The sequence below is a fragment of the Manis javanica genome, chromosome 2 (genome assembly GCF_040802235.1).
Source record: "Manis javanica isolate MJ-LG chromosome 2, MJ_LKY, whole genome shotgun sequence".
In the NCBI taxonomy this organism is placed as follows: Eukaryota; Metazoa; Chordata; class Mammalia; order Pholidota; family Manidae; genus Manis; species Manis javanica.
The window spans coordinates 122,405,354-122,982,069 of record NC_133157.1 but is presented as its reverse complement, the minus strand read 5'-3'; the positions used below and the strand labels follow the sequence as shown (position 1 = coordinate 122,982,069).

Below are 576,716 nucleotides of genomic sequence, written 5' to 3'. Positions count from 1 at the left end.
TAAAAAATAAAATGGGTGCAATAAATTTGATAAAACATGTATGACTAGTACTCTGAAAACTATACACGCTTGAAAGAAATTAAAGAAGACCTAAGTAAATGGAAAGACACCCCAGATTCATTGATTAAAAGATTTAATATGGCAGTAGTCTCTAAACAGGTCTACAGTTTCATCCCAGGAGTACAAGCTTGGTTTAACATATGATGGCTAGAATAAAAAGTATAGACAAGCATTAGTAAGGATGTGGAGAAATATGAACCATCATATATTGATGGTGGGATTGTAAAATGGTGTCATTGCTTTGGAAAACAGTTTGACAATTCCACGAAATGTTAAACATATATTTACCAGATGATCCAGCAATTCCAGGCCTAGGTATTTACATTTACCCAAAAGAACTGAAAACATGTTTATACCAAAACTTGTAAATGAATGTTCATAGGAGTGTTATTCATAATAGGTAAAAAGTGGAAACGATCCAAATGTTCAGTGACTAATGAATGGATAAACAAAATGTATCTATACAATAGAATACTGTTCAGCCATAAAGAGTGATGTAGTACTGATTTGTATTACAACACAGATGAACCTTGAAAGCCTTATGAAAAGTGAAAGTGGCCTAACACAAAAGGCCATGTATTCTTTGATTTCATTTATAAAAAGCATCCAGAATAGGAATATTTATGAAAATAGAAAGTAGATTTAGTAGTTGCCAGGGGTTGAGGGGAGGAGAAATTGGGAGTGACTCATTATGGGTCCAGGTTTTCAGTTCAGGGTGATGAAAATGGTTTGTGATTACACAGTGGTAATGGTCACACAACCTTGTGAATGAACTTATGTTCATACAAAACCACTAAATTGTGTACCTTAAAAGGATGAATTTTATGGAATGTCAATAAAAGATCAAAATAAATGAGAGTCTAAAAGAAAACCCTAATTTTTTGATGATCTGAAGGTCGGAATTATAAATGAAATTTTTTATGTCACTGAGGAGCAGCTGATGAAACACAAAATTTGAAAGTTGACTGAAATGGTGGGTGGCACAATATAGTATTATGTTGACTCTGAAGGCACATTTCCCCTTCCCCCTCCTTGGTCTGTGTCCTCTTGGGTGTGTTTCTGATGACCAGTTGACTGAGGAAGAAATAACTTAAAACTGGTTTGCAGATTATTCTGTATTATGTGAGAATCAATTAGTGGCACTTAGGGTTGATGCTGAAGGACACTAGTGAAGGAGAATACTCCCGAGTGGTTAGAACTTTGAGCAGCACATTTACTTGTACAGAATTTCTAGACTGGCAGACAGCCAGTAGTACAATGGATATTAACTCCTGGGTACTTGATAGTGGTTTGACTGGATGGTGTAGTAGTCAGGATTCTCCAGAGAAACAGACCAGAAGGTTATATATATTAGAATATATGTTTATAGATATTTAGGACACACATACACACACACACACACACACACACACACACACACACACACACACACAGTGATAAATTGTCTCACATGATTATGGAGCTTAAGTCCATGATTTGATCTCTGTAAGGTGGAGACCCAGGAAAGTCAGTGGTGTAATTAAATCTGAGAACCAGGGGCGCTGCTGGTATTCATATCCAGATAAATCCCAGTTTGAGGGAAGAAGATGGGATAAGGTGTTCCAGCTAAAGCAATGAAACATAAAAAAAAAGTTGGGGGTGGGTGGTGGTGGCAAATTTATCTTCCTCCACCTTTTGTTCTATTCAGGTCCTCTATAGATTAGGTGGTGCCCACCCACCCTGGTAAGGGCAATCTACTGAGCCTGACGATTCAACTGCTAATTTCATCTGGAAACAGCTTCACAGACATACCCAGAAATAATGGTTATTCTGGCCCACTCAAGTTGACACATACAATTAACCAGCACAGATACCTAGGGACTTGAAAGAAATAGGATGAGAAAATTGGTGACAAGGACGTCTGGGGAAGATGGAACTTCTGGAATGGTCAGATTGTGAAGAGCTTTGTGTCCCATGTGAATGATGACCAAAGGCATTTACTGAAGAGAAGCGCGTAGTAATTAGGTGGACAAATCATGTACTCTGTGGATGTCAGCAGAAAGCATGGCCATGGTGGTAGAGATGGAGGCTATGCATTGATTCAACAACATGAATTCCCTTCCCAAGGCTGACCTGCTAACATCACTGCTGAGGGCCTACTGCATCAGGAACAAGGATCAACACTGATACCCTAATCTGGTCCCATTCACTGGGGGAAGCAGCCAGCCACCTGGCTGAAGGTTGATTACATTGGGCCTTTTTCATCTTAGTTGGGACAGAGATTTGTCCTCCCTGGGATACGCACGTTCTGAATATGAATACTCCTGCCCTGTCCCACATAGTTTCTGCCAGTAACACAATCTGTGGTCTCACAGAACCCCTTAGCCACCATCATGGCATTTTCCAAAACATCGCTTCTGATCAATGTTTTCTGCAGCTTTTCATAACAAGGGGAATAAATACAGCAAAGGGTTCTTGGCATGGAGTTAATTGGTCTTAGCACACAGTCCATCACCTAGAAGAAACTGGGCAAACGTTGAGAGCTTACTAATGTAAAGTAATAGCTTACTGAAGACTCAGTTATTGTGTCAGTGCAGAGTCAGCACCCTGAAAGGATGGGGTTCCATCTTAAAAGATGCTGCAGATGCTTTGAAAAAGAGCACAATATATAATGCTCCCTCTCCTACAGTCAGAATATAATGGTCTTGGAATCAAGGGGTGGAAGGAACTCACTATTAAGCCCAATAATTCACTCAGAATTTTTGCTTCCTAGCCTGCCTACGTCAAGCTCTGCTTGTTTGGAGTTCTTAGTCCCTGGAGAGGAGCAGCTCACCAGGGGACACACTCATGCCCCCGTCAGTGAGGCCCTCTGCGAGAAGAGTTTTGATTCCGTCAAGTTTATGTAAGAAGAGAGAAATCAGCCATGCATATTGATTTTTATTTATTTGCTTGTCTAAATGAAAAGTGAGAGTCTTAAGATCTGTAGAAGTGGATAAATCTTTTCCAGGCCTCTGAGGTACTTGAAGATGCAATTAAAAAGAAAAACCTTCTTGCTACCTTGTCTTCATAAGTTACAGCATAGGACTAAAATAGAGCAGGGCTGCTGGTTAATACAAAATTAATGTAGTCCAAGTACACATTCATTTAGCCCTCACTGGTGATTATGCTAAGGTTATTACTATTCATATACTCACATCTAGAAAATGGCCTACTTGTGCCTTTAAAGCCTTGCCTACTTTGTTCATATTCTAGTGCTGTAGTTAAGCACATGTACTCTGGAGCCTGATGCTGGGTTTGAATCCTGACTCACTTGCTTTCTAGCTCTGTGATCTCAAGTATGCCAATTAATGTCTCTGTTCCTAAATTTTCTTACCTAGAAAATAAGGACGATAGCAATATGTACTTCAGAGTACTGTTTGGAGAATTAATTTTGGTAACACATGCAAAATCCTTACAACAGTGCTTGGCTCATAGTAAGCAATAAATGTTAGCAATTATAAAATTACACTTTGGTAATGATTGCTGCAAATCTGCTTGCCAGGAAAACAAATCATTTCATATCTTCTCTGTCTCCTTCTCTAGGAAATCTGCAGAACACCTGTTAAATGACTGTCGGGGACTGAATTGTGTCCCCCTCTCCCCCCATTCATATATTGAAGCCCTACCCCACAGTGAGACTGATTTTGGAGACAGGACCTTTAGGGAAGTAATTAAGTGTAAATAAGTCACAAGGGTGGGGCGCTAGTAGGACTGGTTTCCTCCTCATAAGAGGAGGAAAATACATCAGAGATCTCTCTCTACAAGCCCACAGAGGAAAGGCCACGTGTCTTGCCTGAGGGTTTCAGCCCTGGGCAAGTTCACTCCTGATTTGGTGAGACCAAAAAATGACAATGGAATGTTCTTGGGGTGAGAGGGTTTTTTAAAACTAGCTTTATTCCCACAGTGGCAGGTCATGTGCTAGAATCCAGTCTGCCTCAGGGCAAATCTGCATGCTGTAAGCCCATCTCTGCCTCTTGGCCTCTCTGAACCACAGTAGTCTCAGTCTCTGTCCTTGGCGCTACCACCACTCCAGCCTCTGCTCTACTGCAGCCTGGCAGCCCAGAGCACTGGGAGGAGCTCTTTATATAGAGTCAGTAATACCATACTGCCCACACGTGTGCAGTGTGCCAGCCAACCAGGTCAGGTGAGAATCCTGTCCACAGGCACCTTCCCTTTCTCTGCATCAAGTGAGGACTCATAGGGAAGTGGCTGTCCACAAGCCTGGAAGAGAGGCCACACCAGAAACCAACCTGACATCATCTAGAACTTGGGCTTCCAGCCTCTCGACCCCTATGAAAATAGCTGACTGTTGTTTAAACTCCTCAGTCTGTTGTATTTTGTTGTGGCAGCCCTGGCAGACTAAAACTATGATATTCTGAAATTCCCTGATTTCCACATGCAGTGTGAGAGACAGAAGTGTTGTGCTGACGTAGTGTTTGATGTCGCCCTTGAATACCACTGTGGGGACGCTGGGGTTCCTAGGCCAGGGTCTTCACTGAACTTCAACCGCCTGGTGATGTGACTAGCCTGTTGCTAGGCTACCTCTTCCACACCTTCAGGCAATGAGCTATTATGGCGCTATATAGAGAGATCGGCCCAGTGCTCTGGGCAGAGGCAGAGATGCTAGTGCTGGACCTGCGACTGGAATAACAGGCCAGGTAATAAACCCTTTCACCCCAAAGAAAGTTTTACTGTCATTTTCTTTGGTTACATTGAATCCATAGCAAACTTGCCGGGGCTGAAACCCATTGGCAAGGCAAGCGCTCACTCCCTGTGTGGAAGGCTGGTATCTACGGGGATGAGGGAGGGGGTGTCACAGTGGGGAGTCGGGAACACCATAAGGACTGAGTCCCTCTGACGATACCTATTTTCTACAACATTCGTTGAGGCTCTAGGCTGACTACTAGATGTGCAGGGAGTGGTTATTACTGGTGAGGAGCTCTTACTTTTCTTTTATTCTGCTTTCGGGCCCATGATGAGGATTTTGTGAGAATAAGCATTTGGGTCACTGAGTCACTGACCAGATTCTGGACTACTGTAATCCCATGCTGGCTCTAGCCCTCCATTTCCTCCAGAACTGGCAGTGAGGGCTGGAGTCCCGATCTTGGCGCTTCTAGAGATGCCCAAAGCTCTCGTATGCTTCTAGAGATGCCCAAAGCTCTTGTATGACGTCCTCTGATTCCCGGAGGCTGCCCTTCTCATGGCCTCCTCCTCTGGGTCCCTGTCCTGCACTGGTGGGATTTGTGCCCCAGAGCTGCCTTTCAAAACTTGTGCTCACAACAAGCATTCGTGAATTTACTTTTACTAACTGAAGACTATGGGTTGCAAGAAGACTTGGGGATCATGGGGAGGTACGACCCAGCATTAGAATTTTCTTTTCAGCTTCTCTATCTTTTCTCTTTACCTTTTTTCCCCCAGAATTCCCTAAGAACTCTCCCTTTCAGTACAAACAAGAATTCAGCTGGGATGCAAGGCTCAATTTTGCAGAAACCCTAATTAACAAGGTGCTTGCACAACAAAGAGCCTTCCATTATAAGGCAGTTTTGCTCATATATTTATTATAAATAGATGTTACATATAGTATGTACGATAGATGAGTGATGCTATGTACACTATATGCATGGTAGTATATGGTGGCATGATAAATGTATATAAGCCATCAGAAATAAACTTATGAATAACAAACATCCTCTTTTTTCTTCTTACTACATTAGGGACATTTAAGGCAATTTAGAAATAAAAGGAACATTTTGTTTAGAGATAAAGATAAAACTGTTGAGCTTGGTCTCAGATGTCCTCACTGACCTGTGAAAAGGTGTTTGGGATTTACTTCAGATTTTATTTCTCAGGTGTAGGGTGTTCAGAATCCGAATGTAGGAATTTGTAGATCCCCTAGCTTTAGGAAAATCAGGGCAAATGGCTTTTGAAATCTTTTATAAGGCCTTCCTAAGATCATCAAGAAATTAAATGAGAGGGGATGCAAAACTTTACTACCCCACACTTCGTAGTTAGCCTCTTGAAGGTACAGTTAGATGTGATTTCTATGTATTTTGACTGCAAATAAAAGACAGAGGAGTTGTAAAACGTATACAGAGTGAAACATGCAAGTCAACGCGTCTGGAACATGCTGTATGGCGGGAAGCTTTGGCGCAGCCCATCAGCCGGGCGCTGCAACAGGGCTGGGCCGCGGCCCCCAGCAACGCAGTGGTCGCGCTCCCACCCCCTCCCCCAAACGGCGCGCCGGCCGCCGCGCCTCCCGCCGCGCCCGCGCCCCACGCTCCGCGTCCCGTTCCGCACCGCCCCGGCCGCCTTCCCGCCCTCTTCCGCCGCCGCTCACGGCCCGCGCGGGGGGCAGGGCAGGGGGCGGCGGCCCGCCCGCCCTCGCCATCCCTTTAAAGCGTGGCGGGCGAGGGCCGGGCACGGTGAGCCTGGCGGGCTGCAAGAGCGCCGCGCCGCCGGGAGCCGCGCGAGCTGCCGGGCGCGCGGGGCTGCCTCTCCCGGCCCGGCGTGACTGGCTCCCCGGCCGCCGCCCGCGCCCGGCTCCCCGCCATGCGCCCAGGCTAGTGCCCCGGGCACCTAGCCGCCGGCATGCTACGCCCGCTGCTGCTCGCCGCGCTCTGCCTGGCCGGCCGGCTCGCGCCCGCCCGCGCCTGCCAGCTGCCCTCTGAGTGGCGCCCCCTGAGCGAGGGCTGCCGCGCCGAGCTGGCCGAGACCATCGTATACGCCAAGGTGCTGGCGCTGCACCGGGAGGTGCGCGGCCTCTACAACTATCTGCCGTGGCACTACGAGGCCAGCGAGGCGGGGCTCCTCTACTCCGCCGAGGTCGAGATGCTGTGCGACCAGGCGTGGGGCAGCATGCTCGAGGTGCCCGCGGGCTCCAGGCTCAACCTCACGGGCCTGGGCTACTTCTCGTGTCACTCCCACGCCGTGGTCCAGGATTACTCGTATTTCTTCTTCCTCAGGTGAGCCCGCACCTCCCCTCCACACGCCTCCCTGGCCCATTTGCGTCGCCTCCAGAGTCACCGTTTTCTGGGTTCAGGTCAGGAGCTCCGGCGGAACCCTGTTCCCGTTAAGAGTATTCCTGGGCGTCTTCCCTCAGCCTCATAATCTTCTGCTCCAGAGATCCTGGGTACCTCTGGCTAAAGTTTTGAAAAAACGAGGATGATTTCTGTGCTTGGTGCACAGAGGAGTGATTCAGGCAGAAGTGCAAGGTGGTTTCCGAAATCCATTTGACTTATCTTTTTGTTTGTTTTTTGAAATTGGATCCAGTGGGAGTAGTTTGGGATGATGAGGGGAAAAATCAACTTTGAAATCAGACTTGTTGGAACTGTGGCTCTGCTCATCCTAACCGATTTTGAACCAGTTGCCTTCTCAAGAACCTTGTTATCTTCACCTTCCTAATGTGAGAAACAAGGTTGGTTGAGACTGAGACACAGTAACTCATGCACAACACCTGGTGCAGGTTAGCAGCAGAAGGAATGGTCTGCCTCTCTTCCCCCCACCTGCTCAAAAGCCTCCATGTGAGTGGTGTGGAATGTAGCCCAGCTGTCTTCTTGTATCACTCCTATCAGCTGCCACCAGCCCTCCATGCCAGGCTGTTCAAAATAGCAAAGGTTTATGAGGGGCCTGCCAGGGGTAAGAGCCTGGGTTACAAAGTTTGGAGAGGCTAGAGGTGAATTAGGAAGGAGGCCTTCTCAGATCCAAGACTCCTGGAATCTCATCAAGTTCTATGAAAGTTGGCTTGCTGTCAAGATGGAATGCAGGTATGTAAGCATTCAGTTGATGGGTGCGACTGAGGTTTGCAACAGAACAGCAGGTGGAACCCTAAATGCATGGGCTGTCTCCAGTTGAATATGGAGAGAAACCTCACAACAGAATAGAACATGTAAATCAATATTGTTAGTGCAAGAATCCACAACTGTGACTGGTAAATGGTTCCAGCCTTCCCCGGCTGTGAAGTAGCATTAAGGACACCTGGAATGACTGTGACCTCGGGTTGCAGATTCACTTTTCACTCTTGAGATTTCATGTCTCTCTGAGAAAGAAAATAGTGAGTTCCACAGAGGGGTGTTCATAAGCTCATGGTAACACATGTTTTCCATACTGAAGCCAGAATCTCTAAGTTTAGGATACATGGTGTGCTTTGTGTTGGCTTGAGCGGTTTAGCTAGATGAAGCTGAATTTTTTTTAATTGCTGGGGGAAGTAGTTTCTAAATAAAGTCAGCAAGGAGTGAGACAGTACCCTTCTTGATAGAGAGAGACTTAACTGAGAGTTTCATGTTTTTGTTTAGAAAGAACACTGAGAACCCAGCTCTGAAACCATTCAACAATGAAACTTTATTTTCCAAAGGGAAAAGATGGAGTACTTGAGCAGACATTCTTTTTTTCTGATTTTTATCATGAGGTATAATTTTGTCCACCGGCTCAGTGGTGGTCAGCCAACTCCTTCATCTTTTACTCTGACATATTTACAAAAAGTTAGGGCAGAAATACTGAGTCAAACGGTAGTCTGACAGATTTCCATTTCACAGGGCTGGGTTGCTCTGTGTTGTATGAACTGCATACAAATCATTCCTCTCCTGTTACTCAGGGCCCCGCTGAGATGAGAACAGATTCTGGTCAGTGTCACCGGAGGAAGTGGCAGTGGAAAGTCACTGGTGAGCCCTACGTGCCTCTTTAGGCCTAGGGTGTAACTTCCATCTCTCCTTTTCCTCTTTATTACCTCGTCTTTCCCGCGAGCAATTTATGCTTGGCTCTATAAAATGATAATCAACATTTACACAGCATTCACTCTGTGACAGATACTTTATTTTTTTTTCTAATGCAGTCTTTATACCACCACCACCACCAAGTAAGTTATTATCATCCTCTTTTTACAGATTGGAATACAGAAACTTAGAGAATTTTAGAAATTCATTTCATGTCCGAAGATAAGTAGCAATGGTAGGATTTGAACCTGGGTCATTGCAACTGGCTTTCCTTTCACCAAGAAACAACACTGTCTATGAGAAGGAGGGCCCCTTGGGAGATACACAAATAGATGAACACACGTGCATGCACATACTCCCCCCTCTGCCCTCCCAGCCTCATCTTTTTGAAAACCTTAAGGATAGACTCCATAGTTTGAGGCAGAGAAACTTAGAAATCGAAACTCCTCTAATGAAAGCCACATGGGACAGCGTCGTGTAATTGGTGAGACGGTCACAGTCTTCTGTGACTCTTGATGGAAGCTGGTACACCTCACGTGTGTCCAGCCTACATATCTTCCTTTTTTTCCCTCTTCTACATTAGGATGGATGAAAATTATAACCTCTTGCCTCATGGAGTAAATTTCCAAGATGCCATCTTTCCAGACACTCAAGAGAACAGAAGGATGTTTTCCAGCCTTTTCCAGTTTTCCAACTGTTCTCAAGGGCAGCAACTGGTGACATTCCCCAGTGACTGGGAGATCCAGGAAGACAATAGGGTAAGAATTGGCTGTACCCTGTGCACAGCAAAATAGCAGCTACATCTTGTATGAATTTTATGACCAAAGGAGACAAAAATACTCTTCCAAAAGCCCAGACCAAAGGGTATTATCCTGCTGTCTCTCCTTCCCTTCAGGGAGTTAAAAATACCCTGCTCATAAACTTTGGATTCCTGAGGTTACACTCTTTGGCACGGGCTTCCTCACACAGTGAGGGAACAAGACGGGATGAAGGCTGGCACACTGTGCCTCAGTTTCCTCTTCTGTAGAGTGGAAACAACAGTGGCATCTATACTATAGGACTGATGCTATATAATTTATCTGTGTAAAAAATTAAATATTGTAAAGCCCTTGGCATAGTGCTTGACAAAGTAAGTGCTCAGTACATGTGAGCCATTATGAGAATTATCATAGTTGTCATTGACTGCACAGGGCTCTAAGGGATTTTCTAAGAGGAAGGAAATGTTAAGGTCATGAAATGATTGTCATGGCTAACACGTCTTTGATTCTCGAGTATAGTTGTCAAGATGTGGAGGTACAGAGTGGCCGAAGTGGCTGGGGAATGGAAGGGTTGGGATAATTTGGTATATGAAAATAGAAAAGGGATCTTCCAGTCTGGGTCGGATGCCCAATTGTGGGGAAATTTTAAGGATGGTCTCTTTCCCACAGCTGTGGCATTGACGATTGGCATGGACCTGTCATGGCTGTGATTGTGGGGCCAAGTCAGTCGAGATGGCCTGTCACTGCCAGTGCCCCATCTGGTGTGTTTAGAGGAGTGTGGCAGACTGCTGGAGAGAGTTCTGCTGTGGGTACGCCGCGGGACAAGGGCTTTTTTTGTGGGTTGGTGAGTCAGTTTGCATCTGTTGGGTGACTCCTCTGGGCTTCCCCGTGGAAGTATGAAATGGTGGTCATCGAGTTTCTCTCCTGTCTGACACCCACCCAATCTTCCAAACAAGCGGTACCCACTATTAGTTTCTGGTAAATATTCAGTGAGTATTTTCATCCAACAAATAATCCAGACGTGTTACTGACCACCATCTGTGACAGAGTGGCAGCACTCTATGTACACTTTGCTAAACTTTGGCTTTGTTCACAAGCAGGTCTTGAAGATGTTTTCGTATCAATATCAATGCATATGAAGTTGTCTTAAAAGGCTGCATGGTATTTGGTTGTATGGATGTGTCACAGTGTAATCTAGCCCCCTATTGATAGGTAGTTTATTTTGTTTCCACTATGTTGCTAGTACAGGGAGTGTGGGGATGTATGATATTGTACATACCTCATTTGGTGGGATTGTAGAGTTCAATTTGCAGCAAATATTTTCCAGAATGTCATATGGGTGGAATCACATGGCAGGTTGCATTTTTTAGTTTGCTTCTTTTACTTAGCCTAATGCATGTGATAGTCTTCTATGTTGTGTGTATCAATAGTTTCTGCCCTTTTTTTTAATTGCTGAGAAGTATTTCATTATAGGGATGTGCCATGGTTTTTATCATCCATTCACTTATTGAGAGGTATTTAGGTTGTTTCTAGTTTTAGGCTCCTGGAGCTTCTATACACATACATGTCAGGTTTTTGTGTGAATATAAAGGTTGTTCTCTTTTGGGTAAGTATTTAGGATGGGTTTAGTGAGTCATAAGGTAAGTGTGTGTTTAGCTTTGTAAGAACTGCAGACTTGTTTTTGAGAGTGGTTGTACCATTTTGCATTTATTTTAGAAATGTATGAGCACTCCAGTTTTCTGCATTTTTATTTGTACTTGGTATTGTCAGTTAGAAAAAGTAGACATTGTAATAGATTTGTGACATTTTCTAGTTGTGTGTGGGTTTTTTTGTTACATTTCTACATATATGTGAGATCATATGATGCTTTTCTTTGACTTATTTCACTTAGCGTAATACTTACAAGGTCTGTCCATGTTGTTGCAAATGGCAGTATATCCTTTTTAAAGGCTTGATCTATTGTGTATATATATATACTACAATTTCTTTACCCATTAATCCATCAGTGGACACTTAGGTTGTTTCTGTATCTTGGCTGTTGTAACTAATGCTGCAATATACAGAGGAGTGCATGTATTTTTTTCCAATTAATGTGTTAGTTTGCTTTGGATAAATACCCAGAAGTGGTATAGTTGGATCATACAGTATTTTTCTATTTTTAATTTTTTGAGGAACCTCCATACTGTTTTTCATAGTGGCTGTACCAATTTTCATTCCCACTAGTGCATGAGGGCTCCCTTTTCTCCACATTTTCTCCAACACTTACTATTTCTTGGCTTTTTGATAATAGCCATTCTAACAGGTGTGAAGTGACATCTCATTGTTGTTTTGATTTGCACTTCTCAGATGATTAGTAAAATTGAACATTTTTTATGTCATTTTTGTGTCATCTTTGGGGAAATGTTGATTCAGATCTTCTGCCCATTTTTTAATCACATTTTTGTTGAGTTATATGCATTCTTTATGTATTTTGGATATTAACTCTTTATCAGATATATCCTTTGCAAATATTGTCTCTGATTCACTAAGTTGCCATTTCATTTTGTTGGTTTCCTTTGCTGTGCACAAGCTTGCTAGTTTGATGTGCTTTTGGCTGTTTTTGTTGACCTTGTTTGAGGTGACAGATACAGAAAAAAAAAAAAATTCTGCTAAGACCAGTGATGAAGAGTTTCCTGCCTGAATTTTCTTCTAAGAATTTTATGGCTTCAGGTCTTAGACTTAGGTCTTTTAATCCATTTTGAGTTCATTTTTGTGTATGCTGTGAGGAAGTGGTCTGTTTACATTCTTTTGTGTGTTGCTGTCTGGTCTTCCCAATACCATTTATTGACTAGTCTTTTCCGCATTGTATATTCTGCCTCCTTTGCTGCAGATTAATTGGCCATATAACCATGGGTTTATTTCTGTGTTCTATTCTGTTCCATTTAAGTGTACCTCTGTTCTTGTGGTAGTACTGTACTGTTTTGATTACTATAGCTTTGTATTATAGTTTGAAATCTGGGTGCGTGATTAACTTCAGCTTTGTTCCTAAGATTGCTTTGGCTATTTGGAGTCTTTGTTTCCATATAAATTTTATTATTCTAGTTCCGTGAAAAATGCTATTAAGATTTTGATAGGTATTATATTAAATCAGTAGATGGGCATTTTTACAATATTCTTCCAATCCATGAGCACTGAATCTTTACATTTATTTGGGTCATCCTCAATTTTGTTCATTAATGTCTTTCAGAGTACAGAGTACAGAGAAATACTCTTTTGGAGTACAGGTCTTTTAACCTCCTTGGCTAAATTTGTTCCTAGATATTCTTTTATGCAAGTGTAAATGGGATTGTTTCCTCAATTTCTCTTTCTGATCGTTCATTACTAGTGGATATAGAGTGGGCCCTCATCAGACCTCAAAGGATGGGCCTTGGGGCAAGGAGGAAATGGCAGCACATTGGGTCAGGTGCACATGGGGCTTCTCTGGGCTGCAGGAGAGTTTTCATAGAACACTCTGCCAGTTCCATTTTGGGGTTCAGGGGGTGATCATGTCAGTACTACAACTAGGTGGCTTCTTGATCTTCTCACTCACTGTCCTTCATCCTAGAAAGCTGGGGGTATCCTGTTGGCTTGGGGGCACCTCCCAGTTTTGGTCTTCCTGACAATGAGCTCAGTCCTCGGCTCCACTGTGACTCACATCCAGAGCTCATCCTCTGAGCCATGGCCTGTGGCCTCCCAGCTCCCCCAGGTTCCCACCAGGTCTTGGTGCCCTTTCCACTGTCCCCTTCCCTCCCCCCCTGCATTCTGAAGGCCATTATGAGACCAAGCTTAGTGGGATAGCTGGCCACATGAATGAATTTTTATATTCCATTTAAGTGCTATCACTAGAATATGCATCAGTGATAATTAGTCAGCTGTATCCCCTCTGTCCAGAGAGATAACAACTGGAAAAACACACTTTGAGAGAAAAACAGGAGCAGAGGAACGTGGGCAGTCCCTGCCAGCAGCATAGTCATTTTGGTGCAGTGGAAACCTTTGGCCTGCGCTGAACTGCCCTGTTCTTGTGTTTGGTTGATGATGCATTACATGGAACACGGCGACTGGCTTGGCTAGGTTCAGAAAGCATAAATGGAAATACCAGACAGGAAGTTTCAAAACCTGGCCTTGATGTCTACATGGGATGAGGTGTTTTTTTTTTCCACTGTACCCAGCAGGCCTGACCTATCCCCAAACTTTTATTATGGTGGCCTAGGTTATTTCAGATTTGGGGTGCTTTGTCCGTGACTCCTTATCTCCCACTATTAGAGGGGCAGTTGTCCACGCTCTTTGACCATCTTGGACCTTTCTGGAATGTTACCTAGCTCTTGGGTGCTTTTGTTTCTCACAGATGTCATCATAGATGAGAACAGGGAGGAAAGTGACTCACTGAAGGCCACAGAATTTGTTAGGTAGGAAAAGAAAATCAGGTCCTCTAATATCTGGTTTGGTGCTTTTTTACTACATCATGCTGCCTGGGGAAAAGGTGGGGTCACATGCAAGAGGCCTTGGGGATATGAGAGCTGGGTCAGGTTTGCCTGGAAGCCCAAAATCCAGTAGAAGTTGGTAATGTGCTGGGAGTCAGAGGGGAGCTCACACTTTCCCACTGACGGGGAGACAGCAGCGGCCCTCTGCCAATCATTCCTGCCCTGATGTCATGGAGGAGACTTCCATTTTGGAAGAGTGTGGTTGGCCCCCCCGCCTTTCACTGAATGGAGGGTGTTGGGGCAAGAGGGTGGCAAGAGCTGAGATTTGAGGTGTGGAAAGGACACTGGTCATGTAGGTCCTCGGGAAGCCCTTTCCCACCTTCCCATATATCTGCCTGCAGTGGGAAGGGCTCTGAGTGAGCCTGTGGAGGTCTGGGAGGAGTGAGGCGTATTCACTGTGCAGGTCCTGTTAATGCAAGAGAATGTCCTGGTTCCTCCTAGAAAGGATAGCAGCCGTGCCTTTTCTGCCCAGGTGTTGGCTCAGCTGACCCTTTCCAGGTCGCTTCAGGGAGTTAGTTTTACTCTGTGGTGCACATGTGGTCCACCGGCCACCAGGAACAGGGAGGGAGGCTGGCATCTCAGGACAGGGGCTGGCCTGGGGGTCTGATTCCATATAGTGACAGAAAAGCTTTTTTTTTCCCTTCAAACTATGGTAACTTTGTAAATTTATGTGTTCGAGTAATTAGCCTTGACACTACCCCTGTGAGTAGACAGATTCCCAATCTAAACTGTGGACACAGAAATTGAAGTAGAAGGGTTTAATGACATGCCTGACTTTGCAAAACGCTTTGTAATTGCTCAGCTATTATTCCGTTTTTGGAGAACTTTTCAAGAGTCTCTAATCTGGGTAGAGACATGCTGTTTAAAAATGAAAAACAGGTCACTTAAAAAACAAAAGAATTAATTATCTGCTTTGCCTGGTAGAAACCTCTGAAGCTTGGAAAATTAGAGTTGGGGCTTCCAGGAAATGAGGCTGTTTATTAAATGGCAACAAAGTCAAATAATTGTGTATTGAAGCAGAGCAGCTTTTAAAAGGCAGAAGCAGCTATGTTGGGGGGAGGTTGAGAAAGGCCTGGGTCCACTTCCTGCCCCATCCTGGTTAAGTCACGCAGCTCATTGGATGCTTATGGTGCTGGAGGAAACCAGGAGGGCAAGGTATTCCAGAAAGAACAGAAGCATGAGAGCTAGAGATCTGGAACATGGTACGGGGCTCAGTACTCTGGGAGATCACTTACATTTCTAGGTCTCAGTTTCCACATTGGAGTCCAGCTGGTATGATAAACCTTGCTTTCCCATCAAGTTTGGCAAGATGGGCCAAAGGCAGATGAGGCAGGAGAGTGCTTCGAATGCCATCAAGCTCTATGAAAAAGTAAGACCTGGTGAAGCCTCTCCTTTTCAGAAAATGTCAGCATTTGAGGAAGCTCCATAAGTAGCTACCATAGACTTCCTGGCCTGTGTTCTGATTTGAGTTGAAGATTGCCCCCCTCTCTCCCCTTTTCTTAATTGATCCAGGTGGTACTGGAGAATGTGGTTCCTGTCTGCAGGTGAAAGGGCTGATTCGCAGACTCAGGATTCCATGGACTGGCCTGTCCAGGCAGGCACAGGTGGCCCTGGAGGGCCGCAGCCCATGTCTGTGGCACCTAACACTCGAATGTTTCCAGCTTTGTTGAGAAGATGGGACTGGGAGCTCCCAAGAGAATCAGGGGAGGGCTAAGCGCTGCACATGCAGTTCCTATTTCCAAATACACCAAGCAGAATTGATCCCTCATCCCAGGGGGTGTGAGTGAGGGCCCATAGGGACCAGGAAGCTTCCTCTAATGAAAAACCCTCTACATAGAAACTGGATAGCGGAGGAGAGATGCTTCCTGACAAACGTTACAATTTTAAAGTAACTCAAGCCCCAAGAAGCGATGCTGGGGGCTTTTTATATCACTTCCAGATGCTGCTTGTCCACAGACTGTGGCAAGTATATTGAAAGTATATTGAGACATCACCTTAGGATCATGTGGGGAAACGCTCGCAAAGAGGACATAGAAGCAAGATGTCTGGATGGGAGGTTCACTTTCTATGCTAGAGACTCTTAATGATGTGTAGTCAGTGAAAATGAACTCTTCATTTGTTTTCGTAGAACTCAATGATTTATCAGCCAGAGTGAATTATATTCTGAATCCTATTCGCTGCACGTTTGTGTCGGATTTATCTTTTCCACATGTCATTTTACAGTTCATGCATGGTAAGGAAGCCCTCTTTTTAGGGATGAGCCCCCTCTGGGTTCGGTTTTGCATGATGCCAAAACCCCCAAACTGTTTGCATCGAATGCTAATGAAGCACCATCACCTGAGAGAAGCATTAACAGTTTGCTGCCTTGTTCATATGCTTTGAGTCTCATGGCTCTGTTTTTACTCACATGAACTGTTATAGTCACAACCATTAGAGTTTAATAAAATATGACAACATGTTCGCCTTTCCATATGCCTCATGAGTCCTTCAGTGACGTAAACCTATAAATCACACACATACAAAATCAAAATCTTACAATCTTTTTGGTAGTACGAAGAAGAAATACATAATTGAGTTTTAGTTCATGAAGTTGCTAATCATAATTACAAGATTAGTGTGCTGTGAGTTTGTGTGATAACTACATGAACATATAAGTATAAGATGTTGGTGTTGGGAAGACCTCTTAGCAGTCCTTTTTAATTTTGTACATGAACTTGAGTCCCTAGATTAGAGTATTTACCAGCAGTGATTTTTCTGAAGTCATTCACTCTCTTGGTCTTTTCTTTCTTCATCTGTAGAGTAAATTATATTATTAATGATGCCTTTGGCAGCAAGAAAGAAAGAAATATGGACTCAATTAATTGAAAACAATGAGGAAATGCACATGAGGTTAAAAAAAAGCAAAAGCTGTGCAGCTCCAGGCAGAGTCTGGTCAGGTTTTAGGGACCCCTGCGGGCAGCTCCCTGACCTGGCATTCCTCTGTGAGCCTTGTCCTCAGGCTGGCTTGCCTCCTCAGAGCAAGAAGGCTGTGGCAGTGCGAGGCATCAGCTCCAGACACAACAAGACCCATAAGGGGAGAACAAAAAAATTATTCTCACGAACAATTCCCCATGCTCACTACCAGGAGACTTTATCATTTCATTGACCACAAGTGTGTCACTGCTTGTACCTACAGGGCCTCCTTAATTAGCTTAGACCAGGGAGGACCACCCCCTTCTAGGACAGCCCCCACCCCAAAGTAGTGGCCCAATCAAGAAATTGGGGTTCATTAGAAAGGGGGAGAGAATTGAAGTAACCAATATAATAAACCCTATGAGATTATAGTGAGGAATCATTGCACAGCATATGGTTTATAAGTGAACACATACAGAACCCTTCACACAATGCTTAGGACATGGGAAGTGCTACCTATATGTTTTGCAATGTATATGTGTATTGGCTAAGTCTCAGAGTGCCATACCAATAAAAAGTAGTATTGTGAATGGTGGTGTTTTATTGAAGATGAAAGAGATCAATGCCAAGGTAAGTAAAGGAGGAACTCCTAGCTGATACTCAAAGAGGAGACTGAGTGAGCCATATATGTGGTCATAGTCTTTACACTGGAATGGGTGAGCGCAGCCTTCTAAATAAAAGAAAAATAGTATTGCCTAGCATGTTAATGAATTCCAGTCCCAATTTGCCTCTTCTTTCCCACAGTTATTTTCTTTCACTAGTTGACAGTGGTATTTAACTGCAAAAGTATTTTTAAAATAGCTGGAGGTCTTGTAACCAGATAAGTTTAGATTTGATTACTTTGATGGGGGAGAGAAAGAAGGGGGAAAGATCATGTGCTGTGTATCTATGTATGTAGATTTAAATATCTCTATGAAAAGTAGACACATACTTATAAGAAACCATATGAAAGCCAAGCAACCCTAGCCAAGAGAAAAGAAAAAAAAATTGGCTTTGTGAAGCTTTTAGCTATAACTAAAAATAATCTTCCCAGTCCATGTTTGAAACATTACTCAGGAAAAAATTTACTCTGTGTATCCTGAAGGATTTATAAAAGCTCATTTTCACATTGTGTGACTTGAAGAAGGTCCCTTTTGTAGATGACAGCATTGTATGCCATTTGAGACTTAGGTTTTTGTTCTAACCACTTGGTATGTTGTTTAAAATGTAACAGGTGACAATTGTAAAACTGTTTTCAAAGGAAGAAGGAAAGAAGCAGTTTTAAATGTAAAAACCCATTTCATGTTAGTGCATCAGGTTTTATTCTTATAGCCTTGAAGAGATTGTGGGGATTTCCTGTTATGTATTTTTCTTAAATACAAAGCAAATTGCTTAATGGGAGGGTGTTCATCTGACAGTAGAACCTGTCCTGTCAAATCTTCTCACAGCAAGGAAGCCAGAGAAGGCAGGGAGGAATTTTGGCATGGAAATAGTTTCTGTTTTAATTTTTTGTGGTCTTCTATGAAATTTTACTTCTGAACTTCAGAAAGCAACATTCCATTATTTATAATCAATCTTGTAAAAGCTGATGCTTGCCAATCTATGTGGTTTGGCTCTTAACATCTATAAGTAATCATTTCTTCTTTTATCAGAGATTTACATTTCCTTCCACTCATGCCCCTCAAAAAGGAGTCATAGGGGTGTTTTTCTTTTGTACCCTTCTGGAGTATTTTCTTTGATGTTGAGACTTCAGCAAGCTATTTGGAAGCCCCATAGGGAGTGGTTAGAGCAAAGCTGGATCACCAAGGAGTGGGTTGAAGTGGAAACTCTCCTGATGTCAGCAGAGTACTTGGGGTGGGACAACCTTTCTGCACCCACCTCCCTATGAGCTTAAACTCCATTAACTGCCTGATGCCAGTCCATCTAATGGACTTCACCAGTTGTAAGGGTTGCTCCGGCCTTAAGAGCAGACATGTACGGAGAGCAGGGTACATGTATACAGTGGTCCCAGAACATGGCAAAGACACAACAGAAAAACAAACCCCAAATTGGGTACGCAATATTTTGGCAAAGGCTCACAATGACCATTTCTATTAATAGATTTGGTGCATAGACTGCAGCTAGGATTTTAAGACTGACAGAAGCATTTTCTCTTTCTCCACTTTGCATGCTGTTTGACTTTGTTCTTATTATTTGGCTTTAAAGGAAATACTAGTCTTAAGGAGTTGACCCACCTGCCATTTCCTTTCCTGACATGTTCTTGGGGACCAGCAGATTTAGTGGGTAGGAGTTGCTTACTTGGCAGGTTCTGTGACACAGGTTTTCACCACAGCCCTGGGAAGTGTATGCTGTCATGACCCTCATGTCACAGATGTGGAAACTGAAACATGGTGGAGTTAAGCCACATGCCTCAGTCACTCAGCCAGTGGGGGCAGAATCCGGGCCGGGGCTTGCATCTGGGGGATTCCAAGCCCACCCTGGTTCGTGGCAGCACACAGGGCTGTTTGTGGATGGTGGTGCTCTCCGCCAGCACCTTACCTGACAACAGTATTGCTAAGTGGAGTGTGTGTTTCTAGCTTCCTCCCCTGCTTTACATACTTTGTTCCCCCTCTTGCCTACTTTTCTCCCACTGAGATATATTCTAAGAATACCATCCACACTGTAAAGGGTAGGGAAGTCTGAATACTACCCAAAAACTCCCTTGTGCTTGTGCAGATGCTTCGTACTGTTGCCTGGTTGCTGCGTCTGGGGAGGTCTCTCACTGCATACCAGGTGAAACCTCAACCTGGATGGGAAAGGGTTCTTGACTCTGAATGAGAAAGAATTCTTGAGTAGGGCAGAAGAGTGTAGGTAAGGAAGGAATTCATTAGAACAAGAGTAGTAATGAATGGCAGATGCCCTGCAGGAGGCTGAAGCAGGAAAGTGCAGAGAGAAGGAGGGAAAGTTCTGTGAACTCCTGCTAGGCATAGGGTAGATAGATTCCCTTGCTAACTCTTAAAGCCAGGGTCATCTGGCATCCCTTGTCCACTTGGATGTGCACGGTGTGGGGACCAGCCCTACTACCCCAGGATTCGGGAGTCATGGAGCATGGGCTGGAGCGAGATTATGTTCTGAGAACTTCTCAACGGAAGGACATTTTCAGGCAGGCTGCTAACAAGCAGATCATGCAGCTGCAGTTCCATCCAGGTCACCAAAATGATAGGTAATCAGAGATCTTAGCAACCCCTCCCAGATACAGTGAATACTTGGAAATAAAATGAAATAGCAAAGAGACAAAGATGCTTACCACTGGAAGAATGCAGACATAAAACACAAGTTGAGCAGTGAGAAAGCTTTATTTAAAAGTACACACTTAATGGGGAATGCGGGCAACCTTAGAGGTGGTGCACCGAGGGTTTAGGGTTCTGTCTTTTAAGGCTTTCAAGAATGGGGCAAAGGGCAGGGTTGGGGGTTAGGTGTAGGCCTGACTTGTGGTCTCATGATGTCTCTTTCTCCAGTGAAGGACACTATGTCCTCATCCACAGTCAGTCCTCTAGACAATTCTGTAAGATAAACTTAACACAAGGAATTTATTGATCCTGTTTTTCTGCAAGATAGTGGTTAATTTCGAGCACTGGGTATATATTAGTTAAGACTGCCTGCCCTGTCTTAAGATAGGGTGGGTTTGTGGGTAAAATTGTAACATTTCCAGAGTATCTCTCCTGGCTTTAGTGCATTTACATATCCTCAGGGGAGGAGAGAAGTTCATCTCCATGTCAGTGGGTTTACCTGGGCAACCTATGGTGTGTCTGAACCTGAGAGTTTTAAAGGGAGGGGCTGGCTTACTTACTGGCCTGCTTCTTACAGAGCAGAAGAGAGAGATGGTCCTGGAGTGCAGTTTGTAAGCAATAAATGGATTTTAAACGTTATTTCTCCCTTTGATTGATTTCAGGTGTTTTTTTTTGTATCATTAATCTACAGTTACATGAGGAACATTATGTTTACTAGACTCCCCCCATCACCAAATGCCCCCCGCACAAACCCCATTTTAGTCACTGTCCATCAGTGTAGTAAGATGTTGTAGAATCACTACTTGTGTTCTTTGTGTTGCACAGCCCTCCCTGTACCCTCCCCACATTATACATGCTAATCATAATGCCCCCTTTCTTTTCCACCTCCCCTTATCCTTTCCTTCCCACCCATCCTCCCCAGGACCTTTCCCTTTGGTAACTGTTAGTCCATTCTTGGGTTCTGTGAGTCTTCTGCTGTTTTGTTCCTTCAGTTTTTTCTTTGTTCTTATACTCCACAGATGAGTGAAATCATCTGATACTTGTCTTTCTTTGCCTGGCCTATTTCACTGAGCATAATACCCTCTAGCTCCATCCATGTTATTAAATGGTAGGATTTGTTTACTTCTTATGGCTGAATAATATTCCATTGTGTATATATACCACATCTTCTTTATCCATTCATCTACTGATGGACACTTAGGTTGCTTTCATTTGGCTATTGTGAATAGTGCTGCGATGAACATAGGGGTGCAACCCTCCAGTGGGGGTTGCAAAATGCCCATCATGCCTCAGGGAATCAGACACTCCTTTTTCAAACTGGGCTGCTGCATTCTTAGGGTAAATTCCTAGGAGTGGAATTCCTGGGTCAAATGGTATTTCAATTTTGAGTTTTTTGAGGAACCTCCATACTGCTTTCCACAATGGTTGAACTAATTTACATTCCCACCAGCAGTGTAGGAGGGATCCCCTTTCTCCACATCCTTGCCAGCATTTGTTGTTATTTCAGCTTTTAGAGGTATTTTGCCCTGGGATTTCTTCTCCTCGGACTTACATCTGGTGCCAGTCAGCAGGGTGCCTCTGAACTCGAAATCTGTCATAATGTGTGTGACCTTTGGGAGGGCTGCTCCTGTGGATGGTGGGGAGGCCCAGCGGATGCAGCAGCAGAGGGTGCTGCTTCACCTGTTATTATCCCCCCAGCTGTGGGGCTTCCAAGTTGGGAACCCCTAGTGGGGAATTGGTCTAGAGTAAAGTACCTCTTAGAGGGGTGGGACCTTCCCCATAACTGGGGAAGGGTGGAAACACCAGAAGCTGCAGAATTAGCCCTCCATGAGTTGGAAGACTGCTTGGAGACCTTGGGGGCCGTGTAGTGGCTGGCATTGTAGGTTCTCTTTTCATCAAGATAGTGGAAAATGTTATGCAGCAGAAAGAGAGGATTATTGATGAACTTAGGTGGGAGCGAGACACACTTAAACATCACTTGGAGGAGCTGGACGATAACCTGTGGGATGCTGTGAAAGAAGAGAGACAGTCACCGAAAAGTCAAGTCACACTCCTAGAAGATTCGTTAGCAGTGGCGAGGGGGGAGATGGCAGGAAAGCCACATTGCAAGAGGCCATGGGGGAGGGGAAGGAAAGAGTGTGCATTAAGCCCTGGAAATGGTGGAGGAGGAGCCCGAGGGAGAAGAGGGGGAAGTGGGGCCACTGGTGGATCTGCTACCCAGGCCACCGCCAGAAGTACCATTTTCTCCTGTTTTATTAAAGGCCTGCCCAGTCTCCTCCCCAGGTTGTGGAGCACTCCATGCTCCGCCCCTATACCCAGGATGAGCTGGTGGACATGAGCGTCCGGTATAGGCAGAGGCTATCGGAATCTCTGCCTACATGGCTTTTACGTCTCTGGGATATGGGGGTGGAAAACACTGTTGTGTTGGGTCCTAAGATGAGTAGAATAGCTTCCCTGACAACTCACCCTTCCCTCGGGCACTGGTTGCAAAGTGCCTGTCACGCCTCAGGGAATCAGACACTCCTGGAATGGCTGACAGCTGCCATCAGGGTCATTTGGCCTAATTAGGGTGATTTACCATATTTTCCCAGTAGCTGGAAAACGTATGCAGAGTTCCAGCAGGTACTGCGGGAATTGAGTATGAAAAATACTATCTGTAATATGGACCCCCAGGGCCCTGATGAGGAGGTGTTCACTATGGGAATGAGAAACCTGGTGCTGCATACAGCTCCCACATCTCTCCATCTCTCTTTGGGTCCCTAGTGACTATTGCCCCCCACCTTAAGTGAGGCCACTCGTATTTTAGCAGGTCTCGGGGGAGTTGAAATAAGGGCATGGAGGGAAGTACAGGCCATGACTGAAAGGAGAAGTACAAAAGGCCCCGTGAAGGTCTTGAGGACGCAGATGTGGGTTGATTTGATAAAGGCCCGGGTAGTGAAAGAAAAACTTGATGGGCAGCCAATAGAATATTGTTAGAACTGTGGCACCAATTAAAGCCAGAGCAGCAGTTCCAGCTGCTGAGGTCCAGGAAACAGAAAACAGAGTCAAGGCCTCATGCCTGGCCTGTGTCCCTGCAAAACTTCATGGGAGACAGTACTCAGGATTTGCCTGAGCCCTCACCCCCATGGGAGGACCATTGGGCATCGCGGTTCGACTGAGGGGGTGGTCAAAGTCCCCACTTTAGGGGACATGGTGAGGACCAGAGGCCACATGTAGAATTAGCAATTCATTGGTCCCCTGTGAATGTACAGTGTCCTGGCGCTGGTGGACACTGGAGCTGAGTGTTCTCTGATTCATGGCAACCCTGAACATTTTCCCAGGACCCCTGCTGTGATAGATGGCTATGGGGGTAAGGCAATTAGAGTGAAGAAAGCCCAAATCCCATTGGGAATAAATAGGGTGTTTACCCCCAAAAGAGTATACTGTGTATATTTTTCCCATCCCTGAAAATATTTTGGGGGTAGATATCTTGCAGGGCTGGTGGTTACAGACCACTGCAGGGGAGTTCAGACTGAGGGTACATGTGGTAAAGGCAGTTCTGAGGGGACATACTAAGCACACACCTGTAGCTCTGCCTGTACCTTGGCGGGTGACAAATAGTAATCAGTATAAATTGCCTGGGGGTGGGAGACACAAGGAAATTGGAGAAAATATACAGGAATTGGAGAGGGTGATCATCATAAAGCCCACTCATAGTCCTTTTAATTCTCCAGTGTGGCCGGTGAGAAAGCCAGACATCTCCTGGCATATGACTGTGGACTACAGGGGATTGAATTAAGTCACACCCTCTTTGCATGCTGCTGTCTGCTCTATAGGACATTCTGGACACCCTCAGCCATGAACTGGGAACGTATCATTATATAGTAGACCTTGCTAATGCTTTCTTCTCTATTGACATAGCACAGGAAAGCCAGGAACAGTTTGCCTTCATGTGGGAAGGCTGGCAGTGGACACTCACTGTCTTTCCACAGTGGTACCTCCACAGTCCCACCATCTGTCATGGACTTGTAGCCCAGGACTTGGCCACATGGCAGAAACCGCAACAGTGCGGTTGTATCACTACATTGATGATATTATGCTCACATCTGATTCTCTTTCAGATTTAGAAGGGACAGTTCCTAGAATGCTGCAACATCTACAGGAAAAAGGATGGGCTGTGAACAGCACTAAGGTTCAGGAACCTGGTTTGTCTTTGAAATCCTTGGGGCTGTCTGGTCCGGTAAAACTAAGGTTGTTCCTGAAGCAGTTATAGACAAGGTCCAGGCTTTCCCCACCCCTACCACTGTGGCAGTATTACAAGAGTTTTTGTATCTTTTGGGCTACTGGAGAGTGTTTATCCTGCACTTGGCACACATTCTGAAGCCCTTATATTGGTTGATATGGAAGGGCATCAGGTGGGACTGGGATGAGACCTGTGCAGCTGCTTTTACTGTTACTAAGTTGGCAGTCAAGGCCATACAGGCCTTAAGTGTAATGGACTCATCAAGGCCCTGTTAACTAGATGTTCATGTAACCAAAGATCATTATGGATGGGGTCTTTGGCAGCAGCTTGAATGGACACACCAACCTATTGGATTCTGGTCACAACTATGGAAAGGAGCAGAGGTCTGGTATACCTTGATAGAGAAGTAAGTGATTGCTGTGTACCATGTCTTCCTGGCTATGGAGCCCATTACTGGAAGAGCTCCGACCAAGGTTATAACCACCTATCCCATCACAGGGTGGGTGTGAGACTGGACCCAAAGCCATGGAGTGGTGTGGCACAGAAACCTACATTGGCTAAATGGGGTACATATTTACAGCAGCGTAGTGCCCTCTCTACTAGCCCCTTAAGTGGAGAACTCCAATGCTTATTGGGGCCAGTGACCTATACCAGTGGAAAGCAGGAAGAACTTGCTTTTGAGCCATTGGTAGCCGAGACTCCTTATCAGGAGGGAAAAGCCCCTATACCTGAAGATGCTTGGTACACAGTCGGCTCTGGTCATGGGCAGCCCCCAAAATGGAGGGCTGTGGCTTTCCATCCTAAGACTGAGACAATATGGATGGAGGATGGAGAGGGTAAGAGCAATCATTGGGCTGAGTTGGAGGCAGTGTGGTTCGTGATCACCCAGGAACCTTCCCCCATAGTTGTCTGCACTGACAGCTGGGCTGTCTATCAGGGCTTGACCCTGTGGCTACCGACATGGAATCATGCCAACTGGATGGTTGGTCACCAGCCCCTTTGGGGACAAGAGTTGTGGCAAGACTATGGGTCTCTGGTCAGATTAAGACTGTTACCATATATCATGTGATGGGCCATTTGCCTTTGACATCCCCAGGGAATGATGAAGCAGACACATTGGCATAGGTGCACTGGCTAGAAAAAAAGCCTACCTTTGATATGGCCCAGTGGCTGCACCGGGGTTTGTTGCATGTGGGACAAAGGACAATGTGGGCTGTAGCCTGTCAGTGGGGCTTGCCATTGACCTTTGGAGAAGTCAGCCGAGCCCGGAAGTAGTGCCTTGTGTTCTCTAAGAGGGAATCACACCAAGTCCCAGGCAACATGGGAGAACGGTAAGGGGGCCAATACCTCTTGTCAGTTGGCGTATAGACACTATTGGGCCTCTGCCCATATCAGTATGCCATGACTTGTGTGGACACCACTATAGGACTATTGGTTGCTTTTCCTGCACATCGTGCACATCAGCAAACCACCAAGAGGGGCCTGGAGCATCTCTTTGCAGTCTATGACTGGCCACAGGTGATCAGGAGCAATCAGGGCACCCACTTTACCTATGTGTGTTACAAGAATGGGTACAACAATTAGGAATAAAGTGGAAATTTCATGTACCATATAATCCTACCCAGGCAGGCATGATAGAGAGGTACAACGGTTTGTTGAAATCTGGCCTGAAGTTGGACACCAATAGTCTACGGGGTTGGTCAGTTCGCCTATGGACAGTGCTGTGGCGTCTGAATGAAAAGCCACATAAAGGAGCTTTTGGCCCTGTGGACGTGCTCACACACCTTGCTGCCTCTCCTATACAATTGTACGTCCAAACCAAAGAAGAGCTATTGAAGCCAGGATATGGTCAGCAGAGGAACTTCCTGCTGCCAGCCCCTACTGCTTTAAGCCTTGGAGACACTGTTGCATGGACCTGGCCCTGGACATTTTGACACATGAACCAGTGATGGCTGGCCCTTCTGGCACCTTGGGGGAAAGGCCTGGAATCTGGCCTCCTGTGTATTCCTGGAGTATCGGCTTGAATGGCCCCCAAAGGTTACAGTAGTGTACCCAAAACGTCAGGAGGTAAGAGCATCTTGCAGGGAAGTTTTGTTTTATCTTTATGGCCAGTGCATGTACCTCCCATAGCCCTATATATCTACTCATCCGTCTCTCCCTCAGGGAGGGAGAGAAAGTCTGGTATACTAGACCAGGATGAGATCCCATTCCTGCCACTGTTTTATCACAAGACCACTGTCTTGCATGTATCCTACCTGATGGACAAGGTTTTCCAATGCTGGTGTCATTAAAACATGTATCTTACCACCCTTAAGGTTATTTTCTCTTGCAGTCCTGTGGCCTGAATGTGCCCCCTGGCTGCAGCTGCTGCGTGATTGCTCTGAACCCTCAGCTACTGCCTGCCTATGGAATTGGCGAGCTATGGACTTTGAACCTAGCTGAATCCTCCAGCTTGAGGATTGTCAAGATTTTATGTTGTTGCTATTGTTATGTCATTAGTCTGGTCACAATGCTCCAGTTTTCTTATCCAGAGACCTTTGTGGAAAAAGGGGAACGAGTGTAAGGCAAGATTTCTGGAGGGGTGGCCTGTGAGTAAAATTGTAGCATTTCCAGAGTATCTCGCCTGGTTTTAGTGCATTTGTTTCATTCCTCAGGGGTGGAGAGAAGTTCATCTCTATGTCAGTGGGTAATTACCTGGGCAACTGAGGGCGTGTCTGAACCTGAGAGTTTAAAGGGCGGGGCTTGCTTGCTTGCTGGCTTCTTCTGGAGCAGGGGGAGAGAGATGGCCTGGACTGCAGTTTGTAAGCAATAAACGGGTTTAAACTTTATTTCTCCCTTTGACTGATTTTGGTTTTTAGAGGTATTTTGCCCCAGGATTTCCTCTCCCAGGGATTATAGGGTTATTGTCTGATTACCAAAGAGTATGTTAGGAATCTTACCTCCTAACTCCCTGGTTTTTAACATGGAATCTTAGCCTTAATATGGAGTCCTTCCTGTTCTTACTATACTGTTTATATCCCAGCATTTTTCATCATAGTCAGGAAAAGTTAATCTTGATGTTAATCATGTCCCTGCCCTACATCAGTACCCTAAGAATGCTTTCCTGTGTACTATCCTGAGCAGGTTGGTCAGCAGGGCTTGTTCTGGGCATCAAGGCAGAAATCCCAAGCTTGTGACATGGCAGGAGGAGCTTGGGCAGCAGAGTTACTCTGGAAAGGGGCTGACTCTTCCAAATCCATGGCTCTAGGGTTGGGTTGTGCAGCCTGGACCCCTTCAGTGGTGTCCTGGCCATTTCCCACATTTTCTGCTGTTGGGTGCCCCCTGCCACACCTTGTTTGGATGGTTTGTCATTGTGATGGGAAAGAGCTTGAGTCTGGTGCAAAGCACTGAATGCACACTGAGTATCATGGGCTTTGTCTGTTTATCCCATGGAGACTGGGGATGGAATGTCACAGGATCAATGTTCCATGCCTGGCAGCCGCCTCTCCTGGGCCAGTAAGCAGATAAGCATTGAACCCAAGGATGGGGAGTGCCTATCCTCCGAGGCCCTGGGACTCAGATACATCTTTCTGGTTCTGAGGGCTCTCTCTTGCCCATCTTTCTCCATTCTTGCTCCTCTCCCCACCTCTTCCCAACACATGAAGGAAACACTAAAAAACAAGGCCACACCATCAAAGGTCTGTAGAGCTGAGGGATAAAAACAACAGCTATTCAAAAGTCTTGTGTCTGTTATATTTGTTGCTTTTCCCCCTCAAGGATGGTATAGTTACACTTGAGAAAACCATTAAGAAAGGAGAGAGAACGTTAATTTTCCCTGAGTCTCATGTATTGGCATTCTGGGTGCCCCATGATGCAGTGGTCAGCACTGGACTGGGGAGAGGCCCTGCCCTGGCTTTGAGATCCAGTCCAAGCCACTTACCTTCCCTGGGCCTCAGGTTTTTTGGCTATAAACTGAGGGGTTTGGACTACATCATTTATAAGTTGCCTTTCATTTGACATTATATTGTTTGAGTGGAGGTGATATTGTGTCTGTAAAGATGGTTCCCATGGGGTTGATCCTTGGCTTATATCCTGTATGTGCAAGTGGTGGAGCACTTGGGTAATGAGATAAGGAATAATACCGCATATTCCTGCTCTCTATAGTTTGTAAAATAACGAGGGTGAATGAGGTGGGAGAGGGGGCCCGCTCTCATTTTCAGGGAATCAGGGCAGCTGTAGGAGCCTGGTAGTGAGAGTCTAAGATTTAACTCTTCAGTCCTCCCATTTGTGGCCATCTGTTGTTTTTGCCTGTCTCTTGCTTTTGGTAATGGCCCCCTGACTTTTCTGTGGCTGCCCTTTCCTGTTGACTTGGTCACATGGCTGTGATGTAGGCCTGGCCAATTAGAACTCACATCCCCTGGCCATGGTCAGTGAGAAAGAAATGGGCAGAAACCTAAGTCAGGCCAGTGAGACTTTGCTGGAGCTGTAGGGACCGAGGCTCTCTGTTCCCACTGGGGTATCAGGCTGGAGGGATGCACGCCTGCTAATGCTGGTGGCCACCTGCCTCACGACGTGGGACGAACGAGGGTCAGGTTGACACCAGGGGAAACAGGAGAAGGAGGGCGTGGTCAGCACACCTGAGTCCATCTCTGCCAGAATCTAAAACAAGCCTGGATGTGTCACTTATGGAGACCAATATATTCCTTTTTCTCTGCTAAAGTTTTAGATCAAGTTTCTGTCACCTGCAATTGAATCATGATCAGTACCATTCCTCAGGCACTACTGCCTTCTGCCATCTTCTGGGAAGCTCTTTACCCTTTGGGGTCAATCTGTTAGGATACGTTTGACCTCAAGACCATGCTTAAAGCAGCTTAGACAGGGAAGTGTTTATCGATGTCCTGTAATGAGAAGCCTAGGGCAGTGTGGGCCCAGGAGGTATTTAGTGTCCCCAAAGACTCAGGTCGTCAGGGTCCTTGCACCTGTACTTGCCAGCTTGGCCCTTAAGTTTGTCTCCTGATGGTACAGAGTCACAGCTTTAGAAAGCACCTCCTGATACAGCTGCTTTATCCCAAATGGGAGGTTTCTTTATAAATGCTTTATCCCAGTTTTGGGCATTCCTCCCAGAATTTCTTCATAGTCTTGGTTGGTTTTTTGGTGTGTTTGTTTTTTTAAATTTCATTCTTATTTAGACCAAAGAAAAAAATTCTACTGGCAGCCCTTTAGCAGACTTACCCTCACATTTTTGTTAAAGAAAAACAAAGCCCAACACTAGTTGAAGGTGGTAAAGACAGATTTCATTCAGTACTATTGCAGAAGCAGAAAGAGACTAAAGTATCTACAAACCTGGGCTCCACTCTGATCCATGGAGAGGTGACTGAGTGTTTTAAAGAGGGGATGAGTGGGGCTGAAGCAGGGTCAGAGAAGTAGAAAACTACAAAAACAGGTACAAAAACTGACTAATCCATGGTGGTTTATAAACTTATGATGTGTCCCTGGAGTTGTCCACATCTCTGTCAGGAAACGAAAGCCTAGTGTCTTGTTTTCCCCAAGCCCATCACTATTTGTTTTAACCATTCCTGCTCAGTAGAAATGCTGGATGGAGGAAAATTGGTCTGAAGAATATAATTTATTGAGCTCCCTCAGGGGCAGTCCAGGATATACTGAAAGGCACAGAACGATGGGATGAGGACATTTTCCTTTTTTTATTCTTGATCATGGGAATGGTGCTTTCGCAGAACAAAAGTGTCATGGTCACAAGTCACTGAAACAGGGATGATGTTACTGAACCTGGGTCTTGCTGACACATCAGATGATCCACGGGGCTCATTTTGAACTTGCCTCCCTCTCTTCCCTCCTGACCCTCTGCCCTGTAAAAAATGGACAGGCCTAGAAATCACCTGGTTTTGTCTCAGAAAGGTGGTATTTTTAGAGAGGAATCAGAATGATATGATGGAGTAGAATGCGGAGGACTTCTAATTAGAGAGCAAATAGAATTTTCTGAAGTGAGACACTGCAGGTTGACCAACAGATAGCTCTATGACAAGTTAATTCATTTATGTTTTATTTGAATTAGGATAGCTTAGCATTTAAAGGGATCCTTAATGAAATGGAAATAAACAATTTTGATGACTCATAACTCTGGCACACCAAGGAGTCTAAATGTCAGACACATCCAAACAATAATAGAATTATTCTAAACATTTAAAAAATAAATGATAATTCATTCAAGAGAATTGAAGAGCAGTTTGCTGTTGTGGGTGGTGTGTGGTTGTGTAAAGGACTGGGCTGTGAGTAACAACAGGTGATGTCTAGGTGGGCTAGCCCACACAGTAGGAAATGGAGAGGCAGATGGTAACAGGCAGTTGCTGGACTCTTACGGAAGTCTCACAGGGGACACACACATTGTAACTGTGTGGATCCCTTATATTTTTCATGGATATTAGTCATTTTGGAGCATTGGATTATAAATAGGCAAATACAGAAACTATCCCATTCAATAGTCTGTATCATGGAAAGAAACATAAGATCCAATCCAAAAGCATTTGGGTTGGTAAAGTCTTTCATGAACATTGTGTTTATTTGGATTTAAAATATCCAAATCCAGGAGAAACTGAGAATTTAGAGTAGGTCAATTAATGGGCATTCTGAGTAAACTACTATAGAACTTGTTTTCAAAATGAAGATTTTCAGACATTATTACATTGTCTGATTTTTTTCACATTGGATGAGAGGTTGGCAAACATAGGCCCAGAGGCCAAACCTGGTCAGCTGGTCACACCCAGCCCAGTGCATATTTTTGTATGGCCCCTGAACTAAATCCAGTTTTTACATTTTTAAATGGAAAGTAAGTATTTTGCAACACATGAGAACTGTATGAAATTTGAGTTTCAGTGTGTGTAAATAAAGTTTTATTGGCTCACAGCCCCAGTTGGTTAGATACATATTGTGTGTGGCTGCTTCTGTGCTACAATGGCCTAGATGAGTAGCAGTCACAGCCAGGTGGCCTAGAAAGCCAAAAATATTTGCTTACTGGCCCTTTATCAAAAGTCTGTGCCCCAGCTCTGGACCCCTTCAGTACCTTCTGCTATGCTTTCCTTCCCACATGGAAGTAGGTCCTTTCTCTTGGGGTCAAGCTCTCCTGAGTGTTTCTGTGGGCTGAGTACATCTGCATCCTCTGGAGCTCTTCCTAAGTCACAGCTCCATGGAGTTGAAGCCCCTCTGAGCCATCCTCTTAGCTTGTCCCAGGCAAGTGAGCTCTAAGACTTGGGAGCACTGTCCCTGCCTGTATTTAAGCATTTGTTGCCTGAGTAGCAGACCCATAACTTCCCCCTGTGGAACTGTACTTGTGAAAACATGACCAGCCATTTTCTTCCTACTCTCCTTTGCTTCAGGCCATATAAATATTTTATTTGCATGTGCGTATTTTAGTCTTTTTATTTAGTTTCCTCAGTGTTCCCCCATGTATATAATTGATGGGACGACAATGAGATGGGCTAAGGAGGGGCCAAGGGGTCCAGGAGGACTGACTGGGTTACTCATCTGTTAATTGGTTTGTACCTCCAATAAATGTTTATTGAAGCAAATCCACTGTAGCCCTCAGGGAGCTCATAATCCAGTGGGGGAGTAAGCCGCATAATCAGATAAATTGCAACTGGTTGTTAAAATATGGCAATGGACGTGCACACAGTACAGAAGTAGCATGGGTGAGAACCTAGTCTACCAAGCAGAGGTTGGAGTTAAGGGCGTATGATCAGGGAGGGCTCTGGGGAGGTCACGCCTGACCTGGGTCTTAAGGAGGAGGGTCTTACTTGGCTGGGTCCTCTGGTATTTCAGGCAAAGGACACTGAATGTGCAAAGGCACTAAGTCATATGACAGCTCCACACACTTGGAGAATTTAAATTATTCAGTATTGCCAAAGAATAAAATTCAAGATGGGGTGAGAGGGAGAGAAATATGTAGCTAGAAAAGTAGAAGGGACTGAGATACGAAGAGATGTCCCGGGCCCGACATAGTGCTTAGTTTTGGTGATACTATCAAAGCATTTCAAGCTGGAGATAAATAATCTTGGTTCTGTTTCTAAATAGTTCTCTAAGCCTAGCTGAGTATATTTATTGTCCCTGAGTGAAACATGGTTTCTTAAAAGGGTTAGGGTTGATGTCCATGGCAGTAAATAATTGTTTTTGAGTTTGGGGATTATCCTAATTCATTCCTTCATTAAATTATTCATTCAACTAATATTTATTGAGGGCCTCCTTTATGCCAGGAACTCTGAGGAATTAAGGGCAGAGCAGTGAGCTAAACAAAACCTTTCCTTGGTGGATGTTCCATGCTGACTGGTGCCCAGTCAGTATTTCTGGACATTGTTTGGCCATGCAGAAGGTTTGAGGAGAAGCGCACGGCCTGGTTTTTGGTCTTTTCTGATTCTGGCACAACCATTTTGGCTCTGTCCTCTGTGGGGCTACAAAGAGCCTTTTCTGTTTGTACCTTCATCCCCCCTCAGTCAAAGGGTGCACTCTTGGCCATCTTTGGTGAAGACACCAGACGCATGAGCTCAGGCAATGTGTAGCTGGGGGTTGAATTCCACGGAGGGCAAATCGCACAAGCCATGAAGGAGGAATTCCCACAAGAACACAAACTATCCATTTATTTAGTTAGGGGCTTCCAAATGCTGTTGGCTGGGGCCCACACAAAGAAGAACATTTTAGAACTCAAACACAAGTTATACAAAGTAATGAAAGCAATGCCCTGATACTTTCTATTCATCCTTCTTTAGTTACCCATGGTGCTGAGTTGGTTTCACAGCCCCCCTGTGACTGGATCATAGCACCCAGGCTGAGAAATGTGGCACGCAGTTGGGCATTCCTTGCCTTTAAATAAGGGTTTAAACTTTCTTTATGTCTCCTGGTTCTCACCAAGTACTTGTTGATGGATTGTTTCAGCTTCTACTTGGCCTTTCATAATCCAGCTGTGCACAGACTGAGCCATAGATGACCCGGTCTTTGTGTTACCAGGGACACCCAGTCTCACATGCCCACTGCATACCCTGCCCTTCCTGAGGCGCCAGGGCTGCCCTGCCACTGTGACTCCGTGTGGGCATTACATGCAGTCAGGTGTGGGGAGAGACGCTTACCTACTTGGTGGTGAGTGTCTTACAGGGGGTCTTGCTGTCTGCTCTGAATAAATTATCAGGATGTGATAACTTTCCCTTGGGGAGACCTCAGGTATGTGCTTGTGCTGCCAGATCTAGTGGGGGGCATGGGCTTTTCTGAGGGTTTCTGATGTGGGTGAGAAGGCAGGACTTTTAGAAATGTTTGTTTTCTCTCTTCTGATGGTGAACAGGAGAGAATCTGGGATAAGGGGGCAGATGACAATCAAATGCACATCTTTCTGAGTTCAGCAAGCCCGACATGCTGAAGCATTTCATGTTGTTTGTTCTAATAGAACAGTTCCCCTCCTTCTGCTGTTTGCTCCTGACCTGATCTCAGTCATAATGGCTGGAATCGGATAGGGTGATGGATGAATTCCTTCCTTTAGATTCCTGCTTAGCATTCCAGAAGTGCAGTGTCCCTTTTCTATTGCAGTGAAAAAAACCCTTGGGCAGAAGCAGCCTCATGGTTCCTTGGGTTGATTCTTTTTCTTAAACATATACTACTTTGCAGAAAAGTTTCTGTTAGCCTGAATTCTCAGGCTTGATCACAGCTATTTATTCATTTGATAAGTATGTACTGAGCTCCAGCATGTCTGGGGAAGCCCTGGGGTGAGTCAGTGCTTAAGTGAGAGCTTCTAGAAGGCTGGATGAATAAGGGTCAGCTCCCAGGAGGAGATGGGGCTGGGTCTGTGCCTTCAGGAGAATTTGGATTATGGGAAGGGGAAGCTGAAGGGCTCAGCCTGGAGAGGAGAGAGTGGGGTAGCACAGGAGGGGATGGTGCGCCAGGAGAGATCACAGGTAGAGGCACCTAAAGCAGGCCGAGAGAGACAGGTGTGGTGCAGATCCCAGTCCATTCGCCTGCCACTTTGATGCATGCATCCCTAGGCCTGCACAGTCACTGAATATACAGAACCTCTGCCTATAGTCAGCATCTTGTTTCTTGCAAGTCTGCACCATTGTGATTGCTTCCAGAGAATTCCCTGGTTTCTACCTTCCTCTCGTCAGAAAACTAGATATTGTGGTATTAATGGAATAGTCTTTTGTCCAAGAATCTGATATGACCTCCTCAAAAAAGCCAGGCTATTCTTTCTGTTGATTAGAACCAAGAGGCCACTAATATAAATTCTCTCTCAGTGAGCAAGCCATTCATGTTGTGTTGGGTAAACTGGTATGTATTCTTTAGGATTAGGTTCAGCTCAAGGATCAGCAATCCCAGGAGGTGTAGGTAGAAGTTTATTCCCTCTCATGTGGAAGTCAGATAGTCCACACTGGAATGGAAGCCTGGGGTCAGGTTCCTGGTCTGGTTGCTCCTTTGCTACTAACTTCAACACTCAATCTAAGATGTCCACTCCAGCTCCAGCCCTCACGTCTGCATTCCAGCCAGCAGAAAGGAGAAAAGGGTACAAGAAGGACATGGCTTTTCCCTTTATGAATCACTTCCTAGAACTTGTATCCACCACTTACACTTATCTCTCATGCTGGGCTTATTCAGGTGGCTGCACTTGGCTCAAGGCAGGTGGGGAAATGTGGGCTTTATTCTGGTGCTCTCCATTACCTAGGATAAGGGAGAGCCAATATCGAGGGGCCTTGACAGTGGTGTTTGGCTCTTTTGTTCTCTTCCCTCCCAGGAGCCTGAGAGGTCGTCTGCGATGTCACTGCCTGCTCACCACCAGCTGCTTCCCAGGCATCCCCCTCATGTCAAAAGGTAGAAAAGGACAGGCTTCTGAGCGGTCTTGAATGCTGCCCCAAACTTTTGGTCTTCAGTGGGTCACCAGATATTTATTTAGTGCTCTCAGTGCTCTGAGGCATCAGACACGGGGTCTACAAAGGGCAAACCCTCTCTGACAGTGAGCTCACATTGGGGTTGAAGGGAGAGGTCAGCTACTGAAGGAAAAGTCCTGTGAGTGGAAAGAAGGGGTCTGAGGCAGATGCCATGTGTGTGCATCACCTGTGTGCCATCCACCACATCAGATTCTCACCCTGCCATGCCAACCCTGCGAGGCCATGCTCTCCACATTCTGAGGTCAGTGTGGGATGGCAGCTGAGAGTTGGGCTCTGGAGTCAGACTGTGGCTTCAAAGCCTGGCTCTGCCACTGCATGGCTGGGGCATTGCAGATCTCTTCTCTAGGCCTCAGTTTCCTCATCTACAAATGGGGGATGATGCTGATAATGGCAAGCATCCCACAGGATTGTCAGGAAGCTGTGCTGAAGCATAGTGCCTGGCCCCTAGTAAGGCTTCTGCAAATACCAGCCATTATTACTATTGTCCCAAGGGAAATTGGCAAGCCACTCATTTCTTCACGCAAGAGGCATTTTATTTAGTAAGTATTATAATGCTAAGCACCTCCTGTTTGCCTGGTTCCATGTACAGCACGGAATAATGAACTAGAAGACCTGGGTTCTTGCCAGCACAGAGATGACGACCTGTTTGGGATACAAGACACCAAGGTGAGGCTGTGCCACTTTGTGGTGAGGAAAGCAGGATAGCAAACTCAAACTATAGTGTGTTCCTATCATCCAGGCACAGAGTAGATGCTCAAGAAGTTTTTGTCATAGGGAACTGAGCAGAAAATAACAAATGTGGAATCTTTGGCCACCTCTGTCATAAACTTGAAGAAGAGTGTCATCTCCTCAGGCTCACTGGAAACTCGAATACCGATCATATTCCCCACACACCAGCTACGCAAGGCCTTGACAAACTTAACCCAGTCTGGACACCCCGTTTCCCCCAACACCTCCTCCTGGGGCAGCCTCAGGGCAGGAAGGTGGCAGTGGCTTGAAGGCCACGTCAGGCTCGCCAGAAACTGGGTGGGAGGCAGTGCTGTGATTTCCTTCTGGAAACAGGAGAGTTTGTCATAGAAATAAGCTCCACAGGTAGAAAAAGGAGGGAAAACTAGTAATAGGAGCGCTGGCTGCTCTCGTTTCTTTTTGTTTTTTTTAAAGATCTTTTCCTTCTTGTGGCTTCTGTCCTCCCTTATCTGAGTTGGGGAGGGGCTGTCATGGGGGGAAGGGGGGCCCCAGGAAAGAGCACAGTTTTGAGGGAGCATGGGCTGAGATGAGGCAGGTTGATCCATCCCCAGGTCAGGGGACTGGTCCCAGGCAGCGACTCTCCTGGGGAGGGTGCCTGTAGGCAGCAGGAGGGACACAGCAGACGGGGAGGAACCTGACCTGCTGCAGTAGCGACGGGGTTTGAGGCGAGGCCATGGTGAGATGTAATGCCTCACCCACCCTGTCTGGAGAAGTGGTCTTCATCTTTTCTAGTTCATGGACTCCTTTGTGGAATCTGGTGCAGGCAGTGAACCTCTGCCAGAAAAATGCATTTATGTATGTGCTGCACTTTGATTCATTGTCTAGCAGAGCACCACTGCTGCAGAGATGAATTAGTCCTGTTCAGGGATCAGAAGCCAGGGCTCCCCAAATGTAGTGCCCCCTTACCACCCCCATCCTCCCTGGACAGAGCTGGATAGACCCTGGCATGTTCGTGGATCCCTTTTCCAGACTATCTGGCTGCTCCCTGATATTGACCAGTTCTTCCTTCAGAACTGGGAACACCAAGGGTAGGCCGCAGATTCTTTCTCATTTAATTCTGCCCTGCTTAGCTTTGGAACAGGAGACAAAGGAGAGGGCAACTGTCTGCCTGCTGTGTACACCTGACATATTACTCAGCTCAATCCTCCCAGCAACATAGGAAGTAAACCTGACTACGTGCTGAGGCACAGAGCTAAGAACTCGAGTGATCAGACAGTCATGCAACTAGCTAGTGATTGAGTGGGATTCAAACTCAGCTGTGTCTGACCACAGAGCCCGATATTATTTCTGCTCTACCAAAGGGCTCACCCTGCTTTACCCCCCTTTGACTAGGGAACCACCCTGACCCACAGGTGACTATTGCAGAGATGAATTAGTCCTGCTCAGGGATCAGAAGCCAGGGCTCCCCAAATGTAGTGTCCCCCTAGGCGCATCCATAATGTGGATTTTATCAGTGTAACTCTCACAGGGCTGGAAGGCTTCAGGGTCCTTGTGGACTGCCCCAGTGCTGTCTCCTGTGTGCCAGTTGTAGATCTGAAATGCAGCCATTACGTCCACCTCTGGTTCCTAACTATAAAATCTCATTCCCAGGAGCAATAAACTGGGGCTTGGCTTAGGAAAAAAGCTATTTCAATTACTCATTTTCCAGATGTCTTATTTTTCTTTTTTGTGTTGTTGCTTCTCAAAATGAAATAGTCTGATGTATTCTGAGCTGTTTTCTTTTCTGAGTAAAACATCTGCCAATGAGATTTTTTCAGAAAACTCAGTATGTTTTCAGGCATCTAGGTGTGGTATGTTAACACAGAAGTACAAATAAAGATGGTAAGGCCCTGAAATGGGCATTTAATCCATTCTGGCTTGGTCTACACTATTTTTTAAAGCCTCCAACTTCCTTTCATGAGCTATGCTGGTAACTAACAATTTTTATGTTTGGGAAATTTAAGGGTTAGCCAGTTAGTATATTTACTAAGTCATTGGCTATAAAAAGAGTTATTTTTTGGTCACTCTTAATGGAATTGACCAGGCCTTAGTTTGGGCCTATAGGTAATTATTGTGATTTGGTCAGAATTTCTCTCATATCAGGCAATAATATGCTTCATGGCCCCCACTGAGAGTGACCTTCAGCATGTCTAATTTTTTCTTAGAGGGCAGCTGATATCTGGACAGAATTGATCCACTTCTGCCATTTTTTACATATTAATTACCTTTTTTATAAATATAAAGCTTCCTCTTCATGCAGCTTAAAACCTACAGGTTCAGTGCATTGAGCACTGGAGTAGGAATTTACTTTATGCAAAAGGACATGCGTCCTATTGGGATGGGAAAATTAGAGGATGCAGGTATGTTAAGGCATAGGGAAGGAAGCTGAGGAGCCCTTATTTCTGTGCATATGTATATGTGTGTGTGTTATACACTCATACTTTGAGCCTATATTTATCTCTAAAGTAGGAAGCAGAGTCCCCTGCCAAGAGTGAGAAGAGAGGTGGTCAGAGGGATTTAAGGAGAGCGTGGAAGGCTAGAACATACTGTTGTAAGGAACAGGAAAGAGCAGTGACTTGACCCACAGGAAGGGGAGTTACCAGACAGAGTTGAAGTTGAAGATGCTGAATTTGTAGTGGAAGCAGTCAGCATCTGAGGGGCAGGTGGAGAGAAGATTGATCTCTGGCTAGATCAGGGGCCAGTGTTTTGCTGGGGGTGTTTATTAAAAGGACAAGAAGGCAGGGGGTTGAGGGTGTGGACAAGAACATAGTGAAATTATGGACCATTGATTCATTCATGCATTTAGTTTTAAATATTTACTGAGCAACCATGGAGACAGCATGATGAGGTAGGGAAGGGGTGAAGAGGGGAGTAGCTGGACACACTTGAAAAATATGGAAAGTCAGGTGATTAGAAGCCTCGGGAGGCCAGGAAACAACAAAGGGGGTGAGGGCACGAGAACTCTGGGGGTAATAGAAGCCAGTGTCATACTAGCCCAGTATGTGTGCTAGGTGGTCTGGGCTCTTTGCACACATTAACTCATTTAAATCAGTCAGTAATCCAATGAGATAGAATTATTATTCACATTTTATAAGCATGGGATGATGGTGTTACTTGTCCAAAGTCTCCCAGCTTGTGGGTGGCAGAGCTGGGATTTGAACCCAGGCAGTCTGGCAGCAAGCCTATACTTCATCACTGTACCACACTGCCTCTAGGAACTCTGGGTAGAATGGGACGAGGAGAGTTAAAAGTGGAGTGGCTCCAGGTGGTGACGGTGTTGGAACTGCCGTAGGAGAAAGTGGCTAAAATCAAGATTGTGGGGTGCACTCTCCATGTGATTACTGGTGGCCCCTAGACTGCCAGCTGGACTAGGGGGAGGGAGGACTGTTGGCTGGGGGCTAAAAGCATTTAGGAGTGTGGGATGGTGATCTGAAGGCCAGTGGATGACAAAAGGAAGAGGTGACAGTGGTGGTAAAATTAACAGCCTGAGCCCCAAAGCTCAAGGGTAACAGGAGGAGGAATAGCTCAGCAAAGCCTTTGTTGGGACAGGAAGCTAAGCTGCCTCCCGGCCCTGAGCCGAGGGATTGGGAAGCTGTGTTCTTGGGGAGGAGCCAAGCTTCAGCGAAGGAAGGCAGATGGAGGAGGGTCCTTCTCATGGAGTGGAGATGTTTGGGGATTTATTTTCTACACTACAGAGGTCCAGGGATTTGGAAGGCAGAGAGTTGAGGGAACCTGGGTGAGAGGCATAAGGACACAGGAAAGTGGAATGAAAGGAAGGCTAAGGATGGGAGATTGAAGGGGGCCAGCCTTCTGGGTGATGACTGGGACGTGGGTGGACTTCGGCTTTCATGGTTCCACGTGGGGCCCTGGTATAGACCTCACAGGCCTCCGGGCAGGGTGGCCTTCCACCTGAGCCCAATGTGCTCGCCACAAGCCCGCAGCTTGCCTTTAGCCACAGCAGCCTGCTAGGAGTGAGCGAACTCTAAGTCAGCAGGGTTTTTGACCTTTCATGTACTACACAGCTCTTGGACAGCCTAGCGAAGCTTATGCACCCCTTTTCAGAGTAATATTTTTGAAAGCATGAAATAAGATGCCCAGGTTTACAAAAGTAACAGATTATCTGTATGCTGTTTATCACAATCTAATAAAACAAATTTGGGATATGGAAATACACATGTCCTATTATTAGCACATCATAAAATAAGAACTAGCAACAGGTCTAATAACAATTCTAATTTCAAAGTAATGATGAGCATAGATAATATACTGAGATATAATGTGAGCTGCAGAAAATCTGTGGTGTCTACCGGTGACAAAAGTCTTGCTGTGGCTTGCTGAACATGAGCATCACAGAAAGAAATGTCATATTTCAGTTAGAGATTAGTGCAAATGAATGCATAATATTTTCCCACCCAAATCCACCTAGTCTCTGGGTGGCGGGGACCCCTGACTAAGAGCCCCCGCATAGAGGAAACACAAACGTGGGACTTAATTCTTGAAATGTGGACAGTTTAGGATATCTAGCTTTTTCCATTCCACCCTAAATGCTATATGTTGTAAATAAGTAATTAGAACCTGGTAACGCTGATAACTGTTGCTAAAGCTTGTGAATTAGTTGTCAGAGCTTTACATTCACTTCTGTCCCTCACTGTGTAGAGTCAGATTTGGACCAGAGCCTGGGACAACAAACATGTCCCTGGAGTCCTCACTGATGCCCTGTTCTTACACTCCCATCCCTTGCTTTGAGCTCCAGATCTCCTTCCAGAACTGGGTTTCTCAGCCTTAGCACTGTTGACACTTGGGGATGGATACTTTCTCCTGGTGAGAGATGGTCCCGCACATGACGGGGAGTTGGACAGCATCCCTGGCCTCTGGTGGAAGGAGCTATTCTGCAAGTCATGACAGCCAAGATGTCCCCAAAGGCTGGCACAAGTTCCTTGAGGGCTAAAATCACCCCTGACTGAGAACCGTTGCTCTAGGACACGGTTCAGTTGTTAACCCTATGGTGGCAGCCTCCATCTGCCACGGCAGTTGTCAGTGGCACAGGGAGACAGTGCTGCACATATCAAAATGATGTCCCTCCCTTAAGTGCCAAATTAACCTCTTAATAACAACACAGAGAAACATTCACAGATCGAGAGGAACTTTCCTCCCAGTCCTGAGAAGAGAGCCCTTTATATTATTCATAGTATTTGTCAACAGAAATTAGGTAATGCTTTTCCCCCAGATAATACATGCTTATACTCTTCACTCTGCTCACTGTCTGTGAAATGCATTTGTGACACGGAGTTTTTTTGAGGACATATTTCAAACAGATGACCTGTTATCAATGAATAGAAAAGAAACTGAAAAGGGTTATTTCATAGAGAAACTTTATAGTCTCTTTCCTGAATGGCTTTTTGGTAAGATTAGAGACGTATCTGGTGAAAACGATTTGGCCAAAGTTCTGCCCAGAGCAAGTGCTGGATGACCTCTGGGATTTGGTTCTAACTGTGCAATTATGGAAAATGAAGAAAATCATCATCACCAGTTGCTCCCAAGTTAGTATGCTACATAGACATGTGAAGTGTAATTTTACTCAAAAATGAAACTTAACTATGAGTTATCGTTTCTTTCCCACTTTGTATTTGTGCTGCCCCAGGAATGAAATGGGAGGCAGAGAACAGACTGCTTAGATGCTGCCCCCTCCACCTGCCGGGGCACCAAGGGGCAGGGCAGGAAGGTGGATCCCTAATGACAGACTGGTCCAGGTTCACATCTCCAACTCACTGATTCATGTCCTCCTGTGGGTATCAAGTGCTGTGACACCCAGAAGGGCTGGGGGGAGACTTCAGAGAAAACTGCAGAGGAAAGTGATCATCTCCTGCTTTCTCTCTCTTCCCTCTTGTCGTATTCTTAATTCCCCTCTTCTCTTCTGAGCCTGGGGCTTTGAGGACTTTTTCTTCCCAAGCTGTCCAAGCTCTCTGAGAGAGAATGAAGTTTGGATTTGCTATAGGCAAGGGTTGGAAATGGTTCCCGTGGTGCCGGCTGACTAACTCCTACGCCTCGGGCCACAGTTGTCAGAGTGTCTCCTCCAAGTGCTGAGGATGTCCCTGTTAAGTTGTATTTGAACAGCATTGTGATGCCATTTACCTGGCTGTGTTTGGACATGCTGGGGCCTGGGTGTGCACACCTGCATTCCTTGACGGCTCCCATCTGCCCCAGCAGGCCTCGAGGTTAGAAAAAACTTACTTATGAATTGGTATTGTCATCTCCTTCAAATCTAGGGGGGCCCACTGAAGCCCTTTCTCAATTTTAGTTACTTTTCTGGATTGTGTGTATAGCTTGGGACTGACTATACTTGTGAGTGTAGTGCTCTTGAAATGCAGACTGCATTTCACTTGACCTTAAATTTAAAGAAGCCCCTGCCCCCGATGATTGTAATGGGTCCATGGGATTCTGATGTGTCTCAAATTGACTGAAATTGGTTCAGAGAATTCCTTAGGCAATGAGAAGCAGTCTCTTTGGGGTATTTTGGAACAAAACATGTATCAGAGAACTCACTCTCAAACTTCCATGTTACCCTTCTTTATTGATATGGTGGTAATCATCATCTCTAGGAAAGATCTGTAATGGAAAAAGATCTCTTTCTGCCATTTCATAACACAAATGACCCAATTTCTCTTAAGAAACCAATGGCCTCTAAAAAAAAAAAAAAGGTGTGGGGGAGGATATTATAGCACAAAAGAGACTCAGGACCTGTAACAACCAAATGCAATACAGGGGCCTTGTTTGGATCATGATTTAAACAAACCAAATAATGTATCTGTGAAGGCAGTCATACTGAGTTCTAGCTAATATTGAGGAATTGTTATTTCTGTTAAGTGTGATAAGGGTAGGGTGGTTATGCATTTTAAAAAACGGCATTATCTGCTGGAGAAGCCTACAAAAGTAATTTTGCATCTGGTGATGTAGTAACTGGGATTTCCTTTAAAATACTCTCAGAAAATCCCCGGGGAAGGCCCCATGGAGAGATGAAACAGGAGAGGCAGCGTGCTGGGAGCTGCTGAAGGTGGGTGGTGAAGGGTGTCTGGGAGCTCTCGTTGTACTCATTCCTCTACTTTTATGTGAGTTTGGAAAATTCCAAAACAAATTTTTTTTTTTTCAAAGATTCCTTTTCTGGGTGGAAATGGAAAATTGGAGCTGGCAAACATCCCATCAGCTGACAGGAGGAAGGCCAGGGTATTGGGTATCTTTCTTCACTGCTGATAGCCTCTGAAAATCTTTAAATACTTGGTTTTTTACAAGATGGAAGTTTCTTTGAGGAAGTGGCTATGTTGTATTTATCTTTGTAATGTCCACAGTGCTAAATCAACATTTTCTAGTTTACATCATATATTTTTATTTGTTTGTTTTTAGGGGTATAAACATTTATGATTATAATGTCTTCATGTTGAGTTGACCCTTGATGCGTGTGTCCCATTATCCTGAGTAATACTCTGTGTGCTGGAGTCTGCTTTGCCTGATAGCAGTATAGCCATGTGAGCTTCCTTATGCCAAGCACTATATATAAATCTATATATCCTTTGCATTCTTTAACTTTCAACCTATTTATGTCTGTGTATTTAAAGTCCATTTCTTGTGAACAGCGTACAGTTGGGTTTTGCTCTTGTGTCCAATTTGATCATCTTCTTTTGATTTGACAGTGTTTAGTCCACTATTTAGTGGTTGGTCTAAGCCTACTGTCTTATACTTTGTTGTTTTTCTCTCTGTCCTGTTGGTTACTTGACCTTTGCTCCCACCTAAATAGAAAAACAGGATGCACAGTGAAGAAAGTAGGCCTTCTCAGCATGGGTAGATTTAGAATTTCCAGTGTCATTGTTTACATCACATTCCTTGGAAAGCGTGCTCCTGGAGCACAATTCCAGCACATCATGACTGAGGACCCCCTGGAGCTGGGCATCAGAGCAGTCCTGCCCCACCTCGTATTGGGCCTCATAGCTAAGCCCACTGTTGCCTGCCATCCTATGTTCTGTTCAGCCACAGTTCTTGGCCTACTTGAGAAATACATACATGGCTTCAATACATGGCTTTAGTATCCCATCCAGGGGAGCTTAGGTATGTCACTTTCTTAGGCTCAAAATTTGATGATCACCATGAATTACACACAGCCCAGTGCACAGTGTAGAGACCAGCATGTCGTGACTAAGTCACAGCGGTCTGTACCTGCCTCTCGTGACTAGGTCACAGCAGTCTTCAACCTTCACCTGTGCTCCCCAGTCCATACCATGGATCTTGTTTGGTTTCTGCTCTTGATTGTCCACCTGTTTCTACCCGACCCAGTGTCCTAGACCCCACCCACACTGGAGCACCGTCCTGCACTCCAGCTGCATCCCCAGTGTCCAGCTGCCCTTCTCTGCTCCTGCCCACCCTCTCCTCTGAGTCCACCTATTCCCTGGACTCATAGATGGTGGCTGCCTGGCCTGCTGCTGGGCTCTAGGCACTCGCAGGGACTCACCGGCTCATCAGGGAGGTGTATGGGTGATCATGGAGGACACTGCTTTCTGTGCCTCATGGGCACAAATACCCCCGGCAGATTCTCCCTCTGCAGCCCAGTGAGGCCTCCTAAGGCCTGTGCTCCCTTGTGCGCTGGCCTCACAGGTTTCCAGCCCCTCCCAGCCCTACTCCTTCTTGAGCTTTCCCAGCCCTGGGCAGACCATCCGTTAAGCACAGTGTTCTGCATCCACATGAAAATGGGTGAGAGAATTTCTTGAGATGCAGGGTCATCAGACCATAAGGGATCTTGAAAAATGTAATGTGAGAAATGGTCCTGGCAGCCAGGGGTGTTCACCTCGGGATAGGATGTGGAGAGGCCATGAGGCTGTGAGGACCCTTTGGCATGCTGCCTCGATTCTGTGTGACTCCAGAAGCAAGAGCTCAAACCACCTGTTGTAAGGTGCATGGGTGTATCTCCCTTTGAGATGGGTAGCTGTGCAGGAAAACAGTGGGCTGGATGCCAGGCATGGTCAGAGGGTCCTGTCACTGGGGGTGAAATGACTGCCAGAGGAACTGGGGGTTTGCCTTCCCTGGGTAAATGGTTGCCTCCAGGACCTTGAAACATGTGATCTGATGGGTTTTGATTTTGAAATTATTCTTGATAAAAACTGAGCCACAGAGGATTTTAGAGATCTTGATGATCTTTTGACTAGGATCAGTTACATATTGAATATAAGCCAAAGGAGTGATGAATACACCCCAGTTTGGGGACCTTAGAAGCCCTCCCACCAGCTGGATTTCTCAGCCCCTCGAGGCATCTCTGCAGGCTTTGCTGCCTACATCCCTCTCTGGAACCCCCTCTGCATCCGCCTGCTTCCTGACGGAGACCCCCTGAGCTGACCTAGGTCTTTTGCTCCCCAGTGGAATTCTCCTGCGACCCTGTGTTTTATTCAGACCATCTCTGCCTCCCAAACCTGTCTTTACCCCTGAACCAGATGGGTTGCTCTCTCTCCTTCGGTACACAGAAGCTTCTAGAACTTCAGGCTAACTCCATCCTCTGTACCTGTGCTCCAAGCTACCAGGTCTGCTCACCGTCATCAGTTCTCACCTTCCACCCCTGCAAGTTTTTCTTGAAAATCTCTAGCCACCCTCACTTTGTTCTCTTCTACTCTCCACATTCTCCCACACTCTTGGGACCCAAGTTGCTATCATACTTTGGAGAGTCTCATATGCAGGCAGACAACACACAGACCGTGACAGAAAAGTAGAAGTTGCAGCCTGGATACTCCAGTTTGAAAATCTCTGTTGCCACAATGACATTCAGAGGAAGAAGTCAGGGATTTTTAGAGATTTGTAGAAAGGCAGTGGGTAGGAGCAGGGAAATTAATGTTAATGGAGGCCCCTTGTGGAGAACACACCTGGCTGTCCCACTTAGCCTATTCTCAGAGTCATCAGGGTTTAGATATTCTTAGGCTGACAGATTGGCTGCCATGGCAACACAGTTATAAATTCTGTTTTGGCAACCAGTTTTCACTTCAGAAGGCACTCTAGGATTTTTCCTTCAACTCACAGGCCTAGGATTTCCTAAAACAAAATGGAAGAATATAGCGAGTTTGATTTTGCTCAAAAGCCTTTGTTTCCTCCTGGTGCAATGCTTTTTGTGTCTTAAACCACACTATGTGGCAAGGTAGTTTAAAGACAGGATGGGAAATATGGAATGTCCAGCTCAGTGACTTCTTTACAGTTTTCTGGGACATTGAGAAGGACTCTTAAAATTCAGAGCTTCAACTAGGAACTTGCATGATTGTCACTGATGGTACCAGATGCTTAAAGTAGAAATTGAGGCTGTGATAACTTCTTCGTGAAACCAGTCTCCTTCAATGCACAAAACTGAGCTCACTGATGACTCTCACACCAGACCTAGTGTTTCATCGATCCACCAAAAGAGGAGATTCCACACTCCATGGGGATGTGTGCATTGCTGAGTTCAGGCTTCCTGATCAACATTTGCAAAGATTCCCATGCTAAAGAAGGTTGTGTCCATAGACGATATGCTAATTAGGATTATTGACTTGAGCAGTTTAATGCACTTACTTTTATTGAGTACCCAACAAATTCCAGGCATGGAGTGAGGGTGGTGATAAAGACACAGACACACATGTTGCTTTCAAATTACTTATTATGGGGTATAGAGGTGAAGACAAGTGGGTATCTGGCCCTGATGTATATCCAAAAGGTAAACCTATCTCTGTATCTTATAACCAAATATACTTGGTTTTAATGCTTGCTTCTGCAAGACAGATGAAAAAAGAGAGGTTCCAAGTATCTTGGGAGTCCAAAGTGGGTGGATTACATGCAGTCGAGGGGTCCAAGAAAGGCACTGTGAAGGTGGCAACAGAGACTGGCCTTGGAGAGGGACTGTTTAAGCTGGCAGGGGTGGGGGGATGTGCCAGCTGCAGGAGCATATTGGGAGTAAAGACTCAGAAGCGATGTTTGGGCATGCTCAGAGAACAGTGAGACTGGTTCAGGGTGCCTGTACTTCAGTGTTGGTGAAAAAGCGCTGCAGTCTAGTAGGGCAGCTTGGTGAGGACCATCTCCTGGGAGATCTGGCTGCCTTTGAAGGTTTCTGAGCAGAAAAATGATGTAATGCAAGCCAACATCATGTGTCCCCCAAGCAGGGGAGCATCAGAGATTACTTTCCCTTCTAGAAGATTAAAGTTACAGATGACAGGCCCATGGGACGTCTGTGGAAGGCCATTCCAATCTGGTTTTGTCTACTAAGTTTCTTTCCTGTGTTTTGAGGCTTTCAAAGCCTCCAGATGGTCTCCTTCCCCCCAACTGACTTTTAAAAATAAGTGATTTATTATTCAGATCTGGCAAGGGACTGTCTTTATCGCAGTCACAAAGTGGGGAGGGAAAGAGAGGATGTCAGAAATATATCAGACGTTTGGCAAGTATCAGACCAAGAGTATGTTTACCAGAGCCCAGAAAGCTCTGGGCTCCCCTTGTAGGCTGTTTACCGGCATTTGGAGAATCGTCTCTTTTAATGCATTCCATGCTATGAGAGACCGCCTCTAAGTGGGCATTTTCTGCCAGGCTCAGCCAAAGGGAAGTGGTTAGAGACAAAAGCTCATTAGAACACAGACAGCAGACAGCCAGACTCTTACTTTCTACCACCTCCTGGGATAATTTCAACATTCTGGGTTCCCATGAAGAGGATGTTGTGGGAAGAAGAGCCAGGAAGTCAGGAAATGACACAGAGCAGGAAAGTGAGAGAGACAGGGTAGGAGCGGGAGCAGGTCAGGGTCATCCTAGAGACAGTGTGACGGTGTGCCTTACAGCTCTGCAGGCGCCAGGCTCTGGACAAGCATCTTTTTCAGTCCTCACAACCATCCCACCAGTTATATGCGGTGGCCCCACTTTGTGGAGGGGTGAATAGGCTCCTCAACTGCCCAGGGTCACTTAGCGGCCAAAGGAGGTGCCAGCTTGTAACCCAGGGCAAGTGGTCCCAAAGGGCCTCCTGACACGGAGAAGCCTGGCCAGGAGGAGGCTTCGGGGAGTCAGCCCATGTGCAGACCTGGGCCCTGTGGGCAGGGGGTCTGGCCTGGGCCGGGAGGAGGCCCTGGAGGCGGGGACCACTTGGAAGCCTGTGCAGTGTAGGCTGCTTGTGCTGCAGGCTTTATTCACAAACTCAGCACTTCTGTAAGCCAGGAACCATCTGGAGAAGTGGGCATCAGTTTGCAAGGGCAGAAGATGATAGAAGTTAGGGTAAGGTGGAAACGCTTAGGGAGTCCGAAGGGTAAGGCCTGGATGGGATGGTGACAGTCACACAGCACTGTGATTGTCCATAATGCCACTGCACTCCACATTAATGATGGTCACCAGGGTAAATTTCATGTTCTGTGTAAAACCACAGGAAAAAAATCATTACAAAAACACAAGGCATGGTTTTTCCACTGCTCTGTGAAGCCTCCCAGTGGGCAGGCCTTGGTGGCTCCAAGTTCAAGTTCAGAGGGCCCTTTGGGGTGAGTGGAGGCTGGCTGCCACTCTGGGCCTCTGGGCTGACCTCCCAGTAGACATGCACAAACTGCCTTGGGGATAGGACCCTGGCATGGAGTGGTTCTGGCCACAGAGGATGTATACAGTTTGAATCAAAAAGTCACCTTCTCAGGGGCTAGAGTGGAATTTGATATTTATTAACTGTGAGTTTGTAAAAGCTGGGGTTGACGTCCTTCCTCACTTACAGTGCCTCCTTAATTCATTTTAAATTGAATATCCAGACCTCTCGCAAGCAGGATTAGGAAAGGGGATGAGAGTCAAGCATCCAGAGGGGTGGTTTTCAGTTTTGGTTTTTGGCACTAAAACTGCCGTGTCGTAGGCAAACACCATCATGTGTAGTTTACCCATGTTTTTCATGAGAGTTGCTGGATGGGGAGGTTCTGCCAGAGAATGGGAAGAATGTCTTGTGTGCTGCCCAGGGCCGGCAATAGCAAGGGCGGACGCTGGGCCTCTGGAAGCCTCCACTTGAGCTTCTGTTGCACATTAAATCTCCTGGTCAGAGGACCTCAGTTGTCTGTTGGAGAGCCTGAGAGCATGGCAGTACAGCCATTCCAGATGGATGGTCCCATTCAGATTCAGGCTCCATCTCACACCATGGGGCCCAGGGCAGGTTACTTCTCCTTTCTGAGCCTCATGTTCATAATCTTTAAAATGGGGGAAATCATACACCCTACCGGATGGGCTGTGTCAGAATTTAATAAGAGGATATGTCCAAAATGCCCAGTACAGTGCCTGGCACATAGTAAATGCTCAATAAATAGACTATAGGGAGGATAAGGTCCAACTGTAGATCTTGGTGCCTTGGTAAATACCCCTGCCTCTAGTCACCCCACTCCCCACCCACCCTTTTTTTTTTGCATAGATGGTATACTGCATGAATGATTCTAAAGCTTGGTGGAGTTTTCACTTGATTTTATATGTTGTAGACATTTCCCCTTACATCTTTTAATTTTGTGTGGTGTTTCACAAGGTGGACAGGCTAGAGTTTTATTTAGCCATTCCCTTCCTGACAGGCATAAAAGTTCCTACTTTCTCAGTCTTAGAAAGAATTCTACAGTGACCATCCTTTTTGTCTGCTTAGGAACATCTGTTCATATTTTTCTAGATGGTTGAGGAGAAAATATAACTTTTATAGGTTAAATCCCAGAATGAAGTGTACAATTTCATGCCTTTGTTCCCAGAATAGGAATAACATGGAGATAGAATCAAGAGTGTATTTTAGAAAAAATAATGGGCAGGGAGATGAATCAGAAAAGCAAATTCTTTGGACTAATTTTTGAAGTTATATAATAATCAAATATTAGTCTGTAGTTTTTGATCTATTTAAAACATGTACAGAGCTGTGTAGCTCTATACATACTGTATTTTAAGATTTTTGTAGCATCTTTCTGGATTTTAAAAAACTTGGCAAAAAATTTTTGAAGAGGAATATCCTATCATACATTAAAACCAAGTTAAGAAAAGCTACAAGGTATTAGTGTACTGACCCACAGCTAACCAGGACTAAGTAGATTCAGTCAGACCTTAGTATAAGGAAGAAGCCCAAGAAAGGAGAAAACAATCTGGGGGAAAGGAAGGAGTAGTTAATAAAATGGGGGGAATAACTGATTTGCTATTTGAAAAAAAATGGATATACTCATATTGTACCATATGCCCAAATAAATTCTAGGTGAATTAAATAAATATGAAAAATTAAACCTTAAATTAGCACGGTACTTTTAGAAGACAGTTTGGCAACACAAAATGAAATGCTCAGAAATGTACATTACTTCTCATAATCTGATCATTTCACTTCCAGATGTCAACCCTAAAGAAATATCCTGATAAATAAAAGGACGGTGTGCTATTTTCTTTAACATTATTTAAAATAGTACAACATTTAGAAACAGCCTGTGTGCCCAAGAAAGGGAATATGGGAAGTAAAGAGCAATCTTATAAGGAAATAGCTAATCAAACAGAATAATGAAATTCTTGGATTTTTCTGAAATGTAAGTTTTAAAAAGCAAAATCCACAGTATTTTTGTAACTGGGGTAAAAAAAATCTTGCCTGTTAAAAAAGAAATGAGAGTTGTCTTTGGTGACTTAATTTTTCAGCAGTTTCCAATTATTTACATAATTCGCATATAATAACTTTATAATTAACTATTTCAACCGACAGTTGCTCTTTTGAGAGTTTACTATGTGCCAGGCACTGTATTAGGCACTAGAGCTCTAGCCCTACAAATGAGAGTCTCTGTTTGATGGTGTAGTGGAAGAAAGAGACAATCACTAATAGGTAAACCTGATTATTGGGGTATGAGCAGGTGCTGAGATAGTCATTAGGAGAGGCCACACGCAGGGTGGTGAGGGAAGATATCTGAGTCAGTGACACAGGAACAAGAAGGATGAGAATGAGCCTGCCATGCACAGCATTCAAGGAAGATGGATCAGCAAATTGTTGAAGAAATGGCTAGGAATCACTTAGGTTGTTTATATAATGGAAAACAATAATTAAGGCATATTTAAAATTTCTTCTCACAATGAATATTCATTTTTCACTTGTCAAAGAGTCTTGCTAGAGCTGTATACTGGGTAGAATTCTGTAATTAATGCCTTTCACATGGAAATTTTGCCCTGACCATGTTAATGATACTCTCAAGTTTACAAGGACTTGTGCCAGATACCAAGCCCGAAAGGACAGCCCTTGAAAGTTGGCAGAAACCTATCCCTGTGCTTTCTGTTTTTCACTTGATGTTTAAAGGTTTTCCAATAATATTTTTACCTAGTATCAATTGAGAATTATTCTGGAACAAGAAATTATTGACTGGACCTGGTAGCCTGTAAAACTAATTGTTAACATGTAGTGGCTGTAAGGCTTACCAAATGCATCTACATGTATTCTCACCAGTGTTACCAGTGCCTCCACTTTATGAAAGGAGGAAGACACCTGCATAACCAGCAAGTGGCAGAGCCAGGTTTGAACCAAGTTCCCACTGAATCCCACCCCCAGCCCTTTCTACTCTAAGGAGATTCAGCTGCAGGGTCACCTGCTGTGATTTGGTAGCAGAAAAGCTTGTATCTTTAATAAACTCCCCCAAACAGACATACTCTTTGCTGAGTCCGGCTCTGGATGTGCTGTGTGGCCAAACCCTCGGTGGCTGGGATGTCAGCAGTAGTGTGCTCACAGCTCATAAATCTCTGTCACATTCCCCAGCAGGGCGGGTGGCAGGAGCCCTTTGGGTTTTTCAGCCAGTGGTAACGATGCCAGGAAGCAGAGAGGCGAGGCCGTCAGGAGGAAAAGGGTGCTGGGTCCTTAGCTGCCCTTTTCAGGAAAAGAGCTGGAGACTGAACCCCAAATCTTCAGCACCCGTGATGGTGAGAGACCCCAGGAAAATGAGCACCAGGTCAGAGAGGGGTCAGGCCGAGGAGAGAGAGCAGGGGCAGAGCAGCCGGCTCCTTGATGGAGCCCGGGAGGTTATGGTCCCACCTTGCCACTCCCAGCAGTCCCCTGGTATGTGCTGGGATGGGAGGGGGCGGCCTTTAGAGCAGCCTGGGCCAACTTCAGAGGTTCATAGACAAGGTGGCAGCTTTAACTTGGTGGATGACCTGCTGTTCCTTTAGGCAAAGGCAGTGACCCAAGGCTTGGAGCTGAGGGAGCCCACCAGAAGCTCAGCCACCTCACTCAGCATGGCTGGCACACCCAGGGCTGGGGCAGGAATGAACCTGGCCCTAACCCATGGTGGCTCATCTGTCAGCCGCTGGGTTTGGGGAAGGGGCTACATTGTTGGGCCTTTCCATCCTTCCTTTCCCATAGCTCGAGATGCCGGGGAGGCCGACCACACACACACATCAGAAGGCCAGTGGTCAGGTTTCACAAAAACATGGGATTCCAGGGACCATGTACAAACCTATCCCTCCCAAGGGAATTCCTGCATCAGCAGGTCTGTAGGGCGCCTGGTTCCCTCCTGTGGTTTTCCTGGGAGAGAATCCCAGCCCTGACCAGGACTGGCCTGCATAGGGATTGAGCTGCCCAGGGAATCTCTGTACAAACATTCAGAGGCATCAGAGGTTGGAAGATACCTGTCAGAGGCTGAAACCGAGGTTCAGACAGGACCATGATTTGCCAAGGTGCCAAGGTCACCAAGTCATCAGTGGCAAAATTAGGACTAGCCGGAAGGCCCTTCCACTGCGGTGATCTTCTACAGTGCATTTCCAGGCGCCTACAAAAACTAAGATCCACTCCAGCCACTTTCCCTGGGAGTCTTTCCTCCACTGCATCATGCAGGGTGCTCGGCACTGGGGGCTGGACTCAGTCTTCTAGGCCCCCAGCTTCCCATTCTTCTTTACATCATAGACAGTAAAGGATTTTTGTAATGGACATTGAAAAAAGTTCCTTGGGAAAAATGCAGCAGGCTTCTTAGAGCTGAATGGAATGGCTGGTGGCTCAGGGCACCTCCAGGACCAGAAGATCAAAATGTCCATATGCCTGTGGTCAGTTCTTGTTGCCTGTTGGAGGGCTGTGCCATAATCGAAGGAGATTTGGGGTCAGAGTTAGAGGTTTATTTAATGCAGGACCCATGCACACAGCTGATAATGAGTATTACACCAAAGAGGGAGATGTAATATGGAATTTTACATACTTTTAATATAATATTTCTGAACTTTATTTGACCAAAAAACCTCTTTTTCTCATCATGTTAAGTACCTCAGATGAGCACTGTGTGGAGTCACTTTGCAGTGGATTTATCTGAAGATATAACTTTATTTCTCTGTAAGTGAACTTAACCAGTAAACTAACTTCCCTTTCCATGTGGCAGGAAGTGATCCAAGACAGGGCAGTCTTTCCTGGTTTTGATCATGGTCTAATCAGGGCTTAAACCCTGACTGTCTAAGACACTGACTTCCGCCTCCCTCCACCAGCCATTGCTGCTGTCTGGAGCCAGCTGGTGAAATGTGACCCTGTCCCCTACATTTACCTGGTTTTCCATAACCCAGAATCTCCCCTCTAAAGTTCACTGCTCCTCTCATCTCCATCATGTCCTACAACATTCATGGGATTTGGTTTGGGGATATACAAAATAACCCAGTCAGCTGGGTGTGAGGAGAGTAGAGGAAAGGAAAATGCAATCATTTCCTGAATGCCAGGTCCTGACCTTCCCAGAGCGGGTAGTCAAAACCCATCTTCTGCTTGGGAAACAGGGAGTCACAAGGATCATGGTAACCCCAGCACTCGCTTTCCAGTGGGAGCTTCTCCGTTTGTTGCCCACTTTTAAGTCATTGAATTTGCTTCTCTTTCATTCTGCATCCATTCATTTATTAAGTGCTTATTGTGTGCTCTGTGCTGGATGCAAAGATGAGTAGATGGAATTGTATACTTGAGAGACTTTGGTCTAGGAGACAGATTTGTGAACAGTTAGAGCATGATGTGATAAACTTGACAGTGGCATCAGGAATGATTTCATGGTTCTGTCTAGGGGAATCAGCGAAGGCTTCACAGAGGAGGTGACTCTTGAACTGACACTTCAAGGAAAGGTAGAATTTCATCAGGTAGATAAGTGGGTATGTGGAGATTTTCTAAGCAGGAGGCAAGCTCAGGATGAATAATAATGATAATAGTGGTTCCACTTACTGTTCATTCTATGCCAGATGCTATGTTAAATGGGTTACATATATTATCTGATTTAACTTCATATCTGTGGTGGAGGCCTTACTACCCCATTGTATACATGAAGGGACTGAGCTAAGGCCCTGCTGTCAGATGATGGGGGACCCAGGATGAAATCTGTTCTGCCTGATTCTGAACTCCACCCAGGATGCTAGAGAACTACCTGCTTCCTAGGTAGCAGAGTGGCAGAGGCAGGTGGGGGGAGCCCTTGAGCCAGGGCTGCCCAGTGGAAAGAGCACCCTGCCTGACTCCGTCCCCTGACCTCCGCCCTGACCCCAGGCCCTGCTTGCCTATTCTCGCCCCCACTCTTCCAGCCTCAGCCTGTTTGGGCATTTGCTGTCCTTCTCTTGGGTTTCTGGCACAGGGAGATGACTCCCTTGACTTTGGGTGGAGCAAAGAACCAGATGCCAAGTCAAATAGTCGTAGGAATCTCAGGTTGACTCTCTGGAGTCCTCAGGAGAACTGCCATGCTGTCACTTCCACGACTTGGGTGTTTATTTGTTTTTTTTTTCCGGTAGCCTGTTAGCAGTGAATCATTCAGGAAACCATTCTGCATGGACTTGGCTCTGCCACCAACCTCCTCACTCATTGCTGCCTGTTGGGGGATTGCAATGGGGGCACAAAGAGAAAGAGCCGAAGAGAACAGTGGAGAACTTGGGTTGAGGCCTAAGGGCTTCCCAGCAACCTCCTTCAAGTTCCTGAATCACACAGAAAATGAAGCAGTCTTGGCCTCTGGCCTCAACTGGGTCAGAAAACATGGTTCAGTGGAAATGCTTCAGAGCTACCTGGCAGATTGCATAACCAGAGAGATCTGCTATCTTGATGTCTGAGATTCCTGAGCAGTGCACATGTGTAGGTTCTAGAAGGCTTATCTTTCCAGTGTTGCTGGAAAAGCATTTTAGAAACAGTTGGCTAGTCATTTTGGAAAGACCTGTTTTATTCATTTCCATCTGGAGGTTTGAAATAGGCAGCAGTCCTCTGAGGTGGAGTCAGAAGGATCCTTGGCAGGGACTGTTGAGAATCTGAGCTACAATCCACTTTGGAAGTAGTGTGCTAAGGGTGTGGTGTAGCCAGTAAGGGTCCTGAGAGATTCTCATGCTTGGGGGTTTTCCTGACCCTTTGCCCTCCCTTCATTTGTTAGCTGTCAGCTGCTTCCCCCCCAAACTCACCTGGCTGTCAGCTATTGCCTCTGCATCTCCATTTGCCCTGAGCTCCTCTCAAGATTAGGGTTTGGGAATCATCCTGCAAAGGGCCAGTAAATATTTTAGGCTTTTTGGACCACACAGTCTGTGTCGCCACTACTCAGCTCTGCCACTGTGGCACAGAAGCAGCCCTATACAATATACAACAAAGGAATGTGGCTGTGTTCCAATAAAACTTTATTCACAAAAATAGGTGGTGGGCCAGATTTGATCTGTGGGCCATAGTGTGCTGACCTGTGCTCAAGATTTCAATTCTGCCTTTTGTTTTCTTCTTCTGTTTTTGGAATCCCAACAACAAGAACGAAGTGTTACAAAGGCAAAGCCATTGGTCTGCATTGTTGCTTTTGGACTCACCTTCCTTCATTTTTAACATTTCAGAAAGTATGCTTTGTCTTGTCTTTATAGGTGGTTCAAATTGAAAGCAGCTGTGAAGGCAAGCATCCTCTCAGTATTTGGTGTGTGTGCTGCCATGAAGCAGTAATTTTTAGCACACGTTTTTTGTTTAGCTAGATATAGAGCTTATTCATATACTGCAGAGTAACTCAGGAAAACTGCACCATGCAGTGCCAGGCATGGCATAATAATGCTTCTTGCTAGAATAAATGAACATATGGAAGCTGAAGTTGCTTAGAAATAATCATTTAGAGATTATTCTCTGTGGTTTATGGATTCTGTATGGTGTATGGTTTCTACGTGGTGATTCTATATGGTAACATGGATAGAGTTCCTTAACCTTTCAAGATCTTTACTGTGAAACTTTCCCATAGTACATGGGATTCCTGGGGAAAGCAGAAATCACATGGGAAGGTCTTAGGTGGAGGCACAGGTGAGTTTGTTCTATCGCTGGTGACTGCCCAGAAGGCCACCTTAAGATCACAGTCTCACAGATGCAAAAATGCCCACCTTGACACTATTCCTCATTGGCCTGTGGTCAGAAGGAAAGAGGAGGATTAACACCTAGTTACCAGTGTTGCAGTTCATGGTAGCGAGGCACAACTGCCAGACTCGCCTTCCCCCAGCTTCCATCAAAATGCTCAAAGGGACTACAAAAACAAATGTCTTGGAAACAGTCATGATGAAATGCCAAAGGGAAAAAAATTAGACTAAAAAATCAAATAATGACATGATTACAACTTTGTTCAAATATTTATCTATACCCATAGAAACAATCCTAGGAAGAAATGTGTTCAAATGTCAGTGGCTATCTTGTGCAATATATTACAGATGGTTTTATTTATTTTTGCCCCATAATTTAGAAAAGTTTTCATACAAATAAACATGTGTTGCTTTTATAGTTTAAAAGGTGTTATTTTAAAAAGAAGATAAAGAATGGGCATCCTACCTTTGTCTTACTGGGAATAAAAAGGCAAGCGCCCCCCTGGTCGTCTGGGCAGACACCCTGCAGGCTGCTTGGAACTTTCCAGAGAAAAACAGCCCGGTCGCAGACACCTGCTGAGGCTGCTTAGACATCCTCCTCAGCCAGTCGGCAGTATGGGTCACAGGCCTGGGGATGGGGCTGCTCATTAGGAGTCTGTTGCTTCAGGGTCACCCGACTGATCATTTCTCTTTGGTTTTTCAAAGAAAATGTGGCTGTCAGCTTGGCCAGTCTTTCCCCCCTCTCTGCTTACCAAAAAATACCACAAAGCTAGATGAGCAAATGATATGTCTTGACCTTTTAAATATATTTTTAAAAACAGTTTTCTAAAGAGATGGATTTCATTTGGAAAGCATTTCAAAGAAAGGGCAGTTTCTTAAACACATGTATTTGAAAGCAGTAGCTCTTGTGTAGAAACTCTTGCTTTCTTAAGAGGTGACGGCCAGGATTCAGGAGGTTTCTTTGAGATACTGTGGATGGTGGCTTCATTATTTTATCGGGTTAGGCTCTATTCCTAGGGCCTCGTCTTCCTACTTGAGCAATCCATACTGGTTTCTTATATAGTCTTCTGACATAATGTATGCATACTTTGGCATAGATAGGTATGGGTACCATGTTTTAGTTTCTTGTATCAAGATCCACAGTTTTATACCTTGATTTTATATTAAAAACATAACTTAGATATTGCTACAGTGCCAATGGTATGGAGGGAGCTGCCTCGCTCTTTGAAAGATGGTAGATGTTTCCATTGTGTGGACTTACTTATATAATTTATTGAGTCAGACCTTTCTTGATGGGCATTTTTAGTTTATTTTCAATCTTCTCTTTCCCCTATTACTGAGATATAATTGGCCTATAGCATATGAGTTTAAGGTGTGAAGTGTGTTGCTTTGATACATTTATATATTGCAAAATGATTATCACCTTATGTTAGATAACAGTTTCATCTGAAGTCACATAATTAAGTATTTCTCTTTGGTGGTGAGAACATTTAAGATCTACCCTTTCAGCAACTTAAATTTGTAATACAGTATTGATAACCCTAATCATGTTTTACATTAGATCCAGAACTTACAACTGGAAGTTTGTAACTTTTGACCAATATATCCCCATTTCTTCTACCCCAGACCCTGATAATGACCATTCTACTCTGTTTCCTGTTTTTATTAATTTAGCTTTTTTAGATTCCACATATAAGGAATAGCCTACAATATTTGTCTTTCTCTTTCTGACTGACTTCTCTTAGCATACTCTCCTCAAAGTCCATCCCTGTTGCCACAAACTGCCATTTTCCTTCTTTCTTACAGCTGAATAACATTCCATTGTATATACACAACCACATCTTTATCTAGTCATCCTTTGGGCATTTATGTTTTTTCCTTACATTGGCTATTGTGACTAATACTGCATTGAACATGAGGATGCAGATATCTCTTCAAAATCCAGATTTCAGTTCCTTTGGATAACTACTCTGGAGTGAAATTGCTGGATCACATGGTAGTTCTATTTTTAATTTTTTGAGGAACCTCCATATGGTAGCTCCACCAATTTACATTCCCACAAACAGTGCACAAGGGTTCCCTTTTCTCTTGTCCTCACCAATGTTTATTATCTCTTGTCTTTTGATAAAAGTAGTGTTAGCAGATGTGAGGTGATATCTCACTGTGGTTTTGATTTGCATTTCCCTCATGATTAGTGATGTTGAATGCCTTTTCATGTACCTTTTGGCCATCTCTCTGTCTTCTTTGGAAACATGTCTATTCAATTTTTCTGTCCATGTTAAAATTGGATTGTTGGTCTTTTTTGCAACTGAGTTATATAAATTATTTATTTTGGATATTAACCCTTATCAGATATGATTTACAAACATTTTTTTCCTATTAAAAAGGTTGCCTTTTCATTTTATGGTGATTTCATTGCTGTGCAGAAGCTTTTTTTTTTTTTTTTTTTTGAGAGGGCATCTCTCATATTTATTGATCAAATGGTTGTTAACAACAATAAAATTCAGTATAGGGGGGTCAACGCTCAATGTACAATCATTAATCCATCTCAAGCCTAATTCTCGTCAGTCTCCAATCTTCTGAAGCATAACGAACAAGTTCTTAGATGGTGAACGAATTCTTACATAGTGAATAAATTCTTACATGGTGAACAGTACAAGGGCATTCATCACAGAAACTTTCGGTTTTGATCATGCATTATGACCTATAAACAATCAGGTCAAATATGAATATTCCTTTTATTTTTGTACTTGATTTATATGTTGATCCCACATTTCTCCTATTATTATTATTATTTTTATTTTTAATAAAATGCTGAAGTGGTAGGTAGATGCAAGATAAAGGTAGAAAACATAGTTTAGTGCTGTAAGAGGGCAAATGTAGATGATCAGATGATCAGGTGTGTGCCTATGGACTAAGTATTAATCCAGGCTAGACAAGGGCAGCAAGACATCCACGGATGCAGAAGATTTCTCTCAAAGCAGGGGGGGTGAGGTTCTGAGCCTCACCTCTGTTGATCCCCAAATTCTCACCTGATGGCCCCCCTGCGACTGTGCCTGTCTTAGGTTGTTCCTCCCTTGAGGAATCTTACCCGTCTCTGGCTAACCAGTCATCTTCCGGGGCCATACAGGGAAATGTAAAGTTGGTAAGTGAGAGAGAAGCCATATTGTTTGCAAAGGTTAGCTTTTTACTTCTTTGCAGATTTATGCCCTGTGGCTTCTATGCCCAGCACTTGTCTTGAGATATCTTTACCACCTGGAGGAATTATGATACTCGGTAAATTCGATATGAGGCACAAATTCTATTTAAGGGTTGTAATTAGGAAGGAAGAAGAAAAGCTATAGATGTAGCATATGAAGGAAACATGGGAGGATTGATTATTTCTTTGACATATCTTCTTGTATAGTACCTTAAGTATGTATAGGTTTTAAACTACTAACTAATTTGCACACACATATTAACATAATAGGAATACGGTGACATAAACAAAGCAAATCTGTAATTACAATCCATCTCCAGTGAAGCCAAGAAAACCATTTAGGCACCCTAGGCATTTGTGAAAATTTATCTATGATATGATGGATATTGTCCAACTGTACTTGAACCATCAGACAATTTAACGCAGCCCATTTCTGGGATCTGTTCACATCCCATATGTTCTTTTAACCATACATAGTCTATAGTCATGAGATTTTGGAGTGCTACAACTTGCACCCCTCCCAACTCCTGGTTGAGTTCCAACAGTACAGATCCGGTCAAATTCGTTGTCTCACTGTATGCACATGCCAACCTAGACATCTCCCTCCTCATTTCTATGGCAAGTCCAGGAGATGGTGGGCTGGCTGCAGCCACAACCGCAGCATCGTCCGGATACCTGTGGAGGCTTTTTGATGATCATCCCCCGGCACAAGTCCTCCAGAGAGTGCTGATGCCGGAAGCTCCTCCTCATATCGTATCTCATATCGTATCCAAGCTAGGCCTTGATCTTCTGCATAGAAACAAACAGACCCTTTGCCCACACTTTGACATGCCCTCTATACCACTGTGCAGAACTCACTGGAGGTCAGCACACAGTAACTGCTTTTTTTTTTTTTTAATTAAGAGAAAGGAATATTATCAGAAAAGAGTACCTCCATAGCTGATCATCTGACACCCTTTAAGTGAGCAACATTAAGGATATTTAAAGCATGCGTTGATCTTTGATTTACCAATAGTTTTATCCTGTCAAGGAGTAATCCCCCTTTTCTTTCTTTCTTTCTTTTTTTTTTTTTAATTTTTAATCTACACTTAAATGAAGAATACTATGTTTACTATGCTCTCCCCTATATCAGGTCCCCCCTAACAACCACATTACGGTTACTGTCCATCAGCTTAGCAAAATGTTGTAGAGTCACTACTTGTCCTCTCTGTGTTGTGCAGCCCACCCTCCCCTTTCTCCTTCCCCCCATGCATGCTAATCTTAATACCCCCCTTCTTCTTCCCCCCCATCCCTCCCTGCCCACCCATCCTCCCCAGTTCCTTTCCCTTTGGTACCTGTTAGTCCATTTTTGGGTTCTGTAATTCCGCTGCTGTTTTGTTCCTTCAGTTTTTCCTTTGTTCCTATACTCTTCAGATGAGTGAAATCATTTGGTATTTCTCTTTCTCCGCTTGGCTTATTTCACTGAGCATAATACTCTCCAGCTCCATCCATGTTGCTTCAAATGGTTGGATTTTTCCACTTCTTATGGCTGAGTAGTATTCCATTGTGTATATGTAGCACATCTTCTTTATCCATTCATCTACCGATGGACATTTAGGTTGCTTCCAATTCTTGGCTATTGTAAATAGTGCTGCGATAAACATAGGGGTGCATCTGTCTTTCTCAAACTTGATTTCTGTGTTCTTAGGGTAAATTCCTAGGAGTGGAATTCCTGGGTCAAATGGTAGGTCTGTTTTGAGCATTTTGATGAACCTCCATACTGCTTTCCACAATGGTTGAACTAATTTACATTCCCACCAGCAGTGTAGGAGGGTTCCCCTTTCTCCACAGCCTCGCCAACATTTGTTGTTGTTTGTCTTTTGGATGGCAGCTATCCTTACTGGTGTGAGGTGATACCTCATTGTAGTTTTAATTTGCATTTCTCTGATAATTAGCGATGTGGAGCATCTTTTCATGTGTCTCTTGGCCATCTGTATTTCTTTTTTGGAGAACTGTCTGTTCAGTTCCTCTGCCCATTTTTTAATTGGGTTATTTGTTTTTTGTTTGTTGAGGCGTGTGAGCTCTTTATATATTCTGGACGTCAAGCTTTTATTGGATCTGTCATTTTCAAATATATTCTCCCATACTGTAGGGTTCCTTTTTGTTCTATTGATGGTGTCTTTCGCTGTACAGAAGCTTTTCAGCTTAATGTAGTCCCACTTGCTCATTTTTGCTGTTGTTTTCCTTGCCCGGGGAGATATGTTCAAGAAGAGGTCACTCATGTTTATGTCTAAGAGGTTTTTGCCTATGTTTTTTTCCAAGAGTTTAATGGTTTCATGACTTACATTCAGGTCTTTGATCCATTTCGAGTTTACCTTTGTATATGGGGTTAGACAATGGTCCAGTTTCATTCTCCTACATGTAGCTGTCCAGTTTTGCCAGCACCATCTGTTGAAGAGACTGTCATTTTGCCATTGTATGTCCATGGCTCCTTTATCAAGTATTAATTGACCATATATGTTTGGGTTAATTTCTGGGGTCTCTAATCTGTTCCACTGGTCTGTGGCTCTGTTCTTGTGCCAGTACCAAATTGTCTTGATTACTATGGCTTTGTAGTAGAGCTTGAAGTTGGGGAGTGAGATCCCCCCTACTTTATTCTTCTTTTTCAGGATTGCTTTGGCTATTCGGGGTCTTTGGTGTTTCCATATGAATGTTTGAATTATTTGCTCCAATTCATTGAAGAATGTTGCTGGTAATTTGAGAGGGATTGCATCAAATGTGCATATTGCTTTGGGCAGGATGGCCATTTTGACGATATTAATTCTTCCTAGACCATGAGCATGGGATGAGTTTCCATTTATTAGTGTCCCCTTTAATTTCTCTTAAGAGTGACTTGTAGTTTTCAGAGTATAAGTCTTTCACTTCTTTGGTTAGGTTTATTCCTAGGTATTTTATTCTTTTTGATGCAATGGTGAATGGAATTGTTTTCCTGATTTCTCTTTCTATTGATTTGTTGTTAGTGTATAGGAAAGCTACAGATTTCTGTGTGTTAATTTTGTATCCTGCAACTTTGCTGTATTCCGATATCAGTTCTAGTAGTTTTGGAGTGGAGTCTTTAGGGTTTTTTATGTACAGTATTATATCATCTGCAAATAGTGACTGTTTAACTTCTTCTTTACCAATCTGGATTCCTTGTATTTCTTTGTTTTGTCTGATTGCCGTGGCTAGGACCTCCAGTACTATGTTAAATAGCAGTGGGGAGAGTGGGCATCCCTGTCTGGTTCCCGATCTCAGAGAAAATGCTTTCAGCTTCTCGCTGTTCAGTATAATGCTGGCTGTGGATTTATCATATATGGCCTTTATTATGTTGAGGTACTTGCCCTCTATTCCCATTTTGCTGAGAGTTTTTATCATGAATGGATGTTGAATTTTGTCAAATGCTTTTTCAGCATCTATGGAGATGATCATGTGGTTTTTGTCTTTCTTTTTGTTGATGTGGTGGATGATGTTGATGGATTTTCGAATGTTGTACCATCCTTGCATCCCTGGGATGAACCCCACTTGGTCATGGTGTATGATCCTTTTGATATACTGTTGAATTCTGTTTGCTAATATTTTATTGAGTATTTTTGCATCTACATTCATCAGGGATATTGGTCTGTAATTTTCTTTTTTGGTGGGGTCTTTGCCTGGTTTTGGTATTAGGGTGATGTTGGCCTCATAGAATGAGTTTGGGAGTATTCCCTCTTCTTCTATTTTGTGGAACACTTTAAGGAGAATGGGTATTATGTCTTCTCTGTGTGTCTGATAAAATTCCGAGGTAAATCCGTCCAGCCCCGGGGTTTTGTTCTTGGGTAGTTTTTTTTATTACCGTTTCAATTTCTTTGCTCGTAATTGGTTTGTTTAACTTTTGTGTTTCTTCCTTGGTCAGTCTTGGGAGGTTGTATTTTTCTAGGAAGTTGTCCATTTCTTCTAGGTTTTCCAGCTTGTTGGCATATAGGTTTTCATAGTAGTCTTTAATAATTCTTTGTATTTCTGTGGAGTCTGTCGTGATTTTTCCATTCTCATTTCTGATTATGTTGATTTGTGTTGATTCTCTTTTTCTCTTAATAAATTTGGCTAGAGGCTTATGTATTTTGTTTGTTTTCTCAAAGAACCAGCTGTTGGTTTCATTGATTTTTGCTATTATTTTATTCTTCTCAATTTTGTTTATTTCTTCTCTGATCTTTATTATGTCCCTCCTTCTGCTGACTTTAGGCCTCATTTGTTCTTCTTTTTCCAGTTTCCATAATTGTGATGTTAGACTATTCATTTTGGATTGTTCTTCCTTTTTCAAGTGTTCCTGAATCGCTATATACTTTTCTCTTAAGACTGCTTTTGCTGCGTCCCACAGAAGTTGGGGCTTTGTGTTGTTGTTGTCATTTGTTTCTATATATTCCTTTATCTCTATTTTAATTTGTTCATTGATTCATTGATTATTTAGGAGCATGTTGTTAAGCCTCCATGTGTTTGTGAGCCTTTTTGTTTTCTTTGTAGAATTTATTTCTACTTTCATACCTTTGTGGTCTGAAAAATTGGTTGGTAGAATTTCAATATTTTGGAATTTACTGAGGCTCTTTTTGTGAGCTAGTATGTGGTCTATTCTGGAGAATGTTCCATGTGCACTTGAGAAGAATGTATATCCTGTTGCTTTTGGATGTAGAGTTCTATAGATGTCTATTAGGTCCATCTGTTCTAGTGTGTTGTTCAGTGCCTGTGTGTCTTTACTTATTTTCTGCCCGGTGGATCTATCCTTTGGGGTGTGTGGTGTGTTGAAGTCTCCTACAATGAATGCATTGCAGTCTATTTCCCTCTTTAGTTCTGTTAGTATTTGCTTCACATATGCTGGTGCTCCTGTATTGGGTGCATATATATTTAGAATGGTTATATCCTCTTGTTGGACTGAGCCCTTTATCATTATGTAATGTCCTTCTTTATCTCTTGTTACTTTCTTTGTTTTGAAGTCTATTTTGTCTGATATTAATACTGCAACCCCTGCTTTCTTCTCAGTGTTGTTTGCCTGAAATATGTTTTTCCATCCCTTGACTTTTAGTCTATGCTTATCTTTGGGTTTAAGGTGAGTTTCTTGTAAGCAGCATATAGATGGGTCTTGCTTTTTTATCCATTCTATTACTCTATGTCTTTTGATTGGTGCATTAAGTCCATTTACATTTAGGGTGACTATTGAGAGATATGTACTTATTGCCATTGCAGGCTTTAGATTCGTGGTTACCAAAGGTTCAAGGTTAGCTTCTTTAGTATCTTACTGCCTAACTTAGCTCGCTTATTGAGCTGTTATATACACTGTCTGGAGATTCTTTTCTTCTCTCCCTTCTTATTCCTCCTCCTCCATTCTTCATATGTTGTGTGTTTTGTTCTGTGCTCTTTTTAGGGGTGCTCCCATCTAGAGCAGTCCCTGTAGGATGCCCTGTAGAGGTGGTTTGTGGGAAGCAAATTCCCTCAGCTTTTGCTTGTCTGGAAATTGTTTAATCCCGCCATCATATTTAAATGATAGTCGTGCTGGATACAGTATCCTTGGTTCAAGGCCCTTCTGTGTCATTGCATTAAGTATATCATGCCATTCTCTTCTGGCCTGTAGGGTTTCTGTCGAGAAGTCTGATGTTAGCCTGATGGGTTTTCCTTTATAGGTGACCTTTTTCTCTCTAGCTGCCTTTAAAACTCTTTCCTTGTCCTTGATCCTTGCCATTTTAATTACTATGTGTCTTGGTGTTGTCCTCCTTGGATCCTTTCTGTTGGGAGTTCTGTGTAATTCCATGGTCTGTTCGATTATTTCCTCCCCCAGTTTGGGGAAGTTTTCAGCAATTATTTCTTCAAAGAGACTTTCTATCCCTTTTCCTCTTTCTTCTTCTTCTGGTATCCCTATAATACAGATATTATTCCTTTTGGCTTGGTCACATATTTCTCTTAGTGTTGTTTCATTCCTGGAGATCCTTTTATCTCTCTCTATGTCAGCTTCTATACGTTCCTGTTCTCTGGCTTCTATTCCTTCAATGGCCTCTTGCATCTTATCCATTCTGCTTATAAATCCTTCCAGGGATTGTTTCACTTCTGTGATCTCCTTCCTGACATCTGTGATCTCCTTCCGGACTTCCTCCCACTGCTCTTGCATTTTTCTCTGCATCTCATCCCACTGCTCTTGCATTTTTCTCTGCATCTCTGTCAGCATGTTCATGATTTTTATTTTGAATTCTTTTTCAGGAGGACTAGTTAGGTCTGTCTCCCTCTCAGGTGTTGTCTCTGTGATGTTTGTCTGCCTGTAGTTTTGCCTTTTCATGGTGATAGAGATAGTTTGCAGAGCTGGTACAAGTGACCACTGGAAGAGCTTCCCTTCTTGTTGGTTTGTGGCCTTCCTCACCTGGGAGAATAGCGACCTCTAGTGGCTTGTGCTGGGCAGCTGTGTGCAGACAGGGCTTCTGCTTCCTGCCCATTTGCTATGGGGTTTATCTCCGCTGTTGCTGTGGGCTTGGCCTGGCTGGGGCTGTTCCTCCAAAATGGTGGCGCCCCGTTGGAGGGGGAGTGGCCGGGAGGCTATTTATCTCTGTAAGGGGCCTCTGTGCTCCCTGCTGCCCAGGGGGTTAGAGTGCCCAGAGATCCCCAGATTCCCTGCCTCTGGTCTAAGTGACCTGTCCTGCCCCTTTAAGACTTCCAAAAAGCACTCTCCAAACCAAAACAACAACAGCAACAATGAGAGAGGGAACAGAAAGAAAAAAAAAGGAAAAAACATGCAATTTTTTTTTTTTGTCCTCAGGTGCTGGTCCCAGGCACCCGCTCACTGGTCCTGCTGCCCTGTCTTCCTAGCACCAGGGTCCCTATCCTTTCAAGGCTTCCAAAAAGCACCCACCCACCAGTCCCGCAGGGAAAGAACGCTCGATATTCTTTGTCCTCAGGCGCTGGTCCCAGGCACCCTCTCACCAGTCCCGCCGCCCTGCCTCCCTAGCACCGGGGTCCCTGTCCCTTTAAGGCTTCCAAAAAGTGCTCGCCAAAAAGAGAAAAAAAAGGGAAAAACGCGCGATTTCCTCCGTCCTCAGGCGCCAGTCTCAGGCACCCGCCCGCCGGTCCCGCAGGGAGAAACACGGGATATTCTTTGTCCTCAGGTGCCGGTCCCAGGCACCTGCTCACCGGTCCCGCCACCCTGCCTCCCTAGCAACGGGGGCCCGTCCCTTTAAGGCTTCCAAAAAGCACTCGCCAAAAAAAAACCGCTCCGGTTTCTTTCCACCCGCTGGGAGCCGGGGGGAGGGGCGCTCGGGTCCCGCCGGGCCGGGGCTTGTATCTTACCCCCTTCGCAAGGCGCTGGGTTCTTGCAGGTGTGGATGTGGTCTGGATGTTGTCCTATGTCCTGTGGTCTCTATTTTAGGAAGATTTTTCTTTGTTATATTTTCATAGCTCTATGTGTTTTTGGGAGGAGATTTCCACTGCTCTACTCACGCCGCCATCCTGACTCCGCCCCCCCGCTGTGCAGAAGCTTTTTAGTTTGATATGGTCCCACTTGTTTATTTTTGCTTTTGTTGTCTTTCAAAAATTCATTGCAAAACCAATGTCAAGGAGCTTCCCTCCCTATATTTTCTTCTAGGAGTTATATTGTTTCAGGTCTTACATTCAAGTCTTCAATCCATTTGAGATAATTTTGGTGTGTGGTGCATTTAGTGTCCAGTTTCAGTCTTTTGCATTTGGCTGTCCAGTTTTCCCAACGCCATCTATTGAAGAGACTGTCTTTTCCCCATTGTATATCCTTGCCTCCTTTGTCATATATTAATTGATCATGTAAGTGTGGGTTAATTTCTGGACTCTCAATTCTGTTCCATTGATCTCTGTGTCTGTATTTGTGCCAGTATCATACTGTTTTGATCACTATAGCTTTGTGGTATAGTTCGATGTCAGGGAGCACAATACCCCCAACTTTCTTCTTTTGAAAGATTGCTTTGACTTTTTGGGGTTTTCTGTGGTTCCACACAAATTTTAGGATTATTCTATTTCTGTGAAAAATGCCATTGGAATATTGATAGGGATTGACTGAATCTGTAGATTGTGTTGGGTAGTGTGGACATGTTAACAATAATTCTTGCAGTCCATGAACATAGAATATCTTCCCATTTATTTGTGCCATCTTCAGTTTCTTTCACAACTGTCTTATAGTTTCAGAGTATAGTTCTTTCACCTTTTCAGTTCAATTTATTCTTAGGTATTATATTTTTTGTGATGAAATTATAAATGGAACTATTTTCTTAATTTCTACTTCTGATAGTTTAATAGTTTGTAGAAATACAACTGACTTTTGTATATTGATTTTTGTATCCTGCAACTTAACTAAACTTGCTTATTAATTTTAACAGTTTTTTTGTGGATTCTTTAGGGTTTCTATACAGATAATATCAAGTAATCTGCAACTAGAGACATTTTTACTTCTTTGTTCCAATTTGGTAGCCTTTTCTTTTCCTTTTGGATGCCTGATTGCTCTGGTTAGGCCTTTTACTACTGTGTTAAATAAAAGTGGTGAGGGTGGGCATCCTTATCTTCCTGATCTTAGGGGAAGAGCTTTTCAGCTTTTCACTGTTGAATATGATGTTGGCTCTGGGTTTGTCCCATATGGTCTTTATTATGTCCACTTAGAACATTTCTAATCATAAATGGATGTTGAATTTTGTCAGATGCAATTTATCCTTCATTTTATTAATGTAGTGTACCACTCTGATTTATTTGTGAATCTTGAACTATCCTTACCTCTGAGGAGTAAATCTCACTTTTTCATTTGTATGATTTTAATATTTTATTGAGGATTTTTGCATCTATGTTCATCAGGATACTAGCTTGTAATATCTTTTCTGGTTTTGGTATCAGTGTAATGCTGACCTAATGAGTTTGGAGGTGTTTCCTATTTCTTGGAAGAGTTTGAAAGGGATTAGTATTTTTCTTTAAATGTTTGGTAGAATTCATTACAGAAGTTGTCATGTCCTTGACTTCTCTTTATTGGGAGTCTTTTGATTATTGATTCAGTCTTCTTACTACCAATCAGTCTGCTCAAATTTTCTCTGTCTTAGTGATTGAGTCTTGGTAGTTGTATAGTTCTAGGAGTTTATCCACTTCTAATTGTCCAATTTTGGGGGGAGTATAATTGCTCATAGTAGTCTCTTATGACCCTTTGCATTTCTGTGATAACTGTGATAACCTTTCTTTCTTGGTTTTATTCAAGTTTCTTTATTTTGGTGAATATAGCCGAAGATTTGTCTAGCTTGTTTATCTTCTCAGAAAACCAGCTCTTAGTTTCATTGATCTTTTGTAATACTCATTTCTACTTCATTTATTTCTGTTTACTAACTTTGGGCTTCATTTTTTCTTCCAGTCCCTTGAGGTATAAATATTTTTTTTTCTTTTATGTAGACATTTATTACCATGAACTTCTCTCTTAGAAGTGATTTTACTGCATCCTATAGTATTTGGTGTATTGTATTTCTTGAATTTCTCTTTTGATTTCTAGTTTGACCCATTGTTCAGGAACATGTTTAATTTCCATATATTTGTGAATTTTCTAGTATTCTTGCATTGCTTTCTATTTTCATAACATTTAGGTTGGAAAAGCTGGTTGGTAAGATTTCAGTCTCCTGATCTATTAAGATTTACTTTGTGGCCTAAAATATGATCAGTTCTGCATACTACTCTATCTGCATTTGAAAAGAATATGTATTCTGTTGACTTTGGATGGAATGTTCTGTAAATGTTAAGTCCATCTGGTCTAACATGTGGTTTAAGCCCAGTGGTTCCTTATTTTCTTTCTGCATGATATATTCATTGTTGATAGTGGGGAATTAAAGTCCCCTACTGTTATATTGCTATTTCTCCCTTTAGATGTATTAATATTTGTTTTATGTATTTTGGTGCTTCTAGGGAGGGTACATAGATATTTACAAATGTTATATCCTCTTGATGAATTGGTCCCCTTATTATTATATAATGAGCTTTGTTATATCAGACAAAATAGACTTTAAGACAAAGACTGTAATAAGTATAGCTACTCTAGCTTTCTTTTGATTTCCATTTGCAGGGAATATATTTCTCTGTTCCTTCACTTTGAAATTTTCAAAAGGCTACTGTAGAAGAAAATTATGAAGAAGTTTCACTGGTAAAAAAAACATAGATCAATCAGAAACTAGTATGAAGGTTAAAAAGAATAATAGCAATGGTACTTACAAAAAATAGGTAAGGGATACACAAAATAAGATGTAAAATATGACTTCATATACATAAAACAGGGTGGGAGTAAAAATTATGTACTTTTACAATGTGTTTGAATTTACCCATCAACTTAATATAGATTGCCACATGGACAGGATGTTATATACAAATCTCCTAATAACCAAAAAATAAAGTGATCAAACCATAACAGCAAGAGAAGAAAGGAGAACTATAAAAACAACTAGAAAACAATTAACAAAATGGCAATAGGTACATACCTATCAGCAATTACTTTAAGTGGACTAAATGCTCTAATTAAAAGATATCTCTAGGCTGCCTATAAGAGACTTCAGAAGTAAAGGCATACCACAGACTGAAGGTGAAGGGATAAAGAAAGATTTTCTATGCAAATGGAAGAAAAAAAACTGGAGTAGTATTACTTATATTGGACAAAATAGACTTTAAAACTACTATAACAAGAGAGAAAGGCATTACATGATGACAAAGGGATCAATCCAACAAGAGGATATCATAATAGCAAATATCTATGCACCCAACAGAGGAGCAGCTAAATCCATAAAGCAAATATTACAAAGGGAGAAATGGGAAGTAATACAATAATAGCCTACTATTAGGCTACTGTTAGTAGATTTGAACACTCCACTTACATCAATGAATAGATTATTCAGATAGAAAAATTAATAAGGAAACAGTGGCTTTAAATGACATATTAGACCAAATGGAATTAACAGATACATACAGAACATTAAAAGAATGTCTATTCTGTTTTTGGATGTAAAGTGCACATGGAACATTCTCCAGGACTGATCACATGTTAGGCCACAAAACAAGTCTCAATCAATTTAAGATTGAAATCATACCAGACATTTTTCAGATCACAACTGTATGAAACTAGAAATAAATTAACCCCAGGTAAGTGGAGGCTAAGATGCATGCTGCTCTTAGAGAGGGAAAATGTTCCTCTGCCCCTCCAGGTTCTTTTAGCTAGTCTAAGAATCAGATTGATAGGAGACCAGTTAACAGGAGAAAAAAAACACAAATTTAATTATATCCTAATAGGGATCCAATGGGAGATTCCAAACACAGGGACAATGAACTCATTGTCCTTTAATGACTTATTGTCCCTGTCTTTGGAAGCTAAGTCATCCTAAAGCAAGGAGAAAGGGGTTGGGGTCTGAGACTTTAAAGGAAAGCATCTCACAGTACTATGAAAGAGTAAATGGTTGCTGGGCCACCAGACCCAATGGGACATGGAGGACTTTGAACAGACTTTGCCATATCCCTCCCTGTCTACCGCCCCTGGGTTATATTATGATGTGTAGGTATCTATGGTGGTAGTTCTCTTTCTGGATCAGGTCCTCTATTTAAAAATTATTTTTATGCAGTTGTGGGACAGGACAAGTCAAAGTTCCTTTCTGAGTCTTTTATGCCTTGTTTTCAACTCTGAAGTAACCTGCATGTCACATCTTGGGATGGTCTGCTCTTGGCCCCTACAGTGCCCTCCTCTGACAATTCCCTGGAATTTTCACATCAAAAACTGAGGTGACAGATGAATCAGTCTCTGTAGTCTTGACAATAGGTGATGATGCACGTATGTTCCCGAATTAGACCTGTGGTTCAAGTCATCAGGTATTAGATAAGGGGTGTTTCTATGGAAACAAAAGAAAAACAGGTTAATGGTTGGAGCAAATTATAAACCCGAGGACCCGTGAGATTTCTAGATGTCAGGCTGAAGCACCTTCAGAGAGTGAGCACAGGCAGTGGCAATTGGACACATTTTCCTGTTGTGGTTCAGATGTCTTTGGTGATCCTTTTGAGTGGCCCATATAGCAACAGGCATGAAGATTGTCTAAACATGGGCTGTTGTGATTTCTCTAGTTCTTATCAACATGCTTACCTTCAGTTTGCAAAGCTTCAAGAAAAAGGGCAGTTTTAATTCTCAGGTTGATGGGAGAAAAATTGAAAACAATAGTTTGTAGAGTTGTAGGCAGACATTGGAAGAAACCAGAATTCAAGATCTAGCCCAATTTACAATGAATAATATTAGAATCTAATATCCATAAAGGTGCACTATTGAAATTTAATTTTCTAAAACCACCCTTATTTTTACTACAGGTAACCATATTAAGACTTTTTGTTTGTGAAATTAGTTTCAAAACACGTGGCCTGATTAATCACAGAAGTGCAGCAAGAACAGCAATTGATCATATAGGCTCCTTTAAATATGCTTTGCTGGAAGTTTTTATAGGGATTCCAGATTGAACTTTTAAAGACATCTTGAGACCAGGAAAGCCAAGGACTTGCTGTCAGGCTTTGTCTGCAGTACCTTTAGATTTAGGTGAAGTCCTCTCTTCTCAAGGTTCCCAAGATATCTTGAAGTACCTGTGAGCTTCCTTACTCAGCTGGAAGGTACTTTTAAGCAAGGTACCAGGCCAATTTTTCCAAGGGGTTGGATTGGTTCCATAAAGTCAACTTTAGTTCCTTACAGCTATCTAATCATATCTGAGTCTATGGACATTTCTCTCAAATATAACATTCCAGTCAAAGTTTTCATAATATAACCAGTGTTTCCAATTCTGTTCAGTTACAAGGAGAACAGTTCTTATTGAACTTAATATATTGCGATAAGTGTACTAAGAGATTACAAACTCTGGAGGGATCAAGTAGGGAGAAAAAGATAAATGCTTCAGTTCAGCTTAAAAAGATTTCATTTACCAAATTGCTATGAGTTACAGCTTAACAGAGAAACTTTCCTTAAATCTGGAAAAAGGAAATGTTAAAAAAAATTGCAATGTTTCAAACAGAAATTCATAAAAATTAAATTCATCCTCCTTAGTTTACTCCCATGTAAATAATTATTCTGCAGATTTTTACCCCATTCAGTTTTATGACAAATACAGGTTTCTGATAACTTCAAGATCACAAGTCCTTTCCATGAATCTCCTTGAAGATGAAGGTGTTTTGCAGGGACTTTTTAAATTTTATTTTATTTTGGTATCATTAATCTACAATTACATGAGCAACATTATGTTTACTAGGGTCCCCCCATCACCAAGTCCCCCCACCTACCCCATTACAGTCACTGTCCATCAGCATAGTAAGATGCTGTAGAATCACTACTTGTCTTCTCTGTGTTGTACAACCCACCCTGTGCCCCCTACATTATGTCTGCTAATAATAATGCCCCCCTTTTTTTCCCTTATCCCTCTCTTCCCACCCATCCTCCCCAGTACCTTTCCTTTTGGTAACTGTTAGTCCATGCTTGGGTTCTGTGATTCTGCTGCTGTTTTGTTCCTTCAGTGTTTTCTTTGTTCTTATACTCCACATATGAGTGAAATCATTTGATACTTGTCTTTCTCTGCCTGGCTTATTTCACTGAGCGTAATACCCTCCAGCTCAATCCATGTTATTGCAAATGGTAGGATTTCTTTTCTTCTTATGGTTGAATAATATTCCAGTATGTATATGTACCACATCTTCTTTATCCATTCATCTACTGACAGACACTTAGGTTGCTTCCATATCTTGGCTATTGTAAATAGTGCTGCGATACACATAGGGGTGCATATGTCTTTTTCAAACTGGGCTGCTGCATTCTTAGGGTAAATTCCTAAGAGTGGAATTCCTGGGTCAAATGGTATTTCTATTTTGACTTTTCTAAGGAACCTCCATACTTTCCACAGTGGTTGAACTAATTTACATTCCCACCAGCAGTGTAGGAGGGTTCCCCTTTCTCCACAACCTCGCCACTATTTGTTGTTGGTCTTTTAGATGGTGGCAATCCTTACTGGTGTGAGGTGATATCTCATTGTGGTTTTAATTTGCATTTTTCTGATGACTAGCGATGTGGAGCATCTTTTCATGTGTCTGTTGGCCATCTGAATTTCTTCTTTGGAGAAGTGTTTGTTCAGATCCTGTGCTCATTTTTTAATTGGATTATTTGCTTTTGGTTTGTTGAGGTGCGTGAGCTCTTTATCTATTTTAGATGTCAGCCCTTTATTGGATCTGTCATTTATGAATATATTTTCCCATACTGTAGGAAGCCGTTTTGTTCTATTGATGGTATCCTTTGCTGTACAGAAGCTTTTCAGCTTGATATAGTCCCACTTGTTCATTTTTGCTTTTGTTTCCCTTGCTCAGGGAGATATGTTCATGAAGAAGTTGCTCATGTTTATGTCCAAGAGATTTTTGCCTATGTTTTTTTCTAGGAGTTTCATGGTTTCATGACTTACATTCAGGTCTTTGATCCATTTCAAGTTTACTTTTGTGTATGGGGTTAGACAATAATCCAGTTTCATTCTCTTACATGTAGCTGTCCAGTTTTGCCAATACCAGCTGTTGAAGAGGTTGTCATTTCCCCATTGTATGTCCATGGCTCCTTTATCATGTATTAATTGACCATATATGTTTGGGTTAATATCTGGACTCTCTATCCTGTTCCACTGGTCTGTGGTCTTGTGCCAGTACCAAATTGTCTTGATTACTGTGGATTTGTACTAGAGCTTGAATTTGGGAAGCGAGATCCCCCCTTCTTTATTATTCCTTCTCAGGATTGTTTTGGCTATTCAGAGTCTTTGGTGGTTCCATATGAATTTTAAAAATATTTGTTCCAGTTTGTTGAAGAATGCTGTTGGTATTTTGATCGGTATTGCACTGAATCTGTGGATTGCTTTAGGCAGGATGGCCATTTTGACAATATTCTTCCTAGCCAAGAGCATGGGATGAGTTTTCATTTATTTGTGTCCTCTTTAATTTCTCTCATGAGTGTCTTATAGTTTTCAGGATATAGGCCTTTCACTTCCTTGGTTAGGTTTATTCCTAGGTATTTTATTCTTTTTGATGCAATTGTGAATGGAATTGTTTTCCTGATTTCTCTTTCTGCTAGTTCATCTTTAGTGTATAGGAAAGCAACAGATTTCTGTGTATTAATTTTGTATCCTGCAACTTTGCTGAATTCTGATATTAGTTCTAGTAGTTTTGGAGTGGAGTCTTTAGGGTTTTTTATGTACAATATCATGTCATCTGCAAATAGTGATAGTTTGACTACTTCTTTACCTCTCTGGATGCCTTGTATTTCTTTGTTTTGTCTAATTGCCGTGGCTAGGACCTCCAGTACTATGTTGAATAACAGTGGGGAGAGTGAGCATCCTTGTCTTGTTCCTGATCTTAGAGGAAAAGCTTTCAGCTTCTCGCTGTTGAGTATGATGTTGGCTGTGAGTTTTTCATATATGGCCTTTATTATGTTGAGGTACTTGCCCTCTATACCCATTTTGTTAAGAGATTTTATCATGAATGGATGTTGAATTTTGTCGAATGCTTTTTCAGCATCTTTGTCCTTCTTTTTGTTGATGTGGTGGATGATGATGATGGATTTTCGAATGTTGTACCATCCTTGCATCCCTGAGATGAATCCCACTTGATCATGATGTATGATCCTCTTGATGTATTTTTGAATTCAGTTTGCTAATATTTTGTTGAGTATTTTTGCATCTATGTTCATCAGGGATATTGATGTGTTGCAGGGACATTTTTTTAAAAGCATTTTGTTGTTGGACAGCTTTGTCTGGGGAGGTTGCTCCCTGTGCACTAGGTGAAACCTCAGTCCTGGGCAGGGGAGAGTCATTGATTATGAATGGATGGCAGCAGCCACAGGCAGTAAAGAGCAAGAACAGAGGGAAGAAAGAAAAGCTCACTGAGTTTCTGCTCAGCATATGGCAGATCCCTACCCAACTCCTAAAGCCTGGGTCACCTAGCATCCAGTGTTTCCTTGGATCTGCACAGCATGGGTACTAAGTCCTACCACCCCAGGATTTGGGGGAGCCACAGAGCTCTGGATGAAGTGAGATTATGTTCTGAGAACTTTCCAAAGGCAAAGAAAGATTGTCATGTAGGCTACTAAAGAGCATGATCATTTAGCTGCAGTCCTGTGTGGGTCATCCAGGTGATGGGAACTTGCACACCCAAATCAGAGCTCTTCGTATCTCCTCCCTACTTGCCTGGAGTAGAACAGAGACAGAGTGAAGACTTGTGCTTAAGTCTGGGAAACAATGAAATGGCAAAGTGCAAAGACACCATTGGAAGAGCACAGAGACAAAATGCAGTAAGTTGAGCAGTGAGAAGGCTTTATTTAAAAAGTACACACTTGAAGAGAGGGGAGTTTGGCAACCTCAGAGAAGAGGTGCACTAAAGGGCTTAGGATTCTGTCTTTTAAGGCTTTCAAGAATGGAGCAAAGGGCTTGGGTGGGGGTTCTTGAGCATAGGCTTGACTTGTCATCTCATGATATCTCTTTCTTCAGTGCAGGACCCTATGTCCTCATCCACAATCAGTCCTCTAGATAATTCTGTAAGATAAACTTAACACAAGGGATTTATTGATCCTGTTCTTTTCTAAGACAGTGATTTCCCTTAAGCACTGAGAACATATCGGTTAGGACTGCTTGCCTTACCTAAAGACAGGTTGTTGGCTTACTGCCAAGGAATATGTTAGGAATCTTACCCGACTCCCTGGTTTTTAAAATGGAATCTTAGCCTTAAGATGGAGTCTCTCTTGCTCTTATGTTGTTTATATCTTGCCATTTTTCATCAGAGGAAGAAAAGTTAATCATGATGCTTGTCCCATGTCCCTGCCCTACTTCAATTTGAGTAAAACAGTAACTGTCTATAAACGACAGAAAACTTGAAAATAACAATGGTTAACTGATGAGAGTTCATTATAATGTAAAGGAATTTGGTTATTTCTGACATGTAACATTTTAAATTACCATACCAGGACAAGTCAGATTTTAGGGGTTTTAATTTCTAGAACAGTTAACATATTTTTACGCAAATATAATCTAGGTTCAGCATCACTTATTTGACAACGTTTCTCATATAATTTAAGATACCAAATAAATAAAACTAGCTCTTTTTTGAGAGGGCATCTCTCATATTTATTGATCAAATGGTTGTTAACAACAATAAAATTCTGTATAGGGGGGTCAATGCTCAATGCACAATCATTAATCCATCTCAAGCCTAGTTCTCATCAGTCTCCAATCTTCTGAAGCATAATGAACAAGTTCTTACATAGTGAACGGATTCTTACATAGTGAATAAGTTCTTACATGGTGAACACTACAAGGGCATTCATCACAGAAACTTTCGGTTCTGATCACACATTATGAACTATAAACAATCAGGTCAAATATGAATATTTGTTTGATTTTTATACTTGATTTATATGTGGATCCCACATTTCTCCCTTTATTATTATTATTATTTTTATTTTTAATAAACTGCTGAAGTGGTAGGTAGATGCAAGATAAAGGTAGAAAACATAGTTTATTGTTGTAAGAGAGCAACTGTAGATGATCAGGTATGTGCCTGTAGACTATGTGCTAATCCGAGCCCCTAGCTCTTTTTTATAAGAAAATCCTCTAACATGTTCCATAGGTCTTCTGGAAAGTCTCAGAGTTAACTAGAGGTAAAAAGGGCCATTAGAATATGATTCTGGGAAGTTGTCAAAAATGCAGAAGATTTGAACTTTTATTTAATAGCAGTTATCAAAGTTTTAGTGGTAATATTAAGTTTTCTAAATAACCAAAGACCTGATTGAGACAACATGAACCACAAGAAATTATTCTGATAATATTAAGAAACAGACTAATAGGTTAGGAAAATTTTGTCCTTTTAGTAGATGAAAGATTCCAGTTTTACATAAGATCATTGATTTTAAAGCTTTCTTTGACACATTTATAATCAATTCATTTTAACATTAGCCAGCCTGATCACATTAAAATTCCTTTTCCACAAACCTTCTACATACAACTTTTCTCATTCAGACTTTGTCCTAAGTTTTCCTGTTTTAACCAGCCTCTCACTTTTTGGACAGAATTTCTTCTCTCTTCAACAAAATTGCATTTTCATACCTCAGACATTCTCTTACCATAAACACACATCTTTTCTTGCATGCAGAGATTTCCCTTATTGTTTCAAGTGGCTTTATTTAAACTTACTAAAAACCTTCATTTCCAGTGAAAACTAAGTCATAAGCAGTTGTGAGCTGCCTGTTACACTAGCATTCTTGAGATTGGCAAATTTATAAATACATTTGATAATTTCTAGAAACATGTGCCTCTTTGTAGTACAATCTACCAAAAAGCACAAAACATGCTTACTAACAGACCTAGTTTCTCTGTAATAAAGAAGCTGAAAGAAGGTAAACCAATAATTGATAATTAACAATCTAGATGTTCAGTTAATTTAACTCATCAGTCATGTTGGGGAAGAAGAAATTTCCTCTACCCCTCGAGGTTCTTCCAGCTGGTCTAAGAATCAAATTGATCTGAGACAAAGTTTAACTACTTACGTACAGGGAGGCCATAGACATGGGTTCCAAAGACAGGGAGAATGAGGTAGGGGGTCTGAGACTTCAAAAGGAAAGAGAACTAATTCACAAGAATATGAAAAGAGTAATAAACAAAATACCTGATGGGCCACACAGAAACAGTGGAGTACAGAGAGAAATTCTAACAGACTTACTACATTCTCTCAGTGCCACACTCAGTTTACATTATAGTATGGCTTCTACAGTGAGAGCTGTCCTCCTGGAGCAGTTCTGTTAGGCAGAAAAATAGATATGAGCCAAGTAGAGAGAGAATAAGGCCAGTAAAGCCCACTAAAAGAGACTCAAAGAGCTAACCAGATAAAACTAGAGTCAGAAGAGACTCAGAGTTAATCAGTTGAAGGTCCAAAGTCAGGAGTAACTTGGAATGCCCAAATATTCCCCAGATAAAGAAAAGTATCTGAGCACAGCCCATGTCTTCATTGTGCCAATTAGATCATGCCATTGTTAAGACTGACTTTAAACAGCTAAAAGGCCCAGTTTATTCTTTAACTTAACCTATATGCTGTTTTTTCCTCCTCCAGCCCCTGATCAAATAATTTGCAGCCTGGGCAGGAGACAAGCATCATGATTAATTTTCCAAACAAGCCCAGATATAAACAGCATAGTAAAAACAGGAAAGATTCCATCTTACAGCTAAGATTGCATTTTAAAACAGAGGAAGTTAAGAGGTAGCATTCTTAACATATTCTTTAGAAAATAGATAATAACTCAACCCACTTTGGGGGCAGGGTAGGTGGTCTTGATTGATATGTTCCCAGAGGGCAGCTGCTATCCTGGGAAGGAACCAGATCAGTAAATTTCTTGTGTTAATTTTGCAGAATTACTTAGAGGACTGATAATAGAAGAGAAGAGACTTAAAGTCTCTCATCAAAGATAAATATCTTGAGACCACTTAACAAGTCTACACCCCCTAGTCTTTTGTCATATTCCTGAAAAATCCTTAACTGCCTATAAAACTCCAGATCCTAACTCTTGGGGGCACCTCTTCTCTGAGCTTGCTCAATTCCCCTTTCTCCAAGTGTGTACGTTTTTGCCTTAAACTTCTCACTGCTCAACTTACAATATTTTGTCTCTGTGCTTTTCCAGTGGTAAGTGTCTTTGTTACTGTACTACTACATTCTAATCCTCCAGATTTAAGCTAAATATTCACTCTCTCTGTCCTATTTCAGGTAAGTAGAGAGGGGCTGCTGAGAGCTCAGATCTGGGCTTGCAAATTACTGTTGCCTGGGTGACCCAGGTGGAACTTCAGCTATATGGTCATGCTCTTTAGTAGCTTGCCTGAAAGTCTCCTTTCTTCCCCACTAAGAAGTTCTGAGAATGTAATCTCTCTCCATCCAGTGCTCTATGGCTTCCCTAAATCCTGGGGTGGTAGGGACTCAGTTCCCATCATGTTGCAGATCCAAGCAGACACTGGATGCCAGGTGACACTGGCTTAAGGAGTTAGCAGGGGATGTGCCCCATGCTGAGTAGCTGTTCAATGAACTTCATCACTCTGTTCTGTCATTTCCTGACACTCTCGCTTTAATGAATTCCTTCCTCACATTGTACTCTGACTTCCCTGCATCTCTGAACCAAATTCCTCCCAACAACTTTAAACTTTTCAACGTTTCAGGGCGCTCCTCTCTGAGGACACCTGCACTTTGTCTCTAAGTGCATAACTTTAAATAAAAGTTTTACTCTGTTTTACTACTGTGTCTCTGCCCTTTAATTCTTTGTTGTGATATGGATAAGAACTGAGGAAAATAAACAACCACCCCCTAACAGTTCCTCTATCTAATTCTTTTTATGCAGTTGGCTAGTGAGAAGTCAAAGTTTCTTTCTAAGTCTTTTGGAGCTTGATCTCAACTTTGAAATAATTTGCATGTTACAATGGCACAGCTTGGGGAGGCCTGCCCTTGGTCCCTAGAATAGCTTCATAAAACTTTTAGGTTTCAAGTTGCCAAAAAGATTTACAAGTTATTTAGATATGTATACCATAATCATTGCTAAAAAGTGCACTGTCCTATTTAGTTTACTCATTCTCGACAACCATGCCTAGATTACCCACAAGAACTTCACTGGACATCAGACAAAGTCAGCCATTCTCCCAAGCCTTTTTTTCTTGAAAGATTTAACAGATAACAACAACTTATTTAGCTTTAAGCAAACCCAAGCAGAATAAAATGTTTTGATTCTAAGGCTGATAAACTTTAAGACATACCTGTTTTAATTAAACCAAACAAATTAGTATTAATACTGAAAAACACTTGGGTTTGTTTCTATCAGAATTTCATTTCTGAAAGTTTTGGAATGGCCAGTTCTTTCAAGCACTTGTATTTAAACCAATTAACTTTAGCAATACCATCCAGAGGTAGAAACAAAAAGTATCTCCCATTTATAACACAGGAACACATACAAGCAGATGCAAAGATTTCATAGTTATTAATATTTGTGGAAATTTTATTTGCCTAATTTCTAAATACTTCCTTTCTCTCACTTTTAAAAATAGAGTATTTCCCCTAAAGTGTGCATGTCAAAGAATCACTCTTCTGTCCAAGAAAAGAAGTTTTATGTGAGTCTTTTGGGCCTTGATTGTTTTCAATTCTGAAATAATCTACATGTCACAATGACACATCTTATGGCATCCTACACCATAACAAAAAAAAAGGTATGTCAGTGTGGAAATCAAAGAGGAAGTAAAAAAATACCTGAAGACAAATCAAGTGTAATGGTTCAAAATTTCTGAGATGCAGCAAAGGCAAGTCTAAGAGGGCATCTTTTAGCAGTGCAGGCCTTACATTAATATGAGAAACAACAAAAATCTCAAACTTCCTAACCTTACATCTAGATAAAGAATAACAAACCCCAAAGTCAGAAAGAAGGAAATAAAAACAACATAAAGATCAGGGAAACTAAGATCTGGTTCCTTGAAAAGTTAAACTTGACAAACATTTAGCCAGACTCATCAAGAAGAAAAAGAGGACTCAAATAAACAAAATCAGAAATGAAAGAGGGAAGTTGCAACTAACACAAAGGATAAGAGTCTATTATGAAAAATTATACACTAACAAATCAGGCAATCTAGAAGAAATGGATAAAGTCCTAGAAACCTATCATTTTCCAAGATTGAATCAAGAAGAAATATAAAAATCTGACCAGACTATTACTAATAATGAAATCAAATTGATAATGAAAAACTCCCTAAAACAATTCCAGGACCAGATGGTTTCACAGGTGAATTCTACCAAACATTTAAAGAAGAATTTGGAGCAGTCTTTCTCAAACTATTTCAAACTCTTCCAAAAATAAAGGAAGAAGGAAATTTCCAAATTCATTCTATGAGTCCAGCATATTACTGTGACAACAAAACCAATACAAAAATAATTGCAGACAAATATTCATGATAAACATAGATGCAAAAATCTTCAACCAGACCAAATTAAAAAATATGTTAAAGGGATAATTCATCATGATCAAGTAAGATTTATTTCAGGGATGTCAGCATGGTTCAATAGCTGCAGATCAAAGAATGTGATATATCACTTTAACAAAATGAGAGCTAAAAATCATATGATCATCTCAGTAGATGCAGAAAAAGCATTTGACAAAATTCAGCAGCAATTCATGATGAAAGTCTCCAAGTGGTATAGAAGGAACACGCCTCAACATAACAGAAGCCCCAAAGCTAATGCTGTATAGTCAATGATGATTTAAGATCAGGAACAATACAAGGATGCCCACTTTCACTATTTCTGCTCAACATAGTACTGGAAGTCCTAGCCACAGCAGTCAGACAAGAAATAAAACTGTCACTATTTGCAGATGACAGGATGCTATGCATAGAAAACCCTAAAGAGTCCACCAAAAACTATCAGAACTAATAAATAAATTCAGTAATGTTTAGGTATACAAATCAATATGTAGAAGTTGGTCACATTTCTGTATGCTAATAATAAGCTATCAGAGAAATTAACAAAACAATCTCATTTACAATTGCATTGAAAAGAATAATATACCTAGGGATAAATCTAACCAAGGAGGTGAAAGACCTGTACTCTGAGAACTAAGGGCATTGAGGCAAGAACCTGAAAATGATACAAATAAATGGGAAGACACACCATGCTTATGCATTCAAAGAATATTGTTAAAATGTCAATACTACCTAATGCAATCTATAAATTTAATGCAATCCCTATCAAAATACCAATAGTATTTTTCACAGAACTAGAATAAAGAATCCTAAAATTGGTATGGAACCACAAATAGCCAAAGCAATATGAAGAAAGAACAACAAAGCTGGACCTGTCATGTTCCTGGATTTCAAATATCACAAAGCTGTAATAATGAAACCAGTATGTTACTGGCACATAAACAGACACATAGATCAATGGAACAGAATAGAGAGCCCAGAAATAAACCCATGGTTATATGATCAGTTAATCTATGACAAGGAAGCAAGATACAATGGACTATATACAAGAGACTGTATTGAAGACAATCTCTTCAATAAATGGTGCTGGAAAAACAACTTTCTTCTACCATATACAAAACTCAAAATGGATTAAAAACCTAAACATAAGACCTAAAAATAAAAACATAGGCAGTAAACTCTCAGACATGAGCCTTAGTAACATGGGAAACAGAAGAAAAGAAACTTTTGTGCAGTGAAGGAAACTAATGCAGTGAAAAGGCAACTTACTGAATGGGAGAATATTATTTGCAAACGATATGTCTGATAAGGATCTAATATCCAAAACATGTAATGAACTCATATAACTCAATAGCAAAAAGCCAAATAATGTGATTAAATAAAGGGCGGAGGCCTGAATAAATATTTTTTCAAAGACAACATACAGGTGGCCAACAGATACATGAAGAGATGCTCAACATCACTAATCATCAGAGAAATGCAAATTAAAAACACTATGAAATAGTGCCTCACACCAACGAGACTATCTGGCATCAAAAATACAAGAAATGGCAAATGTTGGTGACAATGTGGAAGAAAGGGAAACCTTGTACAATGTTGGTGGAAATTTAAATTGGCCTCTGGAAAACAGCATGGGGGTTCCTCAAAAAAAAAAAAAAACTTTTGTTCCATTAGTTCCATTTCTGTGCATTTACCAAAGAAAGAGGAAACACTAATTTGAAAAGAAATATCCACCCCTATGTTTATTGCAGCATTATTTATAATAACCAAAATATGGAAGCAGCCTAGTGTCTATCTGTAAATGAATGGATAAGGAAGATGTGGTATGTATACACAATGGAACATTACTCAGCCAAAAAGAGAATAAAATCTTGCCATTTGCAACAATATGGATGAACCCAGAGAGTATTATGCTAAATGAAAGAAGTCAGAAAAACACATACCATATGATTTCACGTATATGTGGAATCTTAAACAACAAAACAAGTGTCCAAACAGACTCCTAATACAGAGAACAAACTAGTGGTTGCCAGAGGGGATGTGAGTATGGGTGAAATAGGTGAAGGGGATTAAGAGGTATAAACTTTCAGTTACAAATAAGTCACAGGGATAAAAGTAGAGCATAGGGGATATAGTCAGTAATATTGTAATAACTTTGTATGGTGACCAATGGTAACTACAATTTACTATGGTGAACATTTTGTAGTGCACAATTGTCAAATAAATGTTATACACCTGAAATCAATGTCTTATATGTCAACAAAAAATTTTTAAAAGGGCATATGTAGTTGTCATTTTGATAAAGCCAAATTGCTTTCTTGGAAGTTTACAGTCTACCCACAGGTACTGAGAATGCCTATTTCCTCAAATTCTAAGTCTGTGACTCCCCAGTCTGTAAAAAAACAGCAATTCATTATGGCTCCAGTTTGCATTTATATTATGAACAGGACTAAGCTTTTTCTTACGTTTAAGAGATGTTTGTATTTTCTTTCCGGTCAACTTCCAGATTTTTGTGCATTTTTTTGTTTGGGGTTTTGGTCTTTTACTTAGTGATTACAGGTGGTGTTTCATTTTTGGTAGGAGTAACAATACAGAACACTTTTTTCCCCCTTTCGCAAGCCAGTAAGAAACACCTCAGTTTTCAAAAGGGACCCCCACATGCTACCGACCATGAGCGGAGAGTTTCCAGAGGGAAAATGTCCCATCCTCGATGCAGGCGAAGCCCTTTCAGTGGAAACCCTGCAGTGGTCCTCCACGGAGCTAAGCTCTCTTCCAACTCCGTGATCCTCAGGCTTGAGCTTTATTGGAAAATGTTGTAGGCACAGATTAGAATTTAACAGGCAAAACTCCCAAGAGCAGAAAGACTCACCAGCCCCAACTGGGAAGCAATGGTACACAAGTTGAAAAGCTTGCAAAAAGACAAACCATGGTATATCTTAGTAAGACTAAATTCTCCAAGCTACCCAAATATAGAAAGCAAAAGAGAGGCTCTCTTTTATCCGAGGCCAGGGCGTGGCCCACAAGGTGAAGCCAAAGGAGGGGTCATGAGCATTGTCATCCTGGGGTCGGGGACATTGGTCATGTCAGGGTCTGTGCTGGGCAGCATCGGGCAGGCACCCCTTCGGGGGAGGTTTTCTGCGGCTCACCTACCTTTCCCTGGTGTTTTTCCCCAGCTCATGTGCTCCTCAGTGCAGAAGGCCTTGTTTGAGGAGGAGGACCATGTCAAGAAACTGCAGCAGAAGGTGGCCACTCTGGAAAAGCGGAACAAACAGCTCCGGGACCGGGTGAAGAAAGTCAAGAGGTCTTTGCGGCAGGCACGGAAGAACGGCCGCCACCTGGAGCTGGTGAACCAGAAGCTCAGCGAGAAACTGGCAGCCGCAGCCGGTGCCATCCCACACATCAACGCCCTGGGGCAGGAGCCTGCAGGGGCCACCTACCTGCGGGGGTAGCAGGGACTGGGCAGTGGCCTCACCCAACCTGTTGGGGCACGTTGCCTCTTGCCAGGGAGTGAAAGTGATGCTGGGTTTGGTTGTGCGTGTATTTCAAGAAATCTTGTACATTCTATTTTTATTCTGCATTTGGTAGTATGTAGTTGATTTAAAGGGCAAGTCTTGCTATCTCCTTGTTTGCCTCCCTCCTGCCCCTTGTTGGTGCTTGGAAATCTGGAGGCAGTAGGATTCTGGAGTGCCATTTGCTTGCCTGGGGCCTGACCTCAGCTTCCAGAACAGCCTGGAAAATGCACTTAGTGGGGAAGGACATTTTAGAATCTCTAGATGTACAACACAAGAGGTTCAGCCTTTGTTTCAAGAAGAGAGGCAGTGTACCCTCAGCTCTGAGCTCCGGGACAACCATTAGTTTTGAGGAATGATCTCAAGCAAGTCATGGAATTTTCTGGTGTCTCATTTTCCAGCTCTTTGGAAGGAGGATGGCAGCCTTGCAAAGCACCCATGAATGCCTGTAAGCAAACATGTGCAGGGCATTCCTACTCCAGCCAGCCTTTCTTCACAGCTGAGGCATATTAGGACATAATGAGCTCATCACAGGTAAGAGAATTGAGTGGGGCGGCAGAAGGTTAAACAAGATGAATTATACTAGATTTCCAACATCAGCGAGAGAATGCCCATGGGTCACTTTAATATAAAAGGGAATTGCCTTTATGGGCCCATCATATTTCATCAAGCCACATTCATAAACTGGAAGAGCCTGAGCAATATCTCAGCCACTGCTAAATTCTAACTTCTCCAAATTCTAGGTGAGACGGCCCACTGTGATGTGAACTTCTGTTCTATAAAGACACCTCGTTACCTGTTGAGATCAGGTAACCTGCCCTCCTTACTATCCAGGCTCCCAAAAGGCTTGTCCCAGGAAGCTCCAGGTAGTTTCACTGTAAACATCTTTGCCTCAGACATTTTCAGGACAAGGCAATTTTACTGTAAAAGATGAAACCACACTGTCAGCCAGTATTTTATTTCTTCATTGACAAACTTCCCATTTTTATATTACATTAATCTTAGCCTTCATGATGGGGTATATATACAGTGATGAGTAGACATGGTGGTCTTAAAATAGTGAATGACAGCAACTATGTCTATTGACTTGACAGAAAATATGGTGATAAAACTTACTGGAAGTGTGAACTCAGAGAGTGGAAAGCCCGACTGCAAACTGTACTACATGGGAACACCATAACTTACCAGTCACAGTGATAACAAAGCTCAGTTGCAAATGCATTACAGCATTAGCATGTCTTCCACATTTCCCATAGAACTCTGGCACCTCTGTCAATGGGCATGTGACTGTATTCCAAGAATGGATGACTGTGTAGAAGGCTTCCCCAGTGCAACACAAAGCTCAGTTACAAATATGCATCTTAGTGTTTGGAAAATGGGTATCACTCTTAAAATAAAAAAGTAAAAGAGGGACTTAAAAAATGAGATAATAAAACATGAAAAAAATTAAGATTATTTTCTTTCTTTTCTTTTATGGCAACGTAGACTTACAGCCAATTAATTATGTGGCAAAGATGCTTATGGTGAAAATACCAGACATGGTTCTGCTACCATCAGACATGGCTCCAGGCATTCTAATCTCTGCAGCCTTATGCAGACACTTTCCACCCACCAGGACTGTCCACACCCTGGGAGTAATGTTTCCACATCGGTCCACTTGTCATTGTGTCAGGTCCCATATGTGATCAGGGCACTTCACCCTCTTTAGAAAGAGGCCTTTAAAGGTAGTACTTCAGGTAAAAACCAGTGATCATTTCACCATACCCAACACTTGAGCCCTTGACTTAGGCACCTTCAATCAAGTCCCAGTTGTGTTATTAAAAAGTTAGCTAAGTGGCTGTCTCTTGGTTTTCTTCTGATGATGGGCCTCCAAACCAACAAGTTTGCCTTCCCTGCTGTCCCAGGGTGCTGTCCTTCCTATCGAGCATGGCAGTTACACTGTCAGATTTCCATTCTGTTGTTTTTAGGAAAACCATGTCCTTGCTCTGGCAGCCAGTCTGGGGGATAGATCTTGTGTCACTTGAGTCTTGGCGGCAGGGCTGGATAGAATGGGAGCTGTTACTCAGGGGCACATCTCTTCCCAGCTTCTGCCACCCCTTTATTGGCTGTATTCTTCATAGTAAGGGACAACAGAAGGGGTATCCTCTAGTTTATTCTTCCTGGAGGCAATTAAAGGAGTTTTGTTTCCACCCAAGGGAATGACAAGCCTAAGGGCGATTTACAGCCAGTGCTTAGAGGACTGTGGAAGCCGTATCCCTACAGATGCATTATGTCCTGCCTTTTCAATAAATAGGAGCAGTATTTCAGCCACAATAATAAGGCTATGTGTGTTCCTTTGGGGTCAGAGAGATCTCAGGATTTCCAGCTTTGGCCTGGAAAAGCCATTTAGAACCTCTTGGGGATCATCTGTAATTCCTGGGGCATTTAGGAGACTGAGCCCAAGCCTTCTCTTCCATCCCCCTTGGATGTGGCCAAAACCTGTCTCTCCCAGGATGCCCATCTCTCAGCACACCTGCAGAAAAGCAGTGTCTTCCTGGTCTGTTCCACGCAGGGGACAAGCCGTTCATTAATCAACGTCTTCACAAACACACTTGCATCTCTTGCCACATGGAGTGCCCAGGTCTCTGTTACCTGCTGCATGGCTATCTTACTGTGGCCCTTGCCACTTGTTCATTATACTAGTAGGAATTTTTTATGCAAGAAAAATCTGTGAATTGTCAGAACTTGACACACTTGAGCCAATCTGTTGTAGCACCATCTCTGAGACGCTGGCCCTCGTTCAGTTCTGCTGGCCCACTGACTTTTCCAAAGTTGCAAATAAGCAAGAAACAGATAAATAGTATCTAGAATCTTTACATTACAGCTCCCTGAGGCACAAGCTGTTAGTATGTGTGGGGAGGTTTCCGGGGCCTGCACAGTGTGTCTTAAGGTGAAGCCTTTGCTAGACTCCAGCTTGAGCCACTATCTTACTGCTATTGCTACCTCACCCCCTTTTCAAACACCAGGCTGCGTCCCACACTTTTGGTACCTTCCTGGCAGAAGTTCACAGAGGTTCTCACTTCGGTGGTGCAAGGCCCTACCTTTCTTTGGGGAGAGAACACAAACTCAGATCACAGTGACTTTGAATCAAATTGTTGGCTCAGCAACAGTCCATACTCTATGATGATTTAAAAAAAATCAAATACCCAGTATGTATTAGGCTCTTTAATCCATGTTATCTCATCTGATCTTCCTAATAATCTTATAAAGTAGAGGTCCTTATCCATGTTCCACAAGAGGAATCTAAGGCTTCAAGAGATTAAATTGTCCAATGAACACAACTAGGATAGCTGACCATTCAAGAATTTTACTCCATCTGCCTTTCTGTACTTCCTCATCTGTAAAATGGGGATAATCATCCTACCTCCAAGGCTGTACAGAGGCTTGAATAAAATTATTCATATAAATGCTTAGCACCATGCCAGACATTCCACAAGCAAGCCTTAATAGATATTACTTAATGGTTTTTGTTTCTAATATTCACCAGAAAGCCCCAATGAATGCCAGAAATAAGAGTATTTGGTGGGATTCCAGGTCATTTTCTGTCAATCTTAAACTCTAGCCCCCTTCCAGTGGCCACGCAATAGCTCCAGCTCTTTTTCACTTTCCTCACTTCTGAGACACCTTTTCTTTCACACGCAGTAGTTAGTTGTTCCTCCAAATTTACCAAGAAAATACAATCCCTCAGAAATGTGTTGTCTCAGCTTCCCAGCACATCGCTCACGTGGTCTAGTTTCTCCCATCCTTCTCTCCTCCCTCCCATCTCAAAGGGAGTCACATCCCTCCCACTCCATCCAGGGCTAAGCCCTTTCCCTGTTACCTTGAGTTTATATTGGTCCTCTTGAAACCTGGCTCCACCAGTGTGCCCTCTTTTATCATGAATCTTCTCCTCTCTGGCTTCTCCTCCCCTTATCCTCAGATCTCCCCATCCGAAGAAAACACTGACAATGTAGTTTACAAAGTACTGAAGCAATTGTTAGAGATGGTGAGACAGAAGGCTCCTGAACTTGCCTCCTTCCACAGACACACCAAGTGAACAGGTACACCTGGAGCATTTCCCTCTGAAAGAAATCCAGGAACTAGCCGAGTGACTAACACAGTGGGGGTGTAAGAAAATATTCACTTGGAAATGATCAGGAAAGGCTGAGACACTCTCTTGCCATGAACCCCACTTATAGCATAGCACCATACAATCAGGAGGGAATCCCCAAATCATCAAGCTTCTTGATGAATGAAGGGTTTGGGTCCCACATCTACAACCCCAACTTTGAAGACTCACGTTGAGAGATAAGCCCTCAAAACACCCATCTCTGAAAGTCAATGGGATTTATATCCACAAGACCCACAGGAGCATAGCAAACAAAGGGAAGCAGTTATTAACAGGCACAAGCTTTGACTTCAGCTATCACCTCAGGGTTAGTGCAGAGGGAGCAGGCAAAAGATACCCATCTATTGGTCTTTATTTGGATACTTTAAAGCTGTTGCTTGGAATGAGGGTTCAAGATATTGGTGTAGTAATACCTTGTGCTCACCCCTCAACACCCAGCAAATCTATAACCACATAGGGAATAATTCCCTCTGAGAGGTCCTAGAAACTGGATGAACAGAGATTTCACAGCAAGGGACAGAACTGAAATGGATAGAGCAGCAGGGATACAGTCTCACTAAGGAGGAAACCATACGCCAGGCATAGTGTGCCATGGTTGGGAGAGATCTCAAAGGTACAGAACTTTTCCCTGAGGAACAAGATTTTGGAGCTCCACATCAGGTACCCCAGTCTTTATTTCTTTCCTGAGGAACTTTCTTTCTTTCCCTGAGAAACAAGATACTGGAGCTCTACCCCAGTACCCTAGATCCTGCACAGGAGAGATGAGCCCCCCAAACATCTGTCTTTGAAAACCAACAGAGAATACATCCAGGAAAACTACAGAAAAGGAAGGAAAGGAAAACCCACTCATAAAAGGCTTATGGGTAGACTCATTCAACCTGGAAACCAGCACAAAAGCATCAGATAGAAAAGCACATAGATCTTAGGTGAAGGTCAGCCATTTACTACTCTTGGAGCACTTGCTAGGGAGACAGGGAGCAGCTAGGACCCTCTCTAGGAAATGAGATACTGGCAGCAGCCACCTTTGCTGTCTCATTCTTCTGTGCTGATCCTGGCACTGGTGGGCACCATTTTGCACTCTTCCCTCTATACTTCTAGTGCCAGGGCTGCACCCCACTGTGCATCCACACAACCCTGTACCTCAAAGCCAACAAGCTGGTAACTGCACACACTAGTCTGCCTGTAGAAGTCAAAGCCTGGCCTCACAACCAGTTAGGCTAGGGGCCAGCCCTGCCCACCAATGCACCTGCATAGTTATGGCCACCACAACAGGAGGATGCATGCGGTCTCCCCGCGGGGGACACTCCTGGAGCACCTGGCTCTCGTAAACTGGGGGCTTCTGCTTCTGGCTTTCAAAGAACACCTCCTGAATAAGGCTTCTCCTTCAAGATCAGGAGATGTAGCCGAACTACCTAATATATAGAAATGAACACAGAAAAATGAGATAAATATGTTCCAAGCAAAAGAACAAGATAAAACTTCAGAAAAAGAATTAGGTGAAACAGAGATAACAACCTACCCAATAAAGAGTTCAAAGTAATGGTCATAAAGATTGCTTGCTGGACTCAGGAGGAGACTTGATGAACACAGTTAGAATTTCAACAAAGATAGAAAATATGAGAAAGTACCAATCAGCTTCCTTATACAACAACAGAAATGAAAAGTACAGTAGAGGGAATCAATAGACTAGATGATACAGAAGAACAGATGACTAATGTAGAAGACAACAGTGAAAAGCACCCAAATTGAACAGCAGAATGAAAAAATAATTTTTTAAATTAGGACAGTTGAAAGGATATCTGGGGAAACTTCAAGCATACTAACATTTATATTATAGGGGTTCCAGAAGGCAGAAGACTTATTTGAAGAAATAATAGCTGAAAACTTCCCTAACCTAGGGAAGGAAGAAGACATCAGGTTCAAGAATCACAGAAAGTCCCAAATAAGATGAACCCAAAGAGGTCGAAACCAATTTTGATACACATTATAACTAAAATATTAAAAATGAAAGATAAAGACAGAATCTTAAAAGCAGCAAGAGAAAAGCAATTAGTTACATATATGTGAACCCCCTAAGACTGTCAGTTGATTTTTTCCATCAGAAACTTTACAGGCAGGAAGGGAGAGGCAATGATATATTCAAAGTGTTGAAAGGGAAAAGCTTATAACCAAAATAATCTATGTGTTACAATTATCACTAAGAGTTATTATAGGGAATGCTTTAAGCAGAAAGGCCATAAAGAAGTTTAAAAACATTTTTAAAAATCTTGCTGGTAAAGGCAAACATATATTAAAGGTAGTATATCAACCACTCATAAAGCTAGTGGGAAAGTTAAAAGACAAAGGTAGTAAAATCAACTATATCTAAAATAAGTTGGATACACAAAATAAAAACATGTAAAATATAATATAAAAAAATTGTAAAAGGAAGGAATAAAGATCAGAGAAGAAATAAATGAAATAGAGAATAAAAAACAATACAAAAGATCAAAGAAACTAAGAGCTGGTTGTTTGAAAAGATAACAAAACTGCTAAACTGTTAGCTCTACTCAACAAGAAAAAGAGGCTCGAGGTCAGAAATGAAGGAGGAAGAGCTACAGCTGACTACAGAAATATAAACAACTATGAGATCACTATGAAAAATTATATGACAACAAACTTTGAGGAAATGGATAAATTCCTAGAAACATGCGATCTCCCAAGATTGAACCCAGAAGAAATAGAAAATCTGAACAGACTGATTATTAGTAATGAAATTGAGGTGGTAATAAAAACAAACATCCCAACAAACACAAATCCAGGACCAGATGGCTTCATAGGAGAATTCTATCAAACTTTTAAAGAAGAGTTAATACCTATTATCAAACTATTTCAAAAAATTGAAGAAGGAAAGCTTCCTCTTCATCTATGAGGCTAGCATCACCTTGATACCAAAACCAGATAAAAATGCTATAAAAAAAGATAATTGCAGACCCATATCCCTTATGTTGAGAGGCAAAAATCTTCATCAAAATCTTAGCAAACTTAACTCAAAAATACATTAAAAGGATCATTCACCACAGCCAAGTGGGACTTTTTCCAGGGATGCAAGGATGTTCAAAACCTGCAAATCAATGTGATATGCCAAATTAACAAAAGGAAGGATAAAAACCATATGGTCATCTCAATAGATGCTGGAAAAACATTTGACAAAATTTAGCATCCATCCATAAAAACTCTTAATAAGGTGGGCATAGAAGGAACATATCACAACATAATAAATGTTATATATGACAAACCCTTAGCTAAACATCATACTCAATGGTGAAAAGCTGAAACATTTTCCTCTAAGATCAGGAACAAGACGAGGATGCCCACTCTCATCACTTTTATTCAACATAGTACTGCAACATTGCTATTCCATAGCAATCAGATAAGAAAAATAAAAGGCATCCAAATTGGTAAGGAAGAAGTAAAACTGCCACTAGTTGGACATGATATTATATATAGAAAACCCTAAAGATGCTATCAAAAAATGATTAGAGTTAAGAAGTTAATTCAGTAAAGTCACAGGATACATAATCAGTATACAGAAATCTATTGCATTTCTATATACAATTAGTGAACTAACAAAGAGAAATTAAGAAATCAATATTGTTTACAATGACACCAAAAAGAATAAAATACCTAGGAATAAATTTAACCAAGGAGATGAAAGACATGTACTCTGAAAACTGTAAGACACTGATGAAAGAAACTGAAGACACAAATGAATGGAATGCTATTCCATGCTCATGGATAGGAAGAATTAATATTGTTAAAATGGCCATACTGTCCAAAGCTACTAATAGATCTAATGCAATCCCCATCAAAATCCCAATGGCACCTTTCAATGAACTAGAGCAAGTAATCCTAGTGTGTTTAGATTCACAAAAGACCCCCAATAGCCAAAGCAATCTTGAGAAGGAACAAAGCTGGGGGTAGCATCTGCCCTGATTTCAAACCCTATTACAAAGCTACAGTAGTCAAAATAGTATTGGCAGAAGAACAGACATAGATCAATGAAACAGAAGCCCATAAATAACCCATGCTTATATGGTCGATCAATATTTGACAAAGGAGGCAAGACTATACAATGGGGAAAAGACAGTCTCTACAAATAGTGTTGGGAGAGCCGGACAGCTACATGCATAAGAATGAAGCCAGATCACTGTCTTACACTATACACAAAAATAAACTCAAAATGGATTAAAGACCTAAATATAAGGCCTGATGCCATAAAACTCCAAGAAGAAAACATAGGGAGTAAATGTTTGACCGTTAGCATTAGTAATTTCTTTCTGGATATGTCTCCCCAGGCAAGGGAAACAAAAGCAAAAATAAACAAGTGGAACTACATCAAACTAAAAAGCTTCTGCACAGGAAAGGAAACTACTATCAACAAAATATAAAGGCAACCTACTATATGGGAGAATATATTTGCAAGTTGTATATATAAGGGACAAACATCCAAAATATATAAAGAACTCATACAACTCAACACCAAATAATAATAATAATAATAATAATAATAATAATAATAATAATACAATTAAAAAATAGGAAGAGGACCTGAATAGACATTTTTCCAAAGAAGACATACAGATGGCCAGCAGACGTAATAAAAGATGCTCAACATTACTAACCATCAACCATCAGGGAAGTAAAAATCAAAACCGCAACAAGTTACCTCACACCAGTCAGAACAAGAAATAAGTTTTGGTGAGGATGGGAAGAAATGGGAACCCTCATATATCATTGGTAAGATTGTCAATTGCTGTATCTACTATGGAAAGGAGTATGGAAGTTTCTTTAAAAATGAAAAATAGGAATATTATATAACTCAGCAATTCCACTTCTGAGAATTTACCTGAAGAAAACAAAATCACTGATTTGAAAAGACATATGCACCTCTATATTCATTACAGCATTATTTTCAGTTGCCAAAATATAGAAGAAACCTAAATGTCCTTTGATAGATGAATGGATAAAAAAGATGTGGCACATATATAATGGAATATTACTCAGCTGTAAAAAGTATGAAATCTTGCCATTTGTGGCCATGGTTGGACCTAGAGGGTATTAGGCTAAATGAAATAAACAGAGGAAAACAAATACTATATAATTTCAGTTACATGTGGCATCTAAAAATAACACAAACAAAACAAGTAGATTCAGACACAGAGAACAGACTCATGGTTGCCATAGGGGAGGAGAGTGGGGGGATGGGTGAAATAGATGAAGGGGGAAAAATGAGAATGTCAAAAATAAAAAAAATGTGTGTGCAGACACATATTTGCAAAACACATGGATGGAGGAGTAAAAATATATTGCTTTTAAAGTGAATGAGAACATAAGTGACCACCAACTTAAGACTGCTATATACATAGGTTGTTATATATAAGCCTTGTGGTAACCACAAACTAAAAATCTATAATAGATACACAAAAAATAAGCAGAGAAGAATCCAAACACAACACTAAAGAAAGCTGCCAAATTGTAAGGGCAACAAAAGACCGAACAGAGGATTACAAAAACAAAACAATTAACAAAATGAAAATACATACCTATCGATAATTACTTTAAATATAAATACACTAAACAATCAAAACACATATGGTGGCTTAATGGATTTAAAAAAAACCATCCAAAAAAAAAAAAAAAAGACCATCTAACAGCTGCCTACAAGAGACTCACTTTAGATTTAAGGACACAAACTGAAAGTGAAAGGATGGAAGAAATATTCCATGGAAATGAAAAGAAAGCTAGGGTAACAATACTTATAGTAGACAAAATAGACTTTAAAACAAAGGGTGTAAAATGAGACAAAGAAGGGAATTGCATAATAATAAAGATATCAATCCAACAACCCACTTTCTTACACCATATACAGAAATACACTAAAAATGGAAAAAAAGACCTAAATGTGAGACCTGAAACCATAAAACTCTTAGAAGAAAACTTAGGCAGTAAGCTTGATATCAATCCTAGCAATACTTTTTTTGATATGTCTTCTTATTATTATATTATATAATATTATATAATATTAAGGCAAGGACAGCAAAAGCAAAAATAAACTGTTGGGACTACATTAAACAAAAGCATTTGCACAACAAAGGAAACTATCAACAAAATGAAAAGGCTACCTACTGTATGGGAGAATATATTTGCAAAAGATATATCTGATAAAGGGTTAACATCCAAAATATATAAAGAACTCATATAATTCAGTATCAATAAACAATCTAATTAAAAATGGGCAGAGGATCTGAAGAGACATTTTTCCAAGGAAGACATACAGATGGCTAACTGACACATGAAGAAATGCTCAACATCATTAGCCATCTGGGAACTGCAAATCAATACACAATGAGATATCACCTCACACCTGTCAGAATGGCTATTTTCAAAAAGACAATAAATAACTAGTGTTAGGGAGGATGAGAAAAGAGAATTCTTGTGCATTGGTAGAAATGTAAATTGGTGCAGCCAGTATAGATGTTCCTCAAAACATTAAAAACTGAACACATCATGGTCCAGCAATTCCACTTCTAGGTATTTATCCAAAGAAAATGAAAACACTAATTCAAAACATCATAGGCACCCCTATACTTATCATAGCATTATTTTCAATAGCCCAGATATGGAAACAACCTTAGTGTCCACTGATAGATGAATGTATAAAGAAGATGGGGATGTATATATAATGGATATACTCAGCTATAAAAAAGAAAGAAATCTTGCCAATTGTGACAGCATGGATGGACATAGTGGGTATTATGCTAAGTGAAGTAAGTTAGACAAGAAAAGACAAATACTGTATGATTTCACTTATATGTGAAATCTACAAAAAAAAAAAGGAAGAAACCAAACAGGCTGATGGACACAGCAAATAAACTTCTGGTTGTCAGAGGGGAGGTGGGTGTAGGGGATATACAAGGTAAAGAGGATTAAAAAGTACAAACCCCCAGTTAAAATAAATAAAACATAGGGATATAGGGATATTACATTTAGCATAGGGAATATAGTGGATAATATTTTAACAACTTTGTATGGAGACAGATGGTATCAAATTGCTATGCTGTACACTTGAAAAGGATACAAGATTGTATATTGATTGTTTTTCAACAAAAATAATAAAAATTGCTGCCTGAGGGCCAGGCTTATAATTTAGCATGCATCTAGGGGCTGTGATCCTCCCCAAACACCAGGGAAGCCAGTGGACACCAACCCTACCCTCTCCCTCTAGCCCACTTTCAGTATCTCCCTGGAAATAACTTGTGCATATCTGTACCTCAGCTTTTGTGGCTGCTGGGAGACAGGTTCCCAGTCACCTGGCTCTGACAACACCAGGGCTTTCATTCAGGAACCCCACAGGACTATAGCAAAAAGGCAGTTTTTAGCTGGTTATTCCCCACTAGGGCTCAGCATAGAGGGAGCTGACAGAAATTCCTTTTCCCCATTCTTTCCCTAAAAGGAGTCTATTTGCATGCTTCAAAAGCTGCTGCCTGCAGGTCAGCTTCTAATTTATCATGCACCTCAGGGGCGACTGCAATCATAAGAATCATAAGAGACTGCATTGATTATATGCCAACAAATTGGACGACCTAAAAGAAACATGTAAGTTCCCTAAAATGATACCTACTAAGATTGAATCATGAAAAAATAGAAAATATGAATAGAACAATTACTAGTAAGGACATGTGTCAGTTACCAAACACTTCCCAACCAATAAAATTCCAATACCAGATGGCTTCACTGGTGTATTCTTTCAAGCATTTAAAAATAATAACTCCTAACAATCTTCTCAAATTCTTCCCCCCAAAATAGGAGAACATTTCTGAAATGATTTGATGAGGCTAGACTTACCTGATACCAAAATCAGATACTACAAGAAATGAAAATTACAGACCAATATCCCAGATCAAAATACATGCAAAATCCTCAACAAAATATTAGTAAAATGAATTCAAGAATACATTAAAAGGATTACACAATATGATTAAATGGAATTTAGTCCAGGGATACAAGGATGATTCAATATCCATAAATCAATCAATGTGATATACATATTTAAAAAATCAAATATATAAATGATATTATCAACCTCAATCAATGCAGAAAACAGTATTTGACATCCATTTATAATAAAAACTCTCAACAGAGTGGTTACAGAGGGAACATACCTCCACATAATGAAGGCTATAAATGACAAGTCCAAGGCTAACATATACTCAATGGTAAAAAGTTAAAAGCTTTTCCTCCATGATTAGGAAGACAAGGATGCCCACTATGACTATTTTATTCTAGCATATATTCAATAAGTATGAGAAATCCTAGCCTTTAAACTAGGCAAGAAAAGAAATCAGATTCAAAGAAGTAAAACTGTCTCTATTTGCAGATGAAATGCTATTCCTATAGAAAACCCTAAAGAATCCACCAAAAAACTATTAGAGTAACAAATATCAAAACACAGGATACAAAAATTAGTTGTAGTTTTATCCACTAATACTGAAATAGCCAAAATAAAAATTGAGGAAACAATTCCATTTACATTTGCACCAAAAAGACTAAAATACCTAGGAATATATTTTTCTAAGGATTTTTACTGTATGCTGAAGCTGTAAGACACTGATGAAAGAAATTGAAGATGACAGAAATAAATGGATATTCCATGATATTGGATTGGAAGAATATCATTAAAATGTCCATACTACCCAAAAGGATCTATAGATTTCATCCCATCTAAGTTCCAATGAATTTTTCACAGAAATAGAACAGACAATTCTAGAATTTGTATAGAACCACAAAAGACCCCAAGTAGCGAAAGTAATGTTGAGCAGTAAGAATAAAGCTGGAGGCACTATGCTTCCAGATTTCAAACTATATCACAAAGCTACAGTTATGAAAACAGTAAGGTGTTGGTATTAAAAACAGACACCTAGATCTATGGAACAGAATAGAGAGCTCAGAAATAACCCCACATATGTATGGTCAATTTATGATGAAGGAGCCAAGAATATGCAATGGGAAAAAGATAATCACTCTCAATAAATGGTGCTGGGAAAACTGGACAGCCACACAGAAAAGAATGAAGCTGGAATGGTATCTTAACAAAAATCAACTCAAAATGGATTAAAAATTTGAATGTAAAACCTGGAATCATGAAACTTCTTGGAAAAAACATAAGGGGTAAGCTCTTGGCCATCAGTCTTAGCAAAGGCTTTTTGGATTTGAGACCAAAAGCAGAGGCAACAAAAGCCAGTACAAACAAGTGAAACTACATCAACCTGAAAGGCTTTTGTACAGCAAAGGACACCATCAATGAAATGAAAAGGAAGCCTATGGAATGGGACTAAATATTTGCAAATAATACATCTGATAAGGGGTAATATCCAAAAAACACAATAGGAAAAAAAAACAATCATATTAACATTTAGGCAGAGGATCTAAACAGACATAATTCAAAAGAAGACAGAGATGGTGTGGGATTTTTTTCATATATAACAATAATAGTATATTACAGTGCAGTAATAGTACACAGTATAACAGTAGTATAACTCCTTTTGCTTGCATGTGTGTGTGTGTGTGTGTGTGTGTGTGAGGTGGGTCTTCCCATACACAACAACAAGCAATTCTTAAACACCAGAAGTGGGTCCAAGAATTCAGCATCAGATTCTCCAGGTTAAATGCTCTGTCCTTCAAGACTGCCCTCCACCCCCAACTCCCAACACTAGCCACAAACTGTAGGCAGTTGCCTGTGCCTCTGACCTACTGGATACAGACTGGAGGTTCCAATGACCTCCTCTTATGTTTGATTAACTGCTAGAGGGGCTTACAGAACTTAGGAAAACACTTACGTTTACCAGTTTAATGCAGGATATGTTAGCAGCCAGATAAGAGATACACAGGGCAAGGTCCCAAATAAAGGAGCTTCTGTCCTTGTGGAGCCTGGAGCCTGGGGCCTGGCTGGGTGGCACGTGAAGGTGTCTGGTTCCCCAAGCATGGAAGCTCACTGACAGAGAAGCAGTATCTCAGAGAGCAGTAAGCTCTTTCTCAGGGGTTTTGTGAGGCTTCACTGCACAGTCATGGTTGACTAAATCATTGGCCATTGGCTGATTCAACCTCCAGCCCCTGCCCTTGGGTGGGGTCCAAAAGTCTCTCATTAACATGGCAAAAATCCTTTTCACCTTTAAGACTCACAGTGTTTTCAGGAGCTGTGGATGAAGACCAACTATACCTGGGAAATATGTATTTGGTCAATGAATGACCAAATGTGTATTTCTTATGATTCATTATATTGTAGATGGCCAAAATGCAAATGAAAAGGTGCTCAACATCACTAATCATCAGCAAATGTGAATCACAAGGAGCTATCACCTCACACCTGTTAGAATGACTGTTATAAAAAAGATAAGAGATAACAAGTGTTGGTGAGAAAGATAAGAGATAATAGAGAGAAAAGGGAACCCTCATGCACTGCTAATGGGAAATAATTTGGTGCAGCAATAATGTGGAGACCAGTACAGATTCCTCAAAAAGTAAAAAATAGAACTACCATATGATCCAGAAGTCCACCTCTGGGATTGGAAGAAGAGTGTTTAAATGTCCATACTACCCAAAGCGATCTAGATTCAATGGAATTTCTATCAAAATTCCAAGGGCTTGTCACATATGGCCTTTATTATGCCCTACAGACCCGTTATTATCACTATCTATGCCATTTCCAAGTCTGGGTACTTAATGAAGGGCACCTGGCAACCTTTGATAGAGCTGAAAATCATAGCACTGATAAAATACCTGTCTCCTTGATGTAGTGCAGCACCCAACGAGGGTCTGTAAAGTTTAATTAAAGGCCACAGACTCCAGGGTGAAAAGGAACCGAAGACCCTGTAGGCCACCCCCACGGTCACATCGCTTCTTTAGCTCTCCTAGTTTGGCCCGTAACAGTACAATCCACAGATTGAGTGGCTTAAACAACAAACTTTTTTTCACAGTTCTGGAAGCTGAGAAGTCTAAGATGGAAGTGCTTACATCCTTTATTATTTGCTTTTGCTTTGGGTTCCCCAGGGCATTTTTTCACTTGGAGTTAATAACTCAGACCAAGTGTTTAGTCTGGAAGATGGAGGCTGTTGCATTCCTCTGGGTTACCCAATCAAGGCCAAGTAGAACGTTTTTCTAAGCATCAGCTGGAGGGAGGGGCAAGGCTAGCCCTTCCATAGCTCTTCTAGGTAACCCCTCTCAATGTCCCAAAGGCATAAGCCTTTCACATTCACCCAGTTATCTTGCTTGCCAGGAACTACATACTAAAGGGACTTCTGAGAGGAAAGCAAAATATCAGTTTGAGAGATGTATATTTTTTAATATCCTATTTTTTTCTTTGATTGTGAGCATCAGTGATGATGAGTAGAGTATTTGTCCTGCCATCACTACTAAATTTTCATGCCAGCCACCATTCACCGCAGCAGGCTGCGTGAGGCTGGCCCTCCGGCTGCCCTCCCTCACAGCGCACGGTGACAGATGGCCCATGAGGGGCACGCCGTGAGCTCACTGCTGGGGGGTGGGAGGCACCAGGGGTGGGGAAGCTACATCTGGCTTTCAGCTCAGGAACAGCAGGAAAGAATGGAGGATCCTCCTACAGTCCTAACTCCCAAGACACAGAACCTAGTTCTGCTTTAAAAATTGGAATTTGGGCATGGTTACACATTTTCAAGCCATGCTATTGGTCATTTACTCATTTTACTTTTGTAATGGGACATTCAAGAGTTAGATTATTGTCCTTTATTTTTTGGAGGGAGATGGTGGTAAAAAGGAACATTAAAGCCACAAAGCAGAGCACACCAAAAATAACTGCACAGCACTTCACCAAGGATAGTTCTTCTGTCTCTGAAGACAAGGCTTTGCTCTCAATTCATTTATAGCATTCTGGTGTCAGACACTAAGCGCCAACAAGCCAACAGGTTGCACACATCAAGTATTTCCTATATTCTGGCTCACAAATAATTAAAATATCAGCAAGATTTTGGCTGGGAGGGTGACTAGCTCTTCTTTCCTGGAAACTCAGGCTGCAAATATTTAAGAGCTCTCTTTTCTGCTTTTTTTAATGCTGTGATTGATACATACAGGTGTTCCTAGCACTTTATCACACTGTTGAGTAAGGAAGAGACAACTTTTTTATTAGATGAAAAAGAGGCATAAATAATATTTCAAAAGAAAAACAAATTCTAACATCTTGCATACATCATGATTTCTCTTAACCCCTGAACTCTGACCTCCTCTAGGATGTTGGAAAATTTGCCAGATTTTCCCTTTACCTCCATGCCTCCCTATTGGCTAAATCTCATGTATAAATTAATAGCCTTCAGAATAGTATGAGGCCCTTAGTTTGGATTAACAAAAGTCTTCCTCATTTCAAATTACGTTTATAATTTTTCTGCCACTTCATTGTCCACTTCCTTAAGTGAACCCACCGTGTCCCTTCTTTCTATCTCTCAATAGTCTGGGGGGATAGACCTCACTGAGCAGCAGAGCCCCCTGTGGTATTTTCACTTTCTTTCTTAGGAAAGGAGCTGGCACTTGTCGGTCTCATAGAAGTTAGATGAATGCTGCACTCCCAGAACTCTCCGGTGTGTTGAGATGGAACATAAAAATAGCCTTCTCCCCTGCAGGGCACAGATCCTGATTAGAAATCTTGAAATACTTTCTTAATTTTATATCCCATGGAAGAGACTAGATTTTAAGCCAGGCAGTTGGCACACAGCCACATAGTCTTTCAGCTTGCTGGCCCTGACATCTCATGAGAACAACTCAAAGTGTTTACAAAAATCTTCCATTTCAGGAGCTTAGCAGGGAGTTGGAGTAGATCGATCCATCACTGGGCCGTGATCCTGCTAATAAGGGTGCATATGCCATGGTGCTCAGTGATTGATGCAAATGGCCCCCAGCACTCAAGGGTTTTAGAAACCCACCACGTTGTTTGTCTCTATGTTCTGTAATAATTATTCCCTGTGCTGTCTTTCAAAACCAGTTCTTTAGACCTCATTCATCTTGTATAACTGAAAGTTAATACATATAGAACAGCAGTACCCCAGTTGCCCCTTACCCCAGCCCCTGGCAACACCATCCTACTATCTGCTTCTATGAGTCTGGCTATTTTCTATGACTATATTCAGTGAGTTAGACTACCATAACAGTAGGTATTATGTTAAATGTTCTTACCACAATAAACAAAACAAAACCCACTGGTTGATTTGGGCTAAGGGCTTGGTGATCTGGAGTAAGACTACTCCAGCCCATGCTTAGTGTGCCAGTTTACCCACTCCTGATATCTCAGGTGGGAGCAGCTTATTCACTTCTTCAACAAAGGCTCCTTGAGCACCTACTCTGTGCCCCCATACTTTTGCTCCCTGTAGGCATCTAGGGAGACTGAACTATACTGTAGAGGGAGGGAGGCCCTTGCAATTTCAATAAGAGGTAATAAAACACTTTATATTACTGTGGACATTTCCTCATATCTTTAGTTTCAGTCTTGCCCCTGAGTTGGGTATATACTATATTTCCAGAAGTTCAATAAAGTTGTAAGATACAAAATCAACATAAAAATAAGTTATATTTCTATACAGTAACAACAAAATATCTGAAAAAGAAAGTTAAAAAATAACCCCATTTATGGTAGCATCAAAAACAATCAAATATTTAGGAATATATTTAACCTAGGAGGTGATAGACCTATACACTGAAAAATACAAGACATGGTGAAATAAATTAAAGAAAACTCAAATAAATGGAAAGATATTCCATGCTCTTAGATTGGAAGAGTATTGTTCAAATGCCTGTACTACCTAAAAGTGACCTACTGATTCAATGCAATCCCTATCAAAATCCCAATAAAAATTTTTACAGAAATAAAACATAATCCTAAAATTTGTATGGAAACACAAAAAAAATCCAAAGAGCAAACACAATATTAAGAAAGAAAAACAAGCTGGAGTCATCACGCTTCCTGATTCCAAACTATATTATAAAGCTATAATAATCAAAACAGTTTTGTATTCACATAAAAGCAGACACATAAATCAATGGAACTGATTAGAGAGCTCAGAAATAATCCCACACACACATGCTCAGTTAATTTAAAACAAAGGAGCAAGAATAGACAATGGGGCAAGAATAGTATCTTCAATAAATAGTGTTGGGAAAACTGGATAGCCAAATGCAGAAGAATGAAACTGTACTTATACCATACACAAAAATCAACTCAAATGGACTCAAAGGCCTGAATATAAGACCTGAAATCATAAAACTCTTAGAAGAAAACAGGAAGTAAGCTCCTTGACATTGGTTGGCAATGTTTTTGATTTGACACTAAAACCAAAGGCAACAAAAGCAAATATAAGTCAGTGGGATTACATTATACTAAAAAGTTTCTGCACAGTAAAGGAAACCACCAACAGAATGAAAAAGCAACCTACTGAATAGGAAAAAACGTTTCAAATCATATATCTGATAAGGTGTTAATATTCAAAATATATAAAGAACTCATACAACTCAATAGCAAAAAGACCCAACGATCCAATTTAAACATGGACAGAAAAATTGAATAGACATGTTTCCAAAGAAGATAGAGAGATGGCCAAAAGGTACATAAAAAGGTGCTCAACATCACTATCATGAGGGAAATGCAATCAGAACAACAGTGAGATATCATCTCATATCTGTTAGAAAGGCTTTTATCGAAAGACAAAAGATAACAAATGCTGGTAAGGACACAGAGAAAAGGGAACCCTTGTGCACTGTTGGTGGGAATGTAAATTGATTTAGCTGCCATGGAAAACAGTATGAAGGTTCATCAGAAAGTTAAAACTATAACCACATATGATCCAGCAATTCCACTCCAGGTATTTATCCAAAGAAAGCCAAATCACTAGCTTGAAAAGACACCTGCTCCCTCATGTTCACTGGAGCATTATTTATAATAGCCCAGATACGGAAGTAATCTAAGTGTCCCCTGATGGACAAATAAAGAAAATGTACCATATATATGCAATGGACTGTTATGCAGATGTAAAAAAGGAAATCCTGCCATTTGCAACAATGTGGATATCCTTGAAGGCATTATGCTAAGTGAAATAAGTCAGACAAAGAAAGACAAATACTACAGGATCTCACTTATATGTGGAATCTAACAAAACTCTGAACTCAGAGATTCACAGAACAGACTGCTGGTTGCCAGAGGCAGTGGGTTGGAGGGTGGGCAAAATGGGTGAAGGTGGTCAAAAGGTACAAGCTCTCAGTTATAATATAAGCCCTGCGAATGTGATGGACAGCATGATGACCACAGTTACAAACTGTATTTTATAGTTGAAAGTTGCTAATACTGTATTTTATACTTGAAAGTTCTTATCATAGTATAAAAAATTTGTACCTAAGTATGGTGTGGATATTAACTTATTATGGTAATATATATATAATCATATGTGTACACCCAATGAATACACTGCTATATATCAATTATATCTCAATAAAACTGATAAGAGAGAGAAGGATAGGGAGCCCTTTTTTATCATTGAAAAAATCCTAGATTTCATTTATTGAATAAAAAAATGCAATGTTTCATAAATAGCCAAACTCAGGGCATGCATGGGGCACTTTCTAAAGAAAAATATTTCTCCAGATATCACAGACCTCTTGGGAGACATGTAGTCCTTTTCAAAGCAGAAGCAAACTAAATGTTTAAAATTTTAATTTAGGGCAGTTCTTTCCTTAAAAGGGTATTGTGAGATGAGAAAGGAAGTTTAGACTAAGGACAGTGTGTTATTAGTAAGATGTTCGGCACCATTGAAGAGTTGGTGCCAATCGGAGATAACTTGTATGAATTGTATGAATACAGAGCTATGCCTAATGACTTGTGCCCCACCTGGGGAGCCCTCACCACCTGAGGTGCTGGGCTCTGGGGGAAGTGCTTTTCCTGTGTAATCTCATGAAACCACACAACTGACCATCCTGGATCAAGTAATTTACAAATATAAACTGGAACCCCAGCTTAGAGATGAGTAAACTAGAGGCCAGAAAGGCTAACATTTCCTTCCACTTACATACGTAGTAAGTGATGAAGCTAGGCTTGTAAACTTTGAGCTGATTCCAAAGGACTCTTTTTTTAGACATCAAGCTAATTGTGGAGTAGGAATAGTAATAAGAGCTTTGATTTTGGGTGCCCTTGCTAGGTGCTAAGGTTTTGCCGCATACAGTCTAGGTGGGTGGACATTCCCACAGGCTGGCAGAGAGGCAGTAGGTTGGGAAATGGGCAGGGTTTGGAATATGTCATGGAGGGCTTCCCCTGGGAAGGCTTCACTTGCCTATTTTCCTTTTGGGTTCTGAGGAAAGTCATATTTAACACATAACTAGAAGGTACCCTCTACCTGCACAGTAAAATTCCAGTTAACTACCCAAACCCTTTAGAAAAGGGCACCAGGGAACAGGTGGAAACATGGAGAAATCCATACAGAACTTACTAAATAACATTGAGAATTTCATATGTGAAGAACAGATGCCTTGTGGGTAGAAATAAACTTTATATAGCAGTAAGGATATCTCAGTCAGGATTCCTTGTTGCAAATGATAGAAAACCTGACTCAAATTATGTTAAACAAAAACTGAGAATTTTAGTTTTAATTTTTGAATTAGTAATACATTCACATGATCCCAAATTCAAAAGGTAGCAGAGGATGGACACTGTGGGACTACCCAGTCCCCACAGCCATCTGGCTTCCTCTCCAGAACCAACCAAAATGATTAATCTCTTGTGTATCTTTACACACACACACACACACACAGTACCACGCTGCCCTTTTTAAAATTTAAAAATATATACTGGAGATGACTCCATTTCAATAGTCTTAAAGCAGGTAATTTATTGTTTGTGGAGGGTTAAGTTTTGGGGTGTTTTTCTCATCAGCTAGGAGGGAAGTGTTAGGGTTCTTTCCCATGTTGTCATGTGACGTCTAGTGAGATGCTATGTGGAGACTTCAGCCTTGTATGGTGCTGTGGGGACCCTAATGTGACTGCCCCACAGCCCTGCTTGCCCGGGTCCCCAGGGGCGGAGAATGGCATCCTGTCATGGTCGGCAGGAAAGAAGGGTCCTGGAGGGATGGGGGACCTCTGGCCCCAGCAGCGTGGCCAAGAGCCCCTCGGGAGAGCTAGGAGCTCGCACCTCCGTCTTCACTTCATGCACTGGGAGGAGAGGAGCCTCAGGGAGGAGGGAGGCTGCTGCTTGAGTCCGCCGTGTCCCCAGGACTTCATTTCACCACAGCTCCATTCTCCACTGGACAGAGTCAACCAATAATAAAGGGCATTTCCCCTAGGGAATGCCAGCCTCACTCCATGACGGCCAGTTGTAGGAGTTGATGTGTGAGCCCCGCGCAGCCCACGGAAAACCCCCAGCCCCTCAGGGCATGGTTCCCAGGAGGGCATTCACATGTGAACCCCACTGGGGGAGGCGGTCAGAGCCGCACTGAGCTGGGCGGCTGGGGACAGGAAATAGTTGCTTCTCAGAAGAACCTCCCTAAGGGGCAAGAATGCCGCTGGTGTTTGAAAGAACAGAAGAAAAATGAGTAAGTTGGAGGTGGTCGGGGGGTCTCTCCTGATTAAGATAATTCAGTTTCCATCTTTGATAATCTTACCCACTCAGAATCCACTGCGGCCTTTCTTAGCGTTATATGAAAATGCTGAGGAGAAAAGTCTTTGTTTGAATGTCCGCAGTTTTAAATAATAGCTGTTTATCCTCCTCTCGCCCTTCAGTTCTTTTGTATTTTGGTGTCAAGCCAACTGCCAGAGACAGGCCTTTTCTGGGGTTCTCTGTTCCTGTGACTTGGGGCCAAGGCACCCTTTCCGAGGGGTAAGCGTGCAGCTGTTTTCTCTTCCTGCCTTTTACTTGCTCCTTGTCATCCTGTTGCAGCCCTTTCTGCCCCCACCTCCACCTCACAGCACAGACAGGCGGCGCGCCCTACAGTTCTGCAAAGGGCAGGGCAGTCCTGCCTCTTCCAGAGCTTGGAGTCAGGAGTGGTTTTCCTCTGGTCTGTGAATGTGCGCTCTGGGCTCTGGAGTTGAGTGCAGTTTTGTGGGCAGAACCTAATTTCTCTACTTCCCAGGCTGCTGTCCACCCCTACCCGATCCAGAACAATCCATTCTGAGTACTCCTCTCCCATGTTGTTCAGAGGCAGGGCCTCTGCTTCCATATTTAACAGCTCCATCTTTGAGTAAATTATAGTTATAAACATACACATAATGCCTGGCTAGAGAGTCAGGTGAACTAGACTCTAGTTGCGGCTTCTTCAGGAACATCCTCGGGGATCATGAGCAAGTCCGTCCATCATTTTGAGCCTCAGGTTTCTCATCTTGAAATGAATGGTTGGGACTGAAGACACGTAAGATCTTCTCCAACTTGAGTAGTGTTTGATTTGACATAAATTTTCATGTGAAAGGTGGGACTGATTTCCCAAGATCCCACAGACATCAGGGAAAACGCTAGTATTAGAACCAGGGAAGGTGGCTCCTTTTTAAAAAACACATTCCAAAGCACCTTCCCACAGCAGTGCAGACTCTGAAATCAGTCCATCCCACTCCCCTACGAGAGCAGTGAAGAGGGCTAGCCTAGGAGGCTTTTGTTGGGTCTCAAATGTTTATTCCCAAACCACAGTGTCTTGGGGCCAAAGCAGACAGAGTTGCAAGAGCTGACTGTATGCACTGTGTGCCCACCTTCCTGACTCCATGCTCAGTGGCCTTGCCTTGGCAGCTTAAAACTGGTCGTAGTAATATTCACAGCACAATCGAAAAGACTAAGAATATCAAATGCTGGCAAGGATGTGGAGAAAGGGGAACCCTCCTACACTGCTGGTGGGAATGTAAGCTAGTTCAGGGAATGTAAGCTAGTTCAACCATGTGGAAAGCAATATGGAGGTTCCTCAAAAAACTAAAAATAGAAATACCATTTGACCTGGGAATCCCACTCCTTGGAATTTACCCAAAGAATACAACTTCTCAGATTCAAAAAGACATATGCACCCCTATGTGTATCGCAGCACTTTTTACAATAGCCAAGATATGGAAGCAACCTAAGTGTCCATCAGTAGATGAATGGATAAAGAAGATGTGGTACATATACACAATGGAATACTATTCGGTCATAAGAAAGAAACAAATCCTACCATTTGCAACAATATGGATGGAGCTGGAGGACATTATGCTCAGTGAAATAAGCCAGGCAGAGAAAGACAAATGTCAGATGATTTCCCTCATTTGTGGAGTATAACAATGAAGCAAAACTGAAGGAACAAAATGGCAGCAGACTCAGAGACTCCAAGAAAGGACTAGCAGTTACCAAAGGGGAGGGGTGTGGGAGGGCGGGTGGGGAGGGAGGGAGAAGGGGACTGAGGGGTATTATGTTTAGTACACATGCTGTGGGGGATCACGGGGAGAACAGTGTATCACAGAGAAGGGACATAGTGGATCTCTGGCATCTTGCTGCACTGATGGACAGTGACTGCATTGGGGTGTGGGTGAGGACTTGATAATATGGGTAAATGTAGTAACCACATTGTTTTTTCATGTGAAACCTTCATAAGAGTGCATATCAATCATACCTTAATAAAAATTTTTTAAAAATTCACAGTATGGAACTCAGCAAATGATGCAAATCAGGGCTTCTTTTTCCCCCACGGAGAGCTGGTCTATGAGCACCAAATGGCTCCAAATACATTATTTGTTGTGATGGTTAGTTTTATGTATCAAACTGACTGGACCTGGGTGACCAGATAGGCAGTTAAGCATTACCTCCAGGTGTGTGTGGAGGGCGCTTCTGAGGACAGGAGCATTTGTGGGGTGGCCCTGCCCAACGTGGGTGAGCCTCCTCCAGGCCACTGGGGGGCTGAATAGAGCAAAATGCAGAGAAAGGTTGAATTTGTTCTCCGCCTGCCTGCTGGGCTGGGACTCTCATCTCCCCACCTGCCCACAGGGCTCCTGGTTCTCAGGCCCTCAGACTTGGACTGAAATCTAGACTAAAGGCTCTGCGGCCTTTGAGCTACAGCACTGGCTTTCCTGGGACTCCAGCTCGCAGATGGAAGACTGTGGGACTTCTCAGCCCCTTAACAGCATGAGCCGATTCCTTACAATAAATCTCTTTCTAGACAGAGAGGTGTGGAGCTTTATGTAGATAGAGCCAGAACCGCATAAGCAATCAATCAGTCTCTATAGTTTTATATCCATCTACCCATCCTATTGGTTCTGTATTTTCGGCAGAACCCCAAATAACACATTAAAAACCACAATGCTCACTTCTTAGTCTCCTCATCTACTGAAATCCATATTGCTAAGTTAAGAAAAGAATTTCCCTATTTGTAAGTGTCCATTTATCAAACTTAGATTAAATAAAATCCAAAAGAAACAATCAGGGGGGGAAAAAAAGCAAGAATACCAAATTCCTAGGTCTGTGGCCTAATTCTGTGTCAGCCCTTATTTCTCTAAAATGCTGGCCACAAACTGCTTTCCCCTGAGATCGCTTCTCCAGAAACTAAACATGGTTTCACCCCGGACCCAAATTTCTGCCTCAGATTTACCAGAGCTTCACCCCATCCTCAGGTTGCATTGGATCAGCTTTGTGTCTCCCTCTAATCGCAAAATTTAGACTGAGGATCCTGGCTGTCTTCCACCATGAAGCTGATCTGATGCTTCATTCTTCTGGGTAAACAGCTTTCCAGCTGGCCTGCCAGGAGCACCAAGTGCTGGCGCAGCTCAGTAGACATTAAAGGCCTGGGGTTTTCTCCATGTTTTTGGCTCTAAGCAGGGCATGAAATCACTCTACTCCCCAAAGCCCACCAGGCACTCAGCCATTCCCGCCCTGCTCCCGGCCGTGCCAACCCACCATCTTCCCTGCTCTAAGGCAGGTGCCACTGTGCAACCTGGCTGCCCTGTCTGGAGCCAGGAGGTCACCTGTGCCAGCCTTCTGGATGCCCCCACAGCTCATTTCAGGCCCTGCTTCCCTCCTCTTGCTTAAATGGGGAACATCTTGACACCCCAGTGTAGTTACTGTGGACCAGTGGCAATTTGTGGGGGAAAGATCTGTGTCAAGAAATGTTGACAGAGACTTTTCCTGCCCCAGAATTTCAGCAAAGGCCTAAACCTGGGGGAAAACACAAAAAGCCATGCTAGGTGCCCTGCACACCACCGAGGGCTAACCATGGGTACACACCACAGGCTGGGCGCAGCCACCCTATGCTTGGGTTCTAAGGACACGTCCCTCCTCGGGACGACGAGCTCAGCTGGAAGCAGAAATACTGGTCTCCCTTTCTTGCTGGCACTCCAGTCTTTGTCATTTGGTCTCTGTGAAGGGAAGGCACCCCTCTTCACCTGTGGGGATGAAGTCCCCCACCATGAACACAGCGTTCCCCACCAAGCTGATCACAGCCTCCACTTTTCCTGTTCCACCTCTCCTCGATGGCGATGAGACGGAGGTGAGGGGTACAGTGGTATTCGTGTAGATGCCTCTGGTATTGGAGGCTTTCCTCAGCAACTCTGTTGAAGGTGGGATGCTTACTCGGAGTCCTTTCTTGTAACTTTGGGCCTCAGCTCACTTCTGAGGGGACAGCAAAGTTGTGCTCAGCCTTCTGTAACACAGTGACTCGGGCCAAATCATGGAGTAGAGATGATGCCATCTGTCTCTATCCCTCTCTTGGTGCCTAATGGCCTCCACCTTGCTGTCCCCCATGTCAGAGCATGCCCAGGTCCTCCTGCTCAGCCGTGTTCTGTTGTCCTGTTCTCTGTCTCTCATCCCTCTTCGAATGTCCCTGTCCCATTCTCCCAGTGCTCTGAGACCTGGTGCAAAGGTGTTTTGGGGGTTTTGCCTCCTAAAGTAAGGAGTTTCCATTTTAACAGAGATCTGCTCCCATGTATAATAGAAAGCATGGCCCTGAAGGTAAGAATTTTAGACAAAGTAACATGTGAAGAGGCAGATATGTTTGCAGGCAAGGTGGTCTTTCCGGGCCTCCCCAACGAGACCGCGTAGGTGGTAGCTCCAGGTCAGCTCCACCATTTGTCACCAACGGTGAGCTCTGGGGAACCGTCACGCTTTCTCGCCTCCCTGCATCCAGCAGCTTGTCTCTTCACAGAAAGTTGCTAATGGAGACTGGACAAGGCTCTTTCCTCCCTTTGGGGTGACTTCTCAGCAATAAGTGGCATATACCCCACAAGGCACCAATAGTTTACAAAAGACAATAGAATTGCTAGATCAGATCCCTGAGGTAAAACCTTATTTGAATTGGATGTGAAGTTCCTCTGGCCTCCTCTGAAATCACTGTGGCTTCTTATTAGGAGACTTGCAGGGATGAGCAGAGCACGAATGCGGAGAAGGCCATGCAACATGGATGCGGGGCTTGTAGGGTGAGCTTGTCACTTATTGTCCCAAATGGGACGCTTCCGAGGGTGAAAAGAAAGACTGACATTTTTATGCTGGGACAACAGGTATAAACTGGGACTGTGCTGGCACACTGGACACAGGTCACCCTACATCCCACCAGCTGTGACCATGACACAGTGAGAGCGGGTGTGCGGCGGGCCTCCTTGTCACACTGCTCTAGCAACGGGCAGAGGGCTGACGCCCAGGAACAGCACATACAGGTCCAAAATCACCCACTTGCATGTTGTAGCAATGTCAACTTGCTAAAAATGTTCTAGGCGTCTACACTCACTTTCTGTATTTTTCTCTTTCACCACCACACTTTGGGCAGCACGGAAGGCTACACATGGACTTGAGGGTCCTTACTTTACAAAGGAAAGCCCAAATCTCCCCCTAATAGAGATTAAAAGTGGGGGAGGGGCCCCAGCAGGAGAGCTGAGCCCTGGCTGCTGGGCCTGAGGGGACTGTTAGGAGGCAGATGGGTTGCTCACAGAAGGCTGGAGGGGTAAGGAACAGTCACAGAAGCCGAAATGTGAGGCAGTTTTTAGTGGTCACACCAATAAAATGAGATATGAGTTAGCACAGAAGGAGCAACTGGAAAAATCTGAAATGTCACGAGGAAAGGGCAATGTGTGGGGAGTGTGGGTGTTCAGCGCAGGCAGGGCCTGTGGGGGCCCCTTTCTCAACTGCCCATCGCTCCCCAAAAACGTCTGCCCTCCCCATGATGATTCCCTCTATGAAATGATTCCCTTTAAGATGCGTTCTCCTGCTGTACAGTCTTTTATAATGTGGCTTTATTTTCTTTAGGAACTGATCTTTAATTTGAACACTTCTAAGTTGTCTGGAGATGTTCGTTAGTGGAAATGAAATCACATATGCCCCCTCTCATGAAATTCTCAGAACTGGAAAGTTCTGTGAAAATCCATGAACTGGTGTCCCTTTTTCTAAGAATTCCAGAGGAAGTTTATGCTCCTGGAGCTGTGCTCACCTTCTGCTTCACTTCAGGTGCTCCGGGCGTCTCAGCTGCTTCTCACAGGTGGCCCAGCTCTCTGAGGTTTGTGCCACCTGACACTGTCACCCCGAGTCCCCTCCTTTGTTGCACAAGACAGAATGTGAGGCAGGACGGGCTTCTGATTCTTAGCCCCTCTCCCGAGTGTCCCTCCCCACATCCCGCCCTGGCTGTGGGTAGGGGGTCTCTCAGCCCGCAGGGCCTGCCATCATGCCGCATGAAGGCATCCAGCTTGGTAGGTGAGAGTCCTCGGACTTGAGAGGATCCCCGATGGAGGGCCCATCATGGCCCAAGATGGTCCATGCCTGGCTGGCTCAGGTGTGGGCTCTCGGAGAGAGGCGGACCAGATCCAGGGGAGGTCAGGAGGGAGAGGGTACAGAGGGAGGCAAGTGCAGAGAGAGAGAGACCAAGGAAGAGCCCACCCAGGAGGCACTGCCCATGGAGGGCTGCCCGATAGGATGGTGGTGGGGTGCCTGGCCCCCTCAGCTCCCTGTGTGCCCACCACCAGTCCGTCCTCTTCCTGACAGGGAGCCAGTTGCTCAATGACAGCAACCAGCCTGGGTTCTAGTGGGCTTTACAATACCAGCTTTCTGCCCCTTTGCCCACTCATCTTGCTCATCTTGTAAGACAAGGGACACCAGAAGTAACGAGATGGGTACCAAGAGAGATGATTTAGAACTGGGAACCACTCTGAGGTGTTCTCAAGCCCCTTGGCTAGCTGGCTCCCAATTCTCCATCTGTCCTCTTGTCCCTTCCTGTTTTCAACAATATCAGAGCATGAGCTGTGACCCTGGTGACAAGAGGCTTCTCAGAAGAGAGAGAAGAGGGAAGATGACAGATGGAGCAACTGAAATAAGAATCAGATTCACTGTTGTGCTTTTTATTCCCAGGTGGCTGATTGCCACAGGGTTCCAGCTCATTCCCTAAATGGACTGTTAGGCTGCACAGCCTTTATGCAAGGCTCCTAGAGCAAGATGGTTTAGCTCTGGGTATCCAGAGCTGAGCCATGGTCACTGATGGGTCCTCACGATGGGTCCCCATGGCCCTTGTCATCTCTGCCTACCAGTTTGTACAGCTGAGTTTGAAAATGTGAGATGTGTTCTCTCTACAGTTCACACCCATGGTTCTCAGCCATGACAGTAACTTGAAACTCCTGGGTGACTGTAATGTTGAGAACCTGGTGTTCTGCACCTTCTCTTGTAGGTGGGCTAGCCCCATCCTCTAGTCCTTCTCCCCTTTCCCCGTGTAGCTTCATTTCCCTAGGCCAACACCCCAATACCAGGAAAATGTACACAAGAGTTCTAATTGCTCACCATGCCACCAAAGGAGTCAAGTCACAAAGCCCAAGGGTTCAATATGCACCAGGCTTTCCACAGTTCCTACTTGAGAGACCCATGTGGGCTCTGAAAGAACTTACCTAAGCTACTTGGGAAAGCCTGATATCCCAAAGGGGTAGCAGAACCTGAGAAAGAGATTATAGCAGACAGGAAGGGGAGACGAAAACTTATAGGGAAAGGGAGACCAGAGGTAGAGGCAGGAGGTCACTTTCCTGGTGATCTCTGAACGTTGTCACCAGGCAGCCTGGCACAAGACTTGTGGAGAAGCCTGTTACTTGACTCCTGATTGCCCTTCTCCCATTTTCCTTTTATTACTGGAACCCCTCAAGGCTTAGCTCCCTAGCTAAAGACTGCAAAATCCCAGCCTTCCTTGTGACTGGATGTGCTCACACGTCTAATTTCTGTCCAATAGAATGCATGCAAGTGATGTATGCAATTCTGTTTGGCACTTAATGGGAGCTGCCTGCTCATCACTTCTTTTGCCTTCTCACTGGCTGAGGCTGGTGGTGGTGAGCTCTTCCCACATGCAGTTAGAGAGCACTGGTGGGATGGTAGACAGCAGGATAGGATTAGTGCCCTTACAGGAGGGGCCCCACAGAGCTATCTGCCCTTTCTGTGCTGTAGGGACACAGTGAGAAGACAGCTCTCTGTGAAGTGGGTGCTCATCACACACTGAATCTGCTGGTGCCTTGATCCTGGACTGCCCAGCCTTCAAAACTGCAAGAAATAAATGTTTGTTTTTTAAGCACTCAGTCCATGGTAGTTTGTTATGGCAGGTTGAACAGACTAAGACATGTCTTTTGATTATATGATAATCTTTTACTTCCTTCTCTCTGAATGCTACTTTCTTCTTTCTTTTGCTTCCTTCTTTCAGAATCTAAAAGGATAAATAGGAAGAAAGCCACAGAAGCCAAAATACGAGATGATTTTTAGTGGTTATTCCAGTCAAATGAGATTAAGGAGCTGGCATGAAAGGAGCAGGTGGAAAAATCTGAAATGTCAAGGAGAAAACAGCTATGTGTGGGGAGTATGGGTGTTCAGTCAAGACAGGGTCTGTGGGGCCCCCTCTGCCTTCAATGGAAACTCAGAAGAAAGGGTATTTGGGACTTGCCCTCTTCCAGTGCACTGTGCTGGTTTAAAGTTTCCAAAAATCCAAGAGAATGAAATACAATGGCTAGAGTGGAGAAGGATGTCTAAGGCAGGGGAGTAGGGCACTGTCCCTATTACAGGACTCCATGTGCCATCCAGGCAGACTCTCCTTCGCCTCTCCCTACCTCTTCAAGCCTCAGAGAAATGGAAAGAATCTCTGCATTCCATCTTTAAATTATGGCTCAGGATGAAGAGGAATGATGTGATTCCAGAGGGTTAAAGCATGTCAGGCAAGTTCACGCACACATCACAGGAAATAGAAAGTCTGTACAAATATGCCTTCATTAACCATAGATGAGGTGTTTTTAATGGCACAACTATGCTAACAGATGATAAGTAGAGATAAAAAAGAAACAGAGGAAAATTTATAGCACTGATGTTTATTTAGAATATTCAGAATACATAAAGAAATCTGAAAATCCATAACCAAAAAGAGTATAAAATTGGCAAGACTTGAATGAGTATTTTACAAAAGAAAACATTCAAATGGGCCAAGTGATGAGAGGAAAGGTGCTCAAGCTCATGAGTAATCAGAAAAATGAAACTTAAAACTACAATGATGTATTAAGTATACACCCAGTATGTTGGCCAAAGTTTAAAATTCTGGCAACACCAAGGGACAGCAAGGACATTGAGTAACACAAAGCTTCTGGGAGGGGGTCTATGTAAATTGGTGCAAACATTTTGGAATGTTGACATACCAACTAAAATTGAACATGACCTAATAATTTACCTCCTGGGGAGATATCCTGTCCTTCAGAAATGTGAGTATATATCTACTAGTACACTGGTAAGAAAATGTTCATAGGCTAAAACTGGAAACAAGCCAAGTGCCATTTACTGTAGAATGGATAAATTCATTAGAGTTGATTCTGTGACATGCTGGTAGATATTTAAAACAGGAAGCAAAGGCCCTGAATTTGTAGTTTTCATGATGCAAATACTTTTAAATTCTTTTTCAGGAATATTGGTGATTTCAGTCTCACTGAGCCTTCTTGTGTTTGAGGGATTTTGGATTGAACAAGGTTCTCCTGCCTTTTCATAAACTATTTGATAGTGAAAAATATTAGGTTTGTGTAGGCAGTGCCCTCTAGTGCCTAGAACCTCTGCTCTCAGAGGAGCTACCCAGTACCCTGAGTGATGGCAGTGGTCACAGGAGAGTGGTGTCTGTCCCTACCCTAAAGAGCAAGCCCTTTCCTGCTTCCTGGCTGCACTGTTTGCCTCTGCTGTCAGGGTCAGTGAGCCATGTTTTCATGATGCAAATACTCTCCATGGCCAATTTCAGGCTCCTGACAGGATTATTTTGCCAAATTCCTGAACATTTACCAGTCAGCTCTTGTGGGCCTATACAAGCCACTTCCAGTGCATCATTGAGTAGATTTATACTTTGGAATACCATGCAAGGAAAATGAAGGCAGTATAGCTACATACATCAACATGGCTACATCTCACAAATGTCATGTTGAGCAAAATAAATCACATGAGATACACAGAGTATGAGTCCATCAATATATAGTTCAGAAGAGGCCAAATTAAATCATAAGGTTTAGGGATGCATTCTTAGGTGGTAAAAGTAAAAAAAGTGTGGGGGGTGGGGTGGGGTGGAGATGGCAGCATGAGAAGTGAGGCAGAAATCTCTTCCAAGAACCACGTATAATACAAAAATACAGCAAATAAAACTACCACTAAAAGACTGACAAGAAATAAAATTGCACCAGCCAGTCTACATCTGTGAAAATAGAACACCATATGGAAAAGGGTAAAGTAATAAAACCACAACCTGACAGGACTGAGCACTCCCCCCACACCAACTCACTGGTGAGAGGAAGAGAATCAGAGTGGGGAGGGAGTAGAAAAGCCCAATACTGATAAATACCCAGCCCTAGAAATCTACTATGGGAGCACAAACTCACATTGCATGGTGCTCTGGAGATCAGAGGGGCTGAAAACCATAGCCAAAGACTAAGGCTGTGAACAGGTTCCCAAAACTGGATGAGCTGAGACAAAAGAAAGGCAGGCACTTTGAAAGACTTCCCAACAGTGACAGGGCTGCTAAAGGGGCAAGGATTCAGGAGAAGGAACAGGTGGACAAAACTGTCCTGGCACACTCAGCTCAGCAGGTTGGAAATTTTCAGGAACTTCAGGTGCTCCATCCCACTGGCTGGCAATGTACTGCAAGGCTCCCCACCATGATAAGCAGCCTGCCGCTTCTCCCTCCCTGCTGGCACCTGCACTCAAACCTGCTGCCCCTGCCATTGATCCAGACCAGCCAGAGAGCAGCCCCACCTATAGCAACTACAAGGCTTACTGCAGAGGCTGAGCACTGTACATGGCTCACTGACCCTGACAGCAGAGGCAAACAGTGCAGCCAGGAAGCAGGAAAGGGCTTGCTCTTTAGGGTAGGGACAGACACCACTCTCCTGTGACCACTGCCATCACTCAGGGTACTGGGTAGCTCCTCTGAGAGCAGAGGTTCTAGGCACTAGAGGGCACTGCCTACACAAACCTAATATTTTTCACTATCCAATAGTTTATGAAAAGGCAGGAGAACCTTGTTCAATCCAAAATCCCTCAAACACGAGAAGGCTCAGTGAGACTGAAATCACCAATATTCCTGAAAAAGAATTTAAAACAAAAGTCACAAGCATACTAATGGAGCTACAGAAAAATATTCAAGTGCTAAGGGACAAAATCAGGACATAGACACCTTAAAAAATATAGTTATTGAAATGAAACATACAATGGAGGGATTTAAAAGCAGATTAGATGAGGTAGAGGAGATGGTTAATGGAATAGAAATTAGAGAATAGGAATACAAAGAAGCTGAGGCACAGAGAGAAAAAGGGATCTCTAGGAATGAAAGAATATTAAGAGAACTGTGTGACCAATCCAAAAGGAACAATATTTGCATTATAAGGGTACCAGAAGAAGAAGAAGAGAGAGAAAAAGGGATAGAAAGTGTCTTTGAAGAAATAACTGCTGAAAACTTCCCCAGTCTGAGGAAGGAAATAGTCTCTCAGGCCATGGAAGTGCATAGATCTCCCAACACAAGGGACCCAACGAAGACAACACCAAGACATACAATAATTAAAATGGAAAAGATCAAGGACAAGGACAGAGTATTAAAAGCAGCCAGAGAGAGAAAAAAGATCACCTACAAAGGAAAACCCCTTAGGCTATCATCAGACTTCTCAGCAGAAACCTTACAGGCCAGAAGGGAGTGACATGATATATTCAATGCAATTAAATAGAAGGGCCTCAAACCAAGAATACTCGACCTGGAAATATTATCATTTAAATTTGAATGAGGGATGAAACAATTCCCAGATAAGCAAAAGTTGAAGGAATTTACCTCCCACAAACCATCTCTACAGTGTACTTTAAAGGGACTGCTCTAGATGGAAGTGTTCCTAAGGCTGAATAGCTGCCACCAGAGAAAATAAAATCACAGTAAAGGAATTAGACCAATTAATTATTAACCAAATGCAAAATTAAATCAGCTACCCACAAGGTCAGTCAAGGGATACACAAAGAGTACAGAATATGACACCTAACATATCAAGAGTGGAGGATGAAGAAGAAGAAGGGAGAGAAAAAAGAATCTTCAGACTGTGTTTATAATAGCATTATAATTGAGTTAAATTAGACTGTTAGACAGTAAAGAGGCTGTCCTTGAACCTTTGGTAACCACAAATCCAAAGCCTGCCATGGCAATAAGCACATTTCTATCGATAATCAACCTAAATGTAAAATGACTGAATGCACCAATCAAAAGACATAGAGCTACATAATGGATAAAAAAAGAAGACCCATCTACATGCTGCCTACAAAAGACTCACTTCAAAATCAAAGACATACACAGACTAAAAGTGAAGGGATGGAAAAAGATATATCATGCTAACAATAGAGAGAAAAAAGCAGGAGTTGTAGGACTTGTATCAGACAAAATATACTTCAAAACAAAGAAAGTAAGAAGAGACAAAGAAGGACATTATATAATGATAAAGGGATCAGTCCAACAAGAGGATATAACCATTATCAATATCTATGTACCCGACATAGGAGCACCCTAATATATGCAACAAATACTAACAGAATTAAAGGGGGAAATAGAATGCAATGCATTCATTTTAGGAGACATCAAGATACCACTTGCTACAAAGGACAGATCAACCAGACAGAAAATAAGTTATGAGACAGAGGCACTGAACAACACATTAGAACAGATGGACCTAACAGACATCTACAGAACACTCCACCCAAAAGCAACAGGATACACATTCTTCTCAAGTACACATCGAACATTTTCCAGAATAGATCACATACTAGGCCACAAAAAGAGCCTCAGCAATTTCAGAAAGATTGAAATTGTACCAGCCAGCTTCTCAGATCACAAAGGTATGAAACTAGAAATAAGCTGTACAAAGAAAACAAAAAGGCTCACAAACATCGCAGGCTTAACAACATGCTCCTAAATTATCAATGGATCAATGACCAAATTAAAACAGAGATCAAGCAATATATGGAGACAAATGAAGAAAGCAGCTCAATGCCCCAACTTCTGTGGGATGCAGTGAAGGTAGTTCCAAGAGGAAAGTATATAGCAATCCAGGCCTATTTAAAGAAGGAAGAACAATTCCCAAATGAACAATCTAAGTTCACAATTAATCAAACTGGAAAAAGAAAAACAAATGAGGCCCAAAGTCAGGAGAAGGAGAGACATAATAAAGATCAGAGGAAGAAATAAATAAAATTGAGAATAATAAAGCAATAGAAAGAAACAATGAAACCAAGCGCTAGTTCTTTGAGAAAATAAACAAAATAGATAAACCCAAGCCAGATTTATCAAGAAAAAAAGAGAGTCTACACACATAAACAGAATCAGAAATGAGAAAGGAAAAATCACTATGGACACCATCAAAATACAAATTATTAGAGAATACTATGAAAAATTCTATGCTAAAAAATTGGAAAACCTAGCAGAAATAGACACTTTCTAGAAAAATAAAACCTTCCAAGGCTGACCCAGGAAGAAACAGAAAATCTGAACAGACCAATTACGAGCAATCAAATTGAATCAGTAATCAAAAAATTACCCAATAACAAAATTGCTGGACCAGATGGCTTCACTGCTGAATTTTATCAGACATTTAGAGAAGACCTAATACCCACCCTCCTTAAGGTTTTCCAAAAAGTAGAAGAGTAGGGAATACTTCCAAACTCATTCTATGAAGCCAACATTACTCTAATAACAAAACCAGGCAAAGACACCACAAAAAAGAAAATTACAGACCAATATCCCTGATGAACATAGATGCAAAAATATTCAACAAAATACTAGCAGACCAAATTCAAAAGTACATCAAGAGGATCATACACCATGATCAAGTGGGATTCATCTCAGGGATGCAAGGATGGTACAACATTCAAAAACCCATCATCATCTACTACAACATCATCCACTACAAAAAGAAGGACAAAAATTATATGATAATCTCCATAGATGCTGAAAAGCATTTGGCAATATTCAACATCCAGTTATGATAAAAACTCTCAACAAAATGCATATAGAGGGCAAGTACCTCAACATAATAAAAGCCATGTATGACAAACCCACAGCCAACATCATACTTAACAGTGAGAAGCTGAAAGCTTTTCCTCTAACATTAGGAACAAGACAAGGATGCCCACTCTTCCCATTTTTTTCAACATAGTACAGGAGGTCCTATGCACAGCAGTCAGACAACACAATGAAATAAAAGCCATCCATATTGATAAGGAAGAAGTTAAACTTTCATTGTTTGCAGATGACATGATATTGTACATAAAAAACCTTAAAGAATCCACTCCAAAACTACTAGAATATCTGAATTCAGCAAAGTTGTAGAATACAAAATTAATACACAGAAATCTGTTGCATTCCTATATACTAATGATGAACTAGCAGAAAGAGAAATCATGAAAACAATTTGATTCACAACTGCATCAAAAAGAATAAAATACCTAGGAATAAACCTAACCAAGGAGGTGAAAGACCTATATCCTGAAAACTACAAGTCACTCTTGAGAGAAATTAAAGAGGGCACCAATAAATGGAAATACATCTCATGCTCTTGGGTAGGAAGAATTAATATTGTCAAAATGGCCATTCTGCCTAAAGCAATCTACAGATTCAATGCAGTCCCTACCAAAACACCAAGAGCATTCTTCAATGAACTAGAACAAATAATTCTAAAATTCATATGAACCACAAAAGATCCAAAATAGCCAAAACAATCCTTAGAAGGAAGAATAAAGTGGGGTGTGGGATTATTACACTTCCCAACTTCAAAGTCTACTACAAAGCCACAGTAATCAAGACAATTTGGTACTGGCACAAGAACAGACCCACAGACCAATGGAACAGACTAGAGAGCCCAGATATAAACCCACACATATATGGCAATTAGTATATGATAAAGGAGCCATGGACATACAATGGGGGAAATGACAGCCTCTTCAACAGCTGGTGTTGGCAAAACTGGACAGCTACATGTAAGAGAATGAAACTGGATTACTGTCTAACTCCTTACACAAAAGTAAACTCAAAGTGGATCAAAGACCTGAATGTAAGTCATGAAACCATAAAACTCTTAGAAGAAAACATAGGCAAAACTCTCTTGAATATAAACATGAGCAACTTTTTCATGAACATATCTCCTAGAGCAAGGGAAACAAAAGCAAAAATGAACAAGTGGGACTATATCAAACTAAAAAGCTTCTGTACAGCAAGGACACCATCATCAGAACAAAATGGCATCCTAAAGTATGGGAGAATATATTCATAAATGACATATCTGATAAGGGGTTGACATAAAAATATATAAAAGCTCACATGCTTCAACACCCAAAAAACAAATAACCCAATTGAAAAATCCATAGAGAATCTGAACAGAAACTTATCCAAAGAAGAAATTCAGATAGCCAATAGGCACAAGAAAGGATGCTTCACATCACTAATCATTAGAGAAATGCAAATAAAAAGCACAACGAGATATCACCTCACACCAGTTAGGATGGCCAACATCCAAAAGACAAGAAACAACAAATGCTGGTAAGGATGTGGAGAAAGGGGGACCCTCCTACACTGTTGGGGGAAATGTAAATTAGTTCAACCTTTGTGGAAAGCAGTATGGAGGTTCCTCAAAAAACTCAAAATAGAAATACCGTTTGACCCAGGAATTCCACTCCTAGGAATTTACCCTAAGAATGCAGCAGCCCAGTTTGAAAAAGACACATGCACCCCTATGTTTATTGCAGCACAATTTACAATAGACAAGAAATGGAACCACCTAAGTGTCCTTCAGTAGATGAATGAATAAAGAAGATGTGGTACATATGCACAATAGAATATTGTTCAGCCATAAGAAGAAAACAAATCCTACCATTTGCAACAACATGGATGGAGCCAGAGGGTGTTATGCTCAGTGAAATAAGCCAGGCAGAGAAAGACAAATACCAAATGATTTCACTCATCTGTGGAGTATAAGAACAAAGCAAAAACTAAAGGAACAAAACAGCAGCAGACTCACAGAACCCAAGAATGGACTAACAGTTACCAAAAGGGAAAGGGACTGGGGAGGGTAGGTGGGAAGGGAGGGATAAGGGGAATAAGGGGCATTACGATTAGCACACATAATGTAGGGGGAGGGCACAGGGCAGGCAGTATAGCACAGAGAAGCCAAGTAGTGACTCTGTAGCATCTTACTATGCTGATGGACAGTGACTATAATGGAGTATGTGCTGTCATCTTGATAATGGGGGCATCTAGTAACCATAGTGTTACTCATGTGATTGTATATTAATGATACCAAAAGAAAAAAAAAGAAATAAAAACAAAGGAGAGTTTAATAGACTCCTTGGAAGAAGGGTTATGGTTTCATTATATAAGAATTCAGTGAAGACAGCTGTAGTTGAAATTTTACAGGCACTAATTCAAATGGATCATCTGGCAAAGACAGAAAATTATTCTTTGTATTTTATAACTAATATGCCAATTTATTAATTTTCAAGTTCACAATAATCCCACTGAGCTCAGTTTCAGCTAAGAACTGATCTGGAGAATAACATCTCATGAATGTTGAGCTTTAATTTGAGCTGGAGTAGCTCCATTTGCAATGGGATAATTTCATATCATTTTCTATAAATGAGGAGAGGAGTTTTGGTTTTAATAACAATAAAACAGCATAATTTTTACATACAAAGGTAAAAAAATAGAGAAAGGTAAAATGCATCACAAATAAACAAATCTTTTAATCTAGAATTTAAAAAAAAAGACATGGAAGCAACCTAAGTGTCCATCAGTAGATGAATGGATAAATAAGATGTGGTCCATATACACAATGGAATACTATTCAGCCATAAGAAAGAAGCAAATCCTACCATTTGCAACAATATGGATGGAGCTAGAGGGTATTATGCTCAGTGAAATATCAGGCAGAGAAAGACAAGTACCAAATGATTTCATTCATCTGTGGAGTATAACAAGGAAGCAAAAACGGAAGGGACTAAATAGCAGCAGACTCACAGAACTCACAGAACCCAAGAGTGGACTAGTGGTTACCAAAGGGAAAGGGGTTGGGGAGGGTGGGTGTGAAGGGAGAGAGAAGGGGATTAAGGAGTATTATGATGAGCACACATAATATAGGGAGGGCACAGGGAAGGAAGTATAGCACACAGAAGACAAGTAGTGACTCTATAGCATCTTACTATGCTGACGGACAGTGACTGTAATGGGGTATACGGTGGGGACTTTATAATAAGTGCAAATGTAGTAACCACAATGCTGCTCATGTGAAACCTGAGCATAAGATTGTATATCAATGGTACTGTAATAAAAAAAAACAGCAATGGGAGATGTCACCATAAAAGTGAGATGATAAATGGGGATTATAAATGGGAAAGAGTATATGGTGGACTTCTGGGGTGTCAGCATTTCCTATTTCCTGACCTTGGTGGAGTTATGTGGATATTTTCTTTACAAGTATTTGTTACATTATATATACAGGTTGTGTGCACCTTTCTGTAAGCATCAGTCATGGTGGGAATATTTACATGACTGTAATTGCCAAACACACAAACAAATCAAGACTTTTTCTTTTTCTGGAGAACTGGTTTAACAGCACACCACTGGTTAAATGTAACAATAAATTCTTTAAAATACGATCTCAAAATTGGCTTATTTAGGCAGATATTTTTTCAAGGCTGAATCGCCTCAACAACTTAAAGGCAAAACTGCATTAAAAAAAACTAAGTATGATAAGATTACTGCAATGAAAAAGTGCTTGAGAATTAGATAAAGCGAATGGGTTGAGAGAGTTATAAAATGTTGGGACTATTACTTGATATGTAATAAAAGTCATTACAGTGATGGTAAAATTAATGACCCTTCTAAGGACACATCATCTTTCCTTACAAAAAACATTCTTGATGACGACCTTGCAAGACGCTATAAGATACAATGGATCAGGAACTTATTTCAGTCTGCCATTCAACTTTACTGTCTCAGGAAATTCACACCAAAAGTGGCCCAAAACATTTTACTATACCAACTCCTTGGCACTGTTCTGGGCTGCTTGCCTTAGTAATTACCTGTTATAATTTCTAAAGCAGTGAAAAAACTCTTGCTGTTTTCACTTACATATTTGTATGAGTCTCTGATTCTTCAAATTTCATAACCCTAGAACAGCATTATATGGTATCACCTATGATTATTTCAGCTTTCTTGATAGTAAGTGATATAAGGTCATATTTTATATTAAAATAAGCCCAGATCTATCATGATGTAGAATAAAAAAAGTTTCAGTAGTTTTCAAGGCAAATCATAAGTCTGCAGAGAAATTTTGGGCTTGTGAATGACTTCTTTAGACCATGATTTCAGATCCCTTTGGAGGGCTGGTGAGGGGCATATAGCCATTATTTCAGTGGGAAGGTTTCCACTTGGGCAACATTTTTCAAATTTTTAATTATTATAATTTCCATCAAAGTATGATTCTGGAAACAATCTGGTTAGATGTTAATATCCTCATATATAAAAAAAAACTTTGCTTGAATGGAAGATCTTGCTTTCATTTGGGGGCCGAGTGTGGGGAATGGGCGTGGGAGAGGTCCCTTCTTGAAAGGTCTTAAATGAAAACAAATAAATCAAAACCAAAGTATTGGCCATCAAAGGCTCTAAACAAGACAACCATAGAATTTTGTTATTTTTCCCCAGGCTCTTTAGCAGAGCAGTCTGAGTTCCATGGAGTGCAGATGGAAGAGGCTTGTGTGTGGAAAAGCTCTCCTGTGGTTGCTGGTAAATGGGACACGGAACTAAGTTCAGTCACCAGGTGGAATCAGCCTCACAGGGAAGTGAGAGCCTCAGGTTGCGGCATCTCTCCTCCAAGCTCTCACCCACCACTTGCCCTTCTATTCTACCAGCCTGGCAAAACCCCACAGAGTTCGCCTCACAGCTATTACTCAGCCTCACACTTCTCAGCTCCTAATTCTTTCTGTTAGGCAGGATTTGATTCTTATTCATTCTAACGTGAGTTAAGGAAGCAGAGCGTTCACTCATCACAGTATTTAATATCCGTGGTGCCCCACCCAAAGGCTCCTGGGGATCACGGTCAGAGCATGTTGTCCAGGAGTTTCAGGAGAGGGAAGTTCCACCCCCAAGATGTGTCAGAACTAAACGTGGGCTGTCATACGGGGAAACACCTCCCCTAAGTAAGGAACTTCTTTTTCTAGAAATCTCCTTTTTATGCTTGCCTGAAAGTAACTCTAATTATAAGACTAGAACTGGTTAACAGCATGCAACTTCAGGTTGGGTGACATTTCTACGAAATTATTTCCAACACAGCTGTGGTACACCATAGTGTGAGCAAGTACTGAAATCAAACCACAGGCTTTGTTGCTCCAGACTTAGTTCTGATATTCAAGCAACTGAAGAGAATTATTTCAGAAATATTTTCAATTGAAGGTCAGTTGTGGGAAGAAGAGAGCAGTTTATCAGATTACCAGTGGAACTCTTAAAAACTCAAAATATACATTCCAACCCAATCCAATCTGGATCTTCTCAATCAGAATTTCTTTACAAGATAGGCAGTTAAAAAAAGTTGGCTCTGAAATGCACCTCCGGATGGAGAGGTATGTTAAATGGGAATGATTTCTAAGAATGGGAGACAAGAGGAAAACAGAGCCTTCTTCCCCATCCTGCTAGTAATTTTCAACATTTAACAAAGCCCCATGCTGGACCTTAGAAGAAAGACGTCCTGTCTTCAGGAGGCTTATGCACTAGTGGAATCATCGAGAACTCAAACATGAGACACAGAAACACGAAAATTCACAAGGCACAGCAGAATGAGCCAACTTCAATAGATGCCTGCCTGCCTACAGGGCCAGAGGGCTTACAGGCATCACCTCGGTGACCTTCCTGGGCACAGCGGGTCCCGAGTGAGTGGGAAGTCATTCAGGCATCGGAAGTGGGTGTCACCAACTGCAGAGTATCCAGAGGTTTCCCACTTCACAGCCAATGGGGTACACAAAGCTGCAAGGAGGATGCTTCCTCCCAGCACAGCACGGCCCTCCAGCCCCCCAAATGGATGAATCTGAATAATTTATTAGTATAAGTATATACCAAATATTGCATAGGATATACATATACTTATAAAAAAAATTTTTTTCCTGAAATTCAGATGTAACTAGGCATTCTGTATTTTATCTGTCAGCTCTCTCTGGGATATTTTAATTTGCGTCAAATTTGTTCTTAAATCCTTTGCTCAAAAGGGAAGAGATTGGTGGCCTGGTGGAATTGCCTTAAAGAACATGAAGAGAACACAAGGAACATTTCCACAGAAGCCACGGACAGAAGCCTCCTAACCAAATCTTTCTTCTCCAACTCATCTCTGCTTCAAATAAACCAGACAAGGGCAGTAAGAAGTTCAAGGGTCAGGCTATTTAATCCTCCTCAGATCCAGCAATGCTTAAGCTGGGCCAGTGAGTCCCACTCTCCCCAAGCACTAGAATTATCTGAGGGGGCTTTAAAAATTCCCACTGCACGGTCCACAGCCCAGAACAATTATATCAGAAGCAGCAAAGACTCACACAGGTGACCTCACGTACAGCCACCAGAACCACAGAGCAAGGCCCTTGAGAAATTTCAGTCTGATTATAGGAGTTCAAACTAGAAGTGTGAGAGAAGTTATCCCTGAGCCCCCACCCACCCTTGGAGCAGCTATAAGGAGCTAGCAAATTACCCCAGATGGGGATCAGCCAGCTGGCAGCCTGGCTGCTTGCACACTGAGCAGGAACCCAGCCCAAGGGGCTGGGCCTTCAGGTCTGGCTTGACCATGCGGGGCCCTGAGGCCAGCAGGTGTCTGGGCCACCAGGAAGCAGACAGGGAGGCCCAGGCTTGCTCACGGTCTGCTCCAGAACAAACAAAAGCACCAGAGAACTCGAGGTTCATGCTTACATGCAGCTCCAGGACTGTCCCATTGCATCAGTGGGCCGACAGGAGGAAGATGATGGGCGAGCCAGGCAGGGAGCTTCTGTGATAACCCGAACAGCGCTTCTTTCCTGCTATCACTGCGTGCAGACAACCCACCCCTCAGGTCTAGACCTGCCAGGGCACATCCCTGCTGGCTCCAGGTCCCACCTGATGGCTTTCTATTCCTTACCTCGTTCTCAGAGGAGCAGACCTTCCTGAGCCTTGGCCTCACCTCTAAGGCACCCGGGCAGGACGTCCCTCACCCACCCCAAGTCTGCCTAACCCATTCTTCGGCCAGTGCAATCTCTGCCCCTTCAAATGCTCTTCCCTTCAGGGAGGAAACCTTCTCTATTCTTTTTAAGACTTAATTTTTTTTAAGCAGTTAAGGTTCACAGCAGAAATGAGCAGAAGGTACAGAGCTTTCCCATATGCCCTGTCCGCACCCCCCGTTGGCACAGGCACAACCTCCCCTCCTGCCGGCACTCCCATCAGAGTGGTGCATGTCTTGCAACTGATGGACCTTCACTGGCTCATTATCACCACCAGAGTCCATAGTTTGTGTTAGGGTCACTCTTGGGGGTGTACATTCTATGGGTTTGGACACATACGTAATAACATGTACTCATCACTATGGTATCGAGCGGACTATTTTCTCTGCCCTAATATATGTGTTTCACCTGTTCACTCCTCCCTTCCAGCGAACCCATGGCAACCACTGCCTAACCATGTCTCTTCTGGATTAGGGTCTCGAGCTCCTGGAATTCTCCTAGCATCCTAAGTGCATCAGATATACCCAGCCAGCCAGCTGAAAGGAAACGTCAGGAGCCATCGGAGTAAACTGCCTTGGAACACTGCCCCTTCCGCTGCTGTGAATATTGCTGGTGGGCCAGGTACGACTGCAACTGAATACTGGGTGAATATCACCCCAGTGGTGGGAGGACACTGAGCAGGCCCTAAGATGACACTTAGCTGACACTAGGCAAGGTCTAGGGCAGGCTGGTGGACTCATGTCCCGGGGCTCCTGGCCATTTCCCAAACCACCACTGCCCTCCACGCTAGGCTGGGACTCTCAGTTCTGAACCAATACCTTTTCAAGTTGAAAAGCCCCTCTGCCTGGTGCCTTGCCAATGGGTTTCAGCCCCAGGCAGGTTCGCTATGGAGTCAATGTGACCAAAGAAATTGGCAGCAAAACATTCTTGGGGTGAAAGGGTTATACCCAACTTTTACAGGTGGCAGGTCAGTCACTAAAATCCCATTTACTCAGAGCAAGTCTGCATGCAGCAAGCCGGTCTCTGCCTCTGAGCCTGTCTGCCCACGCAGCTGTCCTCTGGGCCTCTCTGCCCACACAGCTGTCCTCTGGGCCTCTCTGCACAGTCGTCCCACACAGCGGTCCTCTGGGCCTCTGTCTTCTGCGCTGCCACCACTCCAGCCTCTGCTCTCCTGCAGCCTTGCTGCCATGCCACTGTGTTGCACCCAGAGCACTGGGCGGAGCTCTTTATTTAGAGTCAACAGCCATGTATTGCCCACAGGTGTGCAGTGAGCCAGTAAACCAGGGCCAGGTGAGAATCCTGGCCATAGGAACTCTCATTTTATCCACACTGGACAGAAGAGGAAAGACAAAGGGGATAAGGCAGCAGAGGGAAGATTGTGAACTCTGGTCCAGTTGGGCCTCAAAGTACATGTGGCAAAGCCCTACCTTCTGGGCACCCTGCCTCTCATGGTCACCATGAGCAGGCTAATGGAGACAGCAGGGCTGGTGACAGCACATTTGGTGAGGCTCCATGACAAGGCCCTTCCTCCCTGTCTGCTGCAAGTGGGGAAGCAGCACAGGTGTGCAGGTAGTTCCCAGGAGGGCCCTAAATCAATAAGCTAATGAATAGCAACAGAGAGAGCAGAGCTTGGACGAAGGGAAAATGAACCAGGCACAAGCCCCTGAGATGAATGTGGGATCCCACGTATTTATCTAGGACATGCAAGTGGCAGAGCAGCTGACCAGCTTAGATTCCAGTTACCCCGCCAGTAATTTGGTGCTTCATTACTCACCAACAGTTATTTAGTGCTGGCCAGTGTACTGGGGTAAGAAGGTAAGCAAAATGGTCATGGCCCTACCCTCACATCCAGCCTCCCCTATTTCCCCTTGTAACAAAATAACTAGGTGCAGGGAAGAGGAGCAAGAGGCTCCTGCAGCTCATCCTGAATGGGGAGGTTAACCTAGTAGCCTCCTAAAATGATTTACTAACAAGTCTGCTGGAAGTGTGAATCTGTGGGTGGAAGCTTTTAAGAGCATCGAAGTTAACTTGCAGCCACTTTGGGAAAATTTTCAAAAACCACCTCATTTCCTCTAGGAAAACAGGACTGCACACATTTATCCATGGGGTGGGTAGGGCTTGCTTTGCTTTAACCAAGTCTAACAGCTTTTCTTGCTGCTGTCACGAGGAGACCCTGCCAGAGAGCAGACTAAACTTAGCTCCTCTCTTTTTAAAGACAATAGACGTTTCCAGCCACTTTACAGAAATGTGGGTGCCAGCTATCACCTTGGAATCACAGAGGGTAGCTTCCCTCAGAAAAGCGGGTGACAGGAGGGCCCACAGTGGTCCTGAGAGGAAGCCATGGCTGTCCCAGGGCCCCTGGGTCTTACCTCCAGGCGCAGGGTGCTGGAACCAGCCCTGCCAGCTCCCCAGGGGCGGCCTCTTCCTGCTGGAGCTGGAGCTCTCCCCTCCATGCGCCACTAGCCTCCTCTTCCCTGAAGAATGGCTAGTCTCTGCTGAGTGCCCTCCTGACACCAGGGGACTGAATTTCTGGAAGTTTGAGCCAAGGTTGCCCTCTAACTGGGTGGGAGGTCATGAGGAGGAGTGGTTAGTTGCCTGGGCAGCCAAGCTGCTGATAAACAGTTACTACCCGGAGCTCCTGGGCTATGTTTGGAGCTCACCAACTCCGGCCTCCATTGCATTTCACACCTGTTGGCTGCTGCCAGCAAATTAAGAGACTCCGGAAACACTGGTCTCCCCTCTGCAGACACAGATAGATTTGGTTGGGCCTTGGAACTCTGGGTGTGGTCTCGGACCAGCAGCACTTGCGTCTCCTGGAAGCTTGTTAGAAATGGAGCAGTTCAGGCCCATCCCAGGCCTACTGAACCATACATAACCTGTGGTTTAACAAGATGCCCAGGTGTTCCACATGACCATTTAAGTTTTCAAGCCACTGCATGAAGGGATGTCCTTGCCCCTTAATTACACCACAGCTGGTGTTCTTTCTATGCAAGCATTTGTATCCCTCTCCATTTTCAAGTATTTTGTCTGTATCCCTTTCCATTTTCTTTGCTCAGTTTATGTTTTGCTGCACGAGGTCACATGTGGCAATCAACACACTGACTAGGACTAGAATGCCTACTTTCCATAAAGTCCTTGGGTTAGTAGAAGGTTTATCATTATGCAATAGGTTTGGGTTTTCACAGGAATCACTGAGAGGTCTGAATACTTATTCCCAAGCACCTTCCTTGAAAACAGGGGAGTGTTTCCAAGGGGTCTTGGCCATGGTCAGGACTGCAGACCAGCTGCAAGGGCTGCCTGGTTCCTGCATGTTCTGATCCTTGCCTGTAGATTGACGAGACATGTCTCCTACATGTATTTCCTATTGCTCAATAGACATAGAAGCCACTTTGAGTAATAAAATACAGATTCTTTTTTATAGCTTTATTGAGATGTAATTGATACACAAAGAACTGCTCATATTTACTGTACAGTTTGATAAGTTTGGACATAGGCAAGTATCCATGGTACTGTCACCACAATCAAGGTAATAAACATATCTAACACCTCCCAGGGTTTTCTTGGGTCACTTTTTGTTTTGGTAAGAACACTTAACATGAGATCTAGTGTCTTGCCTATGGGTTTCAGCCCTGGCAAGTTCGCTATGGATTCAGTGTGACCAAAGAAAATAACAGCAAAACGTTCTTGGAGTGAAAGAGTTATACCCAACTTTATTTCCAGGTGGCAGGTCAGTCACTAAAATCCCGTTCACTCAGAGCGAGTCTGCAGGCAGCAAGCCGGTCTCTGCGTCTGGGACCCTCTGTCTGCACAGCCGTCCTCCAGGTCTCTCCGCACAGTTGTCCCACACAGCTGTCCTCTGGGCCTCTGTCCTTGGCACTGCCACCACTCCAGCCTCTGCTCTGTTCTCCTGCAGCCTTGCAGCCCTGCCACCATGTCGCGCCCAGAGCACTGGGCAGAGCTCTTATATAGACTCAACAACCATGTATTGCCCACAGGTGTGCAGTGAGCTAGTCAACCACGGCTAGGTGAAAGTCCTGGCCACAGGAACTCTCATTTTATCCACATCTAGCCACTTAAAAATTTTTGAAGTGCACAAAGTTGGACAGTAGATCTCTAGAATATATTCATCTAGCATAATAACTGTCCATTTCCTCTGCCCCCAAGCCCTTGGCAACCACTGCTGCATTCTCTGCTTTTATCAGTTTGACTATTTTAAACACCTCATATAAATGGCATCATGAAGCATTTGTCCTTCTGTGATCAGCTTATTCACTGAGCATAATGTTCTCCTGGTTCATCCATGTTGTTGCAAATGGCAGGATTTCCTTCATTTTTAATGCTGTGTAGTATTCCACAAAAAGTATATACATTTTCTTTATAAATTCACTTTTAAAAGCTTTTTGCACTGTGTCTTGTCTTAGCCAATTCTACTTGCTAGTATGTCCAGTTCCATGAAAATGGGCACATTCTTCAAGAGTTTGGGGACCACTTCACTAGTGGTCTGAAGCTCCAGGCTCACTGGAGTGCCATAATCAAGAGAAAGACATCAATACATATTCCCATTCAGTTGTGAGTTTTCAGAAGATGTGATTATTAGGAGTTAAATATAAACATTGACCTACTGTTTTGCAGGGCAATATGGTCTTTAGGGAACTGTTTGTACCCGGATCATAGTCACATATTTACACATTTGTGTACAAGGATCCTTGGGGAGGAAGGGCAAAAACAGGAGGTTGGAAAGGAGGAGTGGCTGAAATGTCACCAACTTTAGTTTTAAGTTTCCAATTTGGATTCGGTCAAGTCCCCTATTAAAAGCCCCACAATGGTAGATTTCTTCCACTTAGATCTACATATTTTTGCATTGCAATTTTTTCAGTTACAATTTAGTGCTTAGAAACTAAGAATTTAGATAATCAAGACTTGGAATGAGGCTTTCAAATAGCTGTTACAGAAATAACCTACTAAATCACATTAATGTAACAAAGATAAAAACTGTTCTGTTGAAAAGTTTCTTTTGGTTGTTCTTGGCCTTTTAATTTTCTTCCTTTGTGTATGCTTTATATGTTCATACTTAGGCATAATACTGCATGCCTATAATTCCCAAATATATATTCAGATATTAGGAGTGCCTGCATGCTCAAAAACATTTAATCATAAGAGTGCATAATCAGAACTGTTTAGAGATCAGGGAACTAGATTAATGATCTCTTTTGTCTTTTGTCAACAGATGGATCAGAAAAGTCCTTTTATTGCCACTATTTAAAGCCAGTTTCATGCTACCACATTCCCTAGGCCTGAGTCATCCTTGCTAACATTCATATTTGAGCTTGTTAATTTAACACCAGCTTGGAAAGAAATGACAGGAAATGTGGGTTTCATAACTACTGTAACAATTCTGCTTTAGGCTCTTCCTTGCCTCTGGGCTGGGATCCAAGTCTGGAAAAACCCAAGATACACAGGTTTATCTGAAGCTCTTCACCATGTTTCTCAGAAAGCAAACAGGGCACACCTGACAGGGTAAAACCCTTTCCAGGCAAACAGCAAAATGCAAAGGGAGGTGCCAGAACCCAGCACAGTTGTAACATGGGGATTTGGAGAGGCCTGAGTGTCAGAGGTCCAGAGCTAGAAGTCACTTTCAGGACCCATCACTGTATAAACAAGGACACGGAAAGCCAAGGATAGGAATGACTCACCCAAGGCTTTATAGCTTGTTAGTGACAAACTGGGACCATGACTACGTCTCCGGACTCCTCGTGGGCTCTCGGACTCTCTGAAGCCCCCAGGGCTGATGCGGGGGAGAGGCATGTGAGGAAGGTGGACAGCTGCTGGCTGAGGATAGCGTCTGGTGTTCAGTGTCCTGTCAGTACTTTCACAGAAATGTCCTGTGTGCGTGGGCTCACTGCCTGTGTGGGGGCTCTCCGGGGGAAATCCCCTCCTAGATGGCTCTGTTGTGCAAAGGGGAGATAGCCCCAGCCTCTGTGAAGAGCGGGTCTACATCTCAGGCCTGCTCAGGCCTGGCCTGGACCTTTCATAAGTCAATTCCTCTCTCTGAGACTCAGTTTCCTAGTGTACGAGGCAGAAATAATGATGGATGTCATCCCACTTGCCTCACAGGCTGCCATGGGGACTGGATGATAAAGTGCTTCAGATACTGTAAAACCCTCTGTGCTTGTGTGTTGGACAGAAGGGGTCATGTCTGCTCCTTCCAGTGGTAGATTCTGTCTGGCAGCTTGTTCTTTAAAACTCATGAGTTCTTTCAAAAGGAGGATGTTGATGCTATCTGGTAGGTGGGGTATACCTGTGGACTTGAGGCATTTGTCCACAGCTTATTTTTCTCTGAGGAGTTAAAAGCTTTCTTGGGACACATAGGAAATGCTGTGTCTTGAAGCATTTCCTCAGGGCAATTTGTTAATGCTTTGGTATTTTGTGCTATATTCTTATAGCAAATAAAAGATCTTAAAGACATTAACTGAATGTGTGTAGTTTTGAAAATACCTTGGCTCTTTCCAGCATCAAGTGGCTCTGTCCCCATGCTGCCTCTCTTTCTGGTCAGCAAGGGTGACACACCAACAGAGAGAGGATGGAATGGTAGGCAGCCATCTGGAGGGTCCCCATGGCCCCACATCCTGTATTCACACGCTTGAGTAATCCTCAAGTCTAATGAATGGAATATGGCAGAAGTGGTCAGGTATCATTTCCAAGATTAGGTTATAAAAAGACTGTGGCTGCCATCCCAGGAACTTATGCTCTCTCACTGCTTGGATCACTCATGTTGTGAGCAGTGCAATGAAGAGGCCCATGTGGTATGGCCCTCAACCTAAGCCTTCCAACGACCGTGTGAGTGAGCTCAGGAGATGCCCCTTCAGCCTCAGCCCAGTCCAGAGATGTCGCAGCTCCAGCTGATGGCAGCTGGGCTACAACCTCAGTAGCGACCTAGAGCCATAGGCACTCTGCTGGGCCATACCCTGGTCAGTCCTGGGGGCACAAAAACTGTGAAACGGTCCATGTTTGCTGTTTCAAGTCTTAGTTTTGGGTATTTTGTTGAATGCTGATCTACTGATTACTAATATGCATGGAAAGAAACAAGCGAAAGCAGAAATGGTAGAGTTTGAGAAAATAAAGGGAAGAGAGAGGGAGTGGAGGAAGATGAGGACTGGGGCACCTGAGTGGACTGAAGCCCACCCTTCACCACCCTGCATAGTGGTGAGAACATGGGGACTGGCACAGATGTGGGATTTGAACCCCCACTCTGCCACTAAGTTAGTGTCCTTGGGCTGCCAAAGCAAAGGACCTACACTGGGTGGCTTCGACAACAGGAATCTGCTGTCTCACAGTTCTGGAGGCTGAAGCCTGAGGTGGAGGTGTTGGCAGGGTGGGTTCCTCCTGAGGGCAGTGAGGGAGAATCTGTGCAGGCTGCTCCCCTTGCTGCTGGAGATCTTGTGGCATCCTTGCCTCGGGGCCCTCTGCCTTCACCTCTCACACTGCTCTCTGTGTCTGTCTCTGTGTTCATTCAAATCTCCCCCTCTCCCCCCACCACTGCCTTTGTTTTTTAAAGCCACCAGTCATACTGGATTAGGGCCCACCCTAAAGATCCTATTTCCAAATAAGGTCACATTTTTAGGTACTGTGGGTTAGTATTTCAATATATGAATTTTGGGGAACATAGTTCAACTCTTACTAATGGTGTGGCTGTGAGATGCCACTCAACCTCTCTACACCTCAGTTTCCTTACCTGTAAAATTGAAACAAAAGAGCACTATAATAGAACAGTTATAAGGACTGAAGAGTGTTGAAAATGTGGCTGGCACGTGGCACTGTAAATGCTTGTCATGTGAATTAATCTCCTTTAAGCATCTGCCTGTGGTGGTTCTAGCACATAGCAGTGGCCCCAGATGGTAGGCCGGTGGGGAGGGCGGGGTTGTCTGGTCTACAGGGACTCCCTCAGTGGCCAGCTCTATGGGTCACTTCCCGCTTTGTGGGGAACCCGCTCCTGGCCCCTCTCCACCTGCATGTAGAATACAGGGGATTTTGCTGATGAGAGTCAGTGGGATGCAGAAGGCACAGGGGGAGGGCTGCGGAGGGCTGGGAAGTCAGACTAGCTCAGACGAGAGGACGGACCTCCTCATGCTGGTTGCGGCTAGACCTAGGAGCTTGGGTGGAAGTTCAGCCTGGACTCCGGGTGGAAGGCAGATCATCACTCACAGTCCGGGTGTTTCCTTGAAGCTGTGCAGTTTCCCAGCCTGAGGGGGCGTGCTGACCTGGCCGCCATGGCTCTGCACTATGGAAACACTGAGGGCACCTTTCCCCAGAGATCCCGGGTCAGCTGCCCGGACATTAGGATTTTTGAAATGTCCCCAAGGTCATGTGAATGCATAGGGAGGTAAGAGAACCAGGGGGAAGAGGCTTTTTCAAATCCTTGCTGCTCAAAGTGATCCAGGGCATCAGCGGAGCAGCGCCACCTAGGCGCCGGTTAGAAATGCAGAAGCTCTGCCTCCACCCAAGGCCTGCCGAATCAGAACCTGCATTTTAGCAAGATCCCTTGGAGAACATGTGAGAAGCCCTGGGATGCAGTTTTCTGAGCAGTGGCAGCCTGGGGGTCCTTTGCCCAGGGCAGGGCTGAGGAGGCGGTACTCTCCTCTAGGGCCAAGGGACTCACCTGAGCCAGAGGTGCTGTGACATGCCCATTTGCTGTGCTCTTGAGACGTTTCTTCACTGTAGGGATTATCACCCAGATACAAGACAAGTGAAAGCCTTACCCCGAGTACACTTTCCCTTCTCCCCCAGGGGAGTCATGTGACAAGCATCTCGCTAGGGGGCTACAAAAGTCAGCAGTTTCCCACGTCCGTGCCTGGGATCAGCTGGCCTTCATTAGAGGGTTGGTCTGCGTGATTACAGTCAGGTTGGGCTGGTAGCTCAGCATCCTGGGAGCGTTTCTCCATGAGCTGACATACACAGCCTGACCCAGCAAGGCCCACGGAAACAGATCTGATGCGCTCAAGGAAAATACAATGTTGAAGCTAAAGAAATGTGATAAGGAGGTGAAGATGTGGGCACAAAGGTAGGCAAGTGAAAAAGGGTTACTAAGTTGGTCCAGAACTACATTTTCCTGGCCCAGCAAGTCTCTGGAAAGAGTCCGTGCTTGCTGATAGAACCATATTAGGAAGATGAGCTCATGCTAAATACAGTTCCTCTCAGGAGGCTAGAAGAAAACAAGAGATTAAGACACTTTTCTTGAAAATAAATCAGTTTTGAAAGTGATCAGGAAGAGAATAACAGATGACAAGGAAGTCTGCAGGTCAGGGATGGAACTCCGTGTATATGAACAGAACTTACCAGAGATACTAATCAGAGCAAGAGAAAAGACTAACTAAAAAAACCAACACTGTTATGATTATTGCCTGCATCTCTAATTCTAGATCAAATCCAGCTTCTGTGACATTTCTCAAGAAATGGAACAATAGCACAAAATGTATGGGCTTGCTACCCAGTAACGCCTGTGCTCTCTGCAGTTCCTCGTTTATTGGAGGTCAGGCTGAGCTATTACAGGAGATATTTTTCTTGGAGATGTAGAATGGACCCTAGTAATGATGGTGTTCCAAAACACAAACTGTTATCCTACTCAACTGATGTCAGTGGGCCCCGTTACATACTTAAAAAAAGTCCATATTTCATTCTTTGAAATTCAGTGACCTGCACAAAATCATGAGAGGCAATACAGCAGAATGGCCTTTGGTGTCAGTCCCAGCTGAATCTGAAACTCTGCTGACCTCGAGTAAATCACTGAACCTTTCTGAACCCACCTTCCTTGTCAGGGTGCTGGTTAAATGAGCTCTTGAAGGGAATGCACTTAGCACAGAGGCGAGGACACAGGAAATGGCCAACATGTGACATTATTATTGTAGATGGTACTAATGACAAGGCTCCTCCAGGCTGCCTTTTTTGCCCTCTAGTTCATCCACACCCTATGTTTGTGCCCAAGGAAATGCATACTATTCCATAGGCATCTGGTGCTTCCAGCCTCATGCTGTTCCTGCTAAATTCTTCCTGTGCAAGCTCTGTCCTTCCTTCCGGGCTCAACTCTGAGCTCTCTCTCAGGCAGCCTTTGAGAGCAGGCCCATGTCAGTTCTACCCTGGTTTTCCCAGTATCAGAAAAAACCCTTGAACATAGTAGGTGCTCAAAAAATGTTTACTAAATGAAAGCTCATTCAGTTAAGCTTTTTATGTCTTATACCTGAGGCATTGATGGGAGTGGGTGGGAGACACACCAGGGAGGGTCTTTGAGTTTTGCAGTCTTGATTTCCCTGCTGCCAGTGGACCTGCAAGGACATCACCACTCCTTGGGTTCCTTGTGTGTGACAAGGGAGGTTATGTTCTCCCATAGCTGTGATGCCAAATGAGGTCCCTAAAGTGCTTTTATATGTACCAACCCTTAGTGACAGTCTCTTGAAGGCTAGAGCTCCTCTCCTCTCCCATCCCTGAACAAAAGCAGCCAGATGCACGCCCTGACCTCGGCCCCCCGTGGCCCCGGCTGTGACCCTGAGCTCTCCATTGATCCTTTATTCTCCAGCCTGGAAAACCTGACAGAAATTCTGGCCATGCCCCAGCACGCAATGCAATGCTCCAGGGTTGGATGGGTGCACAAGCCAGTGGGGCCCTGTATGGCGTCTCTGCAGGACCTGTGTGGATGACAAGCACCCTTCCCCCTGCAGCAGGGCATGTGGCACAGCATGTGTGTGGGGGCCAAAAATCAACCTCAGCACTGGCACCTTCAGCTGCAGGCCCTTGCACGGGGCTTCACATGCACAATCTCTGTTATGGAGAGGTACGTATTATGGATGCTCTTTTAGAGGCTACACATTCTAGGAGTTCATCACAGGTTTTGCAACCAAATATGTAAACAACTGAGTTAATAAGCACAGCTCCTCTCCCTTGGTCTTTGTGCAGACTAGACAGCACTGGCATAGCCACATCCATGCACACCTGAGACCACAACTTACCCAACCAAAGGCATGGTACATGTGTGAACTGAAGACCTCTGGTCTTCAGGGCCTCTCTCTGTGAAACAGTCTTATTACAGCCATCCTCCTTGGGGCAATGGAGGTCCAGGAGGACTTGGGTGCACACGATTTGTACCCGTTTTGGCCATGGAGCTCTCTGCCTGCTGTGGTCGGTCATGGCTCTTTGCTGGGTGGACAATCCTGCAACTACACACAAAGGCTTTCCCTTACTTCTTGTACTGTCAGCCCCTAATGCACCACAGCCAATGAGAGAGATTCACGAGAGAATGTGTAAGACAAGTTTTATGTGAAAAACAGGAAATTTGGGGTGAATTTTGGTGTCACAGAGAGGCTTGAGCCACAGGGAGGTTGGGCGACTATCAGGACAGAGGTGCTGGCCTGGTCAGTGGGACTGGAGCCCATCAAAAACAACCTGACCTTAAACATCAACTCTCAGGCACTAATAAGAATAACAGTTTTCTATTAGGATCAGTTTTAGATTTCTGTGTGTTTGCTTTGGGGAAATTTTTAGTCATAGTTGGTGAGCCCTCTCTTTAATATATCCTTACAAATAGTTTTCAAAAGTGGTTAGGTTACCAAAGTTCTTTTGTTCCATAAACTCTGCCTTAACGTTGTTACGATATACCCACTGGATGATCCCTTTGTTTCGATCCGTCTCCTGGTTAGGGTCCGACTAAGAGAAGCCATCACCGACCGAGAGCCCGGACATCGCAGACAGTGTGTGCTCTGGTGCTCTGAGGCTCCCTTTTCCCCATGGAGGCCCAGGCTGCCTCCACTTGGTACTGGCTGTGGGGGACGTTGTTCATTCTACATTTTTATAATACACATCCAATTCATTTTTCCCCTGAACAACCGCTTACTATTTGGATTGGAGGAATTATATGGTGGCCAGATCCAATGCCCACGATATATCAGGTGACCTAAGAACTGTGGGTCCTCCTCCTCCTGCAGAAAAGATAGCAGCCAGAATCTTGCTTCAGGCATCCAGAACTAGGAGGCTGGGCTGATGACGGGGATGTGTGTGGGTGTGTGCCTGCTCAGCCCCTGCTCAGGGAGGGCTTCCTGGAAATCAGCATTGCCTTTTCCTCCAAACAACTCAGTAATATCCAGGGAGTGTAATTTGAGCTTCTGGGCCCGCCTCCAGCCACTTTCTGCAGCAGCAAGGATGAGGGGGCTCTCCTCTCCAGCAGGGTGTTAACCTGGGCACCCTCCACCAAGCAGGGGCCAAGATGTGACTGCCCCCTCCCTCTCCCTGGCATTTCCTGCTCATTGGGCTGGTGATGTGAAATAGTTAGGGGACCTCATGAGTTTCCAGGGGCTCAGTGCAAACTCCATCAAATCCAAACTTCCGAGAGGGAGGAGGAGAGAGAGGCTGAAACACCCACCTCGTGCTCTTTACAGAGGAAACCAAACCGCATCCACCTGAAGGTGATTAATTGTCTTTATTGGAGGAAAACAAGTCATTAATCTCATTGTCATTGTGATAGAAATCTTGATATGTGTACATGATTGTCAAGGCAGAGAGAATCATTTGCTACATAGGCCATTACAGCGCTGCCGTGTCACAGACCTATGTGGGTTAAACCCTTGCTGTTTGTTACATGCGTGGGATAAATGCAGTTTCCCTTCTTTTGGACAAGCATGTTTTTATGGAAAAATTTAACCAATCACAAGCCTGGCAATAGACATGGGGACATTCCTGGGTTCCACATTGTAAGCTTTTGGAAAACATGCTCACTTGTTGGGAGAGCTGCTAGAAGGGTGATGACATAATGGGTAGTGACTACAGCCAATTTTGAAATTGTTTCAAATTGTATTCTGGACAGAATGTACCGTGTCTGTCTTACAACCTGAATGCAGGACTAAGAGAAATGTTCTCTAAAACATGCCACCCCATCTTTCAAAACAAGGCCACTGCTGCAATGCTACAGGATTTCTGCCCATTTGGACAGCATCTCAAACTATGCTGAAGGCCAAGGGTCCTTGGAGGGCGGGGCAGCAGGCTTCCGTGTGCAGGGCAAACATCCGAGCAGATGTTCCTCTTCCTTCTCTCTTCTTCCTGGATGCCTGTCTGCCAGCCCTGTGCTGCCATACCAGTCTGTCCAGATTAATGTTCTCCTGTGAGAAGTAACTTACCTAGTGTTGGGGGCTTTTGAGTCCCCTAGTAATGTCCTATCTCTATGAAGAAAGCCTCAAACACCTATTTTCTTTTTCCTATCCATAAGAAAATAAAATCACCTCTACATAAAGTAATTAGGTAAATAATCAGAAGACATAATCATTGTATGCGAAGTTCCCTGGAGACCAAAAGGCTTAGAGTGGGTATAGAGAACACAGAAGTGGCGTTAGTACAGAGGGTGGGTGCAACAGTGTGTCCCTTTGGTGTAGAAAGATACAGATGCCGAGAAGCCATTCCACACACTGCGTTGTCCACAAAACCAGACCTGGCAGCCACATGCTGTGGGTTGGCTGCCAAATGTACACCCTTTGGGTTTGCAGAAGCAGAGACCCCCTCCCTCACCCCAGAGCCAAAAGCTGAGCTGCCCCTTCTGCTGATGGCAGGAAAGGTGGTGGAGGGCTGATGCTCCTGCCCATCTGAGTCAGCTGGAGCAGGAGGCGGCCAGGCCTTGGCTGACTTCACAGTGGGGCTGGGCCCCTGCGCACGGAAGGCTGCAGATCGCCATGCATGGACCACAGTGAAGGTGCGGGCTGCAGGGGGTGTGGGCCTCTCTTTCTCCTGCCCGCCTGCCACCCACAGCAGAGGCGTTCAAGCTAACTCATCCAGACTAGTTTTCTTAGCATCTTCAGGTAGCATTTTCAGGAAATAAGCCCCCCTTTTAGAAAGCTGTTTGCCCAATTCATCTTTTCTATCTCAACATTTTCAATTCAAAAATTCAAAGGATTGGGAAACTTTTGCAAATGTCAAGAACACTTGCAGCCCCAACCTAGGACCAAGTGCCCCCTCCAAAGAGTAATGGTTACATACAGGTATATACATTATTCTTTTTTGGGGAACAAACTCAACAGTGTTTGGTCTGGAATGTGTTTAAGGAAAAGGCCAACTTTGCAGAGTGTGAGTACACAGATGTGGAAATAGTACTGTTTCAGAAGAACATGCGAAGATTTCGTGCATTGGTTGACTCAGAGGACCTGCATTTCATTTGCCATAAGTGACTGTGACCTGGGAAAGGGTGTATCTTATTTCTGGTTAGGAAATGGGAGGAGCTGCCTTCTGCTGGCCTTGCTTTTTTATGTCACACATTCAAAGGAGCCCCAGCGATGCACTGCGGAAACAACGCAGGGGGTTCCTGGCTGCGGCAAAGGCCACAACCCTGGCCCTCCTGGCTTCGGTCCTGGAGTGATGGTTCCAGTGTGGCTTCTCCAGTGAAGAAGCAATACTGGCTGTGGATCTGTGTGGGCCACAGGGCCATGGTGGCCAAGGCCTTAAAAATACTGAGTTATCTCTACTGGGTTACAGTCTTTTCTGTTTAAAGTTGTTCATGAAACACCAAATCTCCATGGGTCAATCAGATTAAGCTGTAGCTCCTCAAGGCAGAGAGCCAACCCCCTTTCAGGAGGGGTCACTTGTCCCTGGTGCTCTTGGCCTTTGTTCTAAAGGGGAGTCCCTTTCCTACCCACAATCCATCCAGAACATGCTGGACACCAAGATAGACAAATGAACAGGATGACATCAGCGAGGGTCCTATGCCAAATCTTTCATCAGACGGCTCATGTTTCCTAGAGCCAGAGCCTTGCCTGGTTAGCCAGAGGCATCTTCTTTCACCCACAGTGAGACTGCTGAGCTCCTCTGGCTGGACTGGGGCCCTCTGAGAGGTCACAGCTCCTGTGCGGGGGAGGCTGCTGCCTGTGCTCGAAGTGTGACTTCAGAGGTGAGCAGATCACTGCCATAGTGAAGGACGCTAAGCCACGTCTGCTTGGTTTGCATGCTTTCAGCATAGCTCTTTTCTTTAAAAAGGAATCTTGAAGGGAAGGGGGACTTTATCCTTTCTGTTTCTCATGGAGTCAGTGAGAACCTGCACAGCCACAAGCGGCCCTGGCAGTGCTGTCTGTCTGTCTGTTCGGGTGTCCTCCTATCTCCAGGGTTTTCCGTGGTCGTGTGCACTTCACAGAGGCATAACCTGCCTCTCTCAGCTCCACTGCCTGCCCCCAACCCCGACACTGCGGCCCCAGTGCGTGCACTGAAGGCGGGCAGCGAGCAGGCCCCAGGGCCCTTGGAGCAGCCAGTGTTCGGCCTGCTGGGGCCTGCGTGTGCGTTCGCACTCCCTGCTTCAGACAAACACTAGCTGCTCTATGGCCCCACTGGCAACATGAGGACCGGGAGGCCAGGGAGCCCAGGCAGGTGACTGGCGGAAGACCATTCAGATGGTCTATTTCACAATGTAACATTCAAGTGAGAAGAAAAGTTCACTTGCTCTGAGAAGGTGGAAACCAAATGGGAGGCTTGGAGTTGGAGGTGGGGGCGGGGTTCCCCTTTAGCCTCAGCCACACACATAGGCTTTGAGGGCAAGTGTGAGCTGGGTGCACGTATGAAAAATGCTCAGTTACTAGTGGTGGCATTTGTCATCAGTGAGGGTCCTGGGACTCTGCCACCCTGCTTGGCAGGTCTTATGAAAGGCACGTTCAGGGTTCTCTTCCTGTGTTGTAATAAAGCATAAATGATACCGCATCCAGTTGAAGGAGAACCTCTCCCCTTGGCCACTAAGACTCTCTCAGAAGAGCAGAAGTTCTTCCATGGGCTATGTGTTCTCTCCGCCTCCAAACACCACAGGAAATGACCTAAGTCTCCTGGCGAGGTGGACTTGCCTGATTTCCAGCACACAGAGTCTACTTTTGGGCCCAAACCAGTCCCATCTCCTTGCACAATGCAATTGAGACATGAAGTGTTATGGGCCATGAGTGGCCAAGAGCTGACCCCAACAGCAATGAGGATACCTGCTATGGGGCTTCCTTTGCCCCTGCTCTGCACGCTCCAGGTAACGCCTTCTTTCAAACTCACTGAATATAACTTGCGTCCCTCAATCAGCTCCAGACAATAACTTGATCAGCAATAATATAATGTGGTTTCCAAAATTGCTTTCCAAGTGCAACTGACCGCAGAGCACATAGTACAAAGAACTGGTAACTGTTCAGGCATGCATCATAGGTACGAATTTCAGGCAAATTATCACCCCGTTACATCTAATTATTTGCTTTCTTACACTGGAGAAACTTGAATGTCCCATTACACTTGTTAGTAACCAACATTCTACTAACCCCCTGCAGAGATGTTTCAGTGTTCTCAGACAATTCTTTGTGAGATTCATGCCATTGTCCTTCTAAATGAAGGTGGGGAGTCATATCCAACTCGGGTGACACCTGCTTCTTAACTGGATCTGTTGTCATTTTATAGACTTTCCCAGGCTTTTTATGGACTTCAGTTTGAAGAGTAATGGCCTGGATGCATGTGTGGCAGATGCCAAGTGGGATTCCTGCCAAGGGGCTGGGTGCCTATGATGCACGTGGGAACAGGTAGACCAGCTGCCCGTCCCTCCAGCTGCTCTTTAACACACCAGCACTGTCCTAGAGGAGGCAGAATGCAGCTGCCAAAGCAAATAACACTCTGTGCATGTGCGTGTGTGTGTGCGCGCGTGCACATATTGGGGGCTATCATTAAACATCTGGCCTGGACATAGGCAAAGGTGTAGAAGTGATGACAACGGCTTGGCCACCAGAGCCTGCTGAGTCTGGCCAACTATAGGGGAAGGGCATGAGGACAGCAGCCAGGAAAGTCACTGGACGGTCAGATAGACCTACAGGGGTACCCAGTGGGCTTGAGGCTGACTGTAAGGAATGCAGACTCACAGCTGTGCAGGACATGAGGGCTGAGGGAGGACAGCTGGCATTTGGAGCCACCTGCTTGCCTCCCCTACAGAGCATCCTTGAAGTCTCCTTGAAAAGTGGTTTGCCCTGGGTTTCACATGGTGTCAGCTCCAGCCTGCACACAGTCACCATGTGCGTGAACATGGCCCGGTTTGCCTGAGACATTGCTGGTTTGCACATGGAAGTCCTTCATCCCAGGAAATTCTTCAGTTCCAGGTAAACTGCGACCTTTAGTGACCCCTTCCCATCACAGGTCTTTGGTTTTCAGATTGCTGTGGTCAGAGGGATGGCTTCAAGCGCTGGCCGGGCCTGGCTGAGGAGGTCTCCGGCCATCGCTGTTGAGACATCACCTCTCCTCACCACCCCAGGTAAGTGGATTCTTTTCCAAGGCCATTTCCCTCTCCTACTCTGGCTAACATTCGTAACAGAACAGGGTAACGGAAAGAACTTCTGTGAGTTGGAGGACAATTTAAGTGTCAGATTGGAAATGCATTTTTAAAAAACACAGAGAGAGATGAATTTTAAAACTGCATAGCTGACAGCAGAGCTTTCGTGTGTGATCCCTCAAGGGAACTGGAGCTGGGTGGGAAGTTCACTTTAAAAGAAATGGCACCTCACTCCTGTAACGGAGACTCTAATACCGTCACTGGGTGGGCATCTCCTCAGCAGGGCCAGCCTCTGCAGCCTTGCCTTTAGTCTTGTGGAGCAGGCTTGTTTACTTGTGGCTGCTGAGGGCAAGAGGCCCCTAGGTCTCTGGTTGGCAGGGGATTTGCCGAAGGAGCTGCTAGGAAAGGTTTTCTGCAGGCTGCCTCCCAGAGCGGTGCTGGACGGAAGACCACTCAGCCCTGCGGTCATCTCTCAGAGCCACCCCTCCAAGGCGGTGGGAGAGGGGGGAATGGAAGTAAAGCACACTCTTCACCTTGGAAACATTCTCGGTCCTCTTATTAGAATTTTTAAAAATACCTTAAAATTCTCCTTGGAGGGAAAAAAAGTCTCTTTAAGGTTAACATAAAACTCTACCAACAGCGAGCAGAAGGTATAGGTCACATAACTTAAGAAGCATAGATCAAAAGGACATTTTTCTTAAAAGGAAAAAAATAAAACCCCAATGTGCAATATTTACCAATACTTAAATAATCCAGTTGAAACCTTTTTGTTGTTAATGAAAAAATACAACGTAGATGGTTATCTATAGTGAGAAGAGCGGAAATGACAGGAATTGGGGTAGCAGGATGAAGAAGGTCCATTCCGTCAGAGCTTTGCAAGATTCATATATACAGCACCAGATCCTAGTATATCAGCTCCCTGGAGTCAGTACAGTTTGTGAGAAATGAACACTTCAGAATTGCAGTATAAAATATGGCCATAAAAAACTTCTGTCTTCCAGTCCTGTGCGGGAAGGCGCACCATGCAAGGTGGGATCACTCTGGAGTGGCTGGTGGCGCTGGCGGCCTCTGGGGACCCCCTTCCCTGGCCCCGCCCCCTGGGCCCCAGTGCCAGAGCTGGTCACTTGCTTCCGGAGTGCACTGTCGTCACAGTGGTAGGCCTCGGTCTCCGCTCTGCTCCCACTCCTGAGACCCCTGCCGAAGAGGAAATGAAGCTACAGAGCGTGGAGGGGGCCAGACCTGCAGGGGGACAGTATACCCGAAGGGTCAAAGAGTTTCAGAGAAGATACCCCCTTCCCACAGTGGGGTTGTGGGAGGGTAAACTTTTATGCACTTGACTACATTTGTACCCACCCACAGGAAAACATTTACAATGTGCCCAAAAAGTTTTCTTCTTAGACTCAACTCCTTCTTCCTGTCTTCATTAAAATTCTAAGTGCTTTGTGTTTGAATGTAACAGGGTTTAGCCACCATAATATGACAGGCTCCATTTATTGAGCACTTACTATATATACCAGGCATCAGGCTAGGTACTGAATTGTAAGAGCTGTTTAGTTCTTAACAACAGTTCCATGAAGTAGGGATTTTAAGAATGAAGAAAGAATGTGATCCCCCCTTCTGACCCCTGTGGAGTGTGTTGTCTGTACTCTTGGCTAAAAAACATTGTGAGCACATTGAAATGGTGTTGTTCACCTCTCCTCGTGGGGACTCGGCAGTCCGTGGCCTAGAAAAATGCCTCCCAGCCTGCATGGCAACGCTCCCCATGTTGGCACTGGAAGGCCCTGATGTGGGAGAATCTGCTGCATCTAAGCTCCAGTTGCATGCCTGCTCCCCTCCTCCCCCAAATTTTGTTGACTGCAACAGGAGATCCACACAATAAGTTATTAAGATGGCTTTATTATCAGAGCCATTGTATGAATCTTCAAAGAAATGACCAGTTGTGGGCTCCCTTTGAACGGAGGAGGAATACAATCTATGCTGGAATGTAAATGTGGATATGCAGTGGACATTCATGGAGATTTTTAGGGAAAATTAAAGTTCTCCTGAATGAGGCGTATGTAGAGAGGAAGGGAACCCTTTTCTGAGGGAAATGGGAAGAACTGTGATGGCCAGAGTGAGACCAAGCTGAAGGCTGCCAGTGGCGAGGGAGATGAAGGCCGGTGGGGGCATGCAAGGCAACTGCTCTCAAGCAGAGAGAAGCCACTCGAATGGCTGATGAGAGATTAAGAGAAATACATGGTGCGGGGGAGACAAATAGGGAGAGTGTATGTGTGCCCTCGGGGATGGTATTCCATGCAAGATAAAGGATAATGAAATGTTATTACTTTGACTGCAAAGCCAACGTGCCTAATATAAACCAGCTCCAATTATCATCATCCTCAAAGAAAAAATACGTGTTAAAAGTCAGTGAGATCAGGCTTCATGAATCTCTGCCATCCCTTCCTCAACCCCTGAGAGAGATGCACAATGGGAAGCAAACCACAGGGGAAGGAGAGAGATTAGAAGTGTCTGGGCTTCTGTCCAGACAGACAGGGGGTATGTCCAACCTGAGCCACAGATTTCTCATCTGAAAATGGAAATAATAATACCAAGGGCTGTGTAAGTATTGAATAATTAAGTTTTTAGAAAATACTTTGAACACTGAATAACTTACCGAGGGTTGTGGGGGCAATAAGTGGGACAAATTATTGGAAGAGACTGGCAAGTAGCAAGGTACTCAGCAAGTGACCACGCCCTCCACGCCCTCCTCTTCCCCCGCCATTTGTTCTAAATGTTGGCTGAAAAATTCTGTTTTTGCTACATACGCACAATCTTTCTGGCTGGCCAAACTGAGGTTGCTCGAAACACTTGCATTTGAACTGTCCAGGCTGCTGCCAAGATGTAGTTTTCTCATATGTCTCACAACGGCTGTGGCATTAAACGCTTGCTGAAATTTAAGAAAGGAAAAAGCAGACAAAATATTCCAGCTAATTAGAAAGACTCAGACTGCCTTCTATTACTTCTCCTATTACCACCAGCATTTCAAACTTCTTAAAACATTCTCATGATACTCTAGAAAGGAAACTTCCATTGACCCTTCTTCCAAAAGTACACCAACTTATTTAACGCCTCCCCCCATCAAAACAGATTTTAGAGATTAAAAAAGATTTTTTCTTCTGACATTAAACATATAGAATATATGAAAACTAATTCTCTCCATGACTTGAGAAGTGACTTTTAGAATTAAAAGGCATATTGTAACAAAATAGTATCTTAAAATATGTTTTAAAATAGCTTTTATTTTTCTATTATCAATGCTTTTGTCCTAAGTTACACCATTTCCTGTACAGTCTTGCTCTGGCTCTCACGGCCAATCAGCCAGCTCTTGGTCACCCATGCTGATGAGAACATAGGGTTTAGGGAACCAGGCAGTGGTTATGAAGCCTCTGTACTTTAATTCCATCACATTTTTATAAGAAAATATTGATGAGTTTGACTCAGAATTCCTGTTTTTTCCCTGTACATGACTTTAACAAAAATTGACTTTTACTTATTACTCAAAATTTCAGCAAAATGAAGGAAAACAACAGGGATTATGTTAAGAAATAGCAAATGAGTAAGAGCTGGCACTATTGCCATTTTTGAATCACACAGGGGAAATATTAAATCCCATACTTGATTCCTCTCACACCATGATACTCCTTCAAGTCCTAATTATTATCAGTTAAAATTGGCAAAATTGTTTGGGTCAGGCTCTGGCGATTTTCAAAGCTGGGTGACAGTAATCTTTAGAAATCAGAAATGCTCAAACTGTAGGGCAAGTTTGTGAGTGATTAAACTCACTGGGAATTTAATAAACATAAGACTTACTCTCCACTTGCTTTTTGCAAAGTTCTTCCTTATCTGGGCGCTGACAGACTCGTGAATGTTTTTGTTGAGGGCTGTGTCCCCAGCGATCCTGAAACAGAGGCAAAGACGCTTCTTCAGAGGGTTTCTTGGGCACCCTGACACTGGGTCCAAGCTGCTTTCCCGGGAAGGCTCCTCTTGTCCCTTTCCCGGATGAGAGGCTGGCTTGCTTCTGCCCTCCCAGGCTGCTTATTCATGCACGGCTTGTCTGAATATGCAGAAGCTGCCCCCAGGTCCCACTGTGCTTCTGTACCCTGCACCCTCCCAGGACACGGCAACCCCTTCTGGGCTGACCTCTCTGCTTGGCTCCCGCTTCTTCCCTTCTTGACCCCAAGTCCTGCAATATTGGAATCCATAACGACAACACGATCAGAATGTAGTCTCCCCCACCTGCACACAGGCTTTCCACCTGCAGTGCTTCGCCTCTGAAGTCTCCAAGTATTCCTGCCTGGTCTGAACCCCAGATGCCCACCTGGGCTGTCTTCCCAGCTTCCTCCTACTCAAGGCCCTGCTCTCTGCCCTCTCCAGACTGCTGCCCCATGGACCCCCCCCATGGACCCACTCATGCTCCTTGCCCACAACTCCTTCTGGCTCTGTCCCAGCAGAACTAGGCTCTGCCGTGTTCTATAGGCCCGCACCTTCTCTCTGCTCAGAGAGAGGGACCCCGGCCTTAGGCAGCCGTGCATGGCACATCTTCTACTCTTGCATGGCCCAGAGAAGTTCTCAGAACTGCCAGGATTGTGTCCCCTCGACATTAACTGGATCCTGGACATGACTGGACCTTGTTCTTCTTGGTCCTCAGCCTCTCACTAGCAGGGAAGGAGGTTTGCTTGCTCTGCACCTCCTGTCCTTAGAAATCCCCCCCCTCACCCAATTACTTCCTCTTGTTTTACCACCTTTCCCTGTCTCTTTCAGGTCCTACCCCCACATCCTCTCTCTCTCACCTTACAATGCCCTGGAGATCCCCCACAGCCCATTCTCCTCCCATACCTCTCTCAGCCTCAGTGCCACCCTCCCTCTGGACTCAGTCACCTGGCCTTCCCTCATTTTGGGGTAAGCTGTGTTTTGCTCTCCATCTTTCTGGGCTTGGATCCTTCTATCTTCCCTTTCATTTAATACCAAGTGATAAAATTCTAGGGTGGTATCTGATGCCTAAGAAATAATGTTTTGAATCTCAGAAAAGTTAAGGGTCAGATTCCTGGGACAGTGACCATGTTTTCAGGCTGGGAGATGACTGGGAAGTGGGGAAACCTGTCATCTCCAGACCCAGATGGCCCAGGGCCCAAAACAGCCTGGATGCCACAGATTACTACATCCAACTGTTTGTGGAAATGAAAGGAACAAGTTTAGGGCTTATTCAGAGAAGATATCATCCTGGGTTCCAACCCACCCAGTCTTTTACTTTATGATTGAAAACATGGTTGATGGACTGGACATTTAGCCTGTACCAGGCTGGGCCTAAGTTAGAACACAGTATGATATCCCCCTACATGGACTCCTCTCCTTTTCTTGGCAGGGCTGAAAATATTTAGCCAATAGGACGTCCTACTCAGAAACTAACTGAAGCAGGTTTCTATTTCTAACATCTGTCATTTGCCTCCTTCCTCAGGCACATATCCGTGAATAGAAATAGGATAGCTGAGTGGGCAATCCATCTGAAACATGAGCTACCAGCAGGTTCAGGGACTTAGATATCTTTATTAGGCTTTTGTCCTAGAGAACTCATGTGTTTCCTTCTGCACTGTTTTTAACAGCTACATCCTCAGAAAAGGAGACCAGTTCCAACGCATCACTGGCCAGCTCTTTCTTGGAAAAGCATGAGCAGAAGTGGCAGGAAGTATGGAATTCCTTGAGCTGAGCACCACTGCGGGCAGAGCCATGCTCCAAACCAAACAGGCCTGCGAGGAAGACTCTCTTCTCTGTGGGTTAGCATGGGCTGAGATGTAAGGAAATGCAAACTCCCGATTATTTTAGGAATGTTCCCTGCTCCCTTCCCACAGTCCTAGGGTGTGCCGGAGCTGCATACGAATCAAGCAGGGCACATAGTAGCCCAGAGGCCCCGTGGGGAGGTGCGGCCACCTTGGCCCATGACAGCACGTGATCATCCTCTAATGGGCACCACATGGGAGTTGCTGCTGCTGCTCACGATGAGCCGGAAGGTTCACAGTGAAGGCGTATGGTGATGCTCAGTGCCACCAGCTTCAGAATTCAGCGCAACTGGAGGCAAGGAATCTTGGAATTGTAAGGGACCTTCCTTGTCACCTTGACTGTCCTGGGAGTGAACAATGCCTGACCATCTCTAATCTCTATGAGCCGCCATTACTTTATTATTGTTCTATTGCAGAATAATGTCCTTATAAATCTGTATACACACACAATTCTATGGGCACCCACAATTCACTGAGGTCTCTTGTTCTCCCTTCCTTCTAGTTTTTGCCTCTAAACTAACAATGTGGGCAGCATTTATGTGAACCACACTTCGTGGGGCCTATCCTACTCTCCTTCTGCACACACAGATCAAACTCACCTCTCCTTGCCTTTTGTGTTTCTGTGTTTTGTACACAGTCTACTCCACATCCACAGCTCCAATTTCATGTTTTCCTCTGAGGAGATGGCTGCAGGCACCACCTTGGCCTGGCCAACAGATGTGCCCCACAAAGGAGTGCCTGGCTGAATGTCACCTGGGGACCTGATGCCAGGATCATCCCTTGATTTGCTTGTCAGTCAAACTAGACAGAGTTGCGGAACAATCCAAACAAGATAAAGAAACTCTGCCAAGGGGCCTCCCTGGAGCTGGGAGTGGGCACCCGTTCTGCCACTTGCCACTCCCTGCTCTTTGGCCATCAGCCAGCAGTCTGCTGGTTCTGCACCATGGGCCACTGAAAGAAAGGCAAATCTGCCAGTGGTAGGGGCTTGAGAAACAGCTGGTAAGATGGGCTGACTGCCCTACACAAGGAGAGCTTTGAAAGGAGCCCTCTCCTGTCAGGGGAGTTCTGTTTTGGGGCTAAGGGAAGGCACCTGTGTCTTCCAGAGGCCCTTTCTGGCCCCATGTGGCCATGCTTATGTTGGAAGAGCAAGTGCAGCATAAGAAATAATGTTCTTGGGATATAATTGGTGTCAAGACCATACCTTCCAGAATGGTGATACTGATAAAGCTACGCTTCCCTGGAATAATGACTCCACTTTCTGCCAGCTCCCAGCTTGATCCTTGTTCTCCTCTGCCTGGCCAGTTTTACACAAAGAAACCATTATCATCATGAATGCAGGTAGCAAGGGATGCTTGCCTCAGATGCATTTGTTTTTATCAGTTTCCAATATTTGACTTCCTGGAAATTTTGATACACAGCAAAAGGTTTTAGCTCTATAAGAAAACCACTTGTGAGTAAGAAAGCATTTACTTGTGCAGCTTACATGGGACCCAGGCGGAGGACTCTGAAGTCTTCATCTCTGCCTGGCCTTCTCCCTGGGCTCTAGGCTCACCCAGCCAAGTACCCCACAGATCTCTGTCTAGATGGCTGCCAGTACCTTCCTCAGTCCCCCTCACTCCAGCCTGCTTGTCTCCCAGCCCCATCCTCCTCCCCGTCCCTTAGACTGGAACCTCAGGAGAGCCTCAGACCCCTCGGTAGCAGCACTGTCAGGTTGGATAGGCTGCCTCCACCCCACTTTACACCTCCCTTCTGTGCCTTCCTGCCACATCTCCAACAATGCATCCCCTATTCTGCAGCCAGGCTGAGCTTTCTAAAATGCAAATCTAACTATCCTGCTAAAACCTGTCAAGGCTCCCACTGCCCAAAGGGAAGTTGCACATTCCTAAGTACAACAGTAAAAGAATGGCAGCTCATAGAGATTGACTATGGTTAATGACGCCATATGGTATACTAGAAAGTTACTAAGAGAATAAATCATAAAAGTTCTTATCACAGGGAAAAATTTTTTTGATAACTACAGAAGGTGAAGGTGATGGATGCTAACCAATTTATTGAGGTAATCATTTCACAATACATACATATATCGAGTCATTATGGCATACATCTTAAATGTATATAGTGTATATCAGTGATCTCAATAAAATTTTAAGAAGAAGAAAGATTAATACATCTGTAAAGGCCTATTGTTATAAAGTAAGAAGACCTTTACTAACTTGGTTGTCACATACTTTGACCTACTGTTCAGTGTAACTTACTAAAAAAATATCAAGATGATACATGATCCAAACTGTCCCCTTATTCAGAAACTTCTGTCCTTCCCTCTCCAGCCCAGTCCTGCCTCTGCTTTTAGAAGTGTATTCATTCTGGAGCCAGACAGCTCTGGCTGGAAACAGTTCTGGCTTTGCCATTAGCTATCTGTACAATCTTGGCTAAGTTCCTTTGTCTTTCTAAATCTATTTCCTTATCTCTGAAGTACAGACAAAACCTACCTTACAGGGTTATTATAAAGAAAGAAGGAGATGATATTTTAACGCAATTAGAACAGTGCATGTAACACAACAGGTGCTCAATAAATGACTGCTGTTATTATAAGTTAAAATATAGACCTTCTTCAACTCATGATAGGATCATGTCCTGATAAACACATTTCAAGCTGAAAATATCATAATTTGAAAATGCATTTAATACACCTAAATACTGCACATCATAGCCTAGCCTTACCTACCTAAATGTGCTCAGAATGCATACATGAGCCTACAGATGGGCAAATCACCTAACCCGAAGCCTATTTGGTAACAAAGTGGTGACTACGTCATGTAGCTGACTGATGACTGCATTGAAAGAGAAGAGCAGAATGGCTGTGTGGGTCCAGAACAGCTGTCGGTGTACCAGTTGTTGGCCCTCCTGACTGCGGGGCTGACTGGGAGCTGTACTTGCTGCCCTGCCCAGCCCAACACCACAAGAGTGGATCCATGGGAAACACATTTCTGCTGAATGTGCATTGTGTTTGTACCCTTGTAAAGCTGAAAATCGTTAAGTCAGGGATCATCTGTACTGGGAAGAGGGTCATGACACTCCTGTAAACAGGTCCCCTTGAAAGGTTCATCAGCATGTGGGACCCTGGAGGAAAAGCTACAGGAGATGGGGGGATAGACAGAGGGTAGCTTGCAAGAGTGCCTCTTGGGGACTTGGTCCTAAAGTCTAGGTCTGTCCATTAGTTTTCTTTATAGTGTGTACTTCACTACTCATGGTCTTTGCTTCCAAATGGATGTTCTGTGCTTAGTAATAATGAAGTGTTTACCACATATCAGGCGTTGTTGCTAAGTCCCTGATATGCATTATTTCCATTATTTCTTATATCAGCCCTGTAAACTAGGTGTCATTACTCTTATCTTAAAGATGAGAAAATTGAGGGTCAGGGAAGTTAAGTATAAACCCAAAGTCACAGCTAGTTGATAGTTAAGCTGGGATCAAATCTGGTAGGTGGCCCAGGGGCACTGCTGGAAACAGAGTATAGAATGCTGCAAGTGATCATCTGGAAATGAATATATAACACTAGCTCACTTACCTACTGAAAAATAAACTCGAGGAATGAAACTCCAATCTTAATGCCTCCTTGAGGAATTACCTTCAATAAAAATGATCCTAAAATACCTCAGGTAAAATGAGAAAGTGACAGCTACCTTTTGCATACTTAAGTTGTCACTACAGTGCTCAGAAAACTGTGTCCTGGGGGACAAGAAGAGTTCAGTGTTGGCTTGGGGAAAGGATTCAGGCCACTGGCCAGGGCAGTGCAGTGGTTATGCGGCTTTCACAGGTAAGAGCCGCCAACAGAAGTCAGCTCTGGAAGGTGTTAGATGGCATGGGCTGCCTAGGGGGTGATCTTGCTTACCATGGGTGCCGGGCTGCCTGTTCACATGTGTATCTTTTATTTGGATCTTTCTCCATCAGATTCCGGATGAAGTCTTTTGCTGTTTGAAAAGAAAGCACACAGGGTGGAATCAGATTGTGGTGGGAGATGCGACAGCATGTTACTACCAGGTCTTCAGGAGTATCCTACATGGCATGGACACTATGAGACCAGCCCTCCACGGACCCTAGAGTTCCTTGGACCAGTATCTGCGGGAAGGGAAGCCAAAGCTTGGGACTCTAAGAGGTGACCCAGCAAATGAGGAGGCAGCCACACCAGGCTTGGGACCCCACCTTGCCAGCTCAAAGCCCCTTCCTGCTGACAGCTAGTGACACCGCTGGTTCAGAGAAAAGATCATCTAGCTTTGCTACCAAGTGCTTCTCTTTCAGCTCACCGCTGCCCCAGGGGACTGTTCTGCTGATGCCCTCTCCATATTTTAGACCTCATTAATCCAACAAAATCCCCTGAGCATCCAGTGAGCCCACCAGGTCCTGGACTAGGAAGTGTGGATATGCAGCCCTGAAGAAACCCCACCGGCAACCCATGGAGCCAAATTCAATGAGCAGGAGACTGTGCAGCAGCACCATGCACCCTGGCGGGCAAGGGGACAGTGAGAGGAGGCCCAAGGGTGTGACCCTGAAGCAAGACACTGAGAACATGAGGGACTGAGTCACAGCACTAGAAAATGACACCCTTCACTGGGCTGGACATCTGTAGCATTGCAGGACCTGGATGCTCACTGCCCACAGGACTGGACTTCTGGGGAAGGCCATGCCCTCCCCAGCTCAGAAGTGCAATATGCCCCAAGCAGCTCTCCTGTGCAAGCCCTGGAGAACAGGACTACAGTCCCAGGTTTTAGAAGATTCAGGAAGAAAGCATGGTGTTTCCAGTTTGGAGGAAATAATATAGACAATAAAATGTGACATCTGAATAGCTCATCAGTCATTAGACAGTCTGTCCCATTTTTGTCCCATTTATTACTGTGTTTAGTCCTTGTGCCACCCTCTGTGGCAGAGGGGAGTCTTATTACCATCCTCATCTTTTTCAGAGGAAACTGAGGCTTTAGAGATCCCATCAGTTGACATGGGCCTTGGTTTTAATCTTTATCTCTGACAAGGACACAATGAATGCCCTTCATGGTTTCAGTGTGGCAGAGTGGCTGAAATGCGGGTGAGGGCAGGGGCTCATGTCCCAGCTCTGCAGCTTTAGCCAAGTTATTTCACCTTCCAGGGCCTCAGTTTCCTCATCTGTCAAACAAGGATAATAATAATAATACCCACCTGATTGGTTGTCTGAGGACTGAGTCACAGCACATGTGCACAGTTCATAGTGCTCAGTGCACAAGAGCACTCAATAAATGGTGGCTAACATTGTTTCACTCTGGGAGCATCCAGATCACGGGGCTGATGCCCCAAGCCTGGCCTCTGCTTTGCAAGTCAAGTCCAAGTCTGCAGCTCCTGAAGCTTCCTCAGGAGCCCCAAGACCTGTCAGGTCAGGTGGTCGGGCGTGAGGGCCCCAGGGGCCACCCACAGAGCTGAGACCTACCAGATTCTGAGATGTCATCCCAGTAGGGGGAGTCAAACTCATATTCCGCCTTGAGGATCTGTTCAAAGAGCTTGGAGTCATTCTCATCATAAAAAGGAGGGTAGCCACAGAGCCTGGAAAACAAGACGGTGCGAGGGTCTGAAGTGGCTGTGTATCCAGTGCTGTGGCCTGACATTTTGCCTGGATGGAAGAGCCATATTGTCTCACAGAGGAAACGTGTGAATGTGCACTGCAAAAATACAATCTCAGCAAAGAAACCACATGTTCTAAAGGTGTAGGAGCACAGAAGTAAAACTGTGATTTAACAATTGCAAAAACAGTTATGTCAGGTGATGACTGAAGGCAAACATGCCCATCTTAACTCTCTGCACATTATTAACCATAGTTGCCTACATCCTAGAAACCCAATGTTATCAATCTTAGTGTCTATAGCATTGTCCCTAACAGACAGTGTATTGGTGGAACAAACAATATGTGTTTAGTATGCATTTCAGGGCCCTTCCAGTTCATCTTATTTAATAAAGCATCGTGAGAAGAAAAGAAAAATTTACAAGTGTCAGTAACCAAGTTGCCTCAAGCTGCCTACACAGCACATCACCACCCACCACACCCAAACAGGGATTTGCAAAGTTATAGTTTTGGCCATTAATATGCAGTAAATGTAAAAGTGTAAGTTGGCATAAATTATAATTCTATCATATTTTTCCCACTGAATGCTTTCAAAGTTGATTTTTAAAAGAACTTAGTAGGATGATGGTGCAAGTAACATATATTTCTAGAGGTGCTCAGAGTCATCTGATGACACAATTGGACTAGAAGTTTTTATTAAATAGCCCAAACACCATTCATTCCATAAAACTGTGTGTTCTCACTCCAGCCATCCTGCTATCAGCTCTGATGTGACCTTTGCCATAATAGGCTATTGACACATTTACTGGACCAAAAACTTCCTCATCTGAACACGTGGAGGACAGACTAGAAAATTCCTGGTATTCTCTCCAGCGCTAAGATGCTGTGGCTCTGGGACTCCAGTTGACCAGCTGGCTAAGAGACCCAGGAAAGACATGAACACACATGAGGCCCAGGGGCACGGCTGGGGCAGGCCCTGGTTGGGTCAGGACAGGGAAGACGTAGGATTCAAGCTGCAGCTGAAAGTGACAGAGGAGACAAGGCTGGATTCCAGAAGACTGGGACCAAAGCCAGGTGTTACAGAATTTGGTTCTGGGCCTGTGACAACCCAGAGGGTGGCAGCCAAAGCGGAGTGTTGCCCCCAAACGAGCCCTGAACCTTCCCGCAGAGCAAAACTGCACCAGGCACAACTACTGCCTCGAGACCAGTTTAATGAGAACCAATTAACAGGAATCCACAGACTCCAGGCCTGTGAGGGATTAGGCTGTCAGCAAGTGAGAAACTTAATAAAGGTTCAAAACACAGCCTGGGAACAGTCTTTCTTCAGTGGCTCCTTCAGAGACGCATGGTATCGCCAGCCACGCTGCACAGGGGAATGGCTGCTGACATTTTTAAAGGCTGTGAGACATTTTGTGGGCCACTAAGATTCAAAATCATCTATCCCACAAGGTTGACTTGGGGGCTAAGTGCCCAGAAAATTTCATTTTTAAAGATCTGCTGCTTTTGGAGAAATGGGTAAGAGCCAGTGCTTCTGAAACCACTAAGCACATATTTCACTGCTCAGGGAACCCTGGGGCCAGGAGATGGATATGTACAGGTTTCCCACAATGAGGATTTGGGCTAAATGAAATGTGCACATTAGGAAAGGCAGAGCAACATGTTAGTTCGTCTTGGAAAATAAATTTTATCTATGTGGTGTGTTTTTATTTATTAACAACTGAGTGTGTTCTTTCACAGTTTGGCTTTTTTTTCAAGGAAAAAATGTCTTTAAGAGAATCCCAAGAAAAAATTATTCTTGTTGTGCCTATTTTCCTAACATATATCCCAATTTCTTCTTGTTTTAGCTCGTTTTTTAAGGGAGGGTAATAGAATACTGTGTTTATATAGCTTTACTGAGGATGGAAGAGAAGGAAATGGATCTAGCTTGTAAAGTAAGTCAAAACTAAGAAAGCGGATTTTAAAACGAAGATTGTAAAAGAGCTGAAGGACAACCAGAAATTATAAAGCTTTCTTCAGGTGTAGAAATTTCACAGTGCTTCCTGGCTAGGCTATCTCCTTAGGAGGTTTGTGTGGAGGGCCCAAATAGGAGAAATAAGCACTCTTGAGTTGTCTCCATATTCAGAGCAGAGCACTGATTTCAGAGTCCCAGACCTGGCCTTGTGCAGGTGTAATCTCTGTGTTCTTATTTTACTTATCATACCATCTAAATAACATATAAATTTGCTCACCATGGGTATTCAAAGATGAAAAATCCATTCTCAATTGTTCTAGACCTGAAAGTTCATGGTTCAGAATAACATCTAAACTTGCCATCCCAGTGACCGAGGGTCACAGCCAATGCAGGCACCACACCTTTCCGGGGCTCGTCCACTGTCTCCGTCCCAACCTCAGGTGGTCATCTGGGGAGAAACCTTACACTTCGTAGGCTGTCCTGTTGCTATGTAGTTTGCTGTCTGAACCTCCTGTGGCACATTTGCACAAGTTACTACTATATTATATTAAAAACTTAGCCTTTGTATTGGGTCAAAACTCCACTAAGAGCTTTGCTGTATTGTCTGACCCAAACCTTACTCCCTCAGAAGGTGGGTGTCCCTGATACCTTCCACTCATCTATTAGAGCCACTGTCCATACTGCTTGGTGCCCTGGGAGGCTAGCCTGTACAGACAGCTAAATGGGGGTTTAACTCTGCCGTCTGGTAGGGGTTGGCCAATGGACGCATGACTAGAGAAAGGGAAGGAGGGAGGGAATCAGGCAGGATAAGTGCTGCCCCAGCCCCCTGTTGCCTCGCACTAGGCTGGTTATATTCTTGACTGAGGCCACTGTTCCTCTCCAGGGAGGGCACACTACCAGACTCTCTCCCTCAGGGTCTGACTACGGCTCCCTGCCCCCCGCCATCACCTTGGATAGAGGGCTGTTTGTGGCTCAGCAGCTGTATTGCTCAGGGTCCTGGTGCTATTCCTTGTGCTTGTGGTGCTCTCAACACCACACCTTGTACATGGCCCCTTGCACGATTCTCATTTTAAAGGCAAAGAAAATAATATGCAGCAAAGTCAGGACTTGAGCCTTGGCTGATTCCAGGCCTGTGTTATTAATGATTTACTTTTCAATGAAGGGAAGGAGGCTTGAGAATTGAACCTTCTGTTTCAGTCTTGACTTTGAAGTCTCTCTCTGGGTTGTAGTTTGCCCACTGGCCCCTTCATCTGCAATTAGAATGGGTGGCCGGACTGACTCTTCCAGCACCCTTGCCGCCTTTAGATGTATGCTAACATGCTTAGAGCTGGCTCCCTGCCCACTGGGCACTTTGTTTCTGGACCAAGAAGAAAACATGCACTTTACCTGGGCTCTCCTGCCTTCACCACTTCCCTTGACTTTGGCCCACCCTTAGAGTCTAGCTGGGGTTACCGGGAGCCCCAACCCCTTCCTGCCAGATTGGGTACTGCTCTGCTCTGTGCTCTGTGGAAGTGGCAGAGCCCTGGCAACACTTCTTAATGTACGCGTACGCTGCTCTGGCCTGTCCCCAACTTCTTAAGGCAGGACTATGTCTGCTGTCTTATGCTTGTCTGTGGGTCCTCAGTGCGCAGCCCAGGGCCTGCCCACAGCAGACGCTGGTAACTGTGTGGATAATGAGTACACCCTTGAAGAAGTAGCTTCATCATTGCCTGCTGAGCCCTGGCTGGGCTCTGAAACAGAGATAAGGATCCAGGAAGCAGGGGGGCTCACCACGGCCCAGGCCAGGGGGCCCTCACAGATCCCCCCTACCCTGATTCCTCCTCCCTCTTGCATGTTACCTCCACTAGGAGGCAGTACAAAGGCACTGCTGTGTCACTGACATTTCAGAGGAACCCAGTGCTCAAGGCTCATCACTGCAAGTGACTTGGCCTCTCTTCGAAGAGACAATGCAATGTAGTTTGGGTTTCCCAAAATGCCACTCTTGGACATGGACACATTCTGTAAAGGAGAAAGTTTTTTATGAAGGACAGGCTTTTAACATAAATGACTGTGAAAATCAGCAATGGCCAACTATGGCCAATTCATCAGTGCACAGTTTTTCTTGGAAACCAAGATGCTGTGGTCACGTAGGAATTCCTGCTGCGAGGCCCTGGCAGTTCACTGTGGTGACTGTGCTACATCCAGTGATGCCTTCCTGTGTGTCTGCCCTTGGCCATGCAGCTGCATCCCTATGAAGGATTTCCAAACAATGATCAATTGCTACCTCTTATCCTTTTATGTAACTTTTTTTCCCATAATTCACCTCAGCCTTCTATGTTCTTACATGGTTCTTGGACCAATGAACTATAGATTTAAGATCCTGTTTTTCTTCTTTTGGTGCTGGAGACAGACACAGATAGGACAAGAGGATGCTGCTATCAGAAGTGGTGGTAGGCACTGAGATGTCACCTTACACATGTTAGCATAGATGTTAGCAAAATACAAAAGTTAACAAGTATTGTGGAAAAGGGAACCCTTGTGCTCTGATGGTGGGAATGCAAATTGATGCAACCACTATGGAAAACAGTATGGAGGTTCCTTGAAAAGTTAAAAATACAACTGTCATATGATCCAGCAATTCTGCTTCTGGACAGAGTACCAAAGGAAATGAAGTCAGTACCTTGGAGAGCTACCTGCAGCCCTATGGTCACTGCAGCATTACTCACAATGGCCAAGACATGCAACAACCCAAGTGTCCATTGAGATGAATGCATGACGTTGTGATATATATGCAATGAAATGTTATTCAGCCTTAAAAAAGGAGGAGATTGGAGGGAGCCAAGATGGCGGCGTGAGTAGAGCAGTGGAAATCTCCTCCCAAAAACACATAGAGCTATGAAAATATAACAAAGAAAAATCTTCCTAAAATAGAGACCACAGGACACAGGACAACATCCAGACCACATCCACACCTGCAAGAACCCAGCGCCTTGTGAAGGGGGTAAGATACAAGCCCCAGCCCGGCGGGACCCGAGCGCCCCTCCCCCCGGCTCCCGGCGGGTGGAGAGAAACCGGAGCAGTTTTTTTTTTTGGCGAGCGCTTTTTGGAAGCCTTAGAGGGACGGGCCCCCGTTGCTGGGGAGGCAGGGTGGCGGGACCGGTGAGGAGGTGCCTGGGAACGGCGCCGGAGGACAAAGAATATCCCGCGTTTCTCCCTGCGAGACCTGGGGGCGGGTGCCTGAGACCGGTGCCTGAGGACGGAGGAGGTCGCGCGTTTTTCCCCTTTTTTTTTTTTTCTCTTTTTGGCAAGCGCTTTTTGGAAGCCTTGAAGGGACGGGGACCCCAGTGCTAGGGAGGCACGGTGGCGGGACTGGTGAGCGGGTGGCTGGGACCGGCGCCTGAGGACAAAGAATATCCCCCGTTTTTCCCTGCGGGACTGGTGGGCGGGTGCCTGAGACCGGCACTTGAGGACAGAGGAAATCGCGCGTTTTTCCCCTTTTTTTTTTCTCTTTTCTGCGAGTGCTTTTTGGAAGCCTAAAAGGGACAGGGACCCCGGTGCTAGGGAGGCAGGGCGGCGGGACTGGTGAGCGGGTGCCTGGGACCGGCACCTGAGGACAAAGAATATCCCGCATTTTTCCCTGTGGGACCGGTGGGTGGGTGCCTGAGACCAGCACCTGAGGACGGAAGAAATCGCGCGTTTTTCCCCTTTTTTTTCTCTCTTTTTGCCAAGTGCTTTTTGGAAGCCTTGAAGGGACAGGGACCCCGGTGCTAGGGAGGCAGGGCGGCGGGACTGGTGAGCGGGCGCGTGGGACCAGTGCCTGAGGACCAAGAATATTGAGCGTTCCTTCCCTGCGGGACCGGTGGGTGGGTGCTTTTTGGAAGCCTTGAAAGGACAGGGACCCTGGTGCTAGGGAGACAGGGCAGCAGGACCAGTGCGCGGGTGCCTGGGACCGGCACCTGAGGAAAAAAAAAAAAAATCGCGTGTTTTTTCTTTTTTTTTTCCTTTCTGTTCCCTCTCTCATTGTTGCTGTTGTTGTTTTGGTTTGGAGAGTGCTTTTTGGAAATCTTAAAGGGGCAGGACAGGTCACTTAGACCAGAAGCAGGGAATCTGGGGATCTCTGGGCACTCTAACCCCCTGGGCAGCAGGGAGCACAGAGGCCCCTTACGGAGATAAATAGTCTCCTGGCCGCTCCCCCTCCAACGGGGCTCCACCATTTTGGAGGAACAGCCCCAGCCAGGCCAAGCCCACAGCAACAGTGGAGATAAACCCCAAAGCAACTGGGCAGGAAGCAGAAGCCCTGTCTGCGCACAGCTGCCCAGCACAAGCCACTAGAGGTCGCTATTCTCCCAGGAAAAGGCTACAAAACAACAAGAAGGGAAGCTCTTCCAGCGGTCACTTGTACCAGCTCTGCAAACTATCTCTATCACCATGAAAAGGCAAAACTACAGGCAGACAAAGATCACAGAGACAACACCTGAGAAGGAGACAGACCTAACTAGTCCTCCTGAAAAGGAATTCAAAATAAAAATCATGAACATGCTGACAGAGATGCAGAAAAAAATGCAAGAGCAATGGGATGAGATGCAGAGAAAAATGCAAGAGCAGTGGGATGAGATGCAGAGAAAAATGCAAGAGCAGTGGGATGAAGTCCGGAAGGAGATCACAGATGTCAGGAAAGAGATCACAGAAGTGAAACAATCCCTGGAAGGATTTATAAGCAGAATGGATAAGATGCAAGAGGCCATTGAAGGAATAGAAGCCAGAGAACAGGAACGTATAGAAGCTGACATAGAGAGAGATAAAAGGATCTCCAGGAATGAAACAACACTAAGAGAAATATGTGACCAATACAAAAGGAAAAACATTCGTATTATAGGGATACCAGAAGAGGAAGAAAGAGGAAAAGGGATAGAAAGTGTCTTTGAAGAAATAATTGCTGAAAACTTCCCCAAACTGGGGGAGGAAATAATCGAACAGACCATGGAATTATACAGAACCCCCAACAGAAAGGATCCAAGGAGGACAACACCAAGACACATAATAATTAAAATGGCAAGGATCAAGGACAAGGAAAGAGTTTTAAAGGCAGCTAGAGAGAAAAAGGTCACCTATAAAGGAAAACCAATCAGGCTAACATCAGACTTCTCAACAGAAACCCTACAGGCCAGAAGAGAATGGCATGATATACTTAATGCAATGAAACAGAAGGGCCTTGAACCAAGGATACTGTATCCAGCACGACTATCATTTAAATATGATGGTGGGATCAAACAATTCCCAGACAAGCAAAAGCTGAGGGAATTTGCTTCCCACAAACCACCTCTACAGGGCATCCTACAGGGACTGCTCTAGATGGGAGCACCCCTAAAAAGAGCACAGAACAAAACACACAACATATGAAGAATGGAGGAGGAGGAATAAGAAGGGAGAGAAGAAAAGACTCTCCAGACAGTGTATATAACAGCTCAATAAGCGAGCTAAGTTAGGCAGTAAGATACTAAAGAAGCTAACCTTGAACCTTTGGTAACCACGAATCTAAAGCCTGCAATGGCAATAAGTACATATCTTTCAATAGTCACCCTAAATGTAAATGGACTTAATGCACCAATCAAAAGACATAGAGTAATAGAATGGATAAAAAAGCAAGACCCATCTATATGCTGCTTACAAGAAACTCACCTTAAACCCAAAGATAAGCATAGACTAAAAGTCAAGGGATGGAAAAACATATTTCAGGCAAACAACAGTGAGAAGAAAGCAGGGGTTGCAGTACTAATATCAGACAAAATAGACTTCAAAACAAAGAAAGTAACAAGAGATAAAGAAGGCCACTACATAATGATAAAGGGCTTAGTCCAACAAGAGGATATAACCATTCTAAATATATATGCACCCAATACAGGAGCACCAGCATATGTGAAGCAAATACTAACACAACTAAAGAGGGAAATAGACTGCAATGCATTCATTGTAGGAGACTTCAACACACCACTCACCCCAAAGGATAGATCCACCGGGCAGAAAATAAGTAAAGACACACAGGCACTGAACAACACACTAGAACAGATGGACCTAATAGACATCTATAGAACTTTACATCCAAAAGCAACAGGATATACATTCTTCTCAAGTGCACATGGAACATTCTCCAGAATAGACCACATACTAGCTCACAAAAAGAGCCTCAGTAAATTCCACAATATTGAAATTCTACCAACCAATTTTTCAGACCACAAAGGTATGAAAGTAGAAATAAATTCTACAAAGAAAACAAAAAGGCTCACAAACACATGGAGGCTTAACAACATGCTACTAAATAATCAATGGATCAATGAACAAATCAAAATAGAGATCAAGGAATATATAGAAACAAATGACAACAACAACACTAAGCCCCAACTTCTGTGGGATGCAGCGAAAGCAGTCTTAAGAGGAAAGTATATAGCAATCCAGGCACACTTGAAGAAGGAAGAACAATCCCAAATGAATAGTCTAACATCACAATTATTAAAACTGGAAAAAGAAGAACAAATGAGGCCTAAAGTCAGCAGAAGGAGGGACATAATAAAGATCAGAGAAGAAATAAACAAAATTGAGAAGAATAAAACAATAGCAAAAATCAACGAAACCAAGAGCTGGTTCTTTGAGAAAATAAACAAAATAGATAAGCCTCTAGCCCAACTTATTAAGAGAAAAAGAGAGTCAACACAAATCAACATAATCAGAAATGAGAATGGAAAAATCACGACAGACTCCACAGAAATACAAAGAATTATTAAAGACTACTATGAAAACCTATATGCCAACAAGCTGGAAAACCTAGAAGAAATGGACAACTTCCTAGAAAAATACAACCTCCCAAGACTGACCAAGGAAGAAACACAAAAGTTAAACAAACCAATTACAAGCAAAGAAATTGAAACAGTAATCAAAAAACTACCCAAGAACAAAACCCCGGGGCCGGACGGATTTACCTCGGAATTTTATCAGACACACAGAGAAGACATAATACCCATTCTCCTTAAAGTGTTCCACAAAATAGAAGAAGAGGGAATACTCCCAAACTCATTCTATGAAGCCAACATCACCCTAATACCAAAACCAGGCAAAGACCCCACCAAAAAAGAAAATTACAGACCAATATCCCTGATGAACGTAGATGCAAAAATACTCAATAAAATATTAGCAAACAGAATTCAACAGTATATCAAAAGGATCATACACCATGACCAAGTGGGGTTCATCCCAGGGATGCAAGGATGGTACAACATTCGAAAATCCATCAACATCATCCACCACATCAACAAAAAGAAAGACAAAAACCACATGATCATCTCCATAGATGCTGAAAAAGCATTTGACAAAATTCAACATCCATTCATGATAAAAACTCTCAGCAAAATGGGAATAGAGGGCAAGTACCTCAACATAATAAAGGCCATATATGATAAACCCACAGCCAGCATTATACTGAACAGCGAGAAGCTGAAAGCATTTCCACTGAGATCGGGAACCAGACAGGGATGCCCACTCTCCCCACTGTTATTTAACATAGTACTGGAGGTCCTAGCCACGGCAATCAGACAAAACAAAGAAATACAAGGAATCCAGATTGGTAAAGAAGAAGTTAAACTGTCACTATTTGCAGATGATATGATACTGTACATAAAAAACCCTAAAGACTCCACTCCAAAACTACTAGAACTGATATCGGAATACAGCAAAGTTGCAGGATACAAAATCAACACACAGAAATCTGTAGCTTTCCTATACACTAACAACGAATCAATAGAAAGAGAAATCAGGAAAACAATTCCATTCACCATTGCATCAAAAAGAATAAAATACCTAGGAATAAACCTAACCAAGGAAGTGAAAGACTTATACTCTGAAAACTACAAGTCACTCTTAAGAGAAATTAAAGGGGACACTAATAAATGGAAACTCATCCCATGCTCATGGCTAGGAAGAATTAATATCGTCAAAATGGCCATCCTGCCGAAAGCAATATACAAATTTGATGCAATCCCTCTCAAATTACCAGCAACATTCTTCAATGAATTGGAACAAATAATTCAAAAATTCATATGGAAACACCAAAGACCCCGAATAGCCAAAGCAATCCTGAAAAAGAAGAATAAAGTAGGGGGGATCTCACTCCCCAACTTCAAGCTCTACTACAAAGCCATAGTAATCAAGACAATTTGGTACTGGCACAAGAACAGAGCCACAGACCAGTGGAACAGATTAGAGACCCCAGAAATTAACCCAAACATATATGGTCAATTAATATTTGATAAAGGAGCCATGGACATACAATGGCAAAATGACAGTCTCTTCAACAGATGGTGCTGGCAAAACTGGACAGCTACATGTAGGAGAATGAAACTGGACCATTGTCTAACCCCATATACAAAGGTAAACTCAAAATGGATCAAAGACCTGAATGTAAGTCACGAAACCATTAAACTCTTGGAAAAAAACATAGGCAAAAACCTCTTAGACATAAACATGAGTGATCTCTTCTTGAACATATCTCCCCGGGCAAGGAAAACAACAGCAAAAATGAGCAAGTGGGACTACATTAAGCTGAAAAGCTTCTGTACAGCGAAAGACACCATCAATAGAACAAAAAGGAACCCTACAGTATGGGAGAATATATTTGAAAATGACAGATCTGATAAAGGCTTGACGTCCAGAATATATAAAGAGCTCACACGCCTCAACAAACAAAAAACAAATAACCCAATTAAAAAATGGGCAGAGGAACTGAACAGACAGTTCTCCAAAAAAGAAATACAGATGGCCAAGAGACACATGAAAAGATGCTCCACATCGCTAATTATCAGAGAAATGCAAATTAAAACTACAATGAGGTATCACCTCACACCAGTAAGGATAGCTGCCATCCAAAAGACAAACAACAACAAATGTTGGCGAGGCTGTGGAGAAAGGGGAACCCTCCTACACTGCTGGTGGGAATGTAAATTAGTTCAACCATTGTGGAAAGCAGTATGGAGGTGCATCAAAATGCTCAAAACAGACCTACCATTTGACCCAGGAATTCCACTCCTAGGAATTTACCCTAAGAACGCAGCAATCAAGTTTGAGAAAGACAGATGCACTCCTATGTTTATCGCAGCACTATTTACAATAGCCAAGAATTGGAAGCAACCTAAATGTCCATCTGTAGATGAATGGATAAAGAAGATGTGGTACATATACACAATGGAATACTACTCAGCCATAAGAAGTGGAAAAATCCAACCATTTGCAGCAACATGGATGGAGCTGGAGAGTATTATGCTCAGTGAAATAAGCCAAGCGGAGAAAGAGAAATACCAAATGATTTCACTCATCTGAGGAGTATAGGAACAAAGGAAAAACTGAAGGAACAAAACAGCAGCAGAATTACAGAACCCAAAAATGGACTAACAGGTACCAAAGGGAAAGGAACTGGGGAGGATGGGTGGGCAGGGAGGGATAAGGGGGGGGAAGAAGAAGGGGGGTATTAAGATTAGCATGCATGGGGGGGAGGGAGAAAGGGGAGGGTGGGCTGCACAACACAGAGAGGACAAGTAGTGACTCTACAACATTTTGCTAAGCTGATGGACAGTAACCGTAATGTGGTTGTTAGGGGGGACCTGATATAGGGGAGAGCATAGTAAACATAGTATTCTTCAGGTAAGTGTAGATTAAAAATTTAAAAAAAAAAAAAGAAAGAAAGAAAGAAAAGGGGGATTACTCCTTAACAGGATAAAACTATTGGTAAATCAAAGATCAACGCATGCTTTAAATATCCTTAATGTTGATCACTTAAAGGGTGTCAGATGATCAGCTATGGAGGTACTCTTTTCTGATAATATTCCTTTCTCTTAATTAAAAAAAAAAAAAAAAAAGCAGTTACTGTGTGCTGACCTCCAATGAGTTCTGCACAGTGGTATAGAGGGCATGTCAAAGTGTGGGCAAAGGGTCTGTTTGTTTCTACGCAGAAGATCAAGGCCTAGCTTGGATACCCAGAAAATGAACTAAGATACGATATGAGGAGGAGCTTCCGGCATCAGCACTCTCTGGAGGACTCGTGCCGGGGGATGATCATCAAAAAAGCCTCCACAGGGATCCGGACGATGCTGCGGTTGTGGCTGCATCCAGCCCACCGTCTCCTGGACTTGCCATAAGAAGGAGGAGGGAGATGTCTAGGCTGGCATGTGCATACAGTGAGACAACGAATTTGACTGGATCTGTACTGTTGGAACTCAACCAGGAGTTGGGAGGGGTGCAAGTTGTAGCACCCCAAAATCTCATGACTATAGACTATCTATGGTTAAAAGAACATATGGGATGTGAACAGATCCCAGAAATGGGCTGCTTTAATTTGTCTGATGGTTCAAGTACAGTTGGAAAATATCCATCATATCATAGATAAATTTTCACAAATGCCTAGGGTGCCTAAATGGTTTTCTTGGCTTCACTGGAGATGGCTGGTAATTATAGATTTACTTTGTTTATGTCACCATATTCCTATTATGTTAATATGTGTGTGCAAATTAGTTAGTAGTTTAAAACCTATACATACTTAAGGTACAATACAAGAAGATATGTCAAAGAAATAATCAATCCTCCCAAGTTTCCTTCATATGCTACATCTATAGCTTTTCTTCTTCCTTCCTAATTACAAACTTTAAATAGAATTCGTGCCTCATATCGAATTTACCGAGTATCATAATTCCTCCAGGTGGTAAAGATACCTCGAGACAAGTGCTGGGCATAGAAGCCACAGGGCATAAATCTGCAAAGAAGTAAAAAGCTAACCTTTGCAAACAATAAGGCTTCTCTCTCACTTACCAACTTTACATTTCCCTGTATGGCCCCGGAAGATGACTGGTTAGCCAGAGACGGGTAAGATTCCTCAAGGGAGGAACAACCTAAGACAGGCACAGTCGCAGGGGGGCCATCAGGTGAGAATTTGGGGATCAACAGAGGTGAGGCTCAGAACCTCACCCCCCCTGCTTTGAGAGAAATCTTCTGCATCCGTGGATGTCTTGCTGCCCTTGTCTAGCCTGGATTAATACTTAGTCCATAGGCACACACCTGATCATCTGATCATCTACATTTGCCTTCTTACAGCACTAAACTATGTTTTCTACCTTTATCTTGCATCTACCTACCACTTCAGCATTTTATTAAAAATAAAAATAATAATAATAATAGGAGAAATGTGGGATGAACATATAAATCAAGTACAAAAATCAAATGAATATTCATATTTGACCTGATGGTTTATAGGTCATATTGCATGATCAAAACCGAAAGTTTCTGTGATGACTGCCCTTGTACTGTTCACCATGTAAGAATTTATTCACTCTGTAAGAATTCGTTCACCATGTAAGAACTTGTTCGTTATGCTTCAGAAGATTGGAGACTGACGAGAATTAGGTTTGAGATGGATTAATGATTGTACATTGAGCATTGACCCCCCTATACTGAATTTTATTGTTGTTAACAACCATTTGATCAATAAATATGAGAGATGCCCTCTCAAAAAAAAAAAAAAAAAAAAAAAGGAGGAGATCCTGACATTTCCAACAACATGGATTAACCTAGAGGACATTATGCTCAGTGAAATAAGCTAGACACAGAAAGAAATGAGCTACATGACCTTACTTATATGTGGAATCTACAAATATCTGACACAGAGAAGCAGAGAGTAGAACGGTGGTTACCAGGGTGTGGAGGTGGGGAAATGGGGAGATGCTGGGCAAAGGTATTGAGTCATAGTTACAGAGGATGAATAAGTCTCAAGGTCTAGCGTACAGCCTGGTGACTATAGTCAGTACCACAGTACTGAACACCAGAAATTTACTAAGAGTATAGATTTCAGGTTTTCTCCTAACACAAAAACTAGTACAATGTCAGGAGAATATACATATGTTCATTAGTCTGACCGTACCATCATTTCACTATGGGTATGTCTATCAGATCAGCAGGTTGTACACCAAATACAATTTTTATTAAAAACAAAGTCGTAGGAGATGGGATTAAAGATGGCGGCATGAGAGGAGAGACAGAGGCTTCCTCCTAAAACTGGATACAATTAGAAAATTTAATTGGTGCAAGTAACCCTAAGACAGCAACAGGAAAGAGGACGGCGCCAGACTGCACATACCTGGAGTAAAGAGCAGACCTCACCGAATGGGGTAACATACCAGAGCTGTGGCTCCACAAGACCCGAGCCCCTCCCCCACCCCAGCTCACCGGCGGGAGGAAGACAAACGGAGCAGGGAGGGAGTGGAAGGCTTGGGACTGCTGAATACCTAGCTCAGGAGATCTGCGCTGGGAGCACAAACCTACATTTCACAGTGCTTTCATGAGACTTGCATGACTACTGGTTTGGAAAGTTAATACAGGCAGAATTCCTGGGGAGACTGGGATTCCGGCTGCTTGTGGAAAATAGGGATCTATATCTGGCTGCTCTGGGACAAAAATTTATACCTGTGTGACCGCCCACTGGCTCAGGCAGTGGAGACAGGCACAGCAGCCAGGAGGTGGGAAACAGCTCTTTCCTCCCCCCAGGCTCCAATACCGTTCCCCTGTGACCCCCAACATTGCTCCATGGGCTGAGCAGCTCCAGAATAGAGCTTCTGGACACTAGAGGGCACCATATACAAACATGAAATGCCAAAGGAACCTTATCCAGAATAAAATTGTTAATACAACTCCTGAGAAAGATTTAAATGATATGGACCTCATGACTCTTCCTGAAAGGGAGTTCAAAATAAAAATCATCAACATCCTAATGGAGGTATGGAAAGACATCCAAGAACTCACGAATGAATTCAGGTCAGAGATCCAATCGTTGAAGAACATGATGGAGGGTATTAAAAGCAGGTTGGATACGGTGGAGGAAACAATAAATGAAATAGAAACTAGAGAAGAGGAATACAAAGAAACTGAAGCACAGAGAGAAAAAAGGATCTCTAAGAATGAAAGAATATTGAGAGAACTGTATGACCAATCCAAGCAGAACAATATTCGCATTATAGGGATACCAGAAGAAGAAGAAGAGAGACAAAGGGATAGAAAGTGTCTTTGACGAGGTAGTTGCTGAAAACTTCCCCAATCTGGGGAAGGACATAGTCTCTTAGGCCATGGAGAGATCCACAGATCTCCCAACACAAGGGACCCAAGGAAGACAACACCAAGACACATAGTAATTAAAATGGGAAAGATCAAGGATAAGGACAGACTGTTAAAAGCAGCCAGAGGCAGAAATAAGATCTCAAACAAAGGAAAGCCCATCAGACTAACATCAGACTTCTCAGCATAAACCTTACAGCCAGAATGGAGTGGCATGATGTATTTAATGCCATGAAGCAGAAGAGCCTGGAACCAAGATTACTTTATCCAGCAAGATTATCATTTAAATTTGAAGGAGGGATTAAACAATTTCCAGATAAGCAAAAGCTGAGAGAGTTTACCTCCCACAAACCATCTCTGCAATCTATTTTGGAGGGACTGCTATAGATGGAAGTTCCTAGGGTTGGATAGCTGTCACCAGAGGTAGTAAAATCACGGTAGGGAGGGTGGAGCAGCTGATTGTAAGGCAAATGCAAAATTAAACTGACTATCCCCAAAGTCAATCAAGGGATAGACAAAAAGTACAGAATTTGATACCTAATATATAAAGAATGAAGGAGGAAGAAAAAGGAGGAGAAATAGAAAATTTCTTTAGATTGTGTTTGTAACAGCATACTAAGTGAGTTAAGTTAGACTCTTAGATAGTAAGGAAAGTAACCTGGAACCTTTGGTAACCACGAATCTAAAGACTGAAATTGCAATAAGTACATACGTATCGATAATCACCATAAATGTAAATGGACTGAAAGCACCAATCAAAAGACACAGAGTCACTGAATGCATAAAAAAACAAGACCCATCTATATGCTGCTTACAAGAGATTCACCTCAAACCCCCATGCACAGACTAAAAGTCAAGGGATGGAAAAAGATATTCCATTCAAACAATAGGGAGAAAAAAGCAGGTGTTGCAATACTAGTATCAGACAAAATAGACTTCAAAACAAAGAAAGTAACAAGAGATAAAGAAGGACATTACATAATGATAAAGGGCTCAGTCCAACAAGAGGATATAACCATTATAAATATATATGCACCCAACACAGGAGCACCAGCATATGTGAAACAAATACTAACAGAACTAAAGGAGGAAACAGACTGCAATGCATTCATTTTAGGAGACTTCAACACACCATTCACTCCAAAGGATAGATCCACCAGACAGAAAATAAGTAAGGACACAGAGGCACTGAACAACACACTAGAACAGATGGACCTAATAGACATCTATAGAACTCTACATCCAAAAGCAACAGGAAATACATTATTCTCAAGTGCACATGGAACATTCTCCAGAATAGACCACATAATAGGCCACAAAAAGAGCCTCAGTAAATTCCAAAAGAGTGAAATCCTACCAACCAACTTTTCAGACCATAAAGGTATAAAACTAGAAATAAATTGTACAAAGAAAGCAAAAAGGCTCACAAACACATGGAGGCTTAACAACACGCTTCTAAATAGTCAATGGATCAATGACCAAATTAAAATGGAGATCCAGCAATGTATGGAAATAAATGACAACAACAACACAAAGCCCCAACTTCTGTGGGATGCAGCAAAAGCAGTCTTAAGAGGAAAGTATATAGCAATCCAGGCATATTTAAAGAAGGAAGAACAATCCCAAATGAATAGTCTAAAGTCACAATTATTGAAACTGGAAAAAGAAGAATAAATGAGGTCCAAAGTCAGCAGAAGGGGGGACATAATAAAGATCAGAGAAGAAATAAATAAAATTGAGAAGAATAAAACAATAGAAAAAAATCAATGAAACCAAGAGCTGGTTCTTCGAGAAAATAAACAAAATAGATAAGCCTCTAGCCAGACTCATTAAGAGAAAAAGAGAATCAACACACATCAACAGAATCAGAAACATGAAAGGAAACATCATGACGTACCCAACAGAAATACAAAGAATTACTAGAGACTACTATGAAAACCTATATGCCAACAAGCTGGAAAACCTAGAAGAAATGGACAACTTCTTAGAAAAATACAACCTTCCAAGATGGACCAAGGAAGAAACACAAAATCTAAACAAACCAATTACCAGCAAAGAAATTGAAGCAGTAATCAAAAAACTACCCAAGAAAAAAAACCCTGGGCCAGATGGATTTAGCTCAGAATTTTATCAGACATACAGAGAAGATATAATACCCATTCTCCTTAAAGTTTTCCAAAAAATAGAAGAGGAGGGAATACTCCCAAACTCATTCCATGAAGCCAACATCACCCTAATACCAAAACCAGGCAAAGAACCCCACCAAAAAACAAAATTACAGACCAATACCCCTGATGAACGTAGATGCAAAAATACTCAATAAAATATTAGCAAACAGAATTCAAAAATGTATCAAAAGGATCATACACCATGACCAAGTGGGGTTCATCCCAGGGATGCAAGGATGGTACAACATTCGAAAATCCATCAACATCATCCACCACATCAACAAAAAGAAAGACAAAAACTACATGATCATCTCCATAGATGCTGAAAAAGCATTTGACAAAAATCAACATCTATTCATGATAAAAACTCTCAGCAAAATGGATATAGAGGGCAAGTACCTCAACATAATAAAGGCCATATATGATAAACCCACAGCCAACATCATACTGAACAGCGAGAAGCTGAAAGCTTTTCCTCTGAGATCGGGAACCAGACAGGGATGCCCACTCTCCCCACTGTTATTTAACATAGTACTGGAGGTCCTAGCCACGGCAATTAGACAAAACAAAGAAATACAAGGAATCCAGATTGGTAAAGAAGAAGTTAAACTGTCACTATTTGCAGATGACATGATATTGTACATAAAAAACCCTAAAGACTCCACTCCAAAACTACTAGAACTAATATCAGCATACAGTAAAGATGCAGGATACAAAATTAACACACAGAAATCTGTGGCTTTCCTATACACTAACAATGAACCAATAGAAAGAGAAATCAGGAAAACAATTCCATTCACAATTGCATCAAAAAGAATAAAATACCTAGGAATAAACCTAACCAAAGAAGTGAAAGACCTATACCCTGAAAACTACAAGTCACTCGAGAGAAATTAAAGGGGACACTAACAAATGGAAACTCATCCCATGCTCAAGGCTAGGAAGAATTAATATCGTCAAAATGGCCATCCTGCCCAAAGCAATATACAGATTTGATGCAATCCCTATCAAATTACCAACAACATTCTTCAACGAACTGGAACAAATAGTTCAAAAATTCATATGGAAACACCTAAGACCCCAAATAGCCAAAGCAATCCTGAGAAAGATGACTAAAGTGGGGGGAATCTCACTCCCCAACTTCAAGCTCTACTACAAAGCCATAGTAATCAAGACAGTTTGGTACTGGCACAAGAACAGAGCCACAGACCAGTGGAACAGATTAGAGACTCCAGACATTAACCCAAACATATATAGTCAATTAATATATGATAAAGGAGCCATGGACATACAATGGGGAAATGACAGTCTCTTCAACAGATGGTGCTGGCAAAACTGGACAGCTACATGTAAGAGAATGAAACTGGATCACTGTCTAACCCCATACACAAAAGTAAATTCGAAATGGATCAAAGACCTGAATGTAAGCCATGAAACCATAAAACTCTTAGAAAAAAACATAGGCAAAAATCTCTTGGACATAAACATGAACAACTTCTTCATGAACATATCTCCCCAGGCAAGGGAAACAAAAGCAAATATGAACAAGTGGGACTATATCACGCTGAAAAGCTTCTGTACAGCAAAGGACACCATCAATAGAACAAAAAGGAATCCTACAGTATGGGAGAACATATTCGTAAATGACAGATCCGATAAAGGCTTGACATCCAGATTGTATAAAGAGCTCACACACCTCAATAAACAAAAAGTGAATAATCCAATTAAAAAATGGGCAGAGGGGCTGAATAGACAGTTCTCTAAAGAAGAAATTCAGATGGCCAACAGACACATGAAAAGATGCTCCACATTGCTTGTCATCAGAGAAATGCAAATTAAAACCACAATGAGATAACACCTCACACCAGTAAGGATGGCTACCATCCAAAAGACAAACAACAACAAATGTTGGCGAGGTTGTGGAGAAAGAGGAATCCTCCTACACTGCTGGTGGGAATGTAAATTAGTTCAACCATTGTGGAAAGCAATATGGAGGTTCCTCAAAATGCTCAAAATAGATTTACCATTTGACCCAGGAATTTCACTTCTAGGAATTTACCCTAAGGATGCAGCACTCCGGTTTGAAAAAGACAGATGCACCCCTATGTTTATTGCAGCACTATTTACAATAGCCAAGAATTGGAAGCAACCTAAGTGTCCATCAGTAGATGAATGGATAAAGAAGATGTGGTACATATACACAATGGAATATTACTCATCCATAAGAAGAAAACAAATCCTACCATTTGCAACAACATGGATGGAGCTAGAGGGTATTATGCTTAGTGAAATAAGCCAAGCAGAGAAAGAGAAATACCAAATGATTTCACTCATCTGTGGAGTATAAAAACAAAAGAAAAACTGAAGGAACAAAACAGCAGCATAATCACAGAATCCAAGAATGGACTAACAGTTACCAAACGGAAAGAGACTGGGGAGAATGGGAGGGTAGGGAGGGATAAGTACGGGGAAGAAGAAAGGGGGTATTACGATTAGCATTATAATGTGGTGGGTGGAGGAAAGGGGAGGGCTGTGCAACACAGAGAAGACAAGTAGTGATTCTACAATATCTTACTATGCTGATGGACAGTGACTGTAATGGGGTTTGTGGGGGGGACATGGGGTAGGGGAGAGCTTAGTAAACATAATGTTCTTCATGTAATTGTAGATTAATGATAACAAAATAAAAACAAAACAAAAAACAAAAAAAACCAAAGTGGTGGTAGGGAAAGTGCCAGCCTTGTTTAGCATCATGTACTGACTTTTTAGAAAAGTGTACTGTAGTAAGAAAATGTAACATGAGATCTACCCTGTTAACAAATTTTTGAGTGTACAGGACACAGATGTTAACTCCAGGCACAATGCTATACAGATCTCTACAGCTTATTCTCATCTTGCTGAACTGAGACTCTGTGACTGCTGATTAGTAACTCCCCACTTCCCCCTCCTCCCAGCCCCTGGCAACCACCATTCCACCCCTTTTCTTCTAGGAGTCTATTTTAGATCCCTCATTTAAGTGGAATCATGCAGTACTGTCTTTCTGTGTCTGGTCATTTCACTTAGTGTAATGTTCTCAAGGTTCATCCATGCTGTTGCATGGACAGAATCTCCTTTTTAAAGCTTGAATAATATTCCTTTGTATGGCGAGACCACATTTTCTTCACCCATTCTTCTGTCAGTGGCCATTCAGGTTGCTGCCCCATCTTGGCTACTCTGAATAAGGCTGCAGTGGACATGGGGGTGCAAACAGCTCTTTGAGATCCTGATTTCATTTCTTTTAGATATATACCCTGGAGTGGGATTGCTGGATCACACGGTAGTTCTAGTTTTCATTTTCTGGGGAGCCCACATGCTTTGAATTATTTCACATTCCCGCCGGTGGTGCATGAGGGCTCCCTTTTCTCCAGTCTCACCAACACTTTACTTACTATTTTTTTATTTTGCCAAAGACAACATACACATGGCTATAGGTATATGAGAGTATTCTCACAACTACTAATCAGGAGGGAAATGCAAATCAAAACCACAATGAGCTATCACCTCACACCCATCTGGATGGCTGTTCATCAGGAAGTGACTTTTGAAAAGTATTTCCACCTGGATCTTATAGTACTTGACGATTATCATTTGTAATCAGCTAACATACACATATTTATTACTTAGTGCTTTATGTATACCTAGCGTTTATATATTCATCACATATTTATTTTGTACCTGCTACAGACCCTGTACTGACTTTGATACTGGAGATACAATGATAAATAAGAACAAATTCTTGCTTTCAAAAGTCACAGGGGAGAGACAGACACATAAACAAATAATAAGGACAGAGATAGTAACGATACTAGAGATGTGCAGAGGCTATTATGAAAATGGAGAGCCTGGACACTAGATTCAAACAGTATTTTTGGCAGGGAGGGGAAAAGCAGCAGATACCCCTGCTTTATCCCAGAGCATGAACAGGGCTTGCACAGAAGCAGAGGGGGATATGGGTGGGGGTCAAACCAGGAATAAAGGCATGGAGGCATAAAAGAGCAGTTTATTCAAGAATCTAAGAGCGGTTTGCTGCTGCTATGGCATAAACGTACGTCAGCAAGCAGTGAGACACAGAGCTGGAGAAATGGACAGCAGTGAGTCTGCAGAGGGCAGGCTGCCACGCCAAGGCAGGGAGGCCACAGGAAGCTCCGAGAGGTGCAGACAGAGGAGCCAGAGGGCAGCCAGCTTTGCAGCTGTGACAAGTGGCTTTGAGGGAGGAAACAAGGTGGTGGCTGTTCTCAAGTAAAGGGAAGACAGGAGGGTGTGGGCCGTGGTTGGGGTTTGGGGAGCGGATTCCAAAAGGAGCTCAGGGAAAGTGGGGGTATCTGGTATGAAGCAACATGGAGATGAGGCCAGGATGACCTCCCAGGTCTCCAATGTGGATGGCTGGAGCTGCCATCACTGGTGATGAATACAGAGGGAGATGGGTCCAGGGTGGGCCTGATGGGTCACCACAGGGCCAGGCAGTTCCAACTTCTTTTCACGGCTTCCCTCTGGGAAGTGGCCCTGGGCAGTCCTCTGTCAACCCCAGGGGCCCATAGGCAGCCTGGCAGGAGGGATAATAAACTCTGGAGTCATACTGGATTGCAACCAGGTTTGCACTGACAGGTAGGAGGCTGTGAAGAGAGGTGAGCTGATGGCGTAACACAGCGAGAAGAGCAGAAGTGCCAGGAGGGAAGGACCAGCTCAGAGGTGGGGCTGCCTCCGTGCCTGTGGCTCCCAGTCAGTCTATACAAAGCCCAACAACAAATCCCTTTTCTTTAAGGTAACTGGAGAGAATTTGTTTCTTCTAACTAAAAGTGCCAACATCCTGCTGAGGATAAGACAAGTAATTCTGCTAAGACAGTGGAGAGCTGGACTGGTGCATGGCAGGGATCCAGGTTCCAGCAGCCAGCCGGCAGCTGGGGATAGGAGCCTGGAGCCAGGGAGCCTGGGGATGCTAGTGAGTCAGAGCCATCAGGTGTGCAGGAAGGCTGGGGGAGCCAGTGAGATCACTCAGGGAGGGTCTACAGACACAAGTTGCAAACAGACCCTCTACTGGCTTCATGTGGGCCACAGATGTGTTTTGTTCGGCTGACAGTGACTGAGAGCAATGTGACATTGAACACCTGTAGACAGGTGTTGGTCTAGCCAGGTCAACAGTTCCCACTGTTCCCTATTACCTTATACCCAGCCGGTCACACAATTACACCATCTACCACCTGGCCCTCCACAGCCTAAGTTGGTGACATCAAGTCAAGGGCCAACAATGGAGGTCTGGAGAGGCAATTTTTAAGGAGAAGAGGGGCCACAGCACCATGTTAGGCACTGCTGGGGTCCAAGAGCTGTGTGAGCAGTGAGCCCCACCAGCCAGACACCACTATCCAGATGCCAAGGCTGCATGTGCACGTGTGCGTGTGTTCATGTGAATTCCTCCTTGGCCACTGCTGCACAAATTCACAAGTCTGGCTCAAGTGATCAGGGAAGGCCCCGGGAGGAGGTGTGACCTGAGCTGTCTGCTTCAGTGATTCCAGGCTGGTGCCCTTCAGAGATACCTGGGAAGCTGAAAAAATTAACTTAAGATGCTCTGCATCCTCTCCAGAGCATATCTGAATCTCTAGGGAAGAGCCCAAGTATCTTTATATATGTATATATATTTAAAGTTATACAGGTATTTCATGCTCACAGTTAAAAAGTTCAAGTATAAAGGGACATTTCCTCCCAGATCCTCATTCCTACTCCTGTTATTAATTTCCTGTGAATGTGTTTTAGAAATGTTCTTGGCATATCCAAGCATGCATGTATGTGTATGGAGTATTAGATTCAAGTTACCTGGAGGTTCAGCACAGACTGGATGGCTGATTAAGAACAGCTAGTTTGTCTGCACACGCCAGCAAGCCCCAAGAATGAACAAAAACGATCCCTCTTCAGGGGGAATATGCTTGATTTTGCCTCTTAGACCCATGGCATGCTAGCGTGTCCACCCTTTCTTGCTTTCTGACCTTGAAGCAGACACAGGCCTGCTGCAGCTGCCCCCAGTAGTTGACTGGACATCTTGGCTGTGTCCCAGGCATGGGGACACAGCACTGATGAAACCCCTGGAGCCCTCGTGTCATGGTGTTTACATTCTATTTGAGGGAGAGTGTGGACACGGCAACACAAAACTTCAAAATAAGTAGGGGATATAACATAAAACAGGAAATACAAAAAATAAAGAGGAAAGGTAACGGGGAGCTTCTCACAGGAAGCCACCTCAATTCCATCCTTAATTGAGAGTATTCCTTTTCACACACTGTTCCCTGTGCCTGGAATGCTCTTCTTCCTCAGGTCTACCCAAGTGCCTGTGCCCAGCTCCCAAAGCACTGGCATATGGCCCTGCTCTGTGATACCTTTCCTGACCCCACCCCAGCCAGGGAAGGCCCCCTCCTCTGTGTTCCCCAGCTTCCCAGGTGCCACCATTATGGTATGCATGTTGGTTGATATCTATATGCCACCCTCTATGTCACCTCTGTTAGACTCTGAGCTCAGCCCCTTGAGGGAGGCAACAGTGTCTCAATTCATTTCTTCAATTGGGCATAGAGCCCAATACGTGCTCATCAAACATCTGTTGGATGAATGGGTCCATAAATGCTTCACTGTTCCAGGGACTGCCCCTCACTGCTCAACCCCTCTCTGAATATTTCCCTCTTCACACTACCTCAATCTCATGTCTTTCTTGGGTACTCTCAAAAAATTTAAAAAGGATTATTTTATGGTTATTACATTTATCTTCCCACCTGATGATGAGTTCTAGAGGACAAAGACTATGCCATACATTGTATTTCCTTAGTGTTTTTCATTAGCACTCAACAATATTCAATAAATATTTGTTGGCTAGTCTTTGATAAAAGGGAAGCATTTATGTGTAACTATTATGCTTGTGTGTGTGAGCACCTGCTCAGCAGCACATGCTAAAGTTGACTTAAGAAATAGGGCTGAACACATTTTATTAAAAATAAAAACAATAATAATAATAAAGGGAGAAATGTGGGATCAACATATAAATCAAGTACAAATATCAAACGAAAATTCATATTTGACCTGATTGTTTATAGGTCATAATGCGTGATCAAAACCGAAAGTTTCTGTGATGAATGCCCTTGTACTGTTCACCATGTAAGAATTTATTCACTATGTAAGAATTCGTTCACCATGTAAGAACTTGTTTGTTATGCTTCAGAAGATTGGAGACTGACGAGAATTAGGCTTGAGATGGATTAATGATTGTACATTGAGCATTGACCCCCCTATACTGAATTTTATTGTTGTTAACAACCATTTGATCAATAAATATGAGAGATGCCCTCTCAAAAAAAAAAAAAGAAAAAGAAATAGGGCTGAACAAACTCAACTGAACTTTCTCATGTGTTACAATTTTTTAGTTATTTTTGCAGTGAAGCCTCCTAATGGCCAGTAGCATCCACTATAATTAACATCCTTCAGAGGAGACTGGCCATGAACACCACAAATCTTCCCCACATATTCTCTGAGCTCCCATTTGTCCTGTTCCCTACTGCTTTCCTTCATCTATCGATCTCCCTGCTCTGATCCCCTCCAACCAGCAAATGCCCTGCAGTGACACAATGCCCAGAAGTCATCAGCTGCTTCCACCCATCACCAAGGAGACTGGGCAAGTGGGTCCCAGAGAGAGGAAGAGATGGCCTCAGGGCCACAGCCAGTGTAGACCTGGGCATCTACCCACCCAGGACTCTGGCTTAGAGAAACAAAGTCCACTTCAATCCAGTTTTTTCAGGTATTTACTGAGCCCAGCATTATGTCAAATGCTGGTCACAAAGCAGTGAAGCAGATAGCTCTTGTTCTAGCTCCTCAGAGTTCAGAGTCCAGCCATATTTGACTAGGACAAGAGGAACGCTGTCCTTCACAGACAAGAAACTATGTTGTCTCTGTGTCTGGTAATAGTAACAATAGCCACCACTGTGCACCAGGCAGATGGCTACGCCACTTACACACCTTGTCTTATTTAATGCCTGCTTATGAAGTAAGTATTGCAATCTTCCATTTCCAGATGAGGAAATGCATGAGAGAACAGGCAACTTAGGTAGGCAAAAATTTTCACTTTACTCATCCAGCTCTGGAGCCAAGTCCTATTAACCTTGAAGCCCTACAGCCAAATGTGTCACTGCAAAGAAGGGGAAATACCACCCATGTTCTCTTCCTAAAGCTGCCTCTGAAGTCAGGGTGTTGTGTGCTGGTGCGTCATATGTTTGAAAACCGAGCCAGGAACAAGGCTGTAAGACCTGCCAAAGAACTAAAGAATAGCTCAGAGTCCTTGCAGATACAAAATCAACATGGAATGTTCTACCCAAGCTGTGTTCTGGAAAGACAGATGAGAGGAGAATGGCTAGGACCATTTATGGCGTGTCTGTGGGAGAAGATTGGAGAAAAATGAACTTGAGTCTCTATTGAACCAAATTCCAATATGATCACCTCTAACAGCCTCTTCTGTTTAGTGCTTTGCTCCCACACAGGGCCACAAGGGACATCAAGGATTGAGAATCTTCTGTCAAGACCTTGTGGAATGTTGTAGGGCTGCAGAGAAGCTTGGGCATGCCTAACTGGGCCAGAGTGGTTGGGAAATCCAGAAATGTGCAGAAGTAATATACAGAATTTTCTAAGTGTCTGAAAGGTGCATAAGTGCCAAAACTCATTCTAAATCATTTGCATAAAAAGCATTTGAGTGGGGGAGCCAAGATGGCGGCGTGAGTAGAGCAGTGGAAATCTCCTCCCAAAAACACATAGAGCTATGAAAATATAACAAAGAAAAATCTTCCTAAAATAGAGACCACAGGACACAGGACAACATCCAGACCACATCCACACCTGCAAGAACCCAGCGCCTTGTGAAGGGGGTAAGATACAAGCCCCAGCCCGGCGGGACCCGAGCGCCCCTCCCCCCGGCTCCCGGCGGGTGGAGAGAAACCGGAGCGGTTTTTTTTTTGGCGAGCACTTTTTGGAAGCCTTAGAGGGACGGGCCCCCGTTGCTGGGGAGGCAGGGTGGCGGGACCGGTGAGGAGGTGCCTGGGAACGGCGCCGGAGGACAAACAATATCCCGCGTTTCTCCCTGCGAGACCTGGGGGCGGGTGCCTGAGACCAGTGCCTGAGGACGGAGGAGGTCGCGCGTTTTTCCCCTTTTTTTTTTTTCTCTTTTGGGCGAGCGCTTTTTGGAAGCCTTGAAGGGACGGGGACCCCAGTGCTAGGGAGGCACAGTGGCGGGACTGGTGAGCGGGTGGCTGGGACCGGCGCCTGAGGACAAAGATTATCCCCCGTTTTTCCCTGCGGGACCGGTGGGCGGGTGCCTGAGACCGGCACTTGAGGACAGAGGAAATCGCGCGTTTTTCCCCTTTTTTTTTTCTCTTTTCTGCGAGTGCTTTTTGGAAGCCTAAAAGGGACAGGGACCCCGGTGCTAGGGAGGCAGGGCGGCGGGACTGGTGAGCGGGTGCGTGGGACCAGTGCCTGAGGACAAAGAATATTGAGCGTTCCTTCCCTGCCGGACCGGTGGGTGGGTGCTTTTTGGAAGCCTTGAAAGGACAGGGACCCTGGTGCTAGGGAGACAGGGCAGCAGGACCAGTGAGCGGGTGCCTGGGACCGGCACCTGAGGACAAAAAAAAAAAAAAATCGCTTGTTTTTTCCTTTTTTTTTTTTCTCTTTCTTTCTGTTCCCTCTCTCATTGTTGCTGTTGTTGTTTTGGTTTGGAGAGTGCTTTTTGGAAATCTTAAAGGGGCAGGACAGGTCACTTAGACCAGAAGCAGGGAATCTGGGGATCTCTGGGCACTCTAACCCCCTGGGCAGCAGGGAGCACAGAGGCCCCTTACGGAGATAAATAGTCTCCTGGCTGCTCCCCCTCCAACGGGGCTCCACCATTTTGGAGGAACAGCCCCAGCCAGGCCAAGCCCACAGCAACAGCGGAGATAAACCCCAAAGCAACTGGGCAGGAAGCAGAAGCCCTGTCTGCACACAGCTGCCCAGCACAAGCCACTAGAGGTCGCTATTCTCCCAGGAAAAGGCTACAAACCAACAAGAAGGGAAGCTCTTCCAGCGGTCACTTGTACCAGCTCTGCAAACTATCTCTATCACCATGAAAAGGCAAAACTACAGGCAGACAAAGATCACAGAGACAACACCTGAGAAGGAGACAGACCTAACTAGTCCTCCTGAAAAAGAATTCAAAATAAAAATCATGAACATGCTGACAGAGATGCAGAAAAAAATGCAAGAGCAATGGGATGAGATGCAGAGAAAAATGCAAGAGCAGTGGGATGAGATGCAGAGAAAAATGCAAGAGCAGTGGGATGAAGTCCGGAAGGAGATCACAGATGTCAGGAAAGAGATCACAGAAGTGAAACAATCCCTGGAAGGATTTATAAGCAGAATGGATAAGATGCAAGAGGCCATTGAAGGAATAGAAGCCAGAGAACAGGAACGTATAGAAGCTGACAGAGAGAGAGATAAAAGGATCTCCAGGAATGAAACAACACTAAGAGAAATATGTGACCAATACAAAAGGAAAAACATTCGTATTATAGGGATACCAGAAGAGGAAGAAAGAGGAAAAGGGATAGAAAGTGTCTTTGAAGAAATAATTGCTGAAAACTTCCCCAAACTGGGGGAGGAAATAATCGAACAGACCATGGAATTATACAGAACCCCCAACAGAAAGGATCCAAGGAGGACAACACCAAGACACATAATAATTAAAATGGCAAGGATCAAGGACAAGGAAAGAGTTTTAAAGGCAGCTAGAGAGAAAAAGGTCACCTATAAAGGAAAACCAATCAGGCTAACATCAGACTTCTCAACAGAAACCCTACAGGCCAGAAGAGAATGGCATGATATACTTAATGCAATGAAACAGAAGGGCCTTGAACCAAGGATACTGTATCCAGCACGACTATCATTTAAATATGATGGTGGGATCAAACAATTCCCAGACAAGCAAAAGCTGAGGGAATTTGCTTCCCACAAACCACCTCTACAGGGCATCCTGCAGGGACTGCTCTAGATGGGAGCACCCCTAAAAAGAGCACAGAACAAAACACACAACATATGAAGAATGGAGGAGGAGGAATAAGAAGGGAGAGAAGAAAAGACTCTCCAGACAGTGTATATAACAGCTCAATAAGCGAGCTAAGTTAGGCAGTAAGATACTAAAGAAGCTAACCTTGAACCTTTGGTAACCACGAATCTAAAGCCTGCAATGGCAATAAGTACATATCTTTCAATAGTCACCCTAAATGTAAATGGACTTAATGCACCAATCAAAAGACATAGAGTAATAGAATGGATAAAAAAGCAAGACCCATCTATATGCTGCTTACAAGAAACTCACCTTAAACCCAAAGATAAGCATAGACTAAAAGTCAAGGGATGGAAAAACATATTTCAGGCAAACAACAGTGAGAAGAAAGCAGGGGTTGCAGTACTAATATCAGACAAAATAGACTTCAAAACAAAGAAAGTAACAAGAGATAAAGAAGGCCACTACATAATGATAAAGGGCTTAGTCCAACAAGAGGATATAACCATTCTAAATATATATGCACCCAATACAGGAGCACCAGCATATGTGAAGCAAATACTAACAGAACTAAAGAGGGAAATAGACTGCAATGCATTCATTGTAGGAGACTTCAACACACCACTCACCCCAAAGGATAGATCCACCAGGCAGAAAATAAGTAAAGACACACAGGCACTGAACAACACACTAGAACAGATGGACCTAATAGACATCTATAGAACTTTACATCCAAAAGCAACAGGATATACATTCTTCTCAAGTGCACATGGAACATTCTCCAGAATAGACCACATACTAGCTCACAAAAAGAGCCTCAGTAAATTCCACAATATTGAAATTCTACCAACCAATTTTTCAGACCACAAAGGTATGAAAGTAGAAATAAATTCTACAAAGAAAACAAAAAGGCTCACAAACACATGGAGGCTTAACAACATGCTACTAAATAATCAATGGATCAATGAACAAATCAAAATAGAGATCAAGGAATATATAGAAACAAATGACAACAACAACACTAAGCCCCAACTTCTGTGGGATGCAGCGAAAGCAGTCTTAAGAGGAAAGTATATAGCAATCCAGGCACACTTGAAGAAGGAAGAACAATCCCAAATGAATAGTCTAACATCACAATTATTAAAACTGGAAAAAGAAGAACAAATGAGGCCTAAAGTCAGCAGAAGGAGGGACATAATAAAGATCAGAGAAGAAATAAACAAAATTGAGAAGAATAAAACAATAGCAAAAATCAATGAAACCAAGAGCTGGTTCTTTGAGAAAATAAACAAAATAGATAAGCCTCTAGCCCAACTTATTAAGAGAAAAAGAGAGTCAACACAAATCAACATAATCAGAAATGAGAATGGAAAAATCACGACAGACTCCACAGAAATACAAAGAATTATTAAAGACTACTATGAAAACCTATATGCCAACAAGCTGGAAAACCTAGAAGAAATGGACAACTTCCTAGAAAAATACAACCTCCCAAGACTGACCAAGGAAGAAACACAAAAGTTAAACAAACCAATTACAAGCAAAGAAATTGAAACAGTAATCAAAAAACTACCCAAGAACAAAACCCCGGGGCCGGACGGATTTACCTCGGAATTTTATCAGACACACAGAGAAGACATAATACCCATTCTCCTTAAAGTGTTCCACAAAATAGAAGAAGAGGGAATACTCCCAAACTCATTCTATGAAGCCAACATCACCCTAATACCAAAACCAGGAAAAGACCCCACCAAAAAAGAAAATTACAGACCAATATCCCTGATGAATGTAGATGCAAAAATACTCAATAAAATATTAGCAAACAGAATTCAACAGTATATCAAAAGGATCATACACCATGACCAAGTGGGGTTCATCCCAGGGATGCAAGGATGGTACAACATTCGAAAATCCATCAACATCATCCACCACATCAACAAAAAGAAAGACAAAAACCACATGATCATCTCCATAGATGCTGAAAAAGCATTTGACAAAATTCAACATCCATTCATGATAAAAACTCTCAGCAAAATGGGAATAGAGGGCAAGTACCTCAACATAATAAAGGCCATATATGATAAACCCACAGCCAGCATTATACTGAACAGCGAGAAGCTGAAAGCATTTCCACTGAGATCGGGAACCAGACAGGGATGCCCACTCTCCCCACTGTTATTTAACATAGTACTGGAGGTCCTAGCCACGGCAATCAGACAAAACAAAGAAATACAAGGAATCCAGATTGGTAAAGAAGAAGTTAAACTGTCACTATTTGCAGATGATATGATACTGTACATAAAAAACCCTAAAGACTCCACTCCAAAACTACTAGAACTGATATCGGAATACAGCAAAGTTGCAGGATACAAAATCAACACACAGAAATCTGTAGCTTTCCTATACACTAACAACGAATCAATAGAAAGAGAAATCAGGAAAACAATTCCATTCACCATTGCATCAAAAAGAATAAAATACCTAGGAATAAACCTAACCAAGGAAGTGAAAGACTTATACTCTGAAAACTACAAGTCACTCTTAAGAGAAATTAAAGGGGACACTAATAAATGGAAACTCATCCCATGCTCATGGCTAGGAAGAATTAATGTCGTCAAAATGGCCATCCTGCCTAAAGCAATATACAAATTTGATGCAATCCCTCTCAAATTACCAGCAACATTCTTCAATGAATTGGAACATATAATTCAAAAATTCATATGGAAACACCAAAGACCCCGAATAGCCAAAGCAATCCTGAAAAAGAAGAATAAAGTAGGGGGGATCTCACTCCCCAACTTCAAGCTCTACTACAAAGCCATAGTAATCAAGACAATTTGGTACTGGCACAAGAACAGAGCCACAGACCAGTGGAACAGATTAGAGACCCCAGAAATTAACCCAAACATATATGGTCAATTAATATTTGATAAAGGAGCCATGGACATACAATGGCAAAATGACAGTCTCTTCAACAGATGGAGCTGGCAAAACTGGACAGCTACATGTAGGAGAATGAAACTGGACCATTGTCTAACCCCATATACAAAGGTAAACTCAAAATGGATCAAAGACCTGAATGTAAGTCACGAAACCATTAAACTCTTGGAAAAAAACATAGGCAAAAACCTCTTAGACATAAACATGAGTGATCTCTTCTTGAACATATCTCCCCGGGCAAGGAAAACAACAGCAAAAATGAGCAAGTGGGACTACATTAAGCTGAAAAGCTTCTGTACAGCGAAAGACACCATCAATAGAACAAAAAGGAACCCTACAGTATGGGAGAATATATTTGAAAATGACAGATCTGATAAAGGCTTGACGTCCAGAATATATAAAGAGCTCACACGCCTCAACAAACAAAAAACAAATAACCCAATTAAAAAATGGGCAGAGGAACTGAACAGACAGTTCTCCAAAAAAGAAATACAGATGGCCAAAAGACACATGAAAAGATGCTCCACATCGCTAATTATCAGAGAAATGCAAATTAAAACTACAATGAGGTATCACCTCACACCAGTAAGGATAGCTGCCATCCAAAAGACAAACAACAACAAATGTTGGCGAGGCTGTGGAGAAAGGGGAACCCTCCTACACTGCTGGTGGGAATGTAAATTAGTTCAACCATTGTGGAAAGCAGTATGGAGGTGCATCAAAATGCTCAAAACAGACCTACCATTTGACCCAGGAATTCCACTCCTAGGAATTTACCCTAAGAACGCAGCAATCAAGTTTGAGAAAGACAGATGCACTCCTATGTTTATCGCAGCACTATTTACAATAGCCAAGAATTGGAAGCAACCTAAATGTCCATCTGTAGATGAATGGATAAAGAAGATGTGGTACATATACACAATGGAATACTACTCAGCCATAAGAAGTGGAAAAATCCAACCATTTGCAGCAACATGGATGGAGCTGGAGAGTATTATGCTCAGTGAAATAAGCCAAGCGGAGAAAGAGAAATACCAAATGATTTCACTCATCTGAGGAGTATAGGAACAAAGGAAAAACTGAAGGAACAAAGCAGCAGCAGAATTACAGAACCCAAAAATGGACTAACAGGTACCAAAGGGAAAGGAACTGGGGAGGATGGGTGGGCAGGGAGGGATAAGGGGGGGAAGAAGAAGGGGGGTATTAAGATTAGCATGCATGGGGGGGAGGGAGAAAGGGGAGGGTGGGCTGCAGAACACAGAGAGGACAAGTAGTGACTCTACCACATTTTGCTAAGCTGATGGACAGTAACCGTAATGGGGTTGTTAGGGGGGACCTGATATAGGGGAGAGCATAGTAAACATAGTATTCTTCATGAAAGGGTAGATTAAAAATTTAAAAAAAAAAAAAAAAAAGAAAGAAAGAAAGAAAGAAAAGGGGGATTACTCGTTAACAGGATAAAACTATTGGTAAATCAAAGATCAACGCATGCTTTAAATATCCTTAATGTTGATCACTTAAAGGGTGTCAGATGATCAGCTATGGAGGTACTCTTTTCTGATAATATTCCTTTCTCTTAATTAAAAAAAAAAAAAAAAAAAAAAAGCAGTTACTGTGTGCTGACCTCCAATGAGTTCTGCACAGTGGTATAGAGGGCATGTCAAAGTGTGGGCAAAGGGTCTGTTTGTTTCTACGCAGAAGATCAAGGCCTAGCTTGGATACCCAGAAAATGAAATAAGATACGATATGAGGAGGAGCTTCCGGCATCAGCACTCTCTGGAGGACTCGTGCCGGGGGATGATCATCAAAAAGCCTCCCCAGGGATCCGGACGATGCTGCGGTTGTGGCTGCATCCAGCCCACCGTCTCCTGGACTTGCCATAAGAATGAGGAGGGAGATGTCTAGGCTGGCATGTGCATACAGTGAGACAACGAATTTGACTGAATCTGTACTGTTGGAACTCAACCAGGAGTTGGGAGGGGTGCAAGTTGTAGCACCCCAAAATCTCATGACTATAGACTATCTATGGTTAAAAGAACATATGGGATGTGAACAGATCCCAGAAATGGGCTGCTTTAATTTGTCTGATGGTTCAAGTACAGTTGGAAAATATCCATCATATTATAGATAAATTTTCACAAATGCCTAGGGTGCCTAAATGGTTTTCTTGGCTTCACTGGAGATGGCTGGTAATTATAGATTTGCTTTGTTTATGTCACCGTATTCCTATTATGTTAATATGTGTGTGCAAATTAGTTAGTAGTTTAAAACCTATACATACTTAAGGTACTATACAAGAAGATATGTCAAAGAAATAATCAATCCTCCCAAGTTTCCTTCATATGCTACATCTATAGCTTTTCTTCTTCCTTCCTAATTACAAACCTTAAATAGAATTCGTGCCTCATATCGAATTTACCGAGTATCATAATTCCTCCAGGTGGTAAAGATACCTCGAGACAAGTGCTGGGCATAGAAGCCACAGGGCATAAATCTGCAAAGAAGTAAAAAGCTAACCTTTGCAAACAATATGGCTTCTCTCTCACTTACCAACTTTACATTTCCCTGTATGGCCCCGGAAGATGACTGGTTAGCCAGAGACGGGTAAGATTCCTCAAGGGAGGAACAACCTAAGACAGGCACAGTCGCAGGGGGGCCATCAGGTGAGAATTTGGGGATCAACAGAGGTGAGGCTCAGAACCTCACCCCCCCTGCTTTGAGAGAAATCTTCTGCATCCGTGGATGTCTTGCTGCCCTTGTCTAGCCTGGATTAATACTTAGTCCATAGGCACACACCTGATCATCTGATCATCTACATTTGCCTTCTTACAGCACTAAACTATGTTTTCTACCTTTATCTTGCATCTACCTACCACTTCAGCATTTTATTAAAAATAAAAATAATAATAATAATAGGAGAAATGTGGGATCAACATATAAATCAAGTACAAAAATCAAATGAATATTCATATTTGACCTGATGGTTTATAGGTCATATTGCATGATCAAAACCGAAAGTTTCTGTGATGAATGCCCTTGTACTGTTCACCATGTAAGAATTTATTCACTCTGTAAGAATTCGTTCACCATGTAAGAACTTGTTCGTTATGCTTCAGAAGATTGGAGACTGACGAGAATTAGGCTTGAGATGGATTAATGATTGTACATTGAGCATTGACCCCCCTATACTGAATTTTATTGTTGTTAACAACCATTTGATCAATAAATATGAGAGATGCCCTCTCAAAAAAAAAAAAAAAAAAAAAAAAAAAAAGCATTTGAGTGCAACAGTTGGCACTGAGAACTGAACAGTCATCAAGCCAGAGTTCACCATTTGGGTCCCACTGGATGAAAGGGGAAAGGGCAGAGAGAAGTAATTTCTCTAGGACAGCTCTGTGGCTGTTCTAGGAGGGCCAAGTCGGCCTCTGCTTTCAGAGAGGTTTCTGGTGTGGTTTCTTGAGCTTGGGATTTAGAGAAGCAAGGACACAGATTCAATCCTGGCTCTGACAGGATTAGTGACTCTGAAGAAATTATGTATCTTCTCTGAGTTGCAGCTTCTTTGGTGAAGTAAGAATGATAATGCCCACATTAGAAAGAGATGTTATAATATATGTAAAGTGCACTATACAACAATGCATATTCATGAACACACACAGCCAGATAGGCAGATGGATGCAGATTGTCGATAATAGAACCTAGGACAGTGCCTGCCACACAGCAGCCATTCAGTGCCAGCTCCGGCACCTCTGTCTCCTATTCCACCCCATCACTCTTTCTAAGCCCTCTCTGCTTCCATCAGCTGCATGGTTCTGAAGGGGACACTGCTCATCACCAGGAAGAATGGCAGGAGGGGGCAGGAGGAATAGATGAGCCTGCGGCACTCGGTGCAACAGCCTACACTCTACACGTGACAACGAAGCAGTACCTGTAAATGTCAAATGTCATGTAAAGCCTCAGAGTCATCCCCACGTGACTGACCATACATCCCAACTGAAACTTCTGAGCTGCTATGGGAGGCTGGAAGAGCCTTGCTGCTTGGCCATTATTTTGTGTGCTGGGTTAGGAATATGAGTACAAACCGCCCTGAAGACCTCGGGTACCAATGCTTCCCAGGCTTTAGCCCAGGAGCTCTAAATTCTAGGAACAGCTCGAGATTTCCTAAGAACATTTACTCAGTGACATATTTATATAAAGAGAGTATTTTTGCACAGTTAAGACCAGGGTGACATCAAAACATCCAAAGCAACATATTGCTCTGTAATATGTAACAAAGCAACATAAACCTCTGTACATATTGCAACCTAGCTGAGCTATGTAAGGCCAACCCAGGCTCAGAGCACCTCTGAAAAATATTCCCAAAATCCATCAAATCTGGGCACCCCTCCTTTGGAAACTAACTGGACTCTTGTCCAATACACAAAAACTCTGGCCTTTCTGTCTTGGCTTTCAGTACTTATTCAACAAGTGCTTACCGAATGAAAGTCAGGGGCCTGTGCTAAGGAATCTGAGTTTTATTCATCCTACTCTAGATAACATGGTCGGCTTTTTAAAATAATATAATAAAAACAAGGCTTTTTAAGCTGATAAATCTCTTGTACTTAGTTGCAAGGCCCTCTTAGTGAACAGAACAGGTTTCAGCATATTATTCAGTTTTAAAGAACAGAATGACCAATGAGACCTGGATCATTACAAAAGCATAATCCAATTAGTTCAGCAACCATGTATTTGATCATGTGCCCTCCAGAGCTTGCTCCTTGCAACCTTGGAGGAGATCAGGCTGGAAAACTAGCAATGGTTCACATATTGAAACCATGTGCTGACTTCAGCAAAGTGCTGTTGGTGAAAATGCAAAGGATAAATATTCCACATCACCCCCTGGGCTCTACATGATGCCCTGAAAGCTGAGAGTGAGTAAGCAGACCAGGGAAAGATCTAGGGGAAAAAGCAAATGCCTTTCTTAGAAAGTTTATACACAACTGGGGCTGAGACTGGGAACTGGGAAAGGGAGGGAAATGACACCAAACACCTCCCCAAGTGTGAGCAGTTAGCAGCACACTGCATTTGGAGCAAATAGTTTTAAAAAATTCTGCACACGGTCAAGGGATGGACTAGACAGTACACCATCCAAAGCTGTTGTTTTGTGATCCATGGTCCCACTTACAAGTGTTTTAAGTTTTTGATTTTTGCATCAGCTGGATGGGCTGCAAGGAAGTCTGGGGTGAGGGATCAGCACAGGGGCCCCGTGCCCCTCCTGTGGGCGGGACACATCTGGAGGAAGTTTGGACAAAACCACTGTCAGCATGGCTCAGGCTGACAGAGAGGAGGGAGCAGCTTCCAATAGCCGGGAATGTGGGATCAGGAAAAACACAAGAAAACTTTCAGCAGATACAATTAGTTCTCACGAGTAATGGATTTCATAGTGAAGCACCGAGGGGTGCAGACATCTAGTCTGAAGGTGATTAACACGAATGCTGACTGATGAGTCTGACTTCCAGTTCCACTTTTGCATCTAGACTTTGCTTTCCTGGCTGTCAGTTCTTGCTCCCTCCTCCCGCTGCTTCCCTCCTGCCCCATCACCTCTCTCCTTCTGCCTCTCCCACGTTCTAATTGGTAAGCAGTTACGAATCTGCCGACTAACAGTTGCACTTGGGAGATGCCTTGGTATCTGCATCTGTTGGCCTTGGCCTTTGATTGCACTTCTCACTTGTCCCCTGGCCGTTCATTCCCCCCCAGTGCACTTCTGAGGATGGCTAGGAAACAAGCCCGTAGAGCACAGTACAGAGATCAGACCCAGGAGGTGGTCTTACGTGCTGTCTAGCCACGGTGCACGTGCCATTTGGTGCTGAGTCCCAGGCTCCGTCCTTCTGTAGGTCCTCCAGCCACCTCCAGGAGCGTTTCCTGACTAGCTGCTGGGAAGGGGAACCTCTCCCCTTCCGCCTCCATCTCCACTCCTTGGAGCCATGACCCCAGCTCAGAGTACATGGCCAGAATTCATGACCTGCCACCACACCTCGGGTGAGCTGGCTGATTGCCCACCGGTGAGCTATTTGGTTCTTTGTGCTCTCTACGAGCTGCCTCCCTCCTTCCTCCTGCTGCCGTGCTCCACTCCAGATGGTAAATACTCTAAAGCATGAGAACGGCTGCTCTTGATTCTTTCACTTGCTCAGTATGGTACTAAGTGAATTCAAAATACTCATAATTCACAGATAATATTTTCCCCACCACCAAGGTATCACAAGTTTTTAGATATCAGAAGTTCAAAGCTGGATCAAATCTGTCAAGTTATATTTTTTAAATGATGTTTCAAATGGAATGGTACAGTTTTTCTTGAGCACAACCAGCAATCCTCTCCAGTAATAAATGGGTCTGGAAGGATAAACCATCAATCCTCCTGCGTGACAGCCCTGCTGGTATTTGAAAACAGTCCATCCAAATGCAGACCAGCTTCACCCTTCCTGTGGGGCCCTCCTCAAGGCCTGGGCAGGGTTCACAGCTCTGCGCTGGAAGCTCCGGTGGCCCCTGCCTCCCATCTTAGTGACATCCAGCAAGACTAGATTGCAACTGCTTACTGTCTGTCACCGCCTGCAGACAGGACGAGCCTCCGTGGTTGGGGCGGTAATGAATCCATCTCCATTGAGCCATCATATTGCCTGACACATATTAGGCTCAATAAATGTCAGTGAAGTGAATAAATGTCAATCTTCTGCCTTCCATTCTCAGGCTAAATATCCTGAAACATTTAGCTGCCACTTAAATGACAGTTTCAAGGAGATGATGCCAAGATGCATGAAAGAGAGCAGAGGAAAGGAAATGTTTTCCATCTGGCCTGAAGCCACAACCCCCGGTGTAAAAGTGATGGAGATGAGACACTCCCTTCTAGGCTCTCCTGTGGGTGCCCTCTCCACTCTAGGGTCTTTGTGAGGGAAAAAAGGCACGCATATTGGTGGATTCCACCTTCCTGGAGGTCACTGGCAGGAAATCCTCCCCCCGCCATATTTTAGATTGGAGAAATAAAACATATTTAGTTTCTTTACCCAGTTGCACTGCTTGTAAAACATCCTTCATCACTGCTGGGCAACCTCTGTATCCAGTTTTTAAAACCACAGAGTATTTTTAGTTTGGCTATTTCCCAAGGGATTGGGGTGAACCGACTGTCAAAAAGAGTCTTTCTCCCAAAGCAGCAGAGAGTGGGTCATGGGCCCACGAGCAGGCCTGAAATATGGTCAAGTACTTCTTGTGCCTGAGACTGAACAAAATGCATTTAGCCACCCACAGGATCCACTCGATAGAGAATGGAGCAGAGATCAGACATTTTTCTGAAAATCACTGGAAAGCAGCCACACTGAAATGCACTCAGCAAAATAAAATCAGTAAGCCTGGGTATTATAACAAACAGTCAATGCCTGCTGAAATAAAAACTGTTGTGCTGGACTTATAAAGGGAAGAACAGGGTGGTGGCTGGTCTTTAGGTGGCAGGAGGAAGGACAGAGGTATAAGAACTATCGGCATGTAGCTGCCAAGACCAGCCGATTAGAACAGCTGAGCCGCTAGACAGAAATGCCCTTTGGTAGAGGGATTGGACGCTACTATAGGCATTATGAAAACATCTAAGGCCATCCAGAGCCTCTGCTCTGGTCTTAATTTGCTTTCTCACAGAGTGTTTCCTATCCAGGAGAGAACATGCTAATTTGATGGCATGCATATCCAATTACCTTGCAGGGCACAAATCTCATTATGATTTAATAAATTGACATTCCAGTCTTGTTTTGTTTTTAATCTCTTTTGAGCCTGGCTAGTGTGAATCAATTCAATGAGATGGTCTGAGCAAGAAGAATCAACAGATCTAATTTAGTTTCTAAACTTCTTAAGCCCAAGTCAAGGCTGTGGTCCCATGGCAGCCTGAATGAGGCAATGTGTCTCATTCTGCAAAGCTTATGAACAGAACAAGATGGTCGCTGCCTGCTGGCAACACCAGTTAATTATTCTTATTAGTGGTAATTTTCCTCAGGCTGATAGTAGTAACATCAATTATCATATCCCATGCTTGGCTATTTCAATGGGGCTCAGGAATTGTACCGCATTCTCTCCTACTCAAGCTTGGGTTCAGCTCTCTCCCTGGGACATATGTCCCTCTAAAGAGGCAGCTGTCAGTGATTTAAAGTGATGAGGGGTACCTTGGCAAGGGACACCCTTTGTCTCAAAAGATGGACACAGCATGCAGATTAGACTTAGTTCTACCTTTGTAGAGCTAATCATTATGCTGTGTACAATTAACACTGGCCAGTCAATATTTATGTGGCCTAGTTTTAAAAACTGAACAATGTAGGAGGCCAAATAGTAAGGGATTACCATAACTATTTTGCCTGTAGTTTCTTTTAGGCAGAGTGGTCAGACGTCACAGCGTGGGCAGCACCTCAGCTTCTGCCCTGACCATCCAGCTCTGCTGTTCTACTGCCTCAGCTCCTTAAGATCTTTCTCTGTTTTCAAAGTGGCAAATGTTTACTGTGTTTCTCCACAGTATGTTCTATCCCTGAGCATAATTTAGGCAAGTCATCATTAAATAATCTCCCTGAAGTTGTGAGAAGAAAGCAGCCTATGTGTATCATAAAATAGCATTTGGCCAAAGAAATGCTGATTCTCAGCTGGAGCGGGAAACTTTATTTCCTTAGGACCTGGGAAATCTTGGCTGAGCCAACCCTATCAGACTGGACACCAACATGATCTTCAGGATGTCTAAACACACTCCATCTTGCGTCCTCCCCAGTGGCTTCAGCTATGCAGACAAAGATGTTTTTTTGCAAGTCCTGATCCCCAAAAGAAGATTCCTGGTAGGATAAGGACCCATTGGTTGTATTCTAAAAAATGACTATACTTGATAGGAAAAAATATTCCCCCTTCCAAGTGATGGATAACATAGACCTGAGTGTGGAGCTCAAAAGAGGACTAATCCATCAAGCATCTGCCCCCCGCAAAAAAGAGACACACGCACGGCCCCTGGAGGAAACAATCTGCTGTCATGGCTTATCACAGCCACCTTGGCTGCAGTCTGGTAGCTCAGTGTGTCAGGTGCCCACATGAAAGTAAGCAGGCTACGGTCCAGCACACTGCCGAGGCTAGCCTCTCCCATCACAGGCACCCTGATGGATAAGCAGCTCAGCCTGGAGCCCCTGGGTGGCTGGCTTCCCTGCATGCTGCCTGTCAGTCAGGACCTGCTCAGCAGCCTTGCAGCCTTCAAGTGAAGGACAGGAATGGGGAGATGAGGTATGATGGGTCAGTGGGAAGCAGAATCTGGGACTGAGATCCCTGAGTTCTAACTTCCAGTGCTAGTTCCACCTGCAGGTAGCCTTGTGCCAGGAATGCCAACGCAAGCCTCAGGCCTGGCCCACATGCTTTCCACCAGTCTTCAGAGATGCTTAGGCACCCTGTTCCTCTGTCTGCGTCCTTCCGCTTGGGGGGCTCTCTCCTCTCCTCTCTGCTTATGTTAGCCTTATCCAATCTTCCAGACATGACTGGAGTGGTGTCTCCTCCTTCCTGAATATTCCATCCTCAATGGTTGCTTCATCCCAGAAGCTCCTGCAGCTGTACACAAGACTTCCTGTGTGTCACTTAATCTACTTATAAAAATTGTCCTGCCATGTACTCTGAGGAGAGACATGTTTTTGTCATCTTGACATCTCTAGCACCTAGCACAGTGCTTGGAACAGAGAAGATCCTCAAGAAATGCTAGTTGTTGTCACAGATAATGAACAATTTGAGGCTAGCCATTCTCTAAGCATAGCCATATTATGTAGCAAGTTATATCCAGGATCTAGCCTATCACTCATATAAGGATCTGAACATCCCGGACAGTACAACTGAGGTGTCCAACAACCACTCATCCTCTGCCTTACACTCTCAGAGCTCTGGAAGGCACTAAGGAAAACAGAAGCCCAGGCTGCCATTTTAAAGTCTGACACAGTCATGATACTGACCTGACACTAATCCCTGGAGCAAAACTAGTGGCTATCAGGTAATTGTCAAGTTTAAGTTTATCAAGTTTATGCTTACATACAAACAAATTTGGTATTTCTTTGCTTAATATTATACTTGTAGGGGAGAGGGAACACAGTGTTTAGTAGATTCTCAAAAGGGTATGCCCTGACCCTGATCCCATAAAGGATGAAACTACTACAGAGCCTGGCCAACATGCTTTGACAGTGAGAGTACTGTGTAAGCGCAATATGTTAGCTTTACAGTTTGTGTGAGTCTGGCCTTTGCCTTTGTCCCTAAGCAGGAGTCCTACAGGGCAAGTATTTTATAACGGATAAAATTCTCCTGTGCTAATGGGAAGATTCTACAGGAGCTGTCAACTAAATCCACACGAACCTCACAAAGCTTCCTGGTCAAAAGTGTGCTGTGAAAAGAGCATTTGCCTCTCAGGTAAGGAGACAAAGCCAATCCAAGGGTATAAGTCCACTGAGGATGCCACATACTTTCAGCATCCCCCACCCCAATCTTTCACTGGGTACAGGGGACTGCTAGAAAGCACTCCCTTCCTTGGTGAGGAGGAGGAGAAATTCATATCCTATCAATGACGGGCACTAGCTAGCCAAAACCCACCCTAAAAGTATGTTCCAGAGTAAGTCTTTTTAAGTATCACTGCAAAAGAAATTATAATTTAAAAGTAACTATAAAGCAGACTTAAGCAAAATGAAACCTAATAATAATAACAAAAACTGATTATCCAGAAATAACTGCAACAAACCCATGGCCACTGCATTTCCTGAGTTGTGGAGATAAGATACCTCAGAAGATATAAGGAATCCAAAGGCTATATTTTGGTTTTCACCACATTTTTTCTTATTGTGATTTCTTTTGGAGGCATCCTAATATTTTCATATGATTTATACCTCTAGGAAAGGCAAGGTAGCACATGAAATGATGCTCCACATGAGCAGCCATAAGAGAAATGCAAATCAAACCCACAGTGAGATTCTACTTCACACCTATTAGGCTATTATCAAAAAATGGGAAATAACAAATGCTGATGAGGATGTATAGAAACTGGAACCCTTGTGCACAGCTGCTGGGAATGGAAAATAATGGTGCTGCTTTGGGACACAGTATGGAGGTTCCTTAACAGTTAAACACGGAATTACCATATAATCCAGCAGTCCCACTTCTGGAATGCAACCCCAAAGCATTGAAAGGACTTGAACAGACGTTTGTACACCTGTACTTTTAACAGTATTATTCACGATAGCCAAAGGGTGGAAACCACCCCAGTGTCTGTTGATGGATGAACAGATAACCAAAATGTAGTACATACATACAATGAAAGATATTCAACCATAAAAAAACATGAAATTCGGACACATGCTGCAACATGGACGGACCTCGAGGACATTACACAAAGTGAGATAAGCCAGACACAGAAGGACAAATACTGTGTGGCCCACTTACAGGAGGTACTGACAGTCAGATTCACAGAAACAGAAGCAGAATGGTGGGTAGGGGCTGGGGGGAGGTGGCAATGGGGAGTTAGTGTTTAATAGGGACAAGTGTCAGTTTGAGAAGATGAAAAAGTTTTGGAGATGGATGGTGACGATGGTTGTATAACAAGGTGAATGTGCTTAGTACTGCTGAACTCACCCTTAAAAATAGTGAAGATAGTGAATTTTGTGGTATGAACATTTTGTCACATTTAAAAAAAGGGTAAAAAAGAAGCCAAGGTGGAAAGCAATACTTACAAGATATAGGCAATCACCCCGATGGACCAGCAGTCAACAGCTTTGCTGTAAGGTTTCTGGGCGAGGACCTCAGGAGCTGTGGATTGGTGAGAGAGACACAAGCTTGTCTTTAGATGCCCATGACAGGATATATTCTTTGATTTTTTTTGTTTTGTTCTATTACTTGGGCAGAACTCTGTAGTTCTCAAAATTGAGAGATAAGATCTGTATTATTTCTTGGCTTTTCTAACTAAAAAAAAAAATGAGGGTGTTTGTGTATCTAACTGATTATTAATCAAATTCAATAAATCGATCAGTCAGCAAGTACTTCACAGGCAGCTATTGTATGTCAGAGCTGTGCTAAGCATGTAGCTCATAGCAGACTGAGTCAGAGAAATGCATACTCAGCTTAGGGCCTGTGGTGTGACTTCACCTCAAAGCAACTCAAGCAGGCTCTTCTGGTCCCTGGGTGAGGCCATTCTGGGAGCCACGGGGACACAAAGATGGAGTCCCCTCCTTCTGCCTTCATGGAGCTTACAACTGAGTAGAGGTTCGGCATAAAATTTGGTCTCAGGAGTACTGCACATGGCCTGCTCTTAGTTCATTCTCCAAGGTTTTGGGTGGGTACCTGTCAGCACTGTCACATCCTTCACTCTTCCGTGAAATAGGAAAAATGCTACTTAATTTCACTTCCTTGGTTCTAACCCATTATTCATCAAGAATCATCCATCCTGGAGTTTCAGCTTACTTGGTATTTTTCCTCACACTTCTTTTTCCTAGCCTTGTGGCTACAGCCCAGTGTTGTAAACTCACCTGATATCTGGCAACCAGGAGTGTCTGCCTCACACATTTGTGCAAAAAGTAAATAAATAAGAGAAAAGACAGTAATTCTTCACAAGCAATATTTCCCTTTTACCCAAATATATCTGATTGGAGTGTCTTTAGTACAGATTTTCTAGAAAAAGTAAGAGACCCCAAATCTTATTAAGGGAACATGTCAAGGGTGGGGGCTGCTAAAGTCTGGCCCAAATCTAATTTGAGGTTTCAGAGCCAGTTCCTCCAAACTTCTGATCAGACTTAAATTTTTTTAGCAGGAGCAAAATAAAGACATTTGTACATCGTTTCTTGCTATGTTCACCCTCAGCACAGAAGCAAAAGGAGAGAGAACTAAACTGGGGAACTCAAAAATGGAGAGGTAGCCCTCGGATAATTGGGAGCTGGCTGCATGGAAACTTCCTTTTCCCCATAACTGCTTAGAACATATTTCTCAGATGCTTCTGTTATGGCAATTGACAAAAGGGAGTCATTTACCACAGTAAATGTTGTGCTGATTTAGGAGGCATGCTCTCTGAGCTGATGCTCTGGGCTGAATGGCCACATAGGCACAGATGGTGGGAGGTGACTACATTTGCAGATGATTTCTGAGCCTCCTGGGCCCTCCTTGTGGCCTGATGGAAAGTTCAAAGAGGCAGAAAGGGCTCACGGAGCCGTGTCTGACCCAGCTTCACCTCTCAGCAGAACTGATGGCAGTCAGGGGTGCAGAGTCAAGTGGTGGGTAGAAAACCTGGCTGCCATGTCACATTGGGGCTCTGTACAGGGACGGCTAGCCAGCCTGGCCCAGCCGCTCCATGGAACCAGATGTCAACCAGTGGCACAGTGGCACTAGGAGCTCAGCGTAGGGTTCAGAGTGCAAACCCATGTAACCTACTATGTGCAACTTGGTGACAAACACCGAGGGAGCACCGAGAAGGAAGCTGCCAGCACATCCACAATTTATGAGCAAAGATTGGGCCCAGTCCCTGAGCCATTATTGTGCAAAGGGAAAGAGTCATGGCCCCAGCAAGCAGGTTCTCTTCCTAGGAAAAGCTAACATCCTGTGTTCTCTTGAGCTCTCCATCCCTATAGTTCTCTAGCACTGTGAATGTGGGAGGGAGGATTCTTTAAAAGAACACCTTACTCCGCACTCTCACCTGTCAGAAAAAGGAAAGTACTGGCCACCATCCATTGCTTGGAAAACAAAAGAATAAAGAACATGGTTTCCCTCCAAAAATCTGCACACCTGGGGGCATCTGCACAGCCAGAAATTCACCTTGCTTGGCAAATTTACCAATAGTTTGGAGAATCAAGCAAGGTGCAGCATAGACTTGCAGAGCAAGTAGTTGATTTTTATGCAACTTGGAGCTTGGATGTCACTTGAGTTGTTCACATTCTTGAAGCCAAAGATGATACTTATATAATTTTTAAAATATGAGATTTTGTTTAAATGGCAAAGTTTATAACAAAAAAAAAAAAGCTACCTGGATCTTCTCTGGCACTTCTATTATGGCACCTGACAAGAGGGACTGCTGACAAAAAGATGCCAGGATCAGATTTATGGATGCCAGGGAAAGTCCAACTGATGAACAAGCAGATGTCAGGGTAACGACGATGGGGGTGAAAGTATATGTACTTGTGCCAAACTTTTCTTGTTCTTTTTGGTGTTGTGTCTTATCTGGGTTGTATCAACAATAACCATGACAACATATTTATGTTTCTTAACCAACTGTAGGCAGGGGAACTGTCTGTCTTCTGGTGAAGTTCTGAACTGTACTTGAAACAAATACAGACCATAAAGCCAGAAGTGCAATGTAAGCACTTAAAAAAGACAAAGCAAATTGATGTGCAAATTCATATTCTTGCCAATGGAAAATATTTTTAGAATTGCATAATGGCACACACACTAAGGGCCATTAATTCTAAGTTCACTTATGCTGCGATCCCTGAAACTAAATGTTTTTTTGGGACATTGTTTAAACTGTCTACCTACATCATTTAAAATAGCTACCTTTTATCTCATAATAATTATTGAAAAAAATTAATTCTACACAATATTTGAAATCCTCCTGACAATTTGATATGGGGACCCAATTTGATGCACCCCTATTGGCTGAGATATTCTCTCTCCCGCTCTCCTGTGCTGTGCAGCTGCTCTTTTGTTTCGCCAACCACTGGAAACCCCTGGCTTTGGGCCCACCTCCTAAGCCATTTTTTATCCCTTTCAGCAGTGCTGAGGCAGGTGGGGGCTAGGGGACTACCCTGCTTACTCTGATCTTTTCACTTTGAGAACCAGCCAAATTCCCTCATGTTATACCACCAGCAAGAATCTTGCTATAATTCTAAAGAGTCACAGTATCCAATTTACAAACTTCACACAACAAATGATCTTCCAGGCTGAGGAGGCCCAGAACACAGTCCATCCGAAGCCCTGGAAATGCACACATGTTCTCTGAGCCACGCCACCACAATCCCACCTCTCCCAGCACAGCCAGGAGATGCCAATGAGCTTAATCAAGGAGAAGTAATTTTCTCTTCCAATTATACCCAGCACAATTCATGTGTAGTGGGAGGTTGGTAATGACTTTCACCATCCCCATACCTTCTAATTGAGGGAGGCTTTGAATGAAAAGAACATAATTGGAGCTATTGACAAAGAGAGTAGTCCAGTACTGGGGCTTGCTAATGATGCTATCAACCCCTAGGCAGAGCAGGAATCCCTTAGCTTCCAGGAACAGCCATTACAGAAGGAAATATTCAAATGGAGATGGCACATACAGTCCTCCATGCATTTGAAGGCACACTTTCAGGGGGCGGGGGGCTGACATCAGTGGCAATATAGAGACCCACCTACCTGTAGGTGTTGAAAAGGATGTATGCAAGATAGGTAGCAGGTACTGTCGCTTAGACTTGGGCGAAGCCAGTCTTTCAGAGGTAGAGAGAACAGGGTCCCATGGGGACAGCTCAACTTGGGGGACATTTCTTGAGCACATGACAGTGGGGGTTCCCAGGTCCACTTTTCAAAATCCTGTAACTTACTAGCCTCTCGTACACTCCCACTGTACCTTATGCATCCCCACTGCTGTGTGACTCACTGTCACGTGCCAGCCTTCATCCTGTTGGGGAGCAGGGATATATTTCTAGCCTGTACTCTCAGGATTCGGCATGTTCTTATGGTCACTAGATGGCTATTCAACTGAACCTAACCTACTCAACACATACACCATTATTTCTATAAGAAAATGTTTTCCAAACTCCATAGAACTGACTTGCAAAAATACTCAGCTGCTTCAAATACTGTTGGTGAGTAAGCACAGGAAAAAAAAGAATAAGGGTGAGGGGTAACAAATGAATTTTAGGATGCAAGCAGATGTCAGCTGGGAAGTACCTGTGTTAGGTACAAATAAGATCAATCACTAAATACCTGTCCTTGAGCAAATGATTTCTGACAAGAACTTGGGGATAAAAGAGGCAGAATTAGTCTTCATTCTCTGCATGTGGGTGTTTGTCATTCATGCTGTTCTTCTCTTAAAAGCTTTTCTCAAAGGGATTTCAGAAGTACTAGTTCAAGGGGCAAAGGCAGAAAAGATATTCCTATTCTCTTAGAACCTCCTTTCTAGTGAGATCTTGGGGGCTATGAATTCCATTTTCTTGGCTATTCCTAAGAAAGAGTCACCCATCAGCTTGTTTAGGTTCCACCCATCAGTAGAAGTTAATCTCCATTCAAACCTTGCATCCCCAGCACAGCAACCCACAAACTGCTGGAGATGTCTGTGCACAGATGTGGTCTTCTTCTTAAGCCCCAGGCTAACTCATGCTCTTTAGTGAACAGTAGGTTCAAAATTTAAAAGAATTGAATTTACGGCTGTGAAATTCACTACCAGCCCACTGTGGAAAATTCCACTCGGTGGGAAATGTCTTCCATAAACCAAGCTGTTCTATAATGAGTTAGAGCAAAGGTTCCTGGCAAAGGCAAGAACTGCAGAGATTTCAAAAAAAAAAAATTCTGGAGGCCTTTCATCTTGTTTTTAAAACAAGTGCCCATTTTCCTTACTATGCGGGAGACAAGAAAGGCTAAAACTGAGTGGGACTGGAAGCGGGGAGAGTGGGTGTCCTATTGGGGTGGAATGGGGCACGGGCATCCATCCTTAGGCTCCAGTAAAGTAGAAAAAGAATTTTCCCTTTCCCTGCGTTCTCAAGGGTGTGCTGGAGAGCAGTTTCTGCAGAGAGAGGTGGCGGTGCTCTCACCCCGTTACCAAGTTCATGTTCCTTTGTTCACTAGTTATCAATCCTTTTGTTCACTTCATCACCAGCTCATTTACATAGTCCCCCCACAGTCCAGGCACCAATCTAGACACTGTAGCTGGGAAATGCCTGCTTATTGTTGCTGACAGATGACCCTAGGGACAGGGGGACGCTGTCCTCCCAGAGACCTGAGATGACTGGGGAATGCTGGCTCACAGTGGTGCCCTCATGGCTGTGCAGGGACTGAGAGGAGAGAGACTGCCTCGCCTCCATCTGCTCCCTGGCCCTTGGCCCTCCACCCATCCCGCCCTCTGCTACCTCCAGGCCAGGGGCCATCGGGCTTACCTTCTCCATCCTGAGCTCTGGCCCATCCTGTCAGTGGCTACATGTGTGCAATGCCTAGCTCTAACTAATTCTTGTTTTCACCAGCCTCAAGCACAACTCTTTGTAGAAGGGAGATTAGAAAAAATTGTTCCAGAAGACTACTCATAAAAATGTGTACGTCCCATTTTCCCCCTCATTTTTTGGAGCGTGTAAAACTCCTGCCTATCCCCAACCTACTCAGATGGAGTTGCCCTGGTACTAAGAGTAGCAGCACTCTACCGTTCTTTGAATGAGCTTCTGTCTTTGAAACGTCCAATCTGCCATGCACCCTATGATGTCAGCAAGGAGCGGCAAGCAGACAGGCCACTTGCCATCTCATGGCTTAGTCTAGGGTTCATCTCTCCCTCTAGCTAGCTGCCTTCACCTCCCTGCGGGGGCCAAGGAGCAAGGCCTTTGAGTTGAAACCTCATGCACAGCACAGCGGGAAGAAAAAGCTCTAAGAGAAGAGAGCTAGTCATGGTCGGAGGTAGTGAAGACTTCTCTTACTATGCAAGGAGATCATGGGGCCTGGGGGCCATGGTGACTGGATTCAAGTTCCAGTCTGCCAGCCTGGTTAGGGTCTTTACAGAAAGCAAACTAACAGAGAAGCAGGGTGGTTTAAGGGGAGATGACAGTGCCACTTTTCGTGTATAATCTCATCATTTCAAAGCACTCTGATCTCTGTCATTGGAATCAGAGGACTGAACTATAGGTGGGGCTCTGTGCCAGTATGTCTTGGAGAATTCATTACATTTCTATGTCTCAGTTTCCTGTCCTGAAGGGCACCCACCACTGTGTCCTGGAGTTAAGCCTTCATGGAAAAGAGTTTCAACTCAACAGAAGAGATGCACATGACCCCTCATTTCAAAGAAGACCATTAGAGATTTACATGCAGGGCCAGACACTTGGATCCTAGACTTCCTGTCTGAGGAATTTCCACAGGTGGGGAAAAGGAACACAGCTCCCTTGCGGGTGTATGACTGAAAAAGTCTTAAACTGAAATACAGTTCCGAACAGTTAGTGACACTGGTGCCAGAGAGGTGGCAAGAAGGACTTTTTTTTGTGGGAAAGATGACATTTCCATTCAGCAGTTGCCTGTTCAGAAATGGTAAATAAAACTCTAAATATCAAGGAAAATAACATTCAGGCTTACATTTCAGGGGAGATTTGGCCTTGGGTAGCCTCGCAGTACAACGGAGAGCAACACTGAATGTGCTTGGTTAGATCTGCTTCCCGTCAGCAGAATTCTGAGCAGCAGGAGTATCAACAAAGGAAAAACCAGATACTGAGGGGCTTTACTCTGAGCCTCTTAATAAACAGGCATTGCTTCACATAGGTCTAGACTACTGCCACCTACACTGTTGGCAAATACGGAATCCTGCCTGCGGCCTGTCTTCCGCCCAGAGGAGAGGGTAGCAGGCCCGCAGGCAGCTCCGTTCTCCCGGAGCGGGCGCAGGTTCCCGTGCTCTCAGCCTTCCCTTAGAGCGGCACAAGAGCAGCTCCCTGATTTTCCTGGTAGCCTCTTGATTTTTACCACAGGCATGAAAAGACCTCACTAAAGTCCCATTCTGGTTTCCATTCTGATCTGAGCTGGATCACTATTCAAATGCTCCCAAAGCCAAAATGTGGCTGGTGGGTGGACAAGTGAGGCTCAGGAATGGGAAGGGAGTGGAAAACGGGCGGGAGCTGGTGTTTGAAAATGTGGGTGAGAGCTGGAATTCCGTGGGATGGGGAAGGAAGTGTTCCAAAGAAGGCACTTCAGAGCAGCGTGGCAATGGGCAGGCTGTCCCAAGGTGGGCCCCACCCTAGCCGGTTCGTGACCGCAACGCGATGGCTGCTCTGCGCTTGCACCCATCCTTTGTCCTGAAATCGGATCCACTTCAGGAGTGCGAAGGCTGTCTCAATCACTCCAGTGCTTCCCTTTATAATCATTAACAGGAAGAAAGCTACAGAAGGCCAACATGCTTCTTCCCGCCTCTCTGCCACAGCAAAAAGGTACTAGTTTAGAGACTATGAAACTCCACTCCAATATCAAATATTTAGAGAGACGCCATTTAGAAATTACAGAAGGATGAAAAGTGCTTCACAGAGTTAAGGGTGACTGAATGGGACTGGGGGCCCCTGAGGCAGGGCTGGGTTTACTCTGCCCGTGTTCTGCTACTGGATGAAATGCCTGCTGCTGGCTGCCACTGAGTAGGTACCGAGGGAAAAGGAAAGAGAAAATTCTCATGTGGGTCCTCCGCCTACTCCTCTGTGCCCATACGACAACTTATCACTTACGTAAGATCCTGTTTCCACACCAACGGTCTGAGAGAATGAGAGTGATGAGGTAATACAGCTGTGTACTAAAATGTGAACTGTATGTGACAACAAATAAAAATCACCCTCTGCAGGAGCAAATGACCACACACGAGAGTGAGGGGTAAAGAGCTAGGGACAGATGCTCTTTGAGGAAGGATAAGAGCAATGGTCATGCCTTAGTCTGAAGAGGACAGAAGTGGGTGGCATCAATTTAATCCAATTTTTCTTGTCTGTTCCAAGTGAAGATGGGAAAAAAATGACAGCCAATATATTTGACACATGGATATTTATATACTTCAAGGATATGAAGTCACATATCCATAGAAATACGTACTGGTCAATGCAGGAAAAAATGTGGCAGTCAATTAGTCCAGCACATTTATTTTACTTATAAAAGGAAATAAATAACCGAGACCCCAAGAGTTGAGCAAAGTGCTCAGGCCTCCCTCACATGTATCCAGTGGCAGAGATCTACTGGACACCTGCTGCTGTCACTGCCACCAACTATAGGCTAGGTGGCTTTGAGAAGAGAGGTCCTTGTCCCAACACCGTGCTGGTTGGATTCACTGGCTTCCCAAATCTCAGCACAACCTCAAGGCCCACCTTGAGCTCTAAAAATGTGATGGTGCCATGAATTAGCAGCATTCTTCTATCTGTGGGAAAAAACTGCTGAATATATTGACCAACTGTTCTCCATTTCTATTCACAAGAAAACATGATGAAAATTGTTTCAACTATTTAGGCAAGTTGAGCCAGAGTTAGACCAAAGATGCCTGCCATGCCCGTGCAGGCAGTCCTCCAACTAGGTTACTTCCTCCCCATGCTTGGATAACCTAACCATTAGTCACCATCTGGGGAGCCGTGATGTAGTTCTGCTTACAAATACAGCGCTGGGCCAGCTGGAGGTGCCCCTTCCTACTTCTGAGTAACAGCCAGTAATGACAGAGGGTGGCTGCTGGTGTGCACGCCAGATGAAGTACTGCAAAGTGATGCCTCATTGCTCAGCAAGGCACAGTGAGAAAGAGTTATGTGAGCTCAAAAACATCACACAGCAGCAAAAGGCTCCTTCCTGCCCTTTCTAAAGCAACATCCGGGTACCTGGATCACCTCGCTGGTAAGAGAGCACACACTTGCCTTCCTCTGGTGAAGCACTTCATCACTCATCTACAGACAAAGGTTTGAAGTTCTTTTAAAATAGTTTAATTTTCTTTTTCAAACCAGGAGAACTAGAAATACAGAACCTGAGAAATTACACCAGTGTGCAAATAGCAACATCAAGGAATACAACAACAGGTTTTCCTCTACCAAATATGAGTAGATTTGTCTTCCCTGGTCTCTTACCAGTTGCATGACTGAAATGGGCTCTGTAACATACTGGTTCTACCCAGTGCTTCTGGAGAGCCTGTTCAGATATTTTAATTAGTGTAAGAGAGCAGGTAGCTTAAGTAATCTTACTAATTCTCTCAGCTTGGGCTTTTCTTTCCTATTGAGACACTACAGGGAATGTTAACGCCTGTCTCAATTAAATGGATTCCAACTCCAGGTCAACACCATATTGGTGGTCACTGTGTTACCCTGAGGAGCTAATTTCCACCACACAGTCCCATTGTTTCTCCTAAATTATCTCCAAGTTCTTACTGTGCAAGCCCTCTCTCCAAGCCAAATGAGTGCTCATTTCTCCCAAGTCCTATAAGCAAGCAGAAGTTCATGACTCTGGGTCTTTGTTCTCCTAATTGCCAGCATCTCTGACTCTCCTCATCTTGGCCTGAGTTCTACCCTTCCTTCAACTCCCACCTCCTCCATGATGGTTCCAACCCTAGCTGGTCCCTGTCTCACCCGACTTTATAATGGCACTTCTGCAAGATGGCAGCTACTACATCTGGCAAACATGCCACCTTACATGGTTCTGCAGCACCCACCGCCATACGCCACTGGGAGTAGGTGTTGACGGAGGGGCCCTGTGAGCTGCCAGCAGTAGGGACTCAGTGCACGTGGATGGAGAGATGCCCCTGATCTACTGCGGTCAGTGAAAGAACACTGCAAGGTCATGGTTCCTCATCGAGGGTGAGTGCGACCCGGGCGGTGAGTGTTCCCAGAGCTCAGATTCTTCTGCCTTCCCCTGTGGCACTCTGTGCACTGGCTACTTGAGACAAATGACCTTTTTCTCATTATTTCTTCACTATTAAAGGGCTCATTTAAATTGAAGGAATAATCTTGATTCTGACAGAAAGAACTATTCAGTGGTCTAGTCATTCAGGCCGTAATGGTAATGACAAAATGAGTGTCCATGAGCAGAAACCACCTAGGAGTCTGAACTCAAGCTGCAAGCAGCCAGCAACCTCTAGCCCTGGCTTAGGCTGGGGTCAGTGTGGCCCCAGGCCTGGGAGTGGGGAACAGCACTCTCCCCCTTCTTTCTTACAGACGCTGAATGGGGCTAAGTACCATCCTGTTCAGATCAGAAGCTGCCCAGCAGGAATGAGGCGTGGCTTCTTTGCCTAAGATTCCAAATAGTGTCCCAACCTTGCAGCCACTGCTGGAGGCAGGGGTAGGTGGCTGTGTCCCACCTCAGAGCTGCAGCATGCTGGGGTCCTCTTACAGAGCCCTGCTCACCTTCTTCCCAGCCCTACTCTGTCTGGTTCCCACAGACTTAATTAATTGTTCAATTAATTCATAAATCAAGGTCCCCAAACCAATGGTCAACACTCAGTCTTCACCTTATTTAATTGCAACAAATGACACCTGGTACCTGCCATGACTTTAATCACCAAGATACCTCGCTCCTCCGGTTCTCTTCCTACTTGCTGCTCCTTCTCCATCCCCGAGTGCCCAGGTTTCAGGCCTGGGCCCTTCCCTCTGCTCATCTGCACCCACCTCCTTTGGCGATGTCACCCGAGTTCAGATGCTCTCAGCTCCCAAATACAATCCATCCTCATTACTCACGGAATCTGTATTTTCAAATTTGCCTACTTGCTAAAGTTTATTTGTACTCCAAACCAATACTGGTGATGCTTCGGGGGTCATTGTGGACATGAGCAGTGTGCCCAAGACTGGGGCAACTGGGGCGCAGGGCGACACTGTCCTCTGGGGCTGGCTCTCACCCTGTCACCAAGATGGTTTTCATGGCCTAGTTAATGCTATGTTTTCCCACATCTTATGCTTTTTGTTGATTTCATTCTTTAAAACGGCCCCCAAGTATAGTCCTGACATGCTGGCCACTGCTCATGAGTACAAGGCTAGGATGTGTCTTTTGGAGAAAATGCAGGTGTTTGCTAAGCTTTGCTCAGGCATAAGTTACAGTACTGCTGGCCAAGACCTCAATGTCAACAAATCACTGATATTCAATAAGGTGTTGTTGAAAAGAAATACGTATAAAACTAGGTTATGTACTGATCAACTGATGACAATGCTGTGATCAGAGGCTTGTGATAACTTAGCCCTATATATGCCCTGGGAGCAACGGTTCAGGATTCACTAATTCAGTGCCCATGATGACTTCATAGATCATCATTCCCATGCGTAATGAGATTCAATTGCATGTAGCTTCAGACTAGAACTCTTCCCAGAACTCCAGACTCATATTCCAGTTGCCTTCTTGACCTTGAAAACTTTAGCAAGCCAAAACCCAAACCCTTATAATATTTCTGCAAACTGTGCCTCCCTCAGGCTTTTATGTCTCAATTAGAGGCAATGCACCCTTCCAAGTGCTCAGGCCAAATAACCTTGAAATTACCTTTGACTTTTCTTTCTCAAACTTAAATTTTTCAGAAAATCTTGATGACATAACCTGTAAATTATATCTGGAACCTGACAACTCACCACTTCCACTCTCCCACCTGGCCCAGCCCCCACCATCTCTCACCTGGATAATTCTAGAGCCTTCTAACTGGTCTCTCTCCTCCTACCCTGCCCCTGCCCTCTGCCAACTCTCCTCATCCCAGCCTGTCGCCTCGAGGGATTCTGGTAAAAGCCAGATCATGCCACGCCTTATTTCAGAACCCCCCTATGGCTTCCCACCACCTGAGTAAAAGCCGTAGCCTTCACAATGACTTCCAAGCTAGCTGCACATGCTCTGCCAGCTATTTCTCTGACTTTATCTTCCTCTGCTTGCCTCGCTCCAGCTGCTCCTCCTCATACTCCTGCCTCCGGGCCTTTGTACCATCCTTGGACTGCTTTCTACTAGTAACAGCATGGCCGCCTCTCTCACTTCTATCAAATCTTTAGCCCACTGTCACCATCTCAGTAAAGGCAGCCTTGATTCCTGTACCTACAACTGCAGCCCCTTACACAGACACAAACACACACACATACACACACACACTTCTTGTTCTTTTCCCTGCTTCCTTTTTTCCCCATAGCATTTATCATCATCTAAGATACTAATTAATAGACTTAGATGTTTGCATAAAGTCTATCTCCTTCTCACTCAAATGTTAAGTACCCTGAAGGCTTTATGGGTTTTTTTTTCTTTCTACTGATGCAGCCCCAGCACCTAGAACAGAAGGGAGGCACTAAATAAATAATTCTTGAATGATGAATCATGTAGCACTTCCCTTGCATTATTCAGTTTACCTGTTTGCATTCTCTTGTAATATGGCAAACACTTTGAGGTCAGAAACTGTCTCATACATATGCATATTCCTAATACCAAACCATGTGCAAGGTATATAACAGGAAGTCAACAAACATATGCTGAATGAATGGAAGGGGAGGAGAGAAAGAAAAAATGCTAATTTACTAAAATTTTGGATTTGTATTCAATTTAACAAGCATCTGTGCAAAGGTGAGTAAGACACAGTCCCTGCTCTAGAAAAACCCACATTTCAGTGGTGAAAGACAGATTAACATGGATCCTGATGCAGTCTGATCAGAGCCAGGATGAGAAAAGGGTCAGGAAAAAAACCTAGAGTGATAAAGGAGAGGGTGGGTGTTGGGAAAGCAATAAAAAGAGGGTAACATGTAAGCTGGGTTTTGATGGCTGAATAGGAGCTTGCCATACTGCCTGACTCGGGGAGGAGCCAGCTCCAGCTTTGCTGCCCATGGCCAAAGGCATGCCTATGGAGACACAAGCTTGCCAACATAACCCCTTCCTTCTCTAAGACGTCTCCCAGGAGTCTGTGCTCAAAAATATTAGCAAATGGAATTGCTATATTCCGTCATCCTCTTCTCCCTCTCCAAAGAAAACTTGCGATCTGATGACAAAATTACTCGATGGCTCCACATGCTGCCATATAGGGTAGGAAGAACAAGGGCCACACCTAAACATGGCTCCCAGTTCCCAAACTCTTCAGCATCTGACATCTTAACAGAACCAGACCACTCGGATGGCAGCCACTTACAAGCCCAGAGACACGCCATTCCACAGTGTCTACCAAGATGCAAAGAAGCAAAAATCAATTTAGAAAGTGTTGAGCTTTCCAACATCAGAGCCAAATATGATAACAGTGTGACGCATATGTAAATATGCATATTCTTTGTTCAAACATTTCAGTCACAGCCCAAGGGCCACTTCCTGAAGGGGGAGGCTGGGTGGGCCACAGGCCCTCAGCAGCTTCTCAGCCTGCAGTGGCCTGGGGCTCAACTGCTAAAGAGAACAAAGCCATCCCGGCAAGAAGACTGGGTACCATGGTCTCATAAGCTTCTCCATTTCCTAACATCTATGATTTGGCATGGCTGGAACAGGCTCTTCTCCTTCCCATCTTTTAAGAAAGATGAGAATAAGCCTGTCTCACTCATTTTTATTTGCCAGTTGCCTGACAGCTTGGCCTAACTGGAAAAATTCCACATATGCACCCCACATATACTCACACTTCCATCCACTGCCCTATCCTGGGCATATACATGTATGTACACGTTACTTCCCACCACAGCCACGAGTCCAAGACCCCACTGGGGTCTAGCCTGCTCCTGTGACTGACACTTTACTAACCTGGAACAGAGGTTGCTTGCTGGGCCATTAATCTCCATCAAGGCAGGCACTGGCTTCTCAGACACACTGAGAACCCTCTCTCCTCCTCTGCCTAGAGTATTCACACAATCCAGGGACCCAATCCCTGCCTGTGACCATCAGGAGCTAAGCAGTACCGACCATACCTCTCCTCTCCAGCCATTGCCCCATCTTCATCTCCTCCTAAATCCTGGAAGCCTTCCATTCCCCTCATGCTGTTCTCTGTGCCCCTCAGCCTGCTCTTCCCTCCCCTCAAGTTTTTTTAAAAACACAACACCTGTTACTATGCAAGTACTTGAAGGACATGAAGTGCCTCCAAGGTCATTTGGAGTTTCCCACAATGCTCTGAGCCCCAGTGCCATTTACTTGGAGGCCTGCTTTCCTTGGCCCACCTGGGACGGTCTCATGGTTCTACCAAAACCAGGAATGATGTGGGTCACATAACATCACTCTTCTCCCTTGGGGGCAGACTTACTGTTCTCATTAAGAAAAGCCATGAGATTTTATATGATGAGAATTCAGCTGTGATCTCTGTTTTCCAGAAGTCTGCTCTGACTTCATTTCCCCCATGCTCTTGGATATTTCTAGTATGTCCTCCACTGCCACGTTTTTCCCCACTTAGGGCGTTTGCACAAGCTAATGTCTCTGCCTGGGAGAGAAGGTCCACTCACTTGCCCGTGGCTGGCTGCCCCTTGTCCTAAGGCCATCACCCAAGTCTCCCCCATACCCTGAAACGTCCTCATCCCCCTTGTGCTGCTGCACTCTGCTGCGTGCCCTCACTTTTACCTTCTTCACAGCCCTCAGGAGCTGAAGCAGCCCTGTTCACTTGTTCCTTCATTTGCTGTCCGTCACTCCCAACTAAAGCTCCCTGAGGGCAGGTGCCTCTTTCACTGCCTTTGCCCCAGTGCCTAGAACAGCATCTGGTACACAGAAGGTACTGTAATGAATATTTGCTGAATGAATAATTCACGTAGATGAAAGTCTCCGAAACGTGACGTACAGTTCTCATGGCCTTTCTCCAGGTCCCCAGAGGGCAGAAGATAAATCTCAGAACGCAAGTGTTCATATCTGCCTGGTCTTTTCCATCTTCTGTGTGTTTGGTATGAAGGACCCAGGGTTCTGGTTATAGAAGAAAATTTAATTCTTGGCTGTTCCAGTACAGACCAGGATTGGCTAATTGAAGACAGAATCTTTCTCAGGGTTTGAACCAGATTCCTCCTATTTCCTTGCTGGCTGCTTCTATATCAATCTTTTAACTGTTTTATAAGTATCTATACTTTATTGTTATCTCAGAGTCTCACCATAAATCAATATATATGTAATATTTCTGGCAGGAGAACCCAGGAATTTATCCAAATCAAGGCCTGGCCTCCTACCAGATCCATGCCAAAATCAAACGGGATTTCTACTCAACTATTAAAAAGTTTCAGGGGAAATCACTTCCCTTCCAACATGTCCCAGCTTCTCTAAATCTTTTCATACTTCGCTCGAGGGAAATGAAGGCAGGCGTGCTCATATGCTAGGCTCAAATGCTTAAGACTGTTATGCAGTTGACATGTGGGGGACATGGAGAAACACACACACACACAGTTCTTACCAACATAGCCTGGGGTCCCACAGGCTGTGGACATCACATCTCCTTTGCCCTCCATTTTTGACAATCCAAAGTCACTGATCATTATTTTGGACTCCTCATCTTGACTGTAGTATAAAAGATTTTCAGGCTAGAAAGAAAATAGGAAAAAAAAAGTATAAATTGTTTAAAGCTGGGCTAATTATGGGAGACTCACTATACCACAAAACCTATTCACAATTTAAGAATGTATTTGACTTTGAGACATAGTAGAGGCATTAAGAAAAAGTGTTTAATAAAAGCAACATTGAGGTCCCTGCACAGTACTGGGTACTTAGAGGTTTTCAACAAATATTAGTCCTTTTTCCTTACTAGGATTTTCTCTACTTCAAAAAATTAACCATATATTGAGGCAATGTACAAAGCTGATGCCTCTCAGACTTGTCAATGGGTGAGGGGAAAGGGATTCCATAAATAGAATGACTTCTGCAGGTGCTGTTGGGTTCCTCTTTCTCTGACCCTCGTTACAGACTTGTCCCTAATCCCAGGGGCTCTCTCCCTGCCCTTGGCAACACCCTGACCTGGAGTTCTGCCAGATGCCTTGGACTTGCCCTTGAGTCAGCCAACACCTGCTCAGTCTGTTCCCTGGAAAGTAAAGGAATGGCATTTCCCAATGAATTGGAGTTGGAAGATCCAGCACTTTCTAGCCACATGTCTACAAGTACTCTGAGCTTCTGTTGTCTCTCTGTAGAACATGGGTGGCGAAAGGTCCTGGTTCACTTCCCTGGACAGTATATGGCCAGCCCAGACAGCAGCAATGCACGACACAGGCAAAGGTCTCATTTCCGTTCTTGTCTCCACCTGAGTGCACAGCAGCAGCTGCGCCATGGGAGGGGCTGGGGGTGGCAGTCCTGGGTGGAGTTGGTGGGGCGGGGGGGTGACAAAACTATATTCATGCAGCATTTTTTGGAAAACTGGAGACTCCTGTTCCTAGCAAAATAAGGGGCAGGGCTTATGGCAGCTGAGGTAGATATCACAGACTCAAAAGCTTGGCCCCACGCCAGACCATGAGCACAGAAAAGTTGCTCACACTTATGTCTCCGCAGAGTTGCTTCAGCAGATCATGTGGTCATAGAGCAAAACAGCACAGACATCCAGCAAATCTGCCCCCGCCCCCCAACATCACCCCCAGGGAATAAGTGATCGTGTCTCATTCACACTAAACCTCAAAGGAAATGCAAGGGGAATAACCAGACCTGGGTTCTAAACTTCCTTTCCCACACCACTTCCCATCTGGCTCTCCTCCTGACCCCAGAGTGAAGCAACAGCAGCTCCTGCCAGTGGGTTGTGATGAATCTTCAGTTCCTGAATATTGAGTTTTAGCAACTATTCTTATGTAGGGTGACCAGGCTTATTTAGAGAAGTGGTTCTCAGCTCAGTTGTGAGTCCTGACTGTCTGGAGATGTTCTTCATCAGTAGATTGGAGATTGGCCCAGGCGTCTGGATTTGAGGACACCACGGGGGCTTCCGGTGTGCAGCTATGACTGTGAGGAGGCTGAGACCTGACCAAGGTGCCTTCCTTGGACTGACTTTGGCCAGGCTCCTCTGAGCTGTCCTCTCGACCAGCCCTTGTGGGTCCTCCCTGTCCTTGCCTGACCTGCACAGCCCAGTTTAGCCAGAGTCCTGAAAAGTTGATCTAGAAAATCTCTCACCTTTGCATCTGAGTCAAGTTCTTCATTCCCCACTTTTGATATTGTTAGAAAAAAAAATTTTCAGAAGCTTGTTGAAGACGGTAAGGAAGACTTAATTCAGGGGGCCTACTGTAGTGGGATCTGCCGAAGATGGGAAAGAGACTGCACTCAAATCCTGCTATAACAAGGACAAGTGGAGGATTATAGCCCAGAAGCAGGGAGGGGGCAGAGGGGGCAAAATTACTAGGATGGGCCATCATAGGTAAGGGGTGGACTCTGGCTACCCAAACGCTGAAGGCAGACCAGAGTAGTCAAATATGGAGGGTAAGGGTGGGAGATTTTCACTACAGTAACTTAGTGGGAATCTTGCTAAGACTGGATCATGTGGGCAGAGCCACAGAGTAAGGATGGAGCCCAAGGCTGGAGCCCAGTCAGAATGAAGACTCAAGAGGGCCCCAACTCAAGTTTGGTTAAAGGAGAAAGTATCAATGTGTGTGCTCTTGGCCAGACTTTAAGCAAGAATCCCCCAATCACTGATGGCTTCTCTTAGTAATTTTCCATCCCTATCCCCTAAACTGTACTTAATGGCTATAAATCCCCATGTGTCCTTGCTGAATTTGGAGTTAAACCCAATTCTCTTGAATAAAGTGTTCCTTAGCATTTTCACAAGTGTTAGAATAGTAATTTCTTTTCTTAACAGAGGAGAAAAACACTATCCTTTACCCAAAGTCATAACACAAAAAAGAATGGTATTTAACATTCTCAGTGACATGAATCTTGTGGCTGAAGTGTGAATTAGAAGAAAATCAGATGTATACTTAAAGATGCTTTCCACGAGTTTTAAAAGAAAATAAGATGGACCAATCAACAGCTAAAATAAGAATAATGCTTAGAAAGTAGGGGGGAATAATCTAATCAAAAAGAGCATGTGGTTCATGATTTCTCTGAATGTTTATAGATTATCCTTTAATGAACAGTAAGGGTTCGATCATGGGTGCAGACAGGATTTTTTTTAAGTTTCTGATTTATAACCTTTCTGTCTGAGTATTTCTGCAGATGTAAAGCTCAGCAAGGAGTGGGAAGTCAGTGATCTCATGCTTTTAAATAATGCTGCATCCTAGCAAGAGACTGTCAAAGAACCACAAAGCCCTTCTTACACATTCATCTTTTTTTTGTGTGTGTGTGTGTGTATATCCTTTATTAAAATTATTTTATTTCAGTTTTATTCAAGTATTATTGACATACACTCTTATGAAGGTTTCACATGAAAAAACAATGTGGTTACTACATTTACCCATATTACCACGTCCCATCCATACCCCAGTGCAGTCACTGTCCATCACTGTGGTAAGATGCCACAGATTCTGTATTTGCCTTCTCTGTGCTACACTGTTTTCCCCGTGATCCCCCAACACCATGTGTACTAAGCATAATACCCTTCAATCCCCTTCTCCCTCCATCCCGACCAGCCCCCCCACACCCCTTCCCTTTGGTAACCACTAGTTCATTCTTGGAGTCTCTGAGTCTGCTGCCATTCTGTTCCTTCAGTTTTGCTTCATTGTTATACTCCACAAATGAGGGAAATCATTTGTCACTTGTCTTTCTCTGCCTGGCTTATTTCACTGAGCATTATGTCCTCCAGCTACATCCATGTTGTTGCAAATGGTAGGGTTTGCTTCTTTCTTATGGCTGAATAGTATTCCATTGTGTATATGTACCACACCTTCTTTACCTTCTTTATCCATTCATCTACTGATGGGCACTTAGGTTGCTTCCATATCTTGGCTATTGTAAAAAGTGCTGCAATAAACATAGGGGTGCATATGTCTTCTTGAATCTGAGAAGTTGTATTCTTTGGGTAAATTCCAAGGAGTGGGATTCCCAGATCAAATGGTGTTTCTATTTTTAGTTTTTCTGAGGAACCTCCATATTGCTTTCCACAATGGGTGAACTGGCTTACATTCCCACCAGCAGTGTAGGAGGGTTCCTCTTTCTCCGCACCCTCGCCAGCATATGTTGTCCTTAGTCTTTTCGATGCTGGCCATCCTTACTGGTGTGAGGTGGTATCTCATTGTGGTTTTAATTTGCATTTCTCTGATGATTAGTGATGTGGAGCATCTTTTATGTGTCTGTTGGCCATCTGAATTTCTTCTTTGGAGAACTGTCTCTTCATATCCTCTGCCCTTTTTTTAATTGGGTTATTTGCTTTTTGGGTATTGAGGCATGTAAGTTCTTTCTATATTTTGGATGTTAACACCTTATCGGATGTCATTTACAAATATATTCTCCCATACTTTAGGATGCCATTTTGTTCTGTTGATGGTGCCCTTTGCCGTACAAAAACTTTTTAGTGTGATGTACTCCCATGAGTTCATTTTTGCTTTTGTTTCCCTTGCTCAAGGAGATGCATTCAGGAAGAAGTTGCTCATGCTTATATTCAGGAGATTTTTGCCAATGTTGTTTTCTAAGAGTTTTATGGTTTCATGACTTACATTCAGGTATTTGATCCATTTTGAGTTTACTTTTGTGTATGGGGTTAGACAATAATCCAGTTTAATTCTTTTGCATGTAGCTGTCCATTTTTGCCAACACCAGCTGCTAAAGAGGCTGTCATTTCCTTATTGTATGTCCATGGCTCCTTTATCATATATTAATTGATCATACCTGCTTGGGTTTATATCAGAGCTCTCTATTCCATTCCATTGGTCTATGGGTCTCTTCTTGTGCCAGTATCAAATTGTCTTGATTACTGTGGCTTTGTAGTACAGCTTGAAGTTGGGGAGCATAATCCCCCCAGCTTTATTCTTACTTCTCAGGACTGCTTTGGTTATTCAGGGTTTTTGTGGTTCCATATAAATTTTAGAATGATTTTCTCTGGTTCATTGAAGAATGGTGTTGGTATTTTGATAGGAATTGCATTGAATCTGCAGATTCCTTTAGGCCGGATGGCCATTTTGGCAATATTAATTCTTCCTATCCATGAGCACGGGATGTGTTTCCATTTATTGGTATCTTCTTTAATTTCTCTCATGAGTGTCTTGTAGTTTTCAGAGTATAGGTCTTTCACTTCCTTGGTTAGGTTTATTCCTAGGTATTTTATTCTTTTTGATGCAACTGTGAATGGAATTGTTTTCCTGACTTCTCTCTCTGCTAGTTCATTGTTAGAGTATGGGAATGCCACAGATTTCTGCATATTAATTTTGTATCCTGCAACTTTGCTCAATTCATATAATAGATCTAGTAGTTTTGGAGTGAATTCTTTAGGGTTTTTTATGTACAATATCATGTCATCTGCAAACAGGGACAGTTTGACTTCATCCCTGCCAATCTGGATGACTTTTATTTCTTTGTGTTGTCTGATTGTCACGGCTAGGAACTCCAGTACTATGTAGAATAGAAGTGGGGAGAAAGGGCATCCTTGTCTTGTTCCCTATCTTAAAAGAAAAGCTTTCAGCTTCTTGCTGTTAAGTATAATGTTGGTTGTGTGTTTGTCACATATGGCCTTTATTATGTTGAGGTACTTGCCCTCTATACCTATTTTGTTGAGAGTTTTTATCATGAATGGATGTTTAATTTTGTCAAATGCTTCTTCAGCGTCTATGGAGATGATCGTGTGGTTTTGTCTTTCTTTTCGTTGATGTGGGAGATGATGCTGATAGATTTTCTAATGTTGTACCATCTTTGCATGCCTGGAATAAATCCTACTTGATTATGATGGATGATCATCTTGTTGTATTTTTCAATTCGGTTTGCTAATATTTTGTTGAGCATTTTTGCATCTATGTTCATCAGGGATATTGGTCTGTAATTTTCTTTTTTTGTGGTGTCTTTGTCTGGTTTTGGTATTAGAGTGATGCTTGCCTCATAGAATGAGTTTGGAAGCATTCCCTCTTCTTCTACTCTCTGGAAAACTTCAAGGAGGGTGGGTATTAGGTCTTCATTAAATGTTTGATAAGATTCAGTGGTGAAACTGTCTGGTTCAGGTATTTTGTTCTTAGGTAGTTTTTTGATTACCAGTTCAATTTTGGCCCTGGTAATTGGTCTGTTCAGATTTTCTGTTTCTTTCTGGGTCAGCCTTGGAAGGTTGTATTTTTCTATAAAGTTGTCCATTTCTTCTAGGTTATTCAGTTTGTTAGCATATAATTTTTCATAGTATTCTCTAATAATTATTTGTATTTCTGTGGTGTCCGTAGTGATTTTTCCTTTCTCATTTATGATTCTGTTTAAGTGAGTAGACTCTCTTTTTTCCTTGATAAGCCTGGCTTGGGGTTTATCTATTTTGTTTATTTTCTCGAAGAACCAGATTTCATTGATTCTTTCTATTGTTTTATTCTTCTCTATTTTATTTATTTCTGTTCTTATCTTTATTATGTCCATCCTTCTACTGACTTAGGGCCTCATTTGTTCTTTTTCTAGTTTCATTAATTGTTGAGTTTAGACTGTTCATATGGGACTGTTCTTCTTTCCTGAGATGGGCCTGTATTGCGATATACTTTCCTCTTAGCACAGCCTTCACTGCGTCCCACAGATTTTGCGGTGTTGAATTATTGTTGTCATTTGTCTCCGTATGTTGCTGAATCTCTGTTTTTATTTGGTCATTGATCCATTCGTTATTTAGGAGCATGTTGTGAAGCCTCCAATTGTTTGTGGGCTTTTTCATTTTCTTCGTGTAATTCATTTCTAGTTTCATACCTCAGTGGTCTGAGAAACTGGTTGGTACAATTTCAATCTTTTTGAATAAACCAACGCTATTTTTGTGGCCTAGTATATGATGTATTCTTGAAAATGTTCCATGTGCACTTGAGAAGAATGTGTATTCTGCTGCTTTTGGGTGTAGAGTTCTGTAGATGTCTGTTAGGTCCATCTGTTGTAATGTGTTGTTCAGTACCTCTGTCTTATTTATTTTATGTCTGGTTGATCTGTCTTTCAGGGTGAGTGAAGTGTTTAAGTCTCCTAGAAGGAATGCATTGCATTCTATTTCCCCTTTTAACTCTGTATTTGTTTTGCATATGTAGGTGCTCCTGTGTTGAGCGCATAGATATTCATAATGGTTATATCTTCTTGTTGGGTTGACCCCTTTATCATTATGTAATGTCCTTGTTTGCCTCTTGTGACTTTGTTTGTTTTGAAGTCTATTTTGTGTGATAGAAGTACTGCAACTCCTACTTTTTTCTCCCTCTTCTTTGCATGAAATATCTTTACCATCCCTTCACTTTTAGTGTGTGTATGTCTTTGGTTTTGAGGTGAGTCTCCTGTAGGTAGCATATAGATGGGTCTTATTTCTTTATCCATTCAGTGACTCTATGTCTTTTAATTGGCACATTCAGACCATCTACATTTAGGGTGATTATCAATAGGTATGTACTCATTGCCATTGCAGGCTTTAGATTCATGGTTACCAAAGGTTCAAGGTTAACTTCCTTACTATCTAAGAGTCTAACATAACTCACTTAACATGCTATTACAAACACAATCTAAAGGTTCTCTTTTTTCCTTCTCTTTTTTTTTCCTCTTCCATTCTTTATATATTAGGTATCATATTCTGTACTCTTTGTCTATCCCTTGATTGACTATGGGGATAGTTAATTTAATTTTGCATTTACTTAGTAATTAGCTGTTCTACTTTCTTTACTGTGATTATTTCCTCTGGTGACAGCTATTAAACCTCAGGAACACTTCCATCTATAGCAGTCCCTCCAAAATAGACTGTAGAGATGGTTTGTGGGAGGTAAATTCCCTCAGCTTTTGCTTGTCTGGGAATTGTTGAATCCCTCCTTCATATTTAAATGATAATCGTGGTGGATACAGTATTCTTGGTTCCAGGCCCTTCTGCTTCGTGGCATTACATGCATCATCCCACTCCCTTCTGGCCTGTAAGGTTTCTGCTGAGAAGTCTGATGATCACCTGATGGGCTTTCCTTTGTATATGATCTTATTTCTCTCTCTGTCTGCTTTTAACAGTCTGTTCTTATCCTTGATCTTTGTCATTTTAATTACTATATGTCTTGGTGTTGTCTTCCTTGGGTCCCTTATGTTGGGAGACCTGTGGATCTCCATGGCCTGAGAGACTATCTCCTTCCCCAGATTGGGGAATTTTTCAGCAATTACCTTCTTGAAGACATTTTCTATCCCTTTTTCTCTTCTTCTGGTACCCCTATAATGTGGATATTGTTCCTTTTGGATTGGTCACACAGTTCTCTTAATATTCTTTCATTCCTGGAGATCCTTTTATCTCTCTCTGCCTCAGCTTCTCTGTATTTCTGTTCTCTGATTTCTATTCCATTAACAGTCTATTGCACCTCATCCAGTCTGCTCTTAAGTCCTTCTATCAATTGTTTCATTTCTGTTATCTCCCTCCTGACTTCATCCCTTAGCTCTTGCATATTTCTCTGCAAGTCCATCAGCATGGTTATGACCTTTATTTTGAATTCTTTTTCAGGAAGATTGGTTATATCTATCTCAGCAGGCCCTCTCTCTGAGGTTGTCTGAGTGATTTTTGACTGGACCAGTTCTTCTGCCTTTTCATGGCAATAGAAGTGGTCCCAGGGAGGTGGCACGTGTGTCAGCTGGGAGATCAAAGTCCCTTCTTGCTTGTTGGTCACCTTGCCTTTCTCCGCTGCCTGTGCAGGTTACCTGGACACTGGGTGCAGACTCTGGGACAATCTCTTGAGCTGCCGTGAGCATGGCAGCCCTCGGGCTGGCCTAGAGCCCTGCAGGGAGTCGCAGGCACGCCAGGTATTTTCTCTTGCGAGAACATCACACCACCATCTTTAATCCAATCCACACAGTCCTCTTATAGGAGATTCATTTGGGTCAATAAAGGGCTCTTTTGAATGGCAATTACCAAGGAGGGTTAAACCAACTGGTCTTTTATGGCTTAAATCAATACATTTAATTGTCTCCAAACTTACTAAAGATAGCAGGTCTTTTCCTGGGGGGAGACAGGTACAGGGATAATTTAGACAGAGGCCCCAGTTAGCAGTAGGAGGGCTAGGGAGAAGGGAGGCATCTTGCAATTCTGCCTGGGGCCTATGAGGTCCAGGACTCACCCAAAAAATTATTTTTTTGCATTTTATGACATCTTTCCAAGACAACTGGTAGCCAATACCTAAGTTGGAAAGTCCATTCAACCCTTTAATAGTTCATATAACAAGCTTAAAATATCTGAATCAACACTTCTGTAAAACTAATGTTATATATAATCCAGTGATTCTCAACTGAAGGCAATTTCAACAGGGGGCATTTGGCAATGCCTAGAGACATTTTTGGTTGTTCCAACTCCAGAAGTGGTACTCACATCTACTGGATACAGGCCAGGGATGCTGTTGGAAACACTCTATAATGCACAGGACAGGGCCCCAGGGCAAAGAATGATCCAGAGCCAAATGTTAGCTGTGCAGGGGCTTTGAAGAAGATCCTACCCCAATATGAGGGGGCAGTAAGTGGCTATTTCATGTCTCAGTCCCTTGATTTGAAAAATGGACAGTTGATCATCTAAAATAGCTTTCAGGGGCAAGAAGACACAAGAAGGCCTTTCTGTAGGGAGGGAGAGGTGTATCTGCATGTGGGGGAGTGGAGCCTCCTTGACTGTGCCCTCTTCTGAAATTAACCTGATCATGTTCTCTATTGCTCTGGCTGAAATCATACAGTTTGGTTCAATTTTTTTAGGTGTTTATGAACATTTTCTATTTCGACCCCCAACTTTCTCCACATAGATTAAATGCCTATGTGCCTCTGAAAAGAGACTGAAGAAAGGCCCTAAAATGACAATGCTCTTTCCACAATTACAAGCCTGGTGATCTTAAAGCTCCACAGGCTGGCAGCCACAAGCACTTCTCCAAAAGTGTTATGTGGGTGGCAAAAACAGTGTCTCCCATACAGTCAATCTGCCCTTCTAAAAGGAAAAATGAACATTGCCCCTCTAAGAAATGGCTCGTCTGCTTAGAAGTACTTCTATTAAGGACTGACAACCAATCCATCACATCACATCTCTACAGTTGCCACACTAACTTGTTTGGGGAGAGCTGCTGTGTTCTGGAAGCACAGACCTGGCATTTGGTGAGGGCACAAGAGCGCAGAGAAGGCACTGCTGCCTGTATAGTGGTGCCAGACTGACGTTCCTAGCCCTCTGAAGGACCTCCAGGTCCTCAAGATGAACTGATCATGCTCACAGCCCATCTCACCCATCAAGAAACCTGCAGGGGGTGAAGGCTCTTAGGATACAATCAACATTCCCAAACACCCTTGTCCAGTGGTTGTCTAGGAGTGGTTTCCATGCCAACATTAGCATCACTTGTAAATCCCTTGGAAATGCAAGTTCCTGGGCCCCACCACAGACCCACAGAATCAGAACGTCTGGGTTGGAGTCAACAGTTTGTTTTTGTACAAGTTCTCCAGCCCCACTTCTGGGAGCCATGACACTAGTCAGTGGAAAGTAATATGGTGAGAAGAGAAAACTTCCTGGTGAGACCTCCTGAAAGGAAGAGCTACACCATTTTATACCCTGACACCCAGTGCCAGAAAATGTAGATAGATTCTGGAATTCTTTTTTAAGAAATGTTTACGATTTATTCTTTACATTGAATTAGATGTTCTATGGTCACGTACAGCCTAGTTCAAGTCCAGTTTAATCCTGGCTGTTCAGGACAGGAGTGGTAGCTATCGTGCTGGTGCAGTGAGCTCTGGAGCCTGGCCCTCTGACTGCTGTAAAGTGAAGCCACATTACAGCCCTGTGCCAACAATGCTTTCTACTGCTCCTCCAGTTGACACATCTGCTATTACCCTCCAGTATCTACATAGACCCAGGGAGGAACGTAACACCAAGGCACCAAGTAAGGCCCAGACCCTCAGTGCCATTGAGTGAAGGGTCAGCATGCCAAAACCTCATCAGGAAAAGACAAACAAGGAATGGACAGGCTGCTGGGAGCAGGATACAACTGGAGGTCACCTAAACTATCTTTTCTGATAACCTTCTATTTCCCTTCCCTGTCTGTCATTTCATGCCCTCTACCCACTTGCTCTCTCTCTTCTCTGTACTGTGATGTGCTGAAACAGGACTGCAGCTGGGAGAAGACCATGAAGAGCTGCTCTGGGAGGAGGGTTTTTGTGGCCTGTGTGCCTTGAACAAAATTTCCTACAGAGAGGCTTGGGGCAATAGACAGCCTGGATCCCTGTGGCCCTTCAGCTGCATAATGGTTATAAATCCCAAACAATGTCCAGCTCCATTGAGCTTCATCATCTTTCTAGTTACTTCTGGGCCCCAAAGGCCCTGGCAACTAACAGTTGCCCACCATATCCACATCAAGGCAATCTCCTCCCTTCTCTGGAGCCAGTTCTCTTGATCAGGTACATTGTGGCTCAGAGAGTGGCTGTGGGATGTTGCTGAGCAACAGCCTCACCTTGAGGTCCCTGTGGACAATGCCCATTCTATGGAGATAGTAGACGGCATCCAAGACCTGGCGGATCAAAGTGCTGGCATCTTTCTCTGTGTAAAATCCCTTCTCCACTATCCGATCAAACAGCTCTCCACCGGATACACTGTTAAAAAAAAAAAAAGAACAAATTTGAAGTTTGAGAGGACCTCTTGAACTGTTCATGGAGTTATCAATAAGAGCTTCAATACAATAAAAGACCCAAGTTTTATTCCAAAAATGAATCCAATTTCAGATTTACATTTTTCCCCACCCCTTCACCAGAAGCTATACCAGGGAAGTGTTTCTATGCCCTGATGGTACACATGCCTAGAGTGAAATAAAAGGAATAAAAATAAACCAGAACCTGTGGACTAGCCAGGCCTGAGATGTCTCTCCTGACCTTTGTCTCCATCCTGCTGTGACAACATCAAGTCAGAATATCCTTCCAGAGGACCAGCATCATCAGACTTAGGGAGCTGACGCTGATAAAATGTCTGGGGAGGGGGCATTATGGGCAAAGTGTGAGCAGCCCACACGACGCCTGGGTTCTTGACCGAGCTCTGTTACTATGCTGAGTACATGGGATGGGGCACCTCTGGCCTCTCTGGACCTCAGTCTCTTTATCTGTAAAATGAGGGACTGAATCTAGTCAACCCTTCCCAACAGCAGGTAGGGGCAGTCCTTAGAGGCATCAGAACCTGAAAGCCACTCATAATTTACAGAAAAAAAAAGAAAAATGATACTCCATTATGTTGCTTTGCTTTGCTTTTTGTTGACAGTATTTCATTTTGAATTTGCTTTGAATTTCAGATTGCATTCAACTTTTTCTTTTTGTATTTATTGAAAGGATGTCTAGGTTAGCAAAGGCCAAACAGCCCTGGTGGAAACCTCTACAACTTCTTTCAGCTTGATAACTGATGCTACCTTGAGTTTAACAAAATAACTGAGCTATACAGTCCTGGATAGAAACAATCCCACTAACCTTAACCTTCAAATTCTTAAGACTCTATATGTCTCTAAGAAAAACAGTGATTCTTTCAAATAATTAAGCCACCTTAGAAATTAGCTTGAAGGAATACATCAACATTTTTAATAAAAAAGAAATAATTTCTCCAAAAGCAAAATGAGAAATATTTATTTGAAATATTAAAACTATAAAACAGTTTCACAAACAACTTAATACAGTTTAATAGATATGGTAATGGACATGCCCTAGCAGTAACACATACATATATACAAACACACAAAGCTATGGATCATTTTCTGCAAGTCATGGCAATTAATGTGCAATAACTAATCCACTGAAACCCTCTTTTTAAAAAACTCATAAAGAAAACACAATTGCAGCTATAAAAGGCCGATGTGTTAGAGTCTTTCCTATTACCTACAGTCATTCTAAGTAATACTGGCTTGGATAATGTCTCATTTCCAAAGCAAACTAAGCAATGAAGATAAAGGAAAGACGCTCAGGAGAAATAAAAAGCAATTCAAAGGGAGAAAAGAAATGGAAACAACAGGGGAGAAACTACATTTTGACAAGCACATTGTCTAAATAATCCATCCTTAGATAAACCAAAATGACAAGACATCCCCTCTTGGCAACTAACATTGAGTTCTTGACAGTTTTCATTTTTCTAGAACCTTCTTCCAATAAGTTTCAGTGGATGAACTTTGCAGAATTTGAGCACATGCTACAAGAGATGCACTGCTGCCTGGGTAAGGGGAACCTGCATGTATTCACTTTACTTAATAATTTATTTAAGCATGCAGTCAACTTTGACTGCATGCCCAGAATGTGCCAGCTACCTACCAGTTGTGGTCAATCGAGGCAGCACTCGCTGTGAAGGAGGAACAGTCTGTTTTGATTGTGTCCCCCTCATCCTCTACCACTTACCCACCTTCTAATAATGGCCCCCTTTACCAGCGTTTCAGTGCTTTCTTACCTCTGTTGGCCTGCTACTCACATCCTCTGTTCTGAAGGCTGCTGGAAGACATCAGGCCAGGTGACCCCTTCCACCACTCCCACCCTGAGTATTCCATGACCCAAAGTACTCTTTGCCAGAGCGCCTCCCTCCTTCAAAACTGATCTTGCTTCCCATTCCCTCAAAGTCCTCTTTCCTGTGATAGACAAAGTATTAATAGATTCAGCTGAATAACATTTGCGCTGCATTAGGTCAGCAATGCAGCAAGAATCGAAGCATCAGAGTTGAAGCGTAAGACACTGCTGTAGTATGTATTGTCACAGAGTCTCAATTCTCTGCACATTTTATATTTTACTTCTTAAATTTCAAAACTGTACCAAGGCTTTATTTTTCTGAACATTTCTCAGAAAGTTTTGTTTCCTTAGAAACAAAGGCTCAGGGAGAAGTTTAAAAACTTGCCAACAAAAAATGTAACAATACACAAAGACACCTTAAAATTTTCAAACCACTTCATTCTTTTCAAAAATCTCCTTAAGTTTACATTCCAAAAGGCCATTGTTATGGGCTGAATGTTGGGTCCCCTCTCCCAGATTCGTATATTGAAGCCCTATCCCCCAATATGATGGAACTTGGATGTGGGGCCTTTGGGAGGTGACTGGACTTCAATGAGGTCATGAGAATGAGGCCTCCATGATGGGATTTGTGTCCCTGTACGAAGGGGCAGAGGCACAGGTGAGTTCTCTCTCTCCCCCTCTCTCTGCCATGTGAGGACACAGAAAGAAGGCAGGCCTCTGTAAGCCAGGAAGAGAGCCCTTAACAGGAACCAAATCAGTTGGCACCTTGATCATAGACATCAGACTCCAGAACTGTGAGAATTTCTGGCCTTTATGCCACACTGTCTCTGTTATTTTATAATGGCAGCCTGAGCTGACTAGGATACTCATTTTCAAAAAAATTACTTGTGAACAACCAGAACCCCAGAAATCACCGATGAGGAAATAAGTTTGGAATTATGTTGAGGAGTGAGTCTTATTTCCAGGCTGGCGGACACATGTAGGTTGTTGAATGGCTGCTGAGCTGACTGACAGGATGCTTTCTTGAGTTAATATCCTGTGGCAAAGCTTCCCAAGCACATGTTTAAAGCTTCATCTTGGAAATGGAATTTCCCAGTGAAAACATGCAAAACAGCAGAATGGGGTCCGGAAATTGGGGTAAGGGAGTAGAACCATAACAACAGATCAGTAAATGAAATTAATTAACAGAAGCTAGGGGGAGAGAGGTTCAGTTGAGCGGGATTTAGATATGAAAAAAAACTGGCTACCAAAGATTAAGGGAGCAGATGACACAGGGATGATTCAAAAATTATCTTTCAATTCAAATTTTGACATTTACTTAGAACTATCTGCTTTTGCACTGAACTTGGGTTTGTTCAGTCTCTGATCTTCCTTGCCTGTTACACTGTATTGCTATCACTGCGAGTTTCAAATTTGCAAATATGAGATCATTTGAGGTAACAACCTTAATAGAGTTTCAATTTCTTTGAAAAATTTTAAGTAATGCAAATCTCTTCAAATTAAAAATTAGTTGTTACAAAACATAATTTCAAAGTTGCTGGATCAAGTAAACCATAAGCAATGATCCCATTATGGTATGCTGTAATGCAATGAACTTTGCCTGTGTGCCATGCATCCACTTGTTAGTACTGGGCAAATCCTGCTCTTCTCTACATGCAGCTGAACTTCCACATTTAATTTTGGTAGACAGCTTGTAGTTTTAAAATTTATTGCTAATTGTAATTTAAAAATTTTTATATCTTGTACCAGTATCATCCACACATTCATTAAAAGATATTACTTGTGTTAGTGCTGAAAAATGGGCTTTAAAAATCTATTACTCCAGAAGTTATGTATAATAAATAAAGAAGACTGAAGGAGCCAGAATGTCACCCCCAAATATTCTTCTTTGACTTAAAAATTATTTTGAGCTGAAGGTAATTAAGCACAGGTAAATGCACGAAGAACTCTCCCTTTCCTGTCGAGAAGTAGGAAATAGCTGTCCTTTTGCTGGAGATAGACTCTTATCAGCTCAGAGACTGCACCAGAGGAAGCTGAGCACAACCTTGTCCTGCTACCCCTTGTCTGCAGAGGTACTTCTGACTGTTTACTAACCCTAGCCCAGGCCCTCTGTCTTGTCAACTCTTCACAAATCTGTCTCTCATCTAGAAGGTAAGCTTCCTTCTGATTACCTCTTTGGGTCTTTATTCTCTGTGGGTTCCCATGGACATGCAAAAATTCCATGAAGTTCATATGGCTTTGTCAGTTCCATTTTCAGACCCCACCAGGTCAAACAGTATAGCGCTGTGCTGTTAATTTTAGAGAGAGTGGTTTTAGAAATGTCAGTGATGATACTGGGGATAATGAAAAGGCAGGTCATTTTCGTTCAGCAACTAGGTCTTGAACTTCACAAGGACTGTCACATAAGTAGGCAGCAACCTGGGCGACATGGTGACAAGAGCTGGCATAGATGTATTTTCTAAGAACCATCTCCCCTATTTACATTTAGTCTTAAAGGATGGGTGCTTTAAATATGGACATGGTGACTAAGAGAGGCTACAAGCAAAGCATTTTCCAACTATGAAACCCAGGACCCTGTGGCAGATCTGGGAGTTTTTTCACCCAGCCTGGAAAAGGAACGGGTCCATCTCCTCAGTCTTTTTCTCAATCCAGTCCCAACTTGGTGGCCTCTGGGGTCCCCTGCCTCCTTCACAGGGCAGTCCTGCCTCCTCTTAAACCACACTCCCTGCTCCTGGGAGGGTGCTCACCCACTCTAGGAAGATTGTTTATTTTATGCAACCTCTGCCCTCAATATTTCCTCCTTCAATAAATCCGACTTTAATAAAAATATTTTTTTCTAAGGATTCAGTTTTACAGTATCTTTTCTGGCCTTCATCTGCTCAGAAATTTCCAGAACATAAACACATGCCTCTCCACCTAATGGACCAGATCAATTTAACCCCTTGTTTTCCACTACTCTCTGACTGGGGATATTCTGCCTTCTCAGTATCTGGGTGTTGCAGACTGAATTGAGATCCCTGGCCCAAATTTCACATGTGGAGGTCTTAATCCCCAGTATATCCTAGAATGTGGCTGTATTTGGAGACAGGGCTTTTAAAAAAGAAATTAAAGGGAGAAATGTGGGATTCACATATAAATCAAGTATAAAAATCAAATGAATATTCATATTTGACCTGATTGTTTATAGTTCATAATGCGTGATCAAAACCAAAAGTTTCTGTGACGACTGCCCTTGTACTGTTCACCATGTAAGAACTTATTCACTATGTAAGAATTTGTACACCATGTAAGAACTTTTTCATTGTGCTTCAGAAGATCTGAGACTGATGAGAATTAGGCATGGGATGGATTAATGATTGTGCATTGACCCCCCTGTACAGAATTTTATTGTTGTTAACTGTTAACAACCATTTGATCAATAAATATGAGAGATGTCCTCTCAAAAAAAAAAAAAAAAGAAATTGAGGTTGAAGAGATCATAATGGTCCAATATGACTGGTGTCCTTTGAGAAGAGAGGGAGACACCAGGGTGTGAGTGTGCAGAGAAAAATGTTTCGCAGACAGTGAGAAGGCGGCGGCCTGTGAACCACGGAGCCAGGCCTTGTGGGAATCCAAACCTCTGACACCTTATCTTGGACCTCCAGCCTTCAGACTGTCAGAAAATTAATTTTTAAGCCCCCAAGTCTGGTATTTTGTTATAGCAGCCCTAAGAAAGCAATATACTGCGTGACATAAAGGATATCCCATGTTCATACAGGGTATCTTTGAAAGTACATTCTCTTGATATATTTTTTCCAAGGCTTACTGGGGGAAAAACCATTTCTTTTACTATTTTTGCACTGTATGCTTTGTTTATTAACCAAATCATCAAGTAACATCATTTCAAGCCAAATAACATGCTGTCTCTGCTTCCAAGGGGCACGTAGTCCTGTGTTGTGTGGGGGAGGATCTAAAGTATACAGATGAGTAAAGCAGGGTAGAGGGTCCTGATGTCTTGGTGTGGGAGGCAGGGGAGGTGACCACAGAAAGACACCTAGAAAGGGCCTAGGGTGAATCTGAGAGTCTTAAAGGTGGGAATCTGAGAGCAGGTGAATAAGAGTTGTCTGAGAGAAGGAGCACTATTTAGTCAAGTGGGGGAAAGCCCAGTGGGCAGGCAGAGCCCAGTAATTAAGAATTCTCATGAAAGGAGTTTTTGGTGAACTACATATCTTCAGGGAAATACAGACAACGGAAGAAGTGTTCGGTGAAGCCCCTCTGTAAGCCAGCCATTTGGCATGCAGTGGTAGTCTCAATCTGGGTAGCTACAACAGAAGCCCAAGCTGACAACTGAGACCACCAGAGGCTAATGACTTGCCAAAGTGTGACCCCAGGTGAATGGCCACAGGGCAGCACAGAAGGGAGAACTCAGTGGTCAGAGACAGCCTCCTGAAGGAGATGCCTCAACTTCCCATGTGCTCCAGAGTCAAGCACAGAAGTTACTGAATTTCAGAGAAAAGTCAGCAGATGCCTTCAGGAAAGGAAGACTTGAGAGACAGGAGTCAGGTAGAGGGCATGATAGGCAGGGAGAGGGGATGGAGGCAGGAATGAACGATGTCTGTAAGGACCCTGACTCATCTGGAAAATCCAGTCTGTGAGGATGTAGTCAAATAGTAAAGGATAATGAAAACCAAGCAGTGGAGCTTAGACGGGCTGCTCTGGAAGACGGTAAATTCTAAGCTGCTTATGATCTAAAGGGAACCCATTTCCGAAAGTGATGTTGAAGGTGTTACCACTTGTGTACGTGGGCGTGGGGTGAGGCACATCTTGGTGGGACAGGGTTCTTTCCATGGTTCTTCCAAACAAGACAGTTCTTCCAAAGAAGGTCTGTAACAGTGGCTAGTGAAACTGAAAAATGACATTTACATTTTATTTATTAGATGTAAACCTGAAGTTCAGGGTGAAAGATCAGGACTAGAGTTCACAATTAGCAAACTAGCAGCCCGGAAATGGTCTTCAAAGCCAAGAGGCTGGATGTGCTAACCACTGGGAGAGTGCCCCTGGGTAAGAGCAAGGTGTCTGAGTGCTGGGAATGCCGACACCCACATTAGGAAGAGCCCGGAGGATCAGACAGGTGTGGTGCCAGGGCATCAGGTCTGGGAACCTGGCAAGTCTGCTGAGAGCACAAGCACCTTGAGGACAGAGAAAAGTCCCCTTTATTTAGCAAGATGAAGGCCAGGGCTGGAGGTGGAGAGCTGGGAGCCGCTGGCGTATGAGACAGCTTCCAGACCTTGGGACTGGAGGAGGGGATTGAGGACACAGTGAAGAGAAAGGTTCCCAAGACTGAGCTCCGAGCCTCATTTTCTCGTCTATAAAAGTGGTAGTCATTCCTCATTTAGGAATTAAGTGAGACAATGCAAGGAAAATCCCTAGGCAGACTCCTGGGCATGCTTTACTGGTTTGTAAAGGTCAGGTCATTTCCTTCTCCCTTTTCCCCTGAGGACCTCAGGCGCAGGAGGAAACCACAGACTGACAAGGGCTCCTTGCGAGGGAACTGCTAGGAACAGACATGTGACAGGAAGGTGACACGGGGCTTCTGGTTCTCCAGACAGGAGAGCCCCTGCGCTTCTCTGCTCCCCACAGACAGGCTGGGTTTGTTTTTTTAAAAAAGATATCCATACACTTGATTATGATGGAAATCTATGAAAATTTCAGCCCTATTACATTATTTCACAATTTAGTATTGTGACTTCTTCTGCATTAAGTAGTTATCTTTCTATGACCTTAGATAATGGGACTTGCAAAGGGAGGGTCAGAATGCTATTGATCTAGATGGCATGTTTTCTGAGATGTTCTAGGTTAATGAAGTACTACACAATATGCCAGAGCCTCAAAAGACACTTTCTGGTAGAAGACATATAGTCTGAGCTTTGTATTAACATATTCTTGAATGTTTAAAATATAACTTTTGGAAAAATTCTGTCATGAACTGTTTGACTATTACATTGACTATTACATTGGTCTTTCCGCAATCAGTCACAATTAGGAAGATTTTACTTAGCAACTATTTTTTTTCTATTACGATTTTTCTAATATTAAAGTAATTTCACATTCCTTGAGCAGGTAACAACTGAAGGAGCTAGGAGATGGTTCTGGACTAGGTCTAGGAATATGCTTGGTAACAGATAGTCCATAAGTTGGGTAACTCCCATGCAGAGAATTGTCATTTGGCTGTAAGCAATCTTTGTCTATCTTGGGTAAGTGATTATATTCAAAATTTATGGAGAACAATTACACAACTTTACATGTGCCTCAGAGATTCAGAATCTGAAGATAACAGGATAGGGCCCCAATTTTATGACAAGTCTGAAAGCTGGTTTTGGTGGCTTCAAATAAAACCCCTTTGTTTTGACCTGCTTTAATGGGAGTTAATTATACATATTTGTATTAGTTCTAGTGTTTCTTAGCCAATAGAGAGAAAAGAAAAGGTAGAAAAAGAATAAGAAATGAAGAAGAGATGGCAAGATTAGGAAAACAAGAAAGAGAAAGTGTTTCCAGGAGCTGTATCTCCATTCAGAGACCCCCCCCCATCCCCACTCCAACACACACCAAACATTTTCCTGAATGGAAAGGCAACATACAGCATGGAAAATTCACATTTACAAATAATTTGCCTACTGCTCCAACCTCCCCCTCAACTTCCAGCAAACTTCTCTAAGATAAGTGGACAGATTTGAGACTCAGGAACTTGTGTTTTCACTTTGGCAGGTAATAGCAGGCATTGAGCCAAATACTAAACGTATCTTTGATGACAAAACATTGCAAGGCTGATCAGAAGTCCAAAATGCCATCTACAGGCCGAAAGGGCCATAGGGGACATACTTTCACCAAAGTTGCCACCCTCAATTCATGGTTTTCGAAAAGAAAGTTCATTCTCAGACTATCCTAATCTTATATTTGGATGAACACACCAAAATAGCCATACGCAGCAATACTTTAAAAAAACCACAAAATCACCTTAGGCCAAGATAACTTTCTTCAGTGCTCTCAGAATTATCTACTCTTCTTACTGTTTAGCTTGTTCTGTTCTAGTGTTTTAGTTTGGGATGTGTGTATACACATGTGCACATACACGTTTATTCAAAAATAACTATGAACTTTGGTCAATCTGTGTCTTAGAAAACAGCAGGCTCTGGTTCAAATGTCAGGGCCCAAATGGGCACCCCCATGGCCTGGGTGACAGGGCTCTGAGCAGTGACGGCTGCCAAACCTACTCACTGAGCACAAAGAAATAAGAGCCACAAGCATTTCTGTGGGTGCAGAACTGAAAGCCACAAGTACAGAACTTGACTTTGCTTTTACTGTTGAACTTTCTTTGCTGTTGGTGTCTTTAAATGTGCCTTTCCACTTCACACACATCAGGATGGCTATAATTAAAAGAAAACAGAAACCCAGAAAAAACAGAAATAACAAGTGTTGGTGAGAATATGGAGAAATTGGCTCCCTCATACATTGACAGTGGAGATATCAAATGGTGCAGCTGCTCTAGGGAAAAGTTTGCCAGTTCCTCAAAATTTAAATAGAGTTATAATATGACCCAGGAATTTCACTTATTGGTGAATTAAAAACATACATTCATATAAAAACTTATACATGAATGTTCTTGGCAAAATTATTCATAATAGCCAAAAAGTGGCAACAATCCAAATATCCATCAATTGATGAATGGATAAATAGCAAGTGGTATGTCCATATAATCCATATGGAATATTACTCAGCCATAAAAAGGAATTTAGTACTAATAGATGCTACAACACTGCAAATACACTGAAAACATTATTAACATTATGCTAATGGAAAGAAGACAGACACAAGGCCAAGTATTACATAATTCCATTTATATTAAATATCCAGAAGAGGCAAATCTAGAGAGATGGAAGGTAGGTAACTGGTTGCCAAAGGTTGGGGGAAAATGGTATCACTCTGCTAATAGGTAGAGTTTATCCGAGGAGTGAAGAAAATGTTCTGGAATTATATAGTGATGATGGTTGTATAATCTTCTGGGTATACTGAATTCTTTACTTTAAAAAAAGGATGAATTTGTGGTATGTGAATTATATTGCACTTTAAAAAATCCCCTTTTCTTTTCCTAGACCCACTATTTTATCAACAGGATGACAAATGTGCAAAGGCATTTATTTATACAAGCTCTAGGGATTGCCTTGCTTTTTGCTTTGGCCATTTAACAAATGACATTTCCCTGTTGCCTAGTCCATTATCTCCTTCTCCTCCATGCCTGCTCCTCCTCCTTCTTCTGATGACATGTGCAGATGGTCTGTCACTGGGGCTGCTGCTTCCTTTGGTAGAAGAGGTAGCCCTCTTCTACTGCCTTCTGTCTTGCACACACTTATACTTATCTCAACAGCCCTGTCTCTGATACAAGGTCTTCTAGAGAAATGGAGTGGAAGCATTACAGAGCACAGAGCCCTCTGCCAGACGTGGCACCCTTAGATGACCTCTTAAGTCACTTAAAGGGAGTTAGTCATTTTCTCTGGCAACAGCTGTTAGTAACATCTCCCAAGGTCTTACATGACTGACCTCAAACAACTGCTGGATGACTGACCTCAAATAACTGTGACAGGCTAGGCCAGTGCAAGCCCTTCCTCATATGAATGAGTCGTTCCTTATTCCTATCAATAGATCTCTTCAGTTAAGAATTTATTTGCATTAAAACCTCACTGAAGTAATTTGATTCAAAATATGCCAGGAGTACTTTTTAAAAGGGTGTGTGCTATCAGGGTGGTGGAGATGTTCTAAAAGTGGATTAGGGTGACAGATGCGTAACTTGGCCAATTTAGGAAAAATCATTGAGTTGTATCTTTAAAATGAGTGCATTTTATGGTATATAAATTATATCTCAATACATTGTCAAAGAAAAAACCCAAAAAATAATAAACCAGGGGGGAGGTGGAAGGCAGACAAGTGGAAGGAGGTAGAGAGAGAGAGCAAGACGGGCTTTAGGCTGACAAGAGTGGGAGCTTGGGGATGGCTAAGTGGACTGGACTTGTCATGTGGTGCCTGGCACTGACCTTCAGGCAACCCTAGAAGCAGAGGCTGGCGGCTGATGAAGGCCCTTAGCCAAGTCCCTCCACAGGCATTTACCTCAGCATTAGAGTGCTGCTTGTCCAAGGTCGTCCCTCCCTCCCCAGGTCAGCCCACATCCAAAGACCAGACACTTGTTTCAAGGCAGGAGAATTCCCTCAAGGGCCATCCCAGCTCTATGGGCCCCAGGATGGGCTGAGGCCTTTGTCAAGATGGCCTTGAAGCTCGCAAACTCCCTCTGTCCTGTCTTCCTCCTTTATTTCCTGCAGATGCTAAGCCTAGAAGCTCTTCCCAGAAAACCACCATCACCCAAACCAACTGCTGCTTCAGAGACTTTTTCCAGAGAAATCGGACCTATGACAGAGACTCACTGTAAGTACTCTCTACATTTGTGTTTAAAATTTTTCATCATCAGCAGCAAAGAAACCCAAACAAAAAACAAAACAAAAAATTCCCCAAACCAAAGTAACACAAACTCTAGGAAAAAACATATCTGATGTTTCACAGACTGAATGCAATACCAAATTTTTTTGGTCACCAAATTCTATATTAGAACCCTGGCTCATTTTTATCGGCACTGGCCTTGCTCTTTCCTAAGGGCTATGAGACACGTGCACCTGTCTGTGTAGAATGGATTTGTTGAACTCAGAAGCTTTCTCCTCATCCTGACTGTCTGCAATCGTTCCAAGAGGATGTGGTCTCAACCGAGCATGAGCAAAGGAAAGCAAGGAAACCTGAGAGTAATGAGACTCTCAGAAAAGCAACTGAGATCCCAAAAAGTCTGTACCCACACTTGAATTTCGAGTTCATTTGTGTCCTACATTTAATATAATTGCACTCTCTTCTAGAAAGCCGGCAGGCAAGAGGATAATAAGATTTTGGTGATTAAATTAAAGTCACTGATACTATAACATTTTAGAAAGCATTCCACATATTCTGTCTGGTACATCAAAAAGAGGATGTGGAAATCCCCTTTCTTTAGGGAGCCAGGGAACCAATTATCCAAAATTGCCTTCCTTTAAAAAATCCCAAATCATATTAGAATCTCCAGTTATCTTACCATTATTAACTCCCTTTGGCCCATTTCATGAATGCTGGTACAACCAAAGAGATGTAATTTATTGATTTTGTCATGCTAGGTCCAACTCAGCCCCCAGCACTAGGGAATGTGTTATCTTACACAAAACCAGATCGCTCTGAAGGAGGCACCAGTTCTTGCCATTTGCTGCAGAATTGCCCTGGTTTCCCGACTTGTGCCTTGTGAGTCTCTTAGCTTTCTGCTTGTAAGGCCCCCATCATCTTCATCAACCTGTGGTGCCTACCTTTCTGATTCCATCTCCTGTTTCTGATCTTGCCTCTCCCCCTGGACGTGGTGCCTCCACAAGTGACCATTTATTTGCTCTCCTCCTTGTGAATTTCCCCCAGGCTGCTCTCTGTGCATGTCTTCCCATGACCCTGAAACAGGAGTGTCAGGGAACATGGCCCAGGCGGAGAACAGGGGAGGGGACCAGGGGTTGTTGGTCACAGGCAGAGAAATCAGGAAAATTAAACTCTAAGTGATGGGATAAAATAGCAAAAACACTAATCCTTGACCATGACTATTTTTTAAAAATATTTTTTATTTCACTTTATTTTTTTGCCTTTTGACCCCCTTCACCCATTTCTCCCGCCTCCCACCCCCCTGCCTCTGGTTGCCACCTGTCTGTTGTCTGTATCTATGAGCCTGGTTTTTCTGTTTGTTTTAGATTCCCCATATAAGAGAGATCATATGGTACTTGTCTTTCTCTGAGCATGCTAATATTATCTAATATTTTTCCAACTTAGGAAAAACATTTGGCATAAATAATACCACATTTCAACTCGTAACTGTTGCCAATATTATTTTTCAAAAATGTTTGTGCAATTAAGATGGTGAAATACGAGTTTTCCACTGTCTTCCTCCAAGGAACTCAGCTTTTGACAATGGCCCACAGGACAGTGCCTTTGTGGAAGTCCAGGAGTTCAGAGGAGAAGTTCCAGCACACCGCTGTAGTTAAAAAACCTGAGCTTGCCCCAGTGAAGAGGGTGGGGGTAACAGTTTCACTTTACCTGTGTCACCTCTTCCCCCACAGTGGCACAGCTCAGGACCAAGAGAGAACCTTCCTGGCCCAGGATTTCTCTCACAGGGAAAAGAACAATGTGAGTGAGTGGGCATCAGGCTTCCCCAGGTGTGCAGGACAACACCAAAGGAGACCGACTTCTTTCCCAGTCTACCCAGAAAACTGTGGTGTGCCACATGATGGTAGTCAAAGAGAGGCTGGAAGAACAGTCACCAGGTCTCTTTGGTGACCTCCAGGAGACATGGATCCTATTCATTCCTTCTGTCACTCCAGAGGGAAGCCCCACCCACTTTTGGGGATGCCTTGACTGCAGATCCCCCCAGCTGGTCCATGGGTGCCCCCAGTGCTGCCCCCCACCCCAGTCCTCCACCCCAGGCCGGCTCCTGTGCATGTGCCCACGGTGCAGAGGGGTGTGCTTGCAGATGGTGAGTGGGCACGTGCAAAAAACTGGCCCAGCCCTGGGAGCGAGTACACAGACTAGAGCACTCAGCACTGCCCGAGGTAGAGCAAGCTGACCGGGAGCTTGGCACCCAGCATGACTCTGCAGGACGGAGAGAAAGCATACAGCCTCAGGGAACCCACCCGGCTCTGCCCCAAGAGCGAATACGAAGTGTGGAGCAGCAAAGGTCTGAGAGAGCTTCAACAGCCCTCACACGCTCCATAGAAGGTAGTTCTCTCCTGAAGCCAGTTGGTAAAGACTGGAGGAGGTGGCGACTTACTCAAAAGTGCAAACAGCAATGTCAGACTTCAAGGAATCTGAAAAATCAAAGAAACATGACAACAAAGGAGTACAATTGTCCAGTAACCAACCCCAAAGGAATGGAGATCTGTGATTTGCTTGATGAATAATTCAAAAGAGTTGTCTTAAGGAAGCTCTGAGCTACAAAAAGAAAAAAAAAAAAATTCAAGACCGTAACCTTGTGTAATTAATGAATAAGAGATAAAAAGCGTCACCGAGATGACTTAGAAATAGCTAACAGACAACTATGATGGGTGAACTCACTATTAGAGATGCAGATCTGAGTGGTGTGGTCCTGTGACAGGCTAGGCCAATGCACGCCCTCCCCACAGCTCCATCTACACACGTCGTCCCAGAGACGCTCGCTGTTGTCGGGTCAGTAAGGCAGACCGGGAACACGCTGAGGCCATCGTTCCCACTGCAGGGGCAAAGCTGCTCCTGGCAACAGAGAACGTGCCAGCATGCAAGGGAATGTGAGAGAAGATGCGAGCGCAGTCAGGAGGCGATGAATGAGAAAGAAACAACAGTAGCTTCTGAGTTCAGCTTTGGAACTCAGTTCTGCCTAGCGTTTGTGTCACTTGTAATCAAAGGAATCATGACTAAGTACAAATGCCAGGCTGGCTTCTGGCAGAGGCAACCATGTAGATGATGGTGCCATTAATTCAGAGAAGCAACAGAGGAGGAAGAAAGTATTTGGGGAAGGAAGAGAAAAAGTTTGGACTCAGCATGTAGATATATCCAAGTAAGTGCAAACAGCTGCACTTAACACACATAAACATAGAATGGGCTTTCTTGTTACTCGTGTTTCATATATTCTTTGTTGGGTTTTACACTGAAATATTTTTCAGAATTATTGAAGACAAATCCTTATTTAGGAAACAGCAAAACACTTAATGATATAAGCTGCTTTGTTTCTAACACTGAATTGCTTGAAAGGAAAACTCAGTATTACTATCACAAGCATTTGGAAGTTAAATGAATAAACAAACGACCCAGTCTAACCCAGTGTTTATCCACTCAGCAGTTAAGAGGCCTGGGCCTCCAGGGTTGAGGCGACTCCCAGCCCGTGCCCTTCCTGTACCTCCCCACGGGGACACAGGGCAAGGCTGAGGCAGCAGGCAGCAGTTCCAGGGGCAGCGCTGGGCTCTAACAGGAGAAGGGAAGTGAGGGGTGGGAAGACAGGAGGAAAGTGGGAACAAGGCTCTCATGGGGGGGAAACTCGTGGGCTGTTTAGAGTGAGAGGTTCCACAGAAGGCCTGGCATTTGGTATCACAATCAAATCTCTGGATGAAAAGGGCACTTTCAGGACTTGCTATCCTCCATACTGGCGCCCTTGGCAGCCCAGTTTTGCAGCCAGTTGTCAAATTTAAACAAAAGGAAGCCCCTGCATTCACTGGCTCAGAACTTCTTTAAAATTCCTTAAGGTGCTGACTACACGTTACAATTAATGGACATACGTGGACACATCATCAGTCCAGAGCTATCTTGGTGGTGTCCATTCTGTGGGTTTGGACAAATGTATAATGGCATGGATTCACCATTACAGTATCACACAGCCCTAAAATCCTCTGTGCTCTCCCTAATCATCCCTTCCCTTCAACTCTGGGCAGTCAGAGTTCCTTTCACTGTCTCCATAGTTGTCCCTTTTCTTGACTGTCATGTAGTTGGAAGCATGCAGTGTGTAGCCTTTTCAGATTGGCTTCTTTTACTTATTAATGTGCATTTACAGTTCCTCCATGTCTTTTCATGACAAGTGCACCCTTTTCATTTCCTTGTTTCTTTCAAAAAATATAAAATAAAAACACTGACTAAGCCACCTCTTAAAATCTATTGGGACCAGAACTTGCAAAGCTTCCAGCTCCCCAACTCAGCCCCCTGCTCCCAGCCCAAGGTCAGAGGAGGGCATTTGACACAGGGTTTGGTGGCATGGACCTGGACCAAAGGGGCATTGAGAGGGCTGGTGCCACAGGTGGATGAGTGCCCAGTTCTATGATGTGTGTGGGTCTTCCACACAAGAAGAACTTATTGGGTATCACCTGGATGTCCTACAATTTAACTCAGTTCTGACACTACCTGGAGATAGCACCAGACTCCAAAGTCCCACAGGACTGCTTCCCCCTCAGATGCCAGGGCAAGTCCAGGTACTTGTGCTTCTATAAATCAGAGGGTCCCATGACCCCCTCCCTCGAGTTTGACTTCTTTGCTAGAGCAGCTCACAGAACTCAGAAACATTTTACTTACTAGATCACCAGTTTACTATAAAAGGATATACTCAGGATGAAAGAGACGCATAGGACAAGGTATAGGGGAAGGGGGACAGAGTTTCCCTGCCCTCTCCAGGAGTGTCACTCTCCTCCCAATCTCCACGTGTTCACCAACCTGGAAGCTCTCTGAACCTCATCTTTTGGGTTTTTATAGAGGCTTCATTCATACACAATCAGAACTGATGAAATTATTGGTCATTGGTGACTGAATTCCATCTCTAGCCCCCTTCCCTCCTGAGAGGTCTCAGAATAGGACTTCAAGTCCCAATCCTCTAATCACTTGGCTGGTTTCCCTGGCAACCAGTCCCATCCTCAGGTCACCTAGGAGCTTTCCCAAAGTTGCCTCAGTAACATAACAAAGACACCTTTATGGCTGCTCTCCGCACTTAGACAAAGCTTTCTAGCTGCGCCCCTTCTTGATGGATCCTCCTCAGATTTGCCCCCCACACTGCTAAGGAGCAAAGGCTAAGAAGCAGAGAGAAATGAACTTTATTTAGCAAACAGCTGTTGCTACATAAAGGTAGAAAGATCAACAGTCACTATGCTCCAAACTGGAGGCAGATGGTCTTGCATGAAACTTCTGAGCAGGGGAGTGACAGAGCAATGATGTTTTAAGTTTTACTCTATGCCAGGCACTACACTTAACATTTTACATACATTTTCTTATGTAACCTCTGGGACTATCTAATCTTTAGGGTATGGACTATTATCTCCATTCAACAGATGAGGAGACTGAGGGGTGAGTTCTTGCCAGACAGCAGTGGTGGGGCTAAGATCTTAAATGAGATCCATTTCGGCACGAGCGCTTGTCAATCACAACAGAGAAGATCTTGCCAGATGCTAGCATCACTGTTGTTCACGTTCTGTCAACTGTTGACTCCAGATCACTCTCCCTTATTTGTCACTCACTCACTGTCATACTGCCCAACACCATCGGCAGTCATGTCAATGTGCACAGAGATTACCCTGCGTGTGCCTGTGTCACAAAAGTCCTTGAATGGAGGTCCCCCCCAGACCTGCCAGTGGTTTCGCCCTCCACCCCACCTCATCCATTCACATTCCTGGTCACAGCTGAGACCTTGATATTACCTATAACTGCAACTGCCCTATCCTCTTACCATCAGGTATCCTTCTTTCTGATCTCATCTTCAACCCCATCAGGACCTCTAATCCGTCTGCTCATTCTACCATCTCTTCACGTCCCCTGGCCAAACTCAGCTCGCTTCGGATCCCTTAGCCAGCTTAAATTCCACAGCCACTCATTATAACCACCCTTATGTGGCCCTGCTCCTCCCTGTCTTTCTTACTTGGCAAGGCCAGGACTCTGGTGACAGCCAACCCTCTACTCACACTGCCTGGGCCTGCGCAGCTGAACATGGTGGTAGAAGGACACACAGGCCCACTGGCTGGCCTGCTTTACATCCCTGATGGTGCTGACCCCAGATGCTGCCTGACAATTTTATTCGATTTCCCCAGACCATTTGCTTTCTGACTCTTTCTTACAGCAACTACATACAACTTTCCCTCTCAAAACAGCAGAGAACTCTGTCTCCTCTTTCCCCAAGAAAAGAAACAATCAGAAGAGAATTTCCGTAGACTCTTCCCACCTGAGGCATCTGTACCAAGCTTTCTGCCTTCTTCTTCTTTCCTGGGTGACCAAGCCTGACTCTTCTAACACCATCACTTCTGTGTGCGCACCAAACCACCCCACCTCTCCACTACTCAAGGGCAACTCTCCTTACCTTCCTCGGCAGTATCCACTTTCCCTTCTCTTTGCTGGATCACTCTCACTGAAACACAAATACACTATACTTTTCCTTGTTAAAACAAACTGAATCCTTATCTCAATCTCACTCCTACTGCTAGCTACTGTCCTATTTCTCTATTCTCCTTGGCAGCAAAGCATCTCAAATACACTCTCTATCCTCCCCACCCGCAGAAACCTCCGTCTCCAGTCAGGGTTTTGCCTAGCACCTCGCTGAAAACGCTTCCACCTGCCCCACCAGCACCAGTGGACACCCCCAGTCATGCCTTCCTTCCTAAATCATTTTCTTGACTTGCCTTCCAAGGTGTCACCCTTGATTTCCTGTCCACCTCGCCAGTCACTCCTTCATCTCCTTTCTGACTCTTCCTCTGCTCCCAGCCCCTTAGGGCCAAGAAGCCCTGGCACTCAGTCCTCGGCCCTCCTCCCTGCCTACCTTCACTACCCGTGGTCCTGGGTTATGCATGAAAATTCAAATGGAAATACCAGTGACTCCCTAGCTTCTATTGACAGCCCAGCCCTCTAGCCTAATGCAGTGAGGTGCCTGTTCCAACTCTCCACTTGGATATGTCTCAGACATTTCAGACTCATCATGCCCAAGAATGACTCCTGATTTTCCCCCGTATTTACTCTACCCTGTCTTCCCCATCTCAGTTGATGGCAACTCCATCCTTCCATTTGCTCATGGCAAAAGTCTTGGCATCACTCTCGACTCCTCTTTCCCTTATTGAACCAATCCAACCTGCCAGGGAAAACTGACCCTCAAAATATACCCACAATCCCACCAAATCCCCCTATCCTCTTGCAACCATCCTGGTCTGAAACTCATTCAACCTGGGTCACTTTCAGTAGCCTCTTAATGGCCGATGTCCACCACTGCTTCCTACAATCCATTGTCAACATAGCAGAGCAGCCAGAGAGGCTTTTTTTAAACCCAAGTTAGATCACAATTCACTTTGGCTAAAAATCTCCCAATGGCCTTGAATTCTCTGTAAAGTCCACCCAAAGTCCTATACTCCGCAAGGGCTGCAAAGTCCTAGGATTGGCACTCGTGTTGCATCCAGACCTGTACGTCCATCTCTTTGCCCCTCGCCTCACTTTGCCCAGCCGAACTGCCTTCCTGCTGGCCCTCGGCCACACCAGGCACATTGTCAGCTCTTCCCTACTGTCCCTCTGCCTGCAGTGCTTCCCCTAACTATCCACTATCCTTATCCCCTTGGCTCCTAAGTCTTTGCTCAGATGTCACTTGCTCAATGACATCTTGCCATTTGTACCTGACCACCCTTCTCTTCCGTCTTTGCTCAGATGTCACTTGCTCAATGACATCTTGCCATTTGTACCTGACCACCCTTCTCTTCCTGGAACCTAGACCACTCTATTACACCATTTAATTTTTTCTAGCATACTCAACATCTTCTAACATATTACAGAATATACTTATTACATTCAGTGGTACTGCCTGTCTTCCTACTCTCTATCGAGTCAGATATTTTATGGTCTGTTTTGTAACCTCTCTGGCACGAAATGCAAACTCAGTATTTACGATCTGTTGAATGAAAAACATACACGGAACTGCCCTCTCCCACGTTCCAAACTGCCATTACTCTGGGAGTTCTAATCAAGCCGGCCATGATGCATGAAGGCACAAAGGATGGCGTCCGTCCAAATGCTGGTGTCTTTAGTGAACAAGTAGGGCTATTTCAACTATGTTTCAGCCTTTTCATTTGTTCGAGTATCTTTTAATTTTTTCCCCCTTGTCACAAAATTTGTCATACTTAAAATCACTGATTTTAGGAAGAGATCCATCTCCAGGGCTGCGATCTCTTCTAGCCTTTACTTCAGGCAGCATGTGACCAAAGAGTAAATGATGGCAGAAATGCCCGCGCACAGCAAATGCCAAACAATAGCGGCAACCCAAATGCAGTCCCTGGCCTTGGCAGCTAAAGCCAATAAGGAAATCAGCCTGTCTCATTTCATGCAGCCATCAAAAGCACAAACACTACATCTCTGTACAATGATTTAAAAGCAAAGTCTGACTCGGTCTCAGTACCACACTGACAGTGCGATACCAGGTGCTCCAACCAGGAGACTGTAACTCACAGCTTACAGGTACTGAACGTGGGTCATGGCAGGCCACTTGACACTGCTCTGATGCCGATTCACAATCACAGGCTATCTCAGCCCTGCAGTGGCTATTACATTCAGATAGGAACTCTGCTAAAGGATGTAAACTGTAACATGTTTCAAAGGCACACCAGTCCCGTCCCAGGACTTGTACAGGCAGCCAATGGGATCATGAAACACACAGAGCTGTCCCTGCAAAAGGTTAGCCCAAACGGGTTGCTAGAAAGTATGCAGAATTTCCTTAGATATTTTTTTTCTATTTTTTATTTTGGTATCATTAATCTACAATTATATGAGGAACATTATGTTTACTAGACTCCTCCATCATCAAGTCCCCCCCACATACCCCATTACAGTCACTGTCCATCAGTGTAGTAAGATGTTGTAGTATCACTACTTGTCTTCTCTGTGTTGTACAACCCTCCCCGTGCCCCCCCCTCTACATTTATTCCTTAGATATTTAATTTTAAAAATTGCAAATCTGCCACATCTATTAAAACAATACCCTGTGTTTATCAGCCCTCCAGTGTGCAGCACAAGTCTGGAATTGCAACTCGGTGCTATGGAGACAGCATTTCTGCTTCACTCATAGGTAAGCATTTGAGCATTTTCCAAACTAAATGGCTGTGATCTACTTAGAAATATGCTACAGTTGAAAAATTCTATGGCTCATAGATGCATCCGACGATATACAGTGATAACTGACCTTGTACATAATCAGTTAAAAAATAAGCCTTCTTTCCTTAGTGTTAGGAGTTAGCTGTGTGATATGTTTTGGTATGGAAGAGTATGCCCAAATATACCCCCATGCCATTGTGTGTAACTTATGTCCCTGAATGTTTTATCATCCCAGCAGGTATGCTTGCCCCATCAAATATAGTGAGCCAATACACACTATACACAATTGAAGTACAAATGTCAAAACACAAATTGCTTAGGCATTCACATTCTCTGTCAGTAAAAATGGTACTTGAAGCAAGACATTAAGAAATACCATGAATACACATGACTCCTGAGGGCTGCTTTGTCCTCTGTGATTATTCAACCTTGGATCATAGGTATATTCAGGCTTGATGTTCTGAGTCATAACCTATATTCTCTCTGGACTTAAAACCTGGTTCCAGTGAACTTTTATCCAGATGCACAAAACAAGTGCCAAGAATTAAGAAAACAAAACAAAAAAAGAGCTCTTCTGTTGCAAACAAAGAGGGAGTTGAGACCCTGCCTAGTGTTTGAAAACCACAGTTGTCAGTAAAGGCTGCAAACTAGGAGACACAAGAACAGATCTGGCAAGTCCCAGATCTCGCCATGCCTCAGCTTCCTCAGCCCTCACAGTCTGGGTGTGAGGACTTTAGCTTTGCTCTATGAATGAGAGCTCAACAAGTAATCACTAATAATAACAATGACATATTCTGATTGTGTCTTCTATAGAGAAGCAAACTGTTTTTAGAACCTGGTCTCTTACTTCTGCTGAAGAATTCCATCTAATAAAGTTGACAACATGCAAGTCTGTTTTCTATGACTTCAGTATCCCGTTATAATGTTAAATGTCATCAACACTATTGTGCAAGTTAAGTAGAAATCCTGATGCACTATTTATTAGCTAGGAAAAGCATTTGGTTTGTGCATAGCAATGATATACTGAAAACTTCTGCCATGAGAATTCCTTTCCAGTATATTGATAATGTGTGGGGAGAGAAGGAAAATTAGTATTTATTTCATTTTGACAAGTTTAAGTGCTTCCTGTAAAGCCATCATGTGAAAATGGGATTTAAAGAAAAACAGACAATGAAATGTGCTTTGTGGGAGGATCATCAATTTTAAATACATGCAACATCAAATACCAAAATTTCATTCTGCTATTGTCATTGACTGTGGAACAAAATTGGAAATCCTCCACAGCAAATGTTACTTTGAGTACATATTTCTGATACCAAAAGGACTCTGAAGTATCTGAAAATGGTTTGACCTTAAAAATGGAAAAATAAAAAACTTACTTTGACCTTCAACATGTATGAACGAGAAATATTCCCTACAACGAGAAATAGTCTGTACAATCAAACACCATCCCAACAGCAGTGTCTGGTCTGCTGGGAAAACATGACCCAGCTAGGAAGCCTTTACCTTCCTTCCCCCTCAGGAACAGGTATAGACATGCCTTATGGTATTAATCTTATCTGTGTGATTCCAAGATGAGAGGCGGATACTGAGAAAATAAAGTATCAGTTGCCATTGCCAGCGGGTACCTGTGACTTTTTAAGGGAGCTGTTAAAGGCTGTCTGATTAGTAACTATTCTGGCTGAATACTCTTTGAAAGAATTTCTAAAAATCATGTTTGGATTAATATATCTCAGTTGAGGTTACATTTTACTCTCTCTTTAAAATGCCTACTTTTATGTCTTTTTTTGTTTAGGAAGAACACGGCCTATTTTTGAGTTTGGATGTAAAGGACCTTTGCAATACACTCACACTAGGAACACACTAAGGCCTGAAACTGGTGAGGATTCCCAAAGCTGTAATCACCAAAGGCTTTCACATGCAGTTTCAGGCCCGGGGTGATCTGGTGAGGAGCCAGGACCGGGGTCTGCAAGTGGATTCCACAGGCAGGACTGTGGTCAGAGTGGCCCCCGGCTCAACCTATACCACACGGCCAAAGAGAAACATGGCCGGCTGGCATGCTCTTCTGCCACAAACAACTAGACAAATATTCTTAGCTATTGTACTTAGTACTTGAGATGTTTAAATGTTTGAAAAAGTTGTGGTGGGAGGAAATGTGCCTTTATCATCAGATAGACATCAAACATCTCAGGTGGCTGAAACTGGGACACAGATGGAGCACATGTTACCTGGTCAGACCTGAGTGAAAGTCCAGAGAAGTCAGACTGAACAAGGCTTTATTTCAAGACAGGAGCACTCCTTACATTTAAATCCCAGGCAGGAGCTGCCTGGTGTCAGGCTCTTTGAAAGGTTAATTAACACTTCCCCAAACAGCCTTTTAAACAGTGTCTGTGACCATACGAATATATTCAACTGCCTTTTTAAAAGACAATTTGCAAAGTTTTGTTTTTGTTCAGGGACCACATTCCATTCTCATACCAGAAGATGCCAAGTTACAGCTGCAATAAACTGGAAGCAGATGAGAACTGTGAGGATGCAACAACCTGTGGATGCTGGGGACGCCCGCCTCAGTTACTGCGGACATTCAGGGGAAGGAAGGCCCAGAACCTTCTCTGTAAATACACACCTGGATGCCATTCTCCTTACATTTTTAACAATCAAAGATAAAAGACACAAATCCAGATACATTTAAAAAACCTGCTCACATATATTAAACCTACTTCAGGGACATAAACATGGTAATTTGTGGTGTATTTTAACAGAAAAAAAATTACTTTCAGTTTACAGAGAAGCTGCAGCCTTGTGGAGGTCTTGCTTCATTAATATACAGGCTGATCAGCGAAGATCTTAAACAGCAGCAAAAGACGTGTGTTTGCCTGGGCTATGTTGCAATTACCACAGGCCTTTATGTAATTGATATCCTGTGATATCTTTAATAGTTTCCTAATTTTTCCCTTCTTTCTGAAATGAGATGCCCTAAAAATGATACTAGGAAAGTAGGCTTAAATGAATTCTGGTGTGTCACTGACCAGCTGTGTTAGGTTAGGCTAATTTACCTCTCTGATCTGTAGGTACCTCACCTTTTCACATTTTTTTAGTTAAAATTCTATGATTCTCCTGCTGAGCCTGTTCCAGTATGTGATTAATCTCTGTCCTTCAAAACCGTAGGCTATCACTTTCCAAATAATCATAAATTCTATATCAGTTAATTGTGACTCACTGAGATTGCTTAAGAAGATATGTGGGCCTGCACACACGCAAACCCACAGCACAATGCCCCGGGAGCTTCAGTCTCTTAGCATACACATTATTCTCCTCTCCATGCCTGTGCTTAAGTGGCTTTTCTCCCACCATAGCCTCCAACACACCCTTCTGTCTGCCTTCCCCCCATTCACACTCCCCATTCACCTTCCAGGCCACACAGCTTCCCACCTGCCCTAGGGCTGCTACTGCACTGCCACCAGAAATATTCTATGGAACACTTCCAATATTCTCTTACTAAATGTCGCTGTTAACCATTCACTGCCATCACATTGGAGGTTATGATTTCCACATGAATTTGGAGGGCAGGGGAGATAAACACTGAGTCCATAACAGCTACAATGTGCCAAGCACTTGGCTACATACTCCTCCTAAGACCTCCAAGAATAATTGTCTCCATCTTCCAGATGACAATATTGAAGGGTGCATTTCTGTTACTTCAGGGGATGACTTTATAGTTTGGGCTAATTTCAAACTTCTGTGGGTTACAGTGTGGCCTAGGTGCTGGCTGTTCCTGCCGGCCCACAGTGGCCACAGTTCCCTGACCAAACTGAGTTGTTCTTTGTGCCAGCCTGGACACAGCATGCAGCCCATCTTTGAATTTACCAGAAAAAAAAAAAAATCCAGCTGCAGAAAAGCATCAAGGAGCAATGGAGACTCAGCTGAAGTTTGTATACAGAGGAAGGTGTTCACTTCTTCTCACTTGGCACAGACAACAGCAGAGACACGGCCTCACCGGACAGCTGTGTTCTGCTCACAGGCCTCCTCGCCCAATCTACCGCCAGTGGTTCAGTGCCTCCCCAGCCGGCCTGGCTCTGGGTCTCTCCTGATTCCCCTCCCTCTGCTGTATGGGGCATTCCCTCTGCCCTGCGCGTATTCCCTGTTGTGCCTCCAGGATCAGTAAAATGGGTGCCCCTCCTGTTACAGACCACACTGCACTTGGGAGCCGGCGAGAGGCTCAGTGGCTCCCACAAAAACGTCTGCTGCAGAGTGTTAGGGCTACACTGGCACTGTGACGCCTAGAGACTAGCACTGTGCCCATAACTCATGCTTGCCTGCAGGATGGAGGGCTCTGGCCCACTCTTCTCAGTGCTCTCTTACCTGCAAGTACCTCAGTCATGTCCGTGCTGTTATTATCCGTTTGCCTTTCTCAAGTAAGGAGCACTGTGAGGGCAGGGTCCTTGTCTGTTTTGTTCACTGCTGTATTGCTGATTGCCAGAAAGGGCCTGTCACCTAGCGGATGCTCAGTAAACAGTTTCTGGATGAATGATCATGAACACGTCTATGAATGACCAGCAGCCAAAGAAAGTGATGCCGGGGTTCTGGTTTGTGGGGTCGAAGAATGAACTTAGCAAACACCCAAGGTAGGAGAGCCAGGGAGAGGCTTTTATTGAGAGATACAGTGAGAGGACAGAGCTCCTGGTTCGCGCCAGGAGGGGACAAGAGAGTCCGTGGTGGTGCGTTGTCTAGGGGTTTTATAGGCAGTTGAGGATTTTTGGGAATGTGAAAAAAGTTTAGGGGTGTGGACTTATTAAGTGGTCCCTGAATATTTAGAATTTACTTAAACTTCCTGCTCTGATTTCTCCCTGAGATACTGGCATCTTGGTCTGGGAGCATATCAAACAAGGCTATGTGCCCAGGCCCCAAGGTGGGCTGAGGTATTGTCTATTTGCTGAAGAGTAAGTTAAGAATCTTACTTCTTAACTTCCTGGGTGTTAAAAATGCAATCTTATCTTTAAGGTGGAATCCTTCCTGTCTTTTACTATGTTGTTTATGGCTGGGCCTGCATGCTAAATTAGTTGCCCAGTTTGCAAATCATCTCATCAGGTCTGAAGGAGGGAAGACAGCACATAGGCCTGGGCCTTTAGCATGCTAAGGTGAACCTTACACATGATTACAAATGATTAGCATAATGAAAATATGTGCTACTCTTCTTTATCTGGGGAATATTAACTGATCTCACTGAAGAATGACTCTAGAGCTTAATGCTTAACACAGAGTTTTGGTTGGGGGTTTCCTTGCACGTAGTTACACTGCTCTGACTGTAAGTATCCTGCCTTGCTTTTTCCAGAGGCCCTCACCCTACTCTGACTACATCCAAGGTCCTTGTCTCAAAAGCAACATCAAATTGTGAAGCTCTCACCCATCTAACACCACAATCCCAGATTTTGATCTATCTGCTACCAGCAGGGCAATATTGAGTGATAATTGGGGTTCCTAATACATCTCTTCTAATGAAATGCCAGTCTTTTCTTACATGGAGTTCTGGGAAGTATTTTCATAAGCTGAATGTGGAGCCAGAAGCAGAGAAACTGCTGGCACTCATCAAGTGGGTCCAGTTTGAGAGAAGTGTGATCAGTCTCAAATTACTTATTATGTGACTGAAATGTGCCAGAAGCCGAGGTAGGCAATGAGGCTACATAAGTTGAAATGTGGTCCCTGTCCCATGTCCACATATCCATGCTTTTCTGGACAACAGTCCTTTGGCCTTGAAAATCCCAGTAATGCCTGGCAAATTCAGACTCCTTTGTCCAGGCTTCACTCACCTGTGGCTCCCCTGGAACACGAGGCCCTCCACCACTGGGGCTTCCCACACATACTAGGAATGGCTCGTGTCTGCTACTCACATGGTATAATTTAACCAAGCTATAATTATTTGTGCACATTCATCTACACCTCACCCAAAGGCGGCAAGCCCCATGAGTCAGGACCTATGCTATATTACCTCACAGTCTTGCCAAAAGTCTCTGTTGAGTGAATTATTTAATTCCAGAAAATAGGTGCACTGTCATTGGCTTCTGGGAACTACTCCCAGGCATGGTTCATAGATGTCCTTGGGCTACAATTAACTCTAAAGCTGAAAAGATTAAAGGCTCCTCAGCAAATCTGCCAAGAACAACCATCTTTCCATGGATTTGAAAAGTCTTAGATATGAATCCTTATTGTACCTGAGGGCTATTCAAGAGAAAAAGTTTTTTCTCTACTGTAGCAGTTTAATTTTCAAAAAAAAAAGGGCTTGAAAGGATCCTATTTCATGTCAAACCTCTGTTAAGAGAACAAGGGCTTTGTGCCAGCCATTGGCCTGGGACAATGGATCTTGTTCTCTTCTGTTGAGATTAGAGAATTCGTCAGCAGGCATTTTATCTAATATGTCACCTTCAGTCTCACTGCCCATAAGCAATGGCTGGGTTGAAAGATTAGTGACAATGCCTTGAAGTGAGTAGTGGGAAAGGCTGGTCACATGCCCCATTTCTTGTCACTCATCCGTCTCTCTCTGTGTACAACAAGCGTTAATTCTTCTGTGTTATTGATGGGATGGTGTCTTGAGATTCATCTCAGTCATTTCTTTCCAGACATAAGTGAAGACATAAAGCTAGTAGTCTTTATTTTCTAGTGGTATGTCAATACCCTCTTCTCTCATTGATACCCTAAGAGTACCCTTTGCTAGGAGTTTTGGAGATGGACCAAGTCGGATTTCTTTACACCCTAACTGAAGTCATGAGCATCAATCACATAAAATCGTGTGTGGTTCAGATTGTAAATGGCTTGATGTGGCATTGCTCTGTCATTCACTCAAAGGTATTCTTCCTCAGAGGTGACAACAAACGAGTATTAAAAGCATGTTTTCAAAGATCTTGCTACTGAAAGGGTGGTCCATGGATCAGCAGCATCAGCATAGCCAGAGAGCTCATTTGAAATGAAAATTCATGTCCCCTTTCTCACTCTGATCTACTGAATCAGAATCTCTGAAGGTGAGGCCCAGGAATCTTAGCTTTACCAAAATCTCCAAGTGATTCTTATGTGTGCTAAGATTTGAGATCTGCTTTAAAGCTCTCCCATACAGACTTCTCAGTCATACTTCCTGGAGGACTGGAATCGAAAGGCAGGAATAAGCAATTATTTTCTGGCCCCTACAACTGCTAGTTTAGTTATACACAGGTTTTGCTTTCGGATGACTGCACAAGGAACTTACTCGATAAAAACTGCTCATGAAGGAAGAGTAAGATTGACAGGCAGAGGCAGAAGTTCTAGCAGTTCTTTTTGAATTCCTGGAGTTTTCTGGTGATTGGCTTTGAGTAAGATCAATATTATGTGGTTCTAACCCTAAAAGGAAAAGAGGATTATTGGTGAACGCCTGCTTTGTTCTGCCTGCTTACTCCTCCTTGCCTCACATCTGGTGATTACAGAAACATCAAGTGAGTTTCTATTCACATATTTCTTTCATCATCATGATTATTTGCAATAAAACATACTATAGTGCATTTATGATGAGTGAAACTCAACAGTTCTTAGGTTGTATCTCTGAAGAGACACTATAACTGATGCCATAGAAGTAAAAAGGATTTTTAAGAGCCTCCTATAGACAGCTACACATCAACAAACTGGATAACCTAGAAAAAATTCCTAGAAACATATACCCTACCAAGACTGAATCAAGGAGAAACAGAAAATCTGAGCAGACTGATAACAAGTAAGGAGACTGAATCAGTCATAAAAAATGTCCCAACAAAGAAAATCCCAGAACCAGATTATTTTCCCTGGTGAATCTTACCAACCATTTAAAGAATGGATGGCAATATTTCTGAAACTCTTCCAGAAAACTAAGAGGAGGGAACACTTCCAAACTCATTTTATGAAGTCAGCATTATCCTGATTATCAAAGCCAGAAAAGGACACTGTAAGAAAAGAAAACTACAGGTCAACATCCCTGATGAAAACAGGTGAAAAATGTTAACAAAGTATTAGCAAACCTAAATTCAACAACACATTAAAAGGATCATACACCATGACCAAGTATGGTTAATCCCTGGGATGCAAGAATGGTTCAACATATGAAAATCTATTTATGTGACACACCACATTAACAGAATGAAAAATGCAAGTCACACAATCATCTCAATAGATGAAGAAAAAGCATTTGACAGAATTCAACACCCTTTCATGACAAAAACCCTCAACATACTAGGTACAGAAGGAATTTAAGCTGCAAGCCCACAGCTAACATTATACTCAATGGTGAAATACTAGAAGCTTTTCTTCCAAGATGACGAACCAAACAAGGGTGCCCACTCTCACCATTTTTATCCAACATAGTACTAGAAATCCTAGCCAAAGTGAGAAAAAGAAGTAAAAGGTATCCAAATAGGAAAGGAAGAAGTAAAATTATCTCTGCAGATAACATTATATATAGAAAACCCTAAAAACTCTATAAAACAACTGTTAGAACTAATAAGTGAATTCAATAAAGTTTCAGGATTTAAAAAACAACATACAAAAATCCGTTGTATTCCTATACAGTAACAATGAATGATCCAAAAAGGAACTTAAGAAAACAATCCCATTTCAAACATCAAAAATAATAAAATACTTAAGAATAAACTTAACTAAAGAGATGAGAGACTTGTATAATGAAAACCACAAAACACTGAAGAAAAAAATTAAACAACATATATCCTGTGTTCATGCACTGGAAGACTTAATACTGTTAAAATGTCTGTGCTACCCAAAGCCATTTATATAATCAATGCAATTCTCATCAAAATCCCTGTAGCATTTTTTTAACAGAAATAGAAAAAGCAATCCTAAAATGTAAGTGGAACCGCAAAAGATCCCAAATAGGAAAAGCAATCTTGAAAAAGAACAAAGCTGAAAGCATGGCATTTCCTGATTTCTAAATATACTACAAAGCTACAATAATTAAAACAGTACATACTGGTATAAAGATAGAAATATAGAACAAACTGAAAGCCCAGAAAGAAACCCATACATATATGATCAATTAATATTCCACAAGACTGCCAAGGATATACAGTGTTGAAAGGCCAGTCTGTTCAACAAAGGATTCTGGGAAAACTGGATACCCACAAGCAAAAGAATTAAACTGGACCACTCTCTCACATCGTATGTAAAAATCAACTCAAAATGGGAAAAACATAGGGTCTGAAACTGTAAAACTCCTAGGACAAAGGAATGGGAAATCTCCTTGACATTGTCTTGGCAATTTCTTAGATATGACACCAAAAGCATAAATAGCAAAAGGAAAAAAACAGACAAATGGGACACCAAACTAAAAAGCTTGTGCACAGGAAATAAAACTGTCAACAGAAATAAAAGGAAACCAATGGAATGGGAGAAAATATTTGCAAAACCATACATATGATAAGGGGATAATATTCAAAATACATAAGGAAGTCTTAAAACTCCATAGGAAAAACACCATACAACCAGATTGTAAAAATGGGCATTTCTTCAAAGAAGACATACAAATGGCCAATTAGTGTATGAAAAGGTGTTCAACATCACTAATCATCTGGGAAATGCAAATCAAAGTGACAATGTGGTATCACCTATTGGAATGCCTATTATCAAGAAAGATAGAGACTTACTCAGCTGAAAACACGCTGCTGCACAATACTGTGCCTAGTTGGTGATACCATACTGTGCACTTAAAAAATTGTCCATCTCATGTTGTGCTCTTACCACAATAAGAAAATTCCCATAATCCCTTGCTGCTGCTTCCTTATGAATACAGAATCTATCCCATTGGTTTTCACAGTACTATGCAGTGGCAAGTGCACAATAGTGAGACCTCTGGGAAGCAAGTAGGCAGGGTTAGCAGAGAATATTGATGTCAGATGAGCAATACACAACTTCTACATTCTGCTTTTGGTGTGAATTCCCAAGGCTGTCTTTGGGAGGGTTAGGGCCAGTTAAGAGACTCCTAAAACATAGTATGTTTGGTAAAGAAAGGCTGGATGGGAGAAAAGAAACAAGATATGAGGCTTTTAACTTTTAAGTGAAAAAAACAAAAATTCAAAAGAAAAGCCAATGAATACAATATGCATGTAGTAAAACCATCATGGTGAGCTTGTGTAAAAATACCCTGACAGCTTTAAACCTGTAAATTGTTTGAAACTATGAAGACCTGATCACAGTTATGGCATTATTTAAAATTTACTCAAGTAATTTCTTCAGGGAAAGTCAATTTACTTATCCAAACGGAGATTTAAAAACCTAAGGGAGCCATCTGGTGGCTGTGTGCCTCTTAGCCAAAATCCTTCTCTTGGGCATAAGATTGTTGCCCTTTGGGCACCGTCATTAAAGCAAATGGTACAAGACAAACCAGAGTTGACAAAAAGCATTCTTATACTGTATAAAAAATGGTGTAATTTAAATATAACCAAAACAAAATTAGGGTTGGGTATGCTTAAGAGTAATTCTGATATTTTCTCTACTTGCTCTGAAAAAGAAACCAAATAATATGTATGAATAATAAAAAGATGTGTTTTGAACTCTATTTCAGGACTGCATTTTTCACAGAAATAGAGACAATTAACTCAACGATTATAAAACTGGAAATCAAACTACAAAGCATGAATCAATGGCTCTGAAATGATACACAGATTTAATTAGCTTTATATCCTGTTCCTACTTTTCTTAAGAGAAGTAGGAGAGTGGAAAGATACAGTTCCTGATCAGAAAAATAAAAAATTCAAATGTGGAGCACTGTTAGTAAAAATAATTTAGTATTTAATATACCCTTTCTTTCTCTGATGAAATTTCACACTGGATTTATTAATGTTTTTGGTGTAGAGACTATTTTTTCAAACTTGCTTTCTCTGAAATACATTTTTTCCATGTTGGAAAATGTATATAAGTACTCTCATTGAGGATAAAAGATCACTACAAAATTTCAGATAATTGCCTTCCATAAGAGGTGGATTTTCTGTAACTGTTCATTTCTTAAACTTTTCTTCTAAAGCTTCCATTACACCAACTTGCCTAGCCCCAAATAAGTTACTGGAAATAATTTATGCATAAGGAAAACCCAGTTCCTTACATGAAAGCCTAATTATACTTATTTCCCTGACAACCACGAAGAACAAGCAGTTAAGAGTTCCTCATTATAGCCTTATAGCTCATTGTTAAAGTATAAATTGGCTGCAAAAATGCACTAGGAAGTTGGCATACATGTTGAAAATCAAAATGTAATTTTTCAAATTACTTATAAAAACCAATATAAAGACTACCTAAAAAAAGACATGTCTTTTAAACTATAATTTAAGCCAAATATAATACTAAATGACAATGAAATGTACATTGTCACTAGACTATTTCTAAATTAATGGCATTCAGAGTTTTTTTAAATGACTGGACATTTTTGTTTATTCTTGTGGTTGTCTTGGATAAATTGAACATTTTCTGAAGTTCATAATTAGCAGTATGTAAATTATATATTTGTTAAAGTACTCTAATCACATTAAGCATATGCTCTACTTTTTATTGAATTCTTTCCTTTAAATCAATTTTAAGTCCAATTGTTATTGCCATGTGTTTATTTTCTATGGGTATCAAAGTATATCTTGTTTTTATTTATTTTTAATTTGTATTCATCTTTTTGTTGCATTCAATGAAACTCAAGAGTTGTTTTTAAAACTCAAATGATTCCTGCACATTTAAATCACAAATTCATTATTTCAAGTTTAATGAAACAGTCATTTTTGCTATTATACTTGTTTTGAAAATATGAAGTTGTTTCAATGTGACTGACATATTAGTAAATAATGTATCACAAAATTTTGCATTTGCATATAAGCAGTTTTGCCTGTGAGAAACACTAGGTCTGTTCAGAATCAGGTTAAGTTTGACCCCCAGCAGGTATTTGGTGATGTCCACAGGTATTTCTGTCATGACTGGGGAAGTTTGCTACTGACATCTACAGGATAGAAGCCAAGGACGCTGATGAACACACTACAGCGCACAACACCAAGCTACGCAGTACTAGACGAGACGCCAGTAAGTGGTAAGGGTAGAAACGTTGCTAGGTGACCACATGCATTCCCTTCAGGCATCTACCAGCTGCCTCGGATCGCCCCACGTGCTGGGAACCCTGGTCATCCAAGGCAGCTGTTAACATCTCGCCGTCTGATTTCAGAGAACCTTCCACCACTTCAGAGTAACTCATAAGCTCCACCCCTTCTCACTCACGCCCACTTCCGCAAGCAAATTTCAGGTAGTTTTTTAAGGTAAGTGTTACTTATTTCTTCATCATTTAACATGCCTCAACCTGTGCCATTTACATTAGGCTCCCATCTTTTCATTTTAACACACCATCAGTGAACTCTCTTTTTGCATTTATTATGTTTCAGTCTTTCTTATTGAAATACAGTTTCATTGATATTATACCAATATCACATCATACCAATTACCAATTTTATATTGGTTTCAGGTATACAACATAGTGACTGAACACTTACATAGAGCATGAAGTGCTCACTATGGTAAGTGTAGTTCCATCTGATACAAAGATATCACAGTATTACTGACTATATTCCCTTTCTGTACTTTCATCCCCTTGACTAACTTATTTCATCATTAGAAGTTTCGATAAACTTTGAGTGTTGTGTGTCTACACCATTTCTCCGATGAGCTCTGTAGTTTTCCTTGTATGATTTTGCATTACACTGTGAGTCTTAGAAATACAAAGGATAAACTATAGCAGAACTGAATGCATGTTTTTATTTGTGTTAAATATACTTACCCTCCTCTTCTCTGACTAAATTCCTTACTTTTAAAATGTCTTCCAAAAATGCTTCACTGTGTATTACTTTTATTTTCAGAAGTTCAAAAGATCCAAAAAATTACAGAGACCATTATAACAAGCATTCTGGTATTCACCACTGATTTAACAAATTGAACATTTTTCTTCAGGTTTCCTTCTAATGACATAAACAGAACATGACAGATGAAACTCAAGCCTTCTAGGTCCCCTCTTCAACCTTGTTCTCACTGCTGTCTTTCCTAGATGCAAACATTATGATGACTGTGGACCTTTTCAGTTCATGCTTTTCATTTTTTAATACATTTATCAGAAATAATATATAGTATTGCTGTGTATTTTATGCACAAGTGCTTTCTTATACTGCAACTTTAATATTTCATTCACCATTTGGAGATCTGTATATGTCATTATATATATACTGATTGTTTTCATTTTGTATAGACTTCCATTCCCTGAACTGATTGCAGTTTTTAACCCATCCTTTCATCTGTTGGCCATTTGTTTTCAGTTTGGTAAACTGTGTTTGCATATCCTTTGTCTGTATTTTTATTAGGCCACTTGTTCTTCATTCCTAGCATTTCTTCATGTAATGTAGATTATTTGTTGACTACATTAGGTTACAAACACTTTCTCTGGCCTGTGGCTTATCTCTTAATTTTATTTATGTGGTCTTATAGCACACAGAAGATCTCAATTTTGATGCAAATACATTAATTTTTTCTTAGGTCTTTTTGCATCTTAAGGAATTGTGTTTCTACACTGAGGTTACAGACATCCTCCATTTTCTTCCAAAAGGATGAGGTTTTGCTTCTCATGTTTAGATTTTTGTTTAGTTGGAATGTAATTTTTCAATGGTATGCAGTAGATCTAATGTTTTGTTTTTCCCAAATGGAAACTCCAGTTGTCCCAACACTGCTTCTGAAGTTCTGTATATTTTCTTAGGGCAGCCATAACAAAGTACCTCCCACTGGGTGGCTTACAACAATAGAAATGTGTTCTCTCTCTCGGTTTTGGCGGCTAGAAGTGTGACATCAAGCTGTCAGCAGGGCGGTGCTCCCTCCAAAGGCTCTCCGGGAGGACCTGCTGCACACCTTTCTCCCGGCTCCCTTGCTGCTCCGGGACTTGCAGCCATCTGGCTCCAGCGGGTGCCTCTGCTGCACACGCCATTCTCCCCTTGTGTGTCTGGGTCTCTGTCTCTTGCCTTCAGAGTTGGCTAACCTCTGGCCTTCCGTGGTCGCTGCTGGCTCAACCCTGGTGACACCAAACACCTCAGGTAGCAACTCTGCAGCATCTTGCCCACTACCTATGGCCTTCCACTCTGCCCGGACTCTCAGGCCAAGCCCATTGGCTTTCTGTTTAGAATGTTGGTCAATACATTTAAAATGAGAAATTATCAGTGTATTTCATGAATATATATGCTGACTTCTGCTGTCAGAGTGCTGTTTATGGACTCTGGTGTCTAGAAGGGACTGCAGGTCACTGCCACTCCAGTCTCCATGGTCCTCTGCTCTCTTCCTTGCTGAGTCCCAGTAGCAGGGCAGTGGTTGATGGTGGTGGCCTGGCCTCTAATCCAGTTGAATTGCAGGCTCACTATCGCCATATCTTATGTTACGTGTACACGGGGCCAAGATAACGAGTTCAAGTCCAGAAATGGAGTTACCACAATATTCAGCCCATTTTCCAGGCATATTGTCTGCATGGTACCATACTATTAGTGTGGCTGAGTTGTTCAAGTTGACATTATGTAGACATGGCCTTCATCTCATGAGATGGGGAGCAGGCAGGGCAGGAGGAGAAGGTGCAGGTGTGCAGACAGGAGGTTTCCGTGAAGCAGCACATGTTTGTTGCCGTGAACTCAATGAGGCACAGCCCTTCTGTCAACCACGCACCTCCCTGAAGCTGTCGGAACAAAGGGACTGATGCAATAAGACACTTAGGTGGGACTGTAGGTAGGCCAAATCAAATTTTCCAGGCAAAGCCAACAAAGTCAGAGGGTCTAATGCAGTGGTTCTCAACTGGGGGCAGTTCTATCTGCCAGGGGACATGTGACAATGTCTGGAGACATTTTTATTCCATGACTAGTGGGTGTTACTGGCATCTAGTGAGTAGAAACCAGAGATGCTGCTAAACACCCAAGATACATAGATAGCGCCCACAATATTCAAAACATCAATAGTGCTGAGGTCAGGAATCTCTGGTCTAGAAGGACTTGAAAACTACTTCAAAAAGGTCATTTGTAAGCATACATAAGGGCAAGAAAGAGGTATTTCCCTCAATATCCCACCACCGAGAACTTGAAAATAGATGCCTAGCATGGTGCGTTACATACAGTAAGTATTCAGTAACTATTTATGGAATTTGCTAAAATAAATACAACACCTTCCTGCCGGCCTCCTTCCAAGATCCATTTATAATCTGCTTGAGGGTATAAACATCCCTAACTCTTCCACATTTAACTTCTAAAAACACAGCACGCTTTTGAATATTCCATGTTGTTTGCACACAAAATATGGAATTTTCACACAAATTTGAGCTTTGCATTGTGGCACTGACTTCCAGCCAGAAGTTAAGTTTCAGGAGACTCACTGTATTTGTCTGCAGAGCAGAGTATATGTTCATTTGCTTGAATATTGTTGGCATTTTCCTATTGTTACTTATAAATGTTAAATGATAAAATGCAACTGAAGCAAGCAGTAGTAAGAAAGGAAGATCTCACGATAGTAATGCTTTTGAGACAAGACAAAGCTGGAACTCATTAAATGGAGAAGCAGCCAATTGGGTGCTAGCTGGACTCCAGCTTGTCCACCAAGTGGATTTAGTTACGAAAGCAAAGAAAAAATTTCAAAGAATATGTGGAATGATGGAAATACATCATCAGTGACAGAAGGACTAGGGGTGATGAGGTATTTTATATACATATTTTTTAATGTACTTACTTTATTTCAATATTAATGTATTTTAAAATCTCCCGGGGATAGAAACATCTGAGTGTAATGTTCAAGTTGTGCACAGCAGTCATGTGTTGTGAACACACTCTGCATGAAGGCAGAGGATGGTCTGATATTCTAAAGAGAGAACAAAGCTATCCAATGGGGTGAGTTGGGAGCTGGACCAATTGTCGCCAGCATCAGCAGTGCCCCTAGCACTGTCCAGGGAGACAGACTCTTGGTCTGCTGACCATAACCGTGGACTATGGACCATCTATCACACTTTGATGGCAGCAGCCATTAAAATAATCCCTCTCCTGCCTCTTGCTCTGATTCTAAAAATCTAAGCAATCTTCCAAATATGGTCTGCCTTTTCAGGTATTTGTGCCTAAAGGGAACGAATATGCTGCTTAGCAAACATGAGCTCACCAGATAATTATATATTTCATCATAAATTAATAAAATTGGTGTTCTCCCCCTATTTATTAATGGGATTCTGTTCTGACCAAGAGACCTACGCTTGGTGTGTTCAGCAATCAGCTGAGGTCTAGACCTTTGACTATGGGGAATTAATTCATCCAGGTAAACACCACTCCTTGGGGGCCACTTACCTGCGTGCTGACCTCCCCCAGGTCTTCCCCAAATACTAATGAACATCTACAGCTGAATGAATCCTCTAGTACGGGAGACTGTCCTCCCTTCCTTTCTCTCAGATTTCTACAAACGCTGATCAGAGTCTGCATTCTCTCCTTGGCTTTTTGTTTTTACACCCATGAGCCACAGGTGCACAGACTCCTGCTGTGCTAACACAGAACACTCAAGCCTTTAATGGTATTGCTATGAACTTGGCAGTGAGCACCCCAGGAGTTCTTGAGAACAAAGTCAACCTAATGTTACACTTCAACCAACAGCACAGTAAAAGGTCACTTAGGGAAGGAAACCCCAAAGTCAAAACAAAACCCACGAACCGTGTGTGGTGAATCTCACATCTCTCGCCATTTGATTTCTTAAAGAAGGAAGCCACTTAACAGAAGCCCTAAGGTGATCTGAAACAGGTTCAGTGCATCCAGGAATTTCAAAAAGATCTTTTCCATACAGAAATGTATTTGTTCACGTGATTATGTTCGCTCCTTTCACAAGAGGCCTTTGAAGCTCCTCAGAGCGTCAGATGGACAGTACAGCCCACTGCTGCCAAGCTCAGTGCCCTTCCTCCTCCTCCCGCCTTCTCAGCAAGAGGTGTGTGTGCACGGGGGGAGCAAGGGAGTACTAGATTCACTTCTCTCGGCCAAACAGTCCCCAGCTGAACCATCCCTTCTTTGCCCTGTGGACCTCTACACAAGGCACTCCTCGAGGACGGCCTTGAATCATAGTCATGGGTGCACCTAGGCCTGCCCCTGCCCTGCCCTTGCTAGTGCTCGGGAACAAGGACTGCATCTTAGTATCCCTGAATTCTCCACGGTGACCACTACGCTGTGATGCTCCTATTGGCTCTGAGGAGCTTTGGGAGAAGCGTGCAGTGTTCCTTAGGGTGCACCTCAAGTCTGACTCTCCAGCTTAGGGAAATTCTTCAAAGCACCTTCTATATCTGTTGTGTCCTTGTTTCTGACACAATAGCAAATGCTTGACAGAGAGGTACTGACAAAATGCATAAATCACTGACTACATCCTACTCTACCATCTTGAAAGCAACAATAAACAATTAGCTAAAAGAAGAATTAGCCACAATATGTGGCTGAGCATATGAGAAATGCAGTCAGATTGCAGGGCACATGGAATATTTGAAATTAGGTCCGTCCAAGAAAAATGTGTCACCTTTATGGGAATTGAACAGGAGAATTCTGGTAGTATGTCACTTTGGACCAATATATTTTTCATGGCATATAGGAAAATTGATGCTTGACAACCTTCACTGTCAATGTTCCCTTAATTCTAGACTAGTACTGTGGTTTCTGCAGGAACAGGGGGTGGGCGCAGATGGCCTAGATATTTAGATTGGCTGGAAAGGACAGACACCAAAGTGGGATGAGGACTGTGGGTCAAGGCCAAATGTCCTTTGATGTCTCATGTGAAGTGAGCTGGCAATGACATTCGCTTTGTCTTATCAAAGAATGCTCTGCATGGCATTGCTTTTTACGGAAAGGTCAGCCAGTAGGAAGTGCTCTGGGGGAAAATTTCATGATCTCCATACTCTGAAAAAGAAGAAAAAATGAAAATACAAACTTCAGGAGTTCTGAAAACTCCAAAGGGCAGAAATAATGGGAATTTGTCAGGACTCTTGCAAGCATGAGTTCTCATGCATATTTATCTGCAAGTGATCCTGCTGAGCTCTTGCGTTCTATCCTGTACGACTACCTTTCCTTTCTCCTGCCTCCCTGTAAATCAAGGTTGGACTTCATTTTTGTGTTTTCCCCCTCCGCCCGGCAGGTGGCGCCTCGGTTCCAGGGCGCTCACTGCTCAACTTTAAATAGATTCTTCAGAAGCAAGACTTGCCACGTAACCTTCTGTAACTAAAACCGGCAGTTTTCTGTTTTGCTTTTAGCCAGAAACCAACTGTTCCTGGAATCACAGGGCCATTAAAATTTATTAAGCTAAAATTAATACAAACAGGCAGAGAATAAAAAAGAGAACAGGGTTTCATGACCGGGAGTGGGGCATATGTGGGAAATGGATTTTGATTTCATGTTGAATCAGACAAGCAATATATATACAAAAGCAGAGTCTACCAAACAAAACTCCATGTCTCAGTCTGAACAAGTTGATGGAAATTCTAAGTATTACTGATCAAATGTCAGACACAGGAAGGATTTCATGTCCTGGATACTGGGTGTGCTTATATGCCTTGGTGTACCCCTGGGGGGACGTGTCCCGATAGGGTTCTGCTCCTCTCGGGTTTCTCTGTGGTACTAGAGGTATGCTGTGTAATTCTTACTTGTTCTTAGTGGAATGTAGTGTTGTTTTTTACAAAATCTCTACCTGGGTGCTGATTCCCAAAGTGTTCCATTTTCACTGGCTAAGGTTAGATAAGAGTTCTGGGCTGCAGCAGGTGGGATGGTCCAAGAATTGCTAGTGGCACCTTATTCCAGCCTCTGTTCCCACAACCTGAAGGACTTGAACCCTAAAAAAGCCCCTGCCCCCTGCCTCTCCAGTCATTGCTCAGAGTGCTGCTAACTGCTTTCATGGGTAAAATCAAGAGATGCCATGTGGTAGCACAAGTACTTGTTTACGTCTCTGTCTCTCCCACTCATCTGCAAGCTCTTTCCTTTTCATCTCAGTATTGTCCATCACTAGTGTAGTTCCCAGTATGGACGAATGACGGCCGACTGTGAAAGCTGTCAGTAGATTGTCCGAAATATTTTGGTAGAGGTGGCATAACATTTTATTTATATACAAGTGTCATTCCATCTGGACCAGCTATTGCATTTGTAAAACCCAAATATTCTGTTTGCAGAAATATACGTTGGTTTCTAAGTTCTAACTAAAGAATTTGAATGTCTTTGAGTCAGTTAGCTGTAGATGATAACAGTAACTATTTCTTTGAAAAATTATCTGATACACTTTGAGCACTTATATAGTATTTCATTTGATGTTCACAACCATCTGTGAGGTAAGTATTATCACCATGTTTTAAGAGAGGAAACTGAAGCACAGAAAAGTGATTTGCTCAAAGTCATGCTGTAAGCTGCAGAGTCAGGGTGCAAACCCATGTACTCTGACTCAAGAGCCAGATCTCTTAGTCACTACACTATCTTGTCTCCCTGCACAGTGTGGGTGTCTCTGATTCTCTTAATGGAAAGCCTGAAGCAGCATCCACACTAATGCCAGTAACTCCTTGCTAGGAGGTGATGAATGGGGGAAGAAGCAAATCTGGTCTTTTTCAACTTTATCAATAGCTGATTATCCATCTTGCTCCTACTCATACCTTATCTTCCACTAGGGGAGGCTTCCAGCCCTTCAGCTCAGAATTTCAAGTGTTCTTGGAATTTTCAAGTGCTTCCTGAAGATACTATTCTCAAATTAGGATGAATGAAATTAAAAGAATGTAAGGCTTGAAATTCTTTTATTGATTGCATCTTCTGTTAATTCTAATATTAGCTGGTGTGGCTGAAGCTGGAGAGCTATTCATCAAGCCCATTTCCTTTCCTTCCTGGGCACAACACTAGGTTGTGTTCTCCAGTTAATCTTATGGTGAGATTCAGCCCATGAGTGTGTCCTGCCCAGTGGAATGTGAGTGGAAGTGGTATGTGTCACTTCCACGCTTGGCTCTTCAAAACCCTCCATGCCAAATTCTTTGTGCTGTTTTTTCTACCACTGTACTGATGGAGATATGCACCCTTCTTGCTGAAGAAGATGGAACAAATGGAAGGAAGGATCTTGGGCCCAGGAGTCACTCCTGGGAGGAAAGCCATTGTAAACATAGGAGTTTATATGCACAAGAAATAAATTTCTAAGACATTGGAGCCATTGTATATTTGGGGGGTTTGTCTGTCCCAGCAGAACTTGTCATAATTTCATTAGGGAGAGAACCACAACACTGGAACTTTCAGGTTCTTTATTGTAAGTAGATCGACATTGGTTTCATCACCTCTCTTCAAACAGAATACGTGGAATCCACGAGAGGCTTATGCCCAATAAAAAGAAGCAAGAACTTGGAGCCGCTCAATTTCTAATTTCTAATATGTTCTCTTCTGCACAGGAGATCATGTTGCTCTCCCATTGCTTGCCAGTTAAGGCTGTGCCAGCAGAGGCTGCGGACCAAGAAGTTATCTAAGTTATCATTACAGAACCTGACCAGAATCTTGTGCCACCCTCTGATGACAATGTAAAACTGCTCTTGGTGTCAGAAACCACAAAAAGGTGGCTCTATTCTGCTGGAAGGAGGGATGGAAGCCAGGTGCCTACCCACTTATTCCTCTCCAGACCCCAGGCTCCCAGCTCACCTTAGCATTCTGGGGGACAAGTTTGAAAACTACTGTTCAGAAGCCATGTCAGCTACTGTAAAGAGCTGTGCACACATCGTTACTGAAAAATAATGCTGTGCTCTTATCCCAGGAGTATTTCTACAACTGCCTCTACAGCTATGTTCTTCCAATTAATGGCAACTATATGACATTGAGGGGCTCCTTTCTAAGGAGAAATACTTGTTGAATGAAAAAGGATGGACAGATCTGTTGGTTCCTGTAATCAGATCACCCTTCTTTGCCACATGGGGGCCTCTCCCGGGCTTATGCTCAGAGAAGCTCACATACCTGTAGACCAAACACTGGAGGCCGAGTCCAGTGTAACCTTCTAGGGCAGGAAACGGGTGATATCACAGCATCTCTACTGGAAATCCTGAGGTTAGGGCTCTGTCTTTACCTCGGCCCCCATCCCTTTCTGACTGACCACCAAATTAATTAAGTAAGTAGGATTCCAAATTAACCCAGGTCCAAAACGGGTACAGACTGATTGGTAAAAAAAGACAGCCAAGAGATTTGACTAAATTCAATTATTTGTAAGCCTTTATCATCAGTTACTGACCTTGAAGTACTTGTCTTTTAGAGGATACATGTTTCCTACTTCTGGAAGACAGAAAACCTCATTGAGCTAACATGTTTCTATTATTCTCCCCCATTTTAGATTGTAAGGACAGGGAGGGTATCATGGTCATATATATATATATCTTTCAGCATCTTTCATGGTGGCCAGCAGAGGTATTTCACAAATAGTTGCAGAATGAAGGAACTAAGGAATGAATGAGTAGACATGGAAGGGAGGGAGAGAGAAGACGATTGTGAGATAAAACCCCAAATACTCTCAAAACCAAATGAGATTTTCATGATAACAGACTGCAATCAGATGAGGAGATACCCCATGTGCCCTTCACCGATCTAACCCATGAGGGAACCCAAGCCCTATAAGCAGGAGGTGCCCAAGGCCTGATTTAATGGTCCTTGAAAATCCAAGAGATCTGGGGATTGGAATTTGTCGTCTTTGCCTAATAGCTAAAGAGCCATAAGCTTTGAATAATTTATGTGTCTTCTGGGCCTGATTTTCACCAATTTAAAATGAGCATGATTCCTTGCAGTCTTTCTCACAGAGAGTAGGTGGAGTCAGAAGGGGAGAGGCTATGAATGGGGGAGAAGAGTAAAGTATATGGGGAAAAATGACTCTTAAGAGACTGAGTAGTGCTAATGTAAACTCAAAATTTAGAAGACACTGCCTATTACATTTTCATTCTTCATTTTCAAAATGGTTATCTTGGGTGTTCCAACTTTGATTAAATCAGACAATGAAAGGGTCTGCTTTTGCTTTGGGGTGAGAAGTCAAAGAGATAACCAAAACCACAGAGGGCCCTTGAGAGGGGCTGATGGTTTCATGGGTGGGGCAGCAGAGCAACAAGATAGTAACACAGCTGGGCCAGCCTCACGGTGATCAAACAAACAGAACCAGAAATTAATGAAAATCCCAGCCACCATGTGAGCAGTGCTGATCAGGTAGCATTTTTCATTAGGTAGTAGGATAAATCATCTGTGTATCCAATTCATGATTAATTAATGAGCACTCAGAGAATATGCTGGGGTCAACCAGCTCTTCCCTTTTACCTAAGTCACTGTGGGTGCTTCTCTTCATTCTTCTCCACAGACTATCATATCAGTGCTTGTGTTTTATTTTTGGAAGTGCCCCTAAGCAGTTTCTGCGTAAGCTTAGAAATTCCAAAAAAAAAAAAAAATGTAACCATGACCAACAGTACTTGAAACAAGAAATTCCAGCCATCAAGTCTACTTTCTTCCATTCCTTTTCAGCTGGCTTCCTGTCAAAAGTAGCCTTTCCTTCAAAATGTCCAAACTGCTAAATATGCCTAAAGTCCACCAGCTACTAAAAAATTAAAAATTAAAATTAAATCAGAGTGATGAAAATCTCAGGAGTATTCTGACACCGATTGAATTCTTCCAATGTCCTCCGGAGGTAGTGGGTAACTAGGTACATTCACAGATGCAGTGACAGGGAGGAACAGAATCCTGCAATCCCACAGCTAGTGAGGAAAACGCTTCTCGCTGTTTCTGGGTTACTCCGGGCTTTGGGCTGCGAACCTCCATTCTAGATGTTTCCATCCCCCTCAGATTTAAGAATGCATGAAATTCTTTATATTGCTCATACTTTAACATTCCCTCCCCAGAGTTTTAATTGCATTACCAAGTTTTCAATTTCTTTGCTTCCCCAGAAGTGACAGGGTGAGACAGCCAGCCCCTGCCAAGTTCACCGTTCCCTTCAGCAAGGGGAAAAATCCCTCCCGACTGCCGTAGCACTCTCCACTGTTTTCTCAGCTACAATGTATTCCCGTCTCTACAAACCCTCAGTGTCTTTTTTTCTTTTTGGTTTCCATTTACATCACCGTGGAGGCTCTAGGCTTCACGTGGGCTTTCCCCAGGCCTCCACCATCAGGTCCTCATGGGCTCCCCAGCCAGAGTGACTCCCTGCAGGTAAAGGTCTGCGCCAGATTCACATTGACCCAATACAGCCCTCCCCTCCCCCTGCCTCACATTTCAGGCCCCTAGAGAGTCAGGGCTGCTGCCCTGGCAACGCTGTCACTGCAAGGCAGTGCCTGTCCCTTCCCCCACCCCAGGGTAGGCCACGCCCAGAAGCCATCTCCCTGGTCTCATAACCCTTGGCCTTCAGGCCTCTCAGGCTCCTTTGGGCTTTCGAGTCTCTTTTATTTTATTTTGGTATCATTAATATACAATCACATAAGCAACACTGTAGTTACTAGATTCCCCCCATTATCAAGTCCCAACCACATACCCCATTACAGTCACTGTCCATCAGCATAGTAAGATGCTATAGAGTCACTACTTCTCAGTGCTATACTGCCTTCCTCGTGCCACCCCCCACATGTTACGTGTGCTAATCGTAATAATGCCCCTTATTCCCCTTCTCCCTCCCTTCCCACCCACCCTCCCCAGTCCCTTTCCCTTTGGTAACTGTTAGTCCATTCTTGGGCTCTGTGAGTCTGCTGCTGTTTTGTTCCTTCAGTTTTTGCTTTGTTCTGAGTGAAATCATTTGATACTTGTCTTTCTCCACCTGGCTTATTTCACTGAGCCTAATACCCTCTAGCTCCATCCATGTTGTTGCAAATGGTAGGATTTGTTTTCTTCTTATGGCTGAATAATATTCCATTGTGTATATGTACCACCACTTCTTTATCCATTCATCTACTGATGGACACTTAAGTTGCTTCCATTTCTTGGCTATTGTAAATAGTGCTGCGATAAACATAGGGGTGCATCTGTCTTTTTCAAACTGGGCTGCTGCATTCTTAGGGTAAATTCCTAGAAGTGGGATTCCTGGGTCAAATGATATTTCTATTTGGAGTTTTTTGAGGATCCTCCATACTGCTTTCCACAATGGTTGAACTAGTTTACATTCCCCCCAGCAGTGTAGGAAGGTTCCCCTTTCTCCACATCCTCCCCAGCATTTGATGTTGCTTGTCTTTTGGATGTTGGCCATCCTAACTGGTGTGAAGTAATATCTCACTGTGGTTTTAATTTGCAATTCCCTGACAAATTAGCAATGTGGAGCATCTTTCCATGTGCCTGTTGACCATCTGAATTTCTTCTTTGGAGAAGTGTCTGTTGATATCCTCCGCCCATATTTTTTTTTACTCCTGAAGTTACATATTTTTAATTGGGTTATTTGCTTTTTGGGTGTTGAGGCATGTGAGCTCTTTATACATTTTGGATGTTAACCCCTTCTCAGATACATCATTTATAAATATATTCTCCCATACTGTGGAATGCCTTTTTGTTCTGCTGATGGTGTCCTTTGCTGTACAGAAGCTTTTTAGCATGATGTAGTCCCATTTGTTCATTTTTTATTTTGTTTCCCTTGTCCAAGGAGATGTGTTTGGGAATAATTTGCTCATGTTTATATTCAGGAGACTTCTGCCTATGTTTTCAGGACTTTTGAGTCTCTTTAGGGTGCAGAGCTGTATGTGAATCTGGTACAGCGCAAGTGTCCGGGGCACTCAGGTATGATGCATCACCCCATGAGCTCTGAGTTGGGCACTGCTGACAGTGCACTTTGTCCCAGACCCCAGGGTGCAGTCTCCTCCCCCATCCAGTGCTGTCATTTTATTAGGCCTCATACAAAGTAGCCTCCCAGGTTTGCTGGCTTGAGTGCAAGGGTTCAAGTCAACAGTGTGGGGCACGTGTGCCTCTGTTATTTCTTTTGATTCTCACAACACTTGAGCAGGCAAGGCAGGTACTAACTGATTTTACAGGGTGGAAACTACTGCTTAGAAGCCAAGTAACTTGGCTCATGGAGCCACCGCTAGTAAAAAAGCAAAGGTTTTGTTTTTTACTCCTGAAGTTACATATTATTTTTATACTGTCTAGGGTTTCTGACAATCATTTCAAAATGGCAAATAAGTTTCAGAATTAATCATCCCCCACATTTTATACTTAGCTCACCATGCTCATAAACAGCAAGAAAGGAAATGCTACAGATTTGACAGGGAAGTCCCTCAGAGGCTTCAGTTTGTGCTGGCCTGGGTGAGCCCATGGGCAGAGGCCCATCCAGTTTTGGCCATCAGAGACTTTTGTGACTGTAATATTTTGAACTAATTATGTGACACAAGGTGTTCCTCACCATCTGCCTGTGCATGGGTGTTCAGTTTGCTTCAGGACTTAAGTCGGGAGGGGAATTCAGTCGAAGAATTTCATAGAATCCTAGAGCCATGAACCAATTATTTCTTCCATGCAACTGAGTAAGCCTTTCTCATGATCAGCATCTCAACTGGACCCACAGCCCCACTCTATTTTTCCACCACAGGATTTTGAAAGAATGTGCATCTGTATGTAGCTGTATGTAGAACGTAATTGTCTGTGTCATATATTTCCAAAATCAAATATCTGGGGGGATAATACTGCATAGGAAATTCCCGCACGAATGAAGAGGGACAGGAGAAAATTAACTTTGAAGTGTGGAGTGTGGATGCCAACTCAGCTTCTAACTGTATACCTGAGAACTTCAGGAGCCTGACATATAACTGGGATCATTTAAGATAAGTACTAGTACATCAAACAAGTCATCCATATTTAATACCCAGTACTATCATAGATTTTTAAAATTATGTGTAGACTCACTTTATAACAAAAACAAAAACAGTAAGAAGCCCCTGTCTGCAAGCTGTTACTATCATACTGTCTTGGGAGTTAATATTTGTAAGATGACCCCAAGATTGGGGTTATTAAAGAGCAGAAAAACACACAAAATACTTTAAATTGTGGGCAAAAGATCACCAGTTCTTTTGCTGAGGTCATCTAAGGAATTTGTAGAACAAGTAACAAAAGCTTATTATAGAGCTCAAGAAAAACCAAACTACATTCATGCTATCTTGTTCACAGCTTTATTACTCTATGTTGAGGTCTAACTGGTTTTAGGAATCAGGCAGAAGAAAAGGGAAGTAAATAGCAGAGCATATTTGCCATCCTTCCTGTGCTCCTTTGATCTCCAGATGAAGCTGAATTGCTTCATCCTACGCCTCACCTCCCTAACCCCAATCCCCCAAAGTGCTATCTTCCAACAACAGAGTGTGAAGCACGTTCAGAAACCACTAGAACTTTAAGAACCTCCAGGATCATGCTGGGGGGCACCATCAGCTTGGCTGTGTCTCTGAACACAGGTGGCAGGTTGCAGTATATGCAAGGAACTGTGTGGAGGGCCATTAAGATTGTCGTTGTAATGACTGTGCTATTTTTGCTACACTGAAATCTACCCTGTTGTAGAAACATATTCTGAGTTTTAGAGAGAAAAAAATTAACTAAATATTACGTATGCCCTGGCCATTGCAATGACTGTCACCTCAATAATTCCTAGTGAAAGACGCATGCCAATTTATATGTGAGGGGAGGGAGGAGGAAAACCATGCATGAAGCACCTTAAGACTTTATGTGAAGCAGATATAAACCCTTAGGAATCCTCACCAAAAAATGGCATGAAGGGGGTCTCTTTAGGGCTATTCCTACAGCAAAAGTAGTAACGCTGAAAGAGCTCTTGACTTTGAAGGCAGGTTCGCAAGAAACGCCGCTCTTTCTGCTATACTTCCCCAGAACACTAACTGTCCTCATCACACCCAAAGAACTGGGAATCCACGAGACGTCAGGGGCAGGTAACTGGAATGTTGAATAAAGTGTGTTAACCTTTGTCCTCTACATTCTGGAATTGCCCTGACACTGGTCAAGTCACCTGTGTACTATCTACCTTCCAAGCGTGCCTCACTCCATGGCCGCGGCACACAGCCCAGCGGACACTTCCTGTCTTCCTCCATGGGCTCTGGCCGCCTTCCCTGCTACCCTGCTTTATTGACCCTCCATCTTGCTTCCTCTTTGTAATAAACCTTTAAACTGCTTGGGAAGAGGAGAGATGACAAATTGGATCTATGAGGGACAACTCAAAACCAAATTACACAGATCAGTTTCCAACCTAGCTAAAATAAACAACAACAAACACCTCTCTCAATACAATTAAAACAAAAACACATTATTATAATCCTGCTTTCTGATACACTAAATTTACAGTGAAACCTTAATTAGCCCGACCTCCACTAATTGGTACCCTGAATAACTAGAATTACTTTTTCCTGAATTCAGTTTTTTAAGAGAAAAAAGCAATTGATACTCAAAGCTCATCAAGTGCTGACTAAATAAATTCCAGGCTGTATTTTGGAGTCAGTGCTCCACCCCTAACTCCTATCCTTCTCCAGCTGGGAATCTCTTATTTGCCTGTCTAGTTTTATTTCAAAGATTTCCCCATGAGTAATATCCTCCCCAACTGCAGAGTTAGTCCTTCTTCCTTGAAGATCCCAGGTAACTTTACCTGCCTCTTCTCCTTCTCCAGGATGCGTCTGCATGCGGTCTTTGTGCATCTACACGTTTCTGCCTCTGGACCAAGGGCCACGGCTATCATCTTTGTGTTCCCAGGGTATAGCACATAGTAGGTGCATGTATTAAAGAATAAGGGAATGAATGGAAAAGGGATCTTTTCTACCTTCTGTACCCACATCTACATCATGGTTCTTCATTACAGCATGATGCTGCTGTGACTTCCTAAATCAATAAAGAGGAAATGAGTGTAAGTGCTAAATAAGGATGCTGAAGTACTACAATGCATCTCAGAAAGATGTTCACTTACTGCTGAGATCAGGAGACCCAGAGTTTCTAGGTAATAATACGTTTAGTTAATCTGAATGTTCTATTAATAAAAGTATTCCAGTCCTCAAGGAATTCTAGCTCAGGGAGATGCTGCTATTCTTAGAGCTGCACAGACCATATATCACATTTTTATGAGACTGACAGGAAGTATGTCTGAACCTTTGGCAAGATCGCTGAACAACTGGATTTTGGCCTAAGTCCTTGTTACATGCAATGACCTTTGTTCCTGGTTTCATTTACCTTGAATTGAGGTAACTGTCCCAATGGAAATGGGCAGCTATACTCATAACCAAAGGCCAGGCTGGTTTTCCTAAACCAGTGTATGTTATATACACGCGATGTTCATGTAAATGAAACAAAAGTTGCACAAAACAGTATTTTCTTATCCTTACCATATATGGTATAATGTTCTGTGGCATTTTCTTTTTTTTTAAGTCAGTCACAATCAACCTAAGTGACTTCAGCATCTAATGGTGGATCAAGAGTTGAATATGAAGAAATCTGAGCTCTAGTCCGAAATACCCACTAGCAATGTGTAAAGTCAGTTACCTTAAGTTAGCCCTGATCCCCTCTGTAATAACCAGGAGTAATAGTCTATCAGAGACAGCATACCCAGGGTTTCTGTATCTTTATTCTGCCCAACAAATTTTACAAGATCTTATTTCATGCTTCCAGAGCCAATGCTACTACCAATACCACCAGTGTAAGGGAGCAATTTACAAGGAGAAGAAAAACCAGTGATATTTAACTCATGTTGTAAATACACACTAAACAGATTTTGCATGGGAGATACATAAGACGAATGCCAGCAAACAGCTGAAGAAATTATATAAGCAGGGCTTACCACCTGGTGAGCTCCACACCCTCCCCATCCCCACTCACAAAATTTTACAGAAGCCATTTTATTCCCATGTGTCGTTTTAGAAACTGTCAATCATCTAGAATATGCACATCACCTCAGTTTAATACTTGGTGACTCATTCTTGGGGGAGACTCTCTTCTTTTTGAGTGTTCCTGCCTTAGATACAGAAAATAAGAGACTCTTGACAATGTGACATCTTCTGGGAGGATCTGCTATGGCAAGGGTCTCTCCTCAAAACGCCAATGGCCAATACAGGCTCTGAGGCTGGATCTGCCCACCTGTTCATTTGTTCCTAGACATTTTCACTCAGTGTTTCCTACAAAACCAAGACAATAATATAATTGTTATAATGAACTCATATTTATATTCCAGCAGTGGTGGGAGGCTGACTGTAATCAGCTACACTTAAATGAAATATCAATAACAGCAAAGGGTTTTACATAAATCATGTTCTATTTTTTAACCTTGCTTAATGAGTCTTCTTAAAATTATATTTAAAAGGCTGAAAAAGAGAGGATGAACACAGCATAGCTGTGGATGTACCTACAGTGAGACTCACTAATACCACTAATGGGGGAATCAGCTGAAATCATTTATCCCACACACATCCAACACACATTTCAAAAAAGCTAGGAAATAATTCACAGAACAACACTGGTTTATTTATTCAAGAAGAGTGATTCAAATATCAAACAAGTATCAAATATCAGATGATTCATTTAGAGCCCTGAATAAATATGAGAGTTTACTTTGTGATAGCATCTCACTTCTTCATTGAAATTAAACTTGTTTTAAAAAGCATCTGGGTTCAACCATTGTGGAAAGCAGTATGGAGGTTCCTCAAAATGTTCAAAATAGAAATATCATTTGACCCAGGAATCCCACTTCTAGGAATTTACCCTAAGAATGCAGCAGCCCAGTTTGAAAAAGACAGATGCACCCCTATGTTTATCGCAGCACTATTTACAATAGCCAAGAAATGGAAGCAACTTAAGTGTCCATCAGTAGATGAATGGATAAAGAAGTGGTGGTACATATACACAATGGAATATTATTCAGCCATAAGAAGAAAACAATCCTACCATTTGCAACAACATGGATGGAGCTAGAGGGTATTATGCTCAGTGAAATAAACCAGGCGGAGAAAGACAAGTACCAAATGATTTCACTCATATGTGGAGTATAAGAACAAAGAAAAACTGAAGGAACAAAACAGCAGCAGACTCACAGAGCCCAAGAATGGACTAAGAGTTACCAAAGGAAAAGGGACTGAGGAGGATGGGTGGGAAGGGAGGGAAAAGGGCAGGGACAAAGAAAGGGGGCATTAAGATTAGCATGTACAATATGGGGAGGGGGCACGGGGAGGGCTGTGCAACACAGAGAAGGCAAGTAGTGATTCTACAGCATCTTACTATGCTGATGGACAGTGACTGTAATGGGGTTTGTGGGGGGGACTTGGTGAAGAGGGGAGCCTAGTAAACATAATGTTCTTCATGTAATTGTAGATTAATGATGCCAAAAAAAATGCGTCTGGGCTGAAAAAAATGCATCTGGGCTGCTGTTTGACGAAGCAGTTAAACAGGTATCATTTCCAGGTTGGAGCATGGAAGTGCCCTTCCTTACGGTGTTGTCAGGTGACTTACATCACCAGGAGACAAGACAACCATGGGGCTCCACTCCCACAGCCCCTGGCTTGGTGTCTTCCACATGGGCTGTGCTGAGCCCTGCCACCTGGGCCCTGTGAGCTTCTGCCACTTGCAGCATGTGGAATGGCCACTCCAGCTTCCGTGTCTCCCCTGGCCTGACTCCGGCTGAGCATGTGGGTCCAAGAGGGATAACTTGTGTTACAATTCTGGAGAGATCAAGATATTGGTACTGACTAAAACTGCTTCTTATATGGCTGTTTGACAAATGACAGATTTGTGAACAAAAATAATGGCTAATGTCAGTAAAACCTAAGGTTTATTTGACAACTAGTTATCTTCTTGATAGAGACCAACTATTGCTTGGAAAGAACCCAAAATATCAGATGAACTTTTTGGGAAACAACTCTGATGTTTTAAGTAACCCTGGGCAAGCCCTTTACTGAGCCTCAGTTTCTCTGTCTGTAAAGTGAGTGTTATATAACTGCACCATCTCCATTAGGCCTAGTTTCTGGCATGACCTAAAAGAACAATGGCACCTCTGTGGTAGGGTTCTAAACTACTGCACGGCCACAAGGGTGCACACTCTGGGAAGCTTCCAGGAAGTGCCAAACTGGGATGTGCCCCCTGGTTCATGCCCAGTGCTGCTCGTTTTCTTCACCCATCCTCCCCTACCACCAAGGATGGCCTGGGTGCAAATCCTAGCTCTGCTACTCCTGGGCTCAGTGCTGTGAGCAGGTTATGTGCCTTTGTGCACACAATTTCTTCTGCTGTTAAAACTGGAGTCATAATAATAGAACCTGCCTCATAATGGTGACTTAGAGCCTAAATGTGGTAAGAGAGGCTAAGTGCTTGGCATGGGGTCTGCCCACAATAGCGCACTGTAGAAGTGAGCTATTGTTAGGCTTGCTCAACTAGCATGGACAGAGTGTCTAACTTGCACAAGGCTCAGACAGAGCCTGTCTTCAAGGCCCTCCAATGAGTGTCAAAAACATATTCTAACACCCTGTGCTGTATTTGCCCGAAACCTAAATGGAGAGAACAAAGCTTCTCACCTTGGAGGTATGGCACTAATAGGGGTTTAACTTGAATATGGGTCAGCTGGACAGAAATACTACCAACAACCTCATCTCCTCAATGCTTCCATCCGTTTTGACAACCCCAATGGGCCCGTTACCAAGAGCGGCATCCCACACCATCCTCCACTGTGTGCTGGGGCATGCAGGCAGCTGTCCATGGACAATCCGTGACAGCCTTCATGGCACAGACCACTGCCGGGGCGGCTGCCTGGCGGGGCACACAAGTCCAGCCCTCCCCCTCACCTAAGGGGCAGCCATGCTAATGAGCTCTGGGCAAGGATGTGGGAAGACACGACATGCTTCTAGGGCCATCATAAACCTCCTGCCTGATCTTTCTCCTCATTTCTTTGTCCATCTGCTGGCTGCATATGTGCACCTTCAGCATCTCTGCCTGCATGGGAGTCTGAATGAGAGCTGGAAGAGGAGCCCTGCCCCCAGTCAGACATCACATAGATGAGAAGTAAGCTTCTCTCACGTTTAGCCCTGAGATCCGGGATCTATCCGCTCTAGCAGGAAAAAACTCTAGATTTCCTTTCTAGGAACAAATGAGCCAGCACCATGTGTCAGGAGAAAAACAATGCAAGGTAAAGCCCAAAGCAGGATGTAGGAGTAACATGCAGATTCACCCACAATTTAGAGGAAAGCATGGAATCAGATTTGGATCACACTGTCTTAAAATCTCTCAAAATGATTTCTTTGCCCTTTCAGATAGGAGAGCCTAAAAACAGTGACACCCCTACAGCAACAAATACACCTATGCCCAGATGCCCAAGAACCAGAACTAAGAACCAGAACTAGAATTGGTAGGAGAGACTAAGTGCTCGGCAAACTGCTTAGCTGGGAATTCGAATCCACTATGAAAGGATCCAGGCAAATACCCTAGAATTATCAAACAAGACTGCCAAGATGGAGCCATTTCAAACCCCAAACTGTGTGCATTTATGTAACTAACACAGCTTCATAAGCTGTATTCTTCGAAAGTCCCTTTTTCCTATGAAAGCAAAACTTGAAATTTATTACTAGAACTACTTGTTCTCCAGAGTAGAAAATTTTTATGTTTCCAAATATAACAAAGAACATCAAGAATGACAAGTAGAATGTAGTCAGTAAATGACAGTTTTTAGAGAATGACATTTTCATCTATTAAGACAATTACTGTTGAACATAACCATGAATATGTAACTTAAGTAGATGGAGACTTCTGCAGGCATTCAGACTTCAGGATAATTTTGAAGCAGCCATTTTCAAGCTTTTTCACCCCAGGATAATTATTGAAAAACTCTGGGACACATTCAAGCTCCACATGTCTCTTTTATAAGTCAAAAGTATGGCAGGATTTCCAATGAGATGAAATATCCCTTTATTTTTTAATGTTTGATGGATTATATCATAGAACTGTGTAATTTTGGAGCAGGGTGGGACTTCAGTGCCTCAATTGGGGGTAATCAAAGTGTGGCTATAAAAAATTTTAAAAAAAAGGGCATCCCTCAAGTGGTCTGTAAGCCCCTTTGCATGTCAAGGCATTCCACAGTAACTAAAGCATGGGACCCTGAACTGGGCTATGGAACGGAGAAGACCACGCACACCGCATCAAGGTCAAAGGTGCACGCTGTCATGGAGGCATGTTACTGCTGACATTGACACTGACCATCAGGCTGACGCAGAGTCTGCCCATCTCCCCTGCTGTAAACATACTCTGTTTTTCTCTTTCCAGATTACTCTTTGGAAGGAAATCACAATGTGCAGCCCACACTAGAGGAATGGGAAGAGTGCTTCCCCTCATTGAGGGTGAGTGCCTGTATCAATTATTTGGAATTCTTCTTCACAGGAGATTTGCCTTTTCTATTTATCCACTCATTCACTCATTCATTCATTCATTCATATATATCAGTATGGATCCAGGGGTATTGATCTCATATGTTGGATTATGATGCAATATTACTTCATTTATTTTGTTGTTCAAACTGTTCCAGTCTGGGCCATTGAGAGCCCATTCATTTGGCTCGTGTCCCTTTGATACACCCCCAGCATTGTGCTTTTGCTCTTTGAGCACTTCCCCGCTTTCTGACATTAAAAGACACTCCAGGTTGGTCTTGTCTATTTCCTGCTGCAGTCTTAGAATCAGCCGTTTCTCCAAGGAGCCTTGGCCCCTGTTATTGGAGAATGGTATCAGAAATCAAGATCTGGGCAAAGGTGTATTTGTTGCTGTAGGGGTGTCACTGTTTTTAGGCTCTCCTATCTGAAAGGGCAAAGAAATGCAGTGTATTTCACGCATCCCCATTACAGTATCATACAATACCAGAGTTCATTGCTCTAAAAATACCATGTCTCACTTAATCAGCCACCCCACCACACCTCTTTATCAGCAACCACTGATCTCTTTTTCACCTCCATAGTTTTGCCTTTCCCAGAATGTCATGTAATAGGAATCATACAATACGTAGCCTCTCCAGGCTGGCTTCTTTCAGTTAGCAATATACATTTAAAATTGTCAATGTTTTCATAATTTGAGCTCATTCCTGTATGTTGCTGAATAGTATTCCATTGCATGGAGGTAGCACACTTTGGTTTACCCATTCACCTACTGAAGAACATCAGGTTGCTTGAGTTTTGGGCAATTATGAATTAAGCTGCTATAACCATTCACATGCAAGTTTTTGTGTGGACGTATCTTTAGTTCCATTGGATAAAGACTTAAGAGTGTGCCTCCCGACTGCTAGATCATACAGTGAGACTCTGTTTAGCTTTGTAAGAAACTGACAAACTGTCTTCCAAAGTAGCTATACCCTCTTACATTCCCATCAGCAAAGAATGAGAGCTCCAGTTGTTTCACATGCTTTTCAGCAATTGTCAGTTTTTTGGATTTTAGTCATTCTAAAAGTATGTATCTTCTTGTTTTCAAAGGAGATCAATTTTGTAAATTATAAAGCAATACATACTTGTGGCTCCAAAATGCAAATACATTACAGAGGGGAATAAAATACAAAATGCCAGTTTTCCTCTCATTCCCCAACCCACTCCCTGTAATTAGCTAAAGAAGTTTCCTGTGTGTCTGTTCTAAAATTTACTGTGTCCATCCTGAAATTGATTGTAAAATACAAAATAACCACAACATGTCCTCTTTCCCCCACAACAAGTGTATGTATATGTGGGTCTGTGTATGCCATACAAAGAATAAATACGTATTCAAATAAATATTACATATGAATAATAAATCTAGATAATTTTCTATAATAGCACATACTGACCTGTGTTGTGCTGTGATGTAGTAATGTATCATAATGTTTTCAACCAGTCTTCTATTAGTAGTTTGTTTTCACTTCTGTTTGTTTTGTCTTGAGATCACAATCAAGGATGCCATAAATCAATTTGTTAGACAAGTTTCTAGACTTGAAATTGCTGAGTTTAAAGAGTATGTGCATTTAAAATCCATAGATGGAGCCAAATTGATGGAGCCAATCTCCATAATGATTGTACAAATGATCTATCCCACTACATAGTACACAAGGATGTATATTACCCCCATACTCCTGTGTCCCATGGGTATTATCAGCTTTTAAATCTTTACCATGTGATAGGTTTTTTTTTAAGTTATTTTGTTGATTTCATCTGCAGGCCCTTACCTGCCTGACCTCATGTCTTACCTTTCTCTATAACTTTGATTTTGCTCCAGCCAAATCTGCCTTTTTTTTTTTCTGTTCCTCATTTGCACCAAGCATATACCAACACAGGACCTCTGTGTTCTGCCTGGAATTCTCTTTGCCCAGATCTTTGCACAGCGGCTCCCTCTGTGTCTTAAAGATCTCTAATAACTGTCACCTCTTCAGAGAAGCCTTCTCTGTTCAACAAACCTGAAAACACTCCAAATCACTCTCTGCTGGATTTAAAATATAGGTTTTATTTTTGTTCAGTAGTGAGGCCAACAGATTAGGAGATGACTGCCGTTGACAAGATAGATTGCTGCTGACAGTTTCCAAGAGGAGAATCACCACACCAGGCAGGGCCATACAGAGAAGCACTGGGGTCTGTCAGGAGGCAGAGAGAGTCGGGAGATGTGGGAAGGAGGTTTAGGATTTGAATAGTTTAGGTTTGAATAATTTCTAGTGTGTAGAGGCTCTCTTAAATTGTACTGGCTCCGGATGAGTTGAGGTGAGGGGAATATCCTTCCTGAGTATAAGACCCCAATGAGGAGGTACCTAGGGTGTGGGCTCTGGACTGGTCAGTACGCATATAAAAGGTATGACCCAGGTGAGTCATTTACTCTCTCTAGGAATTGGCTGATGCGAGGAGATGCCATCTCTCCAGTCAGCAAGGCCCCCAAGAGGTCAAAAACACATGGTTAATACACTGTCATATTACCCTGTAACATTTTACCAACGTGCTGTTTATTGTCTGTTGGCCCCACTAGAAAGAAAGCTCCTTAGGGCAGGACCATTGTCTGTCATGTTCATAGTTAATTCCCAGCACCTACATCAGTAGCTGCTGCTCAATCCACACGTATTGAGAAACTGAAAGAATCTCCCTTCCTGGAGTTGCTTACATGTGCCCTTGGCCCTCCTTTCTAGTTAAATGGCTTGTACTTTTCTTGTTCATTTTCATTTTCATTAATACAAAAATGAAAGGCTGGTCAGTTATGTGTTTTGCAAATATTTTTGCTGTTTCCCTTTATTTTGTACATTGATTTTAGTCATGAAAGTTTTTATTTTTTATTTTCTTGTAGTCAAAATTATCAGTATTATTCTTTATGGCTTTTGAATTTTATGTCGGTCTTGGAAAGGTTTTCACAACTCAATGTGATAAAAAACAGTACAATATTTGGTATTTATTATTTAACTATTTTACAATTACATGTTTGGTACAGCTAGAATTTAATTTGTATGAAGAAGTAAGGTAGAGATTTATTTTTTCCCTAAATTACTAGCACTGTTTATTAAACAGTTTACCTTCCCCACTGGTCTGAAATATTTTAACATATACCAAATTGTGTGTGTGTATGTATTCTTATACACACATATGTAATTGAAGGTTATCTATTTTCTGCCCTCTCTTCTCTGTCCCCTTATCTGTCTTGAAGCAATATTACATATTACATAAATAAATCACTAAGTACTAATAGCCTCTACTTTATCAGTAAGAAACGGGCCACACTCTATTACCAGATTATTGAATGGGCTAGTTTTGCAGCTGAACTGAACAGCTGTATCAAATACAGAAATAGCTGTGAAGGGGAAATAAAATCACCAATGCATGAAATCAAACATGTGCTTTGTTAATACAGCCTTTGTGACAGGAAAATAGTTCAACCAGTTGGTTTAAATAACTTTACCTTTTAAAAATGTGCGCAAAATAGGAGCTGCCAGGATTGTACTGTTTCTCTTGGGAATAAAAAGGGGACACTATTAAACTGTCAGCTGTACAAACCAAAGTGAGCTAGATAGGAAGGCCAGAGGTGGTCCCACAGCTACAGAGGAATCGGCTCACCTTCCTTCACTGCTGCTGGCAATCTCAACATTTACGCCCATAGGATGTAAACATTAGGTTATGCAAGACCTCCTCTTCTTCATTTTATTCACCGAATAGGTGCACTGCATATATTGCATGTTAAAATGTGGAGAAACTGAGTCCTATGCCAGATATCAAGCTCTTTTATCCATAGTCTTTGCAGCCCCAGGCACAAGGCCAGTTCATACTGTCACTAGACTGACTGTCTTCCTGCATGTTCAGCTTCTCTGCTTCTAACATGCTGCTATTTCATGCACTAGCTGAATTTCTGGAAGGTCCTACCTGCCTTGGCTCTTCTTCTGTTTCAAGGAACACTTTAAAGAGAGTCTTCAAGAATCTGAGGGGAAGGATGACAAAGTTTCCAGTCACCCTCTGTTGTTTCAGGGATCACTGGTTTAGCCGTGCATGTGTGATCATTTACATTATGAAACAATGGTGTCAACCTGTGGTCAGAAGAAGATAGGAGCTGAGTTGGCTTCAAAAGACACTGAAATGTTAAGTGTCAATGTACCAACAGCATAGATCAGTGGGGGGCACAGGAAGCGCTCAATTAAATGGTAGCTCTTCTATATTATTGCAAGTTCTCCCTCTCAGCAAGTCTATAGTCAAGGGACATATGTGGCCATTGCAAAGCTTGACTGAAGTTAGCAGGTCCATACAGAGACCAAATAGAACTGCCCAGTCATCAGTGCATAAACAGTACTCAGATTATAGGAAGTTGCTACCATCAAGACCAAATCATAAAATAGTATGTCTGTTAGTACCCATGGCATCTGCACATGGGAGAGCTCTCTGCATGTTAATATCTTGTTGACTTTGTATAACTTTTCAATGACATTGTGAACCCTGAATCAGAATGAACTATAAAAATGAGTTGACCAGGTATGAACCTCATTTTGTTTTCCACTTAATAATCTATACATTGGTGAGAAAACCACTTTATGTATGCTTTTAAGTAAGTTTTCTATTCCAATATGTTTTGTATTTTGGATGAGGGGTGAGAGAAAAGCAAAATGTCTTTATGAAGCCGCTGTCAAACTGCCCAAAGTAGAAACAGAATATTAAAAGTACCCTTTGCTTAGTGAATGAATATAGTTAACCAATCAATAGAGATTAAGCTTTGTTTGAAAGGGGAGGGGTGGGGAGGAGGAGAGGATTGAGAAACTTATTACAGCTGGTTGCAGGGGAAACCTCCCAAATGAAAAAGGACACTCACCCCAAAGGGTGGTCATAGCTCTCTCCACCTAGCTTGGTCCAAGCTACATGAAGCAATGGGGGATGTCTGGCCCCTCTTCTAGAGCAGTACTGGGATGGCTGAGAGGGGACTGACAGAAACAAAAACAACAACAACCTTCTAAAAAATCCAAAAGAATGTAACTCATTAGAGACATCTGAAGATAAGCTAGAGTTGCAAGTTTTGAAAATTAAAGGAATTCTAGGTTCTTGAAGGGTCTACAGCACCTCACTGGATCTAAAGGATTCTGTGTGAGTTTTCTACCCAAACATGGAGAGGAAAATGGCCAAAATTATAATAAAACTGTAATAAGAAGGCATCAAATTATATTGAGTTGTTTGTTATTTCTTTATAGATCTTTCTCTTCATTATTCATCTGTGAGAAGCTAACCAGTGGTTAGTAAGTTATGATTGGTTTGCATTTATTCTTATTTCAATAAAGGATTAATTTTTTTTAGGAGGAAAGATCTGTGTTGCCAGATGCCGTTACACCATGACTCAGTCATTCTCACGAAATGGAGCTTTGCCAATCGACCACACAGGTGTAGCCATAGCCACTCATTCACCTGGTGTCCAGGAGGGATGTCAGACCTGGTGGGGACTAGACAGGCCCTGAAGAATACTCAGGAGAATGAGAGAATACAGGGAACACTGGTATTTTCTAACCTTACAAAACAGAACTAAAACATGAAAGTACTTCCTGGGAAGACCATAGATAAAAATGATATCTCATTCACCTTAATGCCCTGCTGTTTTTCATCATGTCTGTTTCTGGGGAGCAGGCTTTATTTGTTTTAAACTAATTTTAACAGTTAGGTCAGAAACCTGCACATATATGTCATTAATCAGTTCTATTTATTACTACAGCCATTCTCAAAGACTGTCCATCACAAAAGATGAAACACTCTGTTCTTGGGTTATGTTCCTAAGAACTTGGGAGGGAGGAACACAGGGTAATTGGCAGGGAAGCACACCTTGTTATAGACAGTTCTTCGACGGGAAAGCTAAGCTTTCCTGCTATTGTGGCCTCGAGCAGCTGTTAACCTCAATGTTCCTCTGTTCTTACGACTCAAACTGAGAGACCCGGCCTTTATCTTAGTCAATGGCTCTTTGTGTGCACTGTGGCAAATGCTGCTTCCTGCTCCAGCCTGATGCCTAAGCCCTGTTAGTGATTTAGGCATAAGAATATATAATTTTGTTAGAATTTAGACACCAGTCATGATCATACATCAACCATTTCACGTTACAACAAAATTAGAAGCTCATAAATTCACAAAGTTCCCATAATCATATATTAAAATACTAATGGAAATTAAACAGCATCTTTAATCTACTACAAATATAAAACCCAATAGGGAAAGAGCAAACATAAAAATTTCTGGCACACAATTTTTCGGGCACAACACAGGAGGCATTGTGTTAAAAGGCTCTTTGTCAAAATGAACTGTGTAATATTTTATCTGAGCATAGAATCAATAAATCAGAATGGCTGATCTTGAATCAACATTAATTGCTCAGTGAAATACTTAAAAGACCCAAATCATTAAGGGCTCAGTATGCAGGCCAGTGTTAGAAATGAATCTGTTCTGAAACTGCACCACATCAACCTTTTCCCATCTAGAGTCTGGAACTACCCATCAATCTACCTCCCTCCCTCTATCAATCACATCTTTGAGGACAAAGATTTGGGCTCTGATTATGTTGGCAAAATGAAACTGTCCTACTGATAACTGATTCTCTCTGCTATAGCAAATAACTACTATTTAAAAATGGTAGTGAAAGATCCAGTCTGCTGAAAGAACTGAAATGTCAGTGATCTTTTACAATAAAATCCTAAAGCCCAGGGCATAAGTACAGATGGGATCTCTTCAGTGAAAAAATTTTAATACAGAAGAACATAAACTTTATTTGTACAAAAGGATATATAGGAAAAACATTTTCTTCCCACTCTACACACCCAATTATTTCAACTCAGTAGTCTTCTAAGTACTCCTCCAAATGCTTCCTGTACATGTGAGCATGTATGTGTCTGTATAACCTTGCTTAAAACCATAAATATGAGTGTGCACTACATAACACCAGGCACAGTGCTTCTTCATGAATATTGTATCTTTCAATCATCCCTTAACAGCCATACCAAATAACCTCATTCAGGGCATAGTAATTCCATGTATGTATAATAAGGCACAAATAATGGAACTTTCAATGTGTAAATCATGTTTTAATGTTAACTTCCTAGTAGGTTAAACTGAGCATCAAAAAACCTTAGAAGCAAACTGTCCTTGTGGAATGACTGCTGTCCACTTGCAGTTGCCACTACACGGGACTCAATGTTGCCACCCAAATCATTAAGGGCTCAGTATGCAGGCCAGTGTTAGAAATGAATCTGTTCTGAAACTGCACCACATCAACCTTAGAGTAAGCCAGAAAACTGCTTCTTTCTCTGCACAGTGAATACATCGACTGTCTGGGCCATCACTGTAGTTGGGAGATGGTGGAACAAAATAAGATGCCCTTAAGGGCAGAAACAGACAATGCAGCGTCCCTCCTAATCTCCTGCAAGACTTGCCCAAAGAGTCTGAAATGCCCGTGACTGTCCACTCATCTGTTCTTAAGGTGTGAGAGTCTCTCCATCTCTGGAGACTCAACAGCCCTTGACCTTCCATGACTTTCTGTCCACCACTCAAAAATGCCATCCCTCTCTCTATCAAGCCTGGGATGACTGAATAGAGAGACAGTGAATCACTGCCCAGAGGGGCCTAGGGGGACTTCCCTGAATAAAAATATGCATAATTCAGTGGCTGCAGAACTATTCCTGGATATGATGAACAACTCGTTTGCTCTAAGGAGCCTGGATCAACTTACTCTCAGTTAAGCATGGGGCACTTCTTAGAAGGCAGATATTTGAGTAAAGCAAATATTCAGTGGTTACTGGCTCTGGTGGCTCTTCTGAATGTGGGAGGAACAGTCCCTCAACACTGAGTCCTTGGAAAAGATGCTAAAGCTCAGGCATGTCTGGTGTTTCCAAATGGTTCCAAAACATATCTATGCTAAAGGTCACAGTTCTGGTATGGTGGAATTAAGAAGCACTATTTTTCAGGAACCTCAGAAGACAAGACTTGGCTTTTGAGAAGTCCTTGAAAAACATTATTCACTTACAGACCTTATTGGACTCTCTGGAGGCAGCTACTCAGTCCCATAGTTATCTGGAGTATTACATATTCACCAGTCCAGATAAATGCCTGTTTTATATAGTGAAAGATAACCCATTTCAGGTCATCTGTATTTCCTGAGTTCAGAGATCTTAAAAAAAATTAATAAATAAAAATCACAATGATTGAAAAAAAAATTTGCCCACCTCCCAACACCTTCTGAATATATTCTCATTTTTTCTTTTCATTGTAAGGATTACCAGTGGGGATGTATAATATACATATTCACACAAGAAGCTGACTATCACCTCATCTTTACATACCATGGTTATAAGAACTTGTTCATGCCATACAGTGATATGATTTTTAAAATAAGCGGTCATCTAAAATTTATTTTATAAGAATCCCATTATTTACATGTTCTGTAATATTTAGATACATGAACTAACAATCTACTATACTCAAAGATGTCTTATAAAAATTCAGCTACCTTCTTTGAGAACCCTTACCAAGGGCTCATAACCTGAAATAGCTGGAGGTCTTTTTTCCAAAGAACTTGGCATAAGTCAGCAGGAAATATCCTGGTTGGGACTGCTGTAGAGACACTTGCTCCTCTAATGCACCGACCCCATGTCTGACCCAACACAGTTTCTCTGCTTGCCACCCGTACCCCATCTGACCTTCCAAAGATGCAGTCAGATGTCACTAATTCATCAAAAGCTTCTGGTGATTGAGGTACTCCACTCTTCAGGGAGAGTGACAGCTTCTTATATTACCAAGATAGGAGCAAACTTCCTGCTGTGGCTGAGCCCCTGCAGAGGAGCCTGTCTGACTGGCCCTGAGCTGCACACACTGGCCCACGGGCTGTGGTGGGTACCAACGTGGCCGCACACATCACGACTCTCACAGACAGGAAATGCCCCTTCCTTAATGTTGTCTCTTCCTTACGGCTTACTTTCTGTGTTTCAAAGGAGTCAGATGCCACATCTGCATGCAATGCCACTTTATCCCTTTAACAGCATGCTCGTGCATCTATTGTGAAAAGCCATGGCTAGCTGCCCTGAGTTTTCAATCTCATTCACTAGTCAAGAGGGGTCTAAATAAATGGTTATCACAGGGATGTCGAAAAGAAAGGTGTAGTATTGAATACAAATGTCCACTGATAGGTTAATTTATTAGGGTGCTCCACCCAAAGCCTACATTTGTAAATTCACTTACTTAATCATTATTATAGACTTAGTATGCTCAAGGCATTGGGCTAGACCTTAAGGATGCAAAAATAATAGGACAATGATAGCATTCTCAAGGAGCTTCCAATTAGAAGAGACTGATGTGTGAGCAATGAAGAGCAGAAAAAGCAGGATAAAATTACATATGGGCACAGTGAAAAATGACAGGAAGGGCCAGTGTAATAATGCCTAGAGAGAAGGCAGGTTAAGAAGAGTACCCAGATGCAGCTACTGTATGTTTAGTATCTGACCAATCCATTTTGAGAGTGAAAGGAGCCACTGAAGTTAATAAAACCATATAACATCTGAAACTTTTATTTATGGACTGACAAATTGGTTTATCACACATTGGTAGGTAAAGTTTTGTTTAGTAACTTCCAAAAAGTTAAAAAATAACATATCTATGTGTCTTAAAACAAAAACATTTTTTTAACTTCTGTTGATTGTCCAAATATCAGAAAATATTACTCAGCACATATTCACATACTTTAACCAACTTATATTCATATCCATCCAGAAATATGTATATGAAGAATTCATTTCTTTCAATGTAGATTTTTAATTTTTTCATAAAATTTCTTACAATCTTCTTCAAAGTTGCATTTAGTGATCACCAAGTTTGAAACTATCAATGCCTTCAAACTGATTTTTCTCTTGTAACCATAAAATTTTAACTTGGAAGACACTATTACTTTAAGTGCTGCAGTACCTTGTAAATTTAGAGCAAATCCAGCTCAATGGACAAATTCTAACTAGTTTTTAATACAAAAAATAAATATTTCATCCCATATATTTTTTATATGTACTGTCATTTTGCACCCTTTCTTTGACACTTTTAAAAAACAAACATTGCCAAATAAATTGTCTCTATTAATGACCCTTAAATGTTTCTCCAAATTTGGGTGCTAGAATATAATCAGCGTTCCCAATCTCTTTCCATTGCCATACAGACATATAATTATCCAATTAAAAATAGGAGTCCTACCAAGACACTTGCCACAGATTGTTATTCCAATGCACAATTATAGAATTCCAAAACTAACTCTTCTCCACAATTTGAGCTCTCATCACTGAATTTGTTCAGTTTCTTTCTTTTGCAGGGATGTGTTTCAAGTTTTGTTTCCAATAATTGTGATTTTTTAAAAACTTCAAAAGTTGCTGTTTTTTACACTTAACTTGAGTAATTTGATTAAAGGTTTTCAACTGTTTTTAAACCAATGCAACCAAAATATGGAGGGTTTATTTACAAAGAAGTTTGATACTACTTTAGTATACTTGGAGATTTATAAAAGATATACTTATTCAGCATACTTAAATTGAGCCTCCGTTAAAGGCTCATACAGTTCTGATATCCAACTGATACAGCAGGTAGCTTAGGAAGAATAAACATCTGGAATAAATGGAATATAATAGAATGGAAGAAGAATCTAACCAGAATCATGTGAAAGGGTGGTGCTGGGGCCTGAGCTGAGATTGGGGAATGCTTCGTTTCTTGCTGCTCCAAAGCCACACGACTGGCTGCTTTCCTCCAGCCGTACCCAGCAGCCCTGACATAGGAGCAGAGGAGGCAGGCAGTTGCAGTGATACTGAGTTTTGCATCTGATGGGAGGATGCAGTAGACAAAGAAGGAAGAGTACTGGCAGGAGAGTGATGATGGGGATGCCTGAAGTGGAAGCTAAGGCATTTGGGTGTTCTCAACAATGGCAAAGAAATGATGGCAAGAAATAAGACACTTAGGGGGCATTTGGGGGGAGGGGGAGAAATCTATGAGTTGACACCAAAGTCATCAATGAAAGAAGATCGGGAGCTGGCAGAAACCAGAAAGGCTGGCTGGCTGGCTGGGAATAGAGTTTCAGAGCCTTGAGCTCTGAAAGTAAATATTTTTATTTCACGTTGTAAAAGTTAATCATCTGATTGTGACAAAGTGGGTTCCAACAGAATTCTAAATGCTTGCTTCAAAACAGGAACTAGAGATCTTCTCTATAATCCCAGCCACTCTTGCTCCCACCCAACCCCATGTCAAACATCAAATTTCATACATCCATGAAGGCTGCTAAGCCTACTTCATCACCAACATGCCCCATGGATTCAAGGAGACACTACATGATTTTAGAAATACCATCTCAGGAAACGGAGAGACCTCACTAGCAAATGCAGAAAACCTAACAACTGGATTTCTAATGTCTGCACTTGTTTCTCAGAGATTTACACTGAGAATATGGGGACAGCAAAAGACTCGTGAGATCATGGAATGTTAGACCTGAGGCCTTGGGTCTGTCTAAATCAAATAAGCAACAATAAGGACTGCTCTCCTTTACAGATAGATCCAGAGAGGCTGGAGCTGAGCTATCAGAGCTCAACAGAGTGGAAGGCAGCCTGGCATCCACAGCTCCTGACGCAGGTCCAGCACTCCTAGTGCACAGCATTTCTAGTGCACAGCATTCCTAAAGGTGTTTCCTGGATTAGCCCTGTGGGATCTCCCCCAGATGCCTCCCAAATAGGAACATGAGGGACACTGCACCTAACGACCCCAACTTTCCCCATGAAATAATCTGAAAACCATTTGGATTTCCATGATTCCAATGAAGGGGCAGTGATTCCTTCAAAAGGATGGACACTGGAATTGGATTAGATTATTTGCAAGGTTACCTTGGACTACCTCCCATGACTCAATGGTCCCTGTGCTCTGGGAAGTTAGATTTAGAAGACTAAGCCAGGACATAATCCCTGAAGAGCAACTGTACTGCAACATGAGTAACTCTAGAGAGTTCTAGAGCTCCTCCCGCAGCCACCCGCACTCCTCCGGAGCCCAAGTCCCACTGGACACTGCCCCCATCCTCTGGGAGCCCTTCTGCACACCTGCTCTCTTCCCCCAGGCCCCTCATCTTCCTCTACCACTGGGCTCACTCTTGTCCTGCCCTGCACTTGCTCTTCTTTCTGTCAAGATGCTCTTTTTCTGAGAGCTGACTGGGTAATTTGCTGGGCCTGTTGCAAATGAAAATGTACATTCCTTGGTCAAAAAAAACAAGAAAAAAGACTTTCCCTTTCCTCTACCACCTCTCACTTAACCTGTCATGGTGTTTTCATCTGTTATTTAATGTCACACTCCCTTGGTCATGGGGATTCTCAGCCATGAAGGGAGAGCGCAGCCCTTGTGTGGCACCTGGGGTTCTAGTCCACTGCACCTGCCCCACACACCTGTGCCCAGGGCCCCACCAGGTGGGAATGGGAGAGGGCAGCCAAGAACCTGTTCTAGGAAGGTGGCAGGAGGTAGAACCTGATGTGAGCAGAGGCTCTACCTCTTGGACTTCACTTGCAAAACACAACAAATTCAAAGAATAAATGACTAAGAATTTTAAGATGTGAGCTCAAAGCATTTAACTCCAAGTGTGGGGTCCTCCTGAGTGTAGGGCTATGTGTGACAGCACTGGTCATACTCCATGAAATTGGCCCTACCATGTGGCTACTATCTCCCTTCTTTTAAGTCTTTGCTCAAATGTTATCTTATCAGAGAGGCCTCCCCCTGACCATTTTGTATAAAATAGCAAACCACCTACCTTCCACCATTCCCTATCCCCCTCACCTTTTTATTTTTCTCTATAGACTTTATCACTACCTGACATAGACATTCTTATTTATTAAGTTCACTGTTTGTTAACTGCCTCTTCTGTTGTAAAATAAGCTCTATAGGGGAAGACAGTTCATTTTATTCACTGCTGGCTAATAATACCAGACATATGGCAGGGGCTTCATAAATATATGTTGAATAAATGAACAAATGGTTATCACAATGCATAACGACTAGTACAGATAAAAAGTATTACAGAATTTCAGGAAAGAATGAATTCTCTGTGGGCTGGTGCCCCTAGGACCACAGAAGATATGCAGCTCACATTTTAGAGAGGAGCTATCATAACCCACAACAATTGCTTTCTTTGAGGTTTGCCCAGTCACTCTGGGGTCGCAGGGAAGGCCCTTTGCAGGAGATGTCCTTGGCTGGAGAGTGGTTAGGACTGAGTCACATGGATGTGCTGGATGTAGGGCAGGATGAGGATGAACTCTTGGCAGAAGGGCTGGTACAAAGGCAGGCATTAAAGCGTCTGACTAGGATGGGGAGGGGTTTAGTCTGCTCAAAAGGAAAATATAGGGTCCAGGTTCCTGAGAAGAGTGGAAATAGTGTTATCAAAGATGGGAAGACAGAAAATCCAAGGCAAGAACACCCAAGTCCTCTTTGCAGGGCACAAGGAAACTGCTTTGGTTGGAGTAGGGAGTTATTTTACATGACTTTTTAACAAGTTACAAGATAAAATTACAATTCAGGAGCATCTCAAACCAGAATGTTTAAAATGATATATTCATAAATTTATTGCTGCTAGGCACACTTTTTATAAGACCCTAGTTTTTATATACTAGAGAACTAGAAGCAATGAAGCCCATGGTAATACCTTCTGTATTTTTTTTGCAAGCCCTAGCTTGCTGACTTTACAGCATTACATGTATCCTTAAATCAAATAAATATTTGTGCAACCTGTAAGTTAATAAATGGATGAATTCTGAAGCTAATGCTTTATATTCAAAATATAACTCTTCTCTTTATGTACTTTTAGGGATTCTCAAATTTGAGTTTTAGTGGCCAGATGTTACTTATTGAAATTGTTCCATAGTGCATGGGAGTTTTTAATTGTGTGAGTCTTTACTTTAAAGAACTCATAAGATATTTAATGAAAGATGTTAAACTTCATTCAAATCAGATAAAATGGGTAAGATGATATTTAGAAAGCTATTGTGAAAATCTTTTAAGTAAAAAATGATTATATTAAAAGCATGGTTATAAAAAGTCAAAACTGTTACAAGGGACTAAGGACATCACAAATTGATAAAATGGGCAATTAACCAATAATATACACACTCCAAACATGTGCCAAATATCAGAGCTCCAAAGTGTATGAAGCAAACATTGGCAGAATTGAAGGGAGAAATAGACACCTCTATAAAGATAGTAGGAGACTTTAGTACTCTATTCTCCATAATAGGAATAATAACCAGACAGGACACCAAAAAGGAAACAGAAGACTTGAACAACACTACAGACCAATTAGACCTAACAGACATACACAGAGTATGCCATCCAACAATAGCAAAAGACACTTTTTCTTAAGTTCACATGGAACATTCTCTAGGATATGTCAGACAACAAAACAAGGCTTAATAAATTTCAAAAGACTGAAATCATACAAAGTATCTTTTCCAATCACAATAGAAATAAACTAGAAATCAACAGCAGAAGGAAAACTGCAAATTTCACAGAAATGCAGAAATTAAACAACAGTTTTAAACAACCAATGGGTCAAGGACGAAATCACAAGGGAAATGGAAAAACATCTTGAGACAAACAAAAATGAAAGCACAACATACCAAAACACATGGAATACAGCAAAAGCAGTGCTAAAAGAAAAATGTATAGCTGTAAATGCTTACCACTAAAAGAGAAGAAAGATCTCAAAAAGCATTATTGCATATTTGCAACTTCATATAGTTGTACCTAGTGACACTGGTTCATTGGTTCATGATTATATGGGACCTTGGCCTTTCTTTTTTTTTTCTTACCTTTTTCAATCTCTAAGCCCTTTATATCTCAGCAGGTTTTCCAGGGCAGGGAAACAAACAGAAAGAATGTTAAGTAATGAGCCCAGAGGACAACACAGCAGCAGCGACAGCAGCCAGAGAGGTGTGGGGTTCACCTCTCTGGAATCTCCAGCCATATCTCCCAGGCTGAAATTCCACAAGAAACTCCCCTCAAGCTGAACTCCCAAAGATGGGCCCCTCACAGATGGAATTTCTCACAGACTGAACCCCCATAGACTGGACCCCTCACAGGCTATACTCCTCATGCCCTACCCAGGCTGCCTGTTCCTCTCTCTGCACTGCCCTTCAGCCTCGTACTCAGTCCCTACTGTGCTCCATGCACAGCACATCTATCTCTCCACCCAAGGTCATCTCTTACACAGGACTTTCCCCTGTGACCCAAAGTCCCTGCACAAACTTTGAGGGTCACAGTGGCTGTAGGTAATGATGGCTTCTTCACAAAGAGAACCATTAGAGAGACCAACTGTGTCTTATGTGTGTCTCCATCTCACCCATGCAATACTGAACCAAAATTACAGGCCCTGCAGGCTCTCAGTTAGTGTCTGCTGGGAACAAAGATAAGATTTTGGTAATTCATATGTAAATATATTAAGGTGTCTTAGTGAGAAATACTTTGTTTTTCTTCATTATTATGCTTGGCTACTTAAAAATACATTATGTTGGGAGTAATAATTTGTGTTCTAATTAAAACCACTTCTGGGAATACACTGTGGTGTGTTTTCCTTCCTATATATAACAATAATATTGTATTATCATATACAACAATAACAGTATTACAGCAGTAACAGTAGTATACCAGTATTACACTAGCACAACTCTTTTTGGGTTCCAGACCCGAATCCAATGTATGGGAGCTGGGGGAAGAGGGGGACAGGGCATTTCCCTTGTTGCATTACCCACTTATCCATCCCTTTACCCTCAGCTATCATTTATCTGTCATTTATCTTTACACACGCTTTTCCCCCTAACGAAAGGACACTGGTTCGGCTACTGTGCTGGTCCAGATTGCTGGCAGCAATACTAGTCTAGCAAGTGCCCCCCCTGCAGTCCACTGCCACTCATGTAAGGTAGAACTTGGCTACTAGGCAGTACAGCTGTGCTCATTTGTCAGCCCTAACCTGCACATGGGGTGAAGGCACAATCCACCCCATTAGGCCCTTGGGAATTCTGACATACAGATTTAAGTGTAAGGCTGCACTTTCTTCGTAATCTTCCCTGCCTCTGGTCCCACAGCTGCAGCCCTGGTCCTGAAACCACTAAATCCGGTTGGAAAAAAGAAAGTTGCAGTGATGTGGGGAAGAACTGTACAGTCACACTAGCATCCTCCCCCACTCTTTCTTACCCAGATCCCCTGGAAAAGCAGAGGAAACTATCCAGTGGGGACCCTCCCTTAGCCTCCCTCATGTTGAGTGGGAGCACAACCTTTGAAGGAGTGTAAGCCAGCCCCTCAATGCCTTTATCTACCCCCATTTCAGAGAGCCAATGTTTCAATAACCCATTCCAATTTTATATTAAACCACTGCTCTAAGGATGATATGCAACATGGTATGTCCACCTGGTGTGATGTCTCTTGGCTGAAGAGATGCAACTTGTTGGTCCAAATTGGTACAATATTTTCTGTTCCAACGCTTTAACGGTATTTTGAGCATTTGCGTCTACCACTGGGTATGCAAAGCCCAGTCTAGAATGAGTGTCTATTCCAGTTAGGACCCATTTATAGCTCCCAGGGCCTACTGGTATTGGTCCGATGTAATCCACTTGCCAGCTATGTGTGGAGCCTTCACACCAAGGAATTTTCCCCATAGCCAGCTGCAGTCTTTGTCTCTCTTGTTGACACACAGAATAGTTCTTGTTGGCATTCTGTGCCTCACAGGATGCAAGAATATGTCTATATTCAGCCCATCTCTGCTCTGCTGCAGCTCCCCCATATCCACTCATTTCATGGATGCAGGTGGCCACCTCAAGGAAACACACCAACAGGCCCACTTTGTTCCAACCACCTTCTGATCCTGGAAGGGGGCTCTTCTGATGGGCATTGACATGTCCTACTTTAATGTGTCCCTTAAATTCCCAGTGATTTCCATAGGGTTGCACCCCACATGGACATTCCTTTAATAATCCAGTTTTCCACTGCCCACCTACCTGACCACACAGGCCATTCACTACAGCACATGAGTCAGTAAAAATCCAAACATAGGGGCTTTTATCATTGTCCAATTCTTCTATCACTGCCAGGAAAATAGCATGCAGTTCAGCCCACTGAGCTGATTTGTTCTTACACTCCTCAACCAGAGTCTTGCCATCCACTGGTCTTAATGCAGCAGCTTTCCAAAAGGATGCTGTCCATTCATGGAACTGCCATCTTTAAACCAAGGAGTTCTTTGCTGTTCAGCTGATAGCTGTTGTAGGGCACACATCCCATGCAGCAAACAGTTCTGGCAGCTCATTGGGTGGCTCCAATGTTGGTCCTGGAGGAAAAGAGGCTACCTGCTCATGGATACGGTGTGGGCCTCCTTGCATTCCCCCAGCAGCCTGCTCCTGTATGAACCATTTCCATGTCATTATGGAACTCTTCTGGGCTCTGCCTTCCTTATTACAGTGTTTCTCTGACATCAGCCAAAACATTATGGGTATCTCAGGTTTCAAGATTATTTTATGTCCTTCAGTCATTGTGGCAGTCTCAATTAATGACCAACAGCATGCTAATAATTGTCTCTCAAATGGTGCATACTGGGCAAGAGCATCTGGAAATTCTCTGATCCAAAATCCCAATGGTCGCTGCTGGGAGGTGCTCATGGGCTTTTGCCACAAGCTCTAGCCTACATGGGTACGGGTGCAGACACTTCCAAAATTGTATCTGACTGGGATTATAAGGGCCCAAAGGTGTCAAGAGCCTTAGGTAATTCAGACATGGCCTGCTTTTGTTCAAATATAGCTTTCTTTCATGTAGTCCTATAGATGGGAGCTAGCAATATTCCCAGGCATGGAATATGCGTCCTCCAAAATCCAAGTAGACCAACCAAATGCTGGGCTTCTTGTTTAGCTCTAGGGGTGGGGAGTGACAGATGTTTATTCTTAGTCACTTGTGGAATATCCTGGCTGGCTCCTTCCCACCTTATTCCTAAGAATCTCACTGTGTGAGCAGGCCCATGGACCTTTGCTGGATTTATTAACCAGCTCCGGTTGGTCGTGTGTGTCACTACTGCATTCAAATCAGTCCGAGCCTGCTCTTCCATTTCCGATATTATCATAATGTCATAAATACACTGTATTCTTATACTCAAGACCTGCATCAAGTCCAAATCCCTCCTGACCAAGTTGTGACCATAAGCTGGTGAGCTCAGATAACCCTGTGGCAGCATAGTAAAAGTAAACTGGGATCCTTCCCACGTGAAGGCAAACTGTGACTGGCTCTTTTCAGAGATCAAGATGAAGAAAGCATTTGCAAGGAGAGTACTAGCCTCCTTCAGTCTGCTGTGTTTTCTGTTCAGTTGAGACCATGTCCAGAACTTCTGAGACGATGGGTGGCACAACTTTATTTAAATCTCGATAGTCTACTCCTAGTCTCCATGAGCCATCCACCTTCTTCACAGGCCACACAGGACTGTCATACAGCGAATTCGTGGGCACCAGCACTTCAGCTTCTAGCACGTCACTAATTGGAGTGGTGATCTCTTTTTGTCCCTCAGGTATTCTATATTGCTTCTAGTTAACCACCTGTGTGGGCTCAGGCAGTTCTAGAGGTTCCCATTAAGTGTGTCCAATTAAAACTGGCCTGAGGGCAGGCTTATATGCCTTCTCTTTTACAGTATCAGGTAGGGGAAGCAATCCCCAGACATAATATCCATCCCAATAATACATTCAGGTAAAGGAGATGCAACCACATCACACAAAATATGCTCAAGTTCCCCAATTTTCATCTAGACTTTCACCTTAATCCCATCAACTGTTGCATCTCCATATCCTCCCAATCTAACTTTAGCCCCTTAGAAGACTTCAACATGTTCGGAATCACAGTCCATTGGGTTCCTGTACCAAGCAGTCACAGGAAAATTTCTTCCCCTCCCCCTGGATATTCTACCCACACATGTGCAAATGGCCTCAGGTCCCAAACTGGGGGTATGGCCAGAAGACCCTGACCTTTTTGTCAATCTTTAACTTGATTAACCCATCTGACCACCAACTCCAGGGAATTCCTGGTTAGGTTTCTCATTGTAATCTTGGCCTTCAGGCTTTTAAATTCCTCCAAACTGGGGTAAATAAAGCAGACTTGTTTGGGCCTCTGTAATGTTGGGGAAATAATAGGGGGCCCTACTGGCCCACCCAGTCTCTGGTAGTGCTACATTAACACCTTTTTTTCAACTCCATCGCTGTCTGTTTTATTCATCCTATTTTTCAATAACAACCTGAAGAGTTCCACTCTGATGGACTAAGTCCCTTGACTCTTTCCTTTGTCCCTCCTCATTTTCTTAATTACTTTAATGCTCTTGTGGGGATCAGTAAGAGCCATGCAGGAAAGATGAGATAACTAATCTGGTAAGACTTCTCGAACTGTTGTTCAACTTTGTAGCAGCAAAGTTACATTGGGTGCCCACGTAACAGAAGCCCCCTTAGTCACAGTCACCATAACCTATGTGTAACAGGAATATTCAGTGGGTGAATATCTTAGTCATCATAAAAGCCAATGCCACATGGCTTGCATATGAAGCATATCAGCTGCTTCATCTGGGGTGTTCCATTTGGCATTTATAGGGGGAGCTGGGCAGTCCCCCTTCTCAGGATAAACAGACCTCACAGTGGCTTCCATCCAGTCCACCAGGCCAGCTGTTACCTCAGGAATAACCTCCTTTGTGTCTGGATCACATACTGCCATCTGTGATTGTCTAATACTGTCCTGTGGGTCCCGCATCAGCCCAAACCTGCTCTTCCATCCTGAAGCCTTCAAAACCAAAGATACAGCCCCCAAACTGGTTACTCTCACAGTCCATTTTAGTAAAGGTTCTTCAAGAAGCTGGTGATACCAGTCCATAAAATGAGCCAGTTCCTTCATACCATATCCCCTGGTTTTAGTCATTTCCTGGTTTTTGCCTCCTCCTACATTAACTATGTTCTTGGTGACCAGAGGTCTTAAAGGTACTTCCTGTTGCTCCAACATAATTTTTCCCTTTCTAGGTAGCTTTGAGACTAACAGCTAAAGCTCAGACTAACCCAGAACAGCTTGGTTCAGTATCAAGGCCTGACCCAGCGATTTCTTTTATTTCAATTTGTCCATTACATACAACAATAACCAGGTAATAGTATATTTAGCGTGCTTCATATTAGTTTGCATTTCCTTACATATCCAATGAGCCAACTCCTTAGGAGTTGGATCCACTGCTATTTTTAAATTCCACTGGTAACTATTACCTTTAATAACTGATTGCAGCACAGCTGCTGTTTCATACCATGGGTGACTGGGTCGCCATCCAAACTGCAAACGTTCCTTACCCCTTGCCCTTTCATTCTTTCTCTTCAAATAACCACATATTTCCAGTCTAGTAAAATCCCACTTCTGATACCAAATGGTGTGTTTTTCTTCTTATGTATAACAATAATATTAATCATACAGCAATAACAGTACTACCGCAGTAAGAGTCGGACAACAGTGTAATAGTAGTACAACTCGTCTCAGGTTCCTGGACCCAATTCTAATGTGTGTGTATGTTGGAAAGCGGGGAGGAATCTTCCCACAGGCACAACACCAAGCAATTCTTGAACACCAGCAGGGTGTCCAAGAACTCAACTTAATTCTAACACTCTCTGCACAGAGACAGCACCACAGTCACCAGATTAAGGGCTCCATCCTACAAGACTGCCTTCCACCCCCACCCCAGACACCCATCACAAGCCCCAGTTACCTGTGCTTATGACCTACCTGCTAGATTGGAGGTTCCCATCACCTCTCCTTTAGGTTTGATTAATTCATGAGAGCAGCTCACAGAACTCAGGAAAACACATTTACCAGTTTTATAAAGGATACCATAAAGGATACAAGTTAATGGTCAGATAAAGAGATACACAGGGCATGGTCCCAAATAAAGGAGCTTCTATCTTCAATGGAGCTTGGGGCCTGGCTTGGTGGCACATGGGAGTGTTTTGGTTCACCAAGCACAGAAGCTCTCTCCAACAAAGAAGCGAGATCCAGGAGAGCAATAAGCTCTTCTCGGGGGTTTTTCTGAGAGCTTCATTGCAGAGTCATAATTGATTAAATTATTGACCATTGTATGATTCAACCTCCAGCCCCTGCCCTTGGGTGGGGTTCAAAAGTCTCTCATTAACATGACAAGACACCCATTTCCCCTTTAAGACTGCAGTGTTTTCAGGAACTATGGGCAAAGACTAAATATACCTGGGAAATATGCATTTCTTATGACTCATGATATTGCACACTATATGAATAACACTGGCAACCCCTACAAAAAGGTATCTGTTCAATCGGCTTCATGAACAAGCCAGTGGAGTAAATAAACCATGTTTCTCTTGGAAGATACATGGATTTTCATGTCTTGGACTACTCAGTAATAAAATGAATATTCTTTAGAGAAAGTGTGTTTAATCATCAGTTTTTCAAACTCAGCAGTTAACCAGTTGTACATATCTTAATGCTATGATTAAATGAAGGGAATATTAGAAATATTTGTATGTATTTGTATCTCATGTGGAATATGCACAAGGCAGCAAATCACAATACTGGTAAAATATACTCATCCATTCCTTCCTGTGAATGAATTAAGATTGCTTTAGTGATTTCCTGTGATATTATTTAGTAAACTTTTTTTCCCTCTCACAAACTATTACAAAATGCAGGCATTTCCTACTAAGCTCTGCTTTTAAAATATTTATTGAATCATAAGTAATAAATATTTCCAGGTACACTGAACTATTCATATTGATATTACCTACAAGATTTTTCCCTAGAAACGGTTATCAGTGTACTACATCACACCGGTTAAGCATATCCACTGGGTTACTCACTAGCTTGGGTAAATGGTTCAACCTTTCTGTTCAGGTTCTTCATGTCAAATCAGAATAACTGTCATCCCTTAGTTATTTGTAAGGATTAAAGGAGTGAATAAATAAATGTTAACCATTATTCGTTTTATATGTAATCACATTAATTGAACTTAAATATATTAAGTGCCTACCATAATGGGCAAGGACCTTTCTAGCAGAGGTAAATTTTTTGATGGTGACAAGGCTATAGTGAACAATCCAGTTGGGGAAGAGGATGAGGAATGAATGTGTGTATGGCAGGATGTGGTGGGGGAGCTGCTATCCCCCACAGGGGAGTTGGGAAATCTCAATGAAAAGATGAAATGTGACAGAAATTCAAATATTTCTTTCATTCCATGAGAGCATTAAGAAATCTGAGGGAAAGTGTTCCAGGCAGAGAGAAAAACAGGAACAAAGTGGTACAGGCTTGGTGTGTCTGAGGAACAGCAAGACCAGTCTGGCTGCAGCTGAATGAGATAACAAGAGAAAAGTAGGAGATGAGGTCAGAGAGGTCACCAGGGGGGCCAGGACATGAACTGCCCTGGAGGTTGCTCTGAGAACTGGGCTTTTTACTCTGAGATGGGAAGTAAATGGAAGTTTTCAACAATGACATGAGGAACTCTGGCTAACATGCTGAGAAAGAATGGTGCAGTGTGGGAAGCTTAGGGAAGAACTATATATAAAATTAGTTTTATATATGATGGTGACTTGGACCAGGAGGTAGCTCTGGAGATGATGAGAAAGTGGCTGGATTCTCAACAGGATCAAGTTGGTGACTACAGGATTTACCAGTAGATGGGGTTGTAGGATATAAGAGACACAAAGATAACTCAAGATTGACTGTGGGTTTGTTGGCCTGAGCAACTGGAAGAACAGTTACCATTTGCTAAGACGAGAGAGACAGCAGGAAAAGCAGATTTTGAGAAAAATGCAGGAGTTTATTTTGGATCTGGTAAGTGAGAGATGTTTATTACTCAGCCAAGTGGAGCTGTTGAACAGACAGTTGGATATACAAGTCTGGATTCACGAAAGGGTTCCAGACAATGTTATAAATTCAGGAGTAACCCTCATATAGAAACACTTAAGTCTTACCTAAAATATGATATAATTCAACAGGGAATATAATCACTTTCTTATAAAAAAAAAAAGTAATTCTGGTGTTCCTTTAAATTGTATCACCCTGAAGGTTACTTTATATCCTATGTTGTTATAAATGAGAAAGGGGAGGAGCTGGGGGGGGTGTCCTTTATCATCTCCAGATATATAGACGAATGTTCCACAATGAAAGTCAGATTAGAGATTAACTCTGAACAAAATGATTTCTCATCTGTAACATATCTGCATGTCATACTGACCTCACACTATCTAAAGAAGAATGTTCCAAAAAATAGCATTCTGAAAAAAAAGATATTTATCCAAAAACCCAAATAAAATTTAAATATAGACCTCTATAAACAATCAAGTCTCTTCTGCTGCAGCAGTACAGGGACAAATATGCTAAAGTACTCAGAACTGAAATAGCAATTAGCTAAGTAATAAAATTAGAGTGGGGAGCAGCCCCTATTATATCTGAGTTGTCAGTGCCCAAGATGATGTTTCCTAGGAAACCAAAAACCTCCCAGGCATAAACATTGTGAAACAGTTCCTCCAAAATGTTGTATTCTAGATCCTTCTCAAGTATTTAGAAATCAAGAACTTTCTAAGCTCTCCCCAAACCCCAAACCCAACCTTCAACTGAGCTAGACAGAAAAGATAACTATTGAGACTTGCCAACAAAAACTACAACACAACAACAAAAATAACAATAAAGCCCACAAAATCCTCAAACCAAACCAAAGATTTTCCCAATGTTATATACTGGTACATCAAGGATTTTCTGCCATTGCTTTTTCTTTTTCTTTTTTGTCATTGCTTTTTTAAAAAATTGCACTGATTTAGATAACCAATGTAGGAGAGAAGGATAAGAGAGAGCCAGTTTGAATTTTCAAAATATCTTACATGAAGCATTTTGAAGAAATATGACATTAAAATACACTTATTATTTAGGACTAAACTATGAAAGTTTTACCAAATAGAATTCCTATGGTAAATTATAACTGAATTAATGCAAACTGCAGATGACATGACTGTTTAAACAGAAAATGTGAAGAAATCCACAAAACTACTATTATAACTACTAAATGATTCTAGCAAATTATAGGTTAAAGCAGAAAAAGCAATTATTTTTTTATATAATAGCAGCTATCCACTAGAAAGATGATACAAAAACACATTTATAATAGGACCTAAACAAGGAAATACTTCAGAAAATTCGACAAAGATATGGAAGGCTTACATGTTGAAACTACAAAACATTAAGAGAAATATAAGATCTAAATAAATGGAGAGAATGATCATGTTTATGGATGGAAAGGCTATATGTTTTAAAGTTATCAGTTGTTTCCAAACTGATATACAGAGTCAATGTAATCCCAAACAAAATCCCCACAAGTATATTTGTAGAAAAAAAAAAGATAAGCTGATTGTAAAATTTACATGAAAACTCAATTTATAATGCCCAAAACAACTTCAAGAAAATAATAACAAGTTAGAGGACACCACTACTTGATTTTAAGACTTAGTAGAAAACTACAGTAAAAAAAGACAGTATGGTATTGACAAAAGGGCAGACACACAGAATGGAATAATGAGTCCACGAATTAACCCAGCCACATATAGTCGATTGATTTTTGACAAAGGGGCCAAGATAATTTACTGGGAAAAGTCTCTTAACAAATGGTACTGAAAACTGGATATCCCTATTGAAAGAAGAGAATATTATCTTTACTTCAATGACCATACATAAAAATTAACTTGAAGCTGATCTTGAAATGGACCTAAGTGGAAAAGCTAAAACTATAAAAACTTCTAGAAGAAAAAAAATCTGCAAACTTAGGTAGGCAAAGACTTCTTATATAGGACACAAAAAGCACAAAACATGAGAAAATAAATTGATAAGTTGAACTTTATTACCATTAAAATTTTTCCTACTCAAAAGGTACCTTTAACAATTATGTGGTTACTTACATATGACACCAAGAGCATAAGTGACAAATGACAAAAGCAACTGAACTACATCAATATTAAAAACTTGAAAGTTGCAAATGATATCTACAAGAAAGTGAAAGGAAAATCCATAGGAGAAAATATTTGTAAATCATATATCTAATAAAGGCACTTGTATATAGAATATATAAAGAAGTCTTACAGTTCAAAAATAAAAGACAAATAACCCATTTAAAAATGCATAAGGTATCTGAATAACATTTCTCCATATAAGATATACAAGTGGCCAGTAACATGAAAAGATGCCCCACATCTTTGGTCATGAGGGAAATGCAAATCAAAACTTCAATGAGATAACACTTTATAACCACAAAGATGGCTATCAATAGAAAGACAGATAATAAATATTAGAGAGGATGTGGAGACACTGGAACCCCTATACACTGCTCATGGGATTGTATAATAATACCCTTTGGAACACACTTCAGAAGTTCCTCAAAATGTTAAACATAGACTTACCATTTGACCATTTGACCCAGCCATTCCATTCTTAGGTATATACTCAAGGAAAATGAAAACATATCTCCACAAAAAAATCTGTACATGAATATGCCTAGCATCATTATTCATAATAGCCAAAAATTAGAAATAACCTAATTGTCCTTCAGCTGATAAATGGATAAATAAAATGTTGTATATTCATATAATTGAATTTTATTTGGTAATAATGGAATAATAAAAAGGAAGTGCTGATACATGCTACAACACAGATGTCTTGAAAATGTTTAATGAAAGAAGCTAGTCACAAAAGACTGCATATTTATATTTAATGATTCCATTGATATGAAATGTTCAAAATATGCAAATCCACAGTGGTAAGTGGATGGGGCTGGAAGAATTGGGAGTGATTGCTAATGGGTTATGGGTCTCTTTTGGGTAGATAAAAATATTCTAAAGTTAGATTGTGTGATGGCTGCACAACCTTGTGACTAAAATAAAAACCCCTGTAGACTTTAAAAAGGTGAATTGTATGGTATGTGAATTATATCTCAATGCCATTATTTTTTTAAAGGCACCATTAAAAAACAAAAACAAGCTACAGGATGGGAGAAAATACTCATATTACATATATCTGAGAATATATAAAGAACATTTACAACCCAATATGATAATACTCCAAGAAAAGTGAGGAGAAGAGTTGAATGGACACTTTACCAAAGATTACAAATGGCCCATCAAGACAAAAACACATGATCAATATCATTAAACACTAGGGAAGTATAAATTAAAGCCACTATAAGATACCACTACACACCCATTAAAATGGCTAAATTGAAAAGGTGTTGAAGAGCATGTTGAGCAACAGGGACTTACATAGACTGTTGACAAAACATAAAATGGTCTAAAACCACTTTAGAAAAGTGACAGTTTCTTAAAAAGTTCAACACATACTATTTGGCCTACTCGTTCTACTCCTAGGTCTTCACCAAAAACACATCCACACAAAGGCTTGCACATAAATGTTCAAAGCTTAATTCATAATAGTCCCAAACTGGAAATAACCCAAACGTCTAGTAACAGTAAATGGATTAAATGTGAAATATCCATGAAAAAGAAAAAAAGAAAAACCTACTCAGCAATAAAAAAGAACAGTCTCCTGTTCATGCTCTTACACGGATGAATGTCAGTAATTATGATGAGTGAAGTAAGCCAGACACTGAAATGTACATACTACATAATATTTTAGAAAATGCAAGATAATCTCTAATGAGTGAAAATGGCTGCCTGCATGTAGGAGAGACGGAGGGGAAGATTTCAAAGTGCCACAAGGACTCTTAGGGTCATGGACATTTTCTGTTCTTGATTGTGGTGGTGGTTTCACGGTAAGATTCACATCCATCACTGAACTGTTCAGTTTAAATGGATGCAATTACTATTAATTACACCTCAATAAAGTTGATTTTAAAAAAGTAATGAGAACCAATGAAAAAAATTTATACAACAGCCTACAATTAGCATATCCAGCGTGTGTATAAATAAAGCCTCTAAACTGCTTAATGGTGCATGTAAACCGATTTTGCCTTAGGTACTTCCAGCACTCATTGCCTCTAGATCTGACTTTCATGATTAACTTGCCTGACAACCTCAAACAGTGCCCTCCCCACCAGCCCAACCCCTCTCTGATTAATACAAATTTGGAATGAGTGTGGTCCACATTACCATACTTTTAGATGCTTTTAGGATAATTGCAAAAAAGAGGAGCAATCCATGATAGAAAAGCTCAGGGATGGGGTGGGAACAGGACTGCCGCAAGACAGCTTCCAAACTTTATCCTAAGGTTTGTTTCGTTCCTCATACTTTCATGCTCACATGACAACCCATCTTTACATGAACTTCTGCTGATAAGTATACAAGTTGCTTAGAAAGGTAGAATTCAAATCTGCTTTATCTGTATCTCATAAAATTAAAGACCTCTGCAGAGACATACTGATGAAATGATATAGATGTCCATAAAGAAGCCAGTCTGTATTGAGGACTTTTTATGACAAAGTATATCCCACACATTTTTCCCATTCAATACTCATTATAAATATTATTACTATTATGTAATTTTTTTCCTATTAAGGAAACTAATATTCAGAAAAGCCCAGTTTTTTGCCCAAATTCACCAGCTAGTAAGGGGCAGAGCAGAGATTTATATATTGGGGTTGCTTTCAACTGAATTATTTAGTGGCAGTTTCCTAGAGACCTTAAAGCAAGTGACTGTATATAACTTTGGCTTGAAGCATTATTATTATTTTTTGCATCAACAATAAAAAAGCACACATTTAAATACACTGACATTCTGTTTTGTCACCAAAATGTCATATTTTTCCTTTTGGGCTATCAGTATTTAGGGGGACAAAGAAGCAGGTGAATACCTGCTTCTTTAAGAACAGACTCTACATAACAGTCATGAGCTGCTGGCTAGTATTCCAGATTTAGGGGAAGCTATTGCTGTCAAGGAAGAACCAGGAGTGTGGCGAACCATAAAACAGACAGGAGAGCACAGCACTAGGAAAGACTGCATTAAATCTCTGGGAATTAATGTGGAAGCAGCAGTCAAACTGTTAAGCGGTCAGTCTCATGGCTGATGATAACACACAAAACTGTAAAACTGCAGGACACCACCCAGGACAGTCATTCGACAGAGAAAAACCATCCACATGCTTCGGATTTAGACACTTGAAAAGTTACATAAAAATATCATAACCTACTAACAATCTTAAAGGTGATGAAAGATTAAATAAATGTATTGATGAACACTTATTTGCATCCTAACCTGACCCCACGTGAATGTGCTGTTTAAACATTCATGAGGAAAAAATAGATGAAAAATAAATTGTTTGCCTAACTATCATTTTTCTAAATACCTTGGCAAAATGAAATCTAAAAATCATTAATAACTAATGAAATTTAGGTATATATTCCGATCAACCAAAATCCTCTTTAGTCATTATGCTCAAAAATATATTGTTCCAGAATTTCTTTACTCAGGTCATGGTTAAAGTGTAACACACTTCTGCAGTTTCCATCACCTCATTCTAATAAATTTAGTCCTGGGACACTCCTCGAAATTATATCAATTAGAGCAAAATACATATGTGAGTCAGGAGGCTGATTTTGCTTACATTTTAAAGAACACATGTTCAAGTCAGGTCTCCACCTAAATACTCAGCTTTCCTACTTCTTCCCTCTTCTGGTAATCTCCAGTGTTCCTGGAATGCAGAGGTAATCTAATGGGGTGATAATGCCATGGTCTGACCCACCTAGACTTGTCTTCTGTCTGGCATGAATTCCAGTTCAGTCCCATGTGCATTTATGTGCCAGCAGAAGGCTGCAAGGCAAGGGACAGGCACACAGCTGCTATCTGCTGCCCTCCCCAGCAGCCCTGGAAATTAAGACAGGAGTGGGAGTTTCTCCTGGAGACAAGAACAGAGTGTACTTCACTGCGGGCCCACTGAAGTTTTCTTAGGAAGCAACATGTGGACCTATCACATTAAAAAGCAAGAGACACATCCTCAACACAGTGCCCTGCAGTGTCAGCCCGTCCGGCGTGAGGGCGCCACATGTGCAGTCCAGCCCGTGGCTGCAGACTAGACCGGGGTGGCCTGCAGACCCCCGTGTTTGGCCCACTATCTCTAGATGGATACATGCACCTCCAACCTCCAAGGTTCACACCACTCCTATGTCTTACATGGCTCACCTACATTAGTCTATTTTACCACCTGGCTATTTAGACATTTGGGTTTGCAACCCTTGGTCTACCCTCATCAATTCAGCAAGGTACTTACAGCTGCATGACCAAGTATAGGTGGTTTGGGCTCTCATAAATGTCTTCCAGGGCAACAATGTTTTCATGCTTAATTCTAAAAGAAAAAAAAAAGACACACAGGATGTAAGTGCAATTAGGCATGAAAATTTGTAAAACACATTAGAGCAAAAGGTTCTAAGATGACATAATGTGATGTATAAGACTCTTCATGATCTTGTCCCCAGACTATCTTCCAGACCAGTCTCCCAAAGATCCCCTTTGCTCCCCTCCATTCCTGAGGCTCTGTTCCCCACAGGATAGTAACACTGCATTAACTAGTGTTGCTTCATGTATACCCCAGCTTCCTTGCATTCATTCCTGTCAATCACAGGAATGGGCCAAACCATGGAAATCCTACTATTTTTCAGAGCCCAACTCAAATGGCTGAGCCCCATGGAGAATTGAATTGCTCTCTCTCCTGCAGGCTTACAATGGCCATCATAGACTGGCCTGAACAAACAGTTAGTTCACTGTGTGCACATCTGTCCCCATAACTGGTGTGATGTTCCAGGGACCTGTTTCACTGTCATGTTCATGACTCTAGCACAAGCAAAGGAAAACCAGATTGATCCCCTCTTCGGGTTTGCAGTTACCATCACCGAAGGTTACATGAGCACCAGAAGGAACTAGACTGGGTGCTCTTCACAGTGTGGTTTGCAAATGGGTAGCACCAGCATCTCTGGGCACTTGTTAGAAATGCAAATTCTCGGGCCCACCCTTGTCATACAAATTCAGAATTCCTAAGAGTAGGAATCAATTTTAATAAGATCCTCAGACAACTGTATGCACAACACAGAGCTGGAGAAATCTTGCTCTAGACCAGTGCTTCTCAACCTCAGCAGGCACACAGATCACCTGGGATCCTGACTGCATGGCCCCGTCTCTCTCAGTGGGTCCAGGTGGGGCCTGGGAATCTGAATTTCCAACAAGTTCCCAGGAGATGGTGGCTGCTGCTGCTCTGTGGACTGCATTAGAGTAAGAAGATCTAATTACAGAACCAAGCCAGAAGGAAACAGCCCTGTACAGGTGGTTTGGGCTCTCATAAATGTCTTCCAGGGCAACAATGTTTTCATGCTTAATCCTAAAAGAAGGAAACAGCCCTGTTTCCTTCTGCTGGCCCCTGGCACTACCCATTAACAGTAGCTTCTGCTCAGAATATAAGACTTGATATTTACTTAAAGCATTTGAGAGAAGAATATTTTCACTACTTTGTGAGCTAATCAACTCCTATCATGAAATGACTCCTGACCCATTTAAAAACAAGCATTTAATGTACAGATTCCCATGAATCCTTGAAAGCATGGACTACATGCTACCCATTCTGTTTTCTCCTTGAATTCATTCAGCATTCATCTGCTTATAAACATTTGCTAAATGAATGAATGATATTTAAAGGTTATCGCTACAAAACAGCAAGAATCATTACTTAGGGAAAATGAAGGCAATTTTCCTAAGTGTGAGATGTCTTTCACTCAAAAACAAGTTTATGAGGTGGAACTAATCAGAATATCACCTTTCCTTTAAGCAGATGAAAGAAGAGAACACACCAGTTAACTGAGAGGAACAGTGCTTTGATGTCTGCAGCTCCGATTACTCAGTGCAGCTGTTGGCAGGAGCTGAGACGACAGACCACACTCAGTTCGCATTCACCAGATTCCAGCGTGGACAGCCCAACAGTTTATCTGTTGGCAGTGGTTTACTTTGATACCTGAGCAAAATAATATCAGTAATGTACTCCATGAACCAAGTAAACTATGCCCCCCAGGAAGCCATGACAGATAAGTTTGGGACTGCCAAGGTTACCTAGATGTTTGTGGAGTTACTACTACCGGATATACCTGAAAGAGTCTGACCATAAAAAGCATACAGCATACGATTCTCCCTTTTGTTCATTTTTTAAAATTTGCCATTGGAATCAATCATATGGGCACATTTTCTTTCAGTGAAGTAAACTTAGAGGTTAATTAAGAGTTGAGACTTCTGGGACAATAAAAGATGGTTTTTGTGTATATGTAGCATTGCCAGATAAAGAGCAGGGCACCAGTTATGTTTAAAGCTACATAAACAACAGATACTTTTTTAGGGTAAGTATGTCCCAGGTGCCCTGCATTTTCATGTGCTAGATCTGGCCAGCCTAGATACATGACTCATAGTCAATGAGACTCTAAACTGGGCGTTGAGGTTTGTATCTGCAGCCCCAGCTCCCCTCTAAGGCTGCGCCAAGAAGGCTGTTTGAGCCCTGGAGTCCAGCCATGAATACAGATTCAACTGTATACAAAGAATCAACTATTTGTAAAGCACCTGACCAAAGTAGAAGACTCTAATAAATTAAGAATATAATCTCTTCTTTGGATGGAAAGGAGAGAGAAACTGAAGTCTACTTAACCTGCCATGTCTTATATGAATTCTTCAGTGGCTTTAATGATACTTGTACTGACTATCCCTCTTAACCAATGACTCAGTCAAGCAATTGTCATTTATTGAGTTTTTGCTATGTTTCTCAGAGAATATAAGAAAAATATAAACTAAGACGTTGACCTCAAAAAGCTTATCAACTCGCTGAAGAGTCCCATAAAGCAAATAGGAAAGAATTAAATGCTGAACTCTGTAGAATTGCCAGTGAGTTCAGAGAAAGCACAGCCTTATATGGCTCAGAATTACAGCGAAGGCCTCAAAATGATGGAGAATGAGGTGGGAGGGGTAATGTTTAAATATGCACACTTCAAAAATTTCAAAGAAATCCTAAAAATGGCCTCTTAAATGTCTCTTAAGAAAAGTGGTTTAATTAACCTGAAGATGTTAGAACGTGATAGGAGAAACCATTCTGGCCTCCCACAGCTGTTCTCAGGCACTTTACTTCCCCCTCAGACTCCTGAAGATATATAAAAGCTGAACTTAAAATTTTAACCTTATTTTGGTACACAGGCTATCTTCACCAAAGGGCATATGAACATCCGCGCACATACCACTGAGCACCCACACCATCTACCAGGCACTGTACTAGACATCCCAAGAGAGACAGCTCAGCCCTCCTGGGGCCACACAGTGGGCATCTGCCTGCAGCCAGGACTCTTCACAGGCAGTCTTTTTCATATTTACCAGAAATAAGCCTCCTTGTAATTAGTAGTGTCTCTTGGGAGCAACAGAGAACAAGCTTAGACCTTCTTCTCATACATGATGTAAGTAAATGTTTAAGGGAGATATATCTCCGCTGAGTCTTCTCTTTTTACCCACCAATCCTCCTACAACATGGTTTATATTTTTCTGATAATGTTATTGTCACTCTTGGTTGTCCCAATTATAGTATTCAGAACTGAAAGTAGGAATCCCAGGGTAAAGCACAGCATCAAGAAGAGGGTACTCAATAACAGAGCAGAACTATTAACGATCATGAGCTGGATAGCATACTTTGCAAATAAAGCCTAACATTATGTTCTTTTTTTAAAAGCAGTTAATTATACAACTGTTGGCACATACAGAATATAAGCTTCAAGGAGGTAGGAATTGTAAACTGTTTTGCTCACTATTGTCTCCCCATTGGCAAGAAAAGGGCACAGCAGGCAGTATTTTCAATACGTAATTGCTGCATGAATGAAAGAATACAGCTAAATAATCCATTCATTTTTACCTGAACTTCTACCAAACAAGATTGCCTTTCTTACTCAGTCTTGACCTTTGGCCTTAAAGTCTTTGCCTTTAGCTTCAGTAAATTAGGCTTTTTTGGGTTCCACGCAGTACTTTAGATGATCAGGAATATTCTGAATTTTTATTCTCTCATCTATTATATTTACTATCCCTCTCAACTTTGGGGCATCTGCACATTTGGTTGGTGCACATCCATCCCCTATGCCTAAATCTGAATTCCTAGTTAAAGTCTTGCAGGGGAATGTTGTATGTCAGAGCTCCCCCAGAGACTCCCATCCTGGGAACCAGGACATTATTCAGCTGTTCCATTGCTGACTAGTTGCAAACCCATCTAGCTTGTATTTTACCATCCTATCCATAAGGAGACAATTAGATTCTTTGCTGAAATCACATTCCTCAGTTTTACATACCACATAATACTATTTAAAAGGGGAACGGGATGTTTGGGAAGATTTGTTCTTAGTAAGCCTGTGGTGGCTCCTAGCAACCACTACAGTCTAAATGATCACAAACCATCTGTTTAATTTACTGCTCCAGAATCATGCTGTGCATTGAGGGTCAAACTTCCCAGTCTATACACATCACATTCTACCTTTTTTATGTTTGGAAAATTTGCCAACATCTCTTATATTGTTTTCTCAAACATTTCAACTGTGATTCTTTTGAGATAAGTGCAATCAATTTCTTCACTCCCCTGGGATATAAGACATCTAAATCTAGTGATGAACTAATTTTATAACTTTCTGTGGCCCTACTTACATTACTGTTATATATACCATTTATTGAGTGTTAAATTATGTGTCGACTGTACTAAATATTTTTAATTATTCACTTAATACAACAATCCTATGAAGCAGCTGGAGATAACAGAAAATTATTGTTATCTGTCCCCCATTCCTGGCACAGGGCTCCAGGAAACCTTCATAACTTCCTAAGTGATAGAGGAGCACTTACAACTTTTCATAATTTCCTAAATGGCAAGAGCAACATCTCTGACATAGGGCTCCTAAATCCCTTGTAAATTCCTGGGTGACAGGAGTATCTTTTATTTTAGTGAGGTGACTCTGGACGGGCTCCTGGATGGGGCTGGTCACCAGAAAGACTAGCCACGATTAGAAGCTTGTAATCTTCAGCCCCTGCCCCATTCTCCTGAGGAGAAAGGGCTGAAAATGGAGTTAAGGACTCATCATGCCTACATGACAAAGCTTCCATAATATCCCCAAGTACAAGGTTTGGAGAGTTTCCAGGTGGGTGAGTGAACATACTCATACCTGGAGGATGACACACCCCAAATCCATGGGACAGAAGTTCCTGCGCTTGGGACCCTCCCACACCTAACTCTCAGTATCTCTTCATTTGGCTTTTTATCTGTAACCCTTTATCACATTCTTTTGTAAAATTTAAGTGTTTCTCTGAGTTCTGTGAGCTGCTCTGGCAAATTAATCAAACCCAACGAAACATACAGTTGGGAAGAATGGGGCTTTTCCCTTCACAGGAGACAGAGTCTGAACTACGTTTTTCCATTTTGTTATCATTCTCCCCATTTTTAAAAGGGGAAAACTAAGACTCCAAGACATTAAGTAAGTGTCCCAAGGTCATATGACTGGTAATTGGAATTGCTGAGATTCCAACTCCCAAGCCTGTTTTAAACCACTTACACTAAAACTTCATATTAACTGTAATGAGAATATCAAAGACCTCATTCATATAAATTCAGTTATTTGTGTAAAATTATAACACCTGAAGTCAAGTTATTAAATTTCATAATAACTAACATATAATGTCCACTTCTGGGGGTGCAGAGGTTTGCTGAACTACCCTGAAATTTATTAGAAGCTCTCAAGATACTTAGTCATGAATATCCTGACAGATGAATTCCCAGTGGGTCAAAGGGAACCAAAGGAAGAGGTATTCAGAAGCAGAAAGAACAGAGGAGTCCAAAAATTAAAATTAGAAACAGCCTTTCATCAGCGCAGATTTGCTAGTGTCATCAAAAGGGCGAACAAAGTGGACAGAGAAAAGAGGCAGGATGTCAGCCACAAGCAACTGGAAAACCAAGGTTCTGTTAACCTTGCATAAATCCGTCAGTCAGCACTCAACTCAGTCTTTCCAAAACATGGTCAAGAGGATTTTCATATACATGAGGAACGTTCAACCCTGAGCAGCAGATTTTTCTAAAATATGCCTAATTCAAAGGAACAATGTTAGATGCAATTTTAGGGGATGAAACAAACCTCAATTTTAATCACTTATCATCTACCAAGGCCCAAAGTAAACATGAGCTAATACATCTATGCACAGAGGGTAGATGGTTTACATGGCAATCTAAGGTCTCCATAATCCCCAATAATGGGCAGAAGAGGTGAACAGAGGGAAGTGGGCCCAGGCAGAGAGAGAAAGAGAGAAAAGATGAATGGAAAAACAGCATATGAGCACCGATGCAGATGCCTGCCTACATAGTAACTGACAGCCATGCAAAAAAACCCCAGAAAGAGCCAGGTAAATATTTTAAAGTTAATTAATGTGAAATGCACAAGCAAGTCTCATTCCAAAGCCCCCAAGCTGGAGGGAACATCAGGACCTAAAGAACAGGTGTTCCATTGAAATGACAGCGACACAAGTGCTCCTTCCAGTCTAATTCTCAGTTCAAGGACCCACAAATTTTGAACTCCATGCAAAATAAATAAAGTTAAGAAAACACAAAAGAGAAGAGAAAGGAAAGTTGAACATTTTTGCTTTGTCTCACCCTCACTGACATGGAGGGGGTAAACACTGTTGCAGCAGTTGTGAGTATTATGAGAATTATCAGAAGGAAAAGGCAACAAAACACCTTTCCTTTGTGTGGACACTCACCTACTTGGGTTAAAGAGGCCATTAAAGGGCACGGAACAGAAGGAAATACAATCAGAAGCAGCAGACAGGAGACAAGGCGGTTAACCCGCGAGGGCAGAGCGAGTATGGCGAAGAAACGAATTTCCTCACAAGGGCACAGATGGAAGTTACGACACGCTTCCTGTCCTCCACTGCTAGGCACTTCTGGGTCAACTGTCCAGTTACTCAGGGGAAAAGCAAGCCCCACTCAGGCGCAGACTGTTAGGACGAGGTCTTAAACGACCTACCACTCCTTTTTCCTAAATGGTCTGGAACATTTAAATTTTATTGCCAGAAAAGATGCTATGGTTGTCTGGCAAGGCGAATTGCCTCAACAACACTGGAAGACAATTCTGATGTCTTACGAACACTCTTGCTTGTTTAAGTAAACACTATGCTTTTATTTTTAATAAAACGTTTCATTTCTACTTTCTTGGGGCAGATTTTTTTTCCCCGTGTTTATAAGCAGTATGGGAAATAACGCTGAGAAAATAGGATACTGTCAGTCACAGGGAAAGTGATAAAGTTTAAATATTTGCCAGATGATATTAAAAAATAATCCCTTTCTTCTTTATAACTTAACAGGTACATTCACAGATGTTACTTCATTCACTCAAAAACTCAATAAAGTATGCATTATTATTCCTATTTTATAGATGATCACTCTGCTTATAATCACTTAATTTTTCTCCCTCTTCTCCCTGGCCTTGCTCTCTAAGCATTCACCTGTCAGTTTTTCTGAAATGGGATTCTTCATCTGAAACACAGAACAGAAAAAATGATCCAAATGACTTCTCTCAATTGCCCCAAGGATGACACCATTCTAGTTGGCATAGGAGAGTAAGTGAATTCAGCATATACAGTGACTGCCTTAGGGTATTAAGGGCTTGATTCTCTCACTGAGCTCAGGTGGAGAAAGACTGCTGGACTGCTGTATTCCAAGACTTTTTCAAACAGGTGCTTTTTAAAAAAGTTCTTGATTGGAATCATTAACACCTAGTTCCCCAAAATATGTCCATAATGCTAGACATAAAAGAATGCATACTAATTAGTTTAACTGCTCAAGCAATCAGGAGATTAGGTTGGGCCTCAGCTCTGTCACATCTGTAAGATTTCGGACAAGTCATTACTTTCTGACTTAATTTCATCGTTTGTTAAATGAGCATTAAAATATGTGGTCTCATTATCTTTATAAATACACATATATACACGTGTAGAGGCAATATACACACACACATACATATATATGTGTATATATATACACACATATATATATACATATACACACACATATATATGTATTTTATTAGATAGAGATAGATACCGTGTCTATTAAGCATATAGGCCACTCCAGGAAAGACCAGAATTCAAAATCAAAAACATCAAATCATTTCTCTTTGCAGCCAGCAGATGGAACTGTAATCAATGGGAGACTACAGGGCAGAGGCTGGTAACAAATACGTCTTGAGAATGCAAGCCAGCTTTGCTTCTTTTAAGGGTTAACTATCACATGTGATGCTCTCTCCCTGTCAGATGAGCTTTGCTTTGAATCCTTAAAAACACGCAATTAAAACTAATATGACCATATTTTCAAAAAGGCATCTCAGGCATCCTTTGTACATACAATGTAGGGCACACAGGATGGGGGCCTGGCCACATCTGTATGCAGGGAGGCAGGGCTAGTGGTACCATGGGAAGGGCACCACCTAGGCTGGCTCTGCCTCCATGGGCTGCATGCCTGCCACATCACCTTCCAGGTTTCAGTTGTCTCATCTAGAAATTAGTCAAGCAGGAGACTCTCACAGGTCCTTTCCAACTCTAACAATCAATGGATCTAAAATTATAATGAGGCAAAGGGTATTGAGGTATATATGAACAGTGCTTGCTCCACAGAGCCTAGATTTACAACTCATGCTTCAACAGGCTCTTCTTCAGAGTAAGTTTGAAAGTTAGCCACAGAACAGAATTTCTTGCGATAGGAGATCATTAAACAGAAAGGACCTTCTTTTCCTTCTCTAGAGTCAGCCTTGACAATGTCCTGGCCCGCAGAGAAATGACCAGGTGATTTGCTCATGTCCAGAATAGTTCCAGAAGATCCAGCCAAGACCTGGTTGTCTTTAGTTCAAAGGAAAAATAAGTCAGTCCTAAACCAGTGCTGTGTGCTAATATTATGAATGTTGCACAAAAATGAATAAATGAACAAGCAGTTAATTCTGGCCTTCCTGAAGTCTACAGACAGGAAGCTGAATCAAAAAAGATTACAAGATCTGACGCTGTCAATTTCTTTCCTGCTTCTGTTATCACCCGTAAGTTACCAGTGGGTCTCAAAACCAGATGTAAGATAGCATTAGCTGAGGAGTTTTCAAATATACTGATACCTAGGTCTGCCCCTGGAGATTATGATTTAATTGGTCTGGAATGTGGCCTAGGCATGAGGATTTAAATATATATATATATATATATATATATATGTGGCCTAGGCATGAGGATTTAAATATATATATATATATATATATATATATATGTGGCCTAGGCATGAGGATTTAAATATATATATATATATTTCCCCAGGGATTCAAATGCAAAGTTTGAAAACCACTGCTAAGTTGCTGCATTCGTGAAAACCTTAGAAGACTAGGAAAGGATTCACCTTTGGGCACTTGGGAGGTGGTAATTTCACGGCTTCAGTGGCAGTTTTAAATTTCTCTTGGCTGAATACATATATAATAGGTCTGATTTAAAGGTAAGATTCAGGATATCCTGAGAATAAGGTTCAAGGGTACTTGGCCAACACATTAGTACTCTCAGGCAAAGAGTTTGTAAAATTAACAAATTTCAACTGGCTAACTATAACATTAGTGTCTAATATTTCCTAGTAAGGCTTTGAAACACTAACACATTTAAGGGAATGTTGCCACTCTTGCCACTCCCTTCTCTGGATTTTTTAGTAACTTTCTGTCAAAGGGTAACATATTTTTCTGGATGTTTTCACATGAGAATAGATGCCTAGAGTCTTGGAGAACATCAAGGTGCTCATCTGCCCCAGAACAGAGGTGAAGTCTTATAACTTTGATTTACTAGCTCCACTAAAACGAAAATACAATATCCAAAAGCCATTTGAAGGAGAATCTCAGAAAGTGTGTTCTAGGTTCAGTGCAGATGATTATAGTGTGAATTTGGAAGCCATGTCTATCTGACATACTGCCGCTGATATACAGCTTGGTGCCAATGGCCCAGGCTGCATCTTGCAGCTTCACTGTGTACATTCTGGGCCCCAGACTTAGGGACACTGGGCTTGATTTCAAGAAGTATCTTAAGAGGCCTCTAGCTCTGAACACTTGCATCCATGTCAGCATGAAGGGATAGGGGACCAAAACAAGTCATTAGAATCTTGGGAAAGGCATCATTCCCCTTTTCTTTCCTATCATGAAAGCCTCATGTTTTCTCTTTGCTAATGCCCATAATGAACGTTCTGTATTCAACTTGAACCCAGGTCTATGCCAAGCCAAGGGGTGCCCTGGCTGGGAGGCTCAGCTGCGTGGCCTGGCACAGGCAGTGTCTATATTGACACAGAGACCCAGGAGCGCTGGTGAGGAAGCAAGAGGCCCAGGCCTGCAGCCACGCTCCCTCTAGATGGTAGCTCCCTCTAGACCTGACCATGCATCTCACTAAATCTGCTGCAATGGTGTGCCACCACTGTCTATACAGCGGGAAGCAGACTGTACAGGAAAAAGATGGGGTGAAAAAGAATAAGAAGAAAACCAGAGGAGGAGGGAAGTCTGCTTTGAACAACTGTCTAATATTGGTTCATTTCCAGGCTTAGGAGGGTTGAACTTGAGCTGTAAAGCATTTCTCGCTGTTCCAGGAAAGGTGTCCACGTTCAGAGATAATCGTGCAGAATTGAGCATTCCTTAGTTTCTGCACATCAGTAATTAATGCTGTCACACCGACTGTTTAGGTCAGACACAGGCTTCAGAAAAGCAGGCACGTTCAAATGGAAGAAGACATTTTCTACAAGCACTTACAGGTTGTGAATTCATGAGGGTGTTTGTGGGTGGCTGTGTGCTTTATATATATGTGTGTGTATATAACTTAAAACACACAGAAAACCTCTATAAGTGTGTGTAATAAGGGCAACTCTGGTTTTTTTTTTGAGAAATCTAGAGTGAATTTCTTCATAACTGCGATGAGATGCAGGATGAGGAAGAAGAGCATGTGTGGTGTTGTCAATGAATTTTTAAAAGGAGGTGTATGATACACACATCACCTCTCCCAGTTGCGGTTTTAAAACGGCAGACGGGTGTTCAATGCTGAGGCAGTTCTGAGCTTACAGTTGTAGTATGTCCTGCTAATAAAGACCATGATAACCCAAGGGATGTCAGGTCTTGAGAAGTTTCCCCGGATCACCTCCAGGGCAATATGCAAATTATCAGGACTACTAAGAGAGTGTGGTAAATAAATCAGTTGCTATTCACCCAGTTTTCTATTCCCGAGTTTAGAAGGAAATTAAAAAAGCAATTTTGCCACGAGGGGCTGAGGACTCCAGCTGCGTGGACAGGCCCTGCTGATATCCAAGGGGCAGGTGGGTGGCTGCTGCCACCTCGTAGGCTCCAGCAGAGCAGCTGACGCGTCCAGGGGCCAGGCACCAGCTGCAAGCCGGCGAGTGGGAGGGCCAGGCCAGCCTGAGGTCACACACAGGCCACTGGGCACCTTTCAGGCACTCTGCCTTTTTCAGAGCAACGCGTAGAGGTCTTTTTCATCCAAGCATCAGAGCACATTAGGCCAATGGCTAGACTTCACTGAGGAAGCACACTGATCTGTGCTTTCCAATCTGGTTTCCCCCAAATCTTCCAGGTTCTCAATAAATATTTTAGAAACTGCAGGGAAATACAACTGCACAGGCCCAACGGCAGCAGACACAATGACAGAGACTCCCAACATGTTCACCTGTGCTCTCCTCAGCAGGGCTTCTAATACAGTTAAAATACTACATTTCTTACCTCTTTATATATGGGGGTTCTACAGAAGAATTTAAAAGCATTGTGCTACTAAAAAAGGATGAAGGAAAGAAAACAAGAAACAGGAAAAAAGGGAAGGAGAAGGGAAACCAGGGCAGTAAACAGTTTTGAAGTGAATAAAAGGGTTTTTCTCTACTCTGCCTGGAGAAGACATTATTCATATATTTTCAGACACAAAGAGAAGATTTGTCCTCAGAAACTTATTACTGAAGATGCTAATGTACTTATTCCTGAATCTCTGGTCTCTTTAAAGTTTTTTTTTTAGCGTCAACAAGTCAACAACAGAGACAGGTAAGGGGGTGAGAAGGTGCACACACACACACACACCACATGCATGCACATGCACACACACACACACACACAAGTTGGGGGCCACTCTCCCTAAGCCCAGTCTAAGGTCACACAGTGCTGGGTCCATGCAGTGGCACTGCTATTTCACCAGAGGCTGGGGGGCAGCCAGCACTGTGTAGTACACTCTGCAGGCAGAGAACCTGGCAGAATGATCTATCTCAGGGAAATGATGCCAAGAACATCTGAGGGGTAAAGAAACACAGAAAACAACAGCATGTGTGGAGGAAGGAGCAAAATGTGATGCCTCCTGAAAAGCAAGCAGAAGACTGAGTCCCACTTATTTTCCAGTCTTGATGCAGAATGAGAAGGCAGCCACCCCTGCAAGAAGGCGGGCTGCAGCCTCTCGGGAGCCTGAGGGAGAGGCAAATGCTCATCTGGGGACAGATCACTGGCAGTTCCAGATCTTGCTGTAAGGATGTGGAGTTAGAAGAATTATTTGCTAGCTCCTCCTCTTTTCTCACTCTTCTCCTTGGGGGATGAGGGATGGGGCTGGTGGCAGACTTAGCATCCCGAGGCCTGATGTGGTTCCATGAAGAATAAACCCACAGAATCTCTACTTAGTAAGACAGCCTGACAGACGTCACAATGGACCCAAGAATGCCACCGACTGCACTGCAGGTGGAAGCGTGTGCCCTTTTGCCAAGTTCACTGTGTACAAGAGCCCTCAGGGGAGCATCGTGGCCATTGTTTGCTGAGCTTGCATAAAACTCGTACACCTAGACCTCGTAAAACATGGAGAAGCCACCTACGAGTTCTGGGCATGAGGCTGAGCAGTGGGGATGTCAAGATCAATTAGCACAGTCCCTGCAGCCAAGTGGCTCCCAAGACTGTGTGGGAAGACAGGTGTGAATGTAGACTGCATGATACAATAAGACCAATGTCTGGCCAAGGAGCCCCACACAGACTGGGGGGCACGGCCTGCACTAGCGCCTTACTCCGCCTGGGCACTCGGCAGGCCTGCACCCCAAGAGGCTATGTGCACTCAGGGACTGGCAGATGCACCAGGTATCAGAAGACAGAGCATACTGGAGAGGGAATAGCACCTGCAGAGACACAGAAGAATGAGGTGTGCTGGGTTGGGACATAGAATACTTAGGTGGGTAGGCATCATGAGAGACAAATTCATGAGGGTAGATTGGGGAATATTATGATAGGCTTTGTTGCCAAGTTCAGCAGTGTAGATTTTATGCTTAAAGGAACTAGGAAGTAGTATGCAAGCATAAAAATCCAGCTCTAGAAAACGCCAGTGCAGTGTTTTGTTTTGCAGGGATATTTAAATTGGGCAATGTCTAGTAGTTCCTTAAAAACCATGCTTGAAGTCCTAACCCTATTTCCTAACAGAGTTACTTTAAACCTGAAATTTCACTTCACTCTACTCCACTTTTAATTTCCCAAGTGGAGAGTTCATACACACTTTTCTCTTTCATCATTAACAAGCAGAAAAAGTCAATCTGACCATAGTGTAAATGTCTAGATCTACTTGGGGACTGAGGCTACTAAGGCAAGAGCTCTTAATAGGTAGTGAGAGAAAGACTGGAGTCCTGCAAAATGTCAAGTTCATGACTCTACGCCATTTTTTTTCCCTCTAAAGAAAAAGGGGATTCTGAGAAAGGAAACATTATCTGTCATTATCTGGGGTTTTGTTCTACAGTGTTTTCCCACATCAGAATTGGAGTGCCACTGACTTCAGAAAATACACAGTACATACTGGAAAGACTTTTCATCTCCATCAACCACAAACACTTTAATTAGAGGAACTGCCAGTTACTTAATAAAATTTCTGGTAAGGCAGACTCGCCTAAACATCCATGGGCTCCTAGCTCACAGCCTCTGGCCATTTATCAGTTTGGCCTCTCTTTCCTCTCAGAGACATATCTATCTGTTCTCTTTTCTTCTTAACTGTCATTCAAACTTGGTGCCTTGTAACATCACAGAATGAAAGTAAAGGCTGTGGTCCTCATGGCTGCCTCTCTGTATTAGTATGCGCTCAGACTCGGCAGAGCACAGATCTTAAAGAGATGGTGAATAGACCAAGTATCTCCCAAAGAACACTAGGCCCTGATCTGCACATGTATTGGAAAAGCAGCTTTGAAATGGAGATTAAATAAACACTGAAGTCCATCTAGTGGAGTGGCAGTGAAAGCCAGCTCACCACCAAGATCCCCCATGTGACGTTGAAGGCATGCCATTTCCAGCTCTCACCAAGTCCCCAGACACCACTGCTAGGCCAGTGGAACTGAGGACTATGTATGTCTTTTAACGTCTCTGGCAATTCTAATGATTAGTCAAATCTGGGAGCCAGTGCTCTAGCCAGCCCTCCCTTTACAGATGGGAAAGTTAGATAACTACCTGACAAGCTCTCAACTGGTTATGATGACAAAACATCCCAGAATACAATTTTTTTATATTCTATGAAGAAACGACTTTGTGTATAGATGAAGTTACACATCAAAACAACAAATTATTTTAAAAAGTAACTTCTACCTCCTACCAGGTTTGAATTTTGAATTCTTAGATACCAGTCAAGGTGTGGCATGGGATCAAAGTGGAGGGCCCATGCCCTGGGTGCGGACATCTACTTGGCCTTGGTGTCCTTGCCCAAGCCCCACCCCACGAGAAGGGCACATACGCACATATGTAGATAAGCACGTACACTTCCACAGCCATAGCTTTTCTAGAAAGTATTGGCATACAGAAAATTGTAAAGAAATCTGTTAGGTGTTTCTTAAGTAAAAGAATCCAACATGAATCCAGGAGTTTTAAGTAACAGAATAATGTCCCACAATTCAGGTGGACTTTGGTATTTCTTTTCTTGTTCAGTCTCATATATTTTGTAATCACCACCATTTACTTAGCGCTTTCTATGTGCGGGACACTGGGATAATCACAGTTTGCTTCAATACCTTACTGGAACAGCTGAAAAAGCTAGGAAGGGGCTTATTAGCCTTCTTTTACAAGGAAAAAAACTGAGGTTCAAGGGATGTGGTACCAGGCCCAAGGTTAGTTATCCATCCAGTATTCAAAAGCATGACTGCCTCATTCCTAAACTCACTTCTATTACAGAACTGCCTTTGAAATAAAAGTATGGATGCATTTCTTTAAGTTAACTTTTCCAGAGAATGAGAAGTTTTACAATTTCTTCAATATTATAACAATATTAGTTATATAGCAAGATTTTTTTCTTTCAAATATTTACTCCATATGTAAGTGTGGTCAGATAGGGTTCTTTAAAGCTATACAAATAAACAGGAAGAAGCTATGAACTATTAAAATGGAAGAATATTTTAAATGCTCACTGACATTTCAGGAAATTAGGATGTCCTAACATCCTTGAGAAAAAAATTATTCAGTTACAAGAATGCGTTACTTCTCACCTCCCATACTAGGATTCAAGTTTTTATCCAGTTTATGGATAAAACTAATTACAAACTAAAAAAATACTAAGTGATTCTTATTATTTTCTGTTTAGTAGAAGATCCTAAACAGAAGCTGTTTATAATGATTTAATTACTTTCAATTATAATGTATGTGTGAGAAATTGTAGAAATTCTTCCAATAATATGAAAACAATTTAAATAAAGTCAAACAGCCTCATAAGGAAAATGGACAAATTACCTTTAACATTTCCTTAGGAACACCTACATCATTGGTAGCATTTTTAGAGGAACTGCTCTTAAGTTATTTTTCAGAAACTTAGAAGGTGCGAAAGATTCCAGGTTGCTTCCCATTAGCCATGCAATCCCTTCCTTCTTCTTTATGTTGTTGAATTCCACTTGGTCCACATCACTGACACACAGCTTGCGCTTGGGGCAAGTTAACTCTACACCTGGCAGTAAGACCAGGGTATTTGACTCAGGCCTTGAACAAGGAACCAATCATTTTAGGTGCTGCTGGCAGCTACCTGGTATCCACAGAAGGAACTAACTCCAGAACAAAGCTGTGAAGAGCAGAGCAAAGACATGGATAGAAGCCCAGATCTTGATCTGAGTATTGCTGTGCTGAATTAAATCAAACGTAAGCCCACCCTGTCTTCAGAGGATCAGATACATCAGCCGATTCCCACCCTTGATTATTTAAGCCAATTTGAGCTTTGTTTTCTATTGGCTACAATCAAATGCATCCTAATTGACACAGATGGTCTGATAAAAGAAGTTCATACATTTCTAAGTTATTCACTAAATGTAAACAAAACTAGAAGTATATTTCATGCTTAAGTTTAGAAATAGATTTGAAGGTAGTGTTAGCTCAATAACAAGTAAGTCATTATTATTAATTCTGACTAAAAATGGCAGAGGATTAAATGGTTGCTCCTGTCAAACAGAAAGTGTGCAAAAATGTTAACTGCTCCTCATACACCTCATGAAAATGCTCAACCACATAAAAATGTGAAAAGATTAAGGAAGACAGAGGAAGACACGAACTTAAGAGTATGAGATATCTGAGACACATGACAAAGGTCATACGCTAAGAAAATGATAGCTTTGCAGAAGAAAAGGAATGGACTTAAACCATTTGTGAAGATCATCCAACCTTCACACAAACCCACTTGTATTTCTGCATATTAGAAAACTAACCCTAACACACAAAATTTCTGTGTGAGCAATTTGACACATATTTCCACATTCTTCAGAGATAAGGAAGAGATCCACTGAATGCAGCCTTATAGGAATATTAACAGGGAATTAATATTAACTTGTAATAGCTTATGCAAAAATCATGTAGAAAGACACATCTCTATGGAGTTACACAGATATGAATGAGTGCTTGTGCTGCTGGTAAGGAAAATGTATGATTTAGTATTCAGGGCCTGGAGCCCCTTCAGAATCACTCCACTTTGGAGATTACTGAGATTCCAGGGGAAGCTCTAAAGTTCAGATGGCTAAGAAGAGCCAGGAACTTTGAGGATAAGATGATGGGAGGAGTAAAGGTCAGAGGTGAGAGCAACCACCAAGGAGGGGAACAGGACAAGCGGACTTCTGGCGAGAAAGGTCACAGAGACTTCCAGTAGGGCAAACACTTTGGGTAAAGAAATACTAAATTTGAAGGCATATTAAGATGTTGAGTTATATGATTTGTCACAAAAATGAAAAGAATTGAATTTGCGTGTCAAAGGTTTAGTCATTTGGCATGATCCTTGGGTTTGGCTTGTATGTATTTTTTGACTCAGACTGATGGAAAGAGAGACATTTATTTTTGTTGGGAAATTCAATGAAATAGCTCTGTCCTGTTTGGTTTACTGAGACAGCTCTAGAGCAGGGGACACCTGGGTGATGCTCATGGGGGACCTTTTACCCCAAAGAAGCTAGCTTGCACAGATTGCGTAACAAGAATATGTCATTTGGACAGGAGGATAAATAAGTTATCCCTGGTTTTTACAGTCACTTGGGAAAGAAAGAGGAGCTATGTGACTCATTCTTCCAAGACTCATCAACTTTTTGGAGATTTTACCTCAAGTATACTAGGAAAAACTATTTCTTCAAAGAATATTCCCCTATACTCACTGGAAATGACTACAGATCATTTTTCTATATTGTCAAGATCCAATCATAACTAGGAACCCTAAAATAAACTAAAGAGAATTGGTGGTAAAATTAAGTTAAAAGTATAGAAAACAAACAAACAAAAAAAAGAAACTAGCATTAGGGTAAATTTAATTTACTATGTCATTTATTATTGGGAGAAATATTTTTGAATCTAGCTTCTGGCCATATATAAATTTAATAAATATGCTGTCCATGTCTTCTTCCAAGGTTTTTTTTTTTTTTTCCTAATATTGGAAAGAATATGTCCTGAGCCAACACTGGGGAAAAATCCCTAGAAATTTCCTTTCAGATTAGACTGTCCACTGATTAACACCCTTTGGGTGTGCCCACTTCAGTGTGGTATCACATAGTTTTCCATCTCACCTACAAGGATATTCATTAATTCATTCTACAATTATTTCTGAACATGTAGTATATGTTCCAGGTCCAGTAAGCGCTGCACTAAATGATTCTCGGCCCTGGCCTCAAGGAGATCACAGGCTAGTTGGTCAATGGGCCAGGAATTAATTACACACACTGTGATACTTAAAGCTCCTAGGAGCATATGAGATTTTTCTCTGTCAAGATGTTGCTGAAAATTCAATGCTGGCTGCAAGTGATTCCTGCTTCCTTTTCTTAAGGGGTCCACAACCCATCTCCTCCATGATATATTTTAGAGTCTATATAAGATAGACTTATTCTTCATAGTCACAGATTTAAATGTCTGTATTATTTAAATGTTTACTTATTTTTCTAAGAGGTCAAAACAGTTTCAAAATTTTATTTCAATCAAAGGATATCTATGATATCTGACACATTTTTTAAAAAGATTTGGGAGAAAGAATTTCCCAGGATATGCAGTTCAGAGCAGAGATTCTTGACTTTTTCAGGTCACCACACACTAAAAAAAGAAAAATCATATTTGTGGTGTTACAAGGAAACTAAGACAGTCCAGCAACCCGGCACCCTCAGCTGCAATATGACACACAGCACACAGGAAAGCTTTGGTCAGGAATGTTCTCTGAGGATAAGTAAGACATGTGCTAAATGTTCTTTTTACCAATTACAGGGACATGCAAATAGGCTGATTCCATCTCTCCAAATCATTTTTTTGTAATCTTTTCTCAAAGATTTTATCCATTTCTCATATCCTCATGGCTTCCACAGAGAAAAGTACCACTTGCTTCTGAAATTTTGTAGCTGATTGTCAAACAGGCTTACAAATAATAAGTTCCCTGAATAAGGCTTAATATCATCCATACAATGTACATTTACTGCAAACTCAATCTGGGGAAAGCTGTGGGCTAGTTTAAGGAGGGCCCACCCACGGGACAGACTACAACGCCTACTTCTGCAGTGAGGGGATCGGGAACACAGGGGCTCATTAACCTGCCCAACACCACGGAGCTCAGTTTTTCCTTTGCTTTCTGCCACCCCTGCTGACAAAACTGGTAACTTAGACAAAGCCTCGCCTAGCTGGATGGGGTGATGGCAGGATGACAGCAAGCAAAATCCAAAATGGAGAGAAATGGCCTCATGAGCAAACCAAACGAAAAAGAGTTTTCTAGGAGTAGCAATTGCTGGGTCCAGGAACACAGCTTCTTCTTGGTGAGAGGAAGGAGCTGTTCTGTAGAATACTAATAAGGACATCTGTCAGTTTCTATCATCCAAAAGGGGAGTTTCAGAGAATGCTATATTACAGGTTTTTTTCTTCTCATTAAAGTCATAGTATTTGAGGTACTAGTGCTAATAGGAAATCATCAGTGCTTCCAGTAGATTTACCAAGAGTTTTCATGTAAAATTTCAGGTACACAGAAATCTCCAAATGAACACCAGGGACACAAATAAGAAATATATACCCACAAGTCATTTGACTGTTAAATAATAATCCTTTTCCAGGGAGCATTGTAATGAGAAATACCTAAGGGCTTAACTGACCTGGTAACGAACCCAACAGTGTGCAAATTGATGTAACTAAACACGTAATAAACAGATGGACAGTGGAAAATGAAATGTTAATTATAAAGCAGATAAACATTAGATATCCTTTAAAACAAGAGTCCACAAAAGTATGTCCTGGAAAAAACAGAGATGAAAATTCCCCTGAGGTTTCCTTGGAGTGGGGAGAATCAACAGGCCCTCTAAGGGGTGGAGAGAAGTAGCTCATCTCCATATCAGTGGGTAATTACCTGGCTGACTGTGGGCTTATCTGAACCGGAGGTTGGGGAGAATCTTCACTTGCTTCTGCCAGAGCAAGACAGAGAAACGGTCTCAGACCAGACCACTGTTTATAAGCAATAAACGGGTTTTAAACTTTATTTCTCCCTTTGACTAATTTCAGTTTCACCTACGTATTTTGCCCTGGGGTTTCCTCTCCCCAGAGTTACAGTTCTGATCATACCTCTTAAAAAGCTTCTTCTCTCAATATGTTAGGCAAAAAAAGAGAAAGAGGACTTTCTCTTTGAGATGCTGGGAGTCCTGGACATTATTGTCAACTGAAATAATTAATGTACACATTCAGCAGACAAATACTGAATGTTTTATATGTCTCAGGAAGGAGCTACGTGTTAGAGCTAAAGAGAGGCCAGAGGGATGAGGTCCTGCCCTCGTGAGGACAGCCCAGAGAGGGTGGAGAAAGACGACAGCCAGGGAAGGTTGTGCCTGATCATTATGAAAGCTGGGAGGGAAGCGGCAGAATGACAGGGAAAGTAAGGGGGACTGCAGGGGCCAGAGAAGGTGTCTCTGAGGATGCTTCTACCACAGCAGAGAGAAGGCAGACAGTGTCCCTTTCCCTGCCCCAGCCCCTTTCTGCACATCCCCAGATCTGATGACACAAAATGAAGGGGAGGCAGGGAGGGCTGCACAGTGAAGACTGGATGGCATTCACCCATGCCTGGGCAGACATTTACTGGCCTCCGAGGATGAACTGTGTGTGAACCCCTCAGGGTGCCTGAGGAGACTCCAGCATGCAGGCTGTCCTGCTGCTGTGTGTTACATATGGGGTTATGGGACCACATGGGATGGAAGCCTGACCAGTTTTAGTGGCTCAGAATGAACAAGACAGATGAAGGACCAGTAAAGTGAGGTAGGACTGGGTAAAAAAGGGGACAGAGTCCCCCAGGTAGAGAAAAACCTCTGCAAAAGGCCCAGGTAGGAGAGAGCGCCATGCATTGTGAACAGCATGGAATTTATATGGTTGGATTATAAAAGGCTGTGGGGAGGGAGGAGGTTGGGTGGGTGTGACGGGATAATGCCAAGAACATGGGGCTAGATCACAGAAACCAACCAGGCCAAGAATTTGGACTTTATCCAGATGGCGCTGCAGAGTCATTAAAAGTAAGTATGGAAGCGTCATATGCTGAAAGCTTGGGATCTGTGAACGCGGAAAACTGAAAAGTTGGGTAGGAGCTTAGCCCCCATCAGTCCCCAGGCTTTTGCCTGGAACTCCCAGTCAGGCAACGAGGAAGGTGCTGCTGTGTGCGTGTGCGTGTGTGAGAGCAGGACATGGTGGGGTGGCAGGGTGCAGTCAGAGGGATGGAGAGGGAGGAGGCAGGGGTGGCTCTGCCAACACAGCAGCGCTTGCGGCTTCCCTGAGAACCTCTCTCGGGAACCCACCTTGCCTCCGCCCACCATTCTGCTGCTCCTGGTCACCCAAGGCCCAGGCTAGGAGGAGGGTGGCAATGGGGATGGGGAGAGGCTACCAGGTTGGGGGGTTGGGGTGGCCTTCCTCTACTCTCTAAGATTAGAAGCTAGCTTGTACCTTTGCAGTGTTTTCCCTCTTATTTGTATGTCAAACTAGAGAAAAAACACGTTTCTTTCCCTCCTCTACCATATGTTTGGTGTTACCATCTGAGTGATATGCCTTAATATAGCACCACAGCATCATAAAGGGGAAGGGAGCCAAGGATGCTTTACTGCTAACTCCCAATCATATTCTCCAACAGACTGCTTCCTCCAAGAATAAAAAAGATAACTAACATTTGCACAATTTTATGAAAATGACTTGCCTCTCCCCAAAATGAAGCCACCTGTACATTAGCAAACCCAGAAGCACCAACATCAGGCTTTGCCCCGGACCTCCTCCAGTATTAACATTTCCACCACTGGTCTCCACACCCAGCCTGGCCAATGAGGAGATTAAGAAGGAAACTTATGTCATGTATCCATGCGTTTTCATGAAAGACAGACACAAATGCCATTGTCAATAGGCAGGAAGGCACACACAAGCGAGGGGAGTCACTTCTTCCCGTTAGCATTAAAAACCAACCCATGACTTTTTGGATGGGGAGAATATTCTAAGCAGAGGTATACACAGTTGTTACATTTTCAGGATATGGCCCCACATCCTCTTCAAAAAGTATAGTTTTAATTTTTAGCTGCTTTTACATATGTCTATTGTGTTGGTGCTCATATTTATTGATTAGGAAAATGTGAGCACAAAGGAAGCATGCCTAATATTCTGAGAAAATGTGAACAGGGCTCTGATTTGTGCTTCTGTCAGCAACTGACAGAAGGCAAGAGGCCAGAATCAAAACTTCAAACTGAAAGCTGCTGTGACAATAAAAGCATTTTGCCTTTGGAAGAAGTTAGGTTCAAATTCCCATTCCACATCTATGGGCTGTATACCTTCATGCACGTCACTTGATCTCTCTCAGTCTGTGTTCTCATTGGTAAAAATAGTGTATATAATGTGTCCCTTACAGGATTACAATGAGAAGTAAATCAGGTAACATGTCAAATCCCTAGTACAGTGATGGGGCTAAATAAAATACACACCTACTAGCTGGAGAAGCTGTACAGACTCTAAGGTCTTTTCACAAGATGAAAAGAGTCCTAGAGCTGGATGGTAGCAATGGTCGCACTGAAATGTACACTTAAAGATGGAAAAGATGGTAAATTTTATGTTGTGTGTATTTTACCACAATTGAAAAAAAAAAAAAAACTCCAAGGACTATTTGGAAAATGTTTACAGTGTCCAGATAGAGAAACACAGGAATCAAGAGGGACATTCTTCCACTTTAAGTTGGCTGATCTTCTTTCAAGCCTAGTCGATTGTTTCTCATTACTGAAATATGCACTTTAAATTGTAAATTGATACTAATAAAATGTTCAATAGGGCATCATTTAAATACAAAATGAAATGCTGGGTTTTATGAGGAATCATGTGTTTTCAAAGAGAAGCATGAAAAGAATCATTAAAAGACAAAAGCCTTAGTTCTGCAGTTCATGGATACTGCTTTTAACTTAGGTCTAATCTGTTTTGTCACATTAAAATATGTAAGGCCCCATTACTACTGACTGGACTTTCGCAGGACCACGTACCAGTACCTCCTAATGCAAACCGGCCTCTTCTGTCCCTGGGCAGGCTCTGGGGCCCTCCTCTCTTTGAACAGTGTATTTATCCCTCCGCCCTCCCCCAGACTAGAGTCCTTGAGGGCAGCACCTCCTGGCCAAACTCCTGTGCCAACACCATGGCTCTGAGGTCACCTGGTAAACAAGGGGTGAGTGGTGACAACTTAATTAAGTGAGTTTTCTGAGAAAAGAGAACATGAGCAATTCAGCTGGGGTGGAAATTCCAGGAGGTGACAGCTCTCTGTACTACTGTCCCCCATGAGCAGGTCGGGCCATGCCAGAGCAGTCACGAGCTGGGACACCAGGCTGTCATCCACAGAGAGGCCTCCCCACCCCAGCCCTCCTCCTCCACCATGAACCCTCACGTCCTCTGCCTTTTATCCTTCACAGCACGTAACAACTTCTGAAACTCTCTGGTTTGTTGTCTACTTCCCCAGTCCTTCTCCTTCCAGTGTAACTCCATCAGACTGGAGGCTTAGTCTGTCTCAGCTACTGTTGCATCCTATCTGCTCCCACAGGGAGCTGGCACACCTGAATGTGTGAATCAATGAACTAAAGAAAAACAAATGAATGAACCAACAGAACTGAACAAAACAAATCCTATCTCCTGCTTATGCTGTTACCCAAACCCCACTGAACACAGCCAGAATCCTGGCCACCATGATAGCCTCGAAATACCTGGCTCATGTTATGGTGAGCTCCACCTTCCCCAGCCCTGAGATGGTGCCCCTCAGTGGCAGAAAGGTGACAGGGAATGGGCTGGTAGGAAGAACAGCTACACCAGACTCCAGTTCCAAGGATGTGATAACATCGACATCAACAAAAAGTCAAGAATCATGGCGCCCCAGGGTGGGAAGGCAGGTCAGGTGCTGTGGAAGGCTGGGCAGAGTGTCCAGAAGAGAATCTATAAAAGGAAAGGTTGTGCTGCATCAGCTGGACAGGAGACAAGAGCTCCTGGGTCCCCCACACTGCTGAGCTATGACATGCCATGAATTCTCCAGCCCCGCATTCTGTCCCTGCAGAACCTGTGCCCAGAGGACAGTTGGTGGGACCACAAGAGTCTCATGTGAGCGCTGTCACAACTGGGAACAGCTGCTGAAGGGACATAGGTGGCATCTGTCTGACCAAGCAGGTGGGTGTTTTTGGTTATATTTTGGTTTTTTCTCTCCCAAATGAATTATTCTATGCTGTGTAGCTTGAGGATGAAGCCCAGGTTAGGAAGGGGAAGCTAAGTAACGCACAAGGGCCTACCAGGGAATTGCTCTAGCAACGTGTAGAATGGCTGTTTTCAGCCACGATGGGGCTGAGTCATTTTTCCAGAAACAAACAGGAAGCTCCTCTGGGTGGATAGCAGCACCCCCTGAGACCCTCCCCAGTATGCCTCAGCCTCACCCCACTACCACAGCGTCACGGGGAGGCCTAGACAGAGTCCCAGGGCAGCTTATGCCAAACCTGAACTCTTTCTGTGAGGACTTTAAACTCGGAGGATCACCGGTTCAGACGGTCTAGATCACGAAGGTCAGGATGCCCCAACAAGAGTCAGCACCCAAGCTTCCCAGAAGAGTCAGTCTTGGCTTTTCACAGTCCTTGGGATCAGGGTTCTATAGTCGCTATAAAGGGTCGGCTTCAGCGTCTAACAATGCGGCCTGTTAATAAGCTCCGTGGGCCATCACCTCAAGTTGGGGCACTGGAAGCTGACCTTCTCTAGTTTCATCTCCTGTGGAAATTCAAGTAACTTGCCAGCAATCTCCATTATTTGAGAGGATCATTGTTGCCTCATCTCTCACTGTTGTTTCTCAAGGGGAAAAAATTACAAACCTCTTAGTTCATTAACCTTCTCCCATAAGATGACTAATACATCTTTTTATCTATTTTGTTTCTCTGGCACATCTCCAATTTTCCCACCTTGTCCCCAAGTGAGGCACCAAAACCAAATATGCCACTCTATGGATGGGACTGACTGCAAGCAGAGGAATGGCTCCTTAGCAAGTGCTCAGCTCCGCACGCACACAGCACTGCCTTTTCACCTGTCAGTGCACAGCATGATGATTCACCTCCTGGGGCCTCACGCGGGGAGCCAGCACGCAACAGGTTGCAGAACTCCATGGACATCAGGATGTCTGGGTTTCAGCCTCCGAGACTCTCAGGGTCTCATTTTCTACAGCTCTGACGGGAATCACCACATCAGACTAACTTGTTCTAGGTTGCTGTGACATTCAAATATGTAGGGAAGCACTTAGGTCAAACAGCCCTCAATAACCTCCCCATGCAATGAGATTATGACCCAGTCTCCCTTGGATGGCCTGCAAGGCCTGACATGATTTGGTACGAGCAGCCTTTCTGATTACTCAGCTCCCTCTGTTCTTGCCGTAGGGATCTTCTTGCTTCCAACAGTCCAAGGTTACTCCTTCCTTAGGGCTTTCTCATTATTCCTATTACCCTGCCTAGAGGTCTCATCCACAAATTCTGCATGGCTGGCTCCTCAGACTTCCTGTTTCTGCTCAAAAATGACATTCTCTGATCCCCTGTCTAAACAGAGTAAAACAGGGAAGAGGCTGGTAGCTGGCAATTTCAGAATGGAGGTGAATCTTAGCTACAGGGTCTGCAAACCACAGGAAAGGCTGAAATAGAGTTCAGCGTGGCCCTGATCAAACAGAGATCCCACCCATCAACCAGAAGGGCATCACCCAGTACAGGAAGTATCAGCCATGGCATAGTGTATTAGAGTTTTTATTCATTTACTCATTCATTCAACAAATGTTTACTGAGCACCTCCTGTGTGCTGGGTTGGGGAGAAACATTTCTGCTCTCCTGGTGTTGATCCTCCTACAGACACTTTTCAGAGAGTGGCAAGTGCATATTCTCAAGCCTCTCTCTCCTGTTATGTTGCTTTACTTTCTTCACAGCACATGATCTGAACTGTTCCCTGCTCTGAATGGAGACCCCTGAACAATTATGGGCAATGTCTCTACTTTTCAAGGCCATACTCAAGAGACTGAAACCTTTTTCACTAAGATTCACCACCCCCCTTGAAGTATCGACTCCCAGATCCTTTACCAAGTTTAATATCAAATATTTTGGAGGCACAAAAAAAGGCTCTGTGCTGACCTCGGGAGACTTCAATCACTACACACTTTCCAAATAAAGTCTGAGTGCATCCTGGAACAGCTCCCCTGCTTTGTTTTTGTTTGCTTGTTTATGCTGCAGGACAATGAATCACTAAATGCTGAGAAGGAATCTTGAGGATTATAAGGCATGGTTTCTGCTCTGCAGAAATGTCCACTTTGATGGGAGGCCTGGGAGGGTCCTGCTTCATCCCGTCTTGCACCTTCTTGGTCCCCCCATCTGCTGATGCTTGGGTGTAACCTCCGAAAATTCTACTGACTCTCACCCTGAAAACAGCAAGTATAAAGTGCTGTATTGTGCTGCAGGGGAAGGGGTTCCACAGGATCTCAAGGAACAGAGATGCTTGGATGATTAGGGCAGGCTTTACTGGTAAGATGAAGAAAAGAAACCTCACGGGCAGCACGGGGGTAAGAGGAGGAAAGATCTTATGCCCAGTCATGGTGTATGTGCATAGTGGCAGTGGGCAGGGCTCACAAGAATAAGCAGGAGAAAAGGTTCAGAGGAAGAAACGAGCTCACCAGCGAGGAGAGGATGCTGGGGAGCAAAAGAGTATCCAGATTATGGAAAAGATAACCAGGTGATAAAAGGATTCAAATAGCAAGGTGAGGAATGAGGGTAATTTAGAATCCTATATCAATATAGTTGGAAAGAAGTCCAGAGGTCATTTAGTCCACACCATAGGCAAAAGAAAGAGAAAAGCCTGCTTTAGGAGCTTTAATTCTCTCCTGCCCTGAGATCCCCCAAGCTCACTGTCTCTGGAGCCCTGCCTCCGTGCACCCTCCTCCATTGTCCATGCCATGGAACCTACAACTTCCTCAATGGATGTCCACCTCCTTCTGTACCTGGAGCCCCTCACCATAGATGACGCTACCAATGAACACTGGTTCAAGCACAGAGAAATGGAACATGTAACACAACTCTGGTGTTCAAGAACACAACCATCTGGATATGTAAGAGTTATTGGTTAGCACTTCCCTTGTAAGATACTGTGGAGGTTGAAACAATACCAGAGATAGAGAATATGTCCCATCTGTAATGACTATAATCAAGATCTTCCCACACAATGAGCTTTCCCTTAGCCACGCAGAAGGTCTCTAACTTTGCTCTGTGTGATGTTCTGACAACCTGAACGTGGGAACACAGTAAGAATTCTGGAAAAAAGGACAAACTTTTAGCTCTGTCTTTTTACTGGTTTTACTTTACGTGTAGGTGTGTTTATTGTCATGTTGGGCTTTCAACACCTCAGAACAAGATGTTTCCACATCAAGTGAAGTGCAAAGTTTATTGCATAAAGTTGAAATTTTCAAACTCACAATAAAATTAATCCCCTGGTAAATTAAACAGAAGGGTTATATTTATTGGGTGCTTTTGAAAAAACTAACAAATAAGAACTCAGCATTTAATAAACCATCCCCTTTCCTTTACGTATAGATCATATTGCCCTGTTTTATCTTTGCTCCATAGATCCATACCACTTTACAGAACAAGCTGCATGTAAGGTATTATGAGACCAGCAACATTTGCTGCATCCCTGAATATGATGCTTAACATTTTACCTCTTCCAAGGTTAATTGCATTTCAGAACAACATCTTAACACCAGTGGTGCTCAAAGGGGGTACTGCCTCAGAATCGAGTAGTGAGCTTTTACAAATACAAATTTCAGGACACACAGCAGACTTAATGAGTCAGAATCTCTGAAAGGGAGCCTAAAGGTTTTCCCTGGTTATACCTACAGTTAAAAAGTATGCTTAAGACAAATAAATTATTTTCTAACTGTAAATTTTGTCCTTTAATAAACTCTATAAAGAAAAGGCAAAATAGGAAAACATTCTAGTATTCCTGGAAAGAAACCAGCATAGGTTTTTGTATATAAAGCTCTCATTTGAGAACAGAAAAGCTACATCAATTTACTCCACGGAGGAAGAAAGGGCCCACTGTCTTGGAAAGGAGGTGGGAGATGGGTGCCCTATGGTGCTTCTCCATGAGTGCCTAGGTGAGTCTACACTAGCTGAACTATGTGTTTCATTACTTCCAACAAAAGCCACTCAGGGCTTGTGCTCAGGTCTTTTAGCATGGGGGTGGGGAGGTGACAACAGTCCTCGGTATATCCTGAATAATCCACTGTGCCTGCCCCAAATCAAACAGGCAAGAAGAACATCAGCTGCTGGACCCTATACTCTGTAACTGGCACTGGAGGCATAGACAACAGGCTAAAAGGGTAGTAAATAAGACCCTTTCCCTGGATATGAGGCAGGATAAAGTAAATTGGGAGCAATTCTGAAGGGCTCTGAAGGCTGGGGCAAAGGATCCCAACATCTCTCAATTAACAAGCATGAGGCTATCCTAGATTTTTGACTGTACAGATGTCAACATCAAGCAGCATAAACAGTAAAAAGGAGTGTGGAGTCCAGAGGGGGCGTGTCTGGGTTTGAATCCCAGCTCTCCCCACTGTAGCTGTGGAACTCGGGCAAGTGGCTTACCCTCTCTGGGCCTGTAAAATGGGTATAATAATAGTACCTACCCATTGGGTTGTTCTGAGGGCTAAATGAGTTTGCATATATGAAGAATTTAGAACACAGTATGTGTTCATTAACTGAAGTCATTCTGGAAGATGCCCTGAAAGAAAAGAGAGGACAGAGAGGGAAACAATGGGGAGTATACAGCGGAATCTGAGTCTGTTGAAATGCCTTCGGTTTTTTAAATGTATTTAAACATCAACTGGCATAACTCTAAAGGACTGCAACATCTCCCGCTGAGACATGGAGAGACAGGATGCAGTGACAGCACTGGCCAAGAAAACGAAGGAGGCAGACGGGCGTGAAGGGGAAGAGCATGGCTACGGACCCAGAGGCCTGGGTTTGAGCCCCAGCTGAAAGGTACAGGACCAATCGCTTAACCTCCCTCTCGCTTTCCTCCACCATAAAAATGGTCACGCTTTGAGTACCTGTCTCACGGAGCTGCTGTGAGGACTAAACAAACAACTGTACAGTATGGCATAGAATGAGAATTACATAATAATAACATATATTGTCCATATAATCACAATGTCCAGTGCTTAGAGGGTTTCTGGCACAGGGAGAATAGCCAGGAACACTGAGGTCACTGTCCCTACGATAATGAAAGTTCAATGTTCTCATGGTTTTCTGAAAGCCACAAAGCAGGAGGGGCAGCTAGCCATGTGTATTTTTATTTGCTCACTCAGTAAATACTGTGTAGGTACAAGCAAACTAGTGGCAGGTAGAGGAGAGACGGTATTTGTTCTTGTGAGAGACGTGGGGTCCACTCATCACATGGTGGGCTGAACGGGGAGGGTGCTGGGAAGGAAGGCGGCAAGGGAGGATGTGCCTCAGGGCTCTGAGCTATCACAGACCTCATCTTGCGCCCTCGCTGTGACCTGGTGTAGCAGACACACAAAATGTCATCACCGCTACTCTCCAGATGACCTATCTGATGCTTGAGAAGCTAGGCTGCCATTGGCCATGACACCAGAAAGCTCTAAGTGGGGCCCAGGAGCTAGCTCTTCCGGGTCTAGGAGCCCACACTATCCCTGGGAGCAGTCCTCATGCATGCGCTGCAGGCCCGAGCCCACGTGGCAGCTGCTTCCCACAGAGCAGGGCTTCTGCTGTCTGCACAGCACACGCGGACTTGTCGGCAGCAGGGAGGTTAAAATCAGAACAGTGGGAAAGGTAACTGGGAGAGTCACGATGCTTGATAAGACCAGCGTGGGCACTGCTCTCTGAGGCCTAGAGAAAAAAAGCTTTGAGCCCCTAAGGGCCACAGGAACAGAACATTTTCTTCTTGAAGGCAAAAAAAACATGCCAGCTCAGTCCAGGGAGCAGCTCTGGAAGCCCTCCTCTTCAGTGGGAGCGAGCAGTGCGGTCCTGCAAGATATGTGTGGGTGTCACAGCCCTCTCCTGTAGAAGTAACCGCCCCTGCCCCCTGCAAGGAGGAGTACGCAGAGAGCGTCCAGGCAAGCACCAATCAAAGGGCTTGCTGCTAGAAATTCAAAGAGGTCATTTTCCTTTGCCAGGAGGAGCCTTTGGTTGTAGTCCCATTTTCTGCCTTACTTTAAAAACAACCCAGCATTATTTTTCAAAATTTTTCAAAATTTATTATTGAAAGAGGAAAAAGAAGTATCTAATAGCAAATACTCTGCTTAAAATAATACAGCAGGCTCAGCCCTGCTGGGATCTTAATTTTCTTAACTGGAAAGAGAAAGGGATTGCAGTGCTGATGGAAATATAAATTGCAACCAACTTTCAGAAAAGTAATCTGACAATATGAATTAAAATGTAAAACATACACCCCTTTGATTCCACAATCCCACCTGGGGGAATCTTTCTATAGAAATAAAATAATCCACTGTGCTAAAAGATACAGTAGGAGGATATTTATTCAAGCATTATGTGTAAAGCCGCCCCACCAAAAAAAAAGTATAGAAACAACCTTAAAGTCCATCAATAGAGAAATGGTTGGACAAATTACTTTCATATTACAGTATATGCTGCAGATACTATTAAAAAGAATGAGTCAGGGGACTTCCATTAGGCATCACAGAAAGACAAATAGGAGACAAAATGACTCATCAAAGTGGGCTGGAGATTGTGATGTGGGCAAGCTGTAAGCAACTTGACAAACCAGGAGCTCCAACACCTAAGACCAAGGGTAGGATGGGGTAGGGGACTGATCCAGCAGGCACAATCAGGGCTGGTTCACATCACGGAGCTCCAGAAGTTGCTGATACTGCTAAAGGTTGAGCCTAAAACAGGATGGATCAGTCTTTACAAAGACCATGTAGACCCCCAGATTCTCTCTCCTACACTACAGCAAGCCCAGGAGGCAAGTCGGAGCTTCACTCTGCATAGAATGACTCAGGCAGGTTTAGATGGAGAGGGGATAGAGCATTTCAGAGAAGGCAGGGGACTGAACAAAAGTTCCTACCTAGCCCAGCTCCCAGGATGCTGGCAACCAACCTCTGTTCCCACCAAACAAAAGATGCACAGATGTTTATAGCAGCTTTATTCATAACTGCCAAAACCAGGAAGCAACTGAGATGTCCCTCAAGAGGAGAACAGATAAACAAACTGTAGTACAGCCAGACAATGCAGTATTATTAGGCACTAACAAGAAATGAGCTATCAAGCCACACACATACACACACACACACACACACACACACACACACACACACACACACAGACACACAGACATGGAGGAACCTTAATTGCATACTGCTAAGTGAGAGAAGCCAGTCTGAAAAGGCTACATGCTGTATGATTCCAACTCTATGACATTCTGGGAAAGGCACAACTGTGGAAACAACAAAAAGATCAGTAGTTGTGGGGATGGTGGGGAGGGAAAGCGAGAAATGAATAGGTGGAGAGCAGGCGATTTTTAAGGCAGTGAAATGACACTGTAATAGTGGATGGATGTTGTCACACATTTGTTAAAAGCCATAAAGTATACAACATAAAGAGTAAGAAGCCCTAATGTAAACTATGGCCTTTGGCTAATAATAACATAGCCCTAGTGCCTCATCAATTTTAACAAATATACACACTAATATAAGATGTTAGTAATGGGGAAATGGGGTTGCTATATGGAAATTCTGTACTTTGCACTCAGTTTTCCTGAAAACCTAATGTTAAAATAAATGAAGTCTTTTAATTTAAAAATACCCTTCTACCTTAGCTTTCCAAAACCTAAATTTTCTGACCAACTCTAGTTTGGCTGATTTTACACATGCCTCTCAAGCCACTCCCACAATGTGCCTCTCTCCTTTCCCTTCAACAGACTTGTTAAGCACAGACCCGAAGAGCCAAACTGCTGGGGTCCAAAATCCACTCTCCACCTTCACTTGCAAGAAGAAGGAAAAGCCATACTTCTCCCTATTCCCCCTGCTAAGTACAACTGAAACCCTGCACATTAAATATACAACAAACATAAGATGCTGCCAGGTGGAAAGAAGAAGACAGCCTGCATAGGCACCTCAGGATTTGAGAAGCAGCACGGTGCTGAGCTCCCTGGGTTTCTTTATGCCTTGCATATACCAGGTTTGGAGCTGGAAATGAAGGCAACCAGGGACATCAATGGATGCGGACCAAAAAAGCTCCAAAAAAGCCTGCTTTCCCTCTAGCCAAAGGATCAGGAAGGGGACAAGCTAGTAAGACAAGACTTTTAGACAATAACCAACCAATTCCAGCCCAACAGCACAGAAAATAACTGTGGTCCATCATCACCCACATCACCAAAAGCCAAGTGGGAATCTATACTTCCACCCTTGTGAGGCTGTACCAAGGTGCTGCAATACTTGTACCAGGTGTTGTCAAAGAAAGCCAGGTAGGGAGCGGAGACTTTCATCACTGCTAGCCAGGAACAAGGCCTACTGCCACCCCCACAAAATCCTCCCTGCACTATTAGTGGAGGTCACACAGGGAGGCTACACTTCTCCCCCACTAACCAGGTGTCAGTGGAGGAATCTGGAGTGCTACCTCCACCTGGCAGTTATCAGGTGGCACCAGCCACCCCCCACCACTGCCACTGCCTCCCTAGAGTAGTGTCAGCAAAGGCATCTAAAATGGAAGGTTTAAATAGGATCTAAAGTCTCATAAGCTAATACAAAAATGTCCAATAATCAGAAACAAACAGAAAAAAGCACACACAAATCCAACTTCTGGAATAGTGAGTTCATCCAGTTCTCAGGATACCAGAAAAACTTGCAAAAATCCATTGTAATTCTATATACCAGCGAAAACATGGATGCCAATATTTAAAATACAGTATCATTTACAATCACATAAAAATACTTAAATATAAATCTAACAAAATATATTCAGGACTTGTAAAATGAGAACTACACAACTCTGATTAAAGAAATGGAGAGACATACCATGTTCATGGATTGGCAAACTCAACATAGTAAAGATGTCAATTCTCCCCAAACAGGCATACATATTAACACAGTGCCTATCAAAATCACAGCAATATTTTTTTTGTAAATATAAATAAGACATTTTTGAAATTTATATGCAGGGTGGCAAAATAACTAGGATATAGCTAAAATAATTTTGAAAAAGAAGAGGGAGGAATAACAATACTAGATTTTAAGACTATCTATTACAGTAATGAAAATTGTGGCACCGGCAGGGTGGTAGACATGTAGATCAATGGAACAGGATAGAAAATGCAGAGACAAACCTACACACATGCCCAAGTTATTTTTGCCAAAGGTGAAAAAGCAACTCAGTGGAGAAAGATAGCCTTTTAAACACGTGGTGCTGCAGCAACTGCAGTCAAAGGCAAAAAAACTGAAGCAATGAGCAACACCAAAAACCATGACCTAAGTCTCAAACCTTACACAAAATTTAACCCAATTTTGGATCATGAAGAGAACTGTAAAAATTAAAATTATGAAACTTTTGCGGGAAAAAAAAGGAGAAAATCTTCAGGATTTAAGTCTAAGCAACTTAAGCTCTTTGGTTTGACACTAAAGCATGATCCATTGAAGAAAAATGACAAATTAGATCTCATCAAAATTTAAAACCTTTGCTTTGTGAAAGACCCTGTTAAGGGGATGCAAAGACAAGCTGAAGAGTTGGAGAAAATATTTGCAAACCACATATCCAATAAAGGACTACCATACTTAGACTATATAGTATATCCTCAGACAATATAAAGAACCTTCAAAACTCAACAGCAGACAACGCAACCAATCCAAACAAACACGGGCATGAAGAAACATTTCACCAAAGAAGATAAGCAGATCGCAAATAAGGACATTGAGAAGATGTCCAACATTACTGGTCATTAGGGAAATGCAACTTAAAATACAGTAAGATACCACTGCACACCTATCAGAATGGGTAAAATAAAAAAGAGTGACAACACCGTATGCTAGAATGCATGTGGAGGACCTAAATCACTCAGACGTTGCTAGAAGGAATGTAAAGTGGTGCGGCTACTCTGGGAACAGTTTTGCAATTTCTTTAAAAAACTGAACATACAAGTACCATACACCCTGGCAGCTGAACTCCTGGGCATTTATCCCAGAGAAATAAAATCTATGTTCACTCAAAAACCTGTACACAGATGTTTATACTAGTTTTATTTTTAACAGTTAAAAACTGTAAACAACCTGGATGTCCTTCAATTGGGGAGTGGTTAAACAAACTGGTACTCTCATACCATGGAATACTTCTCATCAGTAAAATGGAAGGAGTATTGATATATGTGCTACCTGTAAGAACCTCCAGAGAATGCTGAGTCACAAAAACATCAAAAGGTTATGCACATGTATAACATTTTAATGTTCATTTATATATACAAATACATGTTAATTACATGCATAATTTATATAACATTCTTGAAATGATAAAACTAAACAAATGGAGAACAGATTACAAGTTGCCAGGAGTTGAGGAGGAGATGGAGGCAGAGGAAGTGGGTGTGCCGTATAAGAAAAGGCCTGAGGGATTCTGGAAACCTTTTGTATCTTGACTGTATCCATGTCAATACCCTGGCTGTGATATTGGACTACAGTTTTGCAAGATGTTATCACTGGGAAAACTGGGTAAAGGATTCATGGGATGGCTCTGTATTATTTCTTGCAACTATATGTGGCTCTATAATCATCTCAAAATAAGATAATTAAATTTTAAAAAATCCAACTCTGTATGGATTTGGTCATTATTCCATGCCTCCCTATGCCTTAGATTCCTCGGGAGCAAAAGAAAGAGGTAACAGTAATAACATCCGCCTTGTAAGATTATTGTAAGATTGAAGAGTTTACTAGACTTTAGTACTTAAATAGAGCTTAGCAAACATTACTCAAAAAGTATTAGCTACTATTATTTCAATCAATAATTTGGAAGTGTTTATTGAGCAACTGCTAGTTGCCAGGACTCAATGGATTCTTTAAAAATCAGCATCTTCTCTTGGGAGGTAGTAATACACAGTAGTGAGAGGATGACTTTGGCAAAGGCAAGAGATCTGGGTTTAAAACACTAGCACAACCATCATTCTAGCTGAGCGACCCTGGGCAATTTACTTAACCACTCTGAAGTACCTTTTCTTTAACAGTAAAATATGGTGAATAATACACACTCCTAGGATTAGGAAGACTAAAATGATGCATGTAACTGCCTGGCATATAGTAGATAATCAAAAAATGATCACTATGCTGCACATGTTCTCTTTATTGCAACTTTCTCCCATGTGAATTTTAAACTTCTTGAGAACAGAGTCCCGTTTTTCTTGAATCCCTCTCAACAACAAGCATAATATGATGCACACAGAAAGTGCTCAATGAGTACTTACTAAAAAATAAAATGATCTGGCAGTACTTAACACAATTAAATATATGTATGCCTTTCCTGAACAAAAGGCCCTCGGGAAAGTCCCCCACAGTCCACGAATGGCTTGTACTTGGGTATTCACTATGGCACTCTTTACGGAGGCAGAAGAGCAGGGCTGCCCAGACATCCATCACTAGGGAGATGGAGAACAAAGAAGGGGGAAGCAGCTAAAGTCAATGAACTAGAATAAAATGCAGGAGCATGGTCAGATGTTAGAAACAGTGAGAATTGAAAATAGTTAAGAAACAAAATGGAATCTTAATACTACTCATAAAATTGAAAATTCACACACACACACACACACACACACACACAATGACAAATTTTAGGAAGATGTCCATGTATTCAAAGAAATATCAAAGCCATTACAGTGGATATCAATAGATGAGAGAAATAGAGGTCAAGCATGATGGGAATTAAACAAACAGAGAAGGGCCTGAAATCTGCTGCTGACCATAAGCTATAGACTGGAAGATATACTTAAGTCCCCTCTAGGTGCCTGGGTCCAAAACAAATAAGAATTTCTACAAGTAAGTAAATATGTATGTACATACTGACAGCATTCCACCCTAGACTTTTTTGGAGCTGTAAGAGTTAAAGGAGAAAGGTCTGAATTGTCATTTCAAAATAAATATGGATGAACTGCTCTAATCCAATTATTGATGTTGTGCAGCAAAATTAATGGTTTGAAAACACCTATGACCTCGAGTTCCATTTTGAAAGGCACTATCAGGATTTCAAGGATTTCGCCAGTGGGAAACAACATTACAGTGACACTAGCATTTTTGTCTTATTTCTGCCTTTTGTGGCTGTTTGATATTTTTATTGCTGGTGAATCAGAGACATGCAATCTGGAGGAGTGGAAATAGAACAGCATGTGTCTCAGCATCTAGAAAACCTGAAGGGTATGTGCAGTCCTCTAGGTCCTTGGCATTCGGTCTCCAGGGTCAGACCCCAGGTGCAGGTGGGATAGAAAGTTGCTTCTTTCCTCGAAGTGAATAAACAACCCTCCCAGAAGCAGGGCATATTAACTGCTGTGCCATGGAGCTCCTGAACCCCTGGCCTCCAGAGCACCACACCTGCCTCTCGCACAGTGGCCGTTCTACCACTCCAATGAAAGGCTGATGCTAATCAATATATTCTGGGGAAAAGGATGTCTGGTAACACTGAACATGCATGACGCCAATGAAAACAGTGGAGATTTCTGGAATGCGGGATTATAAGTGGTTTTCCTCTTTTTGCTTATATACTTTTCCTAATTTGTCTTCTATGAGCACACATTGCTTTGGTTTAAAAAACAAAACATTTCTAAATAAAATAATAGCACTGGCTATTTGGTTAGAAGACTTAAAAATCATGTTTCCTTTGGTGCACTAGTAACCTAACTGCAAAGCAAAAATGTATTTTCAACTAATGACTCTATTTCAAATCCTGTTGGCCACTTGTGTCTGTGAGGGAAAAAGCCCACCACTCACTTGCCCATGAGATGCTCACGGTGAAGAGCTTAGATGATTACAACAAGCCTTGAGCTCTTAGAATCAGAACCAGACAAAGATTCAGAAAGCAATCCCCAAGCTACACTTCCTGCCACCATCGCCCCCTGCCCCGCCCTCCACACACAGACTAAAGATTTACTTAACAAGTACCACTGAAGTGGGCGTCACAGGACGTAGCAATCACATGTGTGGACTCAGGAGGCACACTGCCTGGGTTCCCACCCTGCTGCTCCACTCCCTCACTGCCAGGCCTATTTGACCTCTCTGTCCATTGAGTTTTTTTGTGAAGGGTGGATAAAAATAGTAGTTATAGCCAAGCTAACACACAGAAAGGGTTTAGAATAGAGTCTGGAGAACTGGAGGGACCATTAAATGTTAGCTACTCTACTTATTTCTCCAGAGAATTTAAGTTTTGTTATTCACTCAATTTTGAAACATTATATAAGAAATGTAACATTTAAGTTTCCCATAATACAACTTTCCTAACATGGAAACTTCATTTCTTTGTATTTCCTTACCACTTTTATCTTAAAGACACACACACACACACACACACCACCACCACCACCACCACCGCCACCACCACCACCACCGCCACAACCGCCACCACCACCACCCCCTTTCCTCAGACAGTTCCACTTCCAAAGAAGGGTAAAGAGCTTCAACAGTTTTGTTCTGAAAACTACACTTGATGGAATGAATTACTCAGATATATCTCTAGATTTAGATTGAAATGGAATATAAAAACTGGAGAACCTTAATCAAGAGTCAACAACAATGCGCTGAGTTCCTTCTGCTTTTAACCATCAATGGCTCCTAATCACTGAGGCCATCTTGCTGGTCCCATTCCGCTCCTCCTTCCACTCTCCAGTCACACAGATTCCTACCTCACCCCAAATGCCCTTTGGGCTCTCAGGCTTCCCACGTGCTGCCCCTCGTCAGAGTCCACGCTCAGTCCTCCCCACAGCTGCTTCTACCAACCTCAAACTGCCTCCCCGTAGCTTTCCCTGAGAACCCTCTTGGGTGCCTCTAGGGTAGATTAGTCAGGACTGTGTTTACCTCACCACACTGTGGTGCAATTACTTGGGCACATGCCTTTTTTTTAAGATTGGAGGCTTTTGGCTGATTCTTCCTGGTCTGCAGTTCTTAGCACACTAGTACTACGGTTGGCACTCAAAGAAGACCTGAGGCACACATGTCCTCCTGTATTAACAGCCTGTAGCCCTAGAGCATTTCCATGTTAGTTCTGCATGGTGAATAGGCTGTATGGGGGGCTATATGATAGTCCCTTGGGGGAGGCAGAGGGGAGGGTTCCAGTGGTTTAATCACACATCTATCCTTACACAGGCTCAGTTAACACTTACAAAGAGGCTAAGCATTAAAGTCAGTCAGAAAGGCAAATATTAGGTATATGGTACCCAAAATTTCCCTTGAAAATTCCTTAAATTGCCTGTAAGTATGGTGCACATGTTTTTATGTATTTGACCCAACACAGTAATACATTTGTAATATATAAACCTATAAATATTGTATAACAGACAGCAGACACGACATGCAAAACACAACTTTATAGTGTTTTTAATCATGTGTAAGAGAGATGCATATGGTTGGATTTGCTTTAGACAAATAGTGTTCTGGATTCAACTTGAATATAATAACAACAACAAAGCTGGAGCATAGCAACAATATTTATTGAACACTTACTACACACCAAGTTCTGTGCTAAATGCTTACAAGTATTAATTCAATCTTCACAACCAAAGGAGGTAACAAGCACGACTGTGATGTATGTTATAGGTGTAGAAACAGACATAGAGAGGTCAAGTAAACTGCTTAAGGTGACATGTCTACTAAATGGAGAAACTCATCTCAGAACCAAAGCATCTGACTCCTCTTAACCATGCCCTGCAGTGCTTCCCTTACGTTAAGACATAATGATTATAATAAGGTAGAAAAGTAGAGTATGGAGTAGCTGTAAATTGACAGAGATGGTGGGGGCAGGGGGAGGATTCTGTGGATTTTAGTTGAAAACTAACTCAACTAGGGCAAAATTTGTGATGTGGCTGCCACTAAAAGTAAATGTGGTTCTTAGATCTCATCAACACCTTGTCCAGAACTAGCGAAGAAAAGGTCCCACTGTACATTTGTCGCACAGGTCAGTTCACACCTAAAGTAGTGGGAGTTAGCTCTAGTAATATTACAAACCTTAAAACATTAGGAGACAAAAGGGGTGTGGTGGTACCTCATGGGGGGAAGGAAGGGGACAAAGGGATGGGGTGAGAGGTGGAGCAGGAGAACCCCCAGGAGCCAGCAGAACCCAGTTTCTAGGGCAGATTCTGGAATCATACTCCCACCCTTACTGGGCAAGTTACATCCACCTTTTTACCTCAGTTTTCTTCTCTGTAAATAGGGATATTATTATTCACCTTGAAAAATTCTTGCAAAGATTAAGTGAGGGAATACACTAAGTCCTCAATATAGAACTTGACCTATATTAAGGACTCAGTATAATTATCTACCATCAGCAGTGTTATTATGTAGTGCCAATGGGAGAAGTTTAAAAGCCAAAGATTCAAACATAAGAATGAATTTCCTACTAGTTAGATTGCTCCAAAACAGAGAGTGCTGCCTCATAAGGAAGTAGCCTATCACTGGTAGTCCTGTCCATGATTTGACAAATAATATTCCTGCACTGGAGGGAGTTTCCCAGATGGTGGCCCAGGATCCTTTCATCTGACATTTTTATGAACCAATGATTCCACGGCATCACAAGTAGGATCACACACACAAACCTAAAACAGCAATAACAGGAATAAAATAAGTAAAATGTATGCCTTCGGTTTTGTTTAGTTTAAGCAAGAGACCCTTAAATCTTACCATGTCTTTAATGGTTTTATTTTACCTTTTATTTTAGAAGATAATCAAGATTTGGCCAGTCAATTTGGAAGAATAAGAATTAACAAAGCTAAGTGGTTGATAATGACTAAGTGGTGATAAAGAAAAATTTCCCTCTGACCCTCAACAACTGTATGGTTGAAAGTGCTGAAACGGGTGCCAACGTTACAAAATAGAAAAAGTTTGCAGTTTGCAAGGCCACTTTACACATTTTAGATGATGAAAATACAATCCGGATGCTGATCAGCACTGCCCTCGGGGCTCTTATAGGCTCGTATAATGATGATGGCTGCGGTATTCCTACTAAGTGGGTTGTCAGAGCCCCGGACACCATGCCAGGAGCCATCTCTCACACTTAGAGACCAATCTGGACGGCAGGCAATCCCAAATGTGTGCTTGTGGAAAAAGCTGTTGTAAGTTTTGTGAAGCCTTGCATTTGCTAGAGGAAGGGTTTAAGAACACTATAAATTGAGGCCTTGTAAAAGGATGGGGTTAATTGTTAATTATCCATAAACTGTAGGGAAACGTGGATGCTCAGCTGTTGGCTTTGCCTTTTATTCCTGCCATCAAGGACAAAGGCACCCATGTCACACACCACCTAGTCACGTCCTGAGGCAGAAAAGGGGACACTCATTCTATTTAGCGACCATATACCTTGAAGATACCATCTCCAAGAATGAATTACTGTTGTGTTATTTGCCCTGTAGGACTCAGGTGCCGAGGGCAGATGAATGATTTATTTTTTAAATGCAACAATACTAACAACAAAAGTCTCTATCAGAATTTTCTACACTGTCAACAGAGCCATAGAAATGTTAGGTTTATGAGGGTCTGGAAGTCCTACAGCTGCAGGCTTTTGTTGTGCTGCGATGATGCTAACGCTCAAAGCAGATGACCTCCACGAGCTGCCCCAGCAGAGGAGTGCGCTGCCTCCATGCCCTGAGCACAACCACCTTGCCCTCTCTGCAAAGGGAACCTTCTTCCTCTACCATGACGATAGAGGGGGAGGGGGGAATCTAGCTCTGTCTTGCCCCAATCCAGTGAGTTTCCCAATACAGCCAGGACACCATTCAACCCAAAGTATTAAACTCAACCTGAGACAATAGATGTATGAAAATGCCAGGGGATACCAGTCCTTCCCTCTGCCTCGGAGTTACTTTTGTTCATCAGTGAGGCCTCTCCAACACCCCCAAAGATGCCTTGTCTTCTGAGAAGCTCCTTGAAAGCAGCTCACAGGAGCACCCACTCCCTCCACCCAAGGTGTGGGGAACATGGAAGGTAAAGCCTGTCATCGTCTCATAAGGAGTTGAAGAGCCAAGGAGGGAGTCCTAACAGGCATAACTTTTTATTTAAGTACTGCCTCCAATGAATTCCCTTTTTATTAGCCTCTTAATGGTCTAGCCTCAGATACAAAGTGCCCAAAGAAGTGGGGAAATAAGGCATGATCAGGAGAGCCTGGGACAAGAAGAAACTCAGATAACATTCTCTGATAGTACCCAGAGAGTTAGGGGTGTGGGAGGACAGGATCTGTTACTTGTGCAGGTCACCCGAAATGTGTTCTCAGAACCCAGGCTAAGCCTCTTCACCAGGATGCAGATTTCTGGGGCCAGAATAACCACCGATTAGTCTCCAGAAACCACAGAAGCCAGGTGAGAGCAGAGGATCTGCAGGAGTGGGTGTCAGTACTTCAAAGTGGGAAGGAGGCTTTCCTTAAAGGCCCTGCTTCAGCCTCTACTGCATTCCTTCCAGGGATGGGCACAGAGCCTGTGTTAGTAGTTTATATGGAATCTTCCAGGCTTTCTGCACCTAATTAGATAGGGCCAAGGGGTGCAGGGTGTCATTCTCAGCTTTAGAATACACCAGTTAGAAACCAGCATATGGTAGTGGTTAGGACACCAGGAACCATATGCCTACATTCAAAACCTGGTTCTGATACTTTCTGTGTGACCTTGGACCAATTACTAAATCTATCTGTGCCTCACTTACTCATAAGTAAAATGGATGCCTCACTGGGTTGTTGTTTGGATTCATGTATAAAGTACTTATAAGAGAGCCTTGCATATATTGAGTGTTATGTAAGTGTTTGCTGTTATTATCATTTCCCTCTGGGGCTGTCACGTGTTGAACCCTACTACCCAAACACACAGGAAGCTGCTGTATTAGCCAGAAAGTCAATGCACAATTTTGCATTGAGACATATAACCAGCAAGTAGATGGTAAGTCAGATTAGCTGGACAGTATATTTTCATTCATGTAAGGTACATCTACTTGAGAAACTAGATTAAAACTAAAAAGTTGCTTTTTGAGCCCCAAATCAGATCATCCCAGTGGTCAAACAAAGAAAGGGTGAGCCGCCTTTCCACTCCTAAGCATCCCTGCCAAGTGGGCCTGAATTCTGTGTCAGCTGGTCAGGACACACTCTGCTCTAAATGTGCTCAGATGCAGAGGGACCACCTCTTCATGCTCAGTCCTTTTTGTTGATATTCCATTCCATATTGAGCATTGGGAAAGTTTGGTTTCAGCTTACTCATAGTAAGACAGCAGGTTTTTCTGAGAAGGAGAAGACAGAAGAGGAGCTGTTGAAAACAGGAAGGCTAAAGCACCCTAGAATCGGTGATGTGCCCAGAGAGGAGGGTCACAACCAAATGCCAGCATCCAGAGTTGTCAAGGGCAGCTGCACTGAGGACAGTGTATTTACCACATGGCTTATATAGGTATTATCAAAAGTTTATGAACTTGAAACTTGAACATCTGCCCATCTCTGCTTTGTTGCCCGGCCACTCTGCCATGACTACAGAGGACCAGCTTGTAAGCATGTCTACCCAGTCTGGATTCAGGGACCACACCTAAGTAGCTTTAAATCAGCCATGTTGGTAGTTTTTATACCACTGAAATGGGTAAATGCTTTAAAACAACCAGGTGTTAAACATTTACCAGCACAGGGCTGCTTCACCACTGCTAGACTGAAATAACCCTTAGGGAAGCCAAATGACTTCATGTCTCTAAATCTAATGGATGCTGTCTAGTCTTTATTTTTCTTGAATCCACAAGAGTGTCTGGTGTTGATCATTTTCTCCCTCTTGAACCTCCTCTCATCCTAAGTTCTGCAATTCTTTGCCAACATTTATTTCTAAGCACATTTTCTCAGGCTCCACAAGATTCCCTTCTCCCTCTAGGTCCTGAAATGTTGGTATTCCCCACAATTCTCTCTCTCTGATCATTGTAACATGTCCTTTAAGACACTGAGTCATTGCTTCCTCCAGCAAGACTTCCCTGACCTGTCTGGTCTGAGTTATGCCCATTCCTAGAACACTTCTCTCCTGACCTCCATCACAGATGAATGGCTAGCTGCTCATGTGACCCCTCTGCCAGAGGGTAAGGACCAGGAAGACAAGAACTTGGAATTACAATAAAATACAATAATGACAACAAGCTCTCACTGGCACCAATGATCCACTAGGCACTGTCCCCAAGCTCCTTGCATAGATTGTTCCTTTTACTCTTTACACCAACGCATGATTTTTCCCACAAGACAGGTGACAGTGCAGAGTTGAAATAACTTGTCCAAGATTACACCAACTGATATGAACCCCAAAGAGCAGACACTGAGGCCAACACACATAACCATTGCCCAACGACACCTTTTCTAGTTATAGTGCTAGAATTTGATTCAACACATGTCTAAGAAAAAAAGATGGAGAGGCAGGGACATTGTGTAAATGTTCTGCAACATAAATACCAGCTCTTATTTATTACATTGTTGAATAAATGAAACATTTCCTAACTCTTACTTACTTAGTTCTTTACAACTGCTGTTTTCCGGGCCCATGAGGCTGAATTTTGTATTGTGAAACACACCTATGGTTCCTACTTACCACTATCTTAGTGAAAGTACTAGTACAGTATGGAAGAAGAAAAAAATGGTACTTAAATCTGACACTCTTAAATCTTTCCACACAAGAAGGATAACACTTGAAACTGTGTAAATCTGCTACTAGTTCCACTGGGTCATTGGTATCCATGTACTGTCTCTACAGGGCCTCTGTTTTGTTTTTTTATTAAATTTCAAGTTTCCAAAATATGAAATGAAAAAGTGTCCTCACAGTCTGAACTCTTGTTAATCTTTGTGACTGGCAGAAAAGTGCTGTGATACATTGGAGCAATCTGCAGAGCTGTGACTTGCTTCAGATCCTTGGGGTGATTAAAGCAGGCCAGGAGCTTGCTGAAGACTTACGCTTTTGTATGTGCAGTGGAGGCAGCGTGTACTCAGAGATGCTCAATGACCATGTGCAGGGGAGACATTCCTGGGAGATTAACAGGTCACTAAATGGCCTGGGAAGTCCTCTGAATTCCTCTCCTTGCAAAACCCACAACACTTCTCAAGAGTAACCTATCTTTTACAGTGAGGCTGTGGGATAGTTTACTAGAAAGTTCTGTACAGTCAGCCCTGGAGAATCCTGCACTAATGGAAGGAATGTGACATGTGGGCAATAAATTTGTACTTGGCTTTGAAGCACAGTGGGAAATAAAGAGTGACAGGGAGAAAGGGAAAGAGGGAAGGAAGAGGGGAGGAGGAGGGAAGGGGGAGGAAAAGAGAGAAAGGAATGTCATTGCAAACATCTGTTCTGGACCCATAAATCAGTGGAACAGACTAGAGAGCCCAGATATAAATCCACATATGTATGGTTAATATACCATAAAGGAGCCATGACTATACAATGGGGAAATGACAGTCTCTTCAACAACTGGTGTTGGCAAAACTAGACAGTTGCATGTAAGAGAATGAAACTAAATCATTGTCTAACTCCATACACAAAAGTAAATTCAAAATGGATCAAATACCTGAATGTAAATCATGAAACCATAAAACTCTTATTAGAAAACATAGGCAAAAATATTTTGAATATGAACATAAGCAACTGTTTCCTGGACACATCTCTTTGGTCAAGGGAAATAAAATAAAAAATGAACAAGTGGGACTACATCAAACTAAAAAGCTTCTGTATGGCAAAGGACACCATCAACAGAACAAAAAGGTATCCTACAGTATGGGAGAATATACTTGTAAATGACATATCTGACAAGAGGTTAACATACAAATTTTATAAAGAACTCACAAGCCTCAACACCCAAAAAGCAAATAACCCAATTAAAAAATGGGCAGAGCATATGAAGAGACAATTCTCCAAAGAAGAAATTCAGATGGCCAACAGACATATTAAAAGATGCTCCACATCTCTAATCATCAGGGAAATGCAAATTAACACCACAATGAGATATCACCTCACACCAATTAGGATGGCCAGCATCCAAAAGACAAGAAACAACAAATGCTGGTGAGGATGCAGAGAAAAGGGAACCCTCACACACTGTTGGTGGGAATGTAAATTGGTTCAACCACTGTGGAAAGCAACATGGAGGTTCCTCAAAAATACTAAAAATAGAAATATCATTTGAACCACTCATTCCACTCCTAGGAATTTACCCAAAGAAAACAAGATCCCTAATTCAAAAAGACATATGCAACCCTATCCTTATTGCTGCACTACTTACAATAGCCAAGATATGGAAGCAACCTAAATGTCCATCAACAGATGAATGGATAAAGAAAATGTGGTACATATGCACAATGCAATATTATTCAGCCATAAAAAGAAAACAAATCCTGTCATTGCAACAACATGGATGGATCTAAAGGGTATTATGCTCAGTGAATTAAGTCAGGCAGAAAAGACTAAAAGCAAATGATTTCACTCATTTGTGTAGTATAAAAACAAAGCAGAACAGAAGTTACAAAAAGCAGTAGACTCATAGACACTGAGAAGGGATTAGTAGTTAATGAAGGGAAGGAATCGGTGAGGGTGGGTGGGAAGGGAGAAGGGGATTAAGGGCCACTACAGTTCACAATCACAATATAGGTAGGTCAGTGGGATGGCAGTACAACACGGAGAATACCTGTAATGACTACAGCATTTTACTATGCTGCAGAAAGTGACTGCAGAAATGGAGTGAGGTCTTGATAATATGGGTAAATGCTGAACCACTGTGCTGTGTATGTGAAACCGTCATAAGATTGTGTATCAATGATACTTTAATAATAAATAGATCAATTAATTAATAACATCTGTTCTACCCAGTCTGCAGACCTTCCTGCTCCAGCCTTGTGCTGGGAGCCCAGGAATGAGATCCCTGCAATGATCCTCAGAGTGTAATTCACCAAGAATTTGACCCCATTCCCTTCTTTTCAGAAGAGACTATGACTTCCTACACATTCTCTCTTGCCCTAGCACTGGATTTTGATGAAATAAGTCTCTTTACTGCACCTTCGCTGAGAGGGGAGGTCTGCCCCTCCACCTAACTGGGATGACCCAGTTCCCGAGGTAGCTGCATTTCCTGCATTATGCACATGAGAAAGCCTGAGTCTCATGTGTCACGTCTGTGATGTGACCGAGATGTGTCTTGTATGGATGGCAGCTCTAAGGTCACTCCCCTGTCACCACTGCCAGTGAAATGTCAGCACACCTGGGTTTTAGGACGCCAACAGATACTGTCCCTTTATTCTCCTGCTGAATTGACAAAAAGCAGAAAAATTAATTGGAGAAAAGATACAGCAGGGATAGAGAGGAAATCGTGAGCTTTGCTCCCGATAAGCCAGCAGGGGAACTGGACCTCAGACCTCTGAGTTGGTCAGTACTAGGCCTTTGAGTTGACTCCTGAATTCCATAGCCCTGTCTGCTGATCCCACGTCCCTAAGGACAGCTGCAGTCTTGCTGGCAAAGGATCCCAGGCTCCTCATTGCTCTTCTGCTCCACAGCACAGGGTGGAAAGGTGGGGAGGCCCCGGTGAGCCAGGCTCGGGAAAGCCAAGGCTGGGGGAACACAGGTTTTATTTTGAGTGTATTTTCTTCTGGCTCCCTCCCAGCTCGGAGGCAGGCCTTTCAGGAAAGGAAGGCTCAGCCCACTGGGGACAATTCAGTCACCCAGGCAAGAAGGAAAGAGGGTGAGCACCAACAGTGCCAGCCATCTGGGCCAGCACTGCCAGCATGGCCCCAGCAGCAAAGCAGAGGCCGCAGTGGCTGAATGATGTGGCTGAGCACTGTTCATGGGAAGTATAAGGAAGACACTAAAGGTGGGCTCTTTTCTGATCAATCTTATAGATCTTCCACTAGAGTAAACAGCTTCATTTCTGCAGCCTTCTATCATCCAAGGAGAGAAACAAACCTTGATTACATCATTAGGGATTGCATTTGTAAAATGATTCTGCTGATATCAGAAGCCCTTCCAAATAGCTGTCTATGACCTCTATGTATATCCTCTACCACAGAGGTCAGAGGTTAGAGTTGTCTGGGCTGCAAAACAGTCGACAAGCTCCCACATGTCCAACCACACCAATAAGCGCTCGGATCCTCTTTCTAAACTCCCTCTGCCTGCTCTAAAGTTCATCAGTTCACGGGATTTCACCCTGCTGGCCCTGTCGGGATATGATGGCAGCAGGAGAACTAGAGATTTTCTAGAACTACATGAAGAAGTATCTGAGAGTAGAAACATGGAATGGGCAGAGAAAATCAAGCACAGAATAGCACACAAAAGTGCCAACTAATACAAATAGGTAACATTTCCTGAGCATATACCACAACCACTGTTTCTGGACTTTTATGGGTATTAGTTCATTTCACCTCATACTGACCTTGAGGATAAGCAGTACTATTAGCATCTTTGTACAGATGGGGAAATGGGGGCACAGAGACGTGAACTAATCTGATCACTCAGTTTGTATACCCAGCCAGGCCTTCGACCCTCCCCTTAACTGCCATGTTACACTACCGGACCACCATAGTCAGGCACCGGCCTTCAAGAGGAAAACAGCCTCCTCCTTTAGTCCATCTCAGGGAAAGGAAAATTCACCTTCCCTAGTCAAGGAGTAATAGCAAGGCTCTACATTACTGCTGAGTTACAGAGATTTCTTCTCCCCTGTGTCAGTGGTCAGTTGGAAATTCAACAACTGGCCCAGTCAACAGGCACATGAAATGGCGGTCATGTTGCTTATCATCAGGGTGACTGTCACAGTGAGAGATCACCTGTTAGAATTACTATTATCAAAGAGACAAGTGCTAGCGAGGGAGGATATGGAGAAAAGGGAACCCTCTGTTCCCTTTGTAAATGTTGGAAATGTAAAACGGTGCAGCCACCATGGAAAGCAGTATGAAGTTTCCTCCAAAAATTAAAACTAGAATGACCATATGATCCAGCAATGCCATTTCTGAATACCTTATACCCAAAGGAAATGAGGTCAGGATCTTGAAGAGGTATCTGCACCCCTATGTTCACTGCAGCATTATACACAATAGCATTATTCACAATTATTCATGGAAGCAACTAAGTGTCCATCAGTGGACAAGTGGATAAAGAAAATTTTTCAGCCGTAAAAAAATAAGGAAATCCTGCCATTTGCAACAACATGGGTGAACCTTGAAGGTATTGTGCTAAATGAAATAAGTCAGTCAGAGAAAGACAAATACTGTATGTGGCTCACTGATATGTGGAATCCCAAACACAGCTGAACTGATAGAAACAGAACAGAATGGTAGTTACCAGGGGCTGGGGGTGGGAGTGGGGGAAACGGGGAGATATTGGTCCAAGGGTACCAACTTCCAATGATAAGGTGAATAGGTTCTGGGGATGTAACTTCACATGGTGACTACAGTTATCATGCTGTATTGTGTACTTGACAGTTCCTAAGGGGGTCTATCTTAACGTTCTCATCACCACCGTAACAACAAAACAGTAATGATGTGAGGTAGTGGTGGTATTAACTACCCAACTGTGGTAATAATTTCACAATATACACATACATCAAATCATCATGTTATATACTTACAACTTACACATTTCATGTGTCAGTTACATCAATTCTATCTCAATAAAGCTGGAAAAACAAAGACCTGGCCCGTTCTAAGAGTAAGTGGCCATTTGCCTACAGGGAGGTGGGTATGAGCCTGGGCCAGGGACAGAACTGGGCTTGAATATTTGCCACTCCCTTCTTGGGGACCCTGGGCAAGCTGAGCCTCAGGTCCTCATCTACAAAATGAGTATGACAACATTTCACTGCCAGTATCCTGACAGTGATTGAAAGAGCTCATATACATAGAGTGCTTGGTGTAGTGCTGCCACACCATAAGGAGTCAGTTAAGTGAGACCATTATCTCACAAACCACAGGGGTGCAACAGAATGTGTGTGTCCCCTGGGCTGGCTTGTGTCTAGCAAACATGATGGGGAGCATGTTTTCCACATTCAAAAGCATCAGGAAGCCTTAAGTTCAAATCCCTGCCTTCCGTTAGGAGCCTTGCTCCGGTTCCCAAAATTATCCAGCAGACCTGGGAACCGGGGCCCCCATCTCCTGATGGCTGCTGTCCTCAGAACCTCAATGTAAGCCCAGCCAAGCATGTTACGGCAAGTGGGCAGGGCTGGACGGCATGGAGAAGGGCCTAGTCTATTCTCCATGAATTATCCAGCATCCTGGTCTCCCTAGGACCTAGGTTTTCTGCCTCTGGATGTGGTTCCATCTGAGAGGGCTCACAGAGTGGAGAGAAAGCAGTGTGCAGGTCAGAGGATGGGGCTCCAAGGGCTACCAGTCCCACTCCTGCAGGACCTCGGTCAGTCGCAGCCTCTCTGCTCAGCTGTGCCATGAGGACAAAGCACCTGCCTCCACTCAAATTACAGAGCTGCTGTGGCTGCTTCCCACTCGAGGTTGCATGGCTGAGACAAGGAGAGAAAGGGCATTTCAGTTGGTTTTTTTCCTCCAACCTCAATTGGCCCCTGGCAGTCATGACACCAACTACCTGTATAATGCCCAGTTCTGCCCGGTGGTGCCCGGCCCCCAGTGCCCACCCAGAGCCCTGCAGACAGTCTGACTGCTGCCGCTCACTGGTCCTGCAGGCCCAGGCCCTGGCCCTGGGGAGAGGCTGGGCTCTTTACTTTTGCTTTCCCAGTAACTCCTGTTTCCAAGAGCTCCCACCAAAGGGAGAGGAGGGAGCTGGCTGCAAACAGCCACATCCAAGGCTCTGTGCTCAGCCCAGGGCTGAGGCGGAAGGGCAGGCCCCAGAGGCAGTGGGCTCCACCTCACAGGCTTCCCTGCCTCATGCCCACCTTCACCAGCTCACTCTGACAACTCCCCTTTTGAGTCATTGCTCTGAAGGCAGTGTACAGGAATTATACTGTCAAAGTTCTGCCTGGGTCACAGAACAGAGGTGGGGGAAAGCCACTGGATGTCACAGAGAACCCGAGTGGCCTGGAATCAACAGGTGCTGGGAGGTTGGGTAGCTGGCGCCAAAGTGCTGTTGACAGGTGGGCAAGGTGAACAGATGCTAACACAAATACTATCTACTACCCAGGGCCAGTTCTGGCCAAGGTGCGTGTGTGTGTATGCCTGCGTCACACACACACACACACACACCTTCTTTCAGCCCTACATTGGGAGCCCCCCCCGGGAGCCCCCCACACACACACACCTTCTTTCAGCCCTACATTAGGAGCCACATAGCTCACAGGGGATGCCCTAACACACACACACACACACACACACACACACCTTCTTTCAGCCCTACATTGGGAGACACATAGCTCACAGGGGATGCCCTAACCCAGGAGCAGGCAGACCCGGGTTCCAGTTCTAGCTCTATCACTTTCTAGCCTCCAGGCCTCGACCTGTCCAGGCCTCAGGTGTATGGTCTGTGAAATAAAAGTATCGCACAGGATCAGTATTTCCCAAAGTGTGATTCTATGGCACACTGGTGTCCAGGAAAAAGGATTCTGGGTTCAACTCAGTTTGGAACACCTGCCAAGGGCCATGCACGCACACCCTCTCCCACCCCTGGGGATGCACACTGCAACTAGCAGTCATGCCCTTCACTTGTCTCCAGTCCTAGACACACAAGAGACAATTAACTGAGACTTGACACATTTGAAGCAATCCTTAGCACTTGCAAATAATATGTGGTAAATTCTTACTATTCTCAGGAATGAGTCAGCTTGAGATAATTAAGACTGATCCTCAAATTCCTGGAACTCTGAACACCATCAAATAAGTGCTTCCAGAAAGTTCCCCAGAGAAGCTAGGCATGCTGATTTATGTCTTCAGCGAGACAGAAATTCAGTCTTCTCTGTGCAGATGCTGCCTGACACTTTTGCTAACAAGTCAAAGATTTACTATGTGTTAATATATTTTGCTCATTGCTTATCAATGTGTGTCATCTTCAAAGGTGCTGGTGCTTGCACTACTTCCTGTGCCCTGTCTCCACCAGCCCAAACTGCACAACACCCATCTTGTAGCATTACCTGTCTTGCTTCATTTGCTCCCCCTGAGACACAGTTCTGTACCAGACATGGGCTTGGTTGAGCAGTAAAAATTGGGAAATACATGGGCAATGGTCTCAGGCCTTAGGAGCTGTTAGGAGCTGCACTTACACCCTGAGAACACAGATAGGTAAACAAGTATCTGTGATGGACAGTGATAGGAGCGAGGACTGCCAGCCAGGATCAAATCACCTATGAATGCTCTGGCAGTCCTGGGAAGGAACCGCCTAGGGCTCTGCCTGCAGATGTGGGCTGGTGGTGCCAGGTGGCCACATGGGGCAGGCTGTGCAGCAGGAATGGATTTTTCAGGTGAGTGAAAGCATTCAGGCACAAGAAGGTAATGCAAAGTCCCAGAGACTTTCAGATGGACAGTATGGTCGGTGGCAACAAGTATTCAAAGGCATCAGGGGTAAAAAATTTGGATAGGAAGATTGACTTGGGCTCCATTGTAACTGATTTAGAGTGTGACACTAAGGAATTTGGTCTTGGCGTGGTCAGGTCTGAAGTTGAGAAGAAAATCAAGTGGAAAAGACGAGACTGAGCTCAGACAGGTGTTAACCCAGGGAGTCAGCTGTGCTGCTAACAGAGAGTTCTCCTTGGGTGCAAACGTGAAGGATGGATTGCAGGAGGGCGGGCAGGAATGCCAGTTAGGGAGGGGCTGACTAGTTCGAGTAAGAGGCATGGGTGGCAGCGGGCGTGGAGAGTTAGGTAACAGAGTTAAGACATGCTCAGGGGAGAGATGCCTAAAAGACTGAGTAAATGGGTGCACCGGCAGGGTGGGAGGCAGAGGAGGGGCTCTTTCCCCTGAAAGGGTTGAAGGTGACTTCCAGGTTTCTGGCTTCAACAACTGCACAACTAGTGTCCCTGCGCAGTGGGACGAGGAAGCAGCAGGCTAAGTGGGGACAAGGAATTTGGACATGCTGGGCTTGAGGTAGCCACAGGAGACTTACTGGGACCTATCAAACAAGCAGGTAGAAATGTGTGTGTGCAGTTCACGGGGCTGGGCTGTGCTGCACTCCAGTGTCATCAATTCCAAATTCTACCCAGTAGATGGAAAGACAGACATATGGGCAGAGCATGTGCACTGGGCAGCCTCCACCCATGTCTGCAGGTCCAGCACAGGGCCAGAGCCTGAGACCAGGCAGGTACTCCACAAGTAAATGTGCGCTCAGTGTTCACAAAACATGCGTTGCTTCTCATTTTGACTTGCATTTGAATAGGGGCATTATTTCCTGTGTCCCAGGAATTCCGAAGGTAAATGGACCTATTGGCCAGAAGGGGTGGAGCTACAGCTCTCATCCAACAGAGCGCTCCCATGCACTGCATTCTGAAGGCCACACGCTCTGGCATCATATAAAGAGTTTCTGTCACCCAGGAATCTTTCTTGCATTGGAATTGTTCTCACACCGTTCCTGGATGGGAAAAGTAATTGGCCTAAGAGATTCTCTTATCTGAGGGCTGCTTTTGAAAGTAAGGTCAGTGAGATTGTGAACAGAGATGACAAATGACTTCATAATGAGCTTTCTGATTACTTTACTGTAATCAGACTTTGCTTTGGATGAAGAACTGATCAAATCAAACAGCAGATCCAAGGGAGTCAGAATCACAGGGGGAAGTTTTTCAAATCATGAGACAGGCATTCCCCTCATTCTGGAAGATTCTGAAGTCCCACTGTCTACAAGTGGCCTCAGAACAGAGCCTTTGCACGCATTCCTGTTGCCCTGGCCCAGGCAGAGGGCCTCCTGTCCTCTCCCGAGAGCTGAGCTCCCAGTCCAAGGTGCACCCAGTGAGCTGACAGGAGGTAGCGAGGTGGTGATAAGAAAGCCCTTTAATGCACTAAGTCCTGTGGACATCCTGGATCTCTGAGCACGGCACTGACACTCCCATGTGAGAAGCCGCCAGGCCACTGGCTCCATAAAATTTAGTGAGTGTCAGGACATGTGTAATTTCCATGTGTTTTCAGATAAAGAATGTGCCAGAACAACTATTTACAGGACACAGAATGCCTGTGGCCAGAAGTTCCCACTACGGAAGGCTGAAAAAGAACATGAGGACCTCCTGAGCAAGCCGCTTGCATGGTTCAATAAATTAGGGGGATAATTCTTTATCAGAAATGTTGTAAAAGGGAGAGACTACCACACTTCCTCAAATCAACCTTTGTTAAACAAAGAGGCTTGGAATTTCCTTAGAAGCAAAACACAGGTTCACTGATGCCTCTATTTTGTCTCAAAAAACAAAACCCCAGATGGAAATGGATTGCGGAGTAAAGACTCTTTACGGGTTCTGCCTTGAGGTACATAAATCATCTGAGTTAAAATGTAGGGGCCATAGTTTCTGAAATCACCCTTGGGTTGAGGAAGTCTCAAAGGGAATATTTAATCAGAATTGGGGGTGCCTGTGCAGCTCCCCACTTAAGCAGCAAAGAACTAGAATCAAAAGAACTAGTTTCTCCTTTTTTTCTTCTATATCGAGTATTTCTACAACTTCCTACTTCCTTACAGAATGAGGCCTCTTGTTGATAACAGGCTTTTTGCCTTAATGTATGCATTCAAACATCCTCTAGTTGATCCCAAAGAATTTATAATAATTTATACACCTTTTGGCATTCCTCTCCTCTCCAGACGTGGCCGCTGGGGAGTTCATGAGAGGGTCTCTGCATCCCTCACCCAGAAGCCTGGCTAGAAACTGTGTTAATACTTCTGGATTCAATATCTCAAATGCCAAAAGCTCACAAGTGCTCATACAAACATGGTATCTTTTCTTTTTATTAAAGTATCATTGATATACAATCTTATGAAGGTTTCACACACACAACACAGTGGTTCAACATTCACCCACATTATCAAGTCCTCACCCCGTCCAGTGCAGTCACTCAAACATGGTCTCTCCACAGGACAGAGCAGGCCAAGGATTCTCCCCCTGCCCTCCAACCTGATCCTGTTCCTGACTTCACCACGTGATTGGCTTATCATGAAAGAGACTCTGCAGGAGGAGCCTCTGAAGGGCTGCAGCTCCAGCCTGGGGCTGTCCTTCTTTACACACACCTGAGTCCATACAGTTTCTCCTTCAAGGCACAGCATGGCCTATTCCCATGATGGCAGCTGGGTAACATGAAGTCATGACATCTCCCAGGATCCAGTGAGCCAGATGCTTGAGTCTCTCTCTCTACACCCCCATGCCCCTGCACGAGGCTCCAGGAGACAGCCATAACTACCCAAGAACCTAGAAGTTCCAGCATCTTGCCTGAATTGACTGCATCTCCCTCTATCAACTCTTAAAATAGGGCAGGAGCTTGAAGGTCCTTCATTTCCAACACTCTAACCCAAAACCCGACCCAAGTTTTACAACTCAAGAAAACAGAATGAGTGGTCCACGTAATCCAAAACAGGTACTAGGTCACCAATACTGCTCTATAAATAACAATGATAAACATTTACTACTATCAGCCATAGGACTGGATGGACCCAGAGAATCCCAGACATGTGTAGTCTTCCCTAATTTATTGGGAAGGGGACTGCAGCCCCTTTCTCAATTCTGTATCTGTGCATTCTTTTCAATTACTGGATAGTAAATTTGTACATTTTTGCTGATCTCTAATTATCTTCTCCATAATTAACTCCTACCCCCAATGCAGAGATTATATCACATCACACATATTGAGATATTTTGGCCTGTCTAAACCTAATAAAGATAGATTTGCCTTCCCAGGCATTGCACATATAGCAGATAGCATGTCATTTACAGGCCACTCATTAACAGATTAATCTGCTTTTATTTGATTCTGCTTCCACCAGGCTGGGGCAGTCCCTAGATCGCAGAGGTTCAATCGACAACTGAAAAGGAGTGTTTCAGGAACCCATCGGCACAGGTCCTTTCTCCTCCCTTTCAGCCCACATGAAATTCTAAAGATCATTTGCATTTAGCATTGCTTTATGAAAGTAAGCATTTTTAAGACTATGGCAAATTCAAAAAGGGAACCTAGGGATTTAACTTCTCAGTGAGGTGTTCTAAATCTATAGGGAACAGCCTAGCCCAAAACACACTCCATTTTCTTTTGAAAACAAGTTTGCTTCCTGAGTATGTAAAGGGGTACCAAGCACATAGTAGGTACTCAATAAACAGTAGTTAAAACCTACTTGAGGTTTCTCGGTCCTTTGTTATCTTTGGTCCCCATTTGGATAAAGCTCAAACTGATGTATCTTGGGAGTTCTTTATGAGCAAAGTATCTGCATCATTCAAACGTTCCTATGCTGGAGAAGAGGGGGAGGAAATGAAGCCATCTCAGGCTGAGGTGGGAGCCCACACATGACCACATGCTTCGAGCAGATACGCTGCCATAGAGGTCTACTACTGATGCACATGAATAATGGAAAAGCAAGCAAATATCCTTTAGTATTTTCCATTTCACAGCAGCGGGCCAGGTTCAGCTATTGCTTGCATGTGGTGACACTGAGAATCAAGGCATGAATGAGGTCTTTTTGAAGCTGAAAAGTGATTATCCTTCACCAAAGAAATGTGAGTGGAGTACTGCACAGGAAGGCATTCTGTAACTTACAGATTCAGGCTGTAGAACACTGTTTGTCTTGATGCAAGCCCATCAGTGCCTGGGCTCTGCGTGTGTTTCTCATCTATGGCATCTAGTATGGTAATGTATACCCTTGGTGCTAACAGCTATTGCTGCTCTCTGATAATAATGACAACATCCACATTATGTCCAGGTCACTGTCCCAGGCATTTTAACAGAACACACCTCCCAGAGATCTGATTAAAGCACAAATAAAGCTACCTAGCTGGTGTCAGCAAGTATCAAGCTTCCTTCATCTAGGGAGAGATCAGCTGGTGGCAGATGGTAAATACAGTCCTACAGCAGCTCAGGAGAACTGGCAAGATGGTATGGAAAAACTGGCCAAGGATATGAATGAAGCAACAATTTAGAGGTGAAATGGCTGCAATATGCAGGAAAGAGCTGACATCATCTGGGGGACACCTGGGCCACAGACATGCCTCTCTGTCAGAAGACAGGCACCTGTGATAGCTTAGGGTTCAGGTCATAGCTGCCCCCTTCCATGACAGCTACATGAGAGCCAATGTCCCTTGCTACTGAAGCACCTTCCAGAAAGGGAAATTCTGTTCCTTCCAGATGGTAAACATATCTGTGGGAGGACACTTTCAACCCGGAAGGCCAACAACCTTGAGTTAGCAGAGCTGTGAACTGCAGGATGCGGCCTCCAGAATGCCCCAGCCTCAATCGCTGAAGTTCAAGTGTAGTCTCTGCAGCGGGAACAGCTGGAATGTCACAGCCGAGTTCATTTCTCAAGGTGGGAGACAGATATTCCATGACCATGGAGAGCATTACAGATGCACCCAACACTCTGCATTCAGGAAATAAGAGCAGATACCACAGAACCCAAGGGTGATTTGCAAAGTGTTGTTTTGTTTTTTCCAAATAGACACTGTTCCCCACAGTGCATGAACCTAGCAAGGGGAGAAGTGCCCAGCTTCCCTCTCGAGGCTGCAAATTCCTACAGGAAAGGAGCTGTGCATTTATAATTCAGTGTTCCCACTGACAGGGACACTGTAGGGGTCCCATACATGTTGAGTGAAGTCAACCCTGAATTCCACAGATAACTTCATAGCCCTGTCTTACCACTTACCATTAACATCGTAGATTATCTTGAGCACTCAAAGGAAAGAACATACTTTGCTCTCCCTTAACAATGAGAAACTTAATAAAAACAGACAAAATAGCCATGAAAAAAAGTACAGAAAAGAAAAAAAAATATGGGTGGTACAGGTGGCCTGGTGAGCATGGAGGGGAGGAATCTAGTAATTGATCTGAAACATGTCTTAGCCAGGGTTTCCAGAGAACCTCCTAACTTAAATTCTGAGCCTCACCACAAGATTTCAGCATCAGAATATTTGAGGATAAGGATCCACATATCTTCATTTTTAAACACCCTGCTTCCTAAGGTTAAGCAACACCAATTTACAGACTACAGAAGGAAGCTGTGGGGATACGTCCCTCCCCTACACATGCCCCGCTCTCCTCCCTGCCTGTCCCTTGGTCTTGCTGGGCCATCTCCCCTCTGGGGACTGACGGCTCCCTCGTCTCCACCCTTCACAGGGCACCTTAGGCATGTCAAGACTATATTCCCAGACTTCCCCATGGCTGCTTCTCCCCCAGCAGGTCCTGAGCCCCAGGTGAGCAGGGGGACAGAAGCAAGGCTGGGGCTGCTGCACACAGCCATGGGGGTGTTAAATTTATCCAGGGCCAGCTACAAAAATTAAATGGTAGGGCCCCTTACTCAAAAAGCAGGGGAAAAAGTTTTTTTCCCTTGCATCCACAGTCTCTCTCAACTTGTCATGGTATCTTTATTTGCTATTTAATGTCACATACCCTTGGGCAAAAAGATGCAGGCCAGTGCCCTCGTCAACCCCCACTGCAGTCCCCAACCCTTCCCATGTCCTTGCCCAGGCCAGCACCGTGGGGGACTGCCAGTGGTCACTGGGGAGGGGCAGGTGGGTGGGTGACCAGGAATCCTCCTGGAGAGGCAGTCAGGTGGTAGAGGTGGAAGCCCACAGCATGTTTATTGGACTTGACTTGAAAAGCACAAATGCAAAGATAAAATGATTAATAATTTCAAGCGGTCCTGAATTTACCACCCACCACAGCTGCAGAGGTCCCAGGGAGCTAGGGGAAGGGCTGAGTCCACAGCCAGCAGCATCTTTAGTGATCCCCCAGATTTAGATCCTGCCCTCCATCTCCCTGGAATCATTTTGAGAATCATTCCTGGAAGCTCTGCATCTCCTGCGCTTCCAAGTGTATCAGCACCTGCCTCCCTCAGTCATGGGCTGTTTGAGTCCCAGCCCCTAAGTCCCAGTGTGAGGGGATCTGGAGGTGGTGTCTTTGGGAGGTAATGAGGTTTACACAAGGTCATGAGCATAAGGCCCTCTCATGGAATTAGTGCCCTTGGGAAAAGTGAAAGAGACATCAGAGCTTTCTCTCTGTCATGAGGGGCCACAGTGAGAAGGCAGGCATCCACAAGCCAGAAAGAAAGTACCCCCAGACACCAGACACCAAACGTGCCTGCACCTGATCTTGGACCTCAGCCTCCAGAACTGTGAGAAACAAACATCTGTTGTTTTAAGCCACCAGCTGTGGTATGTTGTCACAGCAGCCCCAGCTGACTAAGACACCCTGTGTTACATCCTTTGTGCTTGAACAGGAGCTTCTGCTTCTGCTACTGAACCCTGACCAGTATACTCTATCCTCCCAGAGCCCTGGATCCTGGCCCCTGGGTGTGGCTACAAGGTGGCTGTCCTAAGTCAACCACTTCCTGGGACCTCTTAAGCCCCACAAGCAGGCCAGAGCAGATGGGAGCCACAGAATCAACCCCCTGGGAATAGTTTTTTTTTTCTAACCAGGGAAATGAGTGTCTGAACAACTATACATTTTCAAGAAGACAAACTGCTTGTAACCTAAACTAGTATTTAACTTCCTGATCATGGGAAACACTTCTACATCTGTGACACTGAGCAGTCTGAACTCACTGACTCCCTGAAAACTTACCACAGTGTGGTAAGAGCATAAAAGAGGTTTTAAAAGCCTGTTTAAAAAGACAGAGCCATTGTAACTCTGAGGGTTCCACGGCCCCTCTAACTTTTGGCTCTGTGGAGACTGAGGCTCAAATGCAAGGTATTCATAAGGTAGGAGAAATACAACTGAGATCAGAACATCCTAAAGTGTAGCTTGGAAATTAGTTACCTATAAAAATAAGGATCACACCTATCAACTTTACTGTGGTTGAGCAAAACAAACTAGTTTAGTATAAAAGAAATTACTGCACCTTGAAATATTCAGGGTAGGCTTGCTAGACAGTGGCCAGGTTCCTCTAAATCACATTACCAACAATTGGACATGGCGTAGTGTTCCTCCCTGTAATATGAATGCCATCAGACTCTTTAGATAAGCTCATTCATATCTCATAATGACATACACAGTAATTTTACTACCATATTTTAATTAGAGACGAAGGGATCACAAATTCCCATCTGGCCCAGTAACTGCCCAAAGGTGATTACCAGTTGAATGACCCAAGCTTAGGAGGGAAGGTAAGTCCAGAAGGCTCTAGACTGGGGGAAGGGGAAGGGGAAGGAAATAAAGGCCACAAATCACTGAGGATTTTATTTTAAAGAAATATTCAGAGCTAGAAGATAAAGAAAGCTTTGGCAAACAGACCGAGGACAGTTGGTGTGTTTTACCAGAAATCACAAGGTGGACCTCAAGGCCTACTGCATTTCCACCTCATTCACTCATTCACTCACTCACTCACTTCTTCATTCACTCATTCATTCACTAATTCACTCACTCACTCATTCATTCATTCATTCATTCATTCATTCAATAAATGTGCCCAGCATTCTAGATGCAGAAATGAACACCAATCAGTGCTTGTGTTTGACAAGCTTCTACCCAGAGGGAGAAAGATAATAGTCACATAATCATGCTGTGTAGACAAACTGCAGTGTGCCCTAAAAACTGCTGGCAATGGCCTACCAGTTGTTTTTGTAAATAAAGTTTTTTACTGGAACTCAGCCCACTCACTCATTTACATATTGCCCACGGCTGCCCTTGCACTACAACAGCAGAGTAGCTGCTTGTATGGCCTACATAGTTTGATATTCACTACTGGGTTCTTTTTGGAAACACTTTCTGAGCTCTGGTCTAAGAGAATAACATGGGACCCTAATGTAGACTGGAGTTTTGGAAGTCTTCCTGGAGGAAGTGACATTTAAGAGGCATCTGTGAGATGAGGAAGAAAAAGCCACACAGAAAGAAGTGAGAGAGGTATCAAGCAGAAGGAACTGTGTGGGTAAACGCCAGAGGTGGCAAAGAGCTCGGCATGTTCAAGGACTGTAAGGGTGAAGCAGACATGGCTGAGAGGTAGTAACAGCTCCAGGATTTCTATCTGTAACAGCAGTAGGAGTAGGTAGCCACCGGAGGAATGGCAGTAGACACTGAATGGCTATGGGCCAGGCTATGTTCCAAGCACTTAGAACATTAACTTTTCTCCCTTGAAGGGGCTTATGGGTTCAATGTGTTTGGAATGAGGGATTTGTAACTGCATCCGCACAGCACTTCACCTAATGTTGAGAAGACGCCAACTGGTCCTATCAGAGAGCTAGGGGATGAGGCTGGGCTGAGAACTCGGGAGGACCAAATCCCTGTCCCCCGCCCTGTCAAGTGCCACCACCGTGGCAGTGTCCTTGTTCAGAGGAACTGACGTGCAAGATCTTGATCCCTGAGGCAAAATAATTTCATCTGTTTAAAGTTAAATGTTGACATTCAAAACAAAGATACCCTGGGCCAGTAAATCACAAACCTTATCTGTGATTTCAGATCTTAAATCTGTACTGAAAATACTGAATAATAAGAAAAATCCTGATTTTCAAACTAAGAGAAAAGGGTGGATTCCAGAAAAGGAAAAGAGAGATGATACATGACATTATTGTGCTTGTGAAATTATAGTGTGAGTAATAAATGGAGCATGCAGAAAACACTAAGGTGATGGCTGAGCCCTGCCAGCCTCCTTTCCTGTCCTGGCAGGGTCACTGGCACGGAAGGTCAGGAGAATGCCAAGGAGGGTGTATGTTCATTTCAGCCCAGATGGAACAAAACTTTTGATAAAGGAAGACACAAACAGGCTTTTAAAACCTCTGTTATGCAGATGTCTAGCTTGCTGCACAATCAAGACAGAGAGAACACTGAAGTAGGTGGGAATTGTCTTATTTCTGGGTCTTCCTCCACGTGGGCAAAGCCCACCCAATGAGAAGCAAAGGCTGAATGCTGAGAGCTGGGCAGAGCAAGGGATTCAGCCCCACCCCTCGCTGATCGCCATCACTTGATTTTGAGAGACTCAGAGGCAGCAGGCAGGGGAAGCTTGGGGGTTACAGGAGGGTGGGGAGGAGGCTCTAAGTGTGCCCTGACTAGAGGTTGTCAGCATGGGGAAGCTGCAGGCAGGGCCAGCTGGAAGTGCGGCATCCTCTGTGGCTGGTTAGGGGAGCATATCGGGCTTTCCCTACACTGAAAACAAAGACAAAAATTTGTGAAGTGTCAGTAACTGATCAAGTCTTGGCCTTTTAGGGCCAACTGCCACGGCGGGTATTGCTCGGCTCCCTGTAACTGGTTGCTGCAGATTAGGAGTGAGAGTTCTGGTGCTGTCTGTATATGGTCTAGCCACTGTCTGTCTGTATCATCGGTCTTCCACCCACCACATGCGGACAATTGTTAGACTGTTCAGACAGGATTCCTTGAAAGTAGCATGGAGACACTTTAGAAAGTAGACAGAGGAAAAAAAACAAGCAATTCCACCCACCACATGCGGACAATTGTTAGACTGTTCAGATAGGATTCCTTGAAAGTAGCATGGAGACACTTTAGAAAGTAGACAGAGGAAAAAAAACAAGCAATTAATTAGCCCTAAATTCAGAGGAGATGAAATTAAAAATCAATTAAATATATTCCCCAAGGAAAATCAGGGGCCTCAAGACTGGTGAAATGTAAACGTACCCGCCCCGCAGGTCTCCCTGGGGCGGATCCCTGTACAAGCATAGTGGATGCTCCATCACATATGCTACTTCTGCCACCCTGGGCAAGCCACTTGATCTCTATCAGCCATCCCTGCTCATCTGTGAAACAACTAGGTTGAATTAAAATCTCTCAGGTCCTTTGTGGTGGTAAGATTTTATGGTCTATGGTTCTGGTCACTGGCCAGTTCTTTTATTATCCATGTGGTCACTTTATCGCTTTATCAGCTAGATATGATGATTCATTAGGAGCTGAATTTGAAAAACAAAGCAAATCACAACTGTGTTTTGTAAAAATGCATTCAGGTAACATCTGATAAAACAGTAATGTGACTAAAGCCTTCCCCTTGGGGCCACGGGAGAAACAAGAGAGAAGACTGAGACCCGGCCCCAAAGGGTCATACTTGAGAAGTAAAAATATGCACATGACTAAAGTAAGAAGCAAAATAGGCTGCACCCTAAAATGGATACAGAAAGGGCTACAGAAAATGACAGATACTCTATACAAGCTGAATGCCTTCCCTAAAGGTTATAAGAAGAATGATCAGCCAGTGATTGTATTTTTTAGCATACTGTGCAAAGAATTTTCATTTGCTCCCATTCCTTTTCCCCTGGCTTTGGATTTGGTTGGTACACTGGAGTTATACTAGCGCGTCTCTACTGCAAAGGACATTTAAAAAGAGAGCTTTGCCAGAATATTGGCAGCTCTACACTTTACAGGATGTTCTGGCTAGAGAAAACCTGGCCTCAGAAATGACTGAGTAGATAGAATGGAGAAGCACACATGTTCCGATGAGGCCGATTTTCTTTGAAGTCTCCGTTCCTAGCAAGTGGTACTTGATGAAAATTGCCATTTCCTGCTACTCTCCACCCACAACTGAACTACTTGCTGTGTTGGAAGGGTGGATTTTTATAAGATGCAGTTTTGTACCACTAGAATGCCTTTCATTTTCACTAGCAGGAGAGGGGTCAGGGAAGATTATTCATTTGCCCCTTCCTGCCCAGGAAACCTGTTCTGCCATCCAAAAATGCTTCATTTTTCTCCAATTTAAGAGAAACACATGCAAATTACAAAAACGAAACATGCTCTCTGCCCAACACAGCCACTGTGTGCAGCCATGCTCTTCAGTCTGTCTCCAGCTGCAGTAAACAAGTCAGCCTCTCTTAAACACAGCACAACTCCAACTTACACTTTACAGTCCGCTCCCTATGATGAAAAAGACACAGAAAGAGACATGGCTCCCGCACAGAGGGAGACACAACTCCGCAGAGCACAAGTTACTTCTTGAACAGCAGTCAAGAACGGCAATTGGTTGTCCTCTTTTTTTGATGTCCACTTCAACGGGAAAGGCTTTCTTTCTCTATTCCTTCCTCTCCTGGGAGAGATGGTAGCAGGTGCACAGGGGCAGGGGAAGCTGCTAGCAGGAAACAGGAAGTTCTCGGAGACCAGTGGCTCCTGGCTTGTCAATTGCCAAAACCACACACCCAAATTCTGACTTAATATTTACTAAACCTGGCAAGGGATTTGGAAGTCCCACCCAATATTTGCAGTATTTATTGCAAATCCCCAAACTATTAGCAGACACTTTTTGAGAGTAGAGTTTCTCCTTGTTTTCCTACAAACTCCCATGGGTGTGCCTCCTATTTAAATTCTTTGACTAAAAGCCTGGGAGATGATGCTAAGTTTGCAGCCAGGGTGCCTAATCATTATTCTTGACAAGTTCACAATCTTTGGGCAGCCAAACCAGCTGCGGGGCTCTCCCCACCCAGTCACATATGGCAGAGTTCTGTGCCTTGCAAGCTGTCATCCATATATGAGATACAAAGGGACAAAGAGTAGCTGTAGTCCCCAGATGCCCTGCCAAATGCAGTAAGTACTGAGCTACCCCAGTATTTATCATGCCCTTTGGAATAATCACTTATTTTGTACTGATTTGCCATAAACTAACTCATTTCAACACTGCATAGATGTGAACTCCTTTACTTAATATTCATGTTCTTCTGCAAAGCTCCATGTAAATATATCTTCTAAAAAAAAACCCACTAAGGAAGTCACTGCTTAAAAGAGCTTGAAGGCAGGCAGTGTATTCGCTAACTCAGCATATCCTTTCTGTAGCACGGCTATTCCTTATTTATCTCTTGGGTTTACTGACCACAGGGCCATGTAACTACAAAAACATCTACAGAGATACACAGGCAACTCTGCAAATTCTCTCTTGAGCATGAACAAGAAGGGTGGGTGAAAATACTTTTCTAAATGGTATGTAAAATGAACTGTTTTATTATAAGAAGAAAATGAATCCATGGCAGCCTCCACACACCACTACACTTGTCATTTCCTCCAGGGCGTCACTGTTCCCTTATGTGTGTGTTGGTCTTGTTCAAGGATTCTCAACCCTGGCAACACATTAGAGCCACTTGTGTTTTAGTGTGTGTGTGTTTTTTTAATACTCATGTCTAGACCCCAGTGGTTTTAGTATGCAGCCAGAGTCCAGAACACAGGCTATAATCAAAGCTGGTAAGTCACTGCAATCCATCACCTAACCCTGATAAACGCAGACAAAGAGAAAGTCCACATGCTGCTAGCTCCCAATCTCCTGGAATTTTGTACACAGGATATTATTAGAGGGGCTCTAAACTGCTGTTTGTGCCTGCTTATTGTGAAAGTCAAGAGTGTATTTTAGGAAAGCAGTTGTGGGCTGGCTACTCCTCAGTTGTTGCTTATTAAGTTTAGGTTATTTACCATTACAACCTCTCTCAACGTGGCAGAAAGTCTGTTTCACTTTAAAAGGAAAGGAAGCCATAAAGCCCTAGCATGGTACTCAGAGATCCTTTACAACTAGACAAATTTATAAAGGAGGAAACTGAAGCCAGGAGTGAATAAAATGAAAACCATTAGTGGAAAGGCACCCAAGGGAGAGGAAAGCAGGAAAACAGGACCACAGTCCAAATTTCCTTTCAGTGGGTGAGGAGGTCCCAGGCCAGTCTCTGTTCCTGGGTAGTTCCGGTGACTCATGCCCCCTATCAGTGTAACAGGAGATCGCCAAAGCCGCTCTGAACACCTGTGTCACACAAGTTCTCACCTGTCACTGATGGAAACGAAAAAATCTGTATAGGAAGGGGAAGGGCTCTGGATTCTGTTTTCATTTTTTTATTTTTTTTTATAAATATTTATTCTTTATTCTGAGATTCCCACCTTTCCTGTATTTTTAACAATGCAAAGTTTCTTTTGTGAAATGATTTTCACAACAGATTTAGTTGGTTTGGATGTGCATCTACAGCATAACTGTTTGACAAATGTTTCCTGAAAAACTGAAGTGAAAGCTGCTGCACATGGAAGGAACTGCATACTGTGTGAGGCACTCTGTACATTTTTTAACCACAAGAGCAGAGATTGTACCCTCTGGCAGGCAGCAATTAATTAGTACTTCAAAGAAGAGAGAGATCTTTGCTCACCCACCACATATTTCAATGATTCTATTGTGAAAGTAAGTGACAGAGAGAGCCCTCCCCGTGCACGCATGTGGATCTCTCTCTTGATCTGTTGCTCTCCTTTGCTTTCCCATACAAATGCCTCCGCTGAAGTCCACGAGGAAAAGAGCAGAGGTCAAAGCATGGTTTGCCTGAGAAACGAGGTTATTTTTTGCTGCCCATCACCTGGGGCATGAGAAGGGGCCCTCTAGGGACAGGAAGTGAGAACCCAGAAGTGAACAAGGGAAGGGAACCAGTCCTTCCTCTCTCAGCCTACATGTGAGGAGGTCTGTACACCCCGCATTTTCCTTCCAGGTGGCAGGTGAGAGAGAGCAGAAGCACCTGGGAATGAGCAGGTCCTTGGACAGACCGACAGGGACTGGACATTACAGCTGGGCTATGGAAAGCAAACTCTACCCCTGGAAGGACAGAAATATCCTGGTTTATGAAACTCTACTTAACTTTTTCCTTTGTAGTAACAGTCTGCACTGGTGTCCTCCGAAGTGCCCCAAGTAAGAGACCAAAGGAAGAGAAGCCAAAGGCGGCTTGTTGCCGGCGTCCAGGCCCACACAGAAAGGGACAGCGATGGGTGGTCACACTCCCCATCATAAAACACTGAGCAAAACGTTCCTCTTGGGGCTGTGGAGAGGCCGTGTGCCAGGCTCCCTCTCTTTGGTGAGGTCTTCCCCTGGAACTAAGTTTGGAGAGCTGGTGCAGTTTTCACCAAAGGAAGTCAAACTTCCTGGCCAGGTGATTGGTCCATCATGCAGCCCTTCTTTTGTACATTGCATTGGCTCTCACATAAACATCCGGACTTTTCAAATACGTAATCGGTCTAATTTTACTGAACCTGGGCTCTTTACCACTGGGAGTCCCAGAAGATGGCACCATCAGGGGCACACCAGCTCCCCCTGCCCTGTCCCGCCATCTCCCCACCTTGGAACACTAGCACCTGGGCCATGGCTTTTTCAAATCCAGCCTCCAGCCTTGAGGAAGCCTCTAGCTCTGAGAAGATCCCTAAGGGGCTTAGGAGCCAGGGGGAAGGTGAGTGCTCTGAGAGAGGAAGACAGAAAGGAGCCGTCTGGAGCCTGGACCCTTGCTGTGGCCCCTGTAACACACAGTACCACACAACTCTGGGGGGACCTGGCTGCAGGAGGAAATATCAGTGCCATGGGGCTATCAAGTGCCTGACTCTTGGATTCAAAATTATCTGAGAAGTTCACAAAGGATTAAAAACAGTTACAAACAAAAAAGGACATTTTTCTTGCAAAAAGTCAGCCAACAGGATGTTCTGCATCTCTCTGAAGGCAGAGACCCTCCTTACAAAGCACCCTTGTTAGAGCAAGTAGAGAATTTTACTGTAAGCAGAAACAAGTTCTAAATGCCTCAGTGAAAGTAATTATGCATTTTTAAATCCCCTGACTCCCATTTAAAAGTGAACACACTTTGGAGAATCACATAAGGCAGGTAACTCTTGATGGGGTGCTGGGTTCACAAGGATGCCCCCTTTCTGGGCACAGATCCTGAAGCACCAGGCCACAGGTATGCCATGTGAGCCTGACTCTACCTGCCTGGTCCAAGGATAACTCTTGAGCCAAGATGGGTCAATGCAAGTTTGAAGAAGGAGAAAGAGAGGGATGAGTGGGTCAGACTTAGGGTTGAGCTATACTAACAGTTACACCCTAGAAAGATGATTATGAATTCCTAAAATGACATTCCAGGAATAGAATTGATTCCAGGAGAATCTTGGTTGTTAGTTTTTCCTTTGATTAGCTAAGATAAACTAGTATTCTCCTAGTAAACATCTTTTGCTTAAGCTAACTGGAGTTGCTTTACCTTAACAAAGAAATGCTAAAGGTCTGTGTAAGCTGAAAAAACAGAGTATAAACAATTTAAAGATATTTAAAATATCTTTCATAACTTGTGGAAGACATCATATTGGTTTGGTGGGAGAAAGCCATTGTGTTACTCATCCAAAGCGGGCCTTCCATTAGTGTTGGAGTCTATGAACACTCATGTCCCCAAGGGCTGTACCCACAAGGCCACTTATCAGAGCAGTGATCCTGGCAAATCTCTTATCTCAAAAGGCTGAGCAAAGTGGATGGCATTGGTGGTTTACCCCCCGCGGTTGACCCTCAGTTAAAACTTGGGCCAGGCATACTTCAGAGTGCTCCATTCTCTGAGTAGGAAATGCCCTCTTGCACAGCACACATGCTTCTGTCCTGAAGCCTTTAGCCAGCCTCCAAATGACCCAGGTGGCAGGCTGCTGGAGACCAGCCGTTGCAGTTTGGGCTGATCTTCATGGTCCCCTGGGCTCTGTACCTGGTCGCTGCAGTTGAGAAACAACTGCAGTCAGAATGGAGACCCTGGGCTGAGCAGAGTCTTGGGCCCTGGAATCTGCGGCTGAGCCCAGCAATATGGGTTTTCACCAGCCCTCTGAACAGTTCAGAAGCCCCTGATGTTTTGGAGCCACCACTTAGATCTACGGTTAGTTCCAATAAAGGAGGATGAGTCATGAATTTCTCAACAAGGGCTTCTCCTCACTGTCCCTCTTCGTAGGGGTGACAACAGCTCCTGCCTTGTTGTCTGCCTACCAGCTCCCCACCTAATGACAAAACAGCCTGTCCAAATAGACCCCCAGCTTTTTGTAGCCTTTTCAAACAGCTGTGTGCAATTTCCTGTATTGCAGTTGGTTAGCTTTCTTTAATCTAGGAATTGGAATACGTGTTTGTATTAAGAGGCAATACACTACACAAGAAAAGGCTTAGATTCGAGGAAGACCTACATTTTAATCTCAGTTTTGGCAAGCCACTGAACCTTTCTGAGTTCAGTCAGCAAAATGGAGATACAATACCTGCTCTGTGGTGTTGGTATAAAGCCCAGAGATAAATAGGCACCACAACAAGAATACGTGTGCTCGCCAGTGGGAATGCTGCTATCATCACCATCCTGCCTCCTCTGCCGAGACATATTTATGGCTTCCTTCTTGGACAACGGCCTCTACGGCTTTGGCAAAGGAAATCCAATTTTTACTTCCTGGAGAATCATGTTACTCATTCTTAACTATTGCTTACAATTTATTGCCACTTTTCCAAAGAAAAGCAATATACCCATATAATAAGCCTCTTGGCCTTGTTAAGTTTTTATTTTCTTACTTCCATAAATCTGAAAGTTTAGGCATCCTTCTAATAATCTACACTCACACTAACCAGAACCTGAGATTTTCAAGTACAGCTTTCTGCTCTCCAAGCACACAAAGACAGAAAGAAAAATAATGCACCCAGGCATGCAAAAAAAATCGTCTCTGCTAAAAACATGACAATACTGTCCCCGAGTGCTGACGGCCACTTTGCCATCCTTATGTCCTGATTACTCTAAATCTGGTTAGACAACCACTCCCATGCGGTCCTCAAAAAGATAAAAACTCAAAGTGGAAAGGCCACCTGAATGGGAATGTTCAGAGCACAAAGTGTGTCAGGAACATGGAGATGCTCAAAGATTCAGTTGTTCATAACATCAGATAAAAATCAAAGGATCCTAATGGAAAACAGCATCACCTTTGTTATTTATCTGAAAACATATCTGACTGGAAATGGGATGAGCTATTTTAACAACAGCAAGTATCAAACTATATGTTTGCCAGGACAATATCTCTTATATTGCATGCCAAGGAGAAACAGCTACTATAATTGGAGCCATCATATTTAAGAGCCACTGAGAAATCAGCTCACCTACTGCCTCCTGGGTAGATCTGTTGCTGTCTAACACAGGTTGCATTTTCCATATTCTCCAGATAAGATGCTCTCACCCCTCAATCCAAAATAGATAATCTTCCCCTGACAAGAAATTGTGTTTATTCAACTTAAATTTCTCCTGTGACTTCTGAAGGAGTTCAGAACATGCCACCCCAAAATACGCTGCTCTGGCATGTTGAATATGTTGAGGTAAAAACAGCAAATGCAAGAAAAACACCCTGACCTTCCTTCTTTCTCTTCAAAGAAGTAGATGGAATTCCGATGTGAAAGGAAGGTATCCTCCATACACCAGAAGGCAAGTAACACTCCTGTCATCAAGGACTAGAAGTTAGACCAAGAGAATTCTACATAAATAGGCCTTGTCAAAGTAATTCTTATCTCCCTTCAGCCGCCCACAGAGTTTAGGCATGTTTTCTCAATGCCTCTCTTTGTTCAACCTGATACAAAAGCAGACAGTTTTCACCATTTCTGTGGGTCTTCATTCTTTATGAAGGCTCCCATGGCACATAAAACTTGTATTAAAAAGTCTATATGCTTTTCTCCTACTGATCTACCTTATGTCAGTTTAATTCTCAGGCCCAGCCCAGAAGAACCCTAAGAGGGTGAAAGTTTGCCTTCCGACACTTCTGGGTCCTCAAGTCCCATGTCCTGATCCTCACCCCAGATAACAATGAGGAGCCAACTGCAGTTGTTTAATTTCTCTAGGGCTCATTATCTTCACTGTAAAATAAAAGAGGTGGACTATTATGTTTATATGCTATGATTCTACATCTTCAAGAACTTAAAATTTAAAAAGTGCAGTGCCCCACAGAATGCTGGCCAAATACAATAATAAACATATGTTAACTGATGCCACTTATCACATTTCTCCAGGTAAAATAATACCAGTCACTCTTGGCTGTCCTCCCAGAACCTAATTTCTGACCTTTGGAACAGCCACTCTCATGGCCCCTCTGGCACCTTCCCCAAATCCCACACATTCTACTTCGGCTGGTACCCAACCAGCAGGACACGGTGTTCCATGACTCCTGATTTTTACACTCTCTAATTGGACTTCAATGAGACATGATTCAGTGATGATTTATACCCCATTTTTCAAGGACAGGAGGAAGCTAGAGCTGGTGAACAAGCCCTGTTTGAACAGTAAGGCTTCTGCATACAAAGCATATTTCCCACTGCCATGTGAAGGAGTTTTCCTAGGAGTTAATCTGTAGCTAATTCAACACTTTCAGAGTCACTAGTTTTGTACATCAAGTACTGTGACCTGCGAGACAAGTTGCCAACCCCAGCTGGCTCCCACTCTTCATTGAAGCTGTATGTATTACATAGAGAGAGCTGACCCTTGAATAATTCAGAGGTTAGGGGCACTGACCCTCATGCAGTCAAAATCCCACGTACACCTTCTGACGCCCCTAAAACTTAACTACTAATTGCCTACTATTGACCTGAAACTTAACCAAGTAACATAAATAGATAATCAACAAATATTTTGTACATGTATTATATACTGCATTCTTACAATAAATTAGAAAATATAATTGTTTTTCAAATTGTCACAAATCTCTAAAAATTTTCTAATACATTCACTGAGAAGAATCTGCATATAAGTGGAGCTGCAAAGTTCAAACCTGTGTTGTTCAAGGGTCAATTTGGTTTTTTAAATACGCATTTTAGTCTGACTATATTGATACAGCCTAGATTTCCAATTCAGAAACATCAGCTAGCTGAATTATTTAGAGATCATGTTGATGAGCAAACTGTAGCCTTAAGAATTACCTAGAGACAGGAGAGACCCGACTCACACAGCCTTCAGGATACTCTCACTTAGGAATTCTGGCTCTGCCAGAAGATCCTAGGAGGTTTCCCAGGGCAATGTCTGTCTCCACAGAAGAGAGGATTGTTGGATTCTCTGCTCAAGGAAAAATGCCTGAGAGAGGCACAAGAGGAAAAGCTTAGAGCAGACATCTTGCTAAATGATTCCACTGGGCAAGTGCAACAGGTTTTTAAGGCCCCTTTGTGTTTCATCATCACAACCTGGTTGACAAAGGATTCCTGGCTAGTAGAAGAGGCAGCTCTTTCATTTAGTTGTGCAAGCCATGATTTCCTTCAGGAAATCTTCTTAAGTTCTTTGTCTGCTTTGTGAAGGTTAGTTTAGGTAAAACTAGGTGATTCAATTCACAGATTCACTTAACTGGACACATGCAACCTGCCTTATGGCTTCTCAAGGGGAAGGTGGGTGACCAGGGGCACTTCTGTGGGCCACTCTTCCCTTGGAATGACTCACAGGCCTGTGACTATCTGCCTGTCAATTCTATGATATTTGTGATTCTTAAATTCTTTTTTATCGTGCAATGTAAAATTATAAGTAGAAGGCCTCCACATTAAAATAAGAGACAAGACCTGGAAATTCTACACAGGTGAACATGTGGAGAGAAAAGCAGATTGGGAGTCAATTTCCAAAAAATGTCCCCATTTAGAATAGGAGGAAGCAGAGCAGTCTACAAAGGAGAAAAGAAAGAGCCCTCAGAAAAGTAGGGAGGTAGTATGGACTGGATGCTTGTGTCCCCCAAATTCATTTGCTGGAATCCCCCAAGCTGAAGGTATAAGGGAGGGGGGCCTTTGGGAGGTGCTTAGGTCACAGAGTGGAGCCCTCATGAATGGGATAGTGCCCTTATAAAGAGACCCCACAGAGATCCTTCATCCCTTTTGCCATCTGAGGACACTCCACGCACACTGGTAAAAACAACCCAGTTCCCTCACACCCTCTCTCCCTACCTTGCCCAATGTCCTAGCCAGCATCATGCCAACCTCCTCTGTAGGCACCCTTAACTGAAACAAGCACAGAGCTGCAGGCTTGTGGCCTGACTGCCTTCAGGCCTAGCCTCATTTCTATGGGGTCATATTAATTAATTCCCTCATCAGATATCCTATTGGAGGGAAAGAAAAATATCCAAACGAATAGCACTGCGTCCTGCCATGTTCTTGGTCTCTCTATTTAGGTTAAGGCCCCCGAGTTTTCCCAAACACTCAAACTTTAAAAACTCACTTCCCTCCTTCCTTACCTCTCAGTACTTGTGTCAATGCACCAGCTCCATGAGGTGCGGATTACGTTTCACTCATTTTTGGAAGTATGGTGACCAAACATGTTTCAAAGCATGAAATCTAGTAATTCAGCTCAAAACAAAGCCAGTTTCTTTCTAGAAGCTAGTTTACTCATTGAAACTTTAGAATCATTAATAGCATCTTTTCATATTTAAAATTCTGGACAAGCTGTAAACAAGAGGCAAATCTCAACCAGAATTATTTTAAACAAAAAGGGCATGCCTTTGGTATGCTGTTCACACATTTCCCTCTCTTATCTGCATTTGAAAAGAGAGTATTGCAAGTCCCATCTGAGAAGAACTGACAGCAAAACTGGAAATTTGGAGCCAATTCTAAATTCTGCTAAGGATTTAATGTATTATATCGAAATTTTTTTTTTTTTTTAGTTTTTAGTCTTTTAGTGATTTCCATCTTTGAGATGAATACAAATTTGCCACTCTCAAGACGTCTTTGTTAGGATACACATGCTTATGTTTTCAAAATACTTGAGGATTCTGTTCACTCAAAGAAATAAAGCATTTTGATTTTCTTAGAGGAAAGGGAATACCTATTGTCTTTTCCAATCTTCCCTCTTGTGAAATTGGGATAATTCAATTTAACAAAAACATACAAAGCCCCTACCATATAGCAGGGACTTCTCCAAATACTAGAAATACATTTGGATTTCAGATATCTTTAATAAGATTTAAATGTAATAAGAAAGACAGACAAGGAAATGGGTGATTACTTTATATTGTGATAAATGTACAAGGGAAGAAAATACCAGACATTCCTGGAGTACCAGGAGCGGCAGCTAAATCATCCTGGTTTCCGAAGGAGTTTCTCAAAGGGCAGCAGGCAAAGAAATCACTTGCTGATCGAGATACACTGCACCTTCTCTCTCCCGGGTCTGAAGTGGGCCTGAGACTCTGCATCCCTAACAAGCCCCCAGGAGATGCGGATGCTGCTGTGTGCAGACCACACCCAGAGCAGCTAAGGACCAGAACACCAGACCTCAGGGAAGGCCAGACCAGTCCAGAGGAAGAGCACTCCAGACAGAGGAGATGATACCTAGGCAGCCAGAGGACAGACCCCACACTAACCATTCCTTTCATCACAGATCTTAAAGAGGTAAATGAAGTGAGGGAGAAACGAATGAAAAACTTGGAAAATATCAAGTCTTCGAAGTGTGATGCAGTCTTCTTAAATAGATTAAAGAGCTCTCCAATTCAGAGTAAGTGGAAAGAGACAAGCCTAATTACTGAAAAGTCTGGCTATAATAAAGGGAGTTACCCGAAGTGCTTGCAGACTCTTAAACCTACAGCTACCCAGGGGCACTGCCACATCCATTCAGATGAAAAGGCAATTACTGACATTTAGCATGCTGGTTGCAAGAACCTAAAAATGTTCATTTTCCTACGTAGGTTTCATAACACTTCGGCAAGGGTTTTTTATTCTGTCATATGCTCACCACACAATTTTTAAGAATAGTAGAAAAGATAAATTTCAACTGGATCTGTATCCTGAGCAAACTGAGTTCAAAATAACAAGAGTTCATATAATAAATGTAGTAGAGGATACCCCTCAAAGAAACACACAATGGAAAACTCTAAATGATATACTGATATTATGCATTAGTTAATTCAAAAAATTATGGTTTATGCAAGTGAATGCAGCTCATTACTGTAAAAGAAGATTAAAAATGTACACACTAATTGAACTCCTGAGCACAGAGAATACAAGAGACTGAGATGTATACACTGAAAAATCCCACTGCCATCTGTTCATCCAGCTCAACAATATTATGAAAATATCAGGCATACTTTTTGCATGAGTAGTTTCTTCAAAACAGTTTCAATTCAGAGGTTTGTACTACTGCTTGACACTACGATCTTTATGAAGAACGAAAACCACTCATTTTAAGTTAGTTTTTAAACAGGAATATTATTTTTGGAAAAGTTATAGTAACTGAATATTAACAATAATACACTACATAATAACTTGACATGATTGACCCTGAACTGCCCAAATGAGCTAAAGCATTCAAATACTATGTCACTTAATTAAATGACTATGTTGTGGAAAGTAAAAACTACTTGCTATATTTCTCCAGGAAATTCTATCAATAAGCACCTTTTTCTTTTTTCAGCATTGTGAGATGTAAGTATAAACAACGTGGATGGACATGGTTGGTGTGTCAAATTTAGCTGACATATTTGAATCTACAGTCTTCTACAAGCTTTTAAGAAGCAAAGCACTCCCATAAAAAGAAAAGACACACACAAAGGGAGGGAGGGAGGGGAAGGAGGACCTGCCTCACACTGGGCCCCAGAACAAGTTACTGAGCATTCTGACCATCCTACTGCCATCTTTAAAGTAGGTATGGGAATTCCCAGAGCCCACCTACAAGGTGCCATGTTATGAATCCAACAGAAAATAAACGTTTATGGAGTTAAACAGAAAGCTGCCCTCACAAATGGATTCGCCTCCCCAGTTTTAATGCTATGGAGGGTATCACAGACATTCATTCCAAGACCTGAGGCGCTCACTGCCATCCTAAAGGGCCCCCTCCCAGTGGCTGTACCAAGTGGCTCTGTCTTGGAGGGGGCCTGCTGGGATTAGACAAACACACAAATACAACACAACAGGTATTTACAGCTAGGGAATCGATTTCTATTTGTGGAAATACAATTCAAACCAACTTACCTTGACCCAGGGGAGCATTCATTTTCAAATACTGCTGCATTACCCCTTTGTTCTTGGGCTAGGAGACTCACTGGAAAGGATATCTAATGCTTGAGTGAGAACGTCTTTCTGTAAGTTTGCTTTTATACCTAGAAAATGTTACATACTGGTGCATACAAGTTGGAGGAAAATTCTGTGGCTTCTTGAACAGGTGGGCCTTTACTGCAAACAGTTCCTGTTCTTGGTGGCTAACTCAGGCTCTGATCAGTGGCTTCCCCATCTCTGCTTCACCTACCCTGGGCCACTCTCAGATGACCCAGTGTCTCTCAAAGCCCTCTGATGTCCATGGCAGCCCTTCCCTTATTTCTAGAACATTCTGGAAAGGTACAGAGAGGGCAAGGGCCAAAGTGGGCAGAAAAGGCCTAGAGGCGGGGCTTGGGTACTCAGCACGGGCCTCTAGCTGCAGCCAGACAGGGAGGGTGAGGAGGTTTTCTGGAGGACAACCTCACTCCCGAGCAGCACTTCCCACGATTTCCAAAGTACCACCCAGTCTGCGGCCAGCTTCTCCCTAGTGAACCTCAAAGAAGCAGGATCTTCATTCTAGCCACAAGAAACTGGCACAAATGTCACCAAACACACCTGAACTGGGCACGAAGCATTCCTGATGCTTCATCCTAAATGCTGGCTCTGGACTGGGCCTTGAGCTCCTTTCCAGTGAGCTACAGAGGACAGGAGGTAGCGTGCGCCCGAGCAGGAGAGTGACACTGCAGCACTGCGTTACCACGAAGGCAGGGGAGGCAGGGAGAGCGGCACATCCAGCTGAGTCACCCAGGGAATTTCTGGAACCAGACACCATACCCAACACCAGACGCTGGCCGAGCTCCGGGGCAGAGTCCAAGTCCCTGCCAAACATGACAGGGGCTTTGAAAGACAAGGAGGAGCTATTTTTTTGCATTCCCAGAGGGATGCTCTACCACAGAGCCTGCATGGTTATGTGGGAGGAGTTCTCAGTTAGGCCAGAAACCATTACTGTGGCTGCACAGGTGCTTGAGTTAGCTATGTGACCTTATGCCAGTCACTTAACCTTTCCGGACCTTTCATCTGGAAGCGAAGAGGACTGGACCAAGATTTCTATGCTCTATGTCCAGTTCTAACACCCTGTGACCAATGTTAGGGAAGCAGAGGAAAAAAAAAGGGGCAATTTCTATAGTTGTTTTCAGCAAGAAAAAACAGGAAAGCTGACATACTCTTGACCATTCTGCAGCCACACTGGGTTTTATCAGAGTGGCACCCTCTCCTGGACAAGGGCCAGTCCCCTGACTGCTGCTGGCACCATTTCCTCTGCCAGCAGGGTTCCCCTGCACTCCAGCGGAGCACCTTCCAGGGAAGACACACTTGGGTGATGTTACTTCTGGAAGGCGCCATCTCCCTATTCCTCATCTAGTAAGGCATCCCCTGTACAGGTAATAACAGAAACAGCCAACATTTGGAGAAGCCACAATATGTGCCAGGAATGGTTCTAAGTCCCTTGGATGAACTGGTTCTTTAATCCCTACAACTGTGTAAGTCAAGCACCAATATATCATCCCCATGTTCCTGACAACAGAGGCACAGAGAGTAAGTAATTTGTCTAACATCACACAGTTTCTAAGTAGAACAGTCCGATGAAAACAGGCAGATTGGTTCTCAGATCTTCACCACTATTTTATACTGCCTCTCTAATGACAGTACAAAATAAATAATTTGAGATTTTCCTTTTCACCATGAATGAGCACCCTTACATGCAGTGGGCAGCTGCCTACATCAAGAATATGTGGCCCTGTCTTAAAGAGACAACATGGAGACACCAAACAGATCAAACCCATGATGGGAAAGACAGATTGACCTAGGTCTGACCCCCTGTTCTACCTGTGATTATGTGGCTCCCAGAAATTTCTTTAAAAGTCCCAGTTCCTCATCTGTAAGATGTGGATAAATAATATCCACTTCATAGGTTTACTGAGGGGATTACATAAAAAAAAATCATTGTAGAAGGCCCAGCTAGTTTCTAAATTATGACAGTGAGTATATATCTGTATTGAAATTTCAAAGGACAGATATAAAATTGCTCAAGATTTCATTTGCTAGGTTGGGGAAAGAGGTTGAATTTTGAGTTTTAGAGTTATCAGTCTATTAATTTAATTCATTGACATCTATTTCAATATAATGAGTCATAAGAAATACATACTTAGTCATTCAGATGACCAAACATCTATTTCCCAGGCATATCTGGTCTCATTCTGTCCTGTTAGTTAATCAGAGACTTTTGGACCCCATCCACGGGGGCTGAAGGTTGGATCAGCTAATGGCCAATAGTTTAGTCAATCATGACTATGCAATGAAGCCCTCACAAAAACCCCTGAGAAGAGCTTACGCTTTCTGCTCTAAGGGATCCTGCTTCTTTGTCCCAGAAAGAGCTTCTATGCTTGGGGAACCAGAATGTCTCCATATGCCATGAGCCAGGCCCCAAGCTCTACAAGGACAGAAGCTCCTTTATTTGGGAACTTGCCCTGTGTATCTTTTACCTGGCTGTTGTCTCCTTTACGGCATCCTTTATTAAACTGGTAACCTAAGTGTCTTCCTGAGTTCTGTGAGCTGCTCTTGCCAATTAATCGAATCTAGGGCGTAGGTTGTGGGAACTTCCAATCAGAAGTACAGGTAATTTGGAATTGGGGTGGAGGGCAGTCTTGTAGGACGGAGCCCTTAACCTGGGGAATCTGGTGCTGTCTCCAGGCAGATAGCATCAGAATGGTGTTGAGTTCTCTGACACCCTGCTGGTGTTTGAGAATTGCTTGGTGATGTGTGTGTGGGAAGACATTCCCTCTCCCCACCCACACACATATTAGAATCAGTTCAGGAACCTAAAAGAAGTTAAGCACATCAACGCACCACCTGTTAACATCTATTGACATCTATTTTCTATTGAAATCTATTGACATTTATTTCTTACTATTCTTTGGGAGTCATAAGATTGTGGATCCCTCTCGGTTGTTCCTAAAGTATACAAAGTTCCAATAGTAGATTCCTTACAGAGGGGAAGGCCGGGTAGCCTAAAAGATGAGAACAGTTCTGCAAGCGAGAAGCTCTCTGCTGTCTGCCCCGCTCCATCACTCACCCGAAGACACACTCTGCCCTTCAGTTTCTCCTTTCATGAAATGGATACAACAGTTTCTGCTCTTACCTGAGCTATGCTCTTCCTATGTTCTTACCTTACTTATTCTGAACTCATATAATAGTATAATTGGAGTGGTAATGTCTAACATTTGAAAAATTTTAAGTTTAAAAAGTCTTTTCATGTGCCTTATTGCCTTATTTAGTTTCCTTGACAGCACAGTTTTAACAGCCTTGAGGGTAAATTTACTAAATTAAGCAAAAAGGACTTTTTTGCTCTTCAGTGGAAAGATATTAGAAAACTAAAATGTGTTTCAAATGTGTGTTTATGTGTACATATATATATATACATATGGACTATATTACCTATACATGCATCCGTATATGCACATATACACATACATATGTGTGTGCATCTAGCAGACTGAGCCTGTGGCCTCCAAGAGAAATGAGGACACTACATCTCTCACAGCTCTGTATCTGCTCACAAATATTCTTGCCTGTGTTTGGGTTCCCCGGTGACACCTACCATATGTCTGAATCACACAGGTAACACTATCTGCTAAATATTTATAAAAGAAAACTGCAAATGGCTACAAAATGGATATTAAATTCTATTTATTAAATCCCATGCCACTATTATTTTAGAAATTATTCCTTTAATTGTGTGTTTCCTGAAAACTTCAGACCACCAAAGACTCTGGCCTCAATTTTAAGCTGATTCTGAGAAAAAAAAAGTCAGTTACACAGCTTTAAAATGTTTAAACCACACAAATGGTGACCCGTATTTCAAGTATATAACATAAAATGTATTCACCAAATTATATATAGTTTAATCTAGATGAGTCGCAAGTAAAACTTCATTAAGGTTATTTATCTACCCATAAAAATGAGGCCAAAACCATGTAAAAAAAAAACAAAACAGGATGGACACAACCTAAAATTTAACAGATCTTTGGTGTATTTTTTTTCTATTATTGCCATCCTGCTCCATCTCAGCAGGACCCCTTGTACCTAATCTTTCATGCTGTACAATCCTGCAATATAAACAATTCTGACTTTTTAGGAATATTCTGCTGCAAGATCAATATACACTTCTATTAAAATCACTTAGTGAAATTTGCATAAATCATTAGCTAAGTAAATTTACTGAGGCGGGGGAAACATTTGTCAAGAAACACTGTTAGAGGAATTTAAACTACCAGCTAATTTACCATGGGCTGCCTGAACCCCCCAGCACACACCCAGATTAGATGACGGAGACAGCCCAGGGAAATAAGCACGCTAATAACTGACGCTGTTTCTAAAAGTGCGATAAAATACATTGTTTCTTCAACTATGCTAAATATCTGCAGGGTAATATATATAGTACAGTAGGTGGTAGGAACAGCCAGACTAGATTTAAGCCCACTCTGTTGCCATAGGAGAATTGCCTTCCCCAAAAGCACACCTCCTCTTCTAGAGCGCCCCATACTGGCTGATGCACCTGCCATCCCTGGGGTCACCAAAGCCAGAGACAGGGTCAGCACAGATTTCCTCTGTACCCTAATCCGTCTTCACTCAGTCAGTGCCGAGCCCAGTGTTTCTGACCTCCTTACCATCACTGCTCCCACCGGCTCTCACCACCACTGTCATGCTTTTAGTTCTAGGCTGGAGCCAGGAAATCCAGTCTCAGGAAGCAGGCCTCACAGACAGAGTCCAGAGGGACAGAGATAAGCTTGGTGCCATGGTGTCATGTCTAGAGGGATCGCAAGGAATGGCCCCCCAGCAAGTACTACCAAGTGGGGCTCCTAAAGCAGGGGCATCTCAGGCAGGGGAGGGAGAGAGGCAGGGACCAAGTCATTTGGGCAGGAAACCATCTGTTCCATTTGGGGTATAAACTACAGGGAGGTGCATGTCAGTCAGGAAGGTCACAAAGGAGTTTGGATTCTCCCCAACAGGTGACTGTGGAAGGTGGGGAGGGTCAACATCAGACAGGCACCTAAGTGCTCATCTGTCTGGTGTTGCAGGAGCAAGGGCTGAGGAACTGAGGCGGCCTGTTCCATGGGAGTCACATGTCATGCAATGTTGGGGAGGCAGAAACCATGGGCAGGGGAGGCCCCAAAGGCTTGTGGTCACCGGACAGATGATAAACCAACACACCACCTCAAGCTGCTCTGAGCGCTCCCGCTCATAGTTAGGGATAGCCCCAATTCTATTTGCTGGCCTCTCCTAGAGTTCTGTAAGTAATGCCTGAGAAATTGATCGCATGCACTGGTACTGGATTTCAAATCAAATAAAAAATGGTTTTGATTATCTGCTATGGACAAAGCACTGCATGAGGCCACTTGTAAGCACCCAATGAATCCTCCCTGGCTGTAAAGTTGCACTGGCATCAGACCAGTTTTACTCCTTAGATACATATACACTGTTAAGATGAAATAAACAATGACCACCAAATGGTGGTGTGAACAAAGCTGAGTCTACTGTCTGCCTGGCAGGGAGAGATGCCTCACTCAGGCGTCAGATCTGCAAGGGCTTGCTCCCAGAAATAGGGGCCTTAGGTACAGAGCAAAAGCAGGAAGCACCCCTACAAGGCAAAATCTCCAGGTCAGGTCTCTGCCAGGGCCATCGGGGAGTGTCAGCTCTCTGAGACTCAATGCTGTCGCTGAGCCTGCTTTGAACCGGTTCAGGGTGGGCTGGTGAACATTCCGGCAGGCCTGTGGCAGTCAGCAGACACACCCATACATGCATGCTCCAGGTTTGGCAACAGTGTTACTTCAAGCACAAAAACACACAATACAACAATAACCTCCACCAAATAACTCATCATATTCCTCAGCCTCTGTTTTACTTGTGCTGTACATTTTCGTTTTTGTTTTGTTTTGTTTCAAACTCAAGTAACTTTCAGTAAGGATTTTCCAGGACAGCCAAGGGCTTTCTAGGATCGAAAGAGATATACTTGACTCTTTATTTTTTACCATGTGGCCATAAACCATGACTTTTCACACTTGCTGCCTGGGTCCTTAATTCCAAAACTACCTTTCCAGAGAAAAGGTCTCTCTGTATTAGAACACCGTGTTCTACACAGATGAGATACAGCCTTAAATAGCTGCATTGGTGTCTGAGAAACTGAAGTATCAGCCTTACCAGCTTGGCCATTTTCAGTCATTGGAAAAGTGGTTTACTTCACCCTGAATTGATGAATTTCTATTGAGGCGTATGTTTCTCTAACACACACAATAAACTGGCACTTGGCAGTAATTTAAACAAGCGAACAGAGCCAGCCTGCCGTCAGAACAAAGCCACAGAAGCAGAAGCAAGCCAGATCTAAATGAGTTAATCTGCAGAGAAGCCACTCTCTGCAGACTATTAATACAAAACCAGCTGTCCTCTCCTTTGGGGCACTAAAGCTGCTCCTCCAGTTAGTCTGCATGGAGAGAGACACAACTGGTCTAAGAACCAGAGAGTCAAGCTACTGCAAGGAGGACCTGGGGCCTGTGGAATCCCGCTGTGGCCTGGTTAAGGTGCTGACACACCATCCCTCCAAAAGGCCCAGCCCCACGTGCTCCCCACGATCCACCCTGTCCTTGGCCTCAGGGAGGGCTGGGGCTTGGCGTCCACTGCCTTTAGAAGCCCTGCCCTTTTCTGACTGTGCGCTCGTCACGGAGTTGAGCTGAGCTGACCAATCCCTATACCAGCCTGTCTGGGCCAAGAATGGCCATTTCTGCCACACCTGCCACCCCAAAGAGCCAGGTTCTCGCTCTTGAACCTGGCCAGAAGCTGGTGCCTGCTCCCCACTGACAGGACGATGGGCTCAAGTCCATTCCCCTCTCTCATGATGAAGCCCAGCTCTTCAAAATGGACCACATTCAAGTTTGCTCATCCCAATGCAACCTGTCCCAAAGGAGGCACTGTCTGGTGTGTTTCTGTGTGTCCACATCTCTCCATACTCCTGACGCAGAAAGCGCATCTTCAGCCCCAACGTGGGACAGGAGGCAAGGGCCCTGGAACAGTTATTCTCAACACTGAGTTGGCCGCGCAGTACAATCTCGGGGTGGGTGCATAAAACCTTCCAGTGCCCATCATAACCTGCAATTCTCCCTCAGTTGGTCTAGGATCTAATTCATCTGGCATCAGGATGGTCCAGAAAGCATTCCAGGTGATTTTAATGTGCAACCAGGGCTGAGAACCACTGATTTAGAGGGAAAAAAGCAGAAGCCATCAGCTGAAACTCCCCAGTGTCCTCAGATAAAGAACACACAATTTAACAGAAGCTCCTACCCAGGCCCCTTCCCCAAGCTTGGACTCCACAATGTAACCAGGAGAAAAGCATGCTGAATTGTGGTGCTGCAGTTCATGCAGACAGTGCCTCTAACCAGGCTGAGCCTCAGTTTATCCAACTATTAGGAAAAGGCTACTTTAGATACGGTGGTTTTGCTTCTCCCATTTTCCATCTTTACATGTCTCCTTCTCTCTTCCTCTCTTACATCAATGCAGACTGTTTCTATATCTGCTTTTCTACTTCTCCAAAAATATTTTATGTGTTGCCTTGAAATTAGATTTGGGAAGTGTCTGCCCTGTAAGTAAATAACATCACAAAAACTATAAGCTCTATAATCCACCTGGGGTCTATAACACTGATGATGGGATATTCTGTAATAACAAAAGACTCCATCCGTAGGACCAGGTGGGGTAAGGCTCGCGCTGAATCTCACAGATCTGTCCCCTGAAAGCCAGAGTCAGACCAGCAGCTCTCTGCTGCCTAGCAACCACCCACCGTGACGCTTGCCACTTTTTATTCCCTCTGAGCTACGTTTAATATCTACTTATCAAGTAGAAAATTCATTTCAGAACTATTTTCAGAGCAAGTATAAAGACTCTTTAAGGATATACTATCTACATTACTTCAGTCCAATGAAATACATAAATCTCTCACCCTGCACTAAGCCCAGCACATGCGAGGGCATGCAGTCTCTCAGATGGGCCTGCTGGGATGGAGGAGAGAGTGCAAACACCTACATGAGCAGGGCACATGCAAGAATTTGGAATAAAGCTGGTCTCTGTGAGACCCTGTCTACAATGATTTAAGGATGGAAAGTACCAAGAGTTTTGTTTGAATATGTTGTTTCAGAAAACTCTGACATCCAGCAAGCCCAGATCACAGCTGTGCTTCAGACTCAGATGGAGTCAGCAGGCCATCTCCATCAAGCCGTTCCCAAGACCCCAAACACAGCAAGCCTGCTTCAGAACTCATCACCTGCCCTCCTGTTCTTGTATTTTTATCTCAGGGAATGAGGTTGTCACCCACTTACTTATCCAATCGGAAGCCTAGTAGTTATCTATCTCCCCTCAAACCTCTCCGCACTCCTTAAAAATCCCAAAGTGCTAGAGATTCCATGTTGCGAACACGCTATTGGTCTCTTCCATCTCAACCCACAGCCCGTTTTAATGCTCTGCTTCCCAGACCCCTCCAGTGACCTCTTAACTGCTCCCCTGCATTGAGTCTTGCCCCCTCTAAACTATTCTCCTAAATTCTGCCACCTTTATGAGACAATCCTGATCACATTGCTCCTTCCATTAAAACCCTTCAATGGCTCCCCACTGTCTGCAGGATGAAGTGGGGTGTACAACCCCCCACAACCCGACCTCTCCAATCTCATGTCTCCCACGCCCTACCCTGAACCCTCTGTCCCAGTCAGATGAGCCAGGTGGAGGTCCCAGCACCCCAGCCTGCCTCCTATCTCCTTATGCCTGTTCGGGCTGCTCCTTCTAGCTGGACTGTCCCTCCACCTTTCTGCCCTCAGCAAAACATACTCATTGTCTGGCCCTACCTCCTCCAGGAAACCTTTCCTCACTCCCCACCCCAAAAGAAGAAGGGGCCGCCCTACCCTGAACCCCCGGTCAGACGTCTCTCAAAGCATCTACCATGTTACTGCACTTGCTTACTAACATGGCTGGGAGCGCCTGGAGGGTGAGAATTCTACCGTATCTTTTCAACCTCAATGCCTACCAGTGCTGCCTGATGCAGAGGAATTTAATAAATATTGGGTACATGAATGAATGTTTCAGTGACAGCATTTTAACTGTGGTTCCAAAACTATTTTCTTTGCAACTCATATACTTTGCTTTCAACAGCTTATGATATGGAACCGCCTCTTACTCTACTTGTAAATCATTTGCAGAGGCCCAAAAAATAAATCAGCCCAGGAGATATGTCACCTTCTCATCCCATGAGAAATTGTTTCTTTGTTCTTTTTTTCTCAGAAAAAGGGTCACGGTTTGAGGCACTCCAGCAGCTCATAGTGAGAAACTATCAAAATGAATTATTCCAGATTCCTGGCCCTCCCTGCTTTTAAATGCCTCTTCCCCGGAAGTGGTTACTGAGTTGAGCACAGGGTGAAGAAACGAATTAAATCAAAATGACCATGGCATAAACCAAGACTCGCTTATGAAGTCTACATCCATGTCCCCCGCCCGTGTAGATAGACGGAAAATAACACAGTGCAAACACGGACATCCCCAGCTTTGTGGCCTCTAGGCCTATGAGGGAGTCACATGGAACCCAAGGCACTGTTCTCACATCACCACCCCTGTGCCCAGGTGGAGCCTCTGGAAGGCTCTGGGCCCACCCAGGACCCCATCTGAAATGTCAAATACCTGCAAAGTGGCTGCAACTTAACACCAAGCAAATACTCTCTTTTCCAAGTGATTTCATCTTGGAAAATGAGCAATTTAAATAAGTATTTCATTAACATGGTGTTTTTATGCTTGATGCTAATGTACTTTTGGTAATTTGTTTTCCCAAATTCTCTTCCACAGAATTATTTCATGCAATCCACCACAGATCCATCTGAAACTCTTTTGGTCCCTAATAGACAACCCAGGGAACCTAGAAACCAGCCAAACAATGAAACAAATAAGCGGAAACCCTTACACTGAAAAGCTATCAAGACCCATTTGCTCTGGGACACGTATCACACATGCTGCCCGACAGGACAGGCCCCCCTGACCCCCTTGGCGACCCTGGGTCTGTCCTGATGGCAGTGAGGCCTCACTGACAGGCTCTGGTGGTCCCAGGCAGGGACGAGGGGGAGAGGAAGGTTACTCAGGAAGAATGTGGGGCTGTGACATTTTGTTTTGTGGCCCTACAAGGCTTGTTGCCATTCTGCTTTGCTTACCCGTACAAGTCTTGCTATGGACTGACCCCAAATCCCCAAAATTTCAAGGCTATTTCTAATATTCTTTATTAATAGAAGCTTTTAATTTTTTTCACAACACAGTGCTCAGATATGCTCTGAACACACAAAAGCAGGGGCCATATAAGTGTCTGCTCCCCTAAACACTTTGAGGAGTGGTGGAACAGCTCGATCGTGATGATGTGAGCAGCAAGCTGGACACCACACTAGTGAGCGATCATTTTTTGGGTGGCTCCTCTAGACTTCTGCTTCCCTTGGATCAGGGCCCTGATTATCCAAAGTCAGCCAGGGAAGGAGGTCCATCCCACTGGTACTTACCTTCTCAGAACCGCTATCTCATTCTCTATGCTGCTTTCTTTGCCCTTCAGCGCCTTCTTAGGAATGCACTTCACTGCAAAGAGTTTTCCAGTTGCCTTCTCTTCGGCTAAGACCACTTCAGAAAATGCTCCACTGTGGACAAAGAGAGAGAAAAAGAAGTGGCTTATATTCAGCAATTTACATTCAGGAGTCCATAATGGCTCCTCCTATTCCACTACCACAGTTTGAGCAATAATCACATGAACAAACACCAGTATGACAGTTGTTTTTTTTATCCAGCATCTCTCCCTGCCATACTTATTTATGCAAAGAAGTGCACACACGCAAATGTGCCCTCATGCAAAGGGCCATGTTGGTGTCCACATGGGTCTGGCCAACTCCCAGTGCCACCTGCCACCCTGCAGAACACCACTGTAGAAGTCACACTGGAGCCAACTGGGAGCTCCCAGAAGGGTTCCCACAGAGAAAGGTGGTGTCCATCTGAGATTGTCAGTTCCCCCACCCCAAAGCAGATGAGAGAGTAAAACTAACACGTCTAGGTTCCACACAGACCCTTTTATCCTTGAAAACTTCAGAGCACTTCACAAACATTTAATTAATTCTCACAGATAGGTAAGAATATAATTTAAATGTGAGTTGGTGCAACATATGGTACTGACATGGGGTTAATTAATTGGTAGGGGCATGCTTGTCTTCAAAACGCTGCTTGCTGTTTTTTGAAACCAAATAAACAAACAGAATATATATGACGTCCTAAGTGGGGAACTCTGTTGCCTAGAAATATAAATTTAACTCTTTGAGGGCAGAGCAATAATGTATGTAACCAGGACATTCAGAGCCAGAGAGCCTGTTTCTCCAGAGAGTCTTGTGGTCGGTGAGCCCTGGAGCCAGCACCTCAGTGGCCTCCTTGTCCCTCCATCCTGCCCCCTCCTCTATTGGCCAGCAGGTAGTATCCAGGTACCAGTTTAGGCTAGGGACAAAACTTGCCTGATGACTCAGAAACAAAAATAGGCTCCTCCTCCACTGTCCACTCCTATCTCATCAACTATGGCTCTGTGCACACGGGCCACGGAAAGCCAAGACCCACCGAGTCATTCTCTGTCCCCAGACTTCCAGGAGCAACTCTTATTTCCTCAGAGAAACACTAAGCATGGCCTCCACACAGTTATGATTAGAGACACACCCTCCTGCCTCAAGAGAAGCCACTAGAAAGGCCAATGTCATCCCAACACTGGTTCCTCAGTGGCATCAAAGAGAGGCCTCAGCAAGGAGGACCCACTCTTCTCTTCCTCTGCCTGCCCATCTGACAAGGAGAGGTATTTGTCACTGGCCCAAGGAAGACAAATATATATGTTTTAAATCCTTTCTGGTGAGAGAAATTCATTTCCCTTAGTGCAATTAACTATGAGTCTTCAGGTTCATGTTCCTACTGGAACATGAAGTCTTGTGAGGGAAGTCTGTCTACCTTCAAGCTCTGTACCTAATCACATAAGCCTGAGGGGCAGAAGATGGGCATTCACAAAAGAACCACATGGAAAATGTCAGAGATCTTCCAGCCAAATCCAAAAATTATTGGCCAAGTAGGATTTCCCCCTCATGGCAACACATGCTTCCCATATACACAAATCTTCTAGAACCAGCCAGAACAGCAGCTATGAAATGTAAGCATGTAAAAACCTACCACAGACTACCACAGAGTGATATATGGAATTAGACATTCCTGATGACATTTGCTGACTGCAATGAGTTGTGCCCAAGAAAACCAATTTCTAACAACGTCAGGGAATCCCTCTCCCATCTCAGGGACAGACGGGCAGATTCACCTCACAGGGCGGGTCATAGGAGAAGAAACTGTGGACGTCTGTGTGCATGGTCTCTTTTGCTGTCCTCTAGGAGGCAGAGCAAGAACTGCTACAGATAAGAAAAACCAGGGAGGAAAGACGAGGATACTAGCATCACGGTGATGATGCCAGGGATCCCATGCACTCACTTTCTGTCTCCCTTTTTCCCATTCGGGTCCCTGATTTTGAAGTTTCTCTCCTGATTCTGTTGGATTTTCCAGAAGGTAGAGAAGCATGTTAGCCATAGCGACTAGGCTGCCAGGCTGGAGCTGGGAGCTGCCAGCAGACTCCTAAGCTGTCCCCCTTACATCCACCCAATCTCCTTCCTCTTCAGAACCTGCATGGATAATAAAAGACAATGGCCCACACAGTGGGTACCTGGCCCAGCCTCAGTGACCGGGAGCCCATACGAGAAATGTGCTTCTCTGTCCTGTGGATCACGCCCTCCCTGGAGAACAGAGTGGCAGCTGAGGTTTCTGGGGGATCCACCCTGTGACCCATGAGAGAATGGGGAGGGCCCTGGAGATCTCCTGGGAGCTGGAGCTGGTGGGCTGCTGCAGGAAGCTGAGGTAAAGGGGAGGCAGTGGTGTCCTCGATCAAGGGCTTCTCTGCCTTGTCCCTGACTTGGGGAGGGATGAGAATCTGTGACCCCGTGAGGGGGGCAGGACAATGAGACACAGATATGTAAAGGGTTCTATGACCTAAGCAGTTGGGGGCTTGACAATGCAGCCCCTGTGAAGGGGGCAGGGCAGGCCCCAGATGGCCAAGGGTGCCCTCTCCTGATTTCAGGGCTCTCCATCAGCAGTTACTGAGCAGAATCACTATGTCAGGTCATAGCCCCGCTGTCTCAGACTGGGGATCAGCCTCCAATTCCACTTCCAGGTAAACCCCCAGAAGAATCTATGACAGGGACTCAGGGGTTTGACCATCCATGTTCACAGCAACATGATTTACAATAGCCAAAAGGTGGCGAAAACAACCAAAACATGCATCGATGGATGAGAAGATAAAGAAAATGTAGTGCAGACATACAATGGAGTATTATTCAGACATAAAAAGGAATTCTGATATGTTATAACACAGATGAACCCTGACAACAGTACACTAAATGCAACAGGCCAGAACCAAAAGGACAAATACCGTATGATTCCACTCATATGAGGGTCTCGGAGCAGGCAAAGTCACAGGCAGAAAGCAGAACATTGGGTGCCAGGGAAGGGGGAGTGAGTGTGCAGTGTGTACAGGGCTTCAGTTTTGCAAGAGGCAGAGATCTAGAGATGGATGGTGGTGATGGTTGCACAACAATGCGAATGTAGTGAATGCCACTGAACTGTGTACCTAAAAATGGCTAAAACTGTGTATCACATATTGTACTACCATAAAAAATAAAAGTAATTTAAAAATCAAAAGTCTGCCTGGTTTTCACTCAATGGCATCACCTGGAGATGGACACACTGGAAAAGTCTGAGAGATCTTTTCAGTCATTACCTCCCTAAAAGAGAAAGAAACTTTGTGACTAATTGTAGGGAACCAGAGGTTGTGTGCCACCTGACATTTACAAAGTGCTCCAGCATATACCAACTAACCCAACTCTTATAGCAGCCCAAGAGTTAGCTGGAAGTTACCATCACCTCCATGTCACAGATGAAGATGATCAGGTCCAGTCATATAGGTAGTAGGGGTCAGAAAAGAAAGCTTAGGCCCCTCCAAGGTCCTTGTCAACACCCTACGTGCAGCTGGCAGGGAGTGAGCCCGGCTTGCAAGCATGCAAGGGGCAGTATTGGAGGGTCAGGCCCTGCCTTCCGGTGAGCTGCCCTCTGGTGTGCAAACCCACCTCACTTCCTCAGTTAGTCAAACAATGAGCATTTACCTTCTTCAAACTCTCCAAAGACAAAGCTCTCTGGTCTTCTTAGGGGATATAAGATTAGCATAATTTGTTACTGTTCTTGCAATAAATAGCAGTCACTTTAATAAGACACATCCTCTGTTCCAGGAAATATCAGAAGCAGAAACACATGAATGAGGCTTGAGCACTTTCCGTGTGATTACAAAGTGGGGTGTGTGTGTGTGACAGAAGCAGGCGGGGAGGGAAATCAGGCTAGGACACGGCTAGTGGCAGGAAGGAAGGCAGCAAGAAAAATTACCTGAGAGCACTTAAGACCTTCCAACAACCAAGGAAATACATTCCTAGGAACACAAGCAGGGGCGGAGTTAACAAAGTTTTAAAAATACAAAGAGGTTAAAGCAGGTTGTGTTCTCCCAGATATGAAATACAGCATTGTGCTTTGAAATGGAAGGGAAGGGTAGAGCCTTCCAGCCAGCCTGGATGGCACCTGTTATCTTGAAATGACTATCTGTGAGCAGCCTGCTCCTGCCTGGCACCCAGGCCTGCTTTCTGGCTTCTCTGCACCACCACGTGACCGGAACCAGGTGGTCTGAGACCCCGGGGGCTGGAGCCTCCCAGCTGCTCGATCCAATGGTTTCTTCTTGCTGCTCATCCTACTGGTCTTTTGTCAAGCGTCTGATGGGCTCGGCTCTCCTCTTCTTCATTCTTTGATATAGTTCTCTCCTTCCACCTGAATGCCCATTTTCTCTCCATCTCCACCTGCTCCTCTCCAACCCTGCAGACATCAGTGATCCCCTAGATTGCATCCTCAGCTCTCCCTTCATCCTAGTCTTCATCCTAGCCCTCCCAAGGAACATGTGTTGCATCCAGTCTCCACCACCTTTGCTCCACCACCTACATATAAAGTTTAATCTCCCTCGTGTAAACATCATCTTTCTTGCTGCCTCTGAGGGCTTCCCAGCTGCATCTCCTGACCAACCTCAAGAGCACCTTAACCAAAGTAAAAAATAGTATCTTCATCCCAAAACCTCTCTTTCCTCTATTCTCTCTCTCATTCCTACAGATCCAGTGACCCAGCCTGGAAACCTGTTGATTCCCCCGTCTCATTCCATATCCACCATCACATGGAAAGTACCCAAGCTTCATTCATGGGTTTCTGCTTCTGATGTTTTTAATTAGCTTTCCTGGAACCGGGGATGTGTCCTTAAGTGATTGCTATTTATTGCAGGAACAATAACAATTTATGCTAATATTATATCCCCTAAGAAGACCACAGAGCATTTGCCTTTGGAAAGCTCGAAGACAGTAAATGCAAACAGTTTGGCTAACTGGGGAAGCAAGGTGGGTTTGCACACCTCGGGGAGGGCAGCTCACCAAAAGACAGAACAGGAGTGTATGCGGTTCTTCTGCTAAAGACTCTCAGAGGCCTGTGTGTGCCGCCATCCCCATGCACTGCTCTGTTCAAGTTCCTGGTATTTCACTCTGGACTACTTCCAGGACTCTCTCCTGGCCCCTCTGACCCCAGCAAGCCTACATCCCACCTGCTATCTCCTACCTGCTAGTGGAATTGCCTTTATAAAGCAAAGATCTGATTATGTTGCTACCCTACCTAAAACTTTGAGGTTTCATGTCTGTAGGATAGTTTCAGCTCTGAGCTCTTCCCAACCTGATCAGCTCTACAGGCTGATCCACACTAAAGCCATCCCCTGCACACACACATCACCTCCACCCAACCACAGCAGCCCGCTGGCAGTTTCTGGGGCATGCTCACACCCTTTCACACCACTGGTCTTAGTTCAGGTCTGATCTACCTGCCCCCTTCCTTGACCACTCCTTTCTCTTTTTGTTTGGAACAATTCCATATATATTTTAAAGGGCACAGTTGGTATATTTCCCTCTCTTGGAAGGCTTTTCTCAACTGCCTCCCACCCATTAAGAATGAGGTGCCCGCTATGACCTACATTACCATGCCTACACGGTGCTCGGCTGTCCTTTACATGCTGGCCTGATGAGAGCAGCAGCGTCAAGTCATGCTTTTCTGTCTCCACGCCAACAATGCTTGGCACCAAGTGGTGCCCAAGGAGGTTCTGATGACCACCATTATCTGGGGCTCTCCTCTCATTCTCTGTCTAGCTTTCCACATTCCCCCTGGGCAGCAGGTCCACAAAATAAATGACACACTCTAATGACCTTTTGCTCCGTATTGAGCAAAATAATACTGTCCCTTTCTTCCTTTGTAAGTCAGTCCTCTAAATTTCTCTGTAAGCCTATGGAGAAAGAACCTCAAAGGTTTCTCTTGAAGCATAAAAATTCTTCAAGACTTTCAGGATATATTTTAAATTGTGATCTTTTATACCAGAATGCTTAAGAATATTCTACAGCTGAATAATCCTGAGATCGCTGTTCATCTTGACCAGTAAAAACACATTAAATTTTTGAATTTATGATATGAATTTCTCCCCATACACCTTCATTCTGGTAAATAAATTTGATAATAAAGAGAAAAGGGCAGATTTTTAGATAAATAAAAGAACTTTAGAAAATGCATGATCATAAGAAAAACAAGGAATTCCAGTGTTTTGAAAATTGCATTTTTTTTGAAGTTGTGACAAGGTATTTATTTGACTTTTAAAGAAAACTATTATTCTACTTTTAAAAACACCAAGTTTTCATCTAAATTAAATCTCTGTGACAAATTACTGAAAAGGTCAAACAAAAGTTATTATGAAATGTTAAATATTTTCAGCTCCTTAAGATAAACTGTACAAATTACAAAAGTTTAATCCTTCTCCTTTTTCTTCCACATTTCAAAGAAAATCAAATCTGATCACCTGGAGGCAACTTAATCTGATTGAAAACCAGGCACCCAGAAGAAATCATCTTTTGAAAGCTGAATTTCCAAGACTCAAGGGAAATGTCACATTTTCTATGTTGACTAAAACATTTGAAAGGACTAGTTTTGTTTTTAACTTCATAAACAATGGTTCTGAAAAAGGCTGTTGCATTTTGCTTTATCCAGTTCTTTAGGCACTGTTTTTCATAATAAAGTAAGAGGCTAGGATGTTTCTGAACAAATAAAGATGCACATTTTCTGCCTTTATATACCAGTATTCTCTATTCCCATTACTCTATCATAAAGTCTGTGTGTGTATATGAGAAAGAGACAGAGAGAGAAAGAGAGAGAGAGATATCTTCTGGAAGGGAATGCTGAGTTGCATTTCTACTCTGTTAATTCCTTGGGAGATTTCAGAAAGCTTTGTTTACAGTGGGCACTAATCTATCTTCTGTCCCTGCAGTTGGATAAAGAATTGTGCACCAACAGCCCCATGGTGGTATGCGAGTTGGTAGAGTGAGCAAGGAGGTGGCTGCCAGTTGGTATGAGGCGAGCAATCCTGACAAGGTTCTACCAAGAAATTGTATCCCCACTATCTTTAATTTTTTTCATTTTTATTTATTTATTTGTAAAGATTTACATTTTACTTTTTTAATAAGGTATTATTGATATATACTCTTATGAAGGTTTCACATGAAAAAACAATATGGTTACTACATTCACTCATATTATCGAGTCCCCACCCATACCCCAATGCAGTCACTGTCCATCAGTGTAGTAAGATGCCACAGATTCAGTATTTGCCTTCTCTGTGCTACACTGTTTTCCCTGTGATCCCCCACACCATGTGTACTAAACATAATACCCCTCAATTCCCTTCTCCTTCCCTCACCACCTGCCCTCCTACACCCCTCCCCTTTGGTAACCACTAGTTCCTTCTTGGAGTCTCTGAGTCTGCTGCTATTTTGTTCCTTGAGTTTTGCTTCATTGTTATACTCCACAAATGAGGGAAATCATTTGGTACTTGTCTTTCTCTGTCTGGCTTATTTCACTGAGCATAATATCCTCCAGCTCCATCCATGTTGTTGCAAATGGTAGGATTTGTTTCTTTCTTATGGCTGAATAGTATTCCATTGTGTATATGTACCACATCTTCTTTATCCATTCATCTACTGATGGACACTTAGGTTGCTTCCATATCTTGGCTATTGTAAAAAGTGCTGCGATAAACACAGGGGTGCATATGTCTTTTTGAATCTGAGAAGTTGTATTCTTTGGGTAAATTCCAAGGAGTGGGATTCCTAGGTCAAATGGTATTTCTATTTTTAGTTTTTTGAGGAACCTCCATATTGCTTTCCACAATGGTTGAACTAGCTTACATTCCCACCAGCAGTATAGGAGGGTTTCCCCTTTCTCCACATCCTCACCAGCATTTGTTGTTCTTAGTCTTTTCGATGCTGGCCATCCTTACTGGTGTGAGGTGATATCTCATTGTGGTTTTAATTTGCATTTCCCTGATGATTAAACAGAATCCTGGTGCAGTAATGGTAGACTACTCAAGCCATAGATGACCCAGGCATGAAGCCCACCCTGAGAGAATGTACCCAGTCATCTGAGTGAAAGGACTCCAGCTCCAGTTGAGCAATGGAAGGACAAAGGAGAAAAGTATGTCTGGGCTCTAGGAATTCCTTATATTCCCAAGTTCCATGAAGAAACAGCACAAAATCCATGGGCCCTGAGGATGCCTTGGCTAAAAACAGACATTCAAAGGTTTTGTGAACTACAGGCAGACATTTACCTTCCAGTTGTTAGACTTCCTAGGGCCATTCAGAGCCATCCAGAGCCACTCTGATCTGCTGCTGTATTTTGGGACCAACTCAGATGTAAGGCACATCCAGAGGAGATATGCTGGCTAACCCCCTACTCACTACCAATTATTACCATAAAAAGCTAAACCAAGAATCTATGGATGCTGCTTCCCCAATTTCTAATTATCTTTAAACCTGAAACTGTTGAGAAATATCAGGTAGTAACTAAGCAGAGTAGTGCATGTGTTGGCTGGTCTAAGAGCACATAATTTTAAAATGAATTCTTTTCTCATACAAGAGCCATTTAATCACAAAATGGACAAATATTTAGCCTCTGACAACCTACTGTGACTTGCACATTTTAGGTGTTCCACAAATGTCCATCCAATTGAACTGGCACCACCTCAAAAAGATGCCTCCAGTTTTCAACTAGAATCAGGAATTCCCGTCATTATGATTCACAGTATTCTAAACCAATCACTTAGTAAAATTATATCCATCCCAAATTAGACCAAGAAATAATCAGATGGTGCTGAAATGGCCTGCCTTATTACGCAGAGGCAGCTACTACTGGATCATCGCCTTTTCCTGCTTTTTAGTCTTTCTATACCCCAATCAGATTGACTGCATCATTAACTTTATTAACACCATCACCTCTAGCCTATTACCATGACTATGTCATGCAACTGGGCCCACAGACATTACCCCCAGGTTGTGGACCATAAATTAAAATGTTCTTTTCCACTATTCATGTTATTTTCCCCAGTGTCAGGCCAGGACAATATTAAAGGCTGGAGGGGAAGAAATGGGAAAAACTAAACAACAAAAAATGAAGTTGGTAATATTTGGCTTTAGACCATATAAGAGATGGATGCCCTTCAGTCCCTTATTCCAGAGCAGAATCAATTCTTAAAATAGGAAAGCCTGTTTGCTAACTCCAACAATAGTCTCACTACCCCCAGAGAATCTAAACAAATAAAAACAGTAGTGGAGTCAGCCTCAATGCCTAAGCAACTCTCCAAGCAGAAATCAGGCAGTTTTAGAAGTGGCGTTAACTCTTTACCACAGAACCTTCAGTTTAAAATCTTCACTAACTCACAGGGCAGTAATGACATTTTGTAGTGCTAATTCAGCCCAGTGACCTAAAGAAGGCCAGGCCCAGTCTGAAAAATCAACTCTGTCAGATAAGCAAAGCAAAAAGTCTTACTTTCGCACACTTTAAGAACAAATATGCACATGCGAAAACTGATAATCCATTTAGATGTAACATCTATTCATTAAAGTGTTCTTCTAAAAACTCCACTTGGCAATTACATAGTAAGCCATATGTTAATTTATATTAATGCTTGAGCTAAAAGCATTACAGTTCCATTTCTTAAAACAATTTATTAACTCAGGCCTTTATTAATTTGAACACATGCCTTACCAACCAGTTCAAATTAAAGACATACCCTTAACCTTAGTAAGTTTGCATAGGAATAGGGAGACACCTACCAAAAACAGCTCTTCTTTTTTCACTAAAAAACCCATCTTCCCCTTCAAATGGTGAATTCCACAATGACTAGCCAGCTTCCATAAAAGCTTCAAGAACCATGACAAAATGTCCTTAAATATTCATGTGATTAGCCTGATTTTTGCCCAGACTAATTTTCAGCCTGGGTGCATCACTGCCTCTAAAACCACTGGAGCAGGTTTAGGTTATGAATACCCTGTCACAGGGGAAGCCCTCAAAACACCAGCGCAGTCATCACGTGTGACATCTTTGGTTTCTTAACGTTTTTCTGTGGTGCTCAATTTTCACTGTTAATTGCTTCCCTGATCGAAATGCAGAAGACAAATAAATTCTGAGAGAATGCATACTGCCATATTTTAAAGAACACACTTCATTTAATAACACAACTTCTCTGACAGGGTCCCATGATTTATCTTTGCACTCCTCCAGTCATTTGTGAAAGGCTGGTCAGGAGCCTGGGTGAGTTTGTCCTTTTTTCTTAGCTCACCAACAGGGAGTGTTAGTGGAAGCCTAGTTTTTGGAGGCAGAGGCAGGATAAAAGACTCAGTTCTTCTGGAATTACAAAGTCTCCTTGTAGCCACAGCTAAGAGGCTACTAACACTAAAAGTCACATAAGGTGTCCATATGGCCATCCATGCATTTGTTGCAAGGGTATATTTTACTTGGATGGTGGGGGAATGACTAAGATGAAACAGAGTCTTCTTCCAGCATATTCTTCATCTTTCTGTCAACTGCACAGGCATCCTAGGTGGCACTTCTTATTGTGGTCTTCACAGATTACCTGTTGACAAAGTCTCTCTCCCTACAGAGGCGGCTCTTCAGAACGGCCCTCCCCTTTCTCAATCCCATCCCCTAAAAGACATTTATGCCCCCTTCTCCACGTACTGCTACAAAAATTCAGTGTCCTCCTGATGCCAAATACACAGCCTTTGTAGGGACTGGTGGACATCACCTTCAAATGGTCAGCAAAAAAATCGCACAACGCCGAAACTGGGTGGATATTTACAATGAATCCCAGCTGGCCAACCCTCTTATGGCTGTTGCCACCTGCTAGAACCCTCTGGAGGGTCCTTATTTTAAGCACCCTTTTAAGCTGATTCAAATTTTTATTCAGACAGATGTAGCAACAGCTAACTTAATGGAAAATTCTTTTAAGCTGCAGGTCAACCAAACACACACATTCATGTCCTTTTTAATCAGTTAATCAAGCTGGCCTCATTTTAAAAAATAGTCTTTATCAGTGTAATAATTACTACACTAAAGAGACATTTGGCTGCATGTACATAAAGAAAATAGGTCTATCAGTGATCTGGGTTAAAAAAAAAGAAAATCAATAGAAGTTTGAAATAGCAAAACACTGGAAATATCCTCACCATCAATAGGTAACTGGTTAAGTAAATTATAATCTGCAAATACAGTGAAGGACTATGAAGCCATTTAAAATAATTAAGTAGATTTATGTGTGTTAATATGGAATTATTGCCAAGAAATATTAAGTGAAAAACATAAAGGTGCAAAGTGTCTACTGTTCCCCCTCCCATCTGACACACACACACACACACATACAGTCACTAGAAAGAGAAGCAGCAAGTAACACTGTTGTCTCTAGAAAGAGGACTAAGAATGAGGCTGGTTGGGAGACTTACTTTTTGCCCATTTTACTATGTACATGTACTATTTTTCCATTAAACACTAATGAAGTGGAGAAAAATTTGGAAAAAGAATAATCAAGAATCGTCTATGCAAAATAACTATCTAGCTAATTAAAGCTTTTTATTAGATGTGCTTTAGTTGGATTAATGAACCAGCATTATGATGAAATGTCAGTAACAATCCCATTACATAGCCAAGTTCACCCTTTGTGCTGTCTGGATATCCCCTCTAGATAGGGCAGGTATGAACTGGTGACTCAGCCCTCTATAGCAGGCTCACAATTAGCCTACACACCTTCACCAATGAAGAAATTCAATAGCTTTTTTAAGAAAAAAAGAGTAAAAGGACTTTTCTTCAGAGAGATCATTCATAAATAACATCAGATATTTGGATTCATAACCAGGTATGAGGGGCAGATGGAAAGTAGCTTGTAAATACACCATGGATGCTGCAAACAAAAGATGGAAGTGTCAGTGCAACAGGGCAACAAAGCACAAGGTTGTGAGCAAATGAGGGAGATGAACAGAGCTAATTAATGTGTGATACGCTCAATCCGATCAAATGTGTCATAAGCAATTGTGTGTTTTTACATCATTTTGAACAGAAACAGGTTAAGTGTCCTCCTGACAAAACGATGCCTTTGCCATGCAAGAAACTCATTTATGGCAGACATTTTGCTACTAAGTGACAAAAAAGATACTTTCTATATTTGCAACTTGAGAAGTCCTTTCTCTTTCATTTTACTTCAATCAGTGGTGGTGCTATAACTGGCTGATTCTCCCTACAGTAACCAGATGAAATGCCCTTCACATCTTTTCTGCATTTGGACAGTTCTAGTCACAGGGTTGTAGACAGAACTTGGTCAAGATGCATATAATTCTGCACTTCCTCGTGTGTAGAGAGTTGCCACATGGAGAATGATTCCCTCCCCCGGGAAGATAAGCTACTGTGCAAAGCACTGAGTTTTCCTAGCCTAGATGATCACCATCACTACCACCACCACTAGTATTGCCGTCATCACCACCATGAGCACCACGATCATCGCCACCATTATCACCACCACATCACTATCCTTATCAATAGAGTCTCATTAGATTATTCCTAAAACAATTTGCCAACCATTTTCCAATTCCACCAATAACCTGACATAACACTTGCCCATTTTACAGTTAAGAAAACTGAAGTTCAAAGAGGTTAAAATTTTTGCTAATAAAATAACAAACTGATATTCTAGCCTTGGTTTGATTCCAACGTCGTGCATTTTTTATTTTTAAACCATGCCACCTCTTCAGGTGCAGTTAATTTCACAATTCAGAAAGAGTAAAGAGAGTGGGTGTGGTACAGAGGGTTTTTTCACTGTATTCCATCCCCTTCCAATAAACCGTCCCCAATTCTCAACAACACTGGGACAGTGGCAATCTGGGCTATGATGGTGTAAATTAAATTTTCTTAACCAAAGTACCCTCGAATGGAACTTCAATAGCTTCGGCTTCCTTTTCAGTCCCTGACGGGGTTCGCCCATGTCAGTCCCAAGGGTGGGAAGCAGAAGGTTCTTTTGCCTCCTACTTCTACGAATCCACAGCTTCCATTAAAGGGAAGGAGAAGAATTTTTAATTTGGACTTTTTGTCCTGTTCCTAAGTCACTCCTCTGTGTTTTAAGATTAGGCCCCCTCCTTATTGTCTTCATATCTCAAATTTCTACCATATAATTTTCATTGTTTTCAAAAGTATAAAAGCTCAGTAGATGCAAGATTGATCCTTATGTTACCCCACCTGCTAACTCTTTCTAAACTGCCCACACATCTCATTATTCATTTCCTGATTAATAGAGCCAACTTAATTTTCAAGCACAATTGGTAAGCTCTCTCATTTCCTACCACATAAGCACATTAACACTGCCCAGCTTAAAGAAAAGTTCCTATGTCCGTAGTCACTAGTGCCTTGGTATACAATGTTATTCACCATTCAGTCACATACCCACAAACTACTGATGAGTATGATGTAGGTGCTGATTATGACATTATTTCTGGCTGAAAATAAGAGTAAGTCTGCCTGGTCAATACCCACAGAAACAAACCATCATTCCCCATGACACCTTCACACGCAAAGTCAAGGCCAGAGCACGGGATATTGTTCATTGGGCTTTCTCAGCTACTTGGTTACAGAAGTTATGACCCATGACAGAGACAAGGGAAGTGAACCTCCCGTCTACAGCCTCTCTCAATGCCGCCAGCCCAAATGACAGGAGCATGCCCTGAAGCTGGGACTCCTGCAGAGGCCAACAGCCCCAGGCACCATTCATTCTGCAGAGAAACACAGGGTGGTCCAGAGGCACATCCATTTGAACGCCTCCATCAGAAAAGCCATGCTTCTCTTTCCTTGACACTGCACTGCTCCAGGGCAGGTTATTCCCACACCTGTGAAAGGTAAAGCAGGGCCAAAGTGCAACACACTGACATTTGCCAGGGCAGGGGAATATAAGGGGTTCTAAAAGGCTTGCTTGCCCAGAAATTTCACTCCAGATTGGCCCATTAAGGCACCTGAGCCACTTCTGTGGGTTAAGGGACATACCTACAGACCTCCCCTCTAAAGCCCAAGTGTGTTTCCTGGGAGCATGCCACCTGCTCGGCAATAGTCCCTCAGTGACACTGGAAACAATGCACCATTAAAACATGAATTAACTCTGATTGTATGGAGAAGAACTTCACTTTCAAAGAAACCTGAACTACAAGCTGGTGCTCACCACTAGACAGGCACATTCACTTTGCACTACTTCTGGAGGTGACGAGGAGAGTGGTAAATGCCCCCACGGCCCTGTTGCTGCCTTGGTGAGCAAGTCACACATGTCACATGTCAGCTGGTGGGGAGCAACAAGTTCAGGCCACTTTGTCAGCAAATGTGTGGGGAGCCCTTTCAGAGGTCAGGACCCAAGGACAGAGGAGATGAGCAAGCTTTCTGCCCCAGGATGCTCCCATGCCGGTGAGAGGAGAAGACTATAAACAAACACAGTGTCAGGTAAGGTAAGGTAAGAGCTAGGAACACAGATAAGGCAGGGCAAAAAAACAAAAAAATTGCACAGACCTTTGGGTAAGGAGGCAGGGCACGCCCTTCGTCTGAGACCTCGCTGGGACCAGGTGAGCACGGGCATGTCTAGAAGACATGTTCAGGCCAGAGAAACAACAATGACAGGCCCTGGGCTCGTGAGGGCAGGATCTTGTTAAAGAGCAGGCAGCCAGGATGCCTGACACTGTGTGCGGCAGGAGACAGGGATCTGCAAAATCTAGACCTAGCAGTAGGACCCCAGGGCCAAGGCTCTGGGCAGGGTCATTTTTTTCTGAGGAACGTGCACAGATCCACTGGTTATAGGACACATTTTTCTCCTGTGTAACAGCTGTAAAAAAGCACAAAGAATCGAGCCCAGCACTGGCTGCTACACAAATGCTGTCATTCCAGCCAAATGAACTAAATAACACGCTCCTGCTCCCTAAAAAGCAGAACTGATACCATTCCGCCAAAGTCCCTCATGGAGTGGAGCAGAACCTTTGTTCTTGTCTGACTGGCTCGGGCCCCACTCTCAGACCCCGTGAGCAGAGGCGGGAACCCTTGTTCTCAGCTCCGCTTCCCACACGCTGCATGGGTGTCTTCTGCAAGTGCTAGCTGCAGGGGGAACAATAATGCTGCTCTGCATCTAATCTCTGATCTGCCAGACACCTAGCACCTGGGCAGCACTTCCCCGGCCCTTCCTGGAACTAGCACTTCATCCTCATAATGGCGGAAGTCATTTTATATATCCATCCACAAAAGAAGGTTATAGAAATTCAACCGAACCACACACACAATGTAACATAACACTGAAATGATTCGACATTTTTTTTTCATTTGCCACATACTTTAATGCTTCTGAAAAGTATACTAAAAAATAGAAACTGGATCCACAAATTGTTTTCACCGTTAAATCAGATCTATCTCACAAGCAGCAGCCAAAAGAACTCCTTTCTCGAGTCACTGCTGCCTTCCTTTCTCCTCCAGGAACAAATCATGATGTCTCAACCCTCTTAAATGGCAGGACTGTAAAACTAAGGAGATCAGCTGTCAGTCTCCAGGATGCTTCAGTCCTGGCATGGTGTCCTGGTGGTAAATATCAGGGACAATTATAATGGCCTTGTTTCTTTACTTGAAGTTTAAACAAAAATACTTGTCTAGGTCTCCCTTCCCAGTGTGTGCAGCCATCAGCTGGCTGTGCCTCTCTCTGTGAGCTTCACAGCATTTAAACAAAAAGCATCAAAGTGTAGATTTTTAAAAGGAAAAGATGAGAACGCATGTCACGTCACTGTTCTTCAGCAGAGCATTCGATACAACATCCAAGCAAATGATATTTAGTAAATGAGGTCTGATGCCTTAGGGATGATGTAATAATATATTAAGAAAAACTGGGTTCTTCAAAGATGTGGCTTAAATTTCCAAGTAAAAGTTAGAATGAAAATGTTGGAAACATTTTAGGAGAGAAAAATTAGAAGGTATGTACAAGTTAACCATCTTAAGCAAGACAGAAAACCCAAATAAGAAAATATTCAAGTGTTACGGAAAAAAAGATCAGGGCACAGGTAAGAGATACTGTAAGCAAAGTAAAAAAAATAGTAATAATAACAGGGTGGGCAGGGGTGGAGGAATGACTGCTACCTATAGCACAGAATTAATGTCTCTGCGACACCAAGGGCCTCCCTCTAAGGCTGCCACATGAACAACTCCAGGGGGCACTGCTCACAAAAACCGTGCCCAGCAGAGATGCTCTTGTCCTGCAAATCGACGTGGCAAGAACATAAGTATGCAGTTTACAGAATGGCCAATGGATGTATTAACTGATGCCCAACCTTTCTGGCAGTCCAGAAAATGCTAAAATACACCTCAGCAGGACAGCTTCCTTCTCATCCGGTTGGAAAAACACCAATGTATGTGGGAAAGTTGCTGCCTATAAATGGCCACAACATTTTTGAAAACTAATCTGGCTATACTTGTTAACTTTCATTTTGGGAAATTTATCCTATAGAAATAAAAGTATTACATGATGATGTATATATAAAGATGCTACTGCAGCATTATAAGAAACGGAAAATACAGGCATACGTTATTTTACTGAACTTTGCAGGCATTGTTTTTTTTTTTACAAATTGAAGGTTTGTGGCAACTCCAAGTAGAACAAGTCTATCATCACCATTTTTCCAAGAGCATTTGCTCACTTTGTGTCATCACAGTTTGGTAATTCTTGCAATACTTCAAACTTTTTCATTATTATATTTGTTATTACAGTCATCTGTGATCAGTGGTTACAACTTGCTGAAATTCAGATGATGGTTAGAATTTCTTAGCAATAAAGTATTTTTTAGTTGAGGTGTGTACATTATTTTTTTTTAGACATGCTATTTATTGCACATTTAATGGACCATAGGATAGTTATAAATATAACTTCTATATAGTGTAGACCTAACTGGGAAACCAAAAAATTCATTTGACTCACTTTGTTGTGATATTTGCTTTATTGCAGTGGTTGGGAACAAACCTTCAGTATCTCTGAGGTATGCCTGTAATTAAAAGATGAATTTCCAGCAATGGCAGAATGGTTCATCCATACCATGGAATATTATACAGCCATTGAAAAGAATGAGTTAGAGCTGTAGGTATTAAAGGGATGCAATATCCCAATTTATGTAGAGGGATATAACTATCTCAAATGAGAAAAGTCAGCCATGCCATAGTCACACAGTAGAATACTCTGTGGCAGTTAAATGACAAGATCTACATATAACAGCAGGTTACAGTATTGATTCCATTTATGTCATTCCATAATACTCCCAGTGTTGGAGACCTAGCTGCACCCTTCACTGTGCCCCCTCTCAGCACGAAGCAGCCAGAGTGGTCATCGCCCCCTTTCCCCTTGCAGCAGCTAGGGTCTCCATCTGTAGAGGGGGGAATGAGACAGGCACTGTGGGCTTAGACAGAGTAGAGTGAGGGCCTCAGAAAAAACAAAGCAAGACAATTCACTGTAAGATTTGCTCTGGCCTGCTGGGGGTCCCAGCTTGTTTTTCTGACTTTACCCAGGTGCTGCTTTTCCTCCTCCAGCCCTAATCAAGTGATTTGCACCTGGGCAATTTAACAAGCAAGCCCAAAACAAACAGGAAGGATTCTATCTTGAAAATAAGATTGCATTTTAAAACCCAATTTTTTAAAAAGTAACTTTCTTAACACACTCTTTAACAAACAGACAGTAACAGCCCACCTTGGGAGCAAAGCAGGCAGTTTTGAGTGATATGCTCCCAGACCAGGAAGCTGCTATCCTGGAAGGAAATCAGAGCAGTAAATTTCTTGTATATAACCAGGAAGACTAATAAACTTAATATCTCTTCAAAGATAAACATTTTGGGATCACTTAGCAGGTGTGCATCCCTGGCCCTTTGTCTCTCAACCACCTAGACAATGGGAGAATATATTGGTAAATGACATATATTCGACAAGGGGTTAACATCCAAATAAAAGAACTTACACACCTCAACACCCAAAGGGCAAATAACCAGATTAACAAATGGGCTAACAAATGGGCCTAGGATATGAAGAGACAGTGTTCCAAAGAAGAAATTCAGATGGCCAACAGACACATGAAAAGATGCTCCACATCACTAATCATCAGGGAAATGCAAATTAAAACCACAATGAGATATCACCTCACACCAGTAAGGATGGCTAGCATCGAAAAAACTAAGAACAACAAATGCTGGCGAAGATGTGGAGAAAGGGGAACCCTCCTATACTGCTGGTGGAAATATAAGCTAGTTCAACCATTGTGGAAAGCAATATGGAGGTTCCTTAAAAAACTAAAAATAGAAATACCATTTGACCTGGGAATCCCACTCACTGGAATTTACCCAAAGAATACAACTTCTCTGATTCAAAAAGACATATGCACCCCTATGATTATCACAGCACTTTTTACAATAGCCAAGATATGGACGCAACCTAAGTGTCCATCAGTAGATGAATGGATAAAGAAGATGTGGTACATATAAACAATGGAATACTATTCAGCCATAAGAAAGAAACAAATCCTACCATTTGCAACAACATGGATGGAGCTGGAGGATATTATGCTCAGTGAAATAAGCCAGGCAGAGAAAGACAAGTGCCAAATGATTTCCCTCATTTGTGGAGTATAACAATGAAGCAAAACTCAAGGAACAAAATAGCAGCAGACTCAGAGACTCCAAGAAGGAACAGTGGTTACCAAAGGGGAGGGGTGTAGGAGGGCGGGTGGGGAGGAAGGGAGAAGGGGACTGAGGGGTATTATGTTTAGTACACATGGTGTGCGGGATCACAGAGAAAACAGTATAGCACAGAGAAGGCAAATACTGAATCTGTGGCATCTTAGTACACTGATGGACAGTGACTACACTGGGGTATGGGTGGGGACTTGATTATATGGGTAAATGTAGCAACCACATTGTTTTTTCATGTGAAACCTTCTTAAGAGTGTATATAAATAACACCTTAATTTAAAAAAAAAAGACCCTAGACAACAGAACACCCCGGGACTCTCTTGTCCCCTCCTGGTGTGAGCCAGGAGCTCTGTTCTGTCACACTATCTCTAAATAAAAGCCTCTCGCTTGCTCTCCTAAAATAAATAAATAAATAAGTATATAAAGGCCTATTTTGTTGAGCCACTATACGTGGCAGTTTGTTACAAAAGCTAACATTATTCTAACACACCAAGCAGCAGTTACAATTCCCAGCTTCCCTTCCAGCTAGAGGTGGTCAATGAGATTTCAGCCAAAGTCATCATGTGAGGCTTACCTAAGAGCTCTTTAAACTCCCTAAGAATAGAAGTTTCTTGCTAATGGTGATGGAATAGAAAAATAAGACAAAACACCAACTCAAAAAGGTATCTGCAAGCCCATGTTCACAGAATTATTTACAATAGCCAAGCTCTGGAAACAACTCAAGTGCCTATCGATGGATCAATGGATAAAGAAGTTGGGGTATATACACAATGGAATGTTATTCAGCCATAGAAAGCAAAGAAATCCTGCCTTTTACAACAACATGGATGGACCCTGATGGCATTATGCTCAGTGAAATAAGTCAGACAAAGAAAGACAAACACAGTGTGATCTCACTTATACATGATACCAAAAATAAAAAATAAAAAAACTCCTAGAAAAAGAGATCAGACTTGTGGTTAAGAGAGGCAGTGGATAGGAGATTGGAGGAAGGCGATTGAAAGGTACAAACTTTCAGTTACGAGATTAATAAGTACTAGGGATGTGATATATATAGAGAATGAGGACTAGAGCTACCACCGCTGCACCATCTACAGGAAAGTGGTTAAGAGAGCAAATCCTAAGAGGTCTCATGACAAGGAGAAACTTTTTTTCCTTTACTCTTTTTTTCTTTTTATTCTATCTACATGAGAAGATGGATGTTAGCTGAACCTACTGTCTTAATCATTTCACAATATACGTAAATCAAAAACATCATGCTGTATGCATTAAATTTAAACAGTGATTTACATTAATCATTTCTCAATAAAACTGGGGGCGAGGGGAATAGAACCTTGGTTCCTTGTGTCTTTATAGAGCCACTGTATTAGCCCTGGATTCATTTTCTTTTAATTCTTTTACATGAGGCAGTCAATGCATAATCTGTTCATGCCCTTAGTAGGAGCTCTGTTACTATTAGCCAAACTCACTTCTTTATTAAAATATTCAGAAGAACTACTCATTTAGAGTGGAGGACCTGTGACATATTGAAGAGCAGTGGAAGGAAAGGTGGTCATTGGATGATTCAGAGCCATTAAAATAATGGCAATGAAGACTGGAAATTTTGGGAACATGGAAAACTGTATCTAAAAAGCAGAGTACAAAAAACTACACTGCAATTGCATAGTAAACACAATCAGAAGTTTATGGAATGAAAATCAGGCTTTGAAAGTATAAACATAATTATAAAAGAATAATCCTTTAAACTTAATTCTTTTGGCCAAGAAATCAATATATATGTTATATATATATCAGTTGAGTGAATGAATGGAGACAACATATATTTTTTAAAAGACCAAACAACCAAGAAAAAAAGGGCAAGGTGCTCTATCAAATTAGGAAAAGGAAACCTAATTATAAATAGAAACAAATTAAAATTTTCCTATTCTAGAAATAGTTTAATTGCTTAATCTACCCAGGAAGAGCACTGTGGAGTGGAAATGATCAGCTAGACTAGCCAAAGCTCCCGGGTGTGTAGTATTCACAACAGCCTTTAGCAGGAAGAGCTGGATTGGGGGCCTGTTAGGAATGAGCAGTGAGAGAGTTCTCTGATTCCCAGATTATAAATGTTTGTAATTAGATACAGAAAACCTCCCTTGCCTTTATTATCAATTCCCTGGTCTCAGAAACTATACCCAAGCTCATCATTTAAGAGTTACTTGCCACATCAACCACTCCATGAGGAAAGCCATCAAAAGTAATTTTTCAGTTTGTGACTGGCCCTGCTGGAACACTAGGAGACCATTACTGCCAGCAAACTGAGGGAAAGCCATTTCAGGTGACAGCAATTTTAAGTCTTGTGTCTCATTATAATTACTCTGCATTCTATAATTTATCATTTCAACATAGAAAATGAATCTTTAACAAGTGCTCCACCATGCAATTCTGAGCAAGATGTGTTCCACTTTGTTCCTTTTCCTCAATTCTGATGATTCCTAGGTGTCTCCCATACTCAATGGAGGTTCACAATAGCAGACACTGTAGTCATTATATTTATGGTTAGTAACTTACAGATAATTGGACTTTGCCCACAGACAATAAGCTTAAGCAAATATGACAGATACAGATGAGGAAGGACCAGGGAACGAGGGACCCTCTGATGTTAGTAACTTCCATGCACTCAGGCAGGATGCTGGGGACAGACCTGCTTTTTCCCTGTCTGGGTCCCTTGTGTATACTGTAACTACTGAAGAAAAACAAGTATCACCAGCTCATCATCACATTATGACAGTCTTGCCCTAATGTGGCAAAGCAAGAATATGATGTTGACAAAAACTTTATGGAGCTCCCACCCCATTTTATTTCCCATCAGGGAAGCCTCACATCTGGGGGTCCTTTAAGCCTGCACTCTAAATGTCTTATCCTGGACAATCACACTGCTGATCAGCGTGCTCTCCAGACTAACAACAGAAGGGAAGGGGAGGATGCTTGGAACTGCAATGCAGACAGATGGGGAAGGTCCACAAAGTCATATACAAAAATAGTACTTGGCAGAATGCCCTGGAGAACTACTGCTTCCCCCAAGTCCCAAGATCCCCTGTAAACTCTTCCTGATTCTTTAAAAATCACAATAGGACTTTTCTGTTTCTTCATTTAAGCTGCACAAATCTAAACTATTAGCATACAAATTAGTGAGTTGTACTGTCCCACCAGTATGTCTACCATGTTGAATTTTACCCCCCATCAATTTAAGATCACAAACTGTTAGACCTGGATGAGCCATAAAGGTCATCAGGTTCAATCCCCTCATTTCCCACAAAAGGAATCTGAGGCCAAGAAAGGTAGAGCAACTTGCTCATGGTCCAGGCACTTCACAACACTGAGGTCTCCAGGGCCAGTCAGACCCTGGCCCAAACCCCCTACACCAGCACTAGTCAGTTGTGTGAGTATGGAGCAGTAATTTAATGACCCTGAGCCTCAGTTTCCCCATACAGAGAAAAGGGATATGATTCCCTTCCTTAGAATTGTGGTGTTATGTGCTGAAGTATATATTAAGGTGCATTATCCAGCTTGTTAAATTATGACCAGTTGATGAGATACCTTTTTTTTATGAGTATGTAAGAGAAAATTCATATTTAAGGTGTTTCCATTTTCAAAGTCTTGCCTCCATGAAATACATGACAGTGGACCTTCCTTCAACTCAGTGTAACATAGGGGAAAAGATACCTATTCTCATCCATACTTAACTGTATTCACCCTGAAAGACTCATGAATATCTAGCCTAGAGAAAAATCTTCAACATATGTACAGTTTAAAAGCTTTCTTCATGACTTTTGACAGCACTCATATTTTAAAACTGTTTCCTTAAAGGATAGCCTTTCTTGCTGAGCAACAATGAGCAAAATTTATAAATGACCTCTGTCTACTGCATCAAGGAGTATTCAGCGCTGTGTGACTCATCTCTAATAAGCTGGAAAAACAAACCAACAGATCCATTAATAAACACTCAGGAACAGTGGCCCTCTACAGCATTTTATATAATCTAAATCAAACAAATAATGGCAAATGTAAATTATGCAATCTTGAAATAATGGCTCATAGCCCTTTGTCCCCATTTGTCCAAGATAGACCCAATGTAATTACTTCTAGAACCGCCTTTCATTCAGAAATAGTATCCCAATTGGAACAAAGACTTATATGATAATTACCCATGTGATGTATATGTGTAAAACAAACCCGAAGAAGCGATGGCTTTGAGAAGTAAATTATTATACAAGGAAGCACATAAATTCTGAACTAAATCCTAAACAGCACATATGTAGAGCAGATCCAAACAACATAGCAAAGGCTTTGAAAACTAAACTGACATTGGAATCACCACCCATGAAAAATGAGACAGACTTGTCAACTGAGTCTAACCTGGTTGACTTCCTCCTTAAAAACAAAAAACAAAAATATCACTTTCCAACAGACTTTAATAGGACCCAGAATCTCACAACATAACATTCAAAATATCCAGCATGTAACCTAAAATTATTCAACATACGCACAAAAAAATCAATAGATGCCAATACCAAGATGACTCAGATGTTGGAATTATCAGGTAACAATTTTAAAGCATTATAGCCATGCTCCATGAGTAAATGTGAATATTGTTAAAATTAACGGAAAATTTTTCAGAGAAAAATAAAAATTTTTGAGAAGAATTGAATGGAAATTTTAGACTTGAGAAAATACAATAATTGAGAAATAATACCAATTTTACATCTCCCTTCCAGAAAACTGAAGAGGGAGGGGAAACACTTCCCAACTCATTTTATGGGTCAAGGATTTCTCTACTGTCAAAACCAGTCATACACTGTTGGTGAAAATACAAAATGATACCAACATCCCTCATGAACATAGACACAAAAATCCTCAACAAACTATTGGCAAATTGAATAAGGATAAGATACCACAATCAAGTTGTATTTATTCCAAGAATAGAAAGCTGGTTCAACATTTGAAAATGAACCAATATAATCCATCATTTTAACAGACTAATGAAGAAAAAACACATGATCATCTCAATAGATGCAGAAAAAGTATTTGGAAAAATTAAATATCTACTTGTGATTAAAAACAGTAACACCACCTCAACAAACTTAAAACAGAAGTAAACTCTCTTAGCCTGATGAAGGGTATCTACAAAAATCCCAGAGCTACTATCATACTTAAGTGGGGAACCCTATGGTTTCTCCCTAAGGTGTCAGATCTCACACTTTTCTCTTGTTTCAACATCATCCTGAACACTCGAGCTAGTGCAATTAAACAAGATAAAGAAAAGGGTCACAGACTGAAAAGAAATATATCTCCATTTACAGAGGTCATGATTGTTTAAGTAGGAAATCCCATAGAATCTACAAAACAACCATATAGAACAATTAAATGATTTAGCAAGATCATAGAATATAAGCTAAATACGTGAAAACCAACTATCTTTCTACATATCGGCAACGAACAATTGACAATGAAAAATTTTAAAACAATTCCATAGCTGCAAAAAACAAAAAATAGGTACAAACACAAAATATGGGTAGGATCTATATGCTTAAAACTATTTAAAAAAACAACACTTTGTTTGAAATAAAGCAAAGAAAATCTCAATAAACGGAGAGGCAGACCATGTTCATGGATTAGAAGATTAACAGTGTCTAGATGGTAGTATTTCCAACTTGACCTACAGATTAAATGCAATCTCAGTCCAAATGCCAGTAGGTATTTTACAGAAATTGACAAAATAATTCTAAAATGTATACAGAAAGGCAAAGGAAATATAACAGCTAAAAAACATTTTGAAAAAGCAGAAAGTTGGAGGACTCATACCACCTGATTTCAAGATTTAATATAGAACTAGAATAAGAGAGTGAAGTACTGGCAAAAGCATTAACACATAGATCAGTGGCACAGAATACACAGTGTATAACAGACTCATACAAATTTGGTCAATTGATTTTTCACAAAGGTGGAAGGCAGCTTCTCCAAAAGTGGAGAAAGACTAGTCTTTCAACAAATATTGCCAGGATAATCCTCATGCAAAAAAGTAAACCACAACACATAACTCCTAACTTAAACAAAAATTAACTCAGTATGTCAGCTTGGTTTCATCCAAGAGTTCTTATCTATGACATGAGAAGCACAATCCAGAAAAGAAAAAAATTGAAATATTGGACTTTATCAAAATTAAAAGCTTTTGCTATGCCAAAAACACTCTTTAAGGAATGAAAAGATACAAGCTGAGAGAAAATATTGGAAAATCAAATATCTGACAAAAGAACTGCATCCAAAATATATAAAGAACTCTCAAAGCTCAATAGGAAGAAAAACAACTCAATTTTTTAAATGAGTAGAAGATTTACAAACACTATCAAAGATATGCAAATAGCAAATAAGCATGTGAAAAAGATGCTCAAAACCATTAGTTATTAGGGAACAGTGAGATATTTCGACATGATTACTAGTTATGGTAGAATTTTTTCTAAACCTGACAATATCAAGAGATAGCAAGAATGTACAAGAATTGGAACCCTCATACACTGCTTATGAGAATATAAAATGGCACAGATACTTTGGGAAACAGTTTAGCAGTTTCTGATAAAGTTAAATATATACTTACCATACAACCCAGCAACCCCACTTTCAGGTATTTACCCAAGAAAAATGAAAACATATGTTTACATGGGAATCTATACACAAATGTCTGTAACAGTGATATTCATAATTGCCCACACTGGAAACAGCCCAAAAGCCCTTCAGCTGGTGAATGGCTCAAACAAACTGTGGACATGATACAATGGCATAATATTCAGAAACAAAAAGGAGCAAACAAACTATCAATAAGTGCACTGCCATGTATGAACCTCAAATGTATGGTGCTAAAAGAAGGAAGGCAGACTCAAAGGGCTACATACTGTATGACTCCATTTCTTTTCTGGAAAAGAAAAACTACAGAGGAAAAGAACTATCAGAAAAGGTTGCCAAGAATTAGGGCTGGAGGGATGCTCTAAACATAAAAGGGCAGCACAAGGGAATTGGGGGATTACAGACAGGTTCAGTATCTTGATTGTGGTGGTGGTTACATGAGTCTATGCATGTGCTAAAACTCACCTGAAAAATCACCAAAAGAATGAATTTACTGCATATAAATTAAAAAGCATTTTTAAAAAGAGGACGTGTAATCATATACCAATAAATCCAGGCACCGTCCTGGGCACTTCTTGATTGGGAAAAATAAATAATATAGTTTCTTCTCTTAAACTGAAGGCTAGCTTTAACTGAAGTCTATGGTAGTCAGGTACCCCTTTAATCCATGCCCAGAAGCTAAATGAACTCAATTGTTACTAAAACATAATTACTAATAGTATAGATTTTGCAGCAAGGCAAAAACCTCTGAGTTGAAATTCTGCCTGCCTCACATACTTCCTACGTGACCCGTAACTTTAGTTTTCTTCTCTGTAAAAAGGAAGTAACAGTTGTACCTCTATTCATTGTGGGGATTAAATTAGATGGTGTGAGCCCACAGTGCAGCATCTAGCATTCGGCAGACTAGAATTTAAGGCATGTTACTACTTTTATCATAGTAAGTTTTTTGTTTACTGATGCAAACACTCCATGTGTGGTCCAAGGCAGATCTAAACTGTTAATGAAATTTGCATAATAATGAATAGACTGCTAAATATAAGCAGTGTGTGTGTGTGTGTGCAGGGTTACTCTTGCACTAATAATCCATAACATGTTATGTCACCCTCTTGCCTTATAATGAGAACAGTCTGATGAAATCACTAATTGTGATTAGCATTAGCACAATTAGTGAAACCTTAATATTTCCCTACTGCTCTCCACCTGAAAAGCACATTCAGATTCAGTATGTCATCCACTCATCCTGACAACCCAGGGAAACTGTTCTCCCTCGGACGGCACAGCGACAGAGACCTGTGTGGAGTCACATACAATGCTATTAGACTGGAGCACAGCCCACCACTGCAGTCAGGCAAAGAGATGAACAAACAGTTGATTGAACACAGAAGACAAATGTGGAGCTACAAACACATTCAGCACTTGAGCTTTCACTACTTTGAGTTTTCACTTTAACTAGAAGATAAGTCATCAGCAGTTCAGCAAACAATCACTGAGGGCTTTTTATGAAGAAGTCATGGGCCCTGCCCTCAAGCAGCTCACACACTCCTAACAGGCCGTGCTTTGTGGGTCTGCCGCACTCCATGTCGACTCCCAGCGGCTTAGCAGGGAAAGCCAGAAGGCCCAGGCATGTACAGGAATGCTGCCTCGCTCCGCCAGAGGCTCACGTGATTTATTTACATCCCAACCCAAGAACTCAAAAGCCTGATAAGACTTCCCCACAGTTGCCTGACTCCAGCCACTCCACCCACTGTCCTAACACCTCTCACAGAGAGTGCTCAGAAAGGCCAGCAAGAAGACCTTGTCTTTTAGGCAGAAAGTTAAAGGCCAGTCAATAAAGCCTGCAAATCCCATTAGGCAGCTGCACCCAGAAACACCAGACTGGGGAACAGGTGATCACAAGTCCCCACCGGAATTTCCTCTTCCACAACTGGACTGGACCGTAAATCCACACCTTTGGTACTCATGATGGGATGACACAATCCCAACTGTGTTCTTTCAGGTCTGTGCTGTTGATTCTTTGTTCAAACAGTTGAACAAAGTGTGTACATGTTGGACCTTCTATCACGGGAACTGTCAACATTGGCCACATACAGTCTGCTTGTTTTTCCCCTCATGCTCCTTCAACACACTGAAATCACCTGCACCAGGAAACATTTTTCCCTCAGAAATACACACACACACACACTGAGCTTTAGTGACCTGTTATAAGAACATTTCCTCTGAGTTTACCGAAACACATTGTGGGCCTGTCCTCAGCATCAAACCCACTTCCAGGCTCAAGGACATCTGCAAAAGGACAGCTGGAAATAAGAAAACCACTACCACAGTGGCAACCAAGGAATCTAAACCCTCAGCCAAAACGAAGACTTAGCTATTAAAGACATGCTATATTTAACTACAGCTCCAATAATGAGCCCCAATCTCCCATGGGCAAGTGCAAAGAAAGCAGCTTGTGGTGGAAATGTCAAGGTGTCTGAAACAGAGGCAGGTTAAGGCACTGCTTCTTGGGCCTTGACTGATCCCAGCTGAATCACAAGGCATTCAGCTCCATTCACCCCTGTACCTCTTTTGGGAAGGATTTATAAATACTTTAAAGACACATTTTGATACTTATTTGAGCACTCAGGCCACAGGCTAAGGCTTTAGACAGTTCTGACGCACAGGAGTTTTTTATTACACTGAAACAGAATGTACTGTAGAATAATGACAGCTTCCTTTACTGTAGTGAAAACGACTTCTCCTGGTGGGCTTTCCCACACATGGGCCACTTCATTACCTCCTTTCTAAGAGCCCATGGAGGAACACGGGGTCAGAACCATCATCCCTATTTCACAGATAAGAAAACTGAGAAGCAAAACACACACCTTAGACAAAACACACACTCATGCAGCTTGTTACTAGCACAGACCCAGTGATCTGCACACTTGTCGGCTGGCTGTGCTCTCTCTCCAGTTCTTCGAGATGCTGCTGGCTTGGTGAGAAACTACAGTCCATTCTTATGAATCCACATACATCCAAGAAGTTGATCCCCAGAAGATTGTAGTTTTCAGCCACAGATGAAAACGACTAGCCTTTTGGCCCTACTAGGTAATAAATACTTGTGCTGACTACAGCATCTGAGCAGTAATTCATAAAGGTCAAAAAGGGAGATGACCATTTCCATCTCCTAGAATCACTGCTGTGTACAGCACGCTTATATTGAGAGATGGGGCAGATACCAGGAAGAAAACTGGAGCCTATTTGTGACATTGCAGACCACTGACTTCCCATTAGTCATGCACACTGTGTCTGTGTGAGTGCTCAAGACACGAAAAGGAAGGTCAAACCATCTTGATTTAGGATCAGGATCTTTTGCTAAGTCTATCTGCCAAATCCTTTCCCCCTGTCAGCCTCCATTTCTTATCAGAGAGCAGGGACCACCTTTAAGGAATGAGAAATCAATTGTGTACACACTGTTGAATTAAGGCTGCTTGCAGCTTGTCGGGCCAGTTTGCATTCATTTCCACTGTCCCTCATGCAGAATGGATGCACAGGAATCTAGGAAATGTTGTACATTTGTGTCCCCACTGCATCCTGCAGAAAGCACTCCTCTGATTCATTCAGGGATGGCCCGAATGATATCTCATGTCCCTGGTGACTCTGGGGAGGGACTGAATTACTGGGGGGGTCCCAGAGGTTGCACTGGCAGCTGGCATAAACACTAGGACCACACTCCTTGTAGGAAACTGTCCAATTCAGCACTGCTTGTGTGTAGCCACCTCAGGGAAAACATGTTTAGTTCTCAGATGAAGGGGTGCTTTTGGGTGGATAATAGGAAATGATTAAAGGAGGTCTTCAGTTTTGGAGATGGTATCACAAAGCCCACGTGGCTTCCCAAACCACCTTGAACTGAGCAGCACGGCACTTTCGGTGAAGGCCCGTAAGCACACTGAAACTGAAGGCTAGAGTTTGGGCTTATAGTTATATTCTGGTTTTTACTTACCTACAACAATATTTCTATTTGAAAGTCTAGGAGCATTTCTTACCAACAATAATGAAAGCAGGCAACATCACAAAATGTTATTTTTAGTGATCCCAACCTACAAGATGGAAATACACATCCGGCCAGGGAACCTAGCAGTTGGCTGTGCAACGCAGGCCTTTGTGGATTCACCTGGCATCATGCATCTATTGCTGAACCAGTAGTAGTGATGGTGCTATCATCCCCCTGTGTCAAAACATGCAAATTTTCATCTAAAAGGAAGCTGATAATCCTTGTTCACTCCCGGATGATAACATACCACTGGTTCCATCATATATTGGTCTCCAACCATTTTTCCTCTAAGAATGGGATTTCAGGTCAGGAAATCATGTTTGTGCCCAGCTCCCAGCTGGGTAACCACGGCACACTCATCAAAGACAGGTGATGCCTCTGGCCTGAGGCCCTCCCCATTAGCAGCTGCAGAACGGAAAGACTTGCAATTACCCAAATGAAGGCTCTCTCCAGCTTCTGAATTTTGGCACATGCTGCTTCCTCTTCAGAGATGCCTTCCTGCATCTCAGAAAATTTAATAAGACAGGAGTAGTCACAGCCTCTGAACCCCCTAACCACACACACACAGATGACTCTGTACCACTAGAATTGATGACCCAGTCACCCAGGTGAGGGAAGCAAACTTTCCAGAGTTTTGATAGTGCTTATGAACTCATTTTCCTTTATATTCTTGAAGAGAGTCCAGGACAAAGGACACTTTCTATTACTTTTTCTTTTTTGACTTAAATGCAGAAACCAAGTCAAGTGTGTTTCCCACGATCCCTCCCAGTTTTATCAGTTACATCAACTAAATACGGACCTCCAGATAAGGGATTTAGTTGGGTAGGGGGAGGAGGAAAGTGACATGTTTGCTTTTTTCCACTGTGGTAAAAAATACATGTAACGTAACACTTATCATCATAACCATTGTTAAGTGCACATCTCCGTGGTATTAAGCACATGCACAATTGTGCAGCCAACACCCCATCCATCCACAGAACTCTTTTCCTCTTGCTAAACTGAAGCCTTGTCCCCATTAAACACTAACTCCCCACCTTTCTGCCCCCCAGTCCACTGGCAATCTCCACTCTGCTTTCTATTACTCTGACTACTCTAGGGACATCACAGAAGTGGAATCATACCATTTGTCCTTTTGTGTCCGGCTTGTTTCACTTAGCATAACATTTTCAAGTTCATCCATGTTGTAACATATATCAGAATTTTATTCCTTTTTAAGTCTGAATAGTCTATTATAGGGATAGACCATATTTTGTTTATCCGTTCATCTGTCAATGGACATCTGGGTTATTTCCACCTTTTGGCTATTGCAAATAATGGTATGTTTACTTTTGGAAGGATTAGTCTGAGGTGCCAAAGAAATAACAGAGGGAAATAGCACCAAGCTGGAAATGACGATTTCTCACTGAAAGCAGGCAGCAAACTGGAATTTGGGATCTGGGAGTCATCATTCTAGAGCTGTTTCTCAACATGTTGTGGGGTATGCTCGTTAAAAATGCAGATGTCACAATCCCACCCCAGGCCTACTGAGCAGGACCCAGGACTCTGCATTTTGCAAGCTCCTGAGGAGAGTCTGAGGCCTGAGAACAATCTGGCCTCAACATTGGTGAGGCTTGGGGAACAGCTGAGGTGAACAAGGGAGACTGCACAAAGAGAAGAGGGGCAGTTTTAGAACAGTCTTGAAAAGCATCTACATTTGCAGGAAGGAAGGATCAAAATGAGTCACCAGTAGAGACAGGAAAGATAAATTAGTTACCTGGACATGCAGCAGGGAATCAATGAGATAAATAAAAGAACCAGGAGCAGCAATAAGGGCCCAGCTGAGGGTAAACACAGCATGAGCGGAGAGTGACCTGACCAGAGAGTGACCTGACCAGAGGTTTTCTGGAAACTGAAATCTCAGGGTGCCATAGCCTTTATATGGTACCTTAGTGCAAATCTGAAAAACTTCCATTCCTCCAGGTGCCTCTTGGCTAACAACCTACAGAACTGAAGTAGATGCTGGGCTTAAATCAGTCTCCTATAGCTCCCACTCCCCTGACATTCCTGGAAAAGGAACAATAGGGTTTCCTGATCTTAATGGGAAATCACTCTATTGGTAGAAACCAGTTGAGACGTTCTCAGACATGATGTACTCTTACCTTGGTGAGCTTAGGCCTTCCCTGATCTGATTAACAAATTAAAAAGAGAAGGGGCACATCCCAGTTGCTGGGAGCCCCTAGCTTCCAAGGACACAATCCTTAGAGGTCCCACCCATAGCACACAGACACCTTCTACAGTGATACAGGAAACCCTGTAACACAGGACACACTATGCGGGCTGCCCACCAGGACAAAGACTCAGGGCAACTGGGCTGCAGAAAATAAGGCAACACCAGGTGGTAGCCTTGACGTGGACTATACAGCGTGTCCAACGGCAACCGTAGTTTTCAAAATCATGCAGAAATTCATCCTCAACTACCCTTAAAAATGTTTTCCTTTTTAAACAAAATTGTTTTGCAAATAAATTAGTACCATATTACTGAGTCTGGCTGGCATGAGGGGAAGACTTTTTTTTCCCTAGTGTTTCTGGGTTTTAGTTTTGGTTTTGATAAGCACCCTTAACATGAAATCTATTCTCTTAACATATTTGAAAGTGCCTGGTACCATACTGTTAATTAACTATAGGGACCTACGTTTTCCAGCAGATCTCTATAAGTTATTCATCTTACATAAATAAAACTATACCCACTGAAATAATGCCCCCATATCCTCCTCCCCCCAGACACTAGCAACCACCAGTCTATTCTCTACTTCTATGAGTTTGACTATGTTGAATACCTCATACAAGTGGAATCATGCAGTATTTCTCCGTGACTGCTTTATTTCACTTAGCTTAATGCCCTCAAAGTTCATTCATGTTGTTGCAAATGGCAGGATGCCTTCTTTATAAAGACTAATATTCCACTGTATGTATACACAAAATTTTCTTTATCCATTCATCTGTTGATGGACACTTGGATTTTTTCCATGTCTTAGGTATTATGAATACTGCTGCACTGAAAATGGGGGTGCAAATAGCTGTTCAAGATCCTGATTTCAATTCTTTTGCTATCCTTAAAATTTTTAATAAGGTGCTCACCACTATAACAAACAACCCAATAAATCATTTCCTCTATTAAGAAGCGAAGTTAATTTTTAAAATGTTCCCAGCTCTGTATGTATATGGGAAATATTAAAAGACCATTTTCCTCCTCCCTTTCATTAATTCCACAAGCACTGATTAAGAACAACACTATGTGACACAACAGAAACACGGTCCCCACCCTAGTGCTTAGAAGACATCAAGCGCTGGGTGAGCATGAGAAATCGGGCATGGACCCTTCACAGTGTGCTCCATTTACTCCTCCCATCTGCTCCTTCACAGTGTACACATACTCATTCACTTCTCAAGCATCACTTGTATATTATCTCCTCATATGTTACCAGCTAGGCAGGCATGATACACCCATTGTACAGATGAGAAAATAAAAATTTGGTAAGTTCAGTGACTTGCCAGTCTTCACACATTTAGCAAGTGGTAAAGCCTAGCATGAACCTAGACCCTCCATTCTTCCAGGCTATAACTCTCATACAAAAGAATGACTTCTGGGGCTCTCTTGTCCCCTCCTGGCTCATGCCAGGAGCTCTGTCTGTCCTCACACTGTATGTCTCAATAAAAGTCTCCCTGGCTCTCCCTAAAAAAAAAAAAAAGAGAATGAATTCTCAGGTGCCCCTTCTTTTGGAGGAAACAACAGATTTTCACATTTATGTGATGTGATGGGGCCGGAGCAGAGGAGGAGGAGGAGGGGGAGGGGGAGGAAGGCACCTGTGTGAGATCCCGTGTTCTACCGCAGCGGCCCTGCCTTCCTTTTTTGTTGGTAGTTGGTACACGCCAGAGCATGCAGTGCTGGGCCTTAATGGAGACCAGACAGTGATAAAACCACAAAGCAGAGATCCAACTTTGCCATGAGAAGCATAATTAAATTCTCATAAAACAGACACCAGCAATGGCCCATTTACTTTTACTATTATTTACTCTTGGTTGTGCAACCATGCTGAATATGCAATAAAGGGCACACACTGCTTGTGGAGAATGCTGCTTCAGCTCTTCGGCAGAAGGGAAACAGTCAGATGGACCACTGGGCCAGGCAGGTCTCCTCCGGAAAGAAAACTTGTCTTCACTGACACTGCAATATCTGGGAGCTTTAGGTCCATGTTTAAGAAGCTTCCTACACCAGTTTCCTTGCCTTTAAAATGACAGAGCAGCCCTAACAATCTCTGTGTGCCCATCCTGCACTGGGACTTGCAGGCTGTGCATTCCCTCGGTACCCTTGAGAGAGAAGAGAAGTCTGGAAGCACTCTACTTACAAACAAGCTCAGTTCTGGGAACACCTGGGAGCCTGCCTGTTCTCATGTCCAGCAATGCCTTGTGAGTGGCTGATGCTGCCATCACATCACCACAGCTCCACTACAGTTGTGACCTCTTTGCACTAAGGCTTCACAGACTGTCACTGCTTTTGCAACAGGTAGGACATGATGGAAGTAACGCTGATCATGAAACATCTCAAAAATAAATAGCAATCCACAAAAACAATAAAACGCTGAACACTGGGAAACAAGAAGACAGCCCATGACTGCTCCGGCGTCCATGCTAAGCAGGAAGACATAAACCCAGCGCTCACACATGTTGTTTGTCGCCACCAACAGGAATTTACTAACTAGTGTAGCTTCCACCTGGCCTGCAAGGAAGAGCTCAGCCCACCTCAGGGGCTGGCAGTGGGCACACAGAGGCAGAGGGAGGTCCGGGAGCCAAGGCTGTTCACTACAGAACTCAGGAAAATCTGGCAGAGCAGCCACCTCCTGGGAGGGATCAGAGGAAGGGGACAAAGTGGCCACCAGGGTCTTGGACAGAAGGTATCCCAGAGGATCACAAACCCAGCCTTTCAACTCTTCGGTTAATATTACCAACGTCTCTCCCATAGACACACACCTCAGCTAACACAAGAAGACAGGGACACTGGGGGGGATAATTTTCCATCCCAAAGCCAGCTGGATGCCCTCAGACAGATGTTCAAGTCTCCTTGAGAAATACCAACTATCCTAAGGCCAGTATTTTGCCTGCTTAGGAACTTGAACTTTTAAACACGGTGGTGACCTTAAAATCATTTCAAAGCAAGATGAGAGAAAATATTCCGTGATGATCTTCCACCCCAGCAACTGCCCTGCAGAAACCTGCAAGACCTAACGCTGAATGAATGGCCCAACAATAAAGGAAAGAAGAAAAGACTGTTTTGTTAAAAGGCACACAACAAAAATACCAGCGTAAGTCACCACTCCCAGCTAATTCTCCATCAAATGCATTTATTTACAAAGGGAGGAGTCCTCCTAGCCAGGCTGGGTCTTACTTGCATTATCTGTCTCGTGGGAAGATCTGCTCCCAGATGTCTCCCCCACCCCCATCTCCCCATCAGCCAGCTCTTGCCAGCACCCCTCCTCTCCCCACCAGGCCTGGCTCCCCTTCTCTCTCTTCTGGCCTGCTGCCTTGCCTGGCCTGCCCTCTCCTCCCTTGTTAAAAGTATCCCAGGCTGCCAGACGACTGTGACACACACCACAGGAGGGACCTGCTACTCAGCTGTAAACAGACTCCCAAGAGTTGTTTTTGGTTCACGCATCTCATTGAATATATTTAAATACATTATATATAGCCACCAGGCTGTACTGGCAGGGAGAGAAGTGCTGCTCCTGCCATCCAGCAGCACTTGTGTATATGCACACACTCAAATACACACACGTGCACATGCATACACACATGTGCATGTGCATATACAACATACACAGTCATATACATATATAAACACACAGGTGCAAACACACGTGCATGTACATACACACAGAGACACATATGTACATGCATACACATACACGCATGCCCACACATATACACAGAAACCCACTGGCACACACACACACACACACACACACGGTAATACACTGGATGAGCAGTGGTGCAGAGCCAATGACGGCTGCACCAAGGGCGAGAATGCGGAGATGCCAATGATGGGAAAGAAACAATGCTGGGAAAAGCCGCCAAAGCCAAGTGCCTCTTGCAGGAAGGTTGGGCTCCAAGGAGAAAAGGATGAGAACAGCAACCAAACAGCCCTGATGGGACCCAGGCCCAAGGCGACCTCACCGGGGTCGGGCAGCCAGAGAGCTCTCGCTTCCCCCACTCCACGCTCTCTGCCTCTCCCCTTCTCCAGGCCCGCCCAGCTCGGGCTCCGCAGGGCCTCAGGGAACTCGAGCTGCCACAGCTTGGGAAGAAGGCCAAGGCTGCCGTGCAGGAGCAAGCGTCCTGGTGTCAACCCGCCCGGATGAAAGCCTGCACAGCTGCTTCCTTGATGGGACCTTGGCAAGTTGCTGAACTTCGGTTTCCACTTCCTCCTCTGAACATGCAGGTGAAGGATGGTTCCTGCCTGCCAAGGGGACCCAGAGGACAGCATGTGATTCCCCGTGTGATGCTCAGGACGGGACCTGCCTAGTAGACACTGACTTCTGCCACCCAGGTCCTGCCTCACCTCTGCACGCCAGTGAACCAAAACTAATCTGCCTGCATCCCATTCTTTTATGGGTAAACTGAGGACCAGGTTGATGGTTGCCAGTGGCCCTTTCAGCTCACAATGTATTACCATCTGATGTTCCACCTGCCGCAGGTGCCCCTTCTCTCTCCTGGGTCTCCTTACTTCAGACCAGCTCTCTCCTAGTCTCACCCACCATCAAGGAAATATCCCCAGGCCCAGCGTGGCATTACTCCAGCCCAGGGCTACACTGCACTCACAACCTTAGAGGCCAAAGTCCCTGCATCTCCTGACACAAGGCCCCTGCCCACACGGGCTGCCCTCCCCAGTGTCCTGCTTGTCCCTCACAGACTTGACCTGCCCACCCGCAGACCCCTCCTTCCTCCCACCCACAGCTGAATTCTCTTACAGTCATGGTCAGTGCGGCCTCCTCTGAGCTCCCCTCCATGATGGTCACACTGGTATTGCCCACTTGAGCAATTTCACAAGCTGCCCCACTAGCACCACGTGGCTTTCTGAGCATGCACCCTTGGGACCCACCAGGGTTTCTCAGTCTCGGCACCATTGCCATCTCGGCTGGATCATTCTCTGGCAGGTGAGCCTGTGCATGGTAGCATGTTCGGCAGCATGCCTTGTCTCTACCCACGGGACATGAGTAGTGGCACATAAAACCACCAAATGTCTCCAGATATTTCCAAATGTCCCCTGTGTGGCAAAATCTCCCCAGCTGAGAATCAGTAGGATTCACTTCTCTCTTTAAATAAACCATGAGCTCCTGGAGAACAGGGAACATGTTATTTATTTATTTTTATATCCTCCCAGCACCAAGCACAGGACTATAAATTCTCACTGGAATAAATGAACACATGAATGAATTTTATGACCAGGCACATGGCAGGACAACAGCACAGAACAGTATGTAGCATAGGGAGCCCATGTCCCCAGGTGAACCAAGGCTCATGCATACGTGAAGTCTCCCTTGTCCATTACTGTATTGTAAACAAGAACCAGATCTTAGGAATCACTGACGCCCTTAGTGAATTTCAGCCAGGAGACAGTGCTCTGAACAGGGCTCAATAAAAGTTTGAAGAATGAATAAATTCTGCCCAAAGGCACTATTTATAGAAGAACAGTATGAACTAAAATAAACAGGCAATTGCTACTACCCAGGGAGGCTGGGACTACCATACATATTTCCATGCTCCCTGCATTTCCTCATTGCTGTGTCAGCAGAATGGCTTTGAGCTGAGAAACCATGTGGAGTAGAGAAAAATCAGGTAGGCTTGGCTGGCAGGTGGGCATAGACCTCGGTGCCGGATACATCGATTATCAGCCCAGATGACCTGGCAGGTTGCCTCTGGGAGCTTCCATTTCCTCATCTGTAGAAGGAGAAATATAATACCAACCAAAAAGGTTATTTATTGTGAGTCTTAACTGGTGCAGCTTATGTGAAAGTGTTTATATAGCAGGTATTTAATAACAGTATGATTTCCTCCTCTTTGTAACAAACAGAGAACTGGACAACCTAAGTCCTAATCAACAAAATGTGAGATGTCAGCTAAGCGCCATACTTCATTAATAAGTTCTTCACAAAGGACCCTACTTTGGTGTCTTCTAAAAGATAAGGCAATTATGTTACAAATAGACAGCATGTCCCAAGCCACTTTTGACAGATAATCCTCTCTAAATGGAAGTCCAGAGAGGTAATAACTTGCCCAAAGTTACAACACAAAGGGTGGTCTTCTCTGCTATCTGCTAAATATATTTCCAGTCACCGCAAAGGCAGTAACAGCACAGGCTCCTTCAGTCCCACAGGAGGGTGGCTTCTGCCACTGGCTGCTGTTCCCGGAGCAGATTCCCTCTGGCGGGTGATGCCTCTGTCCTCGGAGAGCTCTTGGGGCACGTGAGCCCAGCTAGACAGGTGCACTCCAGAGAGAAAGGAAGAAGCTGTGTGTGGCTTTCTTCCCCTCCTCGGTCCTCCACACAGCCACAACCGCACCCTCTCTGGGCATCCCAGCTTTGCCACGGTCTCACTAAATGACCCAGGGAGGCTTCTACTTCCTACAACTCCTCCTTAACTAGACCAAGGAAGGACAGTGTCAGCCCATCCCAGCACAGCTGGGAAGGGTTCTGAAGTGGCCACAAGGCCTTGGCAAAGACAATCTGTTATGTCATGGGGCTACCTCCCATCAGGCCTGTGAAGAGCCCCTCACAACCTAACAGCCCCCCGAAGAGTCCATGCTCCCCATCCCTTGATCTGCTCTGAAGCAAAAATCCCCCTTTTCCAAGCCCGTCTGTTTAAGGGAGTAGTAGCAAAATCCTATCATAAATGCCATGTGTGCCACCCCCTATATAGTCTCCTTAGGAGGGATTCAGATTTGGGGGTAGTCCATCCTAAGATCTCAGGGCCAGCTCATGAAAGCTTATTTCTGCTTCTGTTCTCACATCTTTCTTTCATTTTCTTTTTTTTAGAAGCAACTGGAAGGTAAGAAAATCATGAAATAAGTTTGTGGATATGGATTGTGGGCAGCAAAGATAAAGTAGAACGGTTCTTATCAGAATGAGAAAAAAGGTATAGGCTCCTGGTAGTGACACAAGACCCAGAATCATCCATGCGCATCTTAGTCAAAGTGACTAGTCACCCCAAATGGCCTCTTAGTTCAGCTCCAAGTACTGAGACTGATAAAAAGAAGTATGTGGAGGAGCTGCCCAGGAAGCTTTTTATTTACCTGATCCCCTTGCCATCCATCCTGCATCTATCCCACTAGCCAAGAAATAACAGAAATTATAATAAAGCACTAAGTTTGATACGGATGCAAAAAAAAAAAAAAGGCACTAGTCTAGATGCCAAGCAAGTATATTTCAGGTATGACCCACAGCAAGTCATTTGCAATGAATGCCTTAATTTTATCCATTGCTGAAATTGTGCATGGTATCTAAATTCTACTGTAAAAACTGACAGAAATCCTTAACTTGGATGACAGTCCATGGAAGAAAAAGGTTCTCCAAACAAAGCAAGGCAACATCATTATTGCTTCTCTTTATTGCTTCTTAAGTGCTGGACTGCAAAGGTCTGGATGCACCCCAACAGGCTTGGGTATAAAGAAGGATGGGGTCAATGGCAACAATGATTTTGATGCTTCTTGGGGTCTTAGATCAGCTAGTCTCTCCCATCCCCTCTCAATATCAGAGATCTTTTTCCCTGCTGCTCCCCACCACCCATCTCCAGTCTAAAAGCCAGAGTCTCTTTTTAGTCTCCCAGTCAATCTCTGAAGACATCCAAAGATAGGAATTAACTCAATACTTCCTGACATGGTCCCTTTCCTCAGAATCTAGGTTTTATACAAGCTGGAAACTTGGCACATCAGTGAATATGCAGTTCAGACATATTTCAGCCTCAAGGAGTTCCTGGAGGCATCTTTCTGGTACCACCTATCCAGGCCTCAAGCCTTCTCTACCTGGATAACCCAGTCCTCTCCTGCGTTCTGCTGTTACCAGGTGCTCACGGAAAGATCTTGGCCACAGGGCAGGTGGTTCCTTCAGTCTGGCTCGGCCCTTATAGCCTAGGGCTCACCATCGTCACAGAAATCTCCACTGCTCTGACCTCTACCCATCCTCCCATCTTCTCTTATCCCTGTTTTCTCTTTCTCTTTTCCACCCTTCCTAACCCCCACTCCAATAAATATATTCCTGCAAAGCCAATTATTTCTTGTTCCCAGTCTAATCACCTAATTTGTACTTTGACACTAGGCATATAAGCTTAGTCAATTTTCATAAACTGAGCTTTTGTGAAATTATTGTGTACTTTTCAACTCCAGTCATTGGGGTACAGATATAAAATGAAATATTTATTAGAGTTTGAATGACTGCATTTCATAATTTCAAACAGTGCTTACTTTAGGTCTTGATATGGGGGCAAACCAAATCCTAAAGCAAGTAGACTAGTAAGTCCCTAACAACCATAAGAAGACATTCACCTTGTTTTTAAATGATATTAATGGATCATTTATATTGTATTTGCAGCTTAAGTTAGTTACTGTAGCAGAGACTACCAGCTGTCTTCCACTAGCTATCCTCTTCCTTCTATGGGAATAAAGCCCCTGATTTTGACATATACCCACACATCTCAGAATGGAGACTGCATCCTACCCTACCTTGCAGTTAGGCATGACCAACTGTCTAAGCTCTAACTAGTTCACACATGCCCTTTGCCTCTTTTTCTCTGTCCCTTCCTCCATTCTGCTGCCTGGAATATGGATGCCCCCACTTTGCACATGAAATCAAGTCCACACAAGGCAGAGCAACAAGCCAGAAGGAGCCTGGATACCTGACACCATGAAGAACCACATGGGACTCAGACCACCCACCAGGACTTGTACTGGAGATGTTTCTGTAAATCCTAAATATTTTACTCCTCATTATCTGTAGCTTTCTACAATTTGCAACCAGTCTTAATCCTAATACAGTCGTTAAGGAGTAAGAATCTAAAGTTTTAAACAGGACATGAACTTGATAAATACATTAACAACCAAGGTAATTTACAAAGAAGTCCTTTAGAGAACAAAGGAATATTTTTAAAAACCTACACTTCAAAGCACATTTAAGGAAAAAATATTTCCTATAGTAGGAAATAAAGTATATTTCCAATTTTTTAAATCTTTCACACACCACTAAATCCTTGACAGACAACAATAAATCTTGTACACTCTTTCTTTCTGTATTTTAGTGTTAACATACTGGAGTGTTTTACCCTTTTAAAAGTGCTACATTTTTATTCCTCAACTTTCCCAAGGACATAAAACCTTAAAAGAGCAATAATCCCAAATGAACTATTCTGGCATGCTATATTTCTTAGAGAGCTAAACATTTTGCTCCCTTAACTGAAAAGAATAATAAAAAAAAAGTGGCTTTGATTTACAAAAATAAGATAAATAATTTTTAAAACGGAAAAGAATGGACCTATTAAAGGAAAAGTGCATTAGATAATAGGAAAAAGCCTATCATTGTTTGAACAAATAAGAAATAGTCCCTTGATAACATTTAGCTCATTCTAAACAGTCACTAAAATGGATGTCATTGTTATGTCCTGTGTTGTTATAAGGTTATGTGTACATATGACAGTTAAGAGAAACAATTATTTGCCTCTGGGAACTTTTAAGGCAGTAAATAAGTGAAAGGCATTTCCCTTTTTCAGAAACAGCATGGGCTTTAACTGGGACAGCAAATTTTGTTCTGAGAAATTCACAAGAGTCCAAAAATGAGCTTGCATATATAAGTAGTAACCACATTCTGAGTTTTCAGTCCATAAGTCCACAATTTGCTTTTTTTTAATTGAAGGATTTTGACAGTGGTCTTAATTCTAAATGACATTTTTTCACTTGAAATAAAAATTTCACCTTCAAACCACTCTTACCTGAGTGATTTCTAAGTTTATGTTTAGAATCAGTTTTATTACTAGATCTCAAATCCAAAACAATGAGGTAGTCAGCTCTTAACCAAGCATCCAAATGAAGATGAAAAATGAAAGAAAGTCCAAGGAAACAGCAAACACGGAAGTGAATGCAAAAATAATCGGGTTTTGTGACACACTAGGCTGGAACGGTGCAGGCATGAGGGGAGGGCAAGGAGGCAGATTTCCTTTCCTTTCAATGACTCTAAAATTGTATGTGTATGTGTGTATAAAACTGATGTTAAAAATTAGCATGAATTGCTAAGCACACACTAGATGAGAAGGAAAAATGGCTCAAAATAAGTTGCATGCCAAAAATATACAGGGTGAAGCTAGCCTGGGATGGAACATTTGCTGAAGATAATCTACCCTAGATAATCTGGTTCCATAACTGAATTTAAGCTTCTTCTATTATCTACCTTTATCTGATTATCTGTACTATAAATGGCTGAGATTTGTCTTCTCAGTACTGACTTGACACCTGCAAGTCCTGAGACATCCCATCTTGCTGAGCAATTCATAGCTCCCCTTGGAGACCACCAGGGGGCCTGGTATTTCCCTGTCCAAAAGCACTGTGCTGAAGAGTTGTTTATTATCTTAACCTGAGTCTCATGTCCACGGATAAATCTCCTATAATATTCCTTCAATTTTTCTCACCACAGTATCTCCCCTTCACTGTCCCCAAATTGCAATTACCACATTGTAGAACAACATGCATTTTCCACTTGTCCTTCTAAAGCTCAGGTGAGGAAGGAGCCTCAATCAGAAAACAGCTGCGACCTCACTGTGGCAGCAAAATTTCAATCCACTGGATCCCACCCTATATAACATTAATAACCTAAAACAGATGCGTAGACATGTTGGCATCACAGGCACTATTCTAGGATAAAAGACACAGTTAATCTTTCCTCCATGGGAAGTTAAATACACATATGAATTCCTCATCTATTTGTATTGGTGGTAGTGTTTTTAATCTACTTCTGCATTCATTCTCTGAGAGAGTGATTTCCTCACTACCAAAGAAACATATCAAACACCATTTACAAGAATGTAATTCAATGGAAAGTTCATTCTCAATGGTCACAGAGAATGGGATGGGGTCTGAGCAGCCAAACCGAAAAAAAACAAAGAGGTGAGATTCTTTCTTATTGGCGTACAGGCTCAAGCATGCAGATCATCACCACCCAGTAATGCATTTGCTTTCCTCCAACCAAACCCCCAAGCAAATGTCACTGACTCGGGAGGTGTACAGCACACTGGCCAAGAAATCAAGATCAGTAAATTCAAGATTTTTCTCCAACAGTCCAAAGATTTACTATTTTTTACAGGAAATGTATCTATCTAATGGGGTCTCAGTAAGTCAGAGAGTGTAGTGTTATGGAAACCTGGGTCACTGATGTGTCTCACTGAGACCTGCCAATCAGGAAATGCCCTCCATTATTGCATCCGCTCAAAACTCCTGTGTTGAAGTCCTAAACACCCAGTACTTCAGAATGTAACCTTATTTGGAGACAGGCTCTCTACAGAGGTAATCAAGTTAAAGTGAGGACATTAATGTGGGCCTTCATCCAACATGACTGGTTTCATTATACAAAGGTGAAAACTTGAACAAAGAGATGCATATACAGGGGAGGTGATGTGGAGACACAGAGAGAAGACGGCTGGCTGTCTACAAGCCAAGGAGAGGCCTGGGCCAGACCTTCCCGCACAGCACCTAGAGGGCACCAAACCCAGCCTGCACGTGATCTCTGACTTGCACTCCAGAATGTGAGACAATAAACTCTTGTTCTTTAAGTGACCTGGTTCAAGGTACTTCATTATGGCAATACCAGCAAACAAATACACCTGCTCTAAAATGACCTTATTCTCCATATCCAAACTACCGGTTACTAACAGGAGCATCAAGCAAAATAGGATAAATAAGCCTATCAGCCAGCAACGATGTCACAAACTATCCCTCCCTCCTTGTTTTCTCAGAACCAGCTTTAAATCCTCACACTGGGGAGAAGGGACCAAGCAATGAGGGCACACAAGGCTCCCCTCTGCTTCGCTGGGTTAGGAAATCCAGTGGAGTAAACCATCTATACTGAGATGAAATAAGACAAGGGTCATTTTCACGTGGACATCCCCCAGAGCAGCAAGGGAGAGGGGTTTGGGCCAAAGCAGTGTTGGGAAGAGTTTGGACCAGCTCAGTGAGCTCCCAGCTCTGGCTCTGCCACTAAATAGGTGGTCAGACACGAGCCCAGCCACAGTCTTTCACCAGGAAGTAAAGGAATGGGGGTGAGGGGGGGCCTGGGCATTCTGGCTCAGTTGTCCCCCATCTGGGGCCCATAAATATATTTAGGCAGTTGGTAAACTCCTGAAATTGTCTGCAGAATTGCAGGTGTGGGTGCATATGTGCATCTTTCTTGTGAGAGGATGCAGAGCTTTCATCAGATATTTTTTTTATTTTTAAGGTAAGGGTCTTATCTTTTTATTGATGTGTAGCTGACATGCAGTAAGTATTACATTAATTTCAGGTATATAACATAGTCACTGCAATCAGAAAGCATTGTACCTCCAGCTTTGTTCTTCTTTCTCAAGACTGCTTTGGCTATTTGGACTCTTTTGTGGTTCCATATGAATTTTAGGATTATTTGTTCTAGTTCTGTGAAAAATGCCATTGGTATTTTGCTAGGGACTGCACTGAACCTGTAGATTGCTTTGGGTGTGTGGACATTTTAACAATATTGATAATGTAAACAAGGTAAAAAGGTTAAGAATTTGCACAAGGGGACTTGGAAGGTTCCTTCTTGCCTTAACACTTTGTAAGGAGGAAGGCTGTGGGTGTTTGCCATATCTTCACCAGGACCACTGTGCACATCCCAAACATACTTGCCCACCTCACAATTCAGCCTGGCTTCCTCAACCCTCACAGAATCTGTTCACTAGCCTTCTGCCACTTGCTTCTAGGAGGCACCAGCAAGACCTATTTTCAGGACAGCCTGAGGGACACACTGGAGATGGCAAAAGACTGTTTATAGAGATTGTGTCATGAAAATATTAGCCTACATGGGTCAGTAGACATGTCACAATGCCGTTATTAACAAGAATATATAAAGCAAGTGTTCAAGGATTTCATCCGTCAATAAATCTACATTGCAACCTGCCAAAGCTGGCTATCCATGGAGCAGAGAAGTGGTGCTATGGAAGCTGGGAATGGGACAGTAAAATCAGCCTCAGAAGAGAAACAACTTGGGATCAACTGCAGAGACAGAAGCAGCTAGGCCCTCGTGGCCAGCTCAGGGAGCAACAAGCGCCATCTTTGCCAGGCCACTCATATGTGCGAGGTGGGCAGGCTGGGGCCCACAGGTGACTGTGAGGGGAGAGGTAACCAGACCCCAGGAGCTCTCCCCTCTGGCATGTGGCATGAACAGTTACAGCTGCAAATGACAGTGGCTCTGTATATGTTTTTATTCCTCTGGCCTGCTAGTGAATAGAACACCGTGACGGCAACCCAGGCTCCCTGCTGCAAACGACCCTCCTTAGAGCTCCAGAGCAGGGGGATGCAGGCCTTGGGGCTTAAAGTCCTAAAATCCACAATCTATGCTGTCCATAATGATCTTTCTCGAAGAGGCCATGTTAAAAAAAACAAATGCAAGCCTCTAGTTAGAATGTAGGAAACAGAAGATGATTGAGACTCATAGCTACAGGATTTTCAATGATTTTTAACAACACAAACACTGCGTGGCCTTTCTGTGTCAGGCTCTGCGAAATGCTCCACGTGGTCTCAGTTAACTCTCTCACATATTCACAGGTGAGGATGGAGTGTAACTTGCCCAGTCTTCACAGCTGAGCTGCAAAGACTCAGTCAGTCAGGACTGTCCTGCTCTGAAATCAGACCTCTTCTGCCCTTCAGCCTCGGATGGTGGACATTTCTTTATTCTGGTGGTATCTTCTTTTAGACAAAGGAATTTTGCCCCAGAGACAAAAAAAATACCTGTTTCCTTATCTTTGCATCAGCTCAAAAAGTAAATTTAAAGTGACCCTTCCCCATGAGACTGGATTAATTTCATAACAAAAACTAATAAGATAAATAAAAGTGTTCCCAACAAAAGCGGTATCACCTAAATCAATCTTTGCCCTCAGTCTGGTGACTACTTTGTCCAGCGTTACCAAGCTCAGTTAACTGCCGTGGTTCCATAGGAAAATGGTCCAGCCCAGACATCCCCAGGTATTTTCTTTCAAAGCTTGAGATTTTTGTCTTCAGACACCTGACACACTGCCTTTGTCCATTTTGGCTGCTATCACAGAATACCACAGACGGGATGGCTTATAAACAACAGACATTTACTTCTCCCAGTTCTGGAGGCTGGAAGTTCAAGATGGAGGGGCCGGCAGATTCCATGTCTGGGAAGGGCCCCCTTCCTGGTTCACAGACTGTCCTCATGTGGCAGAAGGGACAAGGGAGCTTTCTGGGGACTCTTGTTTCAGGGCACTAATCCCGTCATGAGGGCCCCACCTTCCAGAGGCGCCACCTCCTAAGACCTTGCAAAGGCATTTGGCTTCAGCAGTTGACTTCCGAAGGTGTCACATTCAGTGCGCAGTGCACACACCCATACCTTCCAGGCAAGTGGTGGTTCTGCGAGAGGCATAGAAATCTGACCGTGTCTGATGCTGTAAGCTTTTACCAAATGCCCAGTGTGGCCCAGCATTGTTTCCCTTTTAATGACAGAGGGAAAGAATGGGGCAGGGGAGCCTGGCCCCACTCTATTCCACTGAGAAAGTAACTGCAGTTCTGGGCTGGCATCCCAACATTGTGCTTCAACCCTGTACTGTTAACTCCTCTTTCTTTCTATCACCTCCCTGTCTCCCCAGTAAGCTAGGGCAGGTCCCCAGATTCCCTTCCCACCCACAGGAACCTAACAGCTATGAGTGACAAAAGAATCTAGCAAGTCGGAGTGTCACAGCATCCTGCGAGCAGTTGGCTTTGACGACAGTTTCAAGGGCAGTATCGCTGTTTCACAAGGCTTATCACACTCTAATTAATTTCAAAACGACGTCTCTCAAGTCCTTTGCCTCCACACACTAGACAGGGAGGGGACAACCCTCAAGTGGTTTCCCAGGCCCAATTAAGCCTTCCAGGAGAGGTGAGGCTCAGAATACGGGGGTGTTGCTCCTGTGCCGGGGGTGTGAAGACTGCACCCAGAAAAACAGGAGACATGCAAGCTGCTGGCCTACTCCTCCCCATGCCCTAGCCAGGTGTCACCAACACCTTTAGTGCCAAGGCCTGCACGTGTGGCTGGCCCGTTCACAGCTGCCCCATGCTATCTAGTGCAAGGGAACATCATGTCCAGCAGCACAGCCCTCATGTGCTGAAGCCTGGCCTGCACTCTGAGGTGCCCACTCTCCTGGCAGCACATGACTCTGCAGAACAGCCCTTCGCCTATGAAGTTGCTGATGCAGATGGTCAACACAACCCAGATGTATGTGAGAGTTCAAGATAAAAACTGAGAAGATTAAATAGAGGGTATAAAAATCATGTACAGTTATACACTACAGTCACTACCCTGAAAGGGAAGTGTGGGAAGGCATTCCATCAATTCACAGACAGACTATGTATATTTAAAAAATCACCTGCATCCTATAGAAACCACTTACTGTGGTAATCTGGTAAGCCAAGTCAGCCCTTGCCTTGGGCTCAGCAAAGTCATTTACCCCTGATATGTACTCATCCGGGGCGTATGAAAGAGTCTCCGGGGCTCCATAACCATCACACACATGAACTGGGCACCCACCTCTGTGATTTCAGAGCCTGGAAGGCCTCCATCCATGGGGGGAAAAACATCTGCACCCTTTTAATAGTTAACATTGAGAACTTTACCTCAGACTTACAACTCCATGAAGCATAATACTAAGTTATTATCAGCCACTTCCACCTTAGAATGAATGATATGGTGAGAATGAGAGCAGCTGACATCTGTGAAGGGAGTGGAACCTGGGAAAGAGATTTCTAGAGGCCCCAGCGCAGGGTGCATCCCATGCTCGCATTCACCAACAGAAGTCACCCTGGAGGGACCCTGAAATGCCCAGGTTGTTAAAACAAGAATGGAGGGACTGTGAACCCATATACTTTGCTTATGATTTAATAAGTATATATTAATAGATTATTTTTGCAGCATGGGTAATGCACAGCCCCAAATTCACACACCCCAAAAATTTTCCAAATAAAAGAGGAAACTGTTTCATTAAAGGCAAAGAGTGAAAAATTCTCTTTTAAAGTGAAAAAAGAGCTCCTAATTTCCCCTTTGGCATAGCATTAAATTTTTATGCATTGAATTTCCTAAAAGCAGGGCCCCTGTGGCTGTAAGCCTCTGACTCACTGCCTGCTATACAAAGATAAATGGATGAGACTCCCCATGTTCTGCCACTCTACTCACACTGCCTCTCGTGAAATCCTGTACTAGAACAGGGGGCATTCTGGGTGGGCTGCAACATATGATTTTACTTGGCATATGGTCATGTTAGTCAGTATTCCCCTCAGAAACAGAATCAATACAAGAGAAACAGAACCAAAAATAAAGATGCATTATAAGGAGCTGGCACATGATTATGGAAGCGGACAAGTCTAGAGGAAGTCTGCAGGCTGGAGACCCGTAAGAGCCAATGGTATCATCCAATCTGAAGGCCAGCAGGCTAAAGACCCAAAAGAGTCAATGTTTCAACTCAAATCCAAAAGCAGTAAAGCCAATGTCCCAGGTCAAAGGCTGTCAGGTAAGAGGAATTCTCTCTTTCTTAGAGGAGGGTGGGCTTTTTGTTCTATGCAGCCCTTCAACTGATTAAATGAGGCCCACCTACTGTGGGAAGGGCAATCTGCTTTACTTAACCTGCTCATTTAAATGTTAATATCATTCAAACACACCCTTACAGGAACACTAAGAACAATGTCTGACCAAATGTCTGGATGGACTGGTCAAGGTAACATATACAACTAACCATTACAATGGTGATGGCCATTTTCTGTAAGGGAGATAATAAAAGCAGGTATCTAGGACCAACATGAAGCTGAGGATCCCAGATTGAACCTGGCCAACACAGAGAGACCAGGCTGCAGGGTCACAGTCCAGCCACAGGACCCCCAAGTGGGGAAGCTGCTTTAGTATCAGGCCATCTGGGCAATCTGGTAGCCGGAGCCCCAGATGGACACCAAATTCACCTGGGGTTGAGCTTTGTTCTATTGTGAATAGTGCCATTACAAGAGGCAGCACCATGCTCGTATTGCTATTAGGTGTTAAACCCTAGCTAATCTGCAGGGGAAAAATCAGTGCGACATCTTGGCATTCTGAAAGATTTTCTTCTGAAAGTTTCAACTTTCCCTTATCCGTATTTGCCCACATGACTCCTGGAAAGGTATTTATTTTCTCTGCAGATAAAGAAACTGAGTTACAGAGTCTTGAGAAGTGTGGTCAAGGCCCCACAGTCTGGCCAGCACACTCTAGGCCCTGCCTTCCCTCCCAGGGATCCTGCACTGCACGTGGACCCCCAGCTAGGGCCTTGCCTTACCCCAGCTTCCACGGCTCCATCTGACTAGGCTTCCCCTGTCCTCCAGTGACAAGGGGCTGGTGGCAGTGTGTTTGGGTGGGAAGCCTCTCCACCAAACCTGGCTGGATGGCTGCCACTCGCCTTGCTAGACGCTGTTCACTGGCTCACCACAGTCACACCACCTGTCTCCACTTACTTCCCCATGACAGGCAGAAGCTGCAGCACAAGGGCTCCTAAGCAAGCACACGTCCTCAAGAGGCCTTCCATGTCCCATGAGCCACCACTGGCCCAGGTGTCCTCAGGCCCTTTCAGCTCTGGGGACAGTAAGAGGCAGCCGTGCTCCTCAGTCCCCCGTATGCCCTTCCCTGCCTCCATCTCGCTCACTCACTGCAATGATCTGCTTTAGCCATATTTGCTAAAAATACACTTTGCCTCTCTGTTACACTTACTAATACAGTCTATTTCAGGCCTGTTTGCATTCTTACTTAGAAATGCCCGTATGGGTAGCTGTGCAATCGTGCAGAATGTTAGAAAAGCTCCTGCGAGAAGGGTCCTCTGCCCATGCTCAGCAAGCACATCTGAAAAGCAAGCCTTTCCACACTGGACAGGAATCCATGACAGAATGAAAGAAACACGCTGGCTGGGAGGAGAAAGGAAGAGGCCAGTGAGGAGGCAGGTCCCATGGGAACACAGAGGAGCTCCACGGCTCCTGCTCACACAGGCCCTGCTCTGGCCGCACCCAGCCCCGGCCCCAGGGTCACTGTCACCCCACAAGTGGCTGCAGAATGGCCTCTCCACTGAAACCACATGACAGGTTAGAAACCTAGAGAACATCCAAGAAAGCCACAAACCAGGCTTAACTCCATGAGCCAGCCCCTGAAAGCTGTCCTCCATGTCTGAGGCCTGGGAAGTCACTGCTTCAGTCATTGCCCAGGGGTCTTCATAGGCGCTCACTCTCCCCCCGAGCTCAGGTCCCCGCTGGCTTCCCCTGGCTTCCCTGGAAGGGCTCCCTGACTTGCCCGGCATTTCCAAAAACTTCAGCTCTCTCCTATAATTATGTGGAGGATAATGACATCTGTCCATCTCCGATCTTTGCCTTCCCAAGAAGAAGGAGGTAGAAGTACTGTATGGCCAATTTCAAAGGCGTTAATTCATGCTTCCTTCTTCCTGTCTTATCCCAGGATCTCCTTTACTGGCCTTCCTTTCTCCTAACACATATTTAACATATTTTCCTGTATCTGGAGGTAAAACATGAAGGGAAACAGTGACTGGGTGTGTTGGCTGCAGGGAAAGCACTGTGAGGGGTGCGAGAGGGGGTGGCAGCACCCCCGGAGCTGGGAGGGGTGGGCACCTTCAGGGGGAGCCAGAGCCACAGCTGCTGCAACATTTACGTCTCTCCAATCGCAAAGCACAGAGGGGACAGACACGTGGATGAGTACAGAGGGGAGCACCCGGAGTGCCAGCCCCAGCCTGCTCCTTCAGGTCTCATGGCCACGGCAGGATGCACTGGCCTGAACTTTGGGCCACTGTCCCCAGGTATGAGATCAGCTCGTTAAACATCTAAAAAATGCACAAAGCAAAAACATGAGACTGAATGGCAGCCCCTCAACAAAGACAAACTGGAGTCTCCCCAAGTCTGGAATTTGGGGCTTCACCCAGCCCCCGACATACAGAAAGTGGCCGAGCAGAGATGGCTGGATGGAGGAAGCTAATCCAGACATTCTAATGAAGGGTCATGAGAGGAAAAGAACAGGAAGCCAAGGGTGAGTATTTCTCTGTCTTATCTCTTTTGCACGCTTATTTAGCCAGCACCACAATCTGTCCAGGGAAATAATTAACCTGAAACAGAATCCTAATGTCTGAAAACTTCCTGAATCCCAGCAGTAACAGATCTTATTTATCTAGGCTTGATTCCACTCTTAGTAACAGAAAACAACGGTATAAACATGGAACTCTCCAGCACCACCATGGCATCCCGCTGGTAGGTCCAGAGGTCCAAAGTTAGCCTTATCTCATCGCAGTATATCTTCAGGTGCTGCCACTGAATTTGATTACATCAAAAAAACAAAAGGCAGTCACAACCACAGGCTATTTATCATGCATGCCCAGTGGGCTGCAGCTCCAGGGGCAAATGTGAGTATAATATATACATGCACATGGAAAACATCCACTAGCAAAAACTGAAAAGAAGTTTCCCAGACCTCATTCCTTTTCACTTTCTCTGTTATTACTCTGAATAGCTTGTCTTGAACAGTGTAGCTGCCAAGACAGAAGAATTCACTGCTTGAGAAGGAAAAAAAAATTCTAGTCTTCAAATATTCCTTCCTTGAGCTAAGGAGAATAGTGAAAGTGGCTGGTGAGATTTCTTCAGCAGGAAGATTATTTCTCCACTTAACCAGCTTAACCAGGAGGTAGTACAGAGCAAGTGGGGCTGCAGGGCAGCTGACCTCCAGGCCCCCACAAGGAGCACTCCACTTGCACCTCGCTGAGTGTAACTGCAAGACATGGCTTACTCCCCCAAACCTGCCACTCAGCCCCTTCCCTCCCTGTTGTTGTGCCCACTCTGTAGGCCACAGGGGCAGGGGTGGAGAGAAGCAAAGAGAGGGGCAGGAGGGGCCTCTGCCAATTCACTTCCCTCTTTTCAAAGAGATGCTAAGAAGATTAAAGAGGTAATTGTTGCTTCTGGAGTTCTTCAGCTATAAGATGCTCTATAAATACCAATCACCACCCCCTCAGGGGAAAAGATGCCTCATTACAATGGAGGTACACACTGCAGCGGCCACCAGATGTGGCGCCTTCTGCCAGCCTCAGTGCACCCAGAGTGACCATCAAGTGACCCATTCAGCATCCTGCTCCAGTTGGAGACTGGAGCCCCCTAGACAGCTGGCATTTAAAATGCCTATGACTTCCATGTGATCGCCCAGTGTGCACTTATTAAGCACCAGCTGTCTGCCTACAGGGCAACAGAACCTGGTGGTTAAGTGCATGTACTCTGGAGCAAGGTTGCTGGGTAGGGATGCTGGCCCTGCCCACCCACTGGCATCTGACCTTGGCATCTGTCACTTGTGCTCTACACACCTCTATGACCCCACCTGTAACATGGGGATGACATCAGAACCCACCTCATAAGGTCGCTGTGAGCTTTGAATGGGTCCATCCGTGTTCCGAGGTTAGACCACTGTCTGATAACATAGTGTGTCCTGGAGACAGGACTGCTAGGAAACTTACCTACCAAGTCTGTGGCTCGGTAGTATTTTACTCACTCCTTGAGTATTTTAAATTAGGTTATTCTAGCTTTAAAATCGAGATGGGAAGGAAGGATTTTATCCATCAGATGTGATTGCCCACATGTAGAAAATAAAAGAAAATGAAGTCCCTCAATTTGCAGCATACCAACGCCAATAGCAAAGGGTGTTCAGTGTTTTTATCTTTAGCTGCCAGGCAGTGGCACACAAAGGGAGTGGGGAAAGCACTTATCATGGACATTGTTTAGAATTGCTAGCACAGCACGATAGTAAAGCAGATTGACTTTTTGTAATTGTTGTTATTGTTTTACGTTCTGTAGAGGCAATGCCCTCTCTTGGCTCCTGCCACCAGCTTTGCCCCAGATATCCAAGTGTGCCAGGCTCTTTCCTAAAAGAGAAACAGCCGCTCACCAGAATTTCCTACTAGGAAGCCCTCCGTCCATCCTCGGCAGTGAGCAGGCTTCGCTTGTTGCAGGTCCCTGAGGCAGGTTGCCTCCCAGAAGGCAGCAAGCCCGTGCAGAAAGGCCCTGTGTGACTCCCTGTCCTGCAGCTGAGCTGAGTGGGAAGAACAGGGGGTTCACAAAGTGCAGTCCCTACCCCAGCAGCAGCACCAGGGAACTCAGCCAAAATGCACCTTCTCCTGGTTCCATCCCAGCCCTACTGAGCCAGGATGTCTGGGAATGGGGCCCACAGCCTGTGTTCTAACAAACCTTCCAAGGGATTCAGATGTTTGCTCAAGTTTGAGAATGACTGGCTTCAAAAAAATCACTTAAATTTTACTGAGTCACAGTTTCCTCATTTAGCAAGAGAGGTTAATATCACTCAGCTCATATGGCTATAAAGGTAAGAATTCAACGAGACAATGTATTTTAAGCACTTCATACAGGGCCCCAAACATCACAGGCACTCAATACACTGTACCTATTTGATGATTATCAATGTCAGTGAAGCAGTAACTCAGAGACAGCTGGAGTAAGACCAGAATCCATGCTTGCCCAGATAGTCAGGGCAGTGGTTTAAAGGACAGTCTGAAAAGAGAAGCTATGGGGAACCAACAGTAGTAGTACTGCACCCCATCCAGGCCCCCAGCATCCTGTTACCTGTGTTCCACGCAGATTCCCACAAACTGGCTCCTCAAGCATCTTGGGGGCTTGGAGTCTCAGAAAACAAAGGTGTACCCCATTTTATTGTTAAAACAAGGATGAGTTTTAAGCAGATGTCCCAGAGAGAGGACAAGGTGTCTGAGTTCCAGCACTGGTATTTGACATGCATAATGGAAGTCTTTAAAAGGCATTCTGCATTGTTAAGGGTATTTTTAGTAAGCAACAGTGATAAGAAGCATCATACGCAAGAGTATCTGGAATTCAGGAGCTAAGGAGAGTTCACCGGAAGAATCCCATCTTGGACTATACACCACTGTTACCTGAAACAACTCCAGCAGAGGTCAGGAGGGCCTCCCAACAGCCAAATGCACTGGACATTTGTCATCTGCCTTGTCCCCTCTGGCATCTAATAGCCGATGGCTCCCACCTCCCACAGCCTCTTCCCTTTGACTTCCAGTGTACCACCTGTCCTACTCCTGCAGCACCCTGACCCTCTCCTCAGGCTCCCATGGGCTCCTCCCCTGCCCATGGGGTAGATACCCTGTGTCTCCCCTCTGCCGCCTGTCTCCCCGAATGCCATTCTTCCTGCTCAGAGTCTGCATTGTGTACATGAAGACAGAGGATTAGGACAAAGGTCCGGGTTGGATGCCATCTCCAAACTTGGCCCTGTCATCTACTCTGTCACTTCAAATGGATACAGGAGTAGATAAGGAAGAGGATGGTTTCCGGTCTTTGCTCTCCTTTTCCTGTGCCTTTTTCTGCTCTGGCAATCTCATGCCCCAGGGCATTGGAATGACCTCCGCGGCTACCTCCAGCCTTAGGTTGATCCTGAGCATTACATCCAACCCCCTAATTACTCCACCTGGATGTGCCACCACCATCTCAAGACCAAGACACCTGAAATTAAGCGCAGCATTCTTCCCACACATATGTCCTTCTTACATGCTTCACTTCAATTCTACAGAACTAGGACTGGGAGCAGAGGAATGAAGAGCTAGGTTTGCCAGGAATGAGGACTGGCAAGCCGAGTGATGAGGGGCTTTTTGGGCCTGATGATGAGGATGCCAGTAACAGAAAAGTTGTAGTGACTCACCCCAAATTCAAGTTCAAAATAGGGTGCAAAAATTTGGGTGGAAACACCTCTAACATTCAGTATCAAATTACTCTCCTAGTTTCATCTTTAAACAAACCAAGAAAGTATTAACCTTCATGACAGCTTCCCCCCAAAAAATCTTGACCTGATAAAAGAGATTTCTATAAGGAAATATAACCATCTTTTTGACTAAGAAGTTGTGGTATATATATACAATGGAATATTATTCAGTCACACAAAAAAAGAAGAAATCCTACTATTTGTTACAACATGGATGGACCTTAAGGACATTATGTTAAGTGAAATAAGTCAGAGAAAGATAAATAATTGTATAATCTCACTGATATGAGATATCTAAAAATCATAAAAAACATAATTTAAATGTTTTTATATAAAATATAACAAAATCATAAAATAATGTTTTTAGAGGAAACCAAAAAAAAAAAACATTAAAAAAACAAAAAAACAAACTCATAAAAAAAGAGATCACATTGGTGATTACCAGAGGCAGAGGGTAGGGGGAAGGAGGATTGAAGGAAGGTGGTCAAAAGGTACAAACTTCCAGTTAAAAGATAAATAAGCACTAGGGATATAATGCAGAGCATGAGAGCTATAGTTAATACTGTTGTATGATACATAGGAAAGCTGCTAAGAAAGGAGATTCTGAATTCTCAGCACAAGGAAAAAATTTTCATTTTTTGTGTGTGCATATCTAAATGAGAAGATGGCTACTAGCTGAACCTACTGTGGTAACCATTACATAATATATTATATATATTTACATAATATATGTAAATCAAACCATCATGATATAAACTCCCACAGTGATATCAATTATCTCCCAATAAAACTAGAAAAAAATAAATCAATAGATTCACACTAATTATACAGTATCAACTGTATTTCAATTAAAAGATAAAAATAAAAATTTAAAATTTCAAAGAAAATCTTCACTCTATTTTCCAATTCCATCATACAGTTACACGGCAAGTACCTTTACCCTGCAGGTCATCTTCAGCTCACAGAGCTTTTCCCCATTTTGGAGAGGCCCAAAATTGATGCATGCTCTGTGATCTCTCCACAACCTCCCCATCTGCCAGTCATCCCAGTAACTGGGACCATTTAGTCACTTCAGCTAGAAATTTAGGATTGACTCTAGACCCTTCCCTCTTCCTCATGCCCCACCATGAAGTGAACTGATGAATGCCACTAATTTCTACCTCCTAGACTGCTCAAATCAGCACTGCGTTTCCTGCCCTCAACACCCCCATCTCGACCGGCGCCTCCATAGCTCAGAGAAAGGTCATCTCTTGCCTGGAATTTGACATTCAATGTTTTCTATTTAATGGCCCTCTGCTTTCTATTTCATAAAAGTGGGAAGGAAAACCCCTTATAAAACATACTCCTCCTGAAATCCACCTCTACTGTTATAGTATGACTCACTTGACCAGGTAGGAAAGGAGGGAGCAGGACGCAAAGGCCATGCCTATGAACACAGCTCAGATAGAGGAAGGATTAAAACCTCATGGAATACCCAAGAAATGAAAGCAGGCACTGAACAGATACTTGATGTGTGTTCCTAGCTTGATGTGTGTTATTCACAATAGCCAGAAGATGGAAGCAACCAAGTGCCCTCTGATGGATGAATGGATAAACAAAATGTGGTCTACCCAGACAGTAGAATATTAGTATTATTCAGCCTTAAAGAGGAATTAAATTCTGACACATCTACAATGAAGATGAACCTTGAGGGCATTATGCTAAGTAAGGTAAGCCACTCACAAAAAAACAAATACTGTGATTCCACTTATATGAGGCACCCACAGTAGTCACAATTCATAGGGACAGAAAGCAGAGTTGGGGGTGCCAGAGGCTGGAGGGTGAGGGGAAGGGGGAATTACTGTTTAGCAGGGGAGGAATTTCAGTTGGAAAGATTAAAAGGGTTCTGGAGATGGATGGTGGTGGTGGTTGCACAACAGTGTGGATGTACTTAATGCCCCTGAACTGCACACTATAAAATGGTTAAAATGGTGAAGCTTATGGTATGTATTATATTTTACTACAACTTATAAAATGGTAAAAATAAAAATAAAAAGTCCTCCTGGAAGAGGTACCATTAGGGATGCTATCACTGAGTAGCCAACTGCTTCTCTCTCCCAGCAGTTCCCGGAGGCTCTGTTAGTGAAAACTGCTAGCTTCCCACAGACCCAGAAGTGGAAGGAAGGTCCAAAGGGAGTTGAGTAAGTATCTAATAAAAACACACTCCTTTTATGATATAGCAAAGAATGTGGAATCACATAAACATATTTATTATTTAATTCAAACATTAAATTCTATTAGCAATATGGGGCATGTTTTGTTATAAACTAATGCTGGTTTAAAAATAGGTTCCAGAATTGCCTTTTCAGTATACAAAATTCTGAGAAGGTATTCCATGAGACTATTCCACCGGATTCCCCCACAAAAACTGCTGGGACTTCTCGGATTCATCTCCAAAGATAAAGATCCCTTTCCCCACTACATAACACCTTCCCAGGCCATCCTGGTACAGTCCAGCTCTGGAGGTGGGGGCCGGGCAGCAAGCTGGGCGTAACGGTTAGGAGAACTAGCGCCGGCACCCAGATGGACGCCAGGCTTGAATCCCTGCCCCCACCCCCGCTATCTGAAAGACCTCATGTAAATCTCAGCCGCTCTGCTTCAGTTTTTTCATCTGTAAAATGGAGACAATAGTGGTTCCTACCTCACAGAGTTATTATGATGAGCAAATGAATTATTACCATCCATAAAATGTTCTCCATGTCTTACACATGATAAAGACCTAAAAGTGTTAGCTATTGGGTTTTTTTTCAATTTTCTTGTTTTTCATTTCTTTCTTTTTCTTTTTATTTGTTCTTTTTGTTTTTGCTGTTCTTGCTACTGTTATCGTTTTGACATACAAGGATCTTCACGATGTGGCCACAGCCCACTTTCCAAGTGCAGCTTCTGCCCTTGGGTTCTGCATGGATCCCCTTGACTGCAGGTCCACACAGACTACTCCTTCTGCCAGCACGCCCTCTTCCCTCTGCCCTGCGATGGCCTAGCAAACTCTCCAAGGGGTGTCACTTCATCCCTGGTGGCTTTCTTGACCTCCAGAAGACTTAAGCCCACTTTCCCCTGTGTTTTCACTGACCCCTGCCCATTGGTAGAGCAATCCCCAGTTGGACAGTCAGCTGCTCACTTGGCTCCCAGGTGCCATGCAGTGGCTCGTGGAAGGCAGGGACCAGACTGCCCATCCCTGGACATAGCCTGCAGCAGAGGGCCTGGCACACAGATGGTCACCAATGACAGCTGAATGAGTGAATGAGTGCTGAGCTTAAAAAGAGTGAGAATGGGAGCAGGAACGAAGGGAGAGCAAGGGAGACTGGCTGGAATGAAGCTGCATGAGGGCTCCTCCATGAGGGAAGAAGGATGCTGCTCTCGGGAGAGGGGAGGAGAAGCAAAGTTTAATCACAGGGATGAAAGGACCCAAAGGACACAGAAGGTCTGCACAGCCATCTGAGGCACATGGGCCTCGGCATCGGCACACAGCATGAACTCAGACGTGAAGGATCAGAGACTGACCATGGGGAATTGTATGCAGGATGTGTCATCTGTGTCTCAAAATGTACTCAACACCTTGGCAGAACGAGTCAGGCACCCACACGGACTGCCGGGAGAGCAGGATGAGAAGGGCAGAGCAGCTTGTATTACATGCGGACCTTCCGTCAAGCTCAGAAACACAGCTTTTCCCATGTGTCTCATTATTGCACAAGCAGTAAAGGAAGAAATCTGGGGTCCATTCCATAGGTGGAGAGATGGGTGGAGACCAGGTGGGGCGGGAGGTGTTCTAGTCCTGCCTTTCTTGATTCTCAGAACTTAGGAGGAGCAGCAGGACCCTTAGCCAGCACCCTGCCAGCCAGGAGAGCTCCTGACCTGTGAATCCTCCGGCCTCTGGTGGCTGAGTTCTTGTCAAAGACCCAGCTCACTCTCATGGGGTCACCTGCCCACCAGACAGGGAAAGCCAGCCCCACACTGGCCACTAAAAAATGCGCTATCTTAAGCAAGATTCTGTTTCTAGTTAGACATCAACATCAAGAACATGTAATCTCAGGTCCAAAGGGAAACATCAAAGAGAATCATAAGGGCAGCTGCCTCCATTTGTACCCAGACACAGGGTGCAGGCCAAGGCTACCCACCCCTTTCCAGGAAGAACAAGCGAGCTGCCCACAGCATGCAGCAGGTTGTGTGCAGAGGCAGAGACTCAGTAATCAGTGAACAGCAGATGGAAGGAGCCAGTGGTACACTGACTGGAAGACACATGTGCGCCTACACACACCCGTGAGTACACTGCAGCCTGCTCAGCAAAGAGGCGGCAACACATGGAGCAAGGGTGCATACTTCAAGCGAGGGCTGGGTGAGTTTCTTGGGATTCAAAAGGCATATACAGTATCTTGGGGAAAGGTCTGCATATGAGAAAACGCCCAGGATATGTCATTTGGTGAGAAATGAAAGAAACAGTATACAACACAGTTTCATATAATATGAATACAAAATGAAAGTAGTTAAGTATGCATAGAAAAAACTCGGAAAATAAATTTTAAAAATTAGCAGTGGCAGGATTAGAGCCTATTTTTATATTCTTCTTCAAGCTTTTATATATCGTGGTGTTTGTGTGTCAGGGGGGATCCTTAATTTACAAAAGCAAGCCTACATGTACTAAACACAAAACCAAAATTTTCAAAAGCATTAGAGAAAGTCATTATGAAATCTGGGAGGCAAATGCAGCCCTCAAGGCTAGCTGAGTTTATATAATAATGGACATTCTGAGATAATCTGAAAAATGTAATTATCTGGTTGCTTACTAAGATGTGAGTATTCGGAACCGTTGAGACATGTCTTTAGATCCAAAGAAAAGTCCAAGGTAATAAAGCAGAAATTCACCATCCTTTTTTCTGGTATTCATCCATTTACTTAAATATCAAAATATGCCCTAAGGAAAATGTTTAATACTTTAGAAGATGAATAACCTAGTAAACCAAAAAAGTGAGGACAGAGAAAAAAAAACCTGCCAGAAATAACGAGTTTCCGTGAGAACCTATTATATAAAGAGCCTTAAAAGAACAATTTAACATGTGCATTTTCAAAATCCCCTACAAGGTTCCTTTCAACTAAGTTGTTCTCCAAATGAAATATAAGTATTTTCTCCAGAAGCTGCAAATTTAAAAACTGGCCTCTTAAAACCTTATTAAATAATATTATACTATGAGCACTTTTGTCATAAAGCATTTTATTTTATTAGCTTCTCCTAGGAAAAAAGTTCCCAGGGTTCCCACATAGTAAGCAGTTGTTCGGTGGTTGTTTAAAAAGTAATCGTTCTGATGAAAGGTGTGTCTTTTATTTTCCAACTCTAAGGCCCAGGGTGGCCAACCAAATGAGGAACTATTATGCAAATATTGCCTTCCTGCGCTGTGCCTAAGTGAAAGCCTGGAATGTATTGCTTGCAGCCCACCCACCACAAAGGGAAGGCTTGCAGGGGGTTGACTGAGAGTTAGTTACTCCTACAGGCTGAAATCTAGTTACTTATAAATCTACATTTGAAAAGAGGAGGGTGGGGCGAACAGCTACCTTCTAACCGAGAATGCTGGACTGCATTCAGGTGTGTACAAATGTTGGGTGGTTTTTCTCTCCCTAAATAGGCCACATTCCCACTTCAGAGGACCCCCTTGGACTGAGTCGGGTGGCGGACTTCAAGGGTCCCAGGAATCTAAGAGTCCCTATGCTACCCTCCTCTTTCTCTCCCCTGTTGCCTCCATCAGAGGAGCTTCCAGTTTTCATTCCCTGGAATCCATTCCTAGGGGGAAATTCACTTGATCTCCACAGGCATTAATGCTCCCCTTTTGGGGCTATGATGCTGTGTGGATGAGATTTGGGACCGGGAAGAAACTGCTCATAGTGAATAAGGAGGCACCCAGCCCTCCAATGCCTGATTATTTGCTTGCCTGAATCCAATAAGGAAAACCACCACATGAAAGGAAAGGATGACAAAGACAAGCTAATTCTTCTCCAAACTTTTGGAAATTCTGGTTCAGAGGAAGGAGGGTGTGGTCTGGGGTTTGGATATAGACCAGACTCAGGGCCCGTGCAGGCCTAAACCACTGCTCATGTTCCTACCACGTGACCAGAGGTTTGGGGATGGGTGGCCATAGGTTGGGAGGGGCCCCCAGTAGGGGGCCAGCTCCAGCCTCCCCTCTGGGCTGGCAAATAGTCCTTTACTGTTCTGAGCCCCATACTGCCCTGGGAACTCCTTCCTCCCCCACTAGGGACCTCCAGTCATCCCACACTCAGCCCTCCTCTGCAGCTGGGCACCAGTCTCACCCCAACAGATCTCCAGAAAGTTCTGGTTCCACCTTTGCCACAAGAGCCTACAACCTGGCTTCTATTCTCCCCACTTCCACTTCACCATTTTTAAATCACTTAAAAAATACTTGAATAAAATCAGCAGATGTGAGGAATGAGTGGAGTGTATCAATGTCAACATCCTGGTTGTGACAATGTGCTGTAGTTTTGCAAGATGTTGCCATTGGGGTAAAGTAGATAAAAGGCAACACAGGATCTCCCTATATTATTCCTTATAACTTCATGTAAATCTGCAATTACCTCAAAAAAAATTTCAATTAAAAAAGCCCAAAGAACAAAAGTATAAGCTTCATGTAAATAAGGACCAATCAAGAGGTCATCCTATTTGCAGACAGTCACACAAACTGAGCCTGGCTTCTGATAATTTAGGACATGTCAGAATTTTTCCTTAAGTCACATAAGGGCCAGAAAATGAGGGAGAGGAATAAGGGAAGGTCATCAGTTAATATCCATGGGCTGGAGCTAACCAGAAACTCCATATTCCTGGATAGGGTCATTTTAACAATCATCTAGGACCCCAGAACCATCACATCCCCCTTGGGCATGATCACTGTCAGACCACTTTCAACAACCAATCCATGAGACTTCTCTGTGGACTAACCACCTATCCCCAGGCTTTCTCACTTATAATTAGCCCACCTTCCTTATCTGTAGCCACCGTACATTTAAAGAACTTTCTTTCCTCAGGACCCCTCATAAATGTGCCCTGTTTCTTGAGCCTGGCAGACAAGTTGTTCTTGTTAACTGATCTTGCTGCTGGTGACACAGACACTTCCTGTCCCAGGACTCAGTCCTTATTTGGCTGAGCCTTCCGTAAAGGCTCAAAAAACCCTTTTATTTCAGAGATCTCTCAGTCACTGGAGTTTTTGGTTTATCATTTCTACAGATGTTGTGTAGTTCACTTATTCAATGAATATATATGTCACCTCTTGGAGCATCACCTACGACTCCAGGCCTTATGAAGTCTCTCTCACTTGGTGATCTCAGAATGTGAAGGTGATGAGAAAGGATGCTGAGGTGGCCCTTGGGTAACTGATAATTTCTTTTTTACTGTTGTTGTTTAACAGGTAAAAATGTTTAGACAAACATTAAATAAATGCACCATTCAGGCTGGGCCACTGTAACAATTCATCAGTGACCAGAGTTCCAACTGCAAAGAAAACATGACAGTGTCCCAACCACCAACTCTATTTTCTACTCGCTTAAATGGGCAACATCTTTCCACTCTTTCTGCGTCTGTACTTCTATGAGCAAGTTTATCAAGGGGCCAAGAGAGAAAATACAGTACTCCCTTTGCTTTAAAGTGAGTTATCAAAACCTCGTGTGCCTTTCAGCCATAAAGTTTCAAAGACCTTAAACAAGCAAATGTGCTCCGGGCAGTGGCAATCATTTAACACGCTGCTTTGTTTGGTTGTGATTATTCATCTAGACCAGCTGTAGGTCTCAACTAGTGTAAACAGCCCCTCGGAGCTACCAGGGGACCCTCCTGCAACTCAGAGGAGCCACAGACACAGTCCCAGGCACAGATTCTCCCCAAGGGGCAGAAGATAAAAGGACTGACTATCTTCCTTGGCATATTTTAGTCAGTTGTACTCACCAAAGTATTTTTAATCCATTATCTCATCTGCTCCTTCCAGTACTTACCAATACTTTCAAATGAAGAAACTGAAGCTAATGCTCTAATATTTGTCAATTCTTGGTTTCTTAGGAATTGATGATTCAAGATTATTTTAGCCTTTTTCTGGCCACCTCCTACCTTTCAGGGCATTTTACCACGTTTCTCTAACTAGTAGGTAGGCAGTGGTTAAAAAGAGAGATAAAATGAATCTTGAGTCAGAGAGAGAAAGGTGCAGCCTAGCTCCTTGACTCAATGGGTGCCCTTGCATTTACCCTGCCTGAACTTCTGCCTTGTCATCTATAACACGGGAGTAACATCCATAGCACAGGGCCAAAGGCATGATTAAATGTGACAACCTGGATAGACTATGAGGTGTTGCTCAAAATGTTACTGTCTTTTGTCAAAAGTAGTTTTTAAAATAAGATTGGCTCAATAGAAACAAGAACTAACAACCAAAGTAAGATTATTAGATTAGCGGAGAATTTTAATTATTGGAAAGTATGCCTGAAATTCATGGTAACTGAAGATTGTCTATAATTAGTGGCTGTTACATAAATGCCCAAATGAGGAGAATTGCTTTTTATTTTTGTTTATCTGAGTTGGGGTGGGGGAAGCTGCCCTGTTATCCTTCAATTAGAAAACCCACCAAGCTCTGCATGTAACTAAAATCTACAGAACTCTTAAGTACTTTATGAGTGTGTTCTCAGCAGATTTCCCCATTATGGCTATATATGCAAATGCAGAATTTAAGGGTGTCCAGAATGGCTAAGGAATGAGTCAGCTATTTAATATTCTGCCTCAGAGAATAGCTTACGAACCATATATATGTGGCCAAATTTCAAAGAATACAAAATATGACAAAATAAATTTGGGATCAATATACTGACCACTCCTTTTTGCCTTTTTGTCTGATGCTAGCCGCTAACGCTGAACTTCTCAAATTATAGTACATGTGCTAGGAGTCGGTGAGCCACAAAATTACAAGAGCACATCAGCGTGAAGCACAAGCATTCCTCAGCAGGAGTCCGTGAAACATCCAGACCTCCCCAAGTGCACGTGTTCATCACTCTTCGTACTTTGAGAGAGTCCTCAGGGGGTGGGTGGAAAAGCACAACTGAGGGTGAGGGAAAATACTGATTTGCTGCACCCATCAGCTCAGGCCTGAGCTAGGTGTTTGCAGGTCAATCACCTTAGTTAATTTCCTACTTCAGTCATTCAACAACCAGAAGAACAGGGGGAACAGCCAGAGCCATTATGGTTTTGAGATACATTTAACTTGGCTTTCAGAACCTGGCTCAGCATTTGCATCACCTCCTTCAAATGGAGGACCCCAGGTGAGAGAGAAGCACCAGGAACTTGGTAGCAAAAGCAAGCCAGCAGCAAACTCAGACGTGAGAAAAGCAGTTAATGCAGATACACATGTGCTGGCAGGTTATGAATTCTTGTTGTTTACTCAAAAGGGTCAACTTTTGAATCAAAATAAATGACCAAATTTACTAATAAATACTAATAATTTATATGTATATTAAATAATCACTGATACATTTATATGTGTATTAAAACACACATGCACATGCATACACACAGAGCTTATTTTCATTTCCTAACCCAGTTAGTCAGGAAATAAGTTTGCTCCTGACAGGAAGTGCAGCCACTGTTTGGTTGACAGAATTTTGCCAAGGGACACACCTTCTCTGGTGAGTGCTCCCTCTTTCCTCCCAGCCCACACAGAATGTAACTCATCCACGCTGCTGTTAATTATCACCAGCAGGAGAGGACCCCACTACATTAACTAGCTACAGAGAAAAACTCTCTGACTCAGATCAACTCACTGAGACTATTTGTTTGTCTTTTGATCCCTCTCCTGTTTAATAATTTATATGACAGACATTTTAGGTAGTGAGCCCAACACAACCCACAAATACCAACTCTCTTTTTGTTGTCTGTGTTACATTGCATTTTATATGCATTCTGTCCAACTGCCATGAGACTCCACAAATGCAGTCAAAGGCTTATAGGCAGTTTTAAAAAAAACTTAGCAGCCCAGAAAAACAAATTGTCAATTCAGTAAAATATGACTATAAAAGAATCCATTTATTTTTCATGAAATTAACAACTGGGGCTTTGGCAAAACACTAAAGCCACTCTGAACATATACTCATCTGCTTTGCTGACTCACAAAGGAGCTATGGATTGCACTGTGTGATAAGAAGTGTTGGTTGGGAATATTCAGGTGAACTGGACACCAGAGAATTATTGTGTTTACTGTGTCTTTAGCAAACTGGGAGTTGCTCCTAAGAAAAGCAGTCTTTGGTTTCTGTGATAAGCAACAAACTTCTTCCTCCAAAGATGTTCTGGCAAAACCAGTCTCCCTTCCATGTAGTGAGTCTTCTCCTAGGAGCATGTGTGGACTACAGTCATCGGGGAGCAATGCCTAAACACAATCACGGAAGATTGCATGGGCTGTTGCCCTGCTTCTGGGTATGCATACTTTAAAACATTTCTCATTAAACTGCCTATCTCAAATAGCAAAAGGCATTAGAGAATCAGCCCACCTTCAATGAACTTCCCCATCTTCCTCTCTCACCTTGTGTCTCTGTTGTTCTCATTTCCTCTCACGTAATTAAACTCAGAAAGAAAACACTACTTAGTGAGCAGCAGACCTGTACCATCACAGTTCCCAGATTCCTTGCATTATCCTTGAGCACAGGTGCTTAATGCCCATCACTTTTTGCAAGGTTGCCTCACTGTTAATGATGGGGAATATGGACAGGTGTGTCATCATGACTCCCCCTACTCTAGTGACTCCACCAGCTGGGCCAGTGATGCTGTCAAACATTCCCAAAAGGCAGAGCAGAAGAATCCATGCAGTGTCTCTCCTTTTCCATTAACAGGAAGCAAAGACTACATCCTCCTGAGCTTACCCTGAGATTCCAAGAGAACAGTCCTCAAAGATGGCCCAGTGTCTTAAGCAATAGAGAATAGGGAAACACAATGGCAGGCTGCCCTCTGCACCTTTTGTGCATTTCCTAGGATGCTGGATTCTTGGAATCCCTGGGCATTTCCTTACTATTCTATATAGCAGAGTTTATCATGATTATGAAATAAAGATCTGTATTACTCTGCATTTCTTAACCTCTAAAATGAATCTGAGTTCTGTTGCTTTCTTAACTACATCACAAACCTATGATTGTTTGTAATTATGGTGGCTCCATATATTTTGGACTTTGGTTGCCAGGTAATTCCACACTCCGAGCCTGGCTTCCAGGCTGTATTAATTCTTCATACCTGAGCAAGACTTCAGTTGTTGCAGAATTGGAGATGCAAGAAGCACTGTGACCATCACATTTTCCTATGGCTTCGACCTTTGCTTCTCATGTTTCACCAAAATTTAATTGAACCAAAAGAAACAGAAAAATCTCTATCAAAAAATCATTTCATCCCAGGAAATTTTTTAAATAACCATATTAATCTTTCATCTGATTCATAAACTATGAAAGAGAAATCAACCAGTAATAGGCCACAGTAAGGAAAAATAAAACATAGGAGAAGTGTTTCAAATGTCTATGTTATCCCCTTGGAAATATCTCCACAGTATTTTTAGACAATTATTGTCATAAAGATACATGTAAAGTGAAGACTATGTGGTATGTGTTTATACTTCAATTTTCTATAGTTAATATGTCATAGTAAAGGCACAATTTACATTTAACCACCTTTTGAATGGGAAAAATAGACTGCTTACAGTACTATCTTGTCTGTTCAATAACCTATGGGTACAATCACAAACCATATAGATAACATTAGCCCCAGTATAGTATCACTGTGAAAACAAATTATGATGATTAAATCAACTTTTTTTTTAATGTATTCAACCACATTCCAGTCTCCTGCCAACACAGTAGTGGACTAGAATAGAGTGATTGCTATAATGGGTTTATTTTTTGTTTGTCTGTTTGAAACTTAATGTAATGATATTATATAGTAAAATGAAATCCTGACTGTTGTAGCAAAAGATTAAAAGTGAAAATTTACCCCCTTTTCTTATCCTGTATGCAAGAACACTGGTCACAAAAGCACAGGAACACACAGAAATACAGATCGGCAATTAGCCTCCCTTCTGACCTCAGCACAGATGCCTCTCACTTCCTTCCCTACCCCAGGAGCCTCCTCTCCCTTGCTCACCACTGCTTCTTGTTTGCCCCTTCAAGAAAGTAAACTCCGTGAAAGCTCGGACCTTAAGGCTCCCACTGACAGCACCTAAAACAGTGCCTGGCACATTAGGGCTGGCAGGTTGACTCGATCAGCAGTGGCAACTGAAAGACTAATGCTGAGTTAGCTCCTGTGAGAGGAAATGGAGTGGACGGCCTCCCCTTTCATGATGCATTCAACCAGTTTCAGTTTCTGCCACCTACGCTTGGTCTAGTTCAATGTCAAAAGGGCTTTCCCACACAGATTCACTTTCATGGGTTGGTGGTTTTCTGCATGATTCAAGAAGTCAACACAATATAAAAAGATACATGCAGAAAGATGCGTCATTCCTACACCTACCCCTAATACTTCTGCTCCTCTCTGCCTGCTAAGATAGGCATCTGTATTAGGTTTTTGTTTATCCTTCCAGTGTTTCTTCATGCAAATATAAGCAAGTTCACCTATGTATTTTCAGATCCCCTCTTTTCTTACACAGAGGTAGCACACTATATACACTAGTCTCCACCTTGCTTCTTTCACTTGGCAATGTGCCAGGACATCATTCCGTGTCAGAACAGAGATCTTCACCACTCTCTTTCAACAACTGCACAGCATTCCACTGTGCACATAGCCATCCCTCACCACTCCCTTACTGACTGGTGGCCGCGTGGTAGCTTCTGATGTTCTGGTATTACACACGAAGCTGCAAAGATAACCCCGTACAAATGTCATTTCATTGTGTGTGCAGGAAGGATCCCCAAGAGCAGGCCTGCTGCATCTGTGGTGCTGGCCCTCACCACCAGATCCCCCTCCAGCAGGGCTGTTGAAACAGTCAGGCACTGTAAAGAGGTGTGTGTGTGTGGTAGGAGTCATTAGATTTTTTTCCACTCTTGTCAAGGGGAGTGGTAACCTAATTCTTCACTTTCGTAAAACACAGACTCTTAAAAAATTTGAATATATGCAGCATCCCCCAATGATGATTGTCCTTCCATTTCCCTATTCTACTTTCAGCCATCAGTGTTCTAGGTTAACAGATTTTCCCTCTAGTAACCTACTAGAGGATAACAGACCCTCAAAAAAGCACTGAAAGCCTAGTTAATATAGGTGAAATTAAATTTTTATAAGAGTATTTAAGGACTCAAAAAACTTTTTTTTCATCACGATATCCAAAATGACATGGAAAAACATAATATTTAAAAACCTTATTCATTCCAATTCAGGGGACCCCCAAAAACAATTTATATTCTCCAGGTTTTTAGTAATTCATGACTGTTTTTCACAGTGAGAATCTAAAATTAGAAAATGATGCCTATTTTCAGAATTAATGAAAAGGTCCTTTTCTCACCCCTTCCAGAGAAGGCAGGAGGAAACAACATACTTTCACATGAGAATCTCAGCTTTCAGGAAATCGACTCTCTGACTTAGGATATTCATTACAGGCAAAGAGCACAAAAGCAAGGGTCTGCTTTTGTATAGCACAATTTATTATGTATGAGTATACTCAATCATTCCTTTGTTTGATATAATTGTGTAACACCTTCAATATACTTTAAAAACCATCTGGCATGGACAATATAATATTCTTCCTCTGCTAGTGAATATAAACTTCAATTATAGGGAAAATTATTTACCTTAATCAGTAACTCATTCTCCATCTACCAAAGACATGTACAAAAATGTCTCCAGCTACTTTATTCCTAACAGCTCCAAACTGGAAATAATTAGATGTCCATCAAGTGTAGAATGGGTATCTATATGTCATACAGTGGAATGCTGCACAGCAATGGGGAAAAATGAACACTTCACCCATGCCACAACACGAATCACTCTCACAAAACCTAAGTATGATTCCATCTGTATGGAATTCAAATCAGGCCAAACTAATACACAATGACAGAGATCAGAATAGTGATCACCTTCGGGTGGCACCTGTGAGGGGCTGTTGTTCCAACTGGGGAAAGGATACCAAGTAGCCTTCCAGGTCATTAAAAATGTCCTACAGCTTGATCTAAGTGGTCATTACATGGGTTAAAAATGTTTGAGATTTGTGAACTTAATTATATGTAAATTATATCTCAACATCCTGAGCTGGTTAGCTAGGATCTAACCAAGAGGTCCTTACTCCAGATGTGGTCAACCAGAAGCACGCCCACATTTACACTTGAGTAATATTAGTCCTCTGCTAACTAGCAGAATGAATGTCAGAAATTATTTTTTTCTGGATGAAATCATGGCTTACTGATTAGCCTGATAAGTGTTGGGAATGTGGTACAATATTTTAGGTACTCCCAACCCTTGAGCAGATGGGGTATGAGAACACGTGCAGCAAGGCCCACAGCCTGTACCCTGAGGCTTGACTCTGAAAAAGGTCCAGCCATTGGTCTGGAGGATTTCTGGCTGCCTGATGCCCAGCATGAGGGTGACGGAATCCTGCCTTTGGAATATTGGCGATCGTACCTCAAGGGAAGCTTTCACCCCAAGCTGTGGTCAGCGCACCTACAAGAGCGATGGGACCAGAGATGAGACAAGCTGCACAGCAGCACCCACAGAAGGCAGCCAGCCACAGGAGGTTTCCAAGAGCAGCCACAGTTCTTAGGGACTTGTAGAGAAAGATAGAGGACATGATCCATATGTGCAGATGACCCAAAATTAAATCAGATGAAAGACTCAGAATTCTCAAGACCTTGACAGGCTGGCTTAGTGAACTGGATCTAACAAGGTAACAGGAGGAGGGACCTACACGGCTGGCAGGGAGGAGCAGGAGGGGGATGCTGAGCTCCTTTTCCCTCCCTTCTCTTGGGCGCCTACTGGAAGCCCACCTGCCCCTCTTCTCCCTCTGCCAGGGAGGAGGCCTTCAGTGGGCAGCGCCACCTGATTCAGAGGTTCAGGATTAGGAAGCCTTTTACTGCAATACACCACAATTTAACTTTTATCAGAAATAAAGTTAGTATTTGGTCTCCATCTTTCTGATGCCCACATCCCTACCTCTTAACTAGTTCGCAACTACTTTAGAGCTCAGGTGGAAAAGCCGGGTTCTCAATCTGCTCTCATCCCTCACACACATAACAAGGTGGCCTGGGACAGGTTTGGGTGGCAAGGCAAAGAAGCTGAGAAGTGGCTGCTCAGGGCACCTGCACAATGCGGAAAAGGTGCCAGTGGCCATGTGACCTCTGGGGGTGGAGCACCTGACATCCCCAGGCCGTTACTGCGTGACTGTTCCATTCTTTTGTTCTGAAAAAAATGGGAGTTTCCATGGATAGGTAACCTGACAGATTCAACATTTCATCTCCTTGAATAAAACACCAGAGTCTCAAATAATGAAACATAATGAAATAGGACTGCCAAATGCCTCCTTGTAGCTCTAAATGGCATTTATGAACACTTCTGGGGCATATAAAATGCAAGCCCAAATCTGTTAGTCCTGAAATAAATTTTCTGCCTCTTTTTCTCTGACAAGTGTGCAATGTATCTAGCCAGTTGACACTAGGTCTGCCCAACCTATAGGCTGACCTATAGGTCAAGTCCCATATGAAGCACCCTCTAACCCATCTCAGTTAATTCCAAATTTCCATCTCATTGTGTGATAGAGCCATAGTCTATAAACTCTGAAACCTCCTTCTCCAAGAACAAGAGATAAATGAACAATCAGAGCAGCACTTCCCAAAGGTGTTAAACATGAAACAATGATCCTTAAAGATCACTCAGCTGCTCCTACTCCTAGGTCCCCAGATGAAGGGACATCAGTAACATTAAGAGAATTTGGTGTATGATCTGACCACACCTGGGGCACCTGAATATGACCTGGATACCAAAGATACTTAAATATTATTATTAATTGTGTTTATTGTGGTATGTTACTTTGGTTACAGTGGAAAACATTTTTCTTTCTCTCCTTCCTTCCTTGGGGGAATGGAGGAGCAGATATTCTTCGTAAGTATTAACAGAGGCGGAATGTCAGGATAACATTTTTTTATTGAAATGTAACTGACATGCTAAGTTGAACTGTGTATGACAGGATGATTTGATACACTTATATACTGCAATATGATTACCATGGTAGTGTTAGCTAATACCTCCATCATGTCACATAATTACCATTTCTTACTCCTGGTGAGAATATTTATGATCTAGTCTTTCAGCAACTTTCTACTATATGATACAGTATGTTAACTATAATCACCATGCTGTGCATTAGATTCCCAAAACATTCGTCTTCTACCTGCACGTTTGTACCCCTTGATCAACATTTTCCCTTTTCTCTTATCTGCCAGCCAGTGGTTACCATCGTTCTATACTCTCTGTTTCCACAAGTTGGGCTTTTTTAGACTGTATGTGTAAGTGAAACCATACAGTATTTGTCTTTCTCGGTCTGATGTATTTCACTTAGCATAATGCCCTCAAGGCCCATCCATGTTGTTGCAAATGGAAGGATTTGCTTCTTTCCCACTGTCCGAATACTATTCCACTGTATATCTATAGCACGTCTTCTTTAATCCATTCATATATTGATGGATACTTAGGTTGTTTCCATGTCTTGGCTATTGTGAATAATGCTGCAATACGGTATCTTTAATACTTTAAAATATCTTGGCATTTTTTACAAATGGAATAATTTAAATAAATGAATGAATGAATGAATGAATAGCTGGCCTGACCAAGGTACACACAGCTGGTTAGTGGTGGAGGTGATTAATGGCCAAGCATCCTTTCTCTGTCTTATAAAAGACCATATGCAATGTCTTACACATCCTCTACAGCAGAGCAGCTACTAAACATGACTGCAACCTTTCAGAGGGCCGTTTGGCTTTGGAGGGCCCTGCACCTTTCAAATCAGTGTGGCAAACTCAGCTTTAATGAAAAGAACACATTACTAGACTGGTCTTCTTCTCTGACCCAAATGACCACATAATGGCTGAACAGTCATTGAATATTGGCCTGAGCCGACATCTGTTCTGAGTTTCTAGGACCCTGTCAGTGCACAAAGAAACTAGAATTTTTCACAACATAATAACATGATCTAATAGGATTAGTGTATAATCACACAATAAAAAAACATGAACTGCTTACTATGTACAAGATATATTTTAAGTGTTTGACAAGAATGACCTCAGTTACTCACCATCACATCCAGAGATTCTCTGCATCATACAAAGTGGCCAGGGCACAGAGAATTTAAGGAACTTGCCACGACCACAGAGCACTAAGGGAACAGGACAGGGTCGGCATTTTGGGTGCTCTACCATGTGTTCTTCCTATGCCCACTCTCCATTTCTGCATAGTCACACACAATGGTTTTCACAGGGAGAAATGGTCCAGGGATTATTCCTTCTCCTTGCTGTCTTCAAAAATGGTACAGAAGAATAAAAACAAAAGGTAAAAGAGAAAAATAAAATCTGGCCCCACAAGCCAAAACAAAATGTCTGATGTCAGAAGAATCTCTCAATTTGTTTTTCTCATGAAAAAAATCAAATCATTTACATATTGCTTAACTGTCTTCTCCAAACAAACCAGGCAGGAGGTCCAGGCAGCTGCAGAATTTCTCCCCAAGAACTATCTGGAGACTGCCCTGTGGGCAGCAGAGGCCTGGAGCTGCCCATGAGGCCTGAAGCTCTCATCCTGAAGAGATGCAAAGCTGTCACTCATTCTCCTCAAGGGGTCTGGACAAATTTCTACCAAAAAGTTTTCACACACATGGGAAATAAAGGAGGATACGGTCCACCTTCCAGTACCTTCACTAACTCTTCCAGTATTGACAAGGACCTTGAATGAAGCTGTATAATTAAATTACTTCTTAACTTTAAACTTGTACCTTCAAAGCTTAAATGAGACACAAGACCAAAATAATCATATTCAAACAGCCAATCCTAGAAAAGGTGTGGTGTCTTAGGAAGAATCAGGGAAACTACCTCTTGGAATGGTCCTTAGTCTTGTTCTAGAACTTCCATTAGTCCAATTATTTCCAACAGGAAGAAGTTAAGAGTACCTCATGCCACCTTAGAAGAAGTCACAGAATTCTCAAAAGAAGTCAGAGTCAACCCAAGACACAGCCTATGTAGCTTCTGAAGGGAGACAGGAAGGAGAGGCTAAAACCAGATCAGCAGAACTGAGGTCTAACTAAAGGACTTGGTGACACGGGCTGCAAACGGCCTTATCACAAGAAGAGAAAGGAGTTTTGACATGGCTATATCCCTACTTGAAAAATCTGAGCTTCCTCAAAAATGAGTCTGAATGATGAAGGTAATAATTGAGGCAAAGGCCATATTTCCCAACTGCAGTAGAAATGAAAAGTACTATCTACAGAGGACAAGAGCCTCTCATACAGAATATCCTCCTTTCACCAGTTGGGAACTTGTCGTTCCTCCCCAAAATTTATTATTGTTAAAATTAGTATTTGACTTTCACCAAATGCCAGCAGCCTGTCTCTATTTGCTATTATGACTCCATCATTCGTTCACCTCTGAACTGACTTTCAAAACATTGCTAACTTTGTCCCAGAAAACAACAGGCAGGGACAAAGATAAGGAAGGCAATTAAAAGTTATACTAACAATAAAATAAATTAGTGATACAATTTTCTGCAGTTGTCAAGGCATGGTTTATGACTTTTACATTTAAAAGACTGGGAATTTTTTCTTCTTTTTATTACTGCAGATAGTGAAATGGGATGAGTATAATGGCTAAAGGCAAGTCAGGAAGAGAAAACATCCTGGGACAGTCTCCTGTCTAGAAATGGGAGTTAACATTGCCAGACAACAATGGTCTGAATCACCAGAAGGTAACTGTCTGCTTGGCAGCCCAGTCGTGTCCTCTCCATTCAGGTCCATATTTTCATGCTACATATCTCACAGCTGGCTAACAGGGAAGCCAGACTGGTAACCAGAGAGAGTAGGCTTAAGGCCCATCCCTTGTACCGAAGGCAGGCAAAACTAAAATGGCAGAACCAAAGCTAACTCTAAGTGAACCCCAGCCGTGCAGTGTACAACAGGGTCCACGGAGGTTTCATTTCAGAACTGGCACATTAACTCAGTTTGAATACTCTCCTCCTCTACATCTGAGACCAGAGAAATTGGGGGTTCCACAGTCATTCTCATGTCTGGCTATGTGAGTGCAACATGAGGTTTATGCCTCTATAAAGGCAATTACAAAATTACACTGTAGAGGCGGCAGAGCCAAGATGGTGGCATGAGTAGGGCAGCGGAAATCTCCTCCCAAAACCACATACATTTTTGAAAATACTAAAAATACAACTCTTCCTAAAAGAGAGACCAGAAGACACAGGACAACGGCCAGACTGTATCCACACCTGCGAGAACCCAGCGCCTCGCGAAGGGGGTAAGATACAAGCTGCGGCCCAGTGGGACCCGAGCACCCCTCACCCCAGCTCCCGGCGGGAGGAGAGGAGTCGGAGCAGGGAGGGAGAGGGAGCCCAGGACTGCTGAACACCCAGCCCCAGCCATGCACACCACAGCGCAGACACAGTGCGTGCGTGGGGTGGTGGAAACTAGGGAAACAGGACAGTAAGACCTGTGAGCGGGTCCCTGAGGCCGGCGCCCCGGACACAAAGAAAAGCGACTGCTTTTTGAAAGTCTTAAAGGGGCAGGGACCCCACAGCTGGACGGAAGCATCCCGGGACACTTAGCCCAGCAGCTGGGAATCCCGGGGAACTCTGGGCACCCTAACCCCCTGGACAGCAGCACACCTTGGAGGCCCCTCAGGGCGATAAACAGCCTCCCACCTGCCTCCCCTCAGACGCGGCTCCACCATATTGGAGCAGCAAACCGAAGTGCCTCCCACAAACCACCTCTACAGGGTATTTTAGAGGGATTGTTCTAGATGGGAGCACTCCTAAGACTAAACAGATGTCACCAGAGAAAATAAAATCACAGCAAAGAAAGCAGACCAACCAAATACTAACTAAAGGCAAAAAATAAAATCAACTACCCACCAAAGCAGTTAAAGGAAACACAAAAGAGCACAGAATAAAACAACCAACATATAATGAACAGAGGAGGAGGAATAAGAAGGGAGAGAAGTAAAGAATCACCAGACAGTGTTTATAACAGCTCAATAAGCAAGTTAAGTTAGACAATAAGATACTAAAGAAGATAACCTTGAACAAGTGGGACTATATCAAGCTGAAAAGCTTCTGTATAGCAACGGACACCATCAATAGAGCAAGAAGGTACCCTACAGTATGGGAGAATATATTCATAAATGACAGATCCGATAAAGGCTTGACATCCAAAATAAATAAAGACCTCATGCACCTCAACAAACAAAAAGCAAATAATCTAATTAAAAAATGGGCAGAGGAGCTGAACAGTTCTTCAAAGAAGAAATTCAGGTAGCAACAGACACATGAAAAGATGCTCCACATTGCTAGTTATCAGAGAAAGCAAATTAAAAGCACAATGAGATATCACCTCACACCTGTAAGGATGGCTACCATCCAAAAGACAAACAACAACAAATATTGGCGAGGTTGTGGAGAAAGGGGAACCCCCCTACACTGCTGGTGGGAATGTAAATTAGTTCAACCATTGTGGAAAAGTTCCTCAAAATGCTCAAAATAGACTTACCATTTGACCCAGGAATTCCACTTCTAGGAATTTACCCTAAGAATGCAGCACTCCAGTTTGAAAAAGACAGATGCACCCCTATGTTTATCGCAGCACTATTTACAATAGCCAAGAAATGGAAGCAACCTAAGTGTTCATCAGTAGATTAATGGATAAAGAAGATGTGGTACATATATACAATGGAATATTATTCAGCCATAAGAAGAAAACAGATCCTACCATTTGCAACAACATGGATGGAGCTAGAGGGTATTATGCTCAGTGAAATAAGCAAGCGGAGAAAGACAAATACCAAATGATTTCACTCATCTGTGGAGTATAAGAACAAAGGAAAAACTTAAGGAACAAAACAGCAGCAGGATCACAGAACCTAAGAATGGACTAACAGTTACCAAAGGGAAAGAGACTGGGGAGAATGGGAGGGTAGGGAGAGATAAGGGCGGGGAAGAAGAAAGGGGGTATTATGATTAGCATGTATAATGTGGGGGGTGGGGGAAAGGGGAGGGCTGTGCAACACAGAGAAGACAAGTAGTGATTCTACAACATCTTACTATGCTGATGGACAGTGACTGTAATGGGGTTTGTGGGGGGGACTTGGTGTAGGGGAGAGCCTAGTAAACATAATGTTCTTCATGTAATTGTAGATTAATGATAAAAAAATTTAAAAAATAAATAATAAATGACACTGTAACTACTAATGTCTTTGCTTGTCTGTTCCCTCCCCTGCCATGGGGCCGCCCTCAAATGTGAACAACATGATTTAGCCAACTGTATGTTTGACAGCAGCACCTGGCACACAGTGGGCATCTATCATCTCTGTCCCATAAATACTGAATGGTTCTTATAAACAGACAATCCCTGAGAAGACTCCCTGCTCATAAACATCCTTCCTACTCAAGCCAAAGTTTCACCAGGGAAAGCTCATTGCTTTGGCTCTGTCTTCCAGAGTCCTTAACAAAATAGATCTGAGAGGAGTGTCACTGTTTCCTCAACTGCTGTGAGCTAAAATAGAAAGGGAGTAAAAGAAAATGGCTCAAAATGAACGGGAAAGGCTAGCAAGGAAAGAAATGGTGAGGGAACACAAGCAGGAAGAGCAGAAGAGATAAGAAAAGGTAAGACAAGAAGGAAGAGAAGAAATGTCCCCCCTTCTCCAGAGTTTTACGTGGAATCTCCCATCCCTGCCTCCTGTCCTGGCAGAATTTTGGACATTTCCAAGGATACTCATTTCCAACATGCTCCTCTTTACAAATGAAATGGAGGAAGTAGGTTTTCACTTTTTCCAAAATGCTAAACAATGGCTGAAAATTCCCTTTTGAACTTTTCCTTGTTAGAAACGGAAGTAAAGGGAAAAACACTTCATAATCAACCTTCCCCAATCTAAAAAGCAACATCATTGGAGTTTAAACATATGGAAACTAACTGAAGCTGAATATTCAGGGTTTAGAATAACAACCAAAGACAGTGAATATGAATGAAGGGCTTTGCAGATCTATCTGAAAACATTAGCAGAACGAAGTTCCATTTTTCTATCAAGTTTTAAAAGAAATTAAAGTTTTAAGGAAAGCAAATTACTAATAAAGACTATTTAATAACTTTTGAGCCTATCGTTTAAATTTTATTGAGTTTCAGTCCATCCTAATTTATTCATAAGACCTAAAGAATTGTAATTGCTGCACTTTTGTGCCAATTTCCATTTATCCATGTGCAAGAAAACTATTTTTATATAATTTCCAATCCATTCTGTGTTCTGGAGATTTTACTGAAACTATCATCAAATGATTCTCAGGTGATGTGGGATTTTCATTCTCTTCTAGGAAGAGAATATATGAAGTTAAGTTTAGAAAATAGGTATCCAACAGAACTAAAATATGACAATAATGGCAGGGGGAAAAAAAAGAACAACAGACCTACTATTTCATAATCACTACCTAATTAAAAAGTGACTTTCATAGGGAGTTGGAAAGAGTGAACCCCAGGCCAGGGGAGCCCGTCTCTGCCATTCATCAGATTTAAAGAGAAGTTTCTGCCAGAAAGTAAGGCAGGTCAGCCCACTAAATTCTTTCCCATTTGGTTGAGGAAAACAGAATCTCTAGAGCCTGCTTGTGATGCTGGGGTTCTTGTTTGCAGAGCTGAAGAATGAGCCTCACAAACAGTTGAGCTAGGAGAGCAAGGTACAGGCTTTTATTTAGAGATAAAGTGAAAGGACAGAGCTCCCAGCTCACGCCAGGAGAGGACAAGAGAGTCCATCGTTGGTGCGTTCTCTAGGGGGTTTTATAGGCAGTTGAGGATTTTTTGAGAACATGAAAAAACTTAAGGGTGGGGACTTGTTAAGTGGTCTCTGAATATTAAAAATTAACTTAATGTAAGGAATTTCCTGCCTTGATTTATCTCTGGGACACCGGCACTTGGGTCCAGGAGCATATCAAAAGGCTGCCTGCCCAGCTCCCAAGGTGGGCCGAGGTATTGTCTACTTGCTAAAGAATCTTGCCTCTTGAACTTCCTGGGTGTTAAAATGCAATCTTATTTTCAAGATGGAATTCTTCCTACCTTTTACTATGCCATTTACAGCTGGGTCTGCATGCTGACTTAGTTGCTCAGTTTGCAGAATCACCTCGTCAGATCTGAAGGAGAAAAGACAGCACACATAGGCCTGGGCCTTTTAGCATGCTAAAGTGAATCTTACACATGGTTACAAATGATTAGCATAATAAAACGTGCTACTCTTTATCTGGGGAACATTAACTGATTTCACTGAAGAATGATTCTAGAGCTCAATGTTTAACATAGAGTTTTAGTAGGGGGGTTTCCTTGCATATAGTTACATTGCTCTGACTGCAAATATCCTGCCCTGCCCCCTCCGGAGGCCCTCACCCTACTCTGACTACATCCATGGTCCCTGTTTCACTTGGTTACAAAGAGCAGAAAAAACAAGTAATTTCTGCCCCTCTCAGGACTCCAAACTGTCAGGTTCAAGAGCAAACCACTCAGGATGCAGCTCTGTGGCTGGTTCTTGGAGCAGATGTTCCCCCAGCCGCTAATGCAAACAGAAGGGGAAGGAAGAACAGTAAGGGCAAAATCCACATTTGTCATCACAACCAGGCCCCCAAACGCAAGCAAACAGTAAAATACACAATATTTCAGTACTGTGAGTTAATCTCCGTAGCTCACTCAACAGCTATAAAGCTTACTTTATCTTACCGAAATAAAGGGATGCACATTCAGAATAATTTTGAAAACATTTGGCTCTGCTGTCTAGCCTCCAGTCAATAAATGCACCCGTAGACAGGTGCTTTCAATACACATTAAACCACAACAAACAACTGTTCTGGTCTCTGAGACACAAGTCTTTTTTCCCACAGAAAACATCAGTCATAATTCAAAAATGACTTGTGGAAAAGGAAATTTATCCTGTGGTGTACAGAACAATAGTGTTCAGAGGGCCAGGCACTGGGACTTGGGTAATAGCTCCTGGGAGACGCAGACAACTGTCTGACGTCTGTCCTACCCTGACTACAGTTTCCTACCCATGAGATGTGCAAGGCTGCACTTCATAACTGGGAGGGGAAAGGGAAAGAACCCGGCAGCAGAAAGCTGTGGTCTTGGGAAAATTCCATGAAAAGCCAAAATCAAATAGAAATATTACGCCTTTCTAAAAAGCGAAAGTAATATAGTGCACTCCAAGGGTGCGGTTTGTATTCAGCGTCCAAAGGCAAGTTTCTTTTTTTTATTGTTAACTAGTCAAAACTATTAACTGTGTGGTAGGATACGGCAAGCAGGGAGGAAAGAGGGAGGCTGCCCCAAAGCCATGGGAACACACCTGTCACAGTGCTACTGAGATACCTCACACTTCAGAAGCTGTGGTGAGAAGTTTAAAGCTTAGGGTTAATAATCCCTAGCAGAATACCAAAAATGGAGACCCACTACCCCTGGGCAAGAGGTCAGCAGGAGTAGGCAAATTTTATTAAAATGTTTAATTCCCAGATTAGTGAAATGAATAGAAAAGTGCTCCCAGAAAACAGGAACTGGCTACAAGAAGAGAAAGACAAGCCCGGGGACCCCTACTGGTAGAATACGGGGCTTAGACGGGGAGGGTTTTCTTAGAAGCTGAGCACGCCACTTAAGAAAGTAAAAGAATTAATGTCTTGGGAATTATGCCTTTTCATACTTCCTATTCAGAGAGGACAACAGCCACATACATAATCCCATCAGGGCAGGGGATGGCCAGGTGGTTTACCCAAAGCACAGGGGAGTACCAGAGGTGGACAAGAGACCTAAAGAGCTGTTCAGAAGGAGGGTTCTTTTCAAAGGCGGATCCATGAGCAGTGGTCCAATATAAAGGGGATGAGAGCCAATGCTCTGAGCGTGGGGCCAAGGTCTTCAGCAGCCAGACTTCCTCCACAATGAACCGGCGCAGAGCAGGGTGTAGAGGAAAGGGTTCACAGGGCAGGCATGCCACCTTCCCTCCATGGCCTGCTTCCAAGGCCAGCCCAAGGCTGGCAGCTGAGGTTGGGGTTTGGGAAGGGTTCCCACCACCCCAACAGAGACTGGTTATGCAAGCCATGTGGTTTAATGCCTGCAGAGAACAGAGAGGCAGAGAGAGGGAGAATGTGCCCACCTGCCTGACCACACTGGAGCCTTCTCCTGCCCTCAGACTGGGACTTACACCACTGGCTCTCCTGGCTCTCAGGTCTTTAGGCTGAAATTACACCTCTGACTCTCCTGGGCCTCTGTTTGCCAGCTACACATCACAGAACTTCTCAGCCTCCATAATGATAAGAGTCAGTTCCTAACAATAAATGGCTACCTATCTCCTATCTGTTCTTTTTCTCTGGAAATACACAAGAGTATTATTGATAGGTTTGAGAATATCAAAGAAATTTTTTAACTTTTCAACTATGGATGGAGATTTGCTGATTTAGGTCCTTAAATCTGTGGAAACTTTAAAGCAATCATCTGTTCAATGCTATTATCCCTAAAGCCACCAGCTAATTCTGAGCCAGTACTGAGGATTTATAACTAATGAGAAGAACAGTCTGGACTCTGTAAGCCAGCTCCACACCTTCACAGTCTGACTGGGCCCAGCCCTGCCCCTGGCTCCTGACAAGGGCAGCAGTGGCCACCTACTGACACATGTGGTCTGGGCCATGCGGAGGATGTACTCCACAGACACTACTGTGAAACCTCAAGCCCTGAAGAACTCTGCCATTTTTCAGGGGACATTCAGAAAGGTTGAGAGACCTGTCATGAGTCAAGATGTGTGTCTGATTCCAAACCCCATACATTCTATGCCATCACCCCATTATAGTAGGTAGACAGGCAGACATGAGCAGGGAGGCGGTTGGCGACTTTGGTGGTGTTTATATTTGGTAGTTAGATGCTTGTTAATACCCTAAACATTCCATGTAAACTGTTCTTGAGAGACATGAGGAGGGAGAGTATGCCGAGACTAAATGGTCCCACCAGACTGAAGTTGACCCTGCCTCCACTTCAGAGGACAGGACGCACTCATTAGCATACTGAAAATCACGTCCCTTGGCACCAAGACAGTTCCTAGGCAGATATCGCCTCCCTCCTCCCAGCAAGCCCCACCTCTCCCGGTGAATATTCCACCTCCTGCTTGATTCCAGCTGTAAGACATTCAACGGACACCCCCCAGCTGCTCACCACCAGAGTGTGCCCTCACTCCCTCCTTGAGTGTGCACTTTGCCTTACTGAAATGCTCTTTGCTTAAACCTGCTCGACCTGCTCATGAATTATTTCTCCACCAGAGTCAAGAACCTTCTCCCAGGTTGTCTCACTGGAAGCACAGGGAGACCTCCCCAGATTGAATTGCCTGATTATAGCCACAGCCAATTTGAGAAATATTCCAACACACTGGTGGTGTTTTTTGTTTTGTTTTGTTTTTAGGGTTGGTTATTAAAAGTAGAAAAGGGACAGAAAAGAGAGCTTTTCTTGTTCACATAAACAAAAATACTCAGTATCTTCCTTGGCGTTTAGAAATACTAAGGGCACCCTGAGAAAAATGGCCCCAGCCAGGTCAGACCCCAAGGACATATGGAAAAGTTGTTGAAATGCATGGTGCCAGCTGTTCCTACAGTGGAAAACCACGTGTCTCATTCTGCGTGAGCTGAGGGGAAAACTGTACTATGCCTACAAAGGCTTCCATGATAGGAGAAAGGTTTACGCTGAACACCTGCTTTCCTCGGGGTACTCTGGGATTTGGGTGCAAGCCAGGCATTCGTGATCAGCTCCAGTAGAGGCTCTGGCTGCTGAGTCTCCAAGAGCTCCTCTGGTGCCCACCTTTTTCACAGGTGCTGACGCACCTCCTGAGTGACTCCACCAGGGGAGGACCCTGGGAGTTAGGGCCTGGTCTCCCCTGGCCTTGGCCCCATTCGCCTTTCCTTTGCTGATCTCCCTCTGGACCTTCACACTATAGTAACTCATAGCCATGAATACAACTCTGAGCTGAGTCCTGTGAATTCCCCTGGCAAATTATCTACCCCAGCAGCGGTCTTCATAGCGGTCCCTACCACAGTGGGGCTTCATAGTTATTCATGACTGAGTAAACTCTGGTACCAGAGATGCTCACGACCCAACCCTGAGCCTTGTAGATGAGGAGCTGCATGCTTCCTGACCCAGTGCACCAAGGCAGGGATGGCAGTTCAAACTCCCAGGGACCACGCACACTTCGGAAGAGGCATTCATGCAACCAACAAAACTGCACAGGAAGAAGCCTGAGATTGTTGCCTAACAGGACTGCTAGTCCATCCTTGTTTACACTGGGATTCTAAACACAGCTACTTACGAGCTGAGGCTTGACCAACTCGAAGCACCCCAAAGACACGGTACTGAGAATGGCACTGAGCAAAGCTGCACGCAGCGGGGCTCTGCAGCTCCTCACTGTGTATCAGTGAGGGTTTTCCAGAGACTCAGAACAAACGGGAGATGCACAGATACACGCACTGGACATTTACGTAGGGATTAGCTCACACGGCTGCCGAAGCCAAGGAGCGCCAGCATCTGTGGTCTGCAAGCTGGGCACCAGGAAAGCAGGCGGTGGGATTCAGTTTGAGTTCAATGGCCTGAGGTCCAGGGGAACCAATGTCCCAGGCAGGAGATGCCGGATGTCCCAACTCAAGAAGCGAGAGCAAACTTGCCCTTCCTCTGCCTTTTCATTCCGTTCAGGTCCACAAAATTGGGTGAAGCCCACCCACATTAGGGAGGGCAATCTGCTTTACTCATTCCACGCAATCAAATGCTGATCTCTCCCAGACACATCCCCACAGACACACCCAGAAGTAATGTTTTACCAGTTATCTGGGCAGCCCTTAGCCCAGCCAAACTGACACATAAAATTAGCTATCATAATACATAAAATACATTACTGCAGAAATGCTCTGAATCCATGGCCTTGTTTTTCCTTCTTTTCTATGCTTTTCACTCTGTGAATATATATCAAGTGCCAACTTTCTGGAAGACATATCTAAGGCATCTGAGGGAGATACCAACAATATGGTCCCCATCCTCTTTCTTTCCAATCAAGTGAATCCCGAGCAAGCATCAGAAAATTCCAGGCACTAGAACTCTCAGAGTCGGCTGCCCTGGCCCAATTTCATCCTTCTCTCACTGACTAAATCACCAAGCACAACTGGAGGAGAGGACCATAAGGAAGCCTAGACAATTTTGTTTGTAAAAAGCAAGTATTTTTCAGAAATCAAACTCAATCTGAGAAAAAGAAAAAAGGAATGAAAGAAAATTACTGTGGACCTGGAGCAGGAAAAAAATCTCAATTGTTGGTAACTAAATCCTGTGGTCCACAGAAAGGGACTGGGTAGTGATAAGAATATCTGCAAATCTCCTAGGAAGTGTGAGGCGTAAAAGTAGCCAAGGTTAGGAAATTTTCAGCTGGGAGACTGGGGGGTCTCCATGCCCCACTAATGTCTAAGAAAACAACAGCACCCAGAGGGTAATTCTGAGGCTGGCTGAGATGAACTCCGACCTAGCACCTGGTGTGTGGTCTGTTGGTTTTTCTCCAGCAGAATTACACAATTCACGTTCCACCTGCCCCCACACCCAGAACACACTTGGGCATAGAGTCTGTGGTTCTCGTCAGTTATCTGGTGAGACAGTTCAGAGACTGTCAAGTCACTACATAGCATTTGTATTTACTTTAATTCTATGCAGCTTGTACACGACTCTCCCACAGGATCTCCCCTTGTGGTGCAGAAGCTCCCGTCACTAATACTTCACCATCTTGGGAAAATTTGGCTGAAATCTGGGCTTCAAGGGATACCAAGCATGAGCCCAGCAAGAGCAGAGCACAGGTGACAAGGCTCTGAAGCTGGACAAAGGTAAGTCCCCAGGGGCAAAAGCCCTGATATCTCCTGCAATAGCGGCAAGCACTGGCGCCCTGGAAACATTCATTCATTTGGTCTCATTTCGGAGGGAAGGTAAAAGGCTCCCACCTGGCTGCAACCCCCCAGGTGGGCCTGTGAAAAAAGACACAGACAGCAGACACCACCCACACCACCACGGGCAAATTCCTGTCCATCTCTGCGGGTCATACGTCCCGTGCTCTCTCACCAGCAACAAGTGGAGAATGGCTGCCAGTGTCCAGGAGAAGCATTCCCCACTGTTCCCAAAGAGCCTGCAGAATCTGGCAATCACCATTCCTCAGATGTACCCAAAATCTTTCTTCCTAATGCACAATATCAGACCCAAAGGACTGCCAGAGCCAGCTCTGCTCAAGGACACCCAGCAGAGCCTTCCCAGTTGCCTTTCCCAGGCGTGACCTGACTCCAGGACCCAGGGAAGGGTTGAAAGGGAATCATAGTTAGGGTAATACGAAGTCAGAAAAAATCAGGAGCTGCAAGAAGTTGCAGAGAACATCTGCAAAAGCTCAGTGGAAGCAAGGAGGTTGTAAATCTTAAAATGTAACATAAAAGGATAAAATTCATCACTTCAAGCTTTCCTAGGAAATCCCTTCAGGGAAGCAGAAAGGAGAAAAGTCAGACGCAGTCATGCGGGCAAGATGAGAGGCCTGTAAAGCACAGTCCCTTCCCCACGTCACTGCCTCTGGGGAGAGAAAACACTCTCATTGTACCCACTGGATACACTAGTCGGGCTGAAGACCCAAATAGCCACATTGGTTTCTCATACAAATTACTGAACCTTTTAAAGAAATTATGCCTTGGGGAAGTGATGGGGCCATTTATTAATTCTTGGTAGTGCATGTGATTAACCGATTCCCTTGTGGGTATCTGAGACTCAGTCTGGCTATCCACTCACACATCAGCGACTTAAATGATCATCATCTCTTATTCATCCAGACCAACTGTCCACCCTGGCTTCCTCTAGCACCTGCACTGCCTCATACGCAGTAAGGAATGAGCTAAAGGCTGATCTCAACCTCCACTACTGCCCTCAATAACCAGGGGTTACAGCACAGCTGTGAAAAACAACCTCGACCTCCAAGTGGCCTGTGTGGAAGTGAGATGTGTGTTTGATTAACTCTCCTACAAAACTTCCTTTCACATTTTGATTTACTGTTTTAATTTTTTCTTCTCTTCCCTAGTAAAATAAGGCAATAAGAAGATGGAGGAAGCATAAATTTTAAGAAGAAAATGAGGCTGATCTGATTTGTTATTCATAACCCAATAAAAAAAATTCACCACATTTATGCACAAGAGCTCAACTGCAAAGCCCCATAGAGAAACAACAGAGACAGTCAACACTCAAGACATGTGGGCTCCAGCTCCGGCTCTGCCCCTAAGGAAGTGCATGGTCTACACAGTCTGTGCAGCTGTCAGGCCTCAGTTCTTCATCTGCAGAATAGACAGTGCACTGCCTCATCCTCAGACTACAGCATGTGGCCCACAAGCAGGACAAGGGGAAAGTTGCATAATTCAAATGACTTCAGTAAAGGTTAATTTGATTACTTTAAAGTTAAAGCTCTAGGTATTCTGAAGCTCACTGATCCCTTTCACTCATATCAGAAGCAAAAATTCAGGGCTACAGGGCACTGCAAAACTGAAGCAATGCCATCAGCCCACCTATAAACAAGAGGAAGTGCCCCCAAAGTCTCTGTTCTCTCAGAGAGTGGACGAATTCCCTCAAGTACACATTTACTGTATTGCTTTCCTAAGCAATCCTCTTTTCATGGTGAGTACAAAGGTCAACATCAGCTTAATTCCATCCAAATGATCACAAATTCCTAAGGAGAGGGATATTAAATGAAGGGTTGTCTATGATTATCCTGACTGCATACCTCTGTCCACCAGAGAGCAGAAGATTGAGTGAATGGGCATGTGTGTTCACCACTATGGCAACTAAAATGAGGCAAGATAGTCAGAAGGCTGGAAGAAATAAGAGGAGAAAGCAAGGACATGTGGGAGACAAAACAAAAGAAGTGGGGGGCCCAGGGCCACCTCAGTGACCCACTTGCACACTGTAGGTGGAGAAGTGTTCTAAGAGCTGCATCCCTGGGGCCCAGGTGGCCACTGACAGTAAACCAGTCAACAAAATGAAGCTGGTGCAAACCATCATGCACAGTCCCCCAGACTTCCTAGAAGTGAAACCTCAGGAGGACCACAGCTGCCAGTGCACCCTCTACCCTTGTCTTCCAGATGCACCTGCTCACACCTGACCTTGGTGCTGTTTGCCACCCTTGTGCTAAGTACACCAAGACAGATGTAGAGGCACAGGGGTTGTGGCCAAGACAATGGGGTGGGGAGGGCCTTTTTGACTCTTGGTGGTCAGGAAAGAAAGCTCTGAAGAGGTGCCATTTAAACTTCTGGTTGAAGTATGAAGAGCCAGGCCAAGAGAGAAGGGGGCATGGGAAGGAAGAGTCAGAAAATGGGAAAGAACAAGGACAGGTAAGCAAGGGCTTGGTGCTGGCGGGGCTAAGGGAAGGCCAGTGAGTGGCCAGGGATGGAGAGGGAAGCCAATGATGCAGGCAGGAGGAGCAGGCTGGGAGCCTGGCAGCCACCACCCTGAGCACTCCGTGGGTGGCAGCAGGGAAGGCAGAGAAGGAGACAGCAGCTTGGCAGCAGGATGCCTGGACTTTATGCTGTTTCCCACGTGGCACTGGCTCCTGTAAGAGGTGAAAGAAAGAGGGACAAAAAGCAAGCAAGGAATCCACTGTGAAGCAGGGTTGTGGGGGAGGAGAAAGCAGTGGTAAAAGAGAAGAAAATGGACACCCTTGAGGGATGAGGTAGAGCAGGATTTTGAAAGCAGGGTAAAAGAAGCAGCTCTGGTGAAAAGAGAGCTGTGGAATAATAATTATGGGATGGAGGAGTGAGAGGACAGCAGCGTGAGAGGTGAGACACATAGAACTCCTCCCAAAACCACAAAGACTATGAAAATATAGTTAATACAACTAACACTAAAACAGCAACAGGAGGGAAGGCTGCAACAGACTGCATACGGACCTCACGAACAGAGCAGACCTCACGAAACAGGGCAACATATGAAAGCCTTGATCAGCGGGACCCAAGCCCTTCCCCCACCCCAGCTCACCAGCGGGAGGAAGAGAAACCGAGCGGGGAGTGGGTGGAAGCCTGGGACTGCTGAACACCTAGCCCTGGAGATCTGCTTTACAAGCAGAAACCTACATTGTGTGGTGCTGTGGAGGATGGGAGCTGGGACAGGTGGAGTGCTTGAGAGACTGAGATTCCGACCGTTTGTGGAGGACAGGGATCCACATCCAGCCGCTCTAGGACAAAGGAAAGGCGTGCAGTCTGAGAGATTTCCTAGCAGAGAGAGGGCTGCTGAAGGGGCACGTTTTGCATTGAGCTGCCTGCGCGGGAGAAGGGAGAGCTGGACAAGGTTGTCTGGGCATGCTCTGCCCAGCAGGTTGGGAACTTTGAAGAGCTTCTGGCGCTCCATCCGCCACTGGCTACTCAGCTTCAAGGCCCCCCACTGTGATACGCAGCCTGCCAAGCCTTCCTCCTGGCCTACCGGGAGCAGCTTGAAAACCGGCTATCATTGCACTGGCATCACACCAGCCGGAGGGAGGCCCATCTACAACAGCAGGAGACGCCAACCAGAGAGGCTTACACCTGTGTACTCTGTCCAAAGGCTCTGACACTAGAGACAGGCACTGCAGCCAGAAAGCAGGAAACAGCTCTTTCCTTCCCCCAGGCACCAGTGCCACTCCCCTATGAGCCCCAACCTCACTCTAAAGGCTGTGCAGCTCCAGAGACTGGAGCTTCTGGGCACTAGAGGGCACCACATAGAAATATGAAACGTCAAAAGAACCTGGTTCAGACCAAAATCTCACAAACCCCAGAAAAAGGGCCAAATGAAACTGAACTCACCAATATTCCTGAAAGAGAGTTCAAAATAAAAATCATAAACATGCTTATGGAGGTACAGAAAAATATTCAAAAACTCAGGAATGAATGTAAGATGGAGATTCAATCATTAAGAAATTCCATATCTGAAATGAAACATACAATGGAGGGATTTAAAAGCAGATTAGATGCAGTAGAAGAGAAGGTAAATGGAATAGAAATTAGAGAAGAGTAATACAAAGAAGGGAAGGCACAGAGAGAAAAAAGGATCTCTATGAATAAAAGAATATTGAGAGAACTGTGAGACCAATCCAAATAGAACAATATTCACATTATAGACGTACCAGAGAAGAAGAGAGAGAAAAAGGGATAGAAAATGTCATTGAGGACGTAATTGCTGAAAACTTCCCCAATCTGGGGAAGGATATAGTCGCTCAAGCCATGGAGGTGCACAGATCGCCAAACACAAGGGACCCAAGGAAGACAACATCAAGACACATAATAATTAAAATAGCAAAGATCAAGGATAAGGACACACTTTTAAAAGCAGTTACACTCAGAAAAAAGATCACATACAAAGGAAAACGCATCAGGCTATCATCAGATTTCTCAACAGAAACCTTACAGGCCAGAAGGGAGTGGCATGATATATTTAATGCAATGAAGCAGAAGGGCCTCAAACCAAGAATACTCCACCCAGAAAGGTTATCATTTAAATTTAGAGGGATTAAACAATTTTCAGATAAGCAAAAGCTGAGAGCATATACCTTCCACAAACCACCTCTGCAGTCCATTTTGGAGGGACTCCTACAGATGGAAGTATTCCTAAGGCTAAATAGATGTCACCCAAGGGATAGACAAAGAGTACAGAATATGATTCATAACATACAAAAAATGGAGGTGGAAGAAAAAGGAGGGGAAAAAAAAGAATCTTTAGGTTGTGTTTATAATAACATATGAAGTGAGTTAAATTAGACTGTTAGATAGTAAGGGAATTACCCTTGAACCTTTTGTAACCCCGAATCTAAAGCCTGCAATGGCAATAAGTACATATCTATCGATAATCACCCTAAATGTAAATGGACTGAATGCACCAATTAAAAGACACAGAGTCACTGAATGCATAAAAAAACAAGACTCATCTATATGCTGCCTACAAGAGACTGACCTCAAACCCAAAGGCATACACAGACTGAAAGTAAAGGGATGGAAAACGATATTTTGTGCAACTAATAGGGATAAAATAGCAGGAGTTGCAGTACTTGTATGAGACAAAATAAACATCAAAACAAAGAAAGTAACAAGAGACAAAGAAGGACATTACATAATGATAAGGGGTCAGTCCAAAAAGAGGATATAACTCTTATAAATAACTATGCACCCAACACAGGATCACCTACATATGTGAAAAAAATACTAACAGAATTAAAGGGGAAAAGAGAATGCAATGCATTCATTTAAGGAGACTTCAACACGCCACTCACTCCAAAGGACAGATCAACCAGTCAGAAAATAATTAAGGAGACAGAGGCACTGAACAACATATTAGAACAGACAGACCTAACAGACATCTACAGAACACTCCATCCAAAAGCAGGATACACATTCTTCTCAAGTGTACATGGAACATTTTCAAGAAGAGATCATATACTAGGCCACAAAAAGAGACTCACTAAATTCAGAAAGACTGAAATTGTACCAACCAGCTTCTCAGATCACAAAGGTATGTAAGTAGAAATAAATTGCACAAAGAAAACAAAAAAGCCCACAAACACATGGAGGCTTAATAACATGCTCCTAAATAATCAATGGATCAATGACCAAATGCAGAGATCAAGCAATATATGGAGACAAATGAAAACAGTAATTCCACACCACAAATCTGTGGGACACAGTGAAGCCCATGCTAAGAGGGAAATATATTGCAATACAGGCCTACCTCAGGAAAGAAGAAAAATCCCAAATGAACAGTCTAAACTCACAATTAACAAAAATAGAAAATGAAGAAGAAATGAGGCCCAAAGTCAGTAAAAGAAGGGACATAATAAAGATTAGAGCAGAAATGTATAAAATTGAGAAGAATAAAACAATAGAAGCAATGAAAGCAGGACCTGGTTCTTTGAGAAAATATAAAAAAACAGATAAACCCTTAGCCAGACTTCTCAAGAAAAAAACAGAGTCTACACACATAAACAGAATCAGAAATGAGAACCGAAAAATCACTACAGTCAACACAGAAATACAAAGAATTATGAGACAATACCATAAAAAATTATATGCTAACAAACTGAATAACCTAGAAGAAATGGACGACTTTCTAGAAAAATACAACCTTCCAAGGCTGACCCAGGAAGAAACAGAAAATCTGAATAGACCAATAAAAGCAAAGAAATTGAATTGGTAATCAAAAAACTACCTAAGAACAAAAGTCCCAGATCAGACGGTTTCACTCCTGAATTTTACCAAACATTTAGTGAATATCTAATACCCATCCTCCTTAAAGTTTTTGAAAAAGTAGAGGAGGGAATACTTCCAAACTCATTCTACGAGGCCAACATCACTCTAATACCAAAACCAGGCAAAGACACCACAAAAATAGAAAATTACAGACCAATATCCCTGATGAACATAGATGCTTTTTACTCAACAAAATATTAGCAAACCGAACTCAAAAATACATCAAAAAGATCATCCATCATGATCATGTGGGATTCATCCCAGGGATTCAAGGATGGTGCAACATTCGAAAATCCATCAACATCATCCACTACATCAACAAAAAGAAGGACAAAAACCATGTGATCATCTCCATAGATGCTGAAAAAGCATTCGACAAAATTCAACATCCATTCATGATAAAAACTCCCAACAAAATGGATATAGAGGGTAAGTACCTCAACATAATAAAGGCCATATATGATAAACCCACAGCCAACATCATACTTAACAACAAGAAGCCGAAAGCTTTTCTTTTAAGACTGGGAACAAGACAAGGATGCCCAATCTCCCCACTTTTATTCAAAATAGTTCTGTAGCTCCTAGTCACAGCAATCAGACAACACAAAGAAATAAAAGGCATCCAGATTGGCAAGGAAGAAGTCAAACTGTCCCTGTATGCAGATGACATGATATTGTACACAAAAAAACCCTAAAGAATCCACTCCAAAACTACTAGATCTAATATTTGAATACAGCAAAGTTGCAGAATATAAAATTAATACACAGAAATCTGTTGCATTTCTCTACACGAACAATGAACTAGCAGAACGAAAAATCAGGAAAACAATTCCATTCACAATTGCATCAAAAAGAATAAAATACCTAGGAGTAAACCTAGCCAAGGAAGTGAAGGACTTATACTCTGAAAACTACAAGACACGCACGAGAGAAATTAAAGAATAAACCAATAAATGGAAACATATCCCGTGCTCATAGATAGGAAGAATTAATATTGTTGAAATAGTCACCCTGCCTAAGCAATCTACAGATTCAATGCAATCCCTATCAAAATACCAGCAGCATTCTTCAATGAACTAGAGCAAATAGTTCTAAAATTCACATGGAATCACAAAACCCCCAAATAGCTAAAGCAATCCTGTAAAGGAAAAATAAAGCAGGGGAAATTATGCTCCCTGACTTCAAACTCTACTACAAAACAACAGTAATCAAGATAATTTGGTACTGGCACAAGAACAGACCCAAAGACCAATGGAACAGACTAGAAAGCCTAGATATAAACCCAAGTATATATGGTCAATTAATATACGATAAAGGAGCCATGGACATACAATGGGGAAATGACAGCCTCTTCAACAGCACATGTTGGCAAAAGTAGACAGCTAAATGCAAGAGAATTAAACTGGATTATTATCTAACCCCATACACAGAAGTAAACTCAAAATGGATCAAAGACTTGAATGTAAGTCATGAAACCATAAAACTCTTAGAAAACAACATAGGCAAAAATCTCTTGGACATAAACATGAGCAACTTCTTCATGAACATCTGTTGCCGGGCAAGGGAAACAAAAGCAAAAATGAACAAGTGCAACTATATCAAACTAAAAAGCTTCTGTACAGGAAAGGATACCATCAGTAGAACAAAAAGACATCCTACAGTATGGGAGAATATATTCATAAATGACAATATGTGATAAGGGGTTGACATCCAAATTATATAAAGAGCTCACACACCTCAACAATAAGCAAATAAGCCAATTAAAAAATGGGCAGAGGAGCTGAACAGACATTTCTCCAAAGAAGAAATTCAAATGGCCAACAGACACATGAAAAGATGCTCCACATCCCTAATCATCAGACAAATGCAAATTAAAACCACAATGAGATACCACCTCACACCAGTTAGGATGGCCAACATTCAAAAGACAAACAACAACAAATGTTGGTGAGGATGTGGAGAAAGGGGAACCCTCCTACACTGCTGGTGGGAAGGTAAATTAGTTCAACCATTGTGGAAAGCAGTATGGAGGTTCCTCAAAAAACTCAAGATGGAAATGCCATTTGACACAGGAATTCCACCCTAGGAATTTACCCTAAGAATGCAGCAGCCCAGTTTGAAAAAGACAGATGCACCCCTATGTTTATCGCAGCACTACTTACAATAGCCAAGAAATGGAAGCAACCTAAGTGTCCATCAGTAGATGAATGGATAAAGATGATGTGGTACATATACACAATGGAATAGTATTCAGCCATAAGAAGAAAACAAATCCTATCATTTGCAACAACATGGATGGAGCTAGAGGGTATTATGCTTAGTGATATAAGCCAGGCAGAGAAAGACAAGTATCAAATGATTTCACTCATATGTGGAGTATAAGAACAAAGCAAAAACTGAAGAAACAAAATAGCAGCAGACTCACAGAGCCCAAGAATGGACTAACAGTTACCAAAGGGAAGGGGACTGGGCAGGATGGGTGGGAAGGGAGGGATAAGGAGGAAAAAGGAGCATTACAATTAGCACACATAATGTAGAGGGGGAGACAATGGTGAAGGCTGTATAACACAGAGAAGACAAGTAATGATTCTATAGCATCTTACTATGCTGATGGACAGTGACTGTAATGGGGTATGTGGCGAGAAGTTGATAATAATGGGTGTCTAGTAACCATAATGTTGGTCAAATAATTGTACATTAACGATACCAAAATAAAATGAAAAATAAAAAATAAAAAAATTAGAAATAAAGAAATAAATAAAAAGAGAGCTGTGGGTCCTTGCCTTTAGCAGGTGTGTGCTGGTGGCCACTAACCTCAGTCTAAGGCACACATCAGAGCTGGACCACAGCAAGGATGTTAAGTAGGCAGAGACAATCTGGCACTTTCCTGTCAAGAAATGGTAATGTGGCTAATGCTAGAGAAGTAGTTCTAGCCTTGTGACATTTCCTCAGAAGCAAAATGCATAAAACCAAATGAAGGGGACAGAATCTTGGCCTCTGACATTGCTGCTGGGGGAGAGACCAGGGCTGGCCCCCCAGGTATATCTTCTGCCCCAACCCTCGCCCACCCCCTCCACCACCTGTGTCCCACACTCTGTCCCCAAGACCAACCCACCAGATTGCATCACCCAGGCTGCCCAGCACTCTGGCTGCAAGCCTGCCAATGAGGGATGCTATCAGAAGAGTAGAGACCAAGAGGAGAAAGATTCAGGTATTTCTTGCCTGTTTCCTCCGGCTTCTGTCCAGGGTTCTAGCAATGGCTGTGCTCCACAATCACTCCCCATGGCTGGATGGGTTCCCCACTTTGCCTAGGGTGGCACTAGCCTCTGGGCAGAGCCCAACAGTTATCACTGATTCCTCTCATCCAACCCACACTTCTGTCACGAGCAAGGCCTTGCGTTAAGTCTCTTCACTGCACCAGCCAGAGACAGCCCCTTTCCCACTGGGACCCCACTTGGAACACTGCAATGCCCAGCTGCCTCGAAAACCCTGTACAGAAGAAATACAGCAGCCCACCAAGAAGGGGACATGCATTCCTGGCTTCAGGAATCCCATCCAACTCTTCCAAAGCTCAAAGATGTCTCGTTAAAGAGTAGTGGTTGTTGTGCTCAAAATAACAGCTTATCATGAACAGGGTGCTAAAGAGGAAATTGTAAAATAATACCAGGATCAGGTGATGTTAAAGTGGTGACATATACCTGGCACGGCCTGTTCCCCAGCTCACAGTGGGCCTGAATTACTTAACAGCAGAATGAGAATTTTCTAGTTTATATCCACTGTTCTTCCAGCAACATATTCAAAAATGATTCTACTCCAGGATTTTAAAGGTTTGCTGGCATCATATATAAGTTGAGGTGCCTGATATATCACATTTGCCCTTTGGGGAAAAATCCTACCTTTATTTTGCCCATTTATTCACTTGCTTAACAAATATTTAACAATATTTGGTAACACTGACAGGCATCTGGCCAATCATACCTGACCAAGAGGGTGCTCTGCCCTCCAGGAGATGAGACTCCAACTGAGGAGTGAGGTAAGGAAACAGGCAGTTAGATGCGAGGCATCGGCAGCGCACAGAGTAAGCCCAGGCGCCAGAAGCACACAGGAGGTGGCGGCTTCCTGATGAAATGGACCTAAGCAGAGGCTGAGAGCATGTAAGGGGCCAGCCTGAGAGAGACGGCGGTCAGACTCCAGGCAGAAAGACGCACAAGTCTAAGGGTTGGAGGTGGAAGAGAAAACATGTACAGTTCTGGGGGTTCCCGCGACTGCAGCAGAGTGACAGAGACGGCGGAGGGGACAGGCTAGAGTGGGGGGGTGCACAAGGAGCCTTATAAGTAGGGCAGCTACCCAGTTTATCATCCAAACCCGGGCACATTAGGAATAATACATCTGCACTGGGAAAACACACCAGGCAGGTCCCCACTTGCCTGACATGCAAGGCAGTTTCCACTTTATGGACAACAGGATGCTCCTGACAGAGAAGTAATGCCATCAGCTGTGTGCTTGGGGAAAATCACTGGAGATTCAGGAACAAGAAGGCACCAGCTCATTGCATGTGGTAATAGATACTAAATCATAGATGTAGGTAATAGGTAACAGATTAATTAATAAATGCAAGAGATTGGAATTGAAGTGGAAGGTATGGGAGAGTGGTTAGAAATGGGGGCTGGGAGGAGAGACAAGAGGTAGGGGAAAAAGCCCCATCCTGATGGGACAGAGGCAGGCAGAGGAGGAAGGGCCACTGGGAAACGGAGGACTCAGTATAGAGGGGACAGCAAGGGAGTTCCCTTGGGACATGCTGGCTGGATTATTTAGGGATGTCCAGGGGCCACTGGATACAGAGACCAAGGGCTTAGAAGAACTGGGCTGGAAATGGGGGCTAGGGTCTTATCAGCATATGTGTGATGATCAAAGTGTTCTTGAACATGGCCAGGACCTTGAGGAGAAAAGTGTCCTTGGAGGGTTAGGGTACACAGGCTAAAGGGACTGCAGACATGAGGGGACGATCAGGCAAAAGTGCAACACACATGGCCTCAGAGGGTGTGATCTGCATGCTTGCACCCTGAATAGTGTATGAAGACTGAGCAGGAAGGTACTGGACACATCTGAATAGAGCAAATGTCAAACCTAGGCACTAGCAAACGGCTCCCTAAATTCAAAGACACCAAAGCGTAAAATAACCAAATTAGGATACATTCAGGGCTATCTGAACAAACCTAAATGTAATGTTTCATATATCCAAATCTGAGACATTCAAGCCATCATTTCAGGCTGGCTTCAATCTGATTTAGCAAAGGAAGACAACATTTCTGCCCCCCAGCATCTCACTCAGAGGCCAGAGGAGCAAGACTGGTCACAGGGTAGAATTTAAGGGGCCTTTCGTTGATACAATCAAGTGGTTACTCTTATAATATCAGATGAGGTCCATGGACAGTACAAAAGGAAAACCTTCAAGTGCGTATAAGTCAAGGGAATCCACTTCTTTTCTCTTGTTCTGTACCACAAAATCATCCTCGATTTCTAGATATAAACACATGCTCCACGTACGTAAATGGCCCCCATGAGAAATACGTAGTACTGTGTAAATTTTTACAAACACAGATCATTGCATTACCCACAGTTTCCTAAAGAGAGCTCAGATTACTAAAACAAAAGCCAGAATACTATTTGCCATTTATCTGAAGGTCTGCTATTTTCTTCTTAAGCTCCAAGCCTCTCATTCCTTTCCAAGGGCATGCTGCAGCCTGACATACAGCAGTTATTCACAGGCAGGCAACTGAATCCCTCATAATATCTGTCATTACGTGGTAATGCTCGTGGACATGAGGCACCTCCAGTTAGAGCTAATGAGTTATTTTTTGATGACTGTAATTACCTCATTATCAACATATGCTGAAAATCAAGAATAACCAGAGAAAGGAAAGACTCCATTCTCTGTCCCTCCCATTATACACAACTAAAATCCTTCCTAGAGATTCACCACCAACAGATTTATTTTCCCCTCAGTACCTGTTGATGGTTGAAACAAGGAACAAATTTTCCCATGGGGTAACAAATATCAATATATCAATGAAAAAATTTGTCCTGAATGCCTGGCCTCAAGGGAGTAATACCACAAGGGCATGATTACCAACTATCAAAAAGACCCCAGCCAAAGCTTCCCGACATAAATGACAGACAGTGAAATAAGGCACAAATCAAGGGAAAATGAAGGCACTGGGTTGGTTATACTATGTTATTTATATACATATATAAAAGACACTAAATATACACAATATACAAGGCTTTTTATATTTATATACAGTATACGAGGTTATCTTTCTGGCTAAGAACACCCATCAAGCTCCCTGCAGTCCTGATGCAAAGCACAAGTCCCTGCTCTGCCCACAAAGCTTAACTGTCAGTATCAATAGTATAAGTGAGGTATTTTATTAATAGGATTTTACTCCTCTCACTAAGCTCACAGCACAAAGCCCATGCTGATTCAGGCTTGAAAGTTCCTCCGATGGTTGGGTGTGGAGGTGGGAAGGAGACCAGGTGCAAACACCTGCAGCCTACAAGTGCCTGGTCTCAGAATTCCTTACCCAGAGAGGAAGGCAGGCAACCGTGATGCCATGCAGGCCTCCTGCCTCCTAATAGGTAGAAGCCTGCAGATTATGTAATGAAGTCTTCAGGGCCCTGAGCAGGAAGTTCAAACCAGGGAGCAGGACTTCCCAAGGCATGAGGGAAAGCAATATGCCTATTGTTTTAGAGCAGATGCAGCAGTGCGGCAGTGAGCAACCCTTCAGGGCCCTGGGCCAGAGCCCAGAGGGAGGACGACAGCCCTCTGGGAACAGAAGTACATCTGACACTTTATTTTATAGGAGAAAAATAGAGTCACTCTCAGGCAAGGTAGTAACTTGTCACTGGCCGTATTAGTGGTGACATAATGCACTTGATTTTCTCTGAAACCTAAAGTCTTCCTAGATTACACAATGGCCCTTTGCAAGAGAGAGGTGATTAGAAGGAACCAGAAGCTTTAGGCAGTCAGATGCTGCATTTTTCTAGACAATTCCAAAAAAAGAATATATTTGATTAAGGCTTCTACCAAAAAATCCCAAAGGGTTAATGAAATTAGTAAACCTCAGTTACTTCAAACTCTTACTAATCCAGAAAATGCATTGCCAACAAGGCTGTGTTGACATTTTAAAAACAAATACTCTAATTTATGAAATAAAAAGAATTACACAAGCCTCATTCATTTGAAGTGGTCCATCAGTGTAACACATCAAAAGAGCTATTGTATCATGCTTTCACTACATCTACCACAAAAGTGTGTATTTTTAAAAGCTGCATACATGTGATTTTTCACTAAAGCTGAAAAAAAAAGTGTTACATCCAATTCTTCACTGCTTACTAAAAATTTTTCAAAAATCTTCATTTTTGAAGTTGCTATGAAAATAGGATCCATGTAGAGTCCCACTCCAGGTGAACATCTATAATGGTGATCACTTATTTACAGAAGGAACTTCTTATGTAAAAACCCACAGTATACAGTGAAATCTTAAGAAGCTGAAAAACCAGTTTACCATAGATTTGTATTTTCTGCAGCCCGGGAATAATAGAACTCTTTTTGCTTCTTGGTGTCTGTGTGTGTGTTTTCTCTTTTGAGCTAAGGCTGAATCACTTTCTGGCTTCATTCAGAATCCACTGAGGCCCGATGGGGAGCTGGCTATTCATGCACACTACTTTATGTCCTAGGAAAACCACAGGGTTGACTCATTTCTAATGTGCACCCTGGTGTTGTTAATAAAGGCTGTGGAAAAGTCAGGAAACAGGACTTGGCTCTAGTTATCTAGTGGATTTTCCCACTTTTTAAGTCACTTGGAAAATGTTCCTGCCCAGTTAGTGGGTGTCAGGATCACCCAGTCTATTCTTGGAACTTCCAGTAAGTAGCCTCAAGCTAGGAGCTTAGTTTTCTCAATTTTGTCTCCTGCTTAGAGTGGTAGATAAGAGTAAGGGGTAGATATTGATGAGATCATTTCTGCAAAGTTGTCAAAGAACATTTCTGCAAAGAAAGTAAATGGGAAAATCATAATGCTTATGAAATCTCCTCCCTAGGGTTTTAAAAAAGCAGGATGGATTTCCACTCATTTGAGATGATAAGGTTTGAAATGGATGACCTCTCAGGGACCTTTCTAAATTTTAGGTCAAAAAGAGACAGAGAAGTTCATTCACTCAGGAAACGTCAAGCAAAAAGGAAACAGGCAGCTGTTCTGAAGTTTCCAATATTTAAAAAGGCCTTAACCACACCCTTGGCTGAAGCCTTTCATGCCTGTGGGCATCTCTCAATGGGGCAGACCTTCACTCTCCATCCTCCACCCTGGTGGGGACTGAGGCTCCTGGACAAATGCACTTACTGGCATCTTTGTGCCACTGAGCATCAGTGTTTTCTTGTAACACCTTGAATTAGATTTTTTTTAAAAAAGGTTTCATTTTGGACTTTCAAAAAGAATGTGATGATAATCACTGGCAAGGATGTGATGAGATGGACATGCTCACACATTACTAGTAGGAGTGTAAACTAGTAAAGATCTTTCTGAGAGTCAGTATAGCACCTTATAAGCCCTGAAAATAAACATTTAGCTTTTAAGTTAATTCTCCTTCTCAGAACCTATCACAAGACCCACATTTATTGCAGCCTTATTCACAACTGCCAAGATATGGAAGCAATCTAAGTATCCATCAAAGGATGAATGGACAAAGAAAATGTGGTATATACAATGGAATATTATTCAGTCACGGGAAAGAAGGAAATCCTGCCATTTGCAATAATATGGATGGGCCTTGAGGGCATTGCCCTAAGTAAAATAAGTCAACAGAGAAAGACAGATACTGCCTGGTGTCACTTGTATACGGAATCTTAAAAAAAAAGTCAAATTCCAGGTAAGATTCCTCAAGGGAGGAACAACCTAAGACAGGCACAGTCGCAGGGGGGCCATCAGGTGAGAAATTGGGGATCAACAGAGGTGAGGCTTAGAACCTCACCCCCTCTGTTTTGAGAGAAATCTTCTGCATCTGTGGATGTTTTGTTGCCCTTGTCTGGCTTGGATTAATACTTAGTCCATAGGCACACACCTGATCATCTACATTTGCCCTCTTACAGCACTAAACTATGTTTTCTACCTTCATCTTGCATCTACCTACCACTTCAGCATTTTATTAAAAATAATAATAATAATAATAATAATAATAAGGGAGAAATGTGGGATTCACAAATAAATCAAGTATAAAAATCAAATATTCATATTTGACCTGATTGTTTATAGTTCATAATGCGTGATCAAAACCAAAAGTTTCTCTGATGAATGCCCTTGCACTGTTCACCTTATTTACTATGTAAGAATTTGTTCACCATGTAAGAACTTGTTCGTTATGCTTCAGAAGATTGGAGACTGTTGAGAATTAGGCTTGGGGTTGATTAATGATTGTGCATTGAGTCCCCTATACAGAATGTTATTGTTGTTAACAACCATTTGATCAATAAATATGAGAGATGCCCTCTCAAAAAAAAAAAGTCTAATTCATAGAAACCGAGAGTATAATGGTGATTGCCATATACTGGGCTAAGGGGTGGGGGAAACACAGAGAGGTTCAAACTTTCAGTTATGTTGTAAGATGAAAAGGTGTGAGGGCTAATATATAACGTGGTGATTATAGTTGATAATTGTATTGTATAATTGAAATTTGCTAAGAGAATGTAATTCCAGAGGGAAAATCCTAGGGCAAAATACCTTTGAAACTGAAATCAGTCAAAAGGGAGAAATAAAGTGGAAGAAACCCATTTATTTCTTACAAGCAGTCCACTTCTGCTCTCCATGTCTCCCGTGAACCAGCTGCAGAAGAGGACCCACCCAACCTCTCTGGTCCAGATATGCCCTTGCTGCCAGTGTAATTCCTACTGATATGGGAGTACCATATCAGAGGAGATGGATTACTCCTCTCTACCCCTTGGAAACACCTACTGATATGGAAATGCACTAAGGCCAGGCAAGAGATTCTGGAAATATTGCAATTTTACCCACAGAGAATAAAACTTAAATGTTCTCACACACAAACAAAAGATAAACATGTGAGATGATGGATTTGATAATTAACTGGATAGAGAGTCCTTTCACCATGGATATACGTATCAAATCATCACAACACATACTTTAAATATGTTCCAACATTACTTGCCAATTACACTTCAATAAAGTGAAACAAGTACATCAAAACCAGTAAGAAAAAGAAATTATTAGAATTTTAAAGAGCAATTTATGCACAAGGATGTTACCTGCATATGTTATTTATAATAATAAAAAAAAAAAAGGAAATATGCCAAGTGTTAAACAACAGGAACATGGATAAATTAAGGCACATCAAGACCATGAGCTACTAATATACCATTAAAACACATATTTGCAAACAATTATATAATTCATGATAAATCACTCTAGGTATACTGTTGAAAGAAAAAAACACAGGTTTAAAGTTATACAGTAAGTATGATACCAACTTAGATCAATGAAATTTAGCCAATGAAAACAGTAATGCTTTAGAATGAGTCAGGAACTAAGTAAGTCCATCTCTAGTGATAAAGTGGGTTTATCTGCATCTCTAATCTGTCAACAGCTGGGCAACCTTTCATCTTCTATGTGGCATTCCAATATTGTAACCACAGGTTTCTTTGATGACATATCGTCTGCCACGTCTGACCTAGTAAACTGAGAGCTCCCTGCAGGCAAGGACTGGTCTAAGCATGACTTTGGATACCAAGCAATACAGTCTTGCCTGACACCTGGGGGGCTCATTCATCCTTGCTCGCCTTGCCACGACCATTATTAGCACAGAGGGCCCTGCTGGTAGGAAGAGATTCCTTGGGAATAACACACAGACACCCAGTGTCCACTTGGTTCAGTTACCATGGGGCCACCGGATCAGAGCCCGCTGAGTTCCTCCCTCTGCACTCGGCAGGAGGGGCAGCTGTGGGCCCACCTAGGTCTCATTTTTCAAGTACCCAGGAGGTGGAGAAACACAAGGAGCTTTGCAGTTCATTGTGGCTTAGACTGAACTCCCAGACCAACAGCCTCTGCCCTCCTACCCGAGCCCACAGCCCAGGCAGCGTCTCCTCCAAGAGCTCCCTCCACCCTAGCCTGGGCCAGGGCCACCTTCTGAACAATCCCCCTGACTGGATACCACCCTAAACAACTTGTGGCTGCCTCCTTCTCTGCAAGGGATCCTGCCTCTGTTTTCTTTTTCTGGAACCTGTTTCCTCTGGCATCATGCATCCCCAAAATTCCTGGCTCTCTTCAAATATATGACATTGAACAATGTTCAAACATCCCCCACAGTCCGTAAAGTGGCTGTGCTACTCTCTCTTTCTCTGTCTCTGTCTTTCTCTCTCTCACACACATACACACAGTATAGAAGAAAACCCAGAGGGTCATGGTCCATCAGCCTGTGTTTAGGCAATAATAAATAGCTACTATTTTTTGAAAACTTACATACCAGCCCTAAGTTCTTTCCATGACATAAGTACTGTTACTGTCTCCATTGCATGGATGAGGAGACAGGTTTCAAGAGCTTAAAAAAAAAAAAAAAACTGGTCCAAAGTCATACAACTCAACTGGGACTCAGACCCAAGCAGCCTGATCTGGAGCCAGCAGTCTAGGGCACTTCCAGCCTGGAAAGATTTTTAGGGAGTCCACCAATAGACCACGTGGACACCCACGTGAGGCTCACTGCTGGCAGGACGTCCCAGGAAAGCTGGGAGTGCTGGAGCAAGTCAACTGAACTAACAGGGAAAGAAGGGAAGGAATGGGACTGCCAGGGCAGGGCGATGGAATCCACAGGCGACTCACCCTGGAAAAACTGTGACATCAAGTATGGCAGATGGTTTCTAGCTCTCTCCACCACCAAGCACTAGTCAGAACTTCCCCAGGTGCCCAGGAAAATTCTGCAAATGAGCCCTCTTTAGCTTTGGTATCTCCCCCAACACACCATCTGAGGGATTAGTCCACATTGACTCTGGGTGTCCCAGGTTGGCATTATCACACCCCATCCAGACAGCTGGCAATGAGGCCTCCAGCCAGCGGGCAGGACCCGCAGTAGGAACAGGACCTGGGAGTCTTGACTCATTCTGCCACCACCCTTCCTCTCTGTGCTACATGATTTTCCCTCCTCTGAATTTTATATGTAACCAGCAATCAAGATAGGAAAAACAAGCAAAGGTCGTACGTACACCGCAAAGTGCTGATTTGTCTATTCTATTAATACAAAATCTCGGCAAATGGCATTACATGAATAATTCCATAAAAAGTTAAATCCAAACTGAACATTTCAATTTTTAAATGACACTAGGTGAGACCTCTTCGTTAATTTATTTAATAGGGATTTTTTCTTAAGGGAATATCTTGTTTCCTAAGGAAAAAACTAAGTAGACACTAAAAAACCAGCAGAGTATTTTTTAAATGAATTGTAAATACTGTCTTTTATTCTGCTAAACTGCACAAGTCTTAACACAAGAATAGCTACAATTATATATTAATATTTCTGCCCTGCAGGCAAATGCCCATCTTTTTTAAAGACTAAATACCTGTGATTTCAATCAGCTTCAAACAAGGAAGTTATTTCTGAACACTGAGTTTAGAATAATTAAGCAAAATATATGGAAGTAAAACGTTGAAATACATAACACTTGGAAGAAATAATTTTTAGAAAATATAAATACTTACACAATAAATGTTGATCCCTGACATATATTCCTAGATAATAAAAGAGATGGCTAGGTGACTTAGTAACTTTATTTTTGAAAGGATAAAGTACACACATTTCAAAAGATATTAATAGACCAGAAAGGCCCGGGCAGCCTGCAGCGCCATTCAAAGAAAAAGCAAGTCAGTTAGCTAGGAAAGGGGTCCTGGCTGTACTAACGGGACACATGCCAATGGGGCAGGGGAGGTGCGTACAAGCAGCATGGGAAGGTAACATGATCAAACAGGGAAACAAGACTGACAAGGGAAAATCAAAGAGGGGACGCTAGATTTATTTTTTTCAGTAGAAACTCAAAATGAATGTCAAATGGAATCTTTTGAACACAGAAGAGAAACTGACTCTCCACAGTTTACTTCCTCAATTTGGAACTGAATTTGGCCATCAAACAAGATCAAGAAGATCTGAAAAACTTCAATTAAAGACTCCATCTACACATGCAAATACAAGTGGAGAATTAAGGTCACAATTCATCCAACAAATTGAGGCACAAAGCTGGGATACTGTGCCTTAGAAAGAGGATTTTTCAGAGACGCTGCCCAAATTCAAAATGTGGAATAGATGCTAAACTTTCTTCAACACTTTACCTAAAATTTCCCAAACAATGGTGAAAGCTTATCACAACACTTGCAGAAAGAGGCCCTGGTTTTAAGAGTTTTACAAATAGTGAGGCTTGAGAAAGCTCTAAGTTTGAAAAATGCAAGATGTTTGCACAAAATTTAACATCTTTCACCAAATATGAGATAATGAGGTGCAATAAATAAAACATCAGATCAAAAACTATCCAGGATTCTTAAGGCTGACCACTCTCCCCAGCTACTTCTGAAACCACAGGAGAAGGAATACACAGACAAGCATGTCAAAATCAACATAGACTGCTGTACACAGGCTGCAGCTGTCTTCTTTGTACAGTGAGTTTGCTGTGAAAAGAAAAAGATTACCACAACTATCATTAGAAAATAAATCAGCTAACACTTAGAAAAACTCAGAAACACATGCCTCTTATTTAAACTGCTCCATTCCCTTCCTACCTGTTTAAAAGGAAAAAAGTTTTAAATTAAGGAATGAACCTACACATCTATTAGGTCAGACTTTGAATTTCAAAGTAAAATTCTCCCAAAAATCAAGGAACTAGATTAGAGTTGCCAACTTAGTTTTTCAAATAAAGACACTACATCCAAACTACCAATACTGTTACCATCGTTTCATGATAAAAGAGGATATTTGTCATCAGAAAACAGGGAAGACCAATTACAAGGGAATAAAAGAGTATTCTTTTCTATGTAATATATTTGAATTTTTGAAAACCCCAGTACATTATTTTCCTCATTTTCCTGCACTCCAGGGAAAACTCATCATGAACCAGTGCCAAGAAAAAGGGGGCCAGATGGTACACAGCAGTGGTTCTCAAAGTCTGAGCCTTGGAACACCAGTACGGCATCAGAAATATAATGGAAACTGTTCTGGAAACTCATCAGAAATATAAGTTCTCAATCCCCAAGCAATTCTAGAGCTGAAGCCTAGAATTTGTGTTTCAGGAAGCCCTCCAGATGATTCTGGTGCAGGCTAAAGTTTGAAAACAACTGGCATAAAGCATATGGATTTAAAAACCTGGAAAGAAGTCCAAGGAACTGGATCCAAGACTGGCAGACCCAGGTTCCTCATTTCTAAACTCTGTGAAAATAGTCTTTTTTTTTTTTTTCAGACAAACAATGGCACAGTTTGTGTCTGAAATCCACAGTATGACAATGGAACATGGTTTCTGAAATCAGGACTATCCCACATTCAGGGATTCAACATCCATAAACAACCAGCAAATGACCAGCACCTCCTCCTTCAAACACATGGTTCCATGTCCTTCTGTACAGGGACGCACCATCGGCACCGCCACCTCACTGTGCAACACTTACACAAGTAACACATTAGGCCAACATTCAAAGTCATGATTTCATTTTTATTTTGATCAACCCAGCCACCCTGTGGGGTAGGTGCAGTGACAGTCCCTATCATCCCATTTAGCAGATACGGAACCTGAGGCTTGGCAAGGGCAACTTAGCTGTCTTGAGCATTTAAAATTAGCTCTTAACAGGAGATTTTTGTTTTTAAAGTAGCTAACCTGCACTCTGTCCTTTGGAATCCAGCACAAGATTCCTTCCCATGTGTCTAAATCCCTATCAATAGACAGGATCCTGTGATGACAGAAGGCCACAGAGTTTCTCCACTGCTTCCCACAAGGGCACCGGAGCAGCCAGCACATCCCCACACAGGTGCAGTAGGAGTCCCACTCAGAGCCTCAGATGCAGTGACCTGCCATCTGTCCCGTGCAGGCCTGCCCCTAGGCTTTCTAGGGACCACCACAGGGCACCTCGAGTTTCCTTGTGTGCCCCTGGGCTCCCCTGCACCTGCGACTACAAAGCGAAGGGGCGCCTCTCCTCTGACCTTGGAGTAAGCCTCCCCGCCTGCCAAGAGCTGCAAGCATTACTCCCAGAACATCAAGACAGCAAGACCCCTCACAGAAACGAAAGGGCACGGCTTCCACTCGAGAAGCTGCACTCAGGAAACATGGCTGCATCCCCTTGTCAGGCTCCCAGGACCCATCCCTGTGATACAAGCCTCAGTGGGCAAGGGCGATCATGAGTCAAGCAGAAAAGGACAGTAGGAAGATGCTCATGTACTCTTTCCAAGGAGGGCCATACACAGATGAGCAAGTGATTCATCTAAGAGACAAAAAAAAAAAAAGACTGGGAAATTCAGTGCTGAACACCCCCACTTTACCCTACAGGTTTCTGTTATACTCAACCCAGGCATCTGCTACAACTTACAATTGGTTTCATTTTTAACAGACATCCATTCCACATTTCCTTCTACAGGGACCATAAAGAAGAGCAGTGAATGTGCGGGAGCTGGCTAGGAATAAAAAGTGGTCAGTCACCTGCTTCCTCTTTGGCCATCCCATCCAGAGCCACCAATGCCACAAGCTCACACCAGAACGGTGGTCCCAGGGAATACCAGGAGATGAGGATATGATGGAGGAAAGGGGCCTTTTCACATCTAAGATGTCACTAAGACATCTCTGTATTAGTCGAACTTTAGGCACGGTCTCCTACTAGGATGCTCTCACCAAATAACACCTGAGTTACCAGCCTACTCTGATAAGACTCCAAGCTCAAAAAGACTGATCAAAAGATATGAGCAGATGTTCTAGCCTTTGTTTTGGAGTCATTATTTTGATTCCTGGCTTTGTAGCTATTTATCAACAATGAGTGCAAGAAGCCAGGTTAACTGTCACTAAAAATTAGAATGCATTTACAATACATTTCTACTCAAAATCCTGCAATAGGTAAGCCAAGGCTTAGATATACCCATGAAATTAAAAAACAAGACACAGAGGGCTAGCCAAGGTCATCTTGTTCCAGAGATGGTTACTCAGCACCCAGACTGGCCCAAATAAATCTTCCATGAGTCAACATTTAGTGAGATGATGACAGGGGAGCCCCTGTGGTGGGCTCGAAGCTCAGTAAATGAGTAAGCACACTGGATTTTTTAGCACATACTCACACTGGAGGAAGGGAAGAACATAGGTTCACCATGAGCATTCTAGAAATGTCATAGACACACAGTGCCCAGCACAACAAATCACTAGGCTCTGCTGCCTCTAGCAATTAGTACAAACCAAAGAAGAAAAAAAACCCAAGCAGATCTGCAAAGATGGATTAAAAATAATCAGTCGAAGAGGGCAGAGGAAAGAACATCTTTCAAGATAAAACCGAGGCTCAACAAAGGCTAGACCCCAGGCTGTCCCAAAGGTCTGGAAGTGCTTAGCCTGTGGCCACTGATTAAATGTGTCTCATCCAACTAAGAGGGAATATCTGTCATCAAACATTATATATTTGCCCCGCTGCCTTATCATACTGGATATGTCCTCCTTTGATTTATGAAACCAACAACAAAAAGATGTATCAATTCACTTTCCCTGTGGAGCTATCCTCCAGATAAGTACTTTTTTCTATTTCTTCAGTCCCGAGAGACACATTTATTACAAGGAGACAGACTGTTGACAGACAGTAAGAGTAAATCTAGACAATATTAAGCTTCCAAGAAACTGGCTTCTCCTTTAAACACCTTTGGGTCAGAGGGATAGAGTGAACTCCAAGTTCTTGGAATTCCACCCCTGCCCCCATCCATTTTAGGTTCTATGTTTATCCAGACATTTCTGCCAACCAGATTACCTCACCTATGAGACACAGAAACATACACACTCAAGAAAATGCACTTAGCTACACACACTCACACCAGGAAAAAGCATTTCTGAGTTGTCACTATTGTCATCTTGCTGGAAATTGTTAGTAAATTCAGTCAAGAAATATTTACTCCCAGTGTGACGGGCGAATTAATCTGATGAGAATTATGGGGAGTGCTAAGAAAACAAAAAAGCATGTATCAAGATTTCAAGTGACATGGATAAACAAAATGTGGTCCAAGTATCCTCAACTTTTCACAAGTTCATGGTATGCCATCTGGCTTTTACAAAAGCCCTAGGTAGCACCTGATTTTGCTAGCCAAGAGAAATCCAAAGGGAATTTTCACCTTTACAAAAAAAGGAAAAAGCAAAACTTGCATGCATCATTAGTCTGCAGTAAGATGCCACAGAAGCAGCATGCACAGAGAACTACACTCAGCATCTCGGTCTCAAGCTGCCCAAGCTTTGAACTGTATCTGTGAGCATCTGCGCTTTATCTCAATTTATTTTGTGCATCCATTAGTGAAGTGTGTCTTATGATATCAGAAAGGCCTAAGAGAGGTTATTTTTTGGTCTTGGAATGCTCAAAAAAATCGTCCATATAAATTAATGATAACTGCTTTATGCTACTTCAGTTTATGCCATTTCAGTTTACAAGAGATTTCACAGAAACTTTCTACTTTCAGATAGCAGGAGAAACCTGTATGTCCATGCAAAGGAATATTATTCAGCCGTAAAAAGGAGATGGTCTTACACCTGTTACAACACAGATGAAACAAAGACATTATGCTAAGTAAAGGAAGCCAGTCGCAAATGAACAAATATTGTATGATTCCATTTATATTAAGTACCTTGAAAAGGCAAATTTATAAAAGACAGAAAGTAGATTAGAGGTTACCAGGGGCTGTGGGGAGTTGCTGCTTAATGGTTACAGAGTTTGGGATAATGGACACATTTTGGAAATAGTGGTGACAGCACCAAGACATTGCAACATAATGCCACCATTCAGGGGGGACTTAAATTTGAAGCTAGAGGGAGGGAATGGTGAGAAAAAAATGTGCAAAAGCAACAAGGCTGGAATGACATGCGGAGGCTCTCTCCCACTGGCAATGGATTCTTCAATAGAGCTTCAATTCTAGCAATAGAGCTTCAAAGGATTCTAAGCTGGGGCATGATAGGCCCCATTGACATTTCAGATCCATTGCTCACATTGACCTTTCCTCCCATGGTAGGCATAATTATCCCTATTCTTCTCATAAGGCTCGAGGAGGGCAAATGGGCTGGCTTCCACCCTGGGCTGCCAAAGGCAGGACCCACACTCCTTCCCCAGACTATGGAGAATTTATTGAGGGGTTTAGCCATGAACATAAGGACCAAGGTAGGCTAGCAGATGGTAGTGTGGATCTTAAATGGATATTAAAGATTTGTTTTAGAATTTCGGGACATCTGAGAAGGTTTATAAAAACAGAGAGAGGAGAGGACAAAATGGGAAACTCTAGAAAGAGAGGTGGCTGAAGCAGCAGCAAGGTAGGACAGTGAGGCCCCAGCAGAAGTAGTCTTCCTTAGAAGGAAAAGAGGGATTCTGAGGCCTGGCGAGGTGATGTGGCAACCAGTCACTTCGGCTGGCCTCAGTCTTCTTTGCAAGAGGCAGAGAAAATAGAGAATGCACAGTTTCCAAGACCCAGGGAAAGGACTGGCATAGTAATAATCAAAAAGATTTCAAGCAAACCTAATAAGCAATTAGAGAATAAAGACTTATTATGCTATGGAGGAGGCCCAGGTAGAGGTAAAAGCATGATTTTGCAGAGAACCGAATCACTTAATTTTTTAAGTCTTTTGTCATTTATCAACTTATATTTTTTCCACTTATTTTATCATTTCTTTTTGATATTTAACTTTCTAATATCTGGAATTTGTTTTGGTATTTGGGGATAAGTAGTGGTCCTTAACTAGGGATGGCACTGCTCCCACTGGGAAATCTGGGAGGAAGTGGGGGCTTTGTAGTTTAACACGGTGGGGTACACAACACTGCTATTTAGGAAATGTTACTCAGGGATGCTGTGTGTCTGGAGATGCACCAGGCAGTGCTCAGCAAGGAAGAATCATCTTGGCCACAGTACAAGTAGGGCCCCCATTGAGAAACACAGTGTGTTACTTTTTCCAAGTAGTTAGTCCACAATCACAGTTCACTGTATTTACTCACATATTCGATTATACCTTAGACAAAACAGCACACAGCAGTTCCGAGTCAGGTAGTCTTGTGGCACTGGCACAACAAGTCTTAAGCTATTACTTGTCCTGTCCTCACTAATCTTAAAACATTCAGAGAGAAATGCAATTTAAATGCTCTGAAATTCACAAGCAACTTTAAAGGGCTGGCAAAGTATTGCTAAGCAGGCCTCTTGTTGGTCCTGATAAGTCAACACTAAACTACACATGCAAATATTAAAGCTAAGTGGTTACACAATTTGAACACTTTGTGTTGATACTACATGTTTGCTTGGCAAACTCCTTTTTCACAGATACTGGCTCAAACAAACTCGGGCCTACTCCTGTTGTTACCAGTTCGTATTCCAAGTTTATGGGGTCTTCAATAGGAGGTTTTGACATACAGTACTTAGAGCAATTACAGGTGTTAATTGTTCTGTGTTTCTATCTAACAGACTGTGACTAATTTTTTTAGATAGCTGTTTAGGACTGTATGTGAGTCAGTACACAGACACTGTAAGTAAACAGCAGAGTTGCACAGCCAGATCACTGCCTGCCTTCCTACTGAACATAAAATTGGTGTGTACTACAGCTCTATCACTGTGTTTTCAGCAAAAAACATCAGTGATTGGCCCCCTAGTTCTCTCGGCACTATAATCTGCACTGAACACAATGTATTATCTCACAAAGTCTTATGTTTCCCACCTTGGGCAAGTGACTTAAACTCTTGAAGTCTGCAAAATGATCTCCCTGGAAACAGCTGTGCATGCCCCTAAAGGGAGTAATGGGGGCGCCAGGGCTATTTTTGGTATTTCAAAAAGCCCAACAGAACCACACATGTACCTATAATATGATGGCACAGGCTACAACATATTTGGACAAGAATTATGTCAATTCAACATGTAGTGGCCATGTAAGAGCAAGGGAAGGAGAAGCCCTCGCCAGCAGCCAGGTCTGTCCTTATTAATAAAAACAGAAAGGAAATGAAATAGCACTTTAAAAACACAATTTCCTTGGTCCCTATGATTAAAACGTTGATCTTTAAGAACCCTTCTACTCTAAAATTCTATGATTGAAGCTTTCACAGGGAGTTATTCCTACCAGAAGTAGCCTATTCTTAGTGTTGTCCTACTACATAATTAACAATAACAAATAACTTTTTCTCTTAGCTTCTCTATACTTTTTTGTACTTTTTCAGTTAATTAAGAGCATATTTATTTATAAGGGGCACCATAGTTCCAAAAAGAATAATATGCTTCTGCATATTCTGTGAAGAGATGAAAGAATGGTCTGATTTGCTCCATTAGCAGTTTCTCCCTCAATTTCTTCCTCTTCAAAAAGCTTGAGTAACATGCCTATTTCTTTCCTCTTTGATCTTTTTCTTTCAAAAGCAACTAGAAACATTTCAATTGGCCCCAATGCCATTACCTGAATGACATCCCAGGGCCTCAGCATTGTCGTCAGCAATACGGGGGACCCACCCCACTGTCAGCCCTGCTGCAGGCACAGTTAAGATGATGTCGAGAAAAAACCAAAACAAAGTAAAAGTTCAATGTATTATATAATATTTTATATATTATACATATATAATTGGTTTATAAAATAATATAGTTTATTACCAATTTAAGTTACTATTAATAGACTATGACTTTAAATTATGTGGAATTTTTACAGACTGAATGTTTATAAATGCACTAAATTGGAAAGTTTTCTACAGGAATTCTATGGTGCATCCTTTCATAAATGAAAAGTAAATCTCCTAGAAAACCAATGCTGAATCCTAGATTGATGTTTGGTTGTGATTTTAGAGTCATTATATAAGGTCTATTCATCTATTTTGAGACACAAGTTTTTTGAGTGCTCATTATGCCAAGAACTGGGCTAAGAAACCCCATCAATTATCTCATTTAATCCTCACAAATTAAGTGGGTTCTAGATCAACATTATGACAAAGGGATGTTCAGGTGCAGAGCAGGACCTTGCCCAGCGGTGGAACGGGCCACTGAAGGGATGTAAGAGGTCCCCCTGGAGCACTGCCTGGCCTCTTAGCACTGAGCAATCTGGCAGGACAGATGTGAACACAGACTGCAGGTGGCCACCGGGCATAAGTCACTTTTGAAAACCAGCCCACAGTCTGTCACTGCACCTGGTCCCACGTGCCCACGTTGGTCTTCGGACCACATCATTGGAGATTTTTCTCTCCTCCCAAGGACTTCCACACATTTTGCTCCATGCTTTTTTTCCTCCAACAAACAGATCAACATAAATTACTTAAGTAGATAATGCAGGCAAAAATGAGGAAACAAAACATAACCTTGCTTCCAGAATACAATCACGGAGCTATATTTATGCCAGAATGACACGTCTCCTCACCTGTGGACCAGTTTCCTCCAATCTGAGGCCCCACAATGCACACAATTTCACATGCACAACACTCACTCCTTTCTTCCACAGCCCGCTCCTGTGTGCCTCTCAGCACAGGCTCATCTTACATCCAATCACCAAGCATGAAACCTCTTAGCCCCTTTGACAGATGCTCCCAAATCCAAAACAATCTCCCAAAATTAGAACACCTAAGCAAATCTTCTGTCTGTCCACCTTTCCATTTCCATTTTTTCCCCTTCAAGTTCCTCACCTTCAGGATACACCCCAACCTACTGAGTGAGGCCTGCGAAGTCCCTGAGACCATGGCCATAGTTCCCCTCCTAGTTCTTCTCTCACTACTACCCTATTCCTGACTGAACCAGAAACAGACCCCATACTCTCTCATCCTGTCCATTGAAGGACCAGAGCAGGGCCATCTGCCTGGAAGTCCCCTCTCCCCTGCTTAGCAGGTAAACTCCTGCCCATCCCTCAAGCCTCAGGCCAAGCAGCACCTTCTCTGGGAAGCTTTCCCTGGTGTCACAGACTGACTCTGAGACCCCGACGACACCCTTCGGAGGCGCATCTCAGGAGCCTCTCCAACGAGCCTCTCCCCAGCATGATACTGAGCCTTCTCCTCAGAGGAAAATGGGCTCCTTTCCCCAGGGCTGGGGGCTGGCTGGCTCGGTACCCCAGCACCAACAAGGGTGCAAAGCAGGAGCTCAGGAATATCTACCGAGTAAATAAACATGAATAAAAACACCATACATGGGAAGTAAACAGAACCATTGGCTTTACAATGCACTGAGGGGAGAGCCAGCAGAATCTGATCCGAGCTTATAAAACTTTCTACAAAGGGGAGAAGTGAGGAGAGGGAAGACATTCTTGGACCCGAGCAGTGTCCTGGATGGAGGACACGGGAACTACGTGAGGAGCACGCAGTTCCTGAGAGCCGTGTCACACTGGGGAAAGGCCATGCGTCTCTCTTCACTCACACACAAAGTCCTCAAATGCAGATTCCAGAAGGATAAGGTCACATCTTAAAATACCCTCTGTTCCTCAGAATATAAATTTCTAAGACCATGACAATCATATTTTAGGTACTATTTAGTAGGGATTAGTTGTTGTGGGGCTAGCAGCTATTAAAAAAATAGTTTAAGCCATGTGAATTCAGAGAATAAATGATGGCTCCAAATGTAAATTAGGTCAGTGCCGCTTCCAAATCCTGGGCTTCTTTTCTGAGGTCTTTTGTCTTCTCGTGACAGAAGGTGAGGTCAATAAAAGGGTACCTCAGGTGCTGTTCTCCTCACTCAGAACTCCAGCTGACTCTCAGGCTTTAGCAGAGTGAGAAGTTCACAATTAAGTTTAAATAACAAAGGCATTTCCCATCATTAGAACCTTACTCCCTCTGATGAGCTCTGAAGACTCACTAATGAATGCCACCCTGTTAGGGGCTGCCTTACGAGACTATCTTATAAAAATAAGATAAAATACTTCATACTCTGAGCAAAAGACCTGCCATTACACCTTGACATTTTTTCCTAAGAAATTTTCTTAAACATCTGAAGTTGTAATACAGTATGCAAATTATATTCAGCCAATTCTCATTATTCACAGTAGTAAAGTCCTATAAAATCATTGCAAATGCTGAATTCACAAATACTGAACCATTGTTCCTGGGGAGATACAGGATTGGGTTTCCTCCCAGCCTCTGTTAACAGCACTTTTGTCAACCAATCAATATGTAACTTTGCATTACGTGTTTTTCTGTTTAAAGACACTTTACTGTCTACTGTGAGTTCAGTAATACAGGGCTCACGCCTGCACAGGTTTATCTAACACAGGCATTGGTCTGGAAGGTGCATCCCGGCCTTCTTCTCAGGAACACCAGAGACTCAGTACTGTGCTTGAGAGCACGAAAATGTGAAAACACGGCACTACAAACCCAAACATCACAAAAAGGACACTTGTTTATAGTGTGGGAGCTAAAATAAGAAGGCAGAGGTTGCCTGGTTCCCCCTCAGCGGGGAAAGTGAGCAGTGGGTGACTCTAGTTTTTCACTGCTCTGCTCACAGCCTCCAGTGCCCGCAAAAACATCCCCGGAATTGTTTGGGGATACAGATACATTATAGTGAGTGCGTGAATTCACTAATAAGAATCTGGAACTAAAGAGGACGGACTGTAGTTTGAGTCACACTTAAAACATAACTGAGACTAGGTAACGTGTCATGGGGGCCCCAACAGAACAAAGCCACAGTGTGGTTCCTGTTCTGACAGAACTACAGTCCAGCAGTGACCTGACCATTCACCTCCTGCATGTACTGGGGATAGCTCCCACTTCTTTATGCCAGTGGGCCTCAAAGAAACACATGTAGCACCCCAACCCTGCCCCCGCATCCCAACTACAATATAACACAAACAGCACATGCTCTCTACCTGCTGAAAAGGAAGAAACCAGTGTAGCTACTAACCACAGATGCAGGAGGGTAATAACTTGGCACATAACTCAGAAAGGTCCAAAAGATGTAGGACTGCTATAACATAACTCCTCATCCCATGTACTTATTTAGTTACATATGGCTTCTTTGCGCTGACATCTATTATAACACAGCAACGGGAATGAACAAATGCTGAGCCTTCTTGCACGGCACAATAGTCATCCATAGACAGAAAAAACGATGGCAAAAAAAGAACAAAGAACTCCATGCACCCTATTAGGAGATATATTCCCAAGTAAATTTACATTCTCCTTTTAATATATGTATCAAAATGTGTAACATATTTAGTTCAAATGAATAATGGTTATCATCATAAAAATGAAATACAAGACTTTTTTTATATTTAGATCCTTATAAACACAGGAAATTTAATTTCAATGTACACATGTAATTTTGCAAGGACAAATACAATTCCCATGATAACACTCTGTGAGAATAGAACAAAAATTCAACGCAAAAAAGAGAATGAGGTAGAATTTCCAATGGTTAAAGAAGAATCTATTCAAGTACTTTTTAAATGGATGATAATGGGTATCAATTCTCTCCATTGGTTGTATTTAAAAGAAGGATGTAACAGTTCTATTTAAAAAGGTCAGTACTTACAATAGGCTGGAAATAACTTTCGTTGCAACTCTTATATTCTGATGAAAATTTTTAGCTATCAAAAAGTGTGTGAGAGGATAGATGGCTTTCATAAAAGTTTAGGGATAACTGGACAGCTACAGGTAAGAGAATGAAACTAGATTATAGTCTAACCCATACACAAAAGTAAACTCAAAATGGATCAAAGACCTGAATGTAAGTCATGAAACCATAAAACTCTTAGAAAAAAATATAGGCAAAAATCTCTTGGACATAAACATGAGCGACTTCTTCATGAACATATCTCCCCAGGGCAAGGGAAACAAAAGCAAAAATGAACAAGTGGGACTATATCAAACTAAAAAGCTTCTGTACAGCAAAGGACACTATCAGTAGAACAAAAAGACATCCTACAGTATGGGAGAATATCATAAATGACATATCCGATAAGGGGTTGACATCCAAATTATATAAAGAGCTCACGTACCTCAACAAACAATAAGCAAATAAGCCAATTGAAAAATGGGCAGAGGAGCTGAACAGACACATCTCCAAAGAAATTCAGATGGCCAACAGACACATGAAAAGATACTCCACATCCCTAATCATCAGACAAATGCAAATTAAAACCACAATGAAATATCACCTCACACCAGTTAGGAAGGCCAACAACCAAAAGACAAACAACAACAAATGTTGGCAAGGTTGTGGAGAAAGGGGAACCTTCCTACACTGCTGGTAGGAATGTAAATTAGTTCAACCACTTTGGAAAGCAGTATGGAGGATCCTCAAAAAACTCAAAACACAAATACCATTTGACCCAGAAATTCCACTCCTAGGAATTTACCCTAAGAATTCAGCAGCCCAGTTTGAAAAAGAAAGATGCACCCGTATGTTTATAGCTGCACTATTTACAATAGCCAAGAAATGGAAGCAACCTAAGTGTTCATCAGTACATGAATGGATAAAGAAGATGTGGTACATACACACAATGGAATATTATTCAGCCATAAGAAGAAAACAAATCCTACCATTTGCAACAACATGGATGGAGCTAGAGGGTATTATGCTCAGTGCAATAAGCCAGGTGGAGAAAGACAAGTACCAAATGATTTCACTCATCTGTGGAGTATAAGACAATGAAAAAACAGAAGGAAAAAAACAGCAGCAGACTCAGAGAACCCAAGAATGGACTAACAGTTATCAAAGGGAAAGGGACTGGGGAGGATGGGTGGAAAGGGAGGGATAAAGGTGGGGAGGGGAAGAGGCATTACAATTAGCAGACATAAATGTAGCAGGGGGGTACACAGAAAAGGCAGTATAGACAGAGAAGACAAGTAATAATTCTATAGCATCTTACTATGCTGATGGACAGTGACTGTAATGGGGTATGTGGAGGGGACTTGATAATAGGGGGAGTCTAGTAACCATAATGTTCACATAATTGTACATTAACGATATAAAAAAAAATAAGTCAAAAAAGAAAATTTTAGGGGAGGAGAGGAGCCAGATGATGGCGTGAGAAGGGCAGCAGAAATCTCCTCCCAAAACCATATATATTTTTGAAAATACAACAAATACAACTATTCCTAAAAGAGAGAACAGTGGATACAGTACAACAGCCAGGCTACATCTACATCTGCGAGAACTCAGCATCTCATGAACAGGGTAAGATACAAGCCGAAGCCCAGCGAGACACAAGCACTACCACCACCCCAGCTTCCCGGTGGGAGGAAAGGAGTCGGAGCTGGGAGGGAGTGGGAGATGAGGACTGCTAAACAACCAGCTCCAGTAATCCACACACAGCACACGGTGTGCTGGATTTTAGAGAAACGGAAAAGCAAAATCTGAGAGCAGGTCCACGCAACCAAGTTTCCTGGGACAAAAGAAAAGCGTGTGCTTCTTGAAAGCCTTAGAGGGACAGGGATTTCACAGCTGGACGGAATCGTCCTGGCATACTCAACCCAGCAGCTGCGAATCCTGGTGAACTCCAGGTGCCCAAACACCTGGGTGGCAGCACGGCTCTGAAGCTCCTCACAGCAATAAGAAGCCGGCCAGTCATTCCCCCGGCCGGCACGGCCCCCAACACAGTGGCCCAGGAGACTGAGAGTGGCAATGCGCACCCAAAGCGGCGAGTGGCCGCACATGACAGAGGCAACAGCGTGGCCCAGGGTCGGTCATGCAAGCCGGCAGCAGCGGTGGCCAAGCACCCCGCGGGCAGCCACACAGGCTGGCGGTGGCTGAGTGGCCCAGGGCTGGATGCCCGTATCCGTGGCAGCAAAGCAGCTGGGGAGCAGCCACACTTGCCCATGATGGCAGGGGAGAGGCCCAGGAGCGACCACGCCCCCCAGCAGCCAACCAGAATCTCCTCCCAGCATGCAGCCACCTGGGGCCAGACCCAAAGGCCGCCGCCAGCGTGAACCTGCCCGGCACAGGCTGAAGAAACCAGGGCAAGGCGTGAAGGGACGCTGCTCTCACTGGAGAACACACCCGGTGCACCTGCCACTCTCCACAGGGCTCTGGGCTACCCTGACAGAGACCCTGCCGACGGCAGCTTAGGGGATTAATCCGGAGGCTGCTCCAGGAGTGCAGGTAACTGACACAGGCAGCAGAGAAGGGCAGAGAGTCCCGCAAACAGGAAAGGACTTTGTTCTCCCAGCCGACACGTGCGCTATGTGCCTACAGCTAACTCCATTCCCATGAAAAGGCAGAAGAATTTGGTCCAGTCCAAAATTACACAGACACCTGCAAGAGAGGGCCTGCAGGTATAGATTTAACCAATATTCCTGAAGAGAATTCAAAATAAAGGTCATAACCATGCTCATGGAGCTGCAGAGAAATATGCAAGAGCTAAAGGAGAAAGTAGGGAGGGAGAATACAGAAATAAAACAATCTCTAGAAGGACTTAACAGCAGACTGGATAAGGTGCAAGAGACTGTTAATGGAATAGAAATCAGAGAACAGGAATACAGAGAAGCTGCAGCAGAGAGAGATAAAAGGATCTCCAGGAATGACAGAATATTATGAGAACTGTGTGACCAATCCAAATGGAACAATATTCGAATTATAGGGGTATCAGAGGAAGAGAGAGAAAAAAGGATAGAAAGTGTCCTTGAAGAAATAATTGCTGAAAACTTCCCCAAACTGGGGGAGGCAATAGTCTGTCAGAACACGGAAGTCCACAGATCTCCCAAAACAAAGGAACCAAGAAAGACAACACCAAGACATATAATAATTAAAAAGGCAAAGATCAAACACAAGGACAGAGTATTAAAGGTAGCCAGAGAGAGAAAAGGTCACCTACAAAGGAAAACCCATCAGGCTATCTATCATCAGACTTCTCAGCAGAAACCTTACAGGCCAGAAGAGAATGGCATGATATATTTAATGCAATGAAACAGAAGGGCCTTGAAACAAGAATACTGTATCCAGCACGATTATCATTTAAATATGAAGGAGGGATTAAACAATTCCCAGACAAGCAATAGTTGAAGGAATTTGCCTCCCACAAACCACCACTATAGGATATTTTAAAGGGACTGCTCTAGATGGAAGCACTCTTAAGGCTAAATAGATGTCACCAGAGAAAATAAAATCACCAAAGAAATCAGACCAACCAAATACTAACTAAAGGCAAAAAATAAAATCAACTATTCACAAAAGCAGTCAAAGGAAACACAAAAGTACAGAATGAACACCTAACATATAAAAAATGGAGGAGGAGGAATAAGAAGGGAGAGAAATAAAGAATAATCACACTGTGTTTATAATAGCTTAATAAGAGAGTTAAGTTAGATGGCTACATAGTAAAGAATCTACCCTTGAACCTTTGGTAACCACACATCTAAAGCCTGCAATGGCAATAAGTACATATCTTTCAATTATCACCCTAAATGTAAATGGACTGAATGCACCAATCAAAAGAAACAGAGTAACAGAATGGATAAAAAAGCAAGACCCATCTTTATGCTGCTTACAAGAGACTCACCTCAAACCCGAAGACATACACAGACTAAAAGTCAAGGGATGGAAAAAGATATTTCATGCAACTAATAGAGAGAAAAAAGCTGGTGTTGCAGAACTTGTATCAGACAAAATAGACTTCAAAACAAAGAAAGTAACAAGAGATAAAGAAAGACATTACATAATGATAAAGGGGTCAGTCCAACAAGAGACTTTAACCATTATAAATATATATGCACCCAATACAAGAGCACCAACATATGTGAAACAAATAATAGTAGCATTAAAGGAGGAAATAAAATGCAATGCATTCATTCTAGGAGACTTCAACACACCACTCACTCCAAAGGACAGATCCACCAGACAGAAAATAAGTAAGGGCACAGAGGCACTGAACAACACACTAGAACAGATGGACTTAACAGACATCTACAGAACACTACACCCAAAAGCAGCAGGATACACATTCTTCTCAAGTGCACATGGAATTTTCCAGAATAGACCACATACAAGGCCACAAAAAGAGTCTCAGTAAATTCAAAAAGACTGAAATTCTACCAACCAACTTCTCAGATCATAAGGCATAAAACTAGAAATAAATTGTACAAAGAAAACAAAAAAGTTCACAAACACATGGAGGCTTAACAACATGCTTCTATATAATCAATGGATTAATGACCAAATTCAAACAGAGATCAAGCAATATATGGAGACAAATGACAACGAAATCATAAAGCCCAACTTCTGTGGGACGTGGCGAAGGCAGTTCTAAGAGGAAAGTATATAGCAATCCAGGCCTATTTAAAGAAGGTAGAACAATCCCAAATGAATAGTCTAAAGTCACTGTTATTGAAACTGGAAAAAGTAGAATAAATGAGGCCCAAAGTCAGCAGAAGGAGGGATATAATAAATATCAGAGAAGAAATAAATAAAATTGAGAAGAATAAAACAATGAAAAAAAAATCAATGAAACCAAGGACTGGTTCTCTGAAAAAATAAACAAAATAGATAAGCCCCTAGCCAAACTTATTAAGAGAAAAAGAGAATCCATATACATCAACACAATCAGAAATAAGAAAGGAAAAATCATGACGGACCCCACAGAAATACAAAAAATTATTAGAGCACACTATGAAAATCTATATGCTAACAAGCTGCAAAACCTAGAAGAAATGGACAACTTCCTAGAAAAATACAACCTTCCAAGATGGACCAAGGAAGAAACAGAAAATCTAAACAGACCAATTACCAGCAAAAAAATTGAATCGGTAATCAAAAAACTACCCAAGAAGAAAACCACTGGACCAGATAGATTCACCACTGAATTTTATCACACATATAGAGAATACATAATACCCAAAAAATAGAAGAGGAGGCAATTCTTCCAATCTCATTCTATGAACTCAGCATCACTCTAATACCAAAACCAGGCAAAGACCCCACAAAAAAAGAAAATTACAGACCAATATCTCTGATGAATGTAGATGCAAAAATACTCAACAAAATATTAGCAAACTGAATTAAAAAATACATCAAGAGGATCATACACCATGATCAAGTGGGATTCATCTCAGGGATGCAAGGATGGTACAACATTGAAAAAGACATCATCATCCACCACATCAACAAAAAGAAGGACAAAAACCACATGATCATTTCCATAGATGCTGAAAAAGCATTCAACAAAATGCAACATCCATTCATGATAAAAACTCTCAACAAAATGGGTATTGAGGGCAAATACCTCAACATAATAAAGGCCATATATGACAAACCCACAGCCAACATCATGCTTAACAGCGAGAAGCTGAAAGCTTTTCCTCTAAGATCGGGAACAAGAAAGGGATGCTCACTCTCCCCACTGTTATTCAACATAGTACTGGAGGTCCTAGCCATGGCAATCAGACAAAACAAAGAAATACAATGCATCCAGATTGGTAAAGAAGAAGTCAAACTGTCACTATTTGCAGATGACATGATATTGGACATAAAAAACCCTAAGGACTCTATTCCAAAACTTCTACAACTAATATTGGCATTCAGTAAAGTTGCAAGATACAAAATTAATACACAGAAATCTGTTGCTTTCCTATACACTAACAATGAACTAACAGAAAGAGAAATAAGGAAAACAATTCCATTCACAATTGCATCAAAAAGAATAAAATACCTAGGAATAAACCTAACCAAGGAAGTGAAAGACCTATACTCTGAAAACTACAAGACACTCTTAAGAGAAATTAAAGAGGACACTAACAAATGGAAACTCATTCCATGCTCTTGGCTAGGAAGAATTAATATTGTTGAAATGGCCATCCTGCCTAAAGCAATCTACAAATTCAATGCAATGCCTATCAAAATACCAACAACATTTTTCAACGAACTGGAACAAATAGTTTTAAAATTCATATGGAACTACAAAAGACCCCAAATAGCCAAAGCAATCCTGAGAAGGAAGAATAAAGAAGGGGGCATCTTGTTTCCCAACTTCAAGCCCTACTATAAAGCCACAGTAATTAAGACAATTTGGTACTGGCACAAGAACAGACCCACAGACCACTGGAACAGAATAGAGAGTCCAGATATTAACCCAAACATATACGGTCAATTAATAGATGATAAAGGAGCCATGGACATACAATGGGGAAATGACAGCCTCTTCAACAGCTGGTGTTGGCAAAACTGGACAGCTACATGTAAGAGAATAAAACTGGATCACTGTCTAACCCTATACACAAAAGTAAATTGGAAATGGATCAAAGACCTGAATGTAAGTCATGAAACCATAAAGCTCTTAGAAAAAAACATAGGCAAAAATCTCTTGGACATAAACATGAGCAACTTCTTCATGAACATCTGTCGCCGGGCAAGGGAAACAAAAGCAAAAATGAACAAGTGGGACTATATCAAGCTGAAAAGCTTCCAAACAGCAAAGTACACCACCAATAGAACAAAAAGGCATCCTACAGTATGGGAGAATATATTCATAAGTGACAGATTCGATAAAGGGTTGACATCCAAAATATATAAAGAGCTCACACACCTCAACAAACAAAATGCAAATAATCCAGTTTAAAAATTGGCAGAGGAGCTGAACAGACACATGTCCAAAGAAGAAATTCAGATGACCAACAGACACATGAAAAGATGCTCCACATCCCTAATCATCAGACAAATGCAAATTAAAACCACAATGAAATATCACCTCACACCAGTAAGGATCACCACCGTCCAAAAGACAAACAACAACACATGTTGGTAAGGTTGTGGAGAAAGGGGAACCCTCCTACACTGCTGGTGGGAATGTAAACTAGTTCAACCATTGTAGAAAGCACTACAGACGTTCCTCAAAAAACTCAAAATAGAAATACCATTTGACCCAGGAATTCCACTCCTAGGAATTTACCCTAAGAATTCAGCAGCCCAGTTTGAAAAAGAAAGATGCACCCCTATGTTTATACAGCACTATTTACAATAGCCAAGAAATGGAAGCAACCTAAGTGTCCATCAGTAGATGAATGGATAAAGAAGATGTGGTACATATACACAATGGAATATTACTCAGCCATAAGAAGAAAACAAATCCTACCATTTGCAACAACATGGATGGAGCTAGAGGGTATTATGCTCAGTGAAATAAGCCAGGCGGAGAAAGACAAGTACCAAATGATTTCACTCATCTGTGGAGTATAAGAACAAAGGAAAAACTGAAGGAACAAAACACCAGCAGACTCACAGAACCCAAGAATGGACTAACAGTTACCAAAGGGAAAGGGACTGGGGAGGATAGGTGGGAAGGGAGGGATAAGGGCAGGGAAAAAGAAAGGGGGCATTACGATTACCATGTATAATGTGGAGGGGGCATGGGGAGGGCTGTGCAACACAGAGAAGACAAGTAGTGATTCTACAGCATCTTACTACACTGATGGACAGTGACTGTAATAGCATTTCTGGGGGGAACTGGTGATGGGGGGAGTCTAGTAAACATAATGTTCCTCATGTAATTGTAGATTAATGATACCAAAAAAAAAACCCTAAAATAAATAAAGAAGTGAAAAAAAATTTTAGGGATTCGGTGAACAAAAGGGAGATTACATGCCTCTCAAAGGAAAGCCTGCCCCTCAGTCCAGCATAATCTGGGTCTTAACATTTAGCAAGAGAAGTTGGAAATTTGGATTTTCTATGTACAATTCACCTTTTTTAAATATGTTGGGCCAGAAATCTTTTCAACAGTGTGTAGCCAAACAAAACACATCAACAGGCCAGCATTTTTTCTACCTTGACTCTGAGCAATACTTACTGTCTGTGTCAACTTTTCCACCCACTGATGAGGAGCCACTCACTGAAAAGACCCTCACTGAACACCTCCTGGTGTGCCAGGCACTGTCCTAGGCCCTGGCCACACAGAGATGGCAGAAACATAATACCCGCCCTCAAGGAGGACAGTCTATGAGGTGAGAGACAAGCAAACAACTTTCTGGAATGGTATCTGCTAAATTCTGTGCTAAAGTTAGATCCTGGGTACAGGGACCATAGGACCTTGGATTGGGTGGGTCAGAAATAAATAGATGGTTTTATCTGCAAATGCTTGGGAGGGAAGAGAAGCAGGACTAGAAGTGTCCTGAATCACTAACACGGTGTGACTTCAGCGGTGGTGAATCCACACGGCTGCCTTGGGAATGCTCCTTGGGAGATGGCCAGCAAGACAGGAGGAAAATTCATGGCAGGATGTCTGAAAGCAAAGAACATCCACAGTGAGACAAAAACCAGCCCCACTCCTCATTTTCAGTTCTGCTCACAACAGGCACATGATGGAAATAAACCACTGAGACAAGATCCAAAAATAATCTTAAGTGGGCATGAAAGCTCATATAAAAATTCTCCTTTTAATCACTTCTAGAAGGCAGCTGAAAGGTACATATACCAAAACTCAGCTTGTAAAGCAATCAACTTAATCTGTTTCTTTGAAAGATTAATTAAAACTGAGATTACCAAGGCGGCAGGCAGATGAGCTGGGTCAGCCGATGGGGCACAGTTGAGATAAGAAAGAAATTGCTTTATGATCACACAAACACAGCTGTGCATCAAATGCAGAGATGTTGCATAAAACCTGCTTCTTCTCAGGACCCACAATTCAATTCCGGGGAAGACACTAGAGTTAAAAACCTAAACCTCAGGGTAAGCAAGCGGCCAGAGTTCACTATACCAGGGCAAGCAGCCACGCCGGGGGCAGTGCCAGCAGGGCCTCCCCAGGAAGCCAGCAACCGCTGCAGGGCATAGCCCAGAGGAACCGAAGTGGGTGCGGCAAGGAACACCGCCACTGCTTCTCTGGCCTCATACACTAGTCTACGTGCTTGCTTAAAACTATTGCAAGGATCTGCTCTGCTAAGGCCTAGATCACAAGTAGAGATAATAAGAAACCAGGAAAGACAAGAGAACACTGTCCACCTGGGCCCGACTCCAAGGGGCTTCTAAGAAAAGGAGTTTCTCCAATGGAGGGCTGTTTGTTATGGCTAAAAAGAGACTGAGGAGGAGACCTGCATGGAAATTCCCAGTGTCACTGGACATAAGCCCTGGAGCTGCGAGATCCCCCACGGCACTCACCAGAAAAATAACAGCATCAGTAACCATTCCCAAAGGTTCTTAATTCCACAAAAGGAATGGAGGGAGGCTATGAAGACACAGAGTAAAGGAGAGAGGACAGCAGCGGGAAAGAGGAAGCCCCAAGCCCAGCCATGTGGTCCCTGGGCCTCTAGCTATCCCTTTCCCCAAAGAAAGTCCCCTGTGACTCTAGTTTAAGGGGCCCTGGACTAGGGTTACCGAATATTCGAAAACCAACTATTCTCCAGAAAGTTTTCCCCAAACGTTAACACAATAGTTCTCCCTGCACCAGGTGCAGAAGCCCAGAACTCCAGTCCCATCCTGGTGAGCTTGCACGTCACCTGCTCTCCCCAAGCCTTGGCCCCTCCATCACTGGGGAGACTGGACCCAAAGTTAATGAGCAGGTCCTCACTCCAATATCTGCTCTTCCACCTGGTTCAGTGATTCTCTCCAATTCCGTGCAAAGCCCCCATCATGGATCCCATTCTGGATGCTTCTTCCACTGTGTGGATTCTGCATCCAATGGAGACCACAACATTTTTATTTTAGGAAGGGAAGAGACTCAGAATTCAGGGAAATACATTTAGATTTGAACCTCAAATGCACTATTAACACAAATATGAGGGTTAGGCACAAGCTCATGGTGAAGAGTGTGGATTCTAGGGCCAGACTTCATTTTCTCGTCTGCAAAATGGGAATAATAGCAACCTCCCTTACAGGGCAGTCGTGAGTAAATGAGGCTTTAAAATGCATTAGGACATACCACAAACCTCTCTGTGTATCAGTTTCATCTACAACCAAGGAGCAGCCACTAATTACACCCGTCAGGTGAGATTCATGTCTCCAGTTCTGAGCTCACAGAGCATGCATCTCAGGGAAGGCAGAAGGGTGTGTGGTCAGCAGTTTGAATCCTAACTATGTATTTAACCAGCTAAATGCCCCTGGGCAGGACTGTTAAACATCTCTTTCTCACTGCGGTTTTGAGGATAAATGGGAAATACATGGAAAATGCTTGGTTTAGGTTCTCTCCACCTTCTCTCTCTCATGGAATTTATTACTTCTCCACATTTTATTACAGTTATTCAGGCTTATAAATTTTCTTTCTACTAACACTATAAACTCCATGAGTGCAGTATTTTTGTCTTTCTCAAAGGATCTAGCACAAGGCCTCATAATAAGCACTAAACAAAAATTTATTAAATGAATGAGAAGTTGATGGGATATTTTATACTTACTCTTTCCATTATTCTTAATCATTCTCCATTTTAACTGATATTGTTGCTAATGACAGCAACTATCCCATAAATTTAGTATAAATATACAGATGGTTCCAAGAGGGAAACTGAGTCTCATATTATTCAATTCCAATCATTCAAATATATTTATTTTCTACTGGTTCCTTCATGTATCCTACTACCAGAAAGCACTGTACTTGGCACTGTGTGGCCTGGGATAGAATTCCTATTACACAGAAAGAATTCTATTCCAAATTCTCCCACTGGCACCACAAGGATGTTTTAAAGGCCTCATAAATTTAACTAACTGGGGTGCTTTGTTTTTCTTTAAAAAAAAAATGAAAGTCATCATCCTGAAAAGGAATTAAATTATTCATTCCAGTGTAAGTAGTGACAGGAAAATATTCAGTACTCATAATGGAATGAAAAAAAAATGGTCAGCATGAATTTCCAAAGGCATCTGGAAAACTGGCAAAAGAATTAAGAATGCAAAAAGCAACCAGTGATTCCAGCTGGGGTGCAACTGCCTTTGTGGAAACCCTGAACAGAAGATAAGCTTCTAAGATAGATTGTTTGATGCATTTTCTTTATATGTGATACAACCTAAGACTGCTTTAGGAATTCCCAAAGACAATCCTCTGGAAAGTTCATTTACATAGTATGTCTGATTTAATCAGGGCAAAGTACAACCACAACCTGTCCCCAAGGCCCCAGGCTTTAAGTATTTGAGTTCATATTAAGAATAACAAGAATCCAGGCAGAAATCTGATTTAAAATAGAAGCTTAATTTTCCCCCTATAGCCTTTATGGTCACAAGACTCAGACACCTGGCATCTCCTCACTCTCAGCAAAAGTGTGGTGGCTCACCTCACCAGCTCTGGACCTGGCCAGGCCTGAGCTTCAGCCCACTCTCTCCTCAAAGCCAGGCTTTGAGTGTTAGTGACCCTAATGAATTCCATCAATTTGATTCATAAAGATTATGTACAAGCATTCTATATTCAAGTACACTGAGCCTAAGTACCTTCTGAATGTAGTGAGCCAGCAGAACAACTCCTGGGAACAGCTGGACTCACATTTCTGACCAGGATTAGCTACTCACTAGCTGTGTGATCTCAGGCAAGTGCCTCAGCCCCTCTGAGCTTCCATCTCCTTTACACTAGAAGCTCCTGCTCTCACATACCATGAGCATCATGGGACTGAGAAGCTGTGCAGTCTTCAGAAGCACACCAGGAGGACATGCTTCGCTCCCACCTTGCACTCTTACTTGGGTTTTGCTCTTGCATACTGAGCACTATTCTGTCCCTTACCAATTGTGTGAGCCTGAGCAACATACTTAACATTTCTGTGCCCAGTGTTTTTCCTCTATAAAATATGGGGTTAAGCTATGTATATATAAAGTCCTTTCTAGCTCTAGAATTTTAGAGAAAGCTCTTCCAATGTAGAGTAAAATCACTTGATAATCTTTCAGCCCCTTGTTGCAATCACCACTAAAAGGTCTGCAAAAATTCTGCATCAGCTTTGAAGATGGACAGACTATGCAGGGTAAGTGCTTTCTGTAAGGTCAAGTATAGTATTAAGCATGACCTTTTCATTCTTCCAAAGCAGTCTATTTACTGGTCACACCTGTGACTCAGAATGAAATTCCATTCAGGACCACGAGCCACCTCCCAAAGTTAAAGTCACCCTGTACCACGGGGTGGTGCATTCCATGGCTCCTGCCTAAATGACCTTCAAAAACAGTGTCTTGCTCACTGGGGTACCAGGAGATCTACTGCAAGCACATTTGCTGAATTCACTCTCTTCCTTGGCCTAAATCTACATGGAAGGTATCATAAAAAATCAGAAGACTCCAGGTTACTATCTGAAGCCACAGATTTTGTGTTCACTTTTTTCTCAGCCTTCTCCCCAAGGAGAAGGCCTCAGAGAGATAACAGTTGACAAGAACACCTGGGTAAAGAGAGAAAGTTTCCTTATAAATAAAACTTTCAAACTCATGGCCATTAACACTCACCCAAAATAACTGGATGAGAGCCAGCCAGCAAAGGGCACGTTACTAAAACTGGCCTGCAGCCTCCAAGAGGCTCGGCAGAATTATTCTGGTTGTGAGGAGAGAAGGAAGGAAGGTCTGGTTATTGTGCCAATGTGCTGGGAGGCACGAGAACTAGGTCACGTTCCCACCTGGGCCTGGCTGCTCAGGCCAGCAACTCAGTGGCACTGGGCAAAGCCAGGCCTTCCTGTCCTGGTGGTCTCATGGTCCCAGCCGGGAAGCCTGAGGAGGGCACCTCTGGCTGCAGTGCCCAGGAGGAACAGTGTCAGGATGCTTCCAGAGTGCATGATATCTCAGGAGCAGTGGGCAGAGCACAGCCCTGTTTCTAAGGACACATCCAGGGCCTCCTCAGCGTGTACAACACACATGGACCACACACACAATAGCCTACCTGCCATCCAAACCCTTCCACTCACCCCACAACAACATATTGTGTGACACAACCCTTCACACAGGAACTCAATGACGCACCTCCAGGAACCTGGAGAAGGTGCCCCTCTCCCCTTACCACAGCCAGACAATCTTGCCTCCTCTTCCAGGTGCTGAGAATGAAACCATGGACTGGAAGCACCTTTGGTGAAGTGCGGTTGTGTCCTCAGCAGTTCTCCGGGGTGCAAATCATGCAGATTTACTTACACTGCTCTTCACTACTGGAACTGCAAGCCTCACCTTTATTCTAGGTTCATAAAGCATTTTCCTCCAACAATGGACTTTCTAGAAGACACTTATGTGACTCAGAAAGCATAGTGACACATGCACATTCATGCTGCATCTCATGACTTGCTCAGGGTGTGATGTTTTTTCTTTTCTGAGCAGACAAATCTTCATACTGGCACAATTTATCTGAAAAATTGTTGGAACCTCTAGCCCTAGGTGATCACAGAGTTGCCGGAACACCTCAGAAGCCTTGCAACTGTGCATTTATTAATTTAAGAGGTGAATTAGATGAGATGTGGTTTAGCTTTTGCTTTTTAACCTCTACAATTAGCAGATTCATAACTCTTCCTGGGCCTCTTAAGAGCACACAACAGACACAAAGACTGCTAAAACCATTTCCTGGGAAGAGAAGTCACACCAGCGTATTCCAGGGCTCTTATTCTCAGCCAGAAAGCAATTGTACTTGACACCATTAATTTGCAGAGGATATAGAAGCTGGAGTCTGGGGAGAAAGCTCCAAGTGAGAAAACTCAGAAATTTCAAGGTTGACTCAGGTGAAATTCTACAGTAATAAGGGCTTGGAAGTCTCCTCGCAAAGCAAAGGGAAAAACAACCCAGTGCCCCAAAGCAGTCTCCCACAATACTGGTGAACAGCCACTGTATCCAAACATCACGGGAGGGTAGGCATCTCCTGAGAATCACTGCTCCAGGAATCCCCTCGAGCTGCACACACACCAACAGCCACAGGCGAGGTGCTAATGCAGATGCCTGCAGAAAGGAGGGAAGCTGGGGAAAGAAATAGGCCAGAGGTCTTCTCCCTCATGAAAGACTCCATTTCTTCACTCACTCATGAAAGTAACTTGCTCTTGGAGTGGGAGAAGGCAAGTGTGAGAGACAGTTTTATGGCCCGATTTTTTAATTTATTTTCTTTCTTTTACTTCTTTTTACTAAAGTGTCATTGACATATAATCTTATGAAGGTTTCACATGAACAACATTGTGGTTCAACATTCACCCACATTATCAAGTCACCCCCCCCACACTGCAGTCACTGTCCATCAGCGTAATAAGAGGCTATAGAATCATTACTTGTCTTCTCCATGCTGTACTGCCTCCCCCGTGACCTACCTATACTGGGATCGCAAATGATAGCATCCCTAAATCCCCTTCTCTGCCCCTCCCAAACTCATCCTCCTCAACCCCTTCCCTTTGGTAACCGCTAGCCCCTTCTTGGAGTCTGCGAGTCTGCAGCTGTTTTGTTTCTTCAGTTTTGCTTTGCTGTTTGTTATACTGCATAAACGAGTGAAATCATTTGGTACTTGTCTTTCTTCACCTGGCTTATTTCACTGAGCATAATACCCTCTATCTCCATCCATGTTGTAGCAGTTGGTAGGATTTTTTTTCTTCTTATGGCTGAATAATATTCCATTGTGTATATGTACCACATCTTTATCCATTCATCTACTAATGGACACTTAGGTTGCTTCTATATCTTGGCTATTGTAAATACTGCTGTGATAAACATAGGGGTGCATATGTTTTTTTGAATCAGGGATCTTGTCTTCAGGGAAATTCCTAGGAGTGGAATTCCTGGGTCAAATGGTATTTCTATTTTGAGTTTTTTGAGGAACCTCCGTATTGCTTTCAACAATGGTTGAACTAATTTACATTCCCACCAGCAGTGTAGGAGGGTTCTCCTTTCTCCACATACTTGCCGGCATTTATTATTCCTTGTCTTTTGAATGTTGACTATACTAACTGGTGTGAGGTGGTATGTCATTGTGGTTTTAATTTGCATTTTCCTAATGACTAGCAATGTGGAGCATCTTTTCATGTGCCTGTTGGTTATTCAGATTTCTTCTTTGGAGAAGTGTCTGTTGAGATTCTCTGCCCATTTTTTAATAGAGTTATTTGTTTTTTGGGTGTTGAGGTGTGTGAGTTCTTACATATTTTGGATGCTAACCCCTTATCGGATCAGTCATTTATGCATACATTGTCCCATACTTTGCATGCCTTTTGTTCTGCTGATGGTGTCCTTTGCTGTATAGAAGCTTTTTAGTTTGATATAGTCCCATTTGTTCATTTTTTATTTTGTTTCCCTTGGTCAAGGAGATGTGTTCAGGAAAAAGTTGCTCATGTTTACATTCAAATGATTTTTGCCTGTTTTCTTCTATGAGTTTTATGATTTCATGATTTGCATTCAGGTCTTTGATCCATTTCAAGTCTACTTTTGTGTATGAAGTTAGACAGTAATCCAGTTTCATTCTCTTGCACGTAGCTGTCCAGTTTTCCCAACACCAGCTGTTGAAGAGGCTCTCATTTCCCCATTGTATATTCATGGCTCCTTTATCATATATTAATTGACCATATATGCTTGGGTTTATATCTGGGCTCTCTAGTCTGTTCCATTGGTCTATGGGTCTGTTCTTGTGCCAGTATCAAATTGTCTTGATTACTATGGTTCTGTAGTAGAGCTTGAAGTTGGGGAGTATAGTCCCCCCAGTTTTATTCTTCCTTCTCAGGATTGCTTTGGCTATTCGGGGTCTTTTGTGGTTCCATATGAATTTTAGAACTATTTATTCTAGTTCATTGAAGAATGCTATTGGTATTGTGATAGGGACTGCACTGAATCTGTAGATTGCTTTAGGCAGGCTGTATGGCCCAATATTTTGAAATGAATATCGTATTTTAGAACTTATACTCCAATACATACAGCTGACATGCATTAAGCAATTATCGTAACATGGTAAGATATACACCTATAACTTTTAGTAAGAGCTTACAATGTCTATGTGTGCATATTATGTCTGTTCAAGCTCCCAGTAAAAGTTAGCTATTATGTATTATGTATGTAGCATGTCAAAACATGGAAGTCATTTTAAGAAGAGTAATAATTGTAAAACGAAATATGTGAATGTATTTTCTTAGTTCCTTATTGACTCAAGTATTAAACCAGTCTATTATATGTAAATTGTCCATAAAATGTATTTTTCTGATAACTAATGCATGATTAGCTCAGAAAATCTGGGAAATACAGCAAAGCAAGGAGAAAATAAAGTTATGTCATTTCAGAACCCAGAAATGACTACTACCACTATAACTGATATACATACTTCAGGCCCTCTTCCTATGCAAATAATTACAAATGCTCTTCCACAAAATTGGAATGTTATTTGATAGCTTATTTTTCATGTAAAACAGTATACTGTTTACACATGCCTGAAATAATATTTTGTCTCATGAGTTAAAGACTGGTGTCACATTCTATTGATGTGCCATAGTTTATTTTATGAATTTTGTATTAAATGAGTTGTTTCCAACTGTCAATTACTATAACAAACATTAGTGCATAGATATACAGACATTTTTTTTCATAAAAGCTTTGAGATATAATCCACAAATTACCAATTTAAAGTGAGGTGTGCAAGTCAATGATTTTGGTATATTCACAGACTTGTGCAATGATTACCATAATTTTAGAACATTTTCATCATTCCCCCCAAAAATACCCCATACCCTTTAGCAGTCATTCTCCATTTTCCCTTAAGCCTACCACCCCTAGTCCTAGGCAACCACTAATCTGCTTTCTGTCTCTACAAATTTGTCCATTCTGTACATTTCACATAAATGTAATCATACAATGTGTGGTTTTAGTGACTTGCTTCTTTCACTCAGCCTCATGTTTTCAAGGCTCAACCATACTATCACAGATACCAGTAATGCATTCCTTTTTATGGCTGAATATTATACCATTGTATGGATATACTACACTTTGTTTATCGATTCATCAGCTGTGGAATATTTAGGTTATTTCCTTTTTTTTTTTTAATGCAATTTGGCAACCATCAAGTTCCTTTTTTTTTTTTTTAAGGTTGTAAAGCTTTTTTTATTTTTTATTTTTTTAATTTTGGTATCATTAATGTACAGTTACTTGAACCACATTATGGTTACTAGACTCCCTCCATTATTAAGTACCCACCACATACCCCATTACAGTCACTGTCCATCAGCATAGTAAGATGCTATAGAATCATTATTTGTCTTCTCTGTGTTATACTGCCTTTCCCATGTTCCCCCCCACTACATTGTGTGTGCTAATCGTAATGCCCCTTTTCCCCCCTATCACCCCCTATCCCTCCCTTCCCACCCATCCTTCCCAGTCCCTTTCCCTTTGGTAACTGTTAGTCCATTCCTGGGTTCTGTGAGTCTGCTGTTGTTTTGTTTCTTCAGTCTTTTTTTTGTTCTTATACTCCACAGATGAGTAAAATTATATGGTACTTGTCTTTCTCCCCCTGGCTTATTTCACTGAGCATAATACCCTCTAGTTCCATCTATGTTGTTACAAATGGTAGGATTTGCGTTCTTCTTATGGCTGAATAATATTCCATTGTGTACATGTACCACATCTTCTTTATCCATTCATCTACTGATGGACACTTAGGCTGCTTCCACTTCTTGGCTATTGTAAGTAGTGCTGCGATAAATAAAGGGGTGCTTATGTCTTTTTCAAACTGGGCTGCTGCATTCTTAGGGTAAATTCCTAGGAGTGGAATTCCTGGGTCAAATGGCATTTCTATTTTTAGTTTTTTGAGGAACCTCCATACTGCTTTCTACAGTGGTTGAACTAATTTACATTTCCCCCAGCAGTGTAGAAGGGTTCCCCTTTCTCCACATCCTAGCAAACATTTGTTGTTGTTTGTCTTTTGGATGTTGGCCATCCTAACTGGTGTGAAGTGATATCTCACTGTGGTTTTAATTTGCATTTCTCTGATAATTAGCGATGTGGAATGTCTTTTCATGTGCCTGTTGGCCATCTGAATTTCTTCTTTGGAGAAATGTCTGTTCAGCTCCCCTGCCCATTTTTTAATTGGCTTATTTGCTTATTGTTTGTTGAGGTGCATGAGCTCTTTATATAATTTGGATGTCAACCTCTTATCAGATATGTCATTTATGAATATATTCCCCCATACTGTAGGATTTATTTTTGTTCTATTGATAGTGTCCTTTGCTGTACAGAAGCTTTTTAGTTTGATATTGTCCCACTTGTTCATATTTGCTTTTGTTTCCCTTGCCCAGGGAGATATGTTCATGAAGAAGTTGCTCATGTTTATGTCCACAAGATTTTTGCCTATGTTTTTTTCTAAGAGTTTTATGGTTTCATGACTTACATTCAGGTCTTTGATCCATTTTGAATTTATTATTTCCTATTTTTGAATACAATGAATAATACTGCTATGAACATTCATGTACAAGTTTTTGTATGGACACATATTTTTACTTCCCTTGGGTATGTATCTAGGAGTAGAATTGTTGGCTCATTATGATAACCTACTTTGGGCTTTTAAGGAACTGCCAGACTGTTCTCCAAACCAGCTTCACCATTTTACATCCCCAGTAGCAGTATATTAGGGTTCCAATTTCTCCACATCTTCACCAACACTTGTTATTACCCATCTTATAATAATAAAGTCATCCTAGTGGGCATGAAGTGATATTTCACTGTGGTTTTGATTTGCATTTCCTTGATGGCTAATGATGTTGAATCTTTGTTTGTGCTTACTGGCCATTTGTATATCTTCTTTGAAGAAATGTCTATTCATATTCCTTGTCCATTTATAATTTGGTTAATTATTAAACTGTGTTTTAAGACATATTTTAGGTACAAGTTCCTTATCAGATTTGCAAAAAAAAGTTTCCCATTCTGTGAGTTGTCTTTTCACTGTCTTAATGGTATCTTTAGAACACAAACATTTTTAGTTTTGATGAAGTACAACTTATCTATTTTTCCTTTTGTTGCTTGTGCTTTTGGTGTCCTAAGAAAACACTGCTACTCCAAATCATCAAGATTTACACCTATGTTTTCTTCTAAGTATTTTATAGTTTTCTTTCCTATAGTCAGGTCAGTTTTTGCAAAAAGGACAGTTGGGATTTGATAGATATTGCACTGAATATGCATATAAATTTGGAGACTTTTGCCATCTTAACACTATTAAACCTTCTAATCTTTCTATTTATTTAGATCTTCACTAATTTCTTTCAATATTTTAATAGTTTGCAATGTGCAAGTTTTGTACTTCTTTGATAAGTTTATTACTCTTATTCTTTTATCTACAATAAATGCAAGTGTTTTCTTAATTTCATTTGCAGATGATTCATTGCTAAAATATAGATTTACAATTGATTTTTGTATATTGATCCTGTATCCTACAACCTTGATGAAAATATTAGTTCTTGTCAGTTTTCAGTTAATTCCTTACGATTTTCTCTCTACGAGATCATGTCATCTGTAAAGAGAAACAATTTCACTTTCCTTACAATCCGGATGTCTTTTATTTCTTTTTCTTGCCTAACTGTCCTCTCCAGTACAATGTTGAATAGAAGTGGCAAGAGCAGACATCCTTGCCTCATTCCTGATCTAAGGAGAAACCATTCATTCTTTTTCCAGTATGTTGTTAGCACTGGGAACAGAATTCTTAAATGTATTGGTTGTGGGAAGATAAATGGGTTATTTTGGTGTTATACTAATTTATAAGAGATCCTAAAGATGCCAATTTCCCAATGTGAATTCCCTCAATGTTCTTTCTCTAACAGAATTTCAACATTCTTTAAAATGCTTGTAGAGGAAGGAAAGGGATAGTGACATGTTAAAGAAAATCTCAAGTAATTGTCAAGTTCAAGAAGACTTGAAAAGGACAGATTTGATGAAATCCAATACCTGGATCTGGGGAAGTAAACACCTGCTAATAATATAAAGCCCAAGAAGTGAGCATTAAGTTAAAGTCAATTTGACATTTCCCTGAATTGTCAGTCACTCAATTCACTGCTGAAAGGAAGACTTCATTCTGAGCCTGTTCCGAAATTCTGTGTCAATTTCCTACTGAATGTTCCCTGAGTTCTCATTCTATTGCTCACCAAAATTAGTTCTGCCACAAACGGCTCTTTCTAATACCTAAAACAGTATTTGGGAAGATCTGTTCTAATTGTATGTAAATCTGTAAATCCTAGGACAAAGAGGTATTTGACAGTTACTTAATTGCATTATTTAGTCATACTTAACACTTCAGATAAAAAACTACACCCCAAAACCTGGATTATCAGGCTTCACCCCTATACAAATTATATTAGAGCAACATCTTGGTTCACTGGGATACATAGAGATAGGTACAGGGGAAACCATCTGGACTTGAAAAGACCTGGCTTTAAATCCCAGATCTGTCCATTGCTAGCTGTGAATCCTTGCTCAGGTTACTTATCCTCTCTGTGCTGTTAAACATGTTTAAAGGATAAAAACTCCTTCCTTGCAGGGATGTTGTACAGATTACATGACATCTTATTCACCAAGTGCCTGAAACACAGGCTGTTATTACTAGTGGTAGTAGTAGCGGTAGTATTTTTTACCTAGATGTTCAGGAGATGTAGTAGTCTGGCCTATTATCATTTCTGACTTCCAAACTTCTATGGCTGAAAAGCCTTCTAAACAATATTAGTGTGTTTTTATGCCTCTGTATTATGGCAGACAGTCAGTTATATCTTCCATTTCATTCCTAGGTATTTCATGTGCAAGATCCTGTGTAAGTTACTAAAAGGTGTGTCAGACTTACCCAGAAGTAGTATATAAGCTGGTAGAAAGGAAGGTGACACACTTTCATGCATTATCATTACACGATATCATTACCTGATATAGTAGAAACAAAGTGCAGGAGATTGGGCTGACTATCCACAGAGCAACCTGGCACTCACTCTGACACATGGTTTTCATTCATAACTTCCAAATATGAGCTTATACAATTGTTTGCCTGTTTTCCTTAAAAGGGCAGCAGAGGAAAAAAGCCAGTGAGCTAACAGCTTTACACTTACCTTAGGTCCCCAAGACCCATGGTAGGCCATATATCTACACCACATTCTGAAAGCTAATCAGCAATGGCACTGCCAAACCCTGCATTTCCCCATTTTCACATGCTCCTGACACAGGCTAATTGGCACATCTGAAGCCATCCAATTACCTAGATCAAAGAAACGAACCAGCACTGCTCAGATGAAGCCAGTCTGTGTCTGCGCACCACGCACAACCTTCAGAAAACCCAGACTGATTCTAAGCAGCTCTGAGAGGTTTGCTCTGTCTTCTTTGAAAGCTTGAGAATGAGTCTAAAGACAAAGTATTTCCCTAGCTGTGATAACTGCATGCACCTGACAAAAATTTCTGTCTGGAAAAGGTCAGCACATGTCGACAAGCAGGGCTCTGTCCCCTTCACAGCAGCTACTCAAATAACTAAATGCAGATACTCAAAGCATACTCATTCTGCAGTCATGGCCTGGACCCCTCCTGGGGTCTGGGTGCAGAGCTCAGCTGAGTCACAGACTTCCCAGAGGACAACACAAACTTAATTAAGCCAGTACCAAATGTCTATTATATGGAAGCAGGACACACACAAGGCTGTCTCACAATTAGCAACGTCAGCCACAGAAAACCATTCATCAACAACTAAAAATCATCAAATAATGGAAGAAATAAACCAACAACGATCAGCAGATAGGGGCTCCTCCTGCATGTGGTCTCCTGAAATGAAAGCAGTCCCCTCAGGCAGAAGAACCAGGCGGCTGGCAGCACAGGGCAAAGGCCACATGATAATAAAGCACAGAAAACAAGGCCCCCGCCAGCCACCACTGCTCTCCATGCAGCACTTGACAGCATGAGCTGATGCTGACTGAGCACTGACTCTGAGGCACATGCTCTGCCAAGAACTTTGCATGTTAGTTCTTTTAATCTTCACAATAGCTCAGATGGGCTTCCAATTACCACCTCCTCAGCCTCCATGACATCCTGATCAAGGGTCCAAAGCAGGACAAGAAGATTTAAGTCATTTTTACTCATTTCAAAGGAGAACCTGCATGCATTCCTGTCCCCCTGAAGAATATGGGCACCTACAATCCCAACACCATACTGGAACATGCCTTGCACGCTAAAGCCCCTGGAGCCTGCACTGAACGCGCCATCTTTTGCTGTGTGGCCCTAGGGAAGGCCCCCAGCTGCCCCAGGCCTCTTTTCTCAACTTGATCAAGAACAAGATGTTCACAAGGCCCTCTCCAGAGTCAACACTCCAAAGCATGAACATCCAAAATGTCCCTACATCTGCTCAAGGCCATGCAAGGGCTGTATGAATCAAACCTGCACTGGGCCTGGTTTCCACAGGAACTTGAGACATGACGCATTTCACAATAAAGCAGCCTGTTTTTCCCATTCTTCCTACATTCCATTTAAGAAATGCTACCCAAGGTTTCTCTTAGGATTCAGATTTTCACACATTTGCCCAAGTCAAGCTGTGAGCACACCAGGAAAGGAGCAGCATTAATTCTGCGACTTTGTAAGGCACCTGGCCCATTGTTAGTGCTCAAAGTATCTACAAAACTGACCTGCTTTTACAATTATCTTGGGTATGCAGCTGGTTTTTTCGCTTCCACCTTCTTTTTATTTCTTGGGGTCTCAAGGAAAAAGGAAGACCTTCAACTAAATTAAAATGGAGAAATTCATTAAATGTACTGCCTACTTCACACAGGTATACACTTTTTAATGTTTTCATCTGAACCTCAAATCATCCATTCCAAACCAAAACAGGAAAATGACCGACTAGACAATTATGTCATTACTAAATATATGAGCCTTACATTCATTGAGAAATGCTCTTACAAAATATGTGGATTTGGGTGCCCCAGGATAACAACCAGCCCATCTTAGAAGGGCAACAATCACATGGAAAGCGAAGTGCCATTTTTATCTGCTGCATAAAAGAAGGACTTCTTGGCCTCCTTTTTGTTCCTAGGCTGAATGATCATATGTAAAATCGGCTACAAGTATGACTGAGACTGCGCACACAGCGTTACAAACCTCCATCTCATATTGGAAATCATTTAGCCTCGGAAGTGCAAGCAGGGGCAGTATTACCAGACAAGCTTTGCTGGCTGCAGATCTAGGGAAGAAAGACCTGAAATGAGAGCTGATGCCTCACTCCACTCCACTGCCCCCACCATGGTCACACAGGCCCAACACTCCCACCTTCCTCACCTCGCCCTTCTCCCCTTGGCCAGAAGACACCACAGGTACAGGGCCCAGGAACTGTAGCATCAGGAAGAAACCACATGAGCAAATGCCTCCCTTTTCATCCTCTTCAGGACCATGTGGCAAGTACCATGAAAGGGTCCCCTCTAATTGCTCCTTGAGGAGAGAAGTGCTGTGGCTTTTTTATGTTTGTATCCAAACATGAAAATTATATGGCCTATAATAGAGTATGGTGCATGCGTGTGTGTGTGTGAGTGTGCATACTGAACTGTATTCTTACCTCTTTTCGGTCTGACACTCCAAATATTATTCCTGGCTACACTTTGACTTCATCAATTACCCAGAAACTTAGCAATCCCTGCCCTTCACATGCAAGGACATCTCAAAATGACACCTCCTTTTTTCTTTTTAATTCTCCTAAAGGATTTACAATGATGCATTCACTTCATGACATTTTAAAAATGTCTGACAGTGAGAGGTATCATAGTTGGCAACGATTCAGAATGGCAAACACTAGCCCAAAATGAGGTGATTTCAGCTAACATTTATTGAGCACTTAATATACACCAGGCAACATGCAAAAAAGAAAAAAAAAAAGAAAGAAAATTAACACAGTTCATCTCACCAAAACCTCATAACAATCCTAGACAATATGTGCCATTATTATCACCATTTTATGAATTGTAAGTAGAAGCTCAGCATTACACATACATATATCTGGCAGTTGGAGAGCTGGCACTCAGCCTAGGGAGTGCTATATCCCCATCCACAGACCTTGACCTACTTATATGATCCATTCTAATACCAGAAAACCTACAGACCACAGCATTCTAGGAACACCTCAAATTTTTGCAATGTAATGCCTTAGAGATTTTTTTATATATTAAAAAATGTATGTCCATGGCTGAGTAGTGTTTACCACACAGGATATCACAATACAAGACTTTCCCAAGTAAGTATCCAATAACCATTAGTATTCAATATATTTCTTAATCATTAACCCTAAAAACAGTTCAATCAATCAATCAGTAAAATCCCTTTGAAGTCAGGCTGAAAGGAGTGGAGAGGAAAGGCTTATAATTAAAAGGGATCAGACCAGCCTTGTAACTTGCAGAAACCAGTGCAAAATGGAAATGGTCAAGTGGCGGGGTCAGGGGTGTGAATCTTTGTTCAAAAATATTCAGAATTTCAAGAGAGAGGGAGACATGCATCAAATGAAGCATGGGGCCTTTGAGCATGAATGGAGATAGGACTCAGGAAGCTGGCCCAGAAGGGGTTGGTGTCCAGGACCCCAGAGGTTACTCTGGACTCCAGAGGAATGAGCCTTAATAGGCTGCAAAATGGTCTGGGAGCTCAGCTGCCTGTGTCAGATGCTTTCTCCAGAATTAACCACATGCAAAATTGCAACCTCAAACAGGAATGTTACCCAGTTTGGCTCCTGATACTTGTGGATGATACAAGATACATTTGTAACTGCTACTTATGCTAAGAAGTTGCCACTGACAGCAGGAAAAGGTCATCTTGCATATAAATCATTAGAGAAACAGATTTCAAAACATATTCTGAAGAACAGTGACTGCAATAGGGTATTGGGGGGGACTTGATAATAAGGGTGAATGTAGTAACCACATTGTTTTTCTTGTGGAACCTTCATAAGAGTGTATATCAAGGATACCTTAATAAAAAATAAAAAAATTAAAAATAAATATATCCTGAAGAGAAACAATGAATAACAGTACATATCATGCTCCTATATCTTTCTTAATAGAACAGGTGTTCAAAATTTTTAATATTTCTCTCTGTTATCTCCTGGTATAAAGAAACAATTGGACATACATAATATATGATGAAGACTTTATTTCACAGTTAATAGTGATTTTTTTAAAGGACCAAGCCCTAAGAAAGAGTAAATCTGATTTAACAGACTTTTGAAAAGCCCTTACAACACACTGTAACAAGAAAAGGGAAATAATTATTTTACTGTGATAATAATAAAAAAAAAAACCTTTACTGAGAAAAATGAGATGAGCTAGGAATCAAGAATATCTGTCCCTTAGTGGGTCAACTGCCACTAAGGAATCAGCTCACCACCAGCTCAGAAGGACGGACGAGGATAGACATCATACCCCTACACACGTTTTAGCCATTTGAGAAAATAAACCCATCTGAATTTCTGGATATCTGCCTGAATTTTCCATGACCTTTACAAATGGAGATACCTAAGCTGTAAATGATGTGGGGTTTTTTTAAGTTCCAGAGAACACTACATTTTGTTTGCCAAAACCCTGGGGTGAGAACTCTAATTTTTTTCTTTTGCAAATAGTCTGATTTGAAATTGCAGGGTTCACTCACGTTTTAAAAATTACTTTCTTCATTTTACCAGTACAGAATTGCAAGCCCATGACAAAATGTATCCTTGACCTGTGAAACCGCTATAAGGCCCATTCCTCTCTGAGCACAGAGGGTTCTGATGAGCGTGAGCCGGTCACAGATTCCAAGTCCCAGATGCCTCACCCGCAGACTGAGCCCAACACAACTCCCGGGCTCCGGCTCCAGGGCAGGCCTCTCACAGGGCTGAGACGGTGGGGGTACCATTCCAGACGACAATGCCCTCACACATAGGTCCGCCAGCACCCCCACCGGCACCCTTGGGACCAAGCCCAGGGTGCAGATCCCCAGGACACACCCTGGCTCCACCTCAGGCAGCACAGCTGGGAGCTGGACACAGCCTTCCAGAAGCTTCTTTTTTTTTTTCTTCTTTGGACAGGTCTAGGTTTAAACTGCTGTGACTGGGGCCAGCCTCCTCAGCTGTCAAACAGCACTGAATGCACAGTTACCCACCAGAGAAGGGACCCATTAAGTCGAGCACCTAGTGAAGATCCCATGCCTCAAAGATATTCAAATTCAGAGCCTCGCTCTTTTTCAGAGCACTTTCACGCCTTCCCACTAACATCAGCCCTGGCAACCTCCTCAGGAAAATCTAGTACAGTCAAGAAATAGGTGTTGGCAAAATAGAAACTGCACATTTTTTCACTCAGGGTTGGCCCAGGTACTGAGAGAAAATAAGAAAAGACAAGACTGTTTCCTCAAAGTCGATGAATCTGGAACATGGATACAAAGAGTGCTTAAAGTCTGAGAGGAAAGACATCAAGAAATGCTACCATACATGCACAGAAGTTTCTCATTCCATCTTCAGTTCTAGGAACGTCACATCTTCTGAAGAAAAATAATGCCCTTTTAACTACAGCCTAGGGATCATCCTTAGGTTTTAGACACATGGGTATGAACAGTCCTTAAACCATTAAAGGCCTATTTACAAAGGAAAAGATGAAAAAAGCCAACTCCACATTGCTTCTCTGAGTAATCTCAGGACCGCAACCTGCCAAGTTTGGGGGGAAAGCCCAAGAAGGAAAATAACAGAAAATAGTATTTAACAGGATACTGCAGGACACAGCCAACTATGGCTGCCCTACTAGAAGGGTGTGGTCATCCAAATGTCCTGTACATTTAGATTTGGGACATTGTACTGGGGAAGGCTCTTTAACGGAGCCTGACAATTAATTTTCTTTCTTTGAGCACAGTCCCAGTGGTGGGACTGCCAACAGCCTATGGGAGGAAGTAACAAAGTGTCCCCCAGATTCAAAATTCACCAGATTCAAAATCTCACCAAGTGAGAGATCCACATGTGGAGAAGTGGTGACAATTTAAAGACAAAATCCAGAGGAAAATATGTGGAACTCCCTGACGAGTTTATCAGTAATGAAAGCATTTAGAAAAGCAAGCTTTCTAAGTGACTTTGGAGACAATTTCATGACTCTGGTTTTTAAAACCAAACCAAACGAACTCTCCACCCCTCAGTGTGCAAGGCATTGCGGGAGACACAGGGGACCACATGGGAGAGGAGCTCTTGCTCTCAAGAAACTTTCAGTTGCATCAGAAAACACCCAAAGAAGAAAAACCTTGAACAACTGACCCTCTACAGCATGATTTTAAGACTGAAAGAAAAAGAGAAGCTAAAGTGGGCTGCATGGGTGGGAAACCTGACAGAAGGGGTCAGACCTAAGCAGAGACCAGGAGAACTGATGAGAAGCAGGAGATGCTACATGAGCAGGGCACAGAGGCTGGAATAAGTCAACCTCATCTGTACGACACAGTAGGACCTGCATCTCTCATTTGCCACTGAAGCCCCAGCTGGTACAGCATCAGCCATACATAAAAGCCTAACCACCATGTGTTAAATGGATGAGCTCCACTAGAAAAAACAATTCAGCTCCCAGTTCTTAGGATTGACCCCCATCTATTACTTGTTAAAAATTACTTCCCTTCCCTTCAAATCCCTAAAACACTTTGCACCATGTTTATATCATCATGTGCTGCTTTGCATTGTGGGCATACAGGCACATGTCCAATTGTCTCTACGAACTAAGGGGGCCAAATTTACCAATCTGTGCAGGGAAGACCCTTCAAGGTGATGGTTAAGAGCACTGGCTTTGGCACAGTAATCAAGACAATTTGGTACTGGCACAAGAACAGACCCACAGACCAGTGGAACAGAACAGAGAGTCCAGATATTAACCCAAACATACACAGTCAATTAATATATGATAAAGGAGCCATGGACATACAATGGGGAAATGATAGCCTCTTCAACAGCTGGTGTTGGCAAAACTGGACAGCTACATATAAGAGAATGAAACTGGATCACTGTCTAACCCCATACACAAAAGTAAATTCGAAATGGATCAAAGACCTGAATGTAAGCCATGAAACCATAAAACTCTTAGAAAAAAACATAGGCAAAAATCTCTTGGACATAAACATGAACAACTTCTTCATGAACATATCTCCCCGGGCAAGGGAAACAAAAGCAAATATGAACAAGTGGGACTATATCATGCTGAAAAGCTTCTGTACAGTAAAGGACACCACCAATAGAACAAAAAGGCATCCTACAGTATGGGAGAATATATTCATAAATGACATCCGATAAGGGGTTGACATCCAAAATATATAAAGAGCTCATGCACCTCAACAAGCAAAAAGCAAATACATCCAATTAAAAAATGGGCACAGAGGCTCTCTTGTCCCCTTATGACGTGAGCCAGGAGCTCTGTTCTCACTTTATTTATAAATAAAAGCCTGTACATTGTTCTCTCTAACAATCAGACTATGACCCAGCTCACCTTGAGGACAGGGCAGGTGATGCAAGTCCACACCCCTAAGTTTTTTTCATGTTCTCGAAAAATCCTCAACTGCCTATAAAACCCCCTGGACAACGCACCACTACAGGTTCTCTTGTCCCCTCCTGGTGTGAGCCAGGAGCTCTATTCTCTCACTTTGTTTCTAAATAAAAGCCTGTACCTTGCTCTCCTTAAAAAAAAAAAAAAAATGGGCACAGGATCTGAACAGACACTTCTCCAAAGAAGAAATTCAGATGGCCAACAGACACATGAAAAGATGCTCCACATCGCTAGTCATCAGAGAAATGCAGATTAAAACCACAATGACATATCACCTCACACCAGTTAGGATGGCCAACATCCAAAAGACAAACAACAATAAATGTTGGCGAGGATGTGGAGAAAGGGGAAACCTCCTACACTGCTGGTGGGAATGTAAATTAGTTCAGCCACTGTGGAAAGCAGTATGGAGGTTCCTCAAAAAACTAAAAATAGAAATGCCATTTGACCCAGGAATTCCACTTCTAGAAATTTACCCTAAGAATGCAGCAGCCCAGTTTGAAAAAGACAGATGCACCCCTATGTTTATCACAGCACTATTCACAATAGCCAATAAATGCAAACAACCTAAGTGTTTATTAGTAGATGAATGGATAAAGATGTGGTACATATACACAATGGAATATTATTCAGCCATAAGAAGAAAACAAATCCTACCATTTGCAACAACATGGATGGAGCGAGAGGGTATTATGCTCAGTGAAATAAGCCAGGTGGAGAAAGACAAGTACCAAATGATTTCACTCATCTGTGGAGTATAAGAACAAAGCAAAAACTGAAGGAACAAAACAGCAACAGACTTACAGAACCCAGGAATGAACTAACAGTTACCAAAAGGAACAGTCCTGGGGAGGATGGATTGGAAAGGAGGGATAAGGGGGGAAAAAAATGGGGGCATTACTATTAGCAGACATAATGTAGGGGTGGGTGGGGGGACACAAAGAGAAGACAAGTAGTGATTCTGTAGCATCTTACTACACTGATGGACAATGACTGTAATGGGGTATGTGGGGGGGATTTGGTGATGGGGGGAGTCTAGTAAACATAATGTTCCTCATGTAATTGTAGATTAATGATACCAAAATAAAATTAATTAATTAATTTTTTTAAAAAGAGCACTGGCTTTCGCTCTAGGCAGGTAATGTAGGTTCAAATCCCAATTCTTCCATACAGTTACTTCTGTGTGACCTAGGCCAAATCACTTAACTTCTCTGGGCCTCAGTTTCCTCATCACTAAAATGGTGGTAACAGTATCTGTTTTATTGGATGCTGTGTGGATTTAATGTGAAAATTCACATAAAACACTGTACTTGCCACAGTGTCTAGCACCTGGTAAGTGCTCGATAAATGTTTGCATTATCATCACCATCATCATCAGTGTAACTGTATGTTACTTTGTGTGTTACAGAAGCCAGCATTCTGTTTAGCATATAGAAGGGGCTCATTTAATACTTACTGAGCAATGCTAGACCTTTTTCACTTCCAGCTTCTGTAACTTCTTAGGCAACAGCCCAGCTCATGTCCCTGAGCCCCAGTTCTGGCAAGGTACTTCTCAGCTTCCATATTGTGTACACCACCCTCCCACTGCAACACTATCACACTGAACTGTAATTACAAGTTTATTTGTCTCCCCAAAAGGTTCCACAGGGACAAACCCGTATTTTACCAACAGTTCCTTAGTGCTTGGCACTAGACTCTCCATCTATAATATCCAATGAGTTTTGTAAAAAACAAAAAACTGTAAAATCAGTCTCACAAATCTCAAAAGTCTTAACTGCAGCCTGCCCAAAGGCAATAAATGAAATTCCCTTTCCAGATGGCTTTGCCCAGACATACCAATTCCAATTTCTAGCACCAGAATGAGTTCAAGTTTCCCTCATTCCTATGGAGAGACGGCTTGAAAGAGGGGCCCAGTTTACTTGGTGTTCAATGAACCCAGGAGTCTTCTGCAGGGTTATTGGTCTACCTAGATAATACCCCACTGGCCAGGCTGAGAGCCCACACAGCAGACCCCAAACTCCAACTTCGGGAGAGCTTGTGAAGGACACCCAGTTCTTAGGACCTTTGGGGTTAAGCAAGCTTTTTGGAGATCCCTGCATCTACCCAGACCACTTCTGCAGTCCCTGGATGAGGTTACACCTAGGTTATATGCATTCAAGAATTCCTACAAGAGAGGACAGCTGCCAGGAACACCAAGGGTAGAAGGAGAGCGACCACAAGCCACTGGATCTGAAGACTCAGAGGCTGAACTGTCCATGTAAACATTAGGACACCACCTGGGAGCCTAGCCAGCCAAGGCAGGTCCTTCCACAGATAGGGGGGAGAGCACCCCCTCACAAACAGAAACTCAAAAAGATGATGAAAATTGCTCAAGGTCTCACAGCTCATAAGTGGCACAACAGGACTTGAACTTCCTTAATCTGATCAAAGCCAGCACTCCTTTTACTCCTTACCCATTCAATACTGAACAAACTTTCATAAGACACGTGGGTGTCGCATCTGAGCCAGGCACTGCCCATGTGTGCGGCCGGCTCTGCCACCATGCAGGAGAGCCCCCACACAGGCCACAGCACAGGGAGCTCCTAACTGGGGTCTTTGCCAGCAAGACCCTGTAGGGGGCGCAGGAGCCCACATGGCACCCAGTCTCTGAATGCGGCTCTCTCACTGACTCAGGGACACAGCCTGGAAGCAGGGCTCAGCAGGAAGAATGCACATCTAGGGAGCAAAGGCGCCCACTGCTCATGGCTCCAAATCCTCTCTGGAGCCAAACACATCCTCAGAGCTTGTTTTACACCTACAGAGTGAATCCCAAAAGCACAGAGATGTAGATACCGTAGCTGAAACAGAAAAACTCTACAAAGGACAGTAGAGATGATGGTGGGACAGTGCCTCCCAATGATCATTGTCATCACCATTAGGGATAAAACGACAACAGGAAGAGCCCTCGCCAAAAAAAATGACAGTAGAACGTTCTTGGGGTGAAAGGGTTTATTAGCGGCTTGTTCTCCCGCCAGTAGGTTGAGCACTAGCATCTCTGCCTCCGCCCAGAGCACTGGGCCGTGCTCTCTATATAGGGCAGTAATAGCTTATTGCCTCTGGGTGTGGAAGCAGTAGCCTAACAACGGGCCAGTTACATCATCAAGTGGTTTAAGTTCAATGAGGATCCCAGCCATAGGAAACACAACATCCCCACAAGTGTGCATGATATAACATTATGAGAAAGGAATATTTTTAAAGGTATAATCTTCATGACATAATAATATCTTCTATTTGTATAAGACCTCACTGTGTATACTTTTATCTTGTTCAGGACTTAAAACAGGTCTGCAATGTAAGCAGGTGTAAACTCAGGTATAATTTTCACCCTTATCAAATAAGGTATTCATGATGCAGAGAGGATAATACCATGATTCCACAGTTCCTAAATAACAGAGCTAGGGCTAAACTCAGATCTCCTGGCTTCTCCTTCCTTCAGAGGTATGCCAGAGTCATCTCTTACTGGCTCCCAAGAGCCTGATTCAAGAATTTTGTAGGTTGTCAAGCCATGGAGAGTTTGAAATTGTTCCAGGTGAGAATATTTACACCACAAAATGAGCAATTGTCACAAATCAGAGCTGGTTTACCAGCACACAACGGATTTCAGGTGTCTCCTTACTTAACTTAATACAGCCACAGAAGGGGGAAGTGTTTTTTTTAGTCAGTGGGTATTTGCTATTCCCACTAACTGGCTTGTACGCAGTATGACTAAGGAGATAGAGCACTGACTTAGGAGTCAGAAGACTTCAATCTCCACCTGCCACTGGGAAATCTTTTTGCCTGAGTCACTGAACCTCTCTGAACCTCCTTTTTTTATCTGTAAAATGAGGGCAATAATTGCTGCCCACAGGGTTATTCTAAGACTCAGAAGAATCATGTAGGTAAAAACATTTCGCAAACTGCGAAACACCACACTTTAAAAATACACAGTACAGTGATGTCACAAAAAATTAAGCATAAAATTACTGTATGGTCCAGCAATTCTACTTCTGGCTATATACCCATAAAAACTGAAAGCAGAGAATCAAAGAGATATGTGTGCACCCATGTTCATATGGCATTAGTCACAACAGCCACAAGGTGCAAGTACCTCCAAGTGTCCATCGACAGATGAATGGCTAAACACAACATGGTCTAGTCATACAGTGGAATATAATTCTTCCTTCAAGAGGAAGGAGAAAAAAGAAAAGGATATTCTGACACATGCTACTGTGTGGAAAAACCTCAAAGACATTATCTTAAGGAAGCCAGTCCCAAAAAGACAATCTTTTATGATTCCACAGCACATTCACAGGCATAGAAAATAGAATGGTGGCTGCCAGGGCCTTGAGGCCAGGGGAATGGGGAACTAGTGTTTCATGAGGACAGACTTTCAGCTTGGGAAGATGACAAGGCTCTAGAGTTGGATGGTGGTGATGGTACATACCAATCAGAATGTACTTAATACCACTGAACTGGTTAATTTAAGATAGTAACTGTTACGTTAGGGACTTTTTACCACAATTTAAAAAACACAAATATGAAGTCTTGTTATTATATCCCAGTTGTAGAAGAAGCCAAACATAGTTTTGTTTCAGTTTTATCAGTACTAGGACCACCAACTCCATTTGTACAGACCATGTTCACACAGGCAGAAGGACCCAGGCCCTCTTTTACATAACACCAGATACAGACTGTCCTTGACTTTTAAACATGGTCTACTCCAAAAGTTCATTTCAGCTTGTTGTTTTTATTCAGGCATATTCTCTCAAAGAGGCAAAAATTTAAATCGCACTTAGCACCTGCTCAGGCCTAGAGAAACCACGGAGTCCCGACATGGCTGAATTAGAGAGCTAACCGTCCTGGGGGGCAGTGAGGCACAGCAGAGGCACGCAATGTCTTCTGTCCTGGGCGCAGGGTGGTCACCGTTGAGGTCAGTCGGCCTGGAGTCCTTCTCCTCATGTCAGCCCTCAAATGCCCATTTGAGCCACCTCAGGTCCCCCAAAGTTCCAAGACCACAATTACCTATTTTCCCCTGTCTGTCATTCAGATGCTAATTCTTTGCAGTGAAGCCATTGGACACAAAGTACTTTCTTTAAAATCACTTACATGAAAAATGCTGGTCCTCAACCTATTTCAAGGTTTTCCTATCTCCTGGTGTTTTAAGGCAAATCTCAAGCACCATTTTTATCAAGATTAAAGAAGTATCACCCCTGTCTGGGAAGATCCCTGGGGACAGGGAGCCTGACCCTGCTTGGGACGTCCACTGCCGGCATCCCGCCACCAAACCATCCCTTCTGCCCCTCCCAGGTTCTCTCGTCTTTCCACCCATGAGTTGTCTACAGCTACAAAGGTTTTTGAGTGTTTTGGTTTTGCGTTTTTCTACACAATGCTGTGGATCTTTGTAGAGGAGAACAGAGCCGGGTGAGGGGGCAGAAAAGAGGGTCACCTGAAAATCAGACTCTAGGTTTTACTGAATACCATTAATGGCATTCAGGCATAGGATTCCCTTTATGGCAGCAAATACAATTTGGTATAAAAGCTATTTCAGTGATGAGTGTCACGGTCACTAAAGACCAAGAGAGGTCCTCTCAAGGTAGAAACATCGACTACTTGCAGTTTGGGAGCCTTCTCTTCCACTGCCCACCCTGCTATAAAGGTCCCGGTAAGTTGTGACCCCAGACCTTGTTTGGCCATCAAAAGGGCCAACATGGAGAAATTAAGACAAGGGATAGGGCCCAACTCGGGCATCAGCATCCCAACAGTTGTTCCTACAGCCTGTGACCCAGGAAATTAAGCTTTTGAGGTCTTCTCCCACACCCTATCCAACAATCCCTATAAGGATATTTTTACATAAATTGTCAAACATGTCTATGTGGTATACATACACCTGCTGCCATTTTAAACTGCCCCAACATTCACATCAACTTAGTACCTACAGATTTTCAACTATCACACTGCTTGATATTTTATAATATTGCAGATAAGTTACACAGTCCTCAAATCAAAACTCTACTTTCAACAGGAAATAAAGGGGAAACACTGAAGCAATTCTCAGAAAGGAGAAGCATGTCTAAGCTGAAGTAGGGCCAGAGCAGCACAAGACCTGTGCATTGTGTGAGAAGGCAGAGCCTCCAGTCATAAGGGACTCTCGCACAAGCTGATACAGATAGGGACACGTTAAAAAGACAACTACCACCAGCTCAGGGTATAGGGAGAGGCTCAGGGAGACAAGGCTGCTGAAACCACCAGGGGAAGGGAGGAACCTGTGACACAGAACCACCAGGTCACTCCAGCACCAGGAGCTGGCCAGGGATGTTTCAGGCTGAGTCTCTCGGTTCATGCCAGCACTATGTGAACTGACCGCCTCCTGCGAGGAGCCTGTGTTCTGGAGCAATGGACCCGCCAAATTTGCACAGGTGGCCTCTGAGGAGCTGAGGTCTAGTCCCACAGGTTCTAGTGGGAGAGAACTCACATTTCCTGAGAAGACATTCACAGGCTGTGCATCCTATTAAGAATTTCCACATGCCCTTGTTTAATCCTTACTACAGCCTGAGATTAGGGTACTAGTCGTATCCTGTCCTACAGATGAGAACATGAGGCTGAAAATGGCAAAATAATTTCCCCAAGGCCATACAGTTAGGAAGCAGAGGACCAGGATGTGTGCTCATGTTCACATGGCCTCAGAGCCTACTGTCTTAGCTGCTCACCACTGTGCTGGGCAGTACAACCAGCAATAGTTCTTCCACAGCCAATGGATGACTTACTGATTGTTTCTTAAGTCAACATTGAGGGGATGTGAAATATGCACCATTCTGTGTATTTGCGACAAGAGTTTCCAAAAATCAACTTCCAACAGATGCCGACTTGTTCTTCCCCATGGTACTGGCCCTGAATATCCACAGGTAGTCAACCTCAACGACAGTTGCTCAAGGCAACTCGAACTGATGACAGTTACTATTTACTCAATCCTAACTATGTGCCAGGCACCTCATATAAGTCATTGCATCCTTATGAGAATCCCATGAAGCAGCAACTTCCAACTCCGTCTTCACTCAGATTAAGGCACCTCTCCAGAGGCAAACAATTATGAATGGTTGTGCTGGAACCATCTTTCCATTTTGGTCTGTGGTCTCAGCAAATATATTCTCTGAAAGGCTTCCCCTCGTGTTTTGGTGTTAACCAAGAGACAGAATCCCTGTTTCTGAATCTTGCTGAAATACCAAGAAAAACAGCACAAGACACAAAGCTGATCGCTGGAGACATGGAATGAACTTGGCCCGTGGAGTCCATTTGGAGAAGACCCTTGATCTGAGTGGAGCCTGAATAAATCCATACACTGCATAATGAAAGTTTGTTTAAAAAAAAATCAAGGGGGATTGAACAGAAAAGTAGCCCAAGGAGAAAGTGCTCGCCTGTACCAAAGAAGTCAAAGCAGTGAGAGACCAACAGGAACTGAGAAAGAGGATCGTGATGGCCTCTTTCCCCAGGCCCCCACATCCTTTGCATTAGCTACAAACACAGTGGTTTGACTGTCTTGAGTCAGAAAGACCTCGGAGTCAGCTGAGTAGGGTGGCAGGCCTCCTGTTGGCCACCATGAGAGTTCCTTCTTCTATTAAATAAATGTGTCCCAGGCTCCCGGGTTCCTGCGAAACCTGGTACAGATGGGAGGCATGAGGTCCGAGGGTCAAAAGTTGACCGACAATGTGACAATCCCCCTCTGGACATGCCTAAACCCTCCTCTCAGAGAGGACAGGAGGAAGAGAGGGATTCATGGGGATTTAAGGAGATTTGTTTGGGGAAAGGAAAGATTAAAGGGATTTACAGAGAACCAGACAAAGAAAAACTCAAGAAATTAACCCCTCAAATCCTCCCCCTGAGAGGACACAACTACTCACCTGCCAAACCTAATTACTGTGCATCCACTGGCCCAAGTCTGAACCAGAAATCTGCACTAGAGACACAGTCCTCATCAGTCCCTATGGGACTGAGGTCTACCCCAAAGTGCACTTCCCAAAGTCCCACTCTACTAATTAATCAGGACACTAGAGTTTATCTTTTTTTCAGCCAAGAGAAACATGTGGATTTGCCTCTCCAAATATAAACATCCTATCAGAGGAAGGAGGAGCAGGAGTGCTCATGTTTATTACGTTTCACAGTTTAAAGCTGAAGCTTCAAACTCCCCAATCAGGTGGGAGAGTTAGAAGTTACAGGCCCACCCTTCACAGCGATTTAGCTCTTCCTATCGGTAATTCCAAAGACAAACTCAGCATTTTCACAAGCAGGTCTTCCAGCTGCTAAAATGTCCAGCCTGTTATGACTTTCTCTCTAGGACAGAGGAGGGAATAATTCAAAAGCCCTTTCCAAGCCTGTAAGGAAGGAGATTCACCTTCAAATGCAGAGTCTCTCACGAAAGAGTCCAGAAGCCCACAGGACATGAGCCAACCCGTTATTTAAACTGTCTCCAAAAGCTTGCCAGAGCATGGATGGCCCTGCCGTGCCAACGGAGCAGGTGCTCAGAAAATCCTAAGAAAAACTGACCCAAACCACCAAATCCCACCATTCTTCCAACCCAAAATCCTCAGAGCGCCTCAGACCCACATTCAATCTGACAACAATTCTTAATCAACTCTCCCTTCCAAAATGACCCCAAATCCAATCCCTCTCAGCCCCTCCGGAGCCATGCCCACTCTCTCACCTGCATCTCTGCACTGGCCTGTCTTCTTCCTGCTCCTGCCCTGGCACTCACCTTGCACTCTGCACACAGCAACAAAGCCATGTTGGACACACCGAGTCAGACCAAGGGACTCCTCTGTTCACAACCTGCCAGGGTTCTCCACTTCTCTTCAGGCAAAGGTGAAGTCTTCACTATGGCCTGCAAGGCCCCCATGAGCTCTGACCTCCATCTTGCCTCCATCTTCCTTGCCCCACACCTGTCTCACCTGGCTCCCCACCTACTTACTCCCTTGACCATTCAGTTCCAGCCACACTGGCCTCCCTGAACCCCAGCTCACACCCACCTCAGGCCTCTTACGAATTTATATCATGCCTCAAAACAGGGGTCTGAGAGAAGCAAACTAACAAATACTGCAGCTGGGATGCCCTCCGTAGAAATAGGTAGCTCCAACCCCTGTTTTCCTCTGGGTAATATTTTTTCATATGCTTCTCCCAGACTCTAAAATTCTGAGGATGAATCCCAGAATATAAGTTGACCATTAAGCAACATGGGTTTTAACTGCACTGGCCTACTTACATGTGGATTTTTTTCAATAAATATATTGGAAAAGTTTTTTGATTTGTGATCATTTGAAAAGACATTTTCTTTTCTCTATATTACTTTATTGTAAGAACACAGTATATAATACATATAACATAGAAAATGTGTGTTAATTGGCTGTTTATGCTATCAGTAAGGCTTCTGGTCAACAGTAGGCTACCACTAACTTTTGAGAGAGTCAAAGTTATACATCAATTTTCAACGGTGTGGGGAGTCAGCACCCCAATCCCCACATTGGTTAGGGGTCAGCTGTAATATTAAATCACCCAAACATGCAAACCCCCTCAAGTAGCTTTGTGTCCCTGCCCTGCCATACATGCATACATTCCAAAAAAGAACAGCTGAGTCTGCTTTCCACCTAATCTTCCAGATAAATCACTCATCTGTGTCCTCAATAGGTGAATTTATTGGGCAATTTTGGAGTAAGGGGTGTCAGTTTGATCCTAGTGGGAAAACACAATGCTCGTCCCACAGAAATTTCTGTTTATCCTCTTCCTAAAGCGGCGCCCAGCAGATACTCATTTAAGGCAAAGAGAACACACTGTTGCTACTGACATTAAATGGAGTTAAGACCCCTGTCCTAAGCTATTTCACTTTGCTATGAGCATGGGCATAAAAATGTCCCTCCAAACAGCAATGAGCCTCACAGAGGAAGCTCCTGAAGAACAGCAACCAGCACCTTCCTTGTCCAGGTGAGCCATAAACTCTAAGGGTTGTAAGATCTTGTCTTCCCCTCCTTCCTGATTTTAGAGATGAGGAAGCTGAGACAGGGAGATGTGGTAGACAAATAGCCAAGCAGTCCACAGGCCACATAACCCATTAGTAGCTGAATCAGACCTGCAACCTAGGCTCAAATCCTCCACAATGTCCAGTCCAGTCCCCTACAAGCAGCAACTACTTCACATCAAATGATCAGTCCATAAGAAAACCATGTATCCATGCCCTGCAGAGATGAAGATAGGTTTTCTAGGACATGCCAATTCCTATACACCAGGGGAAATGAGGGAGATTGGAAGAACCATGCTGTTTCATGCCGAGTATTAAGGCCACCTCTGTTCAGTTGCCTTTCACAGCTAGTGACTTACATGAGTCTCGGGTACTTCCTGGACACCATACCAAAGCTTTCTTCTTTCCATCTGTATACTTACTTCCCCAACTGGCGTATTTTCCTTTTCTTGTTTCTGAAGTAGTTGAAGTGTCTACAGGAGAGATGGCCTGAATGTCTTCAGCAAATACACCGACAGAAATGTTTACCACTCCTTATTTGCTGTTACACAACATTTATTTGCTCTCATAGTGTGCCAAGGATCTGAAAACATGTCGTTGATTAATAAATAGTAATTAAGCCTTACCACCTTTCTCAGAGACAGGGTTGGGAGCTGGGATTCCCTTTCAAAGGAAGCTCACTGGGATCCACAGGCTCAGAGTTCTTCCTGAAGCCGGCCCAAGCCACAAACCCAGGTCCTTCCCCTGTGCAGTCTTGTCTCCCTCCACCTTATTTCCCTCCCTCTTGGGCCGGCCTTCACTCACACTGGGCCCTGTCCCCCAGCAAAATATCTGACCCAACAACCAGCTGGCTTGACCCTTTAGCTTCCACAGTGTTCTTTTCTGCACAGAAAGGTACCTGGACCAGGCAGCCAGATATCAGATCACCAAGTCTGGCAAAGTGAATACTCCTTAGGACTTCACCATACTTGATTTTAAAAGCACTTTCACACTGTAAGTTGACAGTCTGCCTTCTAGGATCTTGAGGGCATATGGTGAAGGTATAACAAAATGACAGCACCTGCAGAGTACCTTGGAAATGAATTACAATCCTAATTGTTAATCATGACTTATGCTAGGTTTCATTATAAACAAGGCAAGAGGCTGAACAGACTGGAAGTAACCTCCCTCTTTAGACTCAGACCAAGGTCGCTGGACTTGGCCCACGGTGAAACAGACGCCCTGAACTTCAGACCACTTCTAGAAAGTACAAGGAGACAAAACAGTGTTGATAATCCAATTGAGATGTTACATATTTAGATGACAGGTTACCTCACAATTAGGTTTTCTTTACATTAATATTCAAATTAGCTTTCCAAATACTAAAGGTAAATCGAATTACTATTAAACATTTGCTGTTACATAATCCACAAAGTGGCTCCAACCCCTCCTTCCCACGGATAATCATGAGTTGTTCTGTCTTGATTCAAGTATCTGCTCAACCACTTAGTAATTAGTCATCTTTGGCAGGTCACATCTCTCTGTTGCCTCAGTTTTCCTATCTACCAATTGGGGATAACAGTAATTACCTACCTCATAAGGTTATTATGAGAGTAAAATGAATTAAAATATGGAAGGCACTTAAAATAATACCTGAATTTATTTATTCATGTATAAAGTCATCTATGATAACTACCACTACTAAGTCATTGAGTAAAAAAACACTTTCCACCATTTTTTCACTTTTCTAGAACCCCTGCCAGCACCTCGGGACCTCAGTGGGGGGTTTCTTTTCAAAGAATTGTTTCCAAGGCAGAAGGCAAAGCATGAGGACCCCCAACAGAAACCCACAGCCAAGTTCATGGGAACATAGCCAGAGTCCAAGAGGTTGTTCTACAAGAGCTCTACCACCTCTCTGGCACCAGAAGGCAATCCCCAGCCTTTTCAGAGGTGGAAAGCACCGCAGTCATCCCCAAGGAGCGCCTGCTACAGCAGAAGCCACTCAATCAAGCCACAGCTCACTGAGCTTCAGGAGCCTGGCCACTGCAGAGGTGCGGCTGCCAGTTCTCACGGGGAGCAGGAGTCAGTTAGGGGAGACTGCATCCATCTGCCTGGAGGTTGCAGGCAGAGGAACCCCTGCAAGGGCCTCAGGTGGGGATGTGCTCTCTGCAAGGCACAAATTCTCACATGATGAGACTCCTCTTTCCCCAGTCACCTCATCTGCAGTCACACAACCCATCTCAGAATGACAAGCAGGGCATGCTTCTGGTTTGTCTATAACTTGAGCATCTCAGCGTCACATCCCCACACTCACACCCAAATAAGCCTCAATGGCAATTTTCAAAAGTTTGGACCAAAACTCAACCTTAACTAGACATGCTGAGAGGCAACCCCCACACCCTTCTTGATTAAAAGGCTAAGCCCTTTCTGTTTTCATCCCAACAAAGACAGAAAGTCTATACCCATAGGTGCCCTCTCGGAAGCTCAGCACAACAGCGGGAAGACCCTGTTCTTGCCCTTGGCAAGTCTGCCTCTCTGGGCATCATGCCCGGCTGGGAATACTACCTGCACAACTTCACTCAGCGGAACCCATTGAAGATATGGAGGTGGGGGTGAGGGAAAATGAATGAACAACTGCAGTGAACCCTGAGCACGGGGCAGAAGACAATCACGGTTTGAAAATGTAGCTGTGGGAAAACAAACCAACCACAAAAATGAGTTAAGGGGGGAAAAGGAAGGCAGGAAAGGGAAAGCCTACTGATTTATCTTACCAAACACCTCCTCTGCCTCTTCCCCGCCTAATCAACACCTCCAGGAACCCCTGAAAAATGTTTAGTTCATATAGCACATATGTGTGTGCGTGTGTGTGAATATACCTACTGACAGATACGGATCAACAACAGACATGAGGGGAGAAAATAACTTAAACTTCAGACTCATCCAGCAGTGCCTGGTTCTCTTTCACTATCAGCCTCCCTATTCTGAGCGCTCCAAAACAAAACAAACAAAAACCAACTCATGGGCAGAAAGCGAACCGCAGCTGAACTGAGCAGCACATGCCTGGAGCATTCATGCCATCGACTTCTGATTATTTCTGCTTTCTTGAGACGCAGCCGCCAGCATCACACTAAATACAGCCCTGAAGAGAAACCGCCTGTACAGACACTCACAGACCCTCCTCCCTTGGAGACTTACACCCTCGCGTGTGCGGCTGAGCCTCAGCGAAACAGACTTATGCTCAGGTAAGGCTCTGCCCACATGTGACCCTGAACACTGCGAAATCCTTCCCCTCCATAATCGCGTAGCCATCCAAAGTCTTGCCTATACCTCCTACGCGCAGATACCAATTCTTAAGAATACATGACGGAAAAGCAGAAATGAGGATGCCCGAACCCGGTTTTCTCGGGACCACTTCTCTCATCCACACGGTGCGCCCATACACATGGTGAGTAAACGCACACAGCCAGTAAACAGAAATATCCACCATGCTCAGCCCCCAGTCACGCGTGGGGAGAAAGAAGTCGAGAGGGCGGCGGTGTCAGGGGAAGTGGACTTCCACTTCCCGCCGGCGACTGTGCCCCCAGAGCTCCCCCGCCCGGGAGCGATGCCCACCCGCGTCCGGGGGCGCAGAACCACACGCCGGGAGCACGGGGGGCTCCACAGAGCCGAGAACCAGACAATGAGGTCGCAGCGAGCCCCGGATTCTGGCCGCGGTGACGGCGGCAGCGGCGGCAGGAGCCGCCTAGGCACCCGCGGCCGCGGCCACCTCCACCCTCTTGTCCCCGGCCCCCACTTACGTTCCGAGGGTCTCCTTGAACTCGAAAATTTTCTTGATGTCTTCAGCTTGCTTTTTCCAGGAGGAGCTGCTCTCGCCGTTCTCCCGGGCCATGGCCGACGAGGGCGGGGGGCAACGAGCTGAGCGGCAGGGGCGCGTGAGGTCGACGGGGCGCGCTGGGCACGGGGCGCGGGCGGCGGCGAGTCCCGGAGAGCAGGCGGCGATGCTCGGCCCCGGCGCCGGCGGAGACTTTGGGCTGCGGCAGAGCTTCCTCTTCGGCAGTTTCCTCTTTCACTCTCGCCGCCACTGCAGTCGCTCGCTGCCTAGCTTTTCTTTCTGCTGGTCTCGGGCACAGACTTCCTGCCGCCACCGCTGCCAGCCTCACTTTCTGCTACTTTCTTGCCTCCCCAGCTGCCGCCTCTCCGCCCGCCCAGCTCCCTCCCCTCCCGCTCCTCCTCCTCCTCCTCCTCCTCCCCCCCCCCACGCGGGCTCCCCGCCCTCCGCGTGCGCCCCGGCCGCCTCTCCACCTCCCGTGCTGCTGCCTTCGGGGATGTCCTGCTCTCGGGAGCGCCGTGCCCCCGACGCGGGGGCGCCGCTTTCGGCCGCCCGGCCCCGCTCCCCGCCGCCGCGCGCGCCCTGGAGCCGGGCGAGGGCAGGTGCGGAGGACGCGGGCAGGTGTGGAGCGTCGGGCGCTCGGGAGGCACGTAGCCTCTTGGCTGAGTTATTAATTCTGCAAAGTCAAGTCTGGGGGCGTGAGGGCTTTCCTCCCAGGCGGCGGGAGGGGGCGCCTCTGCGTTGCGCTTGGCAGGAGCGGGGGCGCCTTCCCCGCGCTCCCGGGACAGAGGCCCCTCACGTCCCCGCACCGCGCCGCACGGCCGGGGGCTGGTTGGTATGGCGACGGGAGGCGGCAGCGAGGCTGCAGGCGGAGGTGGGCGTTGACTCGGCCACGCGGCGCCGGCCACCGTTGCGCTCCCCGCGCCGGTTGGTTCCTCCCGACTCGGCGACTGGAGCTAATTCGCATTGCACCAAAATCGGCGCTCGCGTCAAACTAGCGGGGGAGGGGGGCCTCGGGGCTGAAGACGCGCAGGACGTGCCAGGCGTTGCCTCGCGTTCCCTTTGGGAGCTGAGCTCGGGGTGACTGGGCGGCCGGGCGGCCGGTGGATTCGGGCAGAGCCCGGGCCAGCTTCGCTCCTGCTCCGCCCCACCTGGTGTCTCCCTCTCTCCCCGGCGGAAACCCAGGGACTTGCTGGAAAGTGGACGTCGGCCCCCCCACATCCTTCTCGAAAGGAGAGCTGCCCCCACTTAGCCTCACCCGCGGCGGGCTTGGCGTGCGCAGGGTCCAGCTTATACCTGGAAACATCCTTTACCACGGGCTGGAGAAACGAGCCCGGCGTCGCCCCTGCCGCCCATTCCAGAGTGCACTTCGCCCACCCCTCTCCATGTCCACCTATCAGAGGGATCTATATCTTGTTCTGAAAAATTGTAGTTTTATTTGTATCAAAACTATCGCACCCTTAGGGCCCCTGAGTTGAATAAACAGTCCTCTCTTGATTGGTGACACCTGTCCCATTTTCCCAGGACTGTTCCAATCTCACAGTTAAAGGGGGAAAAATATATATTCTACTTCCTGAAAAGGAAACTTCATTCTGGCTTTTTCTTTGTCCCTCTGACAAGCTGGTTGCAGGCCCAGCCCACTGCTCTCAGGAAGCAGTCTGGACCCCGTGCCCGCCCCCAACCCTTTCCCTGATCCTAAAGAGATCAGGAGATAACTGGGCTTGGGCTTCGCCCCACCCCTGCCTGCTGGTTTCCGTCTTTCAGGGCTGTTGGCTTAAGGCTCTCCTGGCTGAGGAAAGCAGATAGGGGGTTACTTGGCTAAATGCATAGGCTAAATGACAATCCAAGATAGATTACTTACGGAAACTCAAGTTTCCATCTAAGTTTCACTTAAGTGAAAGGCAAATAGCACCCCCTTCTAGAAGATGTGTCTGAAGCGTTGTAATACCTTTTATTTGTGTCAAAGTTTAGGTAATATGAAGGGTAGGTACCAGGCAGAACTAAGATCCAGTTGACAGGCTCCCATGTCCCAGCCTAAGCTGCTCTTTTCTCCGGCTTTCCTTCCTCCCACTCCTTCTCTTCCTTATCCAGTTCTTAACTCTCCCTCTATTTCATCCTTGCTCCTTTACTAAGGATCAGCCTCCAGAGCTCACAAAAACAATTCTTGCTCAGCTTTTGTCCCTGTAACTAAAAACGTCCTCATGTACACTCTCTCCTCTTCCTTATCGAAGGGAAGCAGTTTTCCATGAACAGCAAAGAAGGGAAAGCAGGCAGAAAGTTGCCCCTGGCTCTCTAGTTGTGGCTTTACCTACCAACCTATGAGGTCCATGAGGGCAAGGAACATGTTGCCTTTTGCATCACTGTATCCCAGCACCTAGCATGGTAACATACACAGAGTAACTGGTGGATGAATGGATGTTGAATGGATAAAGAACTGAGATAGAATTAAGACAGCTATTTGGTATTTGTTGTACTGGTAGAAATGCTACAAGGAGTTTTCTTTCTCTTCCAAACATTGCAATGATGTTCATTCAGCACTATCAAGTTATCCTCAGCTGGACTAGGTCCTAGAGAAAACACTCAAATGTTTAATGGGGAGTTTAAGAGGTCAGACCCAAAGGAATAGACGCCATGGCCCAAAGAAGGAAGTGGAAATGCCAAAGACAAATTTAGTCTGGATTTAGTATAGTTACTTTTCCCTTATTAGACACCATGTAAAATAAAAAAAGATCTTGATTTTGATCCTGGAAGCTGCAATAGAAAGCAAAGCCCACTATTCCTGAGGAATGGCAAAGCCTTACCCTGTACACTGACTAATTCTTTTTACTTGAGGGCCGTCACTTGGACTGTTCTCTAGTAACTGACCATTTTTCCAGCCTTCCGTGATTTTCTAGAGGAACAGATAAGAAGTCTTGATTGGTGACACCTGTCCCATTTTCCCAGGACTGTTCCAATCTCACAGTTAAAGGGGAAAAAATATGTATTCTACTTCCTGAAAAGGAAACTTCATTCTGACTTTTTCTTTCTCCTGATGCAGGCCCACTGCTCTCAGGAAGCAGTCTGGACCCCGTGCCCACCCCCAACCCTTTCCCTGTGTGGAAGAGCTGCCAGGCTCTTACTTCATTCCACCCTACCTCCACACAGTCAATCAGTTATTGCCTATCAGTTAAAAGCTGTCTGTTCCCCAACAATTCCACTCCAAAAAGCTCTGCCAGATACTCTGGATTACTTAAGTTTAGGTCCCAAACCTTTGTATTTCCTTAAGGCCTTTATTAAAGTTTTCATTAAAGAGATCAAACAAGAAATACTTTCAACAACTCATCATTAAAGAGTTACTAATAGTATGCTCATCAAACTCTTCTCTGGTGAACCCTCCTGCCAATAGATCAGGTTTGTGTGGCCTAGGTCTGAAACTGGGCAGATGGTGTGAGGGAAATAAACACAACCTAAAACAAGTGCATAGGTTACATTTGAAGTTTTCTAAATTACCTTTAACACCTAAAGTGATAAGCCAGGGAGGCAAGCTGGAGTGGTGGAAGGAACTAGAAATCCAGGAAACCAGGCTCAAGTTCCAGATAACCAAGTTTGTAAAACAGTTTGCCTACCCAAGCCTGTAAAGCACAGGTTGTAGAAGGGAGCATGGTACAGAATGATTTTCAGGACTTATAAATTAGTGATATTTTCATATGATGAAAAGCTTATCAAGAATATTATTAATCTTTGAAAACTTAAGAGCTCTTTGATCTGAAAATATTGATCAAAAATATTTTATTAGTTGATCTCATATAGATACACTATGAAAATTTTGTTTAAATCTCAATAAGTAATATTACAGGAAAAAAATGTTTCCTTCTTGAAGGTTGGGTTCCATCCTCTCCTTCAAAGGGATTGTTTTAGAACACTTTGATGTTAGAGGCCTCTTCTCACAAATGCTGAAACTGGCATCTTATATTGTTATTTAAGTCTTAGAAATAGTTAAAAGAGAGTTACTAGAGAGTATTTCCTACATTCTGGTGATCAATATAAGTCATTGACTGTGTACATGACAATAATATCTAGGAAAAGCATAGCCAAATAAAATATCATACAGAATGGCCACCTTTGCAAAAAGCACCCTGTCAGAGAGGCAAGGTGATGAAGAAAGACTCAGCATTGTTGTTCCAGAGTGCTATTTGAAGGAGTAGGAGTAAAGACTGAAAGAACCTTCAGTTATTAACCTGGGTCCTAAAGAAGCTGAGCATGATCCAAGGAAAATACCAGCTAGCCTAGCAAATGTCCAAGGCCCACTTCTTAACATATAGCTATTCTTGCATATAGAAACATATAGAAACTCTTGCATATAGCTATTCACGAAAGAACTCATCTGGTTCAAATAAATGATGAAAAGTCAATTTTATACACAGGACAAAATATTTATAAAATTTTCCAGTTAAAAACTTAGTGAAGAAATAGGAAAAAGAAATGGCACTGAAGTTTCAACATATGAAAAATTTGTGCTAATAATAGATAAATTTTGTGTTTTGACAGATCATAATTTACAACAGAAAAGTAACTGTATAAAACAAGAACTTTAAGCAAAGATGCATTTGCTCAGGAAAGACAGTTCAACAGGAGGAATAAAAATATAAGTTCTAGAGTTCAGGAAAGCAGCAGGAAACAAAATAAACCACCACATATATATAGATTACATTGCAAAGGCACAAGGAAAATTACCAAAATCCTTTTAAGGGATATAGAGGACAAATCAAGAACAGTAGGGAGATAAAATGGAAGTGAACAAACGAACAAAGGTTAGCTAGAAAATTGAATGAAACACAAAGTAAGTTCAGTATATTCATAAATGGTATCCCTTCTCAAGAGATTGAAATAATGGAGCAAGAAATATTTAAAGATGGTATACAATAAAACTTTCCAGAACTGAACAATTTAATCTACAGATTGAACGGGCATATCATATAGGAGAAAATATGTGGATCATATATCAAGACAAATCCTAGTAAAACTACTTGCCCTTTGATTTTCTTAAGGGAAAAATATCGAAGTCACATATATTACAGAAAAAATATATCAGACTGTTACAGACTTCTATAGCCATAGCCAACAATAGAAAATATGTTTATAAAGTCCCTAAGGAAATTAAATGTCACATAAGAATTTCGTAATAATATCTAACATTTATTGAATTCATATTATGCATCAGACCCTGTTCTAAATGCTTTACTATATTTATTTATTAATCCTCATATCAATTTATGAAGTAGGTAATATTGTTGTTCCCCTTCCATAGTGGAGGAAACCAGTATTTGGATTGGTTAAGTAATACACCCCAGGTCACACAGCGTGAGTGAATAAAACCCAGACAGCCAGGCTCTGGAGCCCTTCTCTTAAACATTGCACTAAAATCTCTCTGTCAACATGTTACTCAAATAAATGGCATCAAACACTGCAGGAGTGTTACTAGAAGGGGGAGAAATGGATGTTGAGCAGGCAAACATGATATATATCCACCACAATGTAAAAAACATCTTTTTAATAAAGAAAAAGAAAATTGATAGACCAAAACCAAAGACCACTAAATCTACAACTGTATCCTTTTAATTTTTTTTAGTTTCATTTTTTTCAAACCTCAAAGGGCTTTTCAGTGAACCCAGCCCCATGGATCTTTACCTAGTGAATATAACCTTTATCTTCCTAAGACCTGAAACAAGTAGGGGCGCTTTCCCAATATTCTCCCAGATGTGGATTTTGCTGCTTCTCCAATTAACAATAAACATAATCTTATTCATATGAGATTTAAGAGTCTGTTCTTAACTCAAGAAGTGTATTTGTCAATATGCTCAGGTGCATTTATAAAATTAAGGACACTAAAAACTGTATATATGCTGCCTCTTATATGGAGAACCCGACCTCAACAAAAATGCAACCTTCCGTGATTTTCCACCCAGAACAGGACCCACAATAGACATTGAAATAGAATCTCATCAACTTTTATATTTGAATTTAGCTGATATTCCAAACAACTGAAGGAGGTACATTTCATGGTGTACATAAATGCATTTACAAAATTTGAGGGCAAGATTCAAGATGGCGGCATGAGGGTTGAGACAGAGAATTTCTCCCAAAACCATATATAGTGTGAAAATATAGTTAAATACAACTAGCCCTAAAACAGCAAAAGGAAAGAAGGCTGCACCAGACTGCATACAGACCTCATGAACAGAGCAGACCTCACGAAACAGGGTAACAGACGAAAGCCTTGATCCGGTGGGACCCAAGCTGTTCCCCCACCTCACCTCACCAGTGGGAGGAAGAGAAATGGAGCAGGTAGAGGGTGGAAGCCTAAGACAGCTGAACACTGAGCCCTGGAGGTCTACTTTGGAGCACAAACATACATTGTGTGATGCTCTGGAGTTTAGTGGGGTTGGAGAACTGGGAAAGGAAGAGTGCTTGAGAGACTGAGATTCCGGCTGTTTGTGCAAGACAGGGATCCACATCCGGCCACTCTGGGACAAAGGACAGGCAGACAGTCTGAGAGGCTTCCTAGCAGCAAGACGGCTGCTGAAGGGGTGGGGCTTACACGGAGCTTGCTACATGGGAGAAGGGATAGGTGGACAAGGTTGTCTGCGTGCACTCTGCCCGGCTCACAAACTGGCAGTGACTGTGGTGGCATCAGGCCATGTAGAGGGAGGCGCCGCCTACAATAGCGAGAGGCCCCAACCACAGAGGCTTACACCTGTGTGCTCCGCCCACTGGCTGTGATACTGAAGACAGGCACTGCAGCTGGGAATCAGGAAACAGCTCTTTCCACCCCCCAGGCACCAGCACCACTCCTCACCAACCTCACTCTAGGGGCTGAGCAGCTTCAGAGACTGGAGCTTCTGGGCACTAGAGGGCACCACACAGAAATATGAAACATCAAAGGAACCTGGTTCAGACCAAAATTGCACAAACCCCAGAGAAAGGGCCAAATGAAACTGAACTCACCAATTTTCCTGAAAGAAAGTTTAAAACAAAAATCATTAACATGCTCATGGAGGTACACAAAAATATCCAATAACTCAGGGACGAATTTAGGATGGAGATTCAATCATTAAGAAATTCCATATCTGAAATGAAACATACAATGGAGGGATCTAAAAGCAGATTAGATGTAGTGGAAGAGATGGTAAATGGAATAGAAATTAGAGAAGAGAAATACAAAGAGGATGAGTCACATAGAGAAAAAGAATCTCTAAGAATGAAAGAATGTTGAGAGAACTATGTGACCAATCCAAACAGAACAATATTTGCATTATAGGGGTACCAGAAGAAGAAGAGAGAGAAAAAGGGATACAAAGTGTCATTGAGAAGTGTAATTGCTGAAAACTTCCCCAATCTGGGGAAGGAGATAGTCTCTCAAGCCATGGAGATGCACAGATCTCCCAACACAAGGGACCAAGGAAGACAACATCAAGACATATAATAATTAAAATGGCACAGGTCAGGGATAAAGCCAGACTTTTAAAAGCAGCTAGAGAGAGAGAAAAGATCACATACAAAGGAAAAACCATCAGGCTATCATCAGATTTCTAAACAGAAACATTACAGGCCAGAAGCGAGTGGCATGATGTATTTAATGCAATGAAGCAGAAGGGCCTTGAACCAAGAATACTGTAGCCAGCAAGGTTATCATTTAAATTTGTAGGAGGGATTAAACAATTTTCAGATAAGCAAAAGCTAAGAGAATTTACATCCCACAAACCACTTCTACAGTGCGTTTTGGAGGTACTGCTATACATGTAAGTACTCCTAAGGCTAAATAGATGTCATCAGGGGAAACAAAACCACAGCAAAGTAGAATAATTAACTACTAAGCAGATGCAAAACAAAATCAACTACCCCAGTGGTCAAAATTAAGGGATAGACAAAGAGTATGGAATATGATACCTAACATATAAAGAATGGAGGAGGAAGAAAAAGGAGGGAAAAGAAAGAAACTTTAGATTGTGTTTGTAATAGCATATGAAGTGAGTTACATTAGACTGCTAGACAGTAAGGGAATTACCTTTGAACCTTTGGTAGCCACGAATCTAAAGCCTGCAATGGCAATACGTACATACCTATCAATAATCACCCTAAATGTAAATGGCCTAAATGGACCAATCAAAAGACATAGAATCACTGAATGGATAAAAAAACAAGACCGGTCTATATGCTGCCTACAAGAGACTCACTTCAAACCAAAAGACATACACAGACTGAATGAAAAGGGATGGAAAAAGATATTTCATGCAACTAATAGGAAGAAAAAAGGAGAAGTTGCAGTACTTGTATCAGACAAAATAGACTTCAAAACAAAGAAAGTAACGAGACACAGAAGGACATTACATAATGATAAAGGGGTCAGTCCAACAAGAGGATGTAAATATGATAAATATCTCTGAACCCAACAAAGAATCACCTACATATGTGAAACAAATACTAACAGAATTAAAGGGGTAAATAGACTGCAATGCATTAATTTTAGGAGACTTCAACACACCACTCACTCCAAAGGACAGATCAACCAGTCAGAAAATTACTAAAGAGACAGAGGCACTGACCAACATATTAGAACAGATGTATCTAACGGACATCTACAGAACACTCCATCCAAAAGCAACAGGATACACATTCTTCTCAAGTGCACATGGAACATTTTCAAGAATAGATCATATACTAGGCCACAGAAACAGCTTCCGTAAATTCGAAAGGATTGAAATTGTACCAACCAGCTTCTCAGATTACAAAGGTATGAAAGCAGAAATAAATTACACAAAGAAAATGAAAAGCCCAAAAACACATAGAGGCTTAATAACATGCTCCTAAATAATCAATGGATCAATGACCAAATAAAAACAGAGATCAAGCAATATATAGAGACAAATGACAACAATAATTCAACACCACAAATCTGTGGGACACAGCGAAGTCCGTGCTAAGAGGGAAATATATTGCAATACAGGCCTACCTCAGGAAAGAAGAACAATCCCATATGAACAGTCTAAACTCACAATTAATGAAACTAGAAAAGGAAGAAAAAATGGGGTCCAAAGTCAGTAGAAGGAGGGACACAATAAAGATTAGAGTAGAAATAAATAAAATTGACAAGAATAAAACAATAGAAAGAATCAATGAAAGCAGGAGCTGGTTCTTTGAGAAAATAAAATAGATAAACCCCTAGCAAGACCTATCAAGAAAAAAAGTCTACACACATAAACAGAATCAGAAATGAGAAAGGAAAAATCACTACAGACACCAGAGAAATACAAAGAATTATGAAACAATACTATGAAAAATTATATGCTGACAAACTGGATAACCGAGAAGAAATTAACAACTTTCTAGAAAAATACAACCTTCCAAGGCTGACCCAGGAAGAAACAGAAAATCTGAATAGACCAATTACCAGCAAAGAAATTGAATTGTTAATCAAAAAACTACCGAAGAACAAAACTCTGGAACAGATGGCTTCACTGCTGAATTTTACCAAACATTTAGTGAAGACCTAATACCCATCCTCCTTAAAGTTTTCCAAAAAGTAGAAGGGCAGGGAATACTCCCAAACTCATTCTACAAAGCCAACATCACTCTAATACCAAAACCAGGCAAAGACCCCACCAAAAAAGAAAATTACAGACCAATATCCCTGATGAACATAGATGCAAAAATACTCAACAAAATATTAGCAAACCAAATTCAAAAATATATCAAAAACATCGTTCATCTTGATCAAGTGGGATTCATACCAGGGATTCAAGGATGGTACAACATTCGAAAAATCCATCAACATCATCCACCACATCAACAAAAAGAAGGACAAAAATGACATGATCATCTCCATAGATGCTGAAAAAGCATTCGACAAAATTCAACATCCATTCATGATAAAAACTCTCAACAAAAGAGGGAAAGTACCTCAACATAATAAAGGCCATATATGACAAACCCACAGCTAACATTATACTTAACACCGAGTAGCTGAAAGCTTTTCCTTTAAGATTGGGAACAAGACAAGTATGCCCACTCTCCCCACTTCTATTCAACATAGTTCTGGAAGTCCTAGCCACAGCAATCAGACAACAAACACAAAGAAATAAAAGGCATCCAGATTGGCAAGGAAGAAGTCAAACTGTCCCTGTTTGCAGATAACATGATATTGTACATAAAAATCCCTAAAGAATCCACTCCAAAACTACTAGATCTAATATATGAATTCAGCAAAGTTGCGGGATACAAAATTAGTACACGGAAATCTGTTGCATTCTGATACACTAATGAACTAGTAGAAAGAGAACTCAGTTTGAAAAAGACATATGCACTCCTATGTTTATCGCAGCACTATTTACAATAGCCAAGAAATGGAAGCAACCTAAGTGTTCATCAGTAGATGAATGGATAAAGGAGACGTGGTACATATACAGAATGGAATATTATTCAGCCGTAAGAAGAAAACAAATCTTACCATTTGCAACAACATGGATGGAGCTAGAGGGTATTATGCTCAGTGAAATAAGCCAGGTGGAGAAAGACAAGTACCAAATGATTTCACTCATCTGTGGAATATAAGAACAAAGAAAAAAACTAAAGGAACAAAATAGCAGCAGACTCACAAAACCCAAGAATAGACTAACAGTTACCAAAGGCAAAGAGACTGGGGAGGATGGGTGGGGAAGGAGGGATAAGAGGGAAAAAAGAAAGGGGCATTACAATTAGCAGACATAATGTTGGGTGGGAGCATGGGAGGGCTGTACAACACAGAGAAGACAAGTAGTGATTCTATAGCATCTTACTATGCTGATGGACAGTGACTGTAATGGGGTATGTAGGGGGGACTTGATAATGGGGGGAGTCTAGTAACCATAAAGTTGTTCATGTAACTGTACATTAATGATAGCAAAATAAAAAATATAAAAGTAAAATAAAAAACTTTGAGGGCAATCAAACACTCAGTGTTGTGTAAGCAGAACCAGGCCTAAACAACAAACCACAATGGCCTTAAAAATTGCCCAAAAGGCTTTTTCCAAAGCCATGAATTTTTAAAAAACTCTTTTCTTGTGAAAATGAGTAATTGTCAAAAGATGGGAGCTTGATTGTAAGATACTGTTTTTTCCTTAGAAATTTGAACAACAAACACATTTGAAATATAAAAGTTACTTAAATACTTTCGAAGAAGGAAAGAAATCCATCTTTTTAAATGTCTTCCAATATATGATAAATTCTCAGTTCTGGTACATCTGGGGGGATTGGGATTATGAACTGTAACACCAGGGGACTAACCTTAATTATGCCATCAACAACTCTGGGTGCTTTAATTTCTCTGCAAGACACCTGAGTGTGTATCTTGAAATAGACACTTTAGACAGAAAAAAACTAAGCATAGTTCTTTATTCCAGGATTAAAGATTCCTTTAATCTCAGGGAATAAAATGAGATTAAGGCTCTGATGGAGGTTTGCACAGAGGATGATGGAGGATAGAGGGTCCAACTTCCTGGAGGTGTCAGAAGAGGCATCACATAATAGAAGACTTTTGAACTACAACTGGAAGGATTAATGAGAATTTGCCAAGCAGAGAAGGGAGGGTGCAGATTTCAAGCAGAAGGAAAAGCATGTGCAAAGAAAGATACAAACATCAAAGAAAGGTTCATCTATCAGAATAGTCTGGTGATGATCTTTAGTGGCTTACACTAACAAAAGTTTGTTTCTCATTTCCATCATGCACTGGTTGAGGACCTGCTGGTAAAGCAGCTGCCATCATCAGCTTTGCTAGTCACTATGATTGAGGGAAATCAAACCAGGTCTTCTGCCAGCAGTGAACTACTCTGTCCTGGGAGCGACACACATCACTCCACTCTCAAGTTATTGTCCAGAACTAGACACAGTCTCACCAAATCACAGGGCAGCCAGGAAATGTAATCTTATTATGTGCCAAGGTGAGAACCAGAATGATTTGGCCATAGCATGAGTGACCTCCACAGAAGGCTCCATGTCTAGGAAATGGTGCTGTGTGTATGGTGTTAGGGTTCAGTGAGCTTGAGGGTAACACAGATGAGGCAGGAGGAAACTGAAGGATCAGTTTGTGAAGGACTTTGACTGTCCTTCCTTTGAGCCCCCAAATAAATTTTTAAGTGCTTCAACAAAGGTGACAATCAGGGTTGAAAACACAGCAACACCCCACCTTGCATTTCAGTAATGGCTGTGTCACCAAGCAAGAACGTGAACTTGGGGAGCCTTTTCTAATCCTGGTGGGGCACAGCCTTACCACAGTAGAACCCTGTACAATCGAAGGAATTCAAAATAATGGCTCCAGAGAAAATTTCTGTGTTGCTTCCTACATTCCTACTTTTTGAAGTTAGTCATAGATTTCAATTTCTTGTCAGTGTGGGATGAAGAATCCCACACTGTGGGATGAAGAATCTTGAAGTGTGGGATGAAGTTCTAAGGAAGTGCCACGCTTCTAAAAAGCAGGCAATCTAATCTTGGGGCACCTCTGTAGGTGTTAGTCTCAGAAACAGGCAGGGGCAATTCAGTGAATCTTAAATCCATTCCAGTAGAGCTGGGGCCCTGGAATCATATTACTGGTGAGTGGGCGGGCACACCATGCAGAAGTGACTTTGGGAATGGCCTGATGCACAAACCAGCCAGCAGGTAATTGGGTTTGTAGGTCTGGTGAGAGCTGTTTGCATGTTTGGGCTTTTGCCTTAGAGCTACAGCAACACAGGAATGGTTGCAATAGAGTGTTTTTTTTAACTCATCCTCGGTTAACAGCATCTAGCCTGTGTTCCAGTATGGTGCACTGAATACAGAGTACAAATCAGAGCAAGGTGTGCAAAATGAAAGAGTCCAGGTCTCATCTGGTATTTAATATACTCCCTGACTTCAGGCAGTTTCCAGTCCTTTTTTCAAGTGAGGATAACATATGGGATGGGTGAGATAACATTTGCAAAGCTCTTTGGACTTCTCAGAAGAAAGGCAGGAGATAAACATAAGGTATTAATAGTGTGCTTTTTTTTTTAATAGCTGTCAATTCTGGCTCTTTTGTTTTTTGCTTAGATTATAAAATGAATGGCTTAAAAAGAAAAAAAAATTCCTTCCAAACAGCCACCCACAAGACTTCCTCTTGATTGTCACATTTTATATTAGATGTAAATAATCTTGAAATGTCACAGGATTCTAGTCTCCTACAGGGGTTTTCTAGCTGAAGGAAACCTATGGATTAGCCAGATCCCGCCAACATCCCCGATGAATGTCTCGGCACTATAAACATTAACTCTTCAAAACCAAAATTCTAAAAACCTGTAACAGGAAGCATATCAGTTTTTAAATTTAAACCACAGATCTACAAATGGAGACCAATATTTTTATAAAAGCAAATGACTTGTAGCTTAGTTTTTTAAAAGGAAATGTTCGTACAAGTGCCCCTTTGTTCACTGTGACTCCTCTTTCTCCAAGTGTTTCTATAAACAGAGGCACAGTGAGGAAAAACAGCCCGCCAAAAGTTATGGAGCAAAAAAATCAGCCGAGTGTTTCTCAGCGTTCCTGGTCTGGCAGCTTCAAAGACTGAGGCGTGCGTGAAATTGCCACCTCAGGTGGACATCTGCCAGTGTTAACTACACCATTGCAACATGTAAGCACTCTGCCTAATGCAACTGCTGGCCTCAAACTGACACACTCAGGAAAGATGTTTAAATGACCAGCCTCAAGAAGAGCCTTCTCATCAAAGCAGCACAGGAACAAAGCTTGGGGAGAGGAACTTGGGCCAAGCTGGCTCTGGAGCCTCTGGGCCTCCCTGACCCATTGTCCTCTCTGGCAAGGCCCAGCTCCTGAACCTGACAGCGCTGCAGTCCCCTCAGGGGTAACAACACTGTTTCCCACTGAACCAGCCAGAAATAACACTGGAAGTGGGTTTATTTTTACCCCAGGCTTCATCAGTTATCATCACTGAAAAACCGAGAGATAGGTTTTGGCTGAATATCCTGCAGAACAGTGAAGGTCTCCATGCAGAATTTGGCCCTCTATCCAGCATTCATCTTATTTGGGGCAGCCGTCCTCTCCCTGCCAGTGTTCCTCATTAGGAGGATATTTGTATTCAACACAAGAGACTCTCTTGGCCTGGAGCCGGAGGGACCCTGTGAGGACCTCATAACGCAGCCCTTGTGATATCATAGTTTCTTTCATGGAAAGAAATCACTGGTACCTTGGATGACATGGAATATTTAACGGAAGAGGCTGAGGGAGCAAATTTAGATATCTCTTGTAGATTTGTTCAGCACACAGTAACAGAAAAAACACACTTTGCTGAAGGGTCTTCTCTTAGGAGGCAGGTAGATTTCATTTCTGGAGGGTAGCTTCTCCCTTGTCTGCAGGATGGAAATTATATTACCTGCTTGACCCAATGGCTTCTCAGACCACAAGACCCAGCTGTGTGTTACATGTGTGACTTCCCTTTTTCTTCTACATTACAGTCAAACTATTCATTCTTGGTTTTCAAAGACCTCTGTTCATGAAACTGCATATATCTCCCTTCTCATCTTCCTTTCTGGGCAAGCAAACTTGATTGGAGCCTCTCAGAAACAATCCAGAATGGCTCAGACATTGGTTGCCTTGTGCCCAGCCCAGAGCCAATCCCTTTGCTCTCATTTCCATATTGAATTTCAGTCTCCTTCCTATTCCGGGTTGATTTTTCTAAGCACCAAATTACTACCTGCTCTTCTCAAATCCAACAAATACTTCTTTCAAAATGGCTTCTGATGGATTAAGAGAGTGGGGCATCAGAACCTGCCCAAGGGCACACGTGTAGGCAGAGGAGGATGGAACCTGCAGTAGAGCTCTCTCTGAAAGCAAAACCCACTAGGATGTACCTCCAAGCAAATGATTCATTGAAGAGCAGGCTTCAGGTGAAAGCCAAGAGTAACTGTCTGTGACCTTTACATTTCACAGTACAACTCTCAGACGAAACTCCTGACAGCAAAACCTATGTTTCTCACATAAATACTTTTATTTATAAATAAGTAATAAAGCCAAATTCAGAAACAAAATACAGGCTTCTCCTCCCCACTCTGCTATCTGGAAGTGGAGCATTCCTATGAAACCTTTTATAAGACAAACTGACATAAATTAAAGCAGCAATTTCCATTCATTTATACTGAAACTTTTTATTGTTTCCAGACCAGAAAATAACCTTGCAGGCCTTTCTAAAACCTTAGGACACATCATGTTAACGGTATTAAAATAAATCGCAACAAAGCACAGATGCTCACAGACACAGCCCCGAGCTCTGGGGGCTTGATGCTTAGACGCCACACATGTGGGTCCTGGAGAAGGATCTTTTAGTGGCAGGGAGGGGTGAGGCACTTAGCTGCTTGGGGTGTGTGCTGCCCCTGTAATGCCTCCCTTCAAAACCAACACTGAATGCTAGTCTCATTTTTCACCTTTTTTTCGCAAAAATCCTCTTTGGTTTTCTTTCAGTTAGCAAAAGCAGGTACTAATGTAGGTCTTTCATAAAAGCAAAATGGTATAACACAAACTTTCAAAAAGGAGGGATATCTGTACCCTGGAGAGAGTTTAAGGCCTGTATTGATCACTATCTGGTCCTGAGGATGGCACTATTCTACCATGCAGCGTGGGGAAGCAGTGACAGTTACTCACTGGTAGCTGTTACACCTGTTAGGTTCAGCCATCTGCCTTCTGTCGAGAGAATGGGGTTTCCCCAGCAGTACTGTGCACTGACCCCTCACTTAGTTATCAGGGATGCCTCTGCTCCTGGCATTCCCACAGGGGGATTAAGTCACCAGGCAATTAAAACCCAAGATGTTGGGAGGATAGCTCTGATTCTGAATCAATGCAGCCTTCCCAAGGCCCAGGTGTAACTCAGCAATCCAGCATTGCTCTGAGATCCCTGAGATGGCTTCAAGATGTCCCCTGCATGACAAAGCATGAAGCCCCATCTCCCCCTCATTACCACACTAGCATATTTCACATCAAGTAAACAGTCACAAGTAAGAGCTCTATCCTAAGCCCTCCCACAGCTCCTGGCACAAGGTCAGTGGGGATTTTTCCTCTGCTGCTTGGCTGACTCAGATCTCTCCTCTCCCCATTGCTGCCTTGAGGAGGCCAAGGTTCCAGGTTTTCTGGTTTCAAATAAAGTGGCAGAAATCTGAAGTGATGCCAATACCGCCCTCCTGCCCTCAGGCAGCTGGGTCCCAGTGGGAGGTCTCTTAGCAACCAGGCTCAAATCAAATATTTGGGCGTCTGGACACATTCTGACTGGAATGAGCTCATGAACAAAAATTTCTCTCTTTCCCTCAACCCAGCTACCAAGGGTTATGAAAGATGCTGAGCCCCTCAGTTGCTTCCCTGTACTAGGTGGATCTGTGACTTATGTGCATGTTCAATTAGAGGCAGCCCCAGACTGGCAGGCCAGAGATCCAACTTCTATTTCTGGCTTGATATATATCCTTGGATGAGACACTTGAACTTTTTTGTTGCTGTGCCTACATAAAGCCCAAAGTTTTAATTTGACTATCTGCATTACACCCTTTTCAGCAGAATCAGAATATTCAGAGGCTCACAGAGAGCATAAGCTCCAGTTCAATTCAGAAGTGAACCAGGAGGAAGAGGGTGTCAGAGCCATGCCATCCTCCCCAGCCTTCCCCGCAAATGACAAATGGCCAATGCGAGGGAGAAGGGGGCAAATGGGTGTTCGCCAGGGAAGTCTCATGTATTTTACTTCCCAGCACCATATCCCAGGTCTGTGCAATACTGTATACTAGGGAAAGATTAAGTACATTGAATTTGGCTTTAGATGTTAATTCAAATTTATATACTATGTACAGGGGAGATGTCATCTCAGCTTCTATATCTGTAAAATGAAGCTTTCGGATCCACATCTCCTGATCCTGAGCCACGGGCTGGTCAGGGTTCCCCTTTCTCAACCAGCATGCCCACTCCTCTGACCTCTAGGTGCCTATCATAATTCTCGCTAGTACCCCACCACTGAAGTTGCTTATTCCAGTGTGCACAGATATCTAACCTCTTCCCTGAGCCTCAAAAGGCAGACACTGTATCTTATTCCCCCTTGTAACCTTTTAAGTCACCTTACCCAAAGCCCGGGAAAAAAATTACTGAACTTAATGAACACCTAAACCTCAGGGGCCTGAGGATGCTCAGACTGGGCAGCTTGACAAGCTCTTGCCAGTAGGAAATGTCATCTTTTCTTTCACTGGAAATGAGAAGTCAGAGGGTGGAGAGTGTAGAAAAAAGTGCGTGGCTCCGGAGCTGGTGCCATGGGTGCCTCAGCCACTCTCTAGCTGCGACCTAGGGCAGGATCCATAACCTTGGTCTCCATTTCCTTATCTGGAAAATGGAAAAAGTAGTACCTACTTGCCAGGTGGTTTTAAGAAAACTAAATAATGAGTAACTGTAAAGCCTCTAACACAAAGGCAATCTTTAAATGGTAGTTCTTATTGCTGCCATGACTTCTTCACCCAATCATTTGATCATTAAATAAAAGCACACATAGATCACTAAGTTGTTCTGATTATAAAATTTTGATCGTTAAAAAGCTGCAGAAGAGTATGGAATGAGGTACTCAAGCACCCCAGTTTCTGTGGCTTAAGGTAAGCCCCAATACCACTTTTATACCACACCTTGGTTAAAACAAGAAAGAGAATATCTGTGGCAATGATGACTGATAGAGCATTTATTGAAATAATTCTTACCAAGGAAATACAGAAGTTCATCGTTAAGATTCAACAGTGACCCTGAAACCCATATTGCACCACCTCCTTCCTGATCAGCTTTGGAAGTAGACTGAGCTTTACTCTAAGGAGACTTAGGGATCAATTTTTGTTGATTTTGTTTATACAATAGAAGATGCCAGACTTCAAGCACTGTAAGACATGTTCCTTCTGAAATGTGCCTGAACAAGGCTTGACAATAGACACATTTTATCCATTTCACTATCCTCTGCAAACAAAGAAGGTGGCACCATCTATAATAGCCCAAATTGGAAACAGCTGGCGTCCAGGTATTCACAAAGCAATGGAATATGGTATTTTCACTTAAGGTGAAGATTCTAGTCTAAACAGTATCAAGCAAAAAACTAAAACAAAATAACAATGACTGTATCACTCTAACAATAAGGTTTATAAAATAAAGAATAGGATCTTTTAAATAGTAGGAGCTTCTATGAGAATTCCAGGTTGACCGAAGAGTACACTTTACCAATATGTTTTTATTTTTAAATGCAAGCAGTAACCCTTTCTCCTATTCAATGTTTAGTGGGTGTCTACTATGCACCAGGCATAGTTGGAGAAATAGCAGTGAAAAAAATTAATTTACCATCCTCATGGAGCTTACATTCTAGTGTGGGACATAGATCATAAAATGTTTTTGTATCACTTTACAAAAAACTTTCACATTTAAATTTTACAGCTACACTGTCAAATAGCTAGGGTTTAATGAACACATCGACTAGATGAGGGAACAAACTTGGCCAAGGTCAGCTAGCTAATAAGTGACAGAGCTGGGATTTAACCTTAAGTCATCTGGTACTTGTGCTTCTGGCAATGGCAGTCTAAGTAATTCAGATCAACCCGTCCACCAAAGACAACTCTAAAAGCTGGATGAAATATTTGTTTAATTTTCTCAAAAGCATCAAAGCAATAATAAGGTAGTGAAGAAACACCTGCCAAAATCTAGGAGCAGGCAAACCCTGGTGAGGTTAGCCTGGCTGCAAAGCTTTTTTTCTAAGGCATTTGTCAATCTGGAAAAAAAAAAACAACTTTGAAAATAAGCTCTTGTTTGGATAGCCTCATGTGGCTGAAGTCCAGAGCCTGCCACAGTTGGGGATTCAAATAAACCACTTGCCATTGTGAGGTGATCCCACGAAGTGAGGGAGAAGAGGAAGTAGATCGCCCTCAGGCTCACAGTCAGATTCACAGCACCATCAAGTCCAGGGAATCTCAAGCTCTGACTTGGATTAAAGTGGCTTCAGATAGGAAGTGCCCTCAATGGCTGGCAGACACAAGTGAAAAGCCTCTCCAGAAGATTGCACCCTTATTCTTGTTAATATTCATATATTCACACACTCACACACACACATATGTATAAATTCAAGGCCTTATATATTTTTTAAATAAATATATTTTTTCCAATGTCCAATGCCTACTACGAGAATTGAAACACCCAAGAAAACAGGGCATTATGATCAAGAATAGCAGAAACAGCCAGGAGTGGAAACAGGCCTGCAGAAACTTCAGAAATGGGAACATCTTAGATACAGACCACTGAAGAGCTTGATTTACTATAGTCAGAAACATAGATGTCACACTTGAAAATTCTGACAGAGCACTGGAAACTATAAAAAATGACATAAAAGATTTTTTAAAGAGCCAAATAGAAGCTCTCAAATGGAGAAATGCAGTCTTGAAGTTAAAAACCCAGTACTGGGGTAACAGCAGATTATCACAGTTAAAGTGAGGATAAAGGGGACTGGAAGGTAGGTTAGAAAAAAATCCAGAATTCAGCTTGAAAAGGAGGCAGAAAAAAGAAAATATAGAAAAGAAGACACTTTCAAAAGGTCTAACATGCATTTCATTGGCATCTGGAAAGGAAAGAAATATTGGAACAAAGGCAATATTTGAAGAGATAATATCCAGAAATGTCCCAGAACTGATGACAGACACCAACTCACAGTTTCAAGAGCTCAACAAATCCCACGAAACATGAATTTTTAAAAAGCCTACACCTAGATACAATCTAGAGAAACTGTAAACAACCAGAAGCAGAGAAATCATGGACCTGAGACCACTGAGGCCAACTCTGGCTTTCTTTCCACGTCATTGAGGCCTGAGCGTGAGCCTGACTTGCTCACTCTCCCTGGGAGACTGACAATCTACATCAATTTTTAAGTGGTCCTCTTTTTTTTATATCATAAATGTACAATTACTTGAACAACATTTTGGTTACTAGACTACCTGTATTATCAAATCCCCCCCACATACCCCATTACAGTCACTATCCTTCAGCGTAGTAAGATGCTATAGAATCACTTGTCTTCTCTGTATATACTGCCTTTCCCGTGTCCCCCCCAAACTATATTATGTGTGCTAATCGTAATGCCCTGTTTTCCCCCTTATCCCTCCCTTCCCACCCATCCTCCCCAGTCCCTTTCCCTTTGGTAACTGTTAGTCCATTCTTGGGTTCTGGGAGTCTGCTGCTGTTTTGTTCCTTCAGTTTTTTCTTTGTTCTTATACTTTAAGTGGTCCTCTTTTTATATAAGCAGAAACACCACTGGTTTCTAGAACATTTATAAATGCTACAGCTAGTTAGTAGTAACCAGAAGAATGAAGCATGCTTCTTAAACCAGCAGAACAAGAAGAGAGGATTTTTAGCTCACATAAAAGCAAAAGAATTGGCAAGGGCCAGGTGAGGACAATAAGACAAAGACAATAAAATCATGTCACTCAGCTCTCAATGGCCAACAGCCTAAGTAATCCAAGGATCCCATCACATGAACATAAAATAGAATTCAAGGCTGGGTGGGGTGATGATCACTGGAGGTGATCTAATTTTTACACTATTCTGTATGGATGCTCCAAACCTAGGAAGTGTATTTCATTCATCTTAGATGTCCAGCATCTGAACCAGGGCCTGGATTGCAGCAGGAAGTCATATATTAATTTGGGAGCTAATGAATCTGTAGATGATGGGAGGCAATTCTACCAAGCACATACCAGAAATATTGACCCCAGGAAGGCTTCAGATAGACAGTCTAATTCCCTAGAGAACTGAAAAAACTCTTCATCTCCTTTTTAATCTTCTATCCCATGTTATCTGCTGCAGTTTCTAAAAATATAAAGATTTTTAAAAATTTAGGGTGAAAATACACTTCTATGAAATGGCAGTGTATTGAGTCCTTTTCTCAGCTCTGCACCTGATACCAAGCACCAGGGCTACAGGGCATGGAAAAGAGACCATGACCCTAAATGGTTACCACACTTGGGCAGATCGCCAACATTACACCAAAACAGCCTTCCTGGGGGCTCCAGCTCTTGTCCCCATCTATCTTCAGAAATCCTACCATCTTGCTCATGGCAGGCAGGACGTAACTGAAAGGACACTAGACACAAGTCAGCATGTGCAGTTCTAGACAAGGTGGTCCAGGCTCAGTCCTGCCTTTGTCCTGTGCACTTAGGCAAGTCACTCACTCTCCCAGGGCCCAGCAGCAAGACAAAAAGTTTACAACAAAGCAAGCATTGGGGGTGCAGGAGTGGGGCAGGCATGCTCTGCCAAAATCTCCAAGTGTGGTGATATGTGCAGTTCAAGAGCCAACCAGGCATCTATGACAGGCCCTGTCCCAGGAGCAGCCCACGCACAAGAGGATGGCTTCCTGATGCCTCTGCTCTACCCTCTGTACTCTGCCCTTCCCCCACTTCTGCTTCTGCTTCTGTTCCAATCGGGACAAGGGAAGTTTATACAACAGATCCCTCTGCCTCTGGCCCTGAGCTTCACATGCTTAGTCACCACAAGGGATTACTGGGAAGCCAAGTTGCAGTCCCCAAAGCTACTCAGTGGCAAAGCGGATCTCACACCAAGCTAATGAGACATCCAATGCCACCCCTGCAACCTGCTTTATCACCAATGTGAGCTGACAGCAGAGGGATGCCCACAGGCTGTCACTGGCTGTCACTGGTCATTTCTTTCTCCCACTGGCCTGTCTCTCTCCTAGAGCCCTTACTGCCATTATCTGTCTCAAGTTCCAGCCTGTGGCCCCATCTGATGTGACACCAAGAGCTTTATTAGAGCACTCACATTCTGCACAGGAAGTGGTACCCAGAAGTAATCCTTTCACATTGGGGGCCCTTTATAATTTCTAAAGAGTGTTCATTTGTGGAAAAGCTGCAGTTATGAAATGTCAGGGTACACAGCCTCAGGAGGATTTGGGGCTACAGAGAAGTAACTTGCTTTCCCTTTAAGCAGTAACAGCAATCCTTCCTAAAATCATTGGCTGCAGCCCGACAAGTTGCATGAACATGTACTTATCCACCTCCAAGACTAAGGAGCACCCAGGAAAGACAACAGCTACCCCTCACTGACCTCAGAAGTTCACAAGGTGACATCACTGCTCCACCACTGTCCACGGGCCATATGTTAGCTTTGCCAATCGTGAGGATGAATTTACAACAATTCATCCATCCGCAGCCTTGGTCAGCTCCCTGTCCTGTGACGAGTGGCAAACACTTAGAGAATGTCTGGCTGTTGACTACAGCCACGGAAAAGAGCAAAGCTGTTTTAGAGTTAGGGTTAGACCAGGCCAGACCTGTTCTTGATGAGCAGAGGAGGAGGAGACCCGGCACTTGCCATAACGCCATCCCTAGCACTTGGCAATCCCTATGGGCTTACATAACCAGAAATCACAGTCTGGCAGTCCATAGGCTCAATCAACCCCATAGATACGACTTGTTTTGGCCAGAGAAGGGTTCTTTTTTGTTTTAAGTTGCCAACATTTAAAATGTAGATTTCATACAAAAATCTGGATTCCCTGCTGCTCTTGAAAAATCAGGAGCTCTAGCAACATTGCTGATCAGCTTTCATCACATGGAGCTGAACAGTCCCTCTGTTGAGACAGGGCACTCTGGTCAGCAGAATTCTAGCAGATGCAAGTGAGGCTTTGTGGGACCTGAAGCTTATGTAATCTGGGGCCACCTCTGGTTAAATAAATAAAAATTATAGCTATATAATTGCTAGGGATCCTCCCACAGTCTGAGCAAATGATGGGTCACAAAGCTGAGACATCATGTGCTCCTATGGTGACTCCACCTCAGGCTCCCACCCATGACCTTTTGTTGACCTCCAGCCCAGAGCCTGCAGGTGCCACCCACCTGGCCAGGGTAAGGTCTGGGCCTGTGACCCCTTGCCTGTATGTTGCGGCCACCAGTTCCTACCACCATTCCTTGTTCCAGAACAAACAGCTGGGCTCTGGTCCTGTGAGGCAGGCTCCACCTTCCCTAAAATTCCAGTAACTAAGTGAAGATGACTTCCTTTATTTTAAAAGGTAGCAAAAACCAGTCTTTATGCTTTGTAACTCCCTCCTTAGTGAGGTTAAAAGGAGAGGACTGTCCAAGCATCTACCAGGTTTAATATAGACACTGACTCCTCATGAGCACAGACACTATGATCAGCAGCCAAAAGGTGGAGGAGAGGATAATAAATGGCCGTTAGTCCTGCAGCCTAATGTGTATTCTGTCTGGAATGCTCATTTGAGATTGCCCATCGGTTCTAAATGACTTTGTTTGGGGGGTTGGGTACAGAGGAGACATGCCAGAAAAGTTTTCCAAGTGTCTGGAAGACTGCATTACCACAATTAGATCAGGAATGAGATATTTATTGAGTACCTACTGTCTACTAACACTGCCTCCTATATGCCAAGTATTGTTCTAGATAGCACACAGTGGCTGTCCTACGGGTATTTATAATCTAGTTGCAAAAACATTCACAGAGAAAGTTAACAGGGAAATATAATAAAGGCTGTAGGGATTCCGAGGCCAGACAGGGAAGGTATTCCTGGAGCAGAGGTGAATGAACTCCAGGGGCCCTGCATGTGTAGGGGAGCAACACTTAGGAAATTCCAGACAGTGAGAAGGGTTTGGGGGACCACGGGTCTGGAGGGCCAGAGGGTACACTGAGAACAAAGAGAAATAAAAAGAAAAGGATGTGAGGAACCTATTAGGAAGAGACTGAATTATTGATAAAGGTCTTTGGCTTGTACAACTCAGCGACAGAAGACACCAAGTATAATAAACATGCATTGGGCAGTGCTTGAAAATAAACATTATGACATATTCCCATTAGATTCTTACTTATGTCTGTATTATATGGGTTTAGTATAGAAAATCTGGAAGACAGCAAGCCTGCCTAAAAACTATACCTTTATCACTGTTACATTTTGGTGTATTTTCTCCATTTTGTTTCTCAACATTTTTTTTTTCCAAAAATGGCACAAGTGTATCTGTTTTCTCTAAACATCATATTATGCAACTTTCCCCACACCACTGAACATTCTTTGAAAACAAGACGTTTACTAGCTGCATGCTATTCCATTTTCCTCGTGTGTAACATTATTAATGATTATTCTCTGTGGAATATTTAAGTTGCCACCAACTTTTCATTATTATAAATAATGCTACAATGATCAGCCCAAATATAAATACTGGTCAGCATCTCTCTGATTACTTCATGATTTGAAATTGTTAGAGCAAAGGGCATAAATATTTTTAGGATTCTTGAAATATTTAGACAAATTGTTTTTTAAAAACTATTTTACCAATTAACACATTGATGAGGAGTACAAGAAAGGGCTTGTCTTCCTGCAGATGTACCTTAGAGTTAAGTATTATTTTTTCAATCTTTGCTAATTTGATAAATGAAAAATAGAGTCACAGATCACATCTAAGTAATCAGTTTTGTTACTCATAAGTTTGGATTTTTTATGTGTATTTTTCATTCGTGGTTTTTTCTACAAATTATCTGTATATTCACTCATTTCTATTCACACAAAACATTTATAATATTATATTTTAAAAGCTCTTAATATATTTGATTGCCATCTCTTATAATGTATGTTTTAATTATGCTTGATATTTTGACCAAAATATGTTTCACATTTTATATAATTCAACTTATTGATCTTTCCCTTTTTAATATATTCCACTGACTTTTTAATTACAATGTCTTTTTCTACTCTGAAATCACTTGTATTTTCTTTTGGAATTTTTTTATGGTCTCATTTTTACTTTTTACTCTTAA

General features: G+C 43.0%; 2 protein-coding genes, 2 long non-coding RNA genes and 1 pseudogene across 16 annotated transcripts; 3 read left to right on the top strand and 2 right to left on the bottom strand.

Moving 5' to 3' along the window:
* The first annotated feature begins 6,400 nt into the window (after nucleotides 1-6,400).
* On the top strand, nucleotides 6,401-86,921 carry CCDC3 (coiled-coil domain containing 3). Of its 3 annotated transcripts, none has more exons than XR_012128062.1 (4): nucleotides 6,401-7,040; nucleotides 9,370-9,544; nucleotides 84,752-85,621; nucleotides 86,182-86,921. XR_012128062.1 is itself a non-coding variant. In XM_073229305.1 (3 exons), the coding sequence occupies exons 1-3, from the start codon at nucleotides 6,667-6,669 to the stop codon at nucleotides 85,025-85,027; spliced, it is 825 nt and encodes a 274-aa protein (XP_073085406.1). In that variant the 5' UTR covers nucleotides 6,401-6,666; the 3' UTR covers nucleotides 85,028-86,921. The 3 variants fall into 3 exon arrangements, 1 of the variants encoding a protein (XP_073085406.1); XR_012128061.1 differs by having other exon boundaries at nucleotides 85,831-86,921; XM_073229305.1 differs by having other exon boundaries at nucleotides 84,752-86,921.
* On the top strand, nucleotides 22,414-38,698 carry LOC140847854 (uncharacterized). Its single transcript, XR_012128060.1, has 3 exons — nucleotides 22,414-27,266; nucleotides 35,222-35,298; nucleotides 35,965-38,698. It is a non-coding gene; the product is annotated as an uncharacterized lncRNA (long non-coding RNA).
* Nucleotides 86,922-140,406: 53,485 nt separating the features above from the next.
* CAMK1D (calcium/calmodulin dependent protein kinase ID) lies at nucleotides 140,407-574,297 on the bottom strand. 11 transcript variants are annotated; one of them, XM_073229303.1, is made up of 13 exons: nucleotides 551,857-552,253; nucleotides 472,383-472,456; nucleotides 431,793-431,981; nucleotides 394,565-394,696; nucleotides 309,338-309,412; nucleotides 225,947-226,085; nucleotides 214,882-215,008; nucleotides 199,640-199,715; nucleotides 156,518-156,630; nucleotides 154,955-155,033; nucleotides 149,099-149,186; nucleotides 148,054-148,175; nucleotides 140,407-146,443 (listed from the first exon to the last, which is right to left on the bottom strand). In XM_073229303.1, exons 3-13 carry the CDS (start codon nucleotides 431,819-431,821, stop codon nucleotides 146,203-146,205), a joined length of 1,221 nt encoding a protein of 406 aa, XP_073085404.1. In that variant the 5' UTR covers nucleotides 431,822-431,981; nucleotides 472,383-472,456; nucleotides 551,857-552,253; the 3' UTR covers nucleotides 140,407-146,202. The 11 variants fall into 11 exon arrangements, with proteins under 11 accessions (XP_073085404.1, XP_073085403.1, XP_073085395.1 ...); XM_073229302.1 differs by lacking the exon at nucleotides 472,383-472,456; XM_073229294.1 differs by lacking the exons at nucleotides 431,793-431,981; nucleotides 472,383-472,456; nucleotides 551,857-552,253 and adding an exon at nucleotides 574,008-574,297.
* LOC140847852 (uncharacterized) lies at nucleotides 258,234-318,391 on the top strand. The gene is made up of 3 exons (XR_012128059.1): nucleotides 258,234-258,928; nucleotides 279,878-279,951; nucleotides 310,886-318,391. It is a non-coding gene; the product is annotated as an uncharacterized lncRNA (long non-coding RNA).
* Nucleotides 462,099-462,192, bottom strand: LOC118968990 (U6atac minor spliceosomal RNA; annotated as a pseudogene).
* Nucleotides 574,298-576,716: the final 2,419 nt, after the last annotated feature.

What these genes read in the sequence shown, in the direction of transcription:
- CAMK1D (XM_073229294.1), bottom strand. Translation starts at nt 574,282, where the DNA reads ATGGCGTTATGGCAAGTGCCGGGTCTCCTCCTCCTCTGCTCATCAAGA. An exon ending in TGGGACCCCAGGCTATGTTG is followed by an intron (nt 199,716 to 214,881) that starts GTAAGAACTGTG and finishes ACCAATCCACAG; the next exon opens with CTCCTGAGGTCCTCGCCCAG. An exon ending in GGGGTGATTGCCTATATCTT is followed by an intron (nt 156,631 to 199,639) that starts GTAAGTATTGCT and finishes CTTGTTTTCCAG; the next exon opens with GCTCTGTGGCTACCCTCCTT.
- CCDC3 (XM_073229305.1), top strand. Translation starts at nt 6,667, where the DNA reads ATGCTACGCCCGCTGCTGCTCGCCGCGCTCTGCCTGGCCGGCCGGCTC. An exon ending in TCGTATTTCTTCTTCCTCAG is followed by an intron (nt 7,041 to 9,369) that starts GTGAGCCCGCAC and finishes CTTCTACATTAG; the next exon opens with GATGGATGAAAATTATAACC. An exon ending in AGATCCAGGAAGACAATAGG is followed by an intron (nt 9,545 to 84,751) that starts GTAAGAATTGGC and finishes GTTTTTCCCCAG; the next exon opens with CTCATGTGCTCCTCAGTGCA.